At 44.3% G+C, this 512,837-nt stretch overlaps 6 protein-coding genes across 51 annotated transcripts; 3 read left to right on the top strand and 3 right to left on the bottom strand.

The window, feature by feature from the left end:
* The first annotated feature begins 4,505 nt into the window (after positions 1–4,505).
* Positions 4,506–17,700, top strand: LOC101834640 (cartilage associated protein). The gene is made up of 7 exons (XM_005075099.4): positions 4,506–5,049; positions 8,473–8,622; positions 10,082–10,253; positions 13,223–13,351; positions 14,691–14,836; positions 15,223–15,306; positions 17,245–17,700. Exons 1-7 carry the CDS (start codon positions 4,588–4,590, stop codon positions 17,296–17,298), a joined length of 1,197 nt encoding a protein of 398 aa, XP_005075156.3. The 5' UTR covers positions 4,506–4,587; the 3' UTR covers positions 17,299–17,700.
* Positions 17,701–30,856: 13,156 nt separating this feature from the next.
* Positions 30,857–72,525, bottom strand: Susd5 (sushi domain containing 5). 3 transcript variants are annotated; one of them, XM_005075023.4, is made up of 5 exons: positions 72,142–72,516; positions 67,329–67,506; positions 64,218–64,336; positions 49,633–49,821; positions 30,857–34,305 (listed from the first exon to the last, which is right to left on the bottom strand). In XM_005075023.4, the coding sequence occupies exons 1-5, from the start codon at positions 72,239–72,241 to the stop codon at positions 33,002–33,004; spliced, it is 1,890 nt and encodes a 629-aa protein (XP_005075080.1). In that variant the 5' UTR covers positions 72,242–72,516; the 3' UTR covers positions 30,857–33,001. The 3 variants fall into 3 exon arrangements, with proteins under 3 accessions (XP_005075080.1, XP_040595825.1, XP_040595824.1); XM_040739891.1 differs by lacking the exon at positions 49,633–49,821 and having other exon boundaries at positions 72,142–72,525; XM_040739890.1 differs by lacking the exons at positions 49,633–49,821; positions 64,218–64,336; positions 67,329–67,506; positions 72,142–72,516 and adding an exon at positions 48,661–49,596.
* Positions 72,526–102,395: 29,870 nt separating this feature from the next.
* Fbxl2 (F-box and leucine rich repeat protein 2) lies at positions 102,396–150,924 on the top strand. 2 transcript variants are annotated; one of them, XR_001196778.3, is made up of 16 exons: positions 102,396–102,518; positions 113,915–113,976; positions 130,395–130,449; positions 130,660–130,734; positions 133,957–134,051; positions 139,266–139,334; positions 139,427–139,522; positions 140,343–140,469; positions 140,584–140,658; positions 143,646–143,776; positions 145,346–145,406; positions 146,130–146,174; positions 146,722–146,778; positions 149,096–149,308; positions 149,922–150,275; positions 150,432–150,924. XR_001196778.3 is itself a non-coding variant. In XM_005075022.4 (15 exons), the coding sequence occupies exons 1-15, from the start codon at positions 102,516–102,518 to the stop codon at positions 150,027–150,029; spliced, it is 1,272 nt and encodes a 423-aa protein (XP_005075079.1). In that variant the 5' UTR covers positions 102,396–102,515; the 3' UTR covers positions 150,030–150,924. The 2 variants fall into 2 exon arrangements, 1 of the variants encoding a protein (XP_005075079.1); XM_005075022.4 differs by having other exon boundaries at positions 149,922–150,924.
* Positions 150,925–151,789: 865 nt separating this feature from the next.
* Ubp1 (upstream binding protein 1) lies at positions 151,790–199,036 on the bottom strand. Of its 4 annotated transcripts, XM_005075020.4 has the most exons (16): positions 198,736–199,028; positions 185,308–185,459; positions 178,075–178,151; positions 173,459–173,564; positions 172,734–172,840; positions 170,282–170,434; positions 170,083–170,193; positions 169,537–169,644; positions 163,931–164,034; positions 162,117–162,171; positions 161,793–161,886; positions 159,166–159,256; positions 158,317–158,435; positions 156,200–156,342; positions 155,475–155,526; positions 151,790–153,610 (listed from the first exon to the last, which is right to left on the bottom strand). In XM_005075020.4, exons 1-16 carry the CDS (start codon positions 198,846–198,848, stop codon positions 153,573–153,575), a joined length of 1,623 nt encoding a protein of 540 aa, XP_005075077.2. In that variant the 5' UTR covers positions 198,849–199,028; the 3' UTR covers positions 151,790–153,572. The 4 variants fall into 4 exon arrangements, with proteins under 4 accessions (XP_005075077.2, XP_005075078.2, XP_021085736.2 ...); XM_005075021.4 differs by lacking the exon at positions 169,537–169,644 and having other exon boundaries at positions 198,736–199,027; XM_021230077.2 differs by lacking the exons at positions 151,790–153,610; positions 155,475–155,526; positions 156,200–156,342 and adding an exon at positions 158,883–159,075 and having other exon boundaries at positions 198,736–199,036.
* A 20,706-nt stretch (positions 199,037–219,742) lies between these two features.
* Positions 219,743–390,410, bottom strand: Clasp2 (cytoplasmic linker associated protein 2). Of its 39 annotated transcripts, XM_040740093.1 has the most exons (44): positions 390,014–390,410; positions 377,721–377,799; positions 370,578–370,681; positions 366,830–366,921; positions 365,121–365,196; positions 363,186–363,283; positions 348,609–348,679; positions 326,086–326,232; positions 307,465–307,544; positions 300,850–300,942; positions 299,515–299,660; positions 297,304–297,439; positions 296,387–296,457; positions 295,198–295,257; positions 293,462–293,539; positions 292,288–292,455; positions 291,612–291,667; positions 290,999–291,172; positions 286,977–287,000; positions 285,457–285,474; positions 283,123–283,224; positions 282,944–282,970; positions 279,959–279,985; positions 276,756–276,926; positions 275,723–275,830; positions 272,001–272,063; positions 271,034–271,140; positions 268,675–268,698; positions 267,135–267,379; positions 265,316–265,379; positions 258,153–258,155; positions 252,827–252,990; positions 250,397–250,475; positions 250,214–250,264; positions 245,637–245,780; positions 244,422–244,565; positions 241,741–241,847; positions 238,206–238,359; positions 235,022–235,247; positions 231,815–232,008; positions 230,090–230,218; positions 229,094–229,300; positions 224,458–224,574; positions 219,743–221,448 (listed from the first exon to the last, which is right to left on the bottom strand). In XM_040740093.1, exons 1-44 carry the CDS (start codon positions 390,206–390,208, stop codon positions 221,362–221,364), a joined length of 4,710 nt encoding a protein of 1,569 aa, XP_040596027.1. In that variant the 5' UTR covers positions 390,209–390,410; the 3' UTR covers positions 219,743–221,361. The 39 variants fall into 39 exon arrangements, with proteins under 39 accessions (XP_040596027.1, XP_040596028.1, XP_040596030.1 ...); XM_040740094.1 differs by lacking the exon at positions 258,153–258,155; XM_040740096.1 differs by lacking the exon at positions 268,675–268,698.
* A 38,790-nt stretch (positions 390,411–429,200) lies between these two features.
* LOC101834192 (programmed cell death 6 interacting protein) lies at positions 429,201–475,568 on the top strand. 2 transcript variants are annotated; one of them, XM_005075006.4, is made up of 18 exons: positions 429,201–429,551; positions 444,537–444,591; positions 446,214–446,283; positions 452,183–452,310; positions 453,454–453,607; positions 455,348–455,448; positions 457,775–457,891; positions 458,441–458,663; positions 459,979–460,102; positions 461,243–461,420; positions 462,113–462,224; positions 462,942–463,111; positions 464,708–464,956; positions 466,071–466,205; positions 467,300–467,394; positions 470,074–470,197; positions 471,043–471,230; positions 471,979–475,568. In XM_005075006.4, exons 1-18 carry the CDS (start codon positions 429,343–429,345, stop codon positions 472,151–472,153), a joined length of 2,607 nt encoding a protein of 868 aa, XP_005075063.1. In that variant the 5' UTR covers positions 429,201–429,342; the 3' UTR covers positions 472,154–475,568. The 2 variants fall into 2 exon arrangements, with proteins under 2 accessions (XP_005075063.1, XP_005075062.1); XM_005075005.4 differs by having other exon boundaries at positions 457,760–457,891.
* Positions 475,569–512,837: the final 37,269 nt, after the last annotated feature.

Genomic DNA, 512,837 nt, shown 5'->3' with positions numbered 1-512,837 from the left:
TGAGTCTTTAGAAATCACATTGCAAAAAGAAAAAAAAAGAGTTGTGCCCAAGTTGCAAAGATACCCAGAGACCACCAGGGAGACAGACCCATCAAACTGCAAAAGCAAGGTTTTATTGTTCATCCAACCATGTCAGGGACCCCGCCTGGCTAGCTGTCCCAGCAGCCTCCAGAGGGAGCGAAGTTCCCTGTCTACTGCTAGGTTTTATAGACAAAAGTTACAGGATTACATCAGTAGGTATGGGTTGGTTTCTGATCGGCTGACATTTGGGAACAATTAGGGGAATTTTTTAGTCATAGTTTGGCATGAAATACCTGTGTACCAATTATTTTCATTGGTCAGTGCTGAGAGGGAACATTCTATGGCTTCTACGGCTTTGTCTTGTTACTTGCAGGCGGCCTGTTGTTCATAGATGCCAATAGTTTTCAGAACTGTATCCTGGAGACTCCAGGGGAGGTTTTGGTCTCCTCTGGAGTTTCTTTTGTGACCAAACAGTTCCCAGGAACCAAGTATCTAGGAGGATGGGTGTGGCTCTGGAGTTTATTTGTGTTCAGTTTGGGTCCTAGACTCCAGGAGCCCAGAGGATCTGGAGTTTCCTTGTGTCAAAGGCCTTCATGTCTTTTCTGTAGCCTGTCATGACTACTAAAGCAGGGGCTGAGTGAGGGTCTGGTCCCTTCACTCAACATCTTTATAATTCCAGGATGGGGGCAGACATCAGAGAGTCTCTGGGCCCCTCTGGCCAGTCGACCTTGCCAAGTTAGTGAGCTCCAGCTTTAAAAGGCCTTGTCACAACAAAACAAGTGACTGAATAAGACACCAGATGTCGGCTTCTGAACCCCACATACAGATACACACACACACACACACACACACACACACACACACACACACACACTATAAAATTAAAAGTTACTTTAAAGGTAAATACCTAAATAAGCCAGGCATGGTGATTCCCACCTGTACACTTGGGACTTGTAAGGCTGGAGTAAGAGGACTGCAAGTTTAAAGACAGCCCAGATGTAGAATGAGGTGTTCAAAACAAATTCAAGGCAGGAATGACAGCTCAGTGGCGAAGGCACTTGCCAGTCGCCTGAAGAGATCCGTCTGCCTCTGTCTCCTGCGTGCTGGGATTAAAGGTGTGTGCCACCAACGCCCGGCTCCACAGTCCTTTTCTTATCTTTCTCTCATCTTTAAGTTTCTGACAAAGGAAATCATGAGCTCCACATCTCGGGGTTAAGTTGTGCAACCAAACCAGGGGCTCAGTTATAAAGCAATGAAAAGATAAAATTGTGAAATAAGCAACCCAGTAAGTTGATGGTCATGTGCCAGGAACCAGCTTGTGCACATGACAGGGAAGGCTTCTGGGATGTCTTCATGCACATGTGTCCTTTTAGGCGTCTGAGCTGCCTGAGGACACACAAGGACCCATGGGAGGCCTGGGGAGTGGGGGCAAAATGGCTGCCACCATCACCGTTCTTCCCAATGTTCTCATTTTCCTGTGTGTAGGGAGTATGTGCTCCCTGGTGCCACACGCTTTAAGGTTTGTCTTGGGTCTTTTGGCAGGTTAGTTTCTTGGTATGTTTGGTCTGTCCCCATGTCCTGCTGTTTCTGCTTCAGGAAGGTTCCTTAGGCTGACCCAACTCTGCGCTGACAGCCACATCTGCAGCTGCCAGTCACTCTGAATAATCATAGTGGTTTTCTATGCACAAGATAAAAGACCCAGAGACAGACAATGGGGTTCAAGCTTCACGCTGAAGATCAGAAAAGCAAAGCAGCAGAGCCACTATCTCTTACCTCTACCTCAGGCTGAAAGGGCTGATCCTGTCTCCACGAGCTCTCACCAAGCCTCAGGCTACTCAGTGTGGCTGGAAATCAATCCCTCCTATCCTAAATGTGGCTGGAGAATGAATGTCAGCTCTAAGACCTCTTCCTGCCTTAAATGCCTCCTCTAAAAGCGTGTGATCCCCAAGTGCTGAGATCATCTTTGTGTGAGCTGTTTCTCTAGGACTGGAACAATTTCCTATAGCTCAGTGTGGCCTTGAACTAACAGAGACCCATCTACCTCTTGATCCTGAGTCCTGGGATAAGGTGTGTGCTTGGCTTCTATGGCTTGTGGCTGATTTTGCTTTCTGAATCCTCAGGCAAGCTTTAATAAACTATAAATAGTATACCCAGGCCAGCCAGGAGTGAGAGCCTGTCTAAAAATAAACAAAAAATATTTGAAAGTGAAAGAAAAGAAAGCCAGGTAAGCGTGAGCCAACAAGCAGTCTTCCATGGTTCCCGCCTTGAACTCCTGTCCTGACTTCTCTCAAGGTTATGACCTGGAAGTACAAGCCAAGTAGACACTTTCTTTCTTTCTTTCTTTCTTTTTTTTTTTTTTTTGGTTTTTCGAGACAGGGTTTCTCTGTGGCTTTGGAGGCTGTCCTGGAACTCACTTTGTAGACCAGGCTGGTCTCGAACTCACAGAGATCCGCCTGCCTCTGCCTCCCGAGTGCTGGGATTAAAGGCGTGCGCCACCAACGCCCGGCCAAGTAGACACTTTCTAAGTTGCTTCCAGCCAATGTTTAATCACAGCAACAGAACACTGTGCTGTTTTTTATTTTTTATTATTTTTAATAAGTCAATCTTTTTTATAGATTTATTTATTATGTATACAATATTCTGTCTGCATGTATGCCTGCAGGCCAGAAGAGGGCACCAGATCCCACTACAAATGGTTGTGAGCCACCATGTGGTTGCTGGGAATTGAACTCAGGACCCCTGGAAGAGTAGTCAGTGCTCTTAACCTCTGAGCCATCTCTCCAGCCCCCTGTTTTGTTTTGTTTTTGTTGTTGTTTAGTTTTGTTTTGTCAACTTGACACAAACTAGAGTCATCTGGGAAGAGGGGCCAGTCAACCGAGGAAATGCCACTGTCAGACTGGCCTGTAGACAAGCCTGTGGGGACATTTTCTTCTGTAATGATTGTTGTGGGAGGGCTGAGTGCCGGCTCTGAGTAGGTTGCCACGGAGAGCAAGCATTCCTCCAAGGCTTCTTCAGTTCCTGCCTCCAGATTCCCACCTTGGCTGCTGCTGCTGGACTACACCTGTAAGGGAAAAAAACTACTTTATTGCCAAGTTGCTTTCAGACATGATGTTTTAACACAGCAGCATACAGAAAGGAGCACAAAGACCCTCAGTTCTCAGGACTCAGCCTAGGACCTCACACATGTCAGCTAAGTACTCAACCACTGAGCCCTTCTGATGTTTTTTTAAGAGTTTATGTGTATGGGTGTTTTGCCTGCATGGTGCACCAAGTGTGTGCCTGGTGAGGCCAGAAGAGGGCATCAGTGTCCTGGGACTCGAGTTACAGAAGGTTCTGAGCTGCCATGTGAGTGCTGAGAACTGAACCCAGGACCTCTGGAAGGGAAGCCAACGTTCTTAACCACTGAGCATCTCTGCAGTCCATTATTAATTAATTAGGATTGGAGATAAGGGGTGACCATGACACATACAAGAAGGCCAACTCTTCGTTGGCATCATTAACCCAAGAATGTGCTCTATTTAATCACATTTCTGATCCCTCCTATTCTAATCTAATAGTCATCTAATCTTAGTCCTGAATAGCTCAGAAAGTTTGGCATGGAAAAGGAGGGAGAGATTTTTGTCTTAATCTCGCAAAGAACATGGTTTTCCTGGCCCCACTGACGCAGAGCAGCACACTCAGGTACCACAGCACACATGTGGAGGCCAAAGGACAGCCCAGGTGTCAGTATGCAGTCTGGGCTGCCCTGGAACCCAGAGAATTCACTGTCCCATACCTTCTAAGTGCTCAGATGAAGAGCGTGCCAGTCAATTTGTGAATTTTCATGAAGGGGCATATATAGGAATTTTGGTTTCTGTCCCTATAACCTTTCTGTAAATAATTTCAAAAGTGTAAAGATTGTTAAGATGCTGTCTTCATCATTGCTCACGTACAAATTTCTCCAGCATAGTCCCTCCTAAGATGCAATGCATTTCAGTCCGACAAGTAACACGATTTACAAAGAGCCACCAGCATCCTTACTGATTTTATCTATGCAACATCTTCTAAAACCTTAGGTCAGTGGTGTTGCTACTCAAAGTATGATCTGTAAACCTGAAACCCCAGTTGTTCAGGGCAGGCTTGGTGGCGAATGCCTGTGACTCCCAGCAGCGGCGAGACTGGAGGACTGCAGTAAATTTAAAGTCAAGACTATAAAGTGAGTTCAAGGCTAGCCTGGGCTACAGCAAGAGACCCAGTTGGAGAAAAAAACAACAACCCCCAACCCGCATGTGCTGAATCAGAAACTAGGAGCGCGTGGTCCATACATCCTTCAAGTGATTATAAACTTTCTTTCCTTTCAGAGATGGGGTCCCATGTACCGCAGGCTGGCCTAGAATTCGCTTAGGTCCTCCGTCTCCACCTCTCAGATTCGTGGGCTGAGCTCCTCCCCAGATCACGCCCATGTGGGTCCCCGGGCGGGGAGATCTGCCGGACGGGGCGGGCCACGGCCGGCGTCCCCGCCTCCCCTCCCGGGCCTGCCGCGTCGCTCGTCCTCCGCTCCGGGCTCGGGTGTGCGGGCCGCGCGCGATGGGGTCCCGCAGCCCTGCGGCCGCGTGGCTGATGCTGCTGTGTGCCGGGTGCGCGCTGCCACCGGGGCTCGCGCAGTACGAGCGCTACAGCTTCCGCAGCTTCCCGCGGGACGAGCTGATGCCGCTCGAGTCGGCCTACCGCCACGCGCTCGACCAGTACGGCGGCGAGCACTGGGCCGAGAGCGTGGGCTACCTGGAGGTGAGCCTGCGGCTGCACCGTCTGCTGCGCGACAGCGAGGCCTTCTGCCACCGCAACTGCAGCGCCGCCCCGCCCGCGCCCGCCGGCCCCGCCAGCCACGCCGAGCTGCGCCTCTTCGGCGGCGTGCTGCGCCGCGCGCAGTGTCTCAAGCGCTGCAAGCAGGGCCTGCCCGCCTTCCGCCAGTCGCAGCCCAGCCGCGCGGTGCTGGCCGACTTTCAGCAGCGCGAGCCCTACAAGTTCCTGCAGTTCGCGTACTTTAAGGTAAGTGCGCTCGCCCCACCCCCGAGCCCCGCCCCGCGAAGCTCCGCCCACAGAGCCCCACCCTATCGGGCTCAGGCCCCCGCCCCTGAGCCCCGCCCATCCGAGCCCCTTCCGGCTGAATTAGAACCGACCACCCCTCCTTAAGTTCCGCCTAGCTGACCCCGCTGCCAATCCACTCCCGCCCCACCCCAGCCCCGCCCAGCAGGCCTCCAGTCCCGATGAGCCCCGCCCCTCGCCTGAGCCCCGCCCACACAAGCCCCGCCCATTACATCTGTTCCTCCCCACAGTCACCCTGATCAGGGTCCCACTGGGTCCCCATCTTGTCCCAAGACCCACCTCAGCTGAGCCCCGCCCAGTTGAGCCCAGTTCCCGGAACCACATTCACCTCCAAAGGTCTCCATCTCTGCAGTGGAGTCCAGAGCCACAGAGCCTTGCCTCAGGGCTGCCCCAGCCCCACCCCACCAAGCCCCCCTCCATGCCACCCCCAGACTCCACCCTATCCCTGTGAGCCTCCCCCCACCGAGCTCCACCCTGCCCACTGAGTCCCACCCTTGTGAGCACCCGCCAGCAACAGCTATATTGGGCCTCCCCTAGGCCACCGCTCTAGGTCTAGACCCACTATGCCCAAGGATCCGATCTGCCCTTTCCTAAAACCTGGGGCATCATTCCTGTATCGTATGAATCTTTCTCTTTCTTCCTTCCTTTCTCTCTCTCTCTCTCTCTCTCTCTCTCTCTCTCTCTCTCTCTCTCTCTCTCTCTCTCTCTCGCGCGCGCGCGCGCATATGTGTGTGTGTGTGTGTGTGTGTGTGTGTGTGTGTGTGTGTGTGTACCATGCCACATGTGTGAATGCCTTTGGAGGCCAGAAGAGGGCAGTGGATACTCTGGAGCTGGATTTAGAGGAGGTTGTGAGCCACTCAATGTAACCTGAGTGAGGGGGGGTGGAGGAGGGCAGGGAGAGCACGGGACCGACATTGGGTCCTCTGGGAGAGCAGGAAGTGCCCTTATCCACTGAGACATGGCTCCAGTCCCCTTCACCCAGGTTCTACCAGTCAGCTCCGCTAAAGCTCTCAAATCCTGCCCTGTAGGTGGAATTTTACGTTGGGGCGCCCGCTCTCCACACAGAGACTTATAATTAATTGTAAATGCTTAGTCAATAGCTTAGGCTTGATACGCCTTAAATTAACCCGATTTCTTTAACCCATATTTCTTTTTTTTTAATTTTTTTAATTTAAATTAGAAACAAGCCTGCTTTATATGTCAATCCCAGCTCCCTCTTCCTCCCCTCCTCCCCCGCCCCCCACCGACTCCTACCCCATCCCCCCTCCACTCCCCAGGGAGGGTGAGGCCCTCCATGGGGGATCCCCAAAGTCTGTCATATCATCCGGGGCAGGGCCTAGGCCCTCCCCCATGTGTCCAGGCTGAGAGCGCATCCCTCCATGTGGAATGGGCTCCCAAAATCCATTCGTACACCAGTTTAGCCCATATTTCTTATCTATGCTTTGCCACGTGGTGGTACCTTTTTGCAGTAGGGCATTTTCATCTTGTTTCTCTCTGTGTCTCCTCTCAATTCTGCCCCCCCCTTCTCCGTCTCCACAAGTCCCGCCTAACCTCTTTCTGCCTCACTATTGGCCAATTAGCTCTTTGTTAAACCAATGAGAGCAAGCAGCACATATTCACAGTGTACAAAAAGATTGTTCCACAGCACTGCCCTTCTTCCCTCATCTTGAACATGAAAATTCTTTTTCTCCTTTTTGAGGCGTGGCCTCATGTAACCTGGGCAGTCTCAGACTTGCTACGCTGCTGAGGCTGAGGGTGAACTCTTCCTCCTCCTGCCTGCATGCGTCCTGCACGCTCTACCCCTCCCCGCTCCTGTGAAAATTGTTACAGCCTGTTCTAAGGCGGCAAAGATGCCCCAGGATGCCCCAGAAAGAGTACCTGGAATTGGAAAGAGGGCTTCGTACTGTGGCCTGCTCTTTGGAGCAGGCTCCTCTCTGCTCGGAGAAACGTGTGCCCTGAGATTCTCCAGGCTCTTCCCTGTTCTCTCTCGGTCAGTTAGAATTTAACACACAGTTCGTTGCCTCCTCTGTACGGCTGCTTAAATTTTGCCTCTGATTGCTTGCTAAAAATAGCCGGAGATTGCAGTTCCCTCCCTCTATGTCCTTCTTGGGAGGTCTGAAATCCCAGTTGCTGGACAGAAAGGCCGCAGCTAGTTTGGACCTTCACAGGGCTGGGCAGAGAGAGAGCTCTCAAAACCCGGTTTCTGCTTTTCTCTGGTTAAGAAGGACTTTTTCCCTTTTGCTCTTACTTTGCGTGTGTGTTTATGCGTGGGGGCACTGGTGGCACACACTCTGCATGTGTGAAGGTCAGAGGACAGCTTGTTGGGAGCCTGCTTTCTCCCAGCATGTCAGCTCCAGGCTTCAGAGTTAGCCATCCAGCTTGGTGGCAAGCACCTTTACCCATCTGCTGGCCCTTGTACGCCTCTTCCTAAATGTGTTTCCTAGATCGAGTCTCACGCCATTGGCTGCACTCGGAGCCCTCCTTTCTCACTAGCTGCCAGCCGAGGCCTCCCCACAAGTCCGATCAGCCACAGGCCACCTACTGTCATTCTCTAGGTGTCAGCCTGTGTGGTGATGTATTGCTTACGGTTTGCTAAAGCTTGCCGGAAGGATCAGAATGCAAAGCCAGCCACACTAGTCAACCACAGAAGGTGGGCAGTGGTGGCACATACATCTAATCCCAGGATTCAGGAGACAGAGGCAGATGGATCTCTGTGAGTTCAAGGCCACTCAGGGCTACATAGAGTGGATCAGGCTAAAAGAGTAACAGAGCTCACACCTTTAATCCCAGCACTAGAGAGATATGTGAGGAAAAATCAAAGAGACTTCTACAAATGCCACAGAGACCATCTTCCTGGGGCCTAGATGGTGGGGACAATGGGGGAGTAAATGAGGAAGGGCATAATGAAGACATCGCACTGTCAACCTCTGGGGACAAAGGTTCGTCAGAATGGCTGGCGCAGGTCTTGATAGGCCTTGAAAAGTCATTGACCTCTTAACCGGAAGTGTTATTTAGGTATAGAAGGAACGGAAGGGCTCCCCGAAGAGGCTGGTGCTGTAGCTCAGCTGGCAGAGTACTTGCCTGGCATGCAGCAGTCCTGGGTTTGAGCCCCATCAACAAATAAAGCTGGGTGTATCCATGGATGCCTGTGATTCCCAGCACTTGGGGGGTAAAGGCAGAAGTTCAAGGCCATCCTCAGCCTTGAGGCCAGCCTGATCGCAGCAAGACTGGGTTGAGAGGAAGAAAGGAAGGAGAGGGACGGAGAGGGTGAGGCTGAAAGAAAGGGCAGTTCCTGAAACGAAGCTCTCAGTTCTAAACTCAAGGCTCAGCGTGTGTCTGAGCTGTTACCCCTCACCGTGCACGCAGGCCAATGACCTCCCGAAGGCCATCGCTGCGGCTCACACCTATCTGCTGAAGCATCCCGACGATGAGATGATGAAGAGAAACATGGCTTATTACAAGAGCTTGCCTGGAGCTGAGGACCACATTAAAGACCTGGAAACCAAGTCGTATGAGGTACGCTCTGGCTTCACCCCCGTGGGTGCAACAGGGTGTGTTGAAGAAACATGTCTCTGGGAACAGCTAGCATCTTTTTTTATTTTTAATCATGTTTTAATTAGAGAGAGAGAGAGGTGTGTGTATGTCTATCTGGTGTGTGTGTGTGAGAGAGAGGGAGAGGGAGAGGGAGAGGGAGAGAGAGAGGGAGAGGGAGAGAGAGAGAGAGAGAGAGAGAGAGAGAGAGAGGGAGAGGGAGAGGGAGAGGGAGAGGGAGAGGGAGAGAGAGAGAGCGCTTGTGTAGAGGTCAGAGGACAATGTGTATTTCCCTTCTGTGACCATGCTGGTCTGGGGATTGAACTCAGGTCCTCAGGCTTGGTGCCTTTATCCACTGAGCCATCTTTCTGGTCCAGATGCTGACATCTAAAGATGTTTTCATTGATATTGCTGAATTGTAACAGTAGGAAACCTGCTGAGCACAACATTTCCATGAAGGAAAAACAGCAAATTGGGCATGGTGGCTTTTGCCTGGAATTCCAGCATTTGGGAGGCTGAGGCATTGATGGTTGCTGCGAGTTCAAAGCCAGGCTGGGCTACGTGCACCACCGTTGGTTGGTGAACTTTGATTCATTCAGTGATTTGTGACAACTTCGTTTGTCACATGACAGCTACACAGAGCACGGTGAGGCGTTTCTTTATCACCCAGCCTGACAAGTTCCCTTTTCTATTCATGCCGTTACCCAGCCCTGACTCCAGGGAGCCAGTGATCTGATTTCTTCTCCTTTCCCTTGGTCTGAATTTGACTTTCAAACACTTGCTATATCTCTTTTTTTTTTTTTGGTTTTTTTTGAGACAAAATTGGACTCTGTCCTGGAACTCACTCGGTAGACCAGGCTGGTCTTGAACCAACGCCCGGCCACTTGCTATATCTTGAGTTGAACTAAAGAAAAAATATAGTCATTTGGGCCGGGGGTACAGCTCAGTTGATAGAGCACTTGCCTAAATGCACAAGGCCCTGATCTTAGTCCCCAGTGTTGTATAAAACGGGGTGTGGGGGTGCACACCTGTGATTCCAGAAGTTCGAGGTTGGGCTGGCAAAATGGGTAAGGGCTTTTGCTGCCAAGCCAAGGGATCTCCCCGAGTTTGATCCCCAGGACTCAGCGTGGTAGGAGAGAACCGCCTCCGTAAGCCCACACTAAGTAGACTGTAAAACCAAATCTTTTAAGAGGGATCAGGGTTGTCCTCAGCTACTCAAGGAGTTTGAAGTCAGCTTGGGTTACACTAGATTCTGTTTTTTTAAAGAATGTACCTCTCGTGAACAATGTAGGCAAATCCTCACACACGTGCGCGGTGCTTGGTTTGCAGCGAGTCAAGGGTCATCCAGGACGGAGGGAGCATGACTCAGTCAGGGTCATGGTTCTTTTGGGGGGCTGGGGGATGGACAAGCCAGGGAGCGTCACTGCATCTCCGTGCTTTCCAGAACCTGTTTGTCCGGGCGGTGCGGGCCTACAACGGGGAGAACTGGAGGACCTCCATCACAGACATGGAACTGGCGCTCCCTGACTTCTTCAGAGCCTTTTATGAGTGCCTGGCTTCCTGCGAGGGCTCCAGGGAGATCAAGGACTTCAAGGACTTCTACCTGTCCATAGCAGGTCGGTGGTGGGTGGGGGCGTCTGAGGAACCCTTTTCTCTCTTTTTCAAGGTGTGATTTTTTTATTTGTTACCCTTAAAGACTCTTTCTGACTGGGCTCAGACTCAGAGAAGAAGCTCTCAGGAGGACAGCCTCCGCCTCCTGGCGATCTGCTCCTGGCGCTTTTCTTTGGCTTCCTTTATTCCGTTGACCAAAAGCTTAGCGTGTTCTGCAGCCTCCTCTTGTTTTCTTAGCATGTTTGTTTCCTCAGAGCAGTGCGTCCGTGTTTGTGTTGCACACACGTGGACTAACAAGACGCTGAATCTTGGCCGCTTTGGTCCTGGGCTTCTGACCTTCTTTGAGGGCTCTCTGACAAAGAATGGCGGACATCATCTTCTTTAGAGAGATCAAAAAGCTTTCAGATTCTGCTAACTCTTTTAGGTCCCAACTGACTGATGTCAGCCCAGGAATATCCTTCTCGGGCTGAAGAGATGGCTCAGCTGTTAAAGGCGAGGCTCACAACCGAACATACGGGAATCGCCTTCTCTCCTTTTTATTTTTCACAATAACTAAGTTAAGAACACTCAGAATGGCGTCTGCAATGCATCCGTTAACAGGCCTGGGCTTCCTCTCTAAGTTCTCCGTGGTCTATAACAAGAATGTCCCCTGCTCAACAGCAGGCACACTCTGCCTTGGCCAAAACACTTTTTCTTCCTGGGAAAACCTTGTCTGTCGTTCCCAGCGCTGATTCAGGCCACGGGTAACCTTCCCGTCTCTCCCGAGCGTCAGCAGCTACTTCTGTGGCCGTGCGTGTCCCATAGAGCGCACGAAGCTTGTGTCGTCGTCCACTTGAGTGAATTCCTAACAGCCAGTGCCAGGGAAGGAGACGCTCAGCTTCATCCTGACACAGTCTGGGAGACACCACGAAAAAGAGCAAGGAGCACTTTTATAAGATAGGAGAGACATTTGCTTTTTCTTTTCTTTTTTATTTTAGGACAACTTAATAAGATAAAATTCTGGTTTATTGTTGGGCATTGTTTCACACATATATCAAACAGGCCAATAAAATAAAATAAAATAGCAACTACTTATAGTACAGCTAGGTACATACAAAAAAAAAGTTACTGGAATGCTCAGGATAAGATTTTTTTGTTGTTTTGTTTTTTGTTTTTTTACACAGTTGTTTTACACAGTTACACACCAGTCGTTTTTAATGATCACAGGCTTCAGAGCATTCTCTGTCCTATTTCTGACCTTACTTGTGGTGTGACCATGTTCATTATAATCTCAAAGGAAAGCTGGGCTTTGGTGGCGCACGCCTTTAATTCCAGCATTCGTGAGGCAGAGGCAGGTGGATCTCTGTGAGTTCGAGACCAGCCTGGTCTACAAGAGCGAGTTCCAGGACAGCCTCCAAAGCCACAGAGAAACCCTGTCTTGAAACACGCCCCACCCCAAAACGAATTTATGTAATTTTGGGCTGGGGAGTGTAGTCCAGTTGATGGACTTACCTAGCTAGCATGCACGAAAGTCCCGGGTTCAATTCCCAGCTGTGTATTATCTGGTCATGGTGGTGCACACCTGTTAGCCCAGCCAGGAGATCAGCTACACAGGGGTTTGAAGCCAGCTCTGGCTACATGAGACACTGTCTCAGTTGTTTTTCTACCAAGCTGACAATTTGCTGTTGCTGACTTCGTGGTGCTGAGGGTGAGATGCGGGGCCTCATGTATGTCAGGTCAGTCCGCTGCCATTGAGCTAAACTCCAGACTCCGGTTTAAACTGTTTGAAGAGTGGCTCTGCTTGCTGCAGAGGAGGCATAGCGTCTCGACAGTGCTCGATCGCTCTTCATATTAATTTATAGTAACATTCTTTGGCCATTAAGACATTTTAAATTATACTTTTATTTACTTATTAGTGTGTGTGTGTGTGTGTGTGTGTGTGGTGTCCAGTGCTGTGGCACATACGATCAGATGACAACTCGTGGATTTTTTTTTTAAGATTTATTTATTTATTATGTACACAGTTTTCTATCTGCATGTATCTCTGCAGGCCAGAAGAGGGCGCCAGATCTCATTACGGATGGTTGTGAGCCACCATGTGGTTGCTGGGAATTGAACTCAGGACCTCTGGAAGAGTAGCCAGTGCTCTTAACCTTTGAGCCATCTCTCCAGCCCCTGGGCTCCTAAGATTTAACTTATGTTTACAGTCTTGGTGGCTGGCTCTTTACCCACTCAGCCATCTTCTTTATTCACAGACCCTCTTTGGCCATTTTTTATTTGTTTGTTTGTTTTTTTGTTTCTCGAGATAGGGTTTCTCTTACTGTTTTGGAGGCTGTCCTGGCACTCGCTTTGTAGACCAGGCTGGCCTCAAACTCACAGAGATCCACCTGCCTCTGCCTCCCGAATGCTGGGATTAAAGGCGTGCGCCACCAATGCCTGGTTATTTGGCCATTTTTATGGTAGGTGTTTGTCATTTTCCTGCTGATCGTAAGACACTTTGAATACTAAAGATGGAAGTCCCTTGATTTATCCATTATTTTGTTTTCCTGTATATGGGTACCTTGCCTGCGTGTTTGTCTATGTACCATATGTGTGCCTGGTGCCTGTGGAGGTCAGAAAGAGGGTGACGTGGTCCCCTGAAACTGGAGTTACAGGCGGTCTTGCATCACATGTGGGTGCTGGGATCTGAACCTGGGTCCCCTGGAAGAGCAGCCAGTGCTCTCCCTTAGCTCCAAGTTCTGTGTTTTAAATGTTGTATTCTGTTTTTCCTTCACCTGGGGTGTGTGGAAGGCAGAACTGGATTGAAGGTGGTAACAGGGCCAGGCTGAATGAGTGGTAGAGCACACGCCTAGAGTGCGTGAGGCCATGGGTTTCATCCCAAGAGAGAGAGAGAGAGAGAGAAAGGGAGGGAGGGAGGGAAGGAGGGAGGGAGAGAGAGAGAGGAGGGGGAGGAGAGAGGCTGAGACTGTTCTGAGAATTTATGTCTTTTTTTCAGATCATTATATAGAAGTTCTGGAATGCAAGATTCAGTGTGAGGAGAACCTCACCCCAGTCATAGGAGGCTATCCCGTGGAGAAATTCGTGGCTACCATGTACCACTATTTGCAGTTTGCTTATTATAAGTGTAAGTAACCCTGTGCAGGACCTTGAGTGAGGTCCCAAGACTTTCCTGTCAGCTACGGTGGCTGAGAAGGCCCATCAAAGCCACATTCATGCTGTCCACAAAGAGGCCTTGTGGCCCCTTGGTTAGAGCAGAGACCCTGAGCTTGACTCCAGGTTTTTCCTCCTGTTCCCTGGGACAGCTTTGCTTTCCAGGGATGTAGGTAAATAGTGCAAGCAAAAATGAACATTTATTGAACGTAGTTGTAAATTACATTTGAAACCTTTACCTGCCACACAGACTGTGTGTGTGGGAAGAGCCTCGGAGTTCAGGTTTTAAAGCTGTCGTTATAGAAAACAGCCACCAGGTGGCACAATTGAGTCACCTACAGTTGAGTCCATGCCCAGCCAACTAGAGTTTTGTTGCATAATAGAGGTGTCTGCCGTGAAGGTTGGAAGTGGCTGTGGAAGGTGCCTGAATAAATACCCAGGGGCTTGTGTCTCATTTCTTCTTTGCCTGACTCCCCTCCCTCCCAAGACAAATGCCACTCTGCAGAGTCCCCATGTTGTTGCTGATGTAGGGGTGCAGTTCTAGGCAGGGGGCTGGGGCAGGTTCGGAAGCCGTGTACCCAGGAGATGGCAGGACAAGGTAACTTCCAATCCTGAGGGCCTACCGTGGTTTATCTTGCTGGTTTCTGGAGTTTGGAGTCTTTATGTTATGTTATTTATTTATTTAGAAACTGAGTCTCACGTAGCCCAGGCGGGCCTCAAACTCACAGTATAGCCAAGGATGACCTTGAATCTCGAGTGCCAGGAATGTGCCATTATGTGTGGTTCATGGAGAGCTGGGCATGGAACCCAGGGCTTTGTGGCAAGCCTTCTACCATCTGAGCTACGCCCCCAGCCTTCTTTATGTCCTCCAAGTTTGGTTTGGTTAGAGGAGGGTCCGCCTCCTCTGGGTATCACTGTCCTAGCCTGATGGAACCCAGGAGCTGCAGCCTGCAGGGAAGCTGTAGTTGACCAGCCTCTGTCTTACTCAGTCCCTGTCTTCCTCAGTCCCGGTGTGGCCCAGGCCCTGAGGCCGGCTCTGATTGTCTGACGGCAGCTGAGCCGGCACAGCCTGAGGGTGGTTCGAGGCCTCTACCCCCCATTTCCCCCAAACCCTCCACCCCACCCCCACCCCTGTAGCCTGTGTGCTGCCCACCTTCTGAGGTCAAGGGTTTCCTAGAGGAGGGGCTGGAGGAAAAGCCTTGGGCATGGTCTTTCCTGGAGGCAGGTCAAGCTTCCACCTTGCAGGGGGTAGCCCTGGTGCTGCAGGGTGAGGCTTGCTTTCCAGGGGTGCTCAGCCTTTCTCTCTGTTCCAGTGAATGATCTGAAGAACGCAGTCCCCTGTGCCGTCAGCTACCTGCTGTTCGACAAGAACGACAAGGTCATGCAGCAGAATCTGGTCTACTATCAGTACCACAGGGACAACTGGGGCCTCTCGGATGAGCATTTCCAGCCCAGGCCCGTGAGTGTCCCACACTGGGTGCCTCTCGTTCCTTCCTGCCTTCAGGAGGCTTCTGAAATGAAAGGACACTCTCTGTTTCTGGTTGCTGTTGAACCAGACCCTGACTCTGTAGCCCTGGCTGACCCAGAAGTCACTGTGTAGACTGGGCTGGCCTCTGCCTCCTGAATGCTGTGATCTGAGGCATGTGCCATCACACCCTGCTTAATTCTTTTCTTATATTTTTATGTATGTATCATGTGTATGCATGTGAGCCTGGACACACAGCAGCATGCATGTGGGGGGGTCAGAGGACAACTTAAGGGAATCAGCTGTCTCCTCCTGCACTGTGGGCCCGGCTCTCACAGGGGAAATCTGGAGGTCTGACTGGTCTCTCTTTGTCTGAGCAGGAAGCAGTTCAGTTCTTTAACGTGACTTCGCTGCAGAAGGAGTTGTACAGCTTTGCCCAGGAACACCTAATGGATGACGATGAGGTAAGCTTCCATGCTTTGCGCACGTCTGCCTGACAGAAGGCATGACTCATGTCTCTGCTGAGTCCTCCCCCAAATAAGAAACAGAAGGGGCCCTCGAGGAAATAGTTGCTGTAGGGGGTTTAATGAAAGCCAGTGCTCTGGTGTGGAAAAGACCAGCTTTCTAGGAAGCCCAGGATGGACCACTGCTGCTTGTGTGGAAGTGTGTCTGTGTGTGTGTGTGTGTGTGTGTGTGTGTGTGTGGTATCTGTATCTGTGTGTGTATGTGTGTCTGTGTCTCTGTGTATGTGTGTGTGTCTGTGTGTGTGTGTGCACGTGAGTGTACGTGCATGCATGTGTGTATGTGTGTCTGTTTCTGTGTATGTGTCTGTGTGTGTGTGTCTATGTGTCTGTGTGTGTGTGCACGTGAGTGTGCGTACATGCATGTGTGTATGTGTGTCTGTGTCTCTGTGTATATGTCTGTGTCTGTGTCTGTGTGTCTCTGTCTGTGTGTGGTATCAGTTCCCTCCCTCCACCTTTGAGTGGGTTTCAGGGGTTGAACTCAGGTCCCCAGACTTGTAGGGCAATTGCTTTACCCACTGAGCCATCTTGCTGGCCCCTTGTTTTCTGAAGCAGAGTCTCTCGCAGAACATGGAGTGACTGGGACGCATGCTCCCGATCCTCCTTCCTCTGTCTTCCTCCGCATTGTGGAGGTGACAGTCATGTGTCACAGCACCAGTGTGGAGGTCAGGGGACAGCTGGAGGGAGTTGGTTCCCTCCTTCCATCGTGCGGGTGCCAGGGATTGCTCTCCCGCCTCTGGCTCCACAGCACTTTTACCCCTGAGCTACCGCATAGGTCCCCAACCCCATCATTGTGTTTCGAGACAGTGTCTCTTGTAGCACAGGCTGGCCTCCAGCTTGCAGTGTAGCTGAGGATGGTCCTGAAGTCCTGATCCTCCTGTGGTGACCTCCCAAGCGCTGGCCTTGCAGATAGATATATGCACACATGCCAGGCCCTCACTCTACTGTATGGTAGATATTTCCTGACTGTCCCTCCTTGATGAGTCCTGACTTTGAGCGGAGGGACAGCCTGTGGATACCCCTAATTATTTATTTAGAGAGGCCTGGAACTAGAAAATGCTTTGTAAGAAAGCTGGGAACCTGCTGGGTTTGGAGCCAGAAGAGATCTGGGGGCTTGTTCTGCCCTGGCCCTTCTCATCCTGGGGGAACCTGGAGGCTGGGACGTTCTGAGAGATGCTGGGCCAGGCCCAGAGACTCTAAGCTGCACCCCCGCCCCCACCCCCGTCCCCTGTCCCACCTGCCACTCCTCCTACCACTCCAGCTCTGGAGGAAGCCAGGGCCGGGGGAGTTTCACCATGCCGCTTCACATGGCCACCGCCATAAGGAGAAAGTGCCAGCCTTTTGTGAAGCAGGAGTGACCATAAGTGCCAGTTGGGTCTGAAGTCTATGCAACTGAGGGAGTGGGGGCTGGGGATGCGGCTCATCCGTGTGGCCTTTGCCTGCAAGGCACAAAGCCCTGGGTCCAGTCCCCAGGGCTGCTGAAGAAATAAGTGATGCACAGGCCTGCGCCTTAGGTCTCGTTGGAGAGCCCCAGGGATGCTCTCAGAGAGAGTTTGGCTGTGGTGGTTTGGAAAGTTGTAGGTTGCTGGTCAAAGCAGAGAGTTCCGGAAGCATGGGTTCCTGAGGCAGAGCTGGAAGGATGCCCAGAACAGTCACCCACGTGGAGCATTTGAGGGTGGTGGCTAGACCACCTACGTGTCACGGGTCATCTGTGGGATGGCAGGTCACTTGACGCTGGGGGTTAGAAGACAGAGGAATCAGGTCATCTGGGCTCTGAGCCAGCGGGGGACTTGCTTCGCTCAGAGCAGACAGCCAGTGGTGGCCTCTTGATGCCTTTCGTGCCACGCGGCCCGTCTGACTGATGTCTGCCGTCTCTTCCAGGGAGAGGTTGTGGAATACGTGGATGACCTGTTGGAGCTGGAAGAGGCTGGCTAGCCTGCAGCCGCTAAAGAGACTTCTCTCCCGTGTTCCTTTTTCCTCGGGTGCCCAGGTTGTTGATACCTCAAAGTCTTCCCTTTTTAAGGGAAAGGGAAGCCGCCGTCTCTCTTACTGTGGGGAACCAGGCCCAGCCTGTGCTCACGCTTGTCTACCGCCTTCTCTGGGTTCACACCCGTCTTCACGGTCCCCGGCCATTCCCTCTTGTTCACACGCCTTCCCCCCATCCCATCTGTCCTCCCCATGGTCACATCTGTCTTCTACGTGACCCCACCTGACTCCTCCGTGTTCAGAAAGACAGCCTTCTGTGGTCTGTTTTTTCAATCCCTGAAAAAAAAAAAAACAACAGTATTATTTTTAAAGTAAGAAAAACACTAAAAGACGATAACTATATTTGAAGAAGTTTTTGGTCTCTAGACTCTTGTCTCCTTCACGTCTCTTTTTGAAGATGAAGGGCGGCGGAAGATAAAGGCTAAGCCACTTGGGGCCTCCTGATGGTCTTCACTTGGTTTGAAGTAGCTACGGAGAAAGAAATTGGACGTGCAGAACGCCCGGAGGAGGCCTAGGCCCAGTTCCTTTGAGTCTTCAGACTACAATGGGCTACAGTGCCCAGTTACCAGTCTCCGAGTTAGACATGGATGCAGGCCAGGGCCAGGCTCTAGTTCTGTTTATCCTTGTAAGGGTTGTTGAGTTCCTGTCCTGCATTAGGCATTTAACCAACAGCAGAGGTCCGGTGCAGAGTACCCGAAGGGAAAGGGAAGCCTGCTTGTGCTAGTTCCTGGTCTGGCAGCTGTGGCAGCACACCTCACTTGCACAAAACAGCTTAAGGGAGGGTTTGTCCTGTCTTGCAGTTGGAGGGTGAACTCCATCATGGCGCCCGGCACTTGAGATCATCATGTGGTCAGGTTGCATCTGCAGGCAGTGAATGCTGGTGCTTAGCTCATGTCTTCCCTGGCTGTCCTGGAACTCTGTAGACCAGGCTGGCCTTGAACTCAGATCCGCCTGCCTCTGCCTCGTGGGTGCTGGGATGAAAGGCGTGTGCCCCGACATTGCCCGCCCCACCTCCTCCTCCTTATTGTGTCTGGGATCCAGCCCCAGGAATGGTGCTGCCCACAGTTAGGGTGACTCTTCCCACCTCAGGTGACATAATCTAGGAACTCCTTAACAGACATGCCCAGAAACTCTTCTCGAGTGCGATTCTGGACCCCGTCAGGTTGACATTCGATGTTAACCGCTATGCTGCTCTCACAGTTTAGAATTTGCAGGGAGAGGGACATTCATGGGTTTGTAGGCGCCGGTGCGTCCTAGGTAAGGATGCTGACTGGAGGAAAGTGAAGCAGGGAGCGCAGGCGTCGGGATGAGGGGGAAGTGGGACCAGGCTGACTGAGGAGACGCTGAAGCCCAGGCTCTGGGGCATCAAGGTCTCACTCAGGTGTAGCAATCTGGATCCAAGGAGAAACAGTGGCCTGGAAGGATTGGGAATCGACCGGGAGGCCCACAGAGAGGCATGGGCTGGGAGCAAAGGAGGGAAGGCTAGGCAGGGCCAGGACTATGGTAGAGTATTATTTTAAGGTGTGTTACCTTTGTCTGTTGCATTTGTTTAACTCTGTGAAGCTGTGTTACTTTGCCCGTCTAAAACACTTGATGGTCCTAATAAAGAGCTGAACGGCCAATAGCAAGGCCGGAGAAAGATAGGCGGGGCTGGCAGGCAGAGAGGAGAAACAGGAGAAACAAGGACGAGGGGGACATCAGGGGCCAACCACCCAGCCACCCAGCCAGTCACGGAGTAAGTGCGAAAGTAAGATATACAGTAGCAGGAAAAGGAAAAAGCCCAGAGGCAAAAGGTAGTCGGGATAATTTAAGAAAAGCTGACAAGAAAGAAGCCAAGGTAAGGCCGGGCTTTCATAACTAAGAATAAAGCTCCGTGGGTGAGTTATTTGGGAGCTGGGTGATGTGCCCCCCCCCAAAAAAAGTAAAAGTAAAACGTCACATTGCAAGGGATAAAGGAAGGAAGCCTAGGCAGGCGTGCGGGCTGGATGGGCCAGGGACGAAGGAGGGAAGCCTAGGCGGGCGAGCGGGCTGGAGACAGATGGCCAGGGTCCTGATAGGGCAAGGCCTTTGGCTCGTGTCCCCAAGGGTGGAAACAGTGCAGGTTTGCACGAGGAGTCGCAGACTTCACAGTGGTCACTCACTGCCCTGCTGTGGGGGCGGGGTGCTAGGAGTGGGCAGCAGCAGGCTCTGTACCACAGTGACGGCTGTGCCAGGGAGGAGCCGGATCCTGGATGGAATTTGAGCACAAGCTGTGGGAGTTGATAATAGGGCATGCGTGGAATGTAAGAGCTCAAGAGGGCTTAAAGATGGCGTCCAAGTTTGGGCCTGAACGTTGAGAAGGATGAAACTCTCATTGGCCAACCTGACAGGATTTAGAGTCACCTAGGAGACAGGCCTCTAGGCACGCCTGTGTGGAAGGTTCTGTGGGTAAACTGAGGTAGAAAGACCCATCCTAACTGTGCATGGGCCCCTCCTGTGCTGAGGCCAGGGACTGAAGAAAGGGAGAGGGTGAGCTGGGTACCAGTGCTCCTCTCTGCTTCCTGAGCTAATTGGATAGGACCAGCTGCCACCTCCCAATCCTGTTTCCCGCAGTGGAATGTGTCTCCCCGCACTGTAAGTGGAAATAATCCCTTTCCCCCTAAATTGCTTCTTGTCACGGTCCCAGGGAAGTTACTAATGGCACCAGTGGATGGGGAAAGGATCTGGCCCAGGACCGATGGCCTGACGTTGGTCCAGAGGCTCAGGCTGCAAGTAAAATCGGAATACTCAGAGGGCAGAGCCTGGGATGGGGATCCGAGCAACATGGTTTTTCTCTTTAATCTGCGTGGATGTGTGTGGGCACGCGTGCCGCAGCAAGCATGTGAAGGTCAAAGGACAACCTTGGGTGTAGGCCTCGATGTCCAGACTAGCTCACCCAGAGTGGGCCCAGGGTGTCTTCTGTCCCTACCTTCTTTCTCACTGTAGGAATGCTGGGGTTACAGATGTGATTCCTGGGGTTTGAACTCGGGTCCCCATCATTGTGAGGCGAGTACTTTACCCAGACCATCCCCCTGGCCCCACAGATGATTTCTTAGGGGGCACTCTCAAGGACTCCCGTGACGGCATGTCAGTGGCACACAAAGCCACCAGCGAGAGAGGGATGTGTATGATGAGAGGTTGCCATGGGGAGCTGAGAACAGAGCCCAGGGCTCTCCAGGAGATGAGGACAGACCAGAGGAGCTAGCCTTGTGCCAGAGAAGGCCAGGGGGATGTGGGTCCCTAGAACCTGAGCGCTCTTTAACGTGTAAGCTGCTTATCTAGTCAGGGAGCCTGCAGGGTAGAAGCAGGCACGGCATTTGGGAGATGACCATTAAGGATTGAAAACAAGCACAAACGTCTCTGCGTTATGGTGGTTCGTTGAAGGCATGTTAGCTCAGGTTAGCTCATGCCCTGCAAGCACGGTGACCAAGTTCCAGTCCCCAGAACCCATCTTAAAACAACAGTAGCTGGCAAGAAAGCTCAATACGGAAAGGTGACTGCCACTGAGCCTGCCAACCTGAGTTCAGTTCCCGGGACACACAGGATAGAAGGTTCAAACCAACTGCTGCAGGCCACCCTCTGGCCCTCGCCTGCATCACACATAACTAAACGAAAAAGGTTAAAGAAATAAAGCTGGGCATGGAGGCGGTTTGGAATGATCTGCCCTCTGAGGCCAGTGAGAAACCTTTATTGAACCACTCACAGCATTATATCTTCACGAGTTGTACAAATGTCCCTCTCAGTGACCAGCGACTTCCAGCTGGGGCGGATGGCTCTTTCCCACCAGTCCTAATTAGTATTAACTGCCAACCTGACACAGTCTAGGGTCACCTGGAAAGGAGTCTCCATTGAGTAATTATCTTGACTAAATTGCTCTGTGGGACCTTTTCTTTTTTAAGGTTTATTTTAATATGTATAGGTGTGTCATAGTTAGGGTTTCTGTTGCTTTGGAGACACCATGACCATGGCAACTCTTACAGAGGAAAACATTTAATTGTGGTGGCTCGCTTACAGTTCGGAGCTTTAGCTCCGTATGTCATGGAGAGAAGCAAGGTTGCACGCAGGCAGACGAGGTGCTAGAGAAGGAGCTGAGAGGCCTACACATTTACTCACAGGCAACGGGAAGTGGTCTGAGACACTGGGTGTGGCTTGAGCGTATATGAGACCTCAAACCCCGCCTCCTTCCTCCAACAAGGCCACACCCACTCCAGTAAAGCCACACCTCCTAATAGTGCCACTCCCTTTGGGGGCCATTTTCTTTCCAACTACCACAAAATGTTTTGCCTTTGCGTATGTATATCTGTTCCCTGAGGAGGCCAGAAGGTTGCCCCTGGAATTGGAGTTACAATTGTGAGCCACCACATAAGTGCTCGGAGTAGAACCTGCATCCTCTGGAAAAGCGGCTCCCGACTGCTGCACCATCTCTCCAGTCCTGAAGGATTGTCTTGATTATTTTAACTGATGTAGGTGGGTCCAACCCACTGTGGGTGGAGCCGTTTCCTGGGCAGGTGCTCCTGGGCTGTACCGAAAACTAATCAAGTGAGTGGGCCAGCAACCGTGATCCTCATTGGTTCCCTGCCTTCCGGGTTCTTGCTTGAGTTCCTGCCCTGACTTCTATCAATGGTGGATGGTAAGAACGTCACAGAGCGGTGGATTCTCCTTCCTCACCTTGTCCCGCCCATTGTTCTACCAGAGAAACTTCATCTTTCAGAGAACTGGGGACCAGAGTCAGGAGGCAACACCCGAACAGTGCAGGCATTGGCTGCACACTGCCCCAGAGCTCCAGAGTCTGCCCTGAGATCTCACTGGTGGCTGAATTGGCTTTCTTTCCAGCCATGTGATAAGGGAAGGGTGACATCTGCATGTGCCCACTCATCTCCGTGGCCCTTAAAGTGGTTACCTGGTCCTTGTCCTTGGAGTCAGGGTGATATGGTGGGTTGGGTTGGAACCCTTAGAAGCTGGCCTTCCATCCCAGCAGTGTGTTCCCTGGTGACGATGTGGTTGACACTGACGATGCTGTGATTCGAATTTGCTAAATTTTTTATTTGTTTATTTGAGGCAGGGTATATCTACGAAACTCAGGCAGGCTTGGGACTTGCTATGTAGCTCTGGCTGGCGAGGGAAGCTGTAATCCTCTTGACTTAGCATTCTGGATGCTGGGATGGCAGGCAGGAACAAATGAACCCAGTGAAAGTATTTTATTTCAAAGGAAACCAAATCTTCTCTCTTAAGAAAATAAACGTGAAGTTGTTCCTTGGTATCTACCGTGCAATCGATCAGTGGCTTGGCCAATGCCTTCCTGCCTCTTTCTTGGAAGAGCCTAGACGGTCTCTGCATTCCATAGGTTCAGCATCAGCTTGGTCTATCTTCTGAAAAAAGTTTTCTTTTAAAGCATACAGTGGGAGTTTAAGGGACTTTCCATGTCTTCTCTGAGACGCCTTATCTGTCCTCTGCCCACCAGCACGAACAATGGCTGCCCTGCAGTTTCCCCATCGCAGGAGGGCATCTGTCCAACTCTAGGAACCTTTAGCAGTCTGAGTGTCACACTCTTCCAAAAGGCCTAAGGGCTATCACTTGGGGTTACCCAGATTCTGTTTTTGTTTTTTGAGACCTAGAGCCACACTTTGTAGCCCAGGCTGGTTCTGAACACATGGCAATCCTGTATTTCAGCCTCTCAAGTGCTGGGTTGATAGGCAAGAGACCCCACACCAGCCTTAGACTTGACTTGCAGAGAGGAGGAATCCCAAGGAAAAGGTCATGTACAGACATGCATGTAAGGGTGACCAGCATATTTCTTCTTGTTTCAAGACAAGGCCTCACTTTGTAGTCCTGGCTAGCCTCGTCCTTGCTACGTAGACCAGGCTAGCCTCAAAGTCACAGAATTTCCCCCGCCTCTGCCTCCTGAGTCCTGAAATTAAAGGTGGGCACCAACACACTGTACTATTTCTTCTTCCTTCTCTTTTTTATTTCTTTTATTTTTATTTTTGAAACAGTCTCATGAAGCCCAGGCTTGTCTCAGACTCCTTATATAGCTGAAGGTGACCTTAAACTCCAGATCCTCCCGCCTTTAACCTCCCAAGTGCTGGGATTACAGTTGGGAGCCCTCATCCTTGGAGCGAAAGGAACTTTGGAATGCATGGAGGTAGGAGAAGTAATGGGGGATTGAACCTAGGGCCTTGTGCCTTCTAGGCAGACATTCAGCCAGTGAGTCTATGTCCCCAGTCCAGACCACTGGGTTCAGTGCCCAAATATCTTTCTGAGTTATGGCATTCTGATGGTCACTAAACTGGGCTCCACTCACCTCCGGGGTCCAGGAGAGCTGCTGGGAACGGTTTCCACAAAGCCTGCCTTCGGAAGGAAACGTGTGCTCTTAGGAGCCCTTTTTAGGGGAATGTTAAGCACAGAAATGTTATTGAACCCAACCCAGTGGCAAACAGAGAAAAGATCTGTTAGATTGTCAGTGGGCAAGGGTTTATTATAGCCACCGGGGGAATCAACAGTGGCTGATTTCTGCCAGCTTTTATGGAAATAACGTTTTTTAGGTTTTAAATGTGAGCTGCAAACCAAAGCTACTTCAGTTTAAAAAAAAATCAATACTTAAACTGTGGGGAGAAGATGGATTAGCGCCAGAGAAAACATTCTCTTTTAATAGTGTTTGAACATGGGATGGCAGCGCAGTTTGTAGCGAGGCTGTGAGAAGAAACCACAGCTAATCGTTCATCGCAGCTGTCTGAACTCTTGATCATCTGCCATCCCCCGAACAGCGACTTCTTTTTTCTGGTGGCTCCAGACTTGAATGACCTAGTGTGGAGAGTAGAAACTATGTACAGCGGGGTGGAGTGAGGAGGGAGGGAGGGGGAGGGGGAGGGAGGACTTGAGCGAGTCTCCGTCACAAGGGTTATGTATTGCCCTTCCTGTCTGCAGCCAGGGGCAGCCCTGTTCCCCGTGTCTCTCTTTGTAGCATGTCCCTGCAAGAACAGTCACCAGGGCAGCTCAGGTTTGCATGGGCTAGCCCACTCAAACTCCAGCCAGGGGCAGCAGCGTTGCGCTGGTGCTTTTGAAAAAAAATCTCTCTTGGTGGCACATAAACATCTCTATCCTCTATCCTAGTGCCTCAGACCATCAGCCACAAATTCCTGGCTTGGGTTGTTTGTGGCTCTGGTTCAGTACCCCATGGAGCTGGTACTCGAGATATCCGTGCCTCAGCTTGCAAGTGAAAAGCTTCATGTGCTGTGGTGGTTTATGTCTGCAAACAGGAAGTTGAGCCAGGAGGATCCCAAGTTCTTTGGGAGTTCTAGGTCAGCCTGGGTTAAATGGCAGGACTGTGTCTTGAAAACCAAAAACAACAAAAGGAGGCTTGATAGTTCAGTTGTCACAGTGCTTGCCATGCAAGTCTGAGGGCCTGAGGTGGTGAAGACAGACAGACAGACAGACAGACAGACAGACAGACAGACAGACAGACAAGCAGATGTAATGGTGTGTGGTTATAATCCCGGCACTGGGGAGGACAAAACAGGAACAGCTGTGGGTTCCTTGGCCAGCCAGCTTGTCCAGGTCCCAGGAAGGGACCCTGTCTCAAAGCACAGCTCCTGGGGAATGACACTTAACGTTGACCTCTACCTGCGCAGGTGTGCACACCCAAGTGACAGGGATTAGTAAATATGGCCAGGAAATGCAAAATAAAGTCTCATTTCCCACAAGGATGGTGAGCAATAGCCCAAAATGTTATTTCTGGCCCTGCCTACCTCTTGAATTAGGGTGGTGTGTTCAGTCTGTGTCTTGGAGGAAACTGAAATTTGGAAAATAGTTGGGAAAAGAAGCATTTTTTAAAGCTACTTGAAATGTTTTATTTTGCTTATTTCCCACTGTTTCTCTTCCATCCACTGGGCTCAGGAATCTTAGCCACACCCAGTCATTCCAGGACACGACTGCATGGACTCTCTCCTCTCAAGTCCATGAGATTTCTGACATCCATCTACCAGGGGAGAATTTCCACAGCAGGACCCCTGGGTCTCCCATGTCCGGGTGACTTCTGGAGTCCTGGACTGGCCAGGATTGGGTGAAGCAGAAAGGCCCTCCTCCCTCTCCCTGAGAAGACTTCCAGAGGAGATCTGGGGGCCCAGAAGGGAAAATATTTGCAGTATATTTCATATTTCATTTTTGAGATGAGTGCCCATGGTAACTGCTTCATGCATGTCAATAAAAGACAGGGGAGGTGACAGAAATTAAAAGGAGTGAGCAGAGATTAAAGAAGTAGCCAGTACAGAAACAAGGGAATCTTGGCATGGTGGTTCATGGCCATGATCCTAGTATTCTGAAAGGCTGAAGCAGAGGGATTGCAGTTTGAGCTAACCTTGGGCTACATGGCAAGACCTTATCTCAAAACCAAACCACTCAAACAGAAAAGCCCAGCTAACGCAGAACAAAACAGTAAGGAAGCCTGCTTGACAAGGACTTTGAAGCCTTTCCCTGCATCTGTTAAGGCGATGGTGGGTTCTGTGGGGAGTCCGTGTGCTTTATTGTGTGTATCGGTTTGTGTGGTCTGACTCTTCTCCGCACCCTTAGAATGAGGCCAAACTGAAAATGGTGTATACTAAAAATCAGGTTGTGTTGTACCGAAATGTTTTGTGTCCACATTCGTGGACTGTTGGTGTATATTCTTTTGTTATGTCCTCCTTGGTTATTGTAACCCTGGTCTCATAGAATGAGCTCTTTCAGTTTCTATTTCATGAGACAGTTTGAGGAGCGTTCATGTTAGTCTCTTTTTAAAGGTCTGATAGAATTCAGTGGTGAATCTGTGGGGTCTTGGGTTCCCTTCACCAGGAGACAGTTTATTATTGATTCAGTCTCCTTGCTCAATGTAGATAAATATTATTTATAAAATTTTTATTTCACTTTGGCTGGTCATATATGTCCAGGGATCGTTTCCTCTTGATTTCTCAGCACTTTGGAATATAGATTTTCTTTTTTTTTAAAGATTTATTTATTACATCTGCATGTCAGAAGATTGCACCAGATCTCATTACAGATGGTTGTGAGCCATCATGTGGTTGCTAGGAATTGAACTCAGGACCTCTGGAAGAGCAGTCAGTGCTCTTAACCTCTGAGCCATCTCTCCAGCCCCTGGAATATAGATTTTCAAAGCAATCATCAACAATATTCCCCTTCCCACCCCCCCAGGCTCGGAAAGATGGTTCAGAGGTTAAGAGCACTGGCTGCTCTCCCAGAAGTCCTGAGTTCAATTCCAAGCAACCACATTGTGGCTCACAACCATCTGTAATGAGATCTGGTTCCCTTTTCTGACAAGCAGGCAGAACAGTGTGTACATAATAAATAATCTTAAAAAAAGAAACCAGCATCAACCCAACAACAAAATACCTGGGTTTGGTTAATTATCTATTGTAGCCGCCTCCTTTTCATCTCTAATTTTATTTTATTTATTTATTATCAGTCTTTTTACTTTTTTTCTTTTTGGGTTTTTTTTTTTTTTTTTTTTACGAGACAGGGTTTCTCTGTGGCTTTGGAGGCTGTCCTAGCTCTTGTAGACCAGGCTGGCCTTGAACTCACAGAGATCCGCCTGCCTCTGCCTCTCAAGTGCTGGGATTAAAGGCTGTCAGTTTTTCGAGACAGGACTTTTCAGTGCAGCTTTGGAGCCTGTCCTGGAACAGGTGTGCGCCCCCACTGCCTGGCTTTGGGTGGTGGTGGTGGTGCGGGCGCTTGTCTTTATTGTGTCTGTCTACTGATTAGAGTTTGGCTTATCCATTGAAAATATAGGGGTGTACTCATTAAGTTGTCTTGGGGACTACTTTAATGTTTTTTCATTTGTGTGTATATGCACATGTGTGTGGGTGCCTGAGGAGGCCACAGGAGGGTGTGGGGTCCCTGCTGGAGTCACGGGTGGTTGTGAGGGGCCACCGTGGGTGCAGGCACCCGTGCTCCTGACTCTGGAAGAGCGCCAGTGCTTTTAACGTCCGAGCCCCTCTCTTCAGCTTCCTCGTTGATTTCCAATTTTAAAAAGTTTTATTTATTTATTACATATACAGTATTCTACCTATATACCAGAAGAGGGTACCATATTGAATTGTAGATGGTTGTGAGTCATCATGTGGTTGCTGGGAGTTGAACTCAGGACCTCTGGAAGAGCAGTCAGTGCTCTTAACCTCTGAGCCATCTCTCCAGCCCTGATTTCCAAAAATTTTATTTTAAAAGAATTACCACTTTATACGTATAGGTGTTTTGTCTGTGGACCTGTGTAGGGCAGAGTACGGTATCAGATCTCCTAGAACTGGAGTTTCAGAACTTTGTGAACTACTGTTTAGGCGCTGGGAACTGGACCTAGGTCCTCTGGGAGAGCAACTAGTGCTCTTAACCACTGGGATCTTTTCCCAGCCCTAGTTAAAAAGTATCTTTTTAGGTTATTTATGTGTCTTGCATGCAGATTTGTTTGTGAACCTTGGGCCTGTTCATGGAGGTCAGAACAGGGTGTCAGATCCCCTGGGACCGGAGTTACAGACCGTTGTGAGCCTCCGTGTGGTGCTGGAAACCAAACCCAGGCCCTCTGCAGGAGCAAGTGTTCTTGACCACGGTGAGCCTCCTCTCCAGGCCCCAGCCCTGACTTGTTAAATACAAGCGTCGTAGTTACAAACTTCGTGTGCTGCGCGGCTGTAACCACAACTGAGCTTTTCACCCTCATCTGCGTTCTGTTTGTCTCTTCCCTCTTCAGTCCTGCTAATCATTCAAGTGTGCCGTTCAGCTCCTATGTTTGTATAACTTTTCTTCTGCTGCTGTTTCCTGGTCTCATTCCCCTGTGACTTGATATGCTGTAAGAAATGGTTAATATTATTACAGTTGTTGTATCTGCTTGAACTGGCTTTGAGTCCTGGCATCCTGGAGTATTTGAATGTCACCCAGAGTCCTCCATCTGGATCCCTGAAGCACGAGGGATGGTGTGTGTGAGAATTACAGGAGGCATGGCACAGGGTGTGTTCTCAATCGGACAAGCTGTGACCGTCCAATGGGAGCCCTGGAGCACGAATTACACAAGGTAGTCTCCATTTTAGCCGGGGAGGTGGGCCCATTTGATCTCCATGGTAACTCTTCCTGCAGCTGTCACTCAGAGCAGCTGAGAGAGAGTCACCTGCCCAGAGAAAGAGACCTGGGATGGGATCAAGTGTCTGCAACACAGAAGGTTTTCTAGTCACAGACCTTTGGTGGCTACAGGTTTAGGGGGACATAACTAAAGATGGCATTGGTGCGAATGGTCTCTGCATACAGCATCCCACCCCGATGGACCTATTTCTCTGCATACAGCATCCCACCCCGATGGACCTATTTCTCTGCATACAGCATCCCACCCCGATGGACCCCTTTCTCTGCATACAGTAGTCCTACCCTGATGGATTTCTTTCTCTGCATACAGTAGTCCTACCCTGATGGATTTCTTTCTCTGCATACAGGATCCCACCCCGATGGATCTCTTTGCCTTCCCGATCCCTGTGTTGTATACTACCTGGGCTTCCTCACTCTCTGACTTCCTGTTGGTAATCGGATACATGTGCAGAAGACTGCAGAGAGGAGTAGTCAGGTCTTTACCCCGCAACTGCTTCCGGTCGTGGCTGGACCGTGGCTGCATCTTCTCCAAGGCCAGAGCTCCCCTTGCAGTGTCTTCCGATCACGGATGATGTCACAGAGTTCTTTGCCAGCTCCCTACCAACCTTGGTACTTGTCCCAGCCCATCCTTTGCAGACCTCTGTCTAACCCTCTTTAATTATTCCTTTGAGGGCCTGCCTGCTGAGAGGGGTCATTGGCTGTGGCTGCTCAGATCTTACCATATACATTCATCGCCAGGCACCCTGCTCAGCAAGGTTCTAGCTCAGCAGATCTGGAGAAGGCCGAATTCTATATTTCTAGCATGTTCTCCAAATTCCTCTGTGGTTGTCATGAGGAAGAAGGAAGGAGTAGAGAAGAGGGAGAGGGGAAAGAGCTCTGCACCCCCCTCCCCAGTCCTGCAGAAGGATATGGGGGTTAGGGAGAGCCACTGCCAACATTGCAGGCACTAAGACATTGTTTTCAAGATTACTGGTGAATACTTAAATCATGGTGGGGAAGGGGAGCAGGCTCAGTGGATGAGGCACTTAGAGTGTGAGTATGAGACTGGGCGTTGATCCCCAGAATCCACATAAAGTCAGGCACAGGAGTGCACATCTGTGACCCCAGTGCTCCTGCTGAGAGATGTGAGTCAGAGACCGAGTCCCTGGAACTCACAGGCCAGCTAGCCTGGGTGTGCAGAAGCGAACAAGACACTCTGTCTCAAAACAACGTGGAAGATAACGGTCAACACCTAAGATGGCTCTCTGACCTATACACACAGTCCTCACACAGACACACACACAGCCAGACACAGCCAGACAGTCACACAGATACACACACAGTCACACAGTCAAACATAGACACACATACATCCATACACGGTCACACAGACACACACACACAACCAGACATGGTTACACAGACACACACAGTAACACATATACACACACAGCCACTCACAGCCAGATGCAGCCACACAGTCATACACATAGACACATATACAGCCATACACAGTCACACACACACACCAGTTACACAGATACACACAGCCAGACACAGTAACATAGATACACACACTGCCACACACAGCCAGACAGTCACACAGATACACATACAGTCACACAGTCATAAACATAGACACACATACATCCATACACAGTCACACAGACACACACACACAACCAGACATGGTTACACAGACACACACAGTCACACAGATACACACACAGTCACACAGTCATAAACATAGACACATATACAGCCATACACAGTCACACACACACACCAGTTACACAGATACACACAGCCAGACACAGTAACATAGATACACACACTGCCACACACAGCCAGACAGTCACAGTCATACACATAGACACACATACAGCCACACATGGTCACACAGACACACGCACACACACAATCAGACACAGTTACACAGACACATACAGCCAGACATAGTCACAGACACACAGTCAGTCACAGTCACACAGATACACACACTGCCACACACAGCCACAGTCACACAGACACACATACGGCCAGACACAATCACACAGTCATATACACACAGACACACAGCCAGACACAGCCACACAGTCATACAGACACATAGAGACACACACAGCCACACACAGCCAGATGCAGCTACACAGTCATATATACACACAGACACACACACAGCCACATAGCCACACAACTGCCCGTAGTCAGACACACAGACACACGGATTGACACACAGTCACACTGACAAACACACACAGATACAGACACACCCACACAGACACCCTCATTCAGATATAGAAACACATATACACATAGACATAAATTCGTGCACACCATATACACATACATTTTTTAAAAAATGGCACAATAATGTAGATATTAGTACAACTATCAAGTGTCTGTGGGAAATAACTGTTTATTTTAAATATATCAAAAGCTTTTCCCTCCCCCATTTTCATAAGCACTTATCATTCTCAAAGGTTTGTGGTGACAGCTTGAGTTTCTAGTGAGCTAGTGCTCATGCCCTTGCGACATGTGGGCTCATGTCCTTTCACCGTTATTTAGATGACAGCAAATCAGTACAGTGTGTGAGCTAATGCACTGAGCTTACTTTACAGATTGTGTCTACAAAAGAATGCATTGACATGTGCTAATAATTTACAATAAACTTATTAATATACTTGTATTAGTACCGTCTACTTACATGTTGATATAAATTCAGTGTTCCGGGTTAATTTTAGTTGCTGACAGGATCCCCATGTGGAGACAGAGGTTATTTTACATAACTAGTGATAAAAATAGAACTGCTACCTCACAAGAGATTAGACTCTACTTTAAAAATATACCGTCTCTGGGTTTACTCCGTCGAGTTCTTCTTTGGCTACGTACAGAAAGCGTCTTCTCCCTTCTCTCCAGTCCCTCTGAGGCAGAGGTAGTCTAGCAGGCTCCCCCAGGCCTTCATTTGACCTAGTTACGGTCGGCGGGATTTTGTATGGTGTCATACTGAGCCTGGTGTTTTCCAAAGCTTTCACCAAACGTGGCAGCACAGGAAATACATTGTGACATCTTTTCCTTTGGTAAAATACCATCACCAACTCTTTTTTCATTTTTGTGGTACCAGATATTGAACCCAGGGCCTCACACCTGCCAGACAGTCCCTCTGCCCCACCTCCTTTTCCACTGTAAAACCACCACCCACAAAGGCATGTACCAGGATGTCTTGTGCCATTTAAAAATAGATACTCCCAGGGTGCCTCAGAATAGATGCATAGCCTCCATCGCTTTTACACCTTTAGGAAGGGATTCAGATAGAAAAACATAGTGTGCTTACTTCTGGGATAATACCCTGGATGGAGACAGCTGGAGGTGACACTTTTCATGCCACTGACGAGGTGCTGAGGTCAAACTAGACAGGGCACGGGAGGTGCTTGCCTCCCTGTCTCCAGGCCTTCCTGGGTTCCAGGATCGCCACAGATGATGGAAGCCATTGGCTCTTAGTATGAATCAGAGCCTGAGCTCAGACCTGGTCCAGCCCCACCAGGACTTTGGCTTCCCGAGTCTGGGGTGAGACTAAAGAACTTACATTGCCAACAAACCAGCGGTGACATGCTGCTGGTCTGAGGACCATCTTGCTAGAAAGACATGTAGGTGGTCAACGTGACAGGAAATGGCTAGGGTAGACCAACCGAGGGCAATCCATGTCTCCTTTCACTCCGTCTCCACTGAGCTGGTGCCCATATTTGATACACTAGTCTTCCAGCTTTTCCAAACATTTTTCCCCCTTCCATATTGTTCCCTCTTACTGGAGTTCAGAGAAACAGTTAATTCTGAGAGAGGAGACTAAGAGTTGGGTTTTGTCATCAGCCCTGGTAGCCATCCCAAGCATTTGTAGGCACAGCCCAGACGGACACCGAATGTTGTCCTCACTAGCACAAAGTTCACCTTGTTCTTAAAGCAAACAGTGGGCCGTCCCACAACTTCGGGATCAGGGGTGGGCATGTGCCTCTTTGCTCCTCATATCCCAAGGCAGAATGTCAGTCTGAAATTCTCTCCAATTTCAACAAACAAAAAAGAAAGAGTTTATGAAGTATGTTCAGGCTCCCGACTTTTAGCATCACGATAAAAGGAAACAAACACGATCCTTCCCTGTCCCATTCCACAACCGGACATGTTTCCTAACGTGGCCCTCAATACCAGGCTCATCAAAACCATTCAAATGTTTCAGGGCATGGAGTCTGTAACTCTAGAGATGCAAAGACATTAGTGTGATTTAAACAAAGATGACGGCGGCCCAGCCTTGTATTGGAGTAGGGCCAAAGCAGGGGTCTGTGATTTGGGCAATGCATTCCAGGGCCTGTGGCTGAAGAGACCTTGGTGTGTGTGATGGCGCCACCAGACCCTTCCTGCCCACTGGTGCCTCCAGAAGAAAGATGTGAACTTTAGAGGGTGAGCCTTTCCTCCTCCGATCCTGAGAAATATCAGTGTGACGGGTCATAGTTAACCTTCCTCCGGGTGGCTTTGTGAGAGCCCACGCTGACAGAGGCTAGACTTTCTCCATCTCAATCTGCTGGTGGTAGTGTCTCGCCTGCCTCTGTCCAGCATTCAGCTTGTACACAGAGCTCCTGTGCTGGCACCTCCGGTAGCCCCACACAGCTCCCACGGCTGCCAGGAGCAACAGCAGGCACAGGACAGTGACAATGATGGCGATCACCGGGCCTCTCCGCAAGCTGGGACACTCGTTCCCCATGCACGGGGCCAAGGTTGGAAGGAGTTTCTCCTCGCTTGCGCCGGGCCCGGGGCCCTCCTGTCCCAAGAAGTCCTCAGACAGCAGGTATGGGAAGCTGTCCTGAACCTCGGGATCTGTGGTCTCCGCTGGAGGCTGGGTGGCCTCCTCTGCTGGGGGCTGGGTGGCCTCCATGCTCGTTGAGGGGATGAGTTTAAGTGTCTGCTGCAGAGTTGTTGGTACTGTCTCTTGGGTGGAGGTGATGAGTTCATAGGGTGAGGTGGCTGCGGGAGACCGCTCTGTGGTGACTCTCCGAGGTATCGTTGATTGGTACTTGGTTAAATCACCGTCGCCGGTGTGGGGACCCTCAGTCTCAGACACATTCATGGGGCCTGGCACCAATGCCTCTGCATCCGGCATCTGAGATGGAGCAGTCGCGCTGTATGTCATGGACTCGCTCGTGGTGATGGTGGCACTCTTGTGCTCCGTAACTCTCCCAGGAGGCTGACTAGGGGTCATGAGAACACTTTCGTCTAGTCCCACTGACCCGTCATCCTCCTGCCCTGCCTCTGCCTTCCTCCAGGCCCCATCCGTCACAGGGTAGCCATCTAACCAGGAGTCATCACTGCTGCTCACCCCCGGGTCCTCTGCTTTGCTCTCATTTCTATCCGCAAACGGCTCCGAGGGGCTGTAGGTGGTGGCATAGACCAGCCTGGTTTCAGACTCCTCTGGGACCAGTTCCCCTTCACTGGGATTTTCTCCAGCAGGAAGTGGATCTTTGGTCTCATCCCCCACTTCCTTTTCCAGCTCTGACTTGTGGAAAGTCTCAGCTGGAAACCAGAGTGAGTACTTCCTGTTTAGGCGGGATCTGGGCCAGTCTGTGCGGACCCCGCTCCCAGCACTGGGCGATCCCGTGATTGGCACAAAGGTTTTCTCCTGGGCTGTGTTTTCTTTAGACGCAGAAGTGAAGACCAGACGATCCTGTTTTGGTGTCTCCTCAGAGGCGTCCTCCTGAGCCTTTTCCTCCTCTCCCTCAGCCCGGGAGTCTTCCATGAGTTCTCTGAACGACACGGATCTGTCATCAGGGAAATTGTCCTCATAATCAATATGGGCCTCGGCCTCATCTGCAGGGGAAGCGGAGAAACCTCATTAGATCTAAAGACACGAGTTAATGTAGAAAACCTGAAGAGGAATAGAACATGGAGATTGGAAGAGAATAAACAACACTGTTGTCACTCGGGAACCATGTCACCCATGAAGAGGGCTCATTCGGGCAATTGTAACTAAAATACGAGCTTACCATAGGCATTGGGGCTCTATGAAGTATTAAAAAAATCAAGCATATTTTTATGTACTAGAAAACATTGTTTTAAAAGGATTTTCGGGTAAATAATAGTTTTAAGGTATGGTAGTGCATGTCACTAATTCCAACATTTGTAACAATGAGCCAGGAGGGCCATGAGTTTGAGTCTAAGCCATGTAGTGAGACCCATAAGTGTGTGTCTGTGGAGGGGGTTGAGAGGTGTAGTTCAGCTGGGAGTGTGCTTGCTAACATGCACAGTCTAGTTTGTTTTCTATTGCTGTGAAAAATTGCATGACTAAATGTAACTTGGTCAGCTTATACTTCTGAGTCTCAGTTCATTATTGAGGGAAATCGGGACAGAAACTAAGCAGAGATCATGAAAGAGCACTGCTTCCCAGCAAGCTCTTAGGGCCATGCTCAACCAACTTCCCAGCATGCTCTTAGGGCCATGCTCAACCAACTTCCCAGCATGCTCTTAGGGCCCATGCTCAACCAACTGCTCCCTCCCTCTCTGCTCTCTTCTTCCTTCTCTCCCTCTCTTTTCTCTCCTCCTTTTTCTTCTCTCCCTCTCCCCTCTCTCCCTCTCCTCTCTCTCCCTCTCCTCTCTCTCCCTCTCCTCTTCCCTCTCTCCCTCTCTTGTCTCTCTCTCTCTCTCTCTCCCCTCTCCATCTCTTTTCTCTCCTTTTTTCTTCTCTCCCTCTCCTCTCTCTCCCTCTTGTCTCTCCTTCTCCCTTTCTTCTCTCTCCCTCTCCTCTCTCTCCCTTTCCTTCTCTCTCTCCCTCTCCCTTCCTGAGACAGTCTCACTATGCAGCCCTGGCTGACCTGGAACTCACCATGTATAACTAGGCTTGCATCAAACTCAGATTTACCTACCTCTGTCTCCTGAGTTCCATTCACGTTCTATACAGCTCGGGTCCACAAAGGGCTGGGCCCTCCTAAATATCCATCAGTTATGACAATGACCCATAATATCCCCATAGGCCAACCTGATCAAGGCAATTCCCTCTTCCCAGGTGACTCCAAGTTGAATCAAGCCAACTACAAACAGTGACCAGTACAGTGCACGAGGCCCTGGGTTTAATCCCTGCATCACATCTGGTATCCAAGCACTCAGTGGAGGCAGGAGGATTAGAAACTCCTCAGCTGCATAAGGAGTTTGAGGCCTGTCTGGGATATATGGGACTCTGTCTGAAACACACAGACACACACACACACACACACACACACTTAATAAAATGTAAAAATATTGAATAAATAAAATTTAAAATGTCTAATTTCAGCACTAGGGGTTGGAGACAGGAATATTCCCCAAGATTTGCTATCCAGATAGACTAGCAAAACAGAACTTAAGATACAGTGAGAGATTCTGTCTCAAAACAAAGCAAGGTGGTAGCACCTGAGGAGACAGTTCTGTGGGCAAGTGTGCTTGTCATGCAAGCATGAGGACATGAGTTCAAATCCCCAGAACCCACATAGAACCTTGGTGGGTATTGTAAGCCTGTAGCATCCCAGTGCTCCTTCAAGGAGAGAGGATGGGATACTCAAAGCTCACAGGCTGGCTAGCCTTGTGTATCCGTAGGAGAACAGTGAGACTGTCTGAAAGTGGGAGGCAATACAGTGAGATCCCAGCTTGTCCCGTGTCATGCCATCATCCCAGGTGCACTTTGACCCAGCTCCTTCACTCAGAAAACTTGAGTGAAGGTCAGCTACCTGTCTTGAAATCTATCACGTTGACGTTCAAAAACTTTTGTATGTGAGGGCTCACTCATCATGCTATGTAAACTGCAGGTTTTCACTTACAAACTGTGCTTTAAGACCCGACACACAAGATAGATGACAAAAACTGATCAGCTATCCTGGATTCATGTGGAGGCTTACGAAGGCATCGGTGACATCCTGGGCCTCAGGAATAAAGATGTTAGGTGTGCTTGGATCTGAATTTACCGACTGGCCTTGACGGAAAGATTGCCAATGGATGTGTTCCCTGCTCTTCCCTCTGTCTTTAAGATGGGGTGTCTCTACGTAGCCCTGACTGGAACTCAGTAGACTTAGCTGGCCTTGAACTCAGAGCCGACCTGTCTGTGCCTCCCTAGGTTGGTCTTAAATTCAGCAAGTAGCTGAGGGTGATCTTAAAATTCTCCCCAGAGTCCCTTACCTATGCCTTCAGTGCTGAGATTATAGTCACTGGACACTACCTGCTCTAAATGACTATTGTTTTTTACTATTTTTTTTAGTTTTATAAACGGGTGTTTTGCCTGTGTGTGTGTGTGTGTGTGTGTGTGTGTGTGTGTGTGTGTGTGCGCGCGCGCGCGCGCGCGCGCAGAAGCCATAAGAAGGCACTGGAACCCCTCAAATGAGTTACAGACAGTTGTAGCCACCAATGGGTGCTGGAAACTGAACTCAGGACCTCTGGAAGAGCAGCCAGTGCTCTTAACCACTGAGCCATCTCTCCAGCCCCCTGATGATTGATTGAGTCGGTATGGTTTAGGGGAGAGGGTGGTTTATTCTGCAGAAAAAGCTAAGACATGGGCAATGGATTGCTTGCAGGAAGGAATCCAGGCATTGGATTTGTGGGATAGGATAAGAAGATCTATTACAGGTATTTAAAAAAAAAATATTTGTTTTTTTAGAGACAGGGTCTTGCTATGTTGCCTATGCTGGCCTAGAATGGCTGGGATTACAGATATTTATCCTCTTGTCTGGCTCACAGAGGCATCTTTGAATGAATGAAAGAGTAAATTGTCCTGGGATGGGGAAGGAGGAAAATCTGAAGTAGCTCCCACCCCAAACTGCTCTCCAAAGAGCTTCACACCCACTCAGAACTGAAGACCTATTTCCACAAGCTCAGGCCGCCAAACGCAAGGGCTGCTGGCCCAATGCCAACTGATGAGGAATGGACGGCTTGTACTAAGTCCTCTGAAAAGATGCCATTGTTGAGCACACACACACACACACACACACACACACACACACACACACACGAGGCCAAGAGCCCAGCTCCCCCTTGATGCTTGGACCCCTGTGTCACTTTAATAGAATTCCCCAGTGGACCAGATTCATCATTATGAGGAAGAGAGGTGAGTTTTCACCAAAATCAAATCTTTTTTTTTCTTTTTTTTTTTTTTTACGAGACAGGGTTTCTCTGTATTGTTTTGGAGGCTGTCGGTCCAGCCCGGCCTCGAACTCACAGACATCGCCTGCCTCTGCCTCCCGAGTGCTGGGATTAAAGGTGTGTGCCACCACTGCCTGGCCAAAATCAAATCTTATTGCACAGAAACTTGGCATTCCTGTCAACCCCACAGGTTATTCTAGGCTGTGTCCAATTTGCTTTTAATTTATAAAAGGGGCAGTGGTGCTGATGAGATGGTTGGGCAAATAAGAGTCAAGTCTGGAGACGTAAATTCAATCCCAGGGATCCCCATGGTGGAAGGGAGGAGCTGGATACGGCAGTTTTCCTCAGACTTCCCCATGTGATGTGATGTACACACACACACACACACACACACACACACAGAGCATTTGTCTATATGGCTATAAACATAAATATTTAGATGGCATCTTGGCACCATGGCAATTTAGCTAAGCAATAATATTAAGTTCACCCTTTTGGCCTCAGATCTCTTCAGCCACGGTAGTTTTTGTTGTTGTTGATTTTGTGTTTTAAGACAGGGTTTTAGCCAGGTGGTGGTGGCACATGCCTGTAATTCCAGCATAGGCAGAGGCAGAGGCAGGAGGATCTCCGTGAGTTCGAGGCCAGCCTGGTCTACAAAGCTACACAGAGAAACCCTGTCTCAAAAACAACAGCAACAACAAAAACCAACCAACCAAAAAAAGGACAGGGTTTTACTATACAGCCCTGGCTGACCTAGAACTCATTATATAGACCAGGCTGGTCCTAAAATCAGAGATCCACCTGCCTCTGCTTCTATCTCCCTAGCACTCTGATCAAAGTCATGACCACCACACTCAGAGATCTGCCTGCCTCTGCCTCCCGAGTGCTGGGATTAAAGGCGTGAGCCACCACCGCCCGGCTCAGAAGCTAGTTTTTATAAAACTTTATTTGGTCTGAAGTCTATGAGACAGATGGCCAGAGCCTGTGAGTTCCAGCACTTGCAAAAACCACTGGTCAACTCCTCCTGTGTGGTTTATCCTGCACGCGTAAGTATGTTGTGAAGTGTAGCATCTTCAGCAGGGACAAGAGATGAGCCATGGTCTCATCCCCACTGTCCAGAGTAGGAGACACTGGCCGTGTGCGTGGTATCTGAGGTGTTGAGGATGGGGGAAGGTCATCCCGCTTGGGCTAGGGAGTGGACAGTGTCAAGATGCTTAAAGCCACCCTCAGCTTGTGTGTGTGTGTGTGTGTGTGTGTGTGTGTCTGCCTTTAGGGTTCCCTGTGGCTAGAAACCCCAGGATGGTCTCCCAGTGACCTAGCCAGGACCTTTCTGTCCCCAGATTCTCAGGCCCCATAAGGTCCTGGCTCAGAAATAGCCCTTACTGTGTCTATTTTCCCAAACTCTCCAATGAGGACCAGGACTATCCAGTGTTTACAGTTTCCTCCTGGAAGAGTATCCCAGGCATGTTTTTCTCACAGCAAACAGCAAAGTCTGCTACTGACTACATTTTTACCAGAAGGTACACTCGCCCCAGAGACGCAGAAGGCCAGCCCTTTGCTATTCCTGTGTGACTTCTCTAAGTGCCCCTCTGTGTCCTTACTGCAAGCTGACATCATGCCAGCATCCGAGGTCCTCCATGCATGACACTCTCCACAGGAACCTGGGCTGATACAGCCTGGAGCCTGCAACTGATACGAGCTTCACGGTTTTCCTGGCAAAACACCAGGCCCGTCACAGCGTTTATATTTGACTGCTACTTTAGGAACCAGAACACAGAAGTCGGGAGTAAATGAGAGGTTTGGCCTGCGCCTTTTTGTTTGTTTGTTTTTCAAAACAGGGATTCTCTGTGTAGCCCTGGCTGTCTTGGAACTTGCTGTATAGACCAGGCTGGAACTCACAGTTCCAAGGGCTGGGATTAAAGGCATGTACCACCACAACCTGGCCTTTTTTTTCCTTAAAAAAATAAAGTTTAAAACTGGACATGGTGCCTCACACCTATAATCTCAGCACTTGAGAGGTTAAGTTGGGAGAATCACTGTATTTGAGTCAAGCCTGGGCTACAGAGTCTAACTCTTCCTAAAATGAAAGTCCATCTGTTTTAGTGAGGCACAGTGGTACATGCCAGCAGTCCCAGTATTTGGGAGGCTGAGGCTCACGGCTGGCAGTTTGGGACCAGTTTGGGCTACACAACAAGAGTCTATTTCAAAGAGAAAAACAAAAGCAATAAAAATTTTCAATTAAAAACTAGTTTGGGGGACTTAATGGTTAAAAGCACTGACTACTTTTTCAGAGGATCCAGGTTCAATTCCCAGCATCCACATGGCAACTCATATGGTTGCTTTGCCTGCATATATGTCTGCATGCCGTGTGTGTGTGTGTGTCTAGTGCCTGAGGAAGCCAGAAGAGGTTATCTCTTAGAAGTGGAGTTACAGGTGATTGTGAGCTCTCGTGTGGGTGCTGGGAATCAAACTTGGGTCTTCTGGAAGAGCACTCAGTGTTCTTAAGTGCTGAGCCGTCTCCCCGGGTATTTATTGTGGACGTTTAAAGCATTTGATGAGATGGCTCAGCCGATAAAGGCGTTTGCTGCCAAACCTAATGACCCGACTTCCATCCCAGGACACCAGACGGTAGAAGTTGTCCCTCACGCGTGGTGTGTCACAAGTATATACACACAGGAGAGCCAGAGAGAGAGAGAGAGAGAGAGAGAGAGAGAGAGAGAGAGAGAGAGAGAGAGAGAGAGAGAGAGAGAGAGAGAGAGAGAGAGACAGAATAATGTATACAACATGTTAAGGGACACATTGAGAGCAAATGCCACACAGTGAAGGAAATTAGCATCGGGCATCTCTGAGACGCCCACTCTATTATTTTGTACAAGAGGAGCTAGAAACCTGTAGGAGAGTTAGAGCACCATAGACAACGGAGGTGAAAGCAGCTCCCATGTGAGGTGGGTATCTAAACAGGACCAAAATGGGAAGGGGGTCCTGTAAAATCTCCAGGTCTGTATCCATTTAGTGGACTTCAAGTTTACGCTTCCCCCATCCTGGAGGAATAAAATGTTTACTTTCCCTTTCTCTGGGGGTTAGCCTTCTGCTCCCTCAGATGTTCAATTCTTTCTCTGAGTCAGCATGACCACGAGCGTCCCCATTACAGGATCTATTTAGTGTGATGGGTGGTGGTGCACACCTTTAAAACCAGCACTCAGGAGGCAGAGGCAGGGGGATCTCTCTGAGTTTAATGCCAGCCTGTTCTACAAAGTGAGTTCCAGGAAGCCTCCAAAGCTACACAGAGAAACCCTGACTCGAAAAACCAAACCAAAAAGAAAAAAATCTGTTTGCCCCAAACTTCAAATATAATACAATTATATTGCATGGATTCTCATGATTAAATCTCTGCTTGAGTCAGGTAGAGTCTCTTGCCTGCAATTCCAGATATTCAGGAGACCAAGGCAGGAGAACGGCCCTGTCTCAACTCAGAATGGTCTATACAGCAGATTCCAGGCCAGCTAGGTTACATCACGGACTCTTGTCTCAAAACAGAAACTGTGATGACTAAGCTCATGTTTTAAGTTTAAGTTACTGTGCTGAAGAGATCTATAAAACAAGAATGCCTCTAACCTGTAAGCCCCGCTTGCCCAAGAACAGATAACTTCCTGGAATGCTGGGGCTATTCATGTAAGGTAGCAAACCATGTGTTTTTGCTTCTGTAAACAAACTTGGTTGCTATAACATCACAATCTGTATGCTCGATCACACATAGGCAGGAAGTACAGGTTGTGTGCTTGCCTGTGATTGGATGAAGGCAGGAAGTAGGTAGTTTTATGAGTTTTGCCTTCATAAGCCCCAGACTACTGCAATTTGGTGAAATATTCTGGGAATCTAGGGAATTGACCTGGCCAGTATTCATGGACATGGCTAATATTTAATAAAGTTTGCTTCAAATTTGGCTCAAAAGCTATGTTAGTGGTCTTATTCTTGCTGGTGGGATTAGCAAAGCCACCTAAACCAATATCACTGGGGTGATGACTCGAGCCTTGTTAGCACAAGGCCCTGAACCCAACCCCCAGAACCTAGGTCAAAAAGCTTGTGCAGGGGCACGGTTTCTGAAACCTCAGCACTGGAGAATAAGAGTGGCCCCATAGGCTCATATATCTGAATGTTTAGTCATCAGGGAGTGACACTACTTAAGAGGGGTCAGGAGGTGTGGCCTTGTCGGAGGAAGTGTGTCACTGGGGGTGGGCTTTGAGGGTTCAAAAGCCCAAGCCAGGCCCAGTGTCTCTCTCTTCCCGCTGTCTGTGGATCAGGATGTAGAGCTCTCAGCTGCTTCCCTAGCGCCATGTCTGCCTGTGTGCCAGCCTGCTCCCCACCATGACAACGGACTAAACCTCTGAAGCTCAGTCAGCCCCAGTCACATGCTTTCTCTTATGAGAGTGGCACTGGTCATGGTGTCTCTCCACAGCAACAGAACATCGATGAAGACAGGTGGACTCCTGGGGCTCACTGGCCGCCCAGCCTAGCCTGCTTGGTGAATTCCAGGCCAGTGAGACAGCAAGTTTCAAATAAACAGATACAAATTTAAAGATGACTCAGTGCTTACTCTTCCAGAGAACCCAAGTTTAGTTCCCAGCACCCATATCAGGCGGCTAACAACCACATCTAACTCCATCTCTAGAGGCTCCTACCCCCCTTTCCTGGCTTCTACAGGTATCCACACGTGTGGCATGCAGAACGGACACACACACACACACACACACACACACACATACATAAACACTTTTTCTTTTTTTTTCCTTTTTTTTTTTTTTTTGGTTTTTTGAGACAGGGTTTCTCTGTGGCTTTGGAGGCTGTCCTGGAACTCGCTGTGTAGACCAGGCTGGCCTCAAACTCACAGAGATCCGCCTGCCTCTGCCTCCCGAGTGCTGGGATTAAAGGCGTGCACCACCAACGCCCGGCTCATAAACACTTTTTCTAAAGGTGGATATGACACCCAAAGTTGTCCTCTGGTCCCCATGGACAGACAGACAGACAGACACACACACACACACACATATACACACATGGGGAGGGGAGATAGAGAGAGAGAGGGATGACCTTTCCCTCCCTGCCCTCCCTCACCCCCATCCTCAGCCGGAGTGGCCACCTCTGTACGCCTGCAGGTCTGCAGTTCTCAGAGGATGTGGCCAGGGGTCAATGTCCAGAAGGAACCCAGAGCTCCAGGGTTCTCCAGATGCCACCACTGTCCATCCTTGTCATGTCACATTTTGGGAAGCCTACACATAGGTTCTCTTTGCCCTCTGGTCCTGTCTACACAGCCTTTAAAAATAGTCATTTTATAAAAAGACATCCAGACATGCCAGAAATAACCAGTGCTCAATGAACCTCTGAACAAATATGGTCATATTGACGAGGGAATTCTAAATTCGGCTTTGGGCTCATGTTTGAGTCAATGAGGAAAACGAAGCCCAAATGGCAGAGAAAAATAGAGCCTGAAGTTGATTTAAGAAACCAAAAGAATGTCTTCCGAAATGAGAGCAAAAGCGAGGGGGTAGCTCAAGGAGAAGACAGTTTGGGAGAGCAGCCTTGCTTGTTGAAGTTCTGAGGATCCCAGCAGAGACAGCACTCTCCCATGATGACACTGGAACGACACAGGCCTGCTCTGGAACTGTTCCCCCTGTCTGTGTGACACAGGCAAGTCGAGGAAGCTTTGTGCACCTCCGTTTCCCCGTCTGCACATTGGAGCCAGCCATGGGTGCACCCACAAAGACTGAATGTGGGGGGCGCGTAGAATACGTTTTGTAGGAAGGTCCGGGGAACGCTGTTGGGGTGACGGGCAGAGACGTTCTGATTTTTCAATATTTTTGTGTTTGCGAGTGTCTTGTCTGCATGTGTGTCTGTGCATCATGTTCATGCCTGGTGCCTGAAGAGACAAGAAAGGACCCAAGTTCGGTGCCCACAACCCGTCTCAGTGGAGTTACAGATGGTTGTGAGCCTCTGTGTAGGTGCTGGGAATGGAGCCAGGATCCCCTGGAAGGGCAGCCAGTGCAGCTAACCACTAAGCCACCTCTCCAGCCTTGGGGTTCATATTTGATTGTGATGGTGAGTTCACAGGTGTGAATAACTCAGATAGTTTCATATTTGAAGTGGGTGGTCTGTTACCTGTAAGTAAAGCTTTAAACAAAGTTTAGGAAGAAAACATCACAATTCCCAGCACATCGATGGCATGGAACAGATACTTGGCTGGCAATAGCTCTTTCCTCAGTGCCTGACAGAGATGTGTCTTGTGTCCGTGCCTGATCAGAGCAGGGGAGTTAAAGAAAGGCTAGGGGCAGCCAGGCCTGGTGGCAGACATTTGTAATCTCAGAACGTGGGAGGGGCAGCCTGAGGATCTGCAGTTCAAGGTCATTCTCTGTTGCAAGATGAGTTCTAGGCCAGTTTGAGCAACAGGAGATATTGGCCCCCACACAAACAAAAAGCACATGATGCAGGGAAGTCAAGCTTGTTCATGGGGTAAAGCTGCCTGCCTCCAGCTCCGAGGATTTGTGGACCCCACGAAGTGGAAGAGACAGCCCACTCCTGTAGTTTGTCCTCTGATCTCTACATTAGCACCATGGTGTCTCACACACACACACACACACACACACACACACACACACACACACACACACACACTAATAAATGTAATAAATCCAAAAGAACCCAAATAAAATGAACACACACATACACAGATGCACACACCTGTACACACACACACACACCGAGATCGTCAAACGTTTTACTCACTTTCACGTTTGTTTTGCCTAATGAGCATCTTTTTTTGTTAAGTTAGGGAACTGCTTCCGATTGGACAACAGTCATTTGGGGGAGTACGTTGAGAAGGGCTGGAGCTGGGTGCACGTGGTTTGGAGCTCACCTTGCCAGGTGGACTGGCCCACGGCACATGCTACCGTTGGGTAGCTTCTGAAGTGTCTATAGAGCTGACTCAAGCCAGTTGCTAGTCACTGGGTACCTCAGGAAGCCTGCGAGGCAGAGGAGGTGGTGGAGGAGCTGGGAAGCTGGTGCTTTGGGTGACACGGAAAGAAGTCGGGGGCTCTGCACAGAAGGACTCAGTGGGTTTGACGGCTGCAGAAGTCAGGGAAACGGGCATTGCTTCCCAGCCTTCGGGAGGCTCTATGACCCTTGTACTCAGTGGGTTTGGTGAGTGGGCATTTACTGGGGTTGCACTGCCCTGGGGAAGTAATTAAGAGGGAGTGAGGAAGGGAAGCAAGGGGCCATCCTCTCCCTGGGTCCTCAGACTTACAGAGATCCCCCTGCCTCCGCTTCCTGAGCTCTGGCATTAAAGGTATGGACCACCACTCACCCATGTTAAACCCCGATTCTCATGGAGGAGACACAGTGTGTAGCTGGCAAGTATAGCAGGCTGTCCAAGGGCTCTGAGGGCTTGTTTTGCTTGCTCGGTTTTGTAAAAAACTCATTTATTTTGTGTGTATATGTGGTGTGTGTATGTGACAGCACGTGTGTGGGAGTCAGGATATTTGGGAGTTGGCTCCATCTTTCTACCGTGTGAGTTCTTGGGATCAAACTCAAGTCCTGGGCTTGGAGGCAAGTGCTTTTACCCCCTGAACCATCTCATCATCCCTAACTCTTGTCATTTTAAAGACTGTTCATTTAAGTTGGGTGTTGGTGGTGCATGCCTTTAATCCCAGCACTTGGGAGGCAGAGGCAGGCAGATCTCTGTGATTTCGAGACCAGCCTGGTCTACAGAGCAAGTTCCAGAACAGGCTCCAAAACAATACAGAGAAACCCTGTTTCGAAAAACCGAAAGAAGAAACAGAAAAAGCCCCAAGACTCCAAAAGGCCAGGAGGACTTTCTACCCCCTCCCACCGCCATTCCATATGTTTACTTGTTGTTTTAAGACTGTCACTTGTAGCCCAAGCTGTCCCCTAACTTGCTGTGGAGCAGGGAGATGACCTTGAAGTTTTGAGCCTCCTTCCTCCATCTCCCAAGTCCTGGGGTGACAGGTGTGTGCTACCATGCACAATTTGTATAGTGCTTCAAATACGGTACGCTCACACCCTATCAAATGAGTAAACTCCCCCATCCTCAGGCTCCATAGATTCCAATTATGTTTTCTGTATGTCTGCAGGGTTAGGAGAGTAGCTGGCCCTAAACTTGTCTAATCCTTTCTCTCCTCCCCATCTCTCACCACCCTTCTTCCTTCCTTCCTTCCTTCCTTCCTTCCTTCCTTCCTTCCTTCCTTCCTTCCAAAACAATCTTCCCCAACCCTCAAAAAAAATCTCATGTTTCCCAGGCTGCCCTAGAACTCACTATGCAACTGAGAAGAGCACTGAACTCCAGTTCTCCTGCCTTCACCTCCAAACTGCTCAGATCACAGGTGTGTGTCACGGTTTGCGAGGTGCTAAGGAGCTAATCCATGGCCTCACCCGTGCTAGGAAAGCACCACCCCTGAGCCACACCCTAGTCCTTTTCTGTTCCCTTTTCAGATGTATTTTCTTGCGTCCCAGGCTGGTCTTGGACTTGTTATTCAATCAAGGATGACCAAGTCCCTCCCTCTTTGTCCCCACCTCCCAAGTGCTGGGATTGCAGGTGTGTGCCACCATGACAATGCTGGTAAAGGTATTCCACTCGCGCATATGCATGTCATACACACACACACATGTGCACACACACACGTGCACCCATGACAATGCTGGTAAAGGTATTCCACTCGCGCATATGCATGTCATACACACACACACACACACACACACACACACACACGCATGCACGTGCACACACACCCATGCACACACGAACGCATGCATGCACGCACACACTTTCTTCCTAGGACACAGACATTTTAAATGCCGAATCTTCCGAGTAAGGAGAACTGTATGGTCTGTCTGCCCAGTCAAGTGTAGAAGCCAGAATCAGTTGAAAGCTCTGACTCCTCACAACAGTGAGAAAATAAACACCTTCCAGAGCACACAAAACCTGCATTTAGTTCTCATCCTCCCTGGGCCAGTAAACCACCCATTTGGCAGCTGGGTGCGGCTCACAGGAAGGTGCCACTTCAGCGCCTCTGGAAAACACTAAAGGTCTGGGTGAGGGTGGCCTAGACCATGGATGGGCAACGCCCTCCAGCACCTGCCTGTGTCACTTAGTTACTAGGAACTAATAAGCAAGTGAAGATAATGGCTGTAGAAGCTTCTGGAATAATTTCACAAGGAATTTTAGAATCTATGCCAACAAAAAAGTGTATTTATAGTGGGAATCTATTTTATATAATTTATTTATTTATCTAATACCAAAAATTTTGTAACAATTCACAGAGTTTGCAGCTAGTCTGTGGCTAGACCACCCTAATGGTACCCACTCTGATCTGGAAGGTTACAAAATGGATAAAAAAATAAAAAACACCCAAAAATCCATTCACTAAAATGTGCTCGGAACTGTGACTGGATTAAGCCAGACTGGGACAGAAGCTTTATTTTTAACAATTCTGTGTTTATGGGTTAGTACAGTGCTTGCTTAGCATTCGTGAAGCTCTGGATCCTTCCCCCAGCCCTATATAAACTCCTGCCTTTTAGTTCTTCAACTGGGAGAGAAAACAAACTCCATCAAGACCCTAGACTGTATCAGGACTATCTCAACAAAAACATAACAAAACAAAAACAAACTCTGGCCATGGGGGCGCACACCTTTAATCCCAGCACTCGGGAGGCAGAGGCAGGCGGATCTCTGAGTTCCAGGCCAGCCTGGTCTACAGAGTGAGGTCCAGGTCAGACAGAGCTGCCACACAGAGAAACCTTGTCTAAAAGAAAAGAAACGGGTAGGAGAGATGTCTGAGTGGATGGAAGCGGCCCCTGTCAGGCACAAGCCTAAGGGTCTGAGTGTGATCCCCAGGGCCCACATGCAGGAGGAGAGAACAGACTCCTGCCCGATGTCCTATGCATGCATGCCATAGCATGTGTGCATGCACACATACACGTACACACACACACCACACACACAAACGCACACACGCACACTCACACTACACACAGGCACACTCACACCACACATACACACATGCACACACGCACACACGCATATACACACACTCACACTCATAGTAATGAAAAAGTAAACAACAAAAATATAGTGCATGTGTGTGCATATATGCATGTGTATGTGTGTGTCTGTCTGTGTGTATCTCTGTGTGTGTGTCTGTATGTGTGTGCTGCTGGAAATTAAACTCAGAGCTTAACACATGCTGGATAAGTACTTTATGAATGATTTATTCCCCCCAGACTGGGAAAATATAACATATTAATTACAAATATCCTATAAGAAAACCTATGGTATGTAAATGAACATTCTTTCCTTCCTTCCACCCACCCTCCCTCCCTCCCTCCCTCCCTCCCTCCCTCCCTCCCTCCCTCCCTTCCTTCCTTCCTCCCTTTTCAAGACAGGGTTTCGGGCTGGAGAGATGGCTCAGAGGTTAAGAGCACTGACTGCTCTTCAGGAGGTTCTGAGTTCAATTCCCAGCAACCACATGGTGGCTCACAACCATCCTTAATGAGATCTGGTGCTTTCTTCTGGTGTGCAGACATACATGGAGGCAAGATGTTGTATTCATAATAAATAAATAAATAAATCTTTAAAAAAAAAGACAGGGTTTCTCTGTGTAACAGGCTTGGCTGTCCTGGAACTCCCTCTGTAGACCAGACTGGCTTCAAACTCAGAGATCCTCCTGGCTCTGCCCCCAAAGGGCTGGGAACAAAGGCGTGCACCACCACCACAACCAGATGCAAATGACCATTTCTAAGCAATTAGAAAACTTGACAAAATATTTCAGCTGACATGAGGAAAGTATAATGCTGGATTGACATGTCATGACTTCACTGCCATTGGTGAAAAGAATATTTGGCCTAATTCACAAACGTTGGGACTATGGAATGTGAGCTATCAGACACTTCCAATGGGAGGGTATGATGGCTGATGTTGATTGCCTGCTTCACGGGATCTATAATCACAGAGTGACAAACCTTTGGCCATGCCAGTGAGAGATTCCTAGTTGAGGTTACCTGAGGTGAGAAGACCCACACTAAAAGTGGGAGGTGCCACTCTGTGGGCGGGGTCCTCAGCTGCATGAGAAGGGAAAAAGTAAACTGAACATTTGCTCTGCTTCCTGACGGTGGATGTCATGTGACCAGATGTTCCTTGCTTCTGCGGCAATGACTCCCCACAGGGATGGCAGAGGGTCAATGGACCACACTGGCTTAGAAAACACTTGGGGAGTGACCTTGAAGCCGGACAGTCACATTGTAAGGCAGAGTCCTGCTTGGAGGAGACAATGACAAGATACTTCCTGAGGACCAAGTGACATGGGTGACAATCACCATGGTAGACAGCTCCTGACAGCCACAAAAATGGAAACAAGCCTAATGTCCCCTCTGGCAGGCTGACAGACATCCTGGGCAGTACCAAACTATGGATAGTAATTAGCAGTGGAGACATACAATAAGGTGGATTGCAGCATCCTAAAGGTGCTCCAGTAATTCCAAATTCCCCATGATCTACAAGACATTTGAGGACAAACTGTCCTAACAGCTCAATGGTTAAAGTGCTTTCTGTACAAACGTGAGGGCCTGAGTTCAGATCCCCGGAAACTCCCATACCAGCTGGGTGGGTGTAGTGACCTACGCATAATTTCATTTAAACGTCAGAAGGTAGAGACAGAGCAAGCTGGCAGCAAGACTATCTCTGTTTACATTGGTGAGCTCTGGGTTGCATTTATATATATACAGGCAAAGGCACCCATAAGACATAATAGAGTATAAACTTTAAAAAAAGCAACTTAGCCTGGGTCAAGTCTCTCCTTAGAGAAGAAGGGTGGGCATGTTAACTCCTCACCTCCAGCAGGTAGATCAAGAGTGCAGTTGTGAATGCCCGACGCACCTGGATTCCCAGAGATAGAGGCTCTCAATGCCTGGGCATGGCAAGCGTTGGCCGTCTGAAAGCCCCGTGGGGGCTCCATGTAGGCAGGCGACGCTTACCTTTCCCGCAGGCTTGCACGAGTCCATACCACTCCCCACAGCTGTTACACAGCAAGGTGAAGGCAGTTTCTCGATGACCTGTGACGGAGCCGGGTGCACACACATACAGCAGTTCATCACCCATCTCCAAGCCGGTGCGACCCTGCAGGATGGTGTGTGGGAAGGATGGTGGGTCTCCACACGGCCTCTCTGAGGGAAAGGAGCAACAGTCAGCGTCTCCAAGCTGTGGTGGTTACTCTTGTCAACTAGCAGGGTTAGAATCATTGTGGAAATGTATCTCCGGGCATGTCTTCGTGGGATTTTCTAGGTTGGGTTAATTGGGTTGGAGGACTTTAATGTAGGTGGCACCATTTGATGGGCTGTGGGTCCAGGACTGAGTACAAAGGAGAGGTGTGGTCGTGCGCGCCTTTCATGCCAGTGCTTGGGAGGCAGAGGAAGGAGGATCTCTGTGAGTTTGAAGCCAGCCTGGTCTACAGAGTGAGTTCCAAGATAGTCAGGACTGCACAGAAGAGAGAAAGAGACAGAGAGAGGGAGACAGAGACAGAGAAACACACAGAGAGAGACAGAGAGGGACAAACAGAGAGACACAGAGACAGAGAGGAACAGAGAGAGAGACAGAGACAGAGAGACAGAGAGCTAGCTAGCTGACTGGGATGCAGGTGTCTTGAACCCTCTTTACCACATATGGACTGCACCCTCAGACTGTGAGACAAAAGAAACCCACCCTGTCAGGCACCCCACCCCAGCATCATGTCAAGTAATGGATATACAAATGATATAAAACTTTTCCAGACTGTGAGAAGAAAAAACACTGCAGAGTGAACTCTCCTACCATGACACCCTGTTCTTTTCCCCAAGTTCCACATATACCCAACCCCAGGGACAACCTCATTTAACTCATGGCCTGGCAGAAGGCCTGGCCGAGGGAAACACACACACACACACACACACACACACACACACACACACACACACAGCTTGTTGAATGACTCAGTGTGGTTCCAAATGCTACTGTTTGTATTTTTAAACTGCCAGACACCAAGACCCCTGGGCCTTGAGTGACTCAGACATACGAGTCCAGAAGCAGTTCCTTTTGCCTTGTTAGGATGAGGACATGTCTCTCATCCAGAAGCCTACATCTTCAGGGTGGTGGTGGCTCACGCCGTTAGCCCCAGCACTCGGGAGGCAGAGGCAGGTGGATCTTTGTGAGTTTGAGGCCAGCCTGGTCTACAGAGTGAGTTCCTAGACAGCCAGAGCTACACAGAGAAACCCTGTCTTGAAAAACCAAAACTAAATAGAATAAAATTGGAGATGGGAATGGGGAGGCTGCAAACAAGCCCAGGAGTGGGCGGGATGCGTTCATCCATTCTCCCGAGTGTGGGTGCGTTCATCCATTCTCCCGAGCGCGGGATGCGTTCATCCATTCTCCCGAGCGCGGGATGCGTTCATCCATTCTCCCGAGTGTGGGTGCGTTCATCCATTCTCCCGAGTGTGGGTGCGTTCATCCATTCTCCCGAGTGTGGGTGCGTTCATCCATTCTCCCGAGCGCGGGATGCGTTCATCCATTCTCCCGAGCGCGGGATGCGTTCATCCATTCTCCCGAGTGTGGGTGCGTTCATCCATTCTCCCGAGTGTGGGTGCGTTCATCCATTCTCCCGAGTGTGGATGCGTTCATCCATTCTCCCGAGTGTGGGTGCGTTCATCCATTCTCCCGAGTGTGGGTGCGTTCATCCATTCTCCCGAGTGTGGGTGCGTTCATCCATTCTCCCGAGCGCGGGATGCGTTCATCCATTCTCCCGAGCGCGGGATGCGTTCATCCATTCTCCCGAGCGCGGGATGCGTTCATCCATTCTCCCGAGTGTGGGTGCGTTCATCCATTCTCCCGAGTGTGGGATGCGTTCATCCATTCTCCCGAGTGTGGATGCGTTCATCCATTCTCCCGAGTGTGGGTGCGTTCATCCATTCTCCCGAGTGTGGGTGCGTTCATCCATTCTCCCGAGCGTGGATGCGTTCATCCATTCTCCCGAGTGTGGGTGCGTTCATCCATTCTCCCGAGTGTGGGTGCGTTCATCCATTCTCCCGAGTGTGGGTGCGTTCATCCATTCTCCCTGCTCCCGAGTGTGGGTGCGTTCATCCATTCTCCCGAGTGTGGGTGCGTTCATCCATTCTCCCTGCTCCCGAGTGTGGGTGCGTTCATCCATTCTCCCGAGTGTGGGTGCGTTCATCCATTCTCCCGAGTGTGGGTGCGTTCATCCATTCTCCCTGCTCCCGGGTGTGGGATGCGTTCATCCATTCTCCCGAGTGTGGGTGCGTTCATCCATTCTCCCGAGCGTGGATGCGTTCATCCATTCTCCCTGCTCCCGAGTGTGGGTGCGTTCATCCATTCTCCCTGCTCCCGAGTGTGGGTGCGTTCATCCATTCTCCCGAGTGTGGGTGCGTTCATCCATTCTCCCGAGTGTGGGTGCGTTCATCCATTCTCCCTGCTCCCGAGTGTGGGTGCGTTCATCCATTCTCCCGAGTGTGGGTGCGTTCATCCATTCTCCCTGCTCCCGAGTGTGGGTGCGTTCATCCATTCTCCCGAGTGTGGGTGCGTTCATCCATTCTCCCGAGCGTGGGTGCGTTCATCCATTCTCCCGAGTGTGGGTGCGTTCATCCATTCTCCCGAGTGTGGGTGCGTTCATCCATTCTCCCGAGTGTGGGTGCGTTCATCCATTCTCCCGAGTGTGGGTGCGTTCATCCATTCTCCCGAGTGTGGGTGCGTTCATCCATTCTCCCGAGTGTGGGTGCGTTCATCCATTCTCCCGAGTGTGGGTGCGTTCATCCATTCTCCCGAGTGTGGGATGCGTTCATCCATTCTCCCGAGTGTGGGTGCGTTCATCCATTCTCCCGAGTGTGGGTGCGTTCATCCATTCTCCCGAGTGTGGGTGCGTTCATCCATTCTCCCGAGTGTGGGTGCGTTCATCCATTCTCCCGAGTGTGGGTGCGTTCATCCATTCTCCCGAGTGTGGGATGCGTTCATCCATTCTCCCGAGTGTGGGTGCGTTCATCCATTCTCCCGAGTGTGGGTGCGTTCATCCATTCTCCCTGCTCCCGAGTGTGGGTGCGTTCATCCATTCTCCCGAGTGTGGGTGCGTTCATCCATTCTCCCGAGCGTGGGTGCGTTCATCCATTCTCCCGAGTGTGGGTGCGTTCATCCATTCTCCCGAGCGTGGGTGCGTTCATCCATTCTCCCGAGTGTGGGTGCGTTCATCCATTCTCCCGAGTGTGGGTGCGTTCATCCATTCTCCCTGCTCCCGAGTGTGGGTGCGTTCATCCATTCTCCCGAGCGCGGGATGCGTTCATCCATTCTCCCGAGTGTGGGTGCGTTCATCCATTCTCCCGAGTGTGGGTGCGTTCATCCATTCTCCCGAGTGTGGGTGCGTTCATCCATTCTCCCGAGTGTGGGTGCGTTCATCCATTCTCCCGAGTGTGGGTGCGTTCATCCATTCTCCCGAGTGTGGGTGCGTTCATCCATTCTCCCGAGTGTGGGTGCGTTCATCCATTCTCCCGAGTGTGGGTGCGTTCATCCATTCTCCCGAGTGTGGGTGCGTTCATCCATTCTCCCGAGTGTGGGTGCGTTCATCCATTCTCCCGAGTGTGGATGCGTTCATCCATTCTCCCGAGTGTGGGTGCGTTCATCCATTCTCCCGAGTGTGGGTGCGTTCATCCATTCTCCCGAGTGTGGGTGCGTTCATCCATTCTCCCTGCTCCCGAGTGTGGGTGCGTTCATCCATTCTCCCGAGTGTGGATGCGTTCATCCATTCTCCCGAGTGTGGGTGCGTTCATCCATTCTCCCGAGTGTGGGTGCGTTCATCCATTCTCCCGAGTGTGGGTGCGTTCATCCATTCTCCCGAGTGTGGGTGCGTTCATCCATTCTCCCGAGTGTGGGTGCGTTCATCCATTCTCCCGAGTGTGGGTGCGTTCATCCATTCTCCCGAGTGTGGGTGCGTTCATCCATTCTCCCGAGCGTGGGTGCGTTCATCCATTCTCCCGAGTGTGGGTGCGTTCATCCATTCTCCCGAGTGTGGGATGCGTTCATCCATTCTCCCGAGTGTGGGTGCGTTCATCCATTCTCCCGAGTGTGGGTGCGTTCATCCATTCTCCCGAGCGTGGGTGCGTTCATCCATTCTCCCGAGTGTGGGTGCGTTCATCCATTCTCCCGAGTGTGGGTGCGTTCATCCATTCTCCCGAGTGTGGGTGCGTTCATCCATTCTCCCGAGTGTGGGTGCGTTCATCCATTCTCCCGAGTGTGGGTGCGTTCATCCATTCTCCCTGCTCCCGAGTGTGGGTGCGTTCATCCATTCTCCCGAGTGTGGGTGCGTTCATCCATTCTCCCGAGTGTGGGTGCGTTCATCCATTCTCCCTGCTCCCGAGTGTGGGTGCGTTCATCCATTCTCCCTGCTCCCGGGTGTGGGTGCGTTCATCCATTCTCCCGAGTGTGGGTGCGTTCATCCATTCTCCCTGCTCCCGAGTGTGGGTGCGTTCATCCATTCTCCCTGCTCCCGAGTGTGGGTGCGTTCATCCATTCTCCCTGCTCCCGAGTGTGGGTGCGTTCATCCATTCTCCCTGCTCCCGAGCGTGGGTGCGTTCATCCATTCTCCCTGCTCCCGAGTGTGGGTGCGTTCATCCATTCTCCCTGCTCCCGAGTGTGGGTGCGTTCATCCATTCTCCCTGCTCCCGAGTGTGGGTGCGTTCATCCATTCTCCCTGCTCCCGAGTGTGGGTGCGTTCATCCATTCTCCCTGCTCCCGAGCGTGGATGCCGTGTGACTAGCTGTTTGAGGTTTCTGTGCTCATGGATGAGTCTGATACTAAGATAGCCCCTTTCTCCCTCCCTGAGCTGCTTTTCATCAGGGTCTATTATCACGGCCAGCAGAACTGAAAATAGACCAGCGATGGTATGTGTTATCATTTGTGATTCCCTAAGTTCAAAGGGCATTGAACACCTCGTTCATACACTTGCTTACTGTCTGTCTATTTCTTTGGCAAAGCACTTGTTCAGGTCTTTTGTCCATTCTCTATTTTTATTTATTTTTATTTTTATTCCCTTTTTGGTTTTTTGAGACAGAGTTTCTCTGTGTAACAGCCCTGGCTGTCCTGGAACTTGCTTTGTAGACTAGTCTGGCCTCAGACTCAGAGAGATTTGCCTGCCTCTGCCTCCCGTGTGCTGGGATCACTCCCCGGCTTTGTCCATTTTTAAAACAAGCTGTTTGTTTATATTATTGCTGAGTCTTGAAGAGTTCTTTGGTTCATCGGTCAGTCCTTCATGTCTTCCACAGACCTGTTCCCTGGCCTGTGGCTCATTTTCTCATTCTGTTGGTGCACCTGTGGGACGGAATTTAATCTAATGAGCTCCAACTGTCAATGTCATCTTTCACAGGCTGTCATATCCAAGGACACCTGGGCTTTCTCCTCCATGGTCTCGGGAGTCTGTAGCGTGGCACTTTGGAATCAGGTCTGTGACCCATGTAGAGTTCATGCCTGTGCGGGGCTTAAGGTCAGCTGCAGGATGTCCAGTTTTTCTGGTATCTAAATTGATAAAACTGTCTTTATTCCATTGTGTTTCTTTGCCCCCTTTCAAAGATTAATTGGTCAAACTGATGTGAATCTGGTTTTGAGCTTTCTGTTCTGTCACATTGATCTGAGTTACTGCCCCACAAGCACCCTCTCTCTTGCGTACTGTAAATTTACAGGAGTCCTGAAGTCCAGCAGTGTTGGACCTCTGACTTCATTGTTTAATATCCTCTGAGTCCTTTGGTTATAGTGTCTATAGCAAATGATTATATCCATAAATAACTTCAGGACATTTTGATTATAGTATTGTGTCAAAAGGAAATCAACTTGGGAAGACCCAAGGGGTTGATAATATCGTCTTACTGTTCCCATGGAACACTTCTCTTTCTTTATCTCCTCAGTGTTTTGTAGTTTGCTTTGTACTTAACATTCATTTTAGATTTATAGATAAGTATTGGCTTGGGGAGCACTACTGTAAGTGATCCGTCTTGAATTTTAAGTCCCACTGAGCACTGCTGTATGGAGGGAAGCAGAGTGTTGACTTTTATTTAACAACTTTGTATTCTAGTTTCATTTCTGCTGCTGTGACAAAAAGGCACCTTAGGGGACAAAGGGTTTGTTCAGCTTACAGTTCCAGGTTATGGTCCCCCAGTGGGGGGAAGTCGGGACAGTAGGGACTTGAAGATGTTACTCCCATCACATCCACGGTCTGGAAATGGAGAGGAATGAAGTCTTGCTAGCTAGTTCACCTTCTTGCCTGTGCTCAGCTGGATGTCTCCACTCTCATCCGTTCAGGATTCTCTTGCCTAGGGATGGTGCTGCCCACAGTGGGCTGGGTCTTCCCACATCAATTAACTAAGACAGTCTTCCACAGCCATGACTACAGCCAGTGTTGATGATCCCACATTGAGATTCTCTCCCTAAGTGATTCTAGGTTACGTCAAGTTAATAATCAACGCTGGCTCTATACGCATCATAATTTGTATCCTTCTACTTTGCTATGATCTATTTCAAGACACTTGTCAATTGCTTTAGGCTCTGGCGTTGGAGATACGGCTCAGTGGGTAAGGGTAATGCAAGCCTGATGCTGGGTTCAATCCAGAACTCACATGGTCAATGGAGAGAACCAAGTCTCAGAAGTTATCCTCTGACCTCTACAGGTGCACCATGGCATACGCACACCCTCTACCCACTGAGCAAATAGAGAACTGTTAAAACATTGTTTGAGGTTTTATACCTACACAGTCATTTTATCTGAAGACAGAGACACCTTTAGCTTTACTGCTCTGCACACTTTTTATTTTATCTTACTTAAAAGGTTTATTTTTATTATTTTTATTATGTATATTTATGTGGGAGTTTGTGAAGGTGTGTGTTGGATTTCCTGGAGCTGGAGTTATACGAAGGTGGCCATAAACCACCTGATGGGAGCCAAACTCCTGCCCTCTGGAAGAGCAGTACATACTTCACTCAACTACTGAGCCTTCTTTCTGTCCTCCTGCATATACCTTTTCTTCCTTTCCAGTTGATGTTGGAAGACAAGGGTAAGAGGTCAGTTCTGGTCTTAGTGAGAACCCCTTCACGTCTCACCATTCAGAGAAACAGGAGAAATAGGTTTTTTTTTCTAGATGTTCTCTGTCAACTCGAGAAAGTCCCTCTCTATTTCAATAATGGTGAAAATCTTTATTTTGTCACCCATGGGTGCTGGATTTGGTCAACTGCTTTTCTCATGAATGAAAATTGTCATGTGATTTCTTCTGTAGTCTGTTGGCCTAATGGAGTATATCAATTACTCTTTTGGTGTGAAACCAGATAAGTGCACCTGGGGTCAATCCCACTTGGTCATTGTGCGTGTGTGTGTATGTATCCGTGCGTGCGTGCGTGCGTGCGTGTGTGTGTGTGTGTGTGTGTGTGTGTGTGTGTGTGTGTGTGTGTACATGCAGAGTCCAGAGCAGCACCTCAAGTGTCCTTCCTAGCTCTCCTCCACCTTATTATAGCTTTGAGACTTGGTCTGTCATGAAAGCTGAAGCTTGAGTAGGCTGCTTGCCCAAAAAGCTCCCAGGATCCCCCCACCCCGTCTCCACCCCCAAATCTGGGGCAACAGGCATGTACAGCTTTTTGCTTATATGATGAAGATTTGAACCCAGAACTTAATACTTGCAGAGTAAGTGTTCTTACCCACTAAGCCATCTTCCCAGCTCTGGTAATTTTTTTGTGTGGGCTGGAGTGAGGAATAGGGTTTTACTATATAACCCAGACTGACCTCAAATTTGTGATTCTCCTTCCCCTGCCTTCTGGAGTGGTGGGATTCCAGGCATGTCACCACACAACTCTGTAATTCTTTTGTATCTTGTTAGATTGGATTTGCTAATGTTTCCTTGTCTGTGTTCCTGAGATATATTGGTCTGTAGCCCTCTTTTCTTGGAATGTCTTGTCTGGTTTTGGTTTGGAGGTAATAACAGCCTCATGGAATGAATTAGGAAGTATTCCTTCTGCTTTAAACTTCTGGAAATTTTTGTAGAGAATCAGCATGATTTCTTCCTTAATGCTCAGGCCCATCTGTGCCTGATGCTTTCTGTTTCAGAGTTATTGTTTATTCTGTTTTCTGGCAGAGACGAACTTTGTGAGATTGCTCCTGAGTTCTTAACAGTTTTGCTAGACTGTTCTTTCAGTGAGCTGACTCATTTCCTCTAGGTTTTCAAAGCTGAGGGCACAGCTACTCAGACCTTATTTATATTTAATTGTATGTACTTATGTGTGTCTGTGTGTGGGTTTGTGCACATGAGTGCAGAGGACGGAAAAGGGGGTCAGAACCCCCGCAGCTGGGATTACAGGTGGTTGTAACCCATCCAGCATGTGTGTTGGGAATCAAACTGGCTGACTGACATAAGAGGCGCCCAATGCTAAGAACTGAAACCGGGTCCTGTGTAAAAGCAGCAGGCTGTCTTCCCTGCTGAGCCATTGCTCCAGCCCTAGTTGTCATTTTTTTTGTTTTGTTTTGTTTTTCGAGACAGGGTTTCTCTATATTGTTTTTGGAACCTGTCCTGGAACTCGCTTGGTAGACCAGGCTGGTCTCTAACTCACAGAGATCCTCCTGTCTCTGCCTCCCAAGTGCTGGGATTAAAGGCATGAGCCACTAATGCCCAGCTCCTAGTTGTCATTTTTATGACTCATTTAATATCCACAAGATCTGTAGTGATTACCCTTGTCCCATTTCTTTCTTTTCTTTTTTTGGGGGGGGTAGGTAGGTCTCACTGTATAGCTCTGGCTGGCCTAGTTGACCAGTTGCCCTCAAACTCATAGAGATCCTCCTGCCTCTGTCTTCTGAGTGCTGGGATTAAAGGCAAGTACCACCATGCCCAGATGTTTTTTTCATTTCTTTTAAAAATATTATTTTATTATTTGTGTTTGTGTGTGTGTGTGTGTGTGTGTGTGTGTGTGTGTGTGTGTGTGTGTGTGTGTGCATATAGAGGCTAGAAGAGAGTGTCAGCTTCCCTGGATCTGGATTTAGATGGTCATGGACCACTCAATCCAATGTGGATGCTTGGAATCAAAATCTGGTCCTCCAAAAGACCAGTAAGTGGTCTTTACCAGTGAGCTATCTCTCCTGCGCTCCCTTTTCCATTTCTTTTCTTTTTTTTTTAAATGGTAACTTTTTAAAAAAGATTTATTTATTATGAATACAACACATCCTGCTCCATGTATGTCTGCAGGTCAGAAGAGGGCACCAGATCTCATTATGGACGGCTGTGAGCCACCATGTGGTTGCTGGGAATTGAACTCAGGACCTCTGGAAGAGCAGCCAGTGCTTTTAACCTCTGAGCCATTTTTTTCATTTCCTATAGGTTTTATTTTTCTTACTGTGGCTAGAGGTTTATCAATGTTATTTGCCATGTCAAAGCACTAACTTTGGGTTTTACTGATTTTTCTCTTATTTTCCTATTCTCCATTTCTTTGTGCTCGTCTCTTTTGAGTGTCTTACTGAAGCTTAGATGATAGATTTTAGATCTTCTTTCTTTCTAATGTAAACACTCAAAGCTATACATTTCTGTTTGATGACTGTCTCATGGATTTTAATAAGTTGTATTTTATTCTCATTTAGTTGAAAAAAATCTCTTGGTTAGTTTTTATTTGATTCATGTGTTAGAATATTTCTTAAAAATTCTGTGTCTGGCCGGGCATTGGTGGCACACGCCTTTAATCCCAGCACTCGGGAGGCAGAGGCAGGCGGATCTCTGTGAGTTCAAGACCAGCCTGGTCTACAGAGTGAGTTCCAAGACAGCTTCCAAAGCCACAGAGAAACCCTGTCTCGAAAAACCAAAAAAAAAAAAAATTCTGTGTCTGTGCACTTATTCTCTGTTTCTAACATTTATTTTTGTTCTCTCTAAGAATTTCTATTTAGGGCTATTGAGATGGTTCAGTGTGTAAAGGGGCTTGCCACAAAGTCTGGAGACATGAGTTCAATTCCTGGTTCCCACATAATAGAAGGATAGAACTGACTCCTACATGTTGTCCTCTCAGCTCCACACCAGTGCTGTGGCACACATGAGTGCAAGTGCACGCGCGCACACACACACACTAAACAAACAAACAAATAAATAAATAGATGAAAGATTTAAAGTGTTATCAATCTGCCAGCTCACTTCATGTTTTTCCTGCTATTCCGGGGGGGGGGGGGTGTAGCATCTTAGATTGTCACATGTTGGGGCAAAAAGCCTCCCCACCGTGTGTGTGTGTGTGTGTGTGTGTGTGTGTGTTTGTGTGTGTGTGTGTGTGAGCGTATGTGTATGCATGTGTGTGCACACTCTCACATGTGTGTGCCTGTGGGTGTATGCATGTATGTGTGCACACTCTCATGTGTGTGCACACTCTCACATGTGTGTATGTGATCTGTATTTGCCCACATGTACATGTGTAGAGTCCGGAGGCTTATGTCCTGTTCCTCCTGCATTGCTGTCTGCCTTACTTTTTGAGACAGTGTGGGTCACAGAACCTGGAGCTCACTTTTTTTTTGTCTAGAGTGACTAGCCAGTGAACCCCAAGATCCACCTGTCTCAGCTCCTGGCACTGGGGTTACAGATATGTTACAGACATGTGCCATAACACTTGGGTTTTTGTGGGTGCTGGGATCCGAACCGAGGTCTTCTTGCTTGTACAGCATGTACTGTAGGCAGGCCTACTGGTGAGCTTTTTAAAAACGTGGATCCTGGATATTTGAACTCAGATCCAAGTACTTTACCCCCTGAGCCATCTCCCAGTCCCACATTTTATTTAATTATTTTTAGGATGAATATGTAGGAGTAGAAGTGCCACATCAAAGTGAAGAAGTCTTTTTGTCCCCCAAAGGAAAATAATTTGAAGTGCAGATTTCCTCTTTTAATATTCCATCCTTTTTTTTTTTTAGTTCTCATGCCGTCAAGTCATCCAAGAAACATGTTGTTCAAAAAGAGCTATACTGGGCTGGTGAGATGGCTCAGTGGGTAGAGAGGCTTAGATTTTACCCATAGGCCCAAATACATTGTCTTGTCAAATTGACTCAACCTGGAGTTACCTGGGAAGAGGGAACCTCAGAACGGTCTGTGGGCATGTCTGTGAGAGATTGTCTTGATTGCTGAAAAGTGTGGGGGGACCTAGCCCACCTTGGGTGTCACCATCCCTAGGCTGGTGGGTTTGGGCTGCATACGAAATCTAGCTAAACACAACCAGTCGGTGAGCCAGTCACAGCATTCCTCCACAGTCTCTGCTTAGTTCCTGCTTGGGCTCCTGCCCTGACGCCCCTCAATGACAGACAGTGACCTGGAAGTGTAAGCCAAATCATCCCTTTCCTTCCCAAGTTGCTTTTGGTCAGAGTGAACCACAATGGTTGAATCACAGACAAGTCTAGGACCTACGTTATTCTTGGCTTACTAGTTTGTTTTCCTTTACTTTTTCGTTTGAGCTACTGGAAACAGAACCCAGGGCCTCACACAGGTGGGACAAGCATTCTACCATTGAGCTAAGCTTCCAGCTCTCTCTTAGCTTAAGACTTAGGCAAGGGGCTAAGAGACTGTGGGCATATTACATGCAGATGCAATCTGTGTGTTCTTAACCTTGTCCAATGACTTTGAAAGAAAGTCATGGGTAATTCATTAGTTAAAAATTGTGTAGGGTTTCTGGGCAGTGGTGGCACACACCTTTAATCCCAGCATTTGGGAGGCAGAGGTGGGAGGATCTCTGTGAGTTTGAGGTCAGCCTGGTCTACAGAGTAAGTTTCAGGTCAGCCAGGACTACACACACACACACACACACACACACACACACACACACACACACACACACACACACAAAACCTGTCTCAAAAAAACCAAAAAGCAAACAAAAAATCATGTAGGCTTAGCATGAAGAAGCCATGCTATTATTACTCTGTATGTGCAGAGCTCTTGTTGAACTAGGCACGATTCACGGTAACAGTTCACACTTGAGCCTGAGTTTGTCCCTGTGTCAGGCAGGGCTAAGAGATTTACTTGTTTAGCTCCTCTGTCTGTGGCTAATTCTAACACTCTTCCCAAGCATGGAAGTACAGAGCCAGGATTAGAAACGAGGAAACAGAAGGAGAGAGTCCATGGGTCTGGTCCCCAAACAGTGTTAACATAGAGGCTTTTTCTTCAGGACAAACTGAGGTCTAGCATGGGCTTGCCTTTCGTCATAGACATGGGTCTCCATGTGGGAAGCAAGTTCAGGGTCTCCCACTCATCCACAACCCTCCTCCAGCAACTGGAGCAGCCAACCACAAGATACTCAAAAGCCCATCCTAGCCAAGAGCCTGGCAATGACTTCCCATTTCCCCTTAAAACCCAGTCGGTTTTCTTCCCTGCAGGAAACTGTCTCCTCCTGGGGACAGTTCTCAGATGCACCGTGTCTGCCTTGCTGCTGTTCATCGTGGCTACCCAGCTTGCCATCCTCTAAGCCAGGGGTTTCCAATGGGTTGCAACCCCTCTGGGGAATCCAGTGGACTTTTTTGGTTTTGGTTTTTCAAGACAGGGTTTCTCTGTGTAGCCCTGGCTGTCCTGAAACTTGCTCTGTAGACCATGCTGGCCTCAAACTCAGAGATCCACCTGCCTCGGCATCCCAAGTGCTGGGATTAAAGGTTTATGTCACCACACCCAGACGAATAACCCTTTTACAGGGGCCGCCTAAGGCCACCAGAAACAGATATTTACATTACGATTCATAACAGTAGCAAAATTACAGTTATGAAGTAGCAATGAAAATAGCTTTGTGGCTGGGAGAGAGAGACAGAGAGAGAGAGACAGAGAGAGAGAGAGAGATCTTGCTCTCTTCTCTCTAGATATTTGATTGGACCGATGGAGAGAAGGCTCTGATGGTCTTTCACATAACCCAGCAAATGCAGACCCTTTCCTAGGCAGAGAGCTCACACTGGAAGATGGGCTTGTCACTCATGAACCTGTCTGAGTGTTTTGCATGCATGTATATATATGCACCGTATACTTTTCTGGTATCCTCAGAAATCATAAAAGGGTGACTGACCCCTCTGGGACTGGCTTTATAGTCAGTCATGAGCCTCCATGTGGATGCTGGGAATTAAAGCTGAGTCTTCTACAATAAGTGCTCTTAGCTTCTGAGCCAAGTCTCCATCTCAGAAAACGAATTGTGTTTAGGTATGCCCCTCACTAGGAAGAAAAACTAAAGCCCAAGCTGTGACCATCAGGACCTGGGCTGGGATTAAAGGCGTGTGCCACCACCACCCAGGCCAGGGCTCTGATCTTATTCCCTAGGGACCTGGATCTTCCCAGGCACAGGAATCATGGTGGGCACCTGGACCTCTTTGTGGGATGATGGCACTTGAACCCAGGCAAACAAAAACCCAGAAGTCAACATTTTCTGACACATCCCTTGACCAATGATTGGCATCTGTAGTGGCAGATCTACCCCAGTCCCTCACCCCAATCAGGAAAATCATGACTATGTACTGTGAGGATCAATTTTCATTATCGACTTAGCTGGTTTAGAATCACATAGGACACAGCTGCAGGTGTGTCTGTGAAGGCGTTTACTTGAGGAAAGAAGACATGTCCTCAGAATGGGTGGTGACATCCCATCACCGCTGGGAAAACAAGGGTCTGATGCCCAGCAGCATTTGTCCCTCTCTGTTTCCCAGATGTGGACACACTGCCCACAGCAGTCCTAAGCTCCTGCAGCACGATGTACTCTACCCCCAAACTGTGAACCGAAGGGAACACCTACTCCCTATGTCACCTTTTATCACAGCACTAAGACAGCAACCACACATGCACACCATACACACATATTCCAGAGTCCTCCACACATGCACACCATACACACATATTCCAGAGTCCTCCACACATGCACACCATACACACATATTCCAGAGTCCTCCATACATGCACACCATACACACATATTCCAGAGTCCTCCATACATGCACACCATACACACATATCCCAGAGTCCTCCATACATGCACACCATACACACATATTCCAGAAGTTCTCCATACATGCACACCATACACACATATTCCAGAAGTTCTCCATACATGCACACCATACACACATATTCCAGAGGTTCTCCATACATGCACACCATACACACATATTCCAGAAGTTCTCCATACATGCACACCATACACACATATTCCAGAAGTTCTCCATACATGCACACCATACACACATATTCCAGAGGTTCTCCATACATGCACACCGTCTCCAGAGTTCTCCACACATGCACACCGTCTCCACAGGTCCTCTGAGACGCTGGCCCCTGCCACACCTCTGTGAACTCTGCTGAATAGTGAACCAATGCTTGGCCACCTTTGTTTTCCTGTCCAGGTCCTGACTGCCTTGTCAGCTTCCCTAGTTAGACTCCTTCTAGATTCTTTTTTTTTAATAATTGTGAGACACCCCTCTCTCCACTCTGGGAAGACTCAAGGAAGCACGTTCAGAGAAGTGTCACCTCAGGGTGTCCGTCTAGACAGCGGCTGCCACTCATCCTCCCGGACCCTTACAAAGACTGACCTTCGTCCTTAATACAAAGGGCGTTGTACTTGGCACCAGGAACTGGGTGGCTGTCGATTCTCACGTCAACGGCTCTCGCGATTTGCTGTTCACCGCTCCCTTTGCTGCACACAGTTGTCCTGAAACAGACACAGGAGGACCCTGGGTTAGGAGAACGTCTTCTGGAGGAGAAGAACTCTTTTCTGCTATCAGCTCTGAGTCAGCGGAGATTTGGTTGATCCCTGACCTTTGGGTAGAAGCATCCACATAGAAACATTCTCCGCAGAACAGACAGAGGTCATGTTTTTGGAAGGGGGGGGTGCTGGGGTTAACTTGCAGGCATCAGCTCAACTTTCAGAGGCAACACCTTTTTGATCCCTTCTGTGGTCTTTTTTCTTTGCTATGAAAGAAATCCATCAGAGGAATCACTTGAGTTACCTTTACATTCTAGGTGCTTACTTTGTACATGTATGTATGACAATCATGTGTATATGACGTATGTATGAAGATCAGAGGATCGTCTGTCTTGCAGGTCCGAGACAGGTCCTCAGGCTTGGCGGTAGGTGCCATTACCTGCTGAGCCATCTCCCCAGCCCTCATTTGAGTTTTTAGAATGTTTAAGGTATGGACTGGAGAGAAGGCTCAGCAGTTGAATGCTTGCTCTTGTAAAGGACCTGGGTTTGGTTCCCAGTACCTGGGTATGGTGGCTTACAACCTCCTGTTTCAGGAGATCCTAAAAGACTAAAAAGTCTACTAATTATGTAAAATTCTTTAACTTGCAAAGAAGAACCTAAGTCAAGCAAAGCCATCACTCTAGGTGAGCAATTGCAACGAAACCACTTAAAAACTAGCAGACTGTTTGCGAACAAAGGCATAAGATGACACGTATCTTGCATAATGGCACACAACTGTAGTGCCAGCTACTTGGGAAGCTGAGGAGGGAGGATTACTTGAAATAAAGAGTTGGAGACCAGCTGGGCACTAGAGTACTCTCCACTACCACCTCCCCTAAAAGATAGATGGTCACCCTAGTGGTGAGGCAATGTGGGAGCATTTCCCACTATGCCCTGCCTGCTGAAAGTCATTGCTTGATTTTCACAAAGTACTCTGGTAGCGATGGTGACCAGGGCATCTTCCACAGAAGAACATCTGACCTTCCCAGGCTAGATGTCACAGCTTCCGTAGTGAGACACTTCGGAGGCATGGTGGCATTCTCTGAGCAGCGGCCTCCTCGCTGGGGGTGAGGTTGGGTGGAGATGTCTGAGGCAAAGGACGTGAGGTAAGAGGTCATTGTAAATGGCATGCTTCACGCCCATCTCCCCTGGGCATGCCTTCACCACCTTCACCGTGTGCTCTTGAGGGAACCACTCCATATTGTCAGCAATCTCAGCAGGGTGAAGGCCGCGCTTGTCATAAAGCGCGTCTCCATTAAAGCTGACAATGTCACACCGAGATAAGGAACCATCGTGCCCCTGTGGGACCAGGGTCCACAGCTCTCAGTCAGTCACTGCCATAAGTTCCGGAATGTCTCAGAGCGCTTGCTGTCTAAGAGGGCAGGGGTGGGTTTCTATGTGACATTCTTCAGAGACAGCGTCTTTTCACAGAGGTTTCTCCTGTGGGGGCTTTTTTCTAGGATTTTCTGAGAAGGCTTGGGGGGGCGGTCTGAAGGTTCAACTTTTTCTGAGGAGGCTTCATCTGAGGGGACTTTTTCTGAGGGAGCATCTCCTGGGTGCCTTTGTTCTGGGGCCAGGTTGGGTAGCTCTTAAGCTTTTGACAGACACTTAGAGCTCCCCTGGCGCATGGACTTCAGCTTCAACAGAATCTATTACCTTTGAGCATCGAGAGTCAGCCCTGACACTGTTGCTCTCTTGTCCAGACCCTCACTTCTCTGACCCCTGCTGGAGGGGTCAGAGGCTTGGGAAGGGGGTGGCTTAGGTTTTCCCTTCCTTGGAAGCTAAGTGCAACTGAGGCACCTCATTAGGGTGGTGGTTCTTTTTATCCAGAAAGCCATTCCGAGGAGCATTGATTGCTCCTTGACGAGGTTTCCAAGGATGGCAACTCCTTCTAAAGCCTTTGATGGGAGATCCCCTAAAACCCAGATTCTGTAGTACAGAAGACTGAGGACTGCCTGGGAGGAGTGGCCTGTGGGTGGGGGGGAGGGGGTACACATTTTTCGCTGGATTACCTTGTCCAACATGTCAACATGTCTCAAAAGTCTGTAGAAACCTATGGCAAAGAATGGGATCCTGGTGCCTCCACCCATGAGCCTGGGGGGGGAAACTGAGGTAAGACAGAGCTGAGGTAGACTTAAAGGAGGCTCTTTTCAGTCAGATGTTGGATCCACCCATTAAATTCTTCATTTTAGCTACTGTCAGTTTTCATTTCTAAAGTATTTCCATTTGGCTATTTTTATAGTTTCTCATGCTGTTAAAATTCTCCTTGTCGGCCGGGTGTTGGTGGCGCACGCCTTTAATCCCAGCACTCGGGAGGCAGAGGCAGGTGGATCTCTGTGAGTTCGAGGCCAGCCTGGTCTACAAGAGCTAGTTCCAGGACAGCCTCCAAAGCCACAGAGGAACCCTGTCTCGAAAAACCAAAAAAAAAAATTCTCCTTGTCTTTTGTATATTTGAAAATTTTAAGATTGACATTTTTAAAAATTATTTCTATTTTACGAATATGGGTGTTTTGCCTGCATGTGTGTCTGTGCTCCATGTGCGTGCCTGGTGCCTGAGGAGGTCAGAAGAGGGCAGCGGATCTCCTGGAACTGGAGTTATAGGTGGCTATGAGCTGCCATGGGCATGCTGGGATCAAACCCAGGTCCTATAGAAAAGCAGCCAGTGCTTTTAACAGCTGTGCCATTTCTCCAGCTCCAAGGCTTGCCGTCTGAAATTCAGTATCCACCAGGGCCGGTGTGCAGAATTTCCTTCAGCTGGTGTATCTAAGTGCTGCTGGTTATTTTATAGTGCGTGAGACGCACTATGCTAAAATTGTTTGCCGAAACAAATCAAGATCTAGGATAGAGTTATCTTCCTTAAAAGGGAGTTTTTATGGAATCTTCCAGACACCTGGAGGCCTGAAATTCTACTGTCGTCTTTGAGCTCTAGAGAACAGGTGCAAACACTACTGGGACTTACCCAAGGGTGCCATCAGCCAGCCAGCCCGTTGTGCACACTGCGAAGGCACAGTCTTGGACCACCCTCTTGAGCTCTGCCGCAGACACCAGGTGGGCACCCCTGCTCCTGCAGGAGAGCCGAGCTGCCTCCAGGTCAAAGCCCTGAGAGCCGTTCTGAGACTCCAGCAGGAAGAGTTTCCCTGTGCAGGATGAGAAGGGCATGTGGGTGTGAGGTCCAAGGCACGGTGACTTCACCACGCTGGCTGTCCGCAGACACTGGTGCACTCCATCCCTGGGACTGGGCGGTGACAGTGCTGCTGGGGTTTTCGCTTATTTCATCTCTAGCCATCTGGAGATGGGGTCTCCTTCGGTTGTCTAATTGGGTTTCAAACCCATGAGCTCAGACAATCCTCCGCCTCATCCTCCCTTCTATCCGCAACAAGAGTATGACACCAGGTCTTACTTGTTCTAGTCTACTATAAACAAACGAACAAAAATTTAACTGTGGGGGCGAGATGGACTGGTCGGTTAAATGTTGACCTTGGGGGGCTTAGAGAGCCACAGAGCCTGAGTTTGATCTGCAGAAACCATGTAAAAAAAAAAAAAACCCTGGGGTGGTGCTGACTTGTGACTCCAGTGCTGAGGAAGTGGAAATGGGGAGATTATGGGGCTCACTGGCCCCACAATCTTGAGGGGTGTCAGGCCAATGAGAAACCCTGTCTGGAGAGAAGTAGGTGGGTGGCATTTGATGACAACAGCTGAGGTTGCTCTCTGGCTTCCACCTGCATGTACACACACACACACACACACACACACACACACTCACATACACACTCACATACATACACACTCACACACATTCATACACATACACACACATAGACACTCACACACACATACACAATCATATACACACTCGCACACACACATACATACTCACACACACATACACAATCATACACACACTCACACACACATACACAATCATACACACACTCACACACATACATACTCACACACACTCACACACATAGACACTCACCCACACATACACAATCATACACACACTCACACACATAGACACTCACACACACATACACAATCATACACACACTCACACACATACACACTCACACATACACACTCACACACACATACATTCTTCCCCAGCCACACCCGCCCCACCCCATACACCAACCAGATGGTCTGGCCTGGATTTAAATTAGCAGGTGTGGTGACACCTTTTTAATCCTAGCACTGGAACGGCAGAGACGGGCAGATCTCTGAGCACTACTGGCCTACCTGGTCTACAATGGGACCCTATTTTTGTGCATGTGTTGCTTTGTTTAATCCTTCTTCCAAAAAAGATGTGACAAGGCTCAGTGTCCTGGGGTCCCTTGCGAGGGTATCTTGGTGCCCAGGGCTTAGGCAGTCCTTACTGCATTAGAACTCCTGAGGCTGGAGTTATACAGAGGGTTGGGAGCCACCATGTGGGTGCTGGGAATCAAACCCTGGTCCTCTGGAAGAGCAACACGCGCTCTTAGATGCTGAGTCATCTCTCCAAGCCCAAAGCCTCATAATTTTTACCTGTTTTTCAGATTATCCAACGTTAAGTAAAAAGTTGGATATACTGAGGTCGGTAGCTCACGCTTTGAACCCCAGCACTCGGGAAGCAGAGGCAGGGGGATCACTGTGAGTTGGAGGCCAGGCTGGCCTGAGACCCTAAGCAAGCAAACAACAGATAGCAGCCCCTGGTGGGACTCTCAGAGCACCGCCAATTCTCTAATCGTCAGGGGCTGAGGAGGCTACTGCACTCATCCGGTGGTCTGCCAGCAGCTCTCCTCCTGCGGTTTTTAAGCTCCCTGGTAGAAGGACCCGTTTCTCTTCACCATCCGTCTTCCTCAGCAAGGACATTACCTGCTATGCAGCAATGTGACTCTTTCTCTGCAATCACTCCCCAAACAGCTCATCTGCATTAAGCTGATAGGACAATATTTTTTCCTTTTCAAGAATAACAAAAGGAAAGTTTGGGAAGATAACTCAGTTGGCAAAGTGTTTGCTGCTCCAACCTGAGGACTTGAGTTCCACTCGTAGCTCTCACACTGGCAGGCAACATGGCTCAGGGGGTAGGGGAGCTTGCCGCGTGAATCTGACAACCAGGGTTTGGCCCTGGAACCCAGGCAGAGGTAGAAGGAGAGAGGTGACTCCAAAAAGTTAGCTGCCTTTAACCTCCACACCCCCCAACGGCGTAAACTCTGAGCACAGCTGCACATGTCTATAGTCCCGGCACAGGAGGATGACAAGCCTGCCCCAGGTTCATTGAGAGACCCTGTCTCAAAAAAACAAGGGTGGGAGGCTGGGATTGCTCAGCAGTTAAGGGTACCCACTGCTCTTGCAGAGGACCAGAGTTTGGTTCTCAGCGCCCACATAGGGCATAGGGTGACTCACTCACATAGGTGATTCACTTACATAGGGTGCCTCACCCACATACGGTAGTTCACCCACATAGGTAGCTCACAACTGCTTGCAACTCCATTCTCATAGGAAATCCTCTATCACTAACCTCAGAAGGCACCTACACACACACACGGAATTAATGAAATGTTTCCTGTTTAAATTTTACTCTTTAGAGGCTCGTTTTTTGTCCAGGTCTCTTCAAGTATCTACAGTCATGAGTCTCTCGGCTAAACAGCCCTTCCCGCACAGATTGGGATAACCAGACAGGAGAGCTCAGTGAGCACAGACCCTGGGGTGGGGGGAGCCGGTCACATGTAGTTTACAGTTCTTCCATGGCTCCTCTATCCAAGGGAGGGCGTGGCAAATGGCCTTATCTTAAAATGAGGTGCTCAGGATTCCCCACAGCTCAAGCGGAGAGAGGGAATGGGACGGTAGTGGGGAAACAGGAGGCATTTCCGGCAACAAAAAGCACACACCAGGGGCCCTCTGCTTCTCTTTGCAGGGTGGCAGCCTGCAAAGTGTGTGTGTGTGTGTGTGTGTGTGTGTGTGTGTGTGTGTGTGTGTAGGGGCCTTCTGAGGTTCGTGATGTGGGATTTCCTCCGAGAATGGAGTTCCAAGCAGCCGTGAGCCACCTATTTTTTAGCCCCTCCCCCCCAGTCAGAGCGGCACAAAACTTTGACCCTTACCCATGTGGCATTCTGCTTAGTCGTTCATAATGGGGTGAAACTATAAAACATCATGGAAAGAGATTTTGCTCGAAGGAATTAAAATTGGAACAAAAGTAGACATTGTTCAAAAGTTAGTACTAACCCCCAGTCTACTTGCGTTTTTCAAAATCAGTTTAATTTTCACAACTCAACATCAGGCCAGAAATACTAAAGTATTACCAGTGGACGGACTGCAAAGAGGTGTGATGTTTCATGGGGCAACGATGGAATGTTCTAGAATGAGATGCACAAACATTTGTATGACAAAATGTTTGTATGTGTGTAGTTATACATTTTTAAATGGTAATTTTTAATGAAGTGTACATAGACTTCTTTTTAATCGGGGCTGAAGGTATAGCTCAGGGGCAGGACACTTCTACAACACTGCCAAATAAATTAATTGGTAATTAATTAGAGGGGCCACTAACAGCCTTTGGAGTTAACAGTGTTCTCTCTTCATGCGGAAGACGCTGGCCGACTACCGTCCAAGTCCCTGCTTAAAGCATGGCATATGCATGCAAGCTCAGAGCGCGCACCTGTGGTGTCGAGGGACATCTTGTCCCTCACCATTTCCTCAAGGACCAGGCTTTTCTTTCCCTCATCTTTAGCTTTGCCCCTTGTGGCTTCACCAGCTGTAAATAACTATATTTCAACGTATGCAAAGCTTCCTAAATCAGCCTACGGCTTTTCTCCCCCGTTGGTCGAGGTCGCCCCAAGGGCGGACTTTCTAGAAACCTTCTGAGGCTGAAGACAGCGAGCTCCCTTCAGCCTCTCCAGCTCCACGTTCTGAGGGGTTTTGTTTCAACAGCTAAACACAGCTGAATTAGCTTTTCAAACGGAACTTGTATTGACACGGGGCCCTAATCCTGCTAGTTTAAGGCGAGTATCAAAAGCCAAATTCAAGGACCCGCGAGTCGGCTCAGCGAGTAAAGGTGCTTGCAGCCAATCCTGAAGACCTGAGTTCACCCCAGGGACCCAACCCAGTGACTTCCATACACTCACTTTGCAAGCATGTGTGTAAGCATACATGCACACACACACACACACACACACACACACACACAGTTTTTAATTAAAGCTGAATTCAGACTCAAAAAGCAAGGTAAAAACAATCTACAAATAAATACTAAATGTTTAAAAAATTTTAAATCTGACTTCGAGTTCAAAAGCACAAAGTGGGTCAACTTGTCATCAGGCTGCTACCTGGCTTTCCATCTCCTGTCCCAAGGCATCCACCCCCACACGGCAGCTCGGCTCCCGCCCCTGCTGTTTGCTTTTAAATCCTGTATCCCACGTTCCCCAACACCCCTGAGTTCGAGCTGCTGCCCTACCCGGACGCCTTGCTTCCCCGTTTGCCCGGGACATGGATCTCCACTCATCTTTCAAATCTTCCTGGACAACGCGAATATTTTCTAACCGCAGCCTCGGGGAAGGCACCCACTTAACAGACGTTGAGAAACGGAAGGAGGATGGAAAATCAATCCCAGCAGGGGAAGTTCGAGGGCAGCCTAGACGTGACTTCATTCTAGGGCTCTCTCTCTGGGGAAGCAGGCGGCGGGGAAGGGTGGGGGCCGCTGATGCTGGGACTCAGGGTGGCGGGTTCCACGCGGCACCTCCGGTCTAGCTGGCGTCCCGGCTTCACCGGGGCCCCCCGCGGATGCGGACACTCACCCTCGGCTCGCACGCGGGGCGGCTGCAGACCCAGCAGGAGCAGCGCGGCGCAGAGCGCAGGCAGGCTGCGGGGTGCGGGCCATCGCGGCCCAGCGTTCATGGTGGTGGCGCCCACGGGCTGTGCGCGGCCGGAGAGTCTCGGGTTCCCGGGGATGCTGGAGCCGCGGCCGGGGATGCTGCGGGAGTCACAGCCGGAGTGCCGGGACCCGCGAACACCCGGGGGTCTCGGTGGCGCCACCCAGGCGGCTGCAGTCCGGCTCCGCCTTTGCGCCGGGCACCTGGGAGCCGCGGTGCCAAAAGGGGCTGCGCCCCGGGTGCGGCCAGGGCGGAGGGCCAGGGCCCGGAGGGCGGGCAGTGGGTACCCTCGAGGGGAGGACGCTCGCAACGCAGGGCCCGAAGTCTTGACTGGGCGCAGACTCACAGACAGAACCTTCGTTAAACGAACCTTTTTTTTTTAATGAAGAAGGGAAGCTGCTGATTTGCTAGCCTCGGTTCTCAGGATGACGAGCTCCGTTCCATTAGGAAAAGGCTGCCTTGGGTCTGGGGATGCGGCTCAGTTGGCAGAGTGCTTGCCAAACAGGCACAGAGCCCCGGGTTCTAGTCCCCAGCACCACAGAGCCCCGGGTTCTAGTCCCCAGCACCACAGAGAACCGGGTGTGGCGCAATCGCTTGTAATCCCAGCACATTCGGGGCGTGGAGGTAGAGGGCTTGAACCTAGAGTAAGCAAAGTTTACCTTCCTCACCTTGTTCCTCTGGAGTGAGTGGTAGTTAGGGTGGTAGTTAGGCTCACTTCAGAGTCAGATCTGGGTGACCTCCATTGGTGGCGGTGGCGGAGTGATCTGAGAAGCTACAATCTTGGTCTCACCGTCCAGTCCACAGGATCCTGTCTCCCCGACCTCGGTTCCCTAGAGAGCTCAGAAACCCAATTCTACTGCCTGGCCTGGCGGCTCATATCCCCAAAATCCTAGCACTTTGGAGACTGAGGCAGGAGAGTTGCTGTCAATTCCGGGCCAGCATGGGCTACATAGCAAGACCCCCATCTCAATTATTCAGTCAATAACGAATAATGCATTGTGGCTCTCTGAAGTTTGCAAATCCCTTCCGTGTTAATGTGCCAGCCAATATACGGATTAAGTGCCCACAATATGGCTGCCCTTGTACTAGGCGATAACGATGCCATAGTTTGATATACTGAAAGTCCTGCTTAGGTAAGTTAAACTCTAACCACTGAAGAAGAGGTTGCTACTAAGCCTCCAACAACTGTCACTAGCTAGTGAGCCAGGACACAGACATGGAGAGCATTTGCTTTCCTTTCGAAGTATGGACTGGGATTTAAATCCACGTCTGGCCTAGGACAGACAGCATTTTTCAGCTCACTTTATTTCTAGTCTGGAACTTACTATGTAGCCCAGGTTGGCCTCAAACTCACAGTCCTCCTGCCTATACCCTGCTGCTCTAGCCCAGGTCTTCACATAACTTTCATTATCTTTATTACGTGTGTGTGTGTGTGTGTGTGTGTGTGTGTGTGTATGAAAAGACAACTTGTAGGATTCCCCTTCTACAATGTGGGTCTAGAGAATTGAACTCAGGTCGTGAGGTTCGAAGGCAAGTACTTTTAAAAGCCAATACCATCTTGCAAACCCTCCTGTAATTTTTGAACTACTAGTGGTGGTTAATTCCTTTAGATGATTAAGTTTCCCATTTAAAACACAGGTACTTAAGGGTGTTGATGGAGTGAGACCCGACAATCATTCACATGTAAGTCTAAATGAATTTACTTAGCTACTTTCAGTTTTGCCGTTGGCAAGGCAACCCAGAGAGTGAGATTTCACATGTCTGGACTGGAGGAGACTTTGAAAGTTTAGGGCAGAAAATGAAGGAAAGTGCCTTCGAGTGATGGCAAGAGATCCATCTGAGGGCAGTGTCTACTCACATCCTAGAAGTCATTTTGAAACTGACTACCTAACCCTGATGGCATTTTAAACATTATCTTTACCCAGGTCTGTCCTGGCCTGTCTTACTCCAGGGAAATGGTATGTTCTAGAGGTATAATTTGTGCAAGCACTGGGGAAAACCGTCCAGCTGTCCCCCACGAGTGTCTGCTTGCCTTGTGTCCCAGAAAGAACTGTACTATATATCCAAAAGAAAGGGAAGCAGACAGCCACAAAAAGATTTGTACGAAAACGCTCACCGTCCCTCCTTTGAGCCCCCCGGGAGCAGCGCAGGCGTCATCAGTGGATGGACAGAGTGAGAAGTGGAAGACCGGCCGACGAGGGGAGGAGCAAACACATCGCTGAAGGTCTGGACATTTGCCCGGCACACACCAAGCTCCAGGTTCAACCCCAAGGCCGCATCAACCTGGTACAGCTGTGCACACCTTCAGTCCAGGAGGTTCAAGGGTCAGAAGTTCAAGGTTATTCTTAAGTACATTAAGACCAGCTTGAATCTGCAAAAATCAACACAAACACAGACCAGCAGGATGTCTCAAATGGAGGAGGCACTTGCCAAGAAGTCTATGTCCTGAGTTCAATCCCTCTAGTCCACATGGTGAAGGAGAGAGCCCCTTGACTGGTACTCCCACCTCCACATTCAAGTTGTAACAAACACATCCACACACTGACCCATCCACACATCCACACACTCACACACCCATGCACCCACACATCCACACACCCACACCCACACACCCACGCACCCACACACCTACACATCCACACACCTACACATCCACACACCTACACATCCACACACCCACACACCTATGCACCCACACACCCATGCATCCACACCCACACACACCCACACACCCATGCATCCACACACCCATGCATCCACACACCCACACACCCATGCATCCACACATCCATGCATCTACAAATAAATAAACATTAAAAACAAACACTTGTGGTGAGACAGTGGTGGCACACACCTTTAATTCCAGTGCTTAGGGTCAGAGGCAGAGGCAGACACAGGAGGCTCTCTGTGAGTTCGAGACCAGCCTGGTCTACAGAGTGAGCTCCAGGACAGTCAGGGCTACATAATGGGCCCCTGTCTCAGGAAGGAAGGAAGGAGGGAGGAAGGGAGGGAAGGAGGGAGGGAGGGAAGGAGGGAGGGAGGGAGGGAGGGAGGGAGAGGGAGGAAACTTGTTTAAGAAAGAAAAAGGAAAAAAGAAATCGGAGATGAGAGGTCTGTTGTAATGGGTAAGTCACTTCTGCAATGGAACCATCACCTCCAGAGGGAGGAAGGATCCTGAGCTCCAGAAACTTAAACCAACCAAGAAACTCCCAGAGATCCCAAGGCCCTGCCCAAGAGCGATCTGGGAAGAGGAACCTCAGTTGAGGAGATGCCTCCAGCAAACTGGCCTGTAGGCATGCCACTGGGGCATGCTGGTGATTAGTGACCAATATGGGAGGGTCCAGCCGACTGTGGGCCGGGCCACCCATAGGCATCGGGCCCTGAGCAGTATGACCTGAGAAATCCAGCTGAGTAAGCAAAAAAAAAATGCTCATGTTCATTTCTCTCTACTTTTAACTATTTCTTTTTGTTGTTGTTTTTGAGACAGGGTTTCTTTGTGTAGCAGCTTTGTCTGTCCTGGAACTTGCTTTGTAGACCAGACTGACCTCAAACTTGCAGAGATCCACCTGCTTCCTCCAAGTGCTGGGATTATAGGCTTTTGCTACAAAGCCTGGCTTAACTACTGTGTTACTTAGGGTCTCTATTGCTGTGAAGAGATGCCATGACCACTGAAACTCTTTGTTTATTTGTTTGTTTTTTGAGACGGGGTTTCTCTGTGGCTTTGGAGCCTGTCCTGGAACTAGCTCTTGTAGACCAGGCTGGTCTCAAACTCACAGAGATCCTCCTGCCTCTGCCTGCCAAGTGCTGGGATTAAAGGCGTGTGCCACCAATGTCCAGCTCACTGCATCTCTTACAAAGGAAAACTTTTCATTGGGGCTGGCTTGTGGTTCAGAGGTTTAGTCCATAATCATCATGGCAGGAATCATGATGGCTTGCAGGCAGACATGATGCTGGAGAAGAAGCTGAGAATTCTACAACTGGATCCCAAGCAGCAGAAGCAGAGAGTAACACTCGCCTGGCTTGGACCCCAGTGACACACATCCTTCAACAATGCCATACCTACTCCAAGGTCGCACTGCCTAATAATGCCACTCTCTATGAGCCTATGGGGAACCGATATAGGAAGAAAGGGTTTATTTCATCTTATAGCACAGTAGTCATCATGCAGGGAAGTCAGGGCAGGAACCTGGAGGCAGGAGCTGATGCAGAGGCCATGGAGGATGCTGCTTACTGTTTTCCACAACAGCAAACGTAAGACAGTCCCACAAGCCTACCTGATCTAGACGATCTCTGACTCTCTTCCCAAGAGATTCTGGGTTGTGTCAAACTCATAGTCTAAAGCCAGGCGTCACAGCCAGATCAAGAGGCGGCTTGCACACGGCCTGGGTGCTGGTGCAGGACTCCCTGCTACCAACCGCTTTCTGAAACAGTTCCCAAGGCGTTGTATGCTCTTCTCAATCACCCTGAAGTCAGCCAGCGTGTGATTGGCACCTGTCTCTGGCTCTAGGCCAAGACACACAATGACGGTGAGTCCTTGCTAGCTGAAGGCAAGCTGATTCTGATGAGGCAGAAACAAAGTGTTTACCAGTTTAGCAGCCGCACAGCAGGCATCAGAGGGTGCACTGATGGATTTCAACAATGACTATGCACCTGGGAGTGTAGCTTCTGAATGGAGGCTGGATAAGTTTCAATAGAAGTAACTAATGCTTTTCCAAATTCTTCTAGCTTTTGCTCTGCTATCAGGAAGGAAAGTTGTGAAGGAGCAGATATCCTGGTTTGTATTTCTTACCTATGTGTAGGATCTTAGTATCCCATCCAGTTTCATATTGAACCAGAGTTTTCATTGCTCTAAAGAAAACCAATGCCTTGTAAGATGGCCCATCTGCAAATGGAGGTTTCTCTGTCCCGCCCCGACCTACAGCTGCTTTTAAATAAGCACTCAGAGGTTTAATGTTAATTACAATCTGCTTGGCCAAACAGCTCAGGCTTATTACTGACTAGCTCTTGCTCTTAAACGAGCCCATTTCTATTAATCTATGTGTTGTCACATGTCTCATGACTTTACCTGTGTTCTAACACATCTTGTTCCTCTGGTGGCTGACTAGCACCTCCCCTACTCCACTCCTCCTCATCTGAGTCCTCAGCTTGATTCTTCTGCCTGACCTCATCCTGTCTGGCTACTAAACAGCTTTTGTTACTAACCAGTGAGAGGACTACATATTCACAGTGTACAGAAAGATCACCCCACAGCACTCATTAGCTAGGGGTGTTTGCCAGCAAGCTTGATGTCCTGAGTTCATTCCCCAGGTAACACACACACACACACACCTAATTAAAAGTGCACACCTTTAATCCCAGCACTTGGGAGGCAGAGGCAGGCAAATCTCTGTGAGTTCGAGACTAGCCTGGTCTACAAGAGCTAGTCCCAGGATAGGATCCAAAGCCACAGAGAAACCCTGTCTCGAAAAACAAGCAAACAAACAAACAAACAAAAATTTTAAAAAGCCTGGTGTGGTGGTATACACCTCAGCACTCAAGAGGCAGAGGTAGGCAGATCTCTGAGAGTTTGAGGCCAACATGGTCTAAATAGAGAGTTCCAGAGCAGCCAGAGTATCCTGGCAAGACTATCACAAACAAAACCAGCCACAACAACAATGGCAAAACCCCTAAAATCTAAAACTTAAAAAATAAGTGTGGACAGTAGAATTAACACAAGCGGGAACAGTGCCCGTGTCTCCAGCCCCGCCCCTTCCTTCTTTGGATTCTGCCTTCTGTCTTTCTCTCCAGGAACTCCCAACAGCACCTTCTACCATCTGCTGCGTCCTCCGTTTCCAGGGAGGCCTTCCCTGTACTTCATGCTTCCTCTTTCGGGTTGCTTTGTTTTTAGACAGATGATCATGCTATGTAGCCCAGGATAGCCTCAGCCTCCCAGGTGCTAGGATTAGAGGTGTGCAGTGCCGTTAGGTTCCACTCACACTCCTTTTTCTTTTGTTCTGAAACAGCATCCTGCCTGTTTTATATTTCTGAGAACCTCACAACTGTTCTTTATTCTTTTAAAGATGAAGTCTGGCTTCTCTGAAATTCTTGGGCTCGAGTCACCCTCCCTGTTCTATCTTCCAAATAAGCCAGGACTCCAGGTCTTCAACAGCCAGCCTTGTCCTGTTCCCGAGCACAATGTCCTGTCTCCAGTAGGGGTGGTTTCAGGGCGTGGGGGGGGTTGAAGATGGGATCTCATTTTGTGTGTAGCCTTGGAGGACTTGGAACTAAGTGTGTAGACCAGGCTGACCTCAAACTCACAGAGACCCTCCCACCTAGTGCTAGGTTTTTATGGTAAAGGTTTCTCTTGGGTATCTGATGACCCTTTACAGTGCTCATGGACATTTAAGGTCACTGAGGGTTATGTCCTGGGACAATCTCCACACAGACATCCACCTGAATCCTGAGACATCTCCATTTTAAATCCATGTTTTCAAAACTTACACGAGGGAGATATGGCTTCATGTCACATAAACCCATAGGTTCCAGGGTCACTGACCACTCCCAACCCTAGGCAAGCAGGGACATCCTTCTGAAAACCCTCACAGGATAAACATTCTCTGGACGTTAGTTAGTTTGCCGGAAGGTCTGTGTTCGCCATGTTTGCCGTGAGATGTCCCTGTGTCACTTTCTTTCACTGAAGTCATCAATGTGTTTGCCATGAGAGATCAGCAAGTCACTTCCTTTCACAACTGCGTCCCCCAAGTGGTACAGAGACGGGATTGCAGTCCCTAAGCTAACCATGTGCCATGTTTGCAGTGCACTGGAACTTCTCGTTTAATAGCAGCAACGTCAATGCCAAACACCTTAAAAGGAAGGAGATAGTTGATTTTCCAGACATTTGAACCAGGACATGGCCCAGGAACCCGGATTTATGTCACCCCAAATTCCATGTTCCAACGTGGAATCAGTTCTATAGTTTCACAGAACAAAGAACATCTTAAATCACGGTAAATTTAAAACGCATTGGTGCGTCTATCAGCGTGGTGACTTGAATGAGGATAGCTCCCAACGGCTCCTGTGTTTGAGCGCTTGGTCCAAAATTGGTGGAACCGTCTGGGGGAGGGCTAGGACACGTGGCCTTGGTGGAAGAGGAGTGTGCCACTGGGGTGGGCTTTGACGTTTCAAAAGTTAACTTCCTGTCTCATGCGCGTGGATCAGATGTAAACTCTCAACTACTGCTCCAGTGCCAAGCCTGCCGCCCGCCATGCTGGCCATGGACTCTATCACCCTCTGGAATCATGAGCCCCAGATTAAATGCTTCTTTTATAAGTTTCCTTGGTCATGGTGTAGAAATTAACTAAGACAAGCAGAGAGGGAAAGCTTTGCTGTAGGCCTCAGATACTATGTGATGACATTCCTAGCTTTGGGGACCTGAAACCTTCCAACCCCTCCGCATCACTGCAGTTTTAACCAGTCCATGAGTCTTTGCAGGCACAGTTGCTTTCCAGGAATTCTTGGTCACAGCAAGAATTATATGGATTTTGTTTTACCATCATCACCACCATTATCACCATCATCATCATCATCATCACCGCCATCACCGTCATCATCCTCCCTACTTAACACATAGGGTACAAATGTAGTGCCTAGTTTCCCCAGAATCAAGACACCTCAAGTGGCCTTGCCTCAGACTCCCCATGCCACTGAGCTTCTAAGGATGAGTTTTCCCAGCCAAATAACAACCCCTCACTAGGGAGAGCGGGCAGGGTTTCTGTTTATCCCTAAGTAGCAGGCCTCAGTTCTCTGCCAGCCTGGGAAATTATTCAAACAAGCCAACCGCACCCTGGGAGTGTGACCAGGCATCACCCACCCTCCTCTTGCCACAAAGCCTGCCTCTCACTGATGTCCTTATGGACCGCATTCTGCTGCTAAATGTAACCCTGGGTGGTCTGTCCAAGGGCGTGGCGTCTTCACCCAGTGAACTGCTGTCCATTTTACTTGGCGGGTACAGGCTGTCAAGTGCTCAGTCATCTTCAGGTCCCAAGGACACCAGTGGGGTGAAGATGAAACGATCAGATGGCCGGCCAACCTGCAGCAAGGCCTGTGTGCCTGTCACATCTCACTGCTTTCCCCGGGCACCAAAAGCTGCCATTCCCCAGAGGCAGGTCTGAAAGGCACGGGCAGGAAGCTGGAGCTAACCTAGGAGGAGAGACCTGGGGCTGCGGCCCTCACCTTACCTTAGCTGGAGGGTTGGGAATGCACGAGGTGACCACTCGTTACCTGCAGCGTGCACAAAAAAAAGGGTTTGCAAGCAGGAGCTTGTGATGTGGTTCACGGAGTGAGTCTGGGTAGTCTGGTGGGTGGGGCTCCTGGGTTTGAGTTTCAGCACTGAAAGGGGGGGAGGAGAAGGAAGGGGGGGAGGGAGGAAGGGACAGAGGGAGAAAGGATGGAGGGAGGGAGGATGGAGGGAGAGAGAAGGTTGGAAGAGGAAATTTTCAGTTCCAATGGTGCTTTCTTGGGACTTTGATGTGACAACACCTAGACAACAAAAAGCCACGTGAATCAAGATCTATCGCCACTTAGATGGTGTTTGAGCTTGCACAGGACGTCAAAGGTCCATGTGGCTTTAATCCACCAGTCCCGAGGTCCTTTACTGAAGTGGTCTCAACCTGCGGGCCGCAGCCCCTTTGGGGTTTAAATGACCTTTCTCAGGGCTCACGTAAGATCATCCTACATTTCAGATATTTACATTATGACTCCCAACAGTGGCCAGTCACGGCTCTGGAGAAGCAATGAAGACGATTTTCTGGTGTGGTCACCACACATGAGGAACTGTTTTAAAGGGTCGAAGCACCGGGACGGCTGAGGACCCCTGCATTAGCGTACGCAGTCCCGACAACCAGACCGTCAGGTACATCCCTCCGGAAGTTCTCGAGGGCTGCTTTCTTGCCACAAACACCGCTGCTTGGCTTGTGTGCCGACATGCAGGCAAGGCACGTAGTTGACCTTGAAAAACTCTGTTGGCATCACTGACTCCACCTTCATCCTTGTGACCATCGTGTCACAGGAGCCCCACCCCACCCCTACGTGGTTTTACAGAGATTAGTGGGCCCACCACTACCAGTATCTACCCAGCCTCTGGAACACCTCAAGTTACAGTGCTTGTTTTACATTTTTCTTTCATTCATTACTATGTAGGTGTGGCGTGGGGGGGGGTACTCGTGTACTCTGGCGTGCCTGTGGAGGTCAAAGGACAACTTTTGGAAGTCGGTTCTCTCCTTCCATGTGGCTTCTGGGGACTCAAACCCCGGTCACCAGTCTCGAGTGGCTGGTGCCTTAACACACAGAGCCGTCCCTCCAACCCCACTATTTGTACTTTATCAGACTAAGTCACCTGGTCCAGCAAGATCAACAGGTGATTAACCCAATTACTCAACGAATTCTTCAGGACGTCCAAACCCACTCCAGGCTTTCTGAAATGTCTGAGGCCTCCCCTACGGCTCTCAGAGTCACCTCAGCTTTCTGGTGTTTGCCCCGATTTCTGGGTCCCCAGAAGGCTGTAGTCGTCTTCCATCCCAGCACTAACCCAAACGTGGAACTCGTCTTAGGATATTGTTTCGTTGTTTTCATCCACTCTTTCAAAAGTGGTGAATCTTGTAGCATAAATGCAATAAGGTAAAAATTACTAGATTTCTCTATTTGAAAGTCATTTTGGGCCACTTCACTATTTTTCTTTTGCCTATTTGCTTTTAAAGAGCTATGTATGTATGTATTTTTAGGTATGAGTGCTCTGTCTGCATGTGTGTCCGCTTGCCAGAAGAGGGCACCAGATCCCACTATAGATGGTTGTGAGCCACCCCGTGGGTCCTCTGGAAGAGCAGCCGGTGCCCTTAACTGCTGAAACATCTCTTCAGCCCCTGTTTATTCGGTTTTTGAGACTATGTTTCTCTATGTAGCCCTGGCTGTCCTGGAATTCGTTATGTAGATCAGGCTGTCCAGATCCACCCGCTTCAGCCTCCTGAGTGCTGGGAGTAAAACATGCATCACCAGGCCTGTTTTTCTTTTCATTTATTTTCCTTTTGTTATTATTACTACTACTAGGTGTGTGTGTGTGTGTGTGTGTGTGTGTGTGTGTGTGTGTGCACAGAGGTGAAAGTCAGAGACAGCTTTTGAGGGTTAGTTCATGGAATCTTGATGAAGGTCGAAGTCATGGTGGAGGGAAGCCAAGGCAGGAGCCCAAGGCAGGAGCCTGAAGCAGAGATCACGGAGGAGCAGCGCGTGCTGCTTTCTCCCAGGCTCACATCCAGCTACCTTTCTTCTTTTTAGTTTTTGCTTTATTTTCTGTATGTTTTTGCCTGTATGTAAGCAGTACCCAAAAATGCCAGAAGAGGGCGACAGATTCCCTGGGAATAGAACTACAGATGGTTGTGAATTCCTTTGTGGGTGCAGAGAAAAGAACCTGCAGGGGCGGCCAGAGCTCTTAGCCACACCCCCACCCCGCCCCATGAGCTTGCTCTCTACACAGCCCATGGCCTGCAGCCGAGGGAGGGCACCACCCACAATTAGCAATCGAGAAAACGCCCCACGGACAGGCCGATGTGATGGAGGCGGTTCCTCGGTTGAGGCTCCCTCTTACTACATGACATTTAGTTCGTGTAAAGTGACAGCTGAAGGTAACTATGACATCAAGCCAGCACAGCGGGTGTTCTTACCCACCAAGCCATCCTCCTGGCTACAACTTCACCGTTTTTTGTTTCGTTTTGTTTACCATTGTCCTGTGTTTTCTCCTTGTCTGTCTCCTGTTCTCACTCGCATCGTCAAATTCTTCCTCCACTTTCGGGCTCTGTCCTCCTTGGCTTCCCACCATAACTAAACACGCCCAGGGCTCATAAACATTCCGAGATTCCTGTACTTATAGGTGAGGACCCAAGGGAGAGCGGACCCTGGTGTATAGGACTGTCCTCCATCCCAGCCAGACAGCTTCCATCTTTGGGAGTTTGGGTGGGCCTGATCCTCAAGGACCACAGCTGGGCTTGTTGACCTCCCCTCCTGGAAGGAAGGGATGGAGAGGATCATGGGACGCTCGCCCCAATAGCCAGCCACTCCTGCCCAACCAGCTGTAGGCAACTCTGCCCTAATTGAGCCTTGGGGTCTCTGCGGAGGGACAGAGGATATGGGTGGGGGCAGTTGGGGGAGGGAGCTACGCAGTCATGTAGAGCCACCATCTTAGCTGGGTACAGCCCCTCCCGCTCGACCACCCATGCCCCTGCCTGTAACTCCTCAGCTCTTGTGAGACCGATACACTGGTTGCTCCCCAGACTGGACTTTGGCGGAATCCCACCCTGGGACTATAGGAGGAGGGGTGTTTAGGGCTCACCAAGGGGAGGAAGTTTAGCAGCAGGCCCACTCCAGCTCCAGGACATCCGAGGCTCTCTTCTGGCCTCCACTGTCACCTGGACACATGGAGTTACACTCACACATATACATAAATACAGACAAAGGTAAATCTTAAAAAATCATTTCAAATAAGGAAGAAAAGGAAGGGGGAGAATTAAACTATAGGGAGAACCTGTTCATATATCAGCGTAGGCGAGAGAAGCCACCTGGGACAGCTCGTGCCTGCACAGCTGGGGTCACTGTGATTATCTTACGAGCCTGTCCCTTTCCACAGGGTGGGATGGGGTCTTAATCTCCACATTGGCAGGGTCTACCCGGCTCCTATCGTGGTGCCTGGTGTGCACCGGTTGCTAAAAGCTTGCTGAATGAGGGAGATCATTTCCATACTACTGAAGACGATTTCTTTCCCACAATCCTGCCTCTACACCTCATAATTCCCAGTCTGTGTCAGCAGGGTCTCTGTCAAGCAATCTTCCTGGTGGCCAAGCCCACACCCTCCACAGATGACCCCTCTTATACCAGCCAGGGTGGCTGTGGAGCTCAGTAGCTTGGCTCCCGAACAGAACATTTACGTCATACCCATTGCTCTCACCGACCCCACTGCTCCAAATGTCCTTGAGGACAGAGACCACATCCTGTCTGGACTGCATGAGCAAGAACTTGTTTTTTTCTTTGCTTGGTGTGTGTGTTCATTGAACTCGGTGTTGGGATCCTATAGGAGTTCTCTTCCCAGCACGTCATGCACTCTGACCATCTTACCTCTCCTGTCTGTGGTGGCGTTTTGTTTATGATCTAACAAATAAAGCTGAAGATCAGAGTGCAGAGCTAAGTCACTAGCTAGCCATAGAGGCCAGGCAGTGGTGGCACACACCTTTAATCCCAGAACTTGGGAAACACAGGCAGACAGATCTCTGTGAGTTCAAGGCCACCCTGGGCTACACGAGATTGACTAAAAGAGAAACAGAGTTCGCACAAAGGTGATCCCAGCACTTGAGACACGCCTTTAACGCCAGCACTAAGGAAGTGGAGACAGGAAGACGTGACTGGGCAGAGAGAGGACTCTAAGGCGGAGGAGACAGGAGCTCAGGGTAGTCCAGGTAGGCACTATGAGCAGGCACTCTGAGGACTCGTAGGGACAGGGTCGCCCTGTGGTCTGAGCTTTGGTGGAGGTGACAACTCGGGTGGCTGCCGCTCTGCTTCTCTGATCTTTCAGCCTTCACCCTTAATATGTCTCCACGCTTTTATTATTACGAACAATCAGAATCATGGTGCACCTGCGCTCTCCTTTTGTCTCTTCCCCTCTCTCTCCTCACAGCCTCCTCCCCTCCCTTACCCTCCTTCCTGTATAGTCTGTGTATTTATATACAGGTGCACAGATGTGGTTTTACACATCTGTAAAGAACTCTGAGACTCGCAAATGAGAAAAAGTGGGGTGTTTGTGTAGGTATGGATTACTTTCTTTAATGTGATGATCCCCATTTTCAGCCATTTCCCAGCATACAGCACCATTTCACTCTTTTGTGTGTGTTGAGGGAGGTTTTTTTTTTTCCAAGTCAGGGTTTCTCTGTGTAGTTCTGGCTGTCCTGGAACTCACTCTGTAGACCAGGCTGGCCTCAAATTCATACAGATCTGTCTGTCTCTGCCTCCCAAGTGCTGGGATTAAAGGAGTGTGCCACCACAGCCCGGTCCATTCCATTCTTTTTTTTTTTTTTTTAAATGCTTATTTTTATTTGTGGGTATATGTGTACCACACACATGCAGTTGCCCAGGGACGCCACAAGAGGGCATCAGGTCCCCCTGGAGCTGGAGTCGCAGGTGGCTGTTGGGGGCTGGAAAACAAGCTTTCTCTTTAGAGCATCAGTTGGCTCCTCAGCCCCATCGCTCCTTTCTGTGCAGACGAATAAAATCCACTGTGCGAATGATGGCTATATCAATTGATTTGACAGGATATAGCGTCACCCAGAAAACGAATCTCTGACGGTGCCCACGAGTGGATTGCTAGGTCAGGCTAATGAGCGAAAGACCCACCGTACCCGTGGGCGGCGCTATTCTGGGAACTGAGGACAGGAGAAAGGGGAAGGCAAGCGCCATGTAACAAGCCAGGTGCGATGCTGACCATGTATAACCCATCGCTGGGGACAGGTGCAGGAAGATCTCCGGAGTTCACCGGCCAGCCCAAAGCTGAACCAGCCAGCTCCAGGTTCAGGGAGAGACTCCGGCTCACAAAATAAGGTGGCAAGAACTAGATGGAGACATCCAACATGTACTTCCAGCATCCACATGCACACACGTGTGCACACGGGAACACACACACGTGCAAACAACATAGCATGCGCGTGCACACACACACACACTCACACACACAGTAGAAATCCAGCTGAGGGCCAGCTTTCATCTTAGCTTCCTAATTGGGGTCCTAATTGGGATCAACCCACTGCCCTTTCCTACCAGAAGGAACCAAAGTCAGCCTTTTGTCAAGTATTTGACCACAGTCATGAGAAAAGTAACTAATACATGTGTGTGCCCCATGTGTTCTTCACTCATTCACTCATTCATTCACTCATTCATTCTTCTGCTATTGTTCCACTCCTAGGCTGGTTTATAACCCGGGCATGGTGCTGTGATAACACGGGGTCTCTGAGTGAGCTGTCTTAGAGTCTGTCCCATATACACTCAGGGTGGTTTAGCTGGGTAGCTCTGGTTTCAGTATTTTAAATTATTTACTTATTTATTGTGTGTGTGTGTGTATGCACGCACGCACGTGTGTGCAGGGGTGTGTGTGTGCGTGCGTGTGTGTGTGTGTGCGCGCGCGCGTGCGTGCGCGTGCGTTGGTCATTGGACAATTTGTGAGAGTTGGTTTTTAGACCGTGTGAACCCTAAAATCCCAAGGATCCAGTTCAGGTCATGTGACACTGACTAGGTCACCTGGGAAGAGGGACCCTCGACTGAAGAATTCCCTTCCTCCACCAGACTGGCCTATGGGCACGTCTGTGGTACATTTCCTGCTTTGGCAACCGATGCAGGGAGGCGGGGCCCACTGTGGGCAGCACCGCCCCTAGGCTGGGCTGTCCAGTGAGCAGAGTCCCTCCACAGTTCCACTTCAGTCCTCCCTAAAGTTTTTTATCCAGAGTGACATGCTCACAGAGTGGGTCCTCAGTCACAAGGTCACGAGATGACACCCCCAGTGTGTCAGGCTAACTCATGAGGGGCCCCGCGAGGAAGCAAGGCCCATGACAATGTCCTTGTGTACTTGGTCCTTATGTACTTACATCTGCTTGTGTGTATGTGTGCACGATATGTGTGCGTGTGTTAATCGGGTGTCCTCAATTGCCCTCCGCCCTCTATTTTGAGACAGGGTCTCTCAATGAACCCCAAGCCCAATTCAGCTCCAGCAAGCTCCAGGGAGTCTCCTGTTTTAACCTCCCCAGCCCTGGAATCACTGGCATGTAACCCTCATACCCGACTTTCTACATGGGCGACAGGAGTTTGAACTCAGGTCCTTCAGCCTGCACAGCACTGTACCAACCCAACTGTCTCCCCACCCCGGCAGTGTCTGCTTTATAGGACAACAGCCCTATTCTTTGGAGGGTTTCGGTCCCTTGTGGCCACTGCGGGGCGGGGCACATCTCACCCATTTGATAAAGCTCGCTAAGTGCAAGGTTGACTCCAGGAGCCTGTAAAGCAGCATTATACCAGCCAGCATAGAATTCCAAAACCTGTTTGATGTGCAGCAGCCCTACAAATCATCTTGCTACCAGCCTGAAGCCACTGACGGCCCTGAAAAATCCCAGAGCACAATGTGGCATTTACATGTGGGCCGCCTTGGAGGCCCCCAGGCTGTGGGCGGGGTCCTGGGTAAACACAGGCTGCACTGAAGAACCATTGTGGACACTGGGGTTCTTCCAAGTTGCTCCGGGGTCTGAAGCCGATTTGCAGCTGGACTCAAGTCATTGCCAGAACTGCTCCCTACCTCCCAACCCTCAATTTACCTTTCCTGCCTCTTTCAAAACTTAACTGAAAGAAACCGTCTCGGGGAAGCCCGTTAGCCGTTAGCTGCAGGCTGCCAACAGGAGACCTTTCCCGTTTACCGCGGGGTTAGCGCCTCTTCTGCCGCGCAGGCATGAGCCCTCAGAGAGGGGTGCCGAAGCGGGGACCCCAAGGAAGCCCCCCTACACTTGGAAGGAAGGCAGTTTAGGGTTGCCGAGGAGGGAGACCCTGTGCACTCAGGAAGGAGTCTTCTGGGTGTTGTCTCTGGCTGTTCCTGCCACATCTCAGGGACCCTGGGAAGCCCCCACTCTCCCAGGAAGCCCCTGCAGGCTCCATATGGTCCCCCTGCTGCTTTCTTCCCTTTTTGTTGAAATGCAGATGGTCCTGGGAGGGACAGCTCTGGTAAAATACCATATTTAAAGCCTGTGGTTAATTCTGGCTCTTGTGATTTAATCGACAGAAGCCTTGGAGCCTCATTTTACGTTTCTGGACCTCAGTTGTTTTTTTCTAAAACACAAAATAATGTCGCCTACATAGATGTTCTGTTTGTCTAAAACCAGGACCTTGCAGGCTGGAGACTTGGCTCAGAGGTTAAAACTCATGGCTTTTGCAGAAGACCAGAGTTCGGTTCCCACCTGTAACTCTAACTCCAGCTCCAGGGGATCTTAACGTCTCTGGCTACCGTGGGCAGCTACACGCATGCGCACCCCCCACTCTCCACATACACACATAATGGAAAAATAAAAAGAGGACCGTAAGGATCACAATTAACCAGAGAAACATACCCTTGCTTCAGGAACAATTCAACTGACCTCCCGTTGTCCCCTGGGCCTGTCAGAGCGACGGCCTTTCTAGGGACCGTCCATCCCAGACTGTCTTATTGTACCCATCAGGAGACACGTGTTTGTCAGGCTACACCTTTGTTTCTGGTATGGTTGTGGTTGTATGAGACACAGCAACCCCTGCTCTCATACTCCGATAGGTTGGAACTGCTCATCTGAGACAGCTGTGCGGACCCTGGCTCTCTGTTGAAGCTTTAGCAAAGGTATTGTCCTGCCTCTGTTTTTCTTCCTTCTGTCCTCATCCATGCCTTCGTTCCTCCCTTCCTCCCTCCTTTCCTGATTTTTTCCTCCATTGGCTGGGCAAGTACTGGGACTTGAACCCAGGACACATGGTAGGCGAACACTTTACCCCGAGCTCGCCTCTAGCACTCCACATGGTCCTTCCCACGTACTCTGAGAAGATCCCGTAGAGGGGTTCAAGACCAGCCAGGAACCAAAGGAGTTTGCCAGTTTATTTCTGGGTTCGTTGTTCCTTTGCATTCTGTTTCTTGTTCTACTGCCCAAAGCCCAGAGAAGACAGGGATAAATCCGAGGAGGTTCTCCTTCTCCTGTTGGGGACTGCAGGCCTCTGCCCTGCTGGCACACAGCTGTTTCCTGAATTTAGGGTGTCTCCTGTTGGACTGGCTGGGATCTCCAAGCCCACAGGTTACAGCTTGAATGAGAAACACACACACACACACACATACACACACACACACACACACACACACACACACAGACTCCTATTTTGAACAACAAACACACACAGACATGCACACAGATACACATATAGACACACAAACACACACACACAGACTCCTATTTTGAATGACAGACAGACAGACACACAGACACACACACACAGAACTAGCTGGAAGAATCTGTTCAGGGCAGGTCTGAAGGTCAACCCCACCCCATTTCTCTGCTCCCTGATTTACTATGATGTGGATGCCTCTGCCATTTGTCCACCTCCTATACAGTTGGCTGCTGCCCTCCCTGCCATGGAAGACAGAAACTCTCGAGTCTCTATCCCAGCGGCTCAAAGGTAACTCCTATCTCACACCACTGCAATTTGTCAGGACATAGACCCGAACCTGCGAGGGCATGAGGTTATCTTGGGCTGGCCACCAGGAAGAGGTCTAAGGCTTACATCAACTGTCCAAGGTCAAGAGATGCAAGGGGTCTCAAAACAGACGCAACCATGATGGATGTGAGAGTTCAAACCAGCAGAGAGGCCTGACGCTAAGCAAGTTGTGTGTGTTGATCACTAACCACTCACGTCAGGTCCTGAACCGAAACTGTTTGCAGGGCAGAGAATTCCAGGCTGGCCTAGGCCGCATAGCTAGGCTTCCCCTTTCAAGGGGTGGCAGTCTTGCTTAGTGGCAGAGCCTTGCTTAGCATGTGCAAGGGTTTGCATTTCATCCCCGGCACTGCAAAAAAAGAAAACAAAACCCACAGGGTAAACTGAAGGTTGGAGGACAGGAGAAATTACTCCAGTAAGTAGTTCAAAGGAGGACTAGAGAGGAGGCTCAGGAGCAGGAGCACTGGCTGCTCTTGAGAGGACCTGAGCTTGGTTTCCAACACCCACAACCTCCAGGAACACCGGCTCTAGAGGATCTGGTGCCCTCTTCTGGCCTACAAGGGTACCTGCAAACAAAAACAAATCTTAGAAAATAGCCGCTCAAAGGAATAGGGCAAGCTAAAAGCGAGCATCTGCTTTATAACCTACATATCACTTTGTTCAACATTAGTGTCTATTTTTCTGGTTTCTTGACGCAGGGTGGTGACATGTAGCCCTGGCTTGCTTTGCACTGGCTATGTATCCAAGGCTGACCTCGAACCTGTGACAACCCTAGCCTCTCTAGTAATAGGATTGCAGTCATGTGGCACCATCTTCCACCCTTGGTAGCTTTGTTTTATTTTGTCGTTTGTTTAAGACAGGGTCTAGCTATGGAAGCCATGCCTGCTTCAAACTCACTATGTAGTCAAGGCTTGCCTTGAACTCAAGATGTAGTTCAGGCTGGCCCAGAATTTTGTGACAATATTTCTGTCCTCGCTTCTCAAATGCTGAGAGTACAGGCATGTACCACTGTGTCTGGATCAACTCGTGTATTTTACAATGTGTGTGTTCATTTGGAACCTCGGTTTATTCTTTAATTTTGCATATAAAACTGTATACAATAACTTCTATGTTTAACGTTATACAGTAGAGGCTAAGTTCACTTACTACCAAGATAGCAGATCAATAGCCATGAGCGTAATCATCTAAAGATAGCAGGACAGACACAGCTATGTAAGGATGAGGATGGGTCTGGAGAGGGGCTCAGTGCTTAGGAGGGCGCACTGCTGTTGAAGAGGACGCAAGTTCAGTTCCCAGTGCTGACCTCAGATGACCCACACTGCCTGCAAATCCAGCTCAGGGGATCCATCACCCCCCCCCCCGAGTGAAAAGACCTCCAAGACCAAGCTCTCAGCACAAAGGAGATTGTTTGCCCCATAGGAACAGAGGGCGGGGATAAGGGACAAAGACGGGAGGTAGAGGACAAGAGGATGAGAGAGAGGGGAAGGGAACGGGGTGGGGGGGGCAGAGGGACGTGTCCCAGGCTGGAGGTGGGGGTGGGGAATGCAGAAAATGAAGGACCGTCTCTGGATAGAGAGAAGACAGACGCGGCCCACAGGAAAACGGCAGTTTATGTAAAGGGAGAATGGGAACCCCGTGTTGGGATGAGGTGCTTAATTTTGATTGGACATGCTAATTAGGGGAGCCAAAGGGGCTTTTGGTTGCTGGATTTCAATACTTTGATAGCTGGATCTTGGTGGTCAGCCTCAGGAGGAGGAAGTGGCTGAATAAGGAATAGGCCTTGGTGGCTAGCCTTAGGAATGCCGTCTAATGGCTTTTAACAAGGCAGAGGGGACGGAGGAAGGGCAAGGCCTGCCAGAGTCCTGTTTGCCATGCTCAAGTTAGCTAGAGTCTGGACACAGAGGGTAGGTACCTCAACACACACACACACACACACACACACACACACACACACACACACACACACACACACACACACTACCCACCCCACAGAGAGCGGATAGCACAAACAAAAGAGGCTGACCAGAAACAAGCTGCCCGCCCGGCACTCACGCCTGCGTGGTGCTGAGCACAGGCGATGGAAGACAGCGCAATCTGCAGGAGGCAGTGTGGTTTGACAGCCCTACTCTAGGACCCAGTCGGCTGGAATTCAGACCGGGTAGTGCCACGGGCATAAACCACTGTGGATCCCACCAGGCGCCCGACCAAGCCCTGCCAAGGGTACCACCAGCATCAACTACTCCTCAGACTGCTAGGCGCCTGGTCTGGTATCCCACTCCCTGGACGTCTACGTTACCCATTAAAAAGGTGGCCAGGCTGGTATTTGTTTCTCGGAGGTGGAAAGAGCCTCGGGAGAAGGACCCGAAGCCCGGTTTTCCATCACATTGTGTTTCAGCGCTCCATCTTTTCCTGTCTGTTGACTTCTAAGAAGCCCCGCCAGACTCAGCCAGAGCGAATGAGCAAATAAAAGGATTGCTTTGTAGCCACTTGGGGGCCTTGGAACTTTATCTTCATTTGCACAGGAAAACAAAACAAGTCAAAACAGTGTGTGCCTGCAGGAGCAGGAGCGGAGAGGGAAGGATGGAGAGAATAGCCCCATTACCAGCGGAAAAGCCTCTTGCTGCAGGGAACGGAGGCCGGGGTACGTTCTGCTTAGGTGGCGCTTTAGACCCATCTCTGGGGCATGGGGAGGGGCGGTAGCACGGTTTTCAGTGCTGTACGAGGGAATAGTATGAACAGAGAAATTAAAAGTAATCCCCAGAGGTGGGGAGACGGCTTAGTTGGCAAAGTGCTTGCTGGACAAGCATGAAGTCTTATTCAATCCCCAGCACCTACATGAAAATCTGGGCCTGGGGATGGAGAGATGGCTCAGAAGTTGAGTAGACTGCTCTTCCAGAGGACTCAAGTTTGGTTCCCAGCACCCACATCAGGTAACTCATAGTCTCCTGTAACTCCAGCTCCAGGGGATCTGACACCTCTGGCCTCCAAGGACACCTGCACTCACTACACCTATACACACACACACACACACACACACACACACACACACACACACACAAGAAGAAGAAGAAGAAGAAGAAGAAGAAGAAGAAGAAGAAGAAGAAGAAGAAGAAGCTGGCCCCAGTAACCCCTGTGCTAGAGAAATTGACACAGGTAGGTTCTTGGGGCTCACTGGTCAACCAGCCTACTCACGAGGTAGGCGCTAGGTCAATGACACACCTATCTCAAAAGGCACCTAAGCAATGACATCCAAGGCTGGCCTTTGTCCTCTACTCAAGTGCATCACGTGAGCCCACATACACACGTAGCCCCCTGGCATGAACATATATGCACACAAGTGATTCCCATCTGGAAGAACGTCGTAGAAACATACACCCAGAAGTGGCAACTACTTACAATAGTTGTAAGTAGAGGCCACTAAGAGGTTAAGACGAGAGGATGATGAATTATAGGCCAGAGGGGACAATGTAATGAGACCCTGTCCCAAAAGATCCAACACCAAGCAAACACATTCAAAAATATCTCCAAATGTTAGGTGTCATCTGGCAAAATGATGCTCTCAGCCCCAAAGGCCTTCTGCTCTAACCCCCAAATGGCTTTGCCCCACTTATAACTCTGACTTGTTCAAATTCTTAATTAATCCATTTATCTTGTAAAAAATTAAAATGTTATATGAAAGCCCAAGCCCCAGGAGCCTATATCGCTATGAGTTGATGTACATAAATTTTAAAAGAGTAAATTGGACATAGCGGCTGGGAACCCTGGCTCAGTCATTAAGAGCACTGGCCATCTCTTCCAGAGAACCTGAGTTCAATTCCCTGTGCCTCCATAGTGACGCCGCAACTGCCTGCAACTCCAGTTCCAGGGGACCCCACACTCTCTTCTGGCTTCCGTGGACACGATTCATGCGTGTGATGCAGAGATGTACATACAGGGAAAACACCCATGCACATTAAAACAAAATGAGTAAGTCCTTAAAAATATAAGATCTTTAAAAAGCTACAGAGAGCCATACCTAGGTATCATAAAACTGCTGGAGCCATGTTACAGAAAAATATCCTAAATTTTAAAGAAATTTAAAGAGTGCTGCCCGGCGATGGTGGCGCACGCCTTTAATCCCAGCACTCGGGAGGCAGAGGCAGGTGGATCTCTGTGAGTTCGAGGCCAACCTGGTCTACAAAGCGAGTTCCAGGAAAGCCTCCAAAACAATACAGAGAAACCCTGTCTCGAAAAACCAAAAAAAAAAAAAAAAAAAAAAAAAAAAAAAGAGTGCAATACCATGTATAATTGTGAACACATCAAATGCATATTTCAAAGTTAAGACATCTCATATTAGCCTGGCGTTGGTGGCACACGCCTTTAATCCCAGCACTCGGGAGGCAGAGGTGACCGGATCTTTGTGAGTTCGAGACCAGCTTGGCCTACAAGAGCTAGTTCCAGGACAGCTTCCACAGCCACAGAGAAATACTGTCTCGAAAAACCAAAAAAATAAAAATAAAAAATAAAGAGCGGACTTGTTTGTGGAACAAGTCTGTTGATCTATAAGTTCATCTGCCATTCATCTAAAACCAGTTCTCCAGCACACAGCATGGAGCATTTAAAAACGAGGAGGAGGACAGACTAGAATCACACTACCAACTGATGCCTGGCAAAGCTAGAACCAAGAATGAATGGGATTCAAGGTGAGACTTTCACAAGAGAGAGGCTAGACAGGACAAGAAACCACCAGGACAAAACCATGTTAGAGTGGGTCCGGGGTGGGCTGGAGAGATGGCTCAGTGGTTAAGAGCACTGGCTGCTCTTCCAGAGGACCTGGGTTCAGTTCCCAGCGCCTACATGGCAGCTCACAACTGTCTGTAACTCTAGCTCCAGGAGATCTGACATCCTCACACAGACATACATGCAGACAAAACACCAATGCACATAAAATATAAATAAATAAAATAGTGTCACTAAAAAAGAAAAAGAGGCAGCAGCAGCGTTGGTGGCACACGCCTTTAATCCCAGCACTCGGGAGGCAGAGGCAGGCGGATCTCTGTGAGTTCAAGACCAGCCTGGACTACCAAGCGAGTTCCAGGACAGCCTCCAAAGCCACAGAGAAACCCTGTCTCGAAAAAACAAAACAAAAAAATCTATGTTGTTAGCCTTGACACATTTTTTTTTCTTTCCTTTTTTTGGGGGGGCGGGTTCGAGACAGGGTTTCTCTGTATTGCTTTGGAGGCTGTCCTGGAACTCGCTTGGTAGTCCAGGCTGGTCTGGAACTCACAGAGATCCGCCTGCCTCTGCCTCCCGAGTGCTGGGATTAAAGGTGTGCGCCACCAACGCCCGGTGATTATTTTTTATACGTTTGGTTTTTCAAAACATGGTTTCTCTGTGTGTAGCCCTGGCTGTCCTAGAACTCACTATGTAAACTAGGCTGGTCTCCAACTCCCAGAGATCCTCCTGCCTCTGCCTCCCAGTGCTGGAATTAATGGAGTGCACCCCTCCCCAACCTTGGAAAAAAAACAAAAAACAAAAAACAAAATCTTTAGGGTGGGGGATGGGAATGTGGCTCTGTTGGTGCCCTTGCTTAGCATGTGCAAAGGCCTGGGTTGGATCCCTACTACTGTATAAACCTTGTGTGGTAGCTTCCACTTCAATTCCAAGAGAAGGGAGGGTCAGAAGTTCAAGGTCATCCTCAGCTACATGGTGAGGTCAAGGACAGCCTGCACTACTTGAGACCCTGTCTTTTAAAAGGATATTTACTTGTTTATTTACTTGTATGTTATGTGCATATAGTGTACGTTTGTGTGTGTGTGCGCGCGTGTGCATGTGTGTATGTATGGATGTCAGAGGACAATGTCAGCTGTCTGTCCTCCTGTCCTCAACTTTCACCTTGTTTGAGGCATCGAGTCCTACTGTTCACCTACGCGCATAAGCCAGTTAACTGGCCACAAATCCGGGGATTCTCCCGTGGTCCCCGCCCATGCCACCATCGGGTACAGCACCGTGGGGTTCTGAGGATTCTGAAATCCCCTTGCTTCTATTGCAAACCCTCTACCTGTTAAGCCACCTCCCCAGCCCAGTCTTCAGGCTGCCCTCTAGCGGCTTTGCTCCCTGCCTGCTCCTCGGACCCTCTTGATGTGGCTGAGTCAGGAAGCCACCAAGTGCCAGCCACCAGCTAGCAACCATCAGCCAGTCTCCTTCCTACCCAAGCTAATGTGGTGGGTGTTCCCGATCTTCCCACACAGACTGTGTGCTCATCCCGGAGACGGCTAACCTGTGAGGATGTGGCTAGCATCAGCGGTCATGGCACAGACCCAGCATCGCCGGTCGCTTCTGTAGAGGTTGCTGGACTGGCCGAAAGAGCTACCAGAAAGGACAGCTAATGCAGAGAGAGAGAGGTCTCCAGCCAGCCCCACCCCGGCGCCACACAGACTTGTGTTGGCAGGGAGGTTATTTTTGGATCGAGTACATATAGCCTGTTTAGGAAGTCATCTGTTCTGGAAGTTATTTAAAAAAAAAAAAAAAAAGGCTGTGAAGCTTAATGGAGGAGGAGCTAGCTGACCAGAGGTCAGAGGTCACCGAAGGAGCGGTGAACTGAGGTCAGCCGTGTTAGCAAGCACTTTTATGGGGCCAGCCCTCTCGCTGCCCCCCTACCCCACATGCTTTATTCCACTGGCTGGCCTGCAGCAATCCTCTTGCCTCATCTTCCCAGGCTGACAGACATAAAGCACAATGCGTAGCTCTTTCGTTTTGTTTGTTTTGAGACAGGGCCTCACTCTATAGCTCAGACTGTCCTGAATCCAGTGTGTAGTCCCCAGTGGCTTTGAACTCCTGACCCTCCCACCTCCACTTCCTGAGCGCTCGGCTTATAGGATGAGCCACTATACCCGTTACAGCTTAAAAATAATAATTTATTTGTGTGTATGTCTGTAAGAGCCCTGCGTGAGTTTATGTGTCCTGAGTGCGTGTAGTTGCTTGTGGAGGCCAGGGAAGGCTGGGGTCCCTGGACTAGAGCTAAAAGTGTTTGCCAACCACCTGATGAGGATTCTGGGAACTGAACCTGGGTCCTTCTTAACCACCGGGCCACCTCTCTAGTCCCAAACTCCTAACCTCTTGATTTTTATGTAAGTATGAACTTGTTCTTTGAAGGACTCTTGAGAAGAATGTGGTTGACTTCATGCATATTCATAAGCTCTCTAAGATAGAATCCTGAAGAAATGCAGGATCTATACCTTAAAATGATGTGGACAAAAAACAAAAAATGATAGGTATCAAGTGAGAGGTACTTAAAAACGTGTGTGTCCGGCAGTGGTGGCGCAGGCCTTTAATCTCAGCACTCAGGAGGCAGAAGCAGGCAGATCTCTCTGAGTCTGAGGCCAGCCTGGTCTACAGAGTGAGTTCCAGGACAGCCTCCAAAACTACAGAGAAACCCTGTCTCAAAAAACAAGCAAACCAAACAAAAAAGTATGTGTCTTAGTTACTTTTCTATTGCTGTGATAAGACATTACAACCAAGGCAACTTCTAGAAGAGTGTTTAGGTGCTCACAGTTCCAGAAGGTTCAAGTCCATGACCACCATGGTCAGGAGCAGGCAGCAGGTAGGCAGGCATGATGTTGCAGCAGTAGCTAAGAGCTTACACCCTGACCCACAGGTTTTTGTTTTGTGTTGAGACCGTGTTTCTCTGTGTAGCCCTGGCTGTCTTGGAACTTGCTCTGTAGACCTGGAACTCAGAGATCTGCCTGCCTGCTTAAAGGCTTGCACCACCACCACCTGGCAGCCCTAAACTCTGCCCCTACAGGCCTAGTCTCCCACAAAGGCATTATCCAGTCTGTATTTCGACAGAGACCCAGATGTGAAGCCCCCAAACCAGCTGATGGTGTCAATCAGAAACTGGGGAGCATGGAGTCAAGGAGGGGGGTACAAAACCTGACAATGGCTTTAAAGAGGGTGGGACCATGGGCTTTTTAAACCTCAAAGCCCATCCCCAGTGACACACCTCCTCCAGGGCCACACCTCCGAATACTTCCCACACATTTCCGCCAACTGGGAAACAGGTATTGAAACACAGGAGTGTGCAGGGCCGTTGCCATTTAAAACACTGTAATGTGTAAGGGCAGCTAAGGAGTAAACTGTAGTTCCATTTGTTTGCCGGCTGCATATCATGGGCTACTTTAGAATAACTTTTATTGGTTCAGTAGCTACGACGGAACGTAGAGACAGTGCAAGCCCAGCCACCTGAATTTGATCTCCGAAGCCCGTGTAACAGTGGAAGGAGAGGACCAACTCCACAAAGTTGTCCTCTGACCTCCACGCAAGATCTGTGGCATGCATACCCACATACAATCATTCACACACACACACACACACACACACACACCTGATAATAAAGCAAAAAAGAACTAGAGACATTCTCCCCTGAAAGAGTCATCATCTTTTCCTGCTTCAGAGCTTCTGCATGGAGCCTGGAGCTTGACCCAGTCAGCCGCTCCCTCTGCTCTACCTCTCTGCACCCCTACAGCTTGCCCGACGCAGCCACAAGCACAACATCTGCCTCACAGGTGTGTCAAACTGTCACCAGGACCCGGAGGCTGCCATCAACCGCCGGGTCACCCTGGATCTCACGCCTCCGGTGTCTCCGCCCGTGCCTGGCTACTTTACCATGATGGCCTGGCTTTGAGGAATGGAATGGCCGAATATGCCTGGGAGATATCAAGAAGCCAGGGTGTCAGGACTGGAGACAGACGACTCCCTGGGTTGGGTATTCACTGGCCGTTCCTCCACAGGGGCCAGGTGTGATTCCCTGCACCTACACGACAGCTCACAATCATCTGTGACTCCCTGGCTGGCCTCTACAGGTACTCTCATGCGTGTGACACATGGCACACAGATATTCACACAGGACAAAACCCTCACACACATAAAAATAATTTAAAAAAGAAATCTGGCAATATACCGTTTGGACCAGGCAAGAAATGAGCATAAACTAAGGCTAAGCATTCATAACTAGTAAGACGTCTCCATATCATGATTTGGTTGTCCAAAAGAAAAAGCCTGCTACAGACCATCTATAGTAGTTTCACAAAACACCCTTTTCGTGTATCAGTAATAGCAAATTTATAAAGTTGGAAGAACTGAGTGAGTGGCCTGGGCTCATAAATGTGGTAGCTTTGGTAAATAGTATGGTGACATCTTCAGTACTGTCCTCAGCAGGCTACAAAGGCCTTGTTCAAGATTCTACAGTCATTTAAATCTGGGTGCCCGGGGAGCAGGGGATCATCGTCTCAGAGTCTGGAGGGGCCTTAGTGCAGACGGCGTTCCTGCGTAGCGGTGGTCTCCATTCCCTTAGGAGACATTGTCTACCAGATCTGTTGTTCCTGCAGTCCCAGACGACTGTAGGAGGAGAGACACGGGGTAGAGGAGATGATGCCAAACGGAGGCAGGTGGGCAGCCTTTCTACTGTGTCCACTGTGCACAGACATCTGCCCCTCAGTCAGGGGAACTCTTCACTTTAGCACAAGCAGCCACAGTCTTTGTCACAGTGTGTGGGAACAGCAGCTGCAAACAGTGGGATGTACGGATCTCCCAACATGTGGAGGCCTATTGATTGTGATAATTAACACCGGTTAATTCTCCTGTATTTGACAGGGTCGAGAGTCACCTAGGAGACAAACCTCCAGGCATGTCTGAGGGGGTTTGTGCCTTAGGTCACCTGAGGTGGGAAGACCCTGGCTTTTTTTACTCTTTGCTCTTTGTCCCCCTACCCCAGCTCCAAATAAACACACATTGAGTCTTACTATTATTTATGAATCCCTGGCCTTAGCTTGGCTTGCTCTAGCCAGTGTTTCTTAAATTATCCTGTCTACCTTTGCCTCTGGGCTTTCATCTTTCTCTATTCTGTCTGCTTTTCTTTACTTGTTACTCTGTGGCCTGCTGTGTAACTGTGTGGCTGGCCCCTGATGTCCTCTTTATTTTCTCTTGCTTCCTCTTTTTTCTCCTTCTATTTATTCTCTCTGCCTGCCTATCCTTTCCTGCCTAACTATTGGCCGTTCAGCTCTTTACTAGACCAATCAGGTGCTTTAGAGGGGCAAAGTAACACAGCTTCACAGAGTTAAACAAATGCAACCCATCTTTGCATCATGAAACAAATGTTCCACAGTATAAAGGAATATAACACATCTTTAACTAATCTTCCGCAACAAAGACCCAACCTAAATTCGAGTGATCTTCCATAAACTGTGGTCCCTGCTTGAATAAAAAGAGACAGCAAGGTGAGCACCAACCTGCCCCCACTGCCTGCTGACTGTGGATGCCGCGTGACAATGTGATGAGTCACCTTGTGCTTCTGCTGCCATGACCTCCTGCCGTAATGTACGGTGACCTTAAGTTGTGAGCCAAAAGAAGCCTTTCCTTCCAGAAGTTGCTTTTGTTAGGGGTGTTTCATCACAGCCAGAGGTGAGTGACTGACCTAGACCATTAGAAGACTTTGCATATTTTCTTTTGCCTTAAATGCCAGAGAAGCCACCAGAGCCCTACCGTGTGTCCACCACAGGAGGGAAGACAGGTGGAACAATGTGTTAGTTTGGTGGTGGGGCTGTGACAAAATACCATAGACTGGGTCATTTATAAGAAGTAGAAACTTTGTTTCTCGTGGTTCTGGAAGTTCCAGTCGTGTTTCAGGGGCTGAGCTCTGAGAAGTCTCTTGTGTCCAGCACGTGGATTCCCTGAGTCTCCGCATCGGATAGACTGTTTCTCATGGCAAAATGAATGCCCTCTAGGCCATCGTCTTTTCATGAAGATAAACAGATAAGCCGGAAGGTGAGTTTTGGACATAGATGTTCAAATTAAATTATAGCACAGAGGCAGATTTAGGCAAGAGTGTTGGTAAGAAAATAAGTCTGAGAAAGTAGATTTTCAAGATTCAGATAATATATATATAAAACATATATATATATACACTATATCTACAGTTGTGTCTGTAGTGGGTATGTGTGTGCATGTTTGTGTGGTTACGAGTGTAAACATGCTTGTAAAGACAAGAGGACATCCTTGGGTGTTCCTTAGGCACCGTTCACCTTGTTTTTGAGGCAGGGTCTCATACGGTGTCTCCCCAAGTAACCAGCAAGCTCTGGGATCTCGTACTGTTTTCACATTGCTGGGATCACAAGCACAGGTGACCACGACTGTTTTTCTCTTAAACATCTGACCTAGGGATCAAGCTCATGTCTTCATGCTTGTTCAGCAAGTGCCCGACTATCGGAGCCATCTTCCTAGCCCTTGAGGACATGTTCTTGTTGTTGCTGTTTGTCTTTTGAGACAGAGTTTCTCTATGGAGCTCTAGCTGTCCTGGAGGTCAAAGGAAAGAAAATGGACATCAAGAACAATTCATTGGGAGCAACCAGGGGACAGTAGGAATGTTGGCTAGGATTGGGAAGATGGGAAAGCAAGAGCCATGGACCCTGCAAATTCGGAACTCTATCAGACATTCCGAGGAGATGGCACGTTGATTGTTGATTTTTGTCTTACCTATTTATTTATTTTCGGGATGGGCTCTCATGGAGCCCATACTGGCTCCAGATTTAAGTACATAGCAACAGGGATGACCTTGAACTCCTCACCCTTCAGCCTAATGTGCACGCACACCATAAAAGGCTTATGCAGCACCGTGGGTCAGAACCAGGTTTCCTGCATGTTGGACAAGCCCTCTGCCAGCTGAGTCACAACCTCAGACCAAATGTTTCTTCTCCGTCAAGTTGATGGGTTGGGTCTGGGAATATCTAAATGTTATTCAACCACATTAAAGAGCTGGGGAGATGGCTCAGCCGTAAAGGCGTGGCTCACCACCAACCACGTTAAAAGCATCTAACACTGTTGTCAGGTTTGCTAAACTAAAAACTATGCATATCAAGCAACCTCAGTAACGGACCTACAGAGATTACACATTATACATGTGTTTATGTGTTTGAGACGTGTGTGTGTGTGTGTGTGTGTGTGTGTGTGTGTGTGTCTGTATTGGCCAGTCTTGCTTTGAACTCTGGATTCAAGGGATCTTCCTCACTTGGTCGGTCTTCCAAGTATTTACTATACTACCTAACCCACGGCACACCAGTTTAAAGATAGCCATTTTTCTTTTGTTCTGAGACAGGGTTTCTCCGTGTAGCCCTGGCATTCCTGGAACTGGATCTGTAGACCAGGCTGGCCTGGAACTCACAGGTCTGCCTGCCTCTGCCTCCCGAGTGCTGGAATTAAAGGCGTGCGCCACCACTGCCATCTGATAGTCATTTTTAATAGAAAAAAAGGAGCTTATAGAACGAATGGATGCATGCTTCACTATGTATTTCATTGGAAGCATGCAAGCAAACAGATTAGAATACCAGCCGTGACCATTTCAGGTGTTGGGATTTACTGTGATTTTATTCCTTGGTCATTTAAGATGGCCTCAACATTCAAGTACTGTCTTAGGTAATTGGTGTTTGCTTTTTTTCAAGGCAAGGCCTCCTGTATCTCAAGCTGACCTAGAATTCTCTGTGTAGCTGAAGATGACCTTGGATTTCTGGTCCTTCGGCCTCCATCTCCCCTGTGCTGAGATCACAGGTGTGCACCCTCATGCTGGGTTTATGTGGTGCTGGGGGTGGAACCCAGGGCTTCTAGGTAAGCATTCTTCCAATTAAGTCACATCCCTACTCCAACTATTTGGGGTTTTGTTGTTGCTGTTGTAGTTTGTTTTAATAAAGAGAATCCACAGAGGCGTCTTGCTCTGCACAGTGCGTGGCTGGGCCACCTGTCAGTTGCGAGGGCGTCAAGATGATGCAGTGATGCAGGCAAAGGACCAGGTGTGGAGCCCCAAGGCAGCCAGGCCCCGCCTCAGGGCTGCGTGGGGCCAGGAGAAGTGGGCGGGCCGAAGGGCGCGCCTACAGATCACGTGGCGGACGCGGACCAATGGACGTCTCGGAGCCCACCTTGAGGCCGGGGCGGGGCGCCGGGCTGGCGTCACCAGGACAACGGGCGTCGCCGGCGCCGTGTGACTCCGGGCTGTGGGCGCGCTCGCGGCCATGGTGAGTCTGGGGCCCGCGCCCGCGGGACAGCGGAGATGCTGGGCGCCCAGGGGAGGGTGCGGAGGAGAGCCAAGGCCGGCGGGGCGGGGCCGGGCTGGGCAGTGCAGGGCCGGGTGAGGCCGGGCAGGACAGGGCAGGGCTGATCGTCTTGGTCCTGAAGAAGGACACCCTAGGTCCCCCGGTCCTGCACGCACCGGGAAGCTGTGCTCTCCCATGCTCGGTGTCTGCATCACACACCGGGACCTCCACTCGGTGGACCAGCCCGCCGCCGTGACGCCGTTCGGCCCGAGCGTGCCCGGGAAGCCACCGGAGGGTGTGGTTGCATAGATACCCACAGCCACACTCTCCAGTCTGCGTACTTCAGTCTGCATTTATGCAATGATGCCAACATCTGTCTCAAGTTCAGCGTCCTAGCACCAGGGGATTTAGTGGGTGACTTCGGAGAGACCCCTTACAAACGGGGGACGTTGAGCTGGACTTCTGTTTTTCCTTCTGAGTGCTGCATCCTCAGGGAGGGGTCTAATGGAGCTGTCATTAGTACGTTGTAAACACCTGAAGCCGTTAGCTTTGCTCCATAAACTTGGAAGACTGTGGGCATTGCCACCTGGCCTCCATTAACTCCGTGTTTGAAGCCTTAATTGACTTGGCCTGGGTGCCGAATGGGCAAGGTTCAGGTGCGACTTCTCGAGAGGCCTCCATCTGTATAAAAGTGGGCTCCCCTGGTTCGTGACACACCCTGGGAATAGGATATTTGAGGGTTAGCTAACAGAGACGTGCCTAGGTTTAAGACGTGCATTATCTAGGGGGGCTGGTGAGATGACTCAGTGGGTAACAGCCCTTGTTGCCACTGCTGACAACCCGAGTTCCGTACCCCTGACCCACGTGGTGGGAGCAGAGTCCCGTAAAGTTCCCTCTGATCTTCATTCACAGAAGTAATAAAATGTCAAAAAAATGTGTTTACCATGTATGATCAGATGGGCGTTTGCTCGGCGCGCGCGCGCGTGTGTGTGTGTGTGTGTGTGTGTGTGTGTGTGTGTGTGTCTACCTTACTTTTTTTGACAGGTTCTCTCAGGGAACCTGGAGCTTTGGGCATCTTCTGTGTGTCCCACCCTCGGTCTCCTCTCCTCGCGGCTGAGGTTAGACCCTGCACGCAAGCGGGTTGCACTGGGCAGCGTCCTGTGTTCCTACCTGTGGGGTAGGAAGTGTCTTGTTAGGCTGCCTTGGCTCTGAGCCATCCGGAGGGACCGGCATGTTGTCCCAGCCTGGGGTTACATGCTGGGGCAGAGTGGGCAGGCCTCAGGCTCTCCTGGCTCTGCATCCGTCCCCGTGGCAAAGCTGAGTGCGAAGGGGTTAGCAGGCACGGCGCGTGGATGTGTTCACGATTCCGCGTGGGAGTTTGCCCGGCTCCTCAGCTTGTGTGCCGGACTCGGCTCCGCTGGCTGTGCCTGGCAGGACCGATGATTTACACAACGCCTTCCACCACTCGGTGAAAGAGCAGCGTTTAAAATGCCGTTGCCTTCTCTTGGCTCCCTCTTTCTTTGGGCTCCTGTTTATTCCCTTAGAAAAGGAACAAAAGTTCCTTCTCATCTCCTTTCACCGTTCTCAATTTCTACTGTGGTCAAGACCTCGAGCGGTGGGTTTGATTTTAGTCTGGGACACTGTGTGCCAGAGACCTTTCCTTGGTGCTAGTGTTGTTCAATTCAGCTCATAAAATAAATGTATCTTTTAGATAGTATGTCATGTCGATATATTTTCCCATTTTAATTCATTGTTTCCCTCTATTTTGCACCCCACTTTCTGTTTTTGTCTGTAACCAGCTCTTCTTAAAGGCTTGGGAAATATGAATTTGGGGAAAACGTCAAACTCAAATGTTTAATAGCAGTTTTCCACTATAAAGTTGCTTTTTTACTTTTTTTTTTTTTGAGACCGAGTCTATCTTGGAACCTGAATTAGTCTAGACTGGCTGGCTAGTCAGTCCCGGAAATCACCTGTCTGCACTGCTGGGGTTGACGAACATGCCACAGGGACGGCTGGGGTTTTGTTGGTGGTTTATGTGTGTTCTGGGGATCAAACCCATGTCCTCATTCCTATGTGACAAGCACTTCGCTGTGTGTGTGTAAATTTTTGTTTCTTTTTAAAGATTTAATAATTATGCATAGTGTTCTGCCTGTACATATCCCTGCAGGCCAGAAGAGGGCGCCAGATCTCATTACAGATGGTTGTGAGCCACCATGTGGTTGCTAGGAATCAAACTCAGGACCTCTAGAAGACCAGTTAATGCTCTTAACCTCTGAGCCACCTCTCCAACTTCCCTCCCCCCTCCCTGCTTTTTTTGGTGATTCTCCTGCCTCAGTCTCCTGGGTGCTGGGATTGCTGGCATCTGAGCAGCTAACAAGGGCTCTGGTAGAAATTCAAGGCCAGCTTGGGTAATTTATTGAGATCTTGTGTCAAAGTGAAGGGACTTGGGATGCAGCCCAGCGGTAGAGCACTCATCTGGCATGCACAAGGCCGGAAATCCCCACAGCACCAGGGGAGGAGCTGACTGGGACAGAGCCACTTACAGGATGCGAGCTGTGCTCAACGATGATACAAAGTAGTTGTCTGGATCCCTGCTCCTGATGTTGAGGCTTGGATGATTTCAGTTGCTCTAGTGGCTTCCTTCCCTAGAGCCTGAGTTCTGGGCTGATCACAGTGAATTCCTGCACCCCTCCACCCATGGGAATGACATCATATATATATTTAGTAGACCTAGATTAAGTCCTTTTCCTAGTCCCACAGTAGTTGGTCCGTGGCCAAGTAAGGATTTAAACTCACTCAGGTGTTCTCCAAGGCCTACGATCTTAACCTTCACACCAAGGCCTTCCAAACTGAAGTCTGTGCTACACTAAGAGTAAAATCTCAGAGAAGGGACTGGAGAGATGGCTCAGTGGTTAGGAGCACTGGTTGCTCTTCCAGAGGACCCAGGTTCAATTCTGACACCCATGTGACCTCTCACAACTGTCTGTAAATGCAGTTTTCTGGGATCTGACGCCCTCTTCTGGTCCCTGCAGGCACCAGGCATCCAAGTGGTGCACAGACATACATGCTGGCAAAACACCCCTGTGTGTAAATAAAAAAAGGGAGGGAAAGCCAGGCGTTGGTGGTGCACGCCTTTAATCCCAGCACTCGGGAGGCAGAGGCAGGCGGATCTCTGTGAGTTCGAGGCCAGCCTGGTCTACAGAGCAAGTTCCAGGACAGCCTCCAAAGCAATACAGAGAAACCCTGTCTCGAAAAACCAAAAAAAAAAAAAAAAAAAAAAAAAAAGAATTGCAAAGCATCCTGGTTTGGTTCCTAGCACCCGCGTGGCAGCTCACACTGCCTGCAACTCCAGTTCCAGGGGATCTGTTGTCCTTTCTGGCCTCCTGGGCACTGCAGGCACGCGACATGCATTCATACAAATATATACACGTGCACATAGATAAAAGTAAATCTTTCAATGTTTGGGGGCTGGAGAGATGGCTCAGTGGTTAGGAGCACTTGTTCTTGCAGAGGGCCCGAGGTGGGTTCCTAGTGTTCCTAGCACCTACATGGTAACTCATAGCTACCCTTTGACCCCTGCAGGCACCAGGCACACACATGGTGCACATACTACAATGCAGGCAAAGTACTCACATAAAATAGTGTCTTGTCAGCCAAGCCAGAGGAAGACCAATCTCTCCCCCTCCTCTCTACCTCCCCTCCCCCCTGACAACCTGTCTATTAATATTGACTGATGACAGCTTTCAGAATTAGTTCTGGTTGTGTTTACATTTGTTTATGTACTGTGTGTGTACAAAGGGACATGGTTTGCTCCCGGCTCTACGATGGCATGTTGACGGCCGTGTTCTGCAGTCACAGCTGCTGAAGCTCTGGAGTGCTTGGTGTCTCTCCTGTTCACAGACAGCATTCACAGCACTCCTCCACCCCCCCCCCCTCGCCCCCAGCTCCTCCTCTCTTTCCACCGCCATCGTCCACCATGCTTGTTAAGTGAAGCTTTTTCTTTGCTAGCCGCTTTGGTTTATCTCCCGCCAGTTGCCTGGGCTCTGCCGCTTTGTAGTCCCAAATAAACACACAAGACGCTGTATTAATTATGAAGCTGTTGGCCTTGCTTGTTTCTTACTGGCTAGCTCTGCTTTAAGTCATTACCCCATAATTGTTAATCTAAGTATGTCTCTTACCGGAGAATAGTTCTGGGCTCCTACCCCATGGTGTTACATGTTGACTCTCTCTGTGTTTCTCCTTCCCAGATTCCTCCTGGACTCCTAGTCCCACCTATCTAGATTCTTATTGGCCAGACAGTCTTTATTGACAAATGCACAGGACTTCCCCCAACATCTCCTCTTTTCTGTTTAAACAAAAAGGAAAGTCTTTTTTTTTATTTTTTCTAGTCTTGCTACAAACTTTACATGTTTTTTTTTTTTTATTATGTATGCATATAGTGTTCTATGCTTGGACACCAGAAGAGGGCACCAGATTACGGATGGTTGTGAGCCATCATGTGGTTGCTGGGAACTGAACTCAGGTCCAAAAAGGAAAGTCTTAACTTTAACATAGTCAAATTGTATATAACAGAACAGTTATCAAGTAAGAACATAGTTACAATATTTTAGCAAGATTTAAAGAAAATATCATCCATCCCATCCTTGTGAGTCCAAAGTTCTATATGTAGTTTATCTTTTATCATAACTAAGGAAAACTATAATTATAAATATCTATCTTCAACGCCATCAAAGACCACAGAAGGATAATATATAAACACTAGGATTGACAGAGACATCTTACTGCCTGGACAGTCACCCGAAGTTCCTCTGTAACGTTGGGGCATCCATCTTCAGCCCATAGGCCACAATGTGTCCAGAAGATTTCTCAGCAAAGCAGGAAATTTCGAACTGTCCATCTGCATCAGCAGTCTGTCAGTCATTTTTCTGTGTCTTGCAGAAAGTCTGGTAGACTCTTCCATGAAGCAGGAACCCTGTAAGACTGAGTTCAGCAGTCACTTTTCTGTGGGTTCTGCATGTCCAGATTATACAACAACAGTCAAGCAGTACATGCAAGAGCAGTTTCTTGCCCAAATGGCTAATCTTGCCATGTTGAAAGCAAACTCCATAACCGAGTTTCTTCGATGTCCATCTCAGATGTAATTGGTGCTGCCAGGAGCAGACATTTCTCATTGTCAAGAAAAACCCTAAACCATTTTAAATGCCATTTTCTGAAGGTCTTTGAAAGGTTTGAAGACTGTTTATGTGAAATATATTTCTGTATATCTAGAAAACCTAACTTACCTAACTATAAATTCTGATTATTATAAGTACCTATCTATAATCTATTTAATTACACATTACTTTTTAAAAGATCAGTATAAGCACAATACTTAATCAAGAGGAGAAATATACATATCACAAAATTGACCTTGAATAAATGAAAAACAATACCCATACCATAATTCCCCTTTTTACCATTAAAAGTAGATTGGTTGTGATCATTAACCAATTATAAATAATCCCATTTAAATGAAAACAAAGATTTATAAACAAGATGGGAATTGGGACGTCGCTCATTCCAAACTGCTTCATGCTGGAAGGGGGCGCTGTTCATACCATGGGGATCATGACAAAACTCAGAAACCTGTATAAGTCCATATTTTCGGGGTCTGAAAGGCTGCATCATCTTAGCTGTCTCAATTGTTGGAACATCTGGCCCACTGCTTCCGGGGGTCTTGGTTCATCAAACCATAGAAGCCTGGAAGGAATCCTCAGCTTTTCATTTTCTGTGGAAACATAAACTAAAACTCCTTTTCCGAGTAACATATCCTTATACTTAAATTTTGAAGTCAAGGCATTTTTAAAAGATATAAGTTGAATTAATTTAGCAGCATTTATAAGTAAGTTTACTTTATCATTTGTTCCTTAGCAATGAAAAAACTGAAAAACACAATAGCGTACAGTATCCAGACTCTCTGTGTATTTTCCATCTTTACATGGCTTATTTATTTATTATTACTTTATTTCTTTCACTTTCATTTATTTTTCTCTGAGACAGGGTTTCTCTTTGGAAATCTGCCTGCCTCTGCCTCTGGAGCAATTCCTACCGGCATGCGCCACCACAGCCGGCTTCTTTTTCTCTCAATCTTACGTATATTTTTAAACACACTGTAAACCTTTAGAGGTTTTGTTCATCCAAGTCTGACTTTACTGTAAATCTTTACGTTTTTCTGGCCACAGTGTCTTATCTGTAAAACCACAGCAGTTTAAACTGCCTTTTTTTCAAGATGGCGGGCGTAAGCGTGATTCCAGCTTACCGCCTCAGTCCATGCTGACATCCAGCAAAAGCTGCCACTTCCAGCTGTACGTACACACCTTTCAATCGTTAGCAGAGTCTCTTAAAAGAACCTTGCTGGGTTTTTTCCTTTTTATGCCGAGTCAGGAAGGCTAACTTAAGCCAGCCGCGAGTCTCTGCTTGCTGCTAACAAAACAGAGCCGCCTGAGAAAATGCTGCTACCAAAAATCTGTGTGTCTCTCCGTTCTTCTGTTTCTAAAATTCCTTTAAAGCTTTTGTCATTCTGCGTGGAAATTCATGATCCCACTCCTGATCACCATTATGTTAAGAGAAGCTTTTTCTTTGCTAGCCGCTTTGGTTTATCTCCCGCCAGTTGCCTGGGCTCTGCCGCTTTGTAGTCCCAAATAAACACACAAGACGCTGTATTAATTATGAAGCTGTTGGCCTTGCTTGTTTCTTACTGGCTAGCTCTGCTTTAAGTAATTACCTCATAATTGTTAATCTAAGTATGTCTCTTACCGGAGAATAGTTCTGGGCTCCTACCCCATGGTGTTACATGTTGACTCTCTTGTGTTTCTCCTTCCCAGAATCTTCCTGGACTCCTAGTCCCACCTATCTAGATTCCTATTGGCCAGACAGTCTTTATTGACAAATGCACAGGACTTCCCCCAACACATGCTCCTTGAACATTGGAGGGGGTGACATCAGTGTCTTTTAGGGCTCAACTTTCAGCAGTCAATGATCGTCCGCAGTCTGCCCAGGGCAAGAATAAGCTCTCTGAGTGAAGCTGGCAGCATCGCTGATCTGTGGCATAAACAGACATGTTTGGAAGGGGATCTGTCTCCTGTTAGAACAGTCGTAGTGATTTCCTGCTGAGACCTGCGATGGCCTCAGGCACAGGCTGCTTGGTTGTTTTGAAATTTACTTTTAGTTCTGTGTCCGTGTGTCTCTGTGTGGGTATATGGACATGAGCCTGGATGCCCAAGAAGGCCGGGTGAGGGCACTGGGTCTCCTGGTGTAGGAGTGAGCCCCACAAAGCTATCTGCCCATGAATAACAAGTAGTTGAGTTTTGAAGCTTGTTTTGTTTGTTTGTTGGGATAGGAGTTTCACTCTAGACCAGGCTGACCTTGAGCTCACAGAGATCCACCAGCCTCTGCCTCCCAAGTGCTTTTATTAAAGGCATGCACCATAATTGGGCTCTGTTTTGTTTTGTTTTTGTTTTTTGTATGTGTTTCGAACAGTGACTCATGTATTGCAGGTTAGTCTCAAGCTTGCTGAGTAACTGAGAATAACCTTGATGATGATCTGGTGTAGTGACATCTTGCTTGTCAGTGTACCTGTGGTGGTGGCGGCCACACCCTTTGGGCGTGGTTTCAGGTGCAGACTTGACCCATTATAAGGTAGAGGAGGGGCTAGCTCGTGTTCTCTTGGGTTGCAGAGAGCATCACAAGGGCAGAGACGGCATCTTCTGAAGCAGGAAGACCATGACCGCTATTTACTCTTATCTGTGTAAGTGCTTCCCTAATAAATAACTAATTATCATTAATCTTGGGTCTGGTGGACTCATTTAAACCCCACATTCATTCTGATGCCCACACCTTTACCTCCCAAATGCCAGGGTTGTGGACTGACCACGCTCCAACCAGTTTACAGCCTGGATGAAAACCAGGGCTCAGGCAAGCGCGGTATCAGCTGAGGTGCACCCCTTGTTTGTTTATGGGATGGGTCTTGCTGTCTCAAAATCCTGATTCAAGCGACTCCTCCTGCCCCAACCTCCCAAGTAGCTGGGACTACAGGTACATAGCATCACACCCGGCTACTTTGCCAGTTCTCCCGTTGGGCGGTCTTTTGTTGTGTCATGAGATGCGCACACATGAGTGGGAGGGTGCTCATGTTTATGCATGCAGAGGCCGGAGCAGCGTGTTGAGTGTTGCACCCTGTTGCCTTGTTGCCTTGACACAGGGTCCTGCACTGCACCTGAAGCCCGCCATTCAGCCAGGCTGGCTGGTCAGGGAGCTCTTGGGATCTGCCTGTCTCCATCACCACCCTCCCCAGTGCTGGTGTTATGGCCATGCTCAGCCATACTTGGTTTCTAACATGGGTGCTGGGGATTTGAACTCAGGTCCTCATGCTTGCTGAGCCAGTGCTCTTACCCACTGAGCCTCTCCCCAGAACTGACCTGCCTTTTTGTGGTTGAGAGTCCGGTATGTATCCTGGAACCCCTTTCATGTTGTTGTAAATATTTGAGTGTTCATCAGTTTCCGTCTCTATCTCTGTCACCCCTGTTCCCTCAAGGTCTCTCTGTGTGGCCTGAAACTTCCATTATAGGTTAGTGTGGCTTTAAGCTTGTGGCAATCCTCCTGCCTCTGTCTCTTTTTTGAAGTGCTGGGATTACAGGAGAGTTCATTTTCTGAATGATGCCCTTTGTATCAAGAAGGTTTTAATCTTAATGAAGTTCACCTTACTGACATTTATTTTGGTTATATGTGGTCTTGGTATCATAGCTTCAAACTATCACAGAGCCCACAACACAGAGGTTGCAGCTGTTGATCCGGTGTTTATGTCACACGCCTCCACTTGGAGTGAGTTCTGTATGGTGGAGGTAAACTAGCCCATGTTCTCATGAGGCCCCATTGTCCCAGCACATTTCTTGAAAAGATTTTCCCCCCATTTATATCAATGGCTCCTGGCTGTAAGAGTTTGTATCTGAGCTGGTGTATGGTGGTGGTGCTCGTCCTTAGTTCCAGCACTCCGGAGGCAGAGGCTGGCAGATCTGTGAGTTCGAGGCCAGCCTGGTCTGTAAAGTGAGTTCCAGGACACCCAGGGCTACACAGAGAAACAACCCGAAAAAGAGTTTGTATCTGGGCTTTCAGTTCTGTTCACTTCATCTGTTTGCCTTAGTTATGCCAGGACTTCAGTGTTCCAATTGCTGTAGCTTTGTTGTTAAAAACTTATTTTTAGGACTGGAGAGATGACTCACTGGTAAGATTGCTTCTTCAGGGGACCTGAGTTCAGTTCCCAGCACCCATGTCTGCTCAAACTGCCTGTCACTCCAGTTTCAAGTGAGCCAGTACCCTTTTCTGGCCTCTGTGGGTACTGCACACAACAATTGCACGCATGAACACATGTTAGGGTTTTTAATGCTGTGAAGAGATACCCTGAGCACAGCAACTCTTTGTTTGTTTTGAGGCAGGGTTTCTCTGTGGCTTTGGAGGCTGTCCTGGAACTGACTCTATAGACCAGGCTGGCCTTGAACTCACAGAGATCCACCTGCCTCTGCCTCCCAAGTGCTGGGATTAAAGACGGAGCACAGCAACTCTTATAAAGCATATAACTGGGGCTTAGAGTTCAGAAGTTGAGTCCATTGTCATTATGGTGTGACATGGTGTCACACAGGCATCCCACACAAGCTGGAGAGGCAGCTGAGAGCTCTACATCTGCAGTCAAATGCTCTACCACTGAGCTGTACCCCCAGAGCTCTACACCTGGATTGGCAGGCATCAGGACAAGAGAGTAACACCGGGCCTGGCTTGGGCTTCCAAAACTCCAAAACCCACCTGCAGTGATGTATTTCCTCTGACAAGACCACACCTCCCAATAGTGCCTGCCACTCCCTATAAGCCTTTGGGGCCATTTTCATCCAAATCATCACACACAGATACATAAGTTTGAACAGAATTACAACTAACATACTTGGTGTGTGTGTGTGTGTGTGTGTGTGTGTGTGTGTGTGTGTGTGGTGTATGCCTGTGTATGTGGATGCCTTTCACGTGTAAGCATACTCCAGTGGAGGATGCTGAGTAGCCTCATCACATTCCACCTAATTCTCTTGAGACAGAATCAATGAGCTTTGAAGTTCACTGGTCCAGCTAGGTTGGCTGGCCAATGAGCTGGAACTCACCATCACCCAGTGCTGGGGTTATAGGCACTCACAGCCATACCTGGCTGCTTCATGTGGGTGCTGGGATTCAAACTCTGATCTTTTGTTTGCACAGCAAGCTGTCCGACCCATTGAGCCATCTTCCAAATCCAGAATACAGTTTCAGTATGGAACTCAAATTTCTTTTTGGTCAAATTCATTTTGGAGTACTTTATTCATTTCTATTCATTTTAATGTCATATAAGTTTGATTGTGTTTTAAGAAATCATTTCCAAGTTGTCTGTTACTAATGCATTAAAATATGTTTTCATGAAGCCAGAGACATGACTCAGCAGTTAAGAGCACTGGCTGCTCCTGTAGAGAACTGGAATTTGATTTCCAGCACCCATTTGGGGCAGACAGCTCTCAGCTGCCCACAACTCCAGCTCTGGGGATCTGACACCCTCTTCTGGCCTCCTAGAGTGCTGCACTCAGATGTGCACACACATACACACATAATTAATCTTTAAAAGTGTATAATTTCACTGGGTGGTGGCGGCGGCACACACCTGTAATCCCAGCACTTGGGAGGCAGAGGCAGGCAATCTCTATGAGTTCAAGGCCAGCCTGGTCTACAGAGTAAGTTCCAGGATAGCCAGAGCTATACAGAGAAACCATGTCTTGAAGAACAAAAAAACAAAACAAAACAAAACAAAACAAAAAACAAAAACAAAAACAAGAAAAACTGTATAATCTCTTTTTTTATATAAATGTATAACCTCACTGAACTTTTTGGCCAGTTAGGATGCTTCTGAGGGTTTCTAATGTGTCCCCATACAATGGAGGCTGCCCCTCGTGCCTTCTGTCTCTCCTGCTGTGTGCTAACCAGAGCCACCAGTACAATGAGTGCACAAATGGCCGTATGTGGCCTTTTTAAAAAGCTTCACTTTTTATTCATTTTAGTTATGTATGCATGTTTGTCAGGGTTGGGGTGGCAGATGCACCTGTGTGCGGGTGCCACAGAGACCAGGGCTGTTGGGTCGTGTGGCGCTGGAGTGACAGCTGGTTGTGAGCCGCCTGCTGGTGTGGGTGCTGGGAGCTGAACTCCAGGTGTGCAGCTCTTTTTTTCTTCTGTAGGCCAGTGAGTGGTGCTGTTCTGACCAAGCGTAGACACGTGTGACTTAGACTTTCTTCCATGCATTGGGCTGAAGAGCTGCGTCTCAGTTTCTCTCTCTCCTGCAGGTTTTCTCAAACAATGATGACGGCCTTATCAACAAGAAGTTACCCAAGGAACTCCTCTTAAGGTAAGTAAGTGCACACGCCTTAAAGGGTTCGGCTTTGGCTCGGGTCTCCAGGTGCAGGAAGCCCTGCGCTCGAATGGTTCAGAGCCCGCCCGACTTTCTGGGTTTTGTCTTAAAGAATTGCTGTCCGTTCAACTTGCTCCCAAGGCTTGCTTGGTATATTCCAGAATGTACCTAGTATGGATTTGTTTTGTGGTGGGACTCATATTGTCATACCATCAGTAGGTGCCCATGTTGGGTATGACTAGGTAATTATAAATCAATCAGTAACTCAGGGAAAGGTGATTGCTACAGGTGTGGACTCTTGGGGTCAGAGAGTTTGGGGCATTTTCTAAGATGAGTTATTCAACAGTTACAAAAGACGTCTGGTTATGATGGCCTTACCAAGCAGCCAGTGGGCTATCCCCCGGGTACTGAGGAGAATGCGTGGTAAGTGACGGTACTTGGAAACTAAAGGACATCTGGGCATCCGTGTACTGCTGTGCTGTTACTTGCTGTCGTTTTAGAGTGTGCAGGGGACACTGTTGGCCACTGGGCACTGCAGCCTTCTTCTTCTTCTTCTTCTTCTTCTTCTTCTTCTTCTTCTTCTTCTTCTTCTTCTTCTTCTTCTTCTTTGATTCTGCAGTTATCAAATGTTGGTTGTGGAGACTGTCACATCTTAATTCTTTACAAATAATTGACCTAATTGCATGTGACAATCTTCAAGTGGCATTTTCCAAACTGTTGCCGACATCCACCAAAACAAGAAATAGGTTCTGATGCAAGGATGGACGTTTCTTTGGGCACAGGGTGTCTTAGAGTCTGGAAGGTTGGCATGCATGGTGATGGCCCGGGGTGAGACAGGAAGTTTGCAGTGCTTTGTAAAAGTTGTAGAAGATACTCAAGTCTAGAGAGAGATGGGACCCACGAGCCCACCTCCCGGGCTATTCTACATCTTTTTAGATGTCAGAAGTGAGTGTGTTTCGCTTGATCGTTGGGGGTAATTCTTTTTGTGTGTTACATTTATTTGCTTGGGGTAGAGGTATGTACATGTGTGATACAGTGTGCACCTGTGGAGGTCAGGAAACTCTTATGTGAGTTGGCTATGTCCCCCTATCACATGGGTCCCAAGGGCGGGACTCAGAGCAACAGCCTTGGTGGCCGCTGCCTTCACTCACTGAGCCGTCTTGTCAACCTGAGAGTAATTCTCTCGGAGCCGACAACGAGCCACTGTGAATGAGCCAGGCCTCTCGCCTGCTGCCACAGGTTGTTAAACTTTTTCTCTTGAGTCAGTCAGGGTGAGAACTCAGCTTCCTGTGCAGCGATCACATTTTAGGGGCCCCAGAGTGTTTAGTCTCCAGGGGTTATCTGGCACTATGCTTACTAAGTAGTTAATAAAAACAGTAACCAAGGTAGGACTGTGTGAGAAAGGTTGTTTCTGTTTTACTCCAATAAGAGATATTTGCATGAGAATCATCTTTGAATTTTTTTTTTCTGAGACAGGGTTTCTCTGTGTAACTCTGTAGACCAGGCTGGCCTCGAACTCACAGAGATCCACCTGCCTCTGCCTCCCGAGTGCTGGCATTAAAGGTGTATGTCGTCAGTGCCCGGCTTCATCTTTGAATTTTTGAATTAAAAAATTGTGACAAGGAAGGACAGAATGGCACACACTGACAAGGGCCCCAGAAGACTGAGGAGCCGCTGGATCCGGAGTGGACTGTGGTCACTGTACAACTGTAGGGGACATGGTCCAGGCTGCGGTGCGTGTGACATTGGTACTCTGGGGAGCCGCAGCCAGCTACAGGCAGCCAGGACGGGCGTTAGTCACTCCTCACCAGGCTGACATTAGACCCCAGCCTCTCACCAGTGCTGTGACTCAGGGCCACTAGCTCCCTTTTCCCCTGTGCTGGACTGAGCTTTCATACTCGGCCACAGCATGGTTTCTATTTGATGATTCAAGGGGATGCAACTCAAAATAAGGGATTCTGTCCCTCTCTGTGCTCATGTGATTTCTGAACCGGCTTAGAAGTTAGTTCTTTCGGTTGTCTTTCTATGGAGTCACCAGCCTGTGGCACCCACAGCTGACACAGACATTTTGGAATTGTTTGATCACTGCAATGACAGTCTTGGTTGAGAGCTGAGAAAATGCTTGAAGACATTGGTGAGTAGGGAGGTCGGAGCAGAAGCTGGTGCCTGAAGGCAGGTTCCGTGCCCAGGCCCTGACCATAAGAACAAGGAGCTCCTCGTCTTTGGTCTCCAGGCTCCTTTTGTTTTGTTTTTAAAGGTTTTTTAAAAATTATTTTTAAAAATGTGTTTGTGCCTATGTGGGTATGTGCATGTGAGTGCAATGCCTGCAGTGTCCAGAAGAGGGCATAAGATCCCCTGGAGCTAGAGTTGTGGTTGTGATCTGCCTGGTGCTGAAGCTGAGGACTGAACTCGGGTCCTCTGCAAGGGCAGCACACCCTCTTAGTTATTGAGCCAGCTCTCCAGCCCCCAGCCCCACCCATATGATCTTTAGAATAAAGAGTAACCCAGGAAGAATTAAGTTTTGGAAAAATGTGATAACCTGGATTCTGAACATTTCTTAAGCAAACGTTTAGTACTTTCTTTTTTTTTTTTTTTTTTTTGGTTTTTCGAGACAGGGTTTCTCTGTGGCTTTGGAGGCTGTCTTGGAACTCTCTCTGTAGACCAGGCTGGTCTTGAACTCCCAGAGATCCGCCTGCCTCTGCATCGAGTGCCAGGATTAAAGGCGTGCGCCACCACTGCTCGGCAGCAATTAAAAATTTAAACACTGTTGTGAGAAGTCTTATGGGTGAAAACTATCTCTAGACAACCGTGGAGGTTTTTGGTCTTTGCTGGGTGTTAAACTATTTCTGCAGTGGACTTTGCCGTCTTGGCAAGTGGTTTTCCTCTTGGTGGCTACACTTTCTCAGCGGAGCTGTGAGCGCCACAAGTCCTTGTCTCCTGGACTCCTGTTTTCTTCTCAGTTCAATGCCGACTTTTGAAGGCGGAGTTTAAATGAGTCCACCAGACCCAAGAGAAATGATAATTAGGTATTTATTTGGGAGGGGAACTTAACACAGGTCAGAGTAAATAACCACAGCTGTCTTCCTGCTCTTCAGATGCTCTCCACAACCTAAGAGAGCTGGAGCCAGCCCCTCCTCTACCTTACAATGGTAGATAATGTCTGAACTTGAAACCACACCCAAAGGGTGTGGCCACCACTACAAGTTCACTGGCAAGGCCAGATGCCACTACAGACTTTGTAGGTTCGGTGGTTTTGTGCTAGAGAACCCTGTGGGGATGAAAGCTGTCCTTCTGATCTTGTTGGATTCCTGTGTATCCCAGCCAGGCAGACATCACAGATGCTGGGCAGGCACCCTTGCCAGCCCCTGAGCCATCATCGTTTTGTCTCTTAATTCCACTTCCTGTGGTTCTTGTTTGGAGATGGGGTGTGAACACATGCGTACGTGTCACTGTGCAGACCAGCCTGGGCTGGAACTCACGGTCCTCCTGCCTCTGCCTCCTGAAAACCAGCATTAAGGCCCTTTATATAACTTTGAATCCACTAGAAAAACGTGTTTTTTCTCATCTAGTGATTTTTATTGATAACTTTAAGAATTCCTAATGTTACTTCACATTTTCCTTCCACTCACTTCGTTATTAAGTTCGTACACTTTGACTTCTCCACACACCTTCACTCATGCATTAAAGATGCTCTTAGGGCTGGGGAGATGGCTCTTAGCACTTGAAACTGGTGGCTCATGTCCACCTGTAACTCCAGCTCCGAGGGATCCAGCGCCCTCTTCTGGATCCTATAGGCAAGTGCATTCATGTACTCGTACACAAGGCATATATGCATACACGTGATTAAAAATAAATGGTTTAAAAACAACATTTTCTCTATTCCTGGCTCTCACATATCTCAGTAACTCACACCTCTCCTGTCCCTGGGGACCAGTTGTATGTTGTTTGTCACTGTGGGAGTGTTACCATCCACATTGGCTGAAGATGGATTGTATGGATTTTCCACATTGTTACTGTCTCTTGGTTTTAGGAACCAGATTTTATGAGTTGAGATTTCAGCTACATCTGTTAGTGTGACACTTTTAAGATGTGGCTAGTTCCCTCAGGTCTTGTGATCTTTAACTGTTTCTACGTCTTTACCCACCTTCTGGGTTGTCACTGTTTTGTGATGCTTATTCTCCAACACTGTCCCAAGTCCCTGTTTGTCTTTTTGTAACTCTTACAATGATGAAATCCCATGACCCAAAATCCCCCCCCCCAAAAAATACCAAAAAAACTGGGAGAGGGAAGGATTTATTTCATGTTACAGTTTGTCGTTCATCATCCAGGGAAGTCAGGACAGGAACTCAGACGGCAGGAGCTCAAGCTGAGACCCTGGAGGGGGCTGCTCACTGACCTCATAGTGACCAGTACAGGAGCAGCAAGGTCAGATGAGCACATGTTAGCCTGTCATGGCTGCTAAAATGGGAGGGGGCTGGTCCCTTCATTCTCCCCTTCCCAGAGTACCCATGGCAATCCTGAGTCCTGCCTGCCTGTTAAGGGCTCAAAGGGTGTTAACAGGCCCTGCCAGTAGCTGACAGAATTTTCTGAGGGAGTGACATTTGCATCTGTTGTCATACTGTTCCCTATCAAGGAATTTCCTTTTGACTTAGCATCTCAACCAGGAAAAAGGGGCAATGTATTCTTTCCTGCGTTACTTCCTGATGACTTTGGGACACAGTTAGGGGCCCAAAAAGACTGAAATGCTGGTCAAAATCAAAAAGGGAATTCAGGCAATGGGGTATCTATCAAAGCTCTTGGTTGGCAGATTCTGTTGAAGAGGCAGGGGTGTCCACATCAGCTGAACTGGGCTCGCAGTCTTTAGGAGCAGGCTGTGGTCAGCAACTGATGCTCAGATGTCTGCCAGAAGCGGAAACCTGTTTAAGACATGTTTAAACTGGGAACATAAGTTAAAACTATGTATTTAATTGGAATTCTTTAGACCCATAGTTTTAGTGGTCAGGAAGGGCAGGAGTCCCAAGACAGTCACAGAAACATTGAACCACTTTCAAGGGACATGAAGGTGGGATCCAAGTTCTAAAGAGAATTATAGATGAAGGACATGGGATATTTAAAGCAGTCGTGACTAGAGTTATTTCCCAGGATGGATTACAGGTGTAGGTCTTAACTGTGGAAGGACACCAGTTACCAAACAGGATCAGGAAAGATGAACTCGTACCTAAATTGTTTTAATGAAATGGCAGAACTTCAAACACAAGCACCATTACAATTTACTTATTTTTTTTAAATACTTATATGTGGGTGTCTGTGCATGTTTGCATGTGTCTGTGCATGTGTCTGTGTGTGTGTGTGTCTGTGCATGTGTGCATGTGTCTGTGCATGTGTATCTGTGCATGTGTCTGTGTGTGTGTCTGCATGTGTCTATGTGTGTGTGCTTGTCTGTGGATGTGTCTGTGTGTGTGTCTGTGTGCGTGTGTTTGTGTGTGTATCTGTGCATGTGCCTATGTGTGTGTGTGTGTGTCTGTGCATATGTGTGTCTATGCATGTATGTGTATGTGTGTGTTTGTGTGTGTGTGTGTGTGTGTGTGTGTGTGCCAGAAGAGGCTTCCAGGTCTCTCAGAGCTGGAGCTGCAGGTAGGTGTCTGTGAGCTGCCTGATGTGGGTGCTGGGAACTGAACTCAGGTCCCCTGGGAGAGCAGCCAGAGCTTTTAACCACTGAACCAACTCCATCTTTTATTGCTTTTGTGTGAATGGGAGTTGGTTGGGGATATGCCATGGTGTGTATGTGGTAGTCAGAAGCTGTCCTAGTTAGGTTACTGCTGCTGTGATGAACTCCATGACCAAATGCAACTTGGAGATATCACCACAGTAAAAGGAGTGGGATTCCTAGAGGCAGTCCTAAGTAACTAATAGCAGGTTTCTTGGCAGTGGTGATAAAAGGGAGAGAGTAGACTCTTATTTCATGTGCTCAAGGGAAGAGAAACCTAGGACTGTTTTCCCGAGCTAAGTTATTCTAAAACGAAGATGTAATAATGATGATGAAGTCATCATTGGTATAACCAGTTGACAATTCTTCAAAAAGAAACTCAAAATAGTCCCCAGTGGCAATTCCTTTCTTGGGTACGCTATGGCTCTGTGTGTGGCAGCAGCCAGAGTGGCCTGGCAGTGGGCTCTGGTCCTCACTGCACTGTGTGTCCCATGCATGCAGACAAAGCTGGATCTACACATGAACAGAGTAAATAACAATAGCACTACTCGGTAATAAGTCACATGAACTCAAGGTAGGTGTGGTGGCGCACAGTCTTCCCAGCACTCTGGAGGCAGAGACAGTGGATCTCTGTGAGCTTTAAGGCCATCTTAGTCTGCAGAGTGAGACCTTGTCTCAAAAGAAACAAAAAAATCACACAAACTTAAAATTGCTTATTTCTGGAAATTTTCTTTTTAATATTTGAGATTGCCACACCAAAATTGAAGCTGCAAAATAGCCAAAGTACATCATCAAAACAATTTAAAATGTCAACAATTAAGTACACAAGGATTCATACCAGAATTGTTCACAAGAGGCAAAATGAGGACCTCTGTATGTCAATCTGCAGATGGCTGAGCAAACAAGTCATGATATAAACACACAAAGATGTACTCAGCCAACAGAAGTAGTGGTGTGTGCCAGTGTGGGTAAGTGCAGGGTCTTAGCCCAAGCACGGAAGGCTGCCTGGGTTCCAGGAGGATAAGTGTGCCACTTGCCCATTCCCCAGCCTCGCAGGATCCTGACACAGCAGGGAATCTGGTCAAGCAGGAATTCACAGCAAGCATCTTTTACAGCAAAAACCCACAGAGCAGGAAAAGAGCCAGCCACTGTTTTAGAGGTCAACCTATGTTTTACCTAGTGACCTCATCTGGCTCAATCTTGGCAGCCAATCACCCTTTTTTGTAAACATCTCAGGACTTGCCCTTTAACTGGTTGTTTACCCTTTAGGTGAGTGTGGGTATGCCAGTGTGGGTGAGTGTGGGTTTGTCAGTGTGGGTGTGAGTATATGTCAGTGTGAGTATACCAGTGTGGGTTTATGTGAGTATGCCAGTGTGGGTGAGTGTGAGTGTGTCAGTGTGGGTGGGTGTGAGTGTGTCAGTGTGGGTGAGTGTGTCAGTGTGATTGAGTGTGAGTATGCCCCTGTGGGTGAGTGGGTGTGTCAGTGTGGGTGAGTGTGAGTGTGTCAGTGTGAGTGAGTGTGAGTGTGTCAGTGTGGGTGAGTGTGTGTATGCCAGTGTGAGTGAGTGTTAGTATGTCCCTGAGTGAGTGTGTCAGTGTGAGTGTGAGTGTGAGTGTGTCAGTGTGAGTGTGAGTATGCCAGTGTGGGTGAGTGTGTCAGTGTGGGTGAGTGTAAAGAGTACACTAAGGAAGGAAGCCACGCCCTGAAGGTCTGTTAAGTCTGTTTTCCTGAAGGATCAGGGAGGCATCCTTGCAGCCGGGTGTTTGCGGGGTGTCGCATCTGCTGTGCGGCCTGCATCCGAGAATGTAGCGAGGTGGTCGGGATAGATGACACAGAGACCGGTCGGTTGCTTTAAGAAAACTTTATGCTTCCCAAGTCAGCTTAGGAGGAGACCCCAGTCCGCTTAGGAGAGCTCTCAGGAGAGAAGTCTCTCTAAGAAAAAGGAGCTTCCCTTTTTAAGGACTTCTGCCATTCATCTACATACCATTCTTTCCCCCTGGCTGGTGGTCTAATCTCCGGCCCCAGAATCGGGGAGACACCACAGGGAAACAGGAAGAGGCATCTAGCCGTAGGGGGTGTGAAAGGCATGGTATTTCAGTGAGCAAGCCCTATCTGAGCCCTAAAGCACTGAATTGTTTTCAGTAAACATTACATAGATGCCTGCTCCCAGGCCTAGGGGAAGTGGGTTTCTGCTCAAGGTCTGGTGTCCCCACAGCGGGGGGGGGGCTGGGGAGTGGCCGGCTCCAGCGTGCAGCATTTCGCTGGGCTGAGGAGGCTGTTTCCAATCTTGACCCCAGAGCCAACTCTGTACCACCATAGCTGCTGAGTTACTCGCTTTAAAGTGGTTGATTTTACGTCACACAGTTTCACCTCATCCATGGAGAACATCTCTGCAAGTGTCAGGTCCTTGGTGAAAGACATGTCAAAGGTGATTTTAATGTTCCTGACCTCAGCTCTAGTAAGGAATGGGGAAATTCTCACTAATCATTGTGGAGTAGTAGCAGTATTTTCATTTCATTATTGTTTTGTCTTGAGGTAGGGTCTGAACTACACAACCCTGGCTGCCCTGGAAGTCACCCTGTAGACCAGGCTGGCTTTGAACTCCTAGAGATCATCCACCTGCCTCCTGGCTAAGTATTGCTGATGACTGCCATGTGGAGGAGTTAGTGAGAGCGTGGCTGGTGTGGGTGGGGCGGGGGGTACAGCATGGAGCTGCCGCTGAACTTGCAGACTGTACAGATAGTAAAGCGAGACAAGATAGACCTGGAGGCTAGGAGCATCTTTAGATGCCAGGGGTGGTGACTCACACCTATAACCCAGTTCTTGGGAGCCTGAGACAGGAGGATTGCTGCAAGCTCTAGGCCAGCCTGAGCTAGAGTGAGAACTTGTCTCAAAACATGCTAATAAAGGAAGAAAGAAAGGTGCTTGTTGTTTGTTCTTGTTTTTCTGTCTCTGAATAGGAAGGCCATGGCGATTTTGGCTTCTTTTAGGATCAGGAAACTACAGACACAGTGGTACTGTTTGGAGCAGGTGAAAAGCCATGGCCGTGGAGGTCTGAGGGACTGATTTTCACAAGGGCCATGGAGAGTCATCAGAGAGCTGTAGCAGCTTCCATACCGGGGGCTCCATGCCTGGCCTAGGCATAGGCATGCCTGCTTGAGGTTGTGTTGACATTCTTGACATGTATGTATTCTGTGCACGTGTGTGCATGCGCACATGCCTGGTATACATGTGGAGGTCAGAGGACAACTCGGGTGTCATAGGCCTGGCAGCACGCACCCTTCCCTGCTGTCCCTTTCCCTGGTCCCAGCCGTCTGTGTCTGTGACCAGTGTTGTAGGGTGTGTCTCTGCTGTCCCTTTCCCAGTCCCAGCCGTCTGTGTCTGTGACCAGTGTTGTAGGGTGTGTCTCTGCTGTCCCTTTCCCTGGTCCCAGCCGTCTGTGTCTGTGACCAGTGCTGTAGGGTGTGTCCCTGCTGTCCCTTTCCCTGGTCCCAGCCGTCTGTGTCTGTCACTTTTCAGCATCAGTTTTGTTCATCAAACCCTGAGTCAGGAATTGGCGTAAGCTGTAGGCTGGCAGCTGGAAATACCACCATGCCTATTTGCGGAGATGAAATTGCATTCAGTTTAAAGATGTATGTGGGGAAAATGATGTAAATTCCTCGGGCAATGCGCTTTTCCATTCAGTGACCATAAAATGGAGTGATCAGCCAAGAGAAGGCAGGTGCATTCTGACCCACTGCTCACTAAAAGGAAACTCCACACAGTGGCTTGTCAGGTCCCAAGGAAGAAATGGCTGTCAAACGTTCCTGGACAGTGCACCTGCTGGACTACTTGGCTTCAGATGTCAGCTTCCCTTTTTGCCCCTGTGGCGTGGTCAAGTTCTGATGTCTCTGAAATGGACACAGCGGTCCTTTCCTCAGTGTGGCTGTGACGAGGGAGCGACTGTGGCCTGTGGGTGGTACACAGTGCAGTCAATGGCTGTGATAGCCAGAAGCATGCGTGGTTGCCTCTGGAGACGGTAGATTGGGCCGTTCCCTGTGTGGACTGTCCTTGAGGATACTCAAGGGGTTCCTAACTAACTCCCTTTCATGTCTATTACACACTTTTGCACCAAGCCCCGGCATGATGTGTGCATGGGTAGTTTGTGGGGCCGCTTGTAGGCCAGCAACAGAGCTGTTGGGCAGAAGGGCCTGTGGGGTGAGCAGGATTACTTCCCAGAGAGGTCACGTGGGTGTGCAGAGACCCTGACATAAGAGCGTGAGTCTACGTGTCAGGCATTTCGGCCGCTGGCGTTTCTACATTTAGATCTGGAAGGCCAGTGCAGCCTTTAGGCGTCTATCCCTTGTGCTCACAGAGCCTCTGTTGGAGAGTCACGGCTGTCATCTGGCCCCATGGTAATGCGCGGGTCCACCATGCTAGTGTGCCGCACTGTGGCATTCTAGGGCTCTGTCGTCCATCCCCGGCCATAACATTTAACTCGACCCTGGCTGTAACTTTGAAGACTGTGGAAACCTTTGTTGGTGTGCACTTAAGTCTCACGCTGTCCGTTTCCTCACACTTGCTAGCTTCTCCTTCTGACCACACAGCATTGTGCGCCCGCCCTCCCCACAGTGACTCTCCCCAGCACTGCGGTGCACACAGTGTGCTCTCAGAGGAGCCCCTCAGGCCCCGCCACACCCTGGCCACCTTACACACATCCCAGGCTTCCTTTCCCTGTCCTCTCCCTCCTGTCCTCCCATACCCCCCACCAAGCCCCCCATCCACTCCTCAGGGAGGGTGAGTCCTCCCATGGGGGATCATCAAAGTCTGTCACATCATTTGGGGCAGGACCTAGATCCTCCCCACTGTATCTAGACTGAGAGATTAGCCTTCCATAGGGAATGGGTTCCCAAAGTCCCATAGACTGCCCAGGCCTCCTACCTGACATCCACGTTCAGGGGACCTGGTTCGGTCCTATGCTTGTTCCCCAGCTGTCAGTCTGGGTCTGTGAGCTTCCACTTGCTCAGGTCAGCTGTTTCTGTGGGTTTCCCCAGCATGGTCTTGACCCCTTTGCTCATCACTCCTCCCTTTGGCTCAGTGCTTAGCTGTGGGAGACTGCTTCTGCTTCCATCAGATGAAGCTGATGGAAGGCTGGATGAAGGCTCTATGATGGCATTTAAGGTAGTCATCAGTCTCATTATAGGCGGAGGGCATTTAAGGTAAACTCTCCACTATTGCTTAGGTTCCTAGTTGGGGGTCATCCTTGAGGATTCCTGGAGATTTCCCTAGGGCCAGGTTTCTCATTAAGTCCGTAATAGCTCCCTCTATTAAGCTGTCTCTTGTCGTCTTTCTCTGTTCTTCCCCCAACTTGACCTTCCTGATCCTTCACGTTCTCCTTCTCCTCCCCTCTTTCTCCTACCTCCCTCCATCCCCCCACTCCTAATTTACTCAGAAGCTCTTGTCCTTTTCCCCTTCTCCAGGGGAACCTTGTATGCCTCTTAGGTTCCTCCTTGTTTCCTAGCTTCTCTGGGGTTGTGGATTGTAGGCTAGTAATCCTTACTCTAATGTCTAATATTCACTTGTGAGAGAGTGCATTCATTGTTTGTCTTTTGTTACTGTGTTGCCTCACTCAGGATGGTTTCTTCTAGTGCCATCCATTTGCCTGCAAATTTCAAAATTCCATTGTTTTTTTTCCCACTGAGTAGTGCTCCATTGTATAAATACACCACATTTTCTCTATCCTCTCTTCAGTTGAGGGGCACCTAGGTTGCTTCCAGGTTCTGGCTATTACAAATAATGCTGCTATGAACATAGTTGAACAGATGTCCTTGTTGTATGAATGTGCATATCCTTTCGGTATATGCCTAAGAGTGGAATTGCTGGATCTTGAGTTAGACTGATTCCCATTTTCCTGAGGAATCTCCATACTGATTGCAAAAGTGGGTGCATGAGTTGGCACTCCCACCAGAATAAACTGTCATTGGTGTTTTTTATTTTAGTCATTCTGGCAGGTGTAAGATGGTATCTCAGAGTTGTTTTGAGTTGCATTTCCCTTATGGCTAAAGACGTTGAACACATTCTTAAGTGTCTCTCAGCCATTTTAGACTCCTCTATTGAGATTTCTCTATTTATTCTGCACCCCACTTTTTAATTGGATTATTTGGTGTTTTGGAGACTTCTTGAGTTCTTTGTAAATTTTGGAGATCAGCCCTCTCTCAGTTTTGGGGTTGGTGACTGTCTTTTCCCATTCTGTGGGCTGCCTTTTTGTCTTGTTGACTATATCCTTTGCCTTACAGAAGCTCCTCAGTTTCAGGAGGTCCCATTTATTAATTGTCGATCTCAGTGTCTGTGCTAATGGTGTTATATGTTCAGGAAGTGGTCTCCTGTACCAATTCGTTCCAGGGTACCTCCCACTTTCTCTTCTAAGAAGTTCAGTGTGGCTGAATTTATGTTTAGGTCTTTGATCCATATGGACTTAAGTTTTGTAGATGGCGATAGGTATGGATCTATCTGCAGTCTTATACACACCAGCATCCAGTTATGCCAGCACTATTTGTTGAAGATGCTCTTTTTTTCCATTGTATAACTTCAGCTTCTTTGTCAAAGATCAGGTGTTCATAGGTGTGTGAATTAATATCAGGGTTTTCAATTCGATTCCATTAGTCTACCTGCCTGTTTTTGTGCCAAAACCAAGTTGTTTTCATTACTATAGCTCTATAATAGAGCTTGAAGTCAGGGATGGTGATGCCTGTGGAAGTTCCTTTATCATACAGGATTGTTTTGGCTAGCCTGGGTTTTTTTTTCATATAAAGTTGAGTATTGCTCTTTCAAGGTCTGTGAAGAATTGTGCCGGGATTTTGATGGAGATTGCGTTCAATCTGTAAAATGCTTTTGGTAAGATTGCCATTTTTACTATGTTGATCCTATCTATCCAAGAGCATGGGAGATATTTCCATTTTCTGATATCTTCTTTAATTTCTTTCCTTAAAAGACTTAAAGTTCTTGTCAAAAAGGTCTTTCACTTGTTTGGTTAGAGTTACTCCAAGATATTTTATGTTGTTTGTGGCTATTGTAAATATATCAGGGCTACTGATTTTCTTGAGTTGATCTTGTAGCCTGCCACTTTGCTGAAGGTATTTATCAGCTGTAGGAGTTCCCTGGTAGAATTTTTCGGGTCACTTATGTAAACTATCATATCATCTGCAAATAGTGAAAGTTTTATTTCTTCCTTTATAATTTGTATCCCCTTGATCTCCTTTTGTTGTCTTATCACTCTAGCTAGAACTTCAAGTACAATATTGAAGAGGTATGGAGAGAGTGGACAGCCTTGTCTTGTTCCTGACTTTAGAGGAATCACATTGAGTTTGTCTCCATTTAGTTTGATGTTGGCTTCCTGTATATTGCCTTTATTATGTTAAGGTATGCTCCTGTTATCCCTGATCTCTCCAAGACCTCTATCATGAAGGGATGTTGGATCTTGTCTGCCGCGCCGCCACGCAGCCTGTATCCACGAATGTGGCAAGGGTATCGGGATTGATGACACAGAGACCAGTCGGTTGCGTTAAGAAATCTTTATGCTCCCCAAGAAGGCTCAGGAGAACTTCCCAAGAAACGCTTCCCTTCCGAAAAGCTTCTGATACACACACACACACACACACACACACATCCCCTTCCTCCTCCTGGCTGGTGGTTAAATCCCTGACACCAGAATCAGCAGCCACAGCAGGGGGCAGGAAGAGGTGGCTAGCCATGGGAAAGATCTAAGTCAGGGTGTTTCAGTGAGTGAGCCCTTATTGAGCCCTTATCAGGAACTTATTGCTCCGGTAAACATTTCTTAGGGCATTGGATTGTTTTCAGTAAACATGTTTTCAGTAAACATTGTCTCACAGCTGCCTGCTCCCAGGCTGATGGAGGAGTGGGTTTCAGGCCAAGGTCTGTTGTTCCCACAATTCCTCCTTTATTATTATTATTTTTTTATGAGGCACTCCTGGCTTAGGTCAAGTAGGGTCACCCTCCCTTGCCCGTCTCTGGAGGACCTTGTGACCCCTGTCTTAGGTGGGAGGTGTCTTCCCCACAGGTTGTCAGTCATCGGAAGAACCTTATCCTTAAATCATCTTTAACCAAACTTCTTGGCTACCAGGATTGCCATGGGCTAAGCTAAGCAATACTTGATTACGGATCTTTTGCCTCTGGAACAAGGCATGTTTGAACTCAGCATGAAGCCAGAATGCCTACCGCCATTGTCACCATTCCCAGGACCCCCACTGACATAGCACCTCTCTGTCGCCTGCCTACCCATCCCAGATCTGGGCCATAGCATTTTACCACCAGCCTTTCTTTGCTACAAGGGTGATTTACAGTTACAATTTGATGGTCAAATGTTAAGGTATGTTCCTGTTATCCCTGATCTCTCCAAGACCTCTATCATGAAGGGGTGCTGGATCTTGTCACAGGCTTTTTCAGCATCCAGTGAGATGATCATGTGGTTTTTCCTTTGCAGTTTGTTTATATGGTGGATTTCATTGATGGATTTTCATATGTTGAACCATCCCTGCATCCCTGGGATGAAACTGCCTTTGATCATGGTGGATGAGTTTTCTGATGTATTCTGGAATTTGATTTGCCAGTATTTTATTGAGCATTTTTGCATCAATGTTCATGAGGGAGATTGGTCTGTAACTTTCTTAGTGTAGTGTCTTTGTGTGGTTTGGGTACCAAGGTAATTGTAGCCTCATAAAAAGAGTTTGGCCATGACCCTCCTATTGTGTGGAATAATTTGAGGAGTATTGATATTAGTTCTTCTTTGAATTTCTGGTAGAATTCTATACTGAATCCATCTGACCCTGGGCTTTTTTTGGTTTGGAGACTTTTGATGACTGCTTCTATTTCATTAGAGGTTATATGTCTATTTAAGTTGCTTATCTGTTCTTGATTTAATTTTGGCAGGTGATACCATCGAGAAAATTGACATTGAGGAATATTAATGATCATTGATAGTTGTTTCTTGTTAGTTTTAGATTTGGTGGTTGTTGTGCTATTGTGTGTGGATTCCCTCCCCTCTTTTTTGACTTTTGGTAAAGTGGGATAATGTATTGCCTATGTTTTGTGAGTATAGTTAGCTTTCTTGGGTTGGGGTTTCTTTCCAGTACTTTCTGTAGGGCTGGATTTGTGGATACATATTCTTTAAACCTGATTTTGTCGTGGAATATCTTGCTTTCTCCATCCATAGTGATTGAAAGCTTTGCTCGGTATAGTAGCTGGGCTGTCATCCCTGGTCTTTAAGTGTTTGTAGAACATCTATCCGGGACCTTCTGACTTTCAGAAGTCGGGTGTAATTCTGATAGTTTTGCCTTTATATGTTACTTGGCCTTTTTCCTTTGCAGCTCTTAATATTCTTTCTTTATTCTGTATGTCTTGTGTTTTAATTATTATGTGGTGAGGGGACTTTTTGTGGTCTATTTGGTGTTCTGTAAGCTTCTGGTACTTTCATAGACATGCCTTTCTTTAGGTTGGGAAAGTTTTCTATGATTTTGTTGAATATGTTTTCTGCCCCTTTGAGCTGGGCTTCTTCACTGTCTTCTATACCTATTATTCTTAGGTTTGGTCTTTTCACAGTGTCCCATATTTCCTGGATATCTTGTATTAAGGATTTGTTGGACTTAACTTTTTCTTCAGTCAATGGATCCATTTTCTCTAGTGCATCTTCAACACCTGAGAGTCTCTTCCATCTCTTGTATTCTGTTGGTTATGCTTGCATCTGTAGTTCCTGATCATTTACTTAGATTTCCTATTTTCAGCATTCCCTCGGTTTGTGTTTTATTATCTCTATTTCAGTTTTCAAGTCTTGAACTGTTTGAATTGTTTTTCTCCTGTTTGATTGTTTTTTCTTGGCTTTCCTTGCTTAAGAGATTTGTTTATTTGTTGCATTTTTTTGGTTTGTCTTTTCCTCCATTTCTTCTATTTTTTCTTCTATTTCTTTAAGGGATTTTTCTCATTTTCTCTTTAAGAGTTTCTATCATCTTTAAAAGTTGTTCTTAAGGTCATTCTCTTCTGCTTCATCTATGTTGGGATGTTCAGGTCTTGCTGGTGTAGAATCCCTAGACTCTGGTGGTGTCATATTAGTCTTTCTGTTGTTGAATTGTTCTTATACTGTCGTCTTCCCATCCCTTCTTCCAGTGGGTGGCAGACGCTGGATGGTCTGGCTACTTGCTTTTACCTGGGGAAGCTCTTGAAGACTGGGAGCAGTCTTCGCCAGGTGGACAGGCACACCCAGTCATAGGACTTTCTCATCAAACTCTGTGAACCATGTCCCTTGAGGCTCCAGTATCTGTGACCAGGAGTTGGCACTGCTCATTAGGAACATTAGAAGGATGGGAACTAATTACCCCAGTCCCAGCACCTGGGAAACTAGAATGCTGGTCTTCAGGGAGAAAGAAGGCTCCATTTTTCCACAACCAGTTCTCAGAGCAGGAGAAGTAGAAGTTTTATGACTCCTGATTGGAGAGAATTTGTATGACAGGACTAAAGCAGAATTGGAGCAGGCAGACAGTTTTACAGCGGCGATGGGGAATTGGTATGCATGAGAGTGTTGTTAGCTGAGGGTGTTGCCAGCCAATGGCTCTTGAAAATTCTGTGTATTCAGGTGATACCTTAGATTTTATCTCTCAAGTGCTTATTGTCCTAAGATGTTGATGTCACCTCATTTTCTTTCTTTCTGTCTCTCTCTAGAATATTCTCCTTCTTGGATATCGTAACTCTTTGCCGGTGTGCACAAATTTCCAAGGTAGAGTATCGCCTGATTGTTGGTATCGATGAGAGAAGTGAGCTCGGGTCAAACACATTACAATTATTCTATGTTGTCTTATTAAAATAACAGACTATAATTCTTTAACTCGACGTACACCATGAATAAATGTTTGGAAATACAAAACATTATCCGTTCTTAACAGATGTGTCCCCCACCCCACCTTCCTCTCTTATCTCCACCTCCCAGGCATGGAACATCTTAGCCCTGGATGGAAGCAACTGGCAAAGAATAGACCTTTTTAACTTTCAGACAGATGTAGAGGTAAGGAAGTCCACCTAAATTATTTTTGTATTTATTTATTGTATGGGTGTGTGTGTGTGCGTGCATGCATTATCAAGTGTATAAGTGGGGTCATGGGACAACCCGCAGGAGTTGGTTCTGAGGTCCCAAGGATCAGACCCAGGTCTTCAGGCTTGGGAACAGGCACCTTTATACTCAGATGCTGCTCTGGTCCCATTGGTGATAGTGTTTTTTGAGGCAGGATCTCTCCGTACTGCAAGCATCTATAGCAAGTGGGCAGAACACTCTCCTCTCTCTCTTGACTCCCTTCATTCCTCATGCTTGGCCATGTGAGTACAGAAGAGACAAGGACTTGAGGGATCCATGTGTCCCTCTGAAAGGGAAGCCGTCGTCCCTGTAGATAACACACAGCAGTAATTCCTGACTGCCCATGCAGTTCTAAGCAAGCCATGTATGTTAATGCATGAGCTCTTAATACCAGACAGCAGAGGGGCTGTAGAGATGGCTCAGTGGTTAAGAGCACTTGATCTGGGTTTGATTCCCAACACCACATGGTGGCTTACAACCATCTAAGTTCTAGGCAATCATATGCCCTCTTCTGACCTCTGAGGGCTCCTACACTCACATTGTGCACCTAAACTCACACAGGCAAACACACATACATGTGACATGTGAATTGATAAACTAACTTGAAAAAAAAAGACTGAAGAAACTGAGGAACAGATAGGTTGAGTCTAAATACTTAGCTAGGGAAGTGGTTTACACACCTGCAGTTGATAGAAAAGAGTGAAGTGTTGAGGTGGTGGGAACTTAGGAGTCTTCTGCCCAGGGCCACTCTTTCTGAGTGTGCTTGCTTCTCTGTGTCAAGGCATTCCCATGCTTTCAGAGACTGGACATGTGCGACCAGGAGATGGCTCAGTGGGTTGGTAAAGGCACCTGCTACCAAGCCTGACGATATGAGATCAGTCCTGGGGCCCCACGTAGTGGAAGGAAAGAACAGACTCTTGCAGATTGACCTCTGACCTTCACACATGCACCATGGTACATTTACGTACATACACATATAAACAAATAAAATTTAAAATAAAAAGCAAATTGGACATTCCTCATCAATCTTTGTAGTTACAAAAAATGCTACCCACCCATAGCCAAGGAACTATTGACATTCTCACTGTTGGGAGAGGGGAGTCGGTTTCCTTTAAGAGTAGAGGCCCTGTAAGTGGCCCATGCTCCAGTGGGGTGTCACACCTCCTCGAGTAGATGGATAGCGCAAACTGGACTTGATGGGTGAAGAAGACAAAAGCAACCCCCAGAGTGGGTGCATGGGGAGGGGTGGACTGAGATGGGTTAGGGAGGCTGAAAGTGATAAAAACAGATAACACAGATTCCCGAAGTTCTAACTAAAGAGTATAACCAGGCCAAAAAGTGACACGCTAAAGGTCTAACTTTTAATAGGTTTTAAGGCCTATTTCAGCCCTTTCTCGCCAGCGCCTGTCACCCTGATGCGCTTGCCCCTGGTGTGCTATGGCAGGCAGGTAGCGGGGTTAGTGAGGACATATTGAATTAGCAAAGGACTTGCTATTTTTTCCCTTCTTAGAAACAGTGATGCATAATTGTTGCCATGTACATAACCTTTAAATTTTTTATTCTGGTACAAGAACTGTTGCTCCAGTGGGGAGAAGACTATAGAAGTCTTCAAAATGGAGAGGAGGCTGCTCAGGAGCAGCTGTGGGCATCTGCCGCTGGCGCTCACATACCTAGATTTCCAAGTCCCAGTCTTTCCCTCGGGTAGCAAAGATTTATTACAGTTTTCTTGGACTTTGCTTAAAGATGATAAACTCCTGTTAGAGAGATGGCTCAGGGGCTAAGAGCACTTTCTGGTTTTCATCTTTACGTTGATCTGTCTTTGTTCTTGAGAATTCCTTACACACACAAGGAAACATTCACTTCTGCCTCCATGTTCCCTGTGCAGCTGCCCCAAGCCCTTCCAACCAGTTCAGCACTTACTACTTACTTTGCATCCTGACTGCAGCCTCCCCTCCGTCCCCCTCCCTGCCCCAATCCACCCCTCGTCCATATTCACTGAGAAAGGGGCAGGCCCCTCATGGGCATCTGCTGGCAGCTTTTGTAGAGGCCCCTGGTTCAGTTCATAGCACACATGTTGGGTGGCCTGCCAGCTCCTAAAAACTGGGTCCAGGGGATCCAGTGCCTTCTGGCCTTTGCGGGTACTCATGCACATATACATGAATAAAAATATTAGAAGCTAGCTCAGGTAACCCTCAAGAAAACATAATGAATACCACCGGAGTCCAAGTTCAGACTTGGGTCTAGCTGAAACGTTAGCCGGGTAGCAGTGTGTGTCAGCCCCTCTTATGATGTTGTGGTTTGTGTCCTAGCAAATTCTTTGTGTTTATAGGTTTCTGTCAAGATAGCTATAGACAAAAACACACCACACACACACACACACACACACACAAACCATACATACACACAGATACACACAAACACACACATAATACATACATACACACAATACACAGACACACACAGATACACACACAGTACAGACACACACCACACACACAAACACACACAGTCTACACATACTACACACACAGAAACACACACACAGAAACCACACACACACACACAGATACACACAAACATACACACAATACATACATACACACAATACATAGACACAAACAGACACACACACAAACACACAGGCACAGATACAATACACACACACCATATACACTACACATACTACACACACAGAAACACACACAGAAACCATACATACACACACAGATACACACAAACACACAATACATACATACACAATATACACACACTGACAAACACACAGATACACACATACAAACACACAGACACAGATACAATACACACACACCACATACACTACACACACCACACACATACTAAAAAGGTTGACTTGTTTTTTAGCAGTATTATTTCATTCTCCAGTGGCTTCCACAGCTGCGTTCCAGTGGAATTGCTGGAGTAACTGAGCATGGGGAGGGTGTGTCCAACCCTTTGAAAGGCAACTGGGCTCTCAGAGAGCCTTCCCTGTACCGCTGGAAGACAGGTGAGGACGGACTCCAGAGAGCCTTGGGTGCCTCTCTTGTCGAGTTTGGAAAACTGTTTGCAGCTGAGCTTACTCTGTCTCGAAAGAAGCAATGTGCAAAAGTGACCATTTCCCACCTTTCTCCACTTAAGGGCCGAGTGGTGGAAAACATCTCCAAGAGGTGCGGTGGTTTCCTTAGAAAACTCAGCTTGCGCGGCTGCATCGGCGTCGGGGACTCCTCCTTGAAGTGAGTGACAGCCACCACAGCTGATGACTGATACCCGCAAAAGCTAAGCAAATGTATTCTAGGCTTTTCTTCGTTATGACCTTTCTGTGCTCATTTGCATAATGAGAGCTGTGCCTTTGGAATAACTGACACTCCACTGTTCTTAAGGGAACAGCTGGGCGACAGCTGGCTCCACCTGTCTCGTGTGAGCTCTCCCCCTGGATGCCAGGGGGTCAGTCACAGAGCAGATGCGGCAGGAGCAGAAGAGCCCATGTAAGAGCCGGCGGGCCGAGGGGCGGCACCCGGGCCTGGAATGTTTGCCCCCCACTGTCTCCTCTCATCCAGTTTCTTTCTTTTTAAGATTTATTTATTTATTACACATTCAGTGTTCTGCATACATGCCAGAAGACGGCACCAGATTGATTTGTAGATGGTGGTGAGCCACCATGTGGTTGCTGAGAATCGAACTCAGGACCTCTAGAAAAGCAGTCAGTGCTCTTAACCTCTGAGCCACCTCTCCAGCCCCTCATCTAGTTTCTTACTCACTCTCAAAGTGACTCTTGCAGAAAGGCCTGGCTTGTAAGAGACTTTTGCTTCTCGTGAGGGGACAGGTTTATTACATGACTTTTATTATGGTGACCAGCCGCACCTGTACAACTCCATGTGCATTCCCTTCCTCCTAGGCAGCCATGTTTGTTGGAGGAGCTTGAAGCAGGGACCATAGAGGAACCCTGCTTCCTGCTGCCCAGCTCCCATTTTTGATAGGGCCCAGGCCACCTGGCTAGGGATTGTGGTGCCCACAGTGGGCTGGGCCTTCCTATATCAGTCAGCAGCTGAGAAAATGTCTCACAGACCTGGCCGCAGGTCAGTCTGACTGAAGCAGCTTCTAGAGTGGACCCTCTTCCCAGGTGACTCTAGGGTTGTATACAGTTGACGCATGAAGCTAACTGCGACATCAGGCTCAATAGCACACACTTTTCACCTGCCGAGGCATCTCCAGCCCATGAAGGGTTTTTTTTCTTACTAAGACCGGGTCTCTTGATTATGTAGCTCTGGCTGTCCTGGAACTTGCTATGTGACCAGGATGGCCTTGAACACACAGAGATCCACACCACACTCAGCCTCCATGAGGGTTTTTCTAAAGTAAGATGAAGTAGAAAGCGGAGGAGGATCTATTGGGTAAAGGGAGGGAGGGCAGATGTCGGTCATGCAGCTTGACTATGGTCAACACCCCTAAACTACCACAGTGAAAATGTTGTTTTGAAATTGTCACTGTGTACAGTGTACATGTACTGATACATTAAAGACTAGTTCACGATGGTCATGGTGGCTCACGCCTTTAATCCCAGCACTTGGGGTGTGGGGGGGGCAGAGGCAGGCAAATCTCTGAGTTTGAGGCTAGCCTGATCTACAGAGGGACTTCCAGTACAGCCAGGGCGACACAGAGAAGCCCTGTCTCGGGCAGGAGAGACTGGTTCAGACCCTCTAGCCAGATTTTCTACTTGAAGTTTTGTATATCAGTGAAATGGACTGAGTCTAGCTTAACAGGAAGCAAGAATTTACTAGTAGGTCTGGTATAGCTTATACTGCTAATATAAATCTAATAGCTGTCCCATTGAAGACACCAAAATAAATGTGAAAATGTGGATTGCTGGTGGGGACTATGAAAGAAATGCCATTTGTTTGTATATTTTAGAGTCTCATGGTAGAGCCCTGGCTGATGTAGAACTCTCTCTGTAGATCAGGCTAGCCTGCAGCTCACAGAGATCCGCCTGCCTCTGCCTCCCAAGTGCTGGGGTTAAAGGTGAGCGCCACTGTGCCTGGTAGGAAAGCACTGTTGAGAGGCCAAATACGCTTCGTGGTTCCTCAAAACTTTCACCGATTAGGTATCTGTGCATCAGAGAGACAGCGGTGGTGACAGCTGCCCTGGACTCGTTCATTTCTCAAAACTTTTATTGATTAGATATCTGTGCATCAGAGAGACAATGGTGTGTGACAGCTGCCCTGGACTCGTTCATTCATCCTGCCGTGGATACTGTTTGTTCCTTACTGCTGCCGAGCGGTAATCTGTCCTGTGCATGTACAGGTGCTGTGAGGGTTGCTGTCTGATAAACCTGTCTTCCGGGCAGGGAGATGGCTCAGGGCTTAAGAGCACCTGCTGTTCTTGCACAGTTACCAGTACCCATGTCCAGAAGCTCAGAACCTGCTGTAACTAGTTCCAGGGGATCCAGCGCCCTCTTCTGGCCTCTGTGGGCACCTGCACTCACACGGCACACACACAGACACATACATGTTCATAAAATAAAAGTAACCTCCTATAATTGTATTTGATATGCTAACCTCATTGAACTTGAAAGTTTAGCCTAGCCTTAGGTGTGTTTGGAACACTGCTATGACCACAGAACTGAGCAAAATTGTCCAATACAAAGCTTGTCTCATAGTATAGTTGGGAATGTCTTATATACTTTATTGAACATCTGCGTCTAAACACAACATAGTCTCTGGAGTAGTTTCACTGTTCATTCTTGTTATCATGTGGCCAGCCAGGAGCTGTGCCCCCCACCCCAATATCTGACTGCAGGTGTTAGCCGGGAACTCTGTTCCCACTCACCCCAGTGTCTGGCCGCAGATGTTAGCCAGCAACTGTGCCCTCCCCACCCCAGTTATGGATGGTTGAGAGTTACCATGTGAGTGCTGGGAATTGAACTTGGATCCTCTAGAAGAACAAGTGCTGCTAATTAGCTTCTTAGCCATCTTTTTTAATGAAAGACATTTCACTGACTTCTTCCTTATGGAACATTAGAACTTGCTGCCAAACCCAAGGTCACAGACACCCTGTCCTGTGCTTTCCTTGTAAAAGTCTTTAAGATTTATTTTTTATTTTATGTGTATGAGTGAATGCCTTCACGAATGTGCACCATATGTGCCCAGTGTCCACTGAGGCCAGAAGAGGGTGTCAGATCTGGAGTTATAAGTTGCCGTGTAGGTGCTAGAAACTGAGTGCAGGCTTGCTGCAAAAGCATATGTGCTTGTCTATCTGTTGTGGAGTAGGGTATGTGCATTGAGTGCAGTGTCCAAGGAGGCCAGAAGAGGGCATCAGATCCCCCAGAGTTGGAGTTATAGGTGATTGTGAGCAACCTAATATAGGTGCTGGGAACTGAACTCAGGTCCTTTACAAGAGCAGTATGTACTCTCAACAGCCCCTACCTCCAGCCATCTCTCCAGCCCCGCCTCCAGCCATCTCTCCAGCCCCGCCTCCAGCCATCTCTCCAGCCCCTACCTCAGCCATCTCTCCAGCCCCTGCCTCTCTTCTGAGGTGCTGTTGCAAGCTGTGTGCTTTACTCCAGTCTTCTTCTCTGTGCATCATTAGATAAATGATCACTTTTTATATATCGAATTTTCACCCATGCAGTGCTGGGGATGGAACCTCATATGTGCCATGCATGCAGTCTGTCACTGAGCTGAATCCCACACCAGCGCCTGGTGTTGGTGTATGAGCACATGTGTCACTGCAGATCACACCCAGAGCCTTGCACACACTAGGCAAACCCTGCCCCAGCGCGTGCCCGCCCTTGCTCTTTGCAGACTGACTCATCTGTCTCCTGCCCACCGTGTCCAGTTTGTCATTAACCATCAGTACATTTCCATCATAGTCACGTTTAACATGTCTTCTCAAACGAACAAAACCTCTGCGTCTCCACGAAACGCCTTCACTCGGCACTGTGGCTGCACAGCATTCTGGGTAAAGCGGACAGCACTGTCAGGGCCCTTGCCCGCTCTCTTTGCCGTCAGTCTTGAGCAGACTTGGCTAGAAGAGTCCTCTGTTCCTTGCAGACGTAGTTTCTCTGATGTTGACAGCACGCAGGGTTCTGCCCGGTGGCGGGCATGTTGTGTGCGTGCGGAACAGTTTTTGTTCCTATAAATGCTCTGTGGAGTTGAAGTCTAGACTGCATCTGCATTGTTTTTACTGTTCTTTTTTGGATCATATCCTTTGTGAGGCTTGGGGATGGCAGGGTGCAGAACGGCAGAATGCTCGTGCAGCACGTAGGAGGCCCATGATCCCAGCACCCACGAAAATCAGTCAGTCCGTCCGTGAGTCAATTAGACTTTAACATTTGTACTCTGTGTGTAAGGTGTTGGCATGCGCGCCACATGCACACAGTACCTGCAGAGGCCACAAGAGGGCCCTGGGCTCCCTGGAACAGCAGCTATGAATGGTTGTGTACAGCCTGTGGGTGCTGGGATCCAAACCCAGGTCCTCTGCAAGAGCCGCCAGTGCTCATAGCCACCGGGTCATCTTTTCAGCCCCCTCCCCACTAATTAATTAAAGTAAAAGACCGTTAGGTTGGGCAGATTGGCATTTCATTTAGTCTATTTCTGCATTCCTGAATCTTCTTGCTACCCAATCCCAGAATCCGTGACAGATTTCCAAGTTTCGCAGGTGGAAGCAGCCTCTGTAGCCAAGGGGCCTTGGCGGGCTTCCAGTCTCGTCCTTCCAGCCGATTCTGCCCCAGCCTTGGTGGTTCCTCGTGTGTAAGTGTCAGGGTCCCACACGGCAGCTGCTGGCATTCTATTCCACACGCGCTCTGAGCACTGTGGACTCTTGGATTCCAGCGTTTGGTTCCATCCCTCAGAGTGAGCAGAGGGTTCAGGGTTCAGGCAGCTCTTGATCCTCTGAGACTTGCTGAAGTCTTATTTGAGGAAGATGCAGGTTGCCTGAGAACATTCAGGCACGGAGTGGCAGTGGTTTGTAGTTAACTGCTCCCGGCCTTGCTGTCACACACAGTCGAGGCAGCTGCCTTCATGCCTTGGGGTCCTTGTCAGAAAGCTTGGCTCTTGATAGGAATGGTACTGAGTGTCAGAGTGCCCCCAGGGCACAATCAGGATGCCAGGCCTCCCAGCTCAGATGGTCCCCAATGTGGGGGGCTGGAGGAGGGTCAATTGATGGGCAGCTTGGGACAGGCTAGCCACAGGCAGTGCCTGAGAGCGTCCCGGGTTCCGGAACCCTGGATCTGCTGTGGAGTGTGTGGCCTTAGTTGATGTGTGTTTAGGAGGATTCAGAAAGCGCCGTTCTAAGTGGATGGTTGTGCCGCCCTCTGGTGGCCATCCTGAAGATTGCAGCCACCCTGTGGCCTTTGGTCTCTTGCAGTGCATCACTTCAAAGATTTTGTGCTACTTTGGGGGAAAAAAAAAACCAAAACAAAACACACAACTTTTGTCCCCTCCACCTTTTAGGACCTTTGCACAGAACTGCCGGAACATTGAACACTTAAACCTCAATGGCTGCACAAAAATCACTGACAGGTGAGGGATAAAGATGGGTCCGGGGACAGAGTGGCCACAGGGAGGCCGGTGGGAAACAGGGTTGAGAACACTAGTGTGCCTGCCTTTTCCAGCACGTGCTACAGCCTCAGCAGATTCTGCTCCAAGCTGAAACACCTGGACCTCACGTCCTGCGTGTCCGTTACCAACAGCTCCTTAAAGGGGATCAGGTGAGCGGGCTCGGCAGTTAGGGTCAAGAGAAACAACTGTGTGGGCTGGGTAGGTGGCGCAGCCTGTAAGGCCATGAAGACCCAAGTCCCACTCTCCAGAATCCGTGTAATTAGCCAGGAATGGTGGCGCCTGCCTGTGGCCACAGCCCTGGGGGGGAGGCGGGGAGTCTCTCGGGCTTACTGGCCGGCCAGCCTAGGGAGTTTAGGAGCTGCATCCGATTGAGTGGGAGACCCTGTGTGACAGGAGTGGAATGCAGGAAAAGGGACACGTGGACCATGAGAGAGGATACGAAGCTAGGGGCTTGGGGAGAGGGCTCAGTGGTTAGAGCACATACTTTTCTTGCAAAGGAACCAAGTTCCTGGGGCTCACAGTTGACTGTAACTCCAGATCCAGGGGGTATGATGACCAACTACAGTCACAGGCACCCCCCCCACACTTTAAGATTAAAAAGAGGATCTAAAGCTAATTGTTTCCTATTTTCAATTCTATCGTTTTTTCTTTTTGTGATGGTAAGTACATAAAATTGTAATTAGTACTGATTGTAACTCCGTGGCTTCAGACCGGCCCTTCTAACTGCACAAAGGTTCGCTGAGATGTATAGCGTGAGCAGGGTCACTCAGTCTAGCTGTGTCATGCTCTGTGAGTGCGTTACAACCGGCCCATCTTCTAAAAGGTGGTGAGGAAGACACCCAGAGTCCACTTGTGGCCACACACGACACGCACCCACACATATGTGCACTTACACGACACGTTTGTGGGGTACTGAGTTCAGCACTGTCTTCAGGAGGCTGCACAGGGGGCTGTTCTTTGTTCTCTCAGCGATGGCTGCCGGAACCTGGAGTATCTGAACCTCTCCTGGTGTGACCAGATCACAAAGGACGGCATCGAGGCGCTGGTGCGGGGGTGCCGGGGCCTGAGAGCCCTGCTCCTGAGGGGTTGCACACAGGTACAGAGGCGGCGCACCTGGTCAGCTTGTTTGCCTTGCTGGGGCCGTCACCTTGGTACCCGACCCGCTCTCTCACCTGGATCCCACCCTCTTTCCTTCCCTCCGTCCGCTCAGCTAGAGGATGAAGCTCTGAAACACATTCAGAACCACTGCCACGAGCTCGTGAGCCTCAACCTGCAGTCCTGCTCAGTAAGTACGGACCCGGGCACCCGTGAGCGCCCACAGCACCCGCACGCAGCCCCGTTGTCTGCCCACACCTGCCCAAAATGGACGGCAGATGGCCACATCACCCTGCCCTGCCGCCTCCTCCTGTCTTCCTTGGAGCTGTGAGTCTTTGGGAGGTGAGAGACAGTAATAAGGCAGCAATGTCAGCGCAAGACCGATGGCGCCTCCCCCAATCACATACATCAGTCCTGATGTTAGCTTCTACACCTGTGGTCATGTACCTGCTCATGTGTGTGAGCATGTATGACTTACATACATATGAGAGAGAGAGAAGGGGTCTCATTGCATAGCCCAGGCTAGCCTGAGGCTCACAATTCTCATGTCTTGTATATTGAAAGCTGGGATTACATGTGTGGACCAGTATGCCTGGCTGGCTCTTTCAAAACAAACAAGCAGACAAACAATCAGGAATGCTATAACTAGCTAGCCGTTAGACCTGAACAGCTTGGTGAGATCTCAGTATCTCCTTTCTTTCAACACGCCGGGATGATGACCCCTTTAGCTCCCCACCGGGCTGCGGAGAGCACCCAGTCAGTTGAGTGCTGGCTTTGTAAGCACAAGGACCTGAGCCTCATCCCTAGATCCTGCGTAAAAAAGCTGAACATGGCAGCATGTTCTTAGAACCCCAGCACAGGGGAAGCAGAGGCAGCAAGATTCCTCCAGCTTGCTGGCCAGCCAGCCTCCTCCACTTGGTGAGTTCTGATCCAGTCACAGAGTGTGTCTCAAAAAAGAACACAGCTAGCACCTGAAGAATGACACCTGAGATGGTGCACACACACATGCCTGCACACACACATGCCTGCACACACACATGCCTGCACACACACATGCCCGCACACACATGCCCGCACACACATGCCCGCACACACATGCCCGCACACACATGCCCGCACACACATGCCCGCACACACATGCCCGCACACACATGCCCGCACACACACATGCCCGCACACACACATGCCTGCACACACACATGCCTGCACACACACATGCCTGCACACACATGCCTGCACACACACATGCCTGCACACACATGCCTGCACACACATGCCCGCACACACATGCCCGCACACACATGCCCGCACACACATGCCCGCACACACATGCCCGCACACACACATGCCCGCACACACACATGCCAGCACACACACATGCCCGCACACACACATGAATGCACACACACATGCATGCGCACACACATGCATGCACACACATGCATGCACACACATGCCTGCACACACATGCCTGCACCCACATGCCTGCACATACACATGCCTGCACACACACATGCCTGCACACACATGCCTGCACCCACATGCCTGCACATACACATGCCTGCACACACACATGCCTGCACACACACATGCCTGCACACACACATGCCTGCACACACATGCCTGCACACACACATGCCTGCACACACATGCCTGCACACATACATGAATGCACATATACATGCATGCACACACATGAATGCACACACATGCCTGCACACACATGCCTGCAAACACATGCCTGCACACACACATGAATGCACATATACATGCATGCACACACATGAATGCACACACATGCCTGCACATACACATGCCTGCACATACACATGCCTGCACACACACATGAATGCACATATACATGCATGCACACACATGCCTGCACATACACATGCCTGCACACACACATGCCTGCACACACACATGCCTGCACACACACATGCCTGCACACACACATGCCTGCACACACATGCCTGCACACACATGCCTGCACACACACATACCTGCACATATACATGCCTGCACACACATGCCTGCACACACATGCCTGCACACACACATGAATGCACAAATACATGCCTGCACACACATACATGCCTGCACCCATACATGCCTGCACACACACATGAATGCACACACACATGAATGCACACTTGCAACAATGTTGTAAACTGTGAGTGCAAGAGAAAGCAGCTTTCTTCTCTAGGCATTAGCTTCGGAAGGACTACCAGTTTTCCTCACTCACATTACGTGGCTGTGCACTCATGCTGCTGCGTGACCCAAGGGAACTAGGTTTTTGAGAAATATAAGAGAAAGACCTTGCATTCAGCTTTTTTGCTTTTTTTTTTTTTTTTTTTTTTTTTGGTTTTTTGAGACAGGGTTTCTCTCTGGTTTTGGAGGCTGTCCTGGAACTCACTCCGTACATCAGGCTAGTCTCGAACTCAGAGATCTGCCTGCCTCTGCCTCCAGAGTGCTGGGATTAAAGGCGTGCGCCACCAACACTAGGCTATTTTATAGCTGTGCAGAAGCCTCTCTCTGCTCGTCTGTTGAGTAGGACTGGGATTGAACTCAGGGAGGGAGAGCCTCTTGCATGCCAGGCAGGCACCTACCAACCTACTCTTAGCCCAGACTTAACTATTACCTTTGTTTTTTTTTGTTTTTTTTTTTTTATGAGACAGGGTTTCTCTGTATTGTTTTCGAGGCTGTCGGTCTAGCCCAGCCTCGAACTCACAGCGATCCACCTGCCTCTGTCTCCCGAGTGCTGGGATTAAAGATGTGCGCCACCACCACCCGGCATCTATTACCTTTGTTTTGGAAAGTTTGAGTTCCTTGCCTGACCTGGAACTCACTCTGTAGACCAGACTAACTCTAGACTCACAGAGATCTAAGTGCTGAGATCAAAGGTGTGCGCCACCACACCTAGCTGCATTTCTGTCTGTCTGTCTGTCTCCTTTCCTTTTTTATTTTTTTGTAGTTTCACTTATGTAGTCCAGGATGGGTTAGGACTGGCCCGATCCTCCTGCCTCAGCCTTCTAAGTGCCAGGACTAGGGCCGAGTGCTGCCACGCCCAGCCTGCTTCTGCTTTGTTTGGGTGTGGGGGTGAGGCGCTGGTGGGCAGCAGCAGCTCCTTCTCTGACCCCGGGTCAGGCCGGGCCCAGCTCCTGTCTCTTCTTCCAGCGCATTACCGACGATGGCGTGGTGCAGATCTGCAGGGGCTGCCGCTGGCTGCAGGCTTTGTGCCTCTCGGGCTGCAGCAACCTCACAGACGCATCTCTCACGGCCCTGGGCCTGAACTGCCCCAGACTGCAGTGAGTATGGCCCACTTCTGCTCTGTGGCTGCAGGGCTAGGCTGCCTGAGGTGTGGTAGAGCCAGGGGCTGTTGGGCTGGGGTAAGACAGCACCTGACCCCAGCAGGGGAGGATGGGTGTGTGGCACGATGTCTCTTACCATGTTTCTTGGTCTGTTTCATGCATGAGTCAAATTATGGGCAAATTTGGCAATCAGAGTGGTCTCACAGTGGACGGACTAGTGGTGGGTCTGGGGCACCAGTCACTAGATGGGTGAACTCCAGGAAAGTGTCAGCTGCCTGCCTGTCATCTTCCTGATTATCGGGAAAAGGGCTAGTTCCCAAGGCAGAGCCTGCCCACCGCCAAACACCTCACTCTGCACACACACGAGCTTGGTGCCTTGAGAGTAGCTGCTCTCAGTACGCCTGTGTCACCCTGAGTTAACTCACCTCTGTGAGTGGACACTCACTCCACCCTGAGTTAACTCATCCCTGTGAGTGGACACTCACTTTCAGGAGAAACTGAGTCCCATAGGAAAGTCAGTTTGTCCACACCTCATAATGGATAAGGAGGGAAGCAAGATTATGAACCTGTAGATTTCTATTTCAAAACCAGGTTTTTGTTTTGTTTTGACTTGCTTTGCTTTTTTTTTTTTTTTTTTTTTTTTTTGGTTTTTACGAGACAGGGTTTCACTGTATTGTCGGAGGCTATCAGTCCAGCCCAGCCTCGAACTCACAGAGATCTGCCTGCCTCTGCCTCCCGAGTGCTGGGGTTAAAGGCGTGCACCACCACCACCCGGCAACTTGCTTTGCTTTTTGAGACAACTTTTTTCTGTGTAGTCCTGGCTGTCCTGGAACTCGCTCTGTAAACCATACTGGCCTCCACCTCTTGAGATCCGCCTGCCTCTGCCTCCCGAGTGCTGTGATTTGAAGATGTGTGCCACCATCACATGGCTCTTGTTTCAATTCTTATGAGAATTAACTCGTTTTTTCATTGCCTATAGTTTAAACTTCCTGGAGGGCAACGAGACATTTTAGTATCTAGAGGCTGAAGACATAACTTGGCGGGAGAGCACTTGCCTAGTACACATGAGGCCCTTAGTTCAACCCCCAACACCAGAAAAGAAATAGTGTAGATCTCAAGATGATTTTGTTTAGCAATAGTCCATTTTAACTGTGGGTTTTTTTTTCAAGGGTTTCTCTGTATTGTTTTGGATGCTGACCTGGAACTCACTCTGCAGACCAGGCTGGCCTCGAACTCATAGAGATCCGCCTGCCTCTGCCTCCTGAGTGCTGGGATTAAAGGCGTGCGCCACCAATGCCCGGCTTTAACTGTGTTTTTAAAAACAGTGGTGGGCAGGCTCCTGGGTCACAATCCACATCTGTGATGAGACATTAGGACTCTGGTTCAGTCCACCTGTCCTAGTGCCACTCAGCTGTCCTGATTGGCTGTGTTTGCATGACCCCTGCAGGACATGACCAGAAAGCAGCTCAGTGAGCCGCAGAATAGAGCAGACTGGAGAGTGTGCGTCATGCGGTGTGTTCTGTGGCTAACCAGGCTCTGCTTCTTCTCCCCTCGTGCCCTTCCCAGAATTTTGGAGGCTGCCCGATGCTCCCATTTGACGGATGCAGGCTTTACACTCCTAGCTCGGGTAAGGCATTGAGTCTGAAACACAACACTGTTGTAAAGCGCCCCTCCCCCCATTCAGAGTGACTCAGGTAGTTTTGGGGAGCACAAAGAAATGAAAAACCTAGCTTCAGAAGAGATGAACACGAGGTAGGATAGAACCCTTCAGTAGGCTTTGCACTTTTTCCTGCTGGCCAGGACTCTGGGGAGATCCTGGAAGGTGAGTCCAGCTTTTGAACATAGCACTGCCACTTTCAAAGTTCATAAGAACTGTGCAACTCAGAAAAAATGTTGGGCCACATTCATAGGTCTCCTCAGGCACGGGCGGCCCCCAGGCTGCAGTTTGGACATGCTGTCAGAGCATCTGGAAGGAGTTCAGGCCTCACTCGCTGCCCCTCCCTTCTCTTAGTGGCAGGCACCCTTTCTATGTGAACCCTGCGCCTTGCCTGTGGTACCCGTGCCCTTACCTCCCACAGGACACAGCCTCCATTTCCAGGCCCTCTTTGAGCCTGTGGAGTAGAAAGGTACATCACCCCCTGGGTTGAGAGATGGTTTGGTTCTCAGTAGCCACAGCCATTGCCCAAAGTGAGCACTGACTCAGAGCACAGTGCTCTGATGGCTGTAGAGGTTGGGCGCTGACTCAGAGCACAGTGCTCTGATGGCTGTAGAGGTTGGGCCTGCTCCTCAGTGGACAGGTGAGCTACTCCTCATGTGGCTCATGTAGCAGGGCGTCTGTGGCCTCTTTCAGAATTGCCATGACCTGGAGAAGATGGATCTTGAAGAGTGCGTCCTGGTGAGTGGACTTGTAGCAGCCCCTTAGAGCTGCTCTCTCGCTGCTGGAGCCTTGCATAGCAGCAAGCACGGGCTACCATTGCCCCAGCATGGTGGTGGGGATTGGGCCTCTTTAGGCCACTTGTCACGGGACTTATATTTGGCTGGTCCAGAACTTCAGACAGACAGTAGCAGAGACATGCGAGAGAGCCCAGCCATCCCAAGCATAAGGAGGACTCCCTTTTTACTCCTAGCCTGTGAGAGGGGGCTGGAGAGATGGCTCAGCCGTTAAAGGCTAGGCTCACAGCCTGTGAGAGGAACGAGCCTGCATTTTAGGTGATAGGGAGGAACCTCCTTGTCCCCCTGCTTTTGTGTCCTGTCCCTCAGCTTCCTCAGGCACCAGAAGCAGGGCAAACATCAGTGTGCCTCCAGGAGGTGACAGCGAGCCAGTGTGCTTGGATGAGGTTTCAGTTTTCTTTTGTGCCATCTGATCCCCATGTTGAGGAGCAGCCAGGATTAGGTGTCAGGTCCTGGCCTAGAAGCCACACTGACAGCCTGTTTCTCTCCAGATCACTGACAGCACCCTCATCCAGCTATCCATCCACTGTCCCAAGCTCCAAGCCCTGGTGAGTGAGTTACTGCTCACAGGAATGACTTGTGCATGTCTTTGAGGGCCACGTTGGGTCCATTTCCTGTAAATGCCACTGTCGCTGTTGGTCTCAAAGATCTCCTTGTTGGGCTAACTCGGGCTGTGGAGTATCTGGGTGTCACGGCTTCCACCGTAGGAGGTGAAACGGTTAGGAACCCACAGCCCATCACTTCACCTCAGGGAGATCAGTCAGCGTGGGAAATGCCGTTACATGAACCAAAGATTGGGTCGTGCTCCTGATAGCTTTGCCTTTCCTAGTCACCTAGCAGAGGCAGTAACAAGGCACCTGCTCCATAGGCATCTGACCAGACTGGGAATGGGGACTTGGCCACTGCATGTTGACAACAGCAAAGAGATGTAAATAAGACATCAGAGCCTCTTGGATACACAGAACGATCTGGACTTCCATGAATAGATTCAGTACATACTGTTCGGAAAATTAAGAACAAAATTCAGTGGATGACCCCAAAACAGAGATGGCTCACTCTTAGCAAGTGAGAACAGCTTGAAGACAAAGAACGAGGGGTAGCTTAGGGCCTTAGTGAGCGGGAGCAGATGTGAGTCACAGCACCACAATCACAATATTGCTAAAACGTTCCTGCAGGTTCAAGCTGATCAGACCACAGACAGCACTCCAGACTCCAACACCAATGCTTGCATTTGAGAAAGGCCCAACGATTTAAATTTTCCAACTACAAGAAGCCAGAAAACAGTAAAATAAAGTCCAAATTAAAAGGACATAACATGGTAGAGACCAGTGAAACTGAAAACAAAACAGGACAGCAGTCACATAGCAACACAGTCTGTTGCTTTGTAAACAGACCCTCAGGTCGGGCTGTCACCAGATCTGCCCAGACTGAGCGTCCCTTACCCAAAATGTTTGGGACAGAGGTGTTTGGACTTCCAGAATGTTTCATTACACACTTATCATACACATTTATTCAACCAAGTGCTTGGTATTAGGGCCAAGATGTAAACACAAATTCATTTCTGTCTTGCTACTGCACTGTGTTTGACTGTGGCCTGCCTCACAAGGTCAGTTGTGGGTTTCCTATTTGTGGTACTGCGTTGATACTCAAACATTCTTAGATTCTGGAGAATTCCAAGTTATGGATGCACTCACCTACATAAATTTTGTAACACAGGTAAAATGGACAAATAACTCATTTGATGCAAAATAACCCCAAAACTCCTCTTAAGGAAATTCACTTACAATCTATAATTTCCCTAAATGTTCATGCACAAATGGATTTGTTTAGAATTCTTCCTACCATTTAAAGAATTAACAGGATTCTATGCCATGAGCTCGCTGAGAAGTGTAATGTCTTCCCAGTGACCCTGAATCAAAACCCAGTGGTAGCTGGCTCAGTGAGGAATGGTGTTCGCTGCCGAGCTTGACCCAAATGGGATAGGAAAGAACCAGCTACCACTTGTGTCAGGCAATGGCTCACATGGTCTGCACGCCCCATGCTTACCCGCTTCTCCACCTGGGGACACCCTCTATTCCCTGCTAAACTCTGAGCCTGACATTCTTCTCCACCTGCTGGGGCCTGCATGCTCTGCCCATTGCTGCTCAGCCACAACACCTCAGACATTATTCTAGCCTCTTCCTCAGGGTGAGCCTCAGTCGCTCTCAGCCACTCTGTTCCTTTTCCCCTCTAAAGAACTTCTATGTTGGTGTGGATTTTCTGTTTTCACAGTGGAGAAACTGTCCCATCCGGCTACTAAGTAAACTTGGCTGTGTAAGCTGTCCATTACTTCTGTAACCTTTATTACCACTTCCAAGAGTTGAATTGATGCGTGGCTAAGGGTGGTCAGGGTCTCAGCTGTGTGCATTGTCTGTACTAGGGTAAGTGAATGTGACTGCAGGCGCTTCTGGAAGCCAGAGGCAGTGGGTCCTCCTGTAGCTACCTTACATGGTTCTGAGAACCACACTCAGGGTCTCTGGTTAGAGTTAGCGTTATGTCGTGGGCACAGCAAACCCAGGGCCTTGCTAGCTCCTCTCTGGCCAAGGAAACAGTGTCATGGTCTTACAGAAAATCCCAGACTTAGTGTTCCCTGCAGTACTGGATGCTGGGGGATCGAAGCAGGCTGTCAATCTGACGAAGTAGATTCCATTCATTCCTGAAGGTGGCCGTCCCCAGCACATGCCACGTGCTCTGCAAAGGGCACATCACACATCATACCACAGCAAGCAGTCTCTCTGGGGCACTTCCGGAGCCAGCTCCCCAGCTCTTACTCGCTGGAGCCTGGAACGAGGGTCCCCTGAAGGAACGTCTTCGTCCCCTCCCCAGAGTTTGTCGCACTGCGAGCTCATCACGGATGAAGGGATTCTCCACTTGAGCAGCAGCACGTGTGGGCACGAGAGACTGCGGGTGCTGGAGCTGGACAACTGCCTCCTCGTCACGGACGCCGCGCTGGAGCACCTGGAGAACTGCCGAGGCCTAGAGCGACTGGAGCTGTACGACTGCCAGCAGGTCACCCGGGCAGGCATCAAGCGCATGCGGGTAGGTGTGAACCCCCCAGCAACTGAGGGGACTCAGATCAGCACCCAGGCCGGTGAGAGCCGCAGGCGACGGTGCTCGTGCCAAGCCTGTCTTCCTGAGCTCAACTCCAAGACACAAAGTAGACTAGAAGCAATCCCTGAATGTTTTCTGACCTCCACATAACATGCGGTGGCATGTACTCGTACTAGTGCACACAGCGCACTTAGAAAAACCTCAACATTTCTTTAGTGTGCTGTGCTGACACAGACTTGTCTGGTTACACAGCACTACCTTAGGCTTCTTCAAACGTCTACTCTTGGAGGTGGAGGCTCCATGTAGCCTGGTGATTGGCACCTTCACAAGCTCCCATCTAAGGAAAGCAACCAATGGTCACTGATTGTTTAAGTGTATAGGGGCTGTTTACAAATGCCACTGGAGAGAAATGCTGCCATTTGTCTTTAGAAGGTGCTAGACTTTGGGGATATGAGGGGATGTAACAGGAGTTCCAGCTTACAGCATTCCACCGTCCTAATGTTAAGGTAGTCAACTTTAAACGGACTTCAGGTTTTTAAAGTTTATATAAAAACCCTAATTAATACCAGGGCAGACTATTCCCCTTTCCATCTCCTTCCAGGCTCAGCTTCCTCATGTCAAAGTTCATGCCTACTTTGCTCCAGTCACCCCTCCACCAGCAGTGGCAGGAAGTGGACATCGACTGTGCAGGTGCTGTGTCATACTTTGACAGCAGCCTCTTAGGACAAGGGCCCCACCCTCCAGGTTAGACCAGTCTGCGCCACCATCACTCAATCTCAAGTCTGCATTGGGAAAGCATTGCAGGTAATGACTTCAGCACAGATGGCAGTAACTGGTGATGCCATTCACCCTAACCTTGCTGGGGTGCAAGCCAATCACAGCCTGTGTAGTTACCATGTGGCAAGAGTGACGCGGTGCAGCCAAGACCACACAAGGAGCCCGGAGCCCTTCAGAGGTGGGTACCATACCAGGCACACCAGCCCCACCCGGCTTTGTCAGCAACCTGCATAGAACTTCAGTGTTAGCACAACCCAAGCTGAGCAGAGAGCCGTGCTTTTCTAGATCCTTAGCCAGTGGCCTACTTTAATCCATGCTTCCTACTGATTTGCAGGACTTCTTCACTCTGAAGACTAAAAGCACCTTTGTCGATGTGAGTGTACTGCAAACTCAGAATGGCTGGTAGTTTCCCATGCAGAAACCTGTGGGAAAGGCACGTTAACACATTTCCGTAAGACACCAAAGAAATGAGGACTCTAAGCTGGGTGGGCAGGACTGTCACCTTTCTGTTGATTGAACGTGTTACACCCAACTCTAGGGACCAAAAGTTAGACAAAAGCAGCCTACTTTGCATTGCCCCATTGGAAATAAGCCTGCCATAGGCTACAGCATATAGTGCATTTTTGCTAAAGGAAAAAAGCCAATTATGTCTACACTTTTCAAATTCGGGAGAACCAAGAAGAAATCCAGAATTAAGTTATCTATAATGTAATCAAGTAAAAATAATGAATGGGTGCATGTAGAATGGATGTATTTTTTTTCAAATTTACTCTGAATTTTTAGAGATCACGCCAGAACTATATTAAAGCTTCACACATGAAAAACGAGTAAAGTGTTGGCACCTTTTAAACTCCTAACAAGTGCTCACTGGAATTATTCAGAGGCTTTACTGATGTGACGCTCTGGCTGGCTGGCAAATGTAGGCTTTTCTCTCTCACCTGCACAGAGGCAGGAGGCCCAGTCTCTTACTGCCATCAACGTTTCCCACCGCCTTCAGTGAGTGTAGCCACACTGGGGTTAATGGAGCTGAACCTCCCTAGCAATGACTCCCCAGCCGAAATGGCAAGAATGAGCTGTGTTTGTGTGTCTGTGGCCCGGGCTAAGGCATCTGTCCACACTGTCGCAGCTGCGTTCTCAGAGGGAACAGGTGCACACACAGCCTGGAATCCACCAGGAGAATCCTTGTAAGCGTTAGCTGCTGTGGGCCCGACTGCCTCTTGACCTGTTGCAGTATTCCCTGGTTTGAAGGCCATGTGGACATCACAGCAGCTATTATCTAAACTGGGGGGGTACGGAGCATGTACTACACTTGCTCCAGTGATTGATGAACTCATTTCTATTAGATACCAGAGACAACCACACATTATCCATACATTTTTGAGATGGAATACAGCCCATCATAGATGCTGAACTTGATGCTCAGTGACCATAACTTGCCTCACAGACTAGAAGAACCTCATGTCAGAAAGCTTGACTTGTCTTCTGTAAGTATGGACAAGTTCCTATAATTGCCTGTCTTGAGTTGCATCGTTGTGGAAATTGATGGAAAAGAGAGGGCAGGGACAGCCCACAGGGGGTGAATTTCTTATAGTGTATGTTCACTAAGGTATCTAGGACACACCCAGGGAAGCCCCTGATTCCGTGTGACCTGAAATGACAGTGACACAACTAAGATTTTAAATGAGTGACACATTTACAAAACAATCAGAAAACATTTATTAGACCGAACTGTACATCCTATTAACCAAAGTAGCAAACTGCTGGTGCTGTGGGTTCTGCACAGTTTCACTATGTCCTGCTCAGCACAATTTCAAGTCTGAGGAGCTTGTAAGTACTCTCACCCCACTTCTAAAACCTGATAAGGAATTCAAAATAGCACACAGCATTAGATGACATTTATTGTTCCATAAATCATGAGATCCAAAAAAGGAAGCTAACAGACAAGCAAAACTCTAAAAACAATTAGATAAATTCACTTCTTTCCAAGTAAGTGACTGGTACAGAAAGCATGTGGTCTCACAAAAGCAAAGGGAAGGACAGACGGGCATGGGCCCCTCCTAAAGGGCCTGCAGAGCTACAGCACTGCCAAGCCCAAGGTGAAAATATTGAAACAGAGGTTAGCGTTTGTGGCAAATAATTAACCCCCATTATGACTACAACGCAGGATGTTAAAGCCTTCACCCCCTGAAGCAGTCATTCCTGCCCACCTGAACAAGGTCAGACACTCACAGTCAGTAGCTGAGCAAACGGGCAGAGATGCTACATAATTAAAATGGAAAAAGCTTTGTAAAACTCAGATCTGCCACAGGCCTCATGAAAAGTTTGCTGAACGCTGGAGAGATGGTGAGGGAGTAATGACAGTGGCGGGAGGGAAAGCTGCAGATCCCCTTGGAGAGCGGCGTGCGAGCATGTGACCCTGTAGAGGCACATCTGTTACAGAACACCCTAATAGCCCGACTAATCACCAGAGTGTACAGCCATGATTGTATTGAAACTCAGCATGGGAGGGGAGGAAAGGGTAATGGTACATTTTAGTGTCTTGTTGTGACATCTAGTGTTTCCATGGGTACTTTCATCTCATTCAAACACCAAGTGAGAAGCTATCAACAATAACACTTTGTTTCCCCCGTTACATCACCTAGTTCTAATGTCTGGGGAAGGGCTTTAAACATGTTTAACAACAGAGCCAGGCACAAAACAAGCGAGTACACACCTGGAGTCCCAGCTACTAGGAGGCTGGAGGACAGGGGGAGGTGAGAAAAGGAAACCACATGAGTTTAAAAGGCAAGGAGGTTTCAAAAGGTGAAATTTGGAAATTAAAATGCTAAAAATGGAAGCAAAAGCCAAACACTCAAGTCTTTTTGTACCTATTAGGGTTTACACTGACCTCACACCAAGGTACTGCTGATAGTTTGCTCATCTCTGCTTGGCTCTTCCCTGGTCTGGCATGATCCCCTGGGATGTACACCTTCAGACATGATTGCCTCTGCGGAGGTGCTCAGCCCCTTACCTGACCAACGCTGCTGTCAGCGCAGCTCCCCAACGAGAACACACCCTATCTCCTCCAGGTCAGCAGAAGGGTCAGGCAACAAAAGCCAAACTGGCACAGAAAGGTAAATGCCCACGGTTGAGTTTTACATTCATTTCAAACCGCATACAGTGTCAAAAGCCAGAGAGACTCCTCCTGGGAACTCCGCCGCTGGCTCCTGCTAGGACAGTGGGTACTGTACCCACACCATGGCCGGAAGCTGACGACATGTCGACTGATGTGCTCGCTCTCGTGAGGGCGCTGGGCTGTGGCAGTGACAATGAGGAGATTTGTCTCTCCTACAGCTCATTAGGAAGGTCATCTTGTGTTTTCAATATGAAACATTTCACAGTAAAATCCAATCTCAAGACTTCTTGGATTCAGTCTTCACACACTTTTAAGCATGACTTTATTTGGTACTGGACAGAGTTCAGTCTGCATAAGGTATCACTTCAAAATTATGTGAATACCATCATTATTTTCAGCTGCCAAAAAAAAAAAGAGTAAGTTTTAAGACCAACTAAACTTAGAAAAGAAGCAGTATTAAAGATAGAACTGTCCAGTCTGCTTCAGAAGTTAGGGGTACAGCTTTAATGAGACACCGACTGCTTTGTGCTAGCTCTGTCTCCCTCAGACAACGCCATGTGCAGTCCTTTCTGCTCTGGGCCCCCAGCCCCTGCCCCGCTTGCGGGACCTACGGGGAACCTTGTGAGATAGCAGCAGATACCTTTGGTGCTAGAGGAAACAGGCTTGGACTGTGTGAGGACGGGCGTGAGAGAGCCCCACACAAACAAAGCGTGCATTGCAGCCCGTGGGCTCTGCCGTAGACACATCTTTCCTGGAAAACTGAGCTCCCAGAGGCAGACACGGAGCAAGACTTTGCCTAGTGGCCTCAAAGTCGTGAGAGGCAGCGAAGGCACTCATAGAAACAGATGAAGGTTTCCATGTGGACACAGTCTCGCAAAGAGCAAACAAAGACTGGAGAGGAGACCCGTGAAGACCAATGCCACAAAGAGCCACTAGTTTCACAAGATACAAGTATGCGAGTTAGACACGGGTTTTTTGTAATTTTACAAGATAAAAGCTGTATGGTTTTGAAATTAAAGATGTCTAAGAAGTGAGCCAGTTCACTGTCTCAGATCTGCAGGTAGTTTAGTGGCTAGTGGCCATTATTACAATCAGGTACAAAGCAAAACTGTAATTTCAAAACCCTTTGGGGCTGCTGCCTTGCAGAGTGACTACCCAGGGAAGGGGTACTTGGGACCGTGTCCTCTTCTTGGGGGGAGTGGTGTCTCTGTAGTTTGGAGCTCACTTGACTTGGCCTTCTCCTCTTCCTACACTGCTGCCTAATTAGCTCTGCATAGCCTGTCCAGATCTCAATCACTACTGACACCCGAAAATTTCTAAATTAGTACCTCAAGCCACCTCAGAATGGTACAATTAGGTGCCTGTTTGACATACCAAGTTGTTTTGCATCAATCTTATCTCTTTGATAAGGTGGCAACCTGCCCTGGTAGTCACAACTACTCCCTCATCAAACAGGGAGTCCAATGGGCCCTATCCGTGTGTCCATGTACTCCCATGGCCTCTGGTCTAGATGGACTGCCATCTTGTTTATCTCCACAGTTGTAGGAAAAAAACCCAACCCCACTATTCCTTTGTTGAAACCACTTCACCGACTTCGCAACCCATCTGAAATAAGATCCAATGACCGTGTGCCAGGGCCTGCTCTGCTCATCCTCACCCATCATGGCAGCTGCATGGCCTTCTTCCAGGATTCACAGAAGCCAAGTGTTTCTTCTGCACAGTCCCACACTGCTCCTGGGCTAGTCCTATGGCCAAGCCAGCTCATTTTTCAAATCACCTCCTTAGAAAAGCCTTCGCAACATGCTTCCCCTCTCCCATAAGCCCACTTTATTTCTTCACAGCACCTACTACTAGTCAGTTTCTGTGACTATGGCCAATTCTGACTTTTCCCACTACCCTTGTTCATTCAGGCACTAGCACTTAAGAGTCAGTCTTGGATACACAGCCAGTCATCTAGAAAAGCCAATCCTTTCTACATCTGTTAGATAATTTCTATTAAAAACACTGTTCATCCAACCTCTTATATTAGCAAAGACATCTTTTTAAAGAATATTCACACATAGCTAGGTGGTAGTGGCATATGCCTTGGAGGCCAGCCTAGTCTTCAGAGCTAGTTCCAGGACAGCCAGGGCTACCCAGAGAAACCCTGTCTGGAATAAACAAAAGCAAACAAAAAATAGGATATGCACACACATGAGAGCTGCTATCGGACACGCTGTCCTTCATGACCATAACATTCTGAAGTGCACACACGGATAGTACCTTTCACTGTGGAGAATAAAAAACAACTCTCGTCTTGGAAGTTCTGAACCATCTAGAAGGATAAAGCAGATGTGTAAGTATATGAGACCCACCCGTCCTTCTTAACTAGCCATAAATGGTTCAATCTGTAGCTAACAGACTACAACATAAGCTTTCTTACACAATTACACGATCCTGACACGTGCTGTTCCAGGGCCTGCACTACCACCTACCTGTGTGTGAGCATTCCTGAAAAAGATGTCTTTGCTAATTTTAAGAGGTTGGAACACGAATGAACAGTATTCTTAGTGTTGTTAATAGAAATTATCTAGCAGATGTATAAAGGGTTGTTTTTTCTAGATTTTCAAGATTGTGCAGACTGTTTTTCTACTATTACCTGATGAGAGGTAATAGTAGAAAAACTACAGCTTGACCAGGGGGCACTTGTAATATCAATGTTTTTAAAGGACTGCTCTTCCAATAATGTGTAAAAGGAGACCATATCTAAGGCCTCACCTCACACTAACCTTAGAGCCCCAGAAAGTATCTAAATTCCAAAAGGTCAGGGAAGCTCAGTCTGCTAAGATGCTGTAATTCCTGGTTATAAACTTACACATTTTGATCCCATCTCTTTAAAAATTGACTATCAATACTTACAAAAGAGGTCAGCAGGATTTCTTATAGTTCCAGCAATATATATGAGTGCCACTGTGACAGAAAGAGTGACTACTGCCTGTTTGATTTACCTGGTCACTAACAAGAATGTGGATACCAGTGGGGCCCTGTCTGTAAACCTGGTTAATTTGGTGGAAAGGAATATTAAACACCGAGGCAAGTTTTCGAGCAACTTCTGAGGCAACCATTTCTTCCAAGTAGATTGCATGATAAACTGGAAAAAAGAAAACGAACACTTTAATAATAATGTTTGATCTGAACTATACAGTCCAACTTTTCAAAGTGCCTAGAAATAAAACTCAGAAATAGGGACAAGGTAACATTTTCTTGCCCTCTTAAGATTTCTACTAACAGCCAGGTGGTGGTGGCACACACCATTAATCCCAGCACTCAGGAGGCAGAGGCAGGCAAATTTCTGTGAGTTCGAGACCAGCCTGGTCTACAAGAGCTAGTTCCAACGCTACAGAGAAACCCTGTCTCAAAAAACAAAACAAAAAACTCTACCCACTTATTTGTAGTAAAAAACACATTATTTATGGTCATGATAATATTAATTCTGAATCAAACAATGTGAGTTTATATTTTTCTGTAACAAAGTCTCATATATTGAGGGTTTAAAAAAGAGCATTGGCTAGGCGTGGTGGTACACTCCTTTAATTCCAGAGCTTGGGAGGCAGGTGGATCTCTGAGTTTGAGGCCAGCCTCGTCTACAGAGCAAGCCAGACAGCCAGGGCTACAAAGAAAAACCCTGTATAAGGAGAAAAAAGAAAGCATTAGGGATCAAGGTATGGACTGGGGCAAAGGATGAAAAAATATGTGCACGAGCTAAATTTGTTATGTTGCAGACACAGTGGGGGAGTCTGATAACTAAATTATGTCACAAGCAAGCTGAGTTTTTGTTTTTGAAAGAACAATGTGTTCTAATAATATATAAGAAGACCTCTTACTAGGAGTTTGAACCAGCAATTCTCCAACTGAAGATTTAAGAGTAAAAATCTGTGTCACCTCCTAGATACACACCAAATCAAAAGAAATGGTGACAACGCTACATGAAAAGTAAAGAGACAGTGAAGTCTGTTTCTTCCTTAGGGAAAGTCTCTGTTCTTTCCGTCCATGACGAACTCAGCAGCAGTTACATCTGGGTGTCACTCAACGGGTAATGCTTAACCACTGACTCAAGCCAGACATGGACCTGCAATCAGGAAACTGAAAAGTCAGCTTTCCAAATGAGCAGCTGCATGTACAGGGCCATTCACTAACTACACACTTTAAAGGTCACTCTGAAAGACTACAATATCAAAGTCTGGGGACTAGTTCCTGTCCACTGGATCTTTTGACAAGGTGGAAGTAATTTTGTTTGTGGGAACAGGGACAAAGCTTTTTTTTTTTTTTAAGATTTACTTTATATATACAGTGTTCAGCCTGCATGTATCCCTGCAGGTCAGAAGAGGGCATCCGATCTCATTATAAACAGCTGTGAGCCACCATATTGTTGCTGGGAATTGAACTCAGGACCTTTGGAAGAGCAGCCAGTGCTCTTAACCTTTGAGCCATCTCTCCTGCCTGGAACAAAGCTGTTGTTCACCTGCTCTGATGGCAGAGCTCAGTGCAGAAAAGCCCCTGTGGTTGAAGTTTTACTCCCTGGTCTTAAGTTCACTAAATGTGAATGGTCAAGGATAAAGGAGGCCAGTGTCTCCACGTATACCTCCACTCCTGGAAAAAATGGGAATGATGTATATGATGGAATGATACAGAGGGTTCCTTTAAGAATTTGTGTCCTCCATCTTAAAAGTCACAGCTCATACCTGGGGTTAAATGACACACTGGGTCTACACTGGGGGAAGACTGCTACATAGACTCCTCTTTGCCCATGCCTGATGAACCCCCTCCCTGCATCTAGTCAGTGAGATGGGTAAGAAAGAAAAGCCTTCTTTCCCCAGCAAGCTGGCAATGGTGCATTCATTCAGAAAGGTTGCAGACTGTTCAGGCTATTGTATTGCTTCCTGCGAATTTCAGGCATAAGTCCATACATATGAAAGGATCTACAGCACGGGTGGCTGAGAACTAAGCAAGGTTCTAGCTTCCTCCTTTTCCAGGACTTTGCCCACAGCTACTGCTGTCAACCCTGCAGCAGCTCCCGATGGCAATCGTGGGAAGGACAGGGACCTGAAGCGACCTCAGTACCCACCGCAAGGTGTCCCACTGCCGTTCTCGCCTCCACTGCCTGCAGCTTGTGGCTGCCCTTGCAGCACAGTGCTACTCGGCTGCTCCTGGCAGACATAGATGGTTAAGCGAGGCCTAACCGACCTGTAACCAGAAGATGCCATCAATGAGACATGAGCACAAGTTGCCTTAACACATGTACAGTCAACAACTACAGGGATCTAAGGTCTATTTTTCCTTATGAGAACTTTACAGTGTTATTATTTCATTATGCAAAATAATTTTCTAATAAAAATATAAAAACCACACACCTCACACCAACTACCACAGGTCCAGACTCTAAACCATTGAGATGGTCTGTCAGATGCTGGTAAATTTAAGTTTCAACATTGATTAAGCAATTTGAAATCAGTAAGGCTCGCGTTTACTGAACTCTCACCACACACGTCTAGAGATAGTAATGGCAGGCAGTAGGTCTCAAAGCCAGCACAGTCACAGTTCTAGCATTCTAATTGACAGTTACAAGTTTACATTTAATAACTGCTTAACAATAATCATGACCTTGAAAACCATAGATTCTGTAGAGCTCACCTAAATTAGAAGTTTTGTTTTCTTGGCAACAAACCCAGTCGTCTTCAAGAAATCAGTCCTGCCCATGTGCATTGCTACCAGTCTTAGTCTACCTCTGCCCTCATCAGTGCCTGCCCTGAAGGTGTACACAAAACAGTCTTCTCGTGAGCACGATGCTGCCGGTACTCGGTGGCGCACACAGGCACACGCCAACCTAGCGTGGAAACACATTCTGCCCACCAAATCCCCCAACGCAGAGAAAGGTCCATTCTCATTAATTGCAGAACAGTCTATAGTATTTTACCTTGACTTCAGGGAATTATAGAGCCGAATTCCATCGGCTGCACCACAAATCTGAACTAAATCCTCCTTTGTCAGTTTTAATAAGTCGGCACCTGGAAAAGAGCAAAGATCCTCCAGTAAGCAGGGGATGGACACAGCAGGTGTTTCATGGGGCTGTCTTCACATGGCTCTGTCCTAAGCAGCAATGGTGCCCTGAGTCACACCCACCCACGAGTAACACAGGTGCCCACATCTGTCCCTCAGAGCAACAGTGTGCTATGGTACCAAGGTGCCCAAAGGCTTGTGTGTTCACAATACAAGACCTCTATATACTGTCTTTCTTCCTTTGTTGCTGCACTGTGGCTAACCATGTTTCTGATCCAACCCTGAAACACCCACCCCCCAAGACCTGCCACCTTTCTCCTTAAAAAAAAAAAAAAAACAACAAAAAACATAAAACATGAAATGGAATTGTAGCATCTGGAGAATTTGCCCAAAGCCACCAGTGAGTGGGAAGCAAAGTGGAGACCAGGTTAAGTGAAGACTCTTACAGCTCAGTTCTAACAGGAAAGCAAGCACAGTAGAGAATCACACTGTTACTTAAGGTCTCTTCCATAAGTACTTGGCCTTAAAAGCAACAGAAAGTCAGTGTGTAAAGGAGAAGTGGATACGAGAGTTAGCAAGCCCTGGGACACAGCTAACTTGGGAGTGGCCACAGAAAGCCCTTCACGTATTCCATATCTTTTGTTACATCTGGATATGTTCACTACATCTTGTTTTTAACTCCTTTAGTAGTCAAGAGCCATACTTCCAGAATGAAGGTATGACTTCTTAAAAGAATGAAGATCTAAGAAGCCTGACTCCCACAATGTGAGCCGCTGTGAAGTCTCTCTTGGAACGAAACAGCAGAGAACAAGGTTCTCTCAGCTACTGGGGTCATTACACACAGCTCTGAAGCAGAGTTCCTGGTTGTGACAACTGTAACCCAGGAAAATAAAGGGACAGGTGGCGGTGTATCACAGCTTTCTGACACATGACGGACTGTAAGAGACCTCACTGTCCTCTCCATTCTCTAAGTGCTATGGCTTAGGTGATGTGCCAAAGAGCAGCTCTGCATGAACCAAAGAAAGCCCCCAGGTTAAGGAGGAAGCAGAACGCCAAGTCCTGTGACCAATGCACAGGGAAAAATCTTATAGCTCCACACAACACACACAGCTCTGCATACCACACAGCTGCCAGGGGGTTTTCTATGGGCTGTGCTTTTTATCTACTTTCCTATAAGGGTTCATGAAATCCTTTCCCCTCATCTTGAATGCTGTTATTTCTAGTTTTTCACACATTAAAGGCTTTATTTAATCACATAAATATGTGGATGACAGCTAGCAATTTACTTCCACATGGTATTTTAACTTCAGGGTCCAGGAGCTACATGAGGAATAACTACCCAATGCACAAACAACACAGTAAGCAGCATACAGAAGTCCTACTGTTTCCTTCAGCTGGGTATAGGCACACATGTCTGCCCTCATCAAACTGGTCCAATGGCTCCACGCACACGCAAAGGGGTGCTAGCTGCTGCATCTTCATGGCCTAGCATTTCTCAGAACGTTTAGCCAGGACACAGCAAATGGACTTCAGGAAAAGGGACAAGAGCCACGCACATTTTGAAGACTGCCCCTGCCTCTTGCATGCTCTCCAAACAACCACACTACCCGAGGCAGTGCTGTTTGACACCTAGTCTCACCACAGCGTTCCTTTAGTTTCCTGTGCAGACAAAGAGCAGGCTGTCTATGACAACCACACTTGAGCAAAGCCACACAAATGAGATACTGCTCTAGGTGAAAAGGTTAAAGGCACAGGACACAGAGCACCCTTGTGGACCTGAGAGCACAAGGCCAAGGAGGAAAAGGCTAGATTCAAAGGGCCATACAGGAAGAGTTTCATTTGTTTAACATCCTCAGAGTGACCAAATCATAGGCAGGACAGCTCAATGCATGCGGGAAAGGTGTGTGTGTGGATAGGGCAAAGAATGCTCTTAGAACGGGGCAGCGGGACAGAGCGAGCCCCTGGGACACCCTACATCTGTATCTTCTCTGCAGCGGGAGCTGCAGAGATCTACACTTACAGCACAGATTTATACACCCACGACACTATTGGCTTCTGGTTGCAATACTATAGTTTTGTTGTGACACTGAGTGAAATGTGTGCTGGATCATCTCCAAACTGTCACTACAATTTACCATAAAGATTTACTTATCTCCAAGTAAGTACAACTGGGGCTGGAGAGACGGCTCACCAGTTAAAAGCGCCTGCTGCTCTTGTGGCAGACCAGGGTTCAGGTTCTGACACCCATGGTGGGGAGCTCACAGCCACTAACCCAGCTTCTGGGCCTTTGATACTTCAGCGTCTGTAGACACCTGGCTCACATGCACAGACAGACACAGGCACACACATGATCTTGACATGAACAGAGTGAAAATACCCCATAGAACTAAGTACATCTGCCGTGAGTGAACTACAACAATGCTAATTTCCTTGTTTGGAAGGAATTCAACAGGGAGTCACAACTGAAGAAAACTGGGAGATAAATTCTTAGTTAAACATACAAATAAAATATTCTCATGCACACACATATATATACATACATACCTGAAAAATTAGAAAACAGTCTTGTGTAGGAAGAGAACCTGTTTTTGAGCAGCCACTGCTGTGTTTCCTGGGTTGTAGCTGAAGGCTGGATTTGCTATTAATGAAGAAAAAAAAAGTGACCATAGACAAAACCATTTTAAGCTTAAAAACAAAAACCAAAACAAATAAAAACAAAACCCAAGTCACGAAGGACGCAAAACTCAAAGGGCCTTAAAATCTGAAGTCAGAACACAGCTGAGGAGTGAGCAAACCCACACAACATGATTAGAATCTTTAGAATGTAGGACTTAACAGTATTTAACACTTTTAGGGAAAGATGCTTACCTCCCCAGATGCTTGTGCAACTCCATCTCCCTGGTGATTTGGGGATGAAGAATTGCTGGAGAAAGGAAAAGGAACAGTTTTAAACTTTTTTTTTTAAGTCAAGAAATTAAAGGTTCCTGCACAGGTAATTTGAAATGGGACAACACTGTGGAAAGAGCCGTGTAAGCTTGCAACAAGAATGCAGCACATAGGGTGAACACAGAGGTTGTGATAAAGACGTAACAGCACCACCATGTGTGAGCTAGTCTCTGCATGGGTGCCAGGAAAATGGGGAAGGTGTGCATTCATTTTAGTTAGGAAAACATGTGAAATTAAATAAATAAGATGGACAGCTAAAAATAACTGTAAAACACTAATGAAATAGGCTATAAGAAACAGATCCTAAGTAAATATACAAATCTTCCTCTTGAATTACCCACGAGAAATGAGGAAATGAAACAAACATGTGCCACCATCCTTGTGAGTCGTAAGGTATAAAGAAAACTGCAAATCATTTCAGAGACAGACACCTTCCCCATTCCCATTCCTGAGCAGGGCTCCTTTCTCCTTTCTCAGCACTAGCTCTCCACCTTCTAGACCTTACATTATTCTCCATTCACCAGAACTTGAGCCCTTCCCAACAGGAATTTGTCTGGTCATCTAAATATCTTAGCACCTGGAGCCATGCTTGAGCCCACAGTGGGCTCTCAGGAAACTAAGGGATACAACTCAAAGCTCATCTCTAAGATCACAGCCGTTGCTAGCATACACAGAGGAAACACAAGAGACTACTTGTATGCTACACATTGGCTCTCTGGTCCCCCCGGAGCCATGATAATTTTTCTACTTGCTTTTGTTGTTGTTTGTTTGTTTTTGTTTTGACTGGATTTCTTGGTGTAGTCCTAGCTATCCTAGAATTCACTCTGTATACCAGGCTGGCCTTAAACTTAGAGATCTGCCTGCCTCTGCCTTCTGAGTGCTGCGATAAAAGGTGCGTGCCACTACACCTGACATGAATTTTTCTACTTGTCAACAAAATCACTACACGAGATCAGGCTCCTGGCCAGTTTTTCCATCTCCACCGAACAAAAGTATTTTGTAGTTTTTCTTACCAGACCCTGTCAACAAGACTAGACTATATAAATAGAACTTTCCCCTGCCATCTCAAGCTTTTAGAATTTTTCTGCCTCACAAGAAACTTCCTAAAGGCAGGAACTTCTAAACTACTGTCCTCAACAAGGCTGCAGGAGTTGAAGGCTTACAGAGGCCTCAAGCCTATGCAGCTCCCTGGACTCTCAGCCAGATAACACATTCAACAAAATCCACAGAGCCCAATTCAAAAGTCACCACAGTCATAAGGAAATAAAAGGTCTTTCCTTTTATCTTAAATACTCAACTTAATCAAGTGGTAAACTTAAAGCCCACTGTACTCTGTAATCAATGTAACCTTAAATATTCATATCAGGGCCTCACATCAACCATTCACTCCATTGGTGCATTCTTAAATCTCTCAAAGACAACACCTTGGCTCTATCTTAAAAACTCCTCTCACCTTTTTGCATACAGGGTCCTGTTATGTAGCCCCCAAACTGGCCTCCATCCTCCTGTTTTAGTCTCTGAAGACAGCACCCCTCCACCCCCCTTCTGCAGTTGCTGCTCTGTTGTCAAAGTGAGACACAGGACGAGGTGCACAGGACTGATAGGGGAAGACGCATATGGCCTAGCAGAGGCTGTTTCCCGACACTGACACACATACACACATAAATGAGGCTGCATGGACAGGGACTTGCGGAGCATCGGTTGAGTGCAAGCACACGGCCACAGAGACCAGATACCTGTCCGGGACACTGCAGGTGCTCTGTTGTGAGGAGGTGAAGGTGGGCGCTGGGGCAGGGCTGTTATTCACATAGGCTGTGGGGGTGTCAGGCCACGGAGAACACTAAGGATAGAAACAGAAATGAGTTAACAACTTGCTTCTTAAGTGTGTGGGAGAAGCACCTGTGTCATCTGGTCTCTAACTGACTCAATGCAAACTTAGAAAGCACAAGATACCTGGTGCCTATCAGACATGTGCAGCAGAAGACATGGAACTTATAACCTAAGCAAAATTTATAAAGACATTTTAAATATATTTGCTTTCTAAAAGCCTACACACACACACACACACACACTCACTTCTTCCAGCATCTTCTCTCAGGTGCTCCAACAGACACATCTCAAGGTTTAAAAACAGCAGACAAGAAGGGATTCACAAGCAACATCTGACATTACACAGTGATCTGGGTGTGGCCAGGTCCTGTTTACTGCTCATATGCCTGCCAGGGAGCAGCCTCACCAGTACCCACTTGTTACCTTGATATAAATAAGACTTACTGAACAGGCTAGCAGGCAAGCACACCAACTGCTTGTGTACACTGCCAGGATGTATGTGTTTTCTGAAAGGGATATGGTTAACTGAGTGTCTCTCAACCTTAGGCAAAATTTTGACAAGAGACTGAGCAAAGATACAGAAACCCACTATTACAGTTAGCCAACTAAATAAGCCAGGGTCCAGAGCATGCTGAGCAGGCCACAGTAGTCAAGTAGAAACCCTTCTTCCCTTCTAAGCTTCACAGGTATCTTTCTACAAGTATTCTGTAGAGGTTGTCAGTTTCAAGGGTTCCCCTTTATAATCAACAAGCTCCCATCTGAGAAAAGACAGGCATGACATCTAACCTCAGCACTGGGGTTTACGACTCTCCAGAGCCAAGCAAATGACAGTAAAATGGCTGCTTCCGAAGAGCTTTTGTCAAGTGATGTGGCTTTCAGTTCTCTGCTCTATTTACTAGAGGGACCTATGGTTACCTGGCAGATACTAAATCACCTATAAAGATCACTGGTATATTTATAGAGATTCAAAAGGAATGTGGATTCTTGAATGATACTGGTAAATGTTATCTAAACAAAATTTCTCATACATATTTTTAAAAAGTCTGAGCTGGGCATGGTGGCACACACCTATAATCTAAGTACCCGGGATGTTCCAGGTCAGCTAAGTCTCAAAAATCAATAAATAAATAAAACAAAATAAAAATCTAAAGAGTATTTCTGTTCTCTTTATTTGAGACACATTTATAAAGAAATTCTATTTTTATATTTATTAACTGTTCTCCAAAATTTGTATAACTGACTGCCAGGTGTAGTGTTGCATGTCTTTAATCCTGGCACTTGGGAGGCAGAGGCAGGCTGATCTGAGTTCCAGGCCAGCCTGGTCAACACAGTGAGACCCAGGAAAGCCAGGGCTACACAGAGAAACCTGTGTTAACCCCCCTCCCAAAAAAAACGTATTAATTGTTTTAATAAATTGGTCCTAATGAGTTTTTTTAAATTATAGTATGTATGTATGTATATGTCTGTGTGCATAAACATGCACACCTTCCATGGCACGTATGTGAACATTCTGGGGAGTTTGTTCTCTCCTTCCACCACTGGAGTCTTAGAGATCAAACTTAGGTTGCCGGGCTTGGCAGCATACACACCAATTTTTAATTCCTACCCAAGCTTAATCTATAGTCATAAGGATTTTAAAAATTAAGTTTCAAGCTAGGCATGATAGCACATGTCTAAAACCAGGGGCGGGAGGTGGTGGCAAGGAGATGAAAAGTTTAAGGCCAACATAAGCTACATGAGACCCTAACTCAAAAACCAAACAAAATTAAAACAACAAAAACTCTTCCCCATTTATAAAAATCTATTGTGCCCAGGAGTGGTGGCTCATGCCTGCACTCCAGAATTCAGGAGGCTGAGTAAGGAAGATGGCCCTGATTTCAATGCCAGCCTGGGCTACAGAGTAAAACTCAAAAGCCCACAAACTATATTGTAAAGAGCTGGGAATACTGGGCTGGAGAGATGGCTCAGTGGTTAAGAGAACTTGTTTTTCCAGAAGACTTAGATTTGGTTCCCAGCACCCACATGGCAGCTAACAACTGTATGTAACGTCAGTTCCAGAAGATCCAGCACCTTCTGACTGCCTGGGCACTGCACACATGTGGTACACAGACATGTATGCAGGCAAAATGCTCATGCACATAAAACAAAAGTAAACTTAAAACAGTGAGGCTATCATGACGAGACTTCCAGGCATAAGGGTATAATCATATTAAGGTAACATTTAAAAGGAATAGAATACAAATGTAAGAAAATGAGAGAAGATGGGAGTAAAATATAGCACTAAAATTTTTTTTTTGAAATGTCTGGGATACTTGGATTCTACAGCACATTTCCTCCAGATTGATAATAGTTTTTTTTTTGTTTTGTTTTGTTTATTTAGTACACATACAGTGTTCTGCCTGCGTGTATGCCTGCAGACCAGAAGAGGACACCAGATCTCTTTATAAATGGTTGTGAGCCATCAAGTGGTTGCTGGGAATTGAACTCAGAACCTCTGGAAGAGCAGCCGGTGAGTGCTCTTAACCTCTGAGTCATCTCTCCAGCCCAATAGTTTTGTTTTTCGAGACAGGGTTTCTCTGTGTAGCCCTGATTGTCCTCAAACTCAGAGATAAGTTTTAATAATTAAGACTTTAAATACAAATATTCATCATGCCATGAAATGCTTCCTTTGCAATTGTTCAAATTTACAAGGAAACTTTTGGATGCCAGTTTGAAAATAATCAAAGGAAAAATCATCTTGTTCAAATTCTTCTTAGCAAAATGCTAACATCACTAATGGAGGCGTCTCCAGACAGAGACCACCTATGTCTTAGCAGCTACCAAACACAACATAGATAGGGAAAGAAAAGAAATCCCCAGCATCCCTCACATCTCAAAACAGAAAAATCGCTGCAGACACTTTTCCAAGACTACCGCCTTTCAAAGTAGAAACTTGTCTGACTGGTCAGCCCTAGCAGTGACCTGACCACACGTTACATTCAACATGGAAATACCTGTTGTTGTAACAGTAGAGCCCTTTTTGTCTTATGACCTATCACTTTTTCCTCAGTTCATACGGTGTACAGTCTAACCAACTGGACTGTCACTCCACTACATGCAAGAGTTTCCTGTTACACCACCCTTCTCTTAATAAAAAATATCACAATACAACCAAGTAACTCTTAATATTCAATGCAACACCTCCTCAAATTTATCTTGGTAATTACTGCCAGCTCTGTGAGAAGATAGAGCTATCCCCAAACTTTATCTTGGCTTGGCACAGTGGAGACGGTATGTTTACTCACCATACACTCATCTATTTCACTTTTACAAATTTAGATGCTTTTACTATCAAAAGAGGAGTTTTAATCTGGGATTTTGTTTGCTTTGTGGGACTGGAGAGCAAACCCAAGATCACTATGTGTGCCGGGCAAGCACTGTACCACTCTCAAGTACCCACAGTCCAGGGAGCTGCTAAGAGCATGCTGTAGTACAGAGCTGCTAAGAGCATGCTGTAGTACAGTGCTGGTGTTCCTGAAGGCTCTGCCAATGGTCTGGACCTGTGCAGTTTCGGTTTCAGTGTACTGCAAATGTAGTGTTTTCCCACCAAGATTAAAGAATGAAGACCCACTGTCAGCAGCAAACTGGCAATCCAGGAGCGAGCCAACGGTCAACAGAAACACAAAGGGTTTATTCCGCATCATCTCCTGGTAACTAGCAGGAGTGACAATTCAGCATGGGACCCTGTCATCCAGCATGCTTTAGATTTTATCAAGACATCTTTTTAACTGAAAGCCCAAAACTGCAAGAAAGGTTACCCCCACCCCCGTTATAGACGAAGTGATTCAGCTATGTTCTTGATTAAGGGATTCATGATCTGGACCCTGTATTTTGAACAGGTTTCCAGACTGCAGTCTAACCAACTCTAGAAGCATCAAACCCAAACCAAATGCAGCCAGGGAGGCAGGCGGCACACTTAAGAAGATGTGAAATCCCAGGTGTGAACTGCTGACGTTTTGCATATTTTAGGCTTAAGAAGCAGCAAGAATTTACTACTGACTTCCTCATTTTTGGACTGGCTCTGGCTAAAACTGATTTACCTATCAATCACACCAGAACCAACTTCTTTAAATTCACTAAATGGTTTATAAGGCAAGCTATAAAGGCAAATGACTTAAGCTCCCAAGATCCCCTCCAAAAAATGTGACTAAGAACGTGTAGGTTTTCAGAACAATGAGGAGTTGGTAACACATGAAGTGGAGAGCAGACATCTGGGGAAAGGAGCACTGGGTGCTTCTGACTGAAACCAGAACAGCCCAATAAAGAAAATGCAGAGAATCAGGTGTGGTGGCTCGCATCTGAAATCCTAGTACTGGGGAGGCTGAGGCAGGAGGACTGCCATGAGTTCAAAGCCAAGTTGTGCAACATAGTGAGTTCTAGGCCATGCTGGGCTACTGTCTAAAAAAGAAAAAAAATAAATGAATAAATTAAAGAAAATGCAGCATGTGCTCCCAGTGCCCTGGGATGCAAGCATGCGCAAAGAAGCATTTAAACACTGCTTTAAGATGGAAATGATGTTCTGAGATAGTCCTTGTGACACTGACCTTCAAAGTCCACAATTAATCACAGATAATTGTTAAAGAGTGAAGATCCATTTGGGGGACCCTATTAATACAAGCAGTGCAATAATGAACAGAGTACTCAAAATAGTTATTTTAAGAAACTCTTTGGCATGTCTACTTATATTTAATAAGGGTATATAATCTGGTTAAAATCTGAAATCAAAATAATCTCTGTGGACTGCTGGACAGAGTTGTGTTATAAAGACTTGCTATATTTAATCTGACAAAGCTTAATCAAAAACCCTCACTATTTGTTCCTGAGGGTCCTGGGGTTAAGTGCAGCAAGGTCACCACTGTGTGTGGTCTGAAGCATTATATCACAAGCAGGTGCTGAGGAAACACTACACAATCAAAGATGTTTTTCTACCAGTGCTGCCAGAGAGGCTTTTAAAAGCACAGACAGACACACATTCTTATAGTGCATGCAAGGGGATGTGACACAGAGTACTGCACATGTTACTGTCAAGCTTGCTGCCATCACTTAACTATCTAAAATTTTCTTATTAGGTATACACATGAAAAAAGCCAAACTTTTTTTAACTACATAAAAATGATTTAAAATTAGTCAAGTAATTTCAATTATCTTGAAGGAGCTGTGTGTGTGAAGGGGAAGGGAGGGGGGAGGGGAAGAGAACAAGGGAACAAATTGGAAAACATCTCTCTGAGTGTCGTTCCCTCCAAAACCACCCAATAAGGTCAACATCGTTTATGCTTTGTTTTAAAGTGTTAGATTTAGGAAATTTTCCTCAGCGAGGAACAAACAGAAAGCAGAAAGTCTAAACAAAAGCAAATTAAATAAAGACATGGACATAAAAAACAATTTCGGCTTTACTTTTCCATGGAAGTTGGTCCTATATCTAACACTGCACAAGGGTTCTTGCACAATGAAAAGAGAAGCAGAAGTCCCTTACACTGCCTCGCTTTGCCAGAGAATCACCGTAGTCTGCTGGCAAAGTCCGCTTGCTGGACTTTTTCTGCTCATGTTCAACTGCATCTTCAATTATAGGCTCAAGCCTCATCTGGACAAACACCAAAGATTGGGGTCAATGTCTTTTCATTATACAAAGAAAGACCTAATACCCTGTTTCATGTCTTTGAGCTCAATTAAACAAATGTATGACTAACAGGATTCAAAGTTAAAGAAAATGCAAAACCCCAGCAGTGATAAAAAAATGGACATTCTAGGCCCCCACTTAAATCTCTTGTCAATTTCAAGGTTTTAAGGTCTATTCTGAGACCTCATTGGGATTTCAGCATCTTCATTCAAGATCCCACCCAGGCAAATAAACTCATGAAAATCCCCAAACTTAGGTAAAACATGTGCCCACAAAATCCTCGGAATATCATGTCAATCCGCCACCCTGCCTTCCCAATCCCTTTGTTGCAACACATCTGCAAGGTCCTGCTAACACACAAACCTCTGCTTCTCTGCAAAGTCAAATGCCGTGCTGCATTACCTCTGTGAGGATGGTGGTGTCATAAGATGGCTGATACTTTTCTTTTTCATGAGGTGTTCTCTTCTCCATCTTTTCTCGGTCAGTTTTTTGTTTCCTATCTGCACCTTTAGGCTTAAAAACAAAGTAAATGACCTCATTCATCTGGCTGCACACACTTCACAAGCAAAACTGAGCATCCCTCCTGACTTCCACTGCTTACCTTAAAGACTTTGATTTGGCAGCTAGCTGAGTGAAGATGATCTGTGTATTCTCCATTTTCATTCTGCTTAAAGGTATCAACCTGGATCCTAAAAGGCACTCCCTTTTCACCTCCATGCTTACGTGGAGTGAATTCTGTGCTGATGCAGTGTACCTACAACACAATTCAAGCCGAACTACATTCAAAAACTTTGCAGTGAGGCTCTATTTTATTTTATTCCCTCATGGATATACACTCAAGATCCTTTAAAACAGACCAAACAGTCAAATTATCTAACGAATTTCCGGATTTATTCTGAATACAGGCCTTTCTTTCAGAGCTCCAGTATTTCTGGACTCACTGGCCTTCAGCAGTTCTCTTGTTTGAGTGTTCTCCTCATGGGGACTTGCTCCAGTCACTGTCACCTGCCTCCACCCCAGCACATACTCTCTCAGGCCCAGAGTCGTAAGCCTGCTTCCCCACTGCCTCCACTCCTGCTATGGACAGCCAAGTTTCTTGCTACTGCTTCTCCAAACACACCAATCTGTAATGCTTTCCCTGGGCAATTTTCATCCCCTAAAACCTCATTACTTATCAAATTTGTATCCATCTAAACTTTCCATATCAACCTTTCCAAGCTCTGGCAGGACCCTGGGGGCAAAATTCATTTTAACCACTCCCCATACCACTTGAAAAATCAGTCTCAGGATACAACACGAAGTTATTAGCAAGCAGCAAGACCAAGGGTCATGTCTGACTGCTACTCACACACGCCCTCTTCAAATGATATGTGATTTCACCTCTGCAATGTGGTTGCACAACCAGAAACAAAGCCAGGTCTCATCACTCTATTTACTACAAACTGATTATCTCAGTGGACAAACACTAATAGCATGTGACAATATTCAGCCAATATGAATCATGTCACTACCATTAACTGATGGGACTATTTCATAGACAACTCAAATACTGAATGCTAATGATCCTTAGAGTTGACACAAACATAGCTTACTTAAGCGGGCCCACAATTAAATAGTTATTCCCTTCTATATAATGACTACCTACACAATAATTAAATTCCACCACTTACAAATTTGCATACTACATGTTACATTAGTTTTGGGTTTTAAATATGTAATCATGTTATTTTAAAGTTATCTCTTTGACACACAAGTGTTTATGGATAAAATACAGTGGGGTCTATTTTAAAACAGTCAACAAGTGCCTTGTGTGGTGATACACAGCTTTGATCCCAGCACTCAGGAGGCAGAGGCAGATGGATTTCTGTGACATGATGGACACATGAAGAATCCAGTACCATTATCTCTTCATTGGTGGAAGCTTTAAAGTTTGATTATGAACATGCTTTAAATAAGTTAGAAAAAAAAATTTAAACCTAAAACTTTTTCTTTCAATAGTCTCCTTTTAAATGACAGTTTCTGTTCAAGAGAAATGTGTAACATGAAAAAAACAAACATTTCTATTATTGTGAACACTGATAAAAAAATAAAATTTAAGGCAGGGCAGTTGTTAAGGATATCTTTAATTCCAGCATTTGGGAGACAGAGGCAAGCAGATCTCTGTGAATTAGAGGCCAACCTGGTCTACAGATTCCATGACAGTCAAGGCTGTTTGTTACACAGGGAAACCCTGTCTTGAAAAACAAAGCAAAACAAAACAAAACAAAATTATGACAGATGATGGTGGTGCACACCTTTAATCCCAGCACCTGGGAGGCAGAGGCAACATTCACAAGCAGCCTGGTCTACAGAGTGAGTTCCAGGATAGCCAGAGCTATCTTGAAAAACAAAACAAACAAAAAATTAAAACCCCAAAGGCCTGGTGGCACTACTGTACATGGTGAGCTCCATGACATCCAAAGCTACAAAGTGAAATTCTGTCTCCAAAACAAACCAAAAGGATGATAATGCTGCCTGCCAGGTGTAATAGTGCACCTTTAATCTCAGTACTCAACAGGCAGATCTCTGGGAGTTGAAGGCCAGCCTGGGCTACATACTGAGTTCCAGGACAACTAGGGCTATGTAGAGAGACCCTGTCTCAAAAAACAAAACAAAAATTAACAAACTTTATTACTATCACCTAATATCTTTTATGTCTACATGACTAAATCTAGTAAATTAAACCCATTTTAACTGTGTGTATTTTAAAAAATAATTTATTTTTATTTTATGTGCATTGGTGATTTGCCTGCATGTATGTCTGTGTGATGGTGTCATATTTTGGGAGTTACAGACATCTGTTGGCTGCCATGTGGGTGCTGGGAATTCAACCCAGATCCTCTGGAAGAGAAGTCAGTGCTCGTGACCAATGAGCCATCTCTCCAGCCCCTTAACTGTGTATCTTTTAAAAAGGCATTGCACTATAATTTACAAATAAACACTTTCATGAGCCTGGAATTCAATCTTCTAGATGGCTTGGGCAGTACGTTTCTAAACAACACGAAAAGGCAAACCTGAATGAAGGCAGACGTGCGCTTTGCAGGGTCCCACAGAAATTCAACTGCATTTAACTGGCTTGGATTTGTCCTTGTGTCAATTATTCCCACAGACATTGGAATATCTGTATGTTCAAACACAAGTTAAAAAAAAAAAGCATCCATTTTAAGTAATTAAAAGACTTGCGAGTTGAACCTGGTGTGGTGGCACACTCAAGTAGAGTCCCAGCTATTTGGGAGGCTGAGGCATTGGGGATTGCTTGAGCCTAGAGGTTCAAGCACAACCTGGGTAGCATAGTGAAACCCCATCTCAAAACAAAACAAAAAAATCAAAACAAACAAAAACAAAACAAACTTAAAACTTACTATATTATGTTCTATGGAAATAATTAATCCATGTTGAACTTCCCTTCAACGTTCTCCGTAGTCAACCTTGTCTTCAATATCAAATCCACCTAACAAGAATCACAGTTTCTCCTACCACGGCTTGTATTTCATTTCATTAAGAATATGATGGACAGTGCCAACTGAGGTTTAAGACAGTTTCAAAATCATACAATTCCTGGTGGAGGTTACTTTAGCACCACAAAACTACTTCACTCTTCAAGCATAAAACGATTCTCAAGACAGATCTACCAACACCAATGCTGCATCCTCGAGATGATTTTTACACGGTGCCAACATGTTAATAGACATAGCTACACAGCACCTTCATCTCCATGGTCTTTGACAGCCACCTGTACCTAAATCGAGAAGTCTGTCCCCTGGGCGATTCCATTTCCAGCCTTCAAGCTGCTGATGCTCTGTGTACTGTAGCCGTCTGTCGTGGAACACTACCCTTATGATGCTCTGTGAAACAAGAGAAGAAAGTGGGCACTTCAACCGCTCCAGCTAAAGGTAGAAGCATTTTTGCTTTTATTTTTATATATTAACCAATAATAGATGAACATACAAACCAGGTTCTGCTTTAAATACTCCTTCTGTGAAGTTGGGTTTCATGGCTCACACCTATAATGCCAGTACTTGGGAGGCTGAGGCAGGACTGCTTATGTGACCATCCTAGGCCACACAAACAGCTAGTTTCGAAGCCAACATAGGCTATATAGTGACATCTTAGTTCCAAAATACAAGAAGAGAAATACTACCTGTGAACCTTTCCATTCTTGGAAGCCCGGTTTATGACATACTTAGTTACCAAATATTACAAATAAAGATTATGCCCAAATTATTTTCTGGAGACAGGGTTTCTCCATGTAACAGCCCTGGCTGGAACTTACTTTGTACACCAGTCTGGCCTCGAACTCATGGAGATCCAACAGAGCACTGGGGATTAAAGGTGTGTACCACCACTGCCCAGTTACAACTTTTAATTTATAAAATAATTCAATACTGTAATTAGAAAAAAATCAGTGTACATAACCATGAAATTAGTAAGAAATAGATTTCTAAGAAAATACCAGCTGCCCAGAAGAATTATGAAAGGTAAAAAAATATTATAAATATTACAACAGTAAACTGTATTTATACCCTCCCCCCTTTCCAGGTTTCTCTGTGTAATATCCCTGGCTGTCCTAAAACTCACTTTGTAGACCAGGCTAATCTCAAACTCAGAGATCTGCCTGCCTCAGTCTCCCAAGTGCTGGGATTAAAGGCGTGCACCACCACCGCCCGACTAACTTACTACTCTTAATACCGGCTGTAATGACTCATGTCTACAATCCCAGCAATCCAGAGGCTGAGGCAGGACATTTTAAGATTGAGGCCAGCTGGGCTACATAGGTGACTGTCTCAAAAAAAGTAACAATCAATAAGCTTCTCTAAAGAGACATTAGGTTGCTTGCAGGCAACCTAAATTCAATCCTGGGAACCCACATAAAAGTGAGAAGAGAGAATTTACTCCATATAATTCACACACACACACACACACACACACACACACACACACACACACACACACACACACACACAGTGGCACACACATACACACGCTACTAAAATAAATCGACAAAAATTAAAAAAAATCCTAGCTGGGCCTACCTATACAAGCATATAATCCTAACTACATGGAAGGCTGGAGGATCAGAAAATACGAGGCTAACCCAGAATACAGAGTGAGCCAGGTCTGACAGCTCACTCACAAACCTAGCACTGCAACACCACAGTAAGTCTGAGGCTTGAACTACGTGCTGAGTGCCAGACCGCACAGACCCACCAAAAGTCAAAGAGTGTCATGTTGGGAGTGGCTTGAGGTAGAATACACAGAAAAACAAAAACCATTGGAAGGGAGCTAAATGTTCTGAGTAAAAGGAGACTTCACCTATAGAACTAGCACTAGATAAAGGGGCCAACTACCAAGCCAAGGCCGCAGGGGCAGAGTGGAGTGCATGGCCACTAAGCCAAGGTCAAGGGGCAGAACCTGGTACACAAGGCACAGGCCTGAAATCCGAACACTTCGGATGCTGAGACAGTAGGATCAGGAAATCTAGGTCAGTCTAGGCTGTATCACTGAGTTCAAAGCCATCCTGGACTATATAAGGAGTCTTAGGCCTGACTAGTCTCCAAGTTAGACTCCATCACTCATAAATAAAAAACAAGCAGAGACAGCACATCAAAGTTCAACACAAACAACTTCTACAGCACCTCTGACAACACCATTTGAGACCCAGGTGCCTCCAAATTTAAGTTGTACAGTCAAAGATCACAGGGCCAATAAAGAAAACTTAAAAGATGTGATTTGATTTTTCAATATATTCACCCTATGCTCATCCATGTTCTTTATTGTTTTGTCACTCGCTCCACCCCCACCCGAGAGGCCCAAACCCAGGGCCTTCACTTGTTAGGCATGTGCTCTACCACTGAGCTACACCCCAACCCTCACTCATGTTCTAAATCCTACCTCTCAGGGTGTAACTGGGTGTAGTCAAAACACAGTCAATAGAGGAAAAAGAAAATCAGACAAGTGCCTAGCAAGTGAACGGTGAGCTGGAAGTAAAATCTCTTAAAATGAACTATTTTCCATCAGTGTACTCAGGGTTTATGTAGACTAGTGTGATGTCAATAGGACAGACCCATCTGGCTGGTTTTGGTAATGAGTCCTTATTTCATGGACTGCCAGTGTTGCCTATTTCTTCACCCGAGTTAGTCTGATACATCCCTTCTGTATATTTTAATTTGGAAGTAAATCCAAGGCAATTGAACAAATTAAATGATTAACCTTTCATACCAAATTAATCTGATAAGCTAAATTTTAACTAGCTCCATGAAATCATTTTAAACACCTCACCTATCTAATCAGCTATTTCTCAATCAGGGAACTGCTGTAAAAAGCCAATTTTCACTGATAAATGCCAAGTGTTTTAGAACTGACTTTTCTAGTGCTTTGATAGAAATTCAATTTGGCATTTGGTGTGGATGTCAAACTGTGTTGTACTTTCCTGAGAACATCGTTAGTCTTGGTTGATGACCTAAGCAAACAATAATTAGTAAACTGTAAAACCCAGCACACACACAAGGAATTCATGGGTACGAGGACTAACAGTTCAGCAGTTTTTACAGCTGAGGATTTGCTCTTGTGGAAATCACAAGTTCCGTTTCCAAAACCCACATGGAGGCTTACAACCACCTGTAATTCCAGTTACCAGGGATTTTCTGCTGTGTGCACGAACACACACCACATATACATACTTTAAAAAATCTTTTAAAAACAGGACAAGCCAGGTAGTGGTGGCGCATGCGCTTAATCCCAGCACTCAGGAGGCAGAGGCAGGTGATCTCTGTGAGTTCAAGGCCAGCCTGGTCTATAGAATGGGTTCCAGGACAGCCTCCAAAACAATACATAGAAACCCTGTTTCGAAAAAACAAAAAAAACAAAACAACAACAACAAAAAAAAAAGAATCCATAATAACAACAAAATTTTAAACTTGCAAATTTTTTAGTAAAAGCAGCATGCTAGTTATCAAGTTTAACTTTCAGTGACAGAAAAGTGCAATCTTTTCTCCTCTTTAAAAAATGACTACCGAGCTGGGCATTGGTGGCGCACGCCTTTAATCCCAGCACTCAGGAGGCAGAGGCAGGTGGATCTCTGTAAGTTTGAGACCAGCCTGGACTACCAAGGGAGTTCCAGGACAGCCTCCAAAGCCACAAAGAAACCCTGTCTCGAAAAAACCAAAAAAAAAAAAAAAAAAAAAAAAAAAGACTACTGGTGCTGGGTTGGTGGTAGCACACACCTTTAATCCTAGCACCTGGGAGGCAGAGGCAGGCAGATCTCTGAGTTTCAGGACAGCGTAGACTACAGAGTTCCAGGATAGTCAGGGCCACACAGTGAAACCCTGTCTCAAACAAACAATAAAACCAATGAAAAGAACCATTACTGGGAGTATGGGCAAACTTGTCTAGCCTGTGTGACATCCCATTTTGATCCCCAACATTGCAACTAATATCCACTGTCCTGCCGAGAGTTCAATTTATACCTTCCCAATAAACATATTCCAAAAATGTATTGCCTCTAATGCTGTGGTATCTATAACAAACCCTGGTACACAGACAGACAGAAGCTACAAGGACTCACCTTCCATGAGTCATATGTGAAGTGTGTGTATTCCTTGTCTCAAGATCAATCCTCAAGGCTGACCAAACAGGGGCTATGTCCCTATATGTAGGATGACTGACATCCTCATTTAGATATGGCAGTAGATAAACTGAAATTTCAAGTTATATCGAAGAAAAATTTAAAAAGAGAAATTAAAGGATCTTAAAAGTTTTAAATTAACATATTTTCAAATTAAAGGTTCAACTGGTCAAATGGCTCAGCTGGTAAAATTGCTTGCAGCACAACCCTGAGAACGTAGGTTCAATCTCCAGAATACAAAGTTGGAAAAAGTTGGAAGGGAAGTTATCCCCTGGCCTCACATAAGGCATGTGTGTACCTGTGCTGGAATGATCTCTCTCTCTAATAATAACAAATAAAATAAACTGAAAAGTTTCATTGTGGTGATGGGTTTCACTCTGCATAACTAAACTTTCCTACTGTTTCCTGGTTCCCAACAACTGTAATTTCAATGTCACACACAGAAGGCAAAATACAGCTTAAAAAGCCCAAAATTCTAAAACAGTCATTTTTCTAAAGAGAAAATTTTTATAAAGAAGTTTGCATCGATGGCTCAGAGGTTAAGATGCAGTTTCCAGAAGCCCTGTGGTGGAAACAGAGGACCAACTCCCTCCAGTCTCAAGTGTGCTGGGCAGTGGCACATGCACAAAATAAACACATTTAAAAAACAACCTAAAAGCCTCCTGCATGCCAGTAGCTACTTTTATTCAATCACCACAGAGTCCATACAAATGAAAACAGACTGTCCTTACCTTCACCAACTTCCCACTGATCTCAGGCATATCTCCCATTTTGCGATTATCCAGCATCCGAATTTCATAAGACTGGCCTGATTTAAAGAAATTATGCATCAAAAACAATCCACATAAAAAACACCACTCTATTCCACACAATTTACTGTCCCTCCAAATATACAACTACATGAAATTAATTTGTCAGTGTGCCAGAGAAGCATTTTCTAATTGATCTTTCTCTTTTGTCCCTGAAAAAAAATCACACCATCTATCCTAATTAATACATAGGAGATTGTCAATTTATTTTCACTGATCATTCTCCTAAACTATTTTACCGCATATGTATCCATGATTAGCTTTCTGCTTTTCTGAAATATTAATTTGCACCATGAAGGTTATTTTATTTTTTGAGCAAGATTTTTCTGTGTAGACCTGGCTGTCCTGAAACTCACTCTGTAGACCAGGCTGGTCTCGAACTCACAGAGATCCACCTGCCTCTGCCTCATGAGTGCTGGGATTAAAGGTGTGCGCTACCACCACCCAGCCTGCACTTCATTATCTTAAACAGAAACCCAAACCCAGTAGCAATCACTTCCTATGCTCCCCTGTCATTTCCCCAGATCCCCAGACAATTACTAATCCACCTTCTATCTCTAGGGACTTGCCTATTATAGACACTTCATATAAGCAGAAACATAATATGTGGGGTTTTGGAGACTGCCTTCTTTCACTTAATGTTTTCCTTTTTATGTTATGTTTTCCCTTTCTATTGCCAGATAGTACTCTACTGCAAAAGCAGACCAAATTTTGTTCATCTACTCATCAAGTGATGTATATTTTCTGTTGTCTTCCAATTTGGGGGTGACAATAAATGATACTATGAATACAGACAAACATTTTTTGTATGAACCTAGACCAATTTTAATCTTGGAGCCTCTCTGTGTTACTAAATCCAAGTCACACTTGCCCATTGCTTCATTGGTACGCACATAATTTCTACACAGTGGTCTAGAGAATTTAGAAAATTAGGATAAGCTGCTGTAAAAAAAATTAACCACAAGGAGCTGAAAGATAGATGACTCAGTGTTTTAAGAGTATTTACTGTTTTCTTTAAAGAATCTGAGTTTGATTCCGTGTACCCATGTCAGGTGCTTACAACCGTTTCTAGCTCCAAGGGCAACAGCACTCATATCCACATTACCTAACTCTCAAAGACACACATACACACAGAGTTAAATGTACCCAAATTAAAAAAAAATACTACTTCTGGGTTGTTATTAATAAAAATGATGGTATAATTTGGTATAAACTAAAGACTGTTTCTAGTACAGGCTGAGTTGGAGATTAACTACCAACACCCTATCAATCCTGTGGGCCTATAGAATAATATGCAAAGGAGACGCTAGATCAGCAGTTTTCAACCTGTGGGTCATGACCCCTACAGGGGTTGAATAACAGATATCCTACAGACCAGATATTTATATTACAATTCATAATAGTAGCAAAATTGGTTATTAAGTAGCAATGAAATAATTTTATGTTTGGGGGGTCACCACAACATGAGAAATTGTACAAATGGGTCACAGAATTAGAAAGGTTGAGAACCACTGTTCTAGATGATAGAATTATCAACAAAAGGTCATCAAAATATAGAAAAAAAAACAGCTGTGCATAGTGCATTATTGAAATATTCCTTAATTTTAAAGTATCCCTTAAGTTTGTCCAATATACTGAAAGATTAATAAAAGTACTTATGATGATAGGAATTTTAAATTTTAAACTAAGACACAGATTATAACATATTTAACTATGAATCTTGATTTTTGAAAACAGTAAAAAAGCATAGATGCAATTTCAAAAAATATACCATTATACATTTAAAATTATACTGAGCCTCACAAGAACTCAGGCAATAAAATTTTTGTTGTTGTTGCTTTTTTTTTTTAAATAATAAAAAAAGAAAAAAACCAGGGTTTCTCTGTGCAGCCTTGGAGCCTGTGCTGGAACTCGCTCTGTAGGTCAACCTGCCTCTGTCTCCGACGTGCTAGAATTAAAAGCGTGTGCCACCACTGCCCAGCAAAGTAAAAATTTTGTGTTAGTTATCTGATTATTCAAAAATGTTGAATGAAAACATCAACACTGGTGGGTAAGGCAAGACTGAGAGCTGAGGCCTGAGCTACATAGTGAAACATTTGAAAAACTCAAGTGGACAAGTAATGATTTCATACAACGGTAGACAAAACAGTCTCTCTAGAAAGTAACCTGTATAGCCTGTCAATAAGCTAAATTCCAGATCTGTGGACTCAATATTCTAACTGATCAAAGGGGAAAAAATACAAGAGAGGGAATATTTTAACTTGTACTCCCCTCAAAGGGTTGCCTACCTAAGAAGTGTTCACAAAATCACCAAAAATACCTGCTATTCCCCAAGGTAAATATGAACAAATCAAACGACATGTGAGTTAATAAAACAAAACAAACAAACAAAACAGGAAATGGCAATTGAAGACCAAGAAAAGCCAGTCAACCTTCAAGAGAGAAATACAGAGCAATGTTCATCTATCAGAGTGGTGTCCGCCCCTCAGTTTGAGCTGGTAAGGCTAAAGGTATATTCCCACTGGCTAACAGCAAAAGAGGTTGAGAGCAGAGGTCACTCATGGAAGGCACTGTAAGGTAGAGCCTGAGTGAGTTTTCTGCTTTTAGATGTGAACTGTGAGAAGGAAGCCAAGAGCGATTCCAGAGTTCTGTGAAGGAAGAGCTGCCACCATGTGACATAGTGAAGACAGCAAGGAGCAGACCCAGAGTCAGCTACCGCGGGGCATCCACACTGATAAAGTTAGTTTGAAATCAGAGAGTGGGCTAGAGATGTTAAAAGAGGGCTTTTCAGGATTCAGTGTTAGGTGTGGCCATTCAAACATGGAAGGAGTAAAGATGAAAACAGAGGACTTCATCTTGCGGAGTCACCCAGGAAAGCAGCTAATGAGAGGCTGACAAAAACAGTGCTCATTTGGCTCTCACAGACAAAGGGAAACTTGTCCCACTGGGATTATTTCATGATACTCAAAAACACAAAATCCTCAAGCCTGAGAGAATAAGAGTGAGAAGGAAGGTGTCCTGTGCCCCAGCTTTCTTTGCATCATGTTTCCTGGTCCACCTAAGGAAGTGAGCTTTAAAGGGCTCTGTGAACTGGACATGGTGCTATGTGCCTGTAATCCCAGCACCTGAGACGCAGAGGCAAGAGTTCCAGGCCAGCCTGTTTCAAATCCCAAGGGCGGCAAGGAGTGCAGAGACAAAGCACTTGCCCTGTTAAAGCCCAATGCCACATACGCCACTCCAGAAACACCCACTGGAAGGATGACCAGGACTTCACAGGCTTCTCTTTCTATTTGTCTTCCATAGCCTTTTCAACTCCATACATTTCAGTTCCAAATGAAAACTCAAAATTCCCCTCCTAATAAAGTATGAAGTGCATACAATCAAACTGTAATATCCGGTGAGATGCTGGTCCTGTTCTGAACTTTACTGTCTGATTTTTTTTAATATTTAGTTTTTTTAAATGTTTGTATACATGTATATATGTGCACCATGTTCAAAAGAAGTATCAGATCCCCTGAAACTGGAATTACAGATGGTTGTGAGCCACCATATAATTCTGAGAACGGAACTTAGGACCTCCATAAGAACATTAAGTGCTCATAACCACTGAGCCATCTCTCCAGCCCCTACCTTATGAATTTACCTTTCACAGTTCGGTATTTTTCTTCCTTTGGGGTTTAGTAACACAAAAGAACTGCCATGGTTGACAACCACTAGCTGGGTGTGGTGGCACACGCTATTAATCTGAGCATGTGGGAAGGAGGCAGAAAGAAGTAGACTGACCTGAATTAAGAGGCCAGCCTGGTCCACAGAGAGAGTTCCAGGACAGCCAGGGCCACACAGAGAAACCCGGACTTGAAAAACAGACAAACAAACAAACAAACAAACCAAGGAGGAACATACAACTGCTATGACGAGCTCATACCCTCCTACCACCTCTTGTTTTGAGTACTCAAGACTCTACGTTGACCTTTCTCACACGGACTCTAAAGACGTGACAAAATCCACTGGCTAAGTTTAAGTGTATAAAAAATTCATTTACTTTTATGTGTATGAGTGTCCTGTCTACTCATTTGGCTGGTGTTCAAAGAGACAGAAAGACTGCCTTGGAACTGCAGTTATGAATGGTTGTAGCAGTGCATGTGGGTACTCGGAAATGAACTCAGGTCCTCCTCTGCTGGAATATCAAATGTTTTTATGGCTGGAAAGCCCAGGATGTGGGAGACAGAGGCAGGCAGACTTCTGTGAATATTAGGCCAGCCTGATCCACATAGTGAGTTCCAGGTAAGTCAGAACCACAAGTAAGACCCTATGGCAAACCACCACCACCACCACCACCACCACCACCACCACCACCACCACCACCACCACCACCACCACCACCACCACCACCACCACCACCACCACCACCAAGCACCAAGTATTCTTAACTGCATAACTACCTATGGTCTAGCCTCTTATTTCTACAGTCCTGACTTGTAGTAACCAAAATTAAACAAAAGGAAGTCTACTATGGAATAAAACAAAAGCAACTAAAAACATTTTTCCTAGAGTATACAATTTTTTTACAAAATTAAGTCAATAAATGTGCTATTGTTTCCTAAAGCCTGAGACCTATTTGCAAAGTTATTGGTTAATTAGCATCCATAGCAGAGCATTCCCCGAATAGAATTCAGCTCCAACTATTTGAGAGGAACTAGGAGAAAGGCTCTTTTTGCCTGCAGAGTGAGATAATACTCTAGTGGCTACCAGGCACTAACCCAGGACACAGCAAAGGGATTTGTAAAACCCGTCCTGCCTTGCTGCATATTAAGACCCTTGGTAAAAGGTGATTTGTCCTAGTCAGAGCTGCTCAAAGGAGAACGGGTTACTCCAGGTTGGACTAGTTTTGACTCTGAGGCAAAACTCAGAGACCCAACTCTTCTTATAGATGGCAACTCAGACATAACCAGCCAAACACAAAGTTGCAGGGTTTTTTTTGTTGTTGTTGTTGTTTTGGTTTGTTTTTTGGAGACAGGGCTTCTCTGTAGCTTTGGAATCTGTCCTGGAACTCACTCTGTAGACCAGGCTGGTCTTGAACTCACAGAAATCTGCCTGTTCCTGCCTCCTGAGTGTTGGGATTAAAGGCGTTAGCTGCCACAACCTGGCCGAAGTTGCAGTTTTTAAACTCTACTCCTATAGTTTTAACATCCCCACCCCCATCCAGCTAAGAATTCTTGCTCCAATTTCTGCTACATATGTTACCTACAGTTTCCTTTTTCTTTTGGTGCAGTCCTAATGAATAGCTCCAAAAGACAGGTGAGCAGTGAGCCTACTGCAGAGTTACTAACAAATAGCAAGTCACAGCATGAGCTCCTAAATACCTGACATCTCTCCCCTGAATGCTATCCTTCACCGGGCCTGGGTGGTACTGGAGGGCTGGGGGTTGAAGCTCAGTGAGGGAGCACCTGCCCTGCATGCACGAGGCTAGTGTCTGATCCCAACAATGCAAAAATAGAAAAACAGATTAAACAGAAGGCAGGGAAAGTCCACTTATTTTCCCAAATATTTAAAGAAAAAAAAAAAGTGAACCAGGTGACGAAGTTTTAATCCCAGCAACTGAGGCACAGGCAGGTAGATCTCTGTGAGTTCAATGCCAGTCATGTCTACATAGTAAGTTGCAAGGATAGTCAGGGATATATGGTGAGACAGCAGCCTCCCCTCAATTTACCAGGCATACAAGTTCCTGGCAGTATAGTGGCACACACCTTTAACCTCAGCACTTGGCAGGTAGACCTCTGGAGTTTCAGGCCACCCAGAGACCTCCTCTCAGAAGAGAAAAGTGGCAGAATGGGGAGGGCAGGAGAGAGAGAGAGGGGGGGGAGGGAGAGGGAGAGGGAGAGGGAGAGGGAGAGGGAGAGGGAGAGGGAGAGGGAGAGGGAGAGGGAGAGGGAGAGAGAGAGAGAGAGAGAGAGAGAGAGAGAGAGAGAGAGAGAGAGAGAGAGAGAGAGAGAGAGAGAGAGAGAGAGAACAAAGTCCCTGGGTCTTGCCCCAAACCTCCTAGGAACTGGGACCTCACTCTTGGTGTCCCTGCAACTCTGAAACCACTACTCTGTATGCAAGCCAAGTACTGGTCAGGACTCTTCCCAATGCATGCAGAATGTTCCCTGACAAGGTCCCACTCTAAAAGCTCTTAGTGGGCTTGGTGTAGAGCACAATGCTTGTTACACACCTATAGCCCTGGGCTGGGTCCCAAACACCCCACAACAAACAAAGCAGCTCTTACTGAAACGGCCAAGAATTAACCACGTTTCCCTCAGTGCCTACACAAATCTCAGGGGTCCACCCTAACACCAACAGAATAAAATAAGATTAAATGAATATCCAAGCCCCCATGCTGTCCGTTTTGAAAATTTCAAGTCCCAAACAAATTACTAAATAAAACATCTGAAAGTTAAATTTCCAATAACTGAACCCCAAATAAGTACTATATATTAAAAGCAAAGTGAGGAGCCCACATTTGCTACAGACAGGATTACTGTCTTTCAATAAAGAGGCTCATGATTCTAAACTCCCTATCAAAGGAAGTTACAGTTATTCTTGCACTCTTTTTGTTTTTCCCTCCCTTTCTGGAAACAGGGTCTTACTGTATAGACCAGAGTGGCCTCAAACTCAACATCTGCTTGCCTCTGCCTCTCAAGTGTTAGGCTTAAAAGCATGTGCCACCAGGCCCAATTCCCTTCTACATTTTGTAACATTAACCATAAACATACAGCTTAAAATTTATTGTTCAAAGGCCATTTAGTGGCCAGCCAGTGGTGACGCATGCCTTTAATGCCAGCACTTGGGAGGAAAAAGAAGGTATACCTCTGAGTTTGAGGCCAGTCTAGTTTCCGGAGCAAGTTCTAAGACAGCCAGGGCCACACAGAAAACAAACACACAGACACAGACACAGACACACACACACAACAAGACTGCATTTAGTGACAGAAAGAGACACATGTAAATGAAAGGGATGGCAGTGTACAACACTATTCATGCACAGAAAATGTCCCACATTTCTGCTAAGCTAGTACAATTTAAGAGCCTAATTTTTAATTATTACCAGCACTGTAAGCTACAATACCAAAACATTTCTTTAACATGTTTGTATGCTATATGACAAACCACACTAACCTTGGTTCAAGTACGTGAGTGTCTCATCATGCAGTTTCACAGCTGGTGAAGTTGCAGCACACATCACATACTGAAAAGGGGGGTGCTTGGCCTCGCCATCCAAGGAAAGGCTGGAATCTTCTTGCTTGAAAATGGGCAATGCCAACACATCGCTGAAAAACAGAACATTGAAAGCATTTAAAACAATTCTGGGTCATCACAACCCACCCAGTATTCAAGATGGAACCAAAGCTTTGCATGCTAGGCAATGAATTATTTCACTTAAAATTTAAGATAAGATGGATGGTGGCAGCGCACGCCTTTAATCCCAGAACTTGGGAGGAAGAGGCAGGGGGATCTCTGTGAGTTCCAGGCCATTCTGGACAGCCAGGACTGTTAGTTACATAGAGAAACTCTGTCTCAAAAAAAAAAACAAAAAAACAAAAAAACAAAATAAAACCATCCCCCACCCCCAAATTCAGATAAGAGCCAAGTGGTGGTGCTGGCCTTAAGGCCAGCCTGGTCTACAGAGTTTGTTCTAGAACAACCAATGCTGTGCAAAGAAACCCTGACTTTAACTCCTCCCTCCAACACCGCCCCCCAAATTAAGATAAATGTTTTGTAGAATAAAACCACTATTAATGCTAAATTAGTTCACCTAAAAGATACTATAAGTCACCCATTTTTCTAATGAGAACGCTGTAAAAGTAATAGCTGAAACTGAGCATTTAGCTCAGTGGAGAATACTTGCCTACCGTAGGCACAAGGGCCCTACACTTAACCCCAACACTACCACAAACAACAACAAAAATCTTCTAGAAGCTTTTTTTTTTCTGGAAAAATGGCTAAGAGGCTAAGAGCATTGGCTGCTCTTCCAAAGGTCCTGAGTTCAATTCCCAGCAACTACCTGGTGGCTCACAACCATCTATTATGAGATCTGGTGCTCTCTTCTGTCCTGCAGGCAAACATGTAGGCAGCTCACTGTACACATCCACACAATAAATAAATAAATAAAATCTTAAGAAAAAATCAGTAAACTTGTCAGGTGAAGTAGTACAAGTCTCTACTTCCAGCACCCAGGAGGCAGAGGCAGGTTGATTTCTGAGTTCAAGGCCAGACTTGCAAGGGTTACATAGAGAAATCTTCTGAAAACAAATAAAAATAGTAAAATCTGGCTGGGTATAGCTCAGATGGTAGAGCTTGGGTCAAATAAGACCTTGTCCTAGTCAAATAAAAAAATGAAACTCCAGATCACCTTATTTAAAAGGAAAAAGCAAATCCAGAGTGCATAACTACCTGTTTTGAAAGGCAGAAACGAAGACTGCTGCCAAAATACAGGTCACACTAGCATCATGGAGCCACAAGAAGCATTGAATAAAATGGTGCTTAACAAAATGCTCCCCCAAGAGGCCTGCTACAGCTGAAAACAAAATTTTTCCTCTAGTTCAAAACAATGCCTTGTACAGCAAACTGGCAGGAGAAACAGTGGCTACTTTCCTCCCAGGAATAACCTGCATCCAGGGTTGTTTTCACCTGTCTGTCAGCTTTGTGCACATGGCTGGCTGGCTCTGTGTTTAACAGTATCACTAAGCAGTGAGAGTCGTCTTTTAACAATGTATGATTCCGTTATTTCTGATGTATTGATAAGAGTCATGCAACCATTACCGGTATCTAATTCCAGAACACCTCCCCCACCAAAAAAGAGAAATCTATTATTGTAATCTCAGCTCTTGGGAGATTCAATATTTGAGATCAGTCTGGATTACAGAGTGAGATTTTCTTTTCTTCTTTTTCTGAGACAGGGTTTCTCTGTGTAACCCTGGCTGGCCTCGAACTCACAGAGATCCACCTGCCTCTGCCTCCTAAGTGCTGGGATTAAAAACGTGTGCCACTACTGACAGGCCAGTGATACTTTCTTGGAAGGAAGGAAGGAAGGAAGGAAGGAAGGAAGGAAGGAAGGAAGGAAGGAAGGAAGGAAGGAAGGAGGAAAGAAAGAATTGAGGGCTGCTTGCCTACCATGCGAGAAGCCCTGGGATCAATCCCCAGAGACACACAAACATGGTGGCTTCTGCCTGTAATCCAAGAAGTTCAAAGTCAGTCTTACTACAGAGTCAGTTTGAGGTCAGCCTGGACTGGACTACATGAGACCCTGTCTCAAAGGAGGGTGTGTGTGTGGGGGGGTGTAGATGCCCCATATCCAATAACAATGGCTCATGGTACTGACTCCCCACATTCCCACTAGCCTCCATTCTGTCTCTACTAACTTGCTAATTCTAGACAGTTAATGCAAATGGAGTTGTAAGTTATTTACTGCCTCCTGGGACGGGCCTGTTGCACTCAGCATAATGTTGGGTTCATCTGTGGTTCCACAGGCACCGGACTTCTTTTTTGTACAACCTTACTGTGTTATACGGACACAACACATTCTGCATCTGTCCTGATGACATGGGGCTGCTTCTCTGTTCCAGCTATGAACAATGCTGGTAACATCCTTGTGTCTCTGTGTAGCTATGACTCAGCTCTCAGCATAGTCCTAGACCACAAGGCCAAACAGCTTTCCAGAGTAGCTAGCTAACACATGCCCACCATTAAAACACAGAGGGTCTGTTGTTAAAGATGTACTTATTTTATGTGTAGGAGTGGTTTTTTGCCAATATGTACTTATGTATGTGTACCACATGCATATTTGGTACCTATAGAAGCCAGAAGAGGGCATCAGATCCCCTGGAATTGGAGTTGTAAGCCATCATGTGCAGTATGATGGTGGGAACAGAGTACCTGAATGCTCTGTAAGAGCAGCAAAAGTGCTCTCCAGGCCCCTTGTGGTTGTTTTTTGTTTGTTTGACACAGGTTTTCATCTAGCCCAGGCTAGCTTCAAAATCACTATCGTAGTCAAGGAATTACCATGAACTCCTGATTCTTCTGCCTCTACCTCCAAAGTGCTGGGACTGCAGGCATGTACCACCAGGACCCGAGATGTCAAATGTTTCTTAAAATTTACTTAATAAAAATAAAATGTGGCCGGGCGGTGGTGGCGCACGCCTTTAATCCCAGCACTCGGGAAGCAGAGGCAGGCAGATCTCTGTGAGTTCGAGGCCGGGCTGGACTGATAGCCTCCGAAACAATACAGAGAAACCCTGTCTCGTAAAAACCAAAAAAAATAAAAAATAAAAAAAATAAAATGTGGGGCCGGGCATTGGTGGCACACGCCTTTAATACCAGGCAGAGGTAGGTGAATCTCTGTGAGTTCAAGGCCAGCCTGGTCTACAAAGTGAGTTCCAGGACAGGCTCCAAAGAATACAGAGAAACCCTGTCTCGAAAAACCAAAATAAATAAGTAATAATAATTAATTAAAAATGTGGGAGCTGTGCATGATGGCACACACTTTAAATTCAAGCACTCTGAAGGCTGAGTCAGGCCTGATCTACACAGTAAGTGCCAAGCCAGCCAGGGTATATAATGAGACTCTGTCTCAAAAAAATTGGGGAGGCTGTGGCTCAACAGTAGAACACTTGCTTGACATGTACAAGGACAGACTGAATGAGAAATATGCTTGGCATGGTGGTGCACACCTTTGATCTCAGCACTTGGAGGCAGAGACAGGTGGAGCTCTGAGTTCCAGGCCAGCTAGGATTACATGGTAAAGACTGTCTTAGAAAACAAACAAACAAAACCTTAAAAGACAGACAAACAAAGCAATGATTCTTGCTCAGCCTCTGGGGTGCTAGGATAACAGGCCCTAAGGGGGTCTTAATCACATTTTCAAGGGAAATGGCTATGGAACATTTGTTTAATGTGGCAAAGATGTGCTGCATTCTTTTATGTTGCATTTGTTTAACTGTGAAGCTGTGCTTCTGTGCCTGCCTAAAACACCTGATTGGTCTAATAAAGAGCCCAATGGTCAATAGCTAGGCAGGAGAGAGGTTGGGGGGGAGGCAAAAATAATAAAGAAATGAGAGAAACAGAGGGACATAGAGAGAGACAGAGACAGAAATGGTGAGAGAAAGATGGAGACAGAGACACAGAGACAGAAATAATAAAAATATTTTTAAATTAAAAAAAATGATGACAAAGTTCCAATCAACACAGCAAATGTCAGAAGTTAGATCATTTTATTCCTCTAAACCTTCCATCAGCTTGCTTTCAACCAGTGTCCTAACAAAAATTACACGAAGCCCAGCCATGGTGCTCCTCATCCTCACCAAATCCTGGCCACGCTGACCTCCCAACATGCCCTTTTCAGGACTATTTGCTGGCTCTGCTCCTCTACAGAATGTCCAAGTAGCTTTTTTCATTTGAACATTACACTTTCAAACACTCCCCTATTACTCTGCTAATACAGAGATCTGGTAAGTTTCTGCCCTCCCCAGCATAATCACACCCAATGTTGTTTCTTCACTGTCATCTAATACAAAGGAGCAATATTTGCTAAATCAATAAAACTGAATAATTCAAGATTTCCTATATTAAGCTATATGAAAGTGTTAACTTAGTGGTCTCTGTAATCTCACAAATGGAGTCTTTTGAGTATTAAAGACAAACTCTTTTTAAATTTATTTATTTTTACTTTGTGTGTATGGGTGTTTTGCCTGCATGTCTGCATACCATATGCATGTCTGGTGCTCACAGAGGCCAGAAGAGGGCATCAGATCCCCTGAAACTGGAGTTACAGGTGGTTGTGAGCCACCATGTGGGTTCTAGAAATGGAAGTTGGGTCCTCTGAAAGAGCAGCCAGGGCTCTTAACCCTTGAGCCATCCTTCAGCCCAGGACAGATTATTAAACCAAACTAAAATAAGTAAATTTCATCTTTATTTGTTTGTTTGTTTTTCGAGATAGGGTTTCTCTGTAGCTTTAGAGTCTATCCTGGAACTAGCTCTAGTAGACCAGGCTGGTCTCAAACTCAAGAGATTCACCTGCCTCTGCCTCCCAAGTGCTGGGATTAATGGCGTGTGCCACCACCGTCTGGCATAAATTTCATCTTTTAAAAGTGGCAAATAAAATAATAAGTATTTATGGGGCATCACATGATGTTTCAAACAATTGTAACTTATTTTAATGAAAGACAATGGAGGCTATAACAGATTTGATCTTACAAAGTATCTACTGCATTGCTACAAAATGCAGAAAGCCAGATAAAACTCTTGGTAAGAAAAGCTGAACCATCCATACAGTTAGCACTTAAGTTGTGACTTAAAACCTTAACAAAGCTGGTCAGAGTGTGCAAACCTGCCATCCCAACAGAGGTAGGTCAGGAGTTCAGTTATCCTTAATTACACGTGGAAATAAAACTAGCTTGGGCTACAGGAGACTGTGCCTCACAAAACAGAGAAATGCTGGGTATGGCAGTATACACCCTAACTCCACCACTAGAGGCATCAGACATTCAAGGCCAGACTTGGCTACATTTTGAGTTTGGCTTAAGTGGCCTGAAGACGGAGGGGGGCGGGAGAGGGGGAGATGGAAGGAAGGGGGGAGGGAAGAGGAGGGGGAAGGGAGGAAAGGAGAGAGAGAGACAGAGACAGACAGAGAGAGAGAGCCCAAGCACAAGGAACTTGGTAAAATGACCATATGAAGAACTGTAGGTACCTCAGTATCTAGCAGTGCGTGCTGTGTTGCAGGAGGGTGGCTAGGCCCAGCATACACTGAGTGCTGTGTTTCCTTCCAGAGCTTTGATACAACTATTACTATGGGGTAGTTTTCAAAAACAAGTTCAAATTTGATGCCTCCTTAGTGAGAAAATAGCAAGTAAATAATGGAAACATATTTGGAAGGTGAAATTTTAAAGGATTCAAAAGATAAAGGGCTGGCTAAATGAGTCACCAGGAAAGGTCCTTGCCACATAAGCCTGGTGCCAGTTCAGTCCCCAGGACCTACATGGTGAGAGGACAGGGCCAACCCCAACAAGCTGTCCTTTGATTTTCACACGTGTACCTACATTCACACACACAGTAATAAATAAAATGTAATACATTTCTTCAAAATTCAAGACAAGAATAAAACCAAGACGGAAATAACAACATGGAGGTCTATACGTCAACTCTGCAAACATCTGAGGCAGATTTTCAAGGCCAAGACTGAGAGTTGCAGGCCAGGAAAGCAGTGAGGGCTCTATAATATCACATATATAGTTGGGAGATAGTGTTGCACATCTTTAATTCCAGCACTCAGGTGGCAGAGGCATCTCTGAGCCTGAGGCCAGCCTAGTCTACCGAGCAAGTTCCAGGGCAGCCAGCACCACACAGAGAAAATTACATATTTTCTTTTTTAGAAAAGAATTTAATATTTAGTGTGCATGTGTACATGCACATGCATGATTTTTATGTGCCCCATGGGAATGCAGGAGCCCCAGGAAGCCAGAAGAGAGCACCGGATCCTCTACATCTTCAGTTACAGGTAGGTGGTTGTGAGCCACAATGCAGGTGTTGGGAACTGAACCTTGGTTGTCTACAAAAGCAGTATGTGTTGAGCTTTCTCTCCAGCCCCAACATTCTTTTTATAAGTACTATAAGAGCTAATGATCTTGTATGGAAATAGTCTGAAATATAAGCAAAGTTGAGAAGCTCTGAGCAAACCTGGAATGCAAAACAGCTTTTACCAAAGGGTACCTTTCCAATTTGAAGATAGAATCACAGAGCTGTGTCATTATTTTGACTATATACATCATGGGTCGAGAATAACCTGTCCCACAAACTGGACAGGAAAGAGTCCAAGAGCATGGATGAAGTAGAATCAGCTTCTGCAAGGACGCTTTTCACACTACTTCCTCCAGATGATCCAGGAAACTGCTCAATGTGGACTTACGGTGCCCTAGCCAGGTAGGAAGGCCTCCCAGAGTTTGACAAGCTAATGAAAAGCCACAGGCACCAAATTATTCCACATAATTCCACAATGCCAAGACTAAAAAATAACCAAGCATAAAAGGACAAACAAGACTTTAGGAATAAGAACCCAAAGCAAAAACAACAGATGGCTTAACACCCAGTCCCAGACTCGTGTCTGCAGTACCCAGCTCTCTTCTGTCTCTGTGGCAGAGGACAGAGGCCTCACAACCCTCATAGGAGACTGCTTGCTAATCTGAGCCAAAGAGAAACCTTGTGGGAGACCTCAGAGTGAGGCTTGTGCAAGGCAGGCAACACACAGGGTTCTGAGAGCTGGGTGCTGAGCCAGCAGGAGCCAAGGGCACAACAGCTCCTTCCCTAGCTAGCCCTCTCAGCACCTCTGCTGCGGAAGGTTTCACTAAGCTCTCTGCTACAAACAACTCAGTGGTTTCCATTTTTCTGATTGGATACAGAAATGATTCAGACTTCAAACACTAGAATTATCAAACCCAAATTCTGAAATCATGCTTACCTAGTTTGAAGAAATACAAGTCTGGAAAGACCTTGCAGGGACAGGAGACTTCCAAGGAGAACAGACACAGAATTCTCAGGACAGGAAATTAAGATGAGCCAAAATAAGGACTTGGGCTGAATGGCGGCTCTGACTGTGACTGGAAAGTTAGGACACGGAATGGGAAAAGGGGGCACTCAGAACACGGCAGGAAAGAAGTGGACACGGGAAGGAAAAGACTGCAGTGTGTGTTGTTGTTGTAGTTTGGGGTGGCGGGATGGGGGTGCACTGAGGCAGGGGCTCACCATGTAGCTCTGGCTGTCCTGGAACTCAAAATGTTCATCAGGCTGGCCTCAAACTCAGAGATCCACTTGCCTTAGCCTCCTGAGTGATGGTTACAGGCGTGTGCCTCACCTGGCTAAGACTGCAAACTACCACTTAGTTTCTAGAAAAGCAGCAAGAGTGCGGCAGTGGGGCAACATCTGAAGACACAGAGGCCTGAGAAAATTCCAAACCTGACAACTGCTCCAACTTACTGACTCAAGACGTCCAAGAGACCAAACCAGGAGAAAGACAAAGTCACCCATGCCCAAGGACACTCAGACAACTCAGAAGTCCCAGTAGGTGCACATCTGCTTTGATCACTCACTATCAAGGAAGGGAGTTAGCTGGGCACAGAGGAGGGAGGCATCCTGAGGCTAGGAAGCTATATATGCAAGCCTGGAGGGAGCGTGGGGGGGCAGGAGTAGGGGTAAAAGGTCACTAACTACTGAGCTGCATGAGCTGATACTCAGCTAGGATCATGAGTTAAACACAACTAAGATAACCTCAATATTCCCATGTGCCTGAAAAAAAGTACATGTTCAAACATTTTTGCAAACATTCTCACTGAAAAAGATCTAAAACCTCAAATCTAGATTTCATTCTAAAGTTTTTCGAGACAGGGTTTCTCTGTAGCTTCAGAGCCTGTCCTGGAACTCATTCTGGAGACCAGGCTGGCCTGGAACTCAGAGAGATCCACCTGCCTGTCTGTCTCCCCTTGCTGGGATAGAGGCATGTGCCGCCACCACTACCAGGCCATTTTTGTCATTTTAAAATAATTTGTTTTTAGTTTTATGTGCATTAGTGTTTGCCTGCATGCATGTCTGTTGGATCTCCTGGAACTGGAGTTACAAACAGTTGTAAGATGCCATGTGGGTGCTGGGAATTGAACCCAGGTCCTCTGGAAGAACAGCCAGTGTTCTTAACCACTAAGCCATGTCGTCAGTCCCCATTTTTTTTTTCTGTCTTTAGAGATGGTCTCATGTAACTCAGGATAGCCTAGGATGGTCCTGAACAACTAATCCTCCTGCCTCCTCTTCTAAGTACTAGGATTTCAGGTATGTGTCATCATGCCTGGCTTCAACCTTTGGATAATTAATACTGCATGAGCTATTGCTAAGTGAAATTGCTCATCCGATAGGGGCACTTGTTGACAAGCTGGGACCCACAAGGTAGAAGAAGGAATCCTGCGGGGCTGGAGAGATGGCTCAGGGGTTAGGAACACGCTGCTCTTCCAGACGTCCTGAGTTCGATTCCCTGCAACCATATGGTGGCTCACAACCATCTGTAATAAGATCTGGCGCCCTCTTCTGACCTGCAGGCATACATGCAGGCAGAACACTGTATACATAATAAATAAATAAATCAAAAAAAAAAAAAAAGAAGAAGAAGAAGGAATCCTGCAAGTTAGCCTCCACAAGTGTGCTGTGGCAAGTATATACAACTCTCTCTCTCTCTCCCTCCCTCCCTTTCTCTCTCCAGTAAAAAAGAGAGCTGGAGAGATGGCTCATGGTTAAGAACTTGTTGTTCTTAAAGAGGATATGGGTTTGGTTCCCAGCACCCACATGATGACACACAACCATCCAAAACCTGGCTGTAGGAAGTCTGACACCTTCTTCTGGCCTCCTTGGGCATAAGGCACAAACATGGTGCATATACATACATGCAACATTCACACACATATAAAATAAGACTTTTAAAACTTCTTTTTTTTTTTTTTTTTTTTGGTTTTTCAAGACGGGATTTCTCTGTGTAACAGTCCAGGCTGTCCTGGAACTAGCTTTGTAGAGCGGCTTGCCTCTGCCTCCCAAGTACTGGGATTAAAGGCATGTGCCACTACCGTCTGGCTTAAAACCTTTTTTAAAAGAAAGCTGAATAAAAAGCCAATCTTTTCTCAGAATGGAGACAATTTAAGAAAATTTAGAATTTAAATTTAAAAAATTTAGAATGTATAATATATAATTCTCCATAAAATCAGAAAGATATTAAGGATTCTAGCTTTTGGTGTCTTTAGCCAACATTTCATTGAAACCCTAGATGTCAGCTGGGCTTTGGTGGCGCACGCCTTTAATCCCAGCACAGGCAGAGGCAGGCGGATCTCTGTGAGTTCAAGACCAGCCTGGACTACCAAGCGAATTCCAGGACAGCCTCCAAAGCCACAGAGAAACCCTGTCTCGAAAAACCAAAAAAAAAAAAAAAAACCCTAGATGTCTCAGAAAGAGGGAGATAGAAGGAAATGTAAGAACTATAGTCACCATTTAAAGACAAGGTCTAGCTATGCAGAAAATCTGAGATCTTATATAATCCTACAATGAAATAAAATTATCAGAATGCTAACGAGAAAGATGGGTGTAGCAGGAATTCTCTTTGGTCTTAATAATGAAGAGTCAGCTATTGGGGTGAAAACGGGTGGAGCAGAGTCACAAAGCAGCTAGTAGACACTAGAGAGTTCTCACCTCTACCAATGCTCAGACCAAAGGGCGATCCTGTCCCCAGACTGCATCCTCAGACTGCACTACTTTTCAGAAAGCTTCCTCAGACTGCTTGCTTAGACTGATTGCCTAGACGGCATTTGTCTCTACAAATCCTCAGACTGCCTAGGTAGCTCAGTCAGTAGAGCATGAGACTTCGTCTCAGGGTCATGGGTTCACCGTCCACATTGTCTGCCAGATGTAGTACGAATTCTAGTTGGTATTAATAATAATAATAATATAAAAGACCCAGAGTATTATAGGAAGGAAAGCTGGACAGTGGTGGCACACACCTTTGATCCTAGCACTTGGGAAGCAGAGGCAGGTGGATCACTGTGAGTCTGAGCCAGCCTAGTCTACAGAGCGAGTTCCAGGACAGGCTCCAAAGCTACACAGAGAAACCCTGTCTTGAAAAACAAAACAAAAAATCAAAACAACAAAACCACAAAAGAAAAAAAAAACCTAAAGAATAATATTGCTGCAGCATTTGGAAGCCAGAAGCAGACTTCAAGTTGAAGCCAGCATGAGCTACACTGTTAAGTTCCAAGACTGCTGAAAAGTCTAAAAAAGGTCAAAAGGAGCCAGGCGTTGGTGGCACATGCCTTTATTCCCAGCACTTGGGAGACAGAGGCAGGTAGATCTCTGTGAGTTTGAGGCCAGCCTGATCTACAGAGCGAGTTCTGGGACAGGCTCAAGAAAACAACAGAGAAACCCTGTCTCCAAAAACCAAAAGTCGAAAGGGCAGAAGATATAGCTCAATTGGTAGCATGCTTGCCTAGTTACCATGCACAAAGACCAGGAGGTGGTTCACAACTATAATCCAAGCACTCTGGAAGAGGAGTCAGGAGGATCAGAAGTTCAAAAATCACCCCTCAGCTACTCAATGAGTTCAAGGCCAGCCTGGGCTACATGAGAACCCTTCTCAATGTGAATGAATGAATGAATGAATGAATGAATGGGGAGGAGAGAAATAAAAAGTTTTAACACTTCGCCTAAACTGGTTATGGTGGCTTATTCCTATAATCCCAACACTCAGGAATCTATTCAAGACAGTGAACTCCAGAACAGCCTGGACTGCATAGTGAGATTTTTGTCTCAAAAGGAAAAACAAAGACCTTAGCTAGTAAACTCAAGGCCTTTGGTTTAATTCCCAGCTCCATGAAGCTAGAGACAGAATGAATTTTGTTTTAAGACACCCACAAATACAGTTAGAAGAAAAATGGCAAATGCTTACTTAAAAAAAAGAAATCGGCACAAGTGTGCTTTCAACATTTATGTGATAAAAGGACAACTTGCAGAAGTCAGCTTTCCCCTTCTATCACATGTGTTCTAAGGCTAGAACACATGTCCACAAGCTTGGAGGCAAACGCCTTTACCTGCTGGGCCATCTCTGCAGCCCACCAAACCAAACTTTTATCAAAAATTTCCCAGTAAGTTCAAGTATACTTCTTAGAGTGTGTATGTGTGTCTGTGTCTGTCTGTCTGTCTAACAAAATATGTACCCAGGCTGGACTCAAACTCAAACCTCAGCCTCCTAATTGCTGAAATTACGGATGTGAGCCACCACTTCAGGCTTGGTTTTTGAGTTTAGGTGAGAACAAACAACAAAAGTTAAGGCTTGCTTCCTATCAGATTCCTAGGCAGAACAAGCACCCTGCTCTGAGTCTCAGGGCAACTGGAGAGAGACAGAACCAAGGGAGGAAGACTTACAGAAGTCTAATCCCCCTCAGACTTTCTCCTTGTCAGCTCAATTTCACAATGTCTTATACTTGAAAAATTTAAATCAAGGGTCTTGAAGGCACAAGAAGCAAACTCAGTTCAATGTCAAATAAACAAGCCCCCTCAAAAACTGACATTCACGTTCAGAGTCACTGGAGATTTTAGATTAAATAACACAGTCAAAAACACTGAAGGGAAAGGGTTTTTCTCAAGTGTAGTGTCATTAATGAAAACCACAAAGATGCCAGAGTAACTTCAAGAATAAGGTCAAGGATAGGATATCACTAAGAATTGATTTCCTTTTCAGAGAAATAACCTTCAACACAAGTTAGCCAGTTGGCAGAATCACCAAACAAAACAAAACAAAACAAAAAACAAACAAAAACCAAGCATAGTTCACAGAAGCCCCTAGGAAAAAAGGCAAAGCTCTGGAAACCTCCAATGAGCAAACTTTTTCAGCAGCCCCTTCTGACTTCAGCACTCCTCTCTGGGTGATCCCGCGACTCTCAGTAGCTCAATTTCCTCAACAACCAAGATAGTTGTTCTCGAAACAATCCACCTCATCTAAGCCCTCAAGTTACACAACTGGAGAGAAAGGAGATGCCTAGTTTAGGCAGCCGAGTAGAGAGAGACCAAAGCAGGGTCAGATAAAAGTGACTTGATTCTCAGTTTAGCAGGGTTTCCACCGCTCCTTTCCATGGGCCAAGAAACCTCCCCACTGTTCTGAGAGGCAAGCCAAACGGCTTCAGGGATGAGCCTGAACTTCTCAAGTCATTTCTCGTGGGGCATTAATGCTCCTGTCCTCCCCTGGGCGGCTAGGAGAGCTACTGGGAAGCTGCACTGCCCTTCACAGGCATTAAACTGCAAACAGAATGCTACACTTCACATCAGTTTCAACGACCGCTCCGCTTCTTGCTTCAGTGGCTAACACACACCCTACACAAGTCATAGTCCAGCACCCAAACAAAGAGCTTCTGAGCCACGAAGAATTCTTCAACTCTTTCGGGATAAGGGGCAGACATACTTGGCTCCTATCTGTTTCAACCTCTCCCAATTACACAAAATGGAACAGCTGCTGGTGCAGAGACAGCAGTGACTAAACTATTGTTTGTGGCACAATCTCAAAGCCCTTTGCAAGAGGAAACAGCCTGAGGGGAGTCACTTTGAGAACGAAAAAACAAAAACAAGTCAAGAGCCCGGCTACACTTGCACACAATCAGGAGACTGACTAAACAGCAAGCCGCATCAATGCGCTCGCCCACCCTCAGGGCTACTTTCACTCACAATATAACTTATTATTAAAACGTCCAGTGGCTGAAATGCGAAGGCCACCCTAAAAGACACGGTAGGGAAGGCTGCACTGTTTTCCCACTACAAACGGCGCCTTTTGTACAGCCCACTGCAGCTAAAAAGACTCGTAAATCAATTGGAAGAAAGCCCCTTTCCCCTCTGACCCAGTCTCAACAGCTAGAGTGGCTTCCCCGGGCTGAAGCGGCGTGGTCCCCCGCCAGCCGTCGCCGTCGGGCTCCGAGGCCACGGGGCCACGCGGTAGGACCCCGACCCCGCGGCCCGGGCCCCGCCGGGGGGAGGCAGCCGCGCGCCCCTTACCTCATGCTGTAGGCGCCGGCGCCCAGCTCCTGCCCGATGCCCGACAGGCTGGAGTCGAAGTCGTGCACCAGCCCGGACTCGATGACCTCGTCCATCTTGAGCACCCAGGCCATCTTCCGGCCTCGCCGCCGCCCCGCGCAGCGCGGCCTCCGGGTCCGGGGCGAAGGCGCCCGAGCTCCGCGGGCGCGTCCTGAGGGAGGGCGCGGGTGAAGCCTCCGGCGGCGCGGCGAGTGGTCACCAGCGGCGGCCCGGGACGCGGCCGAGACGAGAGCGGCCGAGGCCCAGCTGTCAGGGCACAGCGCGCCGGCCAGCAGCTGCAGCGGGAGCGACCGGGCCGCGGGCCGCGCCGCCCTCCCGCGGCCGCCGGCCCCGCGCCTCATGCGGCCGCCCGCCCCCGGCGCCGCTCCCGCGGCCGCCGCCCGCCCCGCCCCACAGCCCCGGCTCGCATCCCCCCGGCACGCCCGTCACCCGCACCCGAGCCGCGCCCCCCCCCCGGCCCTCTGCCCGCCCGCCCAGGCTCCAGCGCCCCTTCGCCCCGGCCAACCCCGCCGCCGCCGCTCCGCCGGCCCGGACGCAGCTTCGATGCGACTCCGGCTCCAGCTCGCTCGCCGCTTCCGCCTCCTCCTCCGGCCCCGCCCCGGCCCCGCCCCCGCGGCCGCTCCCCTCCCAGGTCCGCCCCGCGCGGCCCCGCGCCTCTCAGCAGTGCGAGCGCCTGGGCTGAGCGGAGCTGCCCGGCCCCCGCGGCGTCGCTGCCTGGCGGCGGAAGAGGTGTGACCAGAGGGGACGGCTCGGATGACTGACAGCTCTTCTGGGCAGTCACGGAGAAGCGGAGGGACTTGACTCCCGTGAGCCTCTGCGCATTCGGCCGAGCCACCAATCAAAATGCTCTTCCGCTCGGGACTAAAGAGGCCGCCATAAGAAAGAGCTCATTGGCCCGCACCGGAGGAAGTGGTTCCGGGTTCTACTTCCGTCGGTGCTGGGAAATACCTCTGGGCCGGCTGCAGAGAAAAGCGGCGGCATCTCGTTTGAGGAATTGCATTAGAACTCTTGTGCAGAAAAATCTTGATTGGCAGAGGCAGGCGGATCTCTGTGAGTTCGAGGCCAACCTGGTCTACAGAGTGAGTCCCAGGACAGAGTGAGTTCTAGGACAGCCTCCAAAGTCACAGAGAAACCCTGTCTCGAACTCCGGCCCCGCCCCCCGCCAAAAAAAAAAAAAAAAGAAAGAAAATCTTGATTAGCAGGAGAGTAAATCGTCAGCCCGCCCTAAAAGGCTGCTCGAAGCCTTCTCCTCGCAATTCAAGAAGGGTGGGGGTCAAACTTTAATTCCCGCACTTGGGAGGCAGAAGCAAGTGATCTAAGTACGAGACCAGGTTGGTCTACTTGGCGAGCTCCAGCCAAGCCAAGGTTACATAGTGAGGTCTTGTCTCAAACAAACAATTTTGAAATTTACAGAACCAGATCATCTGGTGACTTTGAGATAGCACAAGAATGTGTGACACACTCCTTATTTTAGTCATGTGCTCAAACACAAAACATGTAAATTGCTGTAAGAGTTAACTTGAAGAAAACGAATGTTTTTCTAAAGAAAACAGCTGGGGCTGAAGAGATGGCTCAGTGGTTAAGAACACTGGCTGCTCTTCCAGAGGACCCCGGTTCAATTTCCAGCACCCACATGGCAGCTCACAATTCTAACTCCAGTTCCAGGGGATATGACATCCTCACAACAATGCGCATTAAAATAAAATTAAATGAAAAAGAGAGAAGGTCATAGTTCAGATAACATGCAGACAAAGGAAGAAACGGGGATAATCACAGCAAAAAAAAAAAAAACAAACAAACAAAAAAAAAAAAACGAGGGCTACACTCAGTATGGAGGCTTCCTACCCGTTACTTTCTATTGAAGGTCTTTAGTGTCTGGTTATCCCTAAACATGAGACACTGAGGAAAACTGCCGCCTCCCATTTGTCAGGGCTGACCTTTGCTGAGCATCTCTTTTCCACAAAATATTGTCTTGAAAGTATTGGATCTGAGTAGTGAGCAGATGGATGTGGGTTCAGAAACATGGATTAGCTAGGTCTATTATTAACTGTTGCAAAATAAGTGGAAGGGTAATTCTCTGATTATTGGGATGAGTGCAATTGTGCCTCTCTTTAACTGATTGGTACCTAAAGAAGTACTCAAACATGTCGAAGCAGAGCCTGTGAAATCCGAGAAAACAGTTGCCAACATCTAAGGTTAGGGCCAAGGGTGGTGGTGCATGCTTTTCTTTCCTGCACTTGGTGAGTTCATGGTCAGCCTGGTCTACACAGTGAGCTCCAGGCTAGCCAAGGCTACATAGTGAGACCCTGTCTCAAAACAGCAGTGATTCTTAGGTTTGTCCAGCTCATAGCTCTACTGAATGACCAGGAGAGAGAAATGAGTGGAACAAATTAGATTTATTCAAGACTGTACCCAAGGAAAACGAGAGTCTTTTCTCTGTCAAATATTTGCATGTAATCCTAGCACTAGGGAGGTAACACAGGAGAATCACAGTTAGTGTGAGAACAACCTGGGCTGCATACTAAGTTATGAGTACATACCTGGCTCTGAGATGGTGTGTGTGTGTGTGTGTGTGTGTGTGTGTGTGTGTGTGTGTGTGTGTGTGCGCGCACGCGCAGGCAGGGCTTGAGATATCTTAGTGGTTAAAAGCACTAGCTGCTCACCCAGAGAACCTGTAATTCATGACTGTACCTCAGCTCCAGATAATCCAGCACCCTCTTCTGACCTCCATAGGCAGCTGCACTCACATGCACACCTACGCATAATCAGACATTTTAAATCTTTTTTTCTTTTAAAGAAAAACATTCAAGGTCATTCTTTTGTTTTGTTCTTTAAGATTTATTTATTTATTACATATACAGTGTTCTGCCTACATGCCAGAAGACGGCACCAGATTGAATTGTAGATGGCTGTGAGCCACCATGTGGTTGCTGGGAATTGAACTCAGGACCCCTGGAAGAGCAGTCAGTGCTCTTAATCTCTGAGCCATCTCTCCAGCCCTCAAGGTCATTCTTATCTGTCTCAAAAATAGAAATCCATCTTGGGTGGGAATTAGGAGTGGGAGGGTGCTGCGTAATAATCCTTTTGTACATTGTATAGATTTGTCACTTGAATTGGTTTAGTGAAAAGCTGATTGGCCAGTAGCGAGGTAGGAAGTATAGGCACAACAACTAAACTAAGGGCTCTGGGAAGGGGAAGGGCAAAGTCAGAGGAGTCGCCAACAGATAAGATGGCCATGCCCTACTGAAGAAAAGTGCCAAGCAACATGGCAAAGCATAGATAAGAAATGCGGGTTAATTCCAATGTAAGCGTTAGCTAGTAACAAGCCTGAGCTATTGGCTGGACATTTACAATTAATATAAGCCTCAGTGTGTTTATTTGAGAGCTGCTGGTGGGAAAGAAACTTCCACTAGCATGAGAGCTTTGACAGGACACTGAATTACTGTGAGACAACTGGTGGGAAATCCCTGGCCAGATGGAGTCTTCTCAACAATTCTATCTTGCTCCTTTTCTTTAAAAATCTGGACCTGAGACCTAGGCCTCCTAGGGCAGCACCTGCATTTTCTCTTCCAACACAGTTTTCTGCAAGTCAGTTCTTGTGAGCAGGAGAGTGAAGGATGCTTATAGAGTCCTCTCTTGAGAATTTAGTCAGCCCTGTGTAAAAGATAGTCATTAGAAGGTTAGGGAAATGAGCAGGGAAGGAGGCAGTTGCAGGACCATGTAATCTCTACCCCAAAAGTGGGAAAACATAGGTTGTTTTAACTTGATTCCAACTTTGGAGATAGCTCCTGGAACAAGGGTGCAACAGATATTTAGAAAATGCTTTTGCTGAAGAACAAGAGAGAAGGAGAGAGAGAAGAGAGGGAGAGAGGGGAGAGAAAATATTTGCGTCAATTTCTGTCCTCCAGGAGAGATTTTTACACATTTCTTACAGCAGAGATTTATGGTGATATTTTGTTTATGATCTAACAAATAAAGCTTGCCTGAAGATCAGAGTGCAAAGGTAACCACACTAGTAGGCCATACAGGCCAGGCAGTGGTAGCACATGCCTTTAATCTCAGTAGCCACACTAGTTAGCCAGGGAAGCTGGGTGGTGGTGCACACCTTTAATACCAGCACCAGAGAGGTATATGAGGCTGGTGGAGACAGGCGTGCAGTGTATTCAGTCTACAGTCATGCTGAGGGCAGGATCACCCCAGCCTTGGTAGAGACAAGAACCCTCTAGTGGTTGACTGCTCTGCTCTTCTGATCTTCAACTTGAACCCCAATATCTGCCTCCGGTTTTTATTATTTGTACTACCGAGATGGGAGTTGAGATAATGATAGGTCAGTGACATGTGAGACCACACCATGACTGGGTCGGATTAGATATACATACTTCTTGACCTCTATTATACCTAAACCTCTGTCATTATCCTCAAAGATGGAGTGTGTTGAGGTCACTGGAACACTTCATTTGGTCCTCTTCCTAATGTTGTTACAGTGAATATATCTTTGCCTCTATTACTTGTCTAATTTTTTTAACACCACCTGGCTTATTCTTTTATTTTTGAGATTATATAATTTCTCCCTTCCCTTTTTTCTCCCTCCCCTACACTTCTTCTTGCTCTCTTCCAAATTCATGACCTTTATTCATTGTTGTTACATGCATATATGATTTTTTTTTCGAGACAGGGTTTCTCTGTATTGTTATGTAGGCTGTCCTGGAACTTGCTCTGTAGACCAGGTTGGCCTGGAACTCACAGAGATCCACCTGCCTCTGCCTTCCCGAGTGCTAGGATTAAAGGCGTGCACCGCCAACGCCTGGCCATGCATATGTTTATATACATATTCCTAAATACATAAACATAAGCTGCTCAGTCTGTAAATGTTACTTGTATGTCTTCACTGCTGATCATTTGGTATTGGTTAGCCGGTTGGTGTGCTCTTCCCTGGAGAAAAGTATTTCTTCTGCTCTCAGCATCCTTGAGTTGCCTGTAGTTCTTTGTGTGAGGCTGAGACCTGGTCCAAGTTAGATATCTATTGTTGTCCTTGTTCAGCTCATATCTAGGCAGTCATGTTGGTGAGACTTTATGGGTGTAGCTTCTGCCCTTTCCAGAAGACACAACCTCACAGTAAACTCCTCCTTCCTTTGCCTCTTACAATCTCAGTACCCTCTCCAGCAATGCTCTCAGAACCTTAGGTGCAGGAGTTACATTGTAAATGTGGGTCCAGGAATCATAAGTGTATCCATTGGAACTGGGATCCACAGCTCTGCATTTTGATTGGTTATGGTTTTCTGTAATAGTCTCCATCTGCGATGGACAGTTTCCTTCATAAGGCATAAGGACTATATTTATCTGTGATTATAAGGACAATTATTTGGAGTGCAGTTAGGGACCATGCTGGTTTAATAAACTGGTGGTTGTGGGTTCTCCTTCAAGATCCACGACTTCCCTAGTCATGGATAGTTGGCTAGGTTTCCAGGGGGAGGCATGATTTCCTTCTTGCACAGCAGGGTGTACGTCTAGATAGCTACTGGTTACCACCAAGGTGTGTGTGCCATTACTGCACCCTTAGGATTATCATGTCATGATGGTCATTGTTGTGATTCATAAATGTCAAACTGGTTAGGACTGTTGGTTTCTGATGGGGGCTGACCTTCTGTATGCTGTGAACATATGTTTCTCTTATTGATTGATGAATAAAGTTGTCTTGGCCCATGGACAGGCAGGACGTAGCAGGTAGGAAGTGTTGGTAGGGCTACCAGACTAGTGGAGAGACACCAGGTAGATGCTGAGGAAGCAAGAGATCCCAGCATCAGCAGTAAACCAAGGCCACGTGGAGATACACAGATTACTAGAGATGGGTTAATAATTAAGAGAGAGCTAGCCAGTAAAAAGCCTGAGCCATAGGCCAAACAGTTTATAATTAATATTAGCCTCTATGTGTTTATTTGGGACTAAATGGCTTTGGGACCCAGGGGGACAGAAACTTACGTGGACAGGTTTCTTTCCTCCTTTGGAAGCTGCATGGTGCCTTCTGGTACCATGAAACCTCATCTCAGGGAAGAGGCATTCAGGTCGGGCCAGGACCAGCTCGGGAGCTTTTAGGCCCTGTTATGAGAAGCTTTCCTTGAGAGGAGCCTTCCCGCCCGCCTGGTTCCAGATCCGCATCAGTCCCAAATAAACACACAGGAGGCTATATTAGTTATGAAGCTGTTGGCCTTGCTTGTCTCTTACTGGCTACCTCTGCTTTAAGTAATCACCCCATAATTGTTAATCTAAGTATGTTTCTTACCGGAGAATAGTTCCGGGCTCCCTACCCCAATGGCGTTACATCTCGACTCTCTTGTGTTTTTCCTTCCCAGAATCCTCCTGGACTCCTAGTCCCTCCCATCTAGATTCCTATTGGCTCAACAGTACTTTATTGACAAATAACAGGCAAATAACAGGACTTCCCCAACAAGGCCCTGCATCTGAAGTGTATGGTGTCTTCAGCAAAATGGATTAGCTTTCCACCCCCAGGAGGCAAAAAAAGGGCAAAGGCAATAGCCTGGGATGATTCAGGAGTCTCTTGAACAAAACTCAAAAGAGGGCCTCTCAAGCCTGGCCTTGCAGTTTTTGTTAGATGGTCTTTGGCTCTCAGGAGCATTGTCAGCTTAGGTGAGAAAATTTCGTTTAAACTATGTGTGTATATTTATACATATACTTATGTGTACTATGTTGGGGAAGTCTTATGCCAATAAAGCACTGTCTGGCCATGGGGTAGGAAGCCCGGAATGTCTCCGGTAAGAGAAATACATAGATTAACAATTATGGGGTAAATACTTAAGTCAGAGCTAGCCAGTAAGAAACAAGCAAGGCCAACAGCTTCATAATTAATATAGCCTCCTGTGTGTTTATTTGGGACTGATGCGGATCTGGAACCAGGCGGGCGGGAAGGCTTCTCTTCTCTAAAAGAAAAAGCTTCTCTTTACAGAATGGTGTCAGGAGTGGGATTGAATTTCCACGAAAAACAACAAAAGCTTTAAAGGAATTTTAGACACAGAAGAACAGAGAGAAGCACAGATTTTGGTAGCAGCAATTTTCTCAGGTGTGCTCTGTTTTGCTAGCTACAAGCCGAGATTCACGTGGCTCGCTTACTGGAGTCTTCCTGACTCGGCATAAAAAAAAAAAACAAACCAGCATGGTTGTTTTAAGAGACTCTGCTAACGATTAAAAGGTGTGTACATACAGCTGGAAATGGCAGCATTTGCTGGATGTCAGCACGGACTGAGGCAGTAAGCTGAAGTCACGCTTACGCCCGCCATCTTGAAAACAGCAGTTTAAAACAGCCGCGGTTTAAACAGATAAGACACGTGGCCAGAAAAATGTAAAGATTTACAGTAAAGTCAGACTTGCATGAACAAACCTCTAAAGGTTTACAGTGTGTTTAAAAATATACGTGAGATTGAGAGAGAAAATGAAACAGCAAAGTGGTAAATAAATACAAAAGCCGGCTGTGGTGGCGCACGCCGGTAGGATTTACTCCAGAGGCAGAGGCAGGCAGATTTCCAAAGAGAAACCCTGTCTCAGAGAAAAATAAATTAAAATAAAGTAATAATATATAAATAAATAAGCCACGTAAAGATGGAAAATACACAGAGAGTCTGGATACTGTACGCTATTATGTTTTTCAGTTTTTTCATTGCTAAGGAAGGAACAACTGCTAAAGTACACTTGATTATAAATTCTGCTGAATTAATTCAACTTATATCTTTTGAAAATGCCCTGACTTCAAAATTTAAGTATAAGGATATGTTACTTGGAAAAGGAGATTTTGCTTATGTTTCTATAGAAAATGAAAAGCTGAGGATTCCTTCTAGGCTTCTGTGGTTTGATGAACGAAGACCCCCAGAAGCAGTGGGCCAGACGTTTCAACAATTGAGACAGCTAAGATGATGCAGCTTTACAGACCATGAAAATAAGGACTTATACAGGTTTCTGAGTTTTGTCATGATCCCCATGGTATGAACAGCACCCCCTTCCAGCAGGAAGCAGTTTGGAATGAGCGACGTCCTAATTCCCATCTTGTTTATAAACCTGTTTTCATTTAAATGGGATTGTTTATAATTGGCTAGTGATCACAGCCAATCTCTTTTAATGGTAAAAAGGGGAATTATGGTATGGGTATTATTTTTCATTTATTGATACAAATTCAAGGTCAATTTTGTGATGTGTATATTTCTCCTCTTGATTAAGTATTGTGCTTATACTGATCTTTTAAAACGTAATGCATAATTGAATACAGACTATAGATAGTTACTTATAATAGAATTTATAGTTAGGTAAGTTAGGTTTTCTAGATATACAGAAATATATTTGAGATGGACAGTCTTCAAACCTCTCAAAGACCTTCAGAACATGGCATTTAAAATGGTTTAGGGTTTTTCTTGACAATGTATGCTCCTGGCAGCACCAATTATGTCTGAGAGGAAAATGGGCATCGAAGAAACTCGTTATGGAGTTTGCTTTCAACATGGCAAGATTAGCCATTTGGGCAAGAAACTGCACTTGCCTGTACTACTTGACTGTTGTTGTATATTCTGGACATGCAGGACCCATAGGAAAGTGACTGCTGAACTCAGTCTTACAGGGTTCCTGCTTCATGGAAGAGTCTACGAGACTTTCTGCAGGACAAAGAAAAATGACTGACAGACTGCCAATGCAGATGGACAGTTTTGAAATTTCCTGCTTTGCTGAGAAATCTTCTGGATACATTGTGGCCTATGGGCTGAAGATGGATGCCCCAACGTTACAGAGGAACTTTTTTGGTGACTGTCCAGGTAGCAAGATGTCTCTGTCAATCCTAGTGTTTATATATTATCCTTCTGTGGTCTTTGATGGAGTTGAAGACAGATAGTTATAATTATAGTTTTCCTTAGTTATGATAAAAGATAAGCTACATATAGAACTTTGGACTCACAAGGATGGGATGGATGATATTTTCTTTAAATCTTGCTAAAATATTGTAACTGTGTTCTTATTTGATAACTGTTCTGTCATATACAGTTTGACTGTGTTAAATTTAAGACCTTTCTTTTTGTTTAAACAGAAAAGAGGAGATGTTGGGGAAGTCTTATGCCAATAAAGCACTGTCTGGCCAATAGGGAATCTAGATAGCAGGGACTAGGAGTCCAGGAGGACTCTGGGAAGGAGAAACACAAGAGAGTTCGAGATTTAACCGCCATGGGGTAGGAAGCCCGGAATGTCTCCGGTAAGAGAAATACATAGATTAACAATTATGGGGTAAATACTTAAGTCAGAGCTAGCCAGTAAGAAACAAGCAAGGCCAACAGCTCCATAATTAATATAGCCTCCTGTGTGTTTATTTGGGACTGATGCAGATCAAGAACCAGGCTGGCGGAATGGCTCCTCTCAAGGAAAAAGCTTCCCATAACAGTACTATGTTTTTTAACATATTTTTATTGATTCTTTGGGATTTTCATATCACACATACCAACCCACCCATTTCCTAGACCGTCCATATCTGCCTGTCACATCTGTAGCATCCTCCCCAATAGAAAATTTAAAAAATTAATTAAAAACAAAACAAAACCACCCTGTCTCCAAAAACCAAACCAAACAAAAAAACCACTTGATTCCTCCATCTTTCCTGCCTCTCCAATACCTCTTCATTCGTCTTAGCGGCATTGGTAGCTGCAGTGTAATGGAGTATATCCTTTTGTCTGCTACGCTTTACTTTGCAAATATTCATTGTAACAAACTGTTGGTCTGGTATGTCATCAACACTAGACCCTTACCGAAACTCCTCCTGGATATTACCACCATTGCCGTGGGCCATGGAGATTCTTTGGTCATGGTTCTGCAGGACCAGTCCTATTACACACTCCAGCAGGTCATGGATGGGTTAGATGCTGGGGTGGGTCAATTCAGAGCCCTGGATGTAGGTTTGGGTAGTAGCTGATTTGGTCAGTCTAGGCTGCTTGGACTACCCCTTTTAGGCAAGGGACGGAGCCAGCTCTTCTACACCCATGCCACACCTGTGGTGAGGGGTGGGGCCATCCCTCCTGAGTGAAGGGCAGGAACAGATCTTCTGCCACAGTGGCCAGTGAGGGAACTGCCAGCTCTCTCAGGGTCAGCATAGCGTGGTGCCTGCTCAGTACAGCCCTCGTATTTCAACATACATGGTTCCTATGGTCCCCTGTGGTATGTTGGGCCATGGAGAAAAGCATGGTCCTTGGCAGCAGCCTGGCCCCAGACATCACCATCACCCTGGGTGGCAGCACGGGCCATTCAGCCTGGCCCCAGGGGCAGCACGGCTCTCAGACACCAACATGAGCTTAGGTGAGTGTCCAGACCCTGGGAATCTTCAGTGGTAACTGAAGCCATGGGCATCCACACAAACCCTGGCTACTGTAGGGCCATGGACCTAGACATGGCCCTTGCCAGGGGCTCAGGCCCTGACATCATCATGGCCTTGGGCGGCAGTGCAAGCCACTGAGCTTGGGATGGCCCTGGTAACAGCACAGCCCTTAGAGCCTTGGCATCCGTGTGGCCTGTGGAGGGAGCATGGGCCATGGATGTCCGCACAGACGCGGGCTGCTGTAGGGTCGTGTAGGTCGCTCACATCAGTCTGCCCCTCCCACCTTTGCCCCTTCAGTTCCACCTCATCCCATAGTCTACTTCTCGTTCCCATTTCCCCACCATACAGTTGCTCATCACAATGGCATCTGTGCCTATAGATGTCTTCAGCCAGCCCGGTGTCAGCACTGTAGGGTTTTTAAAGGTAGACAATTAAACTTGTCTCTATTTTTTTCATTTTATGTATATGGGTTCTTTGTCTGCACGTATGTCTGCGCACCAGCTGTGTGCAGTGCCAATGGAGGCCAGAAGAGAGTGTCAGATGCCTGGGATCTGGAGTTACGACTAATTGTGAGCCATCATGTGGGTGCTGGGAATAGGAACTGGGTCCTTGAGAAGAGCAGTCAGTGAGCTTCACCACTGAGCCATCTCTCCAGCTCTTCACTTGGCTCTTTAATTGGCCTTTCAAGGATGAGTGGCAGCTCCTAGCCTCATAGGGCTGCCAGGGTAAAAATTAACTTATGCAAAGCAGGATAAAATTCAGAACACTTGGGTTAGGCACCGCCTCTCATTGGGAGAATTACTGTATAGCATGCTCAAGGTCTTGGGTTCATATTAAATATGGTAAACAAAAGGTGTGTCACCACTGCCTGGCCTGTATGGATGACTAGTATGGCTAGTTTTCCACTTTGATCTTGAGGATACCTATGTTAGATAACAAAAATATTTCACAATTCCCCTTTTTTTTTGTCTAAAAAAAGGTTATAACTAATATAAGAAAAACTATATACAGTAAGTACAATAAGTATATACAATATATACAGGTAATAAGTTCATCAACAATGTCTAGCCCATTTGATTTGACAATTCAGGGAAAATACTCCATTATCTATCCTATCTTGGTGAGTCCAAAAGGTTGACCTAATTCAGCTTCTATTCTAATTTGTATTATCAAATTATCTTCTAATGTCTCTCAATCTTTTATACTTTACACCTCCTTTAGTGAGTTTCTTTTCTGAGTCTTGAAAACAAGGAAAACTGTAACTGTCTAGTCTTCAACCCCCTGAGAGACCGGGGAAGGAAATAATATTAACTGAGTAAGCAGGTAGTGAGAGCAAGTGACTTCCAAAAAATGTGAGAAATAACAAAAACAGTTGGCTGCCTAGACAGTCACCCAAGGTTCCTCTGTAATGTTGGGGCATCCATCTTCAGCCTAAAGGTCTAGCATGCTTAACAGACTTTTCTGTGAAGCAGGATTTTTGAAAGCTGTCCTGCCTTGTCTTGGCAAAGTTTTGCAGTCATTCTTTTGTATCTTGCTTGCCCAATTTAGACAGCATACCATCAGCAGTTGAGGCAAGAGCACTTTTTTGCCCAGTGGCTTACTTTTGCCACAAAGAAAGTAAACTCCATGTAGAGTTTCTTCAATGCCCATCTTCTTTCTTTAAAGTAGATTGGTGCTTCCAGGAGCAGACATGTTTCATTGTCCTAAAAAAAAAACCATATGATTATTAAAACATCTTAAATGCCATATTCTGTAGATCTCTGAAGTGTTTGAAGACGACCTGCCTATCTAAAATATATCTCTGCTTGACCTTAGAAACATACCTAATGTGACTACAAGCTTAATTGTAATAGGTGACTAGCTACTAACCTGCATTTCCTTATTATTCTATACAGTTGGTAATAATAACTTTTAAGGACTATAAATATGCATTACATTGGTAAATGAGCTGCATAGGTACGATACCTTGAACAAGATTACAAACATATTTATAGTATGTTTTAACAAAATTAATCTTAAATTTGTATTAATATGCAAAATTTGTATATAATACACAAAGGTCCAAATGAATGTAAAATATTTAAAATAGTTACTTTTAAAAAGTAGATCCAGGGGGCTGGAGAGATGGCTCAGAGGTTAAGAGCGCTGGCTGCTTTTCCAGAGGTCCTGAGTTCAATTCCCAGCAACCACATCGTGGCTCAAAACCATCTGTAATAATGCCCTCTTCTGGCTTGCAGGCATAGATGCAGACAGAACACTGTATACATAACAAATAAATAAATCTTAAAAAAAGTAGATCCAATAATCTACCTTTTTTTTTTTTTTTTTTTTGGTTTTACGAGACAGGGTTTCTCTGTATTGTTTTGGAGGCTGTCGGTCCAGCCTAGCCTCGAACTCACAGAGATCTGCCTGCCTCTGCCTCCCAGGTGCTGGGATTAAAGGCATGCACCATCATCGCCTGGCCCCAATAATCTACCTTTTTATCTTATCATATTTATATCCTCCCTTTTCCAGAGTACCACACCCCCATGTTTGTCTTATTGGTTGATGAATAAAACACTGTTGGCTGCCAATAGGGCAGCAAGATAGGTGGGACTAGGATACGAGGAGGATTCTGGGTAGTGCAGGCAGAGAGGAGTCGTCATGAGATTCCAGGAAGTGACATAGCTGGGCAGAATCAGAATATACGCAAAGACAAACAGGAGATCGCTTTCTTTTCTCTGTGGAGACATTGAACAGTCAAGATGTAGGACACCAGAGGATTAAGAGGTCCCTGGACCTTTCTCTGGTGTTAAGAGAAGCTTTTTCCTTGAGAGGAGCCATTCTGCCCGCCTGGTTCTAGAGCTGCCAGTCCCAAATAAACACACAGGAGGCTATATTCATTATGAAGCTGTTGGCCTTGCTTGTTTCTTACTGGCTAGCTCTGACTTAAGTAATTACCCCATAATTGTTAATCTAAGTATTTCTCTTACTGGAGAATGGTTCCGGGCGTCCTACCCCCATGGCATTACATCTTGACTCTCCCGTGTTTCTCCTTCCCAGAATCCTCCTGGACTCCTAGCCCCACCTATCTAGATTCCTATTGGCTCAACAGTACTTTATTAACAAATAACAGGCAAATAACAGGACTTCCCCAACATCTCCTCTTTTCTGTTTAAACAAAAGAAAGGTCTTAACTTTAACATAGTCAAATTATATACAACAGAACAGTTATTAAGTAAGAACACAGTTACAACATTTTGTCTATGCTTCTCTTAACACTCTGGTAAGGTAAGACAACATGGAGATATTTATAGAACCGTTAATAATTAAGATAAGAAACCTTAGCCAAAGGTTATATAGCATCTGTGTGCTTCTTTGGGGGCTGAGAAGGGCAGTGGGACCAGCCAGGTCAGAAAACCTCACTTTACAACCCCCCCTTTTTTTTGTTTTTTTGAGACAGGGTTTGTAGACCAGGCTGGCCTTGAACTCACAGAGATCCACCTACCTCTGCCTCCTGAGTGCCGGAATCAAAGGTGTGTGCCACCAATGGCCAGCTAATCTATCCTTTTTATCATTTCTGCATCTCCCTTTTTTCTTTTCAGAGCAAGAGCCTGAATCTAATCTCCTTTGTTTAGTGTTTTTCCTGACCATTACCAACAACAACTTAAATCAATTGCCCTAAACAATGACAAATAATTTATAACCCATGAATGATCAAAACCCACCCACCCTACCTCCTGGTAATGTGGGGATCGTGTTCTTAAATTTACTTCCTGCTGTCTGGGGGCAATGGCATCTTTAAGGGTTCCTGAAAAGAAAAATTTGGGTTAACCGACAAGTCTTGGGAGAAGTAGCTGTATCATTTGTTGTCCAGTCTCTGTATACTGGGAAAGTGCAGGGCTTGTCTCAAGTCCTTGCTAGATTAGTCTGTAAGGCTGGATCATCTCAGCATCATTTAGAAATTGTTCTGAGCAGTTTGTAGCACAAAGCCAATCCTAGGTTGGTGTTGTAGCTTAATGGTGTTATTAGTGTCCTGGTGGAATTGTTGTGGGGTTCCATCAACGTTTTAGAGATTCAGAGATCACATTAGGTCAGATTATTCCTTTTCTTGGTAATTTTTTTCTGGCCTCCTGCCTTCTTTGGATGCTTATTTGTCCAAAAGTCTTTAAATTCTTCAAGATGGTTCAGACAATTCCCTGAAAAGACAAAACCAAAATCCTTCCCCAACCCTAACTTTGAGGAGGTTCCTAATCTAATCTTTAGCCATTTTGATTTATGATTTCTCCCGAAAATTTTCTTTCATCTTCTAAAGTTCTTCTATCATTCAGAGCAGCATGTTTTCTTACAATAGGCACTAGGTTTTTTAATTGCCCTGGGAAGGAGTTTCTTCCAGATGTCAGGAAACAACCAAATTTTGCATAGGAGCCTGTGAGAAGCTCTTCAAGGCATTTCCTCATGGCAAAGGATTACTTTGAATGTCCCTTGTTGACCTGCATTCATTAGTCCAATGCCTGCCTTTGCCACACCTTCTGCTTAATCTAGAAGCAAGGAGTGCTCTGTTTGAATGATTTATGCTTAGAAACAAACATCATTTCTAGGGATACCCTATTTACAGTCCCTTTTAAGGTGACCTTGTTTGCCACAATTAAAACACTTGACATTTCAATTTTTTTTCAAACCTCTTGAAATCATCTCTCCCGTCCATGTATCATCATGAGATTCTATATTGACTGTATCTCGGATCCATTCCTCCAAGGGGGCTGACCTTGCCTTTAAAGGCCTAATTATCCTTTTGCATTGAGAATTAGCATTTTCAAAAGCCAGAGATTCAATTATTATTTGTCTAGCTTCTGAATTTGGTATCATTCTATTCACTGCTGATGTCAATCTTTGTAAGAAATCTGTGAAGGCTTCCTTTGGGCCCTGTTTAACTTTAGTGAATAATACAATTTCCTTTCCTACTTCTCCAGTTCTGTCCCAAGCATTCAAAGCTGCTGTGTAGCACAGCAGGACGTGATCATCATATAGACACTGTCTTTCTATATTACCATTATCTCCCTCTCCAAGAAGTTGATCTTGGGAGAATTCCATACCTCTAAATCTACACTATTGTTCAACAGTCTTAGCTTCTTCTTTGAACCAGGTAATCCTTTGTAATTGTGGACCAGGCTCTAAAGCAGCATTAACCAAGTACATCCAGGCTGTAGAATAATTCTATTTCAAACTGACCATGAGTTTAACATCTGCTTCACAAATAGTGAATGTATGCCATGAGTTTCCCACTTCCTTGAATCTCTTTAAATCTAACACTGGCACTAGAGTCCAATTAGTTCTTCAGAGCTTCTATCATTTAGCAATTCCTGTAAGGGATTCCTGGGTATATTAAGTTTGGTTGTTTGAAAACCTTAGGCTGTTCCTCTCTAGCCTTATAATGCAATGATGAAATTGTTTCTCCTTTAAATTCCCTCCAGGTTTAAATATCTCTATGATCTGTTCTTAAGTTTTTCTAAGGCCTGCATCTTGGCCCTTCTATCAACCAACTTTTTTTTTTTTTAGAGACAAACCAATAATTATCAAACTAACAACACAAGATTATCAAAGTGATAATTAACAGTATGCCAGTCTTGGTTAAGTTGATTATCCCTTCATTTTAATTGTTTCAGTTTTAAACCATTCATTGTGTAATCATACAGAGACTTAGTTTTCTCCACTGTAATAGTGTCTCCCATTTCTTCATGTGGGAAAAAACTCTCTCTTTTAACTAATTCCTTCCTTTTAAGAATTCCTAATTGTCTTATTGTCTTACCAGATATGCTGACAATGTCAGTAAACTGTGAGTGTAGTATGTCAGAGAACTAGCTTGAAGCCAGGAGCTGAGGGTAGCAACCCAGGAAAAGGGCTGTAGGGAAAGCCCCAAACCAACAGGGGTGGGGTGGGGTGGTGGATGCTGAAACACCACATGTGGCTGGAGTTGCCTGGAGGCAGAGCCAGCTGGTCTAGGACTGGTAATTCCCATGGCATTTGAAGCCTAGGTGCTTCTGGAGTTTGCATGGCAGCTGGAGACTGTTTTAGAGAGGCTACAACAGGAAAATCCCAAACTTGCTCACAGGCTTGGGGAAAAAAGAAAAGAAAACCTAGCCAGCTGGCGAGTGACCCCGGTGGGAGCCCGGCTTGCAGCTCCCGTCTGCCATGGTGGCTGCAAAGCCACAGGCAGTGACTTTTTCACCAATCTTGTACCTTTAAGTTGGTGCCAATATGTAGCATGAATAATTAAAACCCGAGACAGATATTGGGGTTCAAGCTGAAGGTCAGAAAAGCAGTCAACCACTAGATAGTTCTTACTTCTACCAAGGCTGGGGCCATCCTGTCCTCAGTGTGACTGCAGACTGAATATTCTGCACTCCTGTCTCTACCCACCTTATGTTCCTCTCTGGTGCATCACCACCACCAAGCTTCTATGGCTAACTAGTGTGGCTGTTGGGATTAAAGGAGTGTGTCACCACTGCTGGCCTATATGGCTGACTAGTGTGGCTAGTTTTGCACTCTGATCTTCAGCCAAGCTTTACTTGTTAGATCATAAACAGAACACCACCACATTGTGTTTTGAAACAAGGTTTTGCTGTATAGCCCTGGCTGATGAGGAACTCACTATGCATCGAGTTGGCTTGGAACTGACAGCAATCCTTCCACATCAGCCTACCAAGTGCTGAAATTACACGTGTGTGCCCCATGCCTTGCTGGTTCTTTCTGTTTCATCACTTTGATATAAAGTCTGCAGTTAGCAAGTGAAATGCTTGGTGTGGGGTCATTAGGTGGAACAGTTCAAGTCTGGGGTAGGAAAACGAGCAGCGTGTGAAGGAAGGCGGCAGCAGCCAGGCTGCTTGGGAGGCAGCTGCTTTGTTATCAGAACCGATGCTCAACAGAGTGTCATAGTAACCAGGTGATAACGGGGTTTACATGTGAACTCTCCATCTCCCCTCATCCTCAACACTGGCAACCACCATTCTCTCATTTCTGTCTACTCTGAGTATTGTAGGTACTGCATGAAAGTGTAACCATGCAGTATTCAGACTTTTAACACTAGCCAGCCTCTGTTGAAGGTTATTTGTCTGGTTTCCTCGGTTACTGCACTGTTGCTGACCTGGGGTAAAAACTCAATGTAAGCAAGTTTGTTTTTTTGTTTTTTAATTTGTATTTGTTTCTGTGGACTGTGGAGTTGACAGCAGTATTTTGAAGTAAAATCCACCATTTTGGAGCAGGGTATGTTGCAGACTGTGTAGCACACATGAAGCTCTGGATTTGATTCCCAGCAGCTTGAGATCATCCTCAGCTATACACTAAGCTTGAGGTTGCCCATTCTATATGAGACCATGTCTTAAAACAGGAAACAACAACAAAACCCAAAACAAAAGCCTCCAAGTAACCCCAACCCCAACAATAGTAACAAAATCCAACAATAACAACAAACAAAATCCCCAACCACTTTCATGAGAGGAACTTTAAAAAACCCACCCTGTGTTAACCTGAAACTTCTGAACAGAATGTACTGCTGGAGAAAACATATAGGATTAAGTTGGTATGATGGTTAGTCTAGAATCACCTGGGAAGAGCGTCAATGAAGGACTGTCTGAATCAGGTTGGCGTGGGGCTATCTATGGGAGATTATCTTAATGACATTGAGAAACCTGCTCACCACAAGTGACACCATTCCTTAGGAAGGAGATCCCCAAACTTCTTTAGAGAAAGGAAACAAAGAACAACTATGTGTTCAATCATCTATGGCTCTCTGCTTGACTGTGAATGTACTGTGACAAATTCTTTCAGGCCGCCATATGTAAGTGTATCATATGCATGTCTGGTGCCCAACGAGTCCACAGAAGAGGGCACTAGATCCCCTGGAACTGGAGTTACAGATGGGTGTGAACTGCCATGTGGGTGCTGGGAACCGAACCTGGGTCCTCTGAAGAGGTGGTGTTCTTAACTGCTGAGCTACCTCTCCAGACCCACTTTCAGACTATATTAAGATAGCTGGAAACCAATTATTTGGCAGGATGTTTAGCATGTAAGCTGTATAAATAAAACCAAAATAAAACCAAACCACTCAGTGAGAAGTAAACTCACCATGTGGTTAAAGTGTGAAAAACAGGGCTGTAAGGATGGCTCAGAGGTTATGAGCACTGGCTGTTCTTCCAGGGGACCTGAGTTCAATTCCTAGCACCCACATGGTGGCTCACTACCATCCACAATATAAGATCTGGGACTCTCTTCTGGCCTGCAGGCATATATGCAGACAGAACACGGCATACATATTAAATAAACTAATCTTTAAAAAAAAAGGTGTGGCTGGGCGTTGGTGGCGCACGCCTTTAATCCCAGCACTCGGGAGGTAGAGGCAGGCGGATCTCTGTGAGTTCGAGACCAGCCTGGACTACCAAGTGAGTTGCAGGACAGCCTCCAAAGCCACAGAGAAACCCTGTCTCGAAAAACCAAAAAAAAAAAAAAAAAAAAAAAAAGTGTGAAAAACAAAGCAAAAATCCACCCTCATGTAAAAATAGACTTCAGTGCCTTTACCTGGCTGGTTACCACAGAGGACCTTTCTATAGTTACATTACATCTTAGGTAAACACAACAAAACAGAACAGAAGTCAGTAACATTTAAAAACCCAGAAGAACTAAACATGCTTTATAACCTGGAATTAAAGTATACTTAAAAATATGTGTGTGTGCTAGGCAGTGGTGGTGCATGCCTTTAGTACCAGCACTTGGGAGGCAGTGAGGTAGGTGGATCTCTGAGTTCAAGGACACACTGGTCTACAAAATGAGTTTCAGGATAGCCAGGGCTGTTATACAGAGAAACCCAGTCTCAAAACAACCCCCCCCAAAACGTGTCTGTATTGTACAGAAAGAGTCTTGCTATGCTGCTCAGCCTGGTCTTCTGACTCTCGGATTTAAGCTATTCTCCTGCCTCAGCCTCCCAAATAGCTGGGATGACTGTGGCATGGTGTATGGCACTATACCTGACTTTTAAAACTCTTCTAATTAATTCTCAGCAATGCCATAAATGCATTAGTTTGGGGGAGAAAAGCAAGACAAATAAAATACTTAAAGATTTATTTTTATTTGTGTTGTTTGTTTGCATGTTACACATATGAAGGGAGCATTGGGTTCCCTGGAGGTGGAGTTACAGATGGTTGTGAGCCATCTGAAGTGGGTGCTGGGAGATGAATTCTCAGGTCCACTGAAAGAGTGATGCTATCTTTGGCTGTCAACTTGACTACAGCTGGAAGTAACTAAAACCCCAAAGGGACACACCCGTGAGGGGATTTTGCTCACTTTGAAGTGTGACGATGCACTTCTAGTCTGGATCTTTGAGGTAGGAGGACATACCTTTGATCCAGATCTTTTGAGATGGGAAGATCTGCCTCTAATTTGGGCCATGTCTTTTGCTGGAAACCTCTATGATACAAGGACATGGGAGAAAGTTTGTACGTGTTACCTGCTTGCTTTTGCCTCACAGGACATCCAACCCTTCACTAGCTGTAGAGTCTCCCTCTTCGGGATTCCAGCACAGTTTGAATCAGTTAAGACATCCAGCCTTTATGGGCTGAGCAAGCACTGGGTTCTTGGGACTTTCCATTCACAGGCAGCCAATGTTGGATTAGCTGGACCTAATAAATCCCCTTTCTATATATGTAGAGAGATATTCATTCTAAGTTGTTATTCTAGAGAACCCCAATACAAAGGGCAAGCACTCTTAACTGTGAGCCATTTTCTTCAGCTAAAGACATTAAAACAGTAGCTTTTTTGGTATGACTGTAACAGCTGATATCTAAGTACGTTTCTCAAACAAACAAAAGTATATTGCATACAGTGACCTGAATATTAATATTTTTTTTTGGTTTTTTGAGTCAGGGTTTATCTGTATTGTTTTGGAGGCTGTCCTGGAACTTGCTCTGTAGACCAGGCTGGCCTCGAACTCACAGAGATCGGCCTGCCTCTGCCTCCCGAGTGCTGGGATTAAAGGTGTGCTCCACCAACATACAGCCCAAGCTTTTCTTTTATGCAGCGCATTCGTTTCTTCAGTGCCTACTGTTAGACCCAGGGGCTAGATCTAATTTTTCAATCCTATTATCCAGCTTAAATAGCTCTAACTCAGCTGTCAATAGTAATGAAAACAGTATTTTAAAGCAGACGTCAAAATTAAATCAATAAGCTGACTCAAAATGATTATGAAATACACTAAAGGTCTGAATACAAAACATTACTGAGCAGAGCTCAGTGTTTAAGTTGTAAGACACACATATGCTTACACATATGTGGTGGTTGCTCCTGATATTTGCAATTCAAATACACACATAAAATTTATGAGGACATGCCGGGCCTTGGTGGCGCAAGCCTTTAATACCAGCACTCGGGAGGCAGAGGCAGGCGGATCTCTGTGAGTTCAAGGCCAGCCTGGTCTACAGAGCGAGTTCCAGGTCAGGCTCCAAAGCCACAGAGAAACCCTGTCTCGAAAAACCAAAAAAAAAGAAAAAAGAAAAAAAATTTATGAGGACTTAACTGGTCCAAGACCTTTCATGTTTATGTAAGAACCTGTACCTCTTATTATGGTTAGACAGAAACAGCCAAGGTACACTGTTAGGGTTTTCAAGTAATGTTATGTACAGTTTTATTGCCAGTATATGCACAACAGTAAGCATAGAACTATAAATACACAATGTCATTAACAGTAAAAAACAAAGTGTTACCGGTAGGGGGTTGAGGATATGGAGCAATATCCTTTCTCTTGCTGCTGGAACAGAATAAAAACAAAGGAAGGGAAAAGCCTACAACCAACCATCCATCCAGTTCTCTTGGCTTAACTTCTTTACATACATTTCTACATTTTTTTCAGTTGAATAAAGTATAGATAACTCTGTAACAATAGCAAACTGCTTCCCTAATAGCCATTTGCTTTCCAGTCAAATTCACCTTATGTTAGGATTTAAAAAAAAAATGAAAAAAGGTCAAGATGAGAAATAAATGGTATCCTGGTTCCAAATTACCTAATTTGGCGTTTTACCCAAACTGGTAATATTTGAAAGTTGGCTGCACATAAAAATAACAGCTTTAGCAGAGGTGAGGTGATTTAAAAAAATGTTAAAAGGTTACAAAACATCACCTTAAAGTAGTTTTCCAAGCCACTGCAGGCAGCGGGTCAGTAAAGCGTCAGCCCTGAAGAGGTAGAGAGTGTGAGCCCATTGTTCACGAGCCGTGGCACCATCTTCTCTCATCAGGATCAGCGTTTTTTTTCATAAGACAATTTCATGGTCAAAGGAAACCAGGTTCCACCACTCAACAGAAAGGTCCTGGTTGACTCCCATGTCAATAATTAGTTTATCAATTGAGAAACAGAAGACAGTCAAAGACACACATGCACTTGATTTTTTTCATCTGTTTCCATTATCAAGTCTATTCATAAGTGAATTTGATATTAATAAATACAACAAAAAGCATCATTCACAACAAAGATAAACCAGAAAGCTCTGCAACAAAACCTTCCATTTTAGTAATTCCCATGGAAACCCAGGCAGGTGATTTGGTGCAGCTTTCTTACGGGGCCAGAGAAGGGGCACGGCTTTAAGTAAAGGTGGCAAGATCAGAACCAACAGACACATCAGTCTTACAGAACTGGCTGATTCTATGACATTTCTCTTTGAGGGCATCCCAAAGAAGTCGCAGCTAACGACATGTGCCACTGCCACATCAACAGAGCCTGGCTGCAGTTCCTAGTAGCCCTGCTTTGTCTCACATCATTGTCAACATCTCTAGCATAGGACATGATACGGAACAAAACTCAAGTAGCAATAAAAATATTCTTCTGCAGTTGAATAAAGGCAAAAAAAAAGTTTAGTCTGTTAAACTTTTAAAGCCTGAAGCATTCCTGTTTAACCAGCATTTAAAAAAATTTATACAATCATAACACTGGCAAAGGTTAATGGGAAGACAAAGAAGTACAAACATGTGAAATGGTGAATTAGATTAAAAACTTTCTTTGTACGGATCAACTGATGTTAATACTGCTTCTCCTGAATTTGGAATAACTATTATAAAGTTACATGCAGACTGAGGACACCCTCTGTCACAGAAAATACAGAACAGAACAAAACAGAAAACTAGATAGAACTGGGAAACGGTAGCTTAGTCCCAAAAGCTGTACTTGAAAGTTTCCTTTCTTCCAGGAGGGCAGGCAGTTGTCTTTTCCGAGACCTGCAGTACTAACTTTGTCCAGAAACATCAGTAGTGGGGTCAGCTCCTGCAGAGCCCGTCTGTGCACGTTTGATGTAAAGGTTCAGCAGCTTCATCTGTAGGTCAAAGCCACAAAGCCATCTGAGCAAACTGCTCTAATAATAACATGAGCTTGGGTACACACACACACACACACACACACCCACACCCCCACACACACACCCACAGAGAAGACCTGAAAGATAGACATGAGGGGACAGGGTCTCTCATAGCCATGCTGTCCTCAAATTCGACATGTTCAGTTTATGTGGTGCTGGGGTGAACCCAGGGCTTTGAGCATACTAGGCAAGCTGTTGATAACTGAGTCACATACCACACCCTGTGTGTCTATTTTCACTTTGTCTTTTTGCAACTTTATATGTAAATCCGTTCACAGTAAAAACAATTGTTGGGATTTGGGAAAACTCTAAATGAAGGTAAATGCCTCTGGTTAGCTGCACTCAGCTAAAATTTAACCATCATCGTTCATTCTCATCCTGTAGATAAGAACAAGTTTCAAAACTCGTTAGGATTAATATATTAAGAAAAATAACCTTTATCTAAATTTTTAAGTCTTACAGATGAACCACAAAGTTTTAGTTTAAGATACCAGCCAAAGTTGCATGGTAATCGGGATTACAGTAAAGCCTCAGGAGGAACTAGGGGCGTGGCAGTCCACACCTGTAATCCCAGCACCTTCGGGGCAAAGAGAGAAGGACTGCTGCAAACCCAAAGCCAGCCGGCACTGCAGAAGATTCCCCAAACCGGGACAAACAAAAACAACAAAGCTGAAGAGAAGAGGAGTGTAGTATCTGATTGTCTTTCTGTTTGCTTTCAGAAACAATCTTGAGCTGCAGTGTAGCCTGGCCTGGAATTTGCTATGTACCCTAGACTGACCTCCAAGTAGCAATTCTCAGAACTTGAAATGGAAGGTCAGGATCCACAGGAAGCAGAGCAGCTACACAAGCTGTTTCCTAGTGTCCTAAGCTTCAGAAGCGCAGACAACAGTCCAAGAAACGTCTTGACAGATGGTGATGAGAGACTCCCAAACAAAAAAGTACAGGGCATATAGTGGAGCCAAAGAAAGGATTTGTAAAGTGTAGTTTCCACTTATCAGTTTAGAAAATGTGGGTGACAGATACAAAAAATAACTAACTGGGGGGGGTATCTTGAAAAAGTATGGCAAGACAGAACCACAAAGTTAGGATAGAATAGAAAGAGGAGAGAATTTGCTTTTCTGAATTATGATCATGAGGCAGTTGATAAATATTATGCTCAAAAATACTAATGGGTACAAACTGTAAGTGCAAAAGGCCTTTCTAAGTAAGAGGTGGCTCTGGGTACTCAGGGATTGAGGAGGACACTTTGGAGGTAACAGGTAATTTTGACTATGGTGGAAATTTCAGTGGACAAGAAGCTGCAGTGACGGAGGTGGCAGCATAGGAGTTATGGGAGAGGTGGTTGTGGCCTCTATTAGTGGTCCTGGTTGCTCTGATCAGTCTTGGAAATGTAATGGCCAGTAACCATTAAACTATGGACTATGCTGGGGGCAGTGTTGGTGGAGGACACTCTGGCACTCCCCAAGATATGGTAGCAGGTTTAAAATACAACCAAGTTCTTGGCAGGAAAGAGGAAGCTTTTCAGGGCAGGTGGCCTTGAGAGGGCCCTCCCACACAGAAGATAAGCTATGAAAACATGCACAGAAGCACCAGTGGCCCACATCAGCAGCACTACAGAAGCAGCAGGAGGCTCTTCTGCAGAAGCCACAGTGCAGCTACTGACAGTCAGGCTCACAATTCACAGAAGACTCTGCTTTCCTTCTCACCGGGCCAGGCACAACACCTGTAGGTGCAGCGGTGGCACCAGAAATGAATGAGACACTTGCTTGGAGTGGTGGCGCACACCTTTGATCCCGGCACTTGGAGGCAGAGGCAGGCGGAGCTCTGAGTTCCAAGTCAGCTGGGATTACATGGTGAAGACTTTGTCTTAGAAAACAAACAAACCAAAGGAATTAAGAAATTTACAGACAGACACAGCAAGTAATTCTTGCTCAGTCTCTGGGGTGCTAGAATCACAGGTCTGAAGGGGGTTTTAATCACATTTTCAAAGGAAATTTTTAAAAATTTCAAGTGTTCCACATTTTGGAAGATATAATTTGTGAATAACTACAACAATCTGTTCTTAACTAAACTGTTTTAGAATACTTGTTGAAGATGTGTTACATTTGTTTATGCTGTGGAACATTTGTTTAATGTTGCAAAGATGTGCTACATTCTTTCATGTTGCAGCTGTTTAACTGGGAAGCTGTGCTTCTGTGCCTGTCTAAAACACCTGATTGGTCTAATAAAGAGCCCAGGGGTCAACAGCTAGGCAGGAGAAAGGATAGGTGGGGCCATCAGGCAGAAATATACAGAAGAAATGAGAGAAACAGGGAGGGAGGGAGGGGGAGAGAGAGGGGGAAGGGGGGACAGGGAGAGATGGGGAAAGGGAGAGAGAGAGAGAGAAGAGCAAGGAGTGAGAAAAGGAAAAGGAGAAGGGCAAGGAGAGGAGGACCCCAGGGGCCAGCCACCCAGCTTCACCGCAAGCCACAGAGTAAGAAGTAAAGAAAGGTATATAGAAAGGTAAAAGCCCAGAGGAAAAAAGTAGACAGGATAGAAAGAAGGCAAGCTAAGGCTAGGCATTCGTAAGTAAGAATGAGTCTCTGTAGGTTTATTTGGGAGCTGGGTGGTGGGCTCCCAAAGGGTCAAAGAGTAAAAATAAACTAACATTAAAACCTTCCCCCTGGGAGAGGGGGGCCAGGATGTAAGTGTGGGAGTCGGAGACTGTCAGCTGTTACAATCAGGAGCTCCAGGTATTAACCCACAGCAACCTCCTGACCATCCCACCTCTGTTGGTGTTAGTAACTGCAGTGCAGACCTTAGGAGCAGAGAAGAGCTAAAAGGCAGCTGGGGGAATAAAGGCAAAGTGAAAATTCAGAGAGCTATTTACTAAAAGTTGAGTAGCGAGTTCACCATCTACACACAGAGAACTAAGTCTTCAGAACTCGTCATGGCTGCTACCTGATTGCCAGCCTCAGTGCTACTTACTTTACTGCCAGTGAGTTGACTGAGGTGTGGCTTGAGTTCATCACCAATCACTGCATGAACAGCTACCAGGCAGAAGACACAAGCTTTCCGGACACTGCTTTCTGAATTATCGTAGCCCTAGGAAGAGAGGCCACGTTAGTGTCTTTGATGTTTAAGGAAGCCACCTTAAGGGACAGAAGGGAGCTCTAACATGAACCCTCACCTGAGTCATCCTCCCCCCGCCCCGCACCACACCAGCTGCCAGTGTTCTTGCCATGTCCTTTCTCTAGAATCCACTCTGCAGACATCCCCAGAGAATGCAAATCAGAGGCAGTGCAGACCTCCTTGCCATCTAATAAGAACCTGTTAGATGCCATGGTTTGCCAGTCAAGGCCTTCCCATAACCCAGGCCTAGCATGTTTCACATGTCTCCCTCTTTAAATAACCTTCTCAAATAAATCCAGTCTAGATAATGCACTTCTCTTATGTTTGGACACACCCTTTATTCTCTCCCAATAGTCCATAGAAATCCTATTCATAAATACTAAATCCGTTACCTGAATATAAGTAAACACTTTGCCAAGAGTCCATCCCCACTAAAGTCATATCTTTTCTAAAATGACTGAAAACATACAAATATTAGACTATCCCTTTGAAAGAAATTCATAATAAAAGATGTAACTATTCAGTTTTACCATCTTTGTAGAATTATAAATGAATGCTTATCCATTTAGCACAATCCTAATTTCACTACTCCTTAGTACTATAAATTTAGTCTTGATTTCTGTGCTGTGAATGAACCCAGGGCTTTAAGTATGATGGGGAAATATTCTAACCCTAAACTCAAGTGTATATGCTCTAGGCTGACTTCTGCTGACTTTTCCAGTTACAAGTTAACACTCAGATACTACTATATGTGACATTCAAATGCTGTGAAGGGCTTGCTGTGTGACCAGGACAAGTCAGGCTAACAATACTCAGTGTCCAGTGAGATATGACTGATCCTCGAAGAAGAGTTACTGATGCCATCCATGGTCAGGAGAGAGCTGGGTAGGAAACGGATACTCAGAAAACACTTCACAGTGAAATCCTAAAGGAGGAAGAAGCTGGTTGGGACAATGAAGTGGAGTGGGTAGGGATGGAGCTCAGTTGGTAGCATGCTTGTCTAGGTCTCACAAGGCCTTGGGTTTGATCCCCAGCACTGCCTAATCTCAGCACCCAGGAGGGGAGGTAAAGGCAGGAAGATCACAAGTTCAAGGTTACCCTATGCTATATAGCAAATTCAACTGCATGGACAGACATAATACAGGCAAATATCTATACACATAAAACAAAAATACATCTCAAAAGATAAAAAGGACAAAAAGTCATGAGGGCTAAATGTATCAGAGAGAGAGAGAAGTATATGACTTCACAAACAACCTAGCAGCACTTCCTATGTGTGAATAAATTCACTCATTAAAAGGAGAACACATATAATAGGAGGGTTTGAATCCCAGTAATTAGGAGGCTGAAGCAGGCATATCTCTGTGAGTTCTTGGCCAGCCTGTTATTTACATTGAGTTCTAGGTCAACCAGAGATATAAAGTAAGATCCTGTTTCTAAAATCAAAACAGAAACACATTAAGTAGGAGGATGAGGCAGGCAGGAGCAGCTACATGAGGTATGGCTCATTCTGGCTGTGGAAATTGTGAGGGAGCTGAAGAGGTATGACATCAGAGCTGCACTCAGGAGGTCAGTCTCTGAGACCAGCTTAATCTGGTTTGTATTAGCTTCCTGCTCCCGTGTAACAATTATCTAAACCCTTAAACCTCACTCAAATCCCCTTGTTTTAAGGCCTTGGCATGCCAATCTGTCTCCATTTCCTGTCTGTACTATGTGTAATCCCTTCTGCCTCTCCCATTTATGAGCACCTATGACAGCAGTTAGGGAGCACTGAAAAAACCCACGGCTGCCTCACCCCAATACACCTAACTTGTCACAGCTGCACACATTATTCATAAAAGGTAATATTTACAAGTTACATAAAGCAGAACTTGGCATCTTTGTGACCACTATTCAAACTACTACACCACCTGTCCATTTCCCCTTTTCATTTAAAAAGTAATTTTTAATTTTATGTATATGGTGTTTTGTCTGCGAGGATGACTGCACCAAGTCATGTGTGACCTGTGGAAGGCAGAGGGCATTGCATCCCCTGGAGCTGGTGTAAGAGATGGTTCTGAGTGCTGGGAGTCAGACCCATGTCCTCTTGCTAGTGCTATTAACTGCTGGGCCATAGCTCCAGTCCCACACTTCCATTCCTGTATTGCTGAGACAAGGCTTTAGTATACTGTCTGCACTGGCCTTGAAGTCAAAATACCCTTGTTTCAGCTTCCTAAGTCTTGAAATTACAGATAAGTGCCTCTACCTCTGGTCCCTCTATCCGTTTCCCTGGGCTTCTTTATTTTTCTATATTTATTTATTGTTTTTAAGATTTATTATTTTATTTTTTATTTTGGTATGGGGTGTGTATATGTGTGTGTGTGTGTGTGTGTGTGTGTGTGTGTGTGTGTGTGATAGAGGGCAGAAGTGTCAGATTGCTTGGAGCTGGAGTTCCAGAAGATTGTAAAGTCCTCTTTGTTGATATCCTGGCATTATGCTGACCCCGCCCCCTGACAACCGGCAAGATACACACACTGGCATTCAGGCAGATACTTAGACAGCTCAAAGGGCTCTATGTTGTGTGGCTGCATAAAGACTCGTGCAAGCTTTCCCTTTTAAGTGAGTGCCTCCCATCTCTGTTCTGGTTGGTCAACATCTATTTCTCCCTTTGCTCCCTCTCCCCAATAAACTCCAGGTGGGTCTTGTTGAGTTTTGTGGTTCATGTTTCATCGTCGTCTGCAACTGCAGCCAAACAACACTCTTGACAAGCAACATCCATCTCTCAAGCAACTGAGAAATCTCTCCAGCGCTAGGTTTTGTTTTTTGTTTCGTTGTCGTTGCGGATTTCGAGACAGGTTTCTCTGTGTAGTATAAGAGCTAGCTAGTACTAAGCCTGAGCCATTTGCCAAACAATTATATTTAATATTAAGCCTATGAGAGATTATTTTATAAGTGGCTGCAGGATGGGGTGGGACACGGAAAAGATTCTGGCTACCTTTGGCACCTAACATTAGGCATTGGTTGTACTGGAACTCACACTTAGACCAGCCCGGCCTCAAACTCAGACATCCACCTGCCTCTGCCTCCCAAGTACTGGGACTAAAGGAATGTGCCACCACCACCACCACCACCCCATAAACCCTGTCATTTTTATTTTTTGAGACAGGGTTCCATTTACAGCTCTGGGTGGCCTAACACTATGCAGAAGAGGCTGGTCTCACAGACCATCTATCTCCTGAATACCAGTATTAAAGGCACAGATGTAGCACGAATTCCAGTAGGTCTTAATAATTAAAAACCCAGAGTCAGATATTGAGGTAAATGCTGAAAGATCAGGGAAGTAAAGGAATCAGCCACAAGAGAGACCTCTTATCGCTACTGAATCGTCTGACCAAAGGGACAATCCTGTCCCTACAAATTCTCAGACTGAATGTCCTGAGTTCCTGTTTCCTCCTGCCTTATACTCACTCTCCACCCAGCCATATCACCCCTGCCTCCACCTCCCGATGCTAAGATTAAAGTTGTGGGTAAAACCCAGTCTCACAAACGAGAACCTGGAGCCACAGGAGCTCTTAGCATATCCTAAGGCTTCATCCAGGAAACATTAATTCAGCATACATAACATATGAAGAATATACACTATGAACATGCTGTGCTTATTATCAAAGCATATATAATAGTCCTGCATAGACACAGGGAGTTAACAAAGTTCAGGGAAAAGTCACATGTAAACTACTATAGATGCAAAGGAAGAAATTACCCATTATCATTAAAAAGAGCTCAATATAATATTGTTCAGCCACTAAAACTACATTGCAGACTATTAACAAAGTTTTACAGTATGTGGCTATGTTGCAAAATATAGTCCCCCTTTTGTCACAATGCATCCATGAATATTAATCAGTATAACTACTTTCCAGATAGATGTGGCAACAGATTTCTGCTTCTAGATGTATACAAGTACTGCAATAGTTACAGCAATGAAAAGCAGGGGAAAAAATGTAGAATCCAAACATTCAGCAATGAATGGATAAACAAACGTAAATTCCTAAATGATGGAATGAGATTCTGACATTATGAAATTAATGAACTCACAAAACATTAGATAAGAGGACAGATATTTATGTTTCTCACATATATGAAAAATCTACAAAAATTCAGGGGCAACAGAATAGAGATCACTGGGGACTAGGAGGGAAGTTATGAGAAATAGATTGTATTACTTTGTACAAAATGCTAATCTGAAATGATGGGGATGTTCTAGCAGTGGACAGCAGTGACAGTTATGTAACACTACAAATGGATTCGACAACACCAGATCATGTACTCAGAGACTGGGGAGTACTATAACACCTTTTATGTTATATTTTGGGTACCACACCTAAACTCCACCCACCTAGACCCACAATGCAAATCTTTGTCTTGACCATGCCACTAGTTTGCAATAACAAATGTATACAATAACCAAAGCACACATGCATCCTGCTGTACTCCTCCATGCTTTGCAGCTTACCTGTATTAGACCTGGCATGATCTCTGGTAAGAGTATGTTAAGAGTTTCCTTGGATACTCTCTCTATCACTTTTGTTTGCATTTTGATTGCAGCCAGATTAATTGGGTAGTCAGCAGTTTGTATGATTGGACAAAGTACTTTGATGCACTGCTCTGGACTAATTGAAGTAGCCAACACAGAGGCAGCTTCCTCAGCAGACCTCACCACCTAAAACAGAATGGAAAGCCAGCCAGGTAAACAAACAACTGTAAATCCTAAGTATGAATTTCATCATACATTTAATTTGACATGGCACTTTGGATTTGCACTGAAAATATTGCAGTAAACAAATGAATATAAGAAGGGAGGTAAGAACAGACTAGCAACTAACTACCAGTAGCTGCCACTGGGCTCCACTATGTCATTCTCCTTCCAGTTTGCAGGAATTGGCTCTGAACTCAGGTTCTCACCCTTTTGCAATAAGTACTCTACTCACTGACTTGTGTCCAGCCCCATGCTTACATCTTAATCAAGCACTGTATCAAAAATCAAGGGTTTATGAAGGAAATGATCAAGAAGGGCACTGTTAGCTGGAAATGTTAGCTTACACCTGCAATCCCAGTACTTAGAAGATTGAGGCAAAGGGGTGTTTAGAGTTTGAGGCCAGTTGGACTACATAGTCAGTTTTAGACAAAACCAAGGTACAATATAAGACTAAGTGTGGGGGAGTACACAAGATGGTTCTGTGGGCATGGTGCCTGCCATATGAGCCTGGCGACCTGAATTCAATTCCTAGAAGACACATAAAGGTGGAAGGAAAGAGCTGACCACATGCTCACATACATACAACATACACACACACACACACACACACACACACACACACACACACACACACACACACACACTAAATAAAAGGAAGCCCTCACCCGCCAGAGAGTGTACTTTCTGGGAAGTGCTTACAGGTTCATGAGACAAAGTCATAAGCAACAGTAACTGGACTTGCTGGCCACTCACCTCTTTATGAGGGTCTTTATGTGCTTCCAATGTTTTCATGACAGTCAGCTCTGCATAGTTTTTGAATCTTGCTGGTTGATGCCTTAAGATTTCTTTTAAAACTTTTAATGCCAAAGCCCTGATTGTAGGCTAAGAAGAAACATTTAAATGGTTTTAATATTTTGAATGGCAAAAAATCTTTCCACATTTTCAACTTCTATGAGCATTTTAAGATCGGGAGGACAGACACCGTGTAAAGAATGAAGTACATAATTTACCATCTCAGGCTGAAAACTCTTTAATTATCTCACTTTTGTTGTTGTAGGGAGACAGGGTGGGCTCAAGTAGCTCAGGTTGGCCCTAAAGTTGTAATCCTGCTGCTTTCACATCCAGAATGGAGAGATTACAGGCATTTTCTACAACATCCACATTTTATTTTTAATTCTGGGTCTATGTCTGTGAATGTGAGTGCGGGTGCCTTCAGAGGCCAGAGACAGGGACTCTTCTGGAGCTGGAGTTCCAGGTAACCGTGAGCTGCTGTGATATCAGGGGTTTGGCATTCAACATAGGTTCTCTTCAAGAGCATTAAGCACTCTTAACTGCTTGGCCATCTCTCCAGCCCCATACGAAGGTTTTTTTTTTTTTTTTTTAATGATTTTAGTCTTTTTAGGCTTAAGACCGTATTATAAGAGTTTGTGAGAAAAAAACAGGGCAGACAAGTTAACAATTCTGGAAGCTGTAGAAAGGAGGAACACGGAGAAAAGAGAGAAACCATGACTTCTGAGTGAAGCACAGAGGTTGGCAGTAGTTACATACAGGGCAGAGGGTACTCTCAAGGCCCAGAGTGTCAAGGGAAGGACACTTAGGATTTTGGCCGATAACCAAAAAAGAGACAGAAGGAAAAGGGAAAGTTATGCTTTTAAAGCTAAAATTCAGAAAGTACAGGCTGTGCAATGAAGACCTGCAAACAACTGCTTGGCACTTGGTTTCAGACAGGGTCTCCCCTGTGGCCCTAACAGGTCTTAAACTGCAGGGGTTCTTCTGCCTCAGTCTTCCAAATGCTCAGCTTTATTACTTTTGAATAAGTAAATAAGTAACATTTTGCCTTGAATCCCAGCACTTGGGAGGCAGAGACAGGCGGATCTCTGTGAGTTCGAGGCCAGGCTGGACCGACAGCCTCCAAAACAATACAGAGAAACCCTGTCTTGTAAAACAAAAAAAATTTTTTTTACTCTGAGAGGAATTTTTACAACTGAAACATCCCCCTCCCCCAAGTCAGGGTTTCTCTGTGTAGTCCTGACTGTCCTGGAACACACTATGTAGAGCAGACTGGCTTCATACTCACAGATTTTAATCCCAAGTGCTGGGATTAAAGGCATGTGCTACCACTGCCCGGCTCTGAAAACATATTTAAATATGTACAAGTAATTTTTACTTTTCTGTGGGAATCAGCTTGCTATGTGTATCTCCTTTAACTATTGGAAACTTCTTTAAAAACTTTGAAACAAATGTCTGGTAAAAGAAACAGCACTTGAGTAAAAAGTAGATGCAGAAAGCAGCAGTAGCAGAAGAGTCACGTGTCTATTCCGGCGTGTACTAACTGGTCAACAGAAAGCTAAGCAACAAGCAAGGGCTGGGAAGGCCCTGGGGTAATTCCTAGTCTTCCACCCACAAAGCTAAATAAGAATAAATTCATAAACACCCAGGCAAGTCAAAAATATCATTTATATATACCCTGCAATTTACCTCTTTATCCCCAAGGGTCTCAAGCAGTAACAATAATATTGTTTTGAAGTGCTCATCCCAGACACTGAAGGACTCTTCCTGGGTTAGCTTCATGAGTTCATAGAGGGCAATTTTTCTTTCTTCTATGCGTTCATTATGGTTAGACAGCTCCTTCAACAGCTCTGCAACTAGGTCAGAGTGGTCTAAGGAGAGATCTGACAGAAGGATGTACTATTAACTTTGTAATTTTATAGGCTGACTCTCAGGTGCAGAAATGACCACGTTAGAACACTATGAAACACAGGCACAACTGATACTGGTTACAAAAGAGGTAAAAACAAACATTAAGTTTCAGTTGTCATCCCTGAATCACCAATGTGCTTTAAAAATTTACAAATCAAAAAACACTAGAGAGCAGTGTAAGGAACCCCAGGTATCTTTTCACCTAGGCCTCAGCCTGAGTATAGCATCCCTACTCCCCCATCCCGCCCCGCAGATCTGCTTGTTACTGTCCTCCAAGGAGCACCACCTGCTGGGAGGCTGTGTTCGGAAATTCTACTTTCAGAGATTTAGATAGTTATAACTTGATCACTAATAATTCAGCAGTGGGCTGATCCATTGACTGCTGTTAAGGCAATTATTTTATGGAGTTAAAAGGGTTCATTATCACTAGCAGTGGTGGCACATGACACCTGCCTTAATTCCAGCACTCAGGCAGATCTCTGTGAGTTCAAGACCAGCCTGGTTTACAGAGCGAGTTTCAGGACAGGCTCCAAAGCTACAGAGAAACCCTATTTCAAAAAAAAAAAAAAAAAAAAAAAAAGGTTCATTATCTAATCATGTCATTCTTTCCAGAATTTTTCAGCAGAGTAACTATATCAATTAGAGCCATTTTCTTTGTCATGAAATATTTTTTTCCTTGAAAATTGCCAAATAAAGGTTTTAGTTTAATTATCTATCTATACATTCATCCATCCATGATCCTACTATGTATTTCTGACTGTCCTTGAACTTACTTTGTAGATCAAGCTGGTCTTGAACTCAAGGGCTCTACCTGTGTCTGTCTCATGAGTGCTGGAATTAAAGGCATGTACCACCATGCCTGGCCAATTATGTCTCAGAGTCAAGTTGAGATCAACTGTTATCAAAGAAGAGTTGGGTTTTAGTTACAAATTTTTATTTATGTGATTGTGTGTGTATGCCACACATGTGTAAATGCATTCAGAGGCCAGAAGAGGGCATTATACCCCTTGGAGCTGGAGTTACAGGCGATTGTGAGCTACCTGACCTAGGAACTGAGAACCACACTTGGTCCTCACAAGAGTATCAAGTGCTCTTCACAGCTGAACCATGTCTCCAATCTTACCAAAGAGCCAATTTGCTTTTTCTCTCTTTTAAATACTTATTTAGAGACAGGGTCTTCAAAGGCATGCATCACTATGCCTGGTTCATTTTTTTCAAAATGTATTTATTTATTGTGTGTATGTGTACAATGGCATATGCATGGAAGTCAGAGGACATCTTGCAGGAGTCAGTTCTCTCCTTCTACATTTGGGTTCCAAGGACTGAACTTAGGTTGTCACACTTAGTGGCAAATGCTTTTCCCACTAAGTCTTACGTCTGACACTGAGAGGGATTTCAAGTTTCCCACAGAAAGTCATAAAGCAATGGAACTTTTTAAAGATTTTATTTCATGTGTTTGAGGGGTTTTTGCTTGTGTGTGTACAAATGTATCATGTGTATGCCTGGTACTCCCAGAGATCAGAAGAGGGTATTATATCCCCTGGCACTGGAGTTATGAATGGCTATGAACCACCTTGTGGGTGCTAGGAACTGAATTCAGGCCCTTTCCAAGAGTGCAGTACTCTATTCCCATATTGGAAATCTTTAAAGAAAGCAACATGGACTCAAAGTATTAAAAAGTCTGGGCTGAGGAGATGGCTCAGCCAGGCAGTGGTGGCACACACCTTTGGTCCCAGCACTCAGGAGTCAGTCAGAGGCAGCAGACCTCTGAGTTCAAGGCCAGCCTGGTCTACAGAGTGAGTTCTAGGATAGCCAGAGCTACACAGAGAAACCCTGTCTTGAAAAAGCAAAACAGAAAACAAACAAACAAACAAAAACAATAAAGAGCATTTGATGCTCTTCCAGAGGATCTGAGTTCAATTCCCAGCACCCACGTGGCAGCTCACAACCGTCTACAACTTCAGTATTAGGGGTTCTGGCACCTTCACACAGACATACATGCAGGCAAAACACCAACACACATAAAAATATAAGAAAAATCTTTAAAAATGTATAAAAAACCAAATTACTCATCCACAAGAAAACACTTACTAGTATCCTGCACTTTATTGTTGTGTCTCATGTGTCTTGTCTGTGCCTTGTTGCTTACTGTGATCAGAAGTGCACAGTTACAACTACCCCTTTTCAGAGGTGACAAGGACACTTACTGAAGACAGTGTTGACTACCCATCAGGCTACGTAGATTAGTAACCCAGCTTCATGTAAACATAAATAACAGGCCTTGGAATTAATCTTTATTAGTAAAAGAGATTATGATTTTACATAGAAAGTGTTTTATTATAAAGAATGGGTTATTTCATAAGAAGATCTTTGTCATTCTAGTACAAAAGTCTGTCTGGAAATAAACTAAATTCATATGCTGTGATTGGTTGAGTTGCTCCTGGGAGGATGTTAGAGTTACCTTGATTTTTGAGGGTGAGGTCAAGTTGACTACCCAGGTTCTCACTCTAAACATAAAAATTACCAAAATAGAATAAACAAATACCTAGAGGCTAGGAGAAAATATTTTGTCAATTCTGAATCATCATGGACACATACATTTGGGTCCAGAGATGTTTAGATGAAGAGGGACAATCCACCCTAAATGTGGGCAGCACCATCCATGGGCTGAAATTCCAGACTGAATAAAAAGGAGAAAATGAGCAAGCATCAGGACCCAAGCATTCCAGAATGTGGATGCCATGTGAGCATCAGCCCCTTGCTCTCACGACCATGACTTTCTCACCATGACGGTCTGTGTTCTGAAACTGTAAGCCTTTCTTAAGGAGCTTTAAGTCAAGCACCTTAGTCCAGTGACAAGTAACAAAAACACATTCCCATGCCCCATTTCCTTACATATTAAATAAAAGAGCAAACACATCCACTTGTTTCACTGATTACCAGTATTCCAAAGTGCAGTGGTAGGCACTGTAACTCATAACATACCGTCAGGAAACTGGTCAGCGTCATCATCAAACATGGCTTCCTTGAGTGCAGACTTGTTGAAGGGACTGATGCTATCAGAATAGTTATATGGATTATAGTCACGCGATCGGGAAGAGGAGTGAATTGGCATTGAATGGAGCAAAGATGCTTTGTTATCAAGAGCTGTCTGGCTGGAGTCAGCAGCATCACCTCCTGCTCGTGGATCTGACATCCCAGGACCACACATCTATTGATAGGAAGAGGAAGGCATTGCATGTTACCTCATCTTAAAATACCTCATTCACATTCTAAAAAGAAGCTTTTTGGGGGAGGGAGGGATGGCTTGGCAGTTAAAGATTGTTTCTTGCTTTTCCAGAGGATGTGAGTTCAGTTTTCAGCCTCTACACAAGGTGACTTACAACGACCTGTAACCCAAGCTCCGGGAGGCACAATGCCCTCTGAAGGCACCCAACAGTGCATATACTCACAGACATATATGAATAAAACTAGTCTAAAAACAAAACAAAGTTGGGCGATGGTGGCATATGCCCAGAGTGCCAGCACTCTGGAGGCAGAGCCAGGTGAATCTCTTGTGACTTAAAAGACAGCTTGATCTACAGAGTGAGTACCAGGAAAGGCTCCAAAGCTACACAAAGAAACCCTGTCTCAAAAAACAAAACAAAAAATCAAACAAACAAAAACAAAACGAAACACAGATGTTTTCCTTCTGTTTAAGAACAGTAACAATAGGACTGGAGAGATGGCTCAGGAGGTAAGAGTATTTCCTACTCTTGTAGAGGACCCTGGTTCATTTCTCTGTAGCCATATGGCAGCTCACAACCATCTAACACTAGTTTCAGTAGAACAGATGCCTTTTCTGGTCTCTGTGGGCACCAAGATTGCAATGCATATGGTGCATACAGATACAGGCAAAACACTCATAAACATAAATAAGTAAACACTGAAAAAAAGAAAGTTAGGGGCATAGAGAGATAGCTCAGTGGTTAAGAGCACGGGCTGCTCTTCCAGTTCAGTTCCCAGCATGCACATGGTGTCTCACAACTATCTGTAACTTCTGCTCCTGGGGGCCTCTGCAAGCACTGCATGCTCACGGTGTATAGGTGCACAGGTAGGCAAAACACCTATACACTTAAAAAAAAAAAACAGAGGTAACAATAATATAAAAGGAAATTAATGGCAAACAGTATGGGTTACAATACATATTCAAATATATTATACAACTATATAATACAACATATACTCAAAATGAAAAAGCTTAAGCAAAGACGTAAAGAAATCACAGTGGAGAGGCAAATAAGCCATCACAAATGTTTCTCTAATGATGTTATTCTTGTCAATGGCTAAACCAAGTAACATACACACTGAGATTAGCAACTGCTTCTCCATGCCAGTTAAAGACACAAAGACTTTCATTAGCAAAACAGTTGAGGATTTATCTCAGTGCTAAGAGGGTTTCCAGACAGGGTTTCTCTGTGGCTTTGGAGCCTGTCCTGGAACTAGCTTTTGTAGACCAGGCTGGTCTCGAACTCACAGAGATCCACCTGCCTCTGCCTCCCAAGTGCTGGGATTAAAGGCGTGCGCCACCACAGCCTTGCGAATATGAACTATCTTAATAGTATCTTTCAGCCTTTTTCCTTCTAAGTATCAGGTTTAAAGGTCAATATAATTTTCAGAAGGATGCTAATAGAGTTGGGGTACATTAACACTTTTGCCCAAACATCAATATTAATACAAACACTAGCATTAAAATTATTATCACCAGGAGTGCCACAGTCATCCGCACCTGTCAAGCAACTGTATGCCACACTGGCTGCTGGGAACTGAACACACATGCTTCATCCTTCATCCAATCTGTGTGCACCCAGCACAGGACAAGCTGGCACTACTTGAGGCACCACCCTGGTTATGGAATATGTGCCAAACAAACACAGAGAGCCTTGCCATCACTTAAGCAGTAACACTTACTAACCTGCTGGTGATACTACACACAGCTTTAGGACAGGGCACTCAAACCTGGGTGGTCTTGACAACCATTTTTATTACTCCACTACTACTGAGCTCTACCAGACCGATATTAAGGAACACTAAGTGAGGGAAAAGGTAGGTGGGAGTCCTTTAGAGATGTGTTGAAATGTTGTGGCTCTGTGGGTACTGAGCAACAGGATATTCTCAGGAATGAAGGGATGGCTTATTTCAAGAGGTAAGCATAAGCAGATGCAAAAGTAAAACCTAACTACTGATGTACCGTAGCAAAGGAAACCAGTTAAAATAGTATTCATATGTCAGGAATATAGGTTATAACATGCTCTGTGGTGACCATATAAACTAACTACTATGAGTAACTACTATGACTACAATTAATATGGGGAAAATATATACTTCCAGCCCTAAACTTTGTGGTAAGACACATAGCCTAGTATGTTCAAGACCCAGGCCAATGATTAACTCATATTCTGTGATCAAGTTCCTCTTTTCCTGTTTTTTTTTTAAAGATTTATTTATTTTTAATGTATATACTGCTCTGCCTGCATGCCAGAAGAGGGCACCAGATCTTATTATTGAAGCCACATGTGAGCCACCATGTGGTTGGTGGGAATTGAACTCAGGACCACCAGAAGAACAGCCAAGGCTCATAATCACTGAGCCATCTCTCCCATCCAACTTCTTTATTTCTCAATGCTCCAACTTCACCAGCTTTGTTCCAAATCCTCAACTACAAACTCGTTCCTAGCTGCCTCTGCATTGCCTGATCAGTTCACAGAAATTTTTTTCTATGTTTTGTGCCTTTAAGTCTTAGTACAAATGTCATTTGACAGAGGCCTCCATTCCATGGCCCCACAGTCTACGGCATCATCTAACCCAAAACTCCTCAGTAAACATCTCTACTTAGAAATCTAAAAGGAACTATAGGAAGAAACTCTGCCTTACAGATCTAATACCTCAAACTCTTTAATATGTGGGTGAGTGATACTTACTCAGTAAATGCTCTTAAGAGCGACTAGCTCCTAAAAAATTATACATGAAAGTGCCAGAAAGCAAAGTTTAAAATAAACAAACAAACCCCACTCCCTATTTTGATGGAAACCAAAGCATCCTGCTGCAATAAGAACACTCATATGGGAGGCATTCAGTGTATTAGGAATGGTGGTCACACATGGTATGAACAAGCAAAGCAAACACTTACTGTGTCACCATCCTCTTTTTTAGGATCCCTCTTCAGTGGTTCGCTCATGTCTTCTTGGCTTCTGAAGCTGAAATTCTGGATTGCCTCAGTGACACCTTTAAGGGAGCTGTAAATGTCTTCAGAATTCATGTTTTCTGTGTCATAATCAAATGCACTGTGAAAAAGATGGCATTAATTTTTACTTAGTTTTTGATTTGAGTGTTTTGTCCACATGTATATATGTGAACCATGTGTGCACAGAACCCTTGGAGGTCAGAAGAGGGCATCAGATCTGGAACTGGAGTTAACAGATGGCTGTGAGCTATCAACTGAGTGCTGGGAGTCAACCCAGGTCCTCTGTCACAAAGTGCTTTTAACTACAGAGCACTTCTCCAGTATCTATTTTTGAGAGTCTCACTTTGTGGCTCAGGCCAGTCTTTTTTTTCTTACCCCAAGACAGGGTTTCTCTGTATATCTTCATAGACCAGGCTGATCTCAGACTCAGAGCTCTGCCTGCCTCTGCCTCCAAAGTGCTGGGATTAAAGGAATGTGCCAACACCACTGACAGCACAAGCTAGTCTTAAACACCCTGTAATCCTCCTCAAAGTGCTGGAATTAGAGGTATAAGCTACCACAGTCGGTATTAATTTTCAGTTACACTTTAAAAATACAAACGGGCTGGATGTGGGGGTACATATCTATAATGCCAGCACTTGGAGAGTGGAAGAAAGAGGGTTGGGGGTTCAGGGCATCCTCTACTACACAGAAGGTTGAAGATCAGCCTGGTTGAAACTTGACCCTGTTGAAATAAACACATTAGAGAGTATTTTAGAGGATATTTATAAAGATAAGAATCGGGCTGGAGAGTTGGCTCAGTTGTTAAAAAACATTAGCTGGTCTTCCAGAGGTCCTGAGTTCAATTCCCAGCAACCACATGATGGCTCACAACCTTCTGTAATGAGATCTGGTGTCCTCTTCTGGTCTGCAGAGGTATATGCAGACAGAACACTATATAAATAATAAATAAATAAATCTTTTTTTTTTTTATAAAAAAGATAAGAATTATCTATTTTTTTCAAATAAAAACTTACTCTGTAACCCAAACTTTGCTATAATTCACTCTGTAACCAACTCAGGCCTCAGACTCAAGAGTCTCCTGCCTTCATTTCCAGAGTTCTGAAATTATAGGCACGTATAACTATGGCCAGCTAATACTGAACTCACAGAGATCCTCCTACTTCTGCATCCTGAGTGCTGGAATTAAAAGCACGGGCCACCAAATCTGATCTTAATATTACATTTACTTTGCATGTATGTGCAGGTCAAATAACTTTTGGAAATGGAGTCTTTCCTTCTGCATATGGATCCTGGGAACCAAGCTCAGGTCATCAGACATTTTGTAGCATGAACTTTTACCCACTGAGCCATCTTACCAACACAGCTTATACTTTTAAATTCTTTTTTAATTCTTTTTTCCTTTTTTCTTTAGAGACAGGGTTCTCTGTGTAACCTTGGCTATCTATCTTGGAACTAGCTCTGTAGACCAGGCTGACCTTGAAATCACGAAGATTCGACTGCCTCTGACTCCTGAGTGTGTTTGGATTAAAGGCATGTGCCGCCGCAGCCACCACCCAGACCTAAATAAATACTTTCATAAAATGTGAACATTCAAGTTTCAGAACGTACACATACAGTTTTACTGGAGGACAGCCATGTGTGTGTGTGTATATATATATATATGTGTGTATATATGTTGAGACTGTTGTGATTGTTTTGGAAGCGCACCAGAAGAGCTAAATAAAGGTCACAGATTACTTGGCTTGAAAGCCTAAAATATTGGCCATGTGGCCCAGGTCTTCTAATTAGCAGACACAACAGCACTAGCTGAAGAAGAAGAAGAAACACAACAGCACTAGCTGAAGAAGAAACAAACACAGCTGTGGCTGAACGGCAGGAATCTTAGCACTCAGAAAGCAGGGCAGAAGAACAGGAGTCCACAGCTATCCTTTACCACACTGTCGGCAGGTAAAGGCCGGCGCTCTAGTGTCTGAGAGCAGTCCTTGGTAGAGAAAAAGGGAACCTGTACCTCACCTACTTATAGTTCCTGTTTATTATTTTGCAAAAACACACCTTGGGAAATAAACAACAACAAAGGTAAAGGTAAAAGAAAACAGGCAGGGAATACTTTTATTGTAGTATGTGTCTGGGTGGGAGTGGGGGCCCCACAGCATGCACGCGGAGGGCAGAGGAAAACTCTGCGGAGTCAGCTCTCTCCCTTCACTTTACATGGTGACCTAAGGCCAGAACTCAGGTAGTCATGTTTTTCACCAACATCATTTATCTTCCGAGTAGCTGTGCAGATTGTTTTGAATTTTGAAAACACTGAACATAAATGTTAATGACATGAATTCTATAATCAAGTTCTAAATTCAACTAAAGCTTTACCCAGCAAAATTGTCACAAATGTTAGCATATAGGTTAGGTGGTACATTCCAATATGTTTTCTTTCTTAAACTCTGATGCAGCACCCTGTAATTTTAATGGATAATCTGATGAAGCAAGCCCTGGTGTATGACCAATAACAACACCCAGGCCAGCAATACTTTTTTTTGTTTGTTTGTTTTTTTGTTTTTTTGTTTTTACGAGACAGGGTTTCTCTGCATTGTTTTGGAGGCTGTCGGTCCAGCCCGGCCTCGAACTCACAGAGATCCGCCTGCCTCTGCCTCCCGAGTGTTGGGATTAAAGGCGTGTGCCACCACTGCCCGGCCAGGCCAGCAATTCTAATAAGAGATTAAGAATCATTTTACAAAAGGCCAGCAAAAGGGGCTTGGAATCAAGGATCTAATCTTGGGGTGGCAATATGGTCTCTTGGGTGAAGGTGCTTGCTGAGCATGCCTGGTCACCTGCACTGGATCCCTGGACTTACAGTGGAAGAAGAGAAGCAACTCCTGAAGGTCGTCTCCTGACCTCCATATGCCTCCCTCCCTTGGGCTGTGTGTACCTGCACTCACACACACCCAATTTAAAAAGAGAAAAAGCAGAATTTACTCTCTAATACACTTATGCTTGAACTAAGTGTGTGGAAATTTTACCTAGACTATTTTGTATTAGGGAACAATATCTGCCATATTTTGTCATAAAAGTATAATAATGCCATTATATATTCATGATATATTTAACTCATCCCTATTATTCTCTCTTTATGCTTTGTCTATAATATAAGCTCAAGACCCTCCTGACCTTTCAGAAATGATTTTGTTAGTATCTCATCTAATACCATAACAGATACAGCCATTTACATTAAGTAGTGTCATGGCAAAGATAGGCACAATTTACAGTTTGAGAAATTTAACTATGCTCTTTAAGAAAACAATACCTTTTCATCCTGTATATCACCATTTAAAGGGTTAGATTTTATATACAATTAAAGTTGTTTGAATCTACTCAGTTTCTAAGACATTTCAAGTCAAATGCAGTCTCCTGGGATTACAGCTGTGCTGTCTTTCTAAGAATGGAAACGGGTAACAGAAAGCATGAATGAAAACAATCATCTCACCTTGGAGATAATGTATTCTGTGATGTGTTGGTAGGAGAAGTAAGAGGACTGGACCAGTTGGCTGGTGATCGAGGGGTTGGTCTTGTCAAAGGACTCCCCATGGAACTCTTGATGGTGGGAGTAAAAAGAGTATTAATACAGGAAAACGCAGCTAAAAGGTCCTGAGGGAAGACGCACAGTCATGAGGCAGAACATTTCGAGAGTGCCGCCTTTGTCAGCATTCTAAATATCCACGAAATACCCACCTCTTTAGTCTTCTCCCTCACCTCTTTACCTGCCCTCTTCTCTATTACCCCCTTCAGCTTTGAGAGAGTCTCATGTACCCTTGACTAGCCTTGAACTTACTATATGCCCAAGGACGGCCTCGAACTTCTGACCCTTCTGCCTCCATCTTGCAAGTGCTTGGCTACAGCTGTGTATCACCATGCCCACATGCCTATTTGTTTTTAACCCACTTGTCTTACAAACATTATTAACATTTCTTCCATTAAGGATTTAACATAATCCTAAACTAATTTTTTTTTTTTTTGAGACAGAGTTCCATTAAGTAGCCCTGACTGGCCTGGAACTCAATATATTGATCAGGCTGATCTGAAACTCACAAAGACCTGCCTGCCTCTGCCCACTATTAAAAATTTTTGAATCTGCTTTCTGTTCTTAGCTAGTTAACCCTTCCTACTTCATCAATAATTCAATTTAATTCCTTCTGAGTCTTTTAGAAATGATTTTTACAAGACACTAAGAAATCTGTCTTTTTCCTTCAGTTAACTGTCTCTCCATTTAAGAAGAAAAGGGACTGGCTCACAAGACATTACTCCCAGAGAAACTCTGCCCAAGGAGCTGGTACATGTAGGCAGTCAAGGAAAAGAGCACACGCTTGAAACTGCATGTTGCTCACAGATGCTGCATTGAGAGCACAGAGTGGGTGGAGGCCTTCAGCAGGGCACAGGATAGCTAACTACGCAGCTAAGGGGCGGGCTGGGGCTCTGGGGCAGTGGCTGCAGGCTGCTTCCCTCCCCGCTAGTTCTTGAGGAGCAGTGTGAGGCACTACTGTCCTTTCATATCCACACTTCTAATGCAGCTAATGCTAACACTAAGTAAAGAGACGAGAGCTTCTAAGAAGGCCTCCACCTCTTTCAGAAGGAGAACCCACATCATTTGGAACATTAACTGCATTTGAGGGCCACGAGGAACAATGAGTTCAATAGAATTATTGACTGAGACCCTGCAAGGTCAGAAAGTAGTAACATCCAGCAAGTGATTAACACCTAGAAGACAGTCAAGGTCAATAGGAAACCTGGGGTCAGAGATGGACAGAGAGGGCCTTCACCCATGTTTCATTGGTGGGCAGTGCACAAAGAGTGCATGTTCATCTTTCTGGCTGGGCTGGGGGATATACAAATACTATGTGGGTCCTCCATTATTGGTCCACAATATCTGAGAGAACTAGCCAATTTCACAGCCATTACTTAATGGGGGATGTCCTTCTGTATATACATTTCTCTCATTGGTTGATGAATAAAACACTGTTTGGCCAGGCAGCAAGTGTGTGCGGGGCTACCTGATGAGGAGAATTCTGTGGAGAGGGAGGCAGAGAAGGGCCGCGAAGAGACACCATGCTGCCCAAGGACTTACATGCCAGATTATGGGTAAGCCATAACCTCATGGCAATATATAGATTAATAGAAATGGGTTAATACTTAAGACAGAGCTTGTCAATAAGAAGCCCTAGCCATAGGCCAACAGTTTTATACTTAATATAGCATCCCTGTGTTTATTTGGGGCTAATCGGCTGTGGGATCAGGCTGGAAAGAAACTCCAGCTACAATTAATCCAGCACAGATTGGTCCATTCTCTGCCATGGTCCCACAAAAGTCTACATGAACAAGTGTGATGCCGTTTTTCTTCTCTTGGAAACCTTTCTGTCCTCAGGAGATCCTCTCCCTTCTCTGTAACTCTTTTTAAGAAAGCTTGCTTTTGCTTTGTATGCTCCTTCCAGAGTCTGCATCTGGAATCTTCATTGCATGAGACATCTGGAGTCAATGTCACAGTAATTTTGGTGACCATCAGCCCAGCATCCTAGGTCCCTGAGTCATGTACAACTGGGCAGTGAAGTGCCTTGCCACACTTAAAAATCTTGCATCACTTTCAACCCTGAAACTCTTCTCCTTAAGCCTGGCATCAGGTACATCTGCATTCTCCTTTACATCTATACCTTTCACTGGGATGAACATTTAGTCAGACCTTCTTCCTCAGAACAAAATTCTGAATATTCACAGCCAGAGGCCAAGCCTATAATAATCCTTTAGTGTGATTCTGTTCAAACTTAATTAACTCAGGACGAGTCACCCTTGCTGGTGCTCAATCATGGACTGGTTCATCTGAAGGGCAAAGGGTAAGCATGTCCTAAAGTTCTAACACCTCCAAAGCTGGTGCCCTCACACATATTCTGCTCACATGTGTCTTTCCTTCCAAGTTGGCCACTGCTAACTACAACCCCAATGTATAAAAATTATAATACAAACAGGATAGTTCAAGGAACTCTACTCTTCCCAAGGCAATATTTAATCTTGCTCAGAAAATACTGCCAAATGCATTAAGTCAACTTAATGCAAAATAAAGAAGGCATTGTTAAACCAGTCATAAAAGCACACAACAGCCACCAAACAAGTAAGACATACCTGGGTCCCATTGCCAGTGTTTCGAAGGTGATTGTGAAGAAGTTTAGTAGCACCATCTTGGAAAGTTTTTGGTAAAGCTCCTAGCAACATTGTAAACTCCGGGGTATTGAGTTCAAATAAAGAAATCAGCACTGATTGTGCTGCCTGAAAGAAACAAAGACATAAAAAAGTAGGTGAATGCATTCTATCTACTCCAAGGTGGGTGGCCATTTTTGTCTTATGTTTCTGCTCCACAGCCCAAGGCTTGCCCATCTCTCACATAGAAAAGGATTCTTTTTGGGGGAGGATAAAAACACTCTCAACTACCATTTATTTTCTAAAGTTAAGAAGGGACTATAAAAGGGTAACAGATGACAAAACTTTGCAGGGCAATTCTGTCAACATATATTACTGCTTCAGTTTTCCTAATGAATAACCAAAAGGAAAAGGATGTCTATATGATCCTGTTCAGGGTGACTAAATGCTGAAATTAAACTTTCTCAATATGAGAATTTTTTTTAAAAAGATGGTCTTTTCTTCTACTGGGGGTAGAAAGGTTCAAATGTGTACATGGCAGCAGTCGATAGAAGGTGTAAAGGGTAGGAATGGGAGGAGGAGGGAAAGTAATGAACCCAAGCAAACATGAAAATACCATGCGGAAAGATGCTACTTTGCTTTGTATGATAACTAAAAAAATAAAGCCAGCATAAGAAGGGGAAAAACAATAACAACAAACAAAAGTGTCAACCAGCCAGGTTTGGTGGTGGCGCATGCCTTTAATCCCAGAACTCGGGAGGCAGAGGCAGGCGGATCTCTGTGAGTTCGAGGCCAGTGTGGTCTACAGAGCGAGTTCCAGGACAGCTTCCAAAACAATACAGAGAAAACCTGTCTCGAAAAACCAAAACCAAACCAAACAAACAAACAAAAAAAAAGTGTCAATCAACCAACCAACAAACCAAACCAAGTCAGGATTTTACTATGCAGTCCTGGAGAGCTTTGTACAGGTATATACCACTATACCACCATGCTTGGCTCTGTAGGATTCTTTAACTAGCAATATCTAGTCTTCTCTTAAGCAGCTAATCTAAAAGGTCTACAGTTAATCTTAAGGTAAGTCAAGTGTTTCATAAAAATTAAAACAATATAAAACACTCAGATTAGTCAGAAATTATATAACAATTTAGAGGACGGCAAGAAATGGAGCATGGTCACATGACCCTTATCCAATGTACACACCTTTCGAACATCAGAGCTTTTGGGCTCTGTCGTCCAAGTGATGACCCGAGACACTGCCAGTCGAGTTTCACTGGAATTTATAAAATCTCCTGGATCCATCTGCTTGGCCAGAGTTTCTATGTACTTAAGGATAGCAACCTTCACCTGCAGAAAAGAACACAATGAAAGAGGTCAGCAGGATGGACTCTCCCGACTGGGACATGCATCAGAAATAACCATTAGTTTTTGTAAAGGGAAGCAGAAAAAACAACAAACCTCAAATGAATGATGCAGCTACTTACCCACCTGGCATGAGGTGAGGGTTTCTGTTTTCATATGTATTAGAGCACTCCATTCCCAGAATATGAGCAACTGCTGAATATTTTCTTAACAAACTGTAACCTACCCCCCCAAGAATCTGCTTTCCGAGTGTATAGGGGGCTGGTCTTACGGTCATTTCTTTTTGGGGAAACAGCTAAAGTGTTAGATAGTAGGGTATTACAAGACAAGCCTGTAATCACAGTGGGTAACTGTCTATTTATTTATATTTAAGACAGGGTTTCTAGCCCAGAGTGGCCTCAAATGCACTGTGTAGCCAAGACTGACCTTGAATTGCTCTAATTCCCCTGCCTCTACCTCCAGAGTACAGTTTATAAAGTGCTGGGAATAGAATCCAGGATCTGGTGCAGGCTAGCCAAGCACTCTCTGCAGGTGAGCTATATCCCCAGCTCTCCCAATTAACTCTTTTATGTGAGGTGCATGAAAGGCAGTTGTGGGGTGGGAGATGGAGTTATTTCTAAGGCACACATGCTTCTTTCTAGACTCAGCCATTTTAAACTCTTCTAGTGAGCAATTATTAATTATATCCCTCCTCTCCAGTATTCTAGTGGAAATAAACAGGTGGAGAATCCTTGTTTTTGGTTACATATTGCAACTTTTTTTTTTTTTTTCGAGACAGGGTTTCTCTATGGCTTTGGAGACTGTCCTGGAACTAGCTCTTGTAGACCAGGCTGGCCTCGAACTCACAGAGATCCGCCTGCCTCTGCCTCCCAAGTGCTGGGATTAAAGGCGTGTGCCACCAACGCAACATTTTATAGTTTCTAAACGATGTTTCCCTCAGGCTGTGGTTGCTTATTTTATTTGATTATCTTTAGGGATTATTCGTAAGTGTATGAGCATTGGCCTCCATGCATGTGTACCATATCCACGCCTGGTGCCCTTGTAGGTCAGAAGACTGTCAGATCCCTCGGAATTGTAGGTGGAGGTTGTGTGCTGCCGTGTGGGTGCTGGGAACTGAGTTCATGTCCTCTCCAAGAGCACTAGGTACTTTTTACCACCGAGTCACTTCTCCAGCCTCTGGGATCCTTTGAAAGTTTTCATCATCATTATTCTTTGGCTTGCTGGGGATCAAGTCTACGGCCTTGCAAATGTCAGGTAAGCACTCTGACATAGAGTTACATCCACAGGCTCACAAATGATCTCTGAAAAAATTTTCTTTTGCATTGTATGTGTATGGGTGGGAATTTTGATGTGTGAGCATACATAAGTCAGAAGTTGACATGCCCTCTCCACTTATATACTGAAGTAGGATCTCTTGCTGATTTGAGCAGTTTAGCTGGTCAGCCTGCCCCAGCGATCCCTTACCTCTACCTCATGACTTCTAGTAGTTTTGCTTTGTTCTATTTTTTATTTCATTCATTTATTTATTTTTAGACAAAGTCTTAGTATGTTACCCTGTATAGACCAGGTGGGACTTGAACTCAGAGATTGATTTACCGCTGCTTCCCATGTGCTGGGATTAAAGGCATTTACAGTCATGCAATGCCAAGTAATGCAGTTTTAGAATGTTTTCACAAAATAGGTGTGTTAGCTATAATAAGCAAATAACCAAGAAACATATAATCATTGAAATACTCCCATTTAGTAAGACATCTCACTAAGTCACGAATTCTACAATTAATGATGCAACTATACATTCAATTTCAAAGAACAATATAGTTAGCAAAGGTATTTGTAATCAATCCTTCAGTGTATTTATCAAGCTGGAAAAAGTATTCAGGAAAAAAAACCATGTATTTAACAAATGCCAGTAATTCAATAAAAATAAATTCTATTGTTATTTAGTCCCCTGTTACCTTCTTTCTTTAAAAAAAAGATCCATTTACTACTTGAACTTATTTAAGTTTTCTATTTATTATTATTACTTATTATTATTTGGAGACAGGGTCTCTATGCAGTCCTGGCTCTTTTGGCACTTGCCATGTAGAGCAGGTTGGCCTGCAACTCACAGAGATCCCTTGCTTCTGTTCTCTGCCTCTCCAATGCTGTATTAAAGGTGTGTACCATACTCAGCAGCCTGTTAGAATTTTTAAAAGATTTATCTTGCCAGGCGGTGGTGGCACACACCTTTAATCCCACCACTCGGGAGGCAGAGGCAGGTGGATCGCTGTGAGTTCGAGGCCAGGCTGGACCGACAGCCTCCAAAACAATACAGAGAAAAAATGTCTAGTAAAAAAAAAAAAGATTTATCTTAAGAAGTTTTATGTATGTGCTTCTGTGTGATTGTGTGTGTGTGTGTAGAGACCAAAAGAAGACATGTGTCTCTTGACTGAAATTACGGGTGATGGCAGGGTGGCCAGCTTGTTATTGGGTGCTGAGGTCCAAGTTCTGGTTGTCATGTTTCGAGGCAACTGCTATAAGCCATTTTTTCCAGCTTGGTAAGTTCTTATGATTTAAAAATGTTTTATCTACATGTATGTGTGCAGGTCTGTGTGTGTATGCCAAGTATAAGTAGGTGTCAGAGGAGGCCAATGAACCCCCTAGATTGGAGTTGCAAGCATTTGTGAGCAGCCTGATTTGGATGCTGGGAGCCAAGCTGTAAGTGCTGAGCCATCTCTTCAGCATCCCTACCTACCTCTGGATAAGCTCTTTATATTTAATCCTGTTCCCCTCCTACAAGCTGTTCTTACTTGGGTATGAAATATGACACCAACACTCTTATTTCTGTTGTCCAAACTGCAACAAAGAGGTCTCCTTCTGGCTTTGCAACTGACTGCACTTAGATTTACATCAGACACAGAAGAGCAGCTTTGGTCCCACAGGGAGCTCCTTTTAATTCATCTGTGTCCCACATCCCTGCTTCCTTCACTTGTCTTTCATTTTAGGTCTTGAGAGACTTTACTCTTCCCACACATCACCTCTCTCTTTTGGGGTTTGTGAGCCATGGCTTCATAGCTTAGACTAACCTAGAACCCTCTGGGTAGTCATGCTGACAAATCACTGCTTACTGACCTGCCTCAGCATCTCATGTGGTGGGATCAGAGGTCTACACCACTACACGTGACTCATGTTTCTGAAGATGGCTTCTGGCTTCATTTGTACAGGCATACTAAATATCTTCACTTATAGCTTCAACAGCTGCTACGTATCTACCATATAACTACATCGTCTCCTATATTATCATTTAGTTTACCAAGTACTGTAAGTGATAATGATAAAAAATGCAAAGTTTTCTATTTCTCAGGAATGTCTTCGCTCTACTATGAGCTACAATGTGCGCCAATATGGAATAAATCCTTCTTCTGTAGGTAAGTTTTTAAAATGAAACAGAGAGGCCCCTTTTCACTGAGTGGTTCTGAGAAAATGACATTCCAGTGTGTGTAACTGTGATTCTGAGGCACAACTGGATTCCAAGACATAAAGGGAAAAATCAATCCTGGGTGGTAAGACATTCATTTGTGCAGACCAGAGCAGAAGCTACAAGGCGTGTATGAGCAGTATGCTTCTTACTTCTCTGACCTTATTCTCAGTGGCTACAGCTCAGGAAAAGCAAGCACTCCACCAATAAGCTGTATCCCAGACACAACCATTTCATTTCTTATGTTAAACCTAATCATTTTAAATCACAGATCAGAATCTATCTACTTTTCATACACCTGGAAAATGTGTCCAAATGGAGATGAGGAAGTTAGTCTTGTTTCAGAAATTTCACACTGCAAAAAGTTATTTCAGATAGGGAGAATGAACTGAGATTAAACTTAAAGTATCATTTCTGGTTTTTTTTTTTTTTTTTTTTGGTTTTTCGAGACAAGGTTTCTCTGTGGCTTTGGAGGCTGTCCTGGAACTCACTCTGTAGACCAGGCTGGCCTCGAACTCAGAGATCCACCTGCCTCTGCCTCCCGAGTGCTGGGATTAAAGGCGTGTGCCACCAACGCCCGGCTAAAAGTTTCATTTCTTTACTAAAATAAGCACCTAGACAATGCTATGTTTGCCCCAAATACTTAATAAGATTCTAAAAACTACAACTAAAAAAATATTGGGAAATCACAAACATACAATTAAATACCATTTTACAAGGTAACTCTGCATTACCAGCTTAGGGTTAGACAGCCATACTTTGTGATGCTTTTACAATTTACACAGAGAGCTTTTGCAAAGAGAGGTCAAGCCTCTGGAGAACAGTTGAAGTCGAGTACATGCATGCATAAAAGGCTCAGGAAGGTGCGTAGTTAAATACAGACGCATAAGACATCATCCCAAATAGTGCAGAGAGTTATGAAGAGAAATAATGCAGGCTAAAATAAAAACAAAAGAAAAACCTTTGAGCTCCAAAAAGAGTGAAGCTGGTCCCGGATTGCTGGCTTGACTGTCTGAAAGTTTACAAAAATAAAACCCACTGATTGAGCAGCTTCTTGTGTGACAAAAAACACAAATATTACCATAACTTTATTATTAAATACTACAATTCCTTGTAATAGTTTCAGAAGAAATCAAATTTTTACCTTCAAGCTTGGTGTTTGGGTCTGGTCAACTGTAAATCTCATTAGGATATTAAATTGGAGATCATTTGGAAAAGATTCTCTGAAAAAAGAACAAAGAAAAGACAAAGTTAAAAAACAAAATAAGTGGGGCTGGAGAGAGAATGCAGTGGTTAGGAGCACTGGCTGCTCTTCCAGAGGACCTGAGTTCAATTCCTGGCACCTGTAAAGAGATCTGGTGTCCTCTTCTGGCATGTAGTTCAGGCCTACATGCAGGCAGAACACTGTATACATAATAGATAAATAAATCTTTTTTAAAAAGTAACCAACGTCCCCAAAATTAAGTTGACACGCATATATTTTAACAAATTCCAGAGTAAACGAAATTTAGTACCCAAATATCATGCCACCCAAAATACGTATGAATTAATAGGCAAAATGGTACAGTCTATGAAGCACAGTACAAGAATAAAGGCATTTGAACTTATAGCCAGTAAAGGATTAAGAAACAAAGCTAGATAAGTGTATCCTGTTTGTCTCACTATGTATTTAATCAGGAAAATGTAATCAGTAAAGATTCAAACTTCTGTCCCTGAAGAGACAACTCTGGTTAAAAGCACACAGACTGCTCTTACAGCAGAACTGAGCTTGGTTCCCAGTACCTACATGGGCAGCTCACAACTATCTCTTACCCCAGCTCCACAGGACCTGATGTCCTCTTCTGGTCTCCTCATTTCAACTGAGAGTGGTGACATACATCTTTAATCTCAATGCTCAGGAGGCAGAGGTGAGCAGAACTCTGAATATGAGGCCAGCCTGGTCTACATAGTGAGTTCCAGGGCAGCCAGAGCTACATACTGAGACCCTGTCTCAAAAAAAAAAAAAAAAAAAAAGAAAGAAAGAAAGAAAGAAAAGAAAGGAAAAGAAAACACCACCCCAAAAAATCTGAATTCCAGATTTCAATTTATATGGGTGTATGAAATAAGTCACTTCAACAGTAAGATCAAGAAGATAGAAACCTACCATTGGTTTAAAGCATTCTGCAAGGAGACTATTTAATGGCATGATAAAATATTGTTTAAAACAGGAATAGCTTCTAATTTCACGTAAGATCATACTAACCTTCAATTCAATTTACACATACATTTACAGTTGTTTTTACCAAAAGGTCAAGACATGATTGTACATTAAAAACTTTTCTTTAGTTGGTCATGGTGGCACATGCCCTTAGTCCCAACACTTGAGAGACAGAGGCAGGTGAATTCTGAGTTCAAGGCCAGTAGGGTCTACACAGAGTTCTAGGACAGCCAGGACTACACAGAGAAACCCTGTCTCCAAACAAACAAATAGCCCCTAACCAACAAACTAACCCACACAAACACCCCCTTTTCATTTGTATTTATTTATTTGTGTGTGTATCTGGGAATGTGTGTGTTATGGTACACTTGTGAGAGTTGGCTCTCTTCCTGTGGGTTGAAGGATCAGACTCTGGTTGTAGGTCTTGATAGCCAAGTGCCTTTATCCCAAGCACCATTGATCCTTATTGTATCTTTCGAGATAAGCTTTAATTATATTTCATAGACTGCCTTAATCTCATGAACTCAAACAATCCTCCTGCCTCAGTATCCCAATAAATGAGACTACAATTGCATGCCACTGTACCAGGCTCTCGTTACATCTTTTTGCTTTGTCTTCTCTCTCTCTCCCCCCCCCTCTCTCTCTCTCGGTTTCTCTCTCTCTCTCTCTCTCGGTTTCTCTCTCTCTCTCTCTCTCGGTCTCTCTCTCTCGGTCTCTCTCTCTCGGTCTCTCTCTCTCGGTCTCTCTCTCGGTCTCTCTCGGTCTCTCTCTCTCTCTCTCTCTCTCTCTCTCTCTCTCTCTCTCTCTCTCTCTCTCTCTCTCTCTTTTCTTATAAGGACCACTCTTTGTAGCTCAAGGTGGTTTTCAACTCCTGATCCTTCTGTCTTCAACATGCTGGGATTATAGATGAGTGGCACTATGCCTGCCCCCATATATATGTTTAAACACATATATTTTATTTTTATTTTTGAGACTGGGTCTCACTACATAGCTATTAGTTCTGGCTGTCCTGGAACTCATTTAATAGACCAGAAGGGCTTCAAACTCAGAGATCTGCCTCCTTTTGCCTTTCAAGTGCTGGGATTAAAGACATGCACCATCAGGCTCAGCTCTGGAGCTGTATCTTTATTATTGTTTGTGACAGGTTCCTGTAGCCAAAGCTGGCCTTACACTCATTATATAGCCGAAGATTACCTTGAATTCTTGATCACCCTAACTCTACCTCCCAAGTTCTGGGATTACATGCATGCACTACCATGCTAGTTTAGTTATATTTTACTTCAAGTACTCAAACCAGTAGTAATAAAACTTTAATACAGGGATTAAATATTTGTAATTATCAAAAGGTAAACTTGAAATACATGCAGAAAATATTACCTTGTAACATCAAGGGCTTTCTGAACTTTTGCCTGAACAGACCCAAGCAAATCAGCACCCATTTTTTTCAGCAGCTGTGTCAGGAGCACAAACAACCAATCTTGAAGGTCATCTTTGTGGACTTGTATGAAATCTACTAGAGTCTCCAAAAACATGCTGAACACCTGTAGTTGATAAAGGGGAGAAGTGGGAAGAACAAAGAGGAGACATTGACCTCTACGCTCAATGCAAAACAGAAACAGATGGGGAAAGAGGAATCTGAGGCACAGCGATTGGCAGCCAAGCGGGGAGGAAAAAAAATCTCTCTTGCTTTTCACTGGACTCTGTGACACAAGAGTGCACCTGCGCTGCTATCCAACTTCTGCAGAAGTTTACAATTAGCTATCCCATGCAGCAGCACTTGGTAAAGAAACTGCCCATAATGGCTGGCACACCTAATGTTATCAGCGATGCCAAAGCTTAAGTTAGTTAAACTGAGACTCATTTCCTAAGAAATGGAGGAGGTGCTGTGTGGTTTTTCAAGGACACTCAGTATTTAAAAGAATACTGGGTGAATTAGAAAATTATTGAATTTATAGTCACCATACTACAATAATGTGCTGATTAAAAAAGCCTCAGGTTTCACAGAATGATAAATTTCATAAACTTTTTGGTATAAGATTTATTATTTATTAAAACTGCCCCAAAAGTAATTTTTAATTGCTTATAGTAACTAAAAGCATCTCTAATAAAAATAATTGAGAATAAATGTATTTAAAATTTAAATTTTTAAAAGTTCTTGTGTTGGTAGGATTTATGTATTTATTCATTTAAAATTTTTGGGACAGAGTTTGTCTCTATAGTCCTGGCTGTCCTGGAACTCACTATGTAGAACAGGTTGGGCTCAAACTCAAGAGATACCCTGCCTCTGCCTCCCAAATGCTGGGATTAATGGTGTGTGCCTCCACGTCCAGTTTATGTTGGTAAGTTTTATGCTTGGCTCCAATATTTTATATACAGGAGTATGAAAATCTGTATAATGTGAAAACATATCTTAAGGGAAAGAGAAACTAGTGTGTGATGTCTCATTAAAATATTTTGGAAAGTGACTCTTGATAAGGTTTTGTTTATTTGTAAGAAATCAATATTATGCTAAAAGATCAATATCTAAGTAAACAGAAAATATTCTTAAGAGTCACAGCCATGCTATACTAAGACACATCACAATCAGAACAGGTGGATAAAAAATCATGCTATTTTTATTTATTTGTTCTTTATGTGTATATATGCCATGTGCACACCTGATGCCATAGAAGCAGAGGATATCAGATCTGGATATGGAGTTATGATGGCTGTGAGCTGCCTGATGTAGGTGATGGGAATGGAACCACGTTCTCTTGAAGGGCAGCCTGTGCTCTTGACTGCTGAGCTCTCTTGCCAGCCACAGTCCTCTTTGTTAATTTGAGATGCATCTCTTGTTGCCCAGGTTGGCTTTGAACTTTTTATGTGTTGGAAGATGGTCTGCAAGATACTCTGGACATCAGGTTGCTGGGATTACAGGTGTGCAGCACCTCCACACCTAGTTTATGTGGTGCTGGGGACTGAGCCAAGCGCTCTGTGCACTTTACTAACCGAGCTTCAGCTCCTGCTCCATTTACAAAAATCTTCTACAATCTTAAAGGCAACTTTACTAATTTGAAATTGTTTCATTTTCAGTATTTCTGGAATGTCCTTTATGCAGTTCTGATGAACTCTAGTTTTTGCCACTTTATTAGCAATGAAAGTTTCCTCTACTTAGAATTAAAACTAAGATTTAACATTTGAAACTTTGTTATAAAGAAAAACAATCCACCTTAGTCATTTTCTTAAGATGGTGTGTATTTGTGAAAGCAGCAACTATGACCACTTGGAGCTCTCCAGTGCTCTCTGCTCTCCAGTGGTACCTACTCATTTATAATGCAGATCCTTGTAATTCCCACTAAACTAAATGCCCAAAACTTGGTTTCAAAGCTGGCTGAGTACTTTGCTTAAATTCTTTTGGGCTTTCTCCTCTGGGCCTAGAAGATTGTGAAAAGAGTTTTGTTACACCTAGTCTGTGACAACTGCTTGTGTCTAACCTGGCACCCAGTCTTCCTGGTCACCTGACTACTCTGTCTGGCAGCACACCAGAGCTGGTTTCATCTCCCTCAACATGCCACATGTTATAGAATCGGGGTTGCTGGGAGGTGACTGAATTTTTAAAGTGGGCTGTGAGCTTACTGGTCACTTGAAATCAGCCATAGTAGCATTATAGAAACCAACTCCTGTCTGCCTCTCCTCTCTCCCCTCTCCCCTCTCCCCTCTCCCCTCTCCCCTCTCCCCTCTCCCCTCTCCCCTCTCCCCTCTCCCCTCTCCCTCTCCCTCTCCCTCTCCCTCTCCCTCTCTCTCTCTCTCTCTCTCTCTCTCTCTCTCTTCTGTCCAGAGCTTCTTTACTTGTTGCCAACTATTTCTTTTTGAGTCACTTTTACTCTCGTTTCAACTGTTTCCTAGCCTGTTTTCATAAGAAAACCTGTCCTGAAAATCTTAAGCCATTTGGAAAGCCAGTGTGTCAATGGTTGGTTGTTTGGGCTTTAGGTGTGCTGTAGCCACACTATTTCTACATAGTTTCACTTGTCACTGCCTTTCCTGGGAATCTGACTTTCTCTACACTTCATGTTCTAATGAGCCTCCCTAAAGAGACATGGTTTTACTCCTTTCTACAGCCAGTCCAGCTGAGCAGTATCTTGTTCTTGAGATGTCTCTGCTACCTGACTCCCTACCTGGCCCTCTGCTTAAACTGCAGTGTAGTGCTTTTTCTTAAGTTCAGTATGATTGGGTTTTCTCTAAGTTGAAGCTGCTTTCTTCAATGTCTCCTCTTTTCTTCTTTCTTGTCAGGAATTTTCCTATTGTATCCCAATGCCTTCACATTTATAGCAGCGAGGCCTCTTTCACTAAGGCCCAGTCTCTCAGGAACAGCTTTCTTTGGCCTTCTCAAAGTCGGCTTACCCACTGATGTAAGTACAAAGCCCTTTCAACTTCAGGTCTGACCTTACTCATTTCCTGTATACTAGGATCACCAAGTCATTTCTGTAACAGGCCAGATAATAAACGTCTGAGACTCTATCGGCTATGTCTACACAGCCCTGCCACCGTACCATGGCCACAGACATAAAATTAGTATAACTGTATTTCAAAACACCTGTATTTCCCAAATCAGACCTTGGGCAGATTTAGCCTCCAGGCTATGTTTTTTCAACTCATGCTTCTTTCCTACAGACCATCGCTGGAATGTCAATTTGACAGAAATTAAATCCTTACATATTCCCAGTTAGCAAGAATCCTCAACCCTTAGTTCTGGTCTGGGAGCATCTGGTAACATGAACGTTGTCTTCCCTTTCATACATATTTCATAAAACTCTCATTTTCTTACAATTCCCTTATCTCCCACTCCTTACATACAGCATGTGAGCCTCCAAAAATTTATCAAGAAGCTGCCTGGGCCACTTTAGAGCATAGTCACTCATTTTTCCCACCTGAAACTTTTTCTTACATGTTTGCTTGAGACAGGGCCCTACTGCATTGCCTTGGCTGGCTTGGAATTCACTAAGTAGACGAGGTTGGCCTTGAACTCACAGAGATCCATTTGCTTTTGCACTGGGATTAAAGGCATGCGCCATCCTCTATTTGGAACTTGTAATGTGACTAGCTATGCATTATAATAATTAAACTTTTCTCAAATCATATTATCACTCTACCTAGAATATTTATGTGTTATTTATTTATTTTTGGTTTTTCGAGACAGGGTTTCTCTGTAGCTTTGGAGACTGTCCTGGAACTTGCTCTATCGACCAGGCTGATCTTGAACTCACAGAGATCCACTTGCCTCAGCATCCCGAGTGCTGGGATTAAAGGCATACGCCACCAACACCCAGCTTATTTTTGAGATAGAGTCTCACCATGTATTATTCCAGGATGACTTTGAACTCACGATAATCTTGACTCAGCCTATTTAGTGTTGGGATGACAGACAGGTGTTACTAGGCCCACCCCAAGGTTCTGTCATTTGATGTATGTTCACATGAGTACACATGTATATACGTATATTTCAAGGCCAGAGGTCAACTTTGGGTGCCATTTTTTTTAGGTGTTGCCCACTTTACTTTTGAGACAGATTCTTTGGCCCGGAACCTACCAAACAGGCTAGACTATCTAGCCAGGAGACCTGCCTGCCTCTGTTTCTTTGGCACTAAGACTGTAACTGTGCATCACCAGACTCAGCTTTTTAAGAGAGTGGGTTCTGGGACCGAACTCAGGTTCTTATACATGCACAGCAAGCATTTACCAACTGAGCTAACTCTCTAGCCCCAAGAAGAGATCTTATTATGTAGCCCAGGATAGCCTCAACTTAATGGAAATCTTCCTGATTCAATATAATTGCATAGTCTATACTTCCATTTCACCTAAGATTATAACTGTTCTTTTCTTCCAGAGACTTCCCTGAATGTCTCAGAGAGGAAGTTTTCCTAGTTAGGTAAAATGTTAAGTAGCATAATTAAAATGCAGAGACATAGAGGCCACTGCATATAGAACTGTATTACTTGAAAACACGTATTACATTCCATCACTGGCAATAGTGGCCAAATGTATGCATATACTCATACATATATGCATAATCACAGCCCTAATATGTTGGAAACAATACGCAACCTTTCCCAAAGGATTTCTGTACCACAGAGGATTCATTTCAGAAGTCAATCAATACTTTCTCCTTTCCTCACCCACAAGTAAAGGAGAAATGTATATTAATATAATGCAAAGAATATAAATTGTATTTCACAAGTTGAAGCTTAGAAGTAGTGATTTATAACCACTGCTTATTTTTACAGAATGGTATTAATAGACTATTAAAGAATACATGGGGGGTGGTAAGGTAGCATTATATATATATTTTTTTAAATAAATCTGAAGCTTGGTAATTATTTTAAACCTCCAATGAATGAATTTGATATTTCACAACTGCAATTATTTAGGAAAGAATCAAATATTGGCCTATTACAATTGAGGCAGCCTCTTATATAAGCCTGTTTTATTTTAGGTGTGCCAGCCATCAAATTTGAAACAGAAGAACATAATCAAATTAGAACAATTAGTAGATTAAAAAGCACATCTGCAAACAGAATGACAGTTTGCGTAACTGCTAATAGCATGTCGTGGATTGCAAAGGGTCCAACACTGCATGAACTCTTCAGGAGAGAAAAACAGAGAAAACGGGTTAATTCCACAATCATGCAGTAAAGTTAGCTTTTCAACAAATATTGAACCAACTTACTCTCTATTGAGAGTTCCAACACAGGGGACAGCATGCAAAAAGGAAAAAAGAAAAAAAGAAAAACACACAAATTAGTCGCCATCAATGCAAAGTTCCTGTATGGAAGAAAAGAAAAAACACTAAAGAAAATAAAAGTGACAAATGTTTTCAAAGTTTTATGAAATAACTCAAAATAGTTTTAAAAACAAGAGTTAAATGAACAACATAGGAGAAGAACACATGATTTCTCTGTATGTCTCATTTACTTCCCTGTTAAGGAAATTTAAGAAAAAGTCTTTCTTTGTGCTCCCTAAAATTTTTATCTGTCTGTCTGTCTGTCTGTCTGTCTGTCTGTCTGTCTGTCTGTCTATCTATCAACAAGGTCTCACTATGTAGCCTTGAATTTCCTGGAGCTCAACTATGTAGATCAGGCTGGCATTGAACTCATAGACCATTACAAATACTTTCATTGTTGTACAGTCCACTATCCCTAGAGCTTAACTTTTAGAAAAAAAAAAAAAAAGATGAACAGAACCTCATTTCTATTTATCAACAGTGTCAACATTTGGTTCCAAACCACAGTGTCTAGAATTCTTTCCCCATCTTCTCCCCCTTCACAAGTTAGATGATTTCTGTGAAGTTTTGAACAATAATTATTATATGCAAGTAAAGACAAGTATTTCTATCACACTTCACATTCCATGGGTAAGATGTGTTACCATCACCTGCTCCAAAGACTACCTAATCTGACCAGAATATCTGAGAAGCTACCTGATCTGACCAGAATGCTTGACAGAAGACAGTCAACTAGTACAGCAGTTATAGGGTGTTTTCTATAGCGGTCTAAGGCTCAAAGGCCCAATTCATGGCACACATCCCATTGAAGATGGCACTTTCCAAAGAGTTCCATTATAGCTAAATGCTGAAATCACACAGTTAACTTTTAGTACATGCTACCACTTATATCAGGGAGCTGGGTGTCAGGGACATAAGGTGGGTCTACAACAATAAACATAAAAACTTGGGGTGAAGAGTGGTTGACCAAGAGGACCTGAGCGCTGATCCCAAGCACTCACGTGACAAGCTGGATGTGGTCTTGCATGCAACTGTAATCCCAATGCTGTGGGGAATGGGGGCAGGACAATCTTCAGGGCTTGTCAGCTACCAGACAAGCTGAGATATACAAACTCAAAATTTAGGAAGAGGCTCTGCCTTAAAGAAATAAGGTATAGATAGATAGATAGATAGATGGATGGATGGATGGATGGATGGATAGATAGATCGATCAGGATACCAGATATCTTCCATGGGCATCTATGCATATACACAGGCATATGAACTTGCACACAAGCAAACACAGAGACACATATACACACCTGTACACAAGCAAACATACACACACAAAGATATATGCATAAACCACACATATAAACCCTCCACTCATACATAAATAAAACTGGGAAAGCAGTCTCTAAAAGCACTTATTTTAAAAAAATTACATTTTGTTCTAAAATTTCTAAGAACCATACAAGAGATCTATTCTAAAAATTTTGATTTTAACTGAATCACCATCAAAATAAACTTTTTGATAATAGTTGAATGCTATTATAAGCTGCTGTACAGATTAATAAGCTAAGGCACACATTGTTAACAAGCACTGCATATAGAATAAAGACCACTATCTATACTTGATAGTACCATGTTGTAAAGTTCTTTTGTAAAACTATCAAAAAGTCTTTAATACACTTGGTGCCTTATGGTCTAAGTTCTTGTCTCATATCTATCTATCTATCTATCTATCTATCTATCTATCTATCTATCTTATGTTAGATCACTTATTCTCATACTGTACAGGTAGCTCTCTATATTTCAGATTCCATGACCTGAGGACTGAAAATATTTCAGGGAAGAAGTTGCCCTTGTTCTTCATACTCAGTTTTTCTTTAATCACCCTTAACTAAGAAGATCTTAGTATCTGCAGAAGGTCCTGGAACCAACCCATGATAGATGCTGGGGGAATGATACATGAAGTAAAGTTAACTTATCAAACCATAGAAAGACATTAAATGATCTCCACTTGCAAACTGCACTTGCCACATTATCTGAGTCCCAGGAAAAGTCATGGATCCACTCCAATTGCACTAAGAAAGGAGTCCTTCCTAGCCCTTCTTGTTCTGGGATGGCTTATAGCATATTAGAGCATGCCTGACATTTTGGAAGGTCCAAATCCTTTTGTCTAAACATATTAAGGGAAATGTTCTGAGAGCTGAAATCAGTGGTCCTAGCTAGAAAACTATGGGCTGTTGCTTACAACCTTGTTCTTGAAGAGTCCTCTTTCTGCTGGAGTCAACAAATGGTCTCAATCAAGTCACTAGACAAAAGCAAGAACAACCTTCACTTTCAAAGCAGTTAGGTACCCTTTAATGTTCACAGACTGAGTGAAACACTGATTCAAATCTAAAATTACACTGGGCAACTCGCCATCCATATCCTGATACATGGTATCCCCTAAGCATCTTTGTAGGGTTTTACACAATTTCAACCCTGTGATCCTGCAAAACAATTGAGTTATAGGTAAGGCATTCCAATCCAGAATGGCCACCTAACCCAGGCTTGAGGGAGAGGCATCATTTATGCAGAGCCCTAAGGATGCAGTTTGGGAAAGAGAACTCTCAAATGGCACATTTCAAGCTATAAAGGGAAGAAAGAAAGATTCAGGCTAAGGAGATGTGATGGTTAATCTATGTTGCCAACTGGCTACATGGAATTAACTAAAACCCAAGCAGCTGGGCACACTTGTGGGGGATTTTCTTGACTGGATTATTTGAGGTCAGAAGACTTGTCCTAAGTCTGGGCCACACCTCCTGGTAGCAGCCGATATAAATGGATATGGCAGGAAGAAGCTTTTGCTTTTTGCCTGCCTGTCCTCACTTTCCCTGCTGCTGAGATTTTCCTTCACTGGCATGGAACATAATTCTTCAGGATCCAACACAGCCCAAAAACAAGCTGAGACATCCAGCCTGAAGGACTGAACAACTACTGATGCTCAGCCTTTTTGTCCGTGACCACCACTGATGGACTAGCTGGCCACAGTCTGTAAGTCTTTTATAATCCCCTTTTAATATAGAACCATTCTATCAGTTCTGCTCCTCTGGAGAACCCAGACTAATACAGGGAATATAAACAAAAATATCAGACTTTGCTTGGACATTTTTAAAGGGTTTTAAGATGGTTGCAGATATTGTAGCAGATAATTTAAGTATAGGAGGGGTGCGTGAGTGCAATTGGTAAAAAGAATACCTTGAAGTAGCAATGAGAATGGCGAGATGTTCAGAGGCAGACTCAAAAGGAGTAGTGTTTTTACAGAATGCAAATTCCTAAGTTGAGTAGTTAAATGGTGGAAGTGTAATACAATGTGATCAAGAAGAACAAGAGGAAGAAGGGTAAGGCTGAGGACAAAGTCAGGCAGCCCTCTATATCTCAGGATTCTTCATCTGTGCTCTAACCATCCACATGCTGAAAATATTTGGGAAAAACCTTGCATCTATAACCGCAATTTCCTCTATAATTTTCTAAATCATACAATTTCACAACCAGTTACAATGTATTTACATTAGGTATTACATGGTGGCCCACACCTTAAATCTCAATACCCAAGAAGCAGAGGCAGGAGGAATTCTGTGAGTTCTGAGTTCGTTTGGACAGCTTGATTTATATAGAAGTTTCAGATTAGCTAGCCTACATAGGAAGACAGACACGTGCAAATCAAATAATAAAAATACAAATAGAGTATAAAATGAAGATCTAGGTATAACATTCTACCAAGCAACATCAGTGAAACAGGCAGAAATAGTATGAGAACAAGAGTAAAAGAAGTGGGCACAGCCTACACAATCCCACTGCCAGAGACTCTGGGAAACGGGAAGGACCCTAAGAGAGATATGCATGCTTCCCAGAGAAGGTGGAATGAAGCAAGATCTCCTGAGCAGATTAGGAGCATGGGGGGGGGGCAGGAAATAGAGAGGGGAGAGGAGGTCATGGGGGAGCAGGAAGGTTGAGTTGGGAGAATAGAGGAGAGCAGGATGAGAGATACCGTAATAGAGGGAGTCATTTTAGGTTTGAGGGGAGATCTGGCACTAGTGAGATTTCCAGAGATCTACAAGATGACACCAACTGGTAAACTAAGCAACAGTGGAGAGACTACCTTAAATGCCCATCCCTGATGGTGAGTTTATCGACTATCTTATATGCCATCCTAGAACCTCCATCCAGTGACAGGCAGAAGCAGAGGCAGACACCCACAGCTAAACACTGAACTGAACTCCTGGAACCTAGTGACAGAGAGGGAGGAATGATGAGCAAAGGGGTCAAGACTGGGATGGTGAAACCAGAGAAACAGCTGAGCTGAACAAGGGGGAGATCTTGGACCCCAGACTGATGGCTGAGAGGCCAGCATGGGACTAATCTAAACACCCTGAATGTGGGTGTCAGTGAGGAGGCCTAGGCAATCTATGGGGCCTTGGGTAGTAGATCAGTATTTATCCCTGGCATGCAAATAGACTTTGTGTGCCTGTCCCACAATGAGGGATGTTCTCTCAATCTGGGCACCTGGGGGAGGGCCTAGACCCTGCCCTGAACGAAATGACAGACTCTGGAGATCCTCCATGGAGGGCCTCACCCTCCCTGGGGAATGGAATGGGGACTGAGTGGGGGCCTGGGGAGCTGGTGGGGGGGGTAGGTGAGGAGGGGAGGGAGCTGGGACTGACATGTGAAACAAGTTTGTTTCTCATTTAAATATATATGTAAAGAAATTATGTTAACATAATAAAATCTATAAAGAGTAATTGAGCAAACCTTGAAAACAAAAAAGAAGTGGGCACAAGGGAGTGAGGGATTCAGCACAGAAGAAAACACCATTTTTCGTATCTTACCCACATTCATTAAATGATAAAAAAAAAAGTACCTCAAAATACAAAGTAGATTCAAATTGAAGTTGAATAACACAAACATTTAGGAAATGGTCTTTCTTTGGCTTATATTGTCAACTGAAATGATCAAAATTTAATGTTTACACTGTATAGAGACATTTCCATTAAGGTAAGCACTACAGGAGGCAGTATGGTAGCAACAGCAATATAGAATGGAGTTGTGGTTTGAATAAGAATGGCGAGCATAGGCTCATCTATCAGGGAGTGGATCTCTTTGAAAGAATTAGAAGGACTAGGAGGTGTGGCCCTGTTGGAGGAAGTGTGTCACTGAGGGTGGGCTTAGAGGTGTCAAAGACCCATACCAGGCTTCCCCCAGTGGGAATGATGACAGTGTGGAGAAAATGTCCACTGAAGCTTTCTCCCTCTAAATGCTTATGGTCTAAGATAGCACCCCTACCAGAGATTGCTTCTACCAAGGATCAGCTAAATCTGACACCTTGTTCAGCTGTATACTATAAACGCTGCCTCCCTGTTCACTGTATGCAATGACCCTATCTCCCTGTTCAGCTGTATACAATAAACACCCTGAGTTTTCAGGGCAGCTTCTCCATCTGAGAGTCAGCTAACCTGGTCCTAACTTTCCTGTATTTTTGTCTATCTGCTATTTCTTCATTTCCTTGTCACCACTAGTCTCTGTTCTGATATCCAAGCCATGCAAGGATGTAGCACATTTACAATGGTGTGTGTTAGGGAAGCCAACATTTCACAGTGCATACAACGACTTTATATACTTCATTAAATAGATATATTTGAGATGGGGGTCTCATGTAGCTTAGGCTGGCCTCAAATTTGCTATGAAATGGTGATCTTTCTGCCTTCATTTCCCAAGTGCTAGGATTATACGTATATGTCCCCAAGCCCAGGTCTAAATATACTTGATGATATTAAAAAGTGAAAATACTCAGAAAATTTTATGTATTTTTTTCAATGTATGGAGAGTTTCTTTTATGGTTATTTTATGTTTTTGTTAAGAGCAAATTTTCTACAATATTTTTCTTTCAAGGTAAAAATAGTTACATTGATGCTGTAATTATCACAGAAGAAATCTGAAATGAAATATTAGAAATGTTTGCAACTTATCCCAATTACATCCTTTACAAACAGCAAAATGTTTTGTTGTATATGCATGTGTGCACACACAAACATATATGTGCATGAACACGTATGGGTATGAGCATGTATATGGAGGCCAGAGGGACCATTCATCTATTTATTGAGATAACGTCTCTCACTGGCAGGCCTGGCACCCACCACACACACTAGGCTGACTGGCCAGTTAGCCACAGGGATCTTCCTGGATCCACCTTACTATTCCAGTGTTGAGATCACAAGAGTGTACTACCACAGTTGACACTTTTCCCCCTTTCCTCTTTGTTTCTTCCCACACTGCCCCACTGTCAGACAGGCTTTGGAGCCCGTCCTGCTGTCCTGGAACTTGATCTATGGACCAGTCTAGCCTCAATCCAACTGCCTCTGCTTCCCGAGTGTGGGGATTAAAGGTGTACACCATCACTGCCTGACTCCTTTTCTTTCTTTCTTCTTCTTTTTTTAATTTTTTTTTATTACTTTCATGTGTGTTTGAGCGTGTGCATGTGCGTGTGTGCCAAGGCCGATTGTGAACCAAATGATGTGGACACTGGGAACTGAACCTGGGTCATCTACAGGAGAGCAAGCACTCTTAACCACTTAGCCGTCTTTCTAGCCACACAGCTGACATTTTAGTAGTTTAAAAGTTTGTTGGTTTTTCAAGACAGGGTTTCTCTGTGTAACAGTCATAGCTGTCCTGAAACTCACTCTGCAGACCAGTCTGGCATCAAACTCAGAGATCAGCAGGCCTTTACCTCCCAAGTGCTGGGATTAAAGGTGTATACCACCACCACCAGGCCTCACAGCTAACATTTTTAAAACCTTTGTTTCTAGTGGTAAAAATCCAGATCCTACCAAGCAACCATCCAGCCTGCACTGCATTCTGAGTCTAAATCGTAAGAGTTGAGATTGTAACTGCATCCCCTCAATCTTCCTTTGGAGAAGCTTGAATGAATGGATAAAAAGAACAATTTCTAAAGTGTGCATGATATGAAACAACAGAAATTATGTTTGAAAAAATTACTACTGATGGCTTACAGTTTGCTTCTATTACTTTACTACTTTTTTGATACACATAGGAATAAATAATCATTAAATACTACAACATACCTTGCCATGAGGATCAGCAAACATTCTTGTGAAAATTTCACATAATCTTTTCAGTTCCACTCGACTGCCCAAAAAAGAAAAAGAAAAATGAAGAAAAAAAGCTGATTAATATCTTGTTATAGGGTGAAGTCATTATTTTAAAAGAAGCCTACAAATAATTAAATTTACTAATAATGACAACACAAATGTCATACAAATTATTCTTCAAAATTGAGAACTGTGTGGATTTGCCAGGCCAGGGTGAATGTAAAGTTGTGAAAGTAGTGACAGCTCTGCTGCAGTCCACACTGCTTATGAGAATGGCAATGACAATGAGGGGAAGAACCACACTTTATCAGCAGAATGTGTAAGGAAACAAACTGTATATAGGGACCCACACAGGAATTTTATTAAATGCCCCAGTGTTTTCTTAAGTTCCACCTTTTTCCAAACTGCCCATTCTCTTTTCCATTTAAAATGACATGTTGCACCTAATACTCTTGAAATTATGATTAAATGCACTGAGTCATACATGATGTGTAATATGTGTACCTGAAAATATATTAGGTAGTACAAAACCAAACACATATATTTCTAATACATCTTAACATGTATAAACAGAAAGTATATAAAATACCAATATTATTGCTATCAAGTGAGAAAACAGATTTCTACATTTGTACCACACTAACACCTATCAATGATCCAAGTCTGGTTTTTTTTGGAGCCAGTGTCTCCCTGGCTGGCCTTGAACTCACTATGTAGAACAAACTGGTCTTAAGTGCAGAGATGAAAATTGCCTCTGCCTTCTAGAGTACAGGACTGAAGACATGTGCCAACATACCTAATCTGAAGTTGGGTACTTAAGAGTTAACTATATAGGCTTAAAACATCACATCAACAAGGACAATGAAAGATGTAAGAATGAAGCAAACTAAACCAGTAATTGAATTACACTAAGTCAGGCATGGTGGCTCATGTCTCTAACCCAGCACTTGGGAGACAGGAGGAGCTCTGTAAGTTCTAGGCCAGCTTGGCCTACAGAATGAGTCCCAAAGCAGCCAGAACTTTTATACAAAGAAACCCTGTTTTGAAAAACAAACAAACAAAAAAAGTGTTTTATTACTCTATAATCATACCTTTTTTATATTGAATTCCAAATTACTAACAAATTGGTTGCTTTGAATAAAAAGGTGTTTTTGTTTTTGTTTTGTTTTCTCTAGACAGGGTTTCTCTGTGTAGCCCTAGCTGTCCTGAAACTCACTCAGTAGACCAGGTTGGCGGCAGAGATCTCCTGACACTGCCTCTTGAGTGCTGGGATTAGAGGTGTGTGACACAATGCCTGACTACAAAGGTGTTTGTTTTTAAAATCTCTCTGGGTGGTGCATTTCCATGTGTGTGACTGTGAGCTTACTGTGGAGGTCCTCTGCTGTGGGTCTTGCCTTCCACTTGCTTGAGACAGGGCCTCTTGTTTTGCTGCCATGCACACCAGATAGCTGCACCGTGAGTTCGCAGCTACCCTCCTGTCTCTACCTTCCATTTTTCCAAAGGAGCACTGGAATTAGAGTGTTCTACCGTGTCCAGTTTTCCATGGTTCCAGCAATCCTGTACTCACCCTCACTCTTGCACTATACTCAGTAGTTATCTTGTAAACCTGAAAGTTTTGCTTTAAAACAATTCACTAGCTACAGCAAGAAAATTACAGCTGTTTTAGTTATGATACTGATGGCCCTAAAAGAGTACAGCTTGAGAAAACCTTTAACAGAGCTTCTGACACGTTTCACAAAATCAAGTCAAAAGGTGCTAGCCTGCTTGAAAAGCATTTCATGATACTTCTCACCTTAGCGTTCTCTGATTTTTTAACAAGCTCTGCAGACCCAGGAGGCCTTCTTTCCTCTCTGACCAATTGGAGCTAGCACACCTGTTGAGGACTTCAGCTACGTCTTCTGTCTGCCTCATGTAGGTAGGAATACTGCCATTTCGAGAGCTATAGGAGCGCTCTGAACATGCACTAGAAGCATCGCTGTTGGCATCATCGTCTGAGTGCATTCCGTATGATTCATATCTTCTTCGAGCAGGTTTTTTCTGTTACATATCAAGAACTACATTAGCACAAATTACAAATCTATGGGTGTTTCATAGTGTTTACTCAACATAAAAGGACTGATTTCTGTCTTACATCAGTGAAAGGCATGCTGCTAACCATTGTAAAGTAAATGTCAACATTTAGTTTTTGTTCAGGAGGACTTTAGAAGTTAGTAGGACATGAACTATTTAACTATGAGGGTAGTACAGGAGAAGGTGACTACACACAAGCTCAGTCATGTCAAGTGGGAGATGCTCAAGAATACAAGCTTTCTCCTTAGAATGAAAAAAAATGTAAATAGAAACTGTACTAGAAATAGGGGTTGACAATAAGAAAATAGTACCTTTTGAGAGGAGTAAAACCATGATTCCCCTATGTAAAATACCATGCTCTTTCCTGTATATATATAATATATATAAATACCCATATATATGTATATATTATATATATAAATACACACACACACACACACACACACACACACACACACACACACACACACACACATCTTCTTTTCTATCTCTCTTGTCATTCCTGCTGGCTTTGTTCTAACCTTTATACTTTCAGACAGGTAAAATGCAAAGATGGTGAGAATCACTAATGTTTTTGGGAAGCAAGATGCATATGTGTCCCTAGAGTTTTCCCAATGTAATCTATGTCATGTAGCTTCTTCTATATGAGGAAGCAATTGAGGTTCCTTTAATTTCTTGACCATAAGGTTTATAATTTATATAACTGCCTATTATGCCTTTCATATTAAAAGTGGCATCAGGTAGAATAAACTAATCATCTGAGATTTTCCTGGAGAAACTGGAAACAAATATACATACTTTGATACTTGGGATTTATTTGGCTGGAGAAAAGAGGAGCTACTGCCATGAAACATACTAAATGTGGCAGTAATTCAAAATTTCCAAACACCTACAAATGCTGTAGTCTAAAATCTTAAAGATACACTATCTGAAGATAAATAATCAAATGGTTTTACAAAGCTGCTGTCATTACTAACTCAATTTAGAATGACAATGTTTATTCAGGTGGGCTCCAGGACGAGTTCTATTAGACTCCAGTATAAATGACTCATCTCATACATGAGAAAAGTGGCACCTCCCTAACACACTATGCTCACTCAGTATCCCCCACAGATAATCACAGTGACAGAATAACACATGGACACCTAAGGCTTTTATTACTTTCACTTTAATTTTTTATAGATGGATATTATCTGTTAAGCTGATGAAGCAGAAAAAAAGTTATGATATCATAAGATGTCAGAAAATAGTGATATCTATACCTTAGTCCGTATGTCTCCTAAGAGCTGAGAGCAGTCAATTTTTAAAGAGAGAAATTGAAAATAATGAAGAACATTTTGCTAAACACCACAGTGAACTTGGCATTAACAATGCCCATGACCAGAAATATTGTTTTACGACATATAGATACCAAATAACTGATTATTGTCAGGTTTTATCTTTAATCTTGTCAGCATCCTTTAATTAAAAAAGAAATACCTAAGCTACAAAAACATTTCCACCAACAGTTTCCCAAAGAAACTCAAAGTATTCTTACTATTTATAGCCATTTTGCCATTTCAACTTAAGACTTTATTTCCCCAGGTACAAATTTGGTTTAGTGGTTGAAAATTTTCCATGGGATAGTTACATCTGTGCTATGAAAACAATGAAAATAGAATACTATGACTACAATTCAGATTTAAGATTTTGTGGTTAATACCTTCAATGGTAGCATACACCTTTAATCCCAGCACTCACAAAGCAGGTGAATCTCTGTGAGTTTAAGGTTAGCCTGGTCTATATAGTGAGTTCCAGGCCAGCTAGAACCACACATTGAGACCTTGTCTCACGAAACAAAACAAAGCAAAATGAGCTGGAGAGATGACTCAGGGATTAAGAGCACTGGCTGCTCTTCAAGAGGACTTGGGTTCAATTGCCAGCTTCTACATGGAAGCTCATAACCATCTGTAACTCCAGTTTCAGGGGCTCTGATGCCTCTTCTGACCTCCACAGGCACCAGGAATGCAGATGGTGCAAAGACATGTATTCAGGCAACACACACACACTTTAAGACAATTTCCATATAACTTGAAGCTATCATCTTTCTTGCTTGCATAAATAGCAACTCAAGAATAACCTAACCAATCCCTAGAACTATGCAAGCGAAAGTTAAATGGCAAATCAGTAAACTTAAAGAATAAAAACAATAATCAAAAGCAAGCTGGAAACATGATTTGGGAAACAGAATGAGGCACAATAAAAACTTAAAACACCTGACTGATAAAATGCCATAAAAAAATGTGGTCAAACACTCCACATTCAGAAGAACAGCCTCTAAGTATATTAAAAACTAGCAACTGAGGTAAAGAAAGAATGTCAACACTGTCGCTATTGTTATACATTATCATATGTGATGATATGCAATAAATCACAGATATTACCAATGAATATTTTTAAAAAGTGTCTTTCGCCGGGCATTGGTGGCACACGCCTTTAATCCCAGCACTCGGGAGGCAGAGGCAGGCAGATCTCTGTGAGTTCGAGGCCAGGCTGGTCCGACAGCCTCCAAAACAATACAGAGAAACCCTGTCTCAAAAAAGAAAAAAAAAAGTGTCTTTCACATCTACAGCCAAATTTTTTCCTACAATATTGGTCTTTTTTTTTAAAGCTTCTAAATTTCAAAACAAAGCTGAGGGCACAGGGTACTGTGCTACTTGGATGGAACACCAAACACAAGGGTGGGGCCTTCCACAAGTTACAGGTAGAAATTCAGCATGAACAAGGCTGAGTTCCATGCCAGTACCAAGCCTCATGCCCACAAAGAGAAAATGAATAAGCCCTTTGAAACAGAGGGCTCCTATCATCACTTGAGTGCCCTTGTCTCAGTGCTAAGAACTGAGCCCAAGGCTGTGTGCATGCTACGCTAGCTGCCTACCACTCAGCTATACCCGATTGCACTGACTGGGGAAGGTAACCAAGTAAACTCTACCCAGTATTTCCAGTCCTCATAATTGTACACAAGAACAGTGTATATACATATGTGTACAGACATATGGTACACAGCATTCTTCCTACAACTACCCCAATCCTGCAGTGCTTTGAATCCTCAGTTTTTAATATGTGGAGCAAAAAGAATCACTAACATTTTACATAATAATCAATCCAGGCATGGTGATACATGCCTTTAATCCTAACATTCAGGAGGTCAAGGCAGGTGGAGCTCTGTGACTTCAAGGCCAGCAGGGTCTACATTGAGAGCTCCAGGACAGCCATAGTGAAACCTTGTCTCAAAAACAAAACAAACATGTACAAACTCAAGGTGAAGATAACCTTGAAATTACATATATAACTGTACGGATCCATTTGCCATAAGTCAATATGCTATAGTGCATTACACATGATACAATTATTATTAAAAACATCAAGATGTTTGTTCGTGACACCCAGTTAAGATTACCAGGTCTGAATATTGTAAATATTGATCATTAATGTACTACTCTGATACTTATACTGCTTACATTTTGTCTTCTTAGGTTTAATCTAGAATGTCTCATCCCTTTTCTTGCACAGGGTAAGGTTCTCTCACACACTGGCTTTGAATAGAAACATCTACAAGGACAGGAGAAAGAAGAAAAGTACCAAGGCATCAGCTACCGCTTCCTCCACATCGGAACCTGTGTTTAGAACTCGCATGGCACTGACGGAGGATGACAATCGGCTTGACTGGCTGATCCCATATCCCGGACCTAATTCACCAGAAAAAGGAAAACAGCTTTCAGACAGTCACAAATGTAATAGTGCAAGGGGCTGGGGAGTGGGATTCAACTCTTATTAAGGGGGAAGGAAAAAAAACCAATGGGACAAAGCATTTTAAAAGCAATACTGTATTTTTCTGGGCACAGTAAAAGGGAAAAAGCAATCCAAATTATTGACAAACGAGAAGAAAATTTAAAGAACCACTGTTTACTTGGTAGAACAGGGAGATGAAGGCCCTGCCAATTCAGGCAAGGCTCTCCAGTGAAGCAAGCTGTACAGTAACTGACCCAGAGCTGCTATGAGATCACACCAGCAACGCACCACAAGAAAAGGCTCTAAGTATAACCTCTCCTCCAGGACAATGGTTTCATTCTTTAGATAAAACAGACTGTTCAAAAGCCATTAAGTGACTACTATGTGCCCAATGGTCTGACACGTATAAACAAACCAGAGATGAATTCTCACCCACCCACCAACTGCTTTGTATACCTCTGTTTACAATTAAAACACTTCATCCACCATTTTGGTTTTTTTTTTTTTAACACACATATATAAAGATGAAGTACATAACTGAGAACATAAAATAATTCTATATTTAGAAATGATGCAAGTTGTACCAAAAAAAGAAAGCACAAACAAAAAACAATGCCCATCTGCCAGTTAGAAAAATGCTAAGGTTGCTAAAGGAAGGATAGTTACTTGGGGGGAAAACACAAGCAATTTATTCTCTAAAATATTAAATTTAAATAATGCAAATCAACTTTAAAATAAATACTATGTGAAGAAAACAGAAAAGGACAAGGTCTGAGATGCATGTAGAGATGACAGTGAAAATGTACTCATCCTTCACCTGAGGCCCCACACACATCGGGGGCGTAGAGGGCACCAGTGGATCTGGAATGGAGTCTGGAGGCTGGAATAACAGGACCATACAAACCTCATCTATCACCACAGAAACAAGGGTAGTGGCAGCACTACTGTCAGGCAAGGAGAGTCAGTCAACAGTGGTGTTACTCTCTATATTTAATGATCAGAGTATCGCCACGTGTGGCAACTGAATGTTAACTACCATCGCAAGATCAACCCTGACACAAATACAAATTACACCTAAGTGGACAGACATAGGCAGGCCTGTAGGAGACAAAAAAGGCAAGTATTCAAATGGAGGGAAATGTCGAAAGTACAAGCATGAAAACAAAACAAAAACAAACACTTGTAATAAAAAAAAAACCACTATGGTAACTAATAATAATCTTATCTCCTTTACTCTCAGCACCCAGTGAGAGCTATTATTTCAATTTTATAGGTGTGAATTTTTGTGTCCTTCTGTTCATATATAAAACCCTGACCCCTCGTGCTAAAAGGTAGGTGGTGCCTCTAAGATGCAATCTGGTCGGGAGACTCCAGAGAGCCAAGCAGTTCTTTCCCCAGAGGACCCCATCACAAGATCCACAAGTCAGGGTCCCTCAGCAGACAATGGATGGTGCCTTCATCGTGGACAGCTTAGCCTCCAGAACTGTGAGAATAAACCCTGATCACTTAATAGTACCAAGTCTATAGCATGTTATAGCAGCCTGGGCAGACTAAGAGAGATGGGGAATTAGAGCACAGAGGCTGACTATGTGATGAAAATCACACCACTAAGTGCTATAACTCAGTATCTATATTATTCAAAAATCATTTACTTCATTTATGTTAATGTACATCTTATTCACAACAGTCCACAGACAATTAGTTCTTCTGTATTTGGCAATGGTCTATTGAAAAATGGAAGCTTGAACATCAAAAAAGTATAAATAACCTAATAAAGCCCCTTAAAATCTGTAATGAATCCCCCCAAATATCACTCTACAACCTAAACTTAACATACTTTGCATTTTCGACCTCTGTTCAGATTGTGACAGCACATGAATCTGATCCTTGTCTTACACCCAGAAATACATACTACATAAATGGATTTTAATGAAAAGCACAGCCTTCACTTTAAGTTCATCCTCCTCAGCTTTCTTAGCAAGAGCTGTTAACTATTTTTTAATAACAGGAATCACCTTTGCCTCTCCTACAGGATGGCTGTCATAAACAGTAAATCCATCAAAGAGACTGAGGATCAGACAGAGAATGGTGCACAAATAGCTAAGTACTGAAAGCTAGAACTAATAAGCCAGTAGATAACTTTACTACCTAGTTTTAAATTATGTAAGGGAACAGTCTAAAATGATGAGGAAAGATTTGAGCCATGATTTGGAAATGCTTCATGACTGAAAATCTTTGAACATCTCAGAAGTCAACAGTCCCTTTGGTCCAAGACAGTAAGTATGCAGGATCACAAATATGTCCACAGTTTATGTAAGTAAGAGGCATGAAGCATGTGGCTACAATATAGAACACATTTTCTGCCAAATGGAAACAGAAGGGGTAAGTTCCAGAGAAGTGCAACTTTGCTCAGCTTTGACTTCCTGTGTTTTCAAACCTTTACGCTGACTTTGTGATATGGAGACTGTGTGACAAGGTACAGAATCCATGTGTGTGATATGGAGACTGTGTGACAACGTACAGAATCCATGTGTGTGATATGGGGACTGTGTGACAAGGTACAGAATCCATGTGTGATATGGAGACTGTGTGACAAGCTATAGAATCCATGTGTTGACTGTAAATATTAGAAGTCACAGAGGACAAGAGACTCTATCAAGTCAGGATGAATAGCAGTGACGACAGGGCACAGAAGATGGGAATGGTGAGGACAGCATACCCTTTGGATTGCTATCCCTGTGAAACGAACAGGACTAATCAGCCTCCGGGATGCTGGAATTCAGCATAGGCTACCACACAGGTTGCTGTTCAGTATTTTTATGCAAATAATGGAATTACAGAAGCATTCCTGAAAACTGACTAGGGATTGAAAAGAAATCTTCTAGCAAAGTTGATTAAAAGGTTTTAGCATCTTTATCCCAAATGAAAGTTTATTGAGAATCAGGAAATAGCTGCCTGTGGCAATAAATCTAAGTAATTTGTCAAATAAAAGCTTTGAAATGAATCTAGAATATTAATGGCCGAGCTAGGTATGTTGGCATAATCTTGTAACTCATAGACTCAGAAAGTTAAGGTAGGACGATCACATGTTCAAAGTTAGCCTTGGCTACATAGCTAGCTTAAGGCCAGCCTGAGCTATATAAGGTAGTATCTCTCTCTCTCTCTCTCTCTCTCCTTCCTTTCTTGGTTTCTTTCTCTTCCTGCCTCCTCCCTCCATGTGTAGTTTCCTGATATTTTATTTAATTTTACATGTATGGATGTTGGCCTGCATATGTGCCTGCGCACCATGTGTGTACCTGGTACCCTTGCTGGCCAGAAAAAGATGCTGGACCCCCTAGAACTGGAGTTAAAGACAGTGTGAGTCACCATGTAAGTTCTAGGAGATGAACCTGGATCCTCTGGAGGAGTAGCCAGTACCCTAACCTCTGTCCATCTCTCCAGCCCTATGCTTAGCTCCCCCCCCAATTTTTTTTAAATAAAGTACTTAGTTATACATTTCCTGCAATCTTAAATTATTGTACAAATTTAAAATGAACAGAAACACATTTGGTTTCTTATGGACACATTTCCTATCAGTATAGTATTAGCATTGTATAAATGCATATACTATAAAGTCTGTTTTTAGGGTAAGGCGAGGGAGGAAAAGAACAGCCATAGCATAGTGATGGAAGGGAGGATGGCCATCGTTAACTGAATGCTTGCTTTGGGTTCCAGATTTGTCTTTCAAGGATTTTGTTACTGTATTCAAACTTCCAAACAGTCCTAATTTCTAAATATACACTATCATTCTTATTTTACAGAAAAGGAGATCCAGGCATGAAAAGGGTACAGAGAAAATTTTTAAACATTCTCAAAGCAAGATATTCTGCTTTACCAGTTATCCTGGAAACACTAAGGCCTTAAAAAACAATATTTTTATAATGGTGGCAAATATAGTATAATCAAAATTACAAGACAAAAAATAATCAGAAATAAGTTTCATTTCAGTGACATGGCCTTAGCTACATGGTGAATAACTATAAAATAAAATGTCCATTCTTCCCTGTGATGAGGAATTCACGTCACTTTGGAGTTTTCTTTCTAGAAGACTACCTTAAATGATTTAAGTCGAAGTCAATTTTTCTGTTTAAAAGGAATAAATTTATTTAATCAAACTAGTCCATACTTTACTTGTAATATTTAGTAATTAAAATATGTTCTTATTCTCAGGTTTTGAATTCAATCTTTCTTTTTATTTGTCTTCTTAGAGAGAAGTATGTGGAGTGGGTTGGTCTCATTTATGATCTTGGCTCAGCTTCCTTAGTGCAGAAACTGAATTCGATATTATAAGTTTATATCTATGTGACACTGACCTGATTGTGACAGGAGTCATTTATATAATGACTGACTTGCTCATTTAAGGTAAGTTACAAAGGCCAGAATGGGAGAGCAAAGATACAATTGATGTAGAACCTGAATTTCAGGGAGATGCAGGTCTCCAGATGGTGACAGCTCATTCACTGAGAAAGCAGTGTGCCTCACACCTGCTCAGACACTTACCAAGGGGTTGAAAGGAGCGAACTGGGCTTGTGTCCCTGCTGCTCTCTCGACTGGCTTCCCGGCTACAGCCTTGACTCACACTCGGTCGAGGAATACGACTACTCCGGGCTGACATCAAACAGCAGCAGCATAGCAAGAGGAAACAGAAGGAAGGCAGAAGTTAGGCTTTCCAAACTTAAGTTTCATTTCTTTGAGAATTGATTAAATAACAAGTTTGTTTCATTTGAGGCTGAAATTAGTCTTTTTCTTTTTTTCTCTTTTAGGACTCTGGACCCACAGAACCTAGACTAGTCCCAAACTTACCATGTAGCTTTCAAGTTAGATGTCTTTTTTCACTCCTCATGAATAGAAACACAAATACAAATACAGGGAAAAAAGTGCCAGAACAGTTTACAGCTTAAAAAATAAAAATATTTAGCTGGCTGTGTTGGCACACACCTTTAAGTTCAGCACTTGGGAGGCAGAGGCAGGTGGATCTCTGTGAGTTGGAGGTCATAGGGCTACAGAGTAAAAGCATGGTTCAACAAATAAACCAACAAAGAACAATAACCCCCTCCAGAAGTTATTTATGTGGGTGCCACATGTGTGAGAGTGCCTACAGAGGCCAGAAGATGGTGCCAGAACCCTTGGAACCAGAGTTCCAGGTGGTTGTGAGCTTCCCAGTATGGAAGGTGAGAACCAAACTAAGTTCCTATGAAAGAGCACCAAACGTTCTTATGCCCTGAGCCACGTTTCAACATTAAAGTCATCTTATGAAGCAAAACTTGCTTGTGAAAGCAAATGCATAACATTATTATAAAAGTTAGGCTTTCAAGATGGCTCAGGTAATTCCTGTCAAGCCTCATCACTTAAGTTTTATGGAACTGGTAGAGAACGGCTCCTGTAAAATGCCCTCTGACCTCCATGTGTGCTTGTGTGTGTGCGCACGAGTGGCACATATCAAGTCGCAATTCATGCCCTACACTTCAGCAACCTAGACTTTAATTCTCCTTGAACTTTCAAAGAGGCCAAAGGTGGTACCTCAGAGTCTTACCCACTGAAAGCCTAGATGGGCTGGCCTCTCTGCTGCAGCCCTGGCTTCTTGGGATCTTGCTTCTCTTCTGGGCTGAAGCTGAATTGACCAGAACTCGTTGGGCACCAGAGCTCACAGTAGAGAGGGCTGTCGTGGTGAGAACTCTTCCTGGAGACCCAGATCGGCTGCCAGCTAAACAGGAAACACATATAAAAGTATGCAAATGTTGATGCCAAGGGAACTTGCAAAGATACAAGAAAATTGTGGTATTATGTCAGGTTCTAAGACCAAAGAAATGGACTGAGGAAGATTCATGTACAAGCATAAACGTGCTGGGGAAAATGTGCTGTGCATACCAGCACTGAAGAATAAACTACCCAAGCCTATGTATGACAATGATAATACTACTTTTTTTTTTTAAGACAAACAGTAAAAAGATCCCCAGAGCAATCCTATTATCTGACACTGTGTTTGATATGGTAAAGATGCTCTGTGGAAAAACATTTTACTTAAAAGGATATAAACTCTTAATCCTGCCACTACTATTATTTGTGTTATATCTCTGGTCAAGGTCAGTTGGTGTTGTTCTGGTTTTAAAATTTTACAAAATGAAAACCTGTGCTGCTCTTGAATTTGGTAAGAGAAGGCTCTTTTTGCAGTGGGCAGTGATTAATGCAGAGACACCTAACTATTCAAAGATCTTAGAATAAGTAACCGTTGGAACTTCTCTATTAAGCTCTCCCATATACAACCATATACAAAGTTCAGGAAACATTGCAGAGGGCATTATGGAAAGAATGCAGGGGGATAGGGGAAGCAGTGGTGTGATGTGAAATGGAGTTTGGGGACAGGACATAACTACTGCATTCATTAGCTCACAGGAGCTTGGGTTACCTGCACTTGATCCATCCAGTTAATACAGTTCAGCATGCATAGAGGAAGAGCTCATGAGGCCCCACCCACACCTGAAGAGCTTTTGACAGTTAATGCTACTGCAGAAGGGAAGAGTTAATTTTCCCATGGTGTGGCCCCTAGTAGGTCACCCTTTCATACAAGCATCCTTGCACATGCTGGGAGCATTAAAAGGACTCAGCAAGTTATTTAGGTAGAGGGAGAAGAAAAAGATGGACTAGGAAGAAAGGTAGGGGAGACTGTATTACTAAGATACATAGTATCCAATGTATGAAAATTGTCAAAGAATAAATAAAATCACTAAATTTAAATTACATATTGACAAAATAGGGCCAGTTGAGAAAGAGAATTTTTTTTCCTATTTGAAGGCAGGGAGCTCTTGGTTGACTACATTCTAGGACACACAAATACTAAGGGTAGACCAGAACTCTGAGGGAAATGTCAAAAGAAACAGAGACAGTGGTCAGGGAGATAGGGAAGGACATTCAGAAAAACCCTCAGAGATCTGGGTATGGATTTAGCAATGTTAAGAAATGCATTTTTGGACAGCGCATTCTTGAATATCTTAGGTTGGTCTAGAATTTGAAACGATCCCCCTGCTTCTATCTCCTAAGTGTTAGGATTGTAGACATATACAGCCATACTTAGGAAGAAGCCCATTTTTTCAACTAGAAACACATGGGCTATCTTTTTAAGGGTGGGGATGACTTTGTTGACTGAAGTGCTTTATGTGTATACTGAATAAGAAAATAGATCAGATAACTCAAAGATATAATCTAACTGAATGGCAATATTATAGAAAAGTTAAATTTGTATTTAAATAAACTTTCAAGGGAAACATTTTCTCTTTGCTACCCATATTTATTACACTGTAAAGAGTCGCTGCTCACACTGCACAACCTTACTCAATTGCGTCTCATTTCCAACAAACAGATTAAAGACTCAAATGCCAATGGGAATGAACACTGGCTGCCAAAAGTGGCACTGTGTATAAGGCAGGTATTAGAGAGGACTGTCTCATCTTCCTATAGAGGAAGCCATTTTCAAGCCAGCTAGCTGTCTTAAAGTAACATTAAGAAGTTCTTGGGAACTTTCAAAAACAAAAGCTTTAGAAGCTCCTGACTATGCCACTCTATGTAGGCTAACAGCATGTAAAGGCTGGATGTGGTCTGCTGTTATGTTTTCTGAGCATGGTTTGCTTAGTTCAATTCATATTCTTGGCCAGTTCTTAAATATTATCAGCACACACATACAAAAATATATTCTACTGGGGATAGCTCTATTATAAAATGAAGAATCAATGCTTCCTGTGACATTAACAACTTCTAAATTATAGGGAAATTACTAATTTACTTTAAAATGATGGTTTGTTCAAAAGTTTCATGATGTTGCAGGTTAAGAATTTTCAAATTTGGTCTCTTTCTCCTTTGAAGGATAGTTGAGGCATCTGTTTTCTCCATGCAATATTTAAACATACACACAAAAACACCCAAACACCCAACATGCCACAAACTCACAATGCAAGATAGGCTGATGAATGTTAAGAGAAAACTCACAATGATATAAAAACCATGAGAAACTGAGAATATACAGTATGAATTCTGTTAAAAACCAGTAACAATTTGTGTGGGTGGAGGTACTGGAAGTAAAAAGAAGAAAACGCCTTGAAATGTGGATCTATTCAGCAGACAGAAAACGTGCAATTCAGGAGCATATCGACTACTCTTTCTACTCTGCATTTATGAATTGATTCGAAGTATACAAGTTCACTCTCTAGATATTTAAGCACACTCATGCCTTCTCTTTAAGGAACAACATTGGCTATGCTTATTTTCTGTAAGCACTACCCTCTCCTCTCCCAGAATACTGGGATATTTCTAGCACCTATAACTTGGAATCACTTATATTTAAAATAAGATGCTGAGGCTCTTTTTCTAGTACAGCCACCACAGAATTGATGAGAAGGGCCTGCTCACCCCAGAGTATAGTGTGGAACAGAAATGCCACAGAAGCAAAACTTGAAGTTAGATAACTAGTTTTTCCTGTTGCAGAATTTCAAAACATTACTGTATGTCCCTCTCTTCTTAATATTTATATCTGTAGAGTCAACTTGGATAACTTAAGAATTTTAGGACTTCCATGATATTAGAAGACAGGCCAAAGAGAACTCATAACTAGCAGTTTTTGCTTCAGTACAATCATAGAATGGTGGAATATTATCTAATAGGAATTTCTGCTGAATAGAACTCACTCTTATTAATGAAAATAGGTGACCAACAACAGGTGCACACATAAAGTCTATAGGTTCTTACCACCAACAGTATTAGCAGATTGTGATCCTGAACAAGTGTAAGGCAGAATTAGGGTAAGGGTTATAATCCACGAAGAGGGGAGAAGCAGTTTAAAATGGATGGCAGATGAAATAACAAAGCTTTAGTCAGTTCTCAGGGAAAAAAAAAAAACAAACCTAACACAAAAAAAGAGCAAACTTTAAAAAAAAAATTCCATAGCCAAACATCTGTCACAGAAGCAGCACACTTAACAGTTTTCACAGCTGACACTCATGTACAAAGCAGATGAAACGAAACTGCAAAAGTCAATGCACATTCTTCAGCTTGTCCATCAGTTGTTACATGCTTACAATTTTGTTACTTAAATGTTTAGTTGAAAATTAGATATAGGAACAAACATTACATCCTATAGCTGAAGAAAGGAGGAGATGAAAAAGCTACTCAAATGTGATCTTTCTTAAGATTCACAGAAAAGCAAGAGGTGGGGGAAGAGAAAGCTGCCAACGGGCCGTACATCATCTGTACACAACCAGTCACTACCAACAGAGTGAGGGACGTGTCTTTCTAAAAGTAAATCTGGAAGTCTTCTATTAGGCCTGCTTTCATTTATTCTGTGAACCTGAACACACCTGCTTTGATCCAAGAGATTCTCTCTTTTTTTTTTCCTAGATGATAATACAAAACCATGCAGCCCCTCATGAATCACTATAACAAAGTGAAGATGGAGGTCACAGTAATACTCCTGTACAAATATGTTGTGAACAAACTTGCATACAAATCACACATCTTTTAAATAAAGAATCTGAAATGGACACATACTCTTTCAAATAAATAAGCAAGCAAACAAATAAAATCTTTCTAATATGATCTACCACCTGCATGATTTTATAGTGGGAATGTCTTTGAATCCTAAAGTCCTATGAGGTTTAACAACCTAAATGTAAAATAATTCTGCTTTTCACTGGTGATCTGAAGTTGCAAAAATTGAAAAAGAGGGTCCCAACAAAGGCCAAAAAGTCAGAAAATTATCTCACAATTAAATTTTATCCTTAAATCCTGAGCATGGACAACATGATATCTCTATTTATTTTATTTTTTTATGTTTTAAACAATCTAACTTCAGTGCTTACTTCTGTTTCATGAGTACAGTAAGAATATCAAGGTATAGAAATATGTAACAGCAACATGAATGTCAGCTTTCATTTTATTATGAAAAATAACAAGGACAATATTTCTTTTAGATTTATTTATTTATTTAATGTGCGCTGTTGTTTGACCTATATATACTCTCTGTGAGGGTGCTGCATCTCCTGGAACCAGAGTTACAGACAGTTGTGAGCTGCCATGTGGGCACTGGGAATTGAATCCAGGTCTCTTAACTGCTGAACTTTTTCTCCAGTCCAACAAGGACAATTTTATCAGCAAACATTCATGGCAGTTACTCTCGGGCAGAAACTGTTTTAACTGCATTAAATACGCTCTATCATTTGATGTTCATGACACACCCATGAGGTAGATGCTTCTCCTTTTAAGGACAGGTACAGAGGAGTACGATAACTTTAACCTAGAAGAGCTAGGACTCCACCTTGGACAACAAAGCTGCAAAGTTTTCAAACTTTACTACAGCACAGACCATGCAGTGATCAGATCCAGTACATGTGTGGTGGTGCACAAAACCTGTAGTACTACCGAGCTCCCAGGCTGTCCTGATGTTGGTCTGGGCAGCACACAAGGAGAAGGGAGGCTAACTGATGAGAATCACTCCCAAAGCTCACAGACTCACAGGAGAATGTGGTATTATCATTCACTTTTGATCTGCCAGTGAAAAGCCCTTGCCTTATAGGACCATGTGTCATTGTGGCTGTTTGTAAACAGTTTTCATTTTGAAAACAAATTCTAACAAATCCTCCTGCTTATTTTAGGACTCCTGCAGAAAGCTTCCGATGACAGTCTGCTGGATGGACATTCTCTTGCTAGGAAGAGGCAGTGCTGTGACACATGTACTCAAGCGCCCTAGTGTCTTTCTGAATGTTATCTCTGCTTGTCCCCTATCCCATCATCCCAAGATTCAGGATCAAGGCTAATAAAGGAAATGGGACATCTACAACCTGTCAATCATCTTTAAACACATTCTTTTTCTTTTATAATTTATGTTTTTTTAATGTGCTTTGATGTGAAGATGTCAGACCCCCTGGAACTGGAGTTACAGACAGTTGTGAGCTGCCATGTGGGTGCTGGGAACTGGACCTGGGTCCTCTGTTAGAACAGCCAGTACTCTTAACTGGTGAGCCATCTCTCCAGCCCTAAACCAATTCTTTTCAAAGATAATAAATTAGGATATACAGAACAGCCCTAATCATTACTTCTTTAGAAATACTACTCAATTTTAGAGAGAGTGCTGAGGACAATCTCTTGGTTAAGAGGGAATGGACGAAATTATTTTCACTTAAACATGCCATTATATATGGGTTACTTATTTGAACATACATTCATTTTACCTAGTCTAAAGTACGCTTTTCAATTGTTCTTTTCAGTGACCAGTGAAAGGGTAAGAACATAAATCTCAAATGTCATATGAAATTCACCAGAACTGGTTATTTCAGTCTATTTTTTCTCTGACAATAAGTCAGAATATACTTGCCCAAAACACTAACCAAAATTTAAGATGATTTAACGAATTTGGGGGAGAGTAAGGAGATACTACTTATCTGTCTTTGCATAGTGTCTGCTAGATAGAAACAGATTTTATCTAATACATAGAAATCATTTTGCCTCTAAAGGCACAATTTTCTACACCTGCAAGTTTCTGAGTAGAATGTGAACCTTGACTTTAAAGATCTGTGTTTAAAGTATCTCCATGCAAACATCTGGACAGAAGATGAAGGTTTTCTTTCTAAGAGGTGGAGGTCAATGATGTGTTCCTAATAACACAAACACAAGACAACACCCACTCAAAAAAAATTCCCAAACATGCACAACAACTGAGCCAAAACATTGAAAAAATACCTTCATTTTTGTCAGGTGATGGCGAACCTAAAGCACAGAACAAGAACTCAGTATGTGGCTTGTTGCTTTTAAACCAGCGTTGAGCTCATCCACGGCTCATCTCCTAACACAGTAACACAGAGAAACCCAGCCATCCCAGCAGAGTGACAAACAGGGAGGGGCTGATGAGCAGTACATACGCTGGGACTGAGACACCATTTTTGTCCGGCTTCTTCCTCTAGAATCAGTCTTGGCGTTTCCCACAGCAGCAAGTGGTGCAGAAAGCTTGGCCCTCACCCGACCTGAGAAATAAATATTAACAGAATTGAAATATTTCCTAAAATAGTATTTAGTATTAAGAAGGGGAACCTTCACTATTTTAAATTCTGAAATAAGGCAGGCATTATTTAAATGTTATACATCTTTTAAACAGTAAAAGTACACAGGTTAGGGTCTGCTTTCTGAGATGGCACTCCATCTGGGCTTAGTTGGAATTCCTTGCTTTAGGAGATCCTCCTGCCTTAGCTTCCAAGTATCTGGGACTACCGTCTGTATACCACTGAGCCCAGATATATACTGCTTTATACATGTTCTTCATAAGAATTAATCAAACTATACAAGACTTTCATTCTTAGTTTGAGATTATTAGTGTAGTGGCTATAACTAATTATGCTGGACATGGTAGTGCACACGTTCAATCTCAGCACTTAGAAGGTAGAGGCAGATGGATCTCTTTTTTGAGTTCAAGACCAGCCTGTTCTACACAGTGAGACAATCAAAAGAAAAAAGCCCAAAACAACTGTCTCCCCAAAATCTTACAGTTTCTAGGAAATTCAGATTGTTCTCAAATATACCCCAGAGTTTTAAACAACCCCAAGCATCTTTTTAACTGACAGTATACTTCTAAAGAGGTCTGCAGGGGAGATGTCATAGCCAGGCACATGAACACAGGTACCCACAGCTGTGTTGACACCTGTCTCCTGACCAACAATTTTACAAGGACGAATTCGTGATGAAGAGCATCTATCACAGAGGGTTGGCATTTAATCTTCCTTTCTTACTAGATACATTCCTTCCACCTCATTCTCCTTTGTAAAAACAGACTACAAATGTGCTCACTGGATTTCTAGAGTTTTGGGGGGACAGGAGTGGAAACAGGGTCTCTGGTCTTGCTGGAACTCACTATGTAGATCATGCTGGCCTGAAACTCACTGAGAACTCCAAGGTTAAAGACATGCGTCACCCCACCTAGCTGTACCTACAGCTCTTGAACTAAAGAAAACATGGTCATCAAATTGCCTGTGAAAACTGCCAGTAGTAAAAACCAGTGACAATAAAATCTCTGCTATACAATCTGGTGCTCTCCAGCAATAGTCTCAAACAGATCCACACTGATGTTGAACACTTTTTGTTTTTGTTTATTAAATGTTTAGAATCTTTTTAAATTAAGAGGTACATTTTGTAGATAATTCCCAAATTCTGACTGATCCAATGTGGCCATACTGATTAGAAAAGAACATACTGAAGAGCAGGACTTTAAAATGAATGACAGGGTGAGGTAGGAAAGGGTGGGGGGAGGCAGCAATGACACAGAAGCAAAACCAGAACATCAGTGACACAGCCTGAGTGCTGTCAACTGCAGGAGCCCAGAACCCACTGCACGTGTCTCAGGTGTTAGCAATCTGCACCAGACGGGACTGGATGTTCTCCTGACTGAAGAGGAGTGCAGAGAGACACAATGATTACTTCTAACTAAAGGACTCACCAACATTCTAGCCACACTAATGCTTTAAATTAAAAAGTGCTGAAGCAAGTTGCCATTCATTTTCAGTATCAGAATTCACATTTTTAGAGTACTCCAATTTAAACTTAAAACAGAAAATTATTTAAGTACAACAGCTAAAAGTCATTCATGTCAAACAAAAACATCATGTTTAAAACCAAAGGCTTTAATGAGAAAGCCTTCAGGGAAGTTAAATATAAAAATTGAGTTTTCATAAAAGTTCAGAAGGAATAAATATTTTTGACAAGAAAATATATGCAGCAAGTAGCAATATTCTCAAACCCAATTTGAATCATGAACCAACTTCCTAGTCATTGATTCAAAATTAAGAGATACATTCCAAAATAGATGGAATAGAAGTGTTTGATGCCCAATGATAAAGCAGCATTCCTACAGAGCAGCAATGACTTAGCATTGCCTTTTTTAAAAGCAAAAATAAAAGAAAAGCATTCTTATTGTCATTATTGGGAAAAACGAAATTATATATAAGATATTATTAAACATGTGAAGCAATTATGTTTTTCTAGCATGAGATGATCCTGGATATAAAGCAAAACTGCATGATGAAGAATTAGAAAAAAATTCACACACAATGAACACAACCAAATGTGGAATGCAGAAGCTACCACAGCTGGCAAATGATAGAGGTCTGCAGACAAATTAGTCTGTTTTAGTTTCAATACTTAAGTCCTACCAATGAAAACAGTGTGGTAGAGGTACTTGTGTTACTAACAAAATATTTACTTCTTACCATCTTCAGATGCTGTTCCTAAATAAGAGAAATAAAACAATATTTCAACAAATTCTGAAAATGCTACCTTATAATCCCCTCCCCCAAGATTCATCTGAAAAGGTGAAAGCAGAATTTGATTCACAGCTCACATCAAAAAAGTTAAAATCATACAACCAAAAAATAGCAAAATTCTTCAGTGAACATTTCTGTTTTTTCATTCTTAAATTTTAAAAGGATCGAATAGGAGAAATTACTTAAAAACAATTTAACTCTTTAATTACTTTCCCTCACAAATAAAGGTTTATACACTTTTCTAGAACAGAAATGTTTTCTGTTTATTTTCAAAAGGTAGCCTGTGCTAGAACAAACAAACAACAAACAAACGGGCTATTAGATCCATGACCTAGGTTTCATTTGCCTAATTTTTCCATCAAAGCACACGAAAATTCAAAGACCTCACAGTAGCCCTCAGCTATTTACTCATCAGAATTACTTACAATGTGTGTGAAATCTGCTGAAAATGACCAAATCTACACACCAGAACACACTACTCCTAAAGGGCAGTAAACACGGCATGGTGCACACTTTAAAATGAAGGGGGGTGCACATCAATTGACACCTCAAAAAGGTTACTGATTCAGACAAGAAAAATACTTTGATTGGGAAGTGATAAATTTTCTAAATATTCCAGCAATATCAAGGTTTGAGGACATCTAAGAGGGAAGGGAGGAGGGGAGGAAGGAAGGAGGGGAGGAGGGGAGGAAGGGAGGAAGGGAGGAAGGGAGGAGGAGAGGAAGGGAGGAAGGGAGGAATCCCCTCCTGATGGCTGTCATTTCATTCAAAACTTTAATTATGAAATACTTTAAAACAGAGATACTAAAAATAACACCCACGTTCGCAACCTGAGATTAAATAAAGCTTCCATCTTATTAAAATAGAAAAAAAAATTAAGGTCAATCTGTAGAATTTATGTAATAATTAGTAGAAAAAGTGTCTTGTTTCAACAGTATCTTTTATAAAGTCTTTGAGAAAGCTCAACAACCCGCTAATGGCATAGGCCCTGACAGAGTGAAGAGAATTGCGATGATTTTGTCTCTAGTGTAACAGAAAACACTGCACAGATTTGTTACTAAACCAAAGCAACTATAGACAAACTATAATAATTTGAATGCTGGAATTTAAAAATCAAAGCTTAAACTTCAGTTTTAATTAAATGTCTCATTGTTAAAAGCAAAAAACTTATCAGAGTCCTTTCCTTCCTCTGAATCCAGTATTTTAGAAGAAAATAAGAAATTAAAAGTTATGAGTCCTATGTTTCAGGGTTCATATGAAATATTTTAGGTAACTGACTTAAGCTGCAAAAAACAGTACAAGGAGATCCAAAATGGATACAAGTAACTCAAAATTCAACCAGTGGGTCATCTAGTCATTTTCACACTAAAATTCTGGATATGTAAGTAGCACATTTTCAGAAGATTATAAAAGGATAAACAAGGACCAATAGAAATGTGTAAACAAATGATAGAAGTAGCTCTTACCATCCATCTTGTCAGAAGTGTCCTCTTTGATGAAAGAGCAAGCAAAGAACAGAGGAAAACTTAGTATATTAGAAAGACGATGTCTGTTATACCCCCCCCCCCTAAAGACAACAATGCACTGTACTAGCTCAGTTTGCCATGTGGCTGCTCACAAATCCCATCTTTTATTTGAACTTTCGGTCCCTATAATCACACTCTCTGTCTCTATTTCATGAGTTCATAGAGAAAAATCACACAGCCACATGGTCAGACAGTGCTACTGAAGACCTGGCCTTTAATACTTGACACAAGAAAGACAACATAGTAGGACCAACAACACTCGTGTTTTCAAGGCCTGAGTGTCAGAATCCTTTTGTCCTAGGCTCTCTGCCGTCATGGGTATATGCCACCATGCTTGGGTGCTGCTGCTCCTCAGCAAGTCCTGTGTGGGATGCTGGCCTCTGCTAACTCAGCTCTGAGTGCCTCCCTGTATTGTGACAGCAGAGGCACAGCAGTCTGCCTGAACCATTTTCAAACAGTATGATTTGTGATAAGCATCTACTTTCTTCTGGGTGTCTGGAATTCTGATAATTGTGGCTTGCTGAGCAGGCAAAGCCAATATGACCAGCCCCCTCTCCCTACCCCACCCTGGACTAGAAACCTTAAACGAGCTTCTGTGGCAGAAACACAGTTGACATGTTACAGCATTCATGCCAGAGGAAGGAGTCTTCCTCAGCCCAGCCCTATAGTAAAAACTACAAAGCATACATTAGGCACCCAGGCGACTAGACAAGGTTTTCTCCCTACTAGACCCACTGTGTAACCTTTTACTCTAATACACTTCAGCTATGAGCCCCAAATGTATGGTAAGTATGCCAAGTCTAAAAATGTCCCATCCTCTTGCACCCCCCTCAGTTCAAAACCTTAAGTCACTTCTAGGAACAAGAATGCCCTGGCAGAAAATTACAATCTTCCAAGGACACTCTCCCTAATACGCACCTGCTGCTGCAGACACCATGTCTGAAATCACCACTCCCTCCATTCCCTTCTCTTCTGGCTCCATGAAACTTGTCCTTCGACAGCAAGGCTGCCTCCCAGCCCTGCTCTCCACATTCCACTGCTCACGGCTTTCAAAGAAGCTGCACCTGAGGTTCTCTCTTCTCTTCCTTGCACGTATTTCTACCTACACTGACTAACCATGTCAGTGCACAAACAAATGTAACTCCAAAAATATTTTTAAAAGAGGAGGAGAATCCCAGAAACTTGAGGGGCTTCAGAGCTCATTCACCCCTTCCCTTGTCTGTCAAGCATGGGACTAATACACAGATTCCAGGGCCAACTTCTTGCACAACCAACTGAAATTTTACTTTTTTCCAAATGACCTGAGCAAAACTATTTGTTCTCTTTTCCATTCAGGCAATTCGATAAGTCCACTTATTGTGAATATGTATTAAACTATGCATACAAGTTAGGTAAGCATTTTATCATGAGCTATATCTCCAATATATAAACACACACACACCTCTGACCATCTTGTATGATACACCAAGTTTCCTCTACAGAAGTTAACAAATTTCAAAACACTCAAGCCACTTTTCTGCCAAAGAATTCAGGGCTTTAGAGAAAACAAGAGCAAATTAACCAGTAGCAACTACACTAAAGTCTGTATGGAATTCAATGTTACTCTTTCTTTCTATACCCATTTTATCCCAACTGTTTCCCAAACACAGCAACTTCAACTCAAAATGCTTGAAAGTCAACAAACCTCTAGCCTCTGGTTTCTCATCAATATATGAACTGACGGAAAATCCGAGCACAGAATTACCAGATCCTCAGTACCTAGTGGAAGCCCTGTTAAAAACTAAATGCAGGAAGTGTTTACTGGGAAAGAATGGTACACTCTTTCTGATTCTGTATGTTTATCCACGATAAACAAGACTCAATGCAGAAGAAGGCAAAGCTGTTTGCATGGGGACAGAGGTAAGGTGTGTTCAGCCATGCCCAGCTTTTAAACAGGTGTTCAAAACTGAACTTATTCAGAGAAATCTCCCCAACCACGTTTTTTATTTCCTTTTAGTTGACTTTAACAGTGTCTCCCTATGGAGCGCTGGCTATCCTGGAACTCAAGAGATCTATCTGCCTCCCCAGTGGCTTCTGGATTGTTTTTATTTCTCCTCCTCCTTTTTCTTCCTCTTCTATCTCTGCTCTTTTTTTTTTAAAGGTAGCTAGTTTTTATTTCATTTATTTTATTAGGTTGACAGAACCCTCAGTGCCAACCCCTCCCAGCAATGTTTAGGAAGAGGCCAATTTAGTCTTTATACCTCAAGGGGATCTATTCCCCACTTAAGACAACAAAACTAAAGTGAAGCTGAGCCCACAGTTTCCAGTACTTTCCATGCCATTCTTTCTGAATACCATCTCTATCCAGATGTCTGCAGTCAGGAACATCAGTAGCTGGAGCCTGGGTGCACCATGGCATTGTTAAAAATAGCACACGATCCTATTTAGTAAGCAATGCACAGGCAGAGTAATGGAATGTCTTAATTCCATAGAGACTGTCTAAATTCCAAAGACAATCAGATTTGGGGGGATGAAATAACAGCCAAAGTTCTGGAGTAGAAGGCTGGTTTTATTTTTTGGTATAATTATTAAATATTAGATTATTGCATCAAAACATGTTAAGTCTTTCTAAAATTGTTATTATATTATGTACACATGCATGTCCCTGTTCATGTGTGCTATGGAACACATATGGAGGCCAGAGGACAATTTACATCAGTAAGTTCTCTCCTTCCATCATGTGAGTCCTGATGGTTAAACTCACTTCATCGGGCTTTACTTCCTGAGCCAACTCGATGGTTGGTCCTGGATCTAAAACTCCTAACATTTAAAAAGGCTTTACACACTAAATTGACATTTCAAAAATAGTGGTAGTATACCATCATGAATTCACTTCATCACTGTTTCTGATATGACCTTATTCGTCATATTCTCAACAGTGGGCATTTAACCCAACTGTCCTTTATTTTTATAGGTCTTTTATCTGCATTTGTTTGAGTAGGGTTAAAATCCAACATTTGTTCTGGTGTTTACCGGCAGCTGTGGTATGTATTTTATTTTTATGATCTATGTAAGCACATCTGTATTTGACCTGGAAAACATTGTCATCATAGTTCTTTTTTTTCCCCAAGTAGAATGTGACAAAATTTATCTCACAGCTACTTGATTTTATATTTTCACATTAGACTTAAATCTAAGTCTATCACCATAGTTTTTTTTTTAATTTGAACAATTTTTTTCTTTATTGTGAGATTACATGAATTCTTATCTGTTCAGTTTTCAAGACTCTGGACATCTGGAATGCATTGCACCACCTTGTGTAACAGGTTATAACTTATACTTACAAAAATTGTGAAATGCTTGTCTCAACACCGTGCACTGACTAATCTATCCTTACTTATTTACTCCATCATTCTGAAACATTCTAGCACACACAAATTCATGTCCCAAATGTCCATGCTCTTTCCTGTATGCCAGTAACTTATCTACTTAGTGCTCCATCACTACAACTTCGAGAAAGAAAACAGAAGTATGCAACAGAGACACAACATGGATAATCAGCCAGTTGATGGATATGAAAACATACAGAAAAAACAAAACACCCAATTCTGAACAGCATTTGGAATGCTTATCTAAGCTTTGATTAGACACAGAAGACCTCTGCAGTTCTCCCATACCACCAAAGGTAAAAGAATAGAAATAAGATCAAGAAAACAGAGAAGCTGATTCCAAAGTCAGTGCCTTCCCTTGGTAACCAGTTGGTAGGTGTGTCATTAGTGCAGCCATGAAAATTCTATAGACAATCACACAATCAAGAACAGCATGTTTGATCAGGGTGAGGAGGAAAGACAACGGGAAAAGCACACACAAGGTGGTGGGTAGGTACAAGGGTCATCCCAGCAAGCAAGAATGAGCTAGAAGTTGGTATGGCGCGATCACTCTGTCTTCACTGAGACCGGGAAGAGTGTGAACGGCTGTCTTACCAAGCGATGCATAAGAGCCTGGGTTCAGGGCTCCTGCCCCGAGGCGCCCACTTCGAACAGCCTGTCCGGCGGCGTGGTGCGCTTTGGCACCAGCTGCAGCATTCACATCAATGTCACTTCGAGAACGCTGCAGGCTTCCCGGAAGGGAGCTGGCTTTGCTGCCTCCCACTGACACTACAGAAAACAAATTAGCCTGTGTTATTTATGTTGTTGTAAACAAAGTGATGACACAAGAACTCTAAGCTATCGAGATCCACAAGGCAGCAGTGGCCAAATGGACAGCACTGCTTCCCAAAGCTTCAGCTTATACATACACGTGTGTGCATGCATGTGTGACCCTGGGTTATGAAACATTTTCTCATTGTAGATCACATCAAAGCAGTTTAAAGGCTCCTGCTTAGAGACAAACTAGGCTTTGACTCTTTTTTTTTTTGGTTTTTGAAGACAGGGTTTCTCTGTATTGTTTTGGAAGCTGTCCTGGAATTTGCTCTGTAGACCAGGCTGGCCTTGAACTCACAGAGATCCACCTGCCTCTGCCTCCCGAGTGCTGGGATCAAAGACGTGAGCCACCAATGCCCGGCTGGCTGTAACTCTTATTCAGAGAAGCAATTACCTCTTCCGGCCACAGTTGATGGATTCGCTGTAGACCACTTAGAAGAAAAGGGACGACTGGAAGGTAAAAAGAAATGAATGCTTTTAGTAGCAAGACTTAATTGATCATTCTAAAAGGAATGAAACAGCGGCTGCCAAAAAAGTTGAGAAATCTTCCTTTAAGAAACAGTTGTTTTCAAGACTAGCTATAAAGCAAAGCAATTAATTGGCAATGAAAAAATATAGAGCAGGTTACTTTATTCATTCTGGTCTTTAGCACACAGACAACTCAATGTTAGCACCACCAATCCCTTGCACCCTAAAATACTTCGGTTAGAAGAAAGAGACACTGTGGTTATTACTAGCATATAGGCAGCTTGGTACACCAGATCCTGTCTCATGTGATTCCTCCAATGTCATGTCCTGGAAATGCACTACTTACTGCATCAATTATTTATGGTATAAAGAAATGTACAGAAGTCAAGTATTCCAAAATACGAACATATAGAAACAAAATGTGAATCATTAAATTCTTAAGACCCAAAGAATAGTTAAGCTAGTCTGTGGTCCAACACTAACAGGAGATCAGAGAAATTAAGTAAAACGAAGTCACCATTTTTTCAAGGTCTTAGTAGATGCAAGCTATCCAACTGAAGGAGTTGGAGAAACACACACAACTACAAAGTCTATAACCTTACTTGAGACTTTCTTGTGAGCTAGATGAGGACCTGTCTGACTGTGGAAGAGATGCCACACTGCCAGAACTCTTTAAGTAAGTCTGAAGACTTTTCTGATATGATGGCTCAAGGGAATTATACAACGTTTCAGCTTCACCAGGAAAGTGGTTTCTAAGACCCATGTATGTCCTATAAAGGAAAGAAAAGTATATTAGCAACAGCCTGTCATGACTGGAGGAACACAAACTCACACATTTACTACATTCACAATGTCAGGTGACTGAATTCCAGTTGAAAAATCGCAGGTTTCTGAAAAAGCAGACCTAAATTCGCATTCTATTTGTGCCACATATGGTTCATGTAGTTCTGAGTGAACCCCAATGTCAGACTTCATATGCATCAATGGAGACAATACCACTTTTGCAGGACTATCTTTAGTATTAAAATTAAAAATGAGCCAACTGTGGTGGTGCACACCTTTAATCCCAGCACTCAGGAGGCAAAGGCAGGACAATCTCTGTGAGTTCAAGGCCAGTCTGGTCTACAGGGTGAGTTTCAGGTCAGCCAGAGTTAAAAAGTGAGAACCTGTCTGAGATATATATATATATATATATATATAGAGAGAGAGAGAGAGAGAATGAGAATGTGTGTGTGTGTGTGTGTGTGTGTGTGTGAGTGTGTGTGTGTTGGGGGGGTGAATGCAGACACCAAGAGCCTTACTTTTTTTTTCTTTTTTTTTTTTTTGGTTTTACAAGACAGGGTTTCTCTGTATTGTTTTGGAGGCTGTCGGTCTAGCCTGGCCTTGAACTCACAGAGATCCGCCTGCCTCTGCCTCCCAAGTGCTTGGATCAAAGGCGTGCGCCACCACCGCCCGGCCCCAAGAGCTTTACTTAAAGTTAGGTACATAATACCTACTCAATAAATGCAGTTTTCTTATTAACAATGAACGTGAAAACTGATGGAATGAGAACAATTATGATTGCAGAAATGACAACTGGAAGTAAGTTGTTATAGGTATAGCTCACAGTTAGTGGATAAAATGGCATTTCAATTTTGCTGTTTTGCTGGAGAGTTAGTCAAACAGGGTAACTGAGATACTAAGTTATAACCATCTCTCAATGTTAATTCATTAAGAACATCAACAAAATACCTCAAAGTATGTTTAAGTTTTCACAAAAATATAGTACAGACTTACTTTCTTGCTTCCACTCTGGCCTCAGCATCAGCATCATGAATTCCCTTCTTAATAGTTTCAACCAAGACAGCTGCATGTCTACACAACAAATGCATCTTTATGTTAATTCTTAGTAGTGTATTTTATCTCAAACAATAGTTATTCCTACATGGCACACAACTATTCCAGAGGAGGGGAAATGGAAGATTCATTAGTGAAATAATTAAGATTGGAGCCTTTTCTTTCTCCTTTTTTTTACCCCTTTTCTTTTTATAAAGGCAGAGTGTTGCTATACATCCCAGGATGGTCTTGAACTCAAAACAACCTTCCTATATTAGCCTGGAGAGTGTTGAGATTACAAGTGTGAAATATAATACCCAACATCCTTTTCTTTCTCTTTTTCTTTTCTTTTTGAGATGGAGTCTTCCTATGCAGTCTGAGTCGACCTGACTTACAATCTATTTCCCCAGCCTTCAATTAGGTGGGATAACAGGTATGACCTGTCATATTATAGGAGTTTCTAACAATTTGCCCTATACATATGACCTATATATTGTTTCCTTCTGGTAATTCAGTGATCTAGCCCAGTGGTTCTTAACATTCCTTTAATGTGTGACCCTTTAATATAGGTCATGTTGTGGTGACCCCCCAACCACTTCACGACTATAATTTTACTACTATCATGAATCATAATGTAAATATCTGATATGCAGGACATCTGATATGTGACCCCTATGAAAGGATCATTTGACCCACAAAGGGGTCACAAGCCACAGGCTGAGAACCACTGATATAACCAATACATGAATACATAATAGTTATAATAGTTAACCAATACATAAATAGCTGCCACAAAATGAACAAAAACTAAAAAAAAAAACAAAAAACAAAAAGCCTCTGAATCACTTCATGCCTATAGCAAAAAAAAAAAAAAAACTATTAAGAAACAAAGAAACAAAAGCAAACCCTATAAAGCGATATGACATGGCTCAGTAGTTAAGAGTACACACTATTCTTGGGAATGACTGGAGCTTGATCCCCAGCACCCACATCAGGCAGCTCAGAAATGACTACAACTCCAGCCGCAGGAGGCGGCACCTTTGATTTCCCAGGGTACGCACACTCCCAATGACATACCCACACTTAAAGATTCTTAAAAAAAAAAAAAGAAAAAGAAAAGAATTGTGAAGAAGTCCATTAAAATAGAAATCAGCAATATACTCACTAAAAATGCAGGTTATCTCTGATGCCTGAAAACCTAAAAGTAGCATGAAATAGTACTTACACATCCCTGTACAGAGCTAACTAGCTGGTCACACTTTCTCTCACCTTAGAATTACAACAGATGCTACCCAGTGACACCTGCCAGCTACGGTGGAGAAATATTCCAACTAATTCCTCTTGCTTTTTTTTTTTAAATCTCTTCCTTCAAATCTCTCCCTGTGACAAACCATTCACTACATGAAGACTGTAATTCAAGAAACCTACCTATTCACATAGTGTTTTTAAAATGTTTCCATAATTCTACATGGAGGATGTTTCATAACCTATTCTACCCAAGTTGCCATCACCCAACCCACCAAAACCCAACTATTCACAGCTCAATGCACAAGAGAACATAGCATCACAGCTCTAAGGAAGAAAGACAAGGCCAAGTATCTCTAGACAAAATGAGAAACAATGTAAAACAATGCCCTATGCATGGCTGCTGCCATGGGAAGGGGAATAAAGCATGTGCGTGCATGTATGGTGCCCACCTTTCCAATGAATGAGTCTGCCACTCTTGCAGCAACAGATCTAAAAATTCAAATGAACGCCTGAAAAATAAATGTTAAATTACAATTAAACATACTGAGAAACATTTTCATACTTTCTTTCAAAATACTTCATTTTGCCCCTGAATTAAACACACAGGACATATTTTCAGATTACCTAAATTAGAAAAAACTAATCTAAAGGACCTAACTATTACTATGCTAGGTAGCTTAAGAGACTTTGTGTCCTGTAATTTAATTTCGAATATTCATTAAATAGGAATCATTTATTATGGAGCCCAGAGAGATGGCTCAGCAGGCACATGTGACTCTGACTCTCACATGCGCTATGCAGGCCCAACACACCTCATACACATAATGAGATATACAGCGATGGCCAATAAGTACATGGCAGTCTAGAACTTCTGCTTCTACTTTACTATGTGCACATGGGATTTTAAAACAAATTCATGTGTTTTCTTATAAGTACTCTAATTCTTAACTTCAGACATTCTGTTTTTCATTAATATATCTTGGGAAAAAAAGGGTTGTTAACCAGATTTAGCTATGGGCTACTATTTTCTGACTGCTGAGATTTCAAAGAGCTGACTACATAATTTGTCTAAAATTTTTTAATCACATAAAGAATGTAATGCCTTATTTGGCCTTTGTTCAGTGACAAAGTAATGGGCAAACTGTATTGCTCTCCAATAGTGCACAAACATTGAGCCTAAAGATACAAATACTGTCTTGCACTTTCTGAGGCCTGGACTCTTGAGTGTTAGGCAAGTGCTTTACCACCGAACTACATCATCAGTCTTTAGGTCTTAACTGCTGATAGCAGTAAGGTTTGAAGAAATCAAGCTAGGTCTGATGGTGCACACCTGAAATCTCAGCACTTGAGAACTGAAGGCAGAACAACCATGAGTTCAAGGCCAGCCTGGCAATACTGTAAAACCTTCTCTCAAAATAAACAAATGTTCTTTTTCTCCAGAAATCATAAAGAGAAAGAGAGGGAACATCTACTTACTGTCTTCTACACACAAAATTAGGAACTCTTAAGTGTCTCATCTGCAATCTATGTGGTGAGCCCATTAGTGCCCCACAATTTACATCTGACCTGAGATGTACAAAAGTGGCAGATGTAGAGTCCTAGCTATTCCCAACACTACACCCTTCCCCCACAACTTACCTCCTCACAGGGACAGATTTTGATGTGCAATTGCTTGTTATTAAAGGTATAAGTCTGGGTACATGGGTATGCTGAAAAAGATATTTTAGAAAAACATGACAACACTGTGCAGGTCATGTAGTGCTCCTCTGTTTCTTATACTCAAGGGCTTAGCTATGGAATACCCAGAAGAAAAAAAAAAAAAGCTGCAAATCAGATCTACAGAATGCAAATTTCCCTAATTAGAGCAATGATGATGGTATAGTTTTCAAAAGACAGGGGTAAAGTCACCAATATGTAATGAAGACAAATTGTTTGCATGTCCACAAAGACCTGTGAGGTCAATACAGGGAGGGGTGTGTGTGTGTGTGTGTGTGTGTGTGTGTGTGTGTGTGTGTGTGTGTGTGTGTGTGTGTGTAGAATAACTACATGTCAGTGAGATCACAATCCTAACTAAGATTTAAGTAAGCAATAGACATTGCCCTCCAATGGCTAATTTTTAGTGCTTTTCTTTAGTGAAGGAAGCACTAAAATGCTCATTATACATACAGAATGTAAGCATGGACATGTGTCACCTTTGATCTGGTACTTTTCTCATTCCTGATTTAGCTATAAAGCACTCTATTTCTGTCATTTTATAAAATTATAATATCATTAATTTCACCAAAATCTCCATGAATATAGTTAGCATCCCATATTAAGAACATATTTGCTGGGACATTTGTGATTACATACATAAGTATACATATATGCTTTATGTTCCATATTCAAATGGATATACTTTGAAGTCTTTTGGAATATTTACATGCTCTATAATAACTGTGCACTGCTTTTATTATCAGAAATATAATTTAAAAGTAATTTTCTTTCTTTTAGAGATAAAAAGAATAATATGACTTAATTAAGTACATGGGTGGGGAGGGTTGTGAGAAACCTACCCGAATAATAAATCTGATTGCTGCACATCCAGAAGTTGCCATTACTTTTGCACTATTGGGGACAAGATTAAAAAGTGTAGGTACAATGGCTTCAGCGCCGTGATCAAACTTGTTTCCCAAAACTGTTGAAAGGTGGCTACAAAGGAACACAAAAATTATATTAATATTAAATACAGAAAAATATCTATCATCTATCTATCAATCATCTATCTTTCTATCTGTCTGTCTGTCTATCTGTCTGTCTGTCTATCTATCGAGTTTAATATCACGAAGCTAGCCTCCAATTTGGTAGTAGCCAGATGTCTGAGCTGCTGCTGTCTTGCACCGCGTGCACCTGTGCATCACATGTCTGGCTTATGGGGTGGTGGGGGCTTCATCCCTGTTCTGTCAACTGGACGGCATCCCACTCTCCAGGTACTGCACCTTTTCTTCGTTTTCCTACCCAGTAACTGGCAGTCCAAAGACAAAATCCGGTATTTTATTTATCTCTGTGACATTTAGAGAAGCTATATGATCTTAGAATCAACTATGAAAGTTAAGCAAACATTAAGTAAAATTATTACCCTGACTGTGGGTCTTCTTCAGATATTTCTATTTTGATATACCAACAACCTAAATCCAGAATATTTTACTCAGAAGTTCTAAACCTTGAAAAATATTGCCTATTTTGATTAGTGGTGAAGTTACTTCTTGTGGGGGAGTAGAGTCAAAAATATTCTCATTTCTCTGGGGCAGGTTTTAAGAATCTACTACTGAAACTCTAGTATCTCCTAAATTCAGTGATCTTAAAGACATCTATAATTTCTTTCCACATTTGTAACTCTGTGTGTGTGTGTTTGTGTGTGTGTGTGTGTGTATACACATATGTACATGTGAATGAAGAGGACGGAGGACAAGTTCAGTAGTCATCCTCAGGAATACCATTATCAATTCTCTCTCATTGGCCAGCTTGTGCTAAAATTAAGGTTCTTGATTTAAAGAGGTACTCCACAATTAGACTTATTTACTAGTGTTCAGTTACAAAGTCAGTTTTCCAATCTCTTGATTCCTAGGCATAAAGGGCCCTCAAGTCTGGTGTCTTCCTTTATGGAGTGTAAGTTCCAGCAGGCAGGTCATAACTGGCAATCAACTTTTTCTTCATAAACCTGCTGGGAGACACGAGACCTACAGCAGCTGGCTGAGAACCAATCCGTGCAGGGGCTCTACTTATTGAACATTGATTCAACGAGTACTACATTGATTCATAAAAAAAAAAGTTAGCATTCCAGGTATGGTGGTACACACTTTTCAACTCAGCACTTGGGAAAGCAGAGAAAGACAGATTTCTGTGAGTTTGGGCTAGGCTGGTTTACATGGTAAGTTCCCAGACTGTTGTAGAACATGGTTTTCAGATGTGTTACATTTGCTTATGCTGTGGAATACTTGTTTAATGATGCAAAGATGTGTTGCATTCTTTTATGTTGCATTTGTTTAACTCTGTGAAGCTGTGTTGCTTTGCCTGTCTAAAACACCTGATTGGTCTAATGAAGAGTTGAATGGCCAATAGCAAGGCAGGAGAGAGGGCAGAGCTGGATCTGGCAGGCAATGAGAACAAATAGGAGGAGAAATCTGGGAAGAAAGGATCAAGGAGCTGCTGTGGGATTTTGATCTGTTTGGAGCAGCAGGCCCTAGGGCATGGTCCCTGTCTGCCATGTGACAAGTTAAAAGATTAGTCAGAGCAGAGCAGACAGCTTGTTCTTCATCCCTGGAGAGAACAACTCCACAAAGGCAGCGGTTTTGTATTAGTGAATATTTACCTCTATTTTATAGCTAAATAAATTCTTGAGAACCTTTACCGGACTCTCATGGATTCCTATTACAAGGAGTGAGAAAAGAAGGGGCCAGTCAAATAGCCACATAGTTACACATGGAATAAGAAAGATACAGAAATAGAGAAAGGTAACAACCCAGAGACAAAAGGTAGATGGGATAATTTAAGAAAAGCTGGCAAGAAACAAGCCAAGTTAAGGTTGGGCATTAATAAGTAATAGTAAGCCTCTGCGTGATTTATTTGGGAGCTGGGTGGCAGACCCTCAAAGAATAAAGAGTAAAACAACCAAACAATACCAGGTAGCCAGGGAACCAGGGATATATATATATATATATATAAAGACCCTGTACAAAAAAAAAAAAAACCCACAAAAGCCCTTAACAAGAGAGGGTTACGCTTACGCAACAGTGATGCAAGCTTCTCTGACCACCTGGGATCTGAGATCCTTAGCAGACAGCTTAAGTGCTCCATCCAACAGACGTAAATGCTGGAAAAAGCAATCATACTGTGCAGCCCCAGCCACAAGCAGTGATCTTATTTTCTTAAGCTAAAAGAAAGAGAAATTTCATTGTTGATATAAAAGGTGACATCCTACAAAAAAGATACATAAACCATATCATCTAAACATTTAAGTTTTTCTTTAAAATGAACTATATGGACTTCAATACATTTATGTAACTAAATTCAGACATTTTAATGGCATTACAAGTTTAGTTACATGTGGAACAGATCGATTATACATAAAAAAGTAAATTCAAAATCTCAGTACTGAGAGGCAGAGGCAGGTGGATCTTTGAATTTGAAGTCAGCCTGGTCTATAGAGCAAGTTCTAGGACAGCCAGGGCTACACACAGAGAAGAAACCCTATCTTAAAAGACAGAAACAACAAAACCCATAAACGAAAACCAAACAACAAAAAGCAAAATGCAAAAATATGTAAAATCATCAAATGAGGATGATTTTAGTAAGTTACACATACATTTTTATTAAAGAATGTATGTACACTTTGATCTTTATTCAATAAATATCTGAGCAACTATGACATTCTTAACATCTATACCAGGTATATTGAATAGGCACGGCTTGTTAAATAAAACAAAGCGAGGGATTAGGCATTGTTTACTTGTCATGAAAGTGGTTATGTTTTAAACATGCTTGAATGAACAGGAAAAAATGTCAAACTCATAAAAATAAGTCAGACTATTTCTGAATGACTATGCTCAAAGGAATACAAAACCTTCAGGTTCAAGTTTATGCCTTTTATTTTAATCTGTGATGTTTTTCCATAGATTACCCATGACAAAGATATTGTTACACTTTTATTTTATGGATTTTATTTTATCAGATTGCCGGTGCTGAAAAAATCCTGAGCCCACAGGAGAAATGAACTTCTCCAGCAAGTTTTAGTGACTTTAGGGTGCACTGACAATGGATCTGATAAGCAGCAGGTGACCCAGAGAAGGTCAGGACAGAGCTCTCAATCTCACATTTCTCTGTCAGTCAGCAAACCACCTGAGGGGACAGGCTACCAGGCTTATGGAACAGGCACTGACGTGATCAGCAAGAAAAACTCAATCTAAAGCTAGCAATGCCTATCCATGTTTTTCACAGAGAAATGGTACCCAATGGATTCTAATTTACTATCACTATCTCCACAGCTGAATACACGTTCTCTTTGAGTTCTGAACAGGAACACTGCTAAGAGAAGGATAAGAAGATAAAGAATGAAAACTTACCGCATTGGCACGCTGGTCCCAGTCATGTTTGTCATCTGACAAAATTTCCCTGATCTTATTTAACGTTTCTTCAAGTTCTCGACTAGAATAGATCTTAAAGAAAACAATTATAATTTAAATAAATTTTAAGATTTAAAATTATAAAGACAGTTCTTAAATAACATAAACTTAAGCACCGGCGTTTGAAATAGTCTTTTACATAGTAAGATCATTCATTTCACACTCTTGCCATTACTCTCAGTGGAGACTGTTACATACAACAGATGCCTAGTGTTCTTCCTCAGTGCCCTCTCTGCTACTTGTCCCCAGGTAAACAACCTCAAACATACTTCTATAATGGTCCAATGGAGACATAGCCAAACAAAAATGGAGCAATGTCTTAAAAACTTCATTAATGTACCATTACAAAATAGTGTTTAAAAGACATGCTTTTAGTTTTGAATAACTATTTTAAAAAATGACTAGTACCAGAATAGACTAAAGACATAACTTACCATATGTGTCACTACAAAGGGGAAAACAATCTCAATTAAACAGGTCCTTTTGGCAACATTTTGTGATAAATATATTTGTTATATATTGAAAACATAATATTTATAAAAATATATATTACATTTAAATGGGTATATTTATAATATATAACAAATACACTATATTTATTATACATGCCACATTTAATTTTCATTCAAGGTGCTATCCTGGAAGACAATGCAAAGACCTTCTCTAAATCATGAAAGAAGAGAAAAGTCAATTCAGAAATTCATTCCAGGAATTCCATAAATTTTTAAGCCACCTATAACCGGACTCCCCATGTTCCTCCAAGGTATACAAAGAACACTGAGTTAAGAATCTGTTGTACAAGACTGGAGATGGTCCAAAGGTTAAGAGCACTAGCTGCTCTTCCAGAGGTCCTGAGTTCAATTCCCAGCAACCACATGGTGGCTCACAACCATCTGTAATGAGTTCTGGCGCCCTCTTCTGGCCTGCAGACAAACATGCAGTAAACAGTAAATAAATCTAAAAAATTAAAAAAAAAAAGAATCTGTTGTACAATTAATTATTCCTTGGTTTCTGACTTCTCTAGCTGAATGAGTAACAGTTTTCACATAAATAACACTGGAAGATCAAGTATTAGAGAAGACATTGTGACTCTGATTTTAAACAGGTTATATTTAAAATAAAATGCCAAGTAAAACAACATTGTTTTCGATGCTCAGTAGAGGTGTGTCTTAAAGGTAAGATTAGGTATAATCAATATAAAGGTGCTAGATAAACTCCATGATGTTGAAGGAAGCCATGGAGCAGCAAAATGAAGTAAGAAGATGGGGTCCAGAAGTAACCCTTAATAAACTATTTAATAGTCAGTTGGCCAAATAAAGATGGGTCTATCTGTAAAGGAAATGGATGTGAAGCAGACAGGAGGGGGGTTAAATGGGAAAACACTGTTTCATAAGCTTTACAGCAAAACTGTGACCCAAGAAGACAATTTTAACAGCTGGTTTGGTTGCTGCATAGATGTTAAGCGATTAGAAGCTACAAATATAAGGAAGCAAATGCAGGTAGACGTGGAAATACCAAGTATAAAAATTCCAGCATGAAACCAGGTGGTAGGGAGGCAGAAGCAAGTGGCTCTCTGTGAGTTCTAGGCCAGCTAGAACTACATAAAGAATTGTGCTGTGCTGTGTGTGTGTGTGTGTGTGTGTGTGTGTGTGTGTGTAGGGGGGCAGTGAGATCCCAGTATGTAGAAAAGGAGATGCAAACAGACACCCTAACCAAGAAGTTATTTGTAATTGATAAGTTGATAGCTGCTGAGGGAAAGATCAAGTTTTCTACATACATACATACATACATACATACATACATACATACATGCATACATACATATACACACACACACTTTATAAATGTTTTAATTTTATTTTATGTTTATGAATGCTTAGTCTGCGTACATGTACATGTACCATATGTGTGTTTGGTGCCTGTGGAGATGAGAAGAATTTGGATCTGGAGTAAGGATGGTAGTGATCTGTCAAGTAGATGCTAAGAATTCAATCCAGGTCCTCTGCAAGAGAAGTAAGTGTTCTTAACTGTGGAGCCATCTCTCCAGCCCTCAAACATGTTCTCTTTCTTTACAAGACTGAAGCTCAGTACATCACCTCATTCCAGGGTAGCACTCCTGCTTAGGAGGAATAGTTTGGTCAACACACAACGAACTCCATGCCTTTTGTGTGTGCATTTTTTTTTCTGCTTTGTTTGGTTGCTTTTGTTTTGTTATTTAAATGAGAGAAAAGAACAGGACGTTGGAAGGTATTTGGGGATGGGAAAGAATATGGTCAAAACACACTGGATGAAGAAAGATTTAGAATGACATCTGTTTAAAGGGAAAATACCAAGTGTACAGCTACACCGGAAGGGACATGGACCTGTCAGAGTGCGTCTGGAGGATATGCAGTCCACTATTTTCTTCCCTAACTGGGGATCAAACCCAGAGCCTTGTGAATGCTAGACAGGTACCCTGCCACCAAACTACACCATTCACTCAGTTTCTCATTTGTGCAACTGGTTCTCTCCTTCCACCATGCGGGTTCCAGGGATCAACTTCAGGTCGGCAGCCTTAGTGGGAAACACCTTTACCCATTAAGCCATCTTACTAGTCCACTTATTTTCAAATAGTAAAACCCAGCAATGTTTACTAGGCAGCAAGAAGGGGGCATTTTAATCAACTACTGCAAGAAAGCAACTTGATCAAGAAATATCAACATTCGGTGTGTGAGGTATGTAACTCATGTGAATCTGAGGGTGGAGAGATGGTCAAAGACTGATGTTTCATTCAAAAGAAAAGGAGACCACAAGTATGAAATGAAAGAAGAAATGGGAAAAATGAGGAGGAGGGCTCTAACTGGGGTGTGGGAGGCAGGTCAACACAGAAGGCTGGGTGATAACACTAAGGTTATTTAATAAAGCCTAAAGGAATGGTACTATCTTACATTAACCTAAAATTACATGCAATGTATGTAAATGTACTCACTCACTCACTCAAGTGAAGTTACACTACTTGGGCTTTAGGCTGACAATGCTCACCACAAGAGCCATAGATTAACCTAACAAAACCCCAGGGTTAGGGTTGAGAAACCTCTGTTCAAGTTGTTGGTCACAGTAGTCCAAGTGACTCTCAAAACAATATAGGCTACTGCTGTTACCCTTGGTTGCCTCTCAGAGGTTGAAGGAAGATACTGTTGCTGCAAACCCATTAACACTTAGGACACAGGATTTGGATCATTCAAACTGGATCTAATCTGAAAGCCTCCTTCCTTTGACCTAGCTTCCACAGTACCAGAAAGTACTATGCAATCTGCCAAAGAAGGGAAGCAATGATCCTACACAGTTGTGGTGCCTGTGAATCAGAACACTCACTAGCACAGCAAATACCCAAAGGTGTAATAGTAGTAGCTTAAGCCTTTGTGGTAATCAATGGTTGTCTAGTTGGACTTAAGGACCACTTAACAGGAAGGAAAACATGCTTGCTGCTAGAAACCTTGCCAACTACTCTGGACTTGTGAGGTCATGCATCTTAGAAGAGAACTTAATACTGCCACTTTACTGTGTAATTTCTAACTACATTCCAAAGCTTACCCTTATATCCAGATAGGTGTAGTTCTCACTCGTCATCAAAGAAGCATCTCTTATAGCAAATGGAGACCATTACAGAAAACATAACTGGGGAGGAGAGTTGGCTTATTAGTTAAGAGCACTTGTTGCTCTTGGAGAGGCCCTGGGAATACCCAACATCTACACTGTAGCTCAAAACCATCTGTAACTGCAATCCCAGGGGATCCGATGTCCTCTTCTGACCTCTGCAGGCACCAGGCATGCATGTGGTGGACATACATACAAGGTGAAACACTCATACACATAAGACAATAAAATTAATCTTGAAAGAGAGAGACCACAACAGGACACAATGCGGAGATCAATGATTGATCCTGGGGGAGCCCAGCCCTAATGGATACATCTTCAATACAACTCCTGCACCTAAGACTCAGGGATAAATATATCAGAAGAGGGGTAGAGAGACTGTAAGAGCCAGAGAACCAGGAAGTCTGTTGTGAAAACAGCTGCTCAAACAATGACAGAGTCAATAGACATGCTAATGCAATAGGAGGAAAATCTTACTCCTAGACAATGAACTACAAGCAACCAATGACTGCTGAGAGGGAGAATTAGCCTCTTCCAGACCTGAGTCTCCCCAACGGGGTATCCAATACAAAATGGTCAGCCTGAAATCACACACATATCATCAACAAAAAACACACCCAGTAGGTTGTATTTATGTATTTGTACAATTCTCTATATATAACAATAATAATCAAAATGAGGCCATTAATTTGAGAGGGAGATGCAGGGGGAGTGCGGAAGAGGGTTAGAGGGAGGAATGCAAAGGGAAGAAATTTATTATACTTTAATTAAAAAATATATAGAGAGAGGGGGGGGGAAGGAAGGAAGGGAGGGAGAGAGGGAAGGAGGGAGGGAGGGAGGGAGGAGTGCACCAATATTTAAGGTGGTAGTAGTAGCTAGCATGTGGTTACCATGCACTATATTTAATCATCACACTATCCCTGATTACACTCTTACAATCCTTAATTTAAAATGATCACACAAGCCGGGTGTTGGTGGCGCATGCCTTTAATCCCAACACTTGGGAGGCAGAGGCAGGCAGATCTCTGTGAGTTCGAGGCCAGCCTGGTCTACAGAGCGAGTTCCAGGACAGCCTCCAAAACAATACAGAGAAACCCTGTCTCGAAAAACCAAAAAAATCAAATAAAATGATTACACAGCAAGTGCAGCTGATCCACAGGTAATAGTGGACTGTTGTGCAGACATGACAAAAGGGAATGGCCAGAAGCAAGGACCTCGTAGTAGTAGTACAGGAAGATGAGGACAGCAAACATCACCAATTACTCACCACCAATTATGTTAGCGCTTTAATGAAAGGAAAATTCTACTTCAATAATAGCATGGGCAATGAAGAAACAGACTCTCTAGGGACAGTGATGGTGATGCAACATGTAGTTGGGAAGCCTGTTCTTCTTCCTGAGGCTGGGATAATGCCTTCCTAAGGCCCATGGTTTCAGTGATACTTTAATGATCCATCCTACTCTGGCAGAGCACACTGAACAATGATCAAGACCTGTCAAGTTTCACAATTGTTCCTAGAACACTAACCATTCCTTCATATGGAAGGCCTACAAAACGCAAACGGAGAGGGAAGCATCTTAAAATAAAAACAGACTTTAAACACTCTCAAATCAGAATCATTTTAAAGCTTTCCCACAACTTCATAAGACTTTTAAATAGCTTAAGGACAGCTCTTCCTTTGAGTTCAATAGCTTCTACAGTATGAAGCAGTATGCAAATAAAGCACCTGGGCCTTTTCGAGACAGTCACAGTCTGAAGAAGCACTCTGAGTGACAGGAAGTGCAGGTAGAATGTGAAGAAATGAGCATTTTCACTTTTCTTTCTCTGACTCTCTTTTTCCCCTCCCTCCCTCCCTCTGCAAGAACAGTACAAGAAGGGGATATAAAACATTTTCTTATAGAGAAGCATCTCTATAATGGAGGATTCTTCAAAGTTGAGTTACCCAATCATATCTTTCTTAAGAGTGGTATAATAATCCTTTACAGCAAATTTAGTGAAACAAAAGGACTGTAGGTATACAATTCCATACAAATAACATCCTAAAGAAGCTCCTGTAAGAGCTGGATATGGTTGTACCCGCAATCCCAGTATGCTTGGGAGTTGGAGGCAGAAAGAATTAATGACCAGACTGGACTACACGAGACCTTATTTTTTAAAAATGCAAATAAAACCATCTCAAAATAACATCAAAAAACTGGAAAGAAATTGAATATCATCAACAGAAAGGACACACAAACTACTCGTATAATAAATATCTGAAGGAATAGAACAATAAACTTTGAATTGTGAAAGAATACACTAAACAACACTGGGGTACAAAGGTCATATAATTTGTAGGAATGTTATATACACTGTAGTGTTTACTTGCTTATTAGACATAAAATGACCGCTTTACATATGGATATACACATTTTGACTCTTTTAGTTATTCTTAGGGGAAAGACTTTCAGATCTTTATTTGTTAGCCTCCAACACTCTCTGGGCTTAAAACTAATTATTTCAAAACTATGAACTTTATGTCTGACAGTGCAATGTAATATGATTACGTAATGGATTTCATTTTACTTAAGCTTTTAACTAATTTGAAAATCTAATTATGACAATAATTAATGTCTTGATACTGTCTAATACATCATCCGTACATTCATCATTCAAGGGAAAACATTTAAAATTTCCTATTCTTATTGTGTATGAAGTGTCTGTGTGGGGAGGACATGTGGGGAGGACAGAAGACAACTGTGGAGTTGCCCCCCTCCCATGTGAAATGCAGAGTCAAACTCAGGTTGTCAGGGTTTCACTGACAAGTGCTTGGCCCCTGAACCTTCCAGCTATACCCCAAAATAAAATTTTTTAAAGGGACAGAAGACGGGACATAAAGAGACACAGAAATCTCATGGTGTCGGACACTGAAAGCCTTACCTGAACAGAGGGCACATCTGTAAAGGCTTTTATAAAGTCATCCTCATCAACCGCTCCAGCCCCGCCTTCTTTAGAAGCTCCTGTTGATTGAGAAGAAACAGATTTTCCAAGGGATATTTTTTAGGTATCTAGGCAACAAGGACAATGTGAAATATCCCTTTTATATGGACAATAACATAATTCTTAAGGATATTCCAATGCATTTTAAATGTTTCAAAATGGGGCGACTTTCAAAGAAGTTGCTCAGAAATATCAAGGCACATGGCAGTAGTTGATTATTTCCTGGTATGACAGCAGAAGTTCCCAACCACACAACCACTGGATGCATTGGCAAGGACAGAAATACAAGGGGAAAGCTAAACATTTAGAAACTGAACAGTAGGTCAGGTATGTATGGTGGTCAAGGTTGCGATCCTTGACCACAGCGCACAGACTAAGCAGGTGAATTGCAGCAAGCTCAACAATGCCAGTCTGGACTACAAAGAAAAAACTTGTCTCAAAAAACCCCAATCAATCTTCAATTGCCAACTTTAAATGGCATAAAATTTCAATAAATGATGACAGATAACTGACAAAGAAATCTATGTAAGATGCTGTGTTTAGGAACACATGTGAACGAAGTAAGAATTTTGACATTGAACTTGATTATACAAACCTTCACTTATTCTACAGAAAATCAATATGGTTAGGTAATCAGCAACAGCTTTTTAAGATCTGTCAAGCTATTTATTATCTTGCAGCTCCATCTATATCCTCCTCTGAGATACTGGACCTAAAACCTATTAAACCATCCTACTCTCACTCAGGTAGACCACCAGTTATCTTTCTCTTGTTTTAATGGCTTTCTGTTAAGATCTGTCAGTAGGTGATGTGAATGAAAGAATGAAAGCTACAGGAATTAAGGACTTTGGGGGGGTGTTTACAGAAGCATGTAAACATGCTTGGGGGGGTTAGGGAGCTTATTTACAGAATCATGAGCTGCACTACTGAAGAAAACCTCTCTCTCTCTCTCTCTCTCTCTCTCTCTCTCTCTCTCTCTCTCTCTCTCTCTCTCTCTCTCTCTCTTCCTCCCTCCCTCCCTCCCACATTAACCATTAACTGTGTAAAAATCCTCAGGAGTGGCGTTTCATGAACCCCCCCTCCTCTCTCCATGACAGTGTTGAGACTCAATCTTGTGCATTTAGTCAAGGAGGTTGTGAGCTGACAGTGCAACAGCCACATGATGCCTAGAGTGTCCACCCAAGTCCTTACACCTCTCTTCTCCCCTATTTCTTCCAGCACTTACATTCTTTCCTCTCCTTCTCCCACAATGTTCCATGAATGTTGGAAGGGGTGACATAGTGTCCCATTTGCAGCTAGGCACTCAGAGTCTTAGTACTCTGACCAGTTTGCGAGTATCTAAAGTCCCCACTGATCACTGCAGAAAATGTTCTCTAACTGAAGCCACCTACTTTCAGATTTAGATAAGCGCTAGTGACTGTGACCTCCACACTGGTACCCACAGCTCTGGGGAAAGTAGCTGCTTCTTGCAATTACTTAAGTGCGCTCCAGAATTAAGTGCTCTCTTTTCACAATTTTTTTTGTTTTTAAATTTAATTATTTTATGTGTGTGGGTGTTATGTCTGCATGTGTGTGCCTATTAGAGGGTGCCAGATTCCCATCCCCCCTCAGAGCTGGAGTTTCAGGAAGCTGTGAGTCATTCAATGTAGGTGCTAGGAACCAAATTCAGGTCTTCTGCAATAGCAGTAAGCATTCTTAAACACTGAGCCATCTCTACGGCCCTATTTTCATATTCTTGTTTTTAAGGTTTCATTTTTATTTTATGTGCATTGGTGTTTTGCCTGCATGTATGTCTGTGAAGGAGCCAGGTCCCCCGGAACTGCAATTACAGACAATCTTGAGCTGTCATTTGGGTGCTGGGAACTGAACCCTGGTCTTCTGGAAGAGCAGCCAGTGTTCTTAACCTCTGAGCCATCTCTCCAGCCTATTTTCATACTCTTAGTTAAACAAAATCCATTGTGTATGCCTAATTTGAAAATTCAAAATCTAAATGCTCCAAGAGCTGAAACATTTTGAGCATTGTGATGACTAATCTCCAGAGTTAGTCTAACTACATTTAGAATCCAGTCAGGGACCTCTGGGTCTGTCTACCATAGTGTTTCCAAAAAGAAGAGAGAAACCCAAGTTCCCTTTTTCTTTCTGGTTTTCAAGACAGGGTTTCTCTGTTTAACAGCCCTAGCTTTCCTTGAATTCAAAGAGATCCTCCTGCTTCTGCCTCCCAAGTGCTGGGATTAAAGGAGTGTGCCACCATGCCTGGCTGAAAGCAGCTTTCAATGTGGATGGCACCACTCCATAGGCTGGGGACTGAAAATATAAAGGAGAAGGGAGCTGGCTTCGCACTAGCACTCTTCACTCCTGCTTCCTGACTGCTGACAGTGTAACCAGATGTCTGACTGTCCAGCAACCAGGTCTTCACACAAGGATAGGATGCATCCCTCAAACGCTAAATCTAACAAAACTGTTCTGTCACTGTGTGGTCCCTTGTCAGATACTTGGTCAGAGAAAAGAGAAAAACTACTAATGCAAGCAGCATTGTGATGTCACAAGTGGAGAGTTTCACACCATGCAAGGCTGTTTCAGAAACTAGTTTGCCTGAGATACATGAAATTATCCCTAGATCAGAGTATATTCAAATGAAGTTTATATTTAGGCTTTAGTCTTATTCCCAAAATATCTCATTATGTATATGCAAACACACCAAAATTTAAAAGTTAAAACATTTTACAAGTACAAACATGACTGGTTTCAAGCATTTGGGATAAAGAATACTTAATCTGTACTAAATACTCTATAAAAATAGCATGACTTGAACCGGGTGTTGGTGGCGCACGCCTTTAATCCCAGCACTCGGGAGGCAGAGGCAGGCGGATCTCTGTGAGTTCGAGACCAGGCTGGACTACCAAGCGAGTTCCAGGACAGCCTCCAAAGCCACAGAGAAACCCTGTCTCGAAAAAAAACCAAAAAAAAAAAAAAATAGCATGACTTGAGTCTTAAGAGATTGCCCAGAGGTTAAGAGCACTAGGCCCTTCCAGAGGATCTGGGTTTGGTTCCCAGCACCCACATGGCGGCTTATAACCATTTGTAACTCCAGTTCCAGGGGATCCAATGTGCTCTTCTGACCCCTGAAGCACCAGTCATACATGAAGGCAAAACATCCATATTCATAAAATAAGAAATAATAAACAAATTTAAAAATTAAGTGATGTGGGCCACTTCCTAACAGAGCATGGGTTACTACTGGCAGTTCTGGTTTCTAAATCTAACTCAGCTATTTAATTATTTGTTTAGTGTTAAGAATTTAAAACTTAAAACACACAAATGTACATCATAAGTGGTAACTAATTTTTAAACCTCTCCAGTTAAAAAGTTTAAAGTTTGGGGCGAGATTCTACCAAAGGAAATCTACAAATTCAATGCAATCCCCATCAAAATCCCAGCACAGTTCTTCACAGAAATTGAAAGGACAATTTTCAGCTTATTATGGAAACACAAAAAACCAAAGACAGAAAAAACATCACCGAATAATAAAAGAACTGCTAGAGGTATTGCCATCCCCAATATCACACTATACACAGTACTATAATAATAAAAACTCCATGGTATTGGCATAAAAACAGACAGGTTGATCAATGGACTCACACATATCGATACCTGGCTTATTGTTTTTAAAAAGCTAGAAATGAGTATACACTGGGAAAAAATACAGCATCTTCAACAAATGTTGCTGGCCAAATAGGATGGCTGCATGTAAAGAGCAAACAGATCTGAACTTACCACCCTGCACAAAACTCAACTCCAAACGACCAAGGAATTGTTTTAAACTCATTGGTTAAGGAAAAGACTCTCTGAACAAAAACACTGATACCACAGACAAGAAAAACAACTAACGATACTTTATGAAACTGAGAAGCTTCTGTATGGCAAAGGACACTATCAATAGGACAAAGATTTTTACCAACCACACATCCAACAGGGCTAATGTCAAAAATACATGTATAACTCAAAAACTGTACATCAAGAACACAAATAACCCAATCTAAAAATGGGGTACAGATCCAAACAAAATTTTCAAAAGAGGAAGCTCAAATGGCTAAGAAGCACTTAAATGTTCAATGTCCTTAGTCCTTCAGGGAAATGCAAATCAAAATTACTTTGAGATTCCATCTTACACCAGCGAGAATGTCCAAGAACATCAAAACAGATGACAGCTCATGGTGGCAAGGATATGGGGTAAGGGAAACATTCATCCATTGCTGGTGGGACTGCAAAATTGTATAGCCACTATGGAAAACAGTACGGTGGTTCCTGGGGAAGCTGGGAATAGATTATCTCAGTCTTTGCCACTTGTGGTGGACTGCATGAGATTGGTTCCCATAGGTTCATATATTTACATGTATAGCCCCTAAGCTGTTCAGGAAGGATTAGGGAGTATGGTCTTGTTGGAGTAGGTATGGCCTTGTGGAGGAGGTACGTCACTAGGGGTGAGCTTTGAGATTTCAAAAGTCTATACCAGGTCCAGCTTGTATCTGTTTCTCTATCTTTCTGTCTCTCCCTCCCTGTCCCTTTACTGTCCTACCCACCCCCACCCCAGTCTGCTGTCTCTGAGTTAGAAGGAAGCTCTCAGTCACTTCTCCAGCACCACGCCTGCCTGCCTGTTGTCATGCTCCCTGACATGATGATAATGGACTAAGCTGCTAAAACCTGGGTAAGCAGCCCCCAATTAAATGCTTTCTTTTATAAGAGTTCCCTTGGTCATGGTGTCTCATTACAGCAATGATAACACTAACTGAGACAAAACTTGGGCCCAAAGGACCCTACATCCTACTACGGAGACACTTGTTCAACCATGTTCATTGTTGCTCTATTCATAATAGCCAGAAAGTAGATCTGGTCTACTTGTTTGTCAATGGATGAAGGGATAAAGAAAACATGGTACATTTACACAATGAAATATTACTCAGATGTTTACAAAAAAATCATGAAATTCCCCCATGCTAAATAGACAAATGTGTGGATGTTAGCTATTAACTCTTGAATAAGCAAGCTACAATCCATATAACCACAGGTTAGATATAGAGTAAGGGAGTAAGCTAAGAGGGAGGAAAGGATTTCCCCCGGAAGGGAAAACTAGTAATAAGGGAGGGGAGGCTGAAACAAGGAGGTTCAAATTGGGAGAGAGGGAGAAGGGATTGGGGAAGTACAACAAAAACTAAGGGCAATTTGATGGGTTGTATGGAAACCTAATTCAGTAGAAGCTTCATAAAATATACACATATATGAAAGGAATCTAAACTAGAATCATCAAAAAATGGGAGGTACAAAATTCCAACTAGACATATCTCGCCAACAAATGAAACCTCCAGTGGTAGGAATGGGTTATATCTAACTGAGTTGCTGGCCAAAGGGGCCTCATGAAAACCTCAAAAAACAAACAACAAAATCCCACACAGGATATTGCCAAGGCTATTTGCTGCTTTCCACAAACTAATGGTAAGGTTCTACTATTGAAGAAAACATGCAAAGAATTCTTATAACATGGAGAAACTGGTGACTACCTAGAACAGTGGTTCTCATCCGGTGTGCCATGGCCTCCTTAGGTGTCACATATCAGATATCGTGCATTATGATTTCTATTTACATTAAAGGACATTAGAAGGTTGACAGCCACTGATCTGGAGCCCTCACCTCTTACTGACTAGTGTTCATGGTACTGAAAGGTACTTTGTATGCTATCAGAAGAGAAAGGTAAGCACCAATGCAGCCATATACCCTTCAACCTACAATGGTGACAAGCTTGCAAGATAACCGGACAACAGGGCACAAAAGTGGCAGGAGTAACCAACAATTTCCTGACTGGAATTAAGGCCCACAACGTGAGACGGAACCCATGCCCAACACTGCCCTGGTGGACAAGAACCTGAGACTAGAGAGGTCATAGACCCAGGAGAAAACCAGACACTACTGTTCTGCTAATGATACTCTGCTATATTCAGATCTGTTTTACTAAGCCTTCATCACAGAAGTTTCCTCTCTTACAATTTACAAAAATAAATACGGAGACCCACAATAAGACAATGTCAGAGAGTGAGAAACCTTGGAACACTCAGTCCTAAATGGGTTTTCATGGTATTATTAGATTTTCCAAAGCTTCTTAATATAGTTACTGACTCTCAATATGCAGAAAGAATTATTTTACATATAGAAACTGCTTAACTTATTGCAGATGGTTCAGAATTAACTTGGTTATTTATTCAATTACAAGAAATAATCAGAAATAGAAATCATTACTTGCATAAAACACATATCAGATTCCATACAGGTCTACCGGGCCTTCTAGCACAAGGTAATGATGAAATTGATCAGCTATTCTTAGGAAATGTGCTGGAAGCCTCACAATTTCATAAGACACACCAGGTTAATAGCAAGAATGTGAAGGAACCTTGGCAACAAGCCAAGAAAATTATAAGAAAATGTCTTACTTGTTCTTTGTATAACCAAACTCCATTACCTACAGGAAATAACCTAAAAGGTACTCAAAGAAGTGAAATTAGGCAAATGGATGTGTTTCATTTTGGGGAGTTTGGAAAATAAAAGTATATGCACCATACTTTCCAGACGCACATTCAGGATTTTAATGGGCAACTGCTTTGAACTCTAAAAAGGCTGATTCTGTAATTACACATTTAGTAGAAGTTATAATTATCATGGGGATACCTATACAAATTAAGACTGACAATGTTCCAGCATGTGTCTCTAGTAAAACGAAAGGTTTTTTTTCATATTACAATATAAAGCATATTACAGGTATACCACACAATCCTACAGGACAAGCAGTTATAGAAAGATGTAATCTCACTTTAAAGGATATGCTTAATAAACAGAAAGGGGTAGTAAAGACCACCCATCCACCCACCAGAGATAGATTACTGATCATTGTAAGGGGAAAAAAAACCTAAACAAAGGAGGTTATTATATTCAGGGATCTGTTGGGGAAGTCCTGTTATTTGCCTGTGCATTTGTCAATAAAGTACTGTCTGGCCAATAGGGAATCTAGATAGGAGGGACTAGGAGTCCAGGAGGACTCTGGGTAGGAGAAACACAAGAGAGTCAACATGTGACGCCATGGGGGTAGGACGCCGGGAACTATTCTCCGGTAAGAAACATACTTAGATTAACAATTATGGGGTAATTACTTAAGGCAGAGCTAGCCAGTAAGGGACAAGCAAGGCCAACAGCTTCATAATTAATACAGCGTCTTGTGTGTTATTTGGGGACTACAATGTGGCAGAGCCCAGGCTAGCCAAAGCGGCTAGCAAGAAAAAGCTTCCCTTAACAGGGATCTCTTTCTGAAAAGAAAATGGGGGGTGGTATAGGAATGATTAAGATAAAAGAGTAGATTACTGAATCTACTTTTAAACTAAAAAAGCAACTACTAGTCTTAAATATTTTACATTGGTATGGATTTTACATGCTGATACAAATTAAGGTTATTCTGTTATATTGTATGTATGTTTCTATTCTTGTTTAGGGTGTTGTGCCTATGCAGCTTGTTTAACAATGTCATGTACATTTCTATTTAGGGAAATTAAGAAATACAGGTTAGTAGTCATTTAACAAATTTGTAACTATGTTAGATATGTTTTCAAGGTCAAACAGATACATTTTAGATAGACAGATGATCTTCAAAGACTTCAGAGCCTACATAACACAGCATTTAAGGTGTCTTAACATAAGACAGTGAGACATGTCTACTCCTGGCAACATCAATTTACTTCAAAAAGAATGGTAGACATGAAGAATCTCTTTATGGCTTTACTTTCATTGTGGCAAAGTAAGCCACTGAGAAAGAAACAGCCCTTGCCTCAGTAGATGACAGTATGCTGTTTAAATTGGACAAGAAGGACACAAAAGGTGACTGCCAAAATTTGCCAACACACGTCAAGACAGTTCTTCAAAATTCTTGCTTCACAAAAAAGTCTGTCAGATATTCTAGGCCTGTAGGCTGAAGATGGATACCCCAAAGTTGCAGAGGAACCTTGGGAGACTGACCAGGCAGCCAGATGTCTCTGTCATTTCTATAGTTTTGGAAGTAGCCTTCACTGCACTTCCTGTTTACTCAGGAAGTATCATTCTTGTGTCTTTGATGGGGTTAAAGACTAGATAATTATAGTTACAATTTTCCTTGTTACCAAATTCAGAAAAGAAACTCCCCGAAAGAGGTGCAAAGTGTATAAGGATAAGAGACATAAAAAATCTTACGTTGTTCATCTAAGAAAACGTTTTGAGGTCTAAAAAGATAGTTTTAAGTTAGTAATATAAGTTAGGATAGAAAGTGAATTAGGTACAAAACTTTGGACTCACCAAGGGAGGACAGGTAATGGAACATTTTGTCTGAACTTGCCAAATGCAAAGGTGATGGGAGATGTCATTCTGTAAATCTGTCTCTATTATTGGTTGTTGAATAAAGCACTGTTGGCCAATATGGAAGCAAGATAGGTGGGACTAGGAGTCGAGGAGGATTCTGGGAGAGAGAGACACAGGCAGACACAATGTAGGCTGCCAGAGGAGTAAGAGGTCCGGACCCTTTCTCCAGTAAGAGAAACACTTAGATTAACAATTATGGGTTAAATACTTAAGTCAGAGCTAGCCAGTAAGAATCCAAGCAAAGGGGGCTGGAGAGATGGCTCAGAGGTTAAGAGCACTGGCTGCTCTTCCAGAGGTCCTGAGTTCAATTCCCAGCAACCACATGGTGGCTCACAACCATCTACAATTCAATCTGGTGCCCTCTTCTGGAGTGTAAGCAGAACACTGTATATGTAATAAATAAATAAATCTTTAAAAAAAAAAAAAGAATCCAAGCAAAGAGCCAACAGCTTCATAATTAATATAGTGACTTGTGTGTTATTTGGGGACTGCAACTGTGGCAGGGCCCAGGCGGCTGGCAGGGAAAACTACACGTTACACAAAGGGGCTGGACATTGTGAATGTGTTTCTTACTTGATACTTGTTCTTATATAGTTTTACTTTGTTAAGTTTAAAACCTTCCCCACATTTTTAGACAATACCTGATATTTATTCTTATTATGTGTAATATTACTGTAATAAAGTCAAAACCTTTCCTTTTTATTTAGACAAAAAGGGGGAAATGTTCTTTGTATTGTTGCTCCAAGACCGCCAATAGAGGGTGGAGTACATGTACACCTGGCCAAAATAAAGCATAGATTTCTGGTGACCCCAGATGAAGACAGACACCAAGAGGAAGAAGGAGGGGCTTGAAGCATTCCTCATATGAAAAACATGGAGAGTAGAGCCAGCAGACCACTCCTCTGCTGTTCTTTGGATTTATCAGGTTCTTACCTCAATTTCTGACTCCAGAGCTTTTACTACTACTAGAACAATTAAGGTTAAAAAAAAGGGGGGGCTAGTTATAGAACCAATATAAACAAATCAATTTCTTTTGTAAGTATTGGTGGTGGTGGCAGGTTTACAAACTTAAAACTTAGAACATACAAAGTTTAATAAAAACATACTTTGGAGCACCTAGGAATAAACCAACCAAATCAATCTAAAGTAAAAATAAATGGTGTGCTGCCTAGTTTTTATGTCAACTTCAAACATGCAAGAGGCATCTGAGAGAAGACGCCTCTAGAAGATGGGGCTGAAGGCAAGTCTTGGTAGGTCATTTTCTTACTGATCGATGCAGGGGAGCTCGGCCTAATGTTGAAGATGCTATTCCTGGGATGGTGGTTCTGGAAGGTAAAAGCAAGCAGCCTGAACAAGTCATGAGGAGCGAGCCAGGAAGCAGCACTCCTCCTTGCCCTCTGTATCTGCTCCTGTCTCCAGGCTCCTTCTCTCTGTGTGGGTGCCTGCTATGACTCAAGCCTCAGTGATGGAATTGTAAGCTGAAATGAATCCTTCTCTACCCAGCTTGCTCTTGATCATGGTGTTTTATCACAACAATAGAAACTCTACCTGAGTTTGAGGCCAACCTGGCCTACAGAGCAAGTTCCAGAAAAAGCCAGTTACACACAGAGAAACACTGTCTCGAAAAAAATGAAGAAACAGTTCTGCAGAAGAAACATGGAATATATTCTCTATCAAATGTAAACACGTAGAAACTAAAATAATGACTAATGGGTTATCACAAAGGAATAGACTGAGTAAGAATAAAATGGAAAGTTCAAAATAGACCTATAAATTTATGAAACCTTCAAATATGACAAATGTACCCATCTATTCTGTTACTATAAAAGCATGCCTGAGACTGGGAACACTGGAGAAACAGAATAATCTGGGACCAGTTTAGAAGCCTGCAAGTCTTAAGAGCCTCATAACAAATGCTGTAATAGTGGTGCACACAGAGGGAGAGGTAAGTGGCAAGATATGAATCCAGACAGATTGAGGACCCAAGCTTTCTCTTTCACCATGGGCCATGGAAATTACTTAATCTCTTCTTAAAAAAAAAAAGGAGTGCCATCAATGACTTAAACATCTCCCACTGGTACCTATTCTTCAAGGCTGCATACTATTTCTCCATAATGGCACAGTGAGGAGCACTGCACCACATGGACCCCTGGCAGATATACTCTAACCATAGCAAAGAAACTTTGATTCAAAATAGGCATAGTGGCACATGCCTATAATTCCAGCACTTGGGAGGCAGAAGAACCCAGAAGATCACAAGTTCAAGACCAGTCTGCTGTACATATTTAGTTCCAGGACAGGCTAGATTATAGTGACACCTACCCAATAAATAATAAATAAATAAATAAATGTGAAAATACGGAGGAAAATAGGTCCTTTTCATTAATGTCCCAAAGTTTAACAAAATGTTAACAGATCATCCAGCTTTAAAAAAAAAATCATTGCTGGAAGGTTGTGGCTTATGCCTTTTTCCTAGTACCTGGGAGGAAGAGGTAGACATATCTCTGAGTTTGAGGCCAGCCTGCTCTACAGAGAAAATTCCAGGATAGCCAGGGCTACATAGAGAAACCCTGTCTTGAAAAACAAAAAACCAAAACAGAACCAAAAAGAGTTCATCAAGTAGTAAAAAGTTATAATAGAGACCAAAGCCATTAATCCCAGCACTGAGGCAAGTGAAACTATGTGAGTCTGAGGGCATGGTGCTCTAACTGTATAGCAAGCCCCAGGCCAGTCAAAGCTACAGAGTGAGACCTTATCCCCATAAAACAAATGGGAAAGCAACAATAAAGCTATAGTAGACACTGGCTTTATGAAAACTCAACATCTTGTCAAAGCAAATATTCAAGTAAATGCTCAATATAAATCCGCAGGAACTCAAAAAAGAGTAAACAAAACTAAAGACCACGCTAGCAAAAAATAAAAATGAAAATCATTTCAGACTGCAATTCACAAGTAAGCAGGAGCTAGAAATGTCTAAGCCCACCAGAGACAAACTGCAGAGACCTCGGTACAGAACAGGCATTCCCAGGACCAGAGTTAAGTGGCCCTTAAAAGGTGAGAGTACCCCCCTTCAAATACTGGTGAGTGAAGGAAAAGAAAACACAAAAAGGCTCCAGAAAAAGAAAATAATTCCAGATTCAGAAATAGAAACCTGGCACAGAATACAGCTACATTTTCACAGACCAAGAGAAGAGGGTGATTTTAAACCAAGATCTGAGCAAACTTATTCCAGACCCACAACACTCATCATGAAGGAAAATAATGTCTATGCACAGAGTGGAATAAAAAGAAAACAGACTATCAGTGAACCCTTTCTGATGGCAACAAAGCAAGTTTCAGGACAGCCAGGGCTACATAGAGAAACCATGTCTCAAAAATACAAAAAAAACAAACAAATAAAAAACCAAGGAGGAAAACTACTCAGTATAAAAAAAAAAAAATGAAAGTACAGAAACTGATTCAAACATAAAGGTGGCATTTCAATGGAGTGATGCATGTTTTGTTTAACTGGACATGTATAAGTAAAGAGGAGGGAGGGAGTCAAGATTAGCATACTTCCACTTTACACAAAATAAATTCCAACTACATAAGGTCAAAGTGGGAAAAAACACTATTATGGAAAACTAACACTATTTTAATAATCTTAGTGTTCTTATTCTTACTTAAGTCTTTATTGAAGAAAGCAAAGTTAGACTCAAAGGGAAAAAGACAGATTTTACGATATCACAATAAAAACATGAGTTGAAAGCTGTTGCAAAATGCACAGAGACTAAAGACAAAATTTTTTAAAAATTTAAATTTCAATAAATTCATATGATAAAACAGCATTTCTGAACATCAATAGAAGATAAACTCTTAGCGTGTGAGGTCAGTGTTGTCCGCACACTGGTATGTCTCCGATAACAAAGCATGCTAAAATTCTTTGGGGACTACTGAGTTGGTTTAATGTCCTCTTAAGGCATTTGTTGCAAGCCTAAGCTTGATTCTCAACTACTCACACTGTGGAGAGAATAAACTCCTACACATCCTGCCCCCATGTACATGAGCACAAAATAAATAAAATAAATAAATGTAAAAAGGCTTTAAAAGCCTTTAGCAAATATTTGCTAGCTGCTGACCAAAATTAAGACAGACAGAAAATGCAAACTAAAAGAAATCATTTTCACACATCAAAATGGCAAAAATTAACAAGGCTGTTATATATACACAAAATAAAATATTATTTAAAGATACAACTGTGGATTAAGTAATCTCACTGAGTAGAATTTTCTACCAAATACAGACACAGAAACATCATTATTATGAGATTTGCATTCTCCCTAATGGCATGACGTTGCAAATAACTTAAATGACATGAAAAGGGAAATAGATTTTTTAAAAATCATGGCTACCACCTAAAAGTGTCCCCCACAATTTCCTGTGGCAGATGCCTATTGTGTTCCCCAAATTCAGACTGATAATGATTCAAGGTAAACCTTTAAGAGATGATGGGAGAGGGACTTCTTGGCTAAGACTAGTGGCTTTATAAAAGAAAAAGGGACTTGGGCACTGTTGTCATGTGGTGTTATGAGCAGGAGGACCTTTAGCATGTGCCACTACCAAGAAAATACATTGTCCAGCATGTCCTTATTAGAGAAAACACATCTCTCCTCTATAAATTATCCAGTCTCAGGCATAGTGACACAGTAACAGAAAATAGACTAATACAACCATCAAGATGTTAAAATGGAGGTAATAGATTTCATTCTTGACACTGAAGAATATATTCTTCATTAGGAGGAGAGAATCTAATTTTAGGACCTACAAAAATAAAAAGGAACCAATGATGTCTATGTAGAAGCAAAGAAATCACACACTGGTTATCTCTGATTGATGACATTACTCAAGCAAACTACTACTCCATTTTTGAAAGACTACTTAAAATTAAATATATGTGAATGAGTATGTGCAAATGTGTACAGGTGCCCTCAGAGGCTAGAGATGTCGGATAGCCCCAGGGCTGGAGTTCCAGTGGTTGTAAAGTGCCAGGAGTGAGTGCTGGAAACCACGTGGTTTCTCTTTAGAGCAGTGTATGCTCTTAACTGCTGAGTCATCTCTCCAGTCCTCAATTGTTTTCTAATTATATTGTTTATTTCAGCAATTAGCTGATTTTTATATTTAAAACAAAACTATGTCCCCTAATTCTTTTCATTGGCATGCAATACACAAAAACATTTTTGAAATGACAAATTAACAAGGAAAAATTTTAATTTATAATATACTCATCATAGAAATAGCACTCAATGATTCAACTGCATTAGAATGTACACAATATATATATATATTCCTGGAATTAAAGTCATTATTATAAACTTCTATATTTCATATGAATCAACTATGAGGTTAAAAATTTCTCACAAAGGCAATCTTTCTTAATGATAGGTCCATCTTTTCTAAGGAAAAACTGGAATAGATTTGTGTCTATGAGGCTTTACAACGTTCTAACAATTCATTTCCCATCCCCCCCAAAATAGGTAAATTTATCATGGGAGAAATCAAATGATACCAGTAATTATCTTTGAGTCATGAGGTCATGAGCAGGCACTGTAAGTATCTTTTTAAGATTAAAACCTTAAATTGGGGTCTGGAGAGAACAGTTCTGCTGGTGGAGAGATTGCCTGGCATGCACACAACCCCAGCGAGGTTCCATCATCCCCAGCTGAGAAGAAACTGGGTGCAGTGGCACATGCACCGGCTGCTCTTCCAGAGGTCCTGAGTTCAATTCCCAGCAACCACATGGTGGCTCACAACCATCTGCGATGAGACCTGGAGCCCTCTAGTGGCTTGCAGGCAAACATGCAGTAGGAACACTGTGTACATAATAAACAAGTAAATCTTAAAAAAGGAAAACACTTGGTTCACCTAAATGAGTGACCAAGAAAGAAAAGACAAAGAACTATTGAAAGCAGTATTTAATCAGTAGTGTGACAAGTTACTAATCTCAAAATATAATACTAATTATAAACAACGAAAGTACACCGCTGCCCAATTCTTCTCTTAATTTAAAACATAAATAATATCAAAACAGCTGGTACAGGAATAGAGCTACTGTAACTCAGAAAACAAACTTTGAAGGGAATCTCAAAGCCAGGCATAGTAATGCATGCAGGAAGATCAGGCCTTCAAGGTCAACCTTGGCTACATAACAAGTTGGTGGCTAATCTGGGCTCCAAGCAACCATTAAAAAGAAACCCCAAACTAAAATATATCAAAGAAGGTCAAATTTCAACAGGAAACTATGGAAGTCTTTACATTTACAATGTAAAAGTCACAGGCTTGCCAACTGTCTCCTGAAGTCCCACTAACTAAACTCTAATTTGACACAGGGCTGCTGAGCACTGCTGAACTTTGGAGCCCAGGACCAGCAAATCCCACTTATCAACATAGGTGAGTGTGGCAGCAACAGAAAGGTGACTTTTTACTTTGCTCTTATTAGCAATTCTACCCTAGGTAAGTTACTTAATTTTTCCAAACTACAATCTGCTCATCAGTAAAGTTAAGATAATGAAGTCTTAAAGCTCTTCAATGAGGTGGCTGGAGAGATGGCTCAGAGGTTAAGAGCACTGACTGCTCTTCCAGAGGTCCTGGGTTCAATTCCCAGCAACAACATGGTGGCTCACAACCATCTACAATTCAATCTGGTGTATATGTAATAAATAAACAAAGCTCTTCAATGAAAAGAATACAAGCAATACTTCAGAAGAGGTGTGGGAGGGGAGAGAAAAGAGGCCGATCAAGAGAGCAAGAAGATGTGCATCCTTCAAGAACTACTTTATCCAGAACTAGATTGATGATCCCTTTGGAGAACATTGCCAAATTTAAGAACCCTTAAAATCCCCTCATCTTCTCATTCAGTGAGCTTCAGAAACTCATTCCAATGAGTCAAATCAGTGGCACACACCTATAATTCTAGCTTTCAGGATGCTGAGACAGGAGGATACAAAGTTCAAGGTCAGCCAGCTTGGACTACAGAATGGGCTTGAGGCTAAGCTGAAGCAGCCTGAGGTACATGAAAAGACTATTGATAGTTACATTCATTCACAGTTTATTTGGTATGCCAGAAGTCATTTAGTTCTACTGCCCTCAAAAACCAAAGGCATGGTGGCGGTGCCTCAGTAACAGGACACCTGCATAGCACAAGGTCACTAAAAAATGGGAAAAGAAAGCAAAAAACAATAACTGGAGCTGGAGAGACGGGTCAGCAGTTAAGATCACTGACTGCTATTCCAGAGATCCTGGGTTCAATTCCCAGCACACACATGGCAGCTCACAATTGTCTGTAACAGTTCCAAGGGATCCAACACCCTCACACAGATATATACATGCAGACGAAAACAACAACACACATAAAATAAACAAATGAATGAATTTTAAAAATTAAAGCTATCAGAATGCAACAACAATAAAAAAAAGTTAGTCATAGGAGGACAATTGATATATGTTGACGATACACATGAAAGAATGACAGCATGGTTTATAATAGCAGAAAAAAAAACTAAAGGCAATCCAAATATCTAGGCATGAATAATTTTTAACTAATTTAAGACCATGATAAAATAGGGTAAAATAATGGGCAGGAAAGGGTGTATGTATGTGTATGTATGTATGTATTTATGATGATACACTACAAACAGGGCCAATTTTGTCTTCTCAAGAAAATACTGGTATATGTAGAAATAAGTAAAAAGAAGCCATCCCTCACAATGGCTAGTGCAAACATACACTTCTGCTCTCGACTGTTTACAGCTGGTCCTTTCATCACACGGTAGCCTGCTACCAACAGGCTACTATTATGAGTTCTGTGAGGCAGGTCTGTCCAATAACAAAGATGCTGCAGCAACTGTAAGAAAATTCCTGGTAGCTAATTTAAAAATCAATGTGTCTGCCAACACTAGACCATCTTCAGTTAAGTTTTCAAAGAAAGACCGATAGCCAAGAATGGCATTAATTTCAGAAACATTATCAATATCCTCTGGCTAATAGCTTGTGTCCTCGAAAAACAGGCAGTGGAAGCCTGGCATGATGGATGGCACCTGCTTGTAACTCCAGCACATGGAACAGGAATTTAGAGGTCAGCTTGGGCTACAAAGGGAGACACAGTTTTGTTTGTTTGCTTTTGTTTTTCGAGACAGGGTTTCTCTATGGCTTTGGAGGTTGTCCTGAAACTAGCTCTTGTAGACCAGGCTGGTCTCAAACTCAGAGAGCCACTTGCCTCTGCCTCCCGAGTGCTGTGATTAAGCGTGTGCACCACCAATGGCAGGCAGGAGACACAATCTTAAAGAGCCCATGACCAAACAGGTAATCAAGTGGGCAGGAAAAAATAAAAGAAACAAGAATGAATCTGCAATTGCTGAAAAGTAAGAGGAGGAAGAGAAAGAAGAGAAGACTCTAAGAGGGAAAAAATGGCAAGGTCTCTAATTTTTATCAAAAGAGCCACTGTCTAGGATGATGACACAATCCCTACCTAACCTTTTCCTATTTGCAAAGACTACAAACTACCAACCAACTACAGACCAAGAGGGATTAAGTCAGTCCTTCAAGAAAAACCTTCTCATTTTTTCAAGCAAATCATAGCTATGGTACTACCAGAGAACCATGTAATAAGTAAATTAGTATCTCAAATTTTATTCCAGAACTAACTCATAAAACCAGAACTAATTATAAACCACTAGTCATGATTCATAAACATGTTAAGCCCTATGTCATATATTCTAAACAGTAGTCTATTTTTAGTAAGGATTTTGTGAAATTATCACAAGTTAGAGTTCTGCAATTAAAAATCAAGAAATTCATCCCTCTTGTAATGACTGAGCATAGCTATTTGCTACGGAAGAAACCAAAGAATACCACAAGGATCTTACTGAAAAATCATAGTGTGTGAGAGCATCATGTACGACAGTGTTGTAGCAATCCCTGCAGAACACATTTCTTTATTGCAAAACAAAATGAGAATAGTTTAAAATTCCTTCTTTATAATTGTATGATATATAAGAGTTAAAGAAAGTTAAAATGAGCTGTGCATTGAGGCACACATCTTTAATTCCAGCACTGAAGAAGCAGATACAGGTGATCTCTGGGAGCCTGAGGGCAGCCTGGTCTACACAGCCAGCCAGGGCAACACAGAGATGCCCATTTATTTAAAAGACAGACAGACAGACAGACAGACACACACACACACACGCACGCACGCACGCACGCACACACACATTCTGAATCACATGACTTGGTTTGGTTGGGTTGAAATGGAACCAACATGCAGTTTTTATTTTCCTTTCATTTTTTTTGTTGTTGTTGTTAATCATGGTACCACAGACAAAAAGATAAAACACAAAAATCTTCAAAACCTTGATTTCCACACCAGTTACTATAAACAAGATGTTTCCAAGACAGAACCAAGGCACACATTTCGTGTGTAAGAGAAATTAGTGACCTTTAGCATTCAGACAGGTATTCGTTATTACAGACTCATACTATCAGACAGACCCAGCATAAACTCACACCTGGGAGATACTCATGGATCCTAATATGAAAAATATATTAGACATATATTAGAAACATTTCTGAAAAGCTCAAAGATATGCTGCATAATTACATTAAAAAACCTGCTTTCTCCCATTTTATTTATTTATTATTATTGAATCCAGAAACCATTTTTTGAGGCACTTTTACTTGACCACCATCCAATTCCTATTGTGACAAATTATTCAGGATCCAGTATCTTCGACCATTTTAAATTTTCAAGTATTTAATTTACTATACCTAGACAACTTTGAAAATCCATTCTATATTTCGGTACTTCAAAACACAGCTACAGTACCCAAAAAAAGCCCAATCCTGAAGTACCCCTCCCTTTAAAATACACATGCCAAAACTACTTTGAACCTTTCCTTAAAAATAAGTACCTATAAGAAAACACAAATTCAAACAAGCTCTAGGTGGAAGTAACAATCTGTTAAAAGGCAGCACACTTTATATGTTGCAACACTCTCCCCAGACACCTGCATTTCTGCTGCAGTCACAAATACATGTGCTACTCTGAAGCACAGAGCATGGAGACGCATGAAGCAAGCACACAGACCTGAAATGGATTTGCATTACCTCCAACCTTAGGGCCACCTGCTGAACCAGGCTTCCTCCCACTGCTGACAGGGTTTCCAGATGTTTTAGGTGCAGGAACCTTGAAGGCTGAAGCAGCTGATGATGGCCTGTTTCCATCCACTGATTCTTCATCATCAAAGCTTTTATCTGCACAAAGCATAAGAAAACAGATACTTAAGGAAGCTAAGCTTTTTCCATTTTCCATTAAGATTCAAAAATAAAATAGAGGTACAAATAAAAGAGTATTATTTAGGTAATAAAAATAAAGATCTTTTGAATAAATATTTATATATATTAAGTAGCACTCACTTTAAGAAATAACCCCTGTGATTTAAAATAAAAATACCGTATTATCACATTTCCTACACATACATGTCAGAATATTAAAGCAAACATATCAACTTTAGAGCGGTCAAAGCATCTCTCTTTTTTGATGCTCATATAAGCATTTTCTGCCAGCCCCTCCCATAGCCAATCTTCAAGCACGCCCTGCCTTATTTCTATGCCCAGATTTCTGCAACTTACAATCACAGATCCGTTTGCAAATCAGCCGCCTCATTCCTCCGAATTTCCCTCACCCTAGAACAGCTCCTAATAGTTCACATGGCCAAACACAGTCAATTTGATACTAATCAAAGATTCTATCAAAAATAGATAGAAACAACCACAGAACCACCACTGAGGTTTGTGCCGGCATTTTTCTTTCTCTTCCCTGCCCTAGGTGCTGCAACAGCCAATCAGCTGCAAGGTGACATCATCTTATGGCAGCTACTGCTAGATGAAAGGTAAAAATTCTCCATGCATCTAAAAAATCCTCTATGTACTTACAATGTATTCTCTATCAAAAATGTAAAAGCATTTCATACCAAAGGTTTATAAATCTACATTTGCTTCCTCTTACTTAATACACATGAGAATCCATATAAACAGGACATTAGGTTTTAGGCAGGAATCACTGTGCTGTGTGCTACTGCATCGGGGAAAGCACGAGAACAGCAGGGCTCACTGCTGTACATAATTAACTGCCTGTAACCTCACAATAGTGACAGAAATGAAACCCAACAGTCTCCTCTCTTAAGTGATTCTCAGGAGTTCTCCAGTTTCCTCCTGGAATATTCACAGCCACACTGGTATCATCTCCTCACATACAAGCTCACCAGCCTCCAGCCAACTCCTCCCTCCCCCACTCACAAGATAGAAAGATGCCTTGGACTCTGCTGAGAAATGGTTTTCTCTAGGACCCTGCACAAACCAATGCTGACAGACAAGATGGGTGAGGCAGAGAAGCAGGCTGCAGACCTACGTCTGATTCTTCTTCCTGCCCCTCCCGTTTTCACCACACACATGCCCACTCATCCAGAATAAGTGATCTCCATGAAAACATGCCACCAGTGTAAGTATTAGATAGGGTTAGGGAAGGAAGACCCCAACAAATTCTAAGACCGCTTATTAGGAAAAAATAAATAATGATCTAAAATCATGTTCCATTTCAGCAAGGGTTTTGTTAATATCACTTCTGCTCCCCCAATCCTACCTGCGTGCCAAAATCATCTTCTAGTTTAAATACAACATTATTTTACCATAACATAATTAGGGAGCCAGTGCGGAGAAATTAATGAGCTGAAAACGTGTGCTTTAAATATATCACTGTGTTAAGTACACCAAAATAATTCAAAATAAACTCTTTTTTTGGTTCATCATTATATTCACATTCACACACACACACACACACACACACACACACACACACACACACACACAAACAGAAAATCTACAGAAAGTCAGGCATTGAAACAGAAGAGGCAGAAGTTCCCATGGAAACGGTGTTCCCTTCCTATACACACAAGAACTGAAAAGATAAGTGTTCCTACCATTAAAAAAAAATTAACTCTTAACATCCTCAAGCTACTGGGATTTTAAAACTTTGTTAACAAAGGAAGCATACATGTCCCAAGAAACAAACTAAATTTTCACAAAAAGAATGTCAGTCTAATCAGTACCCAGACGCAAAGATTACCTTCACCTTGTGTCTTCTAAGCATCTCCAAACCCCTGATCAGGCCAGTCAGTCACACAGCAGTTAAGAAGTAGAATGTCTGCTGTGGCCTCTGGTGTGTCTTCACTAAATAGGAAGTTGATACTGGGAGATTCATTTTGCTGCGTATAGCTCTGGTATATGAAGTATCAGTGTCCTGGGCTCTGGTATATGAAGTATCAGTGTCCTGGTGCCCACTCCACTGCTCACAGACATGTGAGCTACTCAGAGTCTGCAGTTATTGTAAAGCTGTGCTCTTGAAAGACAAACAAAAGGGCCTGTGGGCTTCAGCACTCCTGGCAAGCAGTACACAAACCAAGGTCAAGCATCTCAATAAACTCCACAATTCTGTGCTTTTTGTTAACATAATGCTGTTTCAGATCTGAAAACATTTTGTATTTTGAATTTGGGGATTAGAGATATTCAGCTAAATGTAAGTAGACTCGTACAAATATTCCAAAAACAGAGAAAAGACCCAAAATCTGAAATAAACAAACACTCTTGGTCTGAAGCAATTCAGATAAGGGATGGTCAACGTAATTTATCTGAGATCACAGGAAATCAAAGATGCATTTAGTAATATCTATGGCAGTGCTGCTGGAATGTGATATTCAGACAAAGCTCAGAATCACTGGCGTTCCTTAGGGATGCATTCTAGATTACTGTAACACTTGTTTATTCTGTGTACCCATGTGTCATGGCATTCATGTGGACTGCTTCAGGAGTTAATTCTCTTTTTCTATCATGCTGGTCCAGGGGACTGCACTCAGGACATCAGGCATGGCAGCACCTATACCTGCTGAACCATCTTCCCAGTCCCCTAAAATGTGAATTCTTGGGTATGAACTCACCTGTACTGCATCAGAAATTATTGTAAGGACGAAGTCTGATCCGCTGCTATTTAAGAGCTCATGACAATCATGTGTGAGCCACTCAGAGGTTGGTAGATTCTCTTTCTAATAAAAAGGTCCCATGGCAAATATCATAGGCCTGGAAATCTCTATACAAATGTCCTTTGTGCAACTGCTCAATTATGACATAATAACAACAAAGCAACCCACCATCTACAAAGAAATAGGTACAGCTATGTTTCAATATCAGGTAAACAAATAAGAGGACAACTAAGACTGGTCCAAAAGCAACAATTTGCCAATCCCTGGTTTAGGGTAAAAACTAGAAGAAGACTAATTTAAAAAATAAAAAAATAGTAACTAAAATAATTTTTAAAAATGAAAAATACATTAAAGTTTGAAAAGATTTAAAAATTTTAAATACAATGAAAAATAATTTTCTGCGCTAGATATGTAAACTCAACTTCCTGTGTACTGAAGGACCAAGAACCATCCTTGTATTCTAAAATAACTGTAGTGTGTTATTCTCTGAAGCAGAGAACTTTAAAGTTGGGCTTTTCTTTTTCATTCCACTGGCCATTAGTGCAACAGCAATTAGGCATGAGTAGTCACTGAATACATTTGTCTCATGGAGCAGTTAAAAAAGGTAAACTTTTAAAATAATTTCTTGGGGGAGGGTGTAACCTGAAATGTTTTTCTTCAGTTTAAAACTACATAAAGAAGGGAACTAGAGAAATGATTTAGAAGCGAGCAGGCTGCTCCTCCAGAGGACCCGGGTTCAGTTCCCAGCACCCACAGAGGCTGACAGTTGTCTGTACCTGCAGCTCCAGGAGGATCTGACCCCCTCTTCTGGCCTCCTCAGGCTCTGCACACACACATGATGCACAGACATGCATACAGGAAAAACACACCTACACATAAAACAAAAATAAATCTTAAAAACAAAAACTACACAAAAGGGCTGAAGAGATGAGTGAGCAGTTAAGAGTGCTTACTGCTCTTGTTAAAGAACCCAGGTTCAGTTCCCAGTACCAACACTAGGCAGCCCACAATCCCATAAGTCCAGTCCAGAGAATCCAAACCACTTGTTTGGCCTCCACAGGCAGCTGCACTCATGTGCACAAACCACTCCTACACTCTTTGGATAAAATGCCTGGTTTTTAAAAGTCTTAAAAGCAACCAACGTTTGACAACAAGAAACACAAAACTAGAACCAGTACTTCAGAGCTTCTACTCTATTGTGAGGCAAAAAGAACAGATTCACATCCACCTGACACACAAGCAGAAGTTAGAATACCAAATTACAAACTCTTAAGGTTAAAGGGAACCACAAGACAACCCTTATTTTTCTATTGTCTATTTTTTTTTAACTTTTTTTCACTGGGAGATGGCTCAGTAAGTAAAGTACATACTACAAAAGTGTAGGACCCCTTCCACATAAAACTGGATGAGATAACACCGACACCTGTCACCCCAGTGCTCCTAGAGGGAAATGAGAGGTGACTCTGTGACAGCTAGCCTGGCATATGCAGGAGGAAAACCCAATGTGGGAGGTGAGGCCTGAAACCCACTCCCACGTGGGCTCACTAGCACACACACGCACTCCCACGTGGGCTCACTAGCACACACGCACTCCCACGTGGGCTCACTAGCACACACACGCACTCACACGTGGGCTCACTAGCACACACACGCACTCACACGTGGGCTCACTAGCACACACACGCACTCACGCAAATGCACACAGTGCTTCTACCACCACAAGTACCATCACCATCATACATGAGCTAAAAGGTAAGTAAATGAATAAACTGGGGTGGCGAGTGGGAGGGGAGGAGGAGAGGGGCGGGGCGGGGAAAGGAAGCGGGGTGGGGGGGGGGAGACAGGGAAGTGAATCAAATCAAAAGCTTCAGTACAGTAAATGAGCCAGATACTCAAGTTCTACTTCTGTGGGCTGCTAAGAGCACAAACAAAATTCCTAACAACACCCCAAAGGTATTAGAGGACAAGAGTAATAGAGCAGAATGACTTCGTGTTATCTATCTGCACACTGGAAAAGGTGACCAGATGGAGAACAGGAGAGATGGGCAGGTGGGGGAAAGAGCCGGAGTAGAGACTGAACACGCATGAACAACTACTAGGAACAGGTGTCCTTAAACACTGCATTTCCTCTGTGAGGAAGCAATGGTGGAGTGGGCTATAGTGCTAGCTACATGAGGAAGATTAAAAGGTAAGGAGATGGAAAGAGGACACATCCACGAAGATGAAGGAGTAAGAGGTGACAGTAAGAGACAGGAGGGCGACGGAAGACATGAAAACAGATGGATAGGTCATGGAGGGAATGACAAGAAGTGAAGGGAATTGCAAGATGCCATTCTGGAGTATGGGTCCAAGAGCTTTGAATAAATTCTTTTTTAAAATGTTAATTTTCTAGTTAGAAGAAATTCCTTATACAACTTACTATATTTAAATGCATTCACAAATAAGAAATGCTAGTTTGTGTTTTATTACCTAAATGAGAGAAAAGGAGGATACGTAAACTAGAAATAATAATAAAGTATTATTTCTCAAAAAAATCTTACATAAACTATGGCAAACCATGAACATTTCACAAATCTAGGAGGTGGGAATATGGAAAACTGTACTGAGTGCATGTCTCTGCTGTGGTTACTAAACTGCATAATAAAATAACCTTAGAAGTAAAACAACAACAACAAAAATCAAAACGAAACAACAACAAAAAACCCCAATAACAACAACAACAACAAAAACAAACCCAAAAAACTCTTAAATTCCTTAAAGGCTTCATAAAAAGTAAACAAAACCAAATGAATTCCCCCTGCACTAGCTGAACCACAGTGCAAGAAAAATGAATTGTTTAGTAGGTGTTAGGCTGTGTAGCCTGGACATGATTTAGGAAAACAATAAACTGAACTGTTCTATCTGGGTGGGGGCAGAAGGAGAAAGAGATACAAACAGAAGAGGATGGAGGAAAGAAGGAAGAGACCCGAGGAGATGGAGGACACTGGAAGAAGGAAGTAAAGGAAGGGAGGAAGGAAGACAGAAGGAGCGGGGAGTACCAGACCACGTGGGGAAGGAACTCAGCTTGCCTTTGCCACCTTCAACAGCATGTGTGGAGGCTGGGGAAGCTCTGTGTTGCTGACTCACAAGCCGGCTCCTATGCCCAAAGTCAAGACAGCATGGGAAAACAGGCTTGCTTTGGGCTTTTCATTTTCTTCAGTAGAACTCTATTACGTCTTGTTAGAAAAACAAATTTCCTGTCCAGCACTAGCAGATTCAGCCAGTCTTTCCAGATTTAAACCTCTCTAAATTAATGTTCACATTTCTTGCATGGCCTCCTTCAAGTCCATGCTACTTAGGTTATATGGGTATAACAAACATTTTTAGGTTTTTAACTATGTTTGGTTTTTGTTTTTTTACGAGACAGGGTTTCTCTGTATTGTAGGTTTTTAACTATGTTTGGTATGGGATGAAAAAGACATTGATGTGATTCTTCAGTTCTTAAAATTAACATAATTAAAAGCTTGGTAGACTACAGACTGCAGACTAGGTGAAAGGTTTTGTTTTTCTCTCTTTGGTGTTTGGAGACACTGTCTCAATATGTATACTTGGCTAGCTTAGAACTCATGTAAACAAAACTGGTCTTGTACTCTGCACTAGAGTGAAGTTTGTTTCTTCCTTTCTTTCTTTCTTTTGTTGTTTGTTTGCTTTACGAGAAGGAGTTTCTCTGTGTAGCACTGGCTGTCCTGGAATTCGCTATGTAGACCAGCTCACAGAGATCTGCATGTCTCTGCCTCCTAAGTAATGGGATTAAAGGCATGTTGCTACCATCACCACCTGGCCAGAGTGAATTTCTTAATAGTCAAATTTGTATCAGAAACTAGTCTGACAATTCTGGTGAGATCATTATTGGTCAAGCTAGATAGCATTAAACATATGACACTTAAAATTGGTTTTAAAATTTTGCTTTGAAAAGGGTGGTGGTGGCGCACATCTTTAACACCAGTACTTGGGAGGCAGAATATTATGCATGAACTGGAATTTACCTTCAAGTTTAGGTTTTTAATAAACAAGTAAAGAAGACCGCCTATACATTAAAGGCGCATTTAGTCTCTGGTAGCTATATAAATCTGACAGCAATGGGAAGGGTGACTACTTCACAAGTGTAAACAATCCTAAAAGAAAACACCACAAAATTTGGTTCAAAGTTTAACTACCTCTGTTTAACACAAACCAGTGCTCGAAGACAAGTTTCATCAGTCTTGGATGTTTTAAAATTCTTGATACAAACATTCATTTTACTAGTGAATACTTTCAGCATACAAATACATAACACCTTCTAGTTGTTATGAAATAGTAAGTAAGGGAGGCTTGTTCCCTAAGTGTTAAACTATTAGTCAGTGGGCTGTTTGTTACTGTTCTTTTCTTATCGTGTGTTACTGGCAAAATACACCCTGTGGTGGGGCTGAAGAGATGGCTCACCAGTTAAGAGCACGGCTATGCTTCCAGAGGAGCAGGATTCCATTCCCGGCACCCACACAGCAGACAACAACCATCTGTAACCCCAGTTCCAGACATCTGATGCCCTCTTCTGGCCTCTACAGGCACTGAGTACACATGATATGCAAACATACACACAGGCAAAACACCGATGTCCAAAAATAAAAATAAAATAAATAAGTAAAGGAGCTATATATACCAGGTACTACATGCTACATTTCCCTCAGTTCTTCCAGAGTCTGAGATTGGAAGGGTAAACATCTGGGATAATGCCATACCAATGTGGTTTCATCATCCAGACAACTGCCCTTGTTTAGAAAAACTTTCTGGAACACTGACTTTGCTTCCACCACATTGAATTGTTGGATTTTTATCTCCTGAAATTCTGTTATTGTAGCCTTAAGTATTTCATCTGTAGTTGTCGAGACTGAGAGTTCTTGAGCCAAGACTTCCAAGTATCTTAGCTGCTGCCCAGGGTTTGTCTTTTAAATTCATTTGGTAGCAAAACCTGAACTAACCTAAATTCAGTTTATGGTAAAACATAATAAAGCAAACATGAATCTATTTGTTCTTTTTATTCCACTCATTGTAATCTGTACACATTAACAAAATTTAACAACGTGCATGATTATAGGGTACTACTGCCTTAGGCCTGGAAGGAGCCATTACATAGCATATGAAATATGACCAACCGTCCCCCCAAGGTTTCTTCTTTTTTAAACTGGGTCTTGCCATATATCCCAAGCTGGCCTCAAATTTATAATCTTCCTGCCTCCATCTTCCACATCCTGGAATTACAGGTGTATGCCATGACACCTGTTTTCCCAGGGTTTCCAATAAGGATTTGTGAGTTTCTATAATTCAATGGAACCCCCGCCCCAAAACACACACACACACCACTTGTTTTATTTTTTTACTGAAGGTAGGCCACAATTTCAAATGGTTTTTAAATGTTCTGCTTCATGTTTAAGATACATGTATCCAAAGCAACTCTGTCTAAGATACACATAACACACAAAGAGTTGTTCCATTTCACAGGGCAAAAGAAGCAAGCCAAAAACCACACACGGGTCTCACAGTATTATTTTGTGCAGATTTTCTTCAGTAAACAGCTAGTTCAATAAGAAACCCAATACCAGTGATTTACACACAAGAAATACACTCTACTTCATACTAACAAGTTTCTTATACCACAGTTCCTCTTTCACTTGAAACTATATCCTTCCTTATTCTAATTAAAACAACAAGCAATAGGACTTTGGGTTTCTGGGCTGTTATACTCTTCTTGCATAGCCAATGAGAACCAATGAGTATGGTCCTTGTTTAACGGCAAAATTATCAAAAGGTTAGTAAGCAAGAAACTTATAACCACCATTCATGTCTAAGGAAACTCACAGGATGCTCTATTACCTCGCCCCTGTCTGCCCCCAGGTTATCCCTACTCAATCCTTTCTGGTAGCAATTCCTGTTTAACCCAGACAGCATGTCTAAAAGTCTTCTCTTTACATCTTTTGTAAAGCATTTCATCCATTCTGCACGTCAAGTGTCCTCAAAATGCTGACAAATTTCCAGTACTCCCATCTGAGTTCCAAATCCATATATCTACTATCTTTGACATGTCCCCTGAGGAAATCATCCCCTATGGAAATGTCAAAGGCATCTCCAGTTTAACATAGATGATTACTCCAACACTTTTAAGTCTTCCCATACCAGTGAGACAAATGACATAACTATCTGTGCTACTCAAGCTCAAGATGTGGGAACACCCCCAATGCATTTTCCCATGCCCACATCTACCATCTACCAACAACAGCTCTTGTCCTATGTAACTCCCAGTAGTATGGTTACTTCTTCTGCCACTCCTAATCTAAAGCCAGACTTGCACCACCCTGTCTATAGCACCATAACAGATGCTTTACTGGGCTCTTTGTTTATATTCTTGATCTCCTTTCAAACCACAACGTTGACACTGTGATACACACCCTACAAGGAATTTGGATCAAGGATATTGAAACAAACAAAAGGAAGCTATATAAAGGATGGATTTGGTTGACAACTATACATTGCTTAATACTGATGACACAGACAACCAGATATTGTATGTCTTCTGACAGAAACCCAAATCTAGATCTGGTACCATGCCTCCTAATCCTTCCTAAAACAGTTCCACCAACTAGGGACCAAAAATTCAAATATATGAGTGTATGGGGGTCATTTTTATTCAAACCACCATAGTCAAACAAAACAGCACTTTTGAAAAATCTGTATCAACAAAACACTCAAATCAGACTTCGTTTTGATCAAGCATTTTCAATTTTCAAGAAATAAAGTAGATATAGATACAGGTGTGATGGTACATGCCTGAAATCCCAGCATTTAGGAAGAGGCAGGAGGACCAGGATTTCAAGATCATCCTCAACTACATAAAACTTGTAAAAAGCCAAACACGTGAACAAAAGATGAAACAAAAATAATCAACAAAAGCATTGCTATAATGCAATTACTAATCTATAATATGGAAAGCACTTACCTGAGAGATGCCAAATAAATTACAAAAAGAAAGATCACCTCTACTGCTAATAAGAGATGTATTAGCCAACAACAGTGGGGAACCTAACTTGAATCCTAGTGTTTGAAAAAATATTTACATAACAACTGAGATCTGAACACTGAAATTATTAAAAATTATAATTTGAATCACTTTACTCTATTTTCAAAATTCATACAACAGAACCTAATACTGTAAGTCACACTGTAAGAGTGAACACATAAGCTAAGGGCAAAGTATGTGGGGTGAGCCCATAAGGAATATCAGCACATTCTTCCAAGATGCCAGTAACAGGGATGGATGACTACTGGGGGTGGGGGCACATGACACTATGTCAAAGCTGCAACTCGGATTTTTCCCCACCCCTAGACAGGTCTTGCTATGTAGTCCAGGCTGGACTGGAATTTGTGGCAATCCTATCTCCACCTTCATGTGTTGGGATCACTTCTTTATGTCCACCTACAAATCAGACTGCCAAGAATCTAACTTCCACAGCATAAAAATTATATACCTTGCAGAATGACAGAGAAGTAACAGTGCCTATGACAGAAATGAATACTAGGAGCAACTGCAAATCTATGGAATGATTTCATCCTTAAAACCCTCAACTCGGGACATGGGGGAGCAGGAAGGTTGAGTTGGGGGAAGAATAGAGGAGAGCAGGATGAGAGATACTATAATAGAGGGAGTCATTCTAGGTTTGAGGGGAGATCTGGCCCTAGTGAGATTTCCAGATATCTACAAGGATGACACCAAGTGGTAAACTAAGCAACAGTGGAGAGACTACCTTAAATGCCCCTCCCTGATAATGAGTTTGACGACTATCTTATATTATATACCATCCTAGAACCTCCATCCAATGACAGACAGAAGCAGAGGCAGACACCCACAGCTAAACACTGAACTGAACTCCTGGAACCCAGTGACAGAGAGGGAGGAGTGATGAGCAAAGAAGTCAAGACTGGAATGGTGAAAACCGGAGAAACAGCTGAGCTGAACAGGGGGGAGATCTTAGACCCCAGACTGATGGCTGAGAGGCCAGCATGGGACTGATCCAGACCCCCTGAATATGGGTGTCGGTGAGGAGGCCTAGACAATCTATGGGCCTTTGGGTAGTAGATCAGTATTTACCCCTGGCACACAAATGGACTTTGGGTGCCCATCCCACAATGAAGGATGCTCGCTCAAGCTGGACACTTGGGGAAGGGCCTAGGCCCTCCCCAGAACGAAATAACAGACTCTAGAGATCCCCCAGAGGGTCATACCCTCCCTGGGGAATGGAGTGGGGATTGGGGGAGAAGGGGAAGGCTGGTGGGGGGAGTGGACATGGAGGGGAGGGAGAAGGAGCTGGGACTGACATGTGAGGCAAGCTTGTTTCTAATTCAAATATATAATTTTTAAAAAAACCCTCAACATATATACCCAGACATGAATGCTCACACGCGCACGCACGCACAGACCCCTCATGAAAAAGAAACTACTGGAAAAGGCAAGTTCTTGTAATCATTTAAAATTTTGTTTGCCAAGGTTAAACGTTTGAATGATAAAATAATGTTTCTCAGATGCACAGTAAAAGAGAAAGATGGAACAAATCATTAAAGACACAGTGGAACAACCTACTAATTCCAACTTATAACTAGGAACAACTATTCTGAATTATATAGAAAAAGCAGAAGCCAACAAAGGTGTGAGACATAATAAAAAAAAATTAACAGAAGAGGCAGTTTGAGAGAGCACTCAGTGGAAAGTACTTTCTGCACAAACATGAGGACCTGAGTTCAAATCCCCAGGAGCCATGTTCACAGTTGACTATGGTGGCAGCTTAGGCAACCCCAGGTAAGGAGGGGTATCTCTGGAGCTGACAGGTCAGTCTACCCAAGATGGTGAGTTCCAAGTTCAGTGGGAAGAAAGTACGGTGGAGAGCAATAGAGGAAGACACTCAACAGTGACCTCTGGTACTGTCACAATAGGGTATGCACATCTGAATGCATGCGCTCACACCCATGCACAACATTAACAATAAAATGCTATTATATTTATTATCAATTTACAATAGAAAGCTTTCCTGAACTAAGTCAAAAATCTTCAGAAATAAAAGCCAGTAAAAGAATTTTTAGACAGGTAGTGGTGACACACACCTTTAATCCCAGAGGCAGAGGCAGGACCATCACTGTGAGTTTGAGGTCAGCCTGGTCTACCTAGCTAGTTCCAGAAAGAAATCCTGTCTCAAAAATAATCTTTTTTATTTTGTCTTTAGAATATAAATTTTCAGTAAATTTACTAGAAGTTGAGACTTCTAATAATTTTAAGATATAATTTAATAATTTAAAGAATATTTAAGGACTTTGTGGGGTTTTTTCCCTTTTGAATAAAGGGAGGAAGGTTATCTTTAGAGATGCAAGACTTCCAATGGCTCAATCAAGAGATAATCACAATTTAAACCATTAATAAAATCAAATAACATCTCATGAAACAAACAAGGTAAATAATAAGCGAGGTTCAGAAAAGTTAGAAATTGTATAGAAATTTGCTCACCTAAATTTTTAAGCCAGCAGCTATTAAGAACATCAAACTGCACATTCTATAAATACAAAGAAAAGCTGTAAGCCTTTAAAGACTCCAACTCATTACTGATAGCAGGCTTGAAAATATGCTGCTACTGGCACTCAACAATCTGCACCCAGCAGGTAGGTGGGGAGGGAGTGCCTCAGGAAGGCTGCAGTCTGTTTACAGGGACCTCACAGAACTGCACCAAAGGCCGGCAGTGACTACTGTAAAGCTGCTTTGTTTTTAGCCACTGGCTAGTTTCAATCTTAGAGACTGCTACTTACTGTCTTCTGTCTTGTCTTACATTAATGCTAATGCCATTTTTAAAGGGCTTGGATAGAATGGAAAATTCAGTCAGCAGAATAAGAGAGACATCTGACTGCTTCAAGTGGCCGACGGTCTCTTCTAGCTTTTGAATACTTCCTGAAACATCATCTCACTGTTATGTGCACCGCTGGCTTTCCCGATTCTCAATAATAGCTACTCTTTTGTTCCTTGTAATTTACTTCTCTCCACATGCTTCTTTTTCAATGCTATCACTGATTTTAGTAGAAAATATTGGCCTTGCATCAGTGAGTGGAAAGGCAGGTTTCTTTTCTGTGATTTACATCAGACAACCCTAGTGCGTGGAAGAAGGATCTTTTCAACATGAGCTCCTTGCTAGTGGTCCATTCCTCTTCAACTAAGTTTCAATGAGTCAGAAGTGATCCTAGAAAGAAAAGGATCTCATAGAAGGATAATCCCTGAAAATTCATGATTATTCTTTTTTTAAGCACAGGATCTCACTATGTAGCCCTAGGTGGCTTAGAACTCACTATAATTCACAAAGCTCTCCCTGCTTCTCCCTGAGTGCTAGAAGTAAAGGGGTTTGCCGCTACACCTGGTCCAGTTGCATATATTCGTAATATAGTAATTTTTGAATAGACTGCATTGAAATGTCAAAACTTTAGAAAGTCAATTTATAACAAAACCTTATTTCTTTCCAGCCACACTGCAGGAACAACAAAAGGCCAAATTCCTTTCTCATGCTTCTGGGGCAGATTGCAGGCCTCAGCACCACATAATAATCCTACAGGTTTTTAATTAACCCTCTTGGATATGAGTGCACAATTACTCAAATGTTTGGTTTTATGCTTTGGAATAAGAATGAAACAACTAACGTTAAATGCTACCCACCCTCAAGGACTCACCAAACAGTAAGCTACCCCAGGACCCTCAGGACTCTCCAAGCAGTAAGTCATCCCAGGATCGCACAAATCTGAGTTGACCTTGAAATAAAACTGTCGATGACATAAATGGAATACCTAAAGATCATCTATAAACAAATAAAAAGTCAAATGATTTGGCCAAAGACTCCAAAAGGTGGGCTGGAAAGACAGCTCAGTTGGTAAAGTAAATGCTTACTGCACAAAAGCCAACCCATCCTAAAACCTCATTCCTATCTCTGGATGGCTGCAACAGGTAGATAGAGATACTAGGGGCTTGCTGGCCAGTTAACCTAACTCACACAGTAAGTTCTAGGTTTCGTGGGAAATCCTGTCTCAGAAAATAAGCAAGAGCAAAGGAAGAAGTCACCAGTTTCAACCTCTGAACTCCACATCTTCCTGCACAGGTAAGCAGACCTGCATAAATAAAACAAGCCAAATGGCAACTCTCAGAACACACACACAAGTCCTATGAACATAACAAGTGTTATCAGAAAGCAGGCATATTTGATAATATGAAAGATACTTTTCACTGATTGTCAAATTATTTAACAAAAATATCAAGAACTGAAAAGAATGCTGGTTAGTAGCTATTACTATTGAGAATGTATATAATAAAATATTTTGGACGTACAGTTACAGCTAACACAACTTGAAGAGAAATTCTGGTCCTAAAATGCTTACAGAGTATTTTGAAAAAATGCACATGTCTGTATTCACATAAGCGGCCTTTTCCAGAACAATTTAGGAAAAATTATATATGGCAAAGAATGTAAACTTTCAGAGAAGATGGAATGTTTATACTCTATACAATGGAAGGCTTGCAACAGTTTAAACAAATGAGGCAGAGTAACATATGATGACATGGCATTAAAACACTTCACGTGTTGTTGAGCAGACATAGCAAATGTCGAAAATATATTCAGAATGACTGTTTTCAGGGGATGTGGCTCAGTGGTAAAATAACTTCCCAGAGTAAGTAAGGTCCTGGGTTCTCGTCCCAGTAGTCCTTACCCTTAAATCAAATAACAGCAATCAACTCAAATTTGTTTGAAGGTATATATGTTAGAGCACAATAAAAGGCATGAAAAGGTACTGCATAAAGTATAAACAAGTTTAAGGGATTTTTGCATCATCATCATTTCAATTTTTAAAAGATGATATTTTCATACTAAGTCCATAGTTAACCTTTTTAAATGAGCAAATAGGTTAGGAATAGTGCAGTACAGCTGCTACACACGTTCATGAGACAGTGCATGGTGTGTGCATACACACTGTGTGAGAGAAACCCATATGCAGAGTAGCCATACCAACTGTTAAGACTACTCACCCTGACGGCCTGCCTGCTGCTATACACATGTCGTTATTATTTCAACTTTTAAGAATTTTTTAAAGGTATATTTTAATACAATCAAAGTTTTATTATTTTAAGGAAGAGAATTACTTGGAAGGCTACCCTCTAAGCTTTCTTTACAAGAGGTCATTATTTTGAATTAAAAAAAATCAATACATTCCTAAACTGTCTGAATGTATTATTTGGAAAATAAAAAACAAGTAAACATACATGATGGCCAAAGAACTTGGGTTTAAAAAAAATAAAATCTAGACATGATCCAAAGCAAATGCAACATTAATTGCCTAGAAAGTAAGCATTTTTGTTTTGTTTTATCTTCCTAAGAAACTTGGCAATGCTCTTAGTATATGAGAAATCAATTTGATGATTTTTACCTTAAAAATTAATGAAGTATATTTAACTTATTTGTATAAGGTCATATAAGTTACATAAATTCTCAGAATCACTCATAACAATGTACAAAACAAAAATCTACTGTCATACTTTTAGTTAAATGTACATAAATACTTGAAATGACTATCAACAGCCAACTTGGTGAGTTTGAAACCTATTCCTAAAGCACTAAGAGGACCAACTCTCAGAAGACAGAGGTCATGATCTAGTCATAGGAAGGCTAACACTATTAAGACTTAAAACTTACAAATCCAAGCAAGGGGTCCTTAAGAACCTAAACACACACACACACACACACACACACACACACACACACACACACACACACACACACACAGAGACAGAGAGACAGAGAGACAGAGAGACAGAGAGAGAGCAAAACCCCTGTAGAGCCCTTACACTCCCTCTGTACACATCTGATATTGATACGATTATGAAACATACCTCTAAGCATCTTAATAAAGGGTTAGTGGCAAGGAAAAGGCTCAAACAGTCAGTGTTGTGGAGGACAATAGCAGATGCACCTCTGGGGCTGTAGACTCAGCCTACTTTGCTTTCTGTGCCTGGACCTGGAACACACCTTTCAGCAGGTCTCAGCTTCCTAACCTGTGAAACGGAAACACCATACATCTGTATACTTCACTAGTCATTTGTACCTGAGGAGTTAATGTATATAAAGTATATCGAAGTACCTTTAAAAAGTACAAGACACTACAGAAATAGGTGTTTTTTAAATTATCCTCACCAAAACATTAACAAAAGCAATTTGTGATCCAATTATGTCCTATATAAATTTCTTAAAAGATGTTTATTAGAGACACTGACAAATCCCAAGCACACTAATTAATGTAGTATCCATGGCAAGCCATTTTGCTTCTCTAAGTATTTTATCACCACAGAATTCAAATTCTGTCAAATACAACAGGAAAGATGTCAAGCCAGCTAATCAAACCTCCCTGCCTACGTCTGCCATTGCTCCAAAGGCCATATTCTCCTTCCAGAGCTTCTGTACACATTCCCTGACCCTTCTACTAGCCCTTCACACCCAATACCAAAGACTGAAGAAGCCGTGCCTGGGCTGCAAGGTAAATTTCACCCTCTGTTTGCCAGACCCCACACAGACACATCAAGTGAAAAAGGACACACGCATGCACAAATATCCGACTGCACACAAACACGTACATGTCCTTCATTCTTCAGGAGAAATGTATTTCTTACACAGCAAACAATCATCACCTTAAAACCAAGTGTACAGCACAGCACAACAAGAAAATAAATCGTACTCACCATCTCCCATAGCCATTCAGATGGTCCAGGGAGCTCTTTCAAACCAAGAGGTCAAATATCACAGCAAAATAAGTGTAGCTCAGTGCCTGCGCCACTGGGCTCGGCCTGCAGCCTAAGGCACAGGGAGCACTGTGTGACCCAGGCCGCGCTGCAGCTCTGCACCGCAATAGCCAACAGCTGCTACTCCACTTCAAAATAAAAGTCTGGGGTCTTGCTGAAAACCCTTGGTTTTTTAGCAAAGCCTAGCAGGGTTTGATCAAGATGATTCTTTAACTGCACATATGCTGTTAGATACACGGTGTGATGTTTCTCCTTGTGCCGGATGCCTGAAATTTAATCTAAGAAAAGCTCTGGGAGCCAATAAATGTCATCCCACTGGGGGACTTTTAATGCAATCATCAAAACACAAGGCATGTGCTCAGCAATCATTCTCCGCTTCCCTAAAGATATCCGTGTAAGCAGTAGCAATCACATGACCTGATGGATTAGCCGGTTTGCGCCTTTTAGAAAAGGTTTTCATCCTTCTGTCGTTACCTTTTCGTATTTACAACAGAAGACTGATAGAAGTGCACAAACAGGAATAGCCCAGTTTCCATGACTAACTGCTCTCATTATGCAGGAAGCATTCTGGCTGCCGTAAACAAATCACGTCAAAGACAGCCCATCAAAGGCAGCTCTGTGCACGGACAGCAGGGCCACACGGAACAAAGCTTGCTTCTGGTGGAGACAGAACTAGCCACTGCGCAGCTGCAGGGGAGCTAAGCACCCTCTCTCCAGGCTGCACAGCCATCACTACTTTATCGAGTCCTGAGAAGGCCCTGGGGCTCACGGCCACACAGAGATATGTTTTTAAATCAAACTAAGAAAAGAGCTTCTCCTCTTGCCACCAAAGAGCATGCTATGAAAATACACGAAACTGGACTGAAGTTACAGTACTGACTCATAAGCTGAACACCACGGCAATTTACAGCCTAAAGCCAGCGCCTAAGCTTTACTTTATTGCCAGTCTCTAACGTAAATAATTCTCTGCGCAACTGTCTCAGAGAAACTGCAAATTACTCTACCGTGATTACAAGTCAAACTGCACTTGGTCCTACAAGGACATTAGACAAATTATACACAGTATTTTCACAATGAAAGAGAAAAAAGAAATAGCCATAGCCACCAATACTGTTGGTATTTACATCCCTGTTAGTGTAGGAGACTGTCTAGAAAGCTCCATGCTAATACCAGGTCTCACCACAATCACAGGAGAACACAACTTGTAGTCTTTTCATCTTGGGCTGGTGCTGACCTTCCAGCCATAACATGCTTAGTTTTAATTACATTCTCCTTCTAATAGCAGAGCTAATTCTGCTGCACTTAGGGACTTCACCAACTTGCCTTGTAACATGAAAATTAAAGTTCAGCTTCTTAAAATCCTCAGGAAAAAACAAATGTGCACTTCTCACTATTTCCTAAACCAAATAGTATATGGTCCAATCTGATAATTTAATTTAATGTTCTTGACTCTGCTCAGCTAGTGCTTCTAAAACTAAGGAATTTAATCAGAGCTTCAATCAAGAGCATTGCAATGACAATTATGAAAGAAACCAGAGGCAAAAGCATGATGTACAACAACTATGCACCAGGACTCACGAGAAGAGCAAGAGAACAGGCTTTCTCTGAACAATAAAGCCAAGAAGACAGTGTTACTCCACCCTACCCACTGTACATGGCCCTCTCCTACCTCTAGAAGCCTACCAAAATTCTCCTCACCTATGGGACACTCAGGGCCCAGTTTTGCCCACTTGTTCAACACCCTTCAGACACTGTTTCCTCTCCCTGACTGGGCTCCAGGCAGCCCTGGTCTCTATGTTCTTCAATAACCAAGTCCTGTTCACCTCTGGGCTTTCATTTTTGGTTGTGAGACTAGCCTTTAACGGCTGAGCCACCTCTCCAGCCCTCACCTCTGGGTTTTCATAGTCACTATTTTCTTCTGGCCAACGTGTTTTCCTGACAATTATTCCTTGACTGATTATTCTATGTATCGGGTCTCAAATGAAATATATCACTTCTCGAAAGAGACTGAATTAACATCCTCAAATTACTTATAACTTCAGTATTCTATTTTCTTCACATAATGACCATTCAGATGATATATAAAAAAGTTATACTACCTTTGCAACAAATCTCCTGGATTTTACTGTTTATATTTTTCATCCCAAACACTTTAAATCACTATACTGCAAGACATGCCATTCTATTACTACAGTCTCTGGAAAAGACACAAAACAGTGTTATTTGCCATAATAGTTTCTGGTTACAGATGACCGTGTGGAACAAATTTAAAACTTATACCATATCAGAAGAGCCCAAGATAATTTCCCTTGGGTACACAGACATCATGTGAGAAAGAAGAGGTAGCATCTTTAGGAACCATCATCCTATTGTGCAAACGACCCATTTTCACATATCTTCACAGCATGCATTTATTTCACCCTAAAATGTTTTGTTCTCTATAAGTTTACTTTTTAGTTTAAGTATGTAATAAAACAGAACCAACAAAGGGCTAAAAACTCTGTGGGGCATAAAAAAAAGAAACAGAAATAAAAAGAGTCGAATAAACTTTCATTTAATTACTTTTTACACAAACTACTGGTCTTCCTATTACGGCCTACAAAAAATGTTTTCATTGCTCAAGTAACAACTGTTTTAGCACTACTGGGGACTGAACTGACAGCTCTGTATACAGGTGAATATTCTCACTGAGCTCTAGCTCCATCCCCACTAATGCTCCCAGACAAGTCTGGACCTCCAGCTCCTGCTCCCTCAGCCCCACAAGCAGCTGAGTGGGTGGGACTGTTCTATCAGGGTGTATGTATAAGATGAAGCAGAATTAGGGTCTTTAAAGACAGGTATTAGTAGACAAAAAGAGTCATTTGGGAATTCACACACACCTGAAAGCATAGGAGTGGACTTCTCCAAGAGTTACCAACTAACATAATTTTGAACACCTAAAAATTATTTAAGTATCCTGAGTTAGAATAAAATGTACTATAAAGAATTGCCCTTGTTAATATTAGTGGAATTTGTTTTTTCACTTAATGATCTCCTACTTGGCAGCAGGGTCTTTAGGAAGAATACAAATTTCATGAACAAGAAATATCTGTATTTTCCCCAATGCTGTTACCACACTATGTATGTTTTTGACATGGATCATTAAGGCTCCTGCAGTGGTCCAGGGTATTGATAGTGACAATGAAAAAACAAGCGAACAGGACCGAAGTTTGTATATCAGAGGTAGAAATGACCAACTAGTTGACCAGAATGGGAAATTAAGCCAAGTTTCACCTTGGTGATACAACTAACTGAAATGACTAACCTGGGGAAGAGACAGATTTAAGGATTAAGAAGAAAAACAGAGCGAGGCCTGGTAGCACATGCCTATAAGTCTAGTATTTGTGAGGTAGAGACAGGAGAATCAGAAGTCCAAGGTCATACTCTGCTACACAGAGTTAGAGGCCAGCAGGGCCATGTGAGACCCTGTAGGGATAAAGGGGAAGGGTTGGAAGGGGGAGAGGGGCAGGCAAGGAGAGGAAGGGGAGGAGAGGGGTGTAGAAGGGGTAAGGGAGAACAGGAACGCATGAACCAGAACACCAACAGGGTTGTTTCTGGATATGATGAACCTGAAGTGTCAAATATCCAAATAGCAATGTCATCAAGACCCCAAGCTACCAAAAGTAGAGAATCAAGAAGAGATAGCAACAGCTAGAACTATCTTTGGGAGCCATCAACAAAGAATTTGCTAGTCATTGGTCAGGACTGGATCAGTGAGAGAGAGATTAAATCACAGGAAAGGTAACCTGAGCCCTAAGATTAGCCAACATGACAAATGGGTTTCCTTCTTCTAGTTTCCTCTGTTGTTAACTAATTCATAAAGGAATTTTTCAATGACAACATAATATAGTCATTCCTCTGTAACAACAGGGGATTGGTTCCAGGAACCTAAGGATGCTCATCTTTCTTATATAAAATGGTATACATTTGAGACAGCCTAGAACAATACACCACACTTTTGAGGTAATAATATACTCATCCCAAGCATGTGATGTGTGGTTCCTGAATCATGGGTGTGCCATCCACAAATGGAGAGCCACAGCTATGGAGTTTAGTACACTGTCTGTCATTAAAAAATCTTAACTGAGCCAGCCAGTAGTAGCACACGACTTTAATCCCAGCACTTGGGAGACAGAGGAAGATGGATCTCTTGAGTTTGAGGCCAGCCTGGTCTACAGAGTGAGTTCCAAGACAAAGCTACACAGGGAAACCATCTCAGGGGGGAAAAAGTTTAACTGAAAACAGAAAAAATTTCAACTAACTCCTATATTCGATATGTGTATTATAGACAATTTTAACTTTCATATTCAACTAGACTCGCAATATTTACATCATAATCTCCAAGACAATCTTTGGGACTCCCTCCAAAAAAAATAAATGCCAGACTCTAGACCTAAGCTGCTGTATTTACAGAGAGAAAAAGGAGAAAAGAAATGGAACAAAGAACAAAAAAGCTCCCCTTCTGAAAGTAGCAGTTATAATCTCACCAAACACAACAGCAACCACACTTCCAAAATGATCCACATTTAAACAGTGACTCCTTTAACTCTATAATATATACCAAAGACTTCCTTAGTTGTAACCAAACAGAATGGAGCACAAGGAGTGCTACTGAAAACCTCAAGTCAGAAATATTTAACAACTAGTCCTTTTCCTGCTGCTCTGGTTTCTACAGACACCAACAAAGACAACTACAAGACAAATTAGGATGCAGCTCTTGAACACCTTCTATTCAGAGGAGAGACGTGAGAAACTGCTGTCTGAGTGAGAACTGGCAGCAATGAAGTCACTGCGTGCTTGAGACCTAAGTTTAGATTAGGTATACATGATCTCCGTAACACCTAATTGTCACTCCACCAGACTCCCTGCAATACAACAAAGCCCAACCTCAAGTGAACAGAGAAAAAGCCTAAATTATATTTTGAACTAGTTTTCCTATTGTATGACTTCAAATTCATACGACAAAATTTTTCTTCAACATCATTTACTCTGTGAAGCTAACCCACATTCTGATGCGAAGCTGCTTTCCCCACTTGAGGGAAAAAAATTATTATCACTGGGAACAGAATATATTCTTCACAAATATGGCTAATGAATACAGTTTAGGTAAATGCTACTCAGTAAAACAAAACACAACTTATCAATATTATTAAAAAGGAAGGAATCACAAAATCAAATAAATGCCTACTATATGTGGATACAGACTAATTCCAACCTTCCTGAATTCTACTAGGCCTCACATTCCACCTAAGCAAAGATGACTACTGTAGTAAAATTACTGCTTGTTTCTTCTCTAATATTTTCACTCAAAATCTGCACATTGGTCAAGAAGGCCAATCAACCCCACAATCTCTACTAAAGGCAGCAAGATAAATTACTACAACTGTAAAAACACATTTCACACATGAAACAAAGCACAAGGGGGTTATCAACCATTAACTATGAAGACAAAAGTATGACAGAGACATTATCCCTGTTGTGAAATCTTCACAACTCCAGCGCTTCAGAGAAGGTGCAGACTCTGGACTGAGAGTTCACTGTTACACCCTGTAGTTTACAAGCTATAAAATCAACGCTTTTAAAATTAAAGATGCATACTTGGGTTGCAAACACACTTGGTGTCTAATACTTGACTAAGTCATCTCAGAAATGTTTACGAGCTGGAAGAACTTAATTACTCTTACCTTTGCAGACACTCAAAACCATACCGCCCGAATTTTGTACTTCATCAAATTTGGCAAGTATCATTTCTAATCTGGGAATAAAGAATAAATTGTTTTTACATAGAGATGAACAGAAACAATTTCCTTTACCACCTCACTTAGAGAAAAGATTCTATGGATTTGTTTTATCTATACAGTTTGACTTAAAGTAGACACAAACTCTGATCTCTTCATTCATGAGAAGTCAAATACAGGCCTGATTCTACATGTGTAGATATCTCAATAAAAAATGACAACTTTCACACAAAGTAATTACATCAAAATTATTTCTCCAAGCTCAGCAACAAACTTTCTAGTTCCATCCTAACAAATCCAAGACTCAGACATCATTCAAAAGTCTGGAAACTCATGCTAAGGAGACAAAGACAAACACAAGCTAAAGAAAGGCAGAAACTACAGTGCTGCAGGGACAGCTGCATCTGAGGCTTCTCCTCATGCTCTTTATCTCCCACACCACCAATTCCACTAAGCTTATATTCAGAGTAGTTACTCTTTCCACCTACTGCTAATACTTAAAACACAGCAGCAAACAGACAACACCCTTTCTTATAGAATGCAATGCCCACTCATTACAGAAGAACGCTAGGAGCACAGCAAGCACAAAGAGAAAGCACCAGCACATCTGCTGACCACTGTCCTGGAGTATTTACATTCGCATACATCTTCCTTTGGGATAAAACTGCATATTGCTGACAATATAGTTTGCTTTTTCTTTAACTTTCCAGCCTATCACTCTATGACTTCTTCAATTCATAATGCACGTTTGAGCAAGGAAGAGAACCATTGTTTTATGGCTTTTAACTGACAAATGTTTTTTCTTTGGCTTACTCTTATATTTCTTTCACAATTCTATTTCCTAAAACATTTTATTAAGTTTTAGAGATCCACATCTTATAATTTCTTACTTATAAGGTAAACCTATAGATACTTTTTGAAATGCCAATACCTAACTTGAATAAAAAAATAAATAAAAGAGTCAAGCAGTGGTGGTGCATGCCTTTAATCACAGCACTCAGGAGGAAGGGGAAGGTAGATCTGAGTTTGAGGCCAGTCTGGTCTGCAGAATGAGTTCCAGGACAGTCAGGACTACAGAGAGAAACCCCATCTCAAACAAACAAATACACAAAAAACCAAATTTTTAAAAATGCACTAAATATATTTGTTGTTTAATGAAAAAGAAGAAGAGTAGAATAGAAAAGAAAAAAGAAAGGGGGCTGGAGAGATGGCTCATAAGTTAGGAGGCCTGGCTGTTCTTCCAGAGGGCAGGGTTTGATTCCTAGCACCTACATAGCAGCTCACAATCAGCTGTAACTCAGTCCCAGGGAATCCGATGTCCTCTTCTGGCCTTCACAGGTACTGCATACACGTGGTGTAAACACATGCATGCAGGCAAAACACCCATACATATAAAGGAAAAGGAAAAGTATATTTTTAGCTAAAAACTCCTGGGATTCCTTATAAAGCAATTTCTAAACCTTAGCCTCATCTCCAATCCCAACTGATCCAATAAGTACAACTATGCATGTATCTGCAAAGAAAAGACACAGACTGCTTTATCTTACAACACAGCATCTTCCACGGGTTGCGCAGATTAAGTAGGTAAGATGTGAGCATGAGATACCAAGGAGCACTGAGATTGGAGCCTGATATTTCAGGACGAGCCCAGAAAAGCCAGAGACAGAAAGGCAAGGACTTAGAAAAGCTGTTTGTGGAAAAGGAGTGTAAGGCCATGAGGAACATGAAAATTCCTGTAAACCAGGGTTCCCTTAGCAAAACACACACACACACACACTCATACACACACACAAACACACACACACTCACACACACAAACTTTTCTAAAGACTAGGAAAATGGGAGTAAGAAATTTAAGATAGAAATCTCAGAATGAGCAGGGAAAGTGAGTGGTGAGTGTAAGCTTGTAACCTCAGCACCTGAAAGGCAGGAGGGGCAGGAGCTTCCAGTAAGCCTCAGCTATCAGGTGAGTTCAAAACCAACCTGGGCACAAGAACCCAGCCTGTCTCCAACAAACAACAAACAGAGAGTTCAGAAAGGGGTAGCATGGAATTAAAATGAGGTAAGAAAAACATGGGGCAAGGAAGAGACATAAGCAGCATTACTAGGAAGAGGAAGCAACTGTGACAGTTGAATATTAACAGGAACGGTGAGAAGTGATGAGGAAGAAGGGAGGAAGGAGATCCTCCAAAGGTCCAGGACGAGGCTAGGCAGGAGGTGAGAAGATGCTTACTTCACACTTCCTCTTACGCCAGTTCTTACTTTCCGCCTACAACTGTCCTAGTGTCTCCTTGGCCTCCTCTCTTCCCAATCATACTCCTTCACCAACATTCACAGTAAACCACAATGTAACCTCAGTACTTACTAAAAAATATTTAATCTCCTGCTCAAAAACTTTATCAAAGACAAACTTTACATCTTTAAAGCAAACAAATGAACAAATAAAAGCACAGCATAATTTTCTACATAGACTTCACTGAAGATTCCAACCCCCATCATTAAACTTCAAACACATATTTTAGAATTTTTTTTTTTCTTTTTCTTTTTCTTTTTTTTTTTTTTTTTGGTTTTACGAGACAGGGTTTCTCTGTATTGTTTTGGAGGCTATCGGTCCAGCCCAGCCTCGAACTCACAGAGATCCGCCTGCCTCTGCCTCCCGAGTGCTGGGATTAAAGGTGTGCACCACCACCGCCCGGCGTCTTTTTCTTTTTTTTAGAGACAAAGTCTCACTATGCAGCCACAGCTGGCACTGCCTCTTTAGACCAGGCTGGCCTCAAACTCACATAGACCCACCTGCCTCTGCCTTCTGGATGCTGAGATTAAAGGCATATGCCACTATATCTGATAGAAACTCATTCTTTTTTAATCTTAATATGCTTGCATGTATGTCTGTGTGACAGTGTAGGATCCCCTGGAACTGGAGTTACAGACAGTTGTGAGCTTCCATGTGGGTGTTGGGAATTGAGCCATCTCTCCAGTCCCCAAAACTCATTCTTAGCAGAATACCTTTCATTTATAAATGAAAAATGGAAAATGAAACAAAGAGCTGAAAGAAGACTCTAGGCCCTTTTGAATAATTGTGTGTGTGTGTGTGTGTGTGTGTGTGTGTGTGTGTGTGTGTGTGTGTGTGTGTGTGTGGTGAGAGCAACTAATTGAATGGAAGGGAAACACAGCAAAGACTGGGCTGTCCAAAGAAGTTAACACACTTGAAGAGCCAACCAAAACTCTGGAAAGGTTCAGATTTACAGACTAAGGGAAACAGACCTGGAAAAAGCAACTCTAACTTAAGTGCAGTCCCAGCTAAGAACAGTAAAATTCAGTTAGGTATTCAGAGTCATCCACCTGCTTCCGAGCTTTACTGAGTGAGACTCAAATACCATACAACTCATGGCACTGAAGTGTGTCTTTCAGAGCTGAATGTAGCTAGGTAGTAAAACACTTGTGTAGTAGGTATGAGGCCTTGGCATTTATCCACACTGTCACAAAAGAGAAAATAAAACGTACGACTGTGATTTACAGTATATTCCCTGAGTAATTCAACCATTACCACAACTTTTACGTTTCTATCATCCCGGGGGACATCCACACACCCATTAGCAGCAGTTCCTTCTCTAGTTTCTCTCTTATCCCCAGTTCTCGGCAATCATTAACCTACTTCCTATTGCTACAGATCACACCTGACCTACGAATTATTATAGCTGGTGATTTAATTCAAATGGAAGCATAATGTGGGTTCTTGATATTCCACTGTATGGATACACTGCACTTAAATATCCACTCATTAGCTGATAGATGTGTGGGTGGGAGGTGTCTGTATAGTTTCGTGACCTTGGCTAATGCTGTCAGGAACACCTACAGAGACGTCTTTGTAGAAAGACTTGTTTTCCTATCACTTGCTGGGCTGGGTCATGTGATACCTCTACAGTTGACATTCACAAGAGTTATAAACTGTTTTCCCCAGCTGCTTTATTAGTACCTGTTCCCATGAAAGTCTCATCCTTTAAGACTTTAGTTATGCTACAGTGGTGTGAAGAAGTTTGCAGCTTTGTTGTTTTGGGATATTTCTTAGAGGTATGTAGTTTTGATCAGAATTTCTTACATAGCTAAATGATAGTGAGCATCATTTTATGTGTTCGTGACTATCTGCATATTCTCTTTTTAAAAGTATTTAATTTGGATCCTTTAAAAATAGCATTACCTGCCGGGAGGTGGTGGCACACGCCTTTAATCCCAGCACTCGGGAGGCAGAGGCAGGCGGATCTCTGTGAGTTCGAGGCCAGGCTGGACCAAGAGCCTCCAAAACAAAACAGAGAAACCCTGTCTCGTAATAAAAAAAAAAAAAAAAGCATTACCTGTCATTTTACTCCTGAGTTGTACTTTATATACTCAAGATACAAGTTTCATGTATTTGGAAATACTCCCATCCCGTACAGGGTTTCTTACAATGTCCTTTGAGGCATATTTTGAATTATTACAAAGTTGATTTTTATTACATATATCAACATATTCTAATTAATTATTTTATTTTGAAGGATAATTTATATAATTACATCATTTACTCCTTGGTCCTTTCCTCCCTCCAAAGCCTCCCATATACCCCTCCTTGCTTTCTTTCAATTTATGGTTTTTCATTAATTGTTGCTATATTTATGATTATGAACACACATATATATTCTTTTTTTTTTGGCTGATGGGAGATGTCTTTCTGAATGCTGTGAATATATGTTTCTCTTATTGGTTGATGAATAAAGCTTTTTTCAACCAATGGACAGAAGGATGTAGCCAGGCAGGAGGTATAGGCAGGGCTACCAAACTAGGCGAATGGGGGGAGAGGAACACACAGAGTGAGTCACTAGGGAGGTACCATGGAGCTGGCGAGAAAGCAAGAGACTCGGGTATGACCTGTAAGCCAAGACCATGTGGAGACACACAGATTAATAGAAATGAGTTTAATAATTAAAAGAGAGTTAGCCAATAAGAAGCCTAAGCTATAGGCCAAACAGTTTATAATTAATATAAGCCTCTGTGTGTTTATTTGGGACTAAAGGGCTGCAGGACTGGGTGGGACAGAAACTTCCATCTACATTTGGTTTTTCGAGACAGGGTTTCTCTGTGTAGCTTTGGAGCCTGTCCTGGAACTCACTCTGTAGACCAGGCTGGCCTCAAGCTCTCAGAGATCCACCTGCCTCTTCCTCCCAAGTACTGGAATTAAAGGTGTGTGCCACCACTGCCAGGCACATATATATTTTTAAATATAACCTGCTTGGTTCGTATAATATTACTTGTGTGTATGTTTTCAGGGTTAACTTAAAACAGGTATTGAATAAGTGACTGGTGTGCTCTTCCCTAGAGAAGACTATTTCTTCCGTCCTCATAACTATAGCTGCCTGTAGCTCTTTGTGTAGGGTGGAAGGTCCTGGAAGGTCTCCCCTAAGCCTCCCCCTTCATTAGCATGTCTATTATTATTGTCCTGTTCAGCTCATGTTTAGGAAGTCATTATTAGGAGACTTTATGGACACCGTGTGTTACTAGAAGACACAATCTCACAGTAAACTTCCTGGGTCCTCTGGCAGTTACAAAAATCTTTCTGCCCCTCTTCAGCCATATTCTCTAAACCCTAAGTATAGGAGTTGCTTTGCAGATGTATTTATTCATTGGGGCTAGGCTCCACAACTCCCCATTATGACTGGCTGTGGTTTTCTGGAATGGTCTCTGATATAAGGAAAAGTTTCTTTGATGAGGGGTGAGAACCACATTTATCTGTGAGTATATGGACAATTATTTGGAATGTAGCTGGAGATTTTGGTACTAAACCAACCAGGCCTGGTTTAGTAAAGTGGTTTTATGTTCTTTACTAGCCCTAGGTAGTTGGCTACGTTTCCAGGATCAGGCATGATTTCCCTCTTGCTGAGTGGACCTAAAATTCAATTAGAGAACTGTTGGGCTACTGCCAAGATATACATGCCACTATTGCATCCTTAGAGTTATTGTGTCCTTCTGGTCACTGATGTGGTTGTTAGGCATCACAGCTATGGTAGCTTTCCTCCTTTGAACTACATGGTGCCGTGTGGTCTGAAGAAGCCAGTCCCTGGGCAGAGGGCTTTCAAATGAGTTCCACTACAGAGACCTCTGTGCCTAGCATCTGAAAGTGTGTGATGTCTTTACCAATAGGGACCTAACCTTCCACCTTTAGATGGCAAACAAGGGCCATGGCAATAACTGTAATATTTTAGGAGTCTCTTGGACAGCCTTCAAAAGAAGGCTTCTAATTCCTGGTGTTGAAGCATTGTTAGATGGTCTTGGCTCTCACAGGGAGTACTGTCAACCCAAGTGAGAAAATGTCATTTAAACTATATGAATATTTATACACAACTTTAATGTGTATTATAGACTTTTTGAGGTAGATTGTTAATATGATTTTTTCCAGACATCCTTACTACTATTTTACTGTCCCCTCCCTAGTTAGAGCCCCAGTACAATATTTTTCTCATTTCCCCCATCAGATGACTTGTACCCTGCTAGTCCCCTCTCTATAGTTCTACTACCTAACCAACCTCTATTGTAACAATGGTCCCTTTTTACTTTCCTGGTTTCTGCAGTTACTCTAAGAGCCTCTGATGAGACAAACATTTGTCCTTTGGAGTCTGGGCTACCTCACTCAATATGATCTTTTCTAGTTCCATCCATTTATTAGAAAAGCGCATGATTTCTTTTTTTTTCTTTATAGCTAAATAGTAGTCATAGGGCATATAACCCCATTTTCATTATCCATTTGTCAACTGGAGGAGGACATTTAGGTTGTTTTCATTTCCTAGTTATTGTGAATACAGCAGCAATGAGCATGGCTAAACAACTGTCTGTGTAGTTTGGTGTCTATTGGGCATATGTCAAGGAGTGGTGTGGCTGCGTCACTTGGTAGATTTATTTTTAGCTTTCTGGGAATTCACACAGATCTCCATACATACTGCCCCAATGACAATCCCACCAACAGTGAATGAGGTTCCCTATCCCACTGCCCCCATCCCCTCAGGCATCTGTCGGCAGCTGTTCCACTGACCCTTGCATTCTGACTGGTGTAAGATGAAAGCTCAAAGTTATTTTGATTTGCATTTCCCTAATTACTAGGGACGATGGATATTTTTTGAGACATTTCTTCCTTTGAGAACTCCCTCTATAAGTCCCAGGCCCACATTTTTTGAGTCATTTGTTTGTTTGTTTTTGATTCATTGTTTTGTGGGGGTTTTTTTAGTTGTTTATATATTCTGGATATTAATCCTCTATCAGATTGGTAACTAACCAAAGATCTCTCCCATTCTGTAAGCTTCTTTTTCATCCAATTGTTTTGGTTATTTCTGTTTTTGTTTTGGTGTATAGAATCTTTTTACTTTCATGAAGTCCCAGTTGTCAGTTGCTGGCTTTAATTTTGGGGTAAATGGAGTCCTATTTAGTAGTCCTTCCATGCACCTACATCCTGCAGGTATTGCCTGTGTTTTCTGTTAGCAGTGCCAGTGTTTCAGGTTTCACAGTGAGGTCTTTGATCCATCTGGAGTTAGTTTTTGTAAGACAGATGTGGGTCATATTTCATCCTTCTGTTTGTGAACATCCAGTTGTCCCAGCACCAATCAGTCAAGACACTTGCTTTCTATCTTTTGGTTTTTCAAGTCAGGCTTTCTCTATGTGGCTCTCAGGAGAGACCCACCTGCCTCTGCCTCCTGAGAGCTGGGATCAAAGGAACATACCACCACAAACAGGCCTAAGGATAGTTTCTTGATCACAGCTTATGTTTTTGGCACCTTTATCAAATAGTAAATCGCTAACTAGGCAGAGATGGCGAATGCCTTTAATCCCAGCACTTGGGAGGAACAGGCAGGCAGATCTCTATGAGTTTGAGGACAGCCTGGTCTACAGAGCTAGTTCCAGGATGGTCAAAAAAGGCTACATAGAGAAACCCTGTCTCAAAAACAAAAACAAAAAGGAAAGAAAAGAGAAAATGGCTGAAACTACAGTGCTCATGTTTGGGTCCTGATTTTATTCTACTGCTTATCTGTCTTTTTTTGTGCCAGCACCATATTGTTATAATTACTATGGCTCTATAATATATGTTGAAATCTGGAATGGTAATCTCTCCAGCACCGCTGGGATTAAAGGCATGCGTCACCACGGCCTGGCTACTGTCTTTTTCTATGTCTTTCTAGAGACGTCTGGAGTTTTCACTGTAGAGACCCTTAGTTATATTTATTCTTAGATATTTTATATCCTTTGGGACTATAGTAACTGGCGGTGTATCCATGATATTTTTCTCTGTGTTTGTTATGAATATAAAGAAAAGCTATTGAAATGAACAGAGAAGCTATTGATCTGTGCAACTTGATTCTGTATGCTGCCACGCTGCTAAATTTATAATCGACAGATCAAGTTTATTAATATTTTTCCTTTGGTGCATATGATTTGGTTTTGAACATTTAAAACCTAATAACTTCTAAGTGTTTATCACTTTAGCTCCTTTGATTCAATTTTAGATCATCTTGGGTGATGCTCTAATGAGGACGAAAGTATGCATGTGGACATTTGGAGTACACAGCAAGCACCCCTTGCTGTTCCCCAAAGTCTTGGCACACTTGGTTTGTACCAATGATCCATAAAGGTAAGAGTTTATTTCTGCACTCACAGCTATGTTTTGTGACCCGTATACAGCACTGTGTAGTGCTGAGCTGTACATGACTGTCAGCACACATCTTCTGAAGAACATCTGACAGAGAATGTATCTGCAAATTATTTTAAAGCTATAACTTAATTGTTCTTCAGTTGCTTGAAACAAAGAATGGCTTTATTATAAAAATGAGTATGAACAAAACATAACGTTAGACTTAGCGAGCTCTATCCAACATGAAATTTGGAAAACACAAAGAAAGCAGTAGGAAAACTAAAGTTAGAATGTAGCCACTATGAAAATAGGGCATCAAATGGATCATCAGCATAAAGTCAGTTCTTGGCACTGCTTATTTAAAAAAAGAAGGGAAAAGTGTCATAGTTAAAGAGCAAAAGGGGAGGATATGGCGCACACCTTTAATCCCAGCACTCAGGAGGCAGAGGCAGGCGGATCTCTGTGAGTTCAAGACCAGCCTGGTCTACAGAGTGAGTTCCAGGACAGCCTCCAAAGCTACAGAGAAACCCTGTCTCAAAAAAACAAAAAAAAACAAAAAAAAAATCAAGTCATAATTTGCCCTACTGTAATCTATGATTTCTTTGCTATATTCCGTAGTATATTAATGATTCAAACACTACTAATACGACAAGCTCAAACATCACAAGGAAGTTTATACAGCTATAAAAAAATAAAATTATGACATTTACAAGAAAACAGATGGAACGGAAAGACAATACATTAAGTAAAATAAGCCAGATTCAGAAAGACAATACCACCAGGAAGTGGTGGTGCACACCTTTAATTTTAACACTCAGAATACAGAGGCAAGCAGATCTCTGTGCGTTCGAGACCAGCCTGGTCTACAGAGTGAGTGCCAGGACATCCAGGTTACAAAGAGAAACCCTGTCTCAAAAAAAAAAAAAAAAAAAAAAAAACAGAAAGACAAATATCACGTTTTCTCTTATATGTAGATCCTATATTTAAAATTTTATGAGTATGTCTGCACTTACATATACGGCTATATATATATGTGTGTGTTTGCGTTTAAAATGTACATGAAAGCCATGAAACTAGAAAGATGATCATGAGAAAGGAAGAACAGATCTTAAGGTTGTGAAAGTTGACAACAGATTATAAACAAGAAAGCAAAAGGTGCGTCTTTCTAGACAAAGGAAGGTAACAACCGCAGTGCGCAGGAGCATGTGGAGGAGAGTGAGGAACAGAAATGATTAAAAACGTTTTTGACAAAGAAGCTAAAATTATACAATGGAAAAAAGAAAGCATCTTCAACAAATGGGGCTGGCATAACTGGGTACTGGTATGCAGAAGACTGCAGATAGATCCATGTCTATCGCCATGCACAAAACTTAAGTCCAAATGGATCAAAGACCTCAACATAAATCCAGCCACACTAAACCTGTTAGAAGAGAAAGTGGGAGATACCCTTGAACGAATTGGTACAGGAGACTGCTTCCTGAACATAACATCAGTAGCACAAACACTGAGATCAACAATTAATAAATGCGACCTCCTGAAACTGAGTAGCTTCTGTAAGGCAAAGGACATAGTCAGCAAGACAAAAAGGCAGCCCACAGATTGGGAAAAATATTCACTAACCTCACATCTGACAGAGGTCTGATCTCCAAATTTACAAAGAACTCAAGAAGCAAGTCTCCAAAACACCAAAGGATCCAATTAAAAAGTGGGGGACTGAACTAAATAGAGAATTCTCAATAGAGGAGTCTAAAATGGCTGAGAGGCACTTGAGAAAGTGCTCAACATCATTAGCCATTAGGGAAATGCAAATCAAAGCAACTCTGAGGTATCATCTTACTCCTGTCAGAATGGCTAAAATGAAAAACACCAATGACAGTTTGTGCTGGAGAGGATGTGGAGAAAGGGGAACACTCCTCCACTGCTGGTGGGAATGCAAACTTGTACAGCCACTTTGGAAATCAGTATGGAGATTCCTCAGGAAAATGGGAATCAGTCTACCACAAGACCCAGCAATTCCACCCATTCATACAACAAGGATGTCTGTTCCACTATGTTCATAGCAGCATTATTTATAATAGCTAGATCCTGGAAGCAACCTAGATGCCCCACAACTGAAGAATGACTAGAGAAAATGTGGTATATTTATACAATGGAGTACTACTCAGTGGAAAAAAATGGAATCTTGAAATTTGCAGGCAAATGGACGGCACTAGAAGAAACCATCCTGATGTAAGGTAACCCATTCCCAAAAAGACAAGCATGGTATGTACTCACTCATATATGGATTTTAGACATGGATCAGGGGAGTGTCAGCCTACAATCCCAGGGCCAGTGAGTCTGGGAAACAGCAAGGTTCCCAAGAGATATGCATTATACCCCAGAGAAGAGGAATGAGGCAAGATCTCCTGAGGAGATTGGGAACATGGAGGAGAGAGGAGAGGGAAGCAGGAAAAAGAGAGAGGGATAAGAGGATGGTAGAGGAAGACATGGGAGACCAGGAAGGTTGAATTGGGATAAGAATAGAGGAGACCAGGATGAGAGATACCATAATATTTAGAGTCATTATAGCTTTGAGGAGAGAGCTAACACTAGTGAGATTTCCAGAGATCTACAAGGATAACCGGCAAACTAAGTAATAGCAGAGAGACTACATTAATAGCCCCTCCCTGATAAGGTTGATGACTACCTCATATGCCATCCTAGAACCTTCATCCAGTGACTGATGGAAGCAGAGACAGATACTCACAGCTAAACACTGAACTGAACTCCTGGAGCCCAGTGATAGAGATGGAGGAGTGATGAGCAAAGGGGTCAAGACCGTGCTGGTGAAACCCACAAAGACAGCTGACTGGACAAGGGGGGAGCTCTTGAACCCCAGACTGATGGCTAAGAGGCCAGCAGGGGACTGATCCAGACTCCATGAATGTAGTGTCAGTGAGGAAGCCTCAGAAATCTCTGGGACTTTGGGTAATAGACTAGTGTTCACCATGGCACACAAATGAACTTTGGGAGCCCATTCCACATGGGGAGATGCTCTCTCAGCCTGGACACATGGGGAAGTGCCTAGGTCCTGCCCTGGATGAAATGACAGACTCTGGAGATCCCCCCAAGGAGGGCCTTACCTTCCCTGGGGAATGATGTGGGGATTGGGCTGGGGTGGGGGTGGGGGGTTGGTGAAGGGACAAGGGAGGGGGGAGGAGCTGGGATTGACATTTGAAGCATGCATGTTTCTAATTTAAATAAAAACATAAAAAAGAAGTGATTAAAAACTAAGTATAATAACACATACATGAAAATGCCATAATAAAATCTCACTCTCTGTTTTTTAATGCTAAGCTAAAAATTAGCAAACAAAAAAGACCCAGCAATAGCAGGGCTTTGGTGGCACACATCTTTAATCCCAGCACTCGGGAGGCAGAGGCAGGCAGATCTCTGTGAGTTCAAGAACAGCCTGATCTATGAGAGCTAGTTCCAGGACAGGCTCCAAAGCCACAGAGAAACCCTGTCTCAAAACCAAAAAAAAAAAAAAAGAGCCAGCAAGATGGTTCATCAGGTAAGCCTGTTTGCTGCCCAGCCTGATCTTCTCAGCTCCTTCCCTAGAAATTATGTGACGGAGAGAAAATGAAGTCCTACAGACTGCCCTGCTCTTTGCATGGCTACAATGCTTTGCCCACACTCACACATGAATCTCCTTTTTTTTTTTTTTATTAACAAAAAAGCCATGTACATGGACGAAAAAAAAAAAACACACTGTCAAGAATTTAAAATATTCAGTCACAGAGGGTAAGATAACTGGAACATCATGCAGTTAAGGAAGCTTGTATCTACAACACAGAAAGATGTCTTTCCAAGTCCACCTTCTGAAAACACAGTAGGGACTGGCCAGACAGCTCAGAGGTAGAGAGTGCTTATTGTTCTTTCAGACCACCTGGGTTCAGTTCCCAGCAACCACTTTCAGTGGTTCACAACTGCCTGCAACTGAGATCCACGGGATATGATGCTCTCTTCTGGTCTCTGTAGCTACAGGCATAACACATGACATATATTCATATAGATACACAAATAAAAATAAAAAATAATCAAAGAAAACAGACAATCCAGACTAACAAATGAACAAGAAACTTGAAAAGAACACTTATGTAGAGAATATATTCCACTGTGGTGGTGGCACACGCCTATCACCCTAGCACTCTGAGGCTAGGGCACATTTGGAAATATACATATATATCATACGTGTACACATACATATATTTTACACACACACACACACCACACACACACACACCACACACACAATATGGAGAGCCCAAGGCCAACCTGGGCTTTATACCAGAGAACCTTGTATCAAAAAATAACACATGCACCCCCAATAATAAATTTATAAAAAGAACCGAATGGCCAAAAAAAAAAAAAAGGACACTCCCCTTTGTTAGTAATCAGAAACAAATGCATTACATCCACAATGAAGCCGTCATATATTACGACCAGAAACTGAAAATCAGTAATAAGACCAACAATATAAACTATTGATGGAAATGCAATTAGCCAGGCAGTAGTATCGCACACCTTTAATCCCAGCACTTGGAAGGCAGAGGCAGGTGGATCTCTGTGAGTTCGTGACCAACCTGGTCTACAGAGTGTGTTCCAGGACAGCCAGAGTTACACAGAGAAACCTGTCTCAACTGCCCCTTACCCCCCCAAAAAAAAGAAGAAAGAAAGGAAGAAAGAAAGAAAGAAAGAAAGAAAGAAAGAAAGAAAGAAAGAAAGAAAGAAAATGCAGACAATTGGTAGCTACAAACAATACTGGCTACAATCTGGCCTCTAGGGAAAAGATGTTAGGAGTAGACTTTGAAAAAATAAAAATCACTTTGCCCAGCCCACCTTTATAAATAAAACGCCCAACTGCTTTTTAGTTTTAACTCTTCATTAGAATCAATTTTTAGGGGTAGACAGCAATGGCAGAAAGGTACTTGTCCCAAAGTCAGATCATGTGATGATTTCCCCATGTTGTCCTCTGACCTCCAAACATGCATCATGCCATTCACACTCCCAAATAAAATGTAATTTAAAACAGTATAAATTCCTAACATTTTTTGATACAAGATCTCACTAGCTCAAAACTCACAGAGATCCACCTGCCTCTGCCTTCTAAGTATTAAAATTGAAGGCATGTTTTATCACCCCAGCAACTAACATTATTTTTAATGCTAAGAAACTAGAGATTTTCTAAGATCAGAACAAGGCAAGAACGTACCCCCATTTGACTCTTTCTTAACAGCACATAGGAAATAATGAAGACAAGAAAGAGAAATGAAAGATAAACAGACTGGGAAAAACAAATTATCTCTGCAGGTGACAGTATTATCTATGGACAAAATTCCAATTCATAGACACTCTACCCTGGAAATATTAAGCACTTACACAGCCAAGCTGAAAGAAACATGAGCACCAACTGCCTAGGTGTGTTTCTTCACTTCTATAAACTGGTTCCAGAAAGCTCAGGGTCCTTAAAATGTAGATGCTAAGGATCCCTGCCTGGCCTGGAACTCTCTATGCAGACCTGGTTTGCCTCCAACTCAACAGATTTGCCTGCATCTGCCTCTCAGGTGCTGGAATTAAAGGTATGTGCCATCACGCCTGGTTCTAATATTTTACTTTAATAAAGTAAACAAAATTATAACTTTAAAAGTCTACAGCAATAGACCAGGTAAGGTCAGTTTGGTATACAGAGCAAGTTCCAGGACAGCCAGGCTATTACACAGAGAAATCTTGCCTTGAAAAAACAAACGAAATGATTAGAAACCATAGCAAATGGCCAACAGCTTCATAATTAAAAAAACAAACAAATTGTAGCAAACTATAAATTTAGGAAGACTTACCTAGCCAGAGGAATGTCTCTCTTAGACAGATCAACCTTCAGCTTCTCTCCTACATGTCTATAAATCTCCACTACTGTCGATACTGCAGCATTTCTCACCTGTCAAAGATTTCAAGACATTTTAATAAAGCTTAGATATGACACTTTCTTTCAATGTAACAATAAACTATCAGGCCAACCTGACACTCTAAGTTGGTTTTAATGTCTTTTCAGTCCCTGGGGAAATTATAATATGACATGTTATTAATGGAAACCCAAAAACACAGTTTGTCCAAAAAAGAAAAAAGCCCTAAAAAAAACCCATTGAAAGAAGAGCAAAACCTTAGTGGTAGAGCACTTGCCCAGCATGTGTGAGACCTTTAGGTTCAACCCCCACTAACATCAGAAAAGAAAAAAAAGGAAAAAGAAAAAGAAAACAGATGGGAGGTGGGAGGTAGTTAATAGAAATCTGTGAATAAAAGCTACCAATTAGAATTTCAAAAAGTGTAATTAATCTAAAATACAATTAATTGATTTTCCTGGAATAAAATTATCTTTCAAAAATGTATACTGAACTCAAAAAGGTATTTTTATATCAGCATTTCTAAAATTATCCAGAAGAGCCAAAAGAAAGAAAAAATAAAACAAACAAAACAAAACTTCCTATTCCCATATACTATATACATAAAATGTGGTGTCTCAATTACTGGAAAATTATTCAACCTTAGAAAGAAGAGGAGAATTCTGACACATTTTGCAACATGGACAACTCGTGGGCATTATACAAAATGGGACTGATCAAAAAGGACAGCTATTGTCTGATTGCTTCCACTAGGTACCTGGAGTAGTCAAATTATGATGAAGAATGGTAGTTGCCAGCAGCTGGGGGAGAGGAATAGGAAGTTGTCTCATGGGTACAGAGTCTGAGTTCTGAGGAGGTAAAAGTTTTACAGGTAGATGGTGATATAGTTGCAAAACAATGTGAACGTATAAGTGTATACTTAAAAATAGGTGCAATGGTAAATTTATATTCTATTTAAGAGGTGAAAAAAAGAATGCGACCTAAGAGAACAATTTGAAAAACAACCCTTATTCTTTTACACAACTCACTGTCAAAGAGCAACTGAGAGCCAGGTGTGATTGCACACACCTACAGTCCTAGCCTCCTGGGAGACTAAGGTGGAGAAAATCAATTGAGTTCAAGAGATTGAGGTCAGGCGGGGCAAGAAAAGAAGAACCTTTGTCTGTAAATAAAACAGCAACTTAAGAGAGTAAAACTCTACAAACCTGTTTAGGGACAACTAGAACTTTTAAGAAGGAAAAAAATCTTACTCGGTGTTACTCCAAATACCCTAGCTAGTTCACAGATAATGATAGAATATTACAACTGACTTTCAGGGGAGGATGAGGCAGGCAGTGCATAGCCTTGCCTCCTGACTACAGCAGAGAGCTCAGGTAAAGAGATGCACCATGAACACAAAGGCCTTCCCTATTAAACAGGGTTTTCAGCAACTGCAACAGTCCTAGCATAAGCATATGCAAGAATGTAGGCTGGTGACACTCTGGACTAAGAAGGGAACCCAGGATTCTCTTAGTCTGTCAACTCAAGAACTAACCATTAAGTTCTTTTTATCCTTAATATCAGCCCAAGAACTGACAACTTAATGTCTGTTCCAAAATAAATAAGTAAACAAACTCTGGTAGAAGGGGAAGAAGATGAAGGGAGAAGGGGCTTGTAGTCCTAGCTACTTGGGAGGGTGGATCAGGAAGATCGGGTGAGCAACACAGCTAGACCCTCAGTTAATCAAAAAAAAACAAAACAAAAACAAGGCAATCTTTTTACTATCCACCTTCTCTATCTTTATTGTTACAGCTTAAATAACGTAAAAGCACAAGAAGGGACAACACACACACACACACCACACACAGTCAATGCTTGAAAGCAAAAAAAATTTACCTGACTATTAGAATCTCCAAATAAGATACACAAATGTGGCACCAACTTGCTGACAACCAGTGGTTGCGTTCCAAAGCTAAATATAATTTGAAGAAAAAAAAGAGAGAATTTGGTTTCATTTCAATACTGAACAAAATATCCTGATGCTTTCTTTTGGTTGGTTGGTTGGTTGGTTGGTTGGTTGGTTGGTTGGTTGGTTGGTTGGTTGTTATTTTTCAAAACAGGGTTTCTGTGTAGCCCTGGCTGTCCTGGAACTCAACTCTGTAGTCTAGGATGGCCTTAAATTCAGAGATCCGCGTGCCTCTGCCTCCCAAGTACTGGGATTAAAGGTGTGCCCACCAATGCCAGGCCTTTCTTGTTATCTCTATCATGACAACTTTGATGAAGAACATGGACATACATCAAGTATCAAGCAAAGTGATGCTAAGTAACAAAAAGTGCCGACCTGGATTAAATGTGAATGATGCAGTCCTAATCAGGGTCACCACTGCTGCAGCCAACCAGAGTAAGTGTGACTGATGCGGTCCTAGTCAGGGTAACTACTGCTATGATAAAACACATCAACCAAAAGCATGTTGGGAAGGAAAGGGTTTATTTGGTTTACACATCCATCACCAAAGGAAGTCAGGGCAGAAACTCAAGCAGGGCAGGAACCTGGAGGCAGGAGCTGACGCAGAGGCCATGGAGGAGGCTGCTTACTGGCTCGCTCCCCATGGCTTGTTCGGTCTGCTTCCTTATAGAACCCAGGACTACCAGCCCAGGAACAACATCACCTACAAAGGGCTGAGTCTTTACCTATTAATCACTAACAAAGAAAATGCCTTACAGTTGGATCTTATGGAGGCATTTCTCAATTGAGGCTCTCTCCTTTCAGACGACTATACCTTTTGTCAAGTTGACACATGACCCAACAAGGCAAAATACTCATCAGCAATTTGACAACCCTGGTAGCCTATCAATTACTTAAGAAAATCTGAGCATGTACTTTTGAAATAGTGTTTGTCTTTAATGACACTAGATCTCAATACTCAGTGAAATGAAATTAAGTAACTTAAAAGATCATCATGTTTACTAACATTCTGTAGTCTAGGTTGAATGCAAATGGCAGGAACTAAAACTCAGAAAGTGTGCTAACTTGGTAGCAGGAAGGACCCAGAGCAGTGAAAGAAGAGGAAGTCACACCACAGGAAGAGTCAGAAGAGACTACGTTTACCTATCATACTGCACAGTCGGGAAAATTATTCTAGAATAATAACAAAAGCCTCCACTCACATTTCTTCCACTTATATCATAGCACTGTGATGGCAATTCTATCAGGACTCTTACACCTGCTACTAGGTGGACTGTACAAAGTCCTGACAAGGTCCTGAGAGGTACATAACAGTCACCCACAGTGAGTGCTCCAGCTTAGAACTAATGGATACAAAGGATGTGGGGAAATGGCTTCAGCATGTGACACACCATTGAGTTAAAAAGTTCTGAAGCACACCAATTCTGATTGGCTAAAAAGAAAAAAGAGACAACTCCAAAAACTAATAGAACAGATACTTACATATATACAAAGTAGCATTAAAGATTACATTTTTGTTTAGAAGACCAATTAATAACTATTTAAAATTTATTTTCATTCTTCCTTCACTTTGTGGAAACCTTGAGCCTTGAGAAATGACTAAGAGAAAGAAAGCTGTTTCAGTAACCACAGAACTTACATGTTCAAGGTTTCAATCAGACACAGGCACACACCCTCTCGAGATCGAAAGTTCTTGTGCTTGAAACCAGAGGCCAGATGCTCCCAGATGTACTATGAGGAAAACAAGTAGACACACACGATTAAAAAGTCAGGTAATGCATATGACAAATATAACTCTTCCTAGCCTTACAATTAAGTTATCGGGTATCAGACGTGTTCCAAATTTGGAACATTTTTTCAATTTTTGGGACTATTTACATGGTAAGAAATCTTGTTGCTAGGACGCAAACCTAAACTTGAGACTCACTTTACACATATGAGCATTATTTATATAAAATTTTAGTGCAGCTAAATTTTGACTATAGCCTGTCACATGGAGCAGGTGTGGAATTTTCCACTCACAGTCTTAATGTTATATCAACGAACAAAAGATTTTGGGTGTTCAGATGGGGAATGATCAACTCGTATTTACAAGGTTTTTGTTTGTTTGAGTTTGTGGGCTCCTACCCATTTAATATCTGAACCATTATTTTGAGTTTTTATTTACATGCTTTTCCCTTTGAATTTCAGTAACTAAGGAAAATCATGCCCCATACATAAGCATTTCCAAGAACACAGGTCTCTTATTCTAACAATGCTGCAATTATAAGCACAGTGGTCTATGAAGCACTCAGTAGATGCAAAACTCCCCAGCAACTACAACAGACGGTCACATGGAATGACTGCAAACATCTTATAATTAAAGCTTTTCTATTTTTAATACTGGACACAAACATAGAAGCATTTGGGACAGGTCACTTTATGACTACCTAGTTGTTGTGGAATATTAATTTAAGATTGTTACATTCATTTATGCTGTGGAACATTTGTTTAATGATGCAAAGATCTGTTTCATTCTTATATTTTTGGTTGTGAGCCTAGCCTTTTAACGGCTGAGCCATCTCTCCAGCCCAAGGTGTTGCATTCTTTTATGGTGCATTTATTTAACTCTGAAGCTGTGATACTGTCCGTCTAAAACACCTGATTGGTCTAATAAAGTGCCAAATGGTCAATAGCAAAGCTGGAGAAAGGATAGGCAGGGCTGGCAGGCAGAGAGAATAAATAGAAGGAGAAATCTGAGAAAAAGAGTATAGAGGGGCAGAGACAGAGAAGAGGAGGGGCCCAAATACCCAGCTACACAATAAGCCACAGAGCAAGAAGTAAAGAAAAGTATACAAAAATAGAGAAAGATAAAAGCCCAAGAGGTAGACAGGATAATTTAAGAAAAGCTGGCTAGAAACAAGCCAAACTAAAGCAGAGCATTTATAAGAATAAAACTTCATGTGTGATTTATATAGGAGCTGGGTAGTAGGCCCCCAAAAGAGCAAAGAACAAAGTATAAGAGTCAAAGAGTGAAAACAACAACCAACTATACCTAGTCTATCAGGAAAAAGGAAAAATAAGCTTATACTAACAATGCAAAACAATTGTTTAGGCATAGTGTAGCAAGGACTCCAAGTGTTTCTCTCTATACCTCTGAGTGTGTGTGTGTGTGTGTGTGTGTGTGTGTGTGTGTGTGTGTGTGTGTCTTATGTGAGAGGTATGGAAAAAGGAAAAATAAGCTTGTATTAGCAATGCAAAACAATTGTTTAGGTATAGTGTAGCAAGGACTTCAACTGTTTTTTTTCTACACCTGTGAGTGTGTGTGTGTGTGACTTATGTGAGAGGTATGTGTCTGTGTGACTGGAGATGTGAAGGCAGAGGACCACTTGCAGGAGTCAGGTCTCTCTTTATCATGGATCCTGGGGATCAAACTCTGAAATCAAGTCACCAACCTTGTGAAATTTAAAAATCTTAACTAAGGCTGGACAAAACATTTGCCACTGAAATCCACCAGGTTCTGTTGCTACCACCACCAAGGGAGGATCATAGTTTGAATAATATGACTTAGCATCCCATCTCTGAAACTGGTTTTTATTTTTAAAAAAAATGTTTATATCTACAGTACTCTCTATAGTAAGAAAGCAAAAAACTTAAAATGTAAATTAGTACAGACTATCTATAAAACTTTTTAAAAAGGTATTGTTATGAAGTTTCCCTTTAAAGCTCAGTACTCTTGCCTTATTAAACATATGTAACATTATAGTTTAAGCATCACATGATACCACTATGACTATCATGTGAACTTTAAGCCACCCTCTCAACTGTGGTGTACAGGTCAGCTTATTTTTACTCTCCTTTAAAGTATTTCTATACTACAGTGTGGATGAGGTTTCCCCCCAAGGTTTTATGTGTTAGAGGCTTGGTCCTCAGCATGGCAATGTTAAGACAGAAAGATCTGGGGGCTATAGGGATGGTTCAGTGGTTAAGAGCAATGGCTGCTCTTGCAGAAGACATGAGTTCAGTTCCCAGTACCCACACAAAGGCTCACAACTGCCTCTGTAACTCCAATTCTGATTTTTGTAGGTACCTGCATACAGGTGGTATATATACATTCACACATACATATAAATATACACATATACATATAAAATAATTTTCTAATAGAAAGACCTCTAAGAAACAGTAAATTGACAAAAACAAAACAAAACAAAAACAAACTTGGCTTTTAGTTTCTCTTAACCATGCAAACATCTGTGCCATCACGAGGCCACTTTCCATGAAATGATGCACCTAGGTGGACCCCATAGTACTTCCAACACTATGTACTAAATACACCTTTTTTGTTGTTACAGGTTTCTAGCCTCAGAACAATACATTACTAGTGTATGAGCACATATACATGTATGTGTGTTCATTTATGCAGGTGAATGTGAGTACAGGTATGTAAATATTTGTTCCTATGAAAGGCAAAGGACAACCCCGTGTTGTTCATCAGGTGCTATCTACCTCACAAGTCTCTCACTGGCCTAAAACATGCCAAAGCAGGTGAAGCTAGACTCACTGGCTAACAAGCCCCAGGGATCTGTATGGCTCTGCCTCCCCATTACTAGGATTACAAATATGCCACATGCCCAACTTAAACAAAAGGAAAAGAGAAAGAAGGGAGAAAGAGAAGGGAGGGGAGGAGAAGGGAGGGGAGGAGAAGGGAAGGGAAGGGAAGGGAAGGGAAGGGAAGGGAAGGGAAGGGAAGGGAAGGGAAGGGAAGGGAAGGGAAGGGAAGGGAAGGGAAGGGAAGGACTTCTGGAGATCAGACTAACATTCTCTTACAGAATGCCATGTACCCAGTGCCATCAATACATTCTTTAAGGGCAAATTACTTCTACTATACTAACAAAACCCAAGTTGTCATAAAACATGCTTTCCATAATCAATAGCCACCTATGAAAAATCAAAGAATTTCTTCTTGTTTCTGAGTTATATTAATATAATATTCAGTAGTTTTCAAAATAAGGTTTCTTTTTCAGTATCTTATAATTTGCAGATAAGAAAAACAGAAAATGGTGAAGCACAAGTACAACTAGCACCTGTCAATTCACTTAAGTCTGTATGATTTTTTAATGTAAGTGAAAAACAGGAAAGTTAAATGAAAGAGGAGGAGGAGGAGAAGAAGAAGAGGAAGAAGAAGAAGAAGAAGAAGAAGAAGAAGAAGAAGAAGAAGAAGAAGAAGAAGAAGAAGAAGAAGAAGAAGAAGAAACCTTACTTATTGGCACTGCACCTTGAATTCAAACTTCTTTAAAACATTAGCAATAATCAACTATATAAAATTCCTGCTTCCTGAAGGTTTGTTAGTTTGCTGTAGTTACCATCTATCCAATTAGAAACTTGTCGTTCAAACGCAAGCCTACCATAGGTGGTGCCACCTCATCCATCAGCTTCAGTGCCAGGTTTTGAGCTTCCTCTCGAACTTTCTCTTTGGTATCTCCCATCCTGTCTATTAAAGCTGTGGTAACTAATAGGGAAAGAATAAGTATTTACAACTTCATCACAAACCATAGTTTACAAAACTACAGATAGCAACTGTTTCCATAAATAATTAGGAAAAGAAATTATTCTAAGTTCTTGTTAGTCATGAATTCCAATGAAAACAATGAACAAATTTTAATACAGTATGTACAATCATATCCACTTAGGACAGGGTTCAAAAGCAGACAAACAGTTTTATTCTATTTGGAGGTCAAGACCCATAGACAAACAAGAACATGTTTTCCTCGAGGTTATGACGGGGAGACCTCTGGTAGGGTGAAAGGTATCCTCAGAAGTATACACAGGTGTAGTCCAAGGACCTGGCAGATTTAAGTTTCTGAACCCAGGCAGAGTCAAGGGGTGGTTTTATAATTATTCTTTAAATCGCAAGTTATGCAGTCTTCTTGTTGGACATATTTCACAATTGACAAACAGAAACAAAACATAGGCCTAAGTCTAGGTTTTAAAGGGGAAGTAGAAGAAATGAAATAAGAAAAAGGAACACACTTGACTACTTACAGAAGTTTAATTAAGGGGGGAGGGGCTTCAGGTATGGAAGCACAAGCTTTAATCCCAGAAATGGGAGGGAGGCTCTCAGGCAGCAGGATGAGAGTTCCAGGCCAGCCTGGATTTTATAGAGAGAACATGCCTTCACAATTAAAATCATAAACTTGGGGCTGGACAGATGTCTCAGTGGTTAAGAGTACTGTCTGCTCTTCCGGAGGACATGGGCTCGATCCCCAGCACTCAGATGACATCTCAAACAATTAGGACCTCCAACTTCTCCAGGCAGTGGTGGCACACGCCTTTTATCCCAGTACTCGGGAGGCAGAGACAGAGTTCAAGACCAGCCTGACTACAAGAGCTAGTTCCAGGACAGTCTCCAAAGCCACAGAGAAACACTGTCTCAAAAAAACAAAACAAAAATACCCCTCCCGCTTCAAGAGATCCAATGCTCTCTTCTGGTCTCATGGGTATCAGGCAGGTACAGACATTCATGCAGGCAAAAGATCCCTATAATAAATTTTTCAATCATAAACCAGTATCAGTACTGTTCATGGCTAGGAATATGGCTCAGTAGTACAGTGCTTACTGGACAGTGCAAGACACTAGGTTCTACCCAGCACCACTTAAACAAAATAGGCACTACCAAGTATTTCTCAGAGGGCACAATGGAAAACTTCTCATTTTTGTTTAGATGTAATATTAACAGGAATCATTCAATATCTGTAAGACTGGCTATTATGAGAATCTCTGTTTCTTGTAAATCACAGAACATAATAGTAAAAATAAATTACCATTTAATCCTCACAACAATACAATTAGACTACAATACTATTAGGTAGTAAAACCAGTGTTTACTTGTAATTTAAGTAGTTGGGACTGTGTGTGTGTGTGTGTGTGTGTGTGTGTGTGTGTGTGTGTGTGTGCGTGTGTGTAACACACACAAACAAAAAAAGACCCAGAGACAGATATTGGGATTCAAGCTTCAAGATGAAGATCAGAGAAGCAAGTGGATCTTACCTCTACCCAGCTGAAGCGGCAATCCTGTTTCCACAAATCTCAGAGGCAAAACTCTCAGTTCCTGTCCCCTCCTGCCTTTTATCCCTTTCTTTATGCAGCCATATCATTCAAGTTTCCACCTCCTAGCACTGGGATTAAAGGCGTGTGATCCCAGGTGCTGAGAACACCTTTGTGTGAGTTGTTTCTTTGAGGACTGGATCAATTTAGTGTAGTCAGTGTGGACTTGAACTAATAGACATCTGTCTACCTCTTAATCCTGAGTCCTGGGATTAAAGGTGTGTACCACCACTGCCTGACCTCTATAGCTTGTGGCTAGCTTTGCTTTCTGTACCTTCAGGTAAGCTTTAATAAATCATAAATAAAATATCACTCTGTGTGTGTGTGTGTGTGTGTGTGTGTGTGTGTGCGCGCGCGCACGCGCACACACTGGCATCCATGTAACAGTAACAGGGAAAAAGATATTCTGTTCCTGAGAGACAGTATTTAACTACAAAAGAAAATTCAAATGCTGGACCAGATAGAGGCTCATTTTCATATTGGACTGTATTTTAGGCCACATGTAAAATTTGGTAGCATATACCTGTAATCTCAGCACTAGGGATTAAGAAGGTAGAGGCAGGAAGATCCCAAGTTCAAGGTAGCCCAGGTTACATAGTGAGTTCAAAGCAAGGCTGGGATCTATATAGTAAGTCTCTGTCTCAAATTAACAAAATTTTAGAGCCAGTTGTGGTAGCTCGTGCCTATGATCCTCCACTTAGAAGGCCGAAACACAAAGACAGCCATGAGAATCAAGGTCAGCCCAGGCAACATAGGAAGTTCCAGGCTATAGAGCAAAATCTTGCCTAATAACAAAGCAAAACAAAAGTAATTTTATAGAAAATAAACACTTTAAAATCTTTAATAACTGTAGCACATGTAGTACATGTACATAGTATTGTATTAAAATCTTATTACTTTTGTACTGAAATTTTTAATTGTATGTTTGCATGTATACGTATGAGCACCTTTGCCGTGACACACTTAGATGGGAAGGTCAGAAGACACCTTAATGAAGTCCTTACACCTTTCCATGGGTTCTGGAGGTCAAACTCAGGTCTACTGGCTGGTGTGGCAAGTACCTTTACCTTCTGAGTCACCCAACTAACCCTTAAACTCCATTTTCTATACTTATTCTCTTAGAGACAACATTTTATTTCCTTGTACCTAGTTACTAATGATAAGAGACAGTAAATTTTCCTAAACCTCAAAGTTTCCTTGTTTTCCCCTCATGACTAGAGAAAAGGTGAAATAAACAGAAAAAAATACAATAAACACTTGAATTGTCAGCAATATACACTAAAGACCTATGGTGACACATTATTTCTGATTTATAGTAGCTTGCCTGAAGATTCAGAAAGCAAAGTCAGCCACAAGCCATAGAAGCCAGGCACACACCTTTAATCCCAGCAGTCAGAAGCTATAAGGTAGTGGTACACACCTTTAGTCCTAGGACTCAGGATTAAGAGGTAGACTAATCTCTCTGAGTTCAAGGTGGCCCAGGGATACACGAAATTGAATCAGTCTAAAAGAGTAACAGATCACATGCCTTTAATCCCAGCACTAGAAGGGTATAAAAGATAGAAGCAGGTTCTTCAGTATTCAGTAGGAGACAGTCATTCTCCAGCCAACCTGAAGATAGGAACATTCATTCTCCAGTCATGCTGTGGAGAGACAGCAGTCTGAGGCTTGATGAGAGCTTGTGGAGACAAGATCAGCCCTTTCAGTCTGAGGTAGAGGTAAGAAGCTAGAGGCAGACTGCTTTGCTTTTCTGGTCTTCAACTTGAAGCTTGAACCCTAATAGCTGTCATTGTGTCCTTCATTTTTCATGTTACAAAGACCCATTCATATATATCCTGTGAATCATAAATTACTACAGTGAACACTATGTCTTTAGCAGCACCCAGAAAGAAACTTGGCTCTGTAAGCTCAGAGAATTTAAACAAATGTGCCAATTTACCACAGACTGCACTGGGAGGTGAAATACTGAAAACTGAGTATAGATGTTAGTAGTTTTTATTCTACTGAGTTCTAAAATGTAAAATTACTCTACATAACATAAAACTCAGTACTGAGTGTGCTGAAGACTCTGACTCTTATCACACCACTTGGGTTTAGACTATCTACTAAATTGTTATGCTACAAAACTTTATTAAACTTGATTACCATAAAACCAGAGGTTAGTATCGGTGTGGACAGATGACTTATGGCCCTGAGTCCATCCTCTCTTCAGAACCAAATCTCAGGCTCTAATGACTGAGCTATGTGCAAATCTCTTCTTGGAACTAGAGACAAAACAGAACAGGACTCTCCATGTTTCAAGAACACATTTTAACTTTAATGTACAAAGGACTGATGCACATACCAACTCACAGAATGTTGCAGTATACACAGGCCTACACAGGTCCAAGTGAGACGGGATAGGAACACTGAGAAGACAAAGTGGACAGGAGCTCCCATCCCTAACCAAGAAGCTGTCTCCAACTGACACCAGCTAGCAAAGGAAGAAAAAAAATTTTTTTGCAATGGACTCTCACTGGGTATATGTCATGTACACTTAAGGGCAGATCCCATGCCCGGCAGTACATGGACAACACAAAATGAACTCAATTGTAGACTTTTGGTCTCATGTTGCTTTGTTTGGGCTTTTTTTTTTTTTTTAATCTTACTGGGCTTCTTCTCTATAATGTTTTCCGATTTTGTGGGGGGGGGGTTATGGGTTTTATATGTGTGTTTCTTGTAGTTTTTCTTTGGGTTTTTTTCTGTTTTGTTGCTTACTTCCTAGAGGGAGAGAGAAATGTTGAGGAGTCAGGAAGGATCTGAGAGAAACAGGGAGATTTAAAAACCATTAGACCATGATTCAATTTGATCTTTTCCTTATATTTACCTAATTATTTTCTGTTTGCTGGGGCACGTGTGCCATGGCATGTGCATGGAGGTCAGAGGACAACTTGCAGGAGTTAGTTCTCTCTCCAGTGGTCAGGCTGTTGACAAGCACTTTTACCCACTAAGTCATTGTACTGGCCCTATACAGAATTAGGTAGCCTGTTTAAGACTGGTGAAAGGGTTTAAAAAGAAGTCAACTTTGAGGTTGTCCAATTCTTGAAGAGCATGCAGACATATTGTCTACTCCCTCAAGTCAGAAACGTGATGATTCTCTCTCACTGACATAATCAATCCTTTTAAAGGATGCTTCCAATAGGCAGGAGCAAATTAAGATAGAGTTTTCCCATTATACCACATGAGCTCGAAAGTAATAACAAGTTCAAGTTTCACAAGGGCCTTCAAAGTGAAAACAATGTTGTCTGCCAAAAAACCAAAATCAATAAACAGATAACTAATAAAAGTAAAAACATAAATAAAAAGCAAAGTAAAGTTCCATGAACCCAGACAAAAGGAAGCTGCAATACAACTTCAAACTATAATTACACATAAGAGAAGATCAGGCACACCTTACCATCCAGTTTCTCAAAGTCGAGAAGTATGGAGCTTTATTTCTTAAATCCCCATTTGTGCATTCAAGACAACCACAAGCATGTTTTCAAAGAGTGGTTTTTATCATCTACTACGAATTTTAAGCAGTAGACAGTAAAAAACTTCTCTCTCCACAGAAGCCAATGATACTAAGGGTGGGAGCTACCAAGCAGTGATGAAAAGTGAATACCAAGAAACCTATTTGAGAAGACAGCTAGAGAAGAAAAATAGAAAAACTGACAGCATACCAAAGATGAAAACGCTGATCAAAGATATTTGAAAGTAAGTGTACTAATAATTGACATTGTGAGGCATTAACTTAAACCGCAAAAGAAAGTCACTAACATTCAAGGTTTTATTTCTGTATGTTGCTATAAAATAGTACCAAATTCATTCATAAAGCATTCTAAAATGCACATGAATATCACATGTGTTCAATCAAAGCCAACTACGTCACTGTGTCATGCAGAGCAGCAGTTTAATAGTAGCACAACGACCACGCAGCAAGCGTATCATAACTGCTGCTCAGAGTAAAGCCAACCAACCATGATAAAAACAACAAAACCACAGTATTTGTGGAGTTTTCTGGGGGCAGTCTAACCACAGTCACTGTATTCACCCTAATAATAAAAACTTGTGGGACCAGAAGGCAACTCAAGGTTAACGTTGTATGCTTAGTGTGCAAGGCTCACACTCAGCATCGAGCACGACAAAAATAGGGCTTTCTATTTCTTTCAATTTGCTGTTACTATATTTTAAAAAATATGTGTCTGAACAGACTTCTCCAAAGGTGGAATGAAAAAATAGCAATGTAGCTAGTATGGTGGTTCATGTCTTTAATCCCAGCATTTGAGAGGCAAAGGCAGTAGGAGCTCTATGAGTGTGAGGCCAGCTTGGTTTCATAGTGAGTTCCAGGCCAAGGCCATATAGTGAGACCCTGTCTCAAAACAATAAAGACAACAGGAAGGGGAAAAAAAACCCACAGGATGTAAATTATATTACAAATTTTGTCATCTAAAAAAAAATTAGACATGGGGCTGGGGAAATGGCTCAGTGGTTAAAAGCACTGACTGCTCTTCCAGATGACCTGGGTTTATAAGTCCCAGCACCTACATGGCAGCTCACAACTGTATGTTACTCCAAGATCTGACAACCTCACACAGACATACATGCAGGCAAAACACCAATTCAAATAAAATAAAAATAAATAACTTAAAAAAATTAGATACACAGCCGGGCGGTGATGGCGCACACCTTTAATCCCAGCACTCGGGAGGCAGAGGCAGGCGGATCTCTGTGAGTTCGAGGCTGGGCTGGACCGACAGCCTCCAAAACAATACAGAGAAACCCTGTCTCGTAAAAACAAAAACAACAACAAAAAAAAATTAGATACACTAAAAAAGGTAAGCATATCATCTTGTTGCTTCTGCGGAATTATAATTATCTATTTAAGAAGCTTTCAACTCTTTTTGAGTAAATTAAAATGTTAAAATACCATATTTTGGGCTGTACAAAATTGTGTGTGTGTGTGTGTGTGTGTGTGTGTGTGTGTGTGTGTGTGTGTGTGTGTTGTGTATTTTTGAGACAGGGTTTCTCTGTGTAGCCCTGGATGTTCTGGAACTTGCTCTGTAGACCAGGCTGGCCTCAAACTCACAGTTCCTACTACCTGTCTCTGCCTCCTGAGTGCTGGGATTAAAGATGTGCACCACCCAGCTCAGAATTGTATTTTTAAAACTGACTTTAATTTAATATATCTGTATGTTACTGTAGACTGTGTGTGCATCAGATCTCCTGGAGCTAGCATTATAAATGTTTGTGAACCACCTGCTGTGAGTGCTGAGACTTGAACTCAGGCCTTCTGAAGAACAAGAACTTTAATCACTGAATATCACTAGTCCCCAAGCTACAAGCTTTCTAAATTTACAGAAACGAAATACGTTTAACAAAAAACTCAAAGTAAGAAGAATCAATGATTCTTAAAGTGAACTTACCCATTGGTACATAAGATTTAAATCGTGTTGACAATCTATCCACAAAGGCACTTAAAATCTCCAATCCTAATAATGATACCTGCAAACAGAAAGAGATTTAATGAATACATATTACTGATGCATACTGTAAGACAGTATGTAATACAGCATATTAGTAAGACTTTAAAATGAGGTTTAGCTGGGTATGGTAACACAGGCCCTTAATTCCATCACTCAGGAATCAGAGCCAGGAGGATCTGAGTTTAAGGCCAGCCTGGTCCACATAGTGAGTTCCAGACTAGCAATGGGAACAGCATGAGACCCTTGCTCAAAATAGTAAAATTAATTTTTTTTTAAATTTTATTTTCCAGTTTAAATTTAGATAAGAAACGAGGTTGCTTCACAAGTCAGTTCCAGGTCCCTCTCCCATTCCCTCCCCTCCTCCCGTGCCCTCCCCCCACCCCCCCCCGTTATCCCCTCATTTCCCCAGGGAGGGTGAGGCCCTCCATGGGGGTGTGCATAGTCTGTCATTTCATATAGGGCAGGGCCTAGACCCTTCCCCAAGAGTTCAGGGTGAGAGTGCACCTCACATTGTTCTATGGGAGTCCAAAGTCCGTGTGTATACTTGGGATGGGTACTGATCTGCTGCCCAAGGCTCAATAGATTCCCTAGGCCTCTTCACTGACACCCAGATTCAGGAGGTCTTGATCAGTCCCATGCTGGATTCCCAGGCTTATGCCTGGGATTCAAGAGTTAACCTTTGTCTGGTCAGCTGTTTCTGGAGGTTAAACCAGCCCAGTCTTAATCCCTTTGATCATCAGTCCTCCCTCTCTGTTACTGGCTTTCTTGAGTTCAGCTCAGTACTTAACCAAGGGAGTCTGCCTCTTCTTCGATCAGCCACTAAATAAAGTTTCTGTTTCCCAGACTCTCTGGCCATAGGATTGTAGGCTGGCACTCCCCAGATCTATGTCTAAAATCCATATATGAGAGAGTACATGCCATGTTTCTCTTTTTGTGACTGGGTTACCTCACTCAGGATGGTTTCTTCTAGTGTCATCCATTTGCCTGCGAATCTCATGATTCCATTATTTTTTTCTGCTGAATAGTACTCCATTGTGTAGATGTACCACATTTTCTCTATCCACTCTTCGGGTGAGGGACATCTAGGTTGCTTCCAAGTTCTGGCTATTACAAATAAAGCTGCTATGAACATAATGGAACAGACATCTTTGTTGTATGAATGGGCATCTTTTGGATATATGCCTAAGAGTGGAGTTGCTGGGTCTTGTGGTAGGTTTATTACCATTTTTCTGAGGAATCTCCATACTGATTTCCAAAGTGGCTGAACCAGTTGGCACTCCCACCAGCAATGGAGGAGTGTCCCCCTTTCACCACATCCTCTCCAGCATAAATTGTCATTGGTGTTTTTGATTTTAGCCATTCTGACAGGAGTGAGATGGTATCTCAGAGTTGTTTTGATTTGCATTTCCCGGATGGCTAAGGATGTTGAGCACTTTCTCAAGTGCCTCTCAGCCATTTTAGACTCCTCTATTGAAAACTCTCTATTTAGTTCTGCAGCCCACTTTTTAATTGGGTCCTTTGCTGTTTTGGAGACTTGCTTCTTGAGTTCTTTGTAAATTTTGGAGATCAACCCTCTGTCAGATGTGGGATTAGTGAATATTTTTTCCCATTCTGTGGGCTGCCTTTTTGTCTTGCTGACTGTGTCCTTTGCCTTACAGAAGCTTCTCAGTTTCAGTAGGTCCCATTTATTAATTGTTGATCTCACTGTCTGTGCTACTGGTGTTATGTTCAGGAAGCTGTCTCCTGTACCAATTCGTTCAAGGGTACCACCCACTTTCTCTTCTAAGAGGTTCAGTGTGGCTGGATTTATGTTGAGGTCTTTGATCCATTTGGACTTAAGTTTTGTGCATGGCGATAAACATGAATCGATCCGCATTCTTCTACATGCCAGTCTCCAATTATGCCAGCACCATTTGTTGAAGATGCTTTCTTTATTCCATTGTATATTTTTAGCTTCTTTGTCAAAGATCAGATGTTCGTACAAAACAACCCTGTTCAACAAGGCAATGTCCGGAGGCATCACCATCCCTGACCTCAAGCTCTATTATAGAGCTATAGTCCTGAAAACAGCTTGGTATTGGCACAAAAATAGACAGGTAGACCAATGGAATCGAATTGAAAATCTGGGTATTAACCCACACACGTAAAATTAATTTTTAAAAATTTAGTGAGAATAATGTATTCGGAAGTAGGCAGACATGGCAATGAGGATTCTACTCTCAAACACATAAATAGTAACAATTTGTAAATGTATAGAAAACAGTGGTAAAGCACACTTGGCAAAAATTTAGTAACTGATAAATTAGGTAATGGTCACACAGAAGTTTCGTGACTATACTGACTTTTCATTTTGCAATGTTTCCTAAATAAAACAGTAAGAAATTCAAAACTAGCCGGGCGGTGGTGGCGCACGCCTTTAATCCCAGCACTCGGGAGGCAGAGGCAGGCGGATCTCTGTGAGTTCGAGGCCAGGCTGGACCGACAGCCTCCAAAACAATACAGAGAAACCCTGTCTCGTAAAAACCAAAAAAAAAAAAAAAATTCAAAAGTATCTTTGATTACAAAGGAATTTCAGTTTCTGTCTAGAATGTAGAAATTGGAAAATGAAATCAGTCATATTCCAATAAGGAAAAAAAAACATAGCCAGGTGGTAATGGTGCATGCCTTTAATCCCAGCACTTGGGTGGCAGAGGCAGGCAGATCGCTGTGAGCTCAAGGTCAGGCTAGTCTACAGAGCTAGTTCCAGAACAGCTAGGGCTGTTACACAGAGAAACCCTGTCTCCAAAAACCAAACCAAACAAACAAAAATACTTATCTTCAAAATAATAACTGTTCTTGAATTCATGAGAAAGCTGAGGTTGTAGAACAGTGGTTCTCAACCTTCCTAATGCTGTAACCCTTTACATTGGTTTCTCATGTTGTAGCGACCCCAAATATAACATTTTCATTGCTACTTCATAACTATAAGTTTGCTACTGTTATGAATCTTAACGTAAATATCTGTGCTTTCTGATATCTTCAGTGACCCCTGTGAAAGAGCCCCTCCCCACCCCCAAAGATTGAGAACCACTGTTGGAGAATAACCAGCCAGTCTGAAATCTCTTTTGGTTTTTTGAGACAGGGTTTCTCTGTGGCTTTGGAAGCTGTCCTGGAACTCGCTCTTGTAGACCAGGCTGGTCTTGAACTCACAGAGATCCACCTGCCTCTGCCTCCCGAGTGCTGGGATTAAAGGTGTGCGTGGTCACCACCGCCCAGCTATGAAATCTTAAAGAAAAAAAAACAGACATATACAACCAAAAAGTCCAAAAGTGACAGGAGGAAAATGAAGCCATAGTACAAGGGGATAAGAAGAATTCCACTGCATTTAAAAAAATTGTTAATATCTGAGTGTGGGCTAGTATGGAAACTTTTTTTTTTCAAAACAGGGTTTCTCTGTATTGTTTTGGAGCCTGTCCTGGAACTCGCTCGGTAGACCAGGCTGGTCTCGAACTCACAGAGATCGACCTGCCTCTGCCTCCCGCGTGCTGGGATTAAAGGCGTGCTCCACCACCACCCAGCCTTAGTATAGAAACTTTTAAAAATATTTTTGAACATTTTTCTTTCTTTTTGGTTTTGGTTTTGTTCTTTTTTGAGACAGGGTTTCCCTGTGTAGCTTTGGAGCCTCTCTTGGCACTAGCTCTGTAGACCAGGCTGGCCTCAAACTCATGGAGATGCCTACCTCTGTCTCCCAAGTGATCGGATTAAAGGCATGCACCACCACTACCCGGATCATTTTCTTCATTACTTTTGTATATATGAGTGTTTTGCTTGTGTATGTCTGCGTAGCACCTGCATGAAGTACCTATGGAAGCCAGAAGAGGATGACAGATCCCCTTTGACTTGGAGTTACAGACAGTTGTGAGCCACCATATGGGTGCTGGGAATTGACCCTGGGTCCTCTGGAAGACCAGTCAGATGTTCTTAACTGCTGAGCCATGTTACCCTTAGTAAGAAAACTCATCAATACCCAGAGGTACGGGAGAGTTCTACCTACTCACAGACTCCAGTTTGCACCCACAGACAAGATTGCTCTATAATTAAGACCCAGGGCTGGTCAGAAGATTGGAGAAGGTACTGCAGCAGTGGAGATCTTGGGGGAAGAGCATGGCCTATGAGCAAAAGCATCAATGCTTTCAATGCCAGTGTCTTCTATAAAAGAAAAGCTTATGAAGTGCTGAGGGAGAAGATCCAGTATTCAATACCTAGAACACAGGGAAATCAACCGTAGTGGAGGAAAGGAGAGAGACTCACAGCTCTCAGAATAAGAAAGAAAACCATCCTTAACCCAAACTATCCAGATGAGAGGTTGTGTCTGATAAAGCCTCACCCCAAGGCTTAAGGGCAAAGATTCTCCAAAGAATGAATCTGGATCAGAAAGATTAAGAAACTGGCCCCACACCTCACAGTTAGGATACTAAGACTAAGAGCATAGGGAAGAGGGTTTTACAGGAAATAGGGAAGGACTCAAGCAGAGGGTTGGTCCGAAATGCTAAAGAAAACCCCCTATCAAACTAATCCAGAGGAACCAGAAGTAAACAGAAACCAATAGCAGCCATAGCAACTACAACACAGAGACCTAACTCAACTCTTGACTACACTGATTTAAGTGTAGCAGAAAGAAAAGGTGCTACTTCAAAGATAAAAACTATTTAATTTAGTCTTAAATTTTTAGACTACACTGCAACTTTTTGAATTAAGAAGTATGAGGCACAGGAAAAACAAAAGATAGGGGGATTGGGACCCCAGTATCAAGAGCAAAGCCATCAATAGACAAAAAACAATGTACAGGTCTAAAGCATAAGTTTAAAAAACCACTAATGATTAATGTGTTTGCAGCACAAGGTACAGACCAGTGACAGAGCACTTAACTAGACCCTGAAAAGGCCTTGGCTCAGTCTCTGTAAAAGGAGTAGTAACCAAAGACCAACCCTCATTCTAAAATAACAACGATTAAAGGGGCTCCAAATACAGGTTAGTTGGTAATGTGCTTGCCTAGCATGCATGAGGCCCTGAGTTTAAATCTCTAGTGCCATATAAACTGGACATGGCAGAGAACAGCAATCATGGACACTATACTCCAAGGGAGTTTTTAAAAATTTACAAAGCGCCGGGCGTTGGTGGCGCACGCCTTTAATCCCAGCACTTGGGAGGCAGAGGCAGACGGATCTCTGTGGGTTCGAAACCAGCCTGGTCTACAGAGCAAGCTCCAGACAGAGAAACCCTGTCTCGAAAACCCAAAAAAAAAAAAATTACAAAGCAAAAAAAACCCAGACAACATCCATGAATAAATAATTAATTTCAGCACACAGGTGGAAATCTTGGGAAACATAAGCCATCCTGGTTCACCTATCAGGTTGTAGGACAGCCAACACTACACAGTGAGACACTGAAAACAAAACAAAACACAAATGATAAAAATAACCCAAAATGCAGAGAAACCCTGTCTCGAAAAACCAAAAAATAAAATAAAGAAATAACCCAAAATATATTTTATTTAAAAATGGCAAAAAGAGGGACCAGTAAACTGGCTCAGCAGGTAAAGCCCTTTGAAGTGCAAGTCTGAGTTCAACCTCTGGGACGGATGGACGGGGACACACACACACACACACACACACACACAGAGTCCTAGTTGGGTATCTACTACTGTGATAAATACCATGACCAAAGCAACTTGGGAGGAAAGAGTTAACTTCATCTTATAGTTTACACTGTAAACTTCACAGTCCCTCCTGAAGACAAGTCAGGGCAGAAACTCAAGGCAGGAATCTTTGGCAGGCATAGTGGAGTATCCCAGCACTTGGGAGGCAGAGGAAGCTGAATCTCTAAGTTTGAGGCCAGCCTGCTCTACATGCTAAGTTCCAGGACAGCCAAAACTATGTGGAGAGAACTTGCCTCAAAAAAAAAAAAAAAACCATTAATTAATTAATTTAAAAAGGGAACCTGAAGGCAAAGGTGATGGGGAACACTGCCTCCTGCCTTGCTGCCCATGGCTCACTCGGCTTGCTGTTTCTATCTAGCACAGGACCACCTGCACAGAAGTGGCACTGCCCATTGAGGGCTACACCCTCCCACATCAAACATTAATCAAGAAAATGCCTTACAGACTTGCCTATGGGTCAGTCTCCTGAAGGCTCTTCTCAACTGAGGTTCCCTTTTCACGTAAGCTGTTTACCCACTGAGCCACTTCCCTAGTCCAAGTAGTCAAACTCTTCCAAGTTCAGGTATACTGAAGAGATGGAGTTTGCCAATAACTAACGACACCACTTTCAAAGTCTTAGCCACCAACAGCCACTCATCTGTAATGGTCTGAACTGGTGTAGTGGCATCCCAGCAATTAAATGTTCTGCTGCAGTCATATGACTATTGTTATATTTCCTTGGTTAGTCAGACTGGCATACCTACAGGTCCTACATTCTCAGACAAAACTGACATCAGATGGAAAATATTTGGGGGTTAAAAACCTAAGTCTGAGCCGGGCGGTGGTAGCGCACGCCTTTAATCCCAGCACTCGGGAGGCAGAGGCAGGCGGATCTCTGTGAGTTCGAGGCCGGGCTGGACCAACAGCCTCCAAAACAATACAGAGAAACCCTGTCTGGTAAAAACCAAAAAATTAAAAAAAACCTAAGTCTGTGCTGAACAGCTACAGGTTTTCTCCCTTTATCATTAATCCCTGAACAATACAGTATAACAAGTATTCCCACTGAATTAGCTGTGAGAAGTAACTGAAAAATGACTTCAAGTACACAGAAGGATTTTGCAGGCATGGACAATATAAGGGTCCTGAGCATCTGTGCATTTTAGTATTCAAGGGAAGGAGATCTCTGGAACCAATCCCTTATTGACATTACAGGGAAACTACACATTTTCTCTCATCATAAATTATGTATAGGAGTCGTTTCTAGTATAGTTAGGATATTACAAGGAGTTTTAAAGATTATATGCTTGATATCAAACATGTTATTTCAGAATATAAAGGGAACATTAAAGGAGGACACTGAAGCTAGACACTGTGGCACAGCACACAGGAGCTTGACAGGACTGAAAGCACCCTGGGTTCCACAATAAAGCCCTGAGAGAAAGACTAACTCTGACTTCACGAGAATCAGCTAGACAAATTCTCATGCATATGCTTGGAGTGGCAACATAAAGAGACAGTGTTAATGGGGGGAAAATCTAAAAACAACCTGGATGTTCATCCCACCCAGCAGGTAAGTAAGAATGAATAATAAAATCAGTAAGCAGTGATGAGAAGTAAACCTTGCCTCCTTTCTCTTAACCCAAACTGGTATACTTGGAATAGCAAAATAGCCACCAAGCTGACAGCCTGAGTCCAATGCCCAGAGCCCATGTGGTAGAAACTCACTCCTACAAGTTGTCCTCTGACTGCACCCACACTCTGTAAAACATAATAAAACTGGTATATTTTAAGAATGTGGTATGTAACAAGAAATATGACTTAGGTGATACTGATATTATTGGGAGGTATAGGAATGCCAAATGGGGCCCAACGGCCACTTGGTACAGGCACTTACAACCTGAGTCTGAACCCCAGGACCCACATGAGAAAAGGAGGAAATAGGCCCCCATAAGTTATTCTTTGGCCTACACATGGACTAGGGCACAAGTGTGCACCTAAACCACACATGTGAGTGCATGCACACATGCATACACACAAATAAATAAATGGCAAATGGGCTGTGATCTTGAACTTACAGAAATAAAAAATGCTAGCACATTCATTAGCCTACCACTATGTATTGATACTGTAAATGTTAGTTATTTTTTTCAACCCACTTACTGTTATGTTTCTAGGCAGAATGTAAATGTTATTAATCCTGAGGAGGCACACGAGAGAAAAAGAACATTCAAGTTCTCTCCTGCTAATTTACGAGGGCTCTGACCTAAATCAAGATACTTAGGTCATCTTTTCTACAAAAAGGAAAAGGATACAGTCTTTTTATTTTTTTATTTTTTTTATTTTTTTTGGTTTTACAAGACAGGGTTTCTCTGTTTTGGAGGCTGTCAGTCCAGCCTGGCCTCGAACTCACAGAGATCCGCCTGCCTCTGCCTCCCGAGTGCTGGGATTAAAGGCGTGTGCCACCAACGCCTGGCGGATACAGTCTTTTTAAAGCCATCTTAAAGAGCAAATGACCTGCAAACTAAACATGTAAAGGAGAGTTTGAGACTCATAAGGACAGCTTTTAAATGATGATTTTCATCTTAACAATATTTAAGGGGGAAATTTTATTAACATAATATTGCTACAAAATCTGCAAAGCTTTTGACAAAACTCAAATACCAGAGTATACGCATCATATATATGCCCATTCCCATGATCATAAATCCCTAGTTATGACTTCTCCACCAGACTCAAGACTTTAACCACCTACTTAACAATTTTAACTTTGATATTAAACAACACAGCCGAGTTAAAACCAAACTTTTCCCTTCCTTGACCCTCCTGGTCTCCATTTCAGCAGATAACATGTCTATCCTATTGCTCAAGAAGGCAAGATTCCAGCTAGGCAATGGTGGTGCACTCCTTTACTCCCAGGACTGGTGAGGCAGCAACAGGCAGATCTGTGACTTTGAGGCCAGCCTGGTCTATAGAGTGAGTTCCAGGACAGTCAGGGCTACATGGAGGCCCTGTGTCTTAAGTGTCTGTTCTATTGTTATGAAGACACAACATGACCAAGGCAATTTACAGAAGACAGCATTTAACTGAGGGCTTGCTTACAGTTTCAGAGGACTAGTCCATGAACATCACAGTGGAAAACAAACAGGCATGCTGTTGAAACAGTAGCTGACATCCTGATCCAAAAATTGGGGACCAGGGAGACTAGGCTGGCATGGGCTTTTAAGACTTCAAAGCCCACCCTCAGTGACACACCTCTTCCAAGATGGCCATACCTCCTAATCCTTCCTAAACAGTCCACCAACAGGTGATTCAAATATATATATGTATATGTATATGTGTGTGTGTGTGTGTGTGTGTGTGTGTGTGTGTGTGTATGAGCCTAAGGAGGCCATTCTCATTCAATCCACCACATCCTGTCTCAAAAAAAATCCAATTTTCAGCACTATCACTGCTACAAAACCAGGCCTTACCACCAAGGACTTTCCTTTTGTTATTCCTCTACTTTCCAACTAAAGGACTGTCCCTCATATAAATCCTGTACCACATTTAAAATAAGATCACACAGCCCCAGATATACAGTGAGTTCAAGGTCAGCCTAAACAACAAGAAAACCTGTCTCAAAAAAACAAACAAGCTGGCAGTGGTGGTGCATGTCTTTGATCCCAGCCCTCGAGGCAGAGGCAGGCAGATCTCAGTGAGTCTGAGGCCAGCCTGATCTACAGAGTGAGTTCCAGGGCATCCAGGACTGCTACAGAGAGAAACCCTGTCTCAAAAAAACAAAAACAAACAAACACAAGCCCTGAATCCTGCATATCTGTATATCCACTTGGCAGTTAAGGTAAAAAACACTGGCTGCTTTCCAGAGGACCTAGATTCTATTCCCAGCATCTACATGGCCGTTTACAACCTTCCATTTATAACTCCAAGGAGTTCAAACGATCTCTTCTGGCCTCTGTGGGCATCAGTCATGCACACAGCACACAGACATACATGCATGCAAGACACCCACACACATAAACAATAAAATAAAAAAATAATTTTTAAAAAATTAAAAATAAACCAGGAATGGTGGCACATACGTTTGATCCCAGCATGGGAGGGGGTGGGACAGACACAGGCAGGTCTCTGTGAACCTAAGGATAGCCTGGTCTACATAGCGAGTTTCAGGCTAGCCAGGGCCTCATAGTGAGAAGTGAGGTCTTGTGTCAATAAATAAATAAATAAACAAGCTCTTACAATAGAATGCCCTCTTTCTAACAATATTAGAAAAAAATTTATGCTAAAAAAAGTAAGAACTGAGGATTAGTAATTCCCGAAGAAGAGAGAGCTGAGTGATCAATGCCCTTGAGTAGAGAAGGCCCTGCATCTAACACCAGAGCCAAGGAACTGGCATAAGTGAGGAAGACAGCAAATTCACTCATACACCGGAAAAGAAAGACTAGCGCAGTGAGCGAGCGTGCTTCCACAAAGTGTTTAGACAGCGCAGGAAGAGCCTGTGGCACTTCCAACTGATCAAGTGGTCTCAGGCTGCGCATCCGTGAGGACCATGAAGGAACTGTGTGAACCTCAGGATCCTAACCAGTTAACTGGAAGCTTAGAGACATGACAGAAAACTTGGAGTCCTGAGGTATCACAAGTGCCACCTGCCAGCAAACATCTGAAGGCTGCGATGGCTTGAAGGCAATCCTACTTACTGTCCATGTGGAGAGTGTGGCACATGAGTTTTCACTGGAGAAGGAGAGCAGACATTACTAAAGGGCTGGCTTCCCACAACAGCCACTGCTGCAACAACCTAAAACAGCCATGCTGAGTACAGGTGCCTTTCTTACACAGTGGGGGTACCTAGTTCATTTCTTCAAAAGAAACTAATACTCCCCAAATGGTAATAGCATTTTAGTAAAGATTAGACCTTTTTCCCCCTGAGACAGGGTCTCATTATATAGTTCAATTTGGCCTCAAATTCAGTATCTAGTTCAGAGTGACCTTGATCTTGGGAGCCTCCTCCCTCAGCCTTCCAAATGCTACTTATCATATGCATGTGTCACCATGGCTAGCTTTTTCTCAAACTTAAAAAAAAATTAAGAGAATAAAGAGAAAATATGTAGTGGAACATTGAGGTGCTGAATTCTAAAACTCCATCATTTTCTTCAGTCACGTAGCCACCAGTAAGATGCCCATGCCCCTGCACAGAACCCCACACTCCTTTAAGTAACCCTAACTGAGCTCACCGATCCACTCAACTAAAAAAAGAAAAGGCACCAAAGTGGAAGGGAACTATATGGAAATAGAAAAAGTGAAAAGAGTAATGGGTGGTGAATGCGAAGAAAATACATTATACACATGTATGAAAATGTTACAATGAAATCCATTATGCATAATTGATATTATATGTTAGTAAGACTTTATTTGAAATCTTGGTAAACGTCTAACCTTCCTATAATTCATATAGCCCCCACCATTAGATCTGCAGCATTGTAGTTTGTTGTCCCTATAGATAAAAATTTTAAAGTGCAGCCTATTCACTGGATATATTGCTAAAAATCGCTCCATCCAGGGGAAGCTCCTGCACACATTTCAAAGCAATACTGCCACCAGAAGACTAAAAGGAAAAGTAACTGCTAACAACTCCGGTCCGGCTAATTACTGAATGTTTACTTATCTTCATCCGTGGCTATATTACAATCTGCCTGCCCCTGCTCCTGCCTCGACACCTATTCCTTCTTGTACCTCACCGCACTCGCTGTCTGCCTGCAGCACTGACTAAACCTGATAGCCCATGCTTTTAAATCTGAATCCGTCCCCAACTGCAAAAAACGCAAGAGGACAAATGAGCGTCCAACGGCTTTCTGTTGTCGATTAAGAGAAAAGCAAATAAATAATGCCATGACATGAGCAGTCCTTTCGTGAGAACCTGAATGGACGCTCAACATATTTTTGAGAGATGATCACAACCTTCACATAAAGACTACGAAAGAAGAGAGAGAGAGAGAGAGAGAGAGAGAGAGGGAGAGGGAGAGGGAGAGGGAGAGGGAGAGGGAGAGGGAGAGGGAGAGGGAGAGGGAGAGGGAGAGGGAGAGGGAGAGGGAGAGGGAGAGAGGGGGAGAAAAGGAGAGGAGAGGAAAAGAGAGGGAGGAAGGACGGGAAATAGAGAAGGAACGACGGAGGAAAGGGTAGGGGAAGAGAATTACAGAGGAGGGACTGGAGGAGGGAGGCGGGGGAGAAAAGAAACCGGAGGTTAAGTAAAACAGAAATCATCAATCGGAAGAGAAAAACTTGACTGTCCAACTTCACGCCGCATCCTAACGCCTCGTCTCGGCGCAGGCGTTACACGGGCGTCTACCAGCCGCACAAAGTCTTCAAGCCTTTGGCTGCAAGTTATCACTTTGAAAAGCGCCAAGCAGCTCCGTAACGCGTCACGGAACCGCCGCCCGCGGCCGTACCCCAGACCTGGCGGCGATGCCAGCGCGTCCCGGGACCCCCGGCGGCAGCGCGCCAGGGTTAAAGAGCCGCGGCGAGGAGCGCGTCCGCCCGCCCGCCCGTTCGCACCGCCGCTCACCCGGTAGTTGCTCGAGCCCACCCAGCCGGTGAGCGCGTCCACTGTCTTGGCCAGGCGGCTCGGGTCGTCCTCCAGGTCCGGGATGGCGCCGGGCGCGCCGAGGTAGAGCAGCAGCTCCTCGCCCGCCTGCAGCCGGCCGCTCACGTCCTTCTGCAGCACTTGGGCGCTGAAGTACTCGGCGCCGCGGGGCTCCATGGCCGCGCCCGCCGCCCCTCAGCCGCCCGTCGCCCCTCAGCCTCCAACTTTCCTCGCAGCACCGCCCAGCCGCGGTGGTGGGGCCTCCGAGACGCGCTCGCCACCCAGAGACGCCGCTGCCCGGGCCCCGGCGGCCGGCGGGGGACGGCCCACCCCCAAAACTACTCAAACTCGGCGCCCCCCGCTCCCAGCCCCGCTTCAGAGGCTGCGGCTGCCGGCGACGTCAGCGCGCGCGTGACGTCAGAGCGACGCGCCCGGGGCCGAGCGGAGGCTGCGGCCTGTGGCGCTGCTGCGGGCGGGCGCAGGGGGCGGTCGGGGTCGTTTCGGTCTACTCGCGTGGGCGCTCCCCGAAAGCCCCCGTGGGGATTCCAGGATCTCCGGCGATTCTCTCCGCTGCCGCCATCATCAATACTGAAGAAGGAAAAACTTTCTGGTACTTGTCCCCGCCCCGCCCCTGCCGTCTCTTTAAACCGGAATACATGATTCACGCTCTTCCTCGACAAAAGACCTGGCTGACCCTGCCTGCTGCCACCCCCACAAGTCGCTGTGGAAGACTTTCTGTTTCTAGTTGACAGCGAGGTTTGGCAAATGGATTCGCAGTTCTGTTAACACATTTTTTTCACGGCCCACCCCAGGTCCGCTAAGTTCCCTGACCGCTGTAGCCCACTAACCTCTTCAGCCCTAGCCGATTCCAATTTGATTTTTGCTTTTGTTGGGGTTTGATTTTATTACTTTTTTTTTTCCTTTTTGGACAGGGGCTCGTATAGTACAGGCTAGCCTCCAGCTTGACCTGTATTAGAGGATGATCTTAAATGTCTGGTCCCAACTTTACAACCAAGTGCTGGGATTACAAGCCGGAGCCACAAAACTCGAGTTTTGTTTCTGGGTAGCTGGGGCTGTTATTGATAAGATTTATTTTTATTTTATGTGTACATGTGTGCAGCTGAGCGTATGTATGTGCGCACATGTGCTGATTCCAAAAGTCGAAAGAGGAAGTCAGATCTCCCGGAACTGGAGTTACAGGCGATTGTGAGCCACCTGTGATGGGTGCTGGGACCTGAACTGAAGCCCTCTTAACTGCTCAGCCGCCTGTCTGGCACAGTGTCGTTGACAATGGTTTTGGCTGTGAAGCTCAGACTAGTCTGGAACTCTTGACCATTCGAATTTTATTTCTAACATGATAGGATAGCTTTCCCATTTGTAAGTTATGTGACTTCACACTGTCCTTTTCCCCTCCCCTTTTTCTTTGATCCTGATAAAATGTAAGCTATATCCCTGGGGCTCAATCTGCTATATCTAACTGTGCCCACATTGGAAAGTCCCCAGAGACCACCAGGGAGACAGACCCACTAAACTGCAAAGCAAGGTTTAATGATTGTTCATCCAACCATGTCAGGGACCCCGTCTGGCTAGCTGTCAAAGCAGCCTCCAGAGGGAGCAAAGTTCCCTGTCTACTGCTAGGTTTTATAGACAAAGTTACAGGATTACATCAGTAGGTACCAGTTGGTTTCTGATTGGTTAACATTCAATTAGGAGAATTTCTCAAAGTCATATTTTGGCATGAAATACCCGTGTACCAATTATTTTCATTGGTACTGGAAGGGAACATTCTGTGGTTTCTATGGCTTTGTCTTGTTACTTGCAGGTGGCCTGTTGTACATAGATACCTGTAGTTCTCAGAACTATATCCTGGAGACTACAGGGGAGGTTTGGTTCCCCCCACCCAGAGTTTCCTTTGTGGCCAAACAGTTCCCAGGAACCAAGTATCTAGGAGGCTGGCGAGTGAGGGAGGGATCTGGAGTTTCTTTGTGTTCAGTTTTGGCCCTAGGCTCCCGGAGGCTGGGCCAGAGGATCTGGAGTTTCCTTGTGTCAGTGACCTACGTGTCTTTTCTGTAGCCTGTCAGGGCTGCTAAAGCAGGGGCTGAGTGAGGGTCTGGTCCCTTTATTTAGTTTACCCCTTTCACTATTTCTCGTAGCAAAATGTTGGCATTTCATTCCATGCAGTGTGTATCTTATAAGTTTCTTTCTATGACTTAATCATTTTCTATTGCGCTAAGACTTGTTGAGCCATTCATCTGGCAATAAGCTTCTGAGTTGTTTGCAGTTTTTCATAATTTTTTTTGTTTGTTTTTTCGAGATAGGGTTTCTCTGTAGCTTTGGAGGCTGTCCTGGAACTCACTTTGTAGACCAGGCTGGCCTGCCTCTGCCTCCCAAGTGCTGGGATTAAAGGCATGCACCACCAACGCCCGGCTCAGTTTTTCATAATTATTGGTACATGCACATGAGTCTGGGTGCCCTTGTAGGCAGAGGCATCAGATCCCCTGAATCTGGTGTTACAGGTAGCTGTAAGACACCCATTGTGGATGCTGGGAACCAAACTCAGGTCCTCTGCAAGACCAGTACATACTCTTAACCTCCCTGCCAGGAGATAAACATTTTTAGGACAGGGATGTAGTTCACTTGACCTATTGTTTGCCTAGCACGCACAAATCTCCAGTTTTGACCCTTGCATTGCATAAAGCCAGGTATAGAGACACCAACCTATAATCACAGGAGCAGTTATTTGAAAAATCAGGAGTTTAGTAGTATTCTTCACTGTGTAACGACTTTGAGCCCCCCCCCCCAGCTATATGCAACTCTGTCTTTAAATAAATAAGTCTTGAAGGGACTGGAGAAATTGCTTAGTAGTTAAGAACACTTGTTCTTGCAGAATACCCGGGATTGAATCCCAGCACCTACATGCACCCCACAATTGTCTGTAACTCCAATTCTAGGGGATCTAGCACCCTCTTTTATTCTCGCTGGGCACCAGGCATACGTGTAGTGCAAATACAGATATGCAGTAAAAGCAATCATGCACATAAAATAAATCTTTAAAAACATACAAAGGTATGCCAGGCAGTGATGGCACATACCTTTAATCCCAGCAGTTGGGAGGCAGAGGCAGGTGGATCTCTGTGAGTTCAAGGCCAGTCTGATCTACAGAGCTAGTTCCAGGACACAGTGAAACCCTGTCTTTGGAAGAAAAAAAAAACAGTGCCGAGAAGTAAGAGATGAAATTTTAGGAATGAAATGATAAGCCGAACATCCTTTCATGGTCAGTCACTAAAATGTATCTAGCAACACGTGTCTATTTTTAACAAGCCTGGAATAGTATATTAAAATACTAGAGACTGACTTCCTGGCCTATTGGCTATTTGTGAAAATAGTGGAAACTCTGAGTGAATTTTGTTCTAACAGTACTTTATTTCCCATACAAAGCTACGAAAGAAGTGACCACACTGCTAGTTGGATATGGTATTTTCAACACATGTCCACCAAAGAAAGCCATTGTGTTCTCTCCTGGGTGGGTAGGAGGGAACAAATGGGAGTGGCTTGCCAAAGATGTGACACAACCCAACTGGAAACAACACAGATGTCAGCACCCTGGGAAGTAGATGTGCTATGGCCATATAGTAGAATTCTCATAGCAATAACAATAAAATGACTCGGTGACATAATGTTGAACACAGACACAAAAATTCAAATTGTGTGCTAGTGAGGAGTATGCGTTGTACTTACTGTTTGTAATTTATACCTAGGAAAAAGAAATAAAAGTCAAGGACTGGAACGAAAATGGTGGGGTGGAGGAAAATATAGTCTACTTACTTCTAGCAGTCACTGGTCAGAAGTGATTGGATGTAGTAGCATGGGTCTGTAATCTCAGCATTCAGGGAGGTAGAGTCAAGAGCATCTTGAATTTGAAGCCATTCTGAGTCACATTGTGAGATTCTTGCCCCAACCCCACAGAAAGCATAGCATGGGAAAGACCCTAGGTTTGGTTAGCAATATCACGAAAAAAAGACATAGAATCAAAATAGGGATTGAGTTGAAACCCTGGGAACTGTAGATTTCCTCTCTTCACACCTCCACACCAACAATGGTTTTGATCTCCTGACCTGCCACTATGTCCTGGAGCGCAGAAGGACTCCTTCAGGTTGTAATACCTAGCCCATTATGCACCACAAGGAAGAAGAAGGCAACACAAGTTACAAAGATTTTACTAAATCACCACATAAGCAGGTCATTGATAGATCAGGGCTGCAAGACAAGGAGCCTTGTTTCTCCTGACAGCCCCGAGCAGGGACAGAAACGGGGTTTATAAGCACAAAAATCACAAACATGTGTTGCCAAGTTACAGTTACAGTTTTCATCAATCCAAAATACAATGCAAGCCTTTCAGTCCAACCAATCAGATTCACTTGTTCCTTCTGTGGCTAGGAACAGCCATGTTTCTAAAGAACTAAAGATTCATAACCACTATTTCTGTGGTTTAGGGAGAAGGTTGGTCAGCCATTGGAAAGTTCTCACCTCCTCTAGGACTTGGCAACCTGAACTTTATTTCACCCTACAGGTAAAATGGAGTCTGAAGTCAAAATGGCAGTGCTCAGGCCAAGGTGCCTTTGCCGTCTCCCTTCACTGTAACCCTTCAAATGGAAAATACCCTGGGGCCACCTACTATTTTTTTTTAAGAATTTGAGCTAAGCTCTTAAAGAGAAGTTATCAAATCCAGAAGGAACTTAAGATCCTTTGGGGAAAAAGAACTTAACTCCAACATTTTAGTTTCAGAAACAGGAATGTTAGAATGCAAAATCTGCATTCAGGACTGAAGATTCCATTTGGTTTGGTTTGGTTTTTTTTTTTTTCAAGACAGAGTTTCTCTGTGTAGGCTGGCCTACAACTCGCTCTGTAGACCAGGCTGGCATAGAACTCACAGAGATCCGCCTGCCTCTGTCTCCCAAATGCTGGGATTAAAGGTGTGCACCACCACTGTGGCCTCCATCTTGTTGTGTTCTGAAATTCTCATATTACACTAATTTATTGACTAATGGGGAAGTGGCAAGACCATGGAGTGTGTGGTGATGACAGCACAACCTTCAGGACTCAGCTCTCTCCTTCCACCATGTGGCTTCTGGAGAGAGAACACAGGCTGGGTAGCAAGCACTTTCACCAAGTGATCTCACTTGCCCCAGTTTTTTGTTTGGGGGTTTTGTTTAGATTTTTATTCTGAGACAAGGTCTCTCATGGCCCAGGCTGTCCTGGGACTTGTTATGTACCTGAAACTATCCTTGACCTACTGATCTTCCTGCCTCTATCTCCCACGGGCTAGGATTACAGGCATGTGCCGCTATGCCTGGCTGAGATTTCTCTGATTTGGATGGTTTAAAAGAAATGTCCTAGCCAGATGGTGGTGGCGCACACACCTTTAGTCTCAGCGCTTGGGAGGCAGAGGCAGGCAGATCTCTGAGTGTGAGACCAGCCTGGACTACAGAGCTAGTTCTAGGATTGCCAAGGCTACACAAAAAAAAAAAAAGAAAGAAAAAAAAATCCTGTCTTGGAAAGAAAAAGTGTCCTGCTATTAGACAAATGAGAGTGGGTAGGTGGACATGATTTCTCCATCGGGGACAAACGTTCCTAGGGAAACAGCACTCTGCTATACAGAGGCAGGAAATGCCAAGCAGAATGTAGCTATCCCAGGCAAGCCAGTACTTCCATGGAGAGTTCTCACTGGGATTTTAAGCCATAAAAAGCTTTAATCACATGATCTAATGTGGAAAATAAACATCACTCCACTTCTCCCTGAATACTAATGTCTTGTTTTCAATAAAAGCCTGGAGAAAGAGAGGAAATTTGTGTGTAATGAATGATAGGAAAAATCAGTGCTTCATGAGTATCCATAAGTCCAGTGACATTTCCTTGTCAATGGTGCCAACCTGTTAGACTGCTGTAAAATAAACTATAAAGATAGCATCCATTACATGACTGGAAAACTTCCTGTCTGCAAGGACCCACCAACCTAGTGCTTTCAGAGGTAAAATTTCCACCTTATAAAAGACCATTTTAAGAATGTTTTGTAACAAAAAAAAAATCTATAAAGTCCTATAAATAAAATCCTGCCCCAGTTGCCTGCAACTGGCTGTTTGGTTTTAAATGGTACATTTCCATTTCGTTTAGCAGAGTTTTGGGGTAAGAAAACATACTAAGAAGTTTGTATTGGACTTTGGCTTGGCTGACTTGTATCAATCCTCTGTGACTGAGCTGTGGACCACTGCAATATGAACAGCCTAGAACAACGGGACTGTTTATTATCCCTCACACTCTGACAGGGCAGGAGGTCAGGAGGCTTCCCCAGCAGTTTGGCTCGGCTTTTTTTCTGAGGTGACAGCCAGGGCTGTGATTGTCTGAAGGCACATGGGGGTTTCAAGATGGCTCCCTCACCTGGCTTTTATCAAGAAGCTTTGGGTGTCATGATTATCTTCATGAGAGGGCAACTAACTTCCTTTCAAGACATACCAAGGGGGGAGACAACAGTGCCTTTTAGCACCTATTTTCAGAAGTCAAACGTTATTTCCAGAGTAGTCTGTCATTTTCATAGTCAACCACACTCACTGTGGCAGAGAGTGGTCCTAGATTACAAAAATCTACAGGTGAGGTGGGGACCATGTTGGCTGACAGCTTATTATATCTATTTTCATATTGTACTTTCAAGTGAGAACATGAGTTAGTTATGAAAAGAAGTTCAGGGGTCAGAGGGCTGATAACCTGAGCTTGATTCACACGCATCTTGTGTGGTAGAAGAAAACTGATTCCCACCATTGTCCTCTGATATACAGGCACTCATATACACACAGTAAGTAAGCAAGCAAATAGACATGCGATTTTTAGAGGTATTTTTTGTTATATTTATTTATTGACAGAGTCTCTCTCTGTAGAACAAGCTAGCCTCAAAGGTTTATGTTGGGGCTGGAGAGATGGTTCAGCAGTTAAGAGCACTGACAGCTCTTCTAGAGAACCTGGATTCAATTCCCAGCACCCACATGGCAGCTCACAAATGTCTGTAACTCCAATTCCAGGGCATCTATACCCTCACACAGACACGCATGCAGGCAAAACACCAATGCACATAAAATAAATATGAATCATTTAAAAATGACTCCTTTTGTGGTTTTTCGAGACAGGGTTTCTCTGTATAGCTTTGGAGGCTGTCTAGAACTTGCTCTGTAGACCAGGCTGGCCTCTAACAGAGATCCGCCTGCCTCTTCCTCCTGAGTGCTGGGATTAAAGGCATGTGCCACCAACACCTGGCTTAAAAATTACTCCTTTAAAAATGCTTTTATTTCATGAGTGTCTGTATATGCACCACATGTGTGCAGGTGCTCCAGGAGGCCAAAAGAGGGAGTTGGAGCCCCTGAAAGTAGGCTTATAGGTGGTTGAGAGCAGCACAATCTGAGTGCTGGGAACCAGACCCAGGTCCTCTGTAAGAGCAGCAAGTGCTCTTAACCACTGAGCCATCTTTCCAGTTCAAAGCCCCAAGTCTTCCCAGTGATAGGATTAAAGGCTTGCACAGCCATGGCAGACTAAAAAGAACAGAAGAGTTTCATAGAAACCTGAAATTGCCGGACATTGGTGATGCACGCCTTTAATCCCAGCACTTGGGAGGCAGAGGCAGGCAGATCTCTGTGATTTCGAGGCCAGCCTGGTCTCCAGAGTGGAGTTTCCAGGACAGCCTCCAAAACAATACAGAGAAACCCTGCCTCGAAAAACAAAACAAAACAAAAAAGCCCTTGAAATTACCAAGGTTACTGATAGCCTGAACTGTGCACAGCTCCCTATAATTATTTTTGCAGAGACACAGTGATGATTCCAATAAGCTAGCATGCATCCAGTATGTACAGAGTATGTTCCATCTGCTAATGGTACAAACTATTATTATGAAAATGTAAATGCACTGAAGATTGGAATTGGTTTTGCTCTGGGAAAATGAGTAATAATTACTACAACTTGTATATTGAGGGATTGGAGAGATAACTCAGCAGTTAAAAACACTGTCTTTCAGAGGACCTGGGTTCAATTCCCAGAACCCACATGGCAGCTCACAACTGTAAGGAACTCCGGTTCCAGGGTACCCAACATACTTTCTGGCTTTCTCAGGCACTAGGCACATAGGTGGTACACAGCCATACATACAGGCAAAAACTCATGCACTCAAAATCTTTAATAATTATATATATATGTATATATATATATGACATATAAGAAGCTAGGGATTTAGCTCAGTGGCAGAGTATTTGAGAAAAACAGTGACATTTAAAATCAGTATGGTGACATACCTCTAACCTCAGAATTTGGGAGGCTGAGGGAGGGGGAATCACAAAAGTGAGACCATCCAGGACTACAGGAAGGTTTTGAGCCATTCTGGGCTCCATTACCAGAACCCTCCCTCAGGAACAAAAAAATAATGACATTTAATCAAATTTTACAAGTGTCTAAGGAAACTGTGGTTGCATATTTCAATTACACAGTACCCTGACTAAAACATTAAAAAAACACACAGCTCAATTAAAATTTGCTCAAAACTTTGATATTGATTTTTAATTACCTCAGGAAATTGAAGAGAAAGGAAGTTAGTTTAATGACACGTTAGATAATAGATATTTCCTAAATTGTTTATGTCAAAAAAAAACTGACAACCTGAAAACTGTTCTTGTAAAAGTGACATTTAAAAATATATTTAGGGCCATACATAATCCAAGCCTTTTCCTTACATTTGGATGAATGCGTGTTACTAATAAGGCAATTGTTAATTTGTAATAGTGACGTCTAGAGAGATATTAGCTCATAGAATAAGGGCTTAAAACATTTTCAAGCCGGGCGTTGGTGGCGCACGCCTTTAATCCCAGCACTCGGGAGGCAGAGGCAGGCGGGTCACTGTGAGTTTGAGACCAGCCTGGTCTACAGAGTGAGTTCCAGGACAGCCTCCAAAGCCACAGAGAAACCCTGTCTCGAAAAAACAAAAACAAAACAAAAAAACAAAACAAAAAAATTTCAAGATGATTGATAATAAGCTAAGAGCTGGGTATGGTAATGCACACCTGTAATCCCAGCACTTGGGAGTTTGGGAGGCAGAGCAAGTAGTGAATGCCCAGTGTGTTACACAGTGAGTCCCAGGCACGGCATGTCCAGTGTGCTACACAGTGAGTTCCAGGCCATGTATGCCCAGTGTGTTACACACAGTGAGTCCCAGGCAGGGCATGTCCAGTGTGTTACACAGTGAGTCCCAGGCAGGGCATGTCCAGTGTGCTACACAGTGAGCCCCAGGCAGGGCATTGCTACATCCTGGGACTGCCTATTAAAAGGAAAAGTCTTTAGCACACAGAATTTTCTGGATACAAATGTATGGGTGCATATAGTGATGAAACTAAATGTATGATAGAATTCCAGAGATTACATACCACTTCAAGACTCCTGTTGAAGGATACTTTGTTGCAAAGAGTCCTTTTTATACTCTCTGGGAAGGATTGTAAAAGATAAGTGTTGATCTTTGTAAATCCAGGGGTGGGTGGCAAAAGAGCTCAGAATCAAAAGAGCTCATCAAGGTAGTGGTGGCACACGCCTCTAATCCCAGTACTCAGAAGGCAGAGACAGGCAGGTATCTGTGAGTTTGAGGCCAGTCTGGTCTACAGAGCAAGTTCCAGGACAGCCAGAGCTGTTACATAGAGCAACCCTGTTTTCAAAACCAAAACCAAAAGAAAATGAAACCACCCTCAAAATCAAAACCCACATAAAAGCTGGACACAGCAAGTGCACACATCTGTAATCCCAGCACTCCACTAGGGACATGGAGAAAGAAACAGGAGAATCCTCAGTAGTTTATGTGTGCCATCACTGTCCAGCCACTTTTGTATCTTTAAAAAGTTACTTATTCATTATTACATTTGCGTGCATGTTGGTGGAAGGGGACACACATGCCTGGAAGGTCAGAGAACAGCTTTGGAAGTCACTTCTCTCATTCCAGTTTCATGTGCTGTGGTGGTTTCAGTGGCCCCCAAAGGGAATGGCACTTTGTTAGGGTGGGTGTGGCTTTGTTGGAAGAAGTATGCCACTGTTGAGGTGAGCTTTGAGATCTCATATATGCTCAAGCCATACCCAGTGTCTCAGACCACTTCCTGTTGCCTGTCTATCTAGACGTAGGACTCTCAGCTCCATCACTGTATCAGCCTGCATGCCATGTCACACCACGATGGAAATGGACCAACCCTCTGAAGATGTAAGCCACCCCAATAAAATGTTTCCCTTTGTAAGAGTTACTGTGGTGACAGTGTCTCTTCACAGCAACAGAACCTAACTAAGACATGTGAATTTCAAAGATAAATTAAGGTCATTATTCTTGCTTACCCACTGAATCATATCAGACCAAAATTGTTTTTTTTCCTAGTTCTTAAAAATTATTAAGATAAGTTAGTTAAGTGTACGTGTGTATGTTGGAGGTGCCCACAGAAGAGTGTCTTGGATCCCCTGGAGTTGGAGTTACAGGTGATTGTGAGGTTCTAGAAGTGGGTGCTGGGAAATTAACGCAGGCTCCCTGCAAGAGCAGTATGCACCCCTAACTGTTCAATCTCCTCTCCAGCATGGGTTATCTTTCTTTATGAAAAACGTTGCTATGACAAAAAGGTATAGCATTAAACAAATGGTTTCTTTGCATCTCTAGCTTATAATAAAAATTAGAGAACAAAATTGACTTAACTTGCATTTAAGAAGCTAAGCTCTCAAATATAATAAAATCAAATGACCTGCTATAGAGAAAAATTTCCTAAGTGAGAAGAGGTGATGGTATGATTGAACATGCCTTTTGAGAGTCTTAGTTCATTTACACTAGATGAGATTGAAACGTTGGGAGTTGTCTTAGGGTTTCTGATGCTGTGTAAAGACACCGTGACCACAGGTAAAGGCCAGTGTGGCAGAGTCTGATCTCTACGTTCTCTGGTCTTAGACTCGGACCAGAACTTCCACCCTCGGCTCTTCGGCTTCTCCAGATGTTACATATGGACTGCAGCCCATGCTGCCAGATGATATTCTAAGGCCTTTCCCCCACATCCACATCAAAACCCAAAAGCCTCATGTGAGTTTAGGAAGAGCTGAGGCTCACACGAAGTCATGGCAGTGCAGGACTCCTGACTAAAGGAAAATGAATTATCCCAACCATGGTAACAAGGGCCAGAGGGCAGAGGACAGAATACACAGAGAAAGCAAATCGACTGAAACAGACTCAGGTCAGCCTGCCCTCCTGAATGTATTTTGAAACTCTGCTTAAACCCCACACAGGAGGCCACCAATGCCCCTGGGTCTAAATGATACATAAACTTGACAGGATATTAACTATGGTAAATCTAGAAGCAAGGAGGCATCCTCAGAGACAGTCTCCAATCTGTCACCATTTGTATTATCCAGCCCCTCTTACCTACAACCAATGCATGTGCAGTATGAACAATCTAAGCTTTCTGTCCCAAATTCTTAGGTTTGTTCCATATCTTTCCAGTTGTTAGCTAGCTCTGCAGAGGTTTCAATGTGAAGTCTGCTAGAATTTCCTGTGCTGAACACTTGGTCCCAGATGGCTGTACTGTTTGCTGAGGAGGCCTAGCTGGTGGAAAAAGCTCAGTAGGGGTGGGATTCCAACATATAACCATCTGGCTTCTTGCCTGACCGCTGAACTACCTGTCTGTCTATCTGTCTGTCTGTCTGTCTGTCTGTCTGTCTGTCTGTCTCTCTCTCTCTCTCTCTCTCTCTCTCTCTCTTTTAGTTTTTCAAGGCAGGGTTTCTCTGTATTGTTTTGGAGGTTATCCTGGAACTCACTCTGTAGACCAGGCTGGCCTCAAACTCACAGAGATCTGCCTGCCTCTTCCTCCTGAGTGCTGGGATTAAAGCCGTGCACCACCAACGCCCGGCAGACTGAACTCTCTAAACTGGGAACTGAAAGAAAACTCTCCTCCATTAAGTTGTTTCTGTCATTTATTCTGTCACAGAGGGAAGTAGGTTCAGGAGCTACTGCTGGTGGCAGGCCCTTTTCTGGTGAGCATATGTAACGGCTCAATAAATCCCTTTGTTTCAGAGAAGCGTTGGTCTTAAGGATATTTGTTTAATAGCTCTTTGTAGGAGTGAACCCCACAAAGCTATCCGCCCAATAGGGCGTGGTCAAGGTAGAGATAAAAGGAAGTGAAAGGTAAAGGGGCTTCCCTATTCTTCTGGAAGCCAGTCACACTTCTAACTCCTGGTCTGTGCGACTCTCTCTCTCTCTCTCTCTCTCTCTCTCTCTCTCTCTCTCTGGTAAATAAATATATTGTTTTCCCTATATAGTATCGAATATCGTTATAGCTCTTGTAGGAAGAGACCAGGCTGGCTGACAAGATGACTCAGCAGTAAAAGTGCTGGCTTGGCAAGTATGAGGACAGAAGTTCAAATCTCCAACATCCACAAAAGAAAGTCAGGTGTGAACACATGCAGAAGAATTGCTGGACTTCCTGGTTGACAGCCTAGCTCCAGATTGAGTGAAAGACCTGCTCTCAAGGGAATAAGGAAGAGAGTAACAGGACATCTGACATTCTCCTCTGGCCTCTGTAGCACACCCAAACAGGCACGTGCAGCACACATGTTCATACTTGTTCATGTGTACACACAGGCATGCACGTGCACACACACACACACACACACACACACACCTGAGTGCTTCCCTACCCCTCTTCAGATAACACCACAGTAAAAGCCATCTGATGGGAGATGTCATTCTCTAAATCTGTCTCTTATTGGTTGTTGAATAAAGCACTGTTGGCCAATAGGGAAGCAAGATAGGTGGGACTAGGAGTCAAGGAGGATTCTGGGAAAGAGAGGCAGAGGGAGACACGATGTAGCCACCAGAAGAGTAAGAGGTCCGGACCCTTTTCTCTGGTAAGAGAAATACTTAGATTAACAGTTATGGGTTAAATACTTAAGTTAGAGCTAGCCAGTAAGAAACCAAGCAAACGGCCAACAGCTTCATAATTAATATAGTGTCCTGTGTGTTATTTGGGGACTGCAACTGTGGCAGGGCCTAGGCAGCTGGCAAGGAAGGCTACACTCTACAGCCATCATTAGCAAAAAGAGGACCCTTACTGTGACTTGCTAGGCTGACAATTCAATCTCAGTCTTGTCAGCAGTCATAGATTTGAGAAACAAATAAACGTTGTTTTGGCCTCCCAGGTTTTGCTAAGGAAGCTGGTTTTCCTTTTCCCTTTCTGCACTTTACAACCAGTGAAACTGCACATTCAGAATCTGATATGAAAGGCTAGGGATATATCCCAGGAGCAGAGTACCTTTCTGGCATGCAAAGGGCTTGGGGTTCAATCTCTACCACTGGAAAAAACTACAGCAAAAACTAATTTCATAGAATGCATATAATGCCCCCACCCCAATCTTAGTAATTGTTTTATACTAGCAAACATTTCATTTTTAAAAATATCGTGTGTGCGTACACGTGTGTATGTACACTTGCAGGTCAGAGGACAACTTGCAGAAGTTGGTTCTTCCCTTCCACTTGTAAATACTGGCGCATCTAGCTCAGGCCCTCAGACTTAGAAGCAAGCATCTTTACCCACTGAGCCATGTTGCTTTCCCCCAATTTTTAAGTCTTGAATACTCACTTTCCTTAAATCAAAGTGGCCTTTTGGTTTGGTTTTGGTATTTGAAAAGGGGTCTCACTACACAGCCCAGGCTGACTTCTAACCTAAGATTCTGCTTCCTCCACCTCCCAGGTACTACAGGAATGTGTGCTCCACCCAGCTAATACCAGAGTCTTAATAAAGTAGGAGAAATTTAATGCATCATGGAAAATGCAACTTTAGACAGTAATTTTACCACATGCATGCAGCAGCTCAGATCAGAGCCAGTGTGAAAAGGTGAAAACTCAAATAATTGTGATGCAGAGGGGCCTTCGATGAACCCACTTTTTTGATACCCACTAATTATTAGGGTTTTTAGAGAAGCTTCATATATGGTAGTAGCATGGCCCCTGTCACAGCAAATTGTTATCAAAAATGATATGTAGTAGAGCATTCAACTAGGATTTTAACAAATCTTCGTACTGCCCCTCACCTTGTGTTTTGTCTTGTGACAGGCTCTTGCCATGAAGTCCCAGACTGGCCTGGGATGCATGATCTTCCTGCTCTAGCCTCTCAAGGGCTGTGATGTGATTACAGGGGTGCACTCTTGCTGATTTTTGTAGTTTTTGTGTGACTCGCTTTTCTAGTGGTTTAATTGGATGTTATTTTCTAAAGACATCTCACAAAAATGTGAGGTGCTTTTCGAATCCCAGTATGATCAGTTATCAGGCAGATGGAGTTACGGTTGGCCTGAATGTTCATATTCCAGCCACAGGGAGAAGGAAACCAGATCCCTGGCCAAGATCGCTGTGTACTCCCTATGGAGCTGTGGGCTCATGGTCCACTGGCTGCCTCTGCTGAATTCTTGGTCTCCATTCAGCAGTCCGATCTCTACCCTGTCATCAGTCTATCCCTTAGTTTTCATACCAAGAATGGTCCCGAGGTTCTGAGTAGGTGGTGGCCTCCCATGAATGGTCAAGGGGCAAACGTCACAGAAGCAACATCAAGCTCCAGCACAGCTGTTCCCAGCTGCCTCTGCCCTTGGGTTTTGCCCTTGGCTCACCCTCTCAGAACAGAAAAAAAACAAAGCAATGTGAAAAAAAATGAATAAACTGAATTCCTTCCATTTTTTTTTCCTGTAGAGCAATTTGACCTCTTCAATCTCTACTGCCCAAAGAAGACTTAAACCTGCAGCAAGGACTTAAAATTCCTACTTTTAGAAATCTTTGAATTAGCTGATATTTTAAGAACAAGTTTTTTTAAAAGCCTTTTTTGTTTGGCAGGCACGGTGATGCGTGTCTGCAATTCCAGCACTCAGTATATAGAGGCAGGATGATCCCTGTGAGACAGCCTGGTCGGCGAAACAAGTTCTATAGGCCAGCCAGGGCTACTTGTTGTTTTTGTTCTCTTACAATTCAGTCTCAAAGAAGGACTAGGAGTCCAAGATCAAGGCCATCCTCACTCAGCTAGATAGTGAACTTGAGGTGATTTTGGACAGCATGAGACCCTGACCTCAGAAAAGGAAGAGGAGAGCAAGAGAGAGAAGAGGGAGGTAGAGGGAGACATTAATTCTTAGAAGTCAGTGCAAGCAGACCAAAATGGGAAAGAGGGGGAGGGGAGGTAGGGGGAAAAGGAAGATGCTTAAAAACAAGGACCCACTGGGAGCTAGAGGCAGGCAGATCTCTGTGAGATCCAGGCCAACCTGGTCTACGGATTGAGTTCTAGGACAGCCAAAGCTACACAGAGAAACCCTGTCTCAAAAAAACAAAAAATCCAAGTATAAAAGTTTTAAAATCCTATTTTCATTTTAAATACAATTTCCTCTGTGTTTAGTCTCTATCACTCATTAAAATTTTCATCACCTTATATTCTCTCTTGTTCTCCAAGCCAACTAAGTTCTGGGTTGGGTACTGGGGATGGGCTCTAATGCAATGATTACCAAAGGCAAATGGAATGTTACTGCCTGAAGGCTTAATTCTTCAGTCCTTAACACCAGAGACCAGAAGGAAACTTTCTTAGGTTTTCTCCTTGATAAATTCATCAAATGCTCAACCTTAACAGTGAAGGAGGCAGGTGAGTGGATAATGGGTCTTTGGAATTTGCAGTTTCATATCTACACCTAGTTCTGTTCTTTACCAAACCTTAGTAATACCTGAAGCAGACCTTGAGTGACTTGCTAGGCTGACAATTCAATCTCAGTCTTGTCAGCATTCATAGATTTGAGAAACAAACGTTGTTTTGGCCTCACGGGTTTTGCTAAGGAAGCTGGTTTTCCTTTCCCCTTTCTGCTCTCCACAGCCAGTGAAACTGCACATTCAGAATCTGATATGAAAGGTGGAGTGGATAAATGCCCGGGACGCGTGTGGACATGTCAAAGGCACATCTATGCTATGACTATTGAATGGAGATTGGAACCCTTTTCCTGGGAATGACTTTACTCATGTGAGACTTCTTTTAATAAATGAAGAAGCCTCCTGTTTTACTAGTTTTGCTAATGACTCCAATGGGCGAGTAATGCTCCTGATTTAAGATGTCTGTATTTTCACAGTGAATGGAAAATTTCAGGAGTATAATGGAAAAAAAACAAAAAACCAACCCAACAACCACCACCACCACCACAACAAACCCTCAGAAATTCCCAGAGCTAAAAGAACTTTAGATAAAAATCAGAAGGCTCCAGGCTGAAATAACATGTTGTAAATGAAGCAAAGCTATGTAGTAAATTGTCAAAAAAAAAAAAAAACCCGGATGGTGGTAGCCTGTGACTTTAATTCCAGCACTTGGAGATAGAGGCAGGTAGGTAGAGCTCTAAGTTCAAAGCCAGCCTGGTCTATAGACCAGGTTCCAGAGCAAGTTCCAGGATGGCCAGGGCACAAAGAAACCCTGTCTTAAAAAGAAAAAAAAAATGACAAAGGAATCAGAGAGACTTGAGTAAGAGAATGGGACAAAAAGCCCTTGAAGACAGTGGTGTTAGTAGTGTCTGAGCTTTGTTGTTTTCACATGGAGTCTCAGGTAGCACAGGTTAGCCTGGATCTCACTATGTAGCAGAGGATGATTTTGAACTTCTGACCCCCATGATTTCACTTCCCGAATGGTAGGGTAACAGGCATGTGCTGCCATATCTGGGTAGCACCTATGTTTTATTTCCCTTGTACACTCATTGTCAAGAATAGTTGGTAGACATTGTTAGACTATTATGAGCTTGCCTCTTTAGCCCAGATCCCACAGCCTGAAGACATCACCCAACTTACCGGATGCTCTCTCTCTCTCTGTGACAGAGTTTAGAAGCTATCTGTGCTATGGTTTAACAGCAGCCCTTAAATTATGACCCCAGCCCGCACCTGGCTCTTCCATGCTCTTTGTCATGTATACTGTGTTGAAAGAGATCATGTGATGTGAAACTTCCTGCCAGGCCCCCAAACTCACAAAAGTTCTCTGTCCCTCTGCCTCACCACCTCTCTCGAGGTGTTTGTGTCTCTGTTATTCTCTCGTTTTATTTGTATCTTATTTGTATGAGTGTCTTGTGTTGTGGAATATTCCTTTACATTATGTAAAGATATGTCACTGTGATTGATTTAATAAAAAGCTAAATGGCCAATAGCTAGGCAGGATTTTTGGGGCAGAGAGAATGCTGGGTAGAAGAAGTGTGGAAACTAGGAGAGTTTTGAGCCAGAGATGAAGGAAGCAGGAAATCAGCATGAGCCTTACAGAATAAAGATAGTAAAACAGGAAGTAAATTAATAAAAATGGGTTAATTTAAGTTTTAAGAGTTAGTTAGAAACAAGTCTAAGCTATCAGTTGAGCTTTCATAATTAATAATAAAGTCTCCATGTCATGATTTGGGAGCTGACAGGAGAGACAGAAAAATCCATTTAGTCTTGCTGCATGTATGTATACGCACCAAGTGCATATAGTGTCCTGGAGGCTGGAAGAGGGCATTGGATCCCCAGAACTGGAGTTACAGACAACTGCCATTGGGATGCAAAAATGGAACAGAGGTCCTCTGGATGATCAGCCAGTGCCCTTAACTGCTGAGCCATCTCTCCAGCCCCTCCAGAGATTTCCTGATTCTTTGTTGGAAATGGGTTTTCTGAGATAGACAGATAACAGATGTGAGTGTCTCCGGACTAAGACACTGAATTTCCAAGGCCAAATATGCTCAACTGTTTTCCAGCTAAACTTCTTTTTCTTCCTTTCCCTTCTCTTCCTCCTCCTCTTCCACAAAGATGGAACCTAGAATGCATTTTGAAAAAAATGTAAGATACACACATGTATATACATACATACATACATATATACATATACATACACACACATATATCTATATCTACATATATACTGGTTTGTCATAGTTTGTGATAAGGTCAAAGAACATTTAAAAAAAATAATTCCTTTTTTTTAAAGATTTACTTATTTAATATGCATACAGTGTTCTGCCACCATGTATTCCTGAAGGCCAGAAGATATCAGATTTCATTACAGATGGTTGTGTGCCACCATGTGGTTTCTTGGAATTGAACTCAGGATCTTGGGAAGAGCAGCCAGTGCTCTTAACTGCTGGGCCATCTCTCTAGCCCCAAAGAACATCTTTTGGGATAATGGTTCTCTTCTTCTATCATGTGGGTTCCAGGAACTAAACCTGGGTTGTCAGTTTTGGCAGCAAGTTCCTTTACCCACTGAGTCATCTTCATGGCCCTGGGTGTGCATTTTACTACTGAGCTATATACCCCCAGGCATATTTGAGCTGACTTTTTTTTCCCCTTGCAACCAATAAAATACTTGACTAATGTAATCATAACAATCAAATGACACCTTTTAAATGTGATTAAAAATAAATATGAATATTAGCTGTCTTCCAAACCAAATGAAAGGAAGATATAGGGGAAAAATTTAATGTGTAGGTTGCAATGAGGAATAATTTTTTTAAGATTTATTTATTTATTACATATACAGTGTTCTGCCTACATGCCAGAAGAGGGCACCAGATTGAATTGTAGATGGTTGTGAACCATCATGTGGTTGCTGGGAATTGAACTCAGGACCCCTGGAAGAGCAGTCAGTGCTCTTAACCTCTGAGCCATCTCTCCAGCCCCGAAGAATAATTTTTAAGTAGTAAACTCAGATGATGAGTAAGGAGAAGATCTGATGAAAATTCTTTTTAGAATTTGTAGAACTGGTCTCTCACCCAAAGTAGTTTGGATACCCAGATCTGAAGAGGAGGTATATCCTAAGCCTTTGGGAAAGACAACTAGAGCGTGTATGTCTGAGCTTCACCAAATTTAGGAACAGAAGGAGGTTCCATTTCCATTATCTCCATCAGAGCTGTAAGGCGTGGTGTTCTCATCTGCCCATTGAAGAACCCAGCTGGTGTTTACACGTGCCCAGCAGCTTCTCAGAGTTTCCAGGCGTTGTCTCATGCTGGGAATGAAGTGGACTCCCTCTCTACCCCCATCAGCTTCCTTGGCTGTCTGGGGTTGCCCAATGAGAAGGGCTTTCAACCAAACCTCCTCACATGGTTCTTGTGATGCCTGGCAACGCCAGTTTCCACCTGCATTCATTCTAGCTTGATTCTGCAGCGGCCCTCATCCCTCCACACCCCCCACCCCACCCCGCTTATATGTTTAAACAGTGGTCCCCAACCGATGGTGCTGTTTTACAACGTTAGGAGGCTGGAGGAAGTGGATCAGTGGGAGTGGGCCTTGAGGTTCCCTAGCTTGGCCCACTTTCTGTTCTGCCTCTGGACTCCTAGGGAACCCATTTTCACAGTTATGCCTTTCTGGCCACGATGGACAGGAGTTCTTTCTTCCTCCCTTTTAAAGAAAGATGGATTTATTTTTATTTTATGTGTATTGAGTGTTTGTCTGAATGTATGTATGTACACCAGACGTATGCCTGGTACCCATAGAGATTCCCAGGAACTGGAGTTAACAAAAGGGTTGTGAGCCACCATGGGAGTGCTGGGTACTAAACTCAGCCAGGTCTTCTAGAAAAGCAATCAGTGCTCTTAACCACTGAGCCATCTCTCCAGACCTAAATTTTAAAAATTTAAAGATTATCCTATGTAAGCATCCTTACAGGCTCACCTCCCAGGTGATTCTAGATTCTGAATGAACACTAGCCACCACATCTAGCACTTGGGAGCTGGAGGCAGAAGGGTAGGGAGTTAGGGCTCATCTTTGACTACATGGGGAGTTCAAAGCTAGCCTGGGTCATTTGAGATCCTGTCTCAAAGTGAGGGTGGGGGGCAAGTATGGTGGCACATGCCTTTAGGAAGTAGAGGCAGTGGATCTCTGTGAGTTCAAGGCCAGCCTGGTCTATATAGGGAGTTCCAGGGCAGCCAGAGCTACACAAAGAAACCCTGTCTCAAAAAGCAAAGAAACAAACAAACAAAAAAAAAAACAACACAATAACACTCAAGAGAAGAGTCCATTGTGCCATTGTAATTACCTTTGTTTTCCTTCCTTACTCTTCTTAAAGCCAAAAGAATCCCCCTCCCCTAAGGGCATCTTGGAAGTGTTCTCAGAACCAAGGGGACATAGAAGCATCTTTTTTCAACCATCTTGAAAGTGTTATTTTAACTTTCATGTTTCGTGGATTTTTGTTGTTGTTGTTTTTGTTCTTTTTAGCCACTTTCTAAGGGTTGTTCAGCTGGTGGTCAATTATTTTAGGGTGCTCTGTCTGTGGAGCTGGAGACCCTGGGAACCCAGGACTTTGTTGTATAAGCCACTGAACATATGACCTGCCTGCTGAGCTATGTGAGTTATTTGTAGTTGTTCTTTTTACAAGAAAGTTGATTTCTGTGGCTGAGGAGATGACTCAGTGGGTGACAGGCTTGGTGCACAAGTTTGCAGGGGTGAGTTCAAGTCCTCAGCATCCATGTAGAAAGCCAGACCTGACCATAAACCTCTGCAACGTTAGTGTTGTGGCAGTGGGAGACAGGAGGATTTCCAGAACTTCCTGTCTGTCTGTCTGTCTTACTCCAGGCTCAGGGAGTAGGAGGCCCAACACCCACCTTTGGCCTCTACATGTGTGCTGACGTGTCTGCATGCATGCATGCATGCATGCATGTGTGCATACATACATATGCTCACCTGATTGTGCGTACGCCAAACCCACATGCAGCACATACAGATAAAATTTCTTTTTAATGTTCATTTCTGCCTTTATTGTGGATAATATTTTTACTGGATATAGACCCCTGCCTTCACAGTTTTTTACACTTGAGAATTCTTAGGCTGCTTCCTTTTGGTTTGCATGGTTTGGGATGAGAAATCTGTTGTCCAAGGAATTGGTTTTCTCTGTGGGTAAGGCATCATTTCCCTTTCATTTCCCTCAACGGTTCTTCTCCCCGTCTTCGGTTTTTCAGAAGTTTGATTACGGGCCTGGGCTGCTCAGGAATGGTGATTGCCTGGCACGCACAAGGCCCTGTGCTCCACTGCCAGTGCAGGGAGAATGGGTGGGGCTCATTTGGCTCCTAGAATTATATAGATCCGTGTCTAATTCTGGTGAAATTCCCCCAGGGCTGTCAATCTCTTCTTTTAGCTCAACGCCGTCACTCCTCTTCTATAACACGGCGGTAGACTGTGTTCCTCTTGCTGGCCCCTGAGGTGCTCACTGTCTCCCTTTACTTCCCGGTCTTCACATCATTGAAAGCGGTGAGTCCCACGACTCTGATTCTAAGCCCACCAATTTATTTTGTCTTCTCTAGTCCGTTCTGATCCCTTCCAGTGATTTTTTATTTTTATTTTACATGAAAGAACCTCAGTATATTTACATGCAAGACAAGGTCAAGAAGGGAGGATGAAGAGCAGGGAGGGGTTTCTGCAAGCAGTTAGTGCACAGGGGCTGCTCTCCCAAGCTGTCCTGTTCAGGATGGCTCGAGAGCAGAGTTCTTTAGAGAACTGGAAGGCAAAGGTGATGGGTCCTTCCAGCTTCCAGCAGGCCCCGGGCCACCTGTTTTCCACTGCCTGATGCCACCACACTCCTAGCCTTCACAGTGGCCACTGGCTGGCACTCCTGGAGATACGGGCCTGTCACTCAAGTTGTCAGGTCTGCCCTCACGGAAAGAAAAGTTCTGCCTATTGGAGTATGTCAGAACTGGACATGGGAAGGATCTTTTCCCTTCCTTCAAAGCAGTGGTTCTCAACCTTCCTAATGCTGCAGCCCTTTAATACAGTTCCTCATGTCGTAGTGACCCCTACCATAAAATCATTTTCATAGATGTAATTTTGCTGCGGTTATAAGTTGCAATGTAAATGCTTTTGAAGATAGAGGTTTTACCAAAGGGATCATGACCCACAGATTGAGAACCACTAATTTAATATACTATTATAATTTTTATTTCTAAAACTTTGTGTGTGTGTGTGAGAGAGAGAGAGAGAGAGAGAGAGAGAGAGAGAGAGAGAGAGAGAGAGAGAGAGGGAGGGAGGGAGGGAGGGAGGGAGAGGGAGAGGGAGAGGGAGAGAGAGGTGGGTTTGTGCATGTGAAGTGTATTATCTGTGGAGGCCAGAAGAGGGCATCAAAATTCCAGGTCCCGGAGTTACAGTTGTGAGATCCCTGGCATGGGTGTTGGGAACCGAACTCAGGTCCTCTGGAAGAGCTCTAAACCGTCTCTTCAGTCCTTACCTTTTGTGCCCCCACCCCCAGAGTTTTTCTGTGTAGCTCTGGATGTCCTGGAACTCACTCTGTAGACCAGGCTGGCCTCTAACTCACAGAGATTTGCCTGCCTTTGCCTCCCGAGTGCTGGGATTAAAGGTGTGTGCCGCCACCCCCACTGGGCTCAAAGTCTCTCTCTTTGCCTATGGATCAAGATGCTCTGGTGTCTGCCTGCATGTTGTCATGCTCTCTGCCATGGTGATAATGGAGTAACCTCTGCAACTGCAAGCAACCCCCAATTAAATGCTTTCTAATAGCTGCCTCGGTCATGGTGTCTCTTCCCAGCAAACGAATAAATAGTGATTAAGACAGCCACCACACCTGGTTCTTAACAGAGCTTTATTTTTTCCCTTGCTTCAAGCGTGCCCACAGTTTCTCACTGATGTCTGTTTCCAGTCCTTTTCAGGCTGTTCCAATGTCTGACACCTTGGGTGTTGCCAGTGTTTTGTCATTATAGTGAGGTTTTCTCAGTTCCTAGATAACGAACAATGTGTTCAAGTCAGACATTGCCCATTTTGGGTGGTACGTTATGAGAGCTTGGATAGTTTTTAACAGGCTTCCCTTTGGCAGTGCCTCAGGGTAGCCATTCCCTCGTTACTGACATGGGAGCAAAAGACTGAGCTGTGAAAACATGGAGTTGTCCTCTGACCTTCGCATGCATGACACGGCACACACGTGTGCTCATGTACACACACATTTCTTTTTAATTTTTTTTATCATTATTATTATTTTTTGGTTTTTCGAGACAGGGTTTCTCTGTGGCTTTGGAGGCTGTCCTGGAACTCGCTCTGTAGACCAGGCTGGCCTCGAACTCACAGAGATCTGCCTGCCTCTGCCTCCCGAGTGCTGGGATTAAAGGTGTGCGCCACCAACGCCCGGCACATTTCTTTTTTAAAGGCCTCTTTTTCTCTCATGTTTTTCTGGGTTACTGAAAGCCATGTGGTAGGAGCTAACTGATGCTGAGTTTAGCTCCCTACCTTCTCTCTCTGGGTATAGGATTCTCCCTTCCCTCTATGCCAGGGGTCTCCGGGATCAGGAATGAGGGGATGGAGAATAGGCAGCTACTTGGTGTGGCTGGTACACCACTGCCTTAGACCCCGAGGTCCTCAGGAAGATGCTTTGTTACCTGGGTAAAATCATCACATGGGCTCTTGGAGCTGAGCTCATCACATGCAAAAAAAAAAAAAAAGGACCATGTGGTTGTGTTGTCATTTTAGCTAATTATCTCATCAAAATGGGAACAGTCACGTGACATGGCCACCATCTTGGCCAGTGATAGAACCAAGATGGGGAAGAGCATGTAGCTTTACCATGCTTGGGCCACATATTAACCCTGCCTCAAGAAAAAATGAGTGTAAATATAACCTGCAGAGTGGGAGAAACTTATATATAGTGTCTAGGAACTTCTTATCTACACTGTGTGAAAAACCCTTAGCACTAAATAGTAAGGACCAATAATTGAAGAAAAGACAAGGAGCTGCAACACTCGGGAGAGTAGGTCCAGTACCTCTCATGGGCAGCACAGTAGAACCGACCCCACTGGTGGAGGGGGGGTGGGCCATTCCTGAAGTTTGCACGGGAGAGTTGCCTCCACTATGCATCTGTCATGGGGTGGCATGGGGGGGGCGGCCCTGAGATCACAAGGATGGGAAAGCTGCTTTGTCCCCCAGCAGCTGCAACACTTGGGATAGCAGGCCCTGCATCTTGAGTGGGCAGCACCATAGAGCCAACCCCATTGGCAGAGGTATGAGTGAGCCAGCCTTGAAGTTGTGAGCATGGGAGAGCTGTCCTTATTACTCATCTGTCACGTGGCAGCATGGGGAGGGGGGGGGGAGATGCCTTCTCTCCCCCATCAATGCCTCAGGCAGGTGTGAGAGCTGGCCCTGCCCCTCATCAGCTTCAGCATTGGGGATAGTGGCCCCTAAACCGAGCCTGGACGACACAGCAGAGCTGGCCCTGAAGGTGTATGTTGTTAAGAGAAGCTTTTTCCTTGAGAAGGAGCCGTCCCGCCCGCCTGGTTCCAGATCCGCATCAGTCCCAAATAAACACACAGGAGGCTATATTCATCATGAAGCTGTTGGCCTTGCTTGTCTCTTACTGGCTAGCTCTGCCTTAAGTAATTACCCCATAATTGTTAATCTAAGTATGTTTCTTACCGGAGAATAGTTCCCGGCGTCCTACCCCTATGGCGTCACATGTTGACTCTCTTGTCTTTCTCCTTCCCAGAATCCTCCTGGACTCCTAGCCCCACCTATCTAGATTCCTATTGGCCAGCAGTAATTTATTGACATATACACAGGACTTCCCCAACATCTCCTCTTTTCTGTTTAAACAAAAAGAAAGGTCTTAACTTTAACATAGTCAAATTGTATATGACAGAACAGTTATCAAGTAAGAACACAGTTACAACATTTTGTCTATTAACATTTAGCAAGATCTAAAGAAAATATCATCCATCCCATCCTTGTGAGTCCAAAGTCCTATATGTAGCTTATCTTTTATCATAACTAAGGAAAACTATAATTATAACTATCTGTCTTCAACTCCATCAAAGACCACAGAAGGATAATATATAAACACTAGGATTGACAGAGACATCTTACTGCCTGGACAGTCACCCGAAGTTCCTCTGTAACGTTGGGGCATCCATCTTCAGCCCATAGGCCACAATGTGTCTGGAACACTTCTCAGCAAAGCAGGAAATTTCAAACTGTCCATCTGCGTTGGCAGTCTGTCATTAATTTTTCTTTGTCCTGCAGAAAGTCTCGCAGACTTTTCCATGAAGCAGGAACCCTGTAAGACTGAGTTCAGCATTCACTTTCCTGTGGGTCCTGCATGTCCAGATTATACAACAACAGTCAAACAGTCTAGGCAAGAGCAGTTTCTTGCCCAAATGGCTAATCTTGCCATGTTGAAAGCAAACTTTATAATGAGTTTCTTCGATGCCCATCTTCCTCTCAGACGTAATTGGTGCTGCCAGGAGCAGACATTTCTCATTGTCAAGACAAACCCTAAACCATTTTAAATGCCATGTTCTGAAGGTCTTTGAGAGGTTTGAAGACTGTCCATCTCAAATATATTTCTGTATATCTAGAAACCTAACTTATGTAACTAGAAATTCTATTATAAGTAACTATCTATAGTCTGTATTCAATTATGCATTACGTTGTAAAAGATCAGTATACGCACAATACTTAATCAAGAGGAGAAATATAAGCATCACAAAACTGACCTTGAATTTGTATCAATAAATGAAAAACAATACCCATACCATAATTCCCCTTTTTACCATTAAAAAAGATTGGCTGTGATCATTAGCCAATTATAAACAACCCCATTTAAATGAAAACAAAGATTTATAAACAAGATGGGAATTGGGACATCGCTTATTCCAAACTGCTTCCTGGTGGAAGGGGGCGCTGTTCATACCATGGGGATCATGACAAAACTCAGAAACCTGTATCAGTCCCTATTTTCCGGGCCTGTAAAACTGCATCATCTTAGCCGTTTCAATTGTTGGAACATCTGATCCACTGCTTCCGGGGGTCTTGGTTCGTGAAACCACAGAAGCCTGGAAGGAATCTTCAGCTTTTCATTTTCTGTAGAAACATAAATAAAAACTCCTTTTCCGAGTAACATATCCTTATGCTTAAATTTTTAAGTCAAGGTATTTTCAAAAGATATAAGTTGTATTAATTTAGCAGCATTTATAATCAAATGTACTTTAGCAGTTGCTCCTTCCTTAGCAATGAAAAAACTGAAAAACACAATAGCGTACAGTATCCAGACTCTCTGTGTGATTTCCATCTTTACGTGGCTTATTTATTTATCTATTATTACTTTATTTCTTTCACTTTCATTTATTTTTCTCTGAGACAGGGTTTCTCTTTGGAAATCTGCCTGCCTCTGCCTCTGGAGTAAATCCTACCGGCATGCGCCACCACAAACCGGCTTTTGTATTTATATACCACTTTGCTGTTTTATTTTCTCTCTTAATCTCATGTATATTTTTAAACACACTGTAAACCTTTAGAGATTTTCTTCATCCAAGTCTGACTTTACTGTAAATCTTTATGTTTTTCTGGCCACGTGTCTTGTCTGTAAAACCGCGGCTGTTTTAAACTGCCGTTTCAAGATGGCGGGCGTAAGCGTGATTTCAGCTTACCGCCTCAGTCCATGCTGACATCCAGCAAAAACTGCCACTTCCAGCTGTACGTACACATCTTTCAATCGTTAGCAGAGTCTCTTAAAAGAACCTTGTTGGGTTTCTTTTTCTTTTTATGCCGAGTCAGGAAGACTCCAGTAAGCGAGCCACGTGAATCTCGGCTTGTCGCTAGCAAAACACCTGAGAAAAATGCTGCTATCAAAAATCTGTGCTTCTCTCCGTTCTTCTGTTTCTAAAATTCCTTTAAAGCTTTTGTTGTTTTGCGTGGAAATTCAATCCCACTTGTGACACCATTTTGTTAAGAGAAACTTTTTCCTTGAGAAGGAGCCGTCCCGCCCGCCTGGTTCCAGATCCGCATCAGTCCCAAATAAACACACAGGAGGCTATATTCATCATGAAGCTGTTGGCCTTGCTTGTCTCTTACTGGCTAGCTCTGCCTTAAGTAATTACCCCATAATTGTTAATCTAAGTATGTTTCTTACCGGAGAATAGTTCCCGGCGTCCTACCCCTATGGCGTCACATGTTGACTCTCTTGTCTTTCTCCTTCCCAGAATCCTCCTGGACTCCTAGCCCCACCTATCTAGATTCCTATTGGCCAGCAGTAATTTATTGACATATACACAGGACTTCCCCAACAGTATGTGTAGGAGATCCCTGAGGACTTGAAAGCAGAACCATGAACTAGCCAGGACAGCGCAGGAGAGCTCACCCTGGTGGCAAGGACAAGGCAGAGCTGGCAGGCTGACCAACGCTGCAACTACCCAGGCCCAAAAGCAGGGCTGTGAGTTGGCCTATCCCAACATCCACCCCATGTGTGATCTGCTGGAGCACGTGAAGGGGCCAGTCCTGCAGACCCAACGCTGCAGGGTCACCACAACACAGGGCAGCAACAGGATAAACAAGAAGAGTCCCAGTGAGGGCCCAGCATCGACAGTGTAGCAGAAACCAGAGGCCTGGAACCAGACAACGACTCTTTGCAATGCACGCTTGCAAGTAAAGATCCGTGGACACAAGGGTGTACTGTGTGACTCATGTGTCACACCGCAGCTTCCGCATGAGATTAATTTTCCTTCTCATTTTTCTCTGAAATTTTATTGTATTTTATTGGTGGGGAGGCTGCAAGGGCAGAGGGTAGATATGAAGGGATGGGAAGTGAATAGGATGGAGATACATGATGTGAAAGACACAAAGAATAAATAAAAAGGAGAGAAAAAAGATGCATCAGGCCCACGGCCTCTAGCCTGACAATCTGAGTTTCATCAACATTGTAGGAAGAATGGACTCTGTCGTTGCCCTCTGACTTCCGCAAGCATGCACGGCAGATACACATATGCATATGCATCAATCAGCCAATCAACAAAAATAGATTAGGCTGGCCAGGGGACGTTAGTGGCCTATATGTTAAATAGCAGGGGGACCAGTGCGTAGTGAGTGGCAGCGTGCTCTGGACAGGGGACCCTGAACTGCGGAAGGATGGAGAAACCCAGATGAGCACAAGAATGCCCTCTCGAATGTGTTACTTTTGACTGTGGTTGTGATGTGACTCCATGCTTCAAATCCCTGCGGCCTTAACTTCCCACAAGGATAGGCTGCAACCTGGAATTGTGAGTGACAACAAGCCCTGTCTTCCCTAAGCTGCCTTTGTCAGGGTATTCTTTCATAACAACAGAAAAGAAACGAAGTCCCCTGGGTAACTGGGAACCCCTGGGCGATGGGAGAGAGAGGGCGGTCTCTCATCCAGGGCATAGGTGTTGTTGAAGTTCAGCAAACTCAAGAGTTGCATGTCAGTGCAGGGTCAGGACACTGTGGCATGAGCTATTTGGGTCAGGGATGGCTTGTCTTCAATGTTCAGCCAAGCACACACCATCCTCTCAGCCAGCAAAATGTGTACCCAACCTTCCATCCCACATCCCTCCTTACCAAGGTCACTTACCCGCTGTCGCCTACTGGGGAGATTCTGTTGGACTTGTCTCAGTGTTTAGAAACAATGCTGGCCTTTCTGTTGGAGAAGGAGGAGGATTGCTGATGCCAGGGAGCAGTCAGCTGTTTCTCCAGAGCTTCAGCTCCAGACTGCCAAAGGCTAAGGTCTTAGTCATTCCAATCTCTTTCTCCACCTTGCTAGTCCTTGGCTCCCTCTTGTGGTTCAGAGGGTATATGACCCACAGCAAGAAGAAATTTTGTCTCAAGTTTGGCAGTTACTAAGATCCCTTGAGCACTGGTAAAAAGAGGAGTATCGAGGTGGGTGTGGCCTGTAATCCCAGCACCCATGAAGTGGAGGCAGGAGGGCATCAGGTTCAAGGTTATCCTCCACTACAAAGCAAGTTCCAGGCCAACCTGGGCTACATAGAGAAACTCCATCTCAATCTCTTTCTCTAAAGATATAGTTAAATGGATTGATTTTTCTTTTAATACTAGTTTTAAAATTAGAACATTTATGACTGATCCTTGAGATCCTTGAGATGAACTGGGCACTGTGGATCTAGGTGTTGCCTCTCCAAGAAATCCATGTCTGAATCTGTGATAGACATTTTTAAAGTGCCTCCTTTTGATCCAGTCCCAGTAATGCTTGAACTTGCAGCCTTGGCACATTAGTTGTACTTTCTCTTGGGCTTAGCAGGTCAGCCAAATTTGACACAGGCTGCCCTTGCAAAGTGACAGGCCTCCGGGCAGACACAGCAGCAAAACGTGTGTTGCCAGGACAGTTTTCAAACCGTGACTTTCCTCTGTAATCTTGCTCCCGTGCCCCCCCCATCCCACTCTGCACCACCCCAGAGAGACTGGAAGAGATCAGGTTGATAACATTTAAAAGAATTCTTTATTTTCCTTTTGTGTGGATTGGTGTTTTGCCTGTATGTATGTCTGTGCACTACATGCATGCCTGGTGCCCACAGAACCCAGAAGGGGGAGCCAGACCCCTGGAACTCGAGTTATAGGCAATTGGAAGCCACCATGTGGGTGCTGGAAGTCAAACCTGGGCTCTCTGAATGAGCAGCCAGTGCTCTTAACCTTTGAGCCATATCTCTAGCCCTGAACAGGTACTTTTTAATAAAACTTTGTAAAGATCTAAATAAGCTTAGATAATCAATAGCCACATAGTCAAAAATCAAAAACAAATGGGCATGAAGAGATGGTTCAGCAGTTTGCAACACATCCTGCTTCCAGAGGACCTGAGTTCTGTTCCCAGCACCAGCTATCAGCTTATAACCACTTGCAATTCTAGCTCCAGGGCATCTAATGCCATCTTCTGGACTCCAAGGGCCCCAGAACACATGTGGCATAACTCACACAGACAATGCACACACGCATGAATAAAAGATAAAAATAAATCCTTAAAGAAGTAAGTGCGGCACATGGGTTCTGTCTGTAATCTCAGCAGTGGGGAGGCCTACGCTGGATGATGGTGAGTGCAATGCTAGCCTGAGCTGCCCAGGGAGATTTTGTCTAAAAAGCAGGCCTAGAGCCATAGAGATGGGCTCAACAGTTGAGAATATGCCGCCTTTCCAGAGGGCCTCAGTCGGCTCCCCGCTCCCAGGCCTGGCAGCTCACTATCACCCGAGACTAAAGTTTCTGGGGGGTCTGACACTGTTGGTGTGTTTGTACTCTTGCCTTTTGGTCTTGGAGGGGGCGCACTACCTCCCAAATAAATACATGGAAGCTTTTTCTTATAAAAGCCTGGCCTTAGCTTGGCTTGTTTCTAGTCAGCTTTTCTTAGATTAACCTGTCTACCCTTTTTGCCTCTGGGCTTTTTTCCTTTTCTGACTTCTGTATATCTCATTTTCACTCTTACTCCATGTCTGGCTGGGTGGCTGGGTGGCTGGGTGGCTGGGTGGCTGGGTGGCTGGGTGGCTGGGTGGCTGGGTGGCTGGGTGGTGTGCAGTGTCCTCCTCTCCTTGTTCTTGCTCCCTCTCCCTCAGACTTCTCCTATTTATCCTCTCTGCCTGCCAGCCCCGCCTATCTTTCTCCTGCCTTGCTATTGGCCGTTCAGCTCTTTATTAGCCCATCAGGTGTTTTAGACAGGCAAAGTAGCACAGCTTCACAGAGTTAAACAGATGCAGCATAAACAAAAGCAATACATCCTCACATCGTTAAACAAATGTTCCACAGTACAAACAAATGTAACACACTTTAAAAATAATATTCTACAACATGGCACCTCTGGTCTCTCCTGCCATCTGTATTTACACACACACACACACACACACACACACACACACACACACATGCCTTTTAAAAATCAATCTTTGAAAAAATATATAGGCAGAACTGGTGAGATAGTTCAACGGCTAAATGTACTTGCTGTCAAACCCAATGACCTGAGTTGCAGTTCACCAAACCCATGTAGTAGGAGAAAACCAATTCCCCTAAGCTGTCCTCTGACCTCTACACATGGGCTGTGACATGTGTGACCCCCACACACACAAATAAAGAAATGTAATAATTTACTTTGTTATTTTTTTCAAGATAGCATTGCTCTGTATAACAGCTCTGGCTGTCCTGGAACTCACTCTGTAGGCCAGGCTGGCTTTAAACTCACAGAGATCCTACTGTCTCTGATAGGATTGAAGGCATGTACCACCACTGCTTGGCAGAAATGTAATAAAAATGTTTATTGTATTATAAAAGTGTGGTAAGAAATTATGTCTTGAGTACTTGAATAAAAATGCAGATTATTCAGACTTAAGGCATACTTAACAATTATTCAATGTTATTCAATGTTATGGAGAATCTCAAATTTAAAAAATATAGAGGGTCTGGTTGTCGTGGTGCACACTTTTAATCCCAGCACTCGGAAGCACAGACCAGCCTGGTCTATAAGGAGAGTTCCAGGATAGCTAGGAGTGTTAAACAGAAAAACCCAGTCTAAAAAAAAACCAATAAATAAATAAAATTAATAAATAGGGGGCTGGAGAGATGGCTCAGTGTTTAAGAGCACTGACTGCTCTTTGAGAGGACCCAAGTTCAATTCCCAGCACCCGCACAACTCACAACTGTGTGTAGTTCCAGTTCCAGGGGAACCCAACACCCATGGCAAAGCACCAATGCACATAACATTGCAAAAATAAATAAATTAATTAAATTTTAAAAAAGGGTGCTAGGGATGTAGTTCAGTTGGTAGTGTGCCTGCCATGCATGTGTGTGACACTGTGTTTGATTCTTAGTACTACAAAAACAAACAACCCCCCCCAAAAAAACCAAGTGTCTTGATACATGCTTGTGATGCCCAGGACCCAAGGTGGAAGAAGAGAGTCAGTTCCCCAAAGTTGTCTTCTGATTTCCACTTGAGCACTATGGCATGTGCATGCCTGCACTTAGACACACACACACACACACACACGCATGCACACACACACTAACACACGCATGCACGCATGAATGCATGCACACACCCACAATTTTTACACCATCTTAAAGGAAGGGAAGACCTGTGCATAAGCATCACCTGCTCTCAACCACTGCCGACGTTTGCCACGTTTAAACCATGTCCATCATTCCCCCCACCCCGCCCACCCCCACCCTGCGCTTTCTTTTCATTAATGAAATGAGCCCTTGTCACAGTGTTTGCATGCAGCAGATTCAAGCAGGAGAACCACTCTACAAAAAACACATGGCAACCTGGATATCATAAGAGGTCAGTGGTTTTCTTCCCACTGTCTTAGGTATGGTATATACAGCCACACAGAGTGGCAGCCTTTCACATGAGTTGTTTTCATGCCAGGTGAATTAAAAAACAAAGGCAAACATCAGACTGGCTGGATTCTAGGCTGAGTTCAAATTCATAGCTATGGTAGGATTGGGCTGAATGAAAACTAGAGACCACAAGCCACTGAGGGAGTTTTAAATTATTATTTGTGTGTGTGTGTGCATGTGCACATGTGTGCGGAGGTCAGAAAACATTCAGGAGTCAGTCTTTCCTTTCCAGGAGTCCAGGGGTAGAACTCTGTAATCATAGGAAGAGCCTCTACTACACATACTTCCTCCTTTGCCGTGGTGAACTGAGACTCTGAAACTCTGAGCCAAAAAGTAAACTCTTATTCCCTGAGCTGATCCTTTCTGCTGCTTGGTAACAGAGACAGACACAAAAGCAACACATAAGATTTTCTCCACTTTACATGTAATAAACTTATTTTTTTTGCTGTATTATTGAAGTGTAGTTCTCTCTCTCTCTCTCTCTCTCTCTCTCTCTCTCTCTCTCTCTCTCTCTCTCTCTCTCTGTGTGTGTGTGTGTGTGTGTGTTTCTTTCCCTCCCCCTCACTTTTTTTGAGATATGACTTAATGTAGTCAAGGCTAATCTTGAACTCCAATCCTCCTGCTTGTACTATCCAAGTGCTAGGATTACATGTGTGTGTCACCATTCCTGGTTTTATTGTATAGATTTCAATACATCAATATTCTAGCTTGCCATTTTATTAAATTATATCATTGATTCTAATGACGTTTTAAAAAATTCTGTATGATCCACCCACCTTCAAATATGTTGAAAATAGTGTCCCATCTACATGCCTCTTAGCAAACCAGGGTGCCCACTCCCTAGTAGCTGTGACTGGGACTCGTTCCCTCTACACAGCTGCCTCTCTTTCAGAGAATGGAAGGGTAACTGGCAGACAACATGCTTCCCCCAAAATATCTCATAGTACCTGGAAACTGGCTGGTGATGTAGCTCAGTGGATGGAGCTCACCTGCTACTAAGCCTGATGATCTGAGTTCAGTTCCTGGAGCTTACATGACAGAAGGTGAGAGGTAACTTTTGTCCTGACAAGCCTGTACATGCTGTGGCACATGTGCGTGAAGTAAATGTAACAAAATCTAGACTCTAATAATCGGCAGTCTTGGATTAAATAAAGTTGGCCTCTGTTTTAACGTGCTACCCAGTATGTGGTGCAATTCATGGCTCAGAGTGATCCCATGGGTTCGGACTGTGTCAGACTCCAGCTGATGGCAGGTTCCAGGCTGGGGTTTCTGACTCTGTGTCCCAGGCTAGCTTCATCCCACTGTTCTCTCTCATTTACAGGAACATTTCCCCCTCTGCAAATCATACACCTGGATAGCTGTGTTCCAAAGACAACGAGTAAACCTCTATTATGAGACCTATGTCATCCAGTCTTCAGTGTACAAGACACTTTCTAGACACTGGCGTCTGGGAAGACCAAAGCCCTTCTGTGGTACATTTTACATATTTTAGTAGTAGTCATGGGCAATGAACAACCACATGAAGACACTAACATAATTTTGAACAGTGAAGAAAAATGAAGAATGTGTCCTGGACCAGCAGGGTCTGGAAGGATGAGGTGTTGAGTAGGAGTATTGGGTATGAGAAATAAAGAGACAAGAGATAAGCCAGGTGTGGCAGCACACACCTTTAGTCCCAGCACTTGGGGGGCAGAGGCCAGTGGATCTCTGTGAGTTTGAGGCCAGCCTGATCTATAGCGTGAGTTCCAAGACAGCCAGAGCTGTTACACAGAAAAATCCTGTCTTGGAAAAAGGAAAAGAAGTACAGCATCATGTATACTAATTATGGAGGTGGGGGGGATAGCCAAGGTCAGCAGAGAGCTAAGAAAGACAAAGTTGGCAAAGAGAACACAGGACACCTCAGACACAGCTGCCCAAGGACTGATAACCACAGCTCAGGAGGAAGAGTCGGGTGGCTAGAGTCACAATCTTTACTCCTCTGAGGAGGCACTGGCTCCAGTCCTAGACAGCCCATGCCAAGTCCACCCTGGACAAGGACAAAGAACTAAAGTCCCCTTTGTACTTTCGTCCGGGACTCTGAGAGAGTCTTGGGTTGGTCTGGCTCCCCACAGCAGTGAATACTTGTAACCTCAGTTCTCAGGAGATGGAGACAGGAGGATTTGGTGTTCAAGGGCATCCTTGACCACATAGCAAGTTTGATCTTTTTCTTGGTTTTGCTGTCTGATATTCCCTTAAGGTACCAGACTGAGTCAGTCTGTCACACAGTCCAGAACGCAAGCAACCCATACCTCACAGTGTACCATGTTGCTAAGTGATGATGTTTATTGGTTAGAGACATTCAATACACTTTGGTCTACGATGAGTCAGTTTACATGGGACAAAGTACACAGTTCAGTCAAGAGTGTTTATAATGCTATACAAAGCGAACACACTTTTTCTCCCATGAAGCTTACATCCTAGTGGGGCAGTCAGATAAAAACTTAGTCATCAAGGTTGGGCAGGATGGTGCATGCTGGCAATCCTGGTGCTTGGAAGGTATATTGCACGTGTGTGCCATCACATCCAGTTTATCCAGTGTTGGGACCAAACCCAGGGCTTCAGGCAAGCCAGGGCAACAACTGGTCTACATCGTCAGCCCCGCACCTATGCTAAGTCCCTTTCCTCTTTCATCCGCTGTGTTTTCGCTCTTTCCTAAGGCTCACATTTCCTCTTACACACTCTCTGCTCTGCCTGCATCCTCCCTGCTCCATTCATGGGTTATTCTGTCCCTCCTTCCCCCTGCCTCCTTCCCTCTCTCTCTGTCTCTGTCTCTGTCTCTCTCTCTCTCTGTCTCTCTCTCTCTCTCTGTCTCTCTGTCTCTCTCTCTCTCTCTCTCTGTCTCTGTCTCTCTCTCTCTCTCTCTCTCTCTCTCTCTCTCTCTCTCTCTCTCTCTCTCAAGTACCACGGATTGAGGCACTTTATTTACTTTGGGAAACAATTTTTTTTTGTTTTTGTTTTTTGAGACAGGGTTTCTCTGTATTGTTTTGGAGGCTGTCCTGGAACTCACTCGGTAGACCAGGCTGGTCTCAAACTCACAGAGATCCGCCTGCCTCTGCCTCCCGAGTGCTGGGATTAAAGGCATGCGCCACCACCACTTGATGGGAAGCAATTTTAAAAAGGATTTGTAGCTGGAAGTTTTTCTCTGTCTTGTCCAGTTCTACTGGACTGGTTTCTCTCCTGACCACTGGTTCCCACAGTTGCTTATTAAATCGTCATTTTGAGGCCTAATATTAATTATAATTGCTTGGCCAATGGCTCAAGTTTCTTACTGGCTCTATCTAGCTCTACCTATAAATTAATCCATTTTTAATATCCTATATTTTGTCACTATGCTCGTGGCTTGTTACCTCACATCTTGCCTCTCTGGTGGCTACAAGGTGTCTCTCTGACTCCCCTTCCTTCTCTTGGCAGCCTGTTTGGATTTCCCAGCTGGTTGTATTCTGCCTGGTCTTTGGCCAAATCAGCTTTATTCATCAACCAATAAAAGCAACACATATTCTTAGCATACAGAACATCCCATATCCAAGGATTTATTTTGAATTATTTATAAACGCATGTGTTTGTGTGGAGGTATGTGATCACACATGCAGTTACTCTTGGAGGCCAGAAGAGGGTGTTCAGTTCCACGGAGCTGGAGCTACAGGTGATGGAGCTGTGGTGCTGGGAAATCACATTTGGCTCCTCTGCAAGAGCAGTATGTGCTTTTGCTTTCAACCACTGAGCCATTTCTTCAAACTCACTTTTTAATATTAAATTATGTGTGTGTGTGTGTGTGTGTGTGTGTGTCTCAGTGTGGGTTTGTGCATTTGAGGGCAGTGCCTTTTGGAGGCCCTCCTCTCCTTCTCCTTTCTTTCATTCCTCTCAGACTAGATTTCTCCCCCTGTTTATTCTCTCTGCCCGGCAGCCCCACCTATCCCTCTCCTGCCTAGTTACTGACCATTCAGCTCTTTACTAGATCAGTAAGATGTTTCGAGCGGCCAAAGTAACACAGCTTCTCACACTTAAACAGACGAAACATAAAGGAACGCAACACATTTTTTGCATCATTAATGTTCCACAGCATAAACAAATGTAGCACATCTTCAAATAATATTCCACAACACACTCCCATCACACACACAAATTTTTAAATAAAAAACCCTTAAATTGAACCTTTACCTTCTGATAATTTTTGACCTATTTTATATGACCCTTTATAGTCCCACAGATTTATAAGTAATTTGTGATGGGGGATGTCCTTCTGTATGCTGTGAATATATGTTTATCTTATTGGCTGATGAATAAAGCTGTTTTGGCCAATGAGCAGGGAGGATGTAGCCAGGCAGGAAGTGTAGGCAGGGCTACCAGACTAGGAGAATGCTGGGAAGAGGAATGCAGAAGGTGATTCACCAAAGTGACGCCATGTAGCTGCTGAGAAATCAAGAGACTCGGGTGTCACCTGCAAGCCAAGACCATGTGGAGACACACAGATTAATAGAAATGGGTCAATAATTAAGAGAGAGCTAGCTAATAAGAAGCCTGAGCCATAGGCCAAACAGTTTATAACTAATATAAGCCTCTGTGTGTTTATTTGAGACTAACCGGCTGTGTGACCAGGTGACACAGAAACTTCCGGCCACAAATTTGCATGCTGAATGCTGACTCCTATGCAAAACCAATTTATAGAACTCAATCTTTTATAGATCAGCATCACAAAGATCTAATAGTGTGTGTGTGTGTGTGTGTGTGTGTGTGTGTGTGTGTGTGTGTGTGTGTGAGTAGGCACAGGCTGTTCTCCTTCTCTTACCAGTGAGTTATGCACTGGTTTTTCTTTCTATCAATAAGTGATCTCAACAAACACTCAGACCCACCGGCAGGCAAACCAGGAGCCATCCCCGGTCACTCCCCTTTCCTTGCTTTCATGTCTGGTTTGCTGGTAAATTTCATTCATACTCAAAAATTGATCCCTTTTGATCACTCTTACTTATGTCAGATTTGATCATTATTATTATTTTTTGACCTAAATTTCTCAACTCGTTTCAACCTTGCCTCAGTGTATTCTTCTGATGTATTTGCTACACATCAGGTAGGGTGACTATTTTATTTGCTTTAACCAGGAATAGTTTCGTTAGAATAAAGACTTTGAAAGTACTATGGAGGTGAGTCAGTGGCTAAAGGGCTTGCCACCAAGCCTGAAGACCTGAGTTCAAACTCTACCATCTACATGATAGAAGAAAAGGATTCCTGTAAGTTGTGCTCTCTCTCTCTCTCTCTCTCTCTCTCTCTCTCTCTCTCTCTCTCTCTCTCTCACACACACACACATACAAGTAAATGTAAAAAAATAAAATTACATAAATTGTAGAAAAAGTGACTTTGTTAAAGAACAAATATACTATATAATGCAAAAATTTACATGAAGATAAAAATAAGACCAATCAGCATCACCTTATAGAACAGTCCTTTTTCATAGTCCATAAACACACATTTAGTTTTTTAAAACCAAGACACTACTACATACATACCATTTTGTGACTTGGCATTTTCCTCTTTTTTTTTCCCTTTGGATTTTCAAGACAGGGTTTCTCTGTGTAGCCCTGGTTGTCCTGGAACTCACTCTGTAGTCCAGACTGTCCCCAAACTCACAGCAGTCTGCCTGCCTCTGCCTCCCATGTGCTGAGATCAAAGGCATGCATCACCACACCTGGCGACTTGCCATTTTCTTAATGACCTCCATGTCTTCATTCACACTTCAACTGTCCTGAAAGGCATGTTATAGCTTGTCTGTTCAGAATAGGATCTAGCTCAGGTTATAATGTCTCTTAGATTTCTTTTCATACAACCATTGGTTTTTCCATGATGATAACTTGTCGAAGTTTACACACCAGTTATCCTCTAGAATATTGTAGAATTTTTAATTTCACCTGATGTGTTTCTTATAAATTGTGTGTTTTGGAGCTGGAGAGGTGGTTCAGCTGTTAAGAGCACCAGCAGCTGCTCTTCCAGAGGACCCAGATTCAATTCCCAGCACCCACATAGTCGCTCAACATTGCTGCACATCAGATTCCAGTAGATCTGGTGCCATCTACGACCTTAGTGGGCACCACGGACAAACATGGCACACAGATATATATGCAGGCAGAACACTCATACACATAAAAATAATTTAGCAATTAAATATTGTGTTTGATAAGAAGGCTTGATAGATTCAAGTTAGTTTTTCGTGGGGGTGTTTCATAGACGATATTGCCTTTTAAGTTCTGGATACGGGACACTCACGCTTTTGGTCTGGGAGGCTCTCCCTCACCCAAGTCCTCTCCATTTTTCCCTCCTTTAACGTCCAGTCAGCTTCTCAAAATGCGGGCATCGTTTTAGGTTCATAATCTGGGAAACTGTTTCTTGCTTATGGTATGTTCTTCTAAGAGATCTGTCTTTATTTTCCGTCGTATGTTCTTACCTGGCCGAGTGCACAAAGCAGGGACTTTGCTACTTTGAACCGAGGACCTGCACACACAGTGGGCCTTGAGTCATACATCGCAATACCCCCAGGGCCTGCAGGCCGGCCCCTATAGAAGAAATTATTATAAGAGTATTTCACTACAGAGTGTAATAGTTCCAGATACACAAAATTAAATTTAAGTAACTAAAAAGAAAAATACAATTAAAATATTTAAAAAGAAAAAACACAATTTAAAGAGAAACAAAAAAATCTTTTTTGAGCCGACGCCTTTAATCCCAGCACTCGGGAGGCAGAGGCAGGCGGATCTCTGTGAGTTCGAGGCCAGCCTGGTCTACAGAGCTAGTTCCAGGACAGGCTCCAAAGCCACAGAGAAACCCTGTCTCGAAAAAAAACAAAAAAGAAAAAAAGTCTTTTTGAAAGTTTAACCATCGCACTAGGCGAACGTCTGATCGCCTCGCGCAGGCGCCACAGTGGCAAGACCAGGCGAAGGACGACGCCGTGGCGACACCGTCATGTGACCGCACGGCGCGCCCCTCCGACTGCGCCTGCGCACGGGCTCCCGGAAGTGGCCGGCCTGAAAGCGCTGGCGGCTCAGTCCGTCGGCCCGTCGGTCCGCTCGTCCGCTGCCAGTGCTGAGCGCGCCTAGGCCGTGGTCCCCGTCCCTCCGTGTCTCCGGCCCGAAGCGGCGGCCGGGCGCTCACCATGTCGTCGTTCATCTGGGTGCAGCTGAAGAAGACGTCGGAGGTGGACCTGGCCAAGCCGCTGGTGAAGTTCATCCAGCAGACGTACCCGAGCGGCGGCGAGGAGCAGGCCCAGTACTGCCGTGCGGCCGAGGAGCTGAGCAAGCTGCGGCGCTCGGCGCTCGGCCGCCCGCTGGACAAGCACGAGGGCTCGCTGGAGACGCTGCTGAGGTGGGCGCGGGCCGCGGGGCTCCCTTCCAGCCCCGGCCTCCCACCCTCCCTCTCGCCTCGGAGTCCCTCCCTCCCTCCTCCCCAGCGCTGGCCTCTCCACTCTGACTCAGGCCAGCGGCGTAGGTGTGGTCAGCGTTCTTTCCTGGTGAGAGGACTTGCCACCCTGCTCTCCCTTCCGGGTGGCCGCTGTCACCTAGGAGCCTCCCTTACCCGGGTGGCAGTCGGCCACGTAATGGTCTCTCTGGTCGCAGCCGTTTGACTGGTTCTCACTTTTTGAGTCTTAAAACTGAAGACTCCTTTTAACAGTCGCTGTTTATGATTGTATCGGGCCCCATCTAGATTTCCTAAAAACGAGTTGCACCAGGGAAGTGGGTGAATCGGATCACTGGGCCAAATGTTGGCTGTTCATTATGGTGTTTCACTTGAAATAAGTCTTAAGTTCAAGATAATCGAATGACAGGTTGACAGTTGTAAAAGTTAGGAGTTTAAAGATAACTCGAGAGACTTAAATAGACCACTCAGTGGGTTCCTTAATATCTGTTGACAGGAATGGGGGTGGGGGAGAGGGGGTGTGTGCACATGTGGAATACATTGGTTCTTTTTGACGCTGGTATTTCATGATGACACCATTTCTGTGGTACCTGATGATCCAATTTCCTGTAATACGATCTCCTTGTTTCATGCAAGAGGCACGGGTGTATTAGGGTGGAGTTGCAGAAACCCCGATTTAGGTAGCTTAAGCCAAGACATTCTGGGGACAAGAGGTGTCTGGAGACATCCCTTTCTTAGTCTTGCCACCATGATACTTCTTCATCGGCGAGCTTTGTGCATTGAGAGATGGCCACCGGCAGGTCTTACCGTACTATAATGGCTCCCAGCACCGACCGAGTAAACTTTGTTGAAAGTCTATGGAGGCTCCTCTGCTTTGGTTGGACTGTATACATTAATGATGCGGGGAATGCGCCAAGTTAATGACCTTTGGGTTACCCAGGTGGTTTAACTTCTCTGCTCTCCATGGATGAAAGAAGGATTAACTTGGGATGGGGAAAGGTTGGTTCCCCAAAGGAAGAGATACTCGATAGGTTGCTCAGAGATTCTGAGCCTTTGGTGTCAAGTTTAGAGCTAAGACTGTTGGATTGCAAAGATCAGTAGTCTGATAGAATAAGCACTTTTTAAGGCAATGAAGGAATACTTGACCCTGATTTTTAGAATTAATGTAAAGATTTCAAAGTTATTCAGACACCAGTAGCATTCAGTGAGGCGTGCCCCCCCCCTTTGAAACAGGGTTTTGTGTATCCCTGGCTGGTGTCAAGTTCCCATTGTAGCTGAAGATGACTTTGAACTTCTAATCCTCATGTTTTCAGGGTGATGGGGTTTTAACCCAGGGCTTCATGCATGCTAGGCAAGCACTCTGCCTACTGAGCAATATTCCCCTGAAGTAGTTGTGACGTTGAGTAGTGAATTAATGGGCTCATGCATGCTAGCCACCAGTGAGGTACGCTCCCAGGCCTTTAAAATATTCAAAAAACTTATCTATTTAGTGTGTGTGTGTATGTGAGAGCGTGCACGTACACACCTGTACACTACTGTACCCCCATGCTGTATGTAGTCTTTCCTATATGACACTTGCTTAGGTTCAGCATTATTTGATAGCTCCCCAACTACCAGTGAATTAAATTGAGATTTTTATACTGTTAAAAAAAGTTGGTATAGATAGTTCCATTAGTTCAGGGGCAGTGGTCCTGTCAAGTTCAGACTTCATGCTTTTTGCTCAGTAAAACCCAGACTTTGGTCCTTGCTCTCATGGCCTTGGTTGCAGTTGTACCCATGATCTAGATCAGTGGTTCTCAACCTTCCTATTGCTGTGACCCTTTAATACAGTTCCCCATGTTGTGGTGACCCCCAACCATAGCATTATTTTTGTGGTTACTTCATAACTGTAATTTTGTACTGTCTGAATCATAATGTAAATATATGATACGCAGGATATCTGATATGTGACTCCTGTCATAGAGGTCGCAGCCCACAACCACTCTTCTTAGATAGCAGGATAGCAGAAGGGAGAAAGGTTGAGTGTCCAGGGTGTTTTCTGGAATCTGCCCCACATCCATAAGTATCACTGGCTATTATGTGTGCCTGCATCTCACCTAAGAAGTGCTCCGTAGGATATTTTATGATTTAACTGTGTGTACTCAGAGCTGGGGGTTCTTATGGTCTGGGAAAACTGAGGGAGGCTGCCACCCCGTTCACGCTGCCTGGTATCCCCAACGTGAATTGTTCATGCTCAGGGTCTGAGGGCCTGGGAGTGAGTGAGTTTGTTTCTTAAGCTACCTCTCCTCAGTGGATGGAACTCCCGCCTTACCGGTGTTCCATGCTTAACTCAGTTCTGTTCTGGCTGCTCTGGTAGATTTGGCCTCCCTTCTGCATTTTCTGCTTCTTCCATTTTAACATTTTCAAACATTTTGTTGGATGCCCTTTCCCTTTCTGTTCCCTTTGTCCTTGGTGCATTTCCAGCACTTTACCCCTTGGCGGGTGTTGCTAGGGATTATCCCAGAGCTTTGTTCCCTGCTGTTGGACATGTTCAGACCCCCTTTTTTTTTTTTTTTTTTTTGAGACAGGGTTTCTCTGTGGCTTTAGAGGCTGTTCTGGAACTAGCTTTTGTAGACCAGGCTGGTCTTGAACTCACAGAGATCCACCTGCCTCTGCCTACCGAATGCTGGGATAAAGGCGTGCGCTGCCACCACCCCCACCACCCGGCTCAGACTCTTTTAGTAAGTTTTTGGGAGGCAGCAGAGAAGAGCACTTATTCAGATTTATTTTTAGCAGGAGACTCAGCTCTTGGAAGTGGGTTGGGTCATTTATGTCCCCATAGTCAGGTTCTGAGTTTTTCTCCCTCCACATCCTTGCTGGTCCTTGTTGGCCAACAGTCTGACTTGTTGTTGGCACTCGAACTGGGGATGTCAGGTAGTATCTGTTAGTGTGCTGAGTGAAGCCTGATTGCATGTGTGCTGGCTACTCAGTACCTTTTTCTAGTGTCCATTTTCCTTCACTGATTTGCAAAATGCTTTTCTGAATATTTTATTTATTTTTCCAATGCCCAGTCAATTTTGCATCTTCCTTTTTAATTGTATTTATGCTACCTTTTACCTCACATAAGTTCTCTCAGAATGTTCTAGTCTTATAATCTGTAGTTCCATTTTTGTACATTTTGAATGTTAAGCATGCAGTATATGTTGTTTCCCCCTGATGAGACTTGCTCACTGTTTAAACCCTCCCTCCCCTCCTCCTCTTCCTCCCCTCCTCCTCTCCCTTCCCTCCTCCTCTTCCTCCCCTCCTCTTCCTCCCCTCCTCCTCTCCCTTCCCTCCTCCTCTTCCTCCCCTCCTCCTCTCCCTCCCCTCCTCCTCTCCCTTCCCTCCTCCTCTCCCTCCCCTCCTCCTCTCCCTCCCCTCCTCCTCTCCCTTTCTTCCCACTGGGTGTGCAGATCCGTCAGGGCTCTTATTTCCAGGCCAGCGCTGTAGCACCAAAGTGCGTTCCTGCCTCCTTTTACAAACAAAGCCACTGTCTTGCTGTGTGCACCCCTTCTCTTAGTTTGCATTGACTGCATCCTTCTGCCTTGGGTGTATGACAGTCGTCCGTCATCGTCGTCCCTCGCGCCCCCGCCCCTGGCCAGGGTTTCTCTGCATAGCCCTGACTGTCCTGCAACTTGATGTAGAGCAGGCTGGCCTTGAACTCACAGAGATCCACCTGCTTCTGCCTCTTGAATGCTGGGATTAAAGGTGAGCGACACCATACTTGGCAGATGATAGTCTTAATAAACATCTTTTGTGTAGTATTAGTAGTTTGTAGTGTTAGGGTCTTTTCTTTATTTCTTTATTTGTTTATTTTTGTTTTTGACTTTTCAAGATGACATCCCTCTGTGTGGTTCTTGCTGTCCTGGAACTTGCTCTGTAGACCAGGCTGGTCTTGGACTCAACAGAGAACAACCTACCTCTGCCTCTTGAGTGCTGGGACTAAAGGCGTGTACCACCACCACCTGGCTTCAGTTTTGTTTTTTTAAATTGAGTCATTTTAGACAGATTTTATAAAAAAATGAAGTTGATGGGGCCTGGTGGATGGCCTACTGAACAAGAGCACTCACTGTTCTTGCAGAGGACTGGATCTGTGGTTCCCAGCACCATGTAGGGCTGCTCACAATTGCTTGTAGCTCCAGCTCCAGGGGATTCAGGGTTTCTGGCCTCTTCAGTGAGCACGTGAGCATGCACACACAATCACACAGGCAAACACTTAACTAAAAACAATAAACAGTCTTTAAAAATGAAGCTGATGGACCTAGTTTTGTAATGTCTTAAGTATCCGAACTGTTTTCCAAACATTTATATTTTAATTTTTTGAGACAGGGTTTCTCTGTAGCTTTGGAGCCTGTCCTGGAACTCACTTTGTAGACCAGCCTGGTCTCGAACTCACAGAGATCTGCCTGCCTCTGCCTCCCGAGAGCTGGGATCAAAGGTGTGCGCCATCACCACCTGGTCATGTTTCAATTATTAAGAAAGAAAATGCTGTGATTCCATTTTACTTTATAACTATTGCTTACATTTGGATTATTGGTTTAGGAATAGAGAGGTAATTGTGATAATATTACACTAGTGATATTGCTGCTGTGAGAGAGAGGGTTAGCTATCTCTCCAGCCCCTCCAAAACACTTAAAAAATTTAAATTAGAAACAAGCTTGCTTCACATGTCAATCCCAGCTCCCTCCCCTCCCCTCCTCCCCCCACCGCCCACCCCCTACCAGCCCATCAACTCCCCACCCAATCCCTACTCTGCTCCCCAGGGAGGGTGAGGCCCTCCATGGGGGATCTCCAAAGTCTGTCATATCATCCGGGGCAGGACCTAGGTTCTCCCCCGTGTGTCCACCAAAACACTTTTAAGATTAGAATTTGCCCTGTATCTTTGATATTCTCAAAGAAATATATTAATGGCTAGTTTTTTTCCATATGGAATTTCTGTTCTTAGTAATGTGTAGAATAAAAACCCAGTTAGGTCTTTGCCTATGTTAAGTGTGTGCTCTATTGAGGCAGATTTTAAATTTCTCCCATCAGAGTTTTAAAAGGAATTTGCTTTAAAGTGCCTGAGTTTTGCAAAACAGTAGGGAACAACTAAAAGCACTAGGGTGCAGTCCTATATTGCTTTGCTACATTATCATGTGTGGGTTGTGTACCCAGCCACCGTCTCAAGCACTTTATGCTTATTGTATCATTTGTTCCTCTAAGGCACTGGTTCTCAACCTGTGAGTCTTGACCCCTTTGGGGTCACATATCAAATATCCTGCCTATCAGCTGTTACATTATGATTCATAACAGTAGCCGAATTACAGTTATAAAGTGGCAACGGAATAATTTTATGGTTGGGGTCAGTACAACATGAGGAACTGTGGTAAAAGGGTCGAAGCTTTAGGAAGGTTGAGAACCACTGCTCTCAGGGGAGTATTGCTTTTTAGTGCAGAAGTCATTAGATTGAGAGAGCTCTGTAGTTTGCAGGGCTTTAGGTGCGTTAGACATTGAATGCATCCTTGGGTTGTCTGCTTGCAAAGTCTTAGTTCTAGTCACTGTGTCATCTTTATTTTGTTTTTATTGTTTTGAGACAGGGTTTCCCTGTGTAGTCCTGGCTGTCATGGAACTCACTCTGTAGACCAGGCTGGCCTCAAACTCAGATACTCACCTGCTACTGCCTCCCAAGTGCTGGAATTAAAGGTGTGTGCCAACACTGACTGGCTTCCCTGTGACATTTTAAAATATGCTTAGAATTTAAAATTTTAAAGAAATGATTAAAAATGCACCTATTTGTCGGGTAGGGGTGGCGCATGCCTTTAATCCCAGCACTTGGGAGGCAGAAGTAGGCAGATCTCTGAGTTCCAGACCAACCTGGTCTACAGAGCTAGTTTCAGGACAACCTGGACTGTTACACAGAGGAACTGTCTCAAAAAACAAAACAAAACAAAACAAAAAGCACCGATTTATAAGAATCCCCCCTTCCTGTTTGTGTGTGTCTTGGCTTGCATGCCTTGGCATGTGTATGGGGTCAGAGGACAATCCATAGGAGTTGGCTGTGTGGTCAGGCTTAGTGACCAGCACCTTGCCCTGATGTGCTTTCTGGCCACTCCTGAAGAGGTGTTTATTTCTAAACTAAAATCTTAGGGATCCTTGTTCTTTGCTGCATTGTTTCCTATGCTGGATGTGCTTTGGGGGCCATCTTTTAGTCATAGCTCAACCTGTGTTAAGCTTGCTCAGGTCTCTTTACATTGTTAGATTGTATCTTAGGTTAGAGTCTTCATATAGCCAAGTCTCTGTGAATGATGAAGAGAGGGGTGTGGCGTACTCTGCCATTTTGTTAGACTTCCTTCCTGAAATCTATCATCTTTGGTACCTGAGACAGAGGTGGTGCCAGAGGGTAGTTAGTGGTGGTGTCTGTTCCATCTGTGGAAGTACATTCCTCTTGCATTGGCTCTTTGGGAGCAGCATTTTGCCTGTGGTAGCTAGTTAGCCTTGTGGACTCCCTCTTGTAAAGACATAGCTGGTCTTGTTTTGTTGGAGTTTGCTTCATGCTGATCAGATATTTCTGATTTCCACTGACTGCCCTCCCATAAATTTCCCTGTCACTTCCCATAACATATTCTAAGGCAGCCATCTCATAGTTTGTGATCATGTAAATGTAGAATATATATAGCTTCTTCTCCCTATACAACTCAGGTTTTGCCATTTGACCTCATGTTGGTGGAGGAAGAGGCTTGGTGTAAAGGTTTCAGTGTATCCAATGCAGCCATTCTTTTTTACCAATGAAACAAGTAACTTCACGCCCTGTCTCCTTGCTTGCTTGCTTTTCAGCAGGGATCAGGAGAAGAACTCATGGGATGGGCCACCTCTTGGGTGGGTTAGCACTGTGAGCCTTGGTGGCCTAGTGGTGTTCTGTGCCTCATTCTGCCTTTGCTTCCAGTGCCTTCCCTGTTGGCCACAGCTACCTCGTCTCACTGTGCTGCCACCCACACATTGGCTCCTCTGCCCAGCCATGCTTGTCTCCCGGCAGTGGACCCCTAGTCTGGAAGAGGAGAGGAGAATGCACTGAGATTTGGGTGTGGTTTATTGCTGTGACAAAATACCCGAGAATACCAGCGGGAGGAAGGCTTGTTGTTGCTGGTGATTTCAGAGGTCTCCAGTCTGTGGCTGCTGGTTCAGTTGCTTGGTGCCTGTCACACAGCCAGAGTGTGTGACAGCAGAGGGTGCTCACCTCGTGTGGCCGGGAAGTTTGAGGAGATGTTCCCCTCAGAGGCATGCCTCCTCCACTCGCCCTCTTCCCTCATCCAGCTGAACGCTACTTCCCATAGCCCACGTTAGGCTGTAGAATTCACCAGTGGTTTAACTCATGGATGAGATTAACGTTTCCTAATGCAGGCTTCTCTCCACAGTGCCACTGCCTGGAGAGACAGTCTTGGGTGCTGACCATGCTGGCTATTTCCTCTTTCCCTCTGCCTCGTCTCCTGCAGGCTGGCACTTTTCCAGAGAAGGTCTCCAATAATGGGAGTTGGAGAGCTCTTGTTACTATAGGCTTGGGGCAGGGGCAGAAGTTTCTTTCTTGCTATGGAAGTACTTACACACGGTCTTTGTTTTTCCCTTTCACTGGCAGTCTGGAACATCTCTTTTCTGAAGAAGTCTTCTAATTCCTGGTCTGAGTGAGGCACATCTTCAGACTCCAGGCCTTGTTGCAGCCTCCTTCTGTCTAGTTCCTGCATTTTGCTTTTCAGAGATAGGAAAATAGGTTGCTATTTTGAAAGCTTTATTTTACTAATTCATTTGCTTGGGGCTGGCAACGAAGCTAGCAAACATATCCTGTTCTCTTGGACTTTAGAATTCCTTGAGAGGAAAGACATTAAGAATAACCCCAGGTTGACGTATTTCAGTCTGTGACATCTGCAAAGAAGATGTTGAGGGGCTTAGGGGATTGTAAGTGGGTAGAGCCAGTTTTGAAAAGGGCTTGGATGGATGACCTCCATCACTATGGGTCTAAGAGAAGTCCCCAAAAGACCACCAGTCGTGATGCAGTCAGCAAGAGCATTTATTATACCATATGAATGGGGGGGGTTGAACACCTATACAGAATGGCAACAACCTTGAGAGAGATGTGTGAGCTCTTTTTAAGAACAGCTACAGGAATTTTAAAAGCAGTGTTACCATTCTACTTAGGATTGGCTTACACAAGTGTCAATCATATTAGTACATTTCTAATTGCTTAGGGCTAGTAGGGGTCGTCTAAGACTATAGTTTTTCCATTCTTGGGCAGTCTGGACAAGTCCTTATTTGGTTATCACCTGTGGGGGTGGGGAGGGGTTTGACTCAAGGCTGGTACTTGCAGAACTGAGGCCTAGTTCTTAACTGAGTTATGAGGGGCCTGTGGTGATATTTGCTTGGCCCTCTCAGGTCGCACTGGTCCATGGTCGATTCCCGCAGTAGCTCAGTAGCTCCCTGTCTCATTTTCTTCTTCTATTGTTTGTACACCTGCAGTCAGTTTTTACATAGTGGCCACAGTGGCCTAAATCATGCTGCTCTTTTGTCAGACCGTTCACCTTTTCATTCTGTGTAAGAAAACTGAAGGTCTTCCATTCACACTCAAGGCCTCCTAGCTGTCCCTGACTTCATCTCCTGCGGTTTACCTCTGTGCTGGCTAATGGTTGTATTGTATTAGCCTCTTTGCCATTCCAGGTGCAGTGCTGGCACATTCTAGTGCCAGCCTCTTGGCAGCTACTTTCCCCTCAGATACCGTCTTGGCTCACTTCTGCAGACTTTCTCAATTCATGCTGTAGAAAAAGTTGTCTTCCTTCACACTGTGCATAACTTATTTTCTTACCGTCTTTCTCGTAACAGTTACTTTATCACTCTGGCATATGTTCAAAAGCTTGTCTTCCTGTCGTGGGATATTGTTTTAACTGGGCAAAGATGTGTAACATTTGTTTCTGATGCGGAATATTTAACTGTGTGTCTGTGTGTTTACATTTGTTTCAGTAAAGATGTGTTACACTTGTTTGTGTGGTGTTTGCTAACTGTAAAGATGTGTTGCATTTATGTTAATTAAATACAATTAACCTGGGCTCTGAGAAGCAGGGTTAACAACTGGTTGACAGGAAGTAGCAGGGAGGAGCTTAGTGTGTGTGTGTTTTTTTGTTTGTTTTTGTTTTCGTTTTCAGTTGGGCGGTATGGTGTGGAAGGTAGTGGCTTCCTGGGTTGCCAGCAAAAAGAAAGTTAGCTAGTTGCTATTCTAACTCTCTGAGCTTGCAGGGTTTCACCCTAGCCTTTGAATCTTGAATTTTAGTATAACGATAGCGATTTAGTTAGAACTACCTTTGCCAGTAGCTACAGAGCCATTGTTGGGGAGAACGGAATACACCCCCACCCCCAGCCTAGGTGGGGCCTAGTGCTAGTAGTTTGAAGCAGGAAGCCACTGAGAAGAACTAAAACAGCATCTTCCCCCTTAGAAGTATCAACAAAGTTACAAACCTTGAAGTGCTTGTTTACTGCTGAATTCCAAGAGCCTAGAAATACCCTTGGGCATATTTAACTCTTAAGATGGACTTATTGAATGAGTATAAATGAATGCATGAAGATATGCCAGCCCAACCAAGAAGGGGGTAATCATTAGGGAAGGGTTTTTTAGGTGTAGAGGAGAAAAAAGGGGTGAGGGCCCTGAGCCACAGAGAATGCAGTTTAGTGACTGTCCTGATGCTGGGCCTGAGAGGAGGGATGGCAGATAATGTTCAACATCATGAAAAATTGAAGTGATAATGGGTGTTACTTTTCATTGTTATGGTAAAGCACCATGACCAGGCAACTTAGAAGAAGGGATTTATTTGAACTATGGTTCTAGAGCAATGGTTCTCAACTTGTGGGTTACGACCCTTTGGCAAACCTCTGTCTCCAAAAATAATTTACATTACAGTTCATAACAGTAGCAAAATTACAGTTATGAAGTAGCAACAAAAATAATCTTATGGTTGAGGGTCACCACAACGTGAGGAACTGTGTTAAAGGGCTGCAGTGTTAGGAAGGTTGAGAACCACTGGCCTAGAGGGACGCATCAGGTGAGGCAGCTGGAGCAGCAAGATGAGGGGTCACATTGTGAACCACAAGCAGAGAGAGAGCACTCCAGTGACAGACACTTCCTCCAGCAAAGTCACACCTCCTAAACCTCCAATCAGCACCATCAACTGGGGACCAAGTGTTTAAATGCCTCAGACCATGGGGGACATCTCTTTCACTACCACAAGAGTAGTCTGTCAAAAGGTTTTAATACTTAAAATTTTGTTCCTGGGGATAAGGGCACTTTCTTATATAACCCATCCACGTCTTTCATGACCAGGAAGCTGTCTGACATCATTTAGTCTGTCCAGCTTAAGTTTTTGCTGACACTCCAATAGTGACAATGACAGGTCCTGGGTCTGGCTTCCTCAGTTACTAATGCCTCTGTAATGTCCTTCAGTCTGAACAGTTCTCCTTTTGTCTTTTGAACCCTGGCTTTCTTTTCCTTTTTTTTTTTTTTTTTTGGTTTTTCGAGACAGGGTTTCTCTGTTAACTTTGGAGGCTGCCCTGGAACTAGCTCTTGTAGACCAGGCTGGCCTCGAACTCACAGAGATCCGCCTGCCTCTGCCTCCCAAGTGCTGGGATTAAAGGCGTGCACCGCCAACGCCCGGCTCCTTCCTTTTCCTTTTATGGTTACTAGGAATCAAATGCTAGGCTAGGAGCCAGAGTGGCTCAGTGGTTAAGAACACTTGATTGCTCTCCCAGACATCCTGAGTTCAATTCCTAGCAACCATAACCATCTGTAATGGGATGAGATTCCTTCTTCTGGTGTGCATGAAGATAGCACTGATATACATAAAATACATGAGTAAATAAGTCTTTTAGAAAATGCTAGGTCAGTGAATTACATCCTGGCCATGACCTTGGCATTTTTGAAGAACTCAGATACTTTGCAGCAGAATGTTCCTTGATAAGGTGCCCTTGTCCCCCCCTCCCCCGTCTCTCTGTCTCTCTCTTTCTCTCTTTTTCTCCCTCCCTCTCCCTCCACTCTTTTTCCTCCTCTTCCCCCCCTCATTTGGGGTCATGGTCTTTCTTTGTAACCCTGGCTGTCCTGGAACTCACTATATAGACCAAACTTGTCTTGAACTCACAGAAATCCTGAGTGCTGTGATTTAAGGTATGTGCCACCATTTCTGCCCCCCCCCCCCCAGATTTTGTGTCAGATTTCCATGTGGCTTAGACATTTGTGCGCAGGTGAACCAATGCTGCTTTCAGGGCACATTCGGCATGTGATGCCATGCGACAGCTTGGGTTCCTGTTACTTGGTGAAGATACTGTTTGCCAGGTTCCCTGACCATACAGTTAGTATGTTGTACTCATTCATTAATAAGTGCTTATAGAGATACTGCATCAAACTTTATTACTGTTGTTTGCCAGGTTCCCTGACCATACAGTTAGTATGTTGTACTCATTCATTAATAAGTGCTTATAGAGATACTGCATCAAACTTTATTACTGTTGTTTTATTATGACCTCTGACTCTCTGATCCTCCTGCCTCTGCCTCCCCAGTGCTAAGATTTCAGCTGTGCACCACTGCCTGTACCTTATATAATGCCAGGGATTGAGTCCGGGAGTTGGTGCGTACAAAGCTTTGATTATTTTTAGTATCCATGATGATTATTACCACAACCAGGTATTTACTGTGGGAAAAGATGCACTAGTTGGCATTGCACAGTGGATAGAGCTGTTTCTGGTCACCTGGCTATTTACCTCAGAATACTGTTATTTTCTTCAGTGGGACTGTGCTTTGTTAGTGTGATTCATTTGGTGTGTGGGTGCATGTGTATGTGCATGGGTCTGTGTGCATGTATGCACATTCATGTGGAGGCCAGAGGTCTATCTTGGGTGCCATTCTTCTGGTTCCACCTTCCTTATTCATTCTTCTTTTCTTTAGCATTTATTTCTTTTTTATTTTATGCACATGAGTGTTTTGCCTACCACATTCATGCCTTGTGCCCATGGAGACCAGAAGAAGGTACTGGCTGCCCTGGAACTGGAGTTGAAGCTGTTTGTGAGCTCCCATGTGGTGCTGAATTAAATCCACGTCCCCTGGAAGAGCAGTCAACACTCTCAATGGCTAAGCCATCTCCCTGGATCTCAGCTTTGTGTTTTGGGACAGTCTCTCATTGGCCTAAAGCTTGTAGAGTATGCTAGGCTGGGCAGAGAGCTTCAGGGTCCCCATGCTGAGGTTACACGTGGGGTGGAACTCTCCAGGTGTTTGCGTCGTAAGCACTTTAGCGACCGAGCCACCTCCCCAGCTCCTTGTTTTGTTTCTCTACTTGACTATCAGGGGCTCCATAAGACTAGTTCCTTCTGGTTTGTCTTTTTGTTTTTCATGCCTTCGTCACTTTCTGGCTTGAGGCTTGTTTTCCCAACTTCGTCCATTTTTCTTAAGGAGCACTGCTGGCTCCTGTTAGTTCAGGACATTTTATCTGGGTACCAAGCGTGCTTCTTGTTCTTGTGAGGTGCCTTTGCTCCCAGACCCTCCCAGCATATGTATTTAGATGTATAATATACATTTGTAGTTGTTCTTGTTTATCTCTATGGTGTTAAAAACATGAGTTCACGTTGATGCTTCCAGTCCAGTTCAGAATTGGTTTGTTCCAGCCCCGCCCCTTCCACTATTTAGGATTCTTACCTCTGACAGGGAGACAACTGGCTCCCATTAGCTTCTGTATGTGTTTGCATAATGGCTCAGTTCCTTCAGTTTGCAGCCGACTTATTGCCATGCCAGTCAGTCATGTTGTTTTCTGTCTCTCTTGCCTGCCCTCTTGAAACCTTGCCTCGGAAGTAATCATTGTCTACACATTGGGGTGTGTAGACAGGAAAAGTGAGAGGGTAGGAGGCCAGTCAGAAAGGAAAAGTGAGAGGGTAGGAGGCCAGTCAGAAAGGAAAAGTGAGAGGGTAGGAGGCCAGTCAGAAAGGAAAAGTGAGAGGGTAGGAGGCCAGTCAGAAAGGAAAAGTGAGAGGGTAGGAGGCCAGTCAGAAAGGAAAAGTGAGAGGGTAGGAGGCCAGTCAGAAAGGAAAAGTGAGAGGGTAGGAGGCCAGTCAGAAAGGAAAAGTGAGAGGGTAGGAGGCCAGTCAGAAAGGAAAAGTGAGAGGGTAGGAGGCCAGTCAGAAAGGAAAAGTGAGAGGGTAGGAGGCCAGTCAGAAAGGAAAAGTGAGAGGGTAGGAGGCCAGTCAGAAAGGAAAAGTGAAAGGGTAGGAGGCCAGTCAGAAAGGAAAAGTGAGAGGGTAGGAGGCCAGTCAGAAAGGAAAAGTGAGAGGGTAGGAGGCCAGTCAGAAAGCATAACTTTGGCCCTTTCTCCATCCTCCGAGTGTTGCCTAAGGGCTCACCCTGAGCAGTGACTTGGGCGTAGGTCAGTTTGCTTCCTTATGTGAGATGTTGGCTACTGTGTGGAAACATAGACTACAGAAAACAAGAGAGAAGGTTTTTGAATTGGCGTGCCTTCAATGAACATACTTTGTGAGCTTTTGGGAGCTGTGTGTGTCAGTAATGGACTTACCTAAAATGTCTGAAAGCCGGTAGATTTGTTGTTGATCAGTTGACTGGGTATGTAAACTTGCCCAATGGACATAGACATAGTGACTTTTTTTAAAACTTGAGACAGGCTCTTACTGTGTAAGCATGGTTGTTGTGCAACTTATTATGTAGACAAGGCTAGCCTCTGCCTTTGCCTGACTCTGTCTCCTCAGTACCAGGATTAAAGGTGTGAGCTGTCACACCAGACCAAACACAGTCATCTAATAAAGTATTTTAAGAAATACAGAGTTGTCGGATGGTGGTGGCACACGCCTTTAATCCCAGCACTCAAGAAGCAGAGGCAGAGAGGCAGAGAGGGGGATCTCTGTGAGTTTGAGGCCAGCCCAGTCTATATAGTGCATTCTAGGACAGCCAGGGCTACACAGAGAAACCCTGTCTTGAAAAACTGGAAAAAAAAACCCAAAGTGTTCAAATAGGTGTTTATTTACTTTTACCCAATAATACTAGATGAATATTTGTCTGTGGTGATGAGTATCCTTTTTCATCTTAGTGTAGCTCTTCATTGTGCCCAATTTAGTGTGGTTTAATTGTTAAAGGACTGTGTTCAGTAACCCGTAAAACAAATGGTTAAATTGGTTTTGTGGGCCACTGTAGTTGGTGACAAATAGTGTCTTAGTATTGCGTTGCTGTGAAGAGACACTGTGACCATGGCAGCTCTTACAAAAGAAAACATGTAGCTGGGAATGGCTTACAGTCCAGAGATTTCGTCCTTTATCAGCATGTGGGAAGTATAGCAGCGAGCATGCAACCTAGTGCTGATGGGGTGGCTGACTGAGAGTTCTACCTCAGATCCACAGGCAGCAGCAAGAGAGACACCCCAAAGCCCACCCCCAGAGACACATTTCCTCCAGCAAGGTCACTCCTACTCCAGTGAGGTCACACTCCTAATCTCTGTCAAGTAGTGCCAGCCCTTAATGACAAAACATTCAAATCTGTGAGCCAGCGGGGCCATTCCCATTCAGACCACCACAGACAGTTTTGATGTAGTTTAAAAAGATTGTTATTTTAATGTTATGTGTATGGGTGTGCTGCCTGCATGTATGTGCGGCATATGCAAGCATTCCTGGTGCCCACAGAGGTCAGAAGAGGATGTCAGAGTCCAGAAATCTCCTGGACTAGAGTGGTTGTGAGCCACCATGTGTGTGGTTCTGGGCTGAACTCAGGTCCTCTGGAAGAGCAGGCAGTGAGGGCACTTACTGCTGAGCCTTCTCTCCAGCCCCATATATGTAAATCACTTGGGCTTATTAGCAGTTCACTCTACTAATACTCTTTCTCTGTTTCTCTCTCTCTCTTTCTTTCTTTTTTTTTTTTTTTTTAGATATTATGATCAAATTTGTTCCATTGAACCCAAGTTCCCATTTTCTGAAAATCAGGTAAGCTGTTAATTTTATTACAAAGTTGTGTGGTGATGGCAGGTGACACATTTCTCCCCACTTTTGGGTCCTGGTTCATTAAAGTCAATGATGTATCTTTACTGTGTTTAGGCTTCTGTAGAGTTTTACGTAAATTAGGACTTCAGAGGTCTGTCTAATGTGCATTTTTGTTCTGAAGATTCTCCTATATTCTCTTCATGTCTTCCTCAGTCCAGAGTGTAAATTTGTATTTTATACTAATGAGATTTGCTTATAGATGTAAATAATCTGCTGTTTTCCCCCTGGGCTTTATTTTTTTGAGGGGGTGGAGGGTTGAGACAGAGTCTGTTTACATAGCCCTGGCTCTCCTGGAACTTACTATATAAACTCAAAGAGATCCACCTGCTTCTGCTTCCGGAGTGCTGGAATTAAAGACATGTGCCGTCATGCTTAGCAATGTTTACAAAATTGAGAAGGAAATTATTAATTCGAGAACTATTCCGTTTAGTGTTTCCAAAATTATGGTACAAAATACACTTGTATTTTTAAGATACAAGAATGTCAGCCTTTCTTTGTCTTAAAGATAAGTTGTTGAAAATGCTCATAGTTTCTTATGGACAGAATCGAAGTCTTTACAATATGTGGTACTTCTAGATCTTAAAGTGGTAGAAAACTAGTACTTTGTGGGCCTGAAGAGATGGTTGACCATTAAGAATATGTACCTACTCTTGCATAGGTTCCCAACCATCTATAACTCCACATTTGGGGGTCCAGTACACTTTCCTGGACTCTGTGGGTCCTCCTTCTATCCCCTCCATATGAAAATAAAATTACTTTTAAATGCGCTTTATACATTTTTTCCCCTGAGACAGTGTTTTTTTGTGTGTAGCCCTGGTTGTCCTGCCTCTGCCTCCTGAGTGCTGGGATTAAAGGTGTGCGCCACTAGGAAGTGTGTCACACCAGACCAAACGTAGTCATTTTTTTAAAAAAAATTATTTATTTTTATTTTATGTGCACTGATGTTTTGCCTGCATTTTTGTCTGCACGAGGACATCCAGTCTCCAGGAACTGGAGTTACAGACAGTAGTGGGTGCTGGGAATTGAACCCTGGTCCTCTGGAAGGGCAGCCAGTGCTTTTAACCATAGAGCCAAATTCCCTTCCCCCAAACATAGTCATCTTAATAAAGTATTTTAAGAAATGCAAAGTTGTCTGGTGGTGGTAGCACATGCCTTTAATCCCAGGACAAGAAGCAGAGAGGCAGACAAATTTCTGTGAGTTCAAGGCCAGCCGGGTTTATAGAGTGAGTTCCAGGGAAGCCAGGGCTACACAGAGAAACCTCGTCTAGAAAACCCAAAACCCAACAGAAAGAACTAGGGAGAGATGTAGATCCATGTGTCGTGTCGTGTCATGTGTCGCCCCCTCCCTCATGACTCTCTGCCACCATATTGTGCTCGCAGCCCTCTTTCTGCATTTTATTTTGAGACAGGGCCTCACAAGTTGAGGCTTGCCTTCAGCTTACTCTGCAGTCCAAGCAGGCCTTGAACTTGTGATCCTTTTGTCTCAGCCTCCTGAGTAGTTGGGATTACAGGCCTGTACCACCAGGCCCAGCTAATTTTTCTTTTATTCCTCTCATTCATTCTAGATCTGCTTGACATTTACGTGGAAGGATGCTTTTGATAAAGGTTCCCTTTTTGGAGGATCTGTAAAATTGGGTATGTAATTTTTAATAAAAATTATAGGCTTGCATTTTTGCTGCTTTTGGATTTTAAAGTTGCTCTCATTTTTAAACTTCAATTTCTTTTTTTAATTGTTTATTTATTATGCATACAGTTTTTTTATCTGTGTACATGCTTGTACCCCAGGAGAGGGCATCAGACCTCATTATAGATGGTTGTGAGCCACCATGTGGTTGCTGGGAATTGAACTCAGGACCTCTGGAAGAATATGCAGTGCTCTTAACCTCTGAGCCATCTTTCCAGCCCAAACTTCAATTTCTAATCCAGTGTAATTTCAAAATATTTGCAGAGCCCATGCCTTGCCAGGCACTGTTCTAGTTACAAAGATGCATAAGGGAGTTTTGTTCAGTTTTGCTGTGAAGACAGTTAATTCACTGAAATGTACTATGTATGCATCTGTGTAGAATGTGCCATGGGATGATGCTCTGGTCCATGAGAGATACTTGTGTGATGGCGGCCACATATGATTGTTGTCTGGTGATATTGTACCCATCTTACTGTAACTACATGCTCAACAACACATGCTTACTGCTCATTTCTTAGGACATGTGGAAATCATTGAGGCTGGCTGTAAAATCTCATGGGAGTGTAGATGAGCAAGAGGTGAATCTGCTTGTAGAAAGTAAGCAGCAAGTTAGGTCTTGAGGGATGAGTTTGTATAAACATCAAAACCAAGGTCAGAAGGTGAAGGCACTTTGATCAGACAGTACATGCCTTAATTTCCTCATCTGAAAAATGGAAATATTTACTTCATGGAGTTACTGTGTAGGTTAAAAGAGTGAAAAACATTTAAAAGTCTTTAAACAGTGTTCATTAAGTATCAACTGCAATGAATAATAATTATGTTGTTGTTATATATAAACTATAGTATATTTGTATACATACATTTTTTGATGTCCATATTTTTATAAACATGTTATATGATGTATGAATGTTTTATATAGTAGATATATATATTATGTAAGATACAGCAGCCAGGCGTTGGTGGCGCACACCACACCTTTAATCCCAAATCTCTGAGTTCAAGACTAGCCTGGTTTACATAGGGAGTTCCAGGACAGCCAGGGATACACAGAGAAACGTTGTCTCAGAAACAAAAAAACAAGCAAAAAGATGCAGGATATATTAAAATCTTGTAAAGTATGTCAGTTAGTATACATACACAGACACACACACATATATATGTATATATAATATGTACATAGATATACTTAAGTAAATATATGTGTATACCTTAAGTATAGGTGAGAAAATAGGAATATTATAAAATATTTGTAATATATGTTCTATATAAGATGTGATCAATGTAATAATTATTGTCATGGCTTGAAACCATAGGTTGAATTGGATTTTGGAAGGTGATTGTAATGGAACATAGATTGTGAAGAGGTACAAATGTGCTCTTGAATTTGTACTTTCCCACTTACAATAGCCAGTCATTACTGTTACTCACCCAGGGCTTCATATGTATTATGTTACTGAATTCCCCAGGAACCCAGTAAGAGAAGACACTTGGATTGCTAGTTGGGTGTATTGGCTTGGAAAGGTTAAGTGACATGTGAAGGGTCCATAGCTAGGATTTAAAGGTGCTGAGATAGGAATTCAGAGAGCCTGCCTACAGGACTAGAGAAACAGACCATTTGAGAGCTGAGAAGGAGCCGAGGGTCTGCAATTTGACCTGTTGCATATTTAGTTTTCATAGGTTGAATTTGGCTTTTCGCTTATCTCCGTGTAAGCATTTCTCTGACATTTGGAAAATAGTAGATTTGAAGCTTAGAAGAGAAGAGAGAGTTCTAGATTTGGTAAAGTTACTCATTGATAAAAATTCATTCCCTTTTGACAGATTATAGGCAAAAGCAGATAAAAGCCAGAGCTAGGGTGAAGTTGAGAAAAAGCATTTGGACTGTAGAGGACCAGAAAAAAACATTCACTGTGGAAGTGAATTTTGCAGTGTTCTCAAGGTGATGCTGCCTGGTGGCCCTGACAGTTGGGGGACGTGTTAAAGGTGAATATGCAGTAGCGTGTGCCGGGTGCCACAGAAGGAAATGTGGGGTAGGTCACCTGAGTAACCCATCTGCAGCTGACGAGGGCTGGTGCAGGCTGAGGCGCTGACAATCAAGTGCAGTTTGGTAGGGGAACATCTGGAAGAAGCCAGATTGTGAGGTTGAGGCAGGGTGGTTGGAGGGTGTGTGTAAGGAACTGTAAGCTGTGAGTGTAGCTTTCTTGTGTTGGGGAATTTACAGGAAGGTTTGAGGGCCAAGGCAGCACTATGGAGAGGTGGAGAAAAGGATTTTTAGTACTGTTGTGACTTGACTGATTGGCAGCTCAGAGTCAGGAGCCAATGGCAGGAGACAGGGAACGCATGAGTGAGAGGGTGGAGGGAGAGGCCCAGATCCACAAGTGGGAAGCTAAAAGAGTAGAGCGTAGCTAAATACAGGAGGGACAAGGTCTCACTAGGTAGCCCTGGCTAGCCTGTGTTGGCCAGGCTATGTAGTAAACTTAGGGTTGTTTCTAGTAGCAAACATTAGAAATTGAATGTCCATCAACAGTGTCTTACTGCACACTTGCTAGACTCTGGTGTTGTTTTAGAAGAGTAGATCATCACTCTGACATGTATGTGGTAACATGTTAATTTGTGCCCATGGAATACTGAATTCAGCAGTCTGCATCATTCAACTGTAGGGCCCTTTGGTTTGAGCTCCTAGAGACACTTGGTAAAGAGCCTGTTACAATTCCTCCCTGGAGCTTTCGTTCAGGTAGCCTGAGCAGGTATAGCGACAATTTTCAAAAAGCTATGTGTGAGTGCGCCAGTAGTTACTTATGAAAATAAAGAACCAAAAACCAAAACACAAACCGCTTATTTCTAAGAGGTAAGATAGTGGGTGATTTAACTTTTACATTCTTTTTAACAGGTGTTTGAATTCCTAAAAGCTTTATCTATCTGTCTGTCTGTCTATCTATTGGGGGGGCAGGGTTTTTCTGTGTGGCCATAGCTGCCTTGGAACTTAACTCTGTAGACCAGGCTGGCCTTGAACTCACAGAGATCCGCCTGCCTCTTCTGCCTCCCGAGTGATGGGATTAAAGGTGTGCGCCACCACCGTCCAGCGTCTTGTAGAAGTTTTAAAAAATATTTCTTTGATGCTCCCCATCCCTACCCCTCGGATTCTTTATTAGTTAGATGTTGATTGTTCTGAGTCTTGGCACAATTTTTCTCTACTTTAAAATTTTTTTTAGGAAATGTTATAATCAAGTTTTAAATTTATTTTACTCAATAACTTAAAGCACATCCTGTTTGGATTTGGTCATGGCCAACATTCTGTAGCCCCAGAACTTGGGAGGCGGAGGCAGGTTGACCAGTTTTAGCCTGGCTTTGGCTACATAGAGTTCTTGCCAGTCTGGAACCCTAAAAGACAACAGCAATAGCTCTGTCCTGTTTTAGGCATGTGCAGCCTAAGGGTTCTTTAAGGATGTTGACTCTGACCTTTGACTTGTTGGAATTGTCTGCATTTATTCTGGGCTCAGTTTTCAGTTACCTTTGTTTTTTGAGACAGTGTCTTTTGTAGTCCATGCTGACCCATTCTCCTTATGTAGCCAAGGAGAACTCTGAGCTCTGATTCTCCTGCCTCCATTTCCCCAAATGCTGGGAGTACAGATGCACACACTACCATGTTACCATGACGATTCATTCTTCTTCAGGCCTCGTCACAGTGTATTGTTTTCATGTTGTTATTTAGAATGCACAGTGAGAGAGGAGGAGATCAGAATGGGTTTGGGAACAAGTAGAGAGCTGGCTGCTTTCAGAGAGGCACCAGCTACTTCCTGACGCTGCTGTGTGGAGCAGCTGCTCTGTTTCTGAGATGGCCTGACTGTGCGCTGCTCTGTGTGGAGCAGCTGCTCTGCTTCTGAGATGGCCTGACTGTGCGCTGCTCTGTGTGGAGCAGCTGCTCTGCTTCTGAGATGGCCTGACTGTGCGCTGCTCTGTGTGGAGCAGCTGCTCTGCTTCTGAGATGGCCTGACTGTGCGCTGCTGTGTGGAGCAGCTGCTCTGCTTCTGAGATGGCCTGACTGTGCGCTGCTCTGTGTGGAGCAGCTGCTCTGCTTCTGAGATGGCCTGACTGTGCGCTGCTCTGTGTGGAGCAGCCTTCTGAGTGTTTGGCTTGGTGGTCAGTGACTGGTAAACTGTTTACAAGATGTTAAATTATACTGTGATCGAATTTTACAAGTAAATGGGAGAAATATTCTTAATTGTAATGAAATACACACAATCTACCAGAGAATCACGGTCAGCGTACAGTTTCAGATGCTGTTAATCATGCTTACTGTTCTGGTCAAGGTTACTGATGCTGTGATGAAACACTGTGACCACAGCAGCGTGGGGAGGAAAGGGTTTATTTCAGCTCACGCTTCAGGTAACCGTCCATCCTGAAGGAAGGAAGTCAGGACAGGAACTCAGACAGGACAGGAACCTGGAGGCAGTAGCAGAGGCCTGCTCAGGACCATCAGCCCAGGGGTGGCCCCATCCACAATCACTAATGAAGAAAATGCACTACAGGCTGGCCCACAGGGTCTTCCTGTGGAAGCGTTTTCTCAGTTGAGGCCCTCCTCTCAGATGACTTGTCAAGCTGACAGAACTAGCCAGCAGCCTTACAGTCTTCCGCATCAGTCATCTCATTTAGAGCTCTGTCACCTTACAGAACTGAAATTGTGCTCACTAAACAGTCACTTCCCACCACTCTCTTCCTGTCAGCTTCTGGCAGACATCTTGTCTCTGAATCGTACTGTACTACATATAAGTAGACTTACATGTCTGTCCTTTTAAGAAGTTGTAAGAAACACAATGCACGGGATTACCTTTTAATCATTTTGACAAACGTGGCTTTTAGTAGTGCGAGGGTACATTCACACTGTAAGTCTCAGACTTTATCCTTTAAACAGCAGCCTGTGGCCCCATCCTTGGTACCTGCTGTCTTTGTACTTTTGTCTCTAAGACTTTGATTCCCTTAAGTTTCTGTAAGTGGAATCCTAGTCTTTCGTGACTGCTGATTTCACTCAATGTAATGTCCTCAAGGGTTGTCCCTTGGAAGTTGACTAGTAAATACTTTATTGAATGTTTACTGTTATTTGTTTCCACATCTGTTGGTTGATGGTCACTCAGTTTGCTGTTTGAGTGATACCACTGTGCACATGTGTGGGAACTTCCCCATGAGACTCTGCATTCAGCTCTTTTGGCATGTACCCAGGAGGGGATTTCTGGTCGTTGTTTTAAGTTTTTGAGGACCCACAGTTTATTTCCTATAGCACCTGCAGCATTTTGTAAACTTTCAAGTAAAGATTACAGTTTATGTCTGTCATTACCAACACTTGTTCATTTGTTTTTAAAAATGAAATAATTATGTTGATGGATGTGGGTTATGTACATTTTCATCAGAGAGAGGTGATCTGGAAGACCATCAAGGAAGCACTGGTATGCTTATGTTGAAGTAGGGGCTGGTGTGTGTGTGTGTGTGTGTGTGTGTGTGTGTGTGTGTGTGTGTGTGTGTGTTCGTTCGTGTGTGCATATGTATGCATTGGGGAAGATAAAAGTTTGAGAGGTCATAGAAAATTGGAAATGATTTATTTGAATTTAAATAATTACATGAGAAATAACATAAAAATAAGTTTTATATTTTGAACCTGACTATAGTAAGAATGTGGGAACAAAGGAGAGAAAGAATGACGGACATAGTGTGGGAGTCTGGGCAGGTGGCCTGTAGTAGGTGAGAAGGCAGGTCTTGGAGAGCCTCTGGGATAGAGGCCATGGTAATTCTCATTGAAATACTGTTTTCTTTAGAAAACACCTAACCTGATACACTTTTCCTTCTCAATTTTTTTTCCAGCTCTTGCAAGCTTAGGGTATGAAAAGAGCTGTGTGTTGTTCAATTGTGCTGCCTTAGCTAGCCAGATTGCAGCAGAGCAGAACCTGGATAATGATGAAGGATTGAAAACGGCTGCTAAGCAGTACCAGGTATGCAGAAAAGCAGTTCCTACACAGGCAAGCACGCTGGATTCAAGAAGCGACTGGCATTTAGATAATGGCTGCTGCCTTCTTCATGACAGATGATCTGGGAAAGTCGTGCTCTTAAGTAAACTGGTCCTTGTTGAATCCTTAGATAAACATTTGAGCACTGAAGCACTAGTTCTATTGCCCAAGTCTGTTTTTCCTCCCCGTGTACTCCTACCCAGCACCTAGCACAGTGCCTGGCACATAATAGAGACTCAGTGAATGTTGATTGGAAACAAAGATGAAATAGGTGGGGCGAATGGCATACATTTGTGGAAAACCTCTTAGAAGTAAATGACTTGAGTTAGACTTGAACTCAAGATGTTAGGCTTGGTGACAGGCAACTTCCCATACTGAGCCATCTTGCTGCCCCCATGGTAGTCTAGTTAACACAGTGACTTTGAGCTTTGTCTGCATGGCTTACTGAGGTAACCACTTTAAAATTCCAAATTGACTTGATTTCTTCCTTTTTCTCAGCTTAATTTGTTTCAAAAAAGTAATTTTAGTAGTAACCTCAACAAGAGAAAATTGGGAAGAAAAATTTGAAGGGGCACATTTCACTGGGAAGTCCTGAAGGACAGATGGATATGCTGGCCCTCAGAGTGTGCCAGTTGGGGTGTTTCTTAAGCCCAGTATACTTATTTGAAAGATAACTTGGTTTGGGATAAAGGCAAGGGCCTTTCTGTACTGAAAACAAATGAGTAGAGGCTGAAGGAATGTCTCAGTCAGTAAAGGAAGCACCTGCTTTGTAATCTCAAGGACCCGAGTTTGTTTGGAGGTGTATGCTCGCACATGTATGTACGCACATGCACACAGCCATTGAATAGTTTTTTCTCTTCACCTGTTCTTGGGTACATTTTGAAGAAGTGTGTCTAATAAATTAACCTTGATCCCCTTTTGCCATTCTCTTACTTTGCCCTCCCCTGTATTCTAAACTTCTTGTTGCTCTAGAATTGTGGTGAGGCCCCTGTCTGTGGATGAGACGCTGTGGAGCACATGTGGAAAAGTGTGGAGTTACTGTCTTCTCCTTTGGCCTGTAGGGGTTTGTGTGGAATAGCAGAAAATTAAGTCTCAATATTAAAGAGTTCTTTTTCCCTCTCCTTCTAGTTTGCTAGTGGTGCCTTTTTACATATTAAAGACACAGTTTTATCTGCCTTAAGTCGAGAGCCTACTGTGGACATATCTCCAGATACCGTTGGAACCCTCAGTCTTATTATGCTGGCCCAAGCTCAAGAAGTATTTTTCTTAAAAGCCACAAGAGGTAACTTCAATTTTTCTTTATCATGTTACACGTGAAAAAAGTACTAGGCTTTTATACCAAGATGTGGTTAGGTCATTGAGTAGTCACCTCATTTCAGAGGGAGAGTTACCCAGAGGAAGATAGAGTGCTTCCTGTGGCAGTGGCTGGTGGTCTGGCGGTGGGATGGCTACGGGACTGCAGCATTTGAATTAGTTTGTTAAGAATGACTTCTTTTAGGGTTTGATGTAAGTGTGTATGCAAGTGTCTGTGCCCTGCAGGTGAAAAAGGGCCTGTGTCCCCTGGGCCTGGAGTCACAGGCACCGTGAGCCACTTGATATGGGTGCTGGGATTTGAGCTCTGCTCTTTCTGATTGAGCAGCAGGTGCTCTTAACCATTGCGCCTTCGAGGAGAGTTTCTTTAAAGTCGTCTTGTTTAAACTAGACTTCAGTGACAAGAAGAGCTGTTCAGGCAGTGTCCTTGGCGACTAGGGGATAAGAACAACTCTTACGAATGTGTGTAAGTCAGTTTGAGAGATATAGACTGAATGTCTAAGTACAGAGAAATTGAAGATGCGGAAGAAGCATGAACACAACTTATTTTTTTCTTAAAATGGCAGTTTAGTTGGGTGTGGTGACTCATGCTTGTAATCCCTACACTTGGGAGACTGAGATGGGGGATTGCATGATATTGAGGCAATGCTAGGTTACCTAATGAATTTCAGACTAGCCTGGCAACTGTCTGAAACCCTGTCCCAAACAAACACACACAAAATTCCGTATGTGGTGACTCATACCTGTAATCAGAGCAGTTAGGCTGAGTTGGAGGCCATCTGGGCTACAGAGTGAGGCAGGGAGGGAGGGAAGCAAGAAGCAGCTTGTATGCAGATAGAAGTCATAGACCTCAGCGTTCCCTTTTCTGGAGTACTCACAGAACTTCATAGTCACCACCACCTTATGTTAGGGCATCACCACACCCGAGAACAACTCTAATGTCAGGACTCACTCCCTTCCTTCGGCTGCAGCTGACAGCAGCCATTACTCTATGCCTGTGACTTTGAATTGTTTGTGGAATTGTTTATTTACTTATTTAGAAACAGGCTTATGTAGCTTGGGCTGGCCTGGGACTTGTTTTGTCGGCAAGGATGGCTTTGAATATTTGATCCCTTGGTTTAGGCCCAAAGTACTAGGGTTATATAGGCTTGCATCACCAAGTTTTGCCCTTTGTGAAATAGTTTTTGTGCAGAAGACTAAATTTCACCAATGTGGATTTCTTTTGACAGGTGTGTACATTTTACTTTTGTCTTTTTTTTCTTTTAAATGTGCATGGGTGTGTAGTTGCTGTGTATGTGTGCTTGGTACCACTGGGGGACAAAAGAGGGCATTGGGTTCCCTGCAGCAGGAGTTAGACAGGTGTGAGCTGCTGTGTGGGTGCTGGGAACTGAAACTGGGTCCTTTGGAGGAAGAGCCAGTGCTCTCAACTGCTGAGCCATTGCTCCAGTCCCAGTGTATATGGTTTTTTGTTTGTTTGTTTTTTAAATTTCAGTGTCTGTGTCAAGTCATGTATCAGGTTATCTCATTTATTTTAGTGTGTGTGTGTGTGTGTGTGTGTGTGTGTGTGTGTGTGTGTGTGTGTGTTGGGGAGAATGCAGGCACATGTGTGTCATAGTGCTTGTGTGGTGGTCAGAGGGCACCTGCTGAGTTTTGCTGCTGGCCTTTGTCTCCTTTCCTTCAGTTACAATGATCATTTAACATTTTATTCCAGATAAAATGAAAGATGCCATCATAGCTAAGCTGGCAAACCAGGCTGCAGACTACTTTGGTGATGCTTTCAAGCAGTGTCAGTACAAAGATACTCTCCCCAAGGTCAGTTACTATCTTCATAGACACTTGGTTTTTTGCACGTGGGACTCTTTATAAATGAGAAACAAGTTGAAAAGTATGTTTTAACAAAGACATCTGGTATTTTAATGAAGCATTTGAAGAATAGTTTCTAGAATGTTATGTTTTCAGATGCCTGGACTGTTCTTTTAGGAGATGCCTTTCTATTTATTCTTCACTAAATTTATTTTTCTGAGCTAAAACTTTCTGGAAAACTTTCATCATCTGTCCTCAGTCATTTGATCATCCTGATTGTTGATAGTTTTGGAAGAAGCATGGATATGGGGCATGTCGACGACTCACAGTTTTAGTCATTGTCCTGTTTTCTTAAGGATGAGCCTTAAAGCACAAAACCAAAGAAAAAAGGGAAAGAAAGCCTAAACTCACCGAATCCCTTGATTAGAATTAAGGTTAACCAACAGGCATAGGAGATTGGGCTGCTAATGGGCAGCTAAGGAGCAGCAGCCGTCTTGAGGTGCGGGAGGCCCTGCTTTAGTGTTGCTTTCCTGAAGGGCAGTGGGGAAGTGGTCAGGGACGTCTTACAAATGACAGAGCGTGTGGCCAGCTGCGCAAGCGGAGTTGGAGTGGTAAAGTACTTTTAACACAGGAAAGAGGACTTTCTGTTTTGTTTTCCTTTTTCTTTTGTTGGTTTTTCGAGACAGGGTTTCACTGTGTGACCCTGACTGGCATGGAAGTCTCTCTGTAGAGCAGGCTGGCTTGGAACTCACAGAGCTCCGCCTGCCTCTGCCTCTTGTGTGCTGGGATTAAAGGTGCGTGCCACCGCCACCTGGCACAAAGGATGTTTTATCGGCTCTCCCTTACAGTTTGACAAGGAATTGGTTATCTGTGGTAGTAGATGATGTTTGTAAGGGGATCTGTGAGTTTATGTTATTCAGGGATCTTTGTAAATTATGAAACCACAGAAAATATAGGTACGCAAGCAGTGGAGAGCTAATGTCGAGATATAGATTTAAGGCACATTGGGCTTGAGGTCATTCTTGGGCACCTGCCTGCCTAGCACCTAAGACTCCAGATCCCATCCATAGCATTGCCACTGTCCTCTCTCCCCAGTTCTGAGTTTTGCCCAGGACCCTTGTAGTACTCAGATTGTCTCCATATTTAGCTGCACAGTGTATTGTCATATTCTTTCACAAAAATAATTTAGTCCTGTCACAGTCCTGTCATTTCAAAGTCTTGAAAGCCACGTCTGCAGTGTTCCTGGGTCTTCTTGGAATATCTTTACCAAGATGCTCCAGCCTTCCTTGAGTACCACAGTTTCAGACTACAGTGTCTTTGGATTTCTCCTTTCACTAAGTCTGCTGAATTATTTTCACACCCAGTTCCAACTGGATGCCCATAAGCAGCAATGCAGTTCTAGTTCTAACTGGATGTCTGTAAGTAGTGGCACAGCGCTGGGTTTTTTCCTAGCAGACAGAAAACACTCATGGTAGTAATTCAGTTCTTGATATAAGGTATCTAATGTATTTATTGGGTTTTTAAAAATGCCACATACTTCAGAAAAGCAGTGAGATTGCAGGATGGGACTTGACGTTTTGGAAGAGTCCCTACCGATATAGTGGCTTTCATGATTCATGTGTTTGGATTTAAGTGTATTAGACTATAGTTATTTTAAAAATAGATAAGGGCAAAGTTATACTTTATCATTACAGTCATTAGTGCATATGTATGTCTGGGATATATTTTTGAGTATATAATACTGAAATATTAATATTTATATGATACTAAATTATTTTTTATTGGCTACCATAATCTTTTTTTACAGTCTCTCAGCATATGAATTTAAGTGAGGACTTACCTTACTGTCTTTTGTCTTTTAAACATGATGAAACAGTCAGCTCTAGAGCAGTTTCATTAGTATATGTGAGTGACGGTGGTGTAGGTACCTGAAGGCTGGGTAAGGGCTAAGAAAGCTTCTAAAACTGGACTTGGTATTCTTCCATGGACTTGCAACTCTTCCTAACGCATGCCTTCCTATTTTCCTGTAAACAAAATGCTTATTTCCTGACTCCATCGAATGAGCTTTAAAAAAACTTGAATTGGCTTCACTTAACAGTTTAAAAGAACAGACAAACAAACAAACACACCGTAATTTTAACAGAAAGAAAGTTGAATTCATAACAGTTCCTGCAAAACCACAAGGTCTTCTCTGCTCACACCTAATGACTAACCTATCTAAACCATTACTGGGTGATTGTAATTTCTGTCTCCTCTCCTTTCTCTTCCTGCATCCTTGTTGTCTGTGATGGTTTGTGTGGTTGGACTCTCCCCTGGTCAGTATTTTTATTTCCAGGAGGTATTCCCCACCCTGGCTGCAAAGCAGTGTATCATGCAAGCAAATGCTGAGTACCACCAGTCCATCCTGGCCAAGCAGCAGAAGAAGTTTGGGGAAGAGATCGCAAGGTTGCAGGTGAGTCTCGTGTTGATAAATGTTTAGGTGACATCCTTCTCCCGTTTCTGCCTAGTGAAACCCAGTTCGCTCATGACCACTTCCCGTTCATGGCCTTTGTCAGCAGAGGCAAGTGATGGTTTTCATCTGTATACTTTACCGACAAGCGTATTAAATTATGTACATTGCCTTGTTCAGGTTTCTGCTCACGTGAATGACATGGAGTGGGTGTGTATCTCTGATTGCTGATGTGTGTGATGTTCAGGGCCCCATAAAGACATCAGTACCTCTTAGTTACTGTTAATAGTTGTGTAGCTTATGGAAACAACCCTGACCCTCACTAATGTCAGACAATGCTGATTGACCCCAGCTGTCTTTTACTGCCTTGGCAGCTCACTCGTGTTTAACTGGGATGTCTGTTTTTCCCCTTTTATTATTAGATGTTTAATCATGGAATTTCCCGGTTATTCTGCCAAGCACAGCGCTGCAGATACTGAGAGTTTAAAAGTGCTTGGTAGAGAAAGCATTCATCTCCAAGCAGACACTGTTAATATGAATGTTTATTTTTAGCATGCAGCAGAACTGATTAAGAATGTGGCCTCCCGTTATGATGAATATGTCAACGTGAAGGATTTTTCTGACAAAATCAGCCGTGCCCTTACCGCGGCAAAGAAGGATAACGATTTCATTTATCATGACCGTGTCCCAGACCTTAAAGATCTGGATCCTATCGGCAAAGCCACCCTTGTGAAGCCCACCCCAGTCAATGTACCCATCAGCCAGAAGTTCACGGGTAGGTCTGGCCTCTGGATACACTTCAGTCAATTTGTGTTTTTTCAGGTTCCCCTTCTCCCTACTTTTCCTCACTCACCAACTCTGGACACTATTCATTTTCCATTTTCTATAAAGAAAATGATGCTTTGGTGAAGCCTTCTCTTTTCTCCAGGCTCATTGGTGGTATTAATATAAAAGCTCACATATTTTTCTCTAATACTTTGATTATAGCCTGCATTTATGTTGTTTAAAAGAAGTGTAGGATAGACTTGGTACACACCTGAAGTCCCTCCCAGCACATGTGAGGCTGAGACAGGAGGAATCTGAGTTTGAGGTCAGCTTGGTCTGCATAGTGAGTTCAAGGCCTACCTTGGCTATAGAATGAGTGAGACAAGCTAACGAGACAGCTAAGGACAAGAGAGTGTGGAAAGTGTTGTGTCTTGTGTGAGTTTTCACAGGAAACAACAAAGCACCTGTGGAGCATAAACCATGGGTGTCTGAAGAAGGATTGGTAAGGTTAGAACTTTGGACAAACCTTGCCATTTTGCTGATGGAACATTTGTTATATTTAAGATTCCACCAACGAATATAAATATATGGTTATTTATTTACTTATTTGAGAGAGAGGTCTCATATAGCCCAGGCTGGCCTTTAACACAGTGTAGTCAAGGTTGGCTTTGAATTTCTAATTCTATTGCTTTAGCCTCCTAAGGGCATGAGCCACCATACCTGGATGGATAATTTTTAAACCAGTTTGTTTCTAGTGTAGTATTTACATTAGATCAATGTTGTTATTTATAGCCTTCCTTTGATAGTGTAAATATATGTTACATATGCAGTATTTGATGGCTTCCAACAGATCTCTTGCACAATATGTAAGCTTCTGGGAAAGAGTGATTACTTAGCTTATTTTTATTTAATAAACAGAAAGTGTTAACCACATGCCAGTGACTTTTAAGCATTGACAAATACACTCAGTTTGCTCTCACAGCAGCTCAGGGCGCAGGAACTATTGATGTCTTTGCTACTGAGGGTGATGCTGAGACTCAGGGCAAGTCTGTTTCCACAGGCTACATAACTAGGAAGTGACCACATATTCTGTCCAGTCAGCAAGTGAGCAGTGTCATTAAGATTCCTCATATATGATGACTTAAAAACTTAGGGGAAATGAATGAAGGTCTTGTCCGTCAGTGTAGTGACTCAGAGTTCTGTTCACTACTGGCTTTCAGTGTGCTGTAGTTTCTGATCTTGTGACATTATAGAGAAAAAGAGTAGTCATGTCTGTAGTTTGAGTCTGTCCGTATAACTTACTTAGACCTTCTCTTCTGTTTTAGATTTGTTTGAGAAGATGGTCCCTGTGTCTGTGCAGCAGTCTCTGGCTGTGTTTGGTCAGAGGAAAGCTGACTTGGTTAACAGATCAATCGCTCAAATGAGAGAGGCCACTACTTTGGCAAATGGGTAGGTGGAGCCTGGCCTTCTGAAGCTGACTTACAGGTTCTTGAGTTTGCAGTTGACTTGTTGTGCTTTAATAATTCACGAACACTTTCCAGTCTTTTGAGCTTGGAAATGAATACCAAGCAGAGATAGATACTCCAACACTTGTTCTTTTGATTATTTTCTTAAGAAGCTTTAGGTAAACTTGAGTTGGAAGGAATGGGATTACAGAAAAAAGGTAAGACTATTTGACTACTATGAGTAGAGATGAGCCCTTTAAGATGCATGGTTCCAGGCTGAGGAGCTGGCTCATCAGGTAAAAGTGCTTGCAGCCAAGGCTTGCGACCCAAGTGCTTTTCTGGGACCCACATGGTGGGAGGAAACTCCTGCAGGTTGTCCTCTGACCTCCACATGTGCACTCTCTCTCTATATATATATATCTATATATCTATATACATTTTTTTTCCTATACATACAAACATACATACATATATGACCTCGTGTATCCCGGTCTGGCCTCAGACTTCATCTGTAGCTGAGGGTAATCTTGAAGTCCTGATCTTCTTCCCTCTGTTTCTCATGTTCTTTTATTTATTTGCCTTTTTCCCCCCCGGCATTGTGAATAGTAAATATGTGTAAATTCCTCTGCTTTATCATGTAAATGAAAAGTGACTGAAGAGCTGTTATTGTACCACAAAACCCCAAATGTGGGAGAGTCTGTAATTGATACTTTGATCTTCTGTGTTATTTGATCTTTTGCATAGATATAAAATTATAATAGGGTATGCAATACTATGCCCAGCATTTTTCTTGGTTTTGTCTTTTAATTCTGAACTCTGAACTTAAATATCTCAGTTCTTTTTAATTTTTACAATTTTTTAATAAATTTATACTGGTATATAATGAATCTTTGTAGTTTCCATCCCCCACTCCCTTTCTGTAGCTCCTCCCACCCAGCCAACATATCTCCTCTTTCCCTCCCAACATCTATTCTTTAATTATTTTAGTGGTATTAATCATTGATTTCCCCCTCCCTCTTATTTTTAATAGGAGTCATCCTTGTGGAGTGCTAACTCCAGTGTTGGTTTTGGTGGATAAAAGTGACTGCTATTTTAAAGGAGGTGGTGTAGACTTACACATGACACAATGTCTCCTGTTTTGCAGGGTATTGGCTTCCCTCAACCTTCCAGCAGCAATTGAAGATGTGTCTGGAGACACTGTACCTCAGTCTATACTTACCAAGTCTACATCTGTAGTTGAACAGGGTGGCATCCAGACTGTTGACCAGCTGATAAAGGAACTACCCGAGTTACTACAAAGAAATAGAGAAATCTTAGAAGAGGTGTGTTTGAAAAGATGGGCCTTTCAAGTTGAAACTGCCATCTTGGTGTCAAGGGCTTCAAGGGGGTAGCACTCAGTGTCTGGTCTGGGTGAGGTCACTGAGCCTTACTTGCCTTTAGCTTCAGGAAGACTTCTGTTGAGTGAGAATGAGTCTTTTTTCTCTTTCGGGTTTTCAATACAGGGTTTCTCTGTGTAGTCCTGGCTATTCTGGTATTCTCTCTGTAGGCCAGACTGGTCTCAAACTCAGAGTCTGCCTGCCTCTGCCTCCTTAGTGTTGGGATTAAAGGTGTGAGCCACCACGCCCAGCTAAGAATGAGTCATTCATGGAAGAAAGTAAATGCATATTAGCTAAATTTGTATGATCATTGACTGTTGCATACTAATAAACTATAGGAATCAAATTGTTCACTTATAACACTTCATAATTAGTAATGTCTTTTGTATATAGACATCAGGTTCTGTATTAGATACCATATTTTTTGTTTTTGTTCTTGTTTTTGAGACATCAATCATATATTCCAGATTGGCCTTGAGCTCCCTATGTAGCCAAGGGTGACCTTGAATTTCTGACACTGTCTCAAAAAACCAAACAGTCAAACCTCTCAGACCCCATAAGCAACAATAAAAATGTTTGAGGTTTTCTTTTTTAATGCTAGAAATGGTATCTCAAGGATTTCTGCTTTCTTTTTTAAGTCTCTCAGACTGCTGGATGAAGAAGAAGCAACTGACAATGACTTAAGAGCAAAATTCAAGGAGCGCTGGCAAAGGACTGCATCCAATGACCTTTACAGGCCTCTGCGAGCAGGTAACCATGGCACACATGACTGCATGCAAGTGAATCTCCACTTTCTCCATGGTTATTTTTAAAGTAGACTCAGTTGTAAACTCATCTTTACTGAACCTTGTATGACTAATGAAAACACAGGCATTTCCCTTGATTAACAAAGACAAAACGGCAATGAAACTCATCTAGGGTCACTGTGACGAGTGGGAGTTACGCTGATTTTCCAGCATGCATGAAGTGATATGTATGGTCTCGTCATTCCTCTTTGACTTAGTAGTGAATCCTAGGTGGATAAGCAAATGGACCTTAACAGCTACTTTGAAATAGATTATGCTTTTTAAGAACTCGACTATTAAGAATTGTGTTTACAGTAAATAGTATCTTCATTGTAGCTGGAAACATTGTCTGTGTTAGTTTTCAGATGGATCTGCTTTACTTTGCAGTGAGGTTACCCTAAGAGAGCAGTACTTTTTCATGGGTTGTACCGTCTGATGTGAATGACTCCAGTCTGTATTCATGAGTTGTAGAAAGAAGTTCAACGAATGTCAGCCAGTCTTCTTTCACTTGGTAAATGTTAGCCAAGTGATAACAAATTACTGTACCCCAGCTCCATAAGTAATTTTGTGGATGAGGTTTCTTGTCTAATGAACTAGGGTCTACAGAGGGGGAAGGGCATCTACAGGACTTTAAAATACAGTCAACCCCATCAGCCTGAGCTTTGGAAACTCTTTCTCTTAGAGGGATCCAAATTCAGAGCGGTTTTAGATAAGGCTGTGCAAGCAGACGGAAGCGTGAAAGAGCGCTACCAGTCCCATCGAGACACCATCGCACTTCTGTGTAAGCCGGAACCCGAGCTGAATGCCGCCATCCCCTCTGCAAATCCAGCAAAGACCATGCAGGGCAGCGAGGTGAGCACAAGGGAGAACTTGCTATGGGTGGGCCGGTATTTATGGAACTCGGTTCAAGCTTCTGTGTTCAGTGACCTTCCAGAGTCTTCCTGTTACCTTCTCAACAATGAAGAATGGGGCTTCAGGCATAGCCTCATCTTGGAGCACTTGCTCAGCCTGCACTAGGCTTCGGGGTTGATTCCAAGTACCACACAATCATGCATACTCAACGCACAGATACATAAACAGGGCTTCTGCATCAGCTCCTGCCTCCAGGAGCCATGGAGGGTGCTGCTTACTGGCTTGCTCAGCCTGCTTTCTTGTAGAACCCAGGACCAACAGCCCAGGGATGGCCCCACCCATTGATTACTAATTGAGAAAATGCCTTACAGCTGGATCTCATGGAGGCAGTTCCTTAACTGAAGCTCCTTCCTCTCTGATGACTCTAGCTTGTGTCAAGTTGACTCACAAAACCAGCCAGTACAGTGAGTCTCTGCACATAAGACATTGAATCCCCTGGAGTTGGAGTTGCAGACAGTTGTGAGCTGCCCTATGTGGATGCTGTGAACTGAAATCAAGTCCTATGGAAGAGTAACAAGTGCTCTTAATTTTCAGTTAGAGGATGTTTATTAACACGTACCAAGAAGGCTCATTACTATATACCAGAGGTGTGTTGTGGGGATCCAAGCTCAGTCCCTAATGCTTACCCATGAGCCATCTTCCCAGCCTTCCCAATGTACAGTGTTTTTCCAACATTTTAAACTTATATGCCCGACTGTGCCTGGCCCAATAAAAGATATGATAAGTAAAGAGGTAACTTAAATTCACTAAATAAATAAGAATTTAATTCCTGATCTGTTTCACATGGTGGCTCTTCTTTTTTTTAAATCTGTCTGAATGCTTAGACTTCTAAGCCTCTATGTAGTTCAAAATGTACCCAGGGTTTACAGTTGTACCATGAAGCTCAGGTGCCAGGTAGCAATGACTGCATGGTGGGCTCTGCCTGTGCAGGAAATCATGTTGAACACTTCATGTGGACACCTTGATCTCCACAGATGTCTTGAAATAGGTATTGTTTTCATTTTGCAAATGAAAAGATTTAGCTTTCCAGGAATTCACCTACCCTGGTTATATAGTAACTAAGTCTGTCATGTGGATTACTAGTATCCCAGTGTTAAAGTACTATTTTCTTTCCTTCTTTTGAAACAGTGATTCTAGGGTTTGAATCCAGGGCCTCATGCATAGGCAAACTCAAAACCATGAACTGTATTCCCAGTCCTTTCCTTTTTTTTCCCTTTTGAGACAGGCTCTCTCTGTGTAGCCTTGGCTGACCTGGAACTTTGTAGTTCAGGCTGGCCTCAAATTCACTTATCCTCCTGTCCATGCCTCCCTGTGCTGGAATTAAGGCATGCAACCCCAAACCTAGTTTGAAATACTTTATTTGTTGTAGCTGTTTGACTTTGTAGGTCCATTTGTTTCCAATACTAAAGTTTTGAGTTTTGAATATATAAAATTGTTCAGTTCCCAAGAGGTAGAGAGCAGGGGTTACGTTCCTCAGCCTTGAATTCTGTTACCAGGGATGTCCTACCACTGACCATGCATGTGCTTGTTGTTTAGGTTGTAAATGTCTTAAAATCCTTATTGTCAAGTCTTGATGAACTAAAGAAGGAAAGAGAGGGTCTTGAGAATGACCTGAAGTCAGTGAATTTTGACATGACAAGCAAGTTTTTGACAGCTCTGGCCCAGGATGGCGTGATAAACGAGGAGGCTCTTTCTGTCACTGAGCTGGATCGGATTTATGGTGGCCTAACTACTAAAGTTCAAGAGTCTCTCAAGAAACAGGAGGAACTTCTAAAAAATATACAGGTAAATTTATGTACTTCATAGGAGGCATGTTCCAGACCTATTGACAAATGAAGAATTCACAGAGGAGAATATGGTATATCTGCCTAGTTTGCAAGAATAAAGGGTCTTTACAGCCAGGTCGGTGTGACACAGGTGGATCTCAAAGCTTGCCCTCCTTGTGGGTCACCTTTGACAGTGCTGGGGTTAAGATAAAGAGCAGCATGCACCCTTAACGATGGAGAATGTTCATTGGTTGTTTCACCTGGTATGTGTGAGGTCCTAGGTTCAAACCCAGTACCAGCAACAAAGCTACCTCTCTTGTGAGGGTGCTACATGCTGCTTAGAAAGTCTTCAGACACATTTTTTCCAAACCTCATGTTTCCTTTTTATTTTTCTTGCCACGTGTAGGGAAGAATCAAAATTAGTGGGAAGCATTAATGCCTGCAGAATAGTCTGGCTAATACATAATAGACTTCAGTTATGTCTAAGACTATCAGTGAATGTGCAGAATTCTGTAGCGGTAATGTATTCTAAAATCATCAGTTCTTATCGGGGTAGTTTTTGTGTTATAGAATGATAGGTATTGGTAACCATTATTGATTATATTTTGCTATCATTGAATTTGTGATATTTTTAAAGGAAAAAGTCAAGACAGTGTACTGACACAAACAAATTCAAGGTATTTTTTGTAATTTCGCATATCAGCAGTCATGATTTCCTAATTGGAAAAGAGATCAATACATTTTTTTATTGTTTACTTTTGTTCTTTGAGGTGGTCTCTCTATGTAGTCCTGATAGGCTTAGTGTTTTTAGAGATCCTATTGTTTCTGCCTCCTCAGTGTTGGGATTAAAGGTATGAAGTGACACCCCACCCCGGTACAAATATTTTGATTGGCTATGAAGATGGCCTATGGGATACCAATCTTGATGACCTGAGTTCAGTCCCTGAGACCATGTTGGAAGAAGAGAACCAACTCCTGAAAGTTGTCCTGTGACCTCCTGATATGTACTGTCCCACATGCATACCCACACACATACATGTGTATGCAATACATAATAAACAAAAGAAAATTTAAAATCATTTCAAGCTGAATTGAATTTATAAGTAAATACACACTTTGTTTCTTTCACCAAGGTTTCACACCAGGAATTTTCTAAAATGAAGCAGTCTAACAATGAAGCTAACCTGAGAGAAGAAGTTCTGAAGAACTTGGCTGCTGCGTACGACAATTTTGTTGAACTTGTGGCTAACTTGAAGGAGGGCACTAAGGTATGCATGCACGCAGGAGAGGCTAGAGCTGACTGGTCCAGGTGGGAAGGTCAGTTGGGATGCTAGTGATTGTGCATTTGATTTGCTGTTCTCCTGTCTCTTGCTTCTGTTGGGCTTTAGAGCGAGAATGTTCGGCAGAGGCAGCAACATTTTGGTGGAACTTCGAGGAATCAATTGTGTAGAGAAGGGATTTACAGATTGCAGGTAGCAGGAATTAGAGCTATCGGAAACCAATGATGTCTTCATCAGGGCTGGTTGGGGCTGATCTGTGGTGGAAGGGCACACATAACCTTGATCTCCTGTGCTGGTGATGTGGTGTGACCTTCCCAAGTGTCAAAGTAGTTTTCAGATGTGTTTCCTTGCTTGGTTTGTTAAAGGGTTTAGAGAAATGCTTTGTGTGTGTGTGTGTGTGTGTGTGTGTGTGTGTGTGTGTGTGTGTGTGTGTGTGTGTGTGTGTGTGTGTGTATTTTCCCCTGACTGTTTTGCTTTTGAGAGAAGTGATTTTTAAGTTTTCAGATACAAGGTTCCTTCTGGTTCTTAACTCTATGATGAGAACTGAATAAGGTCACCTTGTTGGGATGCAGTGCTTATTCTCAGTGGTCCTTTGAATGGACAGCACTGTAAAACCTTGGTGTAAGGGGAAGGGTGAGGCCATTCATGAGGACTCAGTACTTTGTTCAAGAAGATGAATTGAAGGATTCTCCAGGGAGCCTGAGTATTATCTTCAGTGACGCCTGCATTTTCTTAGTTAGTGCACAGGGTTAACTCACCATGACAGTAGATTTAGTCATACTTAATAGTTGGTTTTTGTATAGGGATTGGGAACATGTTCACAGTTATAAAACTTGTAACTTACCGCCATTTAATACTCAGCGCCAGTGTTCTGTGAATGTGATCTCATTAGTTTTATTTTCCTTTCCACCCCTAGGTCATATTTAGTCCTAAGTTACTCAGTTGGTAGTATGAATGTATCTCATGTGAATGATTTCAGCTTTTAGTCTCAGCATCATTGATAAATTGTTATTGTTAGAATGTATTTTTCCCTAGATAAAATTGCTTCTTAATTATGATTTGTATTTGCTCTTTGCTTATAGTTTTACAACGAGCTGACCGAAATATTGGTCAGGTTCCAGAACAAATGCAGTGACATAGTGTTTGCACGGAAGACAGAAAGAGACGAGCTCTTGAAGTGAGTTGTTTTGTGTGTCAGATTGTACGTACAGCTCCTTTCTTGTGTGTGGGGTGCACTGGGTGGTGCTGATGCAGCACCTCCCCTTCTCTCTCCTGAGTATTGCACGGAGTCATAGGGCATCTTGATCTGGGATGAAGGAAGGAAGGAGCAGAGACTCAAGGTGTGGAATGCAGGGGTGAAACAACAGCGTGGAGTCGTGACCTGGGGAAGAAGGGTAGACAGTTGAGGAAATAGCACAGTCCCTTCCGCAGGAGCCACTGAGAAAGCTGGGCCTGTATAGAGGACTGACACAGCCAGTGATCTGGAGGAAGCGGACCCATGCTCACACAAAGGTGCTGTGTCCAGGATGTGAGCAAGGGAACGGAATGTAGCGACCTTTGACTAACACCTTAAGGGGAGATAGATAGTCCATACCTGACACTAGACTTTTTATTTGGTAACCTGTGACTTCTGTGAGGAACACTATCCCCTATGTAGGGTAACTCCAATTAAACCCTCACACACATTATACACGCACATATATATTACACACACATATATAAACACATACATATATGCATTCATGTACGGACATACATCTACATGTATCTATATCTGTATATTTAGGAAGCTTATAAAGTTGCATGTTTCTGCATGGCTCTTTCGATTGTCCCTAGTGTTTAGTTATCCACCTCCCCAGCCCTCCTCTGCCCACCCTTCCTTTTCCTCCCTACTTACATTTCCCGCCGTGTCCCTTTTCCTCCTTCATGTCACCTGTGTTCTGTTATCCCTGCCTCCCTTAAGATCTCCCCCCCAGTAGCCCCTTTCTAGTGCTTGTCCAGGTATTCCAAGTAAACACACAAATCTAAAGTGAGTGAGAATATTCCATATTGGTCTTTCTGGATCTGGGTTGATTTCAATCAGTGTAATTTTATCCAATTGCGGCCATTTGCCTGCAGACTTCATAATTTCACAGTTATTGAAGTCTTTTAACCAGAGGCAGAGCCTTTGAAAGAATTGATGCTTTTACCTGGACTTCATTTTCTTGTCACAAGTGACTTAAACACTGGTGTCAGTGGCAGCGGTTGTTGGGCACAGCAATTGTGGCATTTTACCTTTGCTGTTTGACATTATTGAGCTGGGACTTAATAGCTTTGATTTATATCACTAGTAACTGTGTAGGAAATTCTCATTTGTCCATGAATATTGGAGTTTATAAAGGAAAAGTCTTATGTTAAGGCTTAATAGTGTATGTATATATTTTAGATCTTTCAAAGACTGACATTTAGAATATTAATAGTGAATAAAATGTCCTCATTTGTAAGCAGTATTTACTTATATTAAGTACGTACATATTTTTGTTTTAATGAAGATGGTATGTCTAATTTATCTTCTACCTGGGGCCCTTTTTGAGAGTGAAGGTGCGGGTGGCAGATGAGGGTGGCTGTATGATAAAGGTGACTGATTGTGACTTTGTGACCATCAGTCCTGGTGCAGATATTGACCGAGCCCTGAGTGGCTGATGGCCATCATGTGTCACTGGAGTGTGTGGACCTTAGGGTTTAATGAGATTTTTGAAGTTAATTCTAATTTACTATTTGAAGAGACTTTATATCTGTCTCTTAACATGTCTATATTTTGATGTCTTTTCAATAATGTATTTTTTATCAGTTTATCCTAGTGACAGATTACCTTAGTGATAGATTATTACATTGGCTTTAACATAAAATAGCTCAGTGCCATGAATCTTTAAGTAATCGGTTAAAAATTGTTCTAGAAATTTATATAATTATTTACATACTTAGCTTATCTTTATTTTGTCCTCTCGTTTGTTTGAGAGAGGCTTTTGCTACACAGCTAGAGCTGGCCCCAAACTTGTGATCCTCTGCCTCTACCTCCATGGTGCTGGGATTTATTTTGTGTGGACACTGATGTCATACTTGGAATGAAACGTTAGCCCAGTATCTGAGTGGGTTGTAATTCTTTGACAACTGTCCTATTAGTTTTTTGTTTTGTAGTTAACTCTTATTAGGTAAGAAACAATCTCCTAAGGCTGCTTGCCTAGTTAAAACATCCTTATTTGAGTTCTGTAGACAGAGTTTCTGTTCCACCCGTTGCTGCTGCCCTTCAGTCCCAAATAAACACGTAGAGACTTCTTTTAATTATAAACTGTTTGACCAATGACTCAAACTTCTTAGTGGCTATCTCTGTCTTAATTATTAACCCAGTCCTATAAATCTATGTATCTCCCTGTGATCTTGGTTTACTGGAGAATTCCTGGCGTCCTATCTTCCCAGTAGCTACATGGCATCTTCCTGTCGACTCTTCCCTGCATCCTCTCCCTAGAATTTTCCTTGTCTGGTAGCCTCGCCTATACTGCCTGCCTGACTACTGGCCAATGAGTATTTTATTCATGAACTAATATGAGAAACCTATATTAATAACACAGAGAAGGACATCCCCATCAGAGTTGTAACTAAGAGGGTGGGAAAAAACCTATCCTTTGCTGGTTTTTAGAAGTAGAGTCACACTACAACTTTGTTTAGCTGCAAGATTAAAGATGTGCTTTCCATGTAGGAATAGGAACATGTTCTAGAATACTGTCATCATTTTGCTTAATATGTGAAGAAAAACAAAAGAAATAACATCTTAGAGGTGTTTCCATGGTGCCAACCTTAACACCCTGTCTTTGCCAAGGGATCTGCAGCAGAGCATCGCCAGAGAGCCCAGCGCCCCTTCCATCCCTCCTCCAGCATATCAGGCCTCACCAGCAGGGGGACATGCCACGGCTCCGCCAACTCCTGCTCCAAGAACCATGCCGGTGAGTGGTGAGCAGGCCAGGCCGCCTGCTGCATCCCTGCAACTGGCCGGGTCTCAAGGCTGCAGTGGAGGAACTGGTGGTCCCCACCTGTGGTTGGGTCCCAATCTTCTGATAGCGTCCAGTGTGTCACAGACGCAGCAGCACTCATGAGTTCTCACCCCCAGAAGCGTTTAGCCCAAGTCTTTAGCATGGACTTCCTTCCCCCAGTGAAGACAGGGCACGAGATGTACATTTGAGACTGTTTTCTAAAATACGTGGGAAGGCGGGAGGGAGTTGCAGGTGAGAACGAACAGTTCATTACAGACTTTGGCATGTGAACCTTGGTTTGATTTTGATTCACAAAGCAGCCGCGGGAGACCTTTCTTTCAGTGAGTAGGGAATCCTGGACTGGAGTGGATATTTGCCAGTTCTAGGGAGCAGCGTGATTGTCTGGTGACACGCTGAGGGCGAATGTCTGGAGGGCCACAGCTGTGAAACTGGCAGCTTCAGATGGTTCTGCAGAGGCAGAGGAAGGAGACAGGGCAGTGTTAACAGTTGCTTATTTCACCACTGCTTGTGCAACTGCGTGTTAGCTGAAAGTTTCCACAGCTTTAAAGCTTTTGTAAAGAGAATGTGGGCCTGGCAGTAGGTCCAGTGTTGTGTCTGAGTGTTGGTGGAGACAGCAGAGGCTCTTCAGAAGCGGGAGAGCAGCTTCCAGCCGCGTTCTGGACTAGTAAGCTTCTGTTCAGGGGTGGAGTTGAGGGGTGCTGGGTGGAATAGTCGGGTACCCGTGCTCTCCTTCCTTTCAGGCGGCAGTCTGAGAGCCACACTGCACATTCCGTGTCATCGCTTCTTTTCTCTTGCAGCCTGCGAAGCCCCAGCCTCCAGCCCGGCCTCCACCTCCGGTGCTTCCTGCAAACCGAGTCTCCCCTGCTGCGGCTGCTGCTCCCACAGGGGCAGGGGCTGCTTCACCAGCACCAACACAGACCCCTGGCTCTGCTCCCCCTCCACAGGCTCAAGGACCACCGTATCCTACCTATCCGGGATATCCTGGGTAAGGCAGTGACACCCTGTGTCACCAAGAATTGACTCATTTCTAGCTGTGATTAACACAGATCTTGTAAATTAGCCATGTTGTCATCCTGCCCAGAAATTAAAATCATGTTATAATTGCTTATGTGAGTCTAGGATATATATTTTTATGTTTTGCATCTTTCATTTTTGTAAACACATCTTCTGTGTGAAATTCAGTGCATGTCCCCTGGCTGCCTTTCTTTATACGAAGCCAGGATCATGAGGCCTTGCCTGTGTGTTTGTGCTTGGGAATCACAGTGTCTGGTAAACTGACAAGTGGAAACTTAGACAGTTATGTGATGTGTTTGAAGGCTAGTCTTCTTCGTGGGGATGTCTATTTACTTATTTGTCTGTTTACTTATTTTTGTGGTGGTGGGGACTGAACCCAGGTCCTTTGAAGAGCAGCCAGTGCTGGTAGCCAGTGAGTCATATCTCCAGCCCCGAATGGGAGCATGCTCAGAGAACTTCATTAAAATGAACAGTCTGCTTTTGTCCTTCCTTTAGCAATTGGATCAACATTGTTACTTTCTGGGCAGTACTGAAAGTCTGATCATCTTTGACTTAGTTAGTGGCAGGGATGCTTTTTCTCTGGGAACGGTTCTGCTGTCTCACTCTTCCTCCTCTAGAAGAAAGAAAAGCGCTTGTTGAAAACTGACTGTAGAGTAGTGACATTCACTCTGCAGCACTTGATTCACCAGCTCCGTGTTCTGTTTTCTTCTCACCATCAGGTATTGCCAAATGCCCATGCCCATGGGCTACAACCCCTACGCATATGGCCAGTACAACATGCCGTACACACCGGTGTACCACCAGAGCCCCGGACAGGCTCCGTACCCGGGACCCCAGCAGCCTACCTACCCCTTCCCTCAGCCCCCTCAGCAGTCTTACTACCCACAGCAGTAATGCTGCCACGTGCTGGCGGGTTCAGACCGAGGGACAGGACAGCAGCCGCCTCAGTGTTCCAAGCCATGTTCCGGTCACTCAAGCGGACTTTGCTCTACCATTGCCGTGGGTAATTTCTGTCTGTGGCTAAAAGCCGAAGCTGGGCCCCACTCCCACATTTGATCACACCCGTGAGATTTTGCTGCTGTTGCAGTATAAATATTAGGTGTAATAGCATTTGAAAAAAATTACAGTTCATAAAACGTTGAAAATGAGAAATTAAGCCTGCAAGTGAAATTAGCATACTTTATAAGATGCGGTTGGAACAAAGATGGCTTAAGTACTGATATTCAAGAAAAAGTTTTCTTTCTCTTTTGGTTTATTGATTTAGTTTCATTTCTATTATGATATTTTGCATAATCAAGGCATTGTAAATCTTATAATTTAAAAATAAATTACTTAAGACCAGTTGTCATTGCTATGTTTTGTCATTGACTCTCATTGCTGTCTTAAGTCCTTTCTGGTATTAGTCTCTCGTTTTGTCTGTTCACAGGTTAAATGTGCTGTGTTGAATGCAAGAGCAGAGCCGGTTTGCAGTCAGGGTCAAGGTTGCAGTATGAAAGCGCAGAGCTTAGCTCTACCTTCATCTGCATGTGCTGAACAGTAAGCTAATTTCCAAAAGCACATAATGTGGGAGACACAACTGTTACCAAAGATTCTCCAAATAAATATAAAATTTGTTTCATTGTTAGTTTTCCAGGAAAGTGGTGCAGGTTCTGGTGGCAGCTCATTTGCCCAGCCTTAATCTGGTTAAAGTAGGTGGCTGGCGTTGACAGTATGGTCTGATGTGGTAGAAAAGCCCCCTGTGCCTTTCTTTCTTTTTGTTTTTGGTTTTTACGAGACAGGGTTTCTCTGTATTGTTTTCGAGACAGGGTTTCTCTGTATTGTTTTCGAGGCTGCTCTGTAGACCAGGCTGGCCTTGAACTCAGAGATCCGCCTGCCTCTGCCTCCCGAGTGCTGGGATTAAAGGCATGCGCCACCACCGCCCGGCCTCCCCTGTGCCTTTCTTTCTCTTCCCTGGTCCCACCTGTACTTACCCTGTGATGTTTAATGCTCAGTGTCTGTGAACAGGTCTCAACCCTTCCTTTTAAAATTTCTTCTTATGAAAACAATTTTTTTTTTGTGGCTCCTGAGCTGAGGTTATTTTGTAATTGAGGGAGCAATTCAGCAGGACGGTTGCTGGGGACATGTGCCGAGTCTGGGGTAGGCTGCATCCTCACGAGCGCTCTGACAACGCTTAGTTGCTGTACAGGCCTCAGTGACAGTGAGGAGATGCACCCTGGACCAGAAGCCGTGCAGGAAGGACCTCAGGGTCTCGGTGGGCTCTGTCCGTGTGAGGCTTTCCAACATGTTAGGTGTGTGAGCAAACTCTGATCTGTTTGTTTTCTGAGTTCAATGCTGACCGTTTCTTGCATTATCATCTCATTTAAATGATACTGTCACACAGTCCACTGTTGGGTTCATTGACAATTTAGGCTGATATTTAAATGTAAGACTGAAGATACGATTGTAAAAGGGAGTAAACTGGTTTAAACAAATGTGTATTTTAAATCACCTTACTTTGTTGTATGCAGAAAACACAAAGATGTGCCACTTTCCCACAGATGACTATTACCTGGAATATGGACATTGACTTAATGTCTGATAGCTAAACCTTGGCAAAACTAATGGTTAAACATATCATTGCTCAGCTTCAATGCTTTGGATTACTCAGTGTATGAGGTGTTTTATTTGAGTCCTCTGTAAATGCATTTAATTTCTATATTCTCCCCACTTGAGTATCTTAATACTGACAAGACATCCCCTGAGTTAGGGAGTTCCCATATTGCTAAACTATACTTCTTACCGATGCAAAACAGCCACCCCACCCCCCCAAAAAAAAAGAAAAGAAAAAAAAGGCCTGAATATTCTCTTGGGGATGGGGGTGGAGGTCTAAAGGAAAGGTTGAGCTTATCAGAGAACCAAGGGGAGGAGGGGTCAGGCCAGCAGCCATTCCCTCACTGCACCGGCTATTGCTGTGGGGTCACAGAGGAAGGAGGGTCAGTGCGGGAGGGGAGACCCCAGGCTCTGGGGCCGCCCCTCTCGGTGGCCTCCTAGCTCAGCACCTTAGGGAAGCCTTTTGTGTGGCAACCCCCCTCTTGCCAAGACTCCCTCTTGCCAAGACTCCCTCTTGCCAGGTCTCGTCCTTTAAGTTGCTGAGGGTGTCCTACTGATCTGCAGTGCTAGTTTGCCTTTCTAAGCCTGTCTAGTTCGGCAGAGGCTGATGGGAAGCCTCTTTGTGTGCCTACTGTCCTTAGAAGATGAGGTGGTGGCCCTCACTGGGGTGGTTTGCCAACGTACCAGCCTGTGCTCGGTTTGCCGTGCTCTTCCGAGTGTACTAAGGGAGTTACTAGGCACGATGCCGTTTACTTGGAGGTAGAAGGTTCCATTCTGACTCAAGTATGTTACCCCACGTTTACGATTAGACTTTCTGTTGCTTCTTACATTAAGGTACCCACCCTCGGGTCATTTATGTTGGCTTCCTAAGTCTATTATGAAATGGTTTACCTGCCAGCTTCTGGAACTTTGCCGGGAAACCAGTGCGAAGCAGGGAAAAGTCATCCAACTTGGATTTCCCATCCTCGGATGGCTTGACCACTGAATGTGGGGTCAGTCTCGGAGCTAGAGAGCCATTGCTCTGCTTCTTGTTCTTGTCCTTCGTTGAGAAAACCAGTCACATGTCACTCAGTATACAGCAAGCAGTCTCTCTGAGACACTCCTGCACCCTTGCAATCCCAGTGTGGGCGTCACGGTTGTAGTCCCACCTCTGGCCCAACCAGCTACCCTTTTAGTCAGAACAGATTTTTTTCCATTGAGCTTTACAGTTCGCAAACATTCCTCTGTATACATTTCCTAATTTCATGAACAGGCTGAAATAGTAAGCAGGCCTCAGTTTGCCAATGGGAATTTTTAATCAGTGACTAGGGTATCTTGCAACCTTGCTCCAGCCCCATGGTGTGTCGTTCCTAAGGCTCGTGTAGTTGTTAGCTGACTCACACTGTAGAACAGGGCACAAGCTAGACCAAACCTTTGCAAGAGAAGTTAAAATGGCTGGTTTAAACACAGATTTAGAATTAAGTGGAAGAGCAAAGATGGAAAATTATATTTTTAACAAAAGAGAATATTCAGGCTTTATTTCTGGTATGAAGTTTATATTTTTAAAAAAAATATATCCTATATTATCACACCAGAGATTTTAGATTCCTTTCTGGTTATAAACATTGCTGGTAGTTGGATTATATTTTTATTGTATTCATTTCTCTTAGGGGGAAAATTGTAAAGAAACAAAAAGATTCCGGATGAATGTATCCTAGAAATAAAAGTTGAAAGATTCTTACTTCTGTGGAGTATGAATTCTTATTTAAATAAGTGTTTCTCCTTCAGCTTCATAGTTCCCACCGTTGCCTTGGCAAGCGGGGGTTGGGAAGTGACACACCCTCTGACCAAGGTGTGAGACTGCAAAAGGAAGCCTGGGCTTTTTCATAGCTCCCGGCTTGTGTTTGTTATGGGTGGTCAGCGGTTTGCACTGGTTAGCGGCTTGGCCACAGCTCTTTCAGACATGGGTTTTCTTCTAGAAATATTTTTTGGTCTAATTTTTGGAACAAGTCAACTAGGCTATTACAATAGTCATTTAATTGGAGAAGGGGTGGTGAAGCATGTTCCTCTTCCCTCCCCTTTTCATCAATGCATGTTAATTATATAAACTAATGCATGCAATTATACATTTCATACATGTATATTGTGGGCTTTGATCATACCCCCCATTACCTCCTTTTGTCCCCGTTACAGGGGTCAAATAGTTCTCCTTTCTCACGTCTACTTTTGTGTCTTTTTTAAAAATTATATTTTGCATATGAGAGAAAATGTGAATATTTCTCTTATTTCCCTGTAAATGACACAGTGTTGTTCTTTATGGCAGAATAAAGCTGTTGATCTGTTGATAAGCACCAATGCTCACTCCATTTGGCTATCTTGAATGTTGCCACAAGTATGTGTGTGTTCTGGCATCTCTTGACGTGTGCTTGGGTTTCTTGAGTGTATACCCAGAAATGGCATGGGAGGGTCATGTGGTAGTCCTGTTTTTATTTCATTTTTGCAATCGGACATTTATAGAAAATTGAGTGGAAAGCACAGGGAGTCTCCATGCGTCTCCACCCAGCTTCTATTAACAGTTCGCATTAGTGTTGTTCGTTGACCATGTGAATGAACCAATAATTTCACCCAGTAAAGTTCATAGTTCACATTAGAGTCCACTTTTGTCCTAAAAGATAGTCTTGCCATCATTATGTCTCCATCATTACAGCTCCATGCAGAAAAGATTTACAGTCCCCCCAAGTCCCTGTGTGTCAGCTACTCACCCCTCCCTCTTCAGCTCCCGCCAACCGTTGGCTTTTGCGCTGCCTTTTCCAGAATGTTGGAATTGGAGTCACACAGTGCGCAGTAGCCTTTCGAGGGTGATTCCTTCGTGTCTGTTTCTCTCATGCCTTTTCACGCTCAACAGCACAGTGCGAGCATTTTCCTGGGCAAACCACAGTCTAGCTACCCACTCATCTCCTGGGTGCTTTCAGTTCTTGAAGAGTAGAAGGAAACATTCTTGTACATGTGTGTTTGTGGCCATACAGTCTCAAGTGTTATCTGGGTGAAAAGTCTTAGTGCAACGTGTGGAAAGACCATAGATTGCTTTGAAAGAAACGGTCATTTTCCAACATCTCGTTACCATTTTGTATCCCACCAGCAATATAGAAGAAGTCCTGTTTTTCCCCGTCATTGTGAATTTAGAGTTGTCTTGTCTTCTGGGTGTTAGTCATTAGAATATGTGTTGGTATCATTGCTCTGTTTTCATAATTCACTGAAGATGCTGATGGTCCTCTCGTTTGCTAATATGTTGGTGAGATTGGGGGGGGATTTTATCCATTTTAAAAAGATTATTTTATGTGTGTGAGTGTTTTGCCTGCCTGCATGTGTGTGCCTATTGTCCATGGAGGCCAGAAGAGGGCATCAGATCTGGAACTGGAGTTAAGGCGCTGTTGGTGTTGTAAGGCGACGGCGGGTGAAGGGTCCTGAGGAGACCCCATGTGGCCCTAGGCTGTGGCCTTCAATGTAGCAGTGTCTTGCGGTGAACCTGTAACAGTGGCCACACCCCTTTGGACGTGGCTTCAGGCGGACAGAAGCAGAGAGAGGGAAGCTTGAGGGTCGTGCTTTCTCTTGGGTCAGCTGATAGGAAGGGCAGAGAAGCTCTCCCGAGGTTCTTTATTGTTATCTGTGTAAGTGTTCCCCAGTAAACACCCATTTGTCATTTATCTTGGGCCTAGTGAAGTCTCTATACCCTTGCCTTCACTTCAACACTCCCGGTTCTGATTTCCCTTCTTAGTTAAGGGGCTAGGATAGAAGTAGCTAGAACGGGATGTAATCCCCGCAAATTCAACTCTCATAGAGCAGAATGCTGTCCCCTCCCTCCTGCTGGGCACAGGATCCTGGAAGTAGATGTCATGAAAGCGTGTGTGTGTGTGTGTGTGTGTGTGTGTGTGTGTATGTGTGTGTGTTTATGTGTGTGTGTATGTGTGTGTGTTTATGTGTGTGTGTGTATGTGTGTGTGTTTATGTGTGTGTGTGTATGTGTGTGTGTATGTGTGTGTGTGTATGTGTGTGTATGTGTGTGTATATGTGTGTATGTGTGTATGTGTGTGTGTATGTGTGTGTGTATGTGTGTGTGTATGTGTGTGTGTATGTGTGTGTATGTGTGTGTATGTGTGTATGTGTGTGTGTATGTGTGTGTGTATGTGTGTGTGTGTGTGTAGGGGACTAGGACTGAGCAGCAGGAAGCTCTACCCCTCAGGCCAGCCCACACCACGCTTCCTGAGATTCGTTCATTATTTGCTTCCTTTCTTGATCCTGGCTCCCTTGGTGCACACTGGCAGTAAGCAGTATCTGTATTCACCTGTCCCTGACCTTTCTGGTCTGTGTTGCCCAGTGAGCTCAGTGTTCTCTCATGGAGCTACAGAGAGTTGTTGATTTTCAGTTTGCTTCTCTTGTTCCTCGTAAGAATGAAGTGAGGGACTGGAGAGGTGGCTCACCGCTCTTGCAGACCCGGGTTCAGTTCTCAGCATCCACGTGGTGGCTGCTCACAAGTTCCAGGGTACCTGACGCCCTCTGCTGGCGGTGGGCGCTGTACACATATGGTGTACTTTTTACGTACATGCAGGCAAAATGCTCATACTCATAAAAATAGATCTTACAAAATGAGTGACAGCTTCTAAGCTCTTCACATTCCAGAGGGGAGCCTAAAAGTCTAGATCCATCTTTTTTCTTGTGCTAGCATGTGATTTTTATGGGTGTGGGTCCGTATGTGGTGCATGTAGGTGAATGTGTGTCTTGGTCAGGGCTCCTATTGCTGTGGTGAACACCAGGACTAAAAGCAACTTGGGGAGGAGAGGGTGTATTTGCCTTACACTTACACATCTCTGTTCATCATCAAAGAAGTCAGGGCAGGAACCTGGAGGCAGGAGCTGATGCAGAGGCCACAGAGGATGCTGCTCCCTATGGCTTGCTCAGCCTGCTTTCTTATAGAACCCAGGACCACCAGCTCAGGGATGGCACCACCCAATGAACTGGGCCCTCCCCCATCAATCACCAATAAGAAAATGCTCTGTAGGTTTGCCTACAGCTGGACCCTACAGAGGCATATTCTTTCTCTCTCTCTCTCTCTCCTTCACTCCCTCTCTCTCTTCCTTCCATTTCGTAAAAGATTTAGTTATTTATTATATATACAGTGTTCTATTTACATGTTGCTTGCATACCAGAAGAGGGCACCGGATCTCATTATAGATGGCTGTGAGCCACCATGTGGTTGCTGGGAATTCAACTCAGGTCCTCTGCAAGAGCAGCCAGTGCTCTTAGCCTCTGAGTCATCTTTCTAGCCCCCAGAAATGTTTTCTTAATGAGGTTTCCCCCTCTCAGATGACTGTAGCTTGTGTCAAGTTAACATAAAACTAGCAGCATAGTGTGTTGAGTCCACTTACCTGTGTGCTTCTGCATGGCCGGAGGTCAATGCTGGGCATTTCCCTCTTTTGCTCTCCATCTCATTGAATTGTGATTACTTTTAAATTTTGTTTTTGTCTTACATGCATGGGTGTTTTGCCTGCATGCATGTCTATGTACCATGCACACACAGTGCCTGAGGAAGCCAGAGGACCTTATCAGATCTCTTGGAACTGCAGCTACAGATGCTGTGAGCCACTATGCGCCTGCTAGGAACTGAACCTGAGACATCTAACTCATTTTCAGATGTGGCTATGGTATCATGTGATCTGAGACAATCTATTGATCTCACATTTTCTCCATAGCCGCTGGCTGCTTTGTTTAATTAATGCCGAGGTAGCCACCGTGCTTCCCATAATAGTGACTTGCTTAGTGACTGTGGTCTTTGTCCCATGGAACCCATGAAGGTGGAGCCACTCAGAACCACACTCTGCAGAGGGCACAGCTCGGCTGAGGTGAGCAGCTTGTCCGAGGTTGCATGGCTTCCGAGGATCCGAGCTGGGCGTCAGTTGCTTCCAACCTTCCGTGATGCTGCCCCGATCCTGCAGTCAACAGGCAGCGAGTCAGCAGCAATGTGTGAGTCTCACCCACTTCGCCTCACTTGTAGGAGTGGAAGGAACACGGCCCAGCGATGACAGTGTCTGAGACTGGGATGTGGTGAGGCTGGGCTTTCAGTATGATTGCGTCAAAGTTTCTCTTTCCCTAGAGATGGTTTATAGAAAGGGTTTTGTCCCATCCATCCGTCCGTCCATCCATCCATTCATCCATCTCACTCACTCTCACACTCACTCTCACACTCACTCTCACACTCACTCACACTCTCACACTCACTCTCACACTCACTCACACTCTCACACTCACTCTCACACTCACTCACTCTCACACTCACTCTCACACTCACTCTCACACTCACACTCTCACACTCACTCTCACACTCACTCTCACACTCACTCACTCACTCACACTCACTCACTCACACTCACTCACTCACTCACACTCTCTCACTCACACTCACTCATGCTCATTCACTCACCCAAGGTATTGAAAGTCAGCCTTTCCAGATTCCAGGATGCTTTGGTACATGCTGAACATATGAATCCACACTGATTACATATGAATACACACTGAGGACATGTGAATCCACACTGAGAACATGTGAACACACACTGAGGACATGTGAACACACACTGAGGACATGTGAATACACACCGAGGACATGTGAATACACACTGAGGACATGTGAATACACACTGAGAACATGTGAATACACACTGAGGACATGTGAACACACACTGAGGACATGTGAATACACACTGAGGACATGTGAGTACACACTGAGGACATGTGAATCCACACTGAGGACATGTGAGTATACACTGATTACATGTGAGTCCACACTGAGGACATGTGAACACACACTGAGGACATGTGAGTACACACTGAGGACATGTGAATCCACACTGAGGACATCTGAATAAACACTGAATACATATGAATACACACTGAATACATGTGAATACACACTGGGGACATGTGAACACACACTGAGGACATGTAAATCCACACTGAGGACATGTGAATCCACACTGAGAACATGTGAACACACACTGAGGACATGTGAACAAACACTGAGGACATGTGAATCCACACTGAGGACATGTGAATCCACACTGAATACATGTGAATACACACTGGGGACATGTGAACACACACTGAGGACATGTGAATACACACTGAGGACATGTGAATACACACTGAGGACATGTGAATACACACTGAGAACATGTTAACACACACTGAGGACATGTGAGTACACACTGAGGACATGTGAACACACTGGGGACATGTGAATACACACTGAGGACATGTGAATACACACTGAAGACATTTGAATACACACTGAGGACATGTGAGTATACACTGAGGACATGTGAATCCACACTGAGGACATGTGAACACACACTGAGGACATGTGAGTATACACTGAGGACATGTGAACACACACTGAGGACATGTGAACACACACTGAATACATGTGAATACACACTGGGGACATGTGAACACACACTGAGGACATGTGAACACACACTGAGGACATGTGAATACACACTGAGGACATGTGAATACACACTGAGGACATGTGAATACACACTGAGAACATGTGAACACACTGAGGACAAGTGAGTACACACTGAGGACATGTGAACACACTGGGGACATGTGAATACACACTGAGGACATGTGAATACACACTGAGGACATGTGAGTCCACACTGAGGACATGTGAACACACACTGAGGACATGTGAACACACACTGAGGACATGTGAGTACACACTGAGGACATCTGAATACACACTGAATACATATGAATACACACTGAGGACATGTGAATCCACACTGAGGACATCTGAATACACACTGAATACATGTGAATACACACTGAGGACATATGAGTAAACACTGAGGACATGTGAACACACTGGGGACATGTGAAAACACACTGAGGACATGTGAATACACACTGAGGACATGTGAATACACACTGAGGACATGTGAGTCCACACTGAGGACATGTGAATCCACACTGAGGACATGTGAACGCACACTGAGAACATGTGAACACACACTGAGGACATGTGAATACACACTGAGGACATGTGAATCCACACTGAGGACATCTGAATACACACTGAATACATATGAATACACACTGAATACATGTGAATACACACTGGGGACATGTCAACACACACTGAGGACATGTGAATACACACTGGGGACATGTCAACACACACTGAGGACATGTGAATACACACTGAGGACATGTGAATACACACTGAGAACATGTGAATACACACTGAGAACATGTGAATCCACACTGAGGACATGTGAACACACACTGAGGACATGTGAATACACACTGAGGACATCTGAATACACACTGAATACATATGAATACACACTGAATACATATGAATACACACTGGGGACATGTGAATGCACACTGAGAACAGGTGAACACACACTGAGGACATGTGAGTAAACACTGAGGACATGTGAACACACTGGGGACATGTGAAAACACACTGAGGACATGTGAATATACACTGAGGACATGTGAATACACACTGATTACATGTGAGTCCACACTGATGACATGTGAATACACACTGAATACATGTGAGTACACACTGACAACATGTGAACACACACTGAGGACATGTGAATACACACTGAGGACATGTGAATACACACTGAGGACATGTGAATCCACACTGAGGACATGTGAATACACACTGGGGACATGTGAACACACACTGAGGACATGTGAATCCACACTGAGAACATGTGAACGCACACTGAGGACATGTGAATCCACACTGAGGACATGTGAACACACACTGAGGACATGTGAGTAAACACTGAGGACATGTGAGTAAACACTGAGGACATGTGAACACACTGGGGACATGTGAACGCACACTGAGGACATGTGAACGCACACTGAGGACATGTGAACGCACACTGAGGACATGTGAATACACACTGAGGACATGTGAATCCACACTGAGGACATGTGAATACGTACTGAGGACATGTGAACACACTGGGGACATGTGAACACACTGGGGACATGTGAATACACACTGAGGACATGTGAATACACACTGAGGACATGTGAGTATACACTGAGGACATGTGAGTTCTTTGAGAATGCTACACTGAGAAAAGGTACCAAGCTGTGTAGCTAAACACAGATAAGAATTATGGGTTAATTTAAGTTGTAAGAATTTGTTAGTAAGAATCCCGAGCAGCAGGCCAGTGTATAATTAATATAAAACTCTGTGTTTATTTGGGACTGAATGGCTGCAGGACCAAGTGGGACAGAAGCTTCATCTACACATCCATCATCCATCCATCATTCATCATCCATCCATCATCCATCCATCCCCCATCCATCATCCATCCTTCATGGTTTCCCCTCCTTAATCATTCACAATTCTGCATTGAAGGTTGGGCTATAGTCGATTGATAGAGTGCTGGCCTGGTATTCACGAAGCCCTAGGTTAGAGGTCCAGCAGCACATGAAGCTGTAATCCAATCACAAAACTCAGGAGGTGGAGTCAGGGGATGTTCAAAGTCATCCTTTTACTAGATAGCAAGTTTGAGACCAGTCTGAACTGCTATCCATAGCCTATCTCTACAGACCAGGTTGGTCTCAAACTTTATTTTTTCTTTTGTGTCTTGCTGGGCATAGTGGCATATACTTTTAATTCCAGCACTTGGGAGGCAGAGGCAAGTGGATATCTGTGAGTTAGTAGCCAGCCTGGTCTACATACACAGTAAATTCCAGGACAGCCAGGGTTATGTAATGAGACTCTGTGGGTGTTAGGGGAGAGACAGAGAGAGAGACAGAGACAGAGAGAGACAGAGAGACAGAGAGAGAATCTCAAAACTAACCAAACTAGGCTGGGTGGTGGTGGTGAACGCCTTTAATCCCAGCACTTGGGAGGCAGAGGCAGAGGCAGGCGGATATCTGTGAGTTCAAGGCCAGGCTGGACTGACAGCCTCCAGAACAATACAGAGAAACCCTGTCTCGTAAAACCATACCAAACCAAACCAACCAACCAACCAAACAAACAAAAAAACAAAACAAAACTAACCAAACTAAATTGCATGGTGGCAGACTACTTATATTCTAGGCTCTGGGAATTTGCATTTTGAGTGAGAGTAAGGTTGAACAAGAAAGCTGCATCAAAATGTATGAGGCAAACATGATAACCACTACATTTGGAAGCATCTCCCTGTGTGGGGTGGGCATAGGTGCAAGCAGGAGCTGGTCTCTGTAGCTAAGAGTCGAAGATAAGATCTCAGAGGAGGGGGCTTTTTGGCAGAGTGGTATTGGAACATCCCTCAGAGGTGTCATGCTTCCTCAGGTGCTTCCTCAGGTGAAAGGCTCACACCTGGAGGGACAGCTCTGTGGCAGTTCAGGGCGGCACCTACGTCACTGTGGCATGGAGACCACTGGGACAGCTTCTCATCAATCCACTGTACTTGAGAAGCCAAACATTTCAAGAACTGAAGCAGGCATTCCCCGTGCTTCTCAGTCGAGGGCTTCAGTTCACTTCCTGCACCAGGCCGTCTGTGACGGCAGCAGTACTTACTACTGTTGTTACTGTCGGTGTGTGAGCACGCACTCACAATGTGTGTGGGGACATGTGCTCACATCTGGAGGTCAGAGTGAACCATGCTGTTTCTCTCGTCCACCTTTCCATGGATCCCAGGGACTGAACTCAGGTCCTCAGGCTTGCATAACAAGCACCTGCAGTCCCTGAGCCAGCTCACCATCGCAGCAGTATTCCTGCGGTGCAAACCTTCCCTTCCCGTGACTTCTGCTTCTGCAACATCGATTCTGCTGGCTTGTCAAGACTCCAAGGGAGAGGGGGGAGATGGGTGTGGAATAAGAATGGCAATTCCACAGATAACCACCAGATGGGGACATTTCACAATTTATGTTTTAAGACATTGCAGCAGTGATTTTACTCTTGTGGCCTCTTAGCCCTTGTTCTAAAATTGGTTCAAGTTTTCCTTAGAGTTAGCAGTGTGATTGGAGCCCTGTAACGAGACTCTGAGGTGGCTCCCCACCAGGAGCTGAAGAATCCTTGTCTTGTGAATCCAGGAAGGAGAGATGAGAGCATGAGTTCCCCAGGGTCAGGTGAGAGTATGAGGTGTTTTTGTTCACAGTGACCACCCCACCCCCTCCCCACCCCACCAGGGCTAGGTGAGAACATGAGGGTTATTGTTCACAGCACCCCCTCCACCTCCCCCCCTCCACGCCAAACTTTGCAGAGTGGAGAACATATTTATTTTGCTGTTCTGCTAGGAACAGGACTGATCGAGACAGGCACATAGTTGTAGGTTTTCTGTTAATACAGCATTTGTGAGGAGTGTGCGTGCATGCGTGCGTGCGTGCGTGCGTGCGTGCGTGCGTGTGTGTGTGTGTGTGTGTGTGTGTGTGTGTGTGTGTGTGTTTGGGGGACAGAGCTGGTATGAAGGAAGGGGAGGAGACCATTCCAAGTGGATGGAAGCTGTGATTCTGCTCTGAAAACCTGAGGCCCCAGCCCGGCTTTCTGCCCCAGCCAGGCTTCTTTCTGCCCCAGCCCAGCTTTCTGCCCCAGCCAGGCTTTCTCTCTGCCCCAGCCAGGTTTTCTGCTTGGCTTACTGTTTGCCCCCAGGGCTGACTTTAATGGGACAGTCTCACCAATTCCCCTGTCCTCTGGCCACATCAGCACTCAGGTCACTAACTTTATTGCGGGGTACAGAGGAGAGGTCTCGAAGCTTCTAATTGCAAAGGGCAGCAGCCACTTTTTCAAGTCAGCACCGTTTGTTCAAGGGACCAGCTCTGCAAACCCTGCATGGCCTGAAGTAGGTCAGGCTGGAGGAAGCAGCCTGGAGTCTGAGAGAGACTTCAGAGGGCTCGGAAAGGGACATTGCTTCAGCTGCCTGCTTCTCTGACCCGGGGGCTTTTGGGTGTCCCTAGGCCTGTCAATTATGAACCATGTCTCACTCACTCACACTCACTCACACACTTACTACTCACACACTCACTCACACACTCACTCACTCACTCACACACTCACTCACACTCACATACTCCCACTCTCACTCCCACTCATTCACTCCCACTCACTGTTCACACTCACACACTCACTCACACTCACTCACACACTCACGCACACTCACTCACACTCATTCAGGCAATTGAAAGCCAGCTGGAGCCCAGCAGAGGGCCTCTCAGGATGCTTTGGTACATGCTGGGGACCTGTGATTACACACCAGGGACATGCGAATCCTTTGAACCCTGCCTGCTAGGTGGTGACTTACTCTCTTCTCTGAACTTAGTTTTCTCACACATAAAGCAGGAATAATTTTCTACCTACCAATATCGACAACCGCGCAGGATTACAGCGAGAACGAAGAAGACAGCTTGTGTACACAGTATACGCAGTCAGCTTTGTCCTTTGAGCAGGCGGTGAGGGCAAACTGTGGTAGCCAAGAGTGTGAACTGCCGTCCGTACCCGGCTTTGCTTGGGGGCACTGACATCCTACACCCTGTGAACCTAATGATGCCCTTCCCTAAGGTGCCCAAGACTCAGTTTGTGAGATGACAGTCTGTGAGAGGAGACAGACCTTCAAGCTGTCCACATTACGCCGCAGTTGGAGAGTTACTGGCTGTAAGCTTTAAGCCAGGTTACTCAGAGTCTTTGGGTTTCAATGTCCAACTTGTAAAATAATAGCAGCTTTCTGAATATAATGGTTGTGAGTCAGTGTAAAACACTTAGCAAAGGCCCTGGTGGACTTCAGTCACTCACCGTGATGTCGTGATTACTGATACTGTTGTCCCAGCCAACATGTTGAAGGCTCTCTGAGGATAAATTTAAGGGGATACAGCTCCTAGATCTGTGATCTCATATCCACAGAGGCCATTGCTCCAACACAGTAGGGGATGTGGTGAGACCATGGTGGGAGCAGGAGCAGAGGTGGGTGGTGGTACCAGTGAGGATGGTGATGAGGATGAGGGTGATGGGGATGAGGGTGATAGGGTGGTGATGGGGATGAGGGTGATGGGGATGAGGGTGATAGGGTGGTGATGGGGATGAGGGTGATGGGGATGAGGGTGGTGATGGGGATGAGGTGGTGATGAGGATGAGGGTGATGGGGATGAGGGTGGAGATGAGGAAGAGGGTGGTGATGGGGATGAGGGTGATGGGGATGAGGGTGGAGATGAGGAAGAGGGTGGTGATGGGGATGAGGGTGATGATGAGGGTGATGGGGATGAGGGTGATGGGGATGAGGGTGATGGGGATGAGGGTGATGAGGAAGAGGGTGATGGGGATGAGGGTGATGGGGATGAGGGTGATGGGGATGAGGGTGATGGGGATGAGGGTGATGGGGATGAGGGTGGAGATGAGGAAGGGGGTGGCTTCTCAGTCAAGCCCAGGGGAGGGCTGAGGGCTGGTGTCTGTGGGGCAGTGGGTGGTTGTTTCTGGTGCTGTGGGGAGGCCGCGTGAGTCGGGCACTGGCAGTGTGGCGAGGCAGTCTGGCCCTTCTCTCTGCTCTGGGAGGACCTCCTTACTATAACCAGCACCAGGGGTCACCTTCAGGAACTGCCTTGATCCCAGCTCCTCAGGATCCCGAACATCTTCTTGGAGGCCCTGGGGTGTTGACGGCTAACCCAGTTTCTCCTCACTGCCTAGGAGCTTGTGTCATTCACTTATGAGTCTGCCTGTGCTAAAGCAATTTATCCATCAATTAATCATCAATGGGTAATTCCTTTTCATTTTTGTGTGTGTGTGTATTCATGTTTGCATGTGGGTGTGTGCACTCCACCCCATGTGTTGAGTGTGTGTGTGTGTGTGTATCCTTCATCCCTGTATGAATATACTACTCATTGAGGCAGTATATTCTCAACCAACCCCAGAGCTCACTGATATGGTTAATCTCACTGGTCAGCTAGCCCTGGGAATCCTGTCTCCGCCTTGTGAAGATGGGATTACAGGCAGACTACCACATCCATGCCACACTTAGGTGGACTTTGTGGGACCCAAACTCCAATACTCATGATCGTGTAGAAAGCACGGTAACTACTGAGCCATCCCTGCAGCCCTGTCACGCATCATTGGTGACACACGCCTTGAATCACAGCACACGGGAGGCAGAGGCAGGTCAATCTCTGTGAGTCTGAGGCAGTCTCAGAGAGGGTGGTTACACAGAAAAAAACCTGCCTCAAAAAAATAAAAGTATTTATTTTATGTGTATGGATATTTTGCCTGCACCTAAGTATGTGCACCATGTGCATTCCTGGTGCCCAGGGAAGGAACTAGACCTCCTGGAACTGGGACTATGGACAGCTGTGAACTGTCAGGTGGGTGTTGGGACTCAAACCTGGGTCCTCTGCAAGACAAGTGCTCTGAACTGCTGACCCATCTCTTCAGCCCTTATACTTTGTCTTACAGCCTCAGCTCTCACGCTTTCCCCCTCTGAGAAACCACAGGCATTTTAAAGATATTGTCCACACTTTTCTTACAGCACGTCTTTGGTGTGGGGTCAGGTACAAGATCCTCACTTTACAGGTGACAAAATTGAGGTTCGTCTTCAGGTCTCATGTTTCGTAAAGCATTTCGAAGTGGCTTCTGGTGTACAACCCTTCCTGGGGCTGGAGGAATTCGTTTCTGCTGGAGAAAAAGGCCGTTTGGTTATGTTTCCTCCTCCTCCTCCCATGGACAGGGAGAGGCCAGGGACAGTGGTTTCTTCCCCTTTTCAGAGAGCCAGGTTGGGTGGCTTTGTCCTGTATATGATGGTGACCTGGGTGGCTTTGTCCCGGATCTGATGGGTGACCTGGGTGGCTTTGTCCCGTATCTGATGGGTGACCTGGGTGGCTTCGTCCCGTATCTGATGGGTGACCTGGGTGGCTTTGTCCCATATCTGATGGGTGACCTGGGTGGCTTCGTCCAGTATCTGATGGGTGACCTGGTTTCCGTGCTGACAAGGGTGGTACTGGAGTGGGGGTTGAGCCAACACTGGGGACTCGGGGAGGGGCATGCAGTCTTTGAAGAGGAGTGCTGTTTGTACTGCCCTTGCCTGCTCAGGAGCCATTTTGGAGACAGAGAAGAAAGGAAGAGAAAGGATGAAAGGAGGGAGAGAGAGAGAGAGAGAGAAAGAGAGAGAGGAGACAAAACCCTAAACACTTTGTTATTTTTGATTGCTTTTTTTTTGTTTTGTTTCACAGTTGGTAGAGCTGAGAAAAAAGATCACCTTAAAAACTTGGTGGGAAAAGCTGCAGTTTCTTCCAGAATGCCTTTGAAGGGAGGGGCCCGCTGCAGTTGCTGCCCTTGGAGATGGTGCATTGTTGGAGCATGAGCTGTGACAAAGACAGTGAGAGAAATGGATGGAAACGGGCCATTGGCCATTCGTCTCTCCCAAGCAGGGTCCTCAGATGCTAATTGTGCATGTTAAACAGAAGCCAGGAGGTCCCAGCAGCCTCCCCGGTCCCGTTTGCAGATGTTTTACAGACATTTAAGCCTCAGGACTCTTCCTTTCTTCCCCCTGCTGACCGATCTTGCTGGTGCCCACTCATTAACTCGTGTTCCCATTAAGGGCCTGAGGTTGCAGTCCTCTGCTTGCAATAAACGGGCAAGCGCCATCCAGGGAGACGTGGAGCCTCAGACGCGGTCTCAGAAGTGGGGCAGTGTCATGACAACTTCGCAAATTCCAAAACAGCACGTAAGGCAAAAAAACAAGGAAGCCACATAAGCGCTGACCAAGAATGACTTCCCTTCTGGTCCTGCGAGTCCGAGTGGGAGGCAGGCTGGGTAGGAGGGAAAAGAAGGAACCCCACGGTGCTTGGTTGAGATGCTCAGAGATCTGTCTGGCGGCTTTGCTTTGTAATGTCTTAGAGGACTCCTAGGGCAGCCTGCTCCGTGCCCACCTGGGTCAGGCTGTGGAACTCAGCCGTCAGGGGGAAGTAACCCTGGCACCAGGGAAGGGAGTCTCAGGCAGAACTGTGCGCACCTGGAAGCGCAGGGCACTGCAGGGTGTGGGTGTGGTCCTGAGAATGGATGGACAATGCTGTGCTCCGGGTTCTACTCACCGAGGTGGGACAGAACAGATGCCAGTGACTCACCCAAGGCCACCAGGCCTGGGCCTGGAGTCAGAGCTGGGTTTATAGCCTAGTGTCTGAGGAAAGAGGGACTTGAGTTTATGAAACCATGTGATTGAGGGCAGTGTTGAGTACAACGGATTTGGGCTCAGTTCTGGGCTAGTATTTCAGAAAGCGGGGCAGTTTGGTGGATAGGTGCCTTGTCTTAGTCACACTCCTTGATTTAACCTGCAGGTCTGGACGTGGGAGGATGGAGCTATATGTAGCTGTTGCTTGCATAGGAACGGTAGTGACTCACCTTCGTCACGGGGGAGGAGACTCGGGCACTCTGCCTCCCCCGTTCAGATCGTGGAGTGGTTTTCTTCTTATGTAATTGGACTTCTCAGTTGGATGCTGATGTTGTGACGTGCTGTGGATCTTGGAGACATCACAGCCTAGCTAGGCTGACTATCAAACGAAACATCTCTGAGGTGCCCTCTCCTTCCCTGTCGTCAAAATACCTGGGGCCTGGGCCTTGAGAGATGGAATAGTTTTCTAGATCGGCTGAGTGGTGTTGAGTACCCCAGGAGGCAGTGGACACTGACTAGGTCAGGGCTACAGAAATGAGGGTATGTGGGGAGATGGGGGTCCAAGTCTAAGGAGGCAGGCAGGACCAGGCGGTGAGGGACTGGCGAGGTTGACTGAGGGGCCGCAATCTTCACCTAAGCACCTGCTCAGCTCGGAGACACTGACTGACAAACCCCTTCTTGGGTAACCCACCTTCTTCCGCCCTGTTACTTACACCCAGGCCATAATGAAGAGCTGTGTGTGTGTGTGTGTGTGTGTTTGTGTGTGTGTGTGTGTATGGGTGGGGGGGGTAGGATGCTATCCTCCCCGGAAGTGGAGCAGACAGCTCTGGACTTGAGCAGGCACGGAGCTGAGGGTTCTCCTCACTCCACGATCCGCAATTCCATTGGAGGTTAGGATGCTCTGCATACTGAGATCCAGATCAGCTAGACCTATGAAAAGAGGCCACGTCTCTAAAACAAACAAAAAAAGTGACAACAACCACCACATTGACACATGCCTGTCACATTAAAGATCCATCAGAAGTACTATCCTCCTCCTCCTCCCCTAGTGTTGGGGACTGAACCCGAGGCCTCTGAGAGTGGCAAAGGTAAGTGCTTTGCCACTAGCCTGTATCCTGAGCGAGCATTGGCCATGCTAAGTCTCACATGGTTCCTGCATCTGTATAGTCACATCTCGCAGCAAGCGGGGGTGAGACCTCTTCTTGGCAGCTCATTCAGGACACCTGCAGGCCACGCAGCAGCGCAGGCTCTGGGCCTGTGGACCTCAGCTTCTTCAGAATATCCTCTCATGCTTTCTAGGAAGGCAGGGGCAGAGGAGGCCTCAGGAAAGAGGGTGGCTTGAGCTGGGTATCGGAAGTTTCTGGTAAAAAGGCTGTGAATAGGTCTCCCAATGCTTGGTAGATGGAGAAGAGTGTCTCAGATGAGCTAGCCACAGGGGTGCTAAATAGCACTGTGGGATGTGACAGCGGCCAGCCTGCCATGCTGCAGTCGGCTGGTGTCCCTGAGTGTTCAGCTTTCTCTGCTCAGCTCCTTGACTCCTCACGACAGACCCGAGAGGCAAGAAGCAGTGCCGTCCCATGTCAAGGGACGTTGAGTGACCAAGCCAAGGTTCTCGGTTAGTAAGTAGCCACCAAAGCCAGGATCATGCGTGTCAGACTCTGAAGTTGGCAGTGATGTCAAGGACAATCCTAGCAGTACAGTAGTGCAGTAGTGCAACAGCTACTGCATTACTCTGCACTGATACAGTAGTCATCAGTTACTTCATTACTCTGCACTGATACAGTAGTCATCAGTTACTGCATTACTCTGCACTAAGTGCAATGGACAACAGTTACTGCATTACTCTGCACTGATACAGTAGTCATCAGTTACTGCATTACTCCGCACTAAGTGCAATGGACAACAGTTACTGCATTACTCTGCACTGATACAGTAGTCATCAGTTACTGCATTACTCTGCACTAAGTGCAATGGACAACAGTTACTGCATTACTCTGCATGGAGTGTAGTAGTCAATAGTTACTGCATTACTCTGCACGGATACAGTAGTCAACAGTTACTGCATTACTCTGCACTTAGTGTAGTAGTCAATAGTTACTGCATTTCTCTGCAGTGAGTGCAGTAGACATCAGTTACTGCATTACTCTGCACTGAGTGTAGTAGTCAATAGTTACTGCATTACTCTGCACTAAGTGCAATGGACAACGTTACTGCATTACTCTGCACTGAGCACTACACGAGGTGCCATCCAGGGTAATTACCATGACACTGGCGTCTGTGGGCTTTCACTGCCACTTCAGGAGTGGGAAAACCAGAGACAGCTTAGGGCTTGTGAGATGCGAGGCGAGGGAAGCAGAGTCAGAAGGAGCAGGAAGTCTTAGACCTACAAGGCCACATGCAAGACCACGAGGCAGTAACAGAGTCAACATGGATCACCTGCCACACCCCGCTGCTATCTGGGGGCTTCTCTACCCCCTCCTAGGAGGCCAGACTCCCTGAGTTCCATAGTGTTTTCCTATCAAGGGGGCAGCAGCTGTGTCGTCTGTGTTGTTTGCCTGTCTTGGCCTCTTTAGTGGCTCCTGGGGGCTTCTGGTCATCCTGCCAGCTACTGATGATGATGCAAGGGTTGGAACAAACCAATCTCACTGCTCAGAGTTCCTGGGATTCTTAGAACCTGCAGACCACCCTGTGTTCCCTGAGTTTTCTCTTTACCCGGACATGTCTACTTTACCTAAATCTCCCCTGGTCGCCAGATCTCAGAGACAGGCAGCACTGTTGTGACGGTGTCAACTTGATTTGGTCATGGAGTCCCCAAGTATTTGTTCAGACGGTATTCTTCATGTTTCTGCAAGGGTGATTAATTTAGATCACATTAATATTATAACAGAGGGAAGGACATTGCCCCCTGCAGTGTGGGCAAGCCTCCTCCCAACAGCTAAAGACTTGAATAGGACACAAAGTAAGAATGGCTCTCTATCTGTCCTGCCTTTGGAGTGGGTCCCCTCGTCAACTCTTCTGGGCCTTCAGCCTGCCAACTTGATCCTCACCAGATTTCACAATCACAGGAAACACTGTAAGAAATTGCTCTTCAAGGCGGGGAAGTAGCTCAGCTGGTAGACTGCTGGCCTATGATGCATGAAGCCCTGGGTTTGACTCCCATCACCACATCAACTGGCTATGGTGGCGCACACCTGCAATCTCCACAAGTGGGAAGTAGAGGCAGGAGAATCAGTGGTCTGAGGTCATCCTTAGCTGTAAGCAAGGTTGAAGCCAGCCTGAGCTGTGGGAAATCTTTAAAAAAATGCCCTGTACCATTTCTGTTTCTCTGGAGATTCCTGAGCAATGCTGCCCACACATTTGCTCAATCAGAACCGGAGGAGTCACAGTGATCACCCCACACCAAATCAGTCACCAGAGCCCTGCTGATGTCACTCCTCATCATACCCACTGCCACCCCGGCAGGTGGCTGTCACGTTCTGGGGAACCTGCTTACAACCGGCCTCTGATCTAGTTTGTCTTTCTCCCCACAAAATGTCCCTATACAGCTAGAGTTTATTTTTACAAAGGTACCTCTCACCTTCTCGGTCATCTCTTCAAATGACGCCAGTGGAATTTGCTGAGTTTTCGAGTTTCGGAGATGCAACCTGTGCCCCATGCCCTTGGGATGGGAGCTGAGTGGCCTTTCCCCATTCAGGTTCTGGGCCTTGGGATGGTACCTACCTGCCTCGGTCCACTGCTCTTGGGGCTACTCATGCTCAGGGCTGGATATTGCCTAAAGGATGGTGAGGGGGTTCACTCCGTCTCCAGTTTCTCTAGTGATGTGCGGTGGTAGGTGAACCTTGTCTTTGAGATGCTCTCTGCTGTTTGCTTGGAATTGTGGCTTGTCACTTCCCTGTATCTTCCTGGGGGACTCTCTTTTTTCCCCGTCTCCTTAGTCTACTGTTGCCCCTGACAAGTGGGGTCACCTCTGTTGCTTGTCTCTTACTGAACGCCTTTGTGCTCTGGGGTGGCAGAACCATGTCACATGTGCTTACCCCAATAGAGGTGAAGGTTCTGAGTTGTCAGAAGGTTTCCTCTCATATAGGTGGAGCATCACTTATGACAGCAGGACACCCTAAGGTGCTGGGCGGGTTGATGGGAGCAGCAGCGTGGCAACGAGGATAACAAAGCTTGAGGCTTACGCAGGATTCAAAGCTTACTCAACAGGAAGCCTCAACCTACTCCAGGAGGGTCCTCAAGGGTTCCGTGGAGTTCCCCAAAGGGCCCAGCATGGGGGGAGGGTGCTGGCTAGAACTGAGAAGCCCTGGCATGCTGGACCATTTGTTACTTTATGTAATGGAACCAATCTGCAATATCATTTTTGAACATTTTGAGACACAGTACCCGGGCTGGTCTTAAACTTGCATCACCACTGAGGATAAGCTTGAATTTCTGATCCTCCTGCTCTTACCTCCTGAGTGCCCGGAATTATGGGTATGCACCACCACGTCCTGTTTCTGCAGTGCAAGGAGTTGAACCCAGGACTCCAAGCATGTTAGGCGAGCCCTCTATCAACCAAGCCACATGCCCGGCCCACTATACTGTCACTCGGAGAATTCTCATGCTCAAATATTTAAAAGCCTCTCAGACTTTCTTCAGCTGAGCTCTCCTCTCTTCTTTGTGTGAAAGGCAACCTCATCCAAAGAGGTGGGAAGCAGTGCCCAAAGCCAGTGGTGGCAGAGATGAGGCCTGAACCCAGCTCATATGTAGTCTTTTTTTTTTTCAGTATAAGCAAATACTTAGAAAGCCATACATGTTACCATTTTTGAAAGTGTGTAAGGCATCATGCTTATCCATGGCTTGTGGAATATTTCTTTTAATGCATGTCCCCCAGACAAGAGTTTTATTTGCTATGAAAAGTGTTTGGAATTTTTATGGTTTGGAGTTTAAAAATTATTATTATTTTATAACTTAAGAAGCACAAGGTAAATTTAACAGGCCTACGAAGATGTTGAGGTTTTTTTTCCCCCTCCACATACAGAGAATTGAACCCCCAAAGAAAATGTCCTAATGGGGTTAATAAAGGCCAGCGTTCCTCAGAGAACTGGGAAATTAATCTGCCGGTTCAAACCTCGGAGGGGTTAATGGAAAGTGTAAAGCAATGGTTGTGCATATTGAAGTGTCTATAAATAGCTCAAAGTCCTGAACTGCCTCCCGAGGCTGCCGTAGCTTCCTTATTAACTCCAGCAGCTGTGTGCCATGCTAGGCTGAGACTTGAATTCATTCCAGTGCATCCAGAAGACCCCTGCAGCATGTCTCAGCCTGACCAGAGAGGGGTGCGGGGTCCATGGCAAGTTGCCTGGTCATGAGTGATGTATAAGGTCCTCTTACAGTGAGTGGTGAGGTTGTTGTGTTGGTGTGTGTGTGTGTGTGTGTGTGTGTGTGTGTATGTGTGTGTGCTCCTGAGATGAGAGGGAAGAGAGTTTGGTTAGGGTGTGAATCCCTCCTGGAGGCTAGAATCTTTTTATTTATTCAGTTTTTTTGTGTATGTGTGCCTGTGCATGCACGTGTGTGTGTGTGTGTGTGTGTGTGTGTGTGTGTGCACCTGCATACAGAAGCCAGAGAGGCAGAGGAAAACCTGAGGCACTGTTCCTCTTGTGGGATGCCAGTTCTTCACAGGCCTGGGACTTGCCGAATAGGCTAGGCTCACTTGCCAGCCAGTCCAGGGATCCACCCGTCTCTGCAGCAATGAGATTTTAAGTGCGTGACATTCTACTGTCTACCACCATTTGAAGAGTGCGGGTTCCGGGTTCAAGCCCAGGACCCCACGATCATAAAGCAAGCAAGCGAGCACTTCACCGGCCGAGTCATCTCCCGGTCCCACTGTTTTCCTGATAACAGGACTTGGCGGAACAGAGCATGGAAGACTCATAAGCCTTAGATACCGACAGCTCCCAGCCATCACTTTTCACGAGACGTGTCCTCTAAAGGACCAGAGAGGGCAGGTAACTTCAATGAGACCAGGTCTCCAAAGAGGGCATAGGTTGTCTTACCCTAATCTGACGACTGCCCTTCTTCTAAGTTTCTGAGGCTTCCTGCCTTACCTGTCTCTCCTGCTGGCTTGTGACCCCCTAGAGAGCAGGGATTGTCCCATTGATTTTAATGCCCAAAGGGTCTTGGCACAGTGTAGGTGCTCAGAAAACCCTGTGAGTGGACTGATTGATTGAACCAAAGGGCTTTCTTAGGAGAAGTTGTCCAAAAGTCAATTTTTCCTATAGTGATTCATTATTATTATTATTTTTTGAGTCAGGTGTCACTCTGTAGACCAGGCTGGCCCTGAACTCACAGAGATCCACCTGCCTCTGCTTCCCGAGTGCTGGGATTAAAGGTGTGTGAACATCAGTGATTCTTATCAACCAGACATGGAAAAGGGGAATGAGAGCAAGAGAGCGAGAGAGCGAGAGAGAGAGAGAGAGAGAGAGAGAGAGAGAGGCAGAGACAGAGAGAGAGAGAGAGGCAGAGAGACAAACAGAAGTGCACACAGATAAAGACAAGGACACACACACACACACACACACACACGCAGAGGTGCTAGCCAAGTGGATTTGGAGAAACAGAACGGAGACCTCATTTCAGGAAGTGTTTTTAAGCTTCAGAGTGTCAAGAGATGTTATTTTTGTATTTGTGACATTCTGGGTTGCAACTACTTGCAATTTAAAAGGACAAAAAAGAAAATCCTCAATCAACCCAACTCAGTCCTTATGGTGGGGAAAAGCACAATGCTGAGCTCTCACCACTACGCTTTGAGGGTCACAGAGACCATCCTTACAGTATTTAAGAAGGGCACACTCACAGTTCAGGGTCCTCAGTACTTTGTGGTGATGTCACTCTGGAGGTCAGGTGATGAGGGAGGGCCCAGGAGTGTGCCCTGAAACCTGGACCAGATCGAGGCAAGGGCAGCACCATCAGAAGGCAGGTCCTGGGACAGAAAGGCTGCCCCAACTCCTTCCAAGGCCTGGGTCACCCTCCAGACCTGGACTTCCGGTGGCTGGCAGGGGTCCGAGTAGCCTGAGCCCTGAGGTTCTGACTCATCTCTCTGCCCAAGGTTTTGATTGATCTCAGATTTAATTTCACCTTCTAGGCATTTCTGACAAAGCTCTGAGAGGAAAACAATATTATTTTTCTTTTCTCTTCATGAAAAAGAGGGTAAGACCTTGCAATCATTTTCCTTTGTGAGAGAGGATAAATGGAGATGTCTGTGAGCAGAAAGGAATAAAAGATGATTGTAAGCTGGGAGGAGCTTGGTAGGGCCTGAAGATTGACTGCCCGTCAGGGCTGCCTGGGCGAAGCAATGCCCCTGAGCTGGTCAGTTTTTGTTACTTTGACACAAAGTAGAAACAACCTCAACTGAGAAATGGCCTCTGTTGGATTGGCCTGTGTGCATTTTCTTGATTGATGCTTGATATGGGAGGGCCTGGCCACTGTGGGCGCTGCTATCCCTAGGCAGGCTTAGGTTGTATAAGAAGGTAGGTTGAGCAAGCAATATATGGACTAAGCCAGTAAGCAGCCTTCCTTCTTCCAGGTTCCTGCCTTGATTTCCCTCAGTGATGGACTGTAACCTGAAATTACCACCTCCAGAAGTTGATTTTGGTCAGTGTTTTATCACAGCAACTGGAATCAGACGAGGACAGACATTATTAACAGAGAGCGAGTGGGGTATTGCTGTAATGGACCTGACCGTGTGGCTTTTAGATTTTGGATTATGTAATGGGAGGAAAGTGCAAGAGTTTGTAGCTTTGGGCTGAGAAAACTATTGAGTTCTCAGAGTTCAATGAGCTGTTGTGGGAACTTGTGGGGTAATACCAAGAGCAGCGAAAATGATGGCAGCCTGGCTTGTGCGGCCATTTATGTGATATTTTGAATTAAGAATCTGTGATTTGGGCTGAAGAGATGGCTCAGTGGTTAAGAGCACTGGCTGCACTTCCAGAGGTCCCTAGTTCAATTCCCAGCACCTACATGTTAGCACACAACCATCTGTAATGGGATCTGATGCCTTCTTCTGTCATGCAGGCACACGTGCAAATGGAGTACTCATGTGCAATATAAAGAACCTGTGATTTTTCTGGTTGGCTTGGACTGATAACTTAGTCCGCTGTGATTAAAGAGAGATCAGCATCATTGAAATGAATCTGTGAACTGTTCACTCCGGGTCATATGGAAGCTGTGGTCTAGAGAAGGCTAAGGATGCATCTCAAATTGGTAGCCAAGCTTGGTAATCTGTAAGAGTCTCCGACACGGTACAGGCTTTGAAGATACGAAGGCGTTCTGTAGAACAGTCAGAGCTTGGCACCATGTGGCTGGGATGGCGCTCCTGCAGAGAGGCCAGGAGGCTGCTGGTGAAGCTAAGGGCTCAGGTGCAGTAGAGACCCCAGCATGCTGGAGATGCAAGCCTGGTGGAGGCGACCACAGAGACAGCGGCGGATGTGGAGTGGAGTCAGCCAGAGCCTAGGTGACAAACTGCTTGCGATGCTGATAACAGAGCCAGAGTGGTGGGGCTACCCAAGCCCTTCGGATCCCAGAAGTTCATAAGTGACTCTAAGACTTCAGACACTGAGCTATTTATACCGCAGTGTATTAGTCAGGGTTCTCTAGAGTCACAGAACCTATGAAATTAATCTCTCCCTTTCTTTCTCTAATATATGTTTATACATTCTATATGTAGTATATATATGTATTATTGGAATGACTTACAGGCTGCAGTCCAGCAATGGCTAGTTGTGAATACAAAGTCCAAGAATCCAATAGTTGTGCACTCCCACGAGGCTGGATGTCTCAGCTGGTCTTCTGTATATAGTGGAGCTCTGAAGAGGTAGACTCCAATGCCAGTGAAGGCTGGATGTGCTCACAAGGCGAGGGCAAGCAGGCAGAGAAACATAAACCCTTCCTTCTTCCGTTGTCCTTATACAAGCTTCCACCAGAAGGCGTTGCCCAGATGAAAGGTGTGTCTTCCAGCCTCCAGGTCTGGATCAAAGGCAGGTGTCTTCTTGTCTCAAGACCCGGATCACAAGTGTGCCCTCCATTTCTGGATGATAGTTCATTCCCGAGATAGTCAAGTGGACATCCAGGAATAGCCATCGTGAGTAGTCAAGATGGAATAGATGAAGGGATTTCTGTTCTCCCAGTTCTCCATACTGCCAGCAAATTAGGAACTGGGTAGGACTGCCTGTTACCCACCTGTCTTGGGAGAGGTGCTACCCAAGGGGGCAAAGCTTCCAGGGCCAGGGCTGATGAGTTTTATGGCAGGCTTCCAGTGTAGCAGCCAAAAGCACAGGTAACATGCCTATCTGCACCCCCCCCCCCGCCACATCTCTTCTCTCCACCTCCTGGCTTGTTTTGCATGAGGATTTGCTCTTTGGGCTCAGAAACACCCCTGACTTCTAATACCCATCGTCTTGAGCAATGGGGATTCGGTGCTTTCCTGTGACTCAAAGGTGACAACTCTGTGCTACCCACAGGGCTGTCCTCTGCATTCTGTTTCAGTGGGTCATGCGATTGTCCACATCTTACGGAGGAGAAAAAGAGGCTCTGAGGTATGGTGTCTTTCTCAAGGTCACACTGCAAGTAGCAGTCAGACGACAACCTCCAAGCTCAAGGTTTCCATCTGCTTCTAGACCGCTGTCGATGTGGCTTGCTGGTTCCAGCAGGCTGTGATGGGCTTGTCCTGTGGCATACGCAGAGCCCTTTCCTGGCCAGAGTCTGAGCTGAGGTTCCTGCATCCTTAGCTGTGCTTCAGCAGGGTCTCAGCTTGCTGTAGAGGCAGACCCCAGCAACCCCAACTGCTGCATCAAGCTCTGCACTTTAACTAGTAAATTATTATTTGTTTATGTATCTCTGGGGGTGTATGTGTGTGCTCACATTTGAAGGTCACAGGACAGCCTTAGATGGCATTCCTCAGGTTCCATTCATACTGTAGCATTGAGACAGGGTCTCTCGCTGGCTGGGAACTTGCCAAAGTAGGCTAGGCTGGCTGCTCAGGGAGCCCCAGGGATCTACCCGTCTCCCTCTTTACAGGGGATGGTTCCTGGAATCGAACTCAGCTCCTATTTTGATTCCTTCCTTCCTTCCTTCCTTCCTTCCTTCCTTCCTTCCTTCCTTCCTTCCTTCCTTCCTTCCTTCCTCCCGTGTTGGGGACAGGCTGGGCAAGACTTCTACCACTGAGCTATGGCATATACATTTTAACAAGATCTTCTTGTAACTGGAATGCATCTAAAAATCCAATAACTTCTATAGAGGGGCTCTTCTTTTAGAAAAGGCTTAAGGGAGTGCCTGGAACAGATGACACAGCAAAACACTCCATGACAGCGTGTCTACAGTGTCAGAAACAGACAGTTTCCCTGCAAGGATGGACAGAGACAAACCTACCCATGGTGTTTACTCCCAGGGCAATAAAGTAGCTCACAGGAACTACATGACAGCGTGTGACCGCTAGATGGCAGTGAATGGACATCAAAAGAAAGCTTACTAGGCAGTGGGTGCTGTTGCTGTCTAGGGGTAAGACAAAATGATAAGGGGCGTGGAGCAGGGTGGGGTGGAGGGCAGGTGAGCGTGACTGGGTCATGAAGAGATTTTTGGGATGGTATAAAAGCAACCGAGACATCACCAGCCAGTCCAGCAGGTCTTGAAAGGCAGTTTTTGTGGCGTGAGAGATTAGGGCATTTGTAATTTCATCTTTCTGTCTTGCCTCTGGCTATGGTAAACACATATTGCCTCCCCACAGGGGAGGGGAGGCAGCAGAAGGGAATGGTGAAACTGTAGAGAATTTAAGTGTGGGCATAAAGTTCTCAATCCACGTGGTTCTGCTCCTGGATGCCAGGGGAGGCAGCAGACAGTTTGCAACATCAGTTAGTCAGAGTCAGCCTGCAGAAACGGAAACACCCTTTCCCACCATGCACGGGGCCTTTGGGATGTGCCTGAACACCTCTCAGATGCTGAGGACGGGTGCCGTTTGCCCCTGAGAGACTAGAGAGACTAGAGGGAGAGTTTTCAGTGTGTAGTCCCCCATGTCCACCTGTTTGGCTCACCAGACTGGGAAGAGAACACACAGGTTTTCTTTGGTTCCTAAGATTTTTCCATTCCTCATTCTCCTTGGGCATCCAGTGACAGCCATGGTAGAGGGGCTGGGGTCCAGCCATGGACTGGAGGGACTTGACTTCTGACAAAAGGCACAGGAAAAGCTTCATCAACCTCCAGAATTGTGGAGTCATCTTATAAAACCTTGTCTTTCTACTTTAAAATGTTTATTTTTATTTCATTTGGGTGGATGTTTGCCTACACTCCATATGTGCAATGCCATGGAGGCCAGAAGAGGGCACCTGGAACTGGAGTTACAGATGAATGCAAGCTGCATGTGGGTGCTGGGACTCCAGTGCAGGTACTCTTAATTGCTACTCCATGTCTCTAGTCCCCAAACCTGGCCTCTTTGGCTAATGGTGCTTGGTTCAAGCAGGTCTATTTGGTCAGTGGAAGTAAGAGTTTGAGAATGTATTTGGGAACCCATTCAAAACAACTGTACTATTTCCTGTCTATTTGATGGCAATGCTGGGGTCGTGACAGATGGGTGGGGCCACTCTGCTTTTAGAGACTTCAGCGTTCAAGTTTAAAATTGCTTGGTTAGATTGCTGATGCTGCACAAGTCTGCAGGCCTCTCGGCAGTGGGGTTGTGGGTTGTAGGATAGGGTGCAGCCGTCTCTTGTTGGAGGCCCAGAGGGATTCCGTGTGCTCCTTTAGCAAAGCCAAGGTGAGCATGCTCACACTGGGCACTGTGCAGAGACGGAGGGTACAGGGATGAAAAGCACGAGTCCAATCAGTCAGTGTGTTGCTCTCCCCTCCCTCCCTCCTCCCTCCCTGCCTCCCTGCTTCCCCCTCTCTCCCTTTCCTTCCTCATCTTCTTCTTTGTCTCCCTTTTCTTAAACTCCCTTCCCTTTTCCTTCCTCTTTTTTCCTTCTATCTTTTGAATATTCAAAAATGATTTTGTCTTATTGAGAAAGATTTCACGTAGCCCTCAGCATGCTGGGTAGCTTAAGGTAATCTTTTTTGTTGTATGAATGGGCATCTTTTGGATACATGCCTAAGAGTGGAGTTGCTGGGTCTTGTGGTAGGTTTATTCCCATTAAGGTAATCTTTTTTTTGTTGTTGTTGTTTTTTTGAGACATGGTTTCTCTGTGGTTTTGGAGGCTGTACTGGAACTCACTCTGTAGACCAGGCTGGTCTCGAACTCACAGAGATCTGCCTGCCTCTGCCTCCCGAGTGCTGGGATTAAAGGCGTGCACCACCACCACCCTAGCGCTGAAGGTAATCTTGAAAAGCTGATTCTCTCATCTCTGCCTCCTCAGTGCTTAGGGGTGTGGCCATTACCTCCAGTCGATATGGGCCAGGGACTCAACTCCCATGCTCGCTAGGCGAGTCCTCTTCCAACTGGGCTTCAACCTCAGCCTCTCCTGACCCTTTAAAACTTCTGACGCTGTTTTAATCCCCAGGGATTTTTTCATGTATCAGATGAAGATGAATAAGCAGGAACCTGGGGACTCCAAGGACACTTTTGTCTTTCCCCAAAGGCCTCAACACAAGACAAGTGTTTTAGACTTTAAGAAGAAAGTTTGTGTTTTATCAAAGTAACTTGCCTTGTATTCTGAGGGAGAAAAATAAACCGAACTAGTTAGGATTTTAAAAAACTTCTTCCCCCCCTGGCCTGAGGAAATATACCTTCTGTCACAGAAAGGCTCAAAAACCCTTTCAGGAAGGGGCTGTCCAAACACAACCCAGCAGAATTTACAACGGGCTGCTCCCTTTTCTAAGTTCTGGGTTTTTGTTCTTTTGTTAGGGTTTTGAGGATAGAACGAAATGGTGAGCTAAGAAAGTACAGATGTTACCATGTTTCCTGGAATGCTGCTGGAAAACACAGGGACACACTGACAGGCAATGGTATGAAGATCCCATGCAAATTAGCCCCCACTTCTCCTCACAGGGGCCAGCATGGCAAAGGTTGCAGTCATTCCTTTGGTCTCTGCTGACCTACAGGAAGAAGCAGAGCCCTGACATAAGGCACCTGAAGTTTGCACATAATTGGGCTTCCAGGCCTCTAAAATCTTACAGTTTCTTCACAAACACAGGCATCTGCTGCTAATTAAAGTATCAGGGTATAATTATACCCTTTCTTATTAGTAGATATAGAATCTGACAGTTGCTTAGATACAAAATAAGCAAGTACAGATTGCGTTTGCGCCCTTCACAGGCTGGGGAGACAACACAGTTTTCAGAGGCTGCCTGTAAACGAGTCTTGTTGCCCAGAAGATGCGGAGTTCTGAGTTCTGACGGGTAAATTTGCCTTCGAACAGATGTTAGTCCCCACCTCAGCTCTGTGATTCCAGCTTGGATTTGTTTCCATCCCTCTCCACCCTCACCCCTGCATCCTAAACACCAAAAGGAAAACGGTTCTTTCCAACCCGCACACAGTTCAAGCTGGGGCCTCACTGACGGCAGGGGAGGAGAGGCTTTCTAGGGCATTCTGGAGTCAGGTGAGAATCACTTGGCATAGTAGGGCCTTGTTGGGACTGGCTTGGCTTTGGAGCATGTCAAAGACCCACTGTGGGCTCAGTAGTTTGTAAACGGATGTTTCCAGTCCCTGAGCTGCTCAGTTCCAAATTACCACACTTCCCAAATTACCACAGAGATGCTTATGTTACTTATAAATTACTTATAAATGCTTGCCCGACAGCTCACGCTTGTTACTAGCTAACTCTTAAACACTTAAATTGACCCATAATTCTTATCAGTGTTTAGCCACGTGGCTTGGTACCTTTTCTCAGTACAAGCATTCTCATCTTGCTTCTCTGCATTTGCCAGCGACTCTGACTCCGCCCTTCCTCTTCCCAGAATTCTCCTAGTCTGGCTCTTGCACTCAATCTCTTACTGCCCAGCTATCAGCCAATCAGCTTTTATTTAACAATCTCTTCCTGCCCAGCTATCAGCCAATCAGCTTTTATTTAACAACGATCATACTCCACAGCACTGGTTTTGGTTCGATGTTCTTTTGTCACAGACTCTTTTTCTCCTACAGTCTCTCCAGAGCTTTCTTCGCCAACCATTAGCTCTAGAAGTACAAGGGACCAGGTCTTCTCTGGACATCTGGCCTACTTCCAGTATACAGCATGGTACAGAACTGTAGGAAGCTGCTTAAAGCTAGCAACCGGGAAAATAACCATTTTTATATATGTATTTTATTATTTCGTCTGAGAGTTTCATACATGAGTTTGTATTCACTTTCTCCTCTCCCTGCCTCCAACTCCTCTTGTGTCCCCCACCCCAACTCCCTTGCAAATTCATGACCTCTTCTTTTTAAATTATTATTGTTACCAATCTGGGAAATGTTGATATTTCAACCTCAGTATTGGCTACTCAGTTCCCAGAATATTATACATTAGTTGGCTAAAGACTTGGTACTTTTATTATTATTACTGTAACTACATTGTATATATGTAAATATAACCTGCCAAGTTTATTTAATGTTGTTCACATGTGTATATGTTTGGGACTGACCGCTTGGGACAGGATAACATGACAGGAAGGGCCTTTCCCCAGAAAAGACCGATTGTCCTTGTCTTAGCAACCATTAATTGCTAGAGGCTCTTTATGTCGGGGTGGGGCTGTGCTGGCCAGTGTTCTGCCAGCTTGATACAAGCTAAGGTCTCTTGGGAAGAGAAACCGTCTCCATCTGATTGTCTGGTAGGCAAGTCCCTGTGGCACCTTCTTTATTAACTCTTGTTATGGGAGGGTCAAGCCCACTGTGGGTGGCGCTAACCTTGGGCAGGTGGTTCTAGGGTACATAAGAAAGCAGGCTGAGCAAGCCACGGGGAACAATCCAGTAAGTGGCACTCCTCCATGGCTTCTGCTTTTGGTTCCTGCCTTGGGTTCTTGCTCTGCCTCCCCTTCATGAATGACAGCAGGATGTGAGATAAAAACAAACCCGTTTCTTCCCAAGTTCCACGTTTCGCGGCCTTTATCATATGCACGGTGGCACACCAGCTTGCACTGTCACTGTGCAGGGCTCGTTTAGGTGATCATATTGCTAAGATCTCATGGTGCATCTCTGTCGTATGTAGACGGCACCACGGAAGACATCCTGGTCCTTGGTTCTCCCGCTCTTCCTTCCCTTCTTCCTAATGTTCCCCGGGCATTAGGTGTAGAGGTTGTTTGTAGATGTGCCAACTGGAGTTGGGCATCTCATGGTCTCTTGTTCTCTGCAACTTTGGCCAGTTTTGGAGTGAAATGGACCCTTGACGCTCTAACATGCAGTTTGCTTTGGGGAAAGTTAGTATTTCAGGCCCAGTACTGGAAATCCCTGTCTCAGAATATTATGCATCAGCTAGATGAAGACTTGGCAAACTGTGGCTCCTGGGATAAACCCTGTCTGTCAACCTGGTTTTGTGTGGCATGGGAGCTAAGAATAGGTTTTACAATTTTAAATGGTTGGGGGGAAAACTGAAAGAATAGTATTTCACAACATGTAAAAGTTACATGAAACTCACATTTGCTGTCCATAAATAAAGTTTTATTGAAACAGCTATTTCTATTAGTTTACATATTGCCCACGACTGCGGTGGAATTGAGGGGTAGCAAAGGAGACCTCTTAGCCTGTGAAGTCCATAATATTTACTATTTGCCTCTAGATCAAGAAGATCATTGCTCAGGGTTAGCCTTTAAGCCTGGGGGTTGTGGGTGGAGAAAGGGGAAAGATTTTGGGGAGGATGAGGGACAGGTTGGCCGGCGGAAGAGACTGAGAGGAAGCCTGCAGAGCACTTCTTCAGTCCTGACGGGTGTCCCGGCCTCACAGGTTCACTCTCTCCTATGACTCCGATCAGTGCCAGCAAAGGATGAAGTCAACATCATTCCTCAGTTCCCGTGCTACTCTGATCGAAAAGGTAGTGTCTGCTGTTTCTCAGCCATTGTAAATCCTGGCTCTAAAATGTTCCTTCTTTGTTGGACGCCGAGTTTTGCTTCTCAGTCAGTGTTTGGGTGGCAAATCTGTGTGTGTGTGTGTGTGTGTGTGTGTGTGTGAGTGAGAGAGAGAGGGAGGGAGGGAGGGAGAGAGAGAGAGAGAGAGAGGGAGGGAGAGAGAGAGAGAGAGGGAGGGAGAGAGAGAGAGAGAGCACGAGTTGCAGTTTGTTTTGGGAAGCAAATACATCTTCAGTGGTCCAGCCACACACAGCAGCTGCCCGGCATCTTAGCCTCCCAGGCAATGTTGAGCCCCACCCCATGGAAGCCATAAGCTTCCTGTCTCTAAACTCCTCCCTGGGACGGAGCCCTTTCCTTCCAGTGAAGTGCCTCTGTGATTAAAGCTGAAAGGATGCAATCAGCCTAGTTAAAGCCTTGATAATCCACTTGATCCTTCCCAGTTATCGGTCCAAATCCCAGAAGGCACCTCCTAGACTGGAGCTTCATTTCTTTGGGGTTTGAAGGAGCATCCCCTGAGCCCATAACATCACCTCATTCTTCTATTATCCATCTAAATTCTGAATTAGAGTCTAATTTCCTCTAAACTGTACTCTTTGGACTGGTTGAAGCCTCTGGCTTCCTGGAGGGGACACACACACACACACACACACACACACACACACACACACACAATGACTAGTATTCTCTGATGGTATATTCAAGGGGCTTTGCTTTGGGAGGGACAGTGAGGAATTAGCACTGTTTACCCTTAGTGGAAATGAGCTTTGAGAATGATAAACAGTATGAAGGTTTTAATGGCCTTTCCAGGGTCAGCTAAGTAGGGCTCCTGTGGATTCTTAGTTATCCGGCCTGAAGGGTTCGTCTCTTCATATTTGTTTTGAAAACATTTCATGTCTATGGGTGTTTCATCTTCATGCATGTCTGAGCACCACTTACATGTAGTACCAGAGAAGGCCAGAAGAGGACATCAGATCCCTTGGGGCTGGGGGTACAGTCAGTTATGAGCTGCCAAATAGGTGCTGGGAGTTGGACCTGGGTTCTCTGCAAGAGCAGCAGCCAGAGCTCTTAACTGAGGAAGCCATCTTCAGCTTCCAGTGGGAAATGGTTGATGGGAAGAAAACAGGAGTTTTTCTTCTGAAATGCTACTCAGCATTTGCTACCTCTATTTCATGCTAGGATGCTTCTCAAGTTGTTCTGCATATTTTCCCCCCTCTCATCCTTCCCGGATGTACAGTGTGTGCAGGTACAGAGAAGGAAATCATGACCTAGATAGGAGGAACAGCTGCCAGAGAGTATGAAGACAGGAAAGGACGTGAGTGAAATTCATACAGGCGTGGCTGCGGAGTCCACGTGGGTGCCGTTGGACCGCACCTAGCCTTTGGAATGACGCTTGAGCCCCCCCCCCCCACTCTAAGGACAGAGAGAATTCTTCATTTTTAAACTTCCTTTTTATTCTCCGTGTCTTTCACGCCGTGCATCTTGAACCCATTCATTTCCCGTCCTTTGTATCCGCCCTCTGCCCTTGCGACCTCCCCTCTGCAAATAAAAATAAAGTTTAAAGAAAGAAGAAGGAGGAAGAAAGGAGAAATCTCATCATGGAAGCTGCGCTTTGACACAGTGAGTCACGCAGTAAACCCTTTGCCCATACGTCTTTACTTGCAAGTGTTCACTGCTAAGAGACACTGGTTTGGTTCGAGGCCTCTGGTTTCTGCTGCACTGTTGATGCTGGGCCCTCGCGGAGACTCCCCTTGGATATCCTGCTGTTGTTGCCCTGTGCCATAGAGATCCTGCCCCTTGGGCCTGTAGGACCCGCCCGTCACGTGCTCCAGCGGATCACAGGTGGGGTGGATGTTGGTGTGGGTCAGCTCATAGCCCTGGTTCTGGACCTGGTTAGTTGCAGGGTTGGTCAGCCCGCCAGCTCTCTCTCATCCTCACCATCAGGGTGAGCTCTTCAGCACTGCCCTGGTTAGCTCACCCTCTGCAGCAATGGGCAAGGGGCGGGGCCAGTTCTAGCCCGATTCCTGCTGTTTTCTTTTCTGATTTGGGATTCCCAGTACACCGATTAGTCCTTGTATTGATTATTGGCTTCTCACACATCCACGGAGGCTTCACCCACAGTCTAATGGTAATTATCTGCAAGAAAATGAAAACTAATGAGCTTCCGAGACTGGTGTGGAAGGAAACATGAAGCTGTAATTATAAATAACGGATTCCCAACCTGTCTGCTCGACAGCACTTCCTCCCCTTTTCCCAGCACAGTGAAAGTGATTTCCAATGTCCCTGGACTTCACTAATATGAAGGTATCTGCAGTGCTAGAGAAAGAATTCACCAGATTTTGGTGCATAGCATCCTAAAACATGTTGGCTTACGACTCTGTAGCCCAGCACAGTAGTAATTTTCCCGATAGGAGGTGGCTTGAGCATCCTCAGCCGGACTTTGCATCACCTGTGGGCAGGTTGTGTGTTGGCTTGTGAGTAGTCTAGTGTGGTGTCACTCCCATGTGCTAGCGGGTTGGCAGACTGATGGTCCAGACAGTTCTGTTCTTCCCCACAGTCTTGTATCATCCAGGAGGCTAGCTGTGATCATTCCTACATGGTTCCTTGTACTGTAAGAAAGGGCAAGCCTAGAATGAACCAACTTTCTATGTTTTCTGCTTCTGTCCTACTTATTGATAGTGTTCAGTCATCCAAACAAATCCCAAGGTGAGTCCAGATGCAAGAAACGGAAGCAGCCTCCATTTTCTGCCTGTCTCCATCTGTTTCTTTTTACTTAAACAACACTGCTAAGAGAATCACTTATTTAGCTTTGGAGTAGAGGACTGAACCCTGAGCCTCATGGTCATTTGAAAAGAACTGAGCCATTGGGCTACATTCCCATTCCAAGAGAATAATTTTGTTTTAAAAAGTATTTCATTAGGTAGGAATGTTCTGATAATTCATGTGGTTAAGTATGACACAAAGCTTTAGGGATTTTTCTGTATGTATTACATACCATAGAAATCATAGGAAGAGATTTTCAGAAACCTTGGATAGTATAATGACAAATGACAATTACTTGTAAGTTGACAAATAATTTTCCTATCACTTTTGTGTTTATAGTAGCTTTGTGTTAGTTGGATCCATATTTATATTTCTTTTACAGACAATTTAGGTGCAGCAAAGTTGAGGCCCCTCTTGGAAAGTCAAAATTGGAAGGAGACTATGATGTCAGGGCAGCTCTAAGCAGTTCCTAATGAAGACAGGCCATCTAGTTCATTCTGTTGCCTGTTGTCTGACAGATAGCAGCCTTGGGGAAGTCCTTTGAACTTTCTGGCTTTAAATTTCTTTCTTTTAATAATATTTGTTATGCTTTGTGTGTGTGTGTGTGTATGTATATTTCTGTATGTTGAGTGCTGGTATCCATAGAGACACCCATGCTGTAGGGACTTTCATGTGACCTCAAATGGCTTTGCACTCATCAGTATGTGGTAGTTTGAAAGAAAATGGCCCCCAGAAGAAGTGGCACTATTAGGAGGTGTGGACTTGTTGGAGTAGGTGCGGCTTTGTTAGAGGAAGTGTGTCATTGTAGGGGTGGGCTTTGAGGTCTTATATTTGTTCAAGCCACGCCCAGTGAGACTATTTACTTCCTGTTGCCTGTGGATCAGAGATGCAGAACTCTCAGCTCCGTCTCCAGCGCCATGTCTGCCTGCACGCTGCCACGTCCCACCATGACGATAATGGACTAGCCTATGAACTGTAAGCCAGCCCCAGTTAAATGTTTTCCTTTATAAGAGTTGCTGTGGTCATGATGTCTCTTCACAGCAGTAGAAACCCTAAGTAGGACACAGTCCATTAGCCAATCTCAGAGAACAGCTCCTCATCTTAGCGGTTGCTCTGCTGCCACTCCCACCACCTGGTCTTGGAGCCAGCCACGCACTCTGCTCCTCCCCTGTGCGACCTTACGGGCTGTTGCTTTCTACTTTTGGCCTATTTGCTTAAGGCACCCAGTGGAAACTTGGCTTATCTCACTCTCTGCCTTTGACCTGAGGTTCTGAACCAGTTCATGCCTTCCTATCCACCCCAAGACCACTGGATCAGAACAACAAGTGTCACACGAGGCAGGGCATGGGCCCCTCAGGCTTTCTGTGGCCGCAGGTATTTAAGTCATGGCAGTGGTGGTGGTGGGGAATGAAGTGTCTCAGAGACTCAGAAGGTTGCAGAAATAGGTTTCATGGTCTCAGATGTGGTGAAGTTTCAGCAGGGAAGGGGAGAAATGGAAATGAGATAGTCCAGCCAAAGACTCCTTGGTCCATTTTTGAAACACACCATGAGCAAGCCCTGCTTTTGGTCAGGGTGAAAGACTACCTCCCGTGATGCCCTCCAGTTAGAATGAGTGTCACGTGGGGCTGGGGATGGAGTCTATCATAACCAAGGGTGGCCTCAAACCCATTATGAAGCTTGGTCTGTTCCTCAGCCCTGCTCCTCCTGTTTCCATCTCCCAAGTGCTGGGATCATAGACATGAGTCGCCACACTTGGTTAGCTATCAATATCTTATCTCTATTACCCCCACCCAAGATTCTTGACTGGGGTCCCAGGCTGACTCCACGTTTGGGTGATCTTGAGGCAGATGATATGATGCAGGGAGGTTTTATCATCCCCATGTCTGGAGCACAGTAGGGCTTCTTTCCTGCCTTGGCCTGGTTTGAATTTTCTCATAGGTGTCACCAGACTCTAGGACATTGAAGCAGATGAGAATGTAGGCAGCAGAAATAGAGAGTAGGGGTAGAACTGAGAGATATTTAGGGTTAAAACGGACTGACTGGAAGAGGGGTGCAGAGGGTAGGTCCTGGATTGGTGCCCAGGTTTGCTTTGAGTAATGAGCTGGTTGTGATGAATGAGAGATGACCACTACAGCTCCGTGCAGCTGTCAATGACTATTTATACCTTGATATATTGATTCCCCAAGAACAGTCCCCAAGCGGCCCCGAAGTGTCCTCGATAGGACCTTCAGAGCAACCTGGGAGATCTAAGTGTTCACGAACATCTAAGATCTTGCTGCTGTCAAACGTTACCCCAGATTGCCACAATTACCTTCCCAGCCTGAGCTGTTGCAACCAAGACATTGGGAGGTCACTGATGTGAATAAAAGAAGAAAAGTTAATCATCTTTGGAATGATTGCATTCCATAGAGATTTTATGGCTACTGTTTCCTTTGGTCAGCTTGGTTTTGGTCTCATAGTGCATTGCCTTGCAACCCTTGCTCATCACTGATGGCCTCCATCAGGGGTTGGGTGAAGCCTTCCAGGGCCTGTGTGCTGAGCCTCAAAACCACAAGCCAGCCCTCACCAACCTACTTAGATAGCCAGCTGCAGAAAGAAATCCTGTTTGTAGGTGCCTGAGGGTGGCTTAGGGGTCACTTCCGCTTAGGTAGGGCATGGTAGGAGGCCCAGCACCCTCACTCCTCATGGCCATGGACTTGTCTTGAGCTGTCCATTTGCGGCATGACTGGTCCACGTGGGGAGACAGGTTCTAGTGACAAAAGAATAGAGTTGAGACCCGGCAAATGCTGAGAGGGAGGGAAGAAGGGAAGAGAGCTGAGGGGAAGGAGAGATACAGAGTCAGAGACAGATAGATAGATCCCCATAAACTCCCCTCCCTCCCTATAAGGCGATTACTGACAAGAGCTGAGTTATTTTTAGATAAATATATTTTAAAGAGCATTTTAAAGTGCCTTAATATTTTAGTTGAATTGCTTTTGAAAGACATAGTTTTAAAATGCATAATATGATTTCTGCTCTTTTAAAGCAGAATACTCTGAAATCAATTTATCCTTAAAAGACACTTTCGGCTGTATTGAGAGACATTCCAAGCATAGATGAAAAGCCAGAGTATCATATAATAAACCCCATGAATTAACAAACACCCACAACAACCCAAGCCAATCTTGGTTCATCTACACCCTCATTTCCCTCTATTCCAGGCTATGAAAATTTACCTCAGTTCTGTAGACCCAAAGTGGCCGTTGTGAATGTCATCATGTGCACATGTATCCCTTTTCTGTGCATTCCCTACAGCTGCCTCCTCACCTACCCCGAGACTTTCTCTAGGCTGTCCACCTGTAACCTATCTAGAAAGTTGCAACTCTGCCTTAGCTCCCAACACATGGAACTGGAGACTTCCTGTGCTGGCTGACCGTGAATGTCGTCAACCTGGTTAGATTTAGAGTCGCCTGGGAAACACACCTTCCAGAGTGTCTGCGAGGGCCTTTGCAGAGCCTTTGCAGAGACGATTAGCTGAGGAACTCAGGTGGGGAGACCCACTCTGAATATGGGTGGCACCATTCCGCGGGCTGGAGTCCTGGACTGAAGTAAAAGGTGGAAGCTGGGGGCTGTGGAGGCGGCTCACTCAATGGGGTAAAAAAGTTTGCTGTGCAAGAGTGAGAACCTGAGTTCAAATTCCAAGCAGCTGGTGACCAGACACAGCCGTGTGCGTCTGTAACTGTAGTCCTGGTGGAAGGAGACGCAGATCTCAGGGACTTGCGGGCTAGACGCTCATGTAGAAAGGGCAAGCTGCAGGGTTAGCGAGAGGCCCCATCTCTACAAGTAAGGTGGAGCGTGGTGAAGAACACACAGCACCCACCTCTGCCCACACATGTGCACACCCCACCCATGCGCTTAAAGAAAAAGCCAGCTGGGCACCAATGCTCATCTCCTTCCTGCTTCGGGTGTCATGTGACCAGCTGCCTCATGCTCCCGCTGCTACATTTTCTCCTCTGTGATGGAGCGTACCCTCAAACTGTGAGCCAGAAGAAACCTTACCTTCCTTAAGGAAGGAACTTGTACTTTCCTACCTTGATGTATATATATATA

Source organism: Mesocricetus auratus, unplaced genomic scaffold, assembly GCF_017639785.1.
Source record: "Mesocricetus auratus isolate SY011 unplaced genomic scaffold, BCM_Maur_2.0 Super-Scaffold_100691, whole genome shotgun sequence".
Taxonomy (NCBI): Eukaryota; Metazoa; Chordata; class Mammalia; order Rodentia; family Cricetidae; genus Mesocricetus; species Mesocricetus auratus.
The sequence above is the reverse complement of the archived record's forward strand: the minus strand, read 5'-3'. Positions and strand labels throughout refer to the sequence as shown.

Coding starts and splice junctions, on each gene's coding strand:
- Fbxl2 (XM_005075022.4), top strand. Junction 130,450..130,659: donor GGTGTGCACAAATTTCCAAG/GTAGAGTATCGC, acceptor TCCACCTCCCAG/GCATGGAACATCTTAGCCCT. Junction 146,779..149,095: donor GTCCCAAGCTCCAAGCCCTG/GTGAGTGAGTTA, acceptor TCCCCTCCCCAG/AGTTTGTCGCACTGCGAGCT.
- Ubp1 (XM_005075020.4), bottom strand. CDS start 198,848: ATGGCCTGGGTGCTCAAGATGGACGAGGTCATCGAGTCCGGGCTGGTG. Junction 155,527..156,199: donor ACATTCTTGTTAGTGACCAG/GTAAATCAAACA, acceptor TTATCCTTCTAG/ATGGTTCAGAACTTCCAAGA. Junction 153,611..155,474: donor TTTATTCTCCACAGTGAAAG/GTACTATCCGTG, acceptor TTTTTTTGGCAG/CTGAAAATAATGATGGTATT.
- LOC101834640 (XM_005075099.4), top strand. CDS start 4,588: ATGGGGTCCCGCAGCCCTGCGGCCGCGTGGCTGATGCTGCTGTGTGCC. Junction 5,050..8,472: donor TGCAGTTCGCGTACTTTAAG/GTAAGTGCGCTC, acceptor CCGTGCACGCAG/GCCAATGACCTCCCGAAGGC. Junction 8,623..10,081: donor TGGAAACCAAGTCGTATGAG/GTACGCTCTGGC, acceptor CGTGCTTTCCAG/AACCTGTTTGTCCGGGCGGT.
- LOC101834192 (XM_005075005.4), top strand. CDS start 429,343: ATGTCGTCGTTCATCTGGGTGCAGCTGAAGAAGACGTCGGAGGTGGAC. Junction 455,449..457,759: donor ACAAAGATACTCTCCCCAAG/GTCAGTTACTAT, acceptor TCCCCTGGTCAG/TATTTTTATTTCCAGGAGGT. Junction 471,231..471,978: donor ACCTATCCGGGATATCCTGG/GTAAGGCAGTGA, acceptor TCTCACCATCAG/GTATTGCCAAATGCCCATGC.
- Susd5 (XM_040739890.1), bottom strand. CDS start 49,291: ATGAAATTATGCGTAGGTCACTACACCCACCCAGCTGGTATGGGAGTT. Junction 34,306..48,660: donor TGTGGGTCTTCTCACCTCAG/GTAACCTCAACT, acceptor CTTCCCCTGCAG/ATGAGGCCGAGGCCCATATT.
- Clasp2 (XM_040740093.1), bottom strand. CDS start 390,208: ATGGAGCCCCGCGGCGCCGAGTACTTCAGCGCCCAAGTGCTGCAGAAG. Junction 370,682..377,720: donor TAAATCTTATGTACCAATGG/GTAAGTTCACTT, acceptor TTTCCCTATTAG/TTACCACAGCTTTAATAGAC. Junction 363,284..365,120: donor TTGGAGATTCTAATAGTCAG/GTAAATTTTTTT, acceptor AATCTTTGACAG/GTGAGAAATGCTGCAGTATC.